This window comes from Falco punctatus (assembly GCF_963210335.1).
Source record: "Falco punctatus genome assembly, chromosome: 3".
NCBI classification, from domain to species: domain Eukaryota; kingdom Metazoa; phylum Chordata; class Aves; order Falconiformes; family Falconidae; genus Falco; species Falco punctatus.
The window spans coordinates 93,325,985-93,814,489 of NC_137582.1; the positions used below are offsets into that span (position 1 = coordinate 93,325,985).

Below are 488,505 nucleotides of genomic sequence, written 5' to 3' on the forward strand. Positions count from 1 at the left end.
CTCCTTCGTGGACGTGCCGGCCGCCCCGCTGCCCCCCGACCCGCCGGCCGAGCGCTACAGCTTCACCCTGTGCGTGCCGCCCAGCCTGCGGGAGGGCTCGGCCCTGCACTTCGCCATCCGCTACCGCAGCCCTCAGGGCGAGTTCTGGGACAACAACGGCGGCCGCAACTACACGCTGCGGTGCTGCGGCTGCCCCGGGGCCGGGGCCGCGCCACCCCCCGCCGGCAGCCCGGCGCCCCCCGCCGCCCCCCGCTACTGACGGAGCCGCCGCCGGGCGGGGGGAGGCGGCCGCGGCCCCGCACCCGGGGGCCCGTCTCGGGAGGGCGGCAGCGGGCGCGCCGGGGCGCCGTTCCCGGTGCCGGTCCCTCGGCTTGGCCGGCTGAAGGTGGACGCGCGTAGGCTCGCACGGCTGCGGCTTCTGGAGTCGTTTTCCTTGGTTTTTTTTTTTTATTGTTTTGTTTTGTTTTTTGTTGTTGTTTGGTTTTTTTGTGGCGAGGGAACAAGGAGACTGAGTAGCGTGGGCTTGGCTTTTCCCCTCTTGAAGTGAATTTTTGAGGTCTTGGTTTGGGCTTGACTGCACTTCCCCGGTTAGTCAGAGATGTGCAGAGCACTTGTGTGAAAACTTAGCGGCGTGTTCGCTACAGATTTAACTTAGGATCCCCGTTTTCCCATTCTCACATCCCTTTCAAAGGCACGGCACTGCGGCAGCAGCGGTTCACTTCACCTTGTTTTGTTTTTACTATATTTTTTTTAGTTCAACGGACTCCGTAACAATACGATTCACTGTTGTGAGCACCTGTCAAACTCCTGACAGGCTTGCACGCCCGTTCCACCTTTGCCATGCCTGTGGCGGCTCCAAACAATGGGCAGGCTCTTTTGGGGCTGGATCTGGGGCCGGACTGGGGCTGCTCTGGTTTTTGTCGCTTAGCACACTTTGATCCCGCTCCCCGCCTTCCCCGGGCGTGCGTGTGTCAATCCCATCTGGCTAATAGCAGCCAGCAGGGACTTCTGCAAAAATGTTTTTGCTCAAAATAGACTGGCGACTTCTTTTCACACAATTGACAAGTCTAAAACCAGGACAAAGGAGGAGTTAAAATATTTGCTGATGCTGGGTTTATCAGGAGAACTTCGGTAACACCTTTGAGTAATGTGCTGTGAAGTAAAAGGTGGTGTCTGTCTCACACGCAGTGCTGCATTTTCACATTTGGGGAGCAGCGACTGATTTGGATGACCTCGCTGAGGAGTGACGATGCGATGAAGAGAGGGTGTCCTCAGTAATGAATGAAAACAAGTGCCTTAGTTCAGCTCTCCTTATGTTACATTTTGCACCACACTTCTCAAGTATTTATGATTTATTCGGCTTACTTTGCTACATATTTTTCAGTATTTGTATGTTGCTGGGAAGGGGGTTTGTTGTGCACGCAGTTGGACTTCATAGCGCTGGACACTTGAAACGATTTCTACCGTCTTCGCTCTTGCATTGCAAGCCTAGAGGCTGACCACTACTGGTGTCCCGAGTCCTGAAACAAGCAAAAAGTACCAATGAAAATGGTGAATAAAAAAAGCTTGAAAAAAAGTTAAAAAGCTCACCGTTACAAATCTTTTTTCTGTATAGCAAAACATAACGGGATAGTCCTTAGTTTTGCAGCCTGGTTGCGCCCCTACCCTAACACGTGTGATGTGCAGAGGGGCTGAAGCTGCCGGTGTGTCTCGCGGTAGCCAGGGCTGTTGCCTGTCCGTAAGCAGCGTTCAGGGCTAAAGCTGAAAGTGACTGTCATCCTGGCAGGGCCCTGTAAGCCCACGACGGCCCCGTACGCTCCCGTAACAGGCACCTGGTGCCGAGCTGCGACGTGAGGGAAGCTTTACTAGTGCGGGTGGAAAAGAGCCGGGTTTCGGTCAAGTTTTGTTTCGGCTGTTCTGCAGATTTGACTCTGATACAGTATCTCAAAATTTGGGTTAATATTTTGGGTGAGAAAAGAAGTAGATAAGACATTGTTAGAATGCAGAAAATGTTCTGACGCAGGTGTATGTTCTTACAGCAAGACCTTGGAAGATCGTTTTCCACAGGGAGTTTTCTCAGGTCTTCCTTTCCTCTGAAGATGTAAACCATCCTAAAGCCCATTGCGAGCACCTTAGAAAAATTTGCTGCTTTATAAAATTCCCCATAGCTGGAAAATACGTCTTCAGATAACGTGCCTCTTGTGGGAGCTGGTACAGGGTCAGAGCTGCCACAGGGCATTTATTGGGGAAAAGTCGTGAAGCAGGGGGAGCTTCAGGCTAAAGTTCCTGCCTTTTTGCTAAAACATATGCACTGCTTCTGATGGACAGCCTGCCCTGCTTCCCCCCTAAAACCCCATATGTAAACTCCAGTGTGAGAATACAGCCAAACAGAAAGAGGCATTTAATTCCTTCAGAAACGGCCTTGCTGTGAGACTAGGACCAGTTGCTTTGAAAACGCAGGGTGTCAAAGCTCTGTGGGCGCAGACGGGAGTGCTTACTGTCGCTTTCCAAGTTACAGGTAAACTCTCACCAAAAGCACGAAAGGTTTTAAAGGAGGCTAGTGAACTCCACTACTTCCCTACGCAAGTTTGTTTTGAAACGATCATGCGTTACGGGATTACAGGATATTACATGGAATAATCTGGTAAGCATTAGCCTTTCTTCAGAGAGCTGTGTCAGTGCGATAGCGTGCTCTAAGCTGATCTGTGATGCTAACCCACAGCACTGATTCTTCATTTATGTACAATGTAATATTTGGGGCTCCTGGAGCCCATTCCTTATCCTGTGTTTTGTTTATGAATTGCTTCAGGGAAGAATTGCTAAGAAAAGGGAGGGGAGGGAGCTCTCCTTCAACGGAATTTGAAGGAGTGGCCATATTCTGATGGCTCTCTCGGGGCAGAGGTGCGGAGCTGGTACCTTGCAGGATCCCACCTAGCTGTGTTGCTTGATGGAGGGGGAGGGCCAGGAATGGTCCCTGGTATGCTGTGAACTATGGGCAATGGGTGTAAAGCATTGACATCCAGAAAATGTAACATTTACGTGTTCTCTTCAGAGGCGTGATTTGAAGTTCAAAATGCAAGAATGGATTTGCTGAGGCTAAACCGTAAAATGTTTTTTGAGTGCTTCAAAATATTGGTGCCGATCTAAAATCCTGCAAATTGTGTTAATTAAAGCACAGCATTTTTGTGCTTTGTTAAGAGGTAAAGTACTTTTATTGATAACTAAGAATTACTGTTTGTGAAAGAAAAGGGAGAACCTCTCTCAGACAAAACCCAAACATACTCACTTTTTAATAGACAGTACATTTGGTAGGTAGATGTTTTAGATTTTAAGGTTTTATGGAAGCATAGATTTCCAAAGCAGGTTTCAAAGACTGCATATACACAGATCTCTGTATTTTCATAGGTGAGGCTACTGGGGGCTACAGAAATGCAAGCCCTTGCCAAAGATTACATGGGGCAGCCACATAAAAATCAGAACTGGACCACGCGTACACCGCGTGCTAGCAAGCCCGCATCAGCAAAGCACAGGGCTGCTGCTTGCAGTCAGAGCATGGCTGCATCTTTATTCTCAAAGAAATATATTCAAAATGAAGTAGTTCTAATTCTATAAAATCAAAAGGCCCAACAGAGTAAAGCGTTAAGTGAAGCACTCTTCTTGTTTGGTTGCATTGCCGTTAATGTAGTATTTTATAAAGATTTAGAGCATAACTTGGAGTATGTGCTCATAAACACCCTCCCTCCCTCCTCTAACTTAAGAAATAAAAAATTATAAAGTTTTATTAGTGCTTTCGGAAAAACTCCAGCTCCAAACATTTTTGTTTTATGCAGATTTCTTTTTTATTATTTATTTTTTCCCCTTGGATTAAGAGCTTAAGGGAGAAATAGCTGCCAAATGGTTTTATAGGTGTATAAAAAACCAAAAAGTTCAATACAGTTGAAACTCTATAGTGGGTAACTGTGAAGGACATGAAAGTTAAATCTTCCTTAAGCAATGTTTTTGCTGCTTGCACTTACATTTAAATTCAGATTTCAATGATTCAGAAAAGGACTGTGAAGCTAAATTTACTTTGGTGTCATGAAGAACTGCAAACTTGCATGCAAACTACTTCTGTTTTATTTCAAGCTGGGGCTTTCAGTCAGTACTTGAAAAGCCTGGCTTCTGCTCCCATTGGCGTCCCTGGGATTTGGATGCAGCCCAGAGTACTGCAGGAAGGTAGGGGAAATGGTCTAGGTTTAATTGTCTATTCTCTTCAGAGTCTTGTGTTACGGGGTTAGGATAACATGGCACTGTGATGAATGTCTGTCAAGAGTTCAAAATCTGCTGTCTATGCGTGGCAGTAATTAAATCACCTTAATTGTCTTTCACGATTCTTTTTAAGAGAGGAAAAATTACTTGCCTTGGATTAGCATATTGCCAAAGACCAGTATAAATATTTATGGGGTGCACTCTTTCAACAGAAAGGCTGTACATTCTTCACATGTCTCCATAGTTCTCTTACTCTGAACACAGAGAAGCAGTCATTTGAATGCACTGCTTACCATCACTTCCCCCTCCTGTAAAGCTTCAGTAGATACTGGGCTTGACAGTAAAAAAGGTACGTAGTTTAGAAAGAAGCATTTCTTGCAACACATTGATGCCATTTAATTTCCTGTGTAAGCTCCAGAATCCTTTGAAGGTGTGTATGTTTGTGAAACAGGTTTGAGTTCCGATTTTTTCCCTCTTAGGGTTGTAGGGAATACCCAGCCTTGGAAGATGACTTTGGCTTCTCTCTCTTTTTTTCTGCTTCCACATTAAGGGCTCATTCACTATTCCTATATTCTAAAATACTGAAAGAAGAATGAATGTAGAGCCTCAGTAAAAGAGCTACACACCTTCCCTCTTTTTTTAAAAAGGTCATCAAGCAAAACATTCCCAAGAGTATGAAATAATTATGCCTGTGTTAAGAACCGTGGAACAAAGCGATCAGTATACTCCTGACTTGAATAATGCCAGGATTTCACTGTAGATCGTTATGGAAAACTCAGGAAAACAGTCGGTGCACAGCTCTTTGATGGCTCTGTTCATGTGTACGTATGGTCTGTGCTGGGTATCTGGAGCGATGCGTTTATGTTGCATTGCAGGAAGCACGTGGTGGGGCTGGTGCTTCTCCATAGAATTATTCTTCTACCTGCTGACATTAGAGGGTGAAAGTAATGCTTTTAATGCCTGGAAACTTGGTGAAGTTTTATATAGAAATACCATTTTAGAAATGTGACTACTAAGTTAAAATCCTTCTTGGCCTATTTCAACACTATGTAAAGTGTTCACATGCTACTCTTGGGTTTCTTTCCTCCAGGACAGCTGTACCTCTCATTTATCTGGGCGTTCTGAAACTGAGCTTTCAATTGCAGTATAATGTCTGGAGAAGCTGTAACACACAACAGAAATACCTGTCCTTTAAAAGTTACTAATATTAAACAAATTATTCTTCTTCTTCTTTTTTTTTTTTTTCTTTCAGAGCGCTGTTTCCAAGTTTATACTGTAAAAGTCACGACAAACTTCATCATATGTAAAACGTTCAAATTTTGGTGCATGCTGCTGAGGTTAATGGTTTGCTAAAATGTTGAGATCGGGAACAGACAAACATTTTTAATATAATACAAAAGCAAGCTTGTTTTGCTAAGACATTGCAGCTTTAGTAAAGGTATTTATTGAGCTCCCTTCTGTTCTAAGGAAAAAGGATATACTTTTTATAATAGTGGACATTGTACATAAGTCACAGGATGATTCCTTTGTGTTTTAACTATTCCTGTTGTTTACACTGCTTTTACAAAATCCAACAAAGCTCCTGACAGCGTGCCAAGAGAGAGATTTAATGAGTATTGCAACGTAAACGGAACTGGTGAAGCACAGAAGGTGCAGCTGTAAGAGCACAGCAACTCCGAGGCTGGACCACACTGCCAGCTCCCCATGCGCTGTCTCCATCGGTGACGGTGAGCACATGCCTAGCCAAGAGAAAGAACAGGGCAAGTGGAGACAAACACAATACGAAAGTCATCCCAGCCTACAACTATTATCTCTGCACTGGACTTCCCAAGCCAGACGTGGTTTCTAAGGATTTCCGTTCTGTAGCTTGTAGGATTTCAACGATAAAGCATTTGGCAAGCGATGTTTTTATACAGAACCGGGTATGTTATGACAAATTACTTGAAATGGACATTAGGTAAGGAAAAAAAATCATATTTCTAGGTATTTTCCGATCCCAGACAATGGATATGCGCATAACTGACACTAGTGGAGGGCGCAACTTACATGTGTGTTGGTAAGGAAAGGAAACACAGAGGGGACAGACATCTAAAATGCAGCAATTGTGTTGGGCTTGAGTAGTATATGCTACTACCTTTGCTAGCTTTGCACTGTCAGCAGGTTAGATGGTATTACACAGGCTTTTGGTCCTTAGCAGCAGAAGTTTTCTTAGGTTACTTCTAACAGGTCATGTATAAATACTGTTTGCTAAGCTTATGGTTAATTTGGAATTAGAACTAATTTTTCCTTGATGAAAAAGTGAGCTGTCTTAACCTCTGCACTATGGATTGGGAAGAGAGGGAAATTACAGAGCCTGGATTTTTTAATTTTTTTTTTCTTGATGGGTCCTCTCTGTAGAATGTATCCTGAAGGTTACTACTGCTCCTTTGCACGTATAAATAGCTGAGAGAGATAATCTGAGTGGTAACCTTGAGACAGAAAGTAGGAGCAGATGGTATGAATAGGAGTGCAGTAGTGTTTTATCTACCACCACAATTTAACAACAGAATTTTCAGGCATTAATGGAGAAGTAATCTCCTCCAGACTTTTGAGGGAAGTCACCAGATATTTCACCTTCCTGTGACGCCTATATGACAGCATGTGCCATCTACAGCTGTATTCTTGTTGGAAACAACGATTGAGAACTTCACTGGAAAGGTACCAGTATTTTGGATGAAATGATTATACGTTGAAAGGGCCTCCATTTGAAAACAAATTTACTGTTTTGTAAACGTGTTGAAAGCTTAGATGTAAATAGTAAAAATGTTACTGATGGAGGCATCCCTCTTTATAATTTAGGACTACACTATTTATAAGCATGTTTATTTTGTTTCCTAGCATACATTCTCAGATCTTGAAATGGTACGTGGTGCTTGTTCCAGTAATTAAGCTGTTTTAAATGAGGATTTTTCATGTACTGTTTTAGGGACCAGGCTCTGAGCATAAAACTGGCAGCCCTTCCCAAGCCTGTCTCCTCTAAAAATGTAAGATGTTATTACATCTCTTTGAGTTCACTGGAAGTAATCAAACCTTTCTTCCCCTACACTTCTACCATTAAGTGCACTTAATTATCCAGTTGTGAATGTATAGATTTAAAATACAGAACCTGACATATTTTACCTATCAGAATAATTAAATTCCATTTTAATAAAGTGTTCACCAAAAACAATTTACATTGCAATACTTACACACCTAATAAGAGGAGAATTATTACTATATTTGCCATTTATTTGAAAGTGAGAATGGAAGCTACATTTGTAGTCTCAGTCACGGTATCTTGCTCTGTATACTATATTGTTAATGGAATGCATTACTATACATTTCAGTCTAACTGTACAAACCCATAAAATACACTTTAAATGGTAGTGAGGAGTGGGAGTTAGTTCTAAATTAGACATTTTGTCTATCCTCTGCTTTAATAATGTTATCACACAGCACGAACAATGCGAAACAATAGAAATGCTAAACAAAGATGACTTTTGGGAAGCGAGAAAAATAACGGGAGATTTTTAAAGGCTACAGTGTCATGGAACTAGTTTTGAGTTTCTGTTTCTCTTCTGAACCCCCCCCAGGGGGGTGGGGGGGAGAAGCTTTTGTCCGCATGCCATTAAAAACGCTTTGCACTGCTTAATTTTTCTGCCAATTTCAAACAGAAAACAAATTCAAGCACAGCAATGACTTGAACAGAATCTGATAATTTTTTGCTAGGCAAAGCTTGGTGCCTATTCATGACTTAAAGCACTTGAGTTATTGTTGTAGTTAGGTTCTTTTTCTCCTGCAAAATTCGGGAGCTTTGTGAAAAAGGGAAAACTTGCATAAAGTGATGTGCTGCTTTCTGCTAATAGCTGCACCTCAACAAATTTAGAAAAGGACTCGGTGGTGAAAATATATTTTAAAGCACCCAAACCTCAGTGATGCAAATCTTACCTTCTGCTATTCTGATCAGTTAATTGTTAAAAGTAGGATAAGACTGGTTATTAACTCTCGGAAACTAAAGGAAGAACCTCCTGAAATGTCAAGGGATGCTTTTCAAAGAAACCACACAATGCAGCGTGTGATACTTTTAAGTATTAAGGTCCAGGAGATGAAAACTCTCTTAATCTGTGGTTTTAATATTTAAAATGAACGATATATTTAGTCATTTAATTTCAGATGCTTTCCATACTTAAATAAAACAGGATCAATAAGAACTTAAGTCTTAACAATTAGGCAAAGGGTTTTAAATCTCAAAAAAAAGGGTTTCGTGCTCAGTGAGAGAAAAGGTCAGCAGCAGAAAAATGGATCTGGTTACAGGTAGTTTAATGAAGTTTTATTGTCAAAGTAGAGGAGGAACTATTCCATCACATGGGACATACAAGCCAACAGGTTTCAAAACTACCTTACATGCTACTATAAATCACAGCAATATATTTCAGAACAGATGAGCCATTAGAAAACAGTACTTTGGTTGCCAAAAACAGTCTCTCAAGGCATTTCTTCTGCTGAACAGAAAAGCTCAGACGTGTGCAGTGAGTTTATTCATCTGTATGTGGCACTGTAGGATGCTGAGAATGGTCCAGTGTTGCTTCAGGATCAGGGTCTTCTCATAGCTATGTGTTTCCTGGACTCTCAATAACCAGTTTCTGTGTGGAATAGAGTTGGCCAATAGTAACCTGAAATAAAACCAAAATATCAGAAAGCTGAAACCTGAAAGTAAACAGGCTATTATTTCAGCTTCACAAGAGAAGATTAAAAAAAAGCTGAAGAACAGAGTACCCATATATTAAAGCTTTTTCATAGTGATATTTTTCTTTCTATAAGCATATTTTTTTGGTAAATAATACTGTTATCAGCCTATACCTTAAGAAAAATAACCAATACATAAAATAACTACATATATAAAATCTTGAAATAACAACATTGAGGAATACTGTTCAAAGGCTCATATTAAAAGTTAACATTAGAAGTTACTACAGAGGAAAAGAACACATGCTGGATGCTTAGAAAAATGAAAAGATGAATATGACAAATAAAAAGACGGATACCGTCAGCAGATATTTTTTGTTAATTCTTTTTGCGTGGAAAGCCTAGATGTAAATTGCATGGTATTGCACTGTTTTCCAGTTCCTCTGGAACCCTAATCCAATTTGCCTTAGAAATGGTGAAACCAGTTAGTTCAGCAGTAACATTTCACACACACACTAGAACGGACCTCTTGTTCATGAGAAGGCATTCACACCTCATATATTTGTGCTTTCTAGTGCAATAAGGAAAAGAAAAATGACAAAAATGCAACACTGAAGCTTTGATTCCTCTTGTTCTTCAGTACTTTCCAGTCTGCACCGTAACATTGGTAAATTGTAGTCAGATGCACAGTTGGCGCCAGTCACACACAGCTCTTTGCTTAACACTCGAGATGTGGAAGGAAGAAGTTTCATGCAAGTAGGGTAACGTAAGCAGGAGAAGACATTTATTTTAAATGTATGAATTTTGGAGTCTAATTTTTAGTATCTGTAATGTCCTTTCACATCCCTACTTTCTCCCCAAGGCCTGGGTACACAGTAGCTCTGTGTCCTTTTCACACACACAAAAAGTTCATATATTTAATTATGGAATTAGGACAAAAAAGGCTAGATATTTAATTACACTAAGTACAATATATTTAGTAGAATTTAATACTGCACACTAAGCGTGACAGCAAGTCAGGCTCTCAAAATAGCAAAAAATTAAAGAAAGAAAATTTTCAGCAGTTTTCATTTACCATTTTTGAGGGGAAAATATCCTGGTGGCTCTTAAATAAAAACTTCTCATCTATGCCCAAACTCACACAAAATGTAAATAATACTACCTTTTAGGAAATTAACTATTTGATCCTCATGAACAGCCTTGTCTGAAACATGGGTTGTTTTTTTTTTGGAATGTTTTTTAATTTAGAACTATTTCTTACAGGGGAGTATTTATGAGCCATTCTTAAACAGACAGAAGTTCTCCTCGCCAGCAAGTACTCCCCTCTTTGGGGACTCTGAACTAAGTTAGTAACAGCATATGAACTTCATTATTTTTAAAATCATGTGTTAAGTATGTTGCATACAGAATATTTTTAAAAAAGGCTGTACACAAGTGCGGCACGTGTTACCAACTGAAATTTTAAGCTGTCAACAAGTGTTACTTATCAAAGAGAACTCGCTGCTCTGGGTTATGTGGCAGGCTATACACTTTAGTTGCTGCCTTACCACAAACCATGCTGTAGTACTTAATTTTTGTATACTGTGTTTTGGAGCCCAAAGAATATTTAATCCTTTCCCACACAGTAGAGCAAATTTAATGGGAGGCTCAGAGGGATTACAAAAATGCTGAAACCTGAATTGCATTTTTTTTTCTCCACCAACTGGGGAGATAGATGAGGCTGAGTACGTGACTTCTCAGTCAATCATATTCAGCCAGGGCAGATGGCTTTGTAGGAGAAAGGTACGAGCTGTTGTTTGCTGTCCCTTTGCCAACATGGGATATTATCTACTGCTGTACCTCTTGACTCGAACGCAGTAAAATCATAGATGTGTGTGTCAAGCTGCTTCCTTAGTAAACCATGGGCTTACGTGCATTTCATCGAGCACAGTGTGCTGGCTGCCTTTGCTGGGCTGCTGCAGCTTGCCTGCTCCACTGCCTGCCTCCCTTCCAGAAGCCCTGCCGTGACATTTTAAACTGAACTTTGAAACTTCAGGATTTAATTTTTTTTTTTTTTCAAACCATTAGCCTTAAATTTGTAACATTACGATCAAGCCTTTCCCATGCACTTTAGACAAAACAAACAGACTTTCCGTTTATAGCTGCTGAAAAATTCACATCTATAAACATCCACTGCCTCAGCAGGACCGCACCAGTATTTACATGCTGATGCTCATTAACCCCCTGAATCAAAACGGCATTCTTATGGTGTCCTCACCCGTACTAAGTCTAAAGAAAGCACTTAAGCAGCAAGCATGGCTGTGGATGCTCCCAAATTAAAAGACTTAAGTGGCTATCTATTGTGTTCTTTTTTCATCACGTGTATTTGTAGCTCGCACACTGTATGCCATTTACTCGCCTGGTAGGTGGCTGGAAGCCAGTGCATAGGTCAATGTCAGGGTATTTTCATTAATCACAGGAAGCTTTTGTGGAAACAGGCTCTACCATTTGCTCAGCAACTTTGTTACCCACAATTCTATTTACCTCTGTAAGGTAACACATTGCAATTAAACTCTGCAGGGCAAAATGAGCAATAAAGAACCACTCTGTCATCAGGAGAAGACAACAGATAGAAATATAAAGGCTGCTCTTCGGATGTTACTGAATTAGATGGTGTTTAAATTCTGCTTGCAAATTTAAAAATAAGTCTGACAAGTCCAACCCTCAAAACCTGACAGTTTGTCCTTGTTCAAAGATTTAGTACAGCTCTGTACAGTCAGCTTTTTCTTGTGAACTTGAAAAACTTAATCTTGCCTGCCATCTGAATCCAGGAAAAAGACTGGGGTTTCAGAATGGGATTTATCAGCAGATATAAGTGAGACAACAAATGGGGAAAAAGAAATTACTGAACAGTAAGCAGTGGTCCATCCTGCAACCGAGCCATTCTCTGCTTATGAGGTGTTTGTGTGTTCACATGGGAACAGCACTTTTCCTGCCTTGCAGCTGGCAGCAGCAATCACAAAGAGAAGCCACTTCATGGAATCTTTTACCACGACTGGGGAAAAAAGCAAGTATGAGAGGTTTTCCCCAGATAACAATATCAGAGATGTGCTCTGAGCTCCGTCCTCTCAAATGGTCTATGGCTGGCCAGTGCCTGACTCTCGGGACACCTGCGCCTGGTGACCACGTTATGTGTAGCTTCTGTGCCAAGCCACGTGATAGCTACAACTGCAATGGGACAGTGGTGATCTGGAAGTAGCCCCCAAGTCCTAGGGGCTGCCTTCCTACCTGACACAGCCAGTGCAGTAGATCCTGCAGGCCAACTGCCACTGCTTGCAAAACACTACTAGAAGATCTTCGTCAGCTTTTGAAGGTATGTGGTATGTCTTGTGGTTTTTACCCATATGAAGATTTTACTTTGCAGCTCGGGGTTGAAGCAGAAGAGACTGCTCCTAGTTGCTGCAGGGCTGAAAACAAGGTGACTGTGTTTTAAAAATTCTAATTTGCCTCACTCATTTTTGAGTGCATGTTCTGCTCCGAAAACTATGACGGCATCTTTCCTTGACAGCTCTATATATTCAAAATGTCTGTCCTCTTTAAACCACCACATTTCCCCCTCCTTAGTTGTGTTGACTCTGCAGTACAAAGGTGGCCAGGCACCTCTTTTTCCCATTTACTTTACAAAACCGTAATTCCATGGTGAATAACCTGTGAGCTCTAACAAATCCTGCTGAGCCTCGATGAAGACACTTTTTCTCACCGTCACTGAACTGCTCATGGTTATCTTCCTCCCAAACCCAACAATCTCTGAAGTATTAGCTACCTGCTTGTGTGAGGTCTCGCTGTTTCAGTGTGAATGCCCTAAAACTACTCAGGTAAGTAGCTAGGTGGCCGACCTGGGGAAAGAGGCTGTCCAAAAGGAAAGGGCTACATACAGCCAAAAGCGCACGCCCACATGGGTGGACCTGAAGAAGGATGTCCACTGCTTCAGTAAACAAATACAAAGTCAAGATGACAAGCAATCTGGCTTGTAACATTTCTTTGCAGGATGGACACAGAGGACATCAGCTGGTCTCAGCCCTTGAAAGAGTCTTAGCACATTGCACAGCTGGTGACATATCCTGAGTTCCTCAGCACATAGAAACATCGTCTTCCTAATGGCAATCAGGGTATGTTCTTACGTAAATCAATGCAGTATGACCACAGACCCTCAAAACGATACTTTTACCATCGCTTTCTAAGCTAAGTCAATATAAGAGTCGTACAGAGGAGTTTCCCTTTTCTCTCCCTTCGATGTCTCACCCTGTTTTTAACACAACAAAATCAACAGTGTCAGTTTATTTAATAAGTCTCCCCTCAAAGTTTCCGAAGTAATCTCTAGGGAACAATTTTCTGCCCTCAAAGGCAAACCAACCCCAGTTTTTCATGCCAGTGTTTATTTATTTTTTGATGGCAGTGCAACACTAACTCTATGTAGAATCACCTCCTTGGCAAAGGGAAGGCTTAAACACGTAAAAGTGCCACCACAGTGCAGGAATATGAAAACATCGTAAGGCAGCAATTCCTTTAGCTCTCAATGATTTAAAAATTCATTTCCCGAGAGGGTCATCAGAGAAGTAAAAAATGTTTCTTGTTTTTCTTAAAGAAATGCAAACGATATCTAAATTTGAGGTACTACAGGTGGTTTTACATATTAAACACACTTACATTTGTAAAAAAAATATATAGGTTGTTATATATATATATACATACACATATAAATGTATATAAAATGTATTAAAAATCCAGTCTTTATATGAACACAGACATCTCTCTCTTGTTGCAAATTAGCTTGCAGGGAAGAAACCGCTACCTTATTACAGCCAGGGATCACATACAAATATATTAATTTTCATGGTTCTTTATTGTGGAGAAGTAGGAAAAAGTCCTGTTTATTAATATATCTATACCATACATACAGACACACGCACACACACATAAATATATATATATTTTTTTTTTTTTAAATCAGATTGGTTGGTCCTGTTGCGCCTGAAAAGTTGACAGGTTTCTCTCACAGGCACACTGCTGAATCTTAACTAGGAAGAGAAATGCCCGACGACACGGCAGTCATATCATGTATGCTGCTGCTGAGCTTGAACTCTATCACCATATGAAGTTGCCCATTCCTAACTTTTTGCACTATTACTATAAATACATATTAAGTGAATGCTGACAAGAACAGAAATGTACAGGAATAACGATTACTTTTAAGAGCTGGCAACAGTGTTGTAAGTTGTTTACCTACTATCTTTCCTGTTGGATGATGCCAACCAATTTGCACTTCTATTGCAAATGTAAATGAAGTGGTTATTGTTTTTTAAGAAGCGTTATCTTTTTTCCCCATGCCCATAGTCAGATATGCTATACACAGCATACTTGATGATAAATATTTTTCATATTAACTAAAGCCAGTTTCATATTTTTTAAACGTGTATGAACAGCAATTGTTGAAATGACCATAGATTGCAATAATAAACACAGCAATGTTGTAAGTAGTGATTTAAAAAAACTTCAAATGGAACCAAAAACTCATCAGTAACTTCAGTGCTTCGCCACATCTTTGTGTTGGTATTAAATGCTGTAGCAGCAGCCTTATTTATTTTTACTTAGGAAAGAATGCTGAAAAACTGCAGTTGGCTCCTTAAATACATAGGTTACTCCAGTTCTTCTGAGCTGGAATCAATATGGAAAAAAATGTATGATTTTGGAGACACTTCCCTTATTTTAAGCAATTCCATTTGTCTACACAGGAGTGGGAAAGGAAGGGAAGGAAAGCACAGAGCTGAGAAGTTAGTACTCTTCTGTATTTTTTACTTCTGCCTCTGTTTTGCAAATGCTGTTTTCTTCTGTGTGGCAAAACATCTTCTACAGCCATGCTACATGAAGCTTTCAACAAGGCAGGAAAAATCATTTTATAGCTACCATTTGTTTAGCTTTCACTAAGTAGGAAGGCATGAAGTAAACCAAACTAGCTAACAGGTGAGAAATTGTCTGAAAGTTATTTCTCTTAATAACGGTAAGCTATATAATTTTGTTAGAACCGTATGTACTGTATCTTGGTACACCATTATTCAGTCTATCAGAAGCAAGATGACATATTTATTTAATGCTCTTATTAATTTATTCTGTGGGTCTCCCTGAAGAGATACTCTTCAGTGAAAAGAGCAGAGAATCAAATCTAATCCAGCAATGATTAACACAGAAAATACTGTAAGCATATACACTCATGTGTATTTGTATAGGAAGATCTACAATAGCAAGGGATTCTTCTTTTTGAATGCTGACTATTTCTTCAGCTAAGACAGCCTCCTTTTTTTTTTTTTTTTAATTACACTAACATGCTACTATCTTTACAGGACAACATGGGCATGACAGACATGGCCTTTGCTCCAAATAGCTACACACTTGATACAGCTCAAAATAACAAGTAAGGGTCCCCAACAGAGAAAGAAAAACACTGCAAAGACCAGTGGACAAGATCATGCAGTCCTTCAGTGAAGTCACACTGGTTTACTTCTCTCATTTCTTGCAAGCCTCTCGGCCTACAGAAAAAAGGAGCGTGACAAGGAAAATGCCATTTTAGAAGTATGCAGGGCCAACAGCAGATGGCACAGGCAGCAGCCTGCTGCGAAGGGGAAGCAGCATCCCTCGGCTGCTGCAAAGGTAACCTTACAAAGATGTCTGACAGTGGGTCACAGGAAAGCAAGCAGTGACCGACCTTTGGGCTTGAACCGGCAGGTGAAGGTTGGATACAAGACGTCCAAAGAGGAAGCAGATCTGCAGTGGTAACACGCTGACCCGGTGTGATCTTTATGCGCTTTCAGCATCCTGGCATCTCCAGGCTCCCACTTCTCCTCTTTCTGTTTCTTACCTGCTAATGTATTTCAGCATCTTGCCTTTTCTCTCTCATTTACATATAAAACATCTACCTCCACAGGCCAGCTCAAACTCTTTGGAAAGCCAAACACAGAAGCAGCAGGTCCGCTAAAGAGTCAGTCCCGTGTGGGTAAAGAGGAGAAACTTAATACAGGCTGATCTCTTCTCAACATAGCATGCAGAAGAAAAAAACTACTCAGTTAAGATGCTGAGTGTGGCAAGGAAAATAATACAAAACATTAGTACTTGAAAACACAGAGACAAAGACCTGGATAACATTGTGCTGAGTGTGGTATAACAGGTACTCTAGTAATGCTGAGACATTTGGTATGTAAATGCCCAAACCATTCACAGAGGACCCTATGTTTTGTAGCAACTACATAAGCAGAATTCATCAAAGCCAGTGGGAGTGCCTGCCTTACTTTTGTCAGTAGTATAATACAACAGCCACTGTCACAAAACACACATTCTGCATTATGTCCAGGAAAATACTGTAATGTTTGTGTATCACAGATACAGTAGCTCCACAACAGACAGAAAGACTCAATTGTCATTAGAAAATATTTCACTCCTCAGTGTCCTCTTGGATTACTGTGAGAGACTTTTGGAATGTAACACTGAAGAAAATCTAGTCCTTTAGACAGGTATAAACAAATAATAAATATGCTTACTGAGAAGTGTGATAAAGTAATTTGGTAGCACTAATAGGCTTTCATACTGTGAACTACCGCAGAACTAAAATGAGCTGCCACTTTATGCTCAACAACAGTCATAATTTAAAGACCACCTTTTACAACACTTGTATTTGAAGTTAGATGCTAGGAATGCAAAAAAAACCCCAACAAAACAAAAACAAAACTGAAAGAATCAACTTTAGCCTTTCTTCTCATGTAAACCGGGGAATGTGACTGCTGGGAGGAGCTGCAAAAACAGTTACACAAGTATGTGTACGGCATGTTCGTAGGTTAATGTCTTTCAGAAAATTACTTTCCCACCAGTGCCCCCTCCCCTTTTTTTTCATACAGCATATCACCTTCTACATTTACCCTTCCCTCCTAGTCCTAGCAAACTTCTGCAAAATTTCTAATTTTATCCCAAACCACTGGAACTTAGAGAAAGTTCCAAAGACAGTGAATGGCACATGGACTTTCAGTGTGTTTAATTAAGATTTACCTGTCTAAATGATGATTGGCTAAAGCCTTGAAAAGCCTGCATGCTTTATCTTCACCCTATTTTCAAGTGAACAATACATGAAGTAACGCAAGGCATCGAAGTATGTGCATTGGGAAAGGCCGAACTTCAAGAGCTAAGACATCTTGAGACAGCAGGCACCGAAGTCCCAAGGACTGAAAACCAAGACTGGCTAGCTGTAGTTTTGGGAAAATGCATCTGAGGGTCTATGTACAAGAAACATGCCAGAGAAGATGTCAGGGCTCACCAAAATCAAAAGCAGTTCAGGAGTGTGCAAGCCTGGCGTGGTGAGAACAGCCAAAGCTGATGGTTCTTTGAGGAAGAAAATGCTGTCAGCGCAGTGGCACAAGGCAATTCAGATCGCTCTAGAAAATGTATTTTGTTTGGCAGCATGGAAACCCAAGATTCCTAGTGCTGGTTAATGGACGGCACCAGGTACACTGCATTTCGTAAAACTGCCAGGTGCTTTAATATCATTTTAAAGTAACAAGCCTTTCAGTGTTTTGGAAAAATAAAAGATCAATCCTGTAGCATACAAACTTTTCCAAGAAATAAGACACACAGAAACTCCTTTTTTTCTCTGTCCTTCAAGAAGGCTAAACTCAAGGATTAAACTTAATTTTATGGCAGGAACAATTTACGGTTCTAGCAGGTCTCTTTCTCTGCACTGATGTTACCTTACACACACCTCAGATGAGACTACGGACTGAGCTTTTCTCTGTTGCACATTCAAATTGCAAAATTAAATTTCAAAGAGCAGCAACAACTAACTGAATTTATCTTTGGAAAACATACCTTTATTTCCAAAGATAAATTTTGTATGGGATGTTTTGGTTCAATCTGTATCTTCCCAGAAAGGAGCACCCCATCAGTGTAAATGCTTACATGTCAAGTCCCTGTTGCAGCGTTTAGCTGATCTGTAAGTGCATAAGGAGTAGGTTTTTGTTTTTCTACATTAACAAGATCTCCTTTTTTTGGCAAAATTCTAACAGATTGCTAAACTACAGTCATCTGTTCCTTATAGAATCACAAAGATAATTTCCTTGTTTATCTGACTTTCTCTGATGGAGGATATCCAAGGATTTCTTCTGTCTTGCTCAGCCATCATTCTTGGTTTAGTACCTCCAAATCCCACACCTGAAAGTGACCCAAGCTTCAAAGAGCTTTTTTCTCCCACCCCCACCCCACCTTTTTAAAAGCTATGGTGAAAGCGTAATCCTCGTTCTCACACCCTCAGGGGAACAGAGGTAGCCCCTTTAGCTCTTGGGAATCAAAGGCATCAGCATTTGGAATTTCAGCTGGAAAAAAGCATTGCTCAAGCTATCTACCATCTTCAAAAAACTGAGTAGGGAGCAGGTGAGAAGAAAGGACGTTGATGTTTTAGGACTGAGGATGGATTTGTTGAATTTCAGTCAAGGTTTGTCACTATATCACGGACACCTTAAGATCAATTCTCTGGTCCAGCTTGGCTTCCAAACCAACACCCCGGTCAGAAAACGTGATTTTGATCTACTTTGTTACACAGCCTCCAGGGAGCCGTAACTGCAAACACAGTGAATGACTCAGTCCATCCTGAAGATACCCCAGGTGAAGGCGGGTGGACTTCTGTCTTCCTACAGCCTCTCCCCCTGGGCAGGAATCGCTGCCCCTGCCCCTCAGCACCAAGGCAAACACCGCTTGCAGCACCACACTGAGCTGAATCCAAGCCCTTGTGCTTGAACCTGCCCAAGCTCAGGCCAGTGTCCCGCCATTAAACTGCTCTCCAGTTGGCAAGCTCATGCTCAGCCAGTTCCATACACAAGGAAGTTAATTTCCCAGTGCTTCCCAGCCCAGCAGTTTTGACAAATGCTAAGAAGAATGAACAAGGGAGAAAATAACTATTTCAAACCCTCCAGCTTCTGAGCAGGAGATATCTGTGTTTGTGCAGATATAGGGTATACATAACTTACATTAACTTGTTTAATTGGAATAAACTATAGCAGCAGTTTTTATTTCTTTCCCCCTCACCCCCAAAGATAAATTACTGGGTTTAGCACAGCTGGGAAGAGCAAATTCTGTACAAATAGTTCTTTTAAGTAGTGTGGGTGGCAAAACACTTTCAGCAACTGGCTTAATTAGTGCTTCCTTCTCTGCAATAGCACAGGCCAGTTCGCAGAAGTAAACAAGAAAAAATTGAGATTGCAACAGGAGACATGGCATAAAATAATCCTGTTTGCCCTTCCGGTTTTGCCAATTCTCCCTTATTTAACGTCACACTAAACAGAGGCTTGCCCTGGTGTTTCCCAGCACAGATAAGTAGGAGTGCGAGGTTAGTACTTATTCCAAATATAGGCAGGGAGCAGCCTCTGTTCCTCTGAACAGGACAGAGCAGAGCATTCCTCAAACAGAACACCCTGGCCAAAACCAAACAGCACAACGACGGGAGCACCACAGAGGGCTTTCCCCTCAGCAGAGCTACCATACGGCTTGTGGGTGGCTTGTTTAGCAAGGACTGGGAAGCCCAAGCTGCTGAGACCCACTCCCCAGTGCAACCCCTCTGACACAAATCATTTATATGACAAAAAACAACAGGAGTGCCAAGTACAATCATTTCAGCTTCACTGCTCCCAGCGTACCGCATGCCAACTGCAGGGTAATAACCCACTGCCACAAACAAGCACTAACTTTAACACACGGACACCTTCCTTTCCATGTGAGCCAGCCAAAAGCACTTGGGCTCTTCCACCAGCACAGACATGAATGTGCAAATGCTCCACAGCTGTCAGCAAGACACAGCTCCTACCAGATAAAAACTGGGCTTGCAAGATCCGCTTGACCTTCTGAATGTCAGTGAGATACAGGGTGAAAGGCCAGGAAGGGCACAGATGTTTGTATTTACCTTCACTATAAGCCATTTAGGAAACAGCTGGACATTTTTTGTAGCTGTTTTGTTTTGAATGACTCTGGAGCTGTACTTGAGTGAGTTACAAATCTATTTAAAAAACAAACAAAAGTGTTACAAGCCATTACCAATGTTTCTCTTTCTCCTAACTAAACTGAAGAAAGACAGGATTATGAAAAATTTCTGCTAGGAAAAACTGAATGTGCAGAGGAAAAACAAATGAAAACTAAAGGGAATATTTTATGAAGACAAACAAAATAACCAGTTAATGAGGAAACTTGCCAGATAGCTTCCAGAAAAAGCAGGCAGTGAAACTGCAAGTAACAGTGTTTACCTCTATCTACAATTCCTGTTTTTTCAGGACATTACTTTTGTATTTGCCCATTCATTTCTTTTGGCAGCAAGTGGAAGACAGAGGGTTACTCCTATAGATAATATTAGGCAGACTGATTAAAAACAAGAACAATCAAAACTTCATATAACTGCCTGCTGCTCATTTATGGTACAAGCAGCCTGATACCAAGCATAATATTTTCTAACGCATGCCTGTCCATAACAGTTGTTAGAAAGTCTATGGAATTTTGGTCCTTGGAAGGTTGTTGATGAACCTTTAAAAGACTGTTTTAACACACATGGCGGGGGGGCGAGGAAGGAGCCAATTAAGGAGAATATATTGAATCTAGGAATCTGTCAGTGAAGAATCCTGTCAGAAATAATTTCTAATACAATACTTCCCAGGTTTTATGGCTTGACAGCTTACATATTTCTTCATTTTCTTTCCATTTATCTGTATAAAACCATTGTAACAGAAAGGGAAACTGACTGCTACAGAAAGAAAACAGTGAAGCTACTTGCAGAAAAGCTGCTATGAGGAACATGAACGGAAAGCAGAGATTCCTCTGTTCTCTTTCAGTACTAATCATCTCAGAGTTACTTTTAACATAAGGAGAGCAAGATGAACTGGCAAGAAATTAGAAGTGATTCTTTAATATATGTAATGTATTATGTCCTTTAACATAAATATGCATCCAAAAAATCTTGCACATTCTATGCCAGCTTGTTTACTTTGCTATTTAAAAATACTGTATAAACCTTGCGTATATATAAACCTGTGTACAAAGGAAAACTCCTCTTGGGAAAGACCACAAAGTGAGCCAGTAGATGGCATTGTGGCACTTCTAAAGACATTCCAGAAAATTCCACTTCAAAAATTTGCAAGCCTAAGTACTGTGTTTAACCATTTACTGCTTATCCAATGCAATATTTTGCTCCTGCTCAATGCTACACATGCACAACTGAATAAACAAAACCACACGATGTAGCTGCACTGTCATACTAGCCCTGAAACAAATCTTCTCTGCTCTGGTTCCCAAATCCAATTAGCTCTGTATGCTAGTTTTACAATCCCAGTTTTGAAAAAGATGATCCTTATTTGATGACTAATGTCCCATGAGCCATGGCCATCAAGGGGATACCAGAAAGGATGTGATTAGTTGAAAATTATTTCCTAAAAAGTAATCATACACAAGATTTACAAGCAATGCAGATGGTTCTATTTTCTGCCACACAGAAACTACAGTAGAATAGGTATTATCCCTGAAATACTTTATGAATACTTTCATTTTCTTTCAATTAAACTGCTGATATGCCATCACAGCTGGGGATGAGACAACTGTAGCAATCCAACAGTTTCTTGCACAACACAGCAGTTCTCTGTATTGCTAAAACCACAGAAACTTGAAACCATTTTGCAGAATGCATGTACGGAAAAATTCTGGAATTTAAGAATTGTATTCTATACACAAACTTAGTTAAACTGAGGTTAGCATTGCAATAATCAGTAGTCTATCTGCACGCTACTTTACAGGTAAACCTGCTTTACCTTGACCAGCTCTGAGCAAGCGGCTGGACCAGAGAACTCTGGAGGCCCCTTCCAGTCTCAGGCATTCTATAAAGCTTAAATATCACTGCTCATTATTATTTTAGTCTTTAAGAAAAGGTCTAGTTTTGCTGTGGTATTCATTTTGTCTGGAATTTCTAAAAATCCTTGTATTGTACCAAACAACTTTCAGGATAGTTTAATTGCATCTGCTTACCTTAAGGGCTCTTAATTAAATTCAATAGTGCACTCTCAGTGTCCAGTTGTATGTATTCATATTGTAACTTTTAAAGACACAGAAGAATACAAGAAAAACGGCTCTTCCATCCCTTTATGAAGTTACAAGTGTTACTGTAAATGTTTAAATATTAAAAATGAATGCCTCCTTTCTGGCAGCATCTGTAGAGGTGGGTGACAAGTGTCACAAGCCCCAAAGCATTTCAAAGAGAAAAGAAAGGTGTAAGAGGGAAGATAAGCACTGTGGTACTGCATCAATTCCATGATCCATCTTTTCCACTGTGTTCCTCACCAGCCACAAGCAGTTCCTCAGGGAAAGGGAGCATGGATGTGACACACATGCATACAACCTTCTGCTAGAATAGCCACCTCTGCTTGCAGTGACCACAACTTTTTGTCAACTTCAGGGGCATGTAGCTACAACCATGCCACCATTTTAACAGACTTGACTGATTTGTCTGATCCCCGTCTGGACTCATCTATCTGCTGCCTCCCCAGCATGCTGCGGCAACGAGTTCTACCATAATAAGCATGCTCTTTGTACTTCTTTTGAACCCTCCAGCTTGACAGCTGATCATTTTCCTTAGACCTTGTAAAACAGTAAAAAAGTGTCACTCTTATTTTTATTTTCCTCAGCAATATTTTTCTCTTGGGAGAGCTTTAAAGTGGCAAGTTTCTCATGGAAAGATTTGTTCCTTTGTGTACAAATATCCAGATACCAGGAAGGAGGATAATGGCCTACATCAGAAGCACTCAACCAGCTAACATCCATGCAGTCAGGGACAGAGAAAGCAGGACTAATAACTGGCATCATTTCTGAACAGGCTGGGAGAGCACCTTGGCACCTGCAACCAATCTGACAGTAAAAACCAGCTCCAATAGGAAAAGGCAACCTGACTGACTGCTCTTACTATTATTAAGGAGAGTATTTCTGAGTGCCCGCCTGTGTCTAGTTACCATGCTCCGGTTCAGAAAGTCTATTGTATTGGAGTGGACCCTTGGAATAAATACAGCATGACCTCGTGTGGTGAACTCCAGAGTGTGATGGCTCATAGGCAAAGGAAAATATCCTTCACCACCTTATTTATGGTGTGTATTTGGTCTTGTATCCTGGGAGGCTCAGTGCTGGGGACTGCCATAGAACCAGCAGGAAGATAATACTGGGTCCCCCGATGGTTTTGCCTTCCAGGAAATTCATGTGCAACTCAAAAATGTTACAGGCCTGCCTGGCCTGCATTGAACTGCGATTTGTAGGGGATACCACTTGTGTGTTAGCGAGAAAAGAAATTTAGTTATTTATTTATTGTGTTCATCTGTGACCCTCTACTATCATGAGCGTGCTTGACGAGGAAGGCAACCTGACCCATACAAGACAGACACTTTTTGTGGTAAGATTTGGCTGTTTTGCCCTTGCAACTGAATACATGGAATCTGATTTCCCCAGGGCTCAGTGCTGGGGCCAGCTCTGTTTAATATCTTTATCGACGATCTGCTCCAGGGGATCAAGTGCACCCGCAGTCAGTTTGCAGATGACACCAAGCTGGGGGGGAGTGCTGATCTGCTGGAGGGCAGGAGGCTCTGCAGAGGGATCTGGGCAGGCTGGACCGATGGGCCGAGGCCAGTGGTGTGAGGTTCAACCAGGCTCAGCGCTGGGTCCTGCACGTGGGTCACACCAGCCCCACGCAGCGCTGGGGCAGAGTGGCTGAAAGCCGCCTGGTGGGAAAGGGCCTGGGGGTGCTGGCTGACAGGCGGCTGGGCATGAGCCGGAGTGTGCCCAGGTGGCCAAGGAGGCCAGCAGCATCCTGGCTTGTATCCAAACGGTGTGGCCAGCGGGACAAGGGCAGTGATTGTCCCCTGTGCTCGGCACTGGTGAGGCTGCTTCTTGAACACTGTGTTCAGATTTGGGCCCCTCAGTGCAACAAAGACATTGAGGTGCTGGAGCGTGTCCAGAGACGGGCAACGGAGCTGGGGAAGGGGCTGGAGCACAAGTCCTGTGAGGGGAAGCTGAGGGAACTGGGGGTGTTTAGTCTGGAGAGGAGGAGGCTCAGGGAGGACCTTGTCACTAGGCAGGTGGGGTCATCTCTAAGCAAATCATACTGTATCTAGTGTTTGTTTTAGAGAAGGCAATTACAACTAACTCCAAAGACAAGGGATTTTTTGAAGATGACTACTGTTTCAAAATCCACACTGTAAACAACTGGTATAAATTACTTCTGAATTTTTTTAATGGGCTTGCTGCTGATTCATGTGAGCTGGGGCCATTGTTTAATCCAGCCACCACTCAAAGGGGATTTTCTCACATACTGTAGAAGTGGTGATAACTGTGGTCATGCCACAAGCTTTCACTGCTCTTCAAGACCAAACCTACAGTCAGAAAGAACCACAAACAAAAATCCTGCCCTTACCTGCACAGACACGGAGAAGACTTGTGGTAGACTTCACACTAACATAGTCTCTCAACTTTTCCCTTGTTGTTCCACTGCTTATAGGACTGGTAACTATTTATGAAGAGAGCAACTTCCTAAGCCATACCCACCTACAACCACAGAGCATCTGGACCAGGCGGGAAGCTCATCCTTACAGTTCCCTCAGGCTGGAGGCTCCCCACTGACAACATCTGTCCAGAAGGAGAAACAGATGGCCAACTTCTCCAGACTTTTCTACACACCTGACCTGATGTTCTTTACACTAGTCACTTGGGCAGATTTAAAACAGGCTGATAAACCCCCCTGGGTAAATTAAAGAGTTAATTACGTGACAATACTTCTCAGTCCTAAACACTGGGCTTATCACTGAGGCTCTCTATGCACTTTCACTAAAAAAGTAGATCAACAGAAAATGTATTATCGTCAAGATACTACATCTGTTAATTTGCTGTATAATTCCAGGGTTAACTGACAACTTCTTGCCATTTCTGGAAGTGGTTTGACAGATTTTTCAAGGTACTCCAACACTGCCTACAGCAAATCTGTGTGAGGTGCAGTAATACCTACTGCTCACAAGTAAAAGTAAAAGCTCTCAGATCAGTAAGAATTAAGTTTCTTAAAAAAAAAATACCTTGCAAACTGGTGCACATGATCTTCTGTACAAATCTGCATTTATAGACTAATATTTCTCACTTTGTTACAAGCTCACAATCCGATCAATAGTTACATTAAAATATACCAGCAAGGAAAAAATACAATGAAGAAATAGGAGTTAGCCAGTAAGGAATGCCTTTAAATTGCAAGCATGCAAATCAAATTTAACTAAGAAGTTAAAACCTTCTAATGTTCATTTTTGAGCATGTATATTCTTCCTTCCATAAATGTATTCTTTAACTGCATAATTAGTTATAGGAAAAATCTTTCTAGTGATATATAAACCATTTTCCTAAGCCTACTAGGTTTTTATGGTTATATTGTCTGCGTTTGTGCTGGCAGTAACTTCTGAAGCTGCCAACTGACGTTTACAGCAGAGTAAAGATATTAAGTTCTCACAAGTTCCTATGGATACCTGGCCACTACCTCCAGGAAAAAAACAAATTAATTGTTTCTCTGGAGGAAAGGCCACAGCTTAAGTGCAAGTCTCTCCATTTAGCCAGCAAAGATTCAATATGTGAGGGGGACATTGTACATGTTTCAACTACAGGGTAAGCTTACGCAAGACATTTTAAGTGAGGAGAGCACCACAATAATTGAGCCATGAGAACCAACAACACAGAAAAGTGGATTTCCTAAATTCTCATGTCCACAAACTGTCTTTTTAAAGTTCAGATAGGACAGACCATCAAGCTACCACAAAATAAGGGCAGGTGTATTCAGAGTCACTGCTAACTCCCAGGTGTTTCTCCCCATGCTGTAGCTAGGTACCTCATTTCTAGTCCCAGCTAAAACACAGGGCAAAAGCCATGCAAGATGACGGTTGCAAACTGAGATCACTCCTTTCCTGCAAAGTCACACTGCGGCTTGTCCCATGGGGTGGCAAATACCTGCCCACCTCTCTCTAGTTTGGAGACAAACACTCCAACATGTATAAACTGGAAGCACCTGCCACAAGAGTTTGTATTCACTGTTACTTCATCCCAGCTGATGTTAATGGACATGAATTCAATTTTTTTAAGTCACAGAGGGAAACACTGAGTTGTTAAAATAAACTGTAAGAGACGGAGTAAAACTTGCCTTAATTACTGTAGCCTGCCTGAGTCCATATGCAAATATTACAAAAACTCCCCTGCAAACTGAAGAAGTTAATCTTAGAAACAAGAATGAGAAATACTGTGCTTTCATCAAAAAAAAGCTTTTCCTTTGAATATCTGATTAGGCAATAACAATGTATTAATCATTTTAGTGAGAAACTTTCTTAGGAAACACAGTGACAGCATATCTATCATTTTCTGTGGCTGAGATGATATTTGACATATCTTCTCCTTAGGTCCCCACCCCTTCCCACCACCCAGCTAAACTCTGTATATTGGGTTTGCATGGCAAGGTTTTGGTAGCAGGGGGGCTACAGGGATGGGTTCTGTGAGAAGGTGCCAGAAGCTTCCCCCATGCCTGACAGAGCCCATGCCAGCCAGCTCCGAGACGGACCCACTGCTGGCCAAGGCTGAGCCCATCAGTGACAGTGGCAGCGGCTCTGGGGTGACGTATTTAAGAAGGGGAGAAAGAAAACTGCCACCGCAGCCGGAGAGAGGAGTGAGACTGGGAGAGCGACCGCCCTGCAGCCCCCCAGGCCAGGGCAGGAGGAGGCAGGGGGGCTCCAGGCGCTGGAACAGAGGTTCCCCGGCAGCCCGTGGTGAAGCCCCCGGCCGGGCAGGCTGTGCCCCCAGCCCGGGGAGCCCCCGGGGGAGCAGATCCCCCCCCACAGCCCGTGGGGACCCCACGCCGGGGCAGGGGCAGGGGGTGAGGAGCCCCCCGAGGGGCAGGAGCAGCAGGGACAGCTGTGATGGACTGACCACAGCCCCCATGCCCCGTCCCCTGCGCCGCTGGCGGGGAGGGGGGACAGAAATCGGGGGTAAAGTTAAGCCTGGGGAGAAGGGAGCGGTGGGGGAAGGTGTTTTTAAGTATTTATTTTTATTTCTCATTACTCTACTCTGATGTGATTGGTAAGAAATTAAACTAATTTCCCCGAGCCGAGTCTGTTCTGCCCATGACAGTAACTGCAGAGGGATCTCCCTGTCCTTATCCCGACCCACAAGTCTTTGGTTACATTTTTGCCTCTCCTGCCCAGCTGAGGAGGGGAGCAATAACGTGGTTTTAGCAGGTACTTGGTGTCCATACTCCCACCATACTCTGACGCCACAGTTCCACAGTGATGCCAAGTTTCCTTTCATTACAAAGGCTATGAAGAACTAACTACAGAACAACTCCTTAAGTCACGGACTAGTTAAAACAGCACACAGCAAAACAGTCTGAACAGATGCAATGTTTGGCTTGCCTCAAGTTAGATTAATGAGTTTTCTACTTTTAAGTTTTTATACCTGAAAAGTGAATAAATGTATTTTCAGTCTTTTGTCTTACTCTGCTTTCTTCAAAAACACAGGTGTAGCTCCTGCGCACAACACAGCCCTGAAGTAACCCTGCCAAAGAGGTGACACTCTTACACAAAGGGTCTTGAGCAGTTCGTTCATGCAAGAATCTGGTCCAGGAGGAAAGCAAAGTCTGGATCTGACACTCTGGATCTGACAGTGGACCCTACTAGGTTCTTGAGTATCGGTTTCTGAGGCAAAAGTCAGTCAAATGCATACAATAAAATGATGGTGTTAAACAGTACCCAGTGTCCCACCTGCAGTCACTGGTTTCCTGCTAAGGGAACTGTGAGAAGGGAAGCTATGCTAATGTGACAGCAAATAATCACAGGTCTGCTCAGTAACACCCACTGAGAAGGCCAGGGGCAAGTACTAGTAGGCCACAGCTAATGTAAACAAATAAAACCAAAACCAAACATCAGTCAATGTTAGATAAGAAGAAACAATCTTTTGGAGGATAAAAAAATACTGGCAAAAATTGACAATAAATTAGAAATGATCCATTATTTTCGTAAGAGGCAGGCGCATTCCATCTATTTCAAAACACAGTAAGACCCCTTGAAGTCAGACACCATTTACTGCTAAGTCAAGTGATGGGAAAGAAAATGCTACATATAAATGCCCAGAATTTTAACACACTGCGTTTGCTTTTATATCCATAAAGGACCATCCCTACACTGGTAAACGCCGAGAACATCAATTTTTACTGAACATGTTTTGCTTCTGCTGTAAAAATATAAGAAGGAAAAAAGTCCCTGGCATAGAGATTTGGTCTCTTTGTGCCAATAATGTTAGTCAATATTAGTATGTAAGTTTTTAATGATTCACTATACTGCTTGATTATCCACTCCCAAAAAACACCTTAATTAGCAGAAATATTGATTTTACAATGTTCACTCCTACAAGCTTAAGAAATATGAGCCGATAAACCTAGTCCTGAATAATAAAAAATTTAACTGATATAGCAATAAAATCTGAACAAAAGGAAAATACCCTCCTGCATATAAATTGAGGTGAAGTAGATAATGTTTTAAATAATTTTTGTTTGAATCCTGCTGAGGCAATCCTTTCTAGAATGCTGCCTTGCCAAGCAAGTCACCGAGTGCTCCTTGAGAGGGATGTGACTATACTGTTGTCACAACGTACTGTCTGGTTCAGAAAATTCTCCCCGAAGTAGAATAGACTCATAGCACAAAGCAAACTGTGCCAAAGGTCTAGCTGACAAGCTTTTCCTATCAATGAGAACAGCCACCTGGTCCAAATTCAGTTTTAAAACCAAATGACAGAAAGTTAGTGCTTTTCCATGCAGCATACAAAATATATCCCGTCAACAATTTTTTCCAGATTTCTCTCTCATAAAAATGAACTTTCTCCATCTCTTTTAGATGAACAGGAAATTCTGAGCATCTTTTCAGTCCTAGGAACCATAGGATAGTTACAGTCAGTGGACATATGTTTAAAATAGCAAAAAGAACTCCACTCTTTGTAACATTAACTCTAACAGACACTACTAAATTCTGAAGGGACAAGCACCACATGCCAACATTACCTTCTGTTTTGAAGCAGCCACAGTATTGCCAGTAGCTCCCAAGACAAAACTTTTAACTGTTTAAGGTACAGAACCTTCAAGTCTTTTAGGTTCTGCATTTGCACAAGTATACCTGAAATAAAATGTTAGCCACCTTCTACAATAAAAGATTAAACACTCATTAAGCACCCAGAATGATCATTTAGTGGAAGATTCTTGTCACTTCATATGTTTTAGTACAAAAATAAGACACCCCCTCACAAAAACTGCCCCCCCCCCCCCCCCCCCATTTCTTTGAAGGATCGACCTACATCACTAGGTTAGCACTCATTGAAAAGGAGGGAGCAAACAGATTTTAAGTGTAAAGAACACATTTTAATCCATACTTCCTTGAAAGTAAATGTATCTTTCAGGAAAGATAAAAAGCATGTCTTAGCTGTAAGTAAGTCCTTATGTAAAGAACTAAAGTAAATAACTAAATCCTGGCTAATATTTGACAGTTGCCGCCTTATGGAAACAGTGAGGTCTGCAAGGACAGTGGCAGAATGATTAAACGGTAAAACAGTATGTCAGCTGTTGAAGAGATTAAAAACCAACAGCCTGTGTAACTGCAACAACAAAAAAGATCAACAGGACAACAGCAAGCGGTGGCATCAGCATTACCAGAAACGTGTGTATAAGAGGCTTTAGTTCCTATTTCAGTATACAAGCGAGTACCTTAATCCTCAAGTGTCCCAAGTTGTGGAAGGCAGTGAGACCTACCAAAGTTCAGGCCACTTAACAAATTATGTTTGTCTAAACATCAAGTTGGGAACACTTCACCCTCCCGCGCCCACTTTTCTTTTTAAAGGGGTTTTTGGCACTGCTGGTGTTAGCAGCCAGTTCTGAGTGTTGGGTGCCGGAGCGTGCCTCCTCCTCACTGCTGGAGAGCAGCAGCCCCAGGGCCTGGGGCACCACTGCTGGGATGGAGCCCGTGCACAGCAGCTCCATGCCCGCCACTCCCTGATGCTAAGGGTTATCAGATGGCGCTGCAGGTACATTGACACAACCGTGATGCTTGTTGTGAGTCATATACACAATACAACATAGCCCGGACTCTAAAACGGTACCTCAGGCAAACTGTACACCGGCACTTTTCCTTCCCACTTGCAAGAACCAAGACTCAGGATCTTGACTCCTTTGCTTCTCCAGAAAAATGCATCACTCACAGAGTCAAAACCAACTAGTGGGGCAGGCTACGGGAGGTATTAAAACCCTGCTATGACTGTATACGTACAAGATGTGGCCCAAGAAAGTTTCCAGAAAAAAACCCCACCCCATGCTGCTTCGGTTCTCCCCATGGCAGCACAGCTGTTCCTAGTCCCAGTGCAAAAGGCAGACCGGGGGGACTGCCAGTGTAAGTACAACCCCAAGCAGACCTGCCGTAAAAGACATTTAATGAAGAGTTATACGGCCTGCAGCATTGGTCAAGAGCTGATACACACTGGGTCTCTCCCTGTTGTCAACAACAGGCAACCGTGAGAACAGCAGCCAGAGGGCAGCTGATCTGGGGAGTTTCTGGGTGATGGCTCTATGCTGGACCAGGCACACACCTACAGTCCACCACCACCTACCTACAGACTGCAGCCAGTACTGGGCTGCAAGCCAGTACCGCTGTAGCAGTGTAAGCTTTCAACAAGCTGTTTTGAAGTTTCCCCTTAGAACTGTTTTAGCTTTCGGTATGGTTTTGTTTTCCTTTCATTGATGTTATTGAGAAGATGAATGATGAAAACCAGATCTATTGGAATTTGCTTCTTTACGTGAATGGTAGTTTCAGGGGTCATCTAGGACCTAACAAGAGAGTCCTTAAGACTGTTAATAAAACTCCTAAATTTGAATGGAAGCACCAAGCTGCTTGTCCTGATCTTTAGCTACTTACCAGAAAAACCTTGACTTACGTTCCTTAATTAGGAGAATTTACTGAGAAATTAATACAAAGGACAGGTAAATGCATGGACTTAATTAATAAGGCAGCAAATAATGCAAACAGAAATAAAATATTATCTACTTAAAAATAATTAGATAAGTAGAATCTTATAGAGAAAGCAGTTTTTAGGTCATAATCAGTACAGTTTTAACAACAGAAATGGACTGGGTACTGATTCCTACCTGTTACTGCAAGTCTCACTTTTTCAGTGTTTTGTACTAAACACTGTGTAGTACTTTCAGCACTGCAAACTTTTTCTTAAATCAGTAATTTGGAAAAAATATGTTCAGTTATGCAATAGCACATTTCATCACAGGTAATTAAAAACATTTTGCCAAATGGATCAGTTAAATTTCACGAGTTTGCTGTGATGTAATGCAGTAATACCAACTTTTTTTAACCCCTGCCTGGTTAAAACGTCTGGTAGAAAACTTGAGTATTTGCATGTAAACAAAAAATGATTTTTCAGCCATCTGGTCCACTTGACATCGAGAAGAATCTTGTCAGCACTCACAAGCTACTTTTAGTTCCTGCTGATCAGATCCATGCTGCTGCCTCTGAGTCAAGATATACAAGGTAAACTGATGAAGTTTGAGAAAAGTGAATTAGAGTGCCCAAGTAGTGCACAAAAGAAGGTGAAATGTTAATATTTTGTCTATTCATTACCAATTATGACTTTCGTCCTTACAGATTTTTCTGTTGATGCAAGTTCCTGATACAAAGGAAGCAAGAGAACAAGGCAGAGGCTGATAATTTCTAATGGATGATGATTTACAACTGAACAACTGAAGACAAGTGATCTGGTCAGGTCACTACCTCATTTTCCTTGTTCTGTTACTGAATGTTATAATGTGGGTATACTTAGGGGACCTTTTTAAGAATGCCAGCGAGAAGCTTCCTATACAGTATTTTCTGGCAGCTGCAAAGCAACTTCAAAATGTTCTCTTGTAGTACAACCACAACTGCAATAACATGAATACAAAGGCCTTGCAAGAGCAAGCACCAAGTAAAAATGACTGGTGGTGTCTGCAGGAAGGAAACAGCTTAGACATGGACCTTCTGGGCACACAGTCCTGTCAGACATCCTCTTCTAACCTTGAAAGAAGTTAAAACATGCAAAACAAAACTAACTTCTCCAGATCTATCTCAGGACTTTAAGCACGGCTGCTGGGTTATGCACCTACACTGGCAGCTAAGACTTCTCAAATACTGAAAACTTCCAGCTCCTGTAGAAGACAAAGGTTGTGGATGAATAATGCCAGAGGCTGTGCGTGTACAAGGAGATGATGTACCCCACCCAATTCTCCAAACTGCAGCTATGAAAGGATGACGTATTGTGGGCAGGAAATGGGGAAATGACTGCATTTGTTATTAGAAATTTCTGGCTTCCCAAAGCATGCATTGTTCCATATGGTATTATCCCAGGTGAGCAGCTAGGTATCTAGTGACTACATTTTATTGCAAGTTCCAGTTCTTTGGCGTGAGACCGATGGTTCAAAACCACAACTTAGATCCAAGTGGAACTACTGCCATTATTCGTCATAAAAAACAAAAAATCCATTTCTCTCAGTTATAATGTACTGATACAACCTCCCACCAGTCTCTCAGGTTGAGAGAGAAAAAAAAAAAGAAAAAGTGAATATGCTTTTACAGTATTACTTTCTCCACAATCTTTGGTGTTTGAGTGTGCCCCCTAACACCTTGATCCATGCCAGGAATATAACCAACAGACAGTAGAAGAAACTTCTGCTTCCTCAGCTAGTTCTTGCAGTGCAAACTCATCACGTGGCTCAAGCAGCTCAAATGGATCCGCTGTTCTTGATCTTCAGGTATCACAAAAAAATACGCTGGAGGACAAGGACGTGTGAAGTGCTCTACACTTCTGGTCTACAGATTCACTTTATGCTTTGCTGTTATCCAGCATCAATCCAAATTACAATAAAGTGGACATACAGTTATTCATTCATAAAATTCAAACTGACAACATGCAAACATTTACTAAAGACATAGGTTTGGAAATAAGAGAAAAAACCCAAACAATTAACCTATCTACACTGAGGTAGGTTCCATCAAAAATACCTCTCTTCCTCCTTCATCTCATCTTTTCCTTCCCTTACAAGGTAGCAGACAGGTTTCCAGCTTTTGTCCACATCCCCCCTTCCTGACAAAGTACCTTTGTTTTCACAGCTGGTTTGTTACTGGGTACACATCCACTCACCCCACCTCTATGCAATGAAGGATATCCAATCTCTCTCTCTTCAGCAAAGCAAACCTCAATATATTAACTTCTAACTTTTATATTGTGTGTCAAATACATGACAAATGTTGGTGCCCTGAAATCTAGCTGCATTTTATTACGTAAAACTTAACAAAATTAACCCTGTAAAACACTAGTATTTCATGCAAAGTATATTTAAGATTAATATCATATTGATGAAAACACTAATCTTCTTAATCTTTGTAAAGGAAATGCAGGGGTCACAACTCCATTAGGTCCCCATACCTCACTGACCTTCCTTGATCACCATGAGACCGTGGCTGCAGAAAGTACAAATATCTGTACAGGTTCCTTTCTGCCCACATAATCTAAGATGCAAAATAGAATCACCAATCTACTTCTTATATATATAATTGAGTAATTTAAAGCAGGTTACATTTAATAGGTAATTTTTAATACACAGCTCAAATACCCTAGGTTATTTCCCTGCCATATTTTCTGAGTAAGCATAAAGTGGCATTGAAATAAAAAAACCAAACCAACCCACAACAAAGCAATAAAACACAGAACCATGCAGCATATCTGATAATGGTATTCGAATTCAGCACATAAGGAGAAGCAGGAAACAGCCAAACAACTTTATTCTATTTTAAAAAAATCAGATTCACAAGTTAGAGCAGAACTTGGGCAGATCTAAATCAACGTTTTCTGCAGCAGAAATATTGCCTAAGCTCTTTTAGAACTTGCTTGAAAGCCAGAGCAAATATTTTCATTTCACTGACCTTGCTAGGCAACTCCCCAACATAAAGTGTATAGTAAAACCATCTTCAGCAATATCAAGCCTGGAATATTTATTCAAAACATTTGCAATTCACAAAAACAAACTAATTCTGCACATATTCAAACTATGAACTCCACTTTGTGTACTAAATAGTATAACAGAACCTCATCTAAAAGAGGTTTCCAAATGGGAGAAGAAGTGCTGGTGGTGAGTGGGTGCTCTTCTATACATTAGTGCTAAAATTTGACCTTCTGAGCCACCACTGACTAAAATTAGCATGCTTTACTTTGAGCTTGTCTGGATGCACTGTGCCACTGCTCTACAGTGCAATTAGCAACAGGATTTAGAAGCATTATAAGTTATTTTCTTATGAGAAAATAAAGGGCATATTAGGATGTAAGCTGTAATTCTGTTTGTACTTTTCTCTCTGATATACCTAACACCGTGCAGACCTAAAAGACTACACCTTTCCATCTACACCACCAAAATTTAGAATATATGTTTAGCTACTGCTGTAGCCACTAAATAATAGAAATGTTAGTGTGGAAGAGGTTCTATTGTTGTGGTCTTACACGGCACAGCTTATATAGTAGTATCATTACATTCCAGGTCCCACTACTTTGGAACACCTAGTCAGTTTTGAAAAAAATCTTGTTCTTCCATAACAGTTGTGATTCTTTAAGAGCCATCGAGATCATATCTTGCTCTTCTCTGACTCTGCGGTTGACCCTATTCTGTTAAGTAGATGAACAGGGAGCTTTTACTGAACAAAGAATTATTATCATCCAGTTTCACAACATGGTTGAACGTAATGTTCAATGGGACTTATTTAAGCAAGAAATATCTTTCTGAAACGAAGTGAATTCATAATGACTGCTGCTGCTTTAGTTGGCTGACAGTGAATTTCACCCATTATTGAGATACACGTAGATGAAATAGGAAGATTTCTACCACATACAAACCCAAAAGCAACATCTATTAGTGTTAACAAGGGAAGACAGCAGAAAACATGCCTGCCTTTTGAAGGTTGTTTTCTAGGATTTTTGGTGCTCAGCCTAGTATTGTACACAATAGCAAAACGGCTATTACTGTCTTCATGGTTAAAGCCTGATTCTTACAAATACAGAAAATTTGTTTGTTTCCTGTATTGTTATTTGTTATTGTCATACATATTGTTATTTGCTGGTCTCTGATCCACATTCTCAGTGGAAACCCATCTCAGCAAAAGTGCTGTGAATTTCATTCTTGTCTTTGAAAGGATCAAACAAGAAATACACATAGACGAGTTATTTCTGACAAAGAATTACAAGTAGGAAAGAAAGAAAGGACAAGATCATAGTCACTGTTGTCTTAATACTTCAAAAGAGAAATGTTAAAGATAGAAAGGTCAAGTACCTTACTTTTTTTTTTTGAGGCCATCTTACAGTTTGACAAGCTTTTCCATAAAACCTCCAAACCTCTAACCAAGAAACCAATTCCCACTGATGCCCATTCCCTGCTTTGTTTTTTACCTTCCTTAGTAATGGTATCCAACTAACAGATTGGAAATCCTGTACAACCACAAAAAACGCAATGCTCTTCACAGTGGTTTTTACTGCCCTTTGGACTGAAACGGTCCTGAAGGAAAAGGGAAATTCACTGCTGTACTTTCCTGCTGGCCATTTTCTGTAAACCTCTGTAAATAAAGCACAGAAATAGCTTGTCCATTTCTGAATTTCACAGCAGAAATTGGAAACCGAGTAACAGCTGGGAATTGATCAGATAAGTATTGGAAAATGAGGACTAGGTGACACAGGTTGGATTAGATATAGAATATGCAGAACAGACCTTCACATTAGACTACATTCACAGCCATAAGCTAGCAGAAGGTATTTAGAAAAACAAAACTAGAACAACTGGAGTAGAAATACGTACTGACGTAACACCTGGACTTAAAAAAAACTTGTGACAGAAGATTATGAAGTGACATGCAAAAGGTCCCAAAGACAAGGAAATAAAAAATACTGTGGGAACTGTGATACTGTCTCCAGGCAACCTGATGGTACTAATGGCTTCATCTTTAAAAAGCAGTTTTCTGGGGTTAAGGGGGAAATAAACAGGTTGGTTATTTTTTACTTACTACCTCTATGTCACTTGAAATATTTTGTAAAGTACCCACTGGAAATTTCCCCCTTAATTACCTGAGTATCAACTTGTGAACTGTGAAAAGTCAGAAGAATATGTGTAGAAAAATTTAAAAACACATTAGGTGTTATTGGAAGAAGTACAGAGTCACAGATTACCTGAAAGTAGGATGTTATCAGCTATCACTGCTCATATTTTTGTTTATACATCCCTCCTATGCTACAACAAAGATACTCACTTTGCTAGAATCCAAGCAGCTCCAGAAAGCCAGGCATTTGGTACAGGCGTGGTAGCTAATGTGCTCAGTCCCACAAGACTCTGCAGCTACAGATGCACACACTGCGTACCAGGCTGAACAGAGAAAGATGGTGACAGAGCTGGGAGTTCAACTGCATCCCTGAACAACCTTCACAAGTCCTGCGGGTTTGCTGGCCTGCTCAACGCCCATGGTTTTGACAAAATGTGCTGCTGGTTGCATGACATGAGTCATGCATGAACTGCTTACAAGTGCTAAGGAGTTCAAAAAACCAGGCTCTCCACCCCTGCTCCTCCAAAAGTTTATTGCTTAGTCTAGAGTGTTTACAGTGGGAATTGGCTGCACGAGGTGTTTTCCTCTTGTTCTGTCTATCCACAAATTGTGTATGCTGCTCGTGAAATGAAATTATAAACTATTTATCACAAGCAGACCAATGTATAAAACTTTCACTCATTAATACAGAAAAGCAGATCAGGAGGAAAGGGTACTAGAGAGGAAGGTACTTGGCAAATTGACCACTATCTATAAAATGACAATCTAAAAACTACAAGTACCATTTTAAGCTCTTCACTTACAATGTAAAACCCTTATAGAGAACCAAATTAAAGTAAAAAGAGTTGCTGGACAATGATGCACAGAATCTGCTAGAATTTGACACTCCCAAAAGAGCAACGTTGCAGTTACTGATTGCCAGTGCATACCTGTAAAGCATCAGCTTCAATATTGCACAAAAGGCAGCAACTTAAACAAAACATTGAAGCATCTCCATGGATCTGCTCTTCAAAAAGATTTAAAGCCACTGATTTGCAAATGCAACACAGTTGTTTTAACTATGGGGAAAAAAGCTAAGGCTTGTTTGAATCTTGTCCTAGTTAGCAAAAAGGAGTCTAATCCCCCAGGATGATTTGAATAAATATATGTATTTTTTGCAAGGGTGACATAACGGTAGTAAAAAATTACTTCATACCAGAGGGTGAACATACACATTTCTGAAAAAGGAGTAACTTAAAACAGTCTTGTTATCAGAAAGTGCATTCCTCAGCAGTGATACTGACACTTTCCAAAGTGTGTGTGTGTAAGGCATCCAGGCCAAAAGCATGGCAATGATGCTTTTCAAAACATAAAAAAAATATTAGAGGTTTGCCACTTGCTGAGATAAATTACTGTAAATGAAAGAGATGACAGAACTTTTCAGGTACAAACATTTTGAAATTCAGGTGCTCATCTCTCAACACATTACTTCTTTAAATATCCTAAGAATCAACTTTAAATATCCTAAGAATCAACATGCACGTGTCCTTTGGAGCAAAGTAAAAATTGAAGAATTGTGTTTCAGCGTCAGTCTGCCTTTACTACCACAAACGCTACTCTCTGACTCCTGAGACTGTTGAGAAAACTGCCTATTCACATTTGCATCCATTAGAAACAGACTCAAGCTCACGCCAAATATGAGTAAGCCTTTGACCAAACTCAGCACCTATTTTACACAAAGCCTACAGAGAGGCACCAACACACAAATCTTTCCACAAGCTCTTATTTTCTTTTCTCCTAGCATGCTCATTATAAAACAAGAAACACACAATGCATCCATCTAAACTGAGGAAAACCACAGCATTTCTGTCCTTGGAGGTGCAAGGCGCAGCATTAGCTCAGTTTATTTCTAGTTACCAAGGATCATCACACAGCTGCTGGTGCTGGAACCTGCCAGATATAATACATAAATGGAGCTATGGCTGCAGGGCCAAGATTCCAGCACACTCATCACGGGGACACAACATTTTATAGGATACATAAGAACAGGTAACAGTCATGGTGTAACTCTACTAAATCCCCAGTTCATGGATCTGCATATTCATTATTATAAAGGATGTTCTCTTCAGGAAGACCATTGTTCTATAGACTTAGTGGAGGAAAATGTGGAAGTTAAATCCTGTTCTCACTGAATCCATTAGCAAAAGTCCAATGTGCTTTAGGTGGGATCACACTTTATTTAATGGGATAATTTTTTAATTTGGTTGTACGACTTATTAAATCTGAGAGAGAAAAGAATTTTTAAAAAGACATTATTCAAATTATTCTTTCTTAGATTTTTTTAGAAACAGAGGCTTCTTCAACTCAACACTAACTGGCTGCCTCAGCAAGCTCAAAAGTACCCATGTATCCAGAAAATAAATTTAATTGGAGACATGGAAATTTTCAAATTTATAAGGTTCCTACTCACATCTGTTTACCTCTCTGCCACTGAAGAATTGAGGAAATACACCTATAAACCAAACAGAAACTACCAAACTGTACCAATAAAAAGGTGTTTTAAGAGCAAGAGAGAGGCTTGTAAATGGTACATGAATCAATAAGACTGTGGTTCTTCATGGAGACTAAAGATCAATAAATGACCCTGCATTATTACAGTGATGCTTGTAAAGGATTTTGTTAGCATTCCAGAGAAGATGCGATTACAGGGCCCATCAGTGCTGTGCAACTTTGTCACACACTGCAATAAAGCCCTGCTTTTTAGCTCTGCAACCAAAAACACTGAGAGATTTTTGCCTTGTTTCCTGCAGTGATGTAAGAAGCATTCACCACCAATCATGAAACATTGGCTAATCATAGGTACCGTGCTCTAAAAACAGTCTTGATCAAAGCTTTGTACAGCCCAGAGTTCTCCTAAGTGCTGCAGAAAGTTTCTAAGGTTCACTTACTATGAAACGTTGCATTTGAGCCAGTGGTGTGTTACATGTCATAGGCAGGTCACATTTTGATCTTATTTAAGGTATAAAAATTGCCATCTTTCTTTACTGTCAGCATGAAATCAATATGCTACTTTGCATAAGACTGAATTTTGGCAATGGTGGACAGAAAACGACAGCCATGCTACTGCTTGCTTACTGTGCTCAGCTGGCAGAAGGAAAACAGAAGCCACTGAGAGAATTTGCATTTTCCTTACTGTCAATAAATCAATTTCATAGCTGCAGAGAAACATGCCTGCACTTGGCAAGGGCTACACTTAAGCACAAAAATAGAAGTATCATTGTTTTAGTGGACATTATGGAAGCGTAATCCCTCAAGTGAATCTGATGCATTAATAACACCTCTTTAATCACTAAATGGTTTCTGCAGACATGAAATGGAATATTTTACTACTATTTTCAGCCATCTGTACTACGTTTTCTTTCAGCTTAGGTTTGCCAAAACTGTACTGGAAGTCCCTGTAATTTATGCCATCACGTGCTTCTTAGAATCAACACACCAAATAAATGTAACACTAGTGTCACTAGCACTAACTACTGAACAAGGGTTCACACTGGCAGAAGCACAATTCAGTTGTGTGTACAGCTGAAGCCTGCTAATTATTCTACTTTAAGGTTTCTCTCAGTAATAAAGGTAATTCAGAAGGAAGCTCACCTACAAGTTATAACACGTTGATAGGACTCAGAAAGCCATCGCTAATTTCCTTGTTCAAACACATGCTCTTGTCATTGTGGACAAGTCTTTTGGAGTGCATCTACGCTGAGCTTTTACTTTATACATGGAGCACACTTTTAAATTGAATTCCTTCATCCTCCATGCTTTGCTCCACGTGGTGGCCCAGCATCTCAGAGTGCATGGGCTGGATTCTGCTCTGATTGAATTGTGTTGCAGATCTTCTCCAGAAGCACACCGCGTGTGCCCCAGCAGTAACTGAGCACAAAGCTGTCAGGACTAGACAACAGCTAGTCCACAGTAAAAATCAAATCCCAAAGCATATACAATGCAGACATCAGGCTCTTCACACAAAGGATTCTGCTTTACTGATATGTTTCTACAGATCTGCTCTATGCATTAATGCAGACACTGTCTCAACTTTTTCAGCTCCCCATACAGACTGTATCTTTTGGGGACGGTGATGTTTGAGCCCACATCTATTTGGCAGTCATGCTGCTTGTACCAAGTTCAGCAGGTCCTTCCACCACCACTCCGTTATTTCTTTGTTATTATGATAATTGCTTTCATGGCCAGGAGGTGAGCAAGATAACTTTCTAACAAACACTAAAAAATAAACCAGGGAGTGAATGATACTGCTCTTATTCCACAACAATAGAACAAGTTACCTTTCAGCTGGATCAGCTTTGTTCATCTAAATAACCGTTTTGGCTTCACAAACGGAGACACTATCACAACAAAGGTGAGGAGCTGCTTGTTTCGACACTGAAAACATGTCAACCGAACTATGGCCAGAAGCACAGACATAGAAGTGCCACAAAACCTTCAAAAACAGACAGGAAATTTAAATTTATAATATTTACAGCATTTAATCTATTCACAATAGAGACTCTTCTAAATACTAGCACAAAAAGCAGGGGCACAATACACAGCCTGGAAGTTCAGAGTGAAAAGCACCAGTTCAACTAACAATGATTTCAGAAAGATCACAAAACCTTGTAGAGGTTTCTCTTTGGAACAGGTTCTTGCGGTTGAAAATTATTATTCTCTATTAATATGTAACCTGATGTCAACTCTTGTTCTACTTTGTGATATACTACTATTTCCCCTCCCTTCCCTGCATTTCTCACCAGTTCAGCAAAATGAATAGCATGTAAACTAAAAAGGGAAAAAACAGAAAGCAAACACCTTTATGCAGATAAGCAGTATTATCTGAGGTAGCACACCCAAATTTATTTGCAAACATAATTAGAGAAAGGCTGCTGCAAACTGACAAGTCAAAAGAAGGCTAACACAGGTAGCAGCAACACGACTGACCAATTATCCACTGCAGTAGAAAAGGATTACTTAGGAGGAAAAGACTTACAGATACATATGGGAAATAAAGTGATTTTTTTCTTCCCTTTTATGCTGTTTCTTTAAAGAACAGCAGCTAAAACCAGAACTAATACGTAGAGCTGGAGGGCAATTCTGTACAAGGCAACTGTCACACACAAACGGTGTGTTTCATCGCTTTGGTAGAGATGTATTTGTGAGCTGCAATGGTGCTGAGCGAGCCTGCGGTTTTCCTCACAATTTCCTGGATAAGTTGTGTACTTTTTTCCCCACTTTGCCTTAGGGCAAACAGTTTCACCACACAAGCTTTGTCATTGAGGACTTCTCCCAAAGCTAATTTACAAGCTGTTTTTCACACACCAATTCCCAAGGAGCATTTCTAGCACAACACGTGGCCTGACAACTGTAAGTACATATCAGAGTGGCCTAAGAAGTTCTAACCCTTCAGCTGAGGTACAGGAACTGGCTGCACCTGCGCTCCTAGTCTACCAGGATGCAAAATTAAGTAAGCTTACTTAGGTACCCAAAGTTTTTATTTGTGCTGCAGCAGGCTAGGGATGTGCCTGCAGCTGGTTACTGCATCTCAGCTGAGGTAGCAGCAACTGTCAGCAGAAGGACCTGCTGCACCAAACCTAGCTCAGCTGCTCACATTTGCCTATAACATCAAAGCTCTTCCCCAGCCCCATCTCTCATTCAGTACAGTAACAAAAATTAGGTATTTGTAGAGTGCCTTCTATGAACAATTAAGCTAAAACTACCAAACATGAAGAAAGGAAAAAATTTTAGTAAGTGAAATGAGGATAATGGGGAAGGAAGAAGACTGGGGAGGAAGGCAAGTATGAAAAAGGAAGAAGATAACTGGGTTTAAAAATTGTCCATTATGGCAGGAAAATACGTATCTCCATTAACTGAAATGGTCTAAATTTGCAAATTCATCAAATATCACTCAAGTAAATCAAAGCAAAGATCTGTACCTTCTAGAAGTTTTTGCTCAATGTTGAAAAGTTAGACTAAAGCAATAATTCTAGGTTCAGCAGACTGTGATCTATGGTAACGTTCAGTTATCGACTGGTAGGGGCAGATTAAAAAGAAATTTCACACAGTATTCCAATACCTATGCTAATATCATTGACAAAAAGACATTTTGGCAGCATTTGGCACTAAATAAATTGAAGCTGCTGATACATATTTAATATGGAATGTTATCTCCTCGCAGGCTATGGCCCAGCTGAGAATGGTCAGCATGAGAGGAAAATCTGAGTGTGCAAGAAAGTTTTCTAATGATTTAATATGCGGCATCACTTATTCCAAGTTAGTCTTGGCAGAATTATTACTCAGAAGCACCGGAGATCACGTGCCTGTTATCTTTGACCTGTGAGAAGCAACAGCCCTGAAGCTGTCCTCACTCGTGTGGTTGGGTTGACGTTTCTGTGTTTCTGTGCAGTCTACCATGGGCTCCCCCTCTGCTGCTTGACTCTGCTGGGAACTGCTTGTTAAGTGATTGGTCCTCTGGTCTGGGGGCTGCCCAGAAACCAGCCTCCTGTTTCTCTAAGGTGGAACTGCTAAACAGAACATCTACTGCTGAAAGATGCTCTTTGCATACCTTTGATTAAGGTCCCGTTGCATCTTTCAGAAGCTGAGAGATGTTATTCTGCAGCTTTTAAGTACCAGTGGCTGTGATTTGATGCACTTTTTATCCTGTTACTGGCTACCACTGTCACTCAAAAAAAGCAACCATGCCCCTTCCTGTATTTTTTCCTCCCCACTCTGCTGCTGCTGGCACCAACATCGGTACAGCTGTTTGGTGAAGTGACTGGAAAGTGGCCAGGCTAACCACCACCACCACTTTAGTACCTGTGTGGAAGAAACAGCTTCCTAGCCAGCCTGATCCCCTTTCCCCTGTGCCACACCACTACTCATACCACACAAGGGACCAGGCAGGACCATTGTGGCAGTGCCAATTTAAAGCTTTTCTTCAACTACAGACTGATGGTTGCAATCTACCCCCATGAAATACTTTGGTTTGAAACACATATCTTGCGTTGTCTTCCCTGAGCTGCTGAGTGACTTGGTTTAACCTACATCACAGGTACGTCTCAGTGAGGCAGCTAATTGATCTTTCTGAAGTGCTGAAGTTTCTGCTTGAAACAAACAAATTTCTTCAGAATACCTGAATATCAAATATACTACACAAGATCTCATTTGCAATTGTGTTCAAACTGCAAGAAGAAAAAAAATGTGCCAAAAGTAACAGTTTTAAGCTACCGAGAAAGCAATTAAAGCAACAGCTACATTACAAAATAAGTTACTCCTACTACAACAAAGATGCTTTTTAAGGAAAAAAAGTACAGCAGTTCTATACAAAGTATAGCCAGCATGTTTTGCAAACATCAATAAAGAAAGCAAAATTTGTGCCCTTGGTGACAGCTCTGTTTGACAGTAGCAGGAGCCTTTTCATTTTCCAGTACACCGGGTACTACTTTACGTCAAATATATTTATTAGAACAGCAACAGCTATTTTCTGTGTCCGTCTTACCTGAAGAAAAGTATATGGAAAGCACTATTGCACAATAACATTAGATCCTTGCTGCGCATTTTTGTAGGGGTTTCTTCAGATCGCTACAGGCCATTAACCTTTCATTTCAGGTAAGTAATGAACAATGACTTTTCCAACAAAGGAAATCAGCTGTGTTACCAATGCTAACTCCACTTTTAAATACATGCACTGACCCCCTGTGCATACACTTGTAATTTATTTTTTTTTTTTAAAAAAAAATCAATTCTTGTATGAAATGAGAAAGGTTCCTTTTGGCTTTACCTTGAGCTGATAATGAACAAACCCTCAGTGAAGCCTACTCCCAAGGAAGTCTTCCTTAATAGCAACGATTAAAAATAAAATGAAGTTTCTACTTAGGAAGCGAGATGTATTGCTTCCTGCTCCCCTTCACCAGGGTACCTTGTAATTGGACCAGTGCTAATTGGACACATCAGCCAAACAATTTAATTTAAAAAGGGGAGAAAAAAAAAAGACTCCAATTTCCCTTGGTTTCTAACAGAGTTAGTGTCATCGACCAGCACCAATATATTGAACTGTGAAATCAACACAAGACCTTAATTACACCGGGGAATAGCACAGGAACACTCTGGTGGGGGTCCTTCTTTTTCATTTTACTTATGTACCAAAGTAACGTACATCTTCAAGCAGAAACACAAAAGTGTTTCTTAAAGAACCTTCTCTGATTTAACACATCTTGTACAACAGTAGGATGGGCAGAATAGGTGCAACTACCACAGGCTGCAAAATGTCTCTGTAACATTGATGTGATTTTGCATCTGGATCAAATCATCAACTATAGAACAGGTTACATTTTTTTGCCTAACATCAGGGCATATAATTTACAAAGGAGGTGGTAAAAGCTGACAGATTCAGGACAGCAAGCTATAAGAAACAGAGACATAATTAAAAAGTAGGTTACTTTTTAGGCAGACACTAATTGGGAAAGACTTGCTTCTCTCTGTTTTTTGTTTATATGTAATGGTGGTCAAACCCACATAAATAATACCAGGGAGGTGAAAATCTTAAGTACCTGGGGGAATGCAGTAACAACTAATACTTATTTTTCCTTTCTCACTTTGCTTCATTCTGTTAATTCATCCTTAAACCTTGTGCCCTTAAATCTTCTCTTCCTTTCATCATTTCTCCTACTGACAAGGCTTCTTCCTTTCCAAAAGCAGCAGTTGTGAACTACTTCCTTTTAACATTTTATTTCCCAAACAAACTTCCTCCATGAAGCGGCACACACCAACCCCTTCTCAGCAGAACGTGTAAGAGCCTGGGAGAGGTGTTGGAGAAGAAAGGAGAGCTAGAGGAGACTCTGTCTTGCATCTTCTAAGGCCGCCTTTTCCTTTGTACTTTTTGTATGGCAAAACCACTAGAAAGGATGCACTAAAAACATGCATCCTACTACTTCCTTCCTTAAATTCCATATATTTGCATTCATAATTAATTTTGTTTATGAATTCTAAGACAGATTTTATTTCATGTTAATAGGATGATAGCCTTTAATTTTCTACAAAACACTTGGAATGTTTTTGCTGCAGCAATATATAGTTGCATAATGGCTCAATGTGTTTTATTAAACTTCATTGATACTTCCTTAATATTCTGCATGCAGAAACTAGAATGCAGCAAACTGCTGATGGGCTGCATTTCTAAATTTTGTATTGCCTCAAATACTAGCTCAGTAAAGACTTAAAAAGTAAAAAAAAAAAAAAAAAAGTAGAAGCCCCAAGAGATCAGACAGACTGCTATTCTAATTTGTTATGAAAAGGCAGATTCAGGAGAGATTTCTGATTCTAGCAGTATAAAATTCACAAGCCCAGAAAGCCTCTCTTTTCTTTTTTCCCATAGAATAAAATACATAATGCCACATGTTAAAACAATGTTAAAATGCATAATCAAAGACATAAAAGATGACTTGACATTTATCTGCTGAATTAAACAGGGATTACAGCACATTCTGTATTTTTAGACCTTCTGCCATATAATTTAGTTTCAATCAACATATAAATGTGAAGGAAACAGTTCCCACAGTGAACCTCTAGATTCCACATTAATCATTGCTCTGAAAGACCATTTAATTACAGCAAGAATTAAATATATCAGGATATTTCCCCAAAATTGCTCTACATTCTCCCCAGAATTTTCTGCCATGTTCTGGTCTTTGTATGAGACCCCTCGCTCCCTGCTAACATTCAGGGAAGCTCCGACTGCAAAAATAAGATACAAATACAGATTTCTGCTATTCAGACTGCCTAGTAACTGTATACACCAGCTACTTCCCCTGCCCATCTCCTTCAAAGTGGTTTGCCAGAGAAAATTATAGAAACATGATTAATGTCCAAATAGTTACATAAGGAAGATTTTGAAGATTCCTCCAACATCCTCCTTCTTTATGTTCAATTCATCATCTTGCAACCCAGTACAAAGATGCTGACTGGGCTATCCCCAGCTAGAACAGTACCTTGAAGACATCATAGTTTCCCCCTAAAGTTTAAACAGTGAGTGATTCCACAGACCTGTGGACACTGATGTAAAATTTCAACAACAAAGGACCAAAGGAGACCCAGCCACAAATGGCAGGCTTTAGCAATATACTTTCAGAGGATTAAAGAAAAATAAATCCACTGCAACAGGTATACTAGCCATTCCTGTTTATACTTATGTATTTGGAAAAGAAAGTATTCTGCCCAGGCTTTTTTGAGCCAGAAGTCACCTACAAAAAAAATAGAAAGTGAATATGAATCAGAGGGCAACTATAAACTTATCCTTCATTTAAGTAATTTTAGTAACTGAATTACTTCACCATCACAAGCAAAGTCTAGCACCAAACTTACAGATGGTACCTCTTTTTAATTCTAATTTTCAATGTAATACTTTTGCTATCACCGTGGTGACATTAATTAATACAATGTCATCTCATACTAAAGATAATGAAGAGTAAGTCAAGTTCCTATAAATAATTGTTCTTTGCATGAACTTTGTTTTAGGAGCAAACATACAATCTTAAAAAGAAGAAGAAAAGCCTCTTTATACACTGGCATGTCTAACAAAAGGGATTGCTCTGCTTAGGAATTTAAAAAAAAAGTGCAGGTAATTACTGAATGTTGTCTCTATTAGTATGAGTACAAACTCATGAAATTAAACCTTATTGGTTTCTTGCTTTACATAACAGAGAAGTTAAAATACTTCATTGTCACGCAGAAAACAAAACAACTGCATAAGGTTGGGTTTACGTTAGCACGCTGTCCAGCAACTATTTGAGTCTCTTGCGCTGTTTCTCTGCCTAATTCCCTGGTCCTCAGAGATGCCTTTCCAGACTGAAACCACGAAGCAGTTATACAGCACTGACTGACAGACTGCTTTTAAACAAGCAGCTTCATTTGTTCAGGGTGTTTTGGTTGGATTGTTCAGCTGTAATGATCCTTTTGATGTAACATTACAGTTCTTAAAAAACACAATTCACTGCCACAGTGCACATAGCAGCTACTGCTACGCCAATGTGATGACCATTACTGTGAAGAATCTTCCATTAATTTACAATCAGAAACAACCACAGGTTTCACCGTAGGATCCTATAATGCCACAGCAGATCTCTGAACCTGTTCCCATTCAAGTTGGAAACGTATTTTGTTTCAGACTGTAGAAACCTTTTAGCATTGGTTGTCACGAACCACATTATAGCTCCATTAACAGGTGTTTTCTCAGATGTCATTAAGGGTTAACACAATCCTACTGCAGAGGGTAAAGCTGACTTAAATTGGGCTATGATGCATTTGAATTTTTGTTCATAATAATAAAGAGAATGGGGTAGACTGGGAGGCTTTATTGAAAACTGCTGTTTACTTACAGACACACTCTATAAAGCAGAAGACGACTGTTACTACATGTAGAGGATGCAGGAGATCCTCCAAGCAAAACTGAGATCTAAACACAGTAGATGTAGTCCTAGCAATCTGTGAAGTGAAACATGAATGTTCTTGCAGAACTACAAAAACAAATGCATGCACACACACAATAACCAACTGCAAAAGACGCAAATATTTTTGTGGAGAAAGCGACCCTGCTCTTAAAAAGGTCACTAGGGATATACATAGTGGTGGCAGCAGATAATGCAACATCAATATGTGTAGTCTAATAAGTACAGGTGGCTTGCACACCTATTAAAAACTTGGGTGATCATCAGCTAATAGCTCAGTGTTGCCAACGGCTTCAACAGATGTCAGATAACAGCAAGGAACAAAGGCTTGGTGAAAGAACACACAACTCTCCCCATTCTTCCAAGCACCTGCTACCCAAAAGGTGACACCACAGCCTGGGCATCATTAGGAATACTTGCCTGCATGGACATGACCTAAGTGACAGTCATTCCACAGAAGATAATAAATACAACAAATTCCTCTTATACACACATCATCACAAGGTCAGCAAGCTTTTGTCAGAACTCACCGAAAGAACTATACATTACCTGTGCTGTATCCTTTATTCTACACCAAAGCTTCTTGAAGAAGTGTGCAGAACTAGCTAACTTTCTTGTGTACTGGAACAAACAGTTGTTCTCTACATATACAAGGAACAGTATTTTGCTTCTTTGCAGAAATGCAAAAATAGACTCAAAGTGATCATTCAGGAAATTGCCTAATGCGAAGGAGGCATCCTTCAAACCTATTTTCAGCTAACAAAAGCATGGGCTGTGATTACTTTTCTCACATGGTGAGAATGAAATACACTTTTTTTGTTTTCCCCTCTACATATTTATTTTGGAATACAACTTTTCATTCCCAGTTTAGCCTTTAACTGCTTCCTGAGTGACAAATGGTGTGCTGTGGGGAAAGCAGCTTTACCTTAGACTGAAATTCTCAGCCAGCTTCACCCTCCCCTGCCTTTATATTTACAGACTTTATTTACAGACACACCTTGCATTACCAAGTCTTGAGCCTGCACAAAGTGCCTGCAGAAATGCTGCCGATTCAGAACGCTTCACCTACACTGAGACAGCCCGCTACACCCACTTCAAACAGGGGTAGGTGGCTCTGCAAGACAAATAGCAGGGTAGCAGCAAACCTCTGTTATAATTCTTGTTATGGCTTTGGGAATCAACTCTTTAAAAAAAAATAAAATTGATAAGAACAAAACATTAAAAAGCCAAAAGCCCTTCTCTCACCCACAAGAAAACATTAAAATCATATGTAGTGTAATTACTCACTTGAATCAACCACGATGTTCCAACATATCCCTCCTTAAGTGAACTGTCATCCTATACCACATACTTTATAACTGAACATCACAAGTGAGAGGAATTTTTGTACAGCATTAACGAAAACGTGACCAAGATTAAAAAGGAAGTGGTTGAAATTCTGATGCTCCTTCCTGAGCTGGGCACTGACAAAACACTACAACTTCCAAGGACGCTGCTCTTCCAACTAAACACCAGATTGTAAAGGCATGAATGATGACTGATGCTTCCTCACCAGCTTAAAAGATTCTGGACTGAGGATGCAATCAGAGGGTTCTGTGATGGAGCAAGTAAAAGTGACACAAAATGCTTGAAATCCCTCTGGCAAAAGAGAGGGGCAACAGCCAGATGCTGCACCCTCTGAAGGCAGGCATGGAACTATTGAACGTATTAAATGTAGAGTATGTTGTTTTGTCCTTTCTTCCCTCCCATCTCAAGCAGCCATGTTCTACTTTGCTGCAGGGGCTTCAGGAAATTAAATATTCTATATTAAATATTCTTTATTCTGTAACTATTTCTGCTGAATGGATTATCTCCCCTACAGAATATAAGGAAGCTTAACTCCTGCACAGCACAGATGCTAAATGCTTGCTGGAAGCTTGGAACAGAACAACACTGAAGGATAAAGGGTTCCCTTACCAGCTCAAATACCTGTTGCCATTAGAATTTAAAAGCCAGAAAATATTTGAGTGGAAAATAAGTCTAAATAAGCAAAGAAGAAAGCAAAACCACACAGGGAATTAGAAGTCAAAACAAGGCTGAGGATGTTAAGTCTGTACTGAGGATGCAACGTTTTTACTTTTTCACTTTTTGAGTTTGGAAGTAATGGAGTGTTTTTAAAAATGTAAAAATACCTGACAGGTGCATTTATATGGCTATTTATAATGTCTAAAAACAAACCAAAACCCATCCTCATAACAAATCATATGGGCACAGTATTCTGTTAATTCCATCACAGCCATATTGTGAAACAAGTCACCTCTCAAAACATCTGAAAATAATATTCACACATGTGAATTATGTGAAATGTGTGATATTTGGCTTTTTGGATTAAGTGATGTAAAATTATTTTTGTGGCACCTAATTATAATTAATTTCTTTGTTTTTAAAAGCATGTATAAATAACACAACACTTAACAGAGCTAACATTTATTTTCTTAGCTGAGAGAACTATCTGAAATAACTGTAAAGTTTAGTCCTTTGAAGAGATAACTAGTTTCATGATATGACTGAAATATATACTGCAGGTTCTCTAATGAACAGAAGAATGAGGGTAGGCTATGAATTTTTTTATGGACATCCCATCTCTGCAAGCATCGAAGACTGATAAACAACTTTTTTCTTTTCAATAACTTGCCCTACACGCATTTGCAGTGGGTGACCTGAGGAAGTAGTTTATGTGGAAGGGAGATCTTGGGAGTTTCCAGGTAAACAGCATCTGCAGGACAGGTTTGCCAAACGTGGCATCACTCACAGACAGCTCTATGATGCTGTAGAGGTTTGATGCCTGTGATCTCTGACAAGGAGCCAACATGTCCTGTGCATGCTTCAGATATTCCCAGCAAGCAGCCAGGCAATCTTGCCTGTTACAAGCAGCAGAGGAAAGACTCATGCCGGGCCCCAGTGAGGAAGGGAAAAAGTCACTGCAGGCCGTAAGTCGCAATGCCAGAAGAAGACCACATTTTCAGCTTTGACAGAGAAGCGATCTGTGAAATGAAAAAAAAAAAAAAAAAAAAAAAAAGCAACAAACTACTGCAGCTCTAATAAGGCAGATCAACATTTCGTGCACTGATGGTGCAAGGGGTTGCATTAACAGTAAGTCCAGCAGGACTGACTGACAGAATGGTGAAGTGCTCTAGCTCCATCTCCTCTGGGTGCGACAGTTATCCATCACCAGCTGGCTGGAACACAGAGGGAGAACAGTGCTGATAGACGGAAGAAAGGAACAAGATCCTGCAGTGTCTGTGGTCCTGCTATCAAGCTGGAAGTGAGCCAGAAGAGTGACAAGACCTCTGGTCCTTCAACTTCCTTATTAGAACTGACTCAGCTTGGGTAAGATCTCAATTTGCCTCAAGGCTTATGAACCTCACAAGGGCAACTTGCAGGGTCATGAAGTCCCAAAGCAAGGCCAGGATGGAAAACCCCATTCTTGGGATCCATCTCAGCAGACCAAGACTCACTGCAGCACAGGAGGATGCAAGGTCACTTAAGAAAACACCTACCCTGTAATCTTGGTAACCAGCATGAACATGCCTGAGAATGAGCCTGCAGGAAGTACCTCTGGCAAGACAGTGGCATTTGAGCGGAGACCTAATGCCAGATACACAGCCGGACTGAGGAGGAAGGAATTGCTCCTCAACTACAAGAAACGGCTGAAAAGAAATAGAAACTGAAAGATCACTGGAGAAAAATCAAAGTAGAATGAAATCCGGAGCCCTCCTGCCCCCAGACCCTAGCTCCAGCCCAGGGCACTGGAGAGGAACCACAATGCTCATCACAGAAGTTTTGCTTTGTATAAACTACACCTCTTTATTATTATAGTTACCAACAGGGCATTGCTGGACAACATTTCCCATGGATGACTGCACTTTTTGAGAGTACATATAACAGAATATCTAGAATGCCAAGTTTTGTCATGACTACAACAAACATTTTATGTAAAAAACTGAAGAGTAAAAAATGGCCATCTGAAATGCCTGCAGCTGTGCTAACACCCTCCTGCAAATATCCACACACCACAAACATCATCTCAGTGAGAAAGCTTCAAGCTTGGAATGAAACAACATTAGTGGGAAAAAAATAAATGGAAAAAAGATGTCCTCTTGCTTTTTTCCCCCCTTTCACTGCTTTGGATGTACACATTGTCAAGCCTTTGAGCTTTGTTTAATTATTTTGTGTAGGGGACCGCAGTCCTCTGAGTGTTTGTGTGTGCATGTGGAGTGAACATATAGCAAAATTCCATAGCTACACAAACAAGTTAATAGGACTTGTAAACTACTGAACTGTTCCTCAGCTTCCACTGTTTCAGTTTCTCATTCCTCAAAACTCAATAAATCCAATACCAAACCACTGAGGAATTCTGTATCTGCTTCAATAAACATCATCTGATTAATGATAAGAAGAATGACATGGGGTGGTATTACCAAGAAGACCCATGCAGTGCAACATATTTTATCCGTCCTACTGGGAAAAAAAATAGTTTTACTGAGAACAGTACTGCCTAGCAATGGTAGACCCTCAGAGTGGGAATTCGAGGATGCCATTACCGTATTTGTGGTCTGTCTGAGGGCTGTACAGATCTGCTGGCTTTTATCTCCCCCAAGTGGCCAAGCGAGTCCATAAGTCTGCCTTAGAGAAGCAGCTTCTTCCCTCTAGAGCATCTTCTACAGTGTCAGACGAAAAGGTTAGTGGTGGACTAAGGAAAGTTCAAAGCTGAACAAAAATTCATTAAGGAAGCGCAGGAATAGCCCAGTCTCAAAAGTAATTCACTTACTCCACATATTCCCACATAACTCCTAAACTCAATTCTGAACTCCCTTTCCAGCTGAATAAACTGAATAAACTATAACTTGAAATAGTACCCATGTTTGACAGTTTACAAGTGGGTTTAATCACCTTGGTACAGATTTACTAATAATTTATAATCCAATTTGTCTTTGAAATAACTAATATTTCAAGCACCTGACATCAGAGGTATCTCAACTAGTATAATCTCACTGCAATTAATAGCCTCAAACCATTCAATTGCCATCTATCACTACTTCTCAAACAGCACTGATTACAGTTACTTTCCATTTTTCTTTAATACCTCCTGTAAATTAGAGTAAATAAGCAAATACCCTTCACCCTTTTAGTTATATGTAGCTTTTAAGAAAATGGTGAAAAGGGTATGGAAAGAGGAAATCCTTACTGTTATTTCAGCTATACTTTAAATCTGTTACAAACATTAACGTGGCTGCAGGCGAGTTCAGACAGGATACAAACGACTGTCCTCCACTTTGCTCTTTCCTTCAATCATTAAAGTTTACTTAATATTCATGAAAAATACTTTATATCCCTGGAAGCTAAAAGCCTCTCTTCATGCACAGAACAATTACACCTCTGGCTGTACCATAAATTACCTGAACTGTCAGGACAACATACTTACAACCTTATCTGGAAGACCAATCCTAGATGTGAGAGAAGAGATTTATTTTCATGCCTAATAATTAGTAAAAATGCTTTGCTGTTTATTTAAGTTATAAAGAGCGCTCTTTATTTATGTTTGTTGAATATTACCATGATCACTAGGAAATCTTTCAAAGTCAGTGAAAATTCTGAAATGGGGAATTTCCACTGATGTTTCTGCTTACTGCTCACACACACTGAATTTCCCAAGAGATATATATGCAATTTTGTGATTGATCTTCCCAAGGAAAGGTCTAGCTGGAGGCAGCTGGCTTGGGCTGGGAAAAAGCAGTCACCAAACAGGCATCTTTCTCATTATGACAGGCAAGGGTGGCACTGAAGGTGATATTAAAACACTCTTCCTGGTTTGTCAAAGCTGTCCCTGCAACTGGGATGAAACACGCACAGCTTTCCACAAACTGAAGTTCAAACGTACATGTTAATTTCCCCTCTAATTGGAAAAAAACGCAAGTAGACTTTTGTGGAAACAATTTATGAATTACAGCTTTGGCTTCAGGCATACCCTTATGGATCCACTGCTGTTTTATGCTCACAACTTTATTTATTTCTTATGGGAGGTGCTGTGCACTACAACAACTAAGACTAAAGGAGCTGTTTTAGTCCAATTCCTGTTCTCACCCTGCAGAAGTTTTCAGAAAAAATCACGATGCTGATTGACATTGCAGTGTTTATCTATTCCCAAAGCAGTTTTTTCTCCCATGAGGTAAGAGCAAGACCCTTCCTAGATTCAGTAGGGAATACAGTAAAGACCCATAAATAAAAATATCCTTTTGATTTAAAAAAAGATTTTAAATATTTTGATCTTAAAAAATAAGGCTAAAACAAATATGTTTAAAATCTGAAAGCTGACAAGGATAGAAATCTCTGCTTATTACTACTTAATGTCACTTTCTACACCAGAAATAATCTGCAGCACCTATATCAGAGAGCAGTCATATGGTTACTTTTAAGAGAGAACAATGGAAATTACAGTTTGGCAAGCATATACCATGATCAAATTAAACACTGCTTTTCTGCTCTGTATAATTTACATACACAGAATTTGCTTTTTAAACAACATTGGCATTTGGAATTTGTTTATATAATAATAAAACCAGACAGCATTACTCCTATCAGGTTCCCTAGCTCTTTGTGTATCTATACAATAATGATATCCTTAGTTTGTTGCAGTAGTTGTAAAGTTTCTCTGTAACCAGTTCCTGTGTAAAAGAACAAAACAAAAAATAAAGTCCTTAACTCACTACTGTTAAGAGCAGCTTTCAGTTTTGTAAACTAAGTCACTGCTGATGCTTGTTAATATGGTAGCAGAAAACATTATTAGCCCTAGTAATTCAAGTTAGGTTTGCAGCAATTTCCAACCTACGTCAGCGGGCCCTCAACTTCAAGAAAAAGCAAACTGAACAGCAACGGTCAAATACCAAAGAGAACAACCACTGGATCTGACTTTGTTCTCACTATGCACAAGCTGAGTAACAGCTGCCCTTTGCGTTCATCCTTTTGTGCATCAGATACACAAAAAAAGAAGAAAGAACTAACTCTTTAGCAGCTACATGCCCCAGTATGCACTGTACAGGTGACTTCATGCCCATCATACAATGAATACTGCACCATGGAAGTGAAAGCACGAACAGCAAGGTGGGTAAGTGGCTTTTTAATATTATTATATTGCGTATTTCTCCTACATAAGTTTTACAGTGTATCTGTACACCAACTGTGTATAATGTAAAAGCTGTGCAATATAATAAAGAAAAATGCCACTTACCTGACTTTCCATAATTTGGTCTACAAGAATTCAGTCTCACTAGTATGCTAAATATTAGGATGTCATAGGAGAGCAAAGAGTCAGTCTTTTGATGACGAAGAATGTCATGTAGCCTAAAAAAAAAATTACAAAGGGTTTTTGCTTCTCTAAAGGAAAAAACAAGACTATATTAACTTTTCTGTTAAGCCAATCATTTACTTTTTCCTTTGAATGAAACAGAAGGTGTTCCTGCCACTTTTTGTTACTCTTTCATAGGTGTTTCTGCTACTCCCCATACCATTTCTATATTCCTTCAAAACAGAGCCACTAATTTTTCCCAAATGTTTTTCTTACATGAGATTTCTCTGTTGATAAATAAAGATACATCCAATATACACAACACGTTCTAAATCTATCTAAACCACATTCAGGGGCAGGAACATGGGTAGGAAAGTTAGAGGAATTTCATAGCCAGATGCAGAAAACTACTGTTGATAGCCAAAATAATTGTTTCTAAAACTACAGAAAATTTATTGCAGCTTTAGAAGACTGTTTAGGTGTTAAGTCAGGTTCATATATTAAGAATACACACACCCACCCCTTGGATTTAGAGAATGCACCAGGCCTGCAAGTACCTTGACACAGCATGATAAGTAAAATTAATGAAAAAGTCATTTATAAAGGACAAAAATAAACCCCTAACAAGAGCAAACAAGCCCCCAAAGCCCTACCAAATTCCAGAAGGCTGAATTGCAGTGTGCTATCAATAGAATTTACATATCAAATACTGTTTAAAAAAATTAAAATCACTTACCATTTACATACACACAACACAATGAGATTTACTGAAATACTGATACATAAAACAACAGTAAGAGCTCTAAGATCCTCTTAGTGCAATGAAAGCTGAATTGGTGGGAAAAAGTAGATTCGATTTTCTGTAGAGGTGTAACATACTTGTGCTCAATAATCGGGCTAGACAGATAGCTAATGCCCAAATCTACAGCATCCTTTGATAAAGTGTAAAGAAACCTCAGGTACAGAACATTGTATGGAGGCAAAATTCAGCCATCTTCTGACTGAGGTCAACTGAAAACTAGCTTTACACATGAGATCAATAAGAAAATGAATAACATTCCTAGCCTGATACTATCTGTGCAGGGGTAAGATACTGTTGATTCTTCCAAACCAACAGTATGGTTTACAATGCTTTAATTTCCTTCTTATTCCCAATATATCCAATTCAAATAAAACAGACCTCTATTATGTAAAACTGGGTAAAAACCTTGGGTTTTGGGGTAGACTACAGCAATATGTCTTCCTCTGATGTTATACAGTACTCCAGTTTATGTTTCTCGACTTTTGCATGAAGTCAAGTTTTACAAAGACTATGTGCCAATGAAATAACAAAGGCTGAAATTTAGGTTCATATTCAATTCTACACAAATTCCCAACAGAACTAAGAATACAATATTACACAGTATGACACAAACAGAAAACTCTTACTGTGTCTCTGTAATGTCTGGCCAAAATCTTTCCACATTTGGTGCTTTTCAGCAATAATCAGGGAATTCATTAGCAATGCTCACAAGCTTTAGAATTATTTGTTAGGTGTCTGTTGCTTATTAGGGTTTCCATCCCCAGAAGCTTAAAGGAAGCAGAACTCAAAACTGAGGAAGGACAAAGTAAACATGAGTTTGTTCACAGATTACACAGGAAGTAAACCAAACTCTTTGTTCTCAAGGGCCCTAAATTTATGAACTTTAAATTCAAACTATTTAAGTGCTCTAAAGCAAAGTTGAAAAGGTAAAAGACATTTCCTAGAAGAAAAATGTACTTACAGCACTCAACACCAAAAAGCATCTTCATACTAAGCAACCCTTAAACCATCTTCGTCGCATATATGCAACTGAAGAATTACCTGTTTTAAAAAGGTAGAATCCAAGACAACAGGTAAAGACAAAAAGGATAAATGATGTTCTACACTGCTGAAGTTTGTGGTTTTTTCTAAACTTCTGTTCCTTGAAACTAAACACTGGATTATCTCAAAGCCTTTGCAAGTTTCTTAGATATGAAAACCCAAACATGCATAAATACACACCACTTTTCCACTCAGCTATAGGGCAAAGGCATTACATGATTTTACCCTTGCGAAGTTTTATTAATACCACTTAAATGTTTTCTTACATCTCAGGAGAGACTTTCTTCCCAGTATCATGTGTTTCACATTTGTTTTTTATCTATGGCATTGCTCTCCATGCATCCTCCCTCTGACGGCTACCATTTAGTATAGGTTACTGCAGAAACACCTGTAACTAATCTATAGTTGTGTTATAGAGGCATGGTCCTTACACATGGGTTTCAATATTTCAAAGGAAAAGTTTTGGGTAGATATGGCTTCATATTTCAGGAATTTCAGCCCTGCCTCTTACATAAACCTTCTTTTGACCACAAGCTGCTCTTCTACTTTTTATTTTCTTCTCTTTTAAAACTTGGAATGAAGGATAATAAGGTTTAAGATTAAGGTTTAAAATAATTTGGAGGTGGATAAGCACATACATGGAACACCCAAAAGAAAGGACAGTACAGCACAGTACCTAAATAAGAACAGACTACCCAAAGCCATTTAAGATATGAGCAGAATTGCAAGAGCAGCTCCAGTGGAGGTAAAACATCTTTGTGCAGTCTTCACAATCAGCATCCAGCACGCAAAAAACATGTGAAATGTTTACAGCTTTGTTTGCTTTTTACCTTCCAATTGATCCTGGGATTAACAATCACGCCATGAAACCAAAGGTAAAAAAGTCCAGTGGAACATATGATGCAGGACTTGACATTCATCCCATATCTGGCCAAAACCCTAGCATTTCCAAATCAGAAATAGCTGCAATTGATTCTTTCAATATAGGACTATTTTCAGAACAGATACTGCTTAAATGGCTCTTGATAACATAGAATTTACATTGTCCCCCTCAGTGTGACTTCTACCAACTGCCTGGTTATCTAATACTACCAAAAGAAAACAGCTAGAAATCTGAAATGCCCCCATTATTACTCTGAAGAAATGGAACTGAAAGATTCTTTCTGTCAGATCAGGAGATCAAGCTCTCAGTTCTTCCAAAAATTTTACATGGGATTGGCAAATATTTAATGTTTTTTTACTACAAAAGCAGCTGTTCAACACAATTCTTAAGACACAGAGAGTAGTGTCAAGCAAAACATTTACAAGTAAGTGTAACAATACCACAGGTTAAAATATCAGGTTAAAACACCAAGTCTTTTTAATCCCATATTCAAATCTACTCAACTCTTACTTTCTGTGCAAGGAAAAGAGATGAAACTTTCTATTATTTACCACAGTGAGGGACAGTCTGCCTAGAAATTAAAAAAATTAATGCTAAAATTTCTGTCTCCATATTCCAAAAAGTCCAGATGTTAACTTCAGTGAGTTTGCCTAACTATTGCATCCATATCCTCCATTGGGCTATCTCATATCCCACGTTGCGTAGTTTGACATGTGGTTGTAATAGCTAGGGTAGAATTGTTATGTGGAATTGAACATTTTTGCAAGAGTGGCAGGGTTTCAAAATGTTGTATCTAGGCTAGTAAGTGTTAAATACCATTTGACGGATCTGAAAGCAGACTGATTCACATGTACTATTACAATTCATACAGCACTTCAGAAGCTTCAGGCTACTAGCAATTCATACACATAAATTGCCAAGAATTGGCAAGAATGCTAGGTTTTACTTTTGCTGCTTTACCAAAACCCTTGAAAGAAACTTATCACTACAAAGCTGAGATCTACAGGAGAACTAAGGGAAAAGTCATCTCAAACACCAGGAATTTTCTCTAAATAACTCATGTCAGATTATTAGTTTAGTTGAAAAAAAGTCACAATAACCAAAGGGCTATCTGATTATTTATCCCATGTTCTACGGTTAATGCACAAGCAAAGCATTATAAATCAAACCTGGATTTTGGAAAACTTCACATCTCTACAACTGAAAGTCAAGTTTGGAAAGCAAATTCCAGATCCTACCATTGTGCGATGTACATTCTGATCTTTTCAAAGCACAGTCTAACTATTAATTATAGTAGGAACTCTCACACACAAATGTTTCATTATTTAATTTACAAAGCAATCTGATCATGTCTCACAATGACTCAGAGCAACGTTAACCTATGTCAGAAACTGCAAGCTCAAACCACAGCAGGCTTCGGAATCAAGCTTTTTGAAGTGTTTCAGGTCAGTAACATCATTTCATCTCAGGACCATTCTGCTTCAAAGCAGCTGCATTGCATCTCTGATATCAGAAATTAGTTCCCTCTGGCAGCAGCAGGAAATACAAATTAAAATCCGTATGTCATAAGTAAAAAGCAATGAGCAGTTATTGATCAGGAGTGACCTCCTTCCACATGCTTGCATGTTGGATGGGAGAAACTCCACACACTGCAGAAGTCATGGTTTTTATCACTGAAGTTCATTAGGTGTGCTGGCATTGCTGTATACATCCCACCAGCACCATATGATGCATGGCTCAGAGTAGACATATCGAGAGTAATTAAAAAGAAAAAAAGAAATTATGAGAAATATTAAAGTGGGTGAAATGTTATGACTGAAGATCATCATCTGTTGTTTTTAATTACTGAAGCAGAATTAGCACAGGTATGCAAGCAATCCTATGCAATGTCAAAACTGCCTGCATGCTGTAGGGTAGCCCTGATGGAATTCTGCTTGCCATGGAGGTTGAAGGTGGGCAGAATACAGCTGCATGCATTTCAGAACTGGCATTGCCTTTGTAAAACATCTTTTGCTGCTCCTCCTTTCCAGTCAATTGCAGGTGGGCGAGAGGACATATTCTACTGTACATATGTTAACTGAGTATGCAAATAATCAGCTGAATATCCATGCCAGTAATTTTCTTCTGTACAGAGACTGGGTTCTTTGTCCGCAATGAATGCCATGGAAAATTGTCAATGTCTGCATGTGGCTGGAGACAGACAAAAAATACCCCATGCATGACACTTCAGAAATACAGGGCCCCAGAGAAAGACAGAGAAGCGTCAAGGGGAAGATAATGGACCAGGAGGGTGAAGATGGGTAAATGTGAAGTCAGTCAGGGTGCGGGAAGCCAGATGGGAATACCAAGCAGAAGCACTCAGCTATAGACAGGTTGGTCCTTTGAAACTGCAAAGGCATGAGCTACCGATTGTGCTGAGGTAGGGGAACATGAATTAATACTTTGTGTACACAACCAAAAAATCCTATCTAGCACCACACCTAAAAGACTGGTCCGTAGTCACCCCAAAATACCGATCATGTGATCCAGTTACAATGTTTTAAACTACCTCTTCATTTGTTAAGAAGGACCAGCCATGATGTACACAGCTCCTGACATGTCACCACTACAAACAGAAACTTGGTATTTTAGACAGCAGGTCTCATTGGAAAAAGGAGTAAACTGCATCTAGAAATTTAGTGTACAGCTAGTGCAACTCACACGGAGTTGATGGTGAAGCTGCACTGGGTCTCTCATAGTCACATAGAATTATACGGACAACCACGATCACAGCACTCTGCATTTGCATTTATTTACTGTACTGAACTACTTCCAGTACAGTAGTAACAGATCTACCAGTAGCACGCTAAGCATAAATTCACATTCATACAAGAAACATCACATTAACAATGCTGTTCTGAAAATCATGCTACAAAAGAAGATGTGGTATCAACCTACAAGTACAGGACCTCGTACATACGCCTCACTGTGATGAGCTGCAATTTGTCATTTTTTCGTGAAACAGGACAGTGGGTATTTAGCATCTCTCCCCATGTGCCCAAGAAAACCCTTTAGCTGTGCATCTACTCTATAACCCTAAAAGCACTAATCCAAAATGAACTAACCATTGCTTGTTTAGAGGCTGAATCCAATGCATAAACGTTGGATGAGAATTAAGGAAGGGAAATAAAGCCCCCAGTAATTCTGCAATTAAGACAGGCTATGCTTTTATTCCCTTTGTTGAAGAGACTCAGGAAAGCATTACTGTAAAAACATGTTAAAATGAGAAGCAAATGGCATTTAAAACAGCTTCACTTCCTACTTGGGGTAGACCTGAGAGCAAGGGGAGCAAATGTGTAGGAAGCAGAGTGCTTGAAGAAAGAAATAAAAGCACAGTAGCTGGCACTTCTCTGCAATAATATTATCAGCCTGCTGAGAGCAATTACAATAGCACAGACAGCACTTGCTTTATTGTGACCTTATTGAATTAAATCTGAGGAAAAAACCTCTGAGATTCAGCAGGGAATTTATTAGAAAATTTTAATGCCAACTTAAATTTGATCCAAAGGCCTCAGTATTAAAGGTCATATCCATTACTATATGGTGAGAAACCTTGGATCTCTCTGTTCTTATGTTCCACCCTTTCTCAGTTTTGTTTTCTTTTGTAAGAGTAGGTCAGACTCTCCTTCTCTCAGCTTTGCAGCACTCTGTATTACAGGTACAAGACTGCTATTTATACTTTAAAAAGCCTTAGCCAGCAAGTCAAATAAAGAACTTCACTCTAAATGAAAAGTTGAAAATGAAAACGAAAGTCAAGCAGCACTGATGAAACCAGTGTGTTATACAGCCAGATTTTACCACCTTACATGGATATACAAAACACATAACCTGATCTTCACTGAATTACCTGCCACTACTTCCAGAGCAAATGTCATCATGACAGAGGAGTTAGGTATGAACTTACTACTGACTTGCACAGAATGGTAAAAGCTGTGTGGTGTTTTTTAAAAAACAAATTCTTAACCCTCGAACACTAAGCTTTGAAAGTGTAAGTACCATCACTGAAGTCCGATCAGCTGAGCTTCAATGGCTCCTGGTTTGTATGCTAGCAAGCACAACAGTGCAGCGATTACTGGGCAATTCTTCAAACCCCATCATTCCCCTACCCAGAACTTTCAGCTTTACAACATAAGATGCATATACCAAGCACCTGTGAAAAATATAAAGCGCACTGTGTAGCTCAAGAATAACTCCCCGAAGGAAGTGTGGCCCACAGATTGGCAGGATAGTTGCATAAAGTTACTCTTCTTTTAGCTGAAGATTTAGGAAAGAAAGAGAAACACATATGGCCTGAGCTTTACCAAAAGACCACAAGCTCTACTTTTACACTGTACTGATTTTTTTCAAATATGAAACTGTATTAGAGGGAAAAAGCTCATGTTACTGAGTGCTTATGTAATATTGCAGCTTGCATTCTAGTGACTTCCAGAGTACCTTGAGCTCTTAAACACTCGTATTAGTCAGCAGAAATTTGTGAGCCCAAGTCCAGATCCTTGCTATCAATCTGCGAAGGTATACTCTGAAGGAAACAGCCATCCTCTCTTTTCAACCTAAAAGGAACATATATTCTGGATATTCTTTACACTCCTTACTTTCTCAGTAGCCTCAGTATTCCCCCAATGTAAGCTGTCTGAGCTAAGAAGGTTAAAAAAGTTTCCTGTAACCAGGCTCACTTAGGTTTCAAAATATATCCTACTTGATGACCTGGTAGCAGCAATTTCAGCCTTCCTCAAAAGTACTGGAAAACCTGGCAACTGAACTAGTTTAACCTACTGTTCCAGCTATGGTGGCATTAAAGTATCTTTTGGGGGACAGTGCATGAAAATAACCTTTTCTGAACTTGATTCAGACAAGATTTTACACATTTCATGCTAACAGCCTGTATTGGGTTTGGGTTTGCATGGCAAGGTTTTGGTAGCAGAGGGTCTACAGGGATGGGTTCTGTGAGAAGGTGCCAGAAGCTTCCCCCATGCCTGACAGAGCCCATGCCAGCCAGCTCCGAGACGGACCCACTGCTGGCCAAGGCTGAGCCCATCAGTGACAGTGGCAGCGGCTCTGGGGTGACGTATTTAAGAAGGGGAGAAAGAAAACTGCCACCGCAGCCGGAGAGAGGAGTGAGACTGTGAGAGCGACCGCCCTGCAGCCCCCCAGGCCAGGGCAGGAGGAGGCAGGGGGGCTCCAGGCGCTGGAGCAGAGGTTCCCCGGCAGCCCGCGGTGAAGCCCCCGGCCGGGCAGGCTGTGCCCCCAGCCCGGGGAGCCCCCGGGGGAGCAGATCCCCCCCCGCAGCCCGTGGGGACCCCACGCCGGGGCAGGGGCTGGGGCTGAGGAGCCCCCCGAGGGGCAGGAGCAACAGGGACAGCTGTGATGGACTGACCGCAGCCCCCATGCCCCGTCCCCTGCGCCGCTGGCGGGGAGGGGGGACAGAAATCGGGGGTAAAGTTAAGCCTGGGGAGAAGGGAGCGGTGGGGGAAGGTGTTTTTAAGTATTTATTTTTATTTCTCATTACTCTACTCTGATGTGATTGGTAATAAACTAAACTAATTTCCCCGAGCCGAGTCTGCTCTGCCCGTGACAGTAACTGCAGAGGGATCTCCCTGTCCTTATCCCGACCCACGAGCCTTTGGTTACATTTTCTCTCCCCCGTGCAGCTGGGGAGGGCAGTGACAGAGCGGCTCCGGTGGGCACCTGGCATCCAGCCAGCGTCACCCCACCACACAGCCAAACTAAATTTATTTTCATGTACCTCAGGTATCTTAGCAGGTTTGAAACCAAAAGGGCAAATACAATTTGAATGCCACTGAAAGGTCACCACTTCTTAAAGACTCGCGCTCATACATTCATATGCTGACCCAAGCTCAGCCTCCTAGACATGGATGCAGACAACCAGTAGCTCAGAACCTGTGCAGCAGCACCTGGGCTGATAATCTGTATCAGCAACACCCCGGGATGCCAGCTTTTGAAACAGAATATAACTTGTTCACACAAGCACCCTACTGCAAAGCCCTCTACACGCAACATGAACGTACTTCATCTGCCATGCTAAATAAAGCGTCGATGGTTTTGTCTTCGGAATTGCTTTACCCTTCACAAAGAGATTGATTACACATCCTTGCTTTAATGCAATTTGATTTGGTAACCACTGTAATTTTGTTTGTTAGATAGCTGTGTCTTATCAGTCTTCTCTCATTCAAAAAAGGGAGAGGCTTAATTTATTACTTTTCACATTTACAAGAAGTCAACAAAATGGCTGCTAGACTAAAACGGAAACATCTAATACTTTGTCTTTTCATATAAAACTAGCCTTGATGTTAGAGAACAGACATTTGTACACTGACAACAAAATCTCTGGGCCTGATATATATATTTTTAGGACCCAGGCAACACATGATTTCTTCAGTTAGTAAGAGGAGGACAGGAATTACAGAAATTTCAGTCATGACACTGGGTAGGACAGTGTCAGGCTTCATATTACTGTTTAACTCACCTGTTTGCCAGCTGCCTCTCATACAAGATCAAAGAAGTGAAGGAAAAACTATCAATTTATTAACAATAGTTTTCAACTAACAGTATCTTACTTGAAATACATAGAAATACAGTATTTTAGAGTACTAAGCCAGAGTACGATGTGAGGATGGATCCAGGACGGAGAAGAAAGGCAAGAGTAATGGGATGCAGACACATCTAATCTTGAATAGTTCAAATGACAGGGAATTTTGCTACCTGCATCAAGATTTGGAAGTTTAAATCAGTCTTTTTGTTTCCTAGGACTGAGATCCTGGTGACATTTTTACTCACCTCTTGATAAAGGGGGTTTGTTACCATCAGGTATACAAATATTCTTTTCCTACCGTTTCAACTGATTAGAGGTTAGTCATATTTATTCTCCAGATCTTCCAACTTCTCACCTGTTATTCTTTCCTAAAATAAGCATTTCTAAACTCATTTTCAAATTAAGCAAATGGTGTAACTCTAACTCCATGTAAAATGTATTTAATTCTACAACATTTCAGGTAACTAGTCAACAGTTCCTTCTGCAAGTAGCATTGTAAAATTAGGCCCTACACAGTATGATATTAAAATAATTAATTTAATATCATATTTAACAACGTTACTGACTTTTTTCTGAATTTTTGTATGTATATGTATGTTTACTTGAAAAACCGCAGTTCACCTTTAGGATCTGAATCAAAAAGGCAAGTAAAATTGCAAAAACCACAGAGCGCTGCTTCCCTACTTCTTTCTTTTCCTATCCGGGTTTTCACACTGGCTCTCACTTAACTGGAAAATAACAGCATTAAGTCTTTCTTCACTGCTCATTAGGCAGGGGTTTTGATTTTTATATTGTCTTCAGTGTGGCCCATAAAACATGGTAAGACTGTCAAACAATGTGGTCAGCATCCTGCCAGCCTTCTAAGCAGATATTCTTCTCCAGTCTACTGCTACTTGGATCTAAAGGGGAGAAAAGCAGAGAGTGAGGCAGATGATAAAGGGATACCTACAGAGACAGCCAGTGCTGTAAGACTTGGAACATCATGCTTTAATTCCTGCTGTAAGCATATTTTGGGGATCTGGGCAAACAATTTAGTTTCCTATGTGCCAAAGTCTTTAAATATATGCTTGAATTTAAACAGAAGTAGCCTCCTTCATTTCCATCTCTGTATCTTAAGGACGGGCATGTTGTGAAATGCATAGTTAAAATCAGGGTGCCTTCATTTCCCAGACCTCACTACTACCTCTGTGAAGGAGCAGTGGTACTAGTAATACTCTCTGCCCTCTGCCTTGCTTGTAAAGCTGAGGGGAAAGAGGCCCAGCCATGACAAGTCCCTTGGGATGGCACAACCAGTGTACATATACTGTCATACTCACAAAATTATTAGTGATAAAACCAGCACTTTGAAAAGACTTACGTCCTTTTTTAACCCATAAACCATACCATACATATGGTAAAGGTATTTTACTGTCAATGGGTTAGTTCTTCAGTATTCTACAGCACAACTTTGCATACCAATTTTTTCTCCTCTTCCTCCATGAGCATATGCACAAATCATTTAAAAGCAATTTACAACCCGTCAAACTACTTAAGGAGACTCTTAAAAGTCTAATGTATGAAGTTAACCATTGGCATGATTTATTATTGAAGTTCCACTGTTATAACTTGACAATTAAGAAATATTGATAAATGTAAACACATTATTGATGTCAATTAAAAAACACAAGATTGATTAACCTCCCAGAGGTATACTGGCACAAGCAGTTAAGAAAGTAATCACCCCCCATAAGTATTCACTACTGACAAATGTGCATAGAAATTAGACTTCTGTGAGACAAAAAGTACTCTCAATAAAAATTAAGATCACTTGAACACATAACGAAAGCATTGAGTCAACAACAAAACCAACAGAATTACAAACAATATCTGTATTAATGTGAAAGGCTAGGTGATTAGGTCACATAACACTCTCATTAACCATATACTCAGATCAAAACAGGGTAAAAATTACCAAAGCAACTGCTCAGCAAGTGAGCCATGCTCACAGGAGAAAGACTATGAACATATTATTTAGCCACTACACTGCAATATTCAGAACTGCCCTGGCGAGGGACAAGACCTTGTTTACAGGATAAACAGCTGATCTTTATTTCAAAGTATGTATTTAGGTACAGTCTACAGGTGATCAAATTATAAAGGTGAACTCAAAACTCTGCTTGGTAATGGCTCACTTCCTACAAAGCACACAGCCTAGGAAGGACATTCAGGCAGCCTATACCTCGAAGGGGGAAAGCATACATCTGACATACCCCAGAGAGAACAACAACAGGAATCGGTCAATTTGTGATTTAAATGTGACTGGAAGAGTTTGGGCTCCTTTTTTCCTTCTTCTTTTTACTTGCTTTCAGAATTAATGTACTGGCATAATGCCTGTCACCAAGATGAAGGGCACTGCAGCTATAGCTTTTAATGGCCAAAAAAAACCAGGCTCACCTCAGAAAGCACAGAGCTAAAGACAGCAGCAATGCACCAGTACCAAGGAGACTGCGTAAACACTAATTAAACTTCTCACTACATTCTTGTCTAGAAAACAGTTTTCCCTGCTTAAACTTCCAAGGGCTGGATCAGACATGCTGATATTGGAGTCTAGCAACTTTCTTTCCTAAAGCCTGGCCTTTCATCACAACTTCATGGATCAAACATTTCCCTCAAATACAAGCAGCTTACTAGAGACACTAGAGAGAATCAAAATTACTGCAAAAGATATAATTGAAACATAACATGTTGATGATAAAAGCTTCTTTGTTAGAAAGAGCTTTAAGTGAAGGCCATATATGTTTATGCTTATTGTCAAAGTAAAACTAGATCACTGTGAGTTTACTTGGCTGAAAATTCAGTCAAACAGTATTAGTGACAGTGACATGTCTGGTGCTATGCTAAACCACAGGGGTATTCAATGGACCCGCAGAGTGGACCCCCAGAAGACTACAATATATGCAGACACACCAGACAGAGAACCTTGAAGAAGGCTTCTTTTTTTCTCTCTCTCTTTTTTTTTTTTCAGTAACTTTTTCCCCAGATTTTTATTAAATGACAGTTAACATTTGGTGGGGCTTATAAACATTTAATTTTGACAAGCGATTTTAAAATAAGAAAACAACTGGCACCTCTGCAACCAGAATAATGGAAGTTTTAGTGACTGAACCAACAGAAGAAGAATGATGATAGTAAGACAGGGAAATAAAAAGCACTCGTGAAGCCAGATTCTTGGAGCAAACAGGACAAACAGAGCTCTTTGCAGGCTGGCCTTATGCTGAGAATGAAGACGAGAATAAATTCTTTAGACTTGACAAACTATCTGTGGCAGAAACAAAAAAAGGAATCTAATTTAGAGTAGCAGGGGAAGATTTTACATACTGTGTTTTCACTGTGCTGAGAGGAGAAGCATGGCCACCTGAAAGGACAGAAAAGAATGCAAGCAGCTTGAAGAGGAGCTAAAACGCTCCCTCTTCGCTTCCTTAGCTGTAAAGGAGAAAACTCACTAATACGCAGAGAGACTGATGACTGAGCATGGGGGAAGAAAATGTCATTAAAAAACCCAACACTGTGCCACAGCTACAGCACTAGGTGACTTAGTGAGGGCATCAACACCAACACTGTCATCCTGAATTACAGACTGCAGTTCAAGGGCAGCAGAACACAGTCCTGGGGATCTGAGGCACCAGACAAAGTGCCGAAGCTCCTCCTGGAAGGAAGTGTGCCTGCTCAGCTGCAGTGCCATGGAACCTGACACTGTGTCCTTTCAAAAAGCAGTACAAAACCAACGAAGCAAATGAAGGCAAAATAAAACAAAACCAGATTAAAAAAACACCATCAAACTGCAGGAGATCAAAACAGAAGTCACTGTTGTAATTTGTCTCTCTTACTTTTTTCAAAAGTCCTCAAAACAGCAATCCTTTTCATTTCTTCAAGGTCTAGCTGTACTTAAAACTGGTTTACTCCATGATATCACCACTGAAAAGGGATGCTCAGGAAAAATCTATGTTCTGATGTGAACATAAGTCACAATATATATGCAAGCCTTTATAAGGTTATATATTTCATAAATAACACACAAAACTGCCATACTTCTCTTTTTCCTATTGCATAAAAAAAAGATCCTCTACAAATGTTCTGCTCTGCAGCAGACATCACACAGCAAGAAAGACAAAGTTGCTCAAAGGTTAATATACTTTAATCGTAGAAACTCAGTCTTCAAACCCTCCCCCAACTGGCACCTGTACAAACCAGATCAGGCATCAACTCAACACAGTGAGATTAGAAACATGGCAGAAGTCCTTTAAGCCATGATCAAAAGTACCAGCACTTATTTGTACCTTCCCGCTCTTGGCAACATTTTATATTTATACTAGGACACACACACACCTGCTGTTACTCACCTCAGCTGGAAGAGGATCCCTTTGAAGTTTTGTTGCAACAGCCACCCTTAAGAACCATATTCATTCACACATCCATCACCACACTGGGCAATTGGCCCTTGAGACACCAAACACAGGAAAGGAGAAAGCATGAAGAGGGGGGTGCAGATGAACATATCTCCCTGAAAACGTGAGCTTCCCTTGTTTCTGGAGCTTTCTTCAGCACAGACCAGTTCAGTCAGTGCTGCTAACTGTTTTAAGAAGTTACTGAGCAGCCAGGCTGATGAAACTTACTCTTTTCCATGTGGAAGTTTACACCCAGCATTTACTTCATGAGATACAGCATCCTGCCATGCCAAATTGCTCAGTATAGCGTAAGTCCTTTCCCTGTCCTTCAGACAGCCCTCCTCTGTGCACAGCATCAGATGCTCAGAGCTCTGGATGCGTTATATAACTACTTACTATTTATGATAAGGCCCCAACCTCACCAGATTAGCCACTAAATACATGTAACAAAAATAATTACACCTCTTTATGACAGATAATTATAGTATTTTAAAAGCAGCTGCCAACACTCATCAGCTTTTTTTTTTTTTTTAGGAAAGGTTACTGCATACATCAAATGTTTTACACTAAGGCTCTTAGATCAGAGAGACAAAGCCTCATTCCACATCTGAATTGCCTTTGCTTGTAGCCTAAAGGTTACTTTCAATGCAGGGTCTACTTTGGTATTTAATACTGCAGGCAAAACCTGCCACTTGTAATTTAATCAGCAGGGCAAACAGCAGCAAATCCCGTCTGAAAATACAATCTTGCTCTCCATCAGGAGAGTTAAATGAAAGTCTAAGGAGTAACACCGCTCTGGAGACTCACACAGGGGTAACCTGGAGAGACATGCCAGCTGAAGACCGGTAAAATGTCCATTATACTTACTGTGGACTCAGATGCTAGAAATGAAGCTGACATGACAGCTCTGGGCTTTTGGCATCTGTTACAATACATGCCAAGATGAAAAAGCTACTTGAAAAGGCTGGCCGAAGTGGACCTCACTGCTAACATGCCCTGCAACGGGACAAGTTCCAATTCACCTGGTATCTGTTCAAATTTACCAAACCTTTTTCAAAGTCACTCCTATTACATTTTTTTTTTCTTTTTTCTGACTACCAGTATTGGAACAGGCTAGCAATAAGAGAAATGCAAGAGGCTCATGCCAATCATTTGCTAAATCCCAGATACCATTGCAGCTATTTAGAAGCATATAGATGCTTGATTGCCTTGAGAAATTGATATGATGCAGTGACTTTTTAAAACTGTTTCAACAGGATATTTGCCCATTGCTTGATTATGCCATATACTTCCTGCTCTTTCTGTGAACGAGGCATCTGAAAACTCTTTCCTGTGCCTTTACTTGCTTTAACAAACTAAATAGCTCTAGAGGTAAGAGTAGTTCTCTCTGAGTATAACATTGGCTTAATCCGGTAGGAACAGTAGGTGCAGCTGTAATGAACAGAAATATATGACACTAGTGAAAAAGCAGCAAACCTGCAAGGACAATCCTGTTACGTAAGAGCTGTAAGTCTATAAACTTTTGCAGAAAAAATACATTTTTGTAGAAAAATGCCATTGTGAAGCTGGAAAAAAATTAAATATAATTTAAGAAGCTTTTCAAGAGAAGCAGTAAATTAATCTGTGATTTTAAAATTTCCTTGCAGTGACAAACTTGGTAAGAGGAAACCATATTAGAGCTCCAGCATAACTGGCTGCCAGCAGGACAACGTGACTTGCCAATATCATATACATTCCTGAACAGCAGTGTGCATGCTTGAAGAGCTTTTCCAGCTATTCTTTCCTCTTGGCTTCAAAAGTGTTGCTAACATAATCAAATACATTACATAGTATTTTGCAACTTTCTTATGTATTCATAGAAATTAAGACAGAATATGACCTGTAACCCAAGACTAAAACTACTAGTAAGAATTTTCATAATGAACCTTCTCCTGCTAAGGGCATCCAGCCCCCCAGTGCTTTGCAGCATAAACACAGGGAACTTCAGACACACAGAATGTTTCTTGAAGGTTGACAAGTTCCTTGAGACAGTCAATTCCAATGTCATTCACAACTGTGTAAACTGGTACAAGTCCCCTGAATGCTCAACAATATGCTTTCAGTCCAGAAATACATACACTTTGGCATTCACCAAGTTACCTGCTCTTGCTGCAAATCAATCTTACTTTTACTAGTACTAGATTACCAGAAGTGAACTATGAAAAACAATGGGAGTATTTGCTGTTAAAGCCACAAACAATGACCAATAAAATCCAGAGCAGGCGCAGTAACCTAAAGGTACTTCTGTCAGTTTTTAGAGCAACTATAATTGAAATTGCTTGTCTTGCTAGTGTGTTTTAATGTTTATACTATTTCGATTAACAGAAATATGCTTCTTTATGCTGTGGCTATATTATTACCAGTTCATGTTATGATGAGTGCTGTATTAGTACATTCATTCAGTATAATCTCCACGTCTATTCAACTGTTACCTGAATCTGATATTGCTAAGAGGAGATACTGTTAATGAACCCTCAAGAAGGCACAGTACTTGGATACACACAGCTGCCCTGACAACTGGGCTTGCTAAAACCCAAAAAAAATCAGAACTGTTCAACTGTTCTTATTTTATACAAATTTCAAAACAAGACCATACTAATTATTTTTACTAGAAATGGCAAATACGGAGAAACACAAGAATATGAAACTGAAATTTCACATTAAGCATGATACAGATTTTTATCAAGGCGTGGTCACAAAGCATTTCATTAAAAGAAACAGAACTAACATTACTATAATCAATCATTATTGCAAGGATCAGAATGTACTTACAACATGCTGCAAACATGAAAATTGCTGCAAATAGTATTTATCATTATCAGTGGAACCTTTTTAATAGAGTTTTCATACTTCAAAAATCACATTCCTTCATTCTTCTATCTGAAGGGAGCAGTAATATATATGGAGACTGAGGAAGAATAACTCAAACTCCAATGAAAAAGAAAAGTTCATCTCTTCCCTGAGAAAATGCTGATGACTATCCAGCTGTAAAGGAAGCAGATCCACACACAGCACACATGGTGCATCTTTTGTCTCGTTGCTAAAAGTTTCTGGAAACCATGATTCTCATCAGTTTGGATTATTTAAAGGGACAAATAAAGGCTTCAAAATATCAAAACTGTTTTACCGAAGCATACTGTAGTTGTGTGATGTCAAATTACTACTGATAACAAAGCCTTCAGAGCTGCCAGTAAACCCAAAGTAATCCTTAGTGCGACAAAAAGATGACTGGTAGTTTCCAGCCACAATCTAAAGCTGAGCAGAAAGTACTGTGGAGGAATACATAAGAATGAGATGTCCTATAAATTAAAACATGGATTTCAGTAGAGCACACAGGTCTTAATATAGCTTTTGAATTTCACTTTTATATTTTCAGTTCAATACTTGAGAGACAGCATGACACAAAGAAAACTAGCGAATACTTCAAAACACTAAGTATTCTCCTAATTTCAGAGTGGCTTCTATAAATCTTGAATCTCAGCAACAGCAGTAACATTTCAGGGCAAATTCTCTTACCACTAACATATTCCAATAGCAATGGAAACTCACAAATGAAGTCATATTAGCATAGCTGGGGAACAGCTGTTACAATAATCCTCAAAGGACCTCAAGACAGCCTCAAAACTTTTTAAGACTTTCTATTTCAAACTTACTTGTGACAATGCATTTCTCACAATGTCCTTTACAGGGAAGACACCACAAATTGTACTGTTTACATAGTAAACACACAAAAAATATCTTCAAAGCGTTGAGAAAGGAATCAGTTGTTCCTTCCTTTAGCCAGACTATTTTTAAATCGAAACCAATAACAAGCAGAGGACAACTAAGGCAGAGATTAATGTTCCTCCATGCTTTTCAGCTTTATAAAGCTACTTTTATAACATTCAAGCAAATTGTACAGTGACTGACATGAACAAAATGACAGTAATCTGTCACTATTTCACATTTCCCACTAGGCTGATTCAAATAGTTATTTATGAACCTTACACTTCAATGGTCACTTTGATGACTAAACCATAAATTAGAATGTAAAGTGAATATAAATTTGATTTCAGAGTAACAACAAATTGTCAGCAAAGTGGGATATTATTTAATTTCTATCGACACACTATGTAAAAGTCAGCAATACCAAGATGTGCTACATCATAATAAACCCCAAACTTGGCAAAAAAAAAAAAGAAGCATGCTAGATCTTACATTTGCTTCAGTGCTTCTGCATTTAAAAATAAAAGCACTTTATATTTAAAACTAACCAAGCATAATATGAAGTCTTAATAATGTCAGATGACTTCATTACTTAAATGTTCAATTAAACAGGGAGCAAGAATGAATGTTTTTCCACAGAGCAAGATTAAATTTGACAGCAAGTAAATATGAATATAAATTTAGATGCTAAGGTTTTTAATAGCTCTATTGAAAACCTCACTTTTAAGACAGTGTTGCTATTTTTCCAATATTTATTTCTTCCTCTGCAGCTGAAAGACAGATGACAATGAAACATGATAGAAATTCTGCAAAGAACAGTTCTCAAATTTTTTAGAAACACTTTTTTTTTTTTGGGGGGGGGGAACGACTCAGAAAAAAACAATCCTTGTTACCCAAACATGAAGTCTTGCAGGGACTCATGTGTCAACACATTCTCTTGATAAACTAATTTTCTTTTACCAGCTTATTTTCTGTTAAAAAGTTCCATTGCCTATTATGTTACTATGTGTGTTACTGTCTGTTGCTCCCACAAACATGTAAGATAAACACATACTTCCTTCCAAAACTGAATACAGCATGATTATACTTTGTCTGGAAAATTTCTAGGAGGTGTGACATAGAATAGACACTTCAACGTAAGTTTCACTGTTTTAGCAGTGTTAAAAAGGGGAGGTTGTGTCAGACTTCAATATTCCTTACTTTTAAAGTATATTTTCCCTACATTCTTACATGGAATTATACCAAAATATGATTCAAATTAAAACTACTTTAGCTTTAGCAGAATGGTTTCACATGTGGGAGAATCCTTTAAATAACTAAGATTTGAAACAACAAACAAGCAAAACTCTGCAAATTTAGCAATAACCAAGGTCATTCTGCTTTATTTTGGTATGTCGCAGTGACAAACACACCCTCCAAGTAACAAATGCATAACAGAAAGATAGGTATTTAATGTAGTTTGCTTCACAACAGTTTGATTATAATGTATAAGATATACTAGTTTTCTATGTTTACAAAACTAAAACATATGTGGAGAGTTTCATATTCTGAAAATTCAAGTGATGCTATTCCAGGGAACTGGAACCCTACACGCCCTTTTTGCCTTTGAACATCTTCCCGGCTGAAAAATTCACACTTACATATAAAATATTTTAAAGCGAGATTTATGTATTACGTGGTAGAGCAAAATGTGGCTCGCAATGATGTCTCTCAATCTTCAGTCAAGAAAGATTTCTTACAAAATTTCTTTGCCATTACTACAAAGTAGCAAAAGGGGTGGCGTGGGGGTGGCGGGAAGTAGCAGATTAAAATGATTCTGCTGGTGAAATGAAAAAAAGCAGAATCCAAGCTAAGAGAAAATAACAAATCCTGTCTAACCTTTTATCGCTGTCCTTTTCTTGAATGAAGAATTAAATGCACAACATTTTTAGCAGTGCAAAATACAGACTGGTATATCAAACAATTACCTATTGCTCATGTGCAGGCTTATTAGAGATAGCTGTGTATGTACAGGCACATGTACATGTATGTTTATGTATGATCAAAGTGTTCACTAGCAACCTCCTAACACAAAGTATCCTTAAACTCCTTTACAAAGGACAGTAAGTGGGTATACCAGACAGAGATTAACCAAGCCTGCCTGCTTTTCCTACTTTTTCCAAGGCAGCTGAAAGACCTATCTGATGCTGAGGGACAACCTTTACGCTAAACAAAAATTTCTTAAAAGGTGCAAGACAAGACCCACAAGAGTCCAACCCTGTCAGGAGTCTGTTTTAGAGAAATGGTAGATTTTTTCAGGGTCTACAGTAATAAGGTAATCTGGGTGTTCACAGGACTCAGACAGGAGACAGGAGTTTTATTTTAAAGTCTAACCCAGACTTATTACGGCTTAGATGAGTCAGCAGAACCACATTTTGTCAAAAGAAAAGCTGGAAAGCTTTTATTTTAACACAACTTACCCACCGCTTGACTTAGAACTTCCTTTTATTATTTAGGCTCACAGAACCAGCAAGAGCCAAATCATAGCCACATCAGGTCAGGGTAACCTGAACATTAAAGTACTACAAATCAGCATCGCAGATACATTATCTATAAAGCAGGAACAATATCTCCCACCTATGTCAAGTGCTTTGGTACCTTGAAATTGAACTTTTTGCAGAATAAGGAAGTACTTGGTATTATAGAAGACTTGTGCCAAGCAGGTCCTAGTTAAGATATTTCAAAATAAATTTAGTACACTTCAGTCATCCATTTCATGGGAAAACACTTACTGTGGTAGCCTCACTAATGTTTTCCTTATTTATCAAAGCTACAATGTCTACATTCTTACTTGCAAGCATCACAGAGCATTTTCAGGCATGCTGACAGAAATTTATCTTAGCCACAATCTAGAAGAGATTTTCTGTAGCATTTCACTATGGGACATCCCACAGCCACGAATTGTTACTTCTTTAATGAAGATTTCTGTAAGTGGCAGAATTTGACCCCGTGCATTCTTACCTTTTGCCACCCCTGTAACAGATGAACTTCTCCTGTGTGAAGTAACTGTACTTTGGTCCAGGCAGATGCTTAGCAAGTAGGCTTAACCAAAGTTAATCTGTTGTGTGAGGCTGTCAGGGAAGAGCTGAGCACCAAACCCAAAGTTTCGCTGGAGAATGGGCCGATAAGTGGCCGAAACTGCATTAACACAGCAGAAAACGTGACTAAAAATCAACCACTTTACACTATAAATATCTGCAGCCGTTAGTGTCAGTTGAGCTCTCCCTCCATAGCAGCTGGCTGCGGTGCGGTGATCTCTCCTTGAGTAGGGGTTCCTCTCAAGGTTACCCCTCCAGGCTGAAAGATCCCTTACCTGACACCAGACATCAACGGGCTGGTAAGTGACATTTTTTTGCATGTATGTAACATTTGAGATAGTATAACTAAGCTTAAGCAATAATTTCTGTATCCCATACTAACTTAAAGTGTAGTAAACAGTAGAGTATTCCAATCCATCTGTACTTACTAAATACTTTACGTACCTAAATTTACCGATTATAACTCAATAAACTACTAACTCAGATCTGAGTGATCTCTGACTCTTCCTGTAACACCTCCTTCATTGCCTTCTCCAGCCTCTAATATTTCCCCGGAGAATATTGGATATCAAGGCTCTCTAAGATAAAACCTCAAAAAAAAGGGCTGAAAATGCTACACATCACCTACAGGTATGAAAAAAACCCCACCCCAACATTTAAATATAATTGCATTGAATCAATCCAAACTGAATTGCTTCTTTGAGAAACGCTTTCAAAATACAAAAATAGCATTAGGGTAAAAAAAAAAAAAAAAAAAAAAAAAAGGCAAAACTATGGTAGCACAAACTACCACCTGTTCCCGGGAGAAGAAATTCCAAAGAAATAATTAAACTTGCACCAAAACATTCATACTCAATTGCCAAATCAAAGGGCTCAGCTTTCTACTGAAGTAAGAATCCAGCTAAATGACCTGCTGGTTGTTAAAAGATTAATGTTAAAACAGACCATGGAGGAACAGGAGCACATATTAATTTGATATTTAATAAAAGTACTACTCAGCTCTGACCGGTGTCAGTAAGTGTGGATTTTGCAAGGAGGGACAGCTTAAGCACTGCAAGTGCTCTTAGAGAGTTCAGCCATAGAAACATGCTTTCTTCAAATTTCCAGTGGTCACTGCAGATAAGACAGTGGGTATGTATGAGAAGTAATGAAGTATTTAAAGTTCAACAAAGTATAATTCATGTCTAAATATGCTGCTAGTGGAAGGAACCAAGATACCACAAATGCTACTTGGACAAGGTCAAGAAAAATATTGCCAGTGGCTCAACTTTTTCCAAAGAAAAAATTGTCACCCTGCTTGGACATATTTAGCCAGCATTTACTTAATTCACTTTAGGATTTTCTTGTTTTGCTATTGTTCTAACACTGTATCTAGAGGTGGGGAAAAACAAACACACAGGGCAAGCCTATTTGGAGTGAATGTCACAGCCACTATTCTAAACCTACGATGGAAGGAGGAAAGCAATCTAATACACATGGGCTAGAGGAAACAGATTCAAAGGAAAATTAGGGCAGGGCAGAGAAGCAGCATGAAGAGATGGTAAAATAAACAACTGAAAAGGTAACAGAAGAGCATATAAACGTGTGATAGCAAGGCCTGTTCTTGCTAATGGAACAAACATCCCTAAATGTCCTACAGCAACCATCATGGAGAAACGGATGTTTCCCACCGTCTCAGACTCAGACATGCAAGAACTACTGTCCATCTAGAGATGTTCTGAGCAAGAATTTATTTTTTCCATCTGTACTGGTATAGGACAGTTGACTGAGAAGTGTATAACTCTTAGATAAAATGAGAGAAAAAAACATACCTGCCGATGAATAACCTCTAGGTTTGCTTTGGCTTTTTTCACTAATTCTTCTATTTTTTCAGAATCCTTTATATTCTTGTTTTCTTTGAAGGCATCTCTTATCCTTCTGATGGCATACATTCTAAACACAAACAATAAGACAACATGTATTCATAGATGTGCCACAGTTTATGACATTTCAACATTCTTTAAAACATGCTGATTTTTTAAAATAAATATACATACACATACACACACAGATATATTTATTTTGCCAGACTTATACATATATCTTTTTATTTAGGGTCTTGTCTTGCCCCAGCTGAAAGAGTGACCAGATTCTTTAATTAAAAAAAAAAAAAAGTGGTTTTACTGGAAGTTATTGTAGAAAAAATTTGTGTATCACATATCAGTCCAGTCCTCATGCTTGTTACTGCCGTAAATATACTGTTAGATGCCTGGCATGGATACTGCAAAACTCAAGAACATAACAAAAAGCCTAAGAAGAAAAAAAATATTCCCCAAATTATTTTGAATCAGTGCAACTGTTGTCACTCTGCATACTCTAAAGGTCACTGAACTAACCACTAAATACATTATGTTATTACTAGTTCTGACTTTGTACTCCCGCAGCCAATAAAGGCAGACTGATGGACCAACCATAACAGAAAGGGCTCCTTCCCTGTCACACCTTTCCTCTCTTGATAAGGAATATTTCACCCCTCAGTCCACAGTCCAACACCTCCTCACGCTTTTCCCCACGAACTAAAACAGCAATAACAGGACACAATCTCTACAAGCAGGAAGAGGTCATGATCTCTGCTACCAGGAAGGATGGTACAATGCTACAGCTACCCCCAAATCTCTCCCCTTTCTTTTCAACCCAGTAAAGGACCTTTACGCAGTCTGTAGTGTACCACTCAGTAAAAAAAAAAAAAAAAAAAAAAAAAAAGACAATTTCAATATTAAAATGAAATTTTCAGACTGAGCAGTAGATACTTTCATTACATGCATGCTTGAGAGGGGAAGGAGAAATGGTAATAAAGTGATCCTGCTCAGCTATCTTGATAATGTCCCACTTCTCTATCACCACATCACATCAGTATCATTTTTACTACAGAAACTAAAACCCTGTGTGGCGCTGGAAGGAAAAAAAATAAATAATGCTGCTGCAAAACCCACAAATAGTGTAATATTTCAACAACCATTTTCAATCTTGTATAAAAGTGAAACACGAGACACAAAATTGACTGAAACATGATCATAAAACCCTCCAAAGACAACGTTGAAAAACAAAAATATTGGGGGAGGAGACTGAGGATGGGAGAGGAAGAAGAGGGAAGATGAACAGCCAGAGGCACTCCATACCATTAGATGGTGCTATCCAGCTCCTAATGTAGCCTCCACCAGCCAAGCAGCATATTTTCTCTTTGAGCTCATAAATAATACATTTCAATCACAGGAATCAGTATGGTTATGGAGTGCTACCCTGCTGCCGCACACCAGCAGATGGTGTGTGCTTTTAATTAGGGCCTGTTCACCTATAATGTGACGCTGGGTGCGTGAGTGAGTGAGTGTGTGTTTGTATGTGTGAAGTTAATAGAATGTATTAAATATGGAAGCTCATTCTCATCTGCAGCTGCTGTCCTAGCAAGATTTGAAGAGGAAACTGCTTATTTCTTCTAGAAAAGAAATAGCCCCAAATCATTAAGATGTTGTGTAATTTTGTTGCTTAATAATGGATGGATTTCAAATCATCCCATATCCGTAAGTAGGGTTAAACTGTGAAGAAATGGAGTGTTTTCTGCAAGAGAGAAAGGGTTTCCAAAATAACGAAAGTGTGTGTGTGTATATATATATATATACACACACACACACACACACACACACACATTTTAGCTTAGAAGAAAAAAACAAGAACAACGAACAGCAAGTATCCATTACTGGGTACAAGTCTTTCAAAATGCAATACAAATGAGTAAATGCTGGCTACATAAAAAAGATAGATGGGACTAAAACAAATTAACGTCCAGTGTAACACCTACAGACTGTTTTTTTGTTTTGTACATATGGTGCATTAATTGTTCCTTTTTCTCTCTTCCTTTCATTACACCCAACAGTTGCTGAGAAAGAAAACGTGCATTTAAAAAACATCACCAGAACAGTTTTCATCTATAGTCATAAAGTTGTGCTGTTTTTTCCTTTTATAATTTATTTAAAACTTTATGATCATTAACACCCCAATGAAGTTATTTTACATAGGCTTTAACACAATCTTAATTCTACAGCTAAATCAATACATCGCCGGTATTCTCTAAACACACTTCAAAAACTAGCCCTACATTGTGGCACTACTCTTTACTAAGATTACACTGACATTAAATATATCACTTAAAATAAGGATAAACTGAACTCAAAGCTCAAAGCCAGTACTATAATGACTAAAACATCCTTTCTTCCCCATTGAGAGGTGCCAGGGAAACATTTCGCCAACACCCGAATTCTTTCAAAATTATGTAAAAACTGTTAAGTCAAGATATAAACAAACTGTCAGATTTGGGGGGGCTGTTTGTTTTGGTTTTTTTTAAACAACATCTTTTTATATGCAACAACAGTTGTGAGCAGTGTCAGCTCCAAACCTCAATACTCTACACTTCAAGAGTTTCTGAACTAAGTACTAAAAGCCAGTACTAACATTAGGGCTGTGATACCGTTAGAAGTCTGTGACCAACTGAGCTCTTTTGAAAGTACAGTAATGTGAGTAGCAACATGTAGTAAAGATATACATGCTTTGAAAAGAACTTGTTTGTTCAGACATATATCTGTTGTGTTTTTTTTTTTTAAGAGCACTACCCTGATAAGATCTTATCAGAGTAAGATAAGACCTTCTCATTGATGAACAGACTGATCAGCTGATTAGCTACTCTAACGGTGTGTACTTTCACTTCAGTAAGCGTAAACACCAAAACAGTTGATCATATACTATTTGAAGGCACAGGTTGAAGTGCCAGTGGCAGAGAATATATGGCTATCTTCATAAAACTTTACAACATTAACCTGAAAGAAGCACAATCTTAAGACAGAGTGACAGATGAAAAGCATTCCAGCAAGAAAAATGGATGCTGTACATTATGAATGATTTATTTACTCAAGCTGGCATAAAGGAACTGAAGACATAGAGCACTGCAACAAGTTTAAGCCAATGTGAGTGGAAGGGCTGTAGTTTTGTCGCCCTCCCTGGTAGACACAACCCCCCTTCCTCTGCCTTCTTCAGACCAGCACAGCCAGTCTGGTATTTGGTCCTGAAGTGAGCTAGAAGAACTGGGTAACCTGACAGAAAGCCAACCTACTAAAATAATGAACCTTTTTTTTCTGTTGTTGTTTTGGTGGTGGTGGTTTTTTTTTGTTTTTGTGTTTTTTTTCTGGATTAGCAAGCTCCATCAGCTCTGCATGGGACTGGATGAACATTAGCATTGAAGAAGAGGGAATACAGCAGTACTGATTTAGATGCATACAATTTGCAATGGATCCCACTCTGAGAGGCTGAGACAGTCACATAAACAAAAGGGACTCTTCAAAAAGAAGGTACCAAGCTCTCCAGAGAAACAGAAAGGGAAAGCAATTCTGCATACAGTACACTCAAACAGTTCCTATAGACCTTTGGGAAAGATCCTAGGAATGCAACAGTGTTCATTAAGAAGCATCACTGCAAATGAAAACTCTGACTGCATTTCACAATCTACTATTTTTCTCACCATTCTTCAGAAATAGACACTGAAAAATGGCTGAAAGATGCAACAAGGCATTTTCTTTTTTTTTTTTGTCATCCAAGCACACTGAAATTTTAACAGAGAACATGTTTGATTTTATCTTCCGCAAAGACCTTCAGAGAGCTAGTGACAGCAGAACCCAAGCAAGAGTGCACAGCTGAGTATATTCACTCTGTACTCTTTTACATACGGACAGTCAAAACACTTTTCGTGATCCCTACTTATGTGCATCTGTCACACAATTAACTCCCAATAAAATGAAAAGTATGTACTCAATGGGTACGTGACTCAGTGCATGGCTTCAGACCAAAGCCACTGCAGGTGGATGGCTATGCAAGGTAACAGATGCACATCAGTAGAAAATACAAAGAGTGGTTTGGGGTTAATGCAAGAACAACGCCAGGGCCAAAACATTATCACAGACTCACAGGGAATGGACACTACCTGCTAATGTTAAGAGGCAACAGTGCCCCCAAACAATAGTAAAAACCAGAGTTAGGTTAGAAAAAAGTCTTTTTCCTAATATTCAGTCATTCACCTCTACCTTCAAAGAGTTCATCATCTTCCTTCCCTGAAGCACAATCGAAAACTTAACATGTGTCCTCATAAAAATGAAGCCTACAAGAAGCGAAGTCTGAAACAATGGCTATTAAGGAAAAATGAAATCGCAACAGTGGTACTTCAGAAAATAATAGCTGCTTGGGGATTTAGATATTTTTATTTCAAAATGTTTACTTATGTCATGACTGACCAGAAAATAAAAAATATATGGTCCTTTTTCAAGTTTTCACTCTCATATCTTTGTGCTCTGCTAAACTAGAGAGTAAGAAAACAAACTGAAACACCAGACAGACATACTTGCTTGTAAGTACACAGTACAATGCCTTCAAAACAAACCCAGCCAAGCAGTATTTTTCTCAGCATCACTTTTCATTTAACACTATCACAACATGCTAAAGGTTTAAGTCATCTTTTCAGGACAGCTTTACAAACTTGTTGATATATTGTCATTGTGACTGTGAACAAATATAATGTATTGATAGATCACATCACATTTATAGGCAACATATGCGAAACATAACAGCTATTACAAATTGCAAGTCATCGAGCACATGCACAAAGATAGAAGAGAAGGACTGTGGTACCCAACCTGTGCAAGCAGAACAGACTACAAGAAGAGGCCAGCAGGTTAGAATATTCAAGACTTTCAAAAAAGGTATAAAGTAACATGCATTTTTCCTTACTAGTTTAAGTTGTATTTAATAAAATCAAGGCAAGTAATCAGTAGCCAACAGCTAGGAAGCCCAGTGTGGTTAATAATTCTGAAATGAAGAATATGATGCTTTTATTTAAGGACACAACGTGCAAAAGTGAGATACTGAAGTAATACTGTATTGTAAATCAAGTGAGGGATCCTTTTTATAAATGGTCATTGTTTCCTTTCACTAACTGTATTTTCTTACCACTTCTCCATTCCAATTAATGTCTATATCTATTAACTTAACAACAGCATGAATTTTCAGAATTTCCCATTATTACTAGCAAAATGTGCACCAAATAAGATTTGCCTAATTGAATTTTCAGAAATACATATAATTTAAAAATGGAAAGTTTCTATATAAAAAAAAATTCTGCAAAGAAGTAATTTTAGCTTACCTTAAACTTCTATTGGCATTAGTGAGGATGTCTCCATGTACAGAATTACTTCAGAGAGAATGATTATTTTTACATATAATGTGTACACATACATATTTCCATATATATGTATGTATTTACATTCTTCTTTTGTCTACAAAGGTCTCATTAAAAGACACCAATAAAGATGGGGCAAAAGCTGCGTGCAAGTACCATTGAATACTAACAAAAGAAACATTTGACAACACATGTGTGTTTGAGACTGAGAAGTAAGTACTCCATAGGGAAGTAGTTATGACTTGTCTAATTAAACACAGGAACAATAGAAGGGTGATGGACGGGATGCAATATTTTATCAGCAAGGTGTTCCTCAAACTCCATCACTAGACATGTTTTCAGCACTGCCACCACAAGTTACAGCACAACAACACCAGCCTGCTTTCTAAAATCAAAGCAAAGCCTATTCCTGGAACCAGGAATTGCTTGGGGGAGTGGGGGTGGCATTAACCCTGTATGATTTCCTTGAATTTTCTAATCAGAGTCCCTACACAGTCTTCACAAAAAGCCTACAGAACGAAACCTATAAGCCACTACTTGATTTCTCTGCTAATATACGAAATATGAGTTTCAATGGAGTTGCCAAGAAGTACATCCAGAAGAGAACAAAACTGGAGATACTTTGCGATAGGATTACCCCAGAAGAAGAGAGGAGAGGGATAAAAATTGACTAACATTATAAAACACACTGGAGAGCTGGTGACTGTGACCCAGCCCGTATGATACATGGTGTATGATCAGATACAAGGATTTGTAACTTATTTCTAAAGCAAATCTTGCTACTTTGTGTCCCACATCCCAAAACTTGTAGTAAGAACATCCTTTTCAGTACAAGTTGCCCTAGAGGAGAAAGAGAAAAAGCTTCTAATATGCAAGCCTGTTTCAAGAGAGTTTCCTTTCATTTTTTTTTATATCAATCTAAAAACTGAAAATGCCTCCCCATATTTATATATGTATAGATAGATACATATATATACACACAGACACATTTGTGACTGTTTTTAGGAAAAAAGGACTTTTTTTCTGACTGTATCCTTTCACAAGTTTGTGCCTGCACCCATTTCAAAGACAGCATGGATGACCACCTGATCAACAGGACCACAGCATCATTCACAACTGGAAAGCTGTTCTGGAGGTCTGTAGGCCCACCTCCTGCTGACAGGAGCGTCAACGATGGGATCAGACCAGGCTACTCATGGCTCTGTCCAGTGAGGTCTTGAAAACCAGGATGGTGACTGAACCACCTCTCTGGGAAACATGCTCAGTTGCTTGGCTGTCCTTATCGGAGGGGGAAAAAGCTTTTCCTTAAAGCCAGTTTGAAAACCTCTCTTCCTTTACATCTGCTGTCTCCTGTCCTCCCGTCAAGCACCTCTGGATACTTCGAGGTACTGATTGCTCTTAGGTTCCCTCAATGTTGTTTCTTCTCCAGGCTAAACCAGCCCATCTCCCTCAGCCTTTTCTCACAGTCCAAGTGCTTCAGCCCCCAACCACCTTGGTGGTTTCTGCTGAAATGGTGGTTATCCATGTCCTTCCTGTATGGGGGGTGGGGTGGGGGCAAGACTGGATGCAGTACTTCAGGTGCGGTCTAACAAGCACCAAAGGGGATAACTGCTGCCTTCAATGTGGTCCTGAGCAACTGTGATACATCATCACAGGACACTCCTGGCCTTCCTTGCTGCCAGGGCACACAGCTAGCTGTCTGCTGGGAAACCCAGCCCCTCTTTGGAAGAGATGCTCTCTGGCCAGTCAGTCCCTTGTCTGTTCAGTGGCTTCTCCTTCCCAGATGTAGGACTGTCCTACATTTGTCGTTACTGAATTTTGCATTTGTCCTTACTGAATTTCATACAGTTGCTGTTGGCTTTTTCCTTCAGGCTTCCAAGCCCTTGAGCACACTGGCTCCCCAGTTTGGTGTCAGCTGCAAGTTTAATTATCTCCTCTGGGTCACTGATAAAGTTGTGAAACAGGATGAGTCCCAGGATCAACCTCTGAAGACCCATTAACCACCATTCTCTAGGCCCCAGCATTCAACTAGTCTTAAAGGCACATGGTTGTCCACCCATCCAGACCACCACGTCCTAACTTGGATACAAGAATATTGTGGGAGTCATCGCTGAAAGCTTCCCTAAATTGGAGTTAAATGACATCTACTGCTCCCCCCTTGTTCACAAGTCCAGGCAATCATGTTGGTCAGGCATGACTTATCCTCAGTTCCCAAACACCTTCTTCTTCATAGTCCCAGAATACCATCAGTGCTATTCAGTAGTATCAGTAGTTAACTATGATTATTTTTGCATTTGTTTGAAACATGTATTTTTGGTCCTGTACTTCTAAAAATAAAAATAGTTATTGGCTCAATTCTAAGCGTAAAGATTCTGTGCAAAAGGGAGTGCTTTTCAGAAGGACAGGGTTAAAAGGAAAAAGGAAAGATGTCCAAATGAAAGTATTCTTTTAATCTTAATTGGAGTTGCAACTGCAACGTTATATTGCAGAAGAGGTTAAAAAAAAAGAGGGTTACCAGTGAAGGACCCAACCAAACAAGCTGTTCAGTTAATGAGGCACCAGTCAAGTGTGTGCTGCAGGAACTACAACCAGAATTTGCCACAGAAGGAAAGTGTCCTGACGGCCTGAGATGACTAATAGCTCTCTGTTTTAGCTAACAGCCAACAGCTGTAATAGGTAAGTTTTCACTACCAAGACCCTTGCCAACTGCTTGCCAGGACACTCGGCTAGCTCTGCAGCCCAATTACCAGGTGGGGAATGCCTTGAAACACAAGTTCAAATCCTGACAAGGCCAATTTCTTCCTTTTGAGGCAGATATATACCGCTCCATTTGCTGTGCTGCTATTTCTGAACAGTTCTTTAAACAGGCCTGGCCTGCTGTGAATAGCCATTACAAATTCCATTATACACTTTTCTGGAAAGATTAGAGCTTTAGTCCAGTGCTGTGGTCAACATTTCTCTCTTCAGCATGGCTAGGAGTTACCTTCCATTCTAAGAAAAGGCATAGTCTAGCTTGTGACTTGGGTACCCTGAAGAGGGCTAATGGTATCGCGCCTCTTGGTAACTGTAACTGTTCCTTTAGAAACCCACTGGGTGCTCCGCAGCTTTGCTGGATGCAAGTATTTCCCACTTAATTAAGCAACAAGGCATAAAGCCTTGGGATATTCTAACTTCTTGGACTGCAGTGTGCTTGGTCTGGATGATGATGAGTCTTTGATAGGGTATTTCTGAAGCACAGCATTATTTCTGAAATGAAAGATTTCCATCTAGTAAATATCTAGTTACAGCACTCATTCTTTTAATATGGAAATGATAAAAATGCCAATTCCTTAGAAGATAAAAGAGATCAAGTATCAGAAATGTGCTGACAGCATACAGTTTCAAGATAAGAACTGAGATATTCTGACTTACAAAAGGCTTTAAGAAACAGTTCTCTGCAGGTTATCTGAGGTGAAGCTTTGTTGGTCATTTTGACAGGCTAGTAATTTTGAGCGTACAGAACAAACTTCTAACCAAGTTTCACTTTGCAAGAGTGATCCTTGTCTTTATTACTAGAATCCAATTTATTTTGCTTCTTGATTTTTGCTCTAGTAAACCTGCACTTTTTGAAAAAGAATTTAAGCATCACAGGTCCAAAATGAATCTAGTAAAAGAAAGTACATTGAAATCAGATAGGATCTAGTCATCTCATGACAAAGAAAACAGTAAATCATAAATATAATTTACTAAACAATCCATACGAAGCAACAGACCACCTGTTCTGCCTGCTTATAGACAACACAATAGAAGTTACAGGATTTGGAATACTGGAGTTATTCTCCAAACTTTATCCTCTCATCCATTTCTATCAGCTTTACAGCTTATCCAAAAATCTTTGTTTCTTATACCTCAGTCGGTAGTGACAAACATCCCCCGCTGGACCTCCCACCACCATATGGCTCAATGACCTTCCCTCATTTATAGCAAAGCACCGCATGTTCAGTTCAGCAAATCTGTAACATCAATTTTGACAACAATGATAGATATTTGAAATTACAATGTAATACCTAGCAGCATAGAAAATTCTAATTTATGCAAAGCTTATTAGTCAAACCTAGAGCCCCCAAAAATTAATTTGGAATGCATAACAAAATCACCATCCCACTTTGTGTGTACAACAGAGTACTGAATATTATTTTTAGACATTTGGGACTGTAAATATAGTGCCTTTGGACAATACACGAATTTCAGGAAGCTCAGATACAGACAGACTACTGTGATTATGTTACCAGAGGGTCAGAAAAAAAATAAATGCAGGTTGTTTTGTACACCTGTGAATGCTACCTAAGGCATGGAAAGTCAAGTGAACTAGATCCGTATTTTTTTCTATTTAATTAGTTATAGGATATGGAAGTCTTCACAAGCTTTACAGATGATAACACTAGCGCAAAAGAAAGGGGAGCTGAAAACCCCAGCTTCAGCCAACAGTGGAACAGTAACCCAGAAACACAATGGGTATAAACACGGGGTGTCACGTCATCCCCACGAGAAATCAGATGCAGCTTCTTATATGATAGAAGAGCAGAAGGAACTAGGTGAACAGAGCCAAGGTTTGAATGGAAAAAAATACTCTGCTTGGCAAAGCTGAATGACTGACCATGTCAGAGAAGCAGATTTGAAGTTTTCAGGCAGGCACAGCTGATCTGCATCCACATAAATTACACAGCACCGCTATGCATCAAGCATGATGTGCCAGAACTACCCACCATGGCTTTCTGCACTGTATGGCTCTCCACTCCTTGTACCTCCCAGGTGCTATCAGCACCAACAAGCATTGAAAAAAGCCTGATCTGGAACAATAAGCTCACAGCTCTTATCTTTGGAGCATGATGATTAGCTAAAGACATAGCAGAGACATCCATTAACTCAAGTACAGTAAATTCAACTTCTCAGCACCTGTATCACCTACATATCTTTCTGGAGTCCAGAAGTAACATGAATTAAAGTAATACTAAATCCTAAGTGAAGTAATACAACATACCTGAAAGCTACTCCACATAAAAGAAAAAAAGGTTACACTAGTTTTCCTACTATTTTCATTACAGTTACTCTGAAAAACAATGTAGGATGGATGATCTATCTGCCACTTAGGAAGCTAAGAGTGTTTACCAGTCAAAATGTTTCTTTTGGCCTATGTATGGCCTCCACCTCTAAAACTGTGGCGCACACACTCTAACCTTCCAGACTGCAGATCCCAGCACACAATGCAATATTTTCACCTAACCAGACAACATGTATTTTTATATTTAATACCAGACAGAAAAAATGAGATAAATTTAAAAACTTAAGCTATGCTAGTCCAGTGAACAGAAGTCATTCAATAAACCTGCCAACAGATCTTTTCTGCCCTGAAGCAGTTTAATCTAACCACTGTTGACAGAAACAGAGATCAGAAATATTCAGGAAGACGAAGAGGGAGATCAATTTTCTTTCTCCAAGAAGAGAAATATTGACAACATATTGTCTTTTAATCTAGTCAAGCCTAAGTAAGATAAGTTCAGATGTTAAAATTTCAAGGTGAAGATAAAGCTATGGCCAGTAATTTTTAAAGAGTTTTCCAGTCAATCTCTTGATGCTTTCTCAGAGGCTTACACGATGAAGGAAAAAAAAAAATCATCTTATTCTATTTCTATAATATCTATCTATCTATTCTGTTGAACAAGAATAAGTTTAGACTGGTACATTTATATATCACAAAAGCTTCTGCATTTCAAGCCAAAAATGTGTTACAAAACCCCACAGATAGTCCTTAATAGCTAATTAAGTCACATGCAAATATTCACTTACATGAGTGATGGCAGCACTTTTTGTCCTTTACCTGTGAGTAAGAAAAAACAACCATACAGCAAACACTAACTCCTTTCCCTTCTACAAGCACGTGGCTGTAAGAAGTTCCTCTCAGATAACAATTACTCTAAATGTGGAATTAACATCTGGCTTAAAACTCAATAACTCAGGTGAGCACTGGCTAAGGAGAGGGAAAGAGGTATAAGAAGTGGCCTATTTATCATAACAATGCTTTCAGTGTAACATTTTATGACCAGGGCAGATTACCTTCCCTTTGACACACAACATGACCTTCCATTCCCCAGGGTAGCAGAAAAGGTTTCCAACCTCGGAATAAATTACCCACAGAAGTTGCAGAGGCACCAGGTCCCTAGCTAATGGTAGCAGTAACTCCCACTGATAGAGAATTTCTCCTTCAAGGAGTCCATCACAGTGTTGGGAAATAAAGCCACACAAGCAAGCCTCAAAATACATATAAGTTAGTAAGTACTGCCACTAGTTCACAGAACAATGAGTTCTGTACAAGTATGTAAGTACAGTATACTTATTTGTCCATCACTGTATTACTGTAGCTGGTAGGACTTTTTTCAACCTGTTGCTTTTGGACGTGACTGTGAAGATGCCACCACCAGTTTAATAAATATTCATCTTCAGATTCAAAACCTGCAAATAAAAGACAGCAATTTTTGGCATAAATTAACAAATTTAGTAAGAATTGTGCTTAATAGCTCTGGACTTCAGGAAATGTATTTAGAGATCTACATGAAACAGATTTCTTATTATTGTTTTGTAAACAAAACACTTGAACATTTATTTTCATATTGTAAATTAGTCAGGTCAGGGAAAAAGCATTATGAGACATCTAATTTACTTTGGACAGTGATAAAACTACTTCAATCAATGAATCAATGTTCCTCCCTTCAAAACTAGTTTACATATAAAGCCATTAATTTGAAAACCTATTTGCTAATTTATTGGACTAGAAAAATGCTGTGATATTTTACATGAGTCAAAGATGTTCTCTGGAAATTAGTAGCAGATTAGTTTCAAGGCAACACAACATGCTTCTGTTTGATGCCCAGAACATAATTCAAACGATAAACTTGTAGGACATAGTGTGGCTTGTACTATGTGTTAAGCACTTCAATTGAGTTATATTGATGTTAAAACACCTTCCTGAGAAGGAATCAGTCTGACAGTTTTTTAAACAAATAAAAAGCTTGGTTACAAGAGGAGGCATATTTTGGTGAATAATGAATTATTGTTTCACAAAGAATTCCATTAGTGATTCAATCCAAAACCTGATGAAATGTGACGGTTTGTACCTCAGCCCCTTCCCCACTCAGCTCCCCCGTTCTTCACTATTATTAACAATGCAAATAAACAATGGCTTCTGAAAACTTCCTCCACCCCTCCCCTCTACATTTAACTTTTAAACTGCTTTTCTAATATAGTCTGCAGAAAATTTTTTAACATTCACTGAACATGTAACTACCAACAGTGGCTATCCCCAAGCTAAACTGATTTTCTCCAACACCAAGGCTCTGGGGAAACCTGTGTCCACATTTCTCCTACTTATGCAAATGAGGAACAGATTTTTACATCTGCCCGTGACTACAACTGAGCTTTGTGATAACCTATATGTTTGTTGGAGAAACAAACAACATCAGTAAATAAATACTGCCAAGCAAAAATATCCTGCAAGCAAATACTAGTTGGCAGAAATTATATGCTGTGCAAGAGAAAGATGCAGACAACTCTGTAAAGACTGACCTCACAGGGTACAGTAAATGATGCTCATAGGCACTTAAAGTCACAGAACTAAGTTCAATTATATAAGCCTCAATACCATCATGGATTAGTGATTATTGCCAATATATTATAACTGATTATAGTTTCAGGGAAAGATTTTAATTTTCTTTTAAACACATACTTTCTCTAGCAGCTAAAATAAGACAATCTTTCTTCTGTACAGACTAATGATTTAGAAACAGGTCTTTAATGTTTCCATACTAGGATATGCCAGACAAGCAGATTCAGAAGGACTGTCGAGACCTGGTAATGAAGTTTGTGGAGAATCTGACTGCTACCATATTCATAATCCCACAAGACATTTTGAATATCATGCTGATTTGATGTAAAATGTTCTTGGAGCTTGGTTTAAACAGGGATTTTTGAAAAAGGATTACTGGGTTGCAGCAGAAGTGAATTCCTGACCTCCTGATACCAATACATTCATGCACACATACCCACACATAGGATTTACTTTGTGCACAGGCTTCTTTTCTTTAGATTACTTAATTGTGATTTATTGTGATTCATTTTATAAGTTAAATATATGTTATAAAGTCTTGGGGAAAATATATACAAACACCACACTGAAGAAAAGTCTAGTCTAAGTATTATGAGTTTCTGAATACCAGAGAAGCCTGGCATGTAGCCGTTCACAGCACAGGACCTTCAAATTTTCTTGAAGAATAATTCAAAGATTCTATTTTATACGCATTCTGCTAAAGGAAGACAGCATCTGAACACAACTGAATTCTTTCACTATTATCACATTAAATGTTCAGTTGTGTGTTACATCCTGAGAAAAAGGCTAGAATTTTATACATTGATCAGGTGAAAAGGAATAGAATAGAATAAAAAGCAGAAAAAAAATGTAAGGGAAGAGGGACATTTTCCATAATGCCACCCTAGCCAGAATATTGTCTATATGATTTGTGTCATCTTCATTCTGAAGAAAGAATATCAAGAAGAATCCCCCAAAATATTCCTCACTGAGGACATCCTCTGTACCGAGTTCTGTGCAAAACAGTCATGGAACAGCTGGCTCAAGTATTCACACATGCAAGAAAGCTATCAAGAGTTTTCTTTCATGCCCATTTTTCTTAGAAAAGCAGACAACCACGTGCAATCTAGGACCATACTTTCTTGGTCAGAAAACCATGGGAAGGGCTTTATCAAAGAGGTAGTTCAGACAGCACCCTTGCTATCTGTTGCTGCAGCAAGCGGTTCTAAATATTGCCTGATTGCCTGCAGGTTGGTTTTGGTGTTTTGGTTGGTTTTGGGGGGGGTGTTGTTTGTTTGTTTGTTTCCAAAATTACTTTGACTTTTTTGAAATGCAGAACGTTGATCTTCTAAAGAACACTTGAAATAACAGTCTGTGTCTATTGCGTCTTTGAGTAAGTCTTGATGTTATAAGGTCATCATGCAACATACAGAAGGATACAGTGAGGAATTGTATGTTAAAGCCACATTTAAGAGTAAGGAAAGAAGGTGAGGTAGGACAGCATTTCAATACTTAACTATTACCACATTACAAAGCGCTTACCAGAAATCCTATGCATATGCCTATTGGCATGAATCACTGCCAGAGGCAGTAATTGCTCTATTACTCTCATTAATTCGCACACAAATTCTACTGGTAATTAAATCTTACATAAAAAGAAAAACAACCCTGTTCTACTGTGCTATACAAAGAACACAAATAATGTCTTGGACAACAACCACATCAGATACACTCAATTTGGGTGCCTTTACTAAAATAATAAAAAAGTCCATTAATCTGTCTTTTGAGAAAACCTCCACTCATTCACCTTCCAACTACAAAATTTCAGTTTTTCCAGAACTCTGTGTGCTATGATGTCCTCCAAACTCTATCTCCAAGTTATTTCTATTCAAAACTCTGCTCTGTCAAAAAAAAAAAAGGAAGTAAAGAAAATTACATCAAATCAATGTGTAGATATGATTTTATTGTTTACGAAGAGCATAATTTCACCAGGATAAAGTGAATGTATTTGGAAGATGACAGCCATTGTTGTATATTGGAACCTAGGAAAACAACTCCTAATGGAAATGATCAACAGGACCACCAAAAAATCAAAACATCTGGCAAAATTGTTTCCATTTGGTTTAAAATTTCTTTTCAGAGAAGTATGTTCTGATGGTATCTAATCATCATGTTTTGACATTTTTGGAACAGAATGCTTTAGCTGTCTTTCCAAAATATTTTATATATAGAATACTGAAGTCAAATGGAAATACTTCAGTACTGTCAGATCCAAAGTCTAACAGTCCAAAATCATATTCTTATGGCTTTAGATTTTCTGCAAAAGTGCATGCATTTTGATGTTTTACTACAATTCAGAGTATAATCATCTCAGTCCTTTACATTCTCAGTTCCCACCCTAATCAGCAGATTGAGCACCATCCAGAGCTCTTAAAATATCGACATCTTTATTCAACCATACATGATTCTGATAGAATAAGGCAATATATAAAAAAGATCCTAAAATAACACAATAGCAAAATATCTGCATGGTGTATGGTCACTGACAGCATGGCCAAAATTAAACTCCCCCAAGAAAGAGATATTAATAAGGCCAGCCACAAACGTGTATGAATGTTTACCAAACTGATCTGCACATGTGCAGTGTCCATTTGCCCAAGATTTTGGGTTATGCAGCTGCCAGGCCAAACCAAGTGTCTGCAGCACCATAGGATGGAACCTACCCTGCACCTCAGGGCTCAGGAATATCACAGCTGCTTGCAGCCCTGACTTTTTTTACTTTACAACTAGATTACAGAGATAGCCATGTACTCATCATGTGGGAAATTAACTCAAAAAACCCTCCTAACTTTATTATCACTCAGAATAGCCAGCAATTATGGAGAGAGAAGGAAAAATAAGTTACTCGCTTTCTTTGCACAGCCAAGGAAAAAACAGATGCTGTAAATCTGCAGTTCAGTCACCTTACTCCTGCAGAGAAGTCAGACAGCTCTGGTGGACTGAATTGACCATTTTATTTTTTCCTGCATTTCTTAAGTCAGCTACAAACTGCCACTTTGGACGGAACACAGTACTTTCTATAACATGGCATGCCTCTGTTTTCTCATTATCGTTTTGGATTTAAAACAAAATAATAAATCACCATTTAGTCTTTTTTTCCTCCCCAACATGCAGAAACATAGCACCAAGAACTGACAACCTGCTGGCAGACCTTGTCAATCACAAACTCCATCAGGAGAACCAGAAAGAAAAAGGCTTATTCAGCTTGGATAACTGTCACATGTAAAATTTTAATGTGGTGACTAAATTACCTGAGACATAAAAGTGCAAAAAGAACCAGTGATCAGATTCTATATACCAGAGACTAAAAGCAAAATATGATTTTTTGATTCAAGTGACCAAATAAGGTATGTTGGAAGGAAGAGAAAGAAACCCATTTTTGAAAAAGCGTGTTTCTTTAAAATTTTACTTGGTGTGAATTATTTTGTTGAAAGAGTTGCTAGCAGAATCTTAAAAGCGTTATGCCTCCTTGAAGAACAGGACATTATGCAAGTAGAGGTCAACTCAACCTATCCTTGCGCAGAAATCCAGGTGCTCTCATGAACATTCCGAACTGGCACCTGTTTCTCACTACTCCCATAGCCTGCTCCTTCCCTGGCTCCCTGAGGAACCATTGAGACAGGTGTCACGCAGAAGCAGGCAGCCTGAATTGCTATGGCAGTAATAGCTTACTCCTGGACATCCTCTTTCCTGCTGTCACAGCAGTAGAAGTCACCTTCTAAGCAGCTTCCCTTCTTTGCCCAGGCTCACCTGGCATGGCCAGAAGAAGCCTCTGCCGAAATCCAAGAGCATAAACCCCTCAGCCCACAGCCCATGAGCAGCACATCCTTGCAGCCTGCCAAGTCGACCTAGTTGATTAGCTCTTAGCAGCGCTCTTTCCCAGAGGAGTGGACTATAGGCTAGACTGACATGCAAAGCAACATCAGAAAAGTTAGTTTATTAAATGGACAACACAAAATTTCATCCAAGGACAATGACTTTACCCCATATAACCACACATACAAGTTTCTACAATAGGTACAGTGCAAGAGGACCAATAAAGGTCCTATATACTGAATTAATTTGCAACATGTAAGAAAGCTTCCAGGTTTTATATGTAGGAATGGAATAAAGAAACAACTACAATAATGTGATTGTGCATTCATGCTCCACCAAAAGTCCACTTCATTCCAAATGACACCAGGTATTAGGGGGCTAGATGCAGCGTCTGTGCCCAGCTGCCAGGGAGGAAGAAAAAAGGTTGCATTAATTCTCAAACAACTAATAACAACTCTGACACTACAGATGGCAATAAAATGAGCTTGTTAGAAAAACATAAACACCTGGAAGATAAATAAAAACAAAGGTAGCAGAAAGCTGTGGTAGGATTTAATACAGACATGAAATGACTTTTTATGTTGCTTCTTAAAAAATAAAGAATTGGAATTCCATCTGGGAAATGAGAGGATGTACACATTTAAATCTTTGTTTTTAATACTTCCTGTTAAATTCATGTTCAAACAGTATCCTGTAACAGTTCAGATCTTTTTCCAGAGCATCTAAGAATCTTGCCATTAAGCATGCAGAAAAATTAAAATAACAAAGCACATGCCAATATACTGCTATGTCCTCACCTTATTCTAAAATGTTGATCAGCACACTGACTATTTGAGCAAGATGTTAATTTGGATAGCAGTTAGCAAGAAGTCTCAAAATGGAAAAGACTGACATTGTGGAACAGCAACAGAAACAATGAGAAATGGTGCACTGATAAACCAAACCCCTTGTCCAAACATGGCTCGGTTTATTTTTGTGTTTAATCAGGAGTCATGATTGATCTTTGCATAACAGCAGCTGGCATCTGACATTGTGCCTTTTTCCATTTTCCTGTTTGCAAAAAGCAGAGTATGTTTTGCATACTCAGCAATGACCATCAGCTGAAGTATTTTCAAGTATTTTCTTAAACACAGGTCAGCGCTTTTTTAAATGTGTATCAGGAAGAGTTACCACCTCTACACACACAGAATACATGGCAATCTGTGCCAAATTTAATGACACGGACTATGAACAACGCTTTCCCCCCCCCCCCCCCCTTTTTTTCTTTTTTCAGACCCATCTGGACTTATGGGAATAGTCACTCATTGCCATGAAGAAAAAATAAGCAAGCATTTTATTTTAGTGATTATAATTATCCTTTGCTCTGATCTCATGCATGCACAAGACCTCAAACTGTAGTAATGTTAAGCTCTAATGTTAAAACTTCATTTCACCAAACTTTTACATTAAATTCAGATACTAAGCTTAGTGCAAAAACACAGGAATCACAAACCTTTTTTTTCAGAGCATCATCTTCAATGCCAAAAGATTAAACACACCTTAAGAATATACTCTGCCCTGTACAGTGGAATCCCTGAATTTTTACTTCCTAAGCTTTCATTTAAAACAAAAAAAGCTCACATTTATTGTAAGAACATCAAGATTTGTTAAATGAAATTTTTCTATATGTTGATAAAACCTTTCAGAGAAAGACTAAATCAAAATGTGTAGAAAGTTTAACAAAGTGCAAGGGCCTGCACCTGTGAGAACATTAGAGTCCAGCGCAGGCTAGTGCATGTGTGGCTGGGGAGCAACCTTCCCAAAAGAGATGAGGTCCTGGTGGACAAGCTAAACACAAGACTCGGGAGATCTCATCACAGCTTTCCAGCACTTAAAGGGCAGCTATAAAGAGGACAGAGGCTCTCTCTTCACAAGGAGCCACATGGAAAGAACAAGGGACAATGGCTACAAGTTGCATTGGAAGATGTTTCGTCTGGACACAAGAAAGAAGTTTTTTACAGTGAGAACAACCTGTCACTGGAATAACCTTCCTAGGGGCGTGGTGGAGGCCCAGTCACTGGAGGTTTTCAAGACATGACTGGACAGGGCGCTACATGTCACCTAGGCTCCCCTTCCCATGAAAGGCTGGACCAGATGATCTTTGGAAGTCCCTTCCAACCTGGGCTGTTCTATGACTCCATAAAATCAGATCAACAGTTAAGTTGTTTAAAGCAGCTGGCACTGAAAAAACAGCTTAACTTTGCTCGGTTTTGTTCTTAGGTTAGTAGAGATTTGCAAAAATCAGATTTACTAGTTCTAAAACCTTGAAGACATGACTCAGATGAAACTGCATGCTTTCAATTAAATTGTTTCCAATGCAAAGCCTGTTTTGACAAATTTTCTTCCCTGATCCTTCTATATCCTGGGTAGTTTCATTAATTAAATCAAGTAATATTGCACATTCTAATAGAAAAAACAAATTCCATTAAAATGTGATTTACACAGACAAGAAAAAATGTATCTATAGATCAAACCACAACATCTACCAGTTAACAGAGAACATAATGGATAACTGAAGTAAGTATATAATAAATCAAGAAATACCTTAAACCACCAAAGAAACTATTTGCAGAAAAACTCCAAGAGAGAGACTTAAAGCTTCTGACATTGCTCCTAACAACTAGAAATCAAAAACTTAGAAAGGAGACCAGCCATAAGCACGTCATACTATGTTTCCCAGAACTTATTAGCCACTGTTACAATCTTTACAGGCCAAGAAAGGCCAGGGACCTGAAAATCAATATTGGTTAGCTAGAATCTCTGGAGCTTATCAAAGCCAACCTCCCACTTGAAGCAGGCCGACCTGCAACACGGGTAGGTCAGCCATAGTGCTGTTTGGTTAAACTTGTCAGGAAAACCTTCAAAAACAGAGATGTCATAATCCCTCAGGGTGACCCGCTCTAGTCCTGTGCTACCCGTCCAGAGAAAACCCTCTTCACCATATTTCCATGTGTTTTGACCACTGAGCTTCAATCACATTAAACAAACTTTAAAGTTCCTATTATCCTTATTTGCTACTAGATGTGTTTATAACAGCTTTCACAAGTTTATAAATTCTTTTGTTTTCTGCACCAAAAAAGAGACCCAACATGAACCCAGTATTTAAATTACAAATGAAATTCTGTTTAGAAATTATCCATTACATCAATTTAGTTGGGACTGTACTCCAGAGATGTTACAAACTGTCAGAGGATGTACTTTTTGGCAACCAAGCAGAAGAAAACAGTATGCTCATTAAGAACCCCTTTTTCGACTCAAAACGTAACATCTTTGCTCTTCACGTATTGATTTTCCTCCAGTACGAAGCACTCTTCCTTCCTCAGGCTGTCTGCATGGGTAACAGGGCAAAAGGGCAGACATGAAATTACTTACAGTCTACTAAATTCTCTCTCCCTGCTGTTAAAACCTGGCCTATACATCTGGGCCTCCAAACACTCCATAACATTTCTTGCAGGACCCTGGAGACACTCCTGTGTCTTGTTATTCTGAAGGCTGTCAGCAATGACCCCAGTTACTTTAAGACACAAAAGTTATTCTTCACAGTTACGGCACTAAAAGTCCTTTTGCGTGATGTAAGAAAATTTGGTACTACCAGGTGACATATATAATACATTTACTAGTTAAGTCACAAAACAAAAATATTGAATTTTCCATCACAGTCTATATGCACACATTTGAGAAAAAGCACAGCAGCAAATAAGGAGACAATAACCAGCTGATCATATTCCAGGTGTACACTTACAAATACATACTGTTTGCAATAATAAATGTCTGAAATTCTCTAACAGAAATAATGAATCAATAAGATTAACCTTTAACAGTTTCTACTTGCCTACAAGCTGGTTCTTTACAAAGTCACTCGGTTTACTCCGGGGTAGTACCATATCACATTACAGCAGCCCCAAGGACACAACAGGACTGCTTATCGTGGCACCAAAGAAGCTAGCAGCGTCTCCATTTTAACTACTGGTGTGGCATAAACATCAAGGCAGAATTGTTGTGATCCCAACAGACCCCTAGATATAATAGCTGCTGATTGTTTCCTGCTAGAAACTGCTATTGCTTTTAGTGCTCACAAATGCGTATACACCACAAGATTTTATACCATTGCTGATTTTATCTAAGGATAGGCCCATCAAAAACTGAGATCTTTCCTTTAAGGAAAAGGAAAACTTGCACCGTGATAGGGTGTCCAAAAAATCAGATAGCCTAGGTAAACATATACCTTACCGAGTTCCATCCTTCCAAACTTGCTAGTGCAAAAACCAGTACAAGAAACAGAATGAAAAGCTTTATGCTGCATTAAGCAGAGAACTCATCAGTGCACCATTGCCCGATAGTTAGCCTTGCTTTGAGCTGCATGCCAAAGTTTCCATACAACCAAGACACCTGCAGGTACATACTTCATTTCTGAGGGACCTGGGGAGGTGGGCTGGGTTCCAGATATGGTTTACAGAGAAGAAGTGACAGCGATTTCCCAAGTTCCCTGTGCTCCATCAGCAAGGGGCTGGGCAAAGTGGTCCACATGTGGTCTGTGAGGCTGCTGTCACCAATTACTGGTGCAACCAATGTGAGGTGGTGCTGGCTTGCCTCCTCACACCGTTGTGGACAGTCAGCTTCCTCACTGATCACCCCCCAGCACAAACCCATTGCTGAAAACATGCTGTGGCCCAGCCAGGAGCTACATTTGAGTGTTCACCAACTGCACATCTCACAGGCCTCAAGCCATCCCCATTACATACAGTCCTCTCTGTTAGCCAGAATAACGGCAAGCTGGGATACTCAGGACAGCGAAGAGCAGGACGAAACCTTGACAGCAGGGGATCAAAAGGAGGAGGAAGGGAACACGATGCACACACATGCTGCTATGTGGAGTTAGCAATGTTTATTAGATTCAGCTCTGTTTCAGCCCCACAGACTTTCTTTTAAGGGCACTCCATCACACAGAAGGTTTGGGGAATACTTATGCCTTGAAGAGTGCAGAGCTCACCACAGTTATGCAAGTTCAAAGGCTTCTGTTCCCAGCTCTTGCCAGGCTAGAGATGATTCACAGCAAAAGTAGCTCACATGACTCTGCCTGTGGGTCCAACTGAGCAGTGAAGTGAATAAACTACCAGTGGGTAACACAATTTTGCCAGTGCTGGTGGGGAGGCACCCCCTGTGAGCATAGCAGCTATTTAACGGAGACCAGGCCTATACCTGTAGCATGCAGGCAGAAATACTCTTTACCAGAAAACGGTGCATGCCTTTTGCCAGCTGCCAGAGAAGGCAGCCTGCCACGCAGCGCGGCACAGCGCATGGCGGGATGAGCAATGCCTGCTCCCTCGTCACACACAGCACCCTGAGCTCGTCCCTCGTCACACACACCACCCTGAGCTCGTCCCTCGTCACACACACCACCCTGAGCTGGGACGGCCAAGGTGCCAGGGTTGGGCAGGGAAGCCAGCCTCCTCCAGCACAACCAGGGCTGCAACCTGGCCCCCGCTCCCCCTCACCACTGAAGGGCTGCGTCCACACCAGACACCAGCTTTTTCAGGCTGGGACAATCTCCGTCCCAGCCCCCTCTCCTACAACAGGGAGGGCCCATCACCCGGTGCTTGAGGCAGCCCGGGGCCAGGCACGGGGACCGAGGGCTGCCTCTGCCCCGCGCCCCGACCCCCCGCGGGCTGCCGCCGCAGCCGGGCCGGGCTCTCGCTGCCGCCCCCCAGGCACGGCTGGGCCTGGGCGGCCGCCCGCCGCCCCCGGGGTGCCCGGCAGTCACGGCTCCCCCACGCCCGCCCAAAACGAGCCCCCGCCAGGCCTAAACGCCGCCGCTGTTTCACTCCCCGCAGCCACCCCCGCGCCCTCGCGGGGAGAAGCGGGGCCGGGGCCGTTGCCCGCCCCGCAGCCCATCCCCACCCGGGCCGGCAGCGCACCTGTAGTTGTAGCCGCTGAAGCGCTGGCTCTCCCGCAGCAGGGCCCGGTACAACCGCAGCACCTGGGCCCGGCTGGATGCTGCCATGTTGTCAACACCAGGCGGGTCCTCCCGCGGCGAGGCCCCTTTCCCCGCCCGGAGCGCCCGAGGCCGTGCCGGCCCCCGGAGCCGCCTCCCGCCACCCGCGCCGGCCTCTCTGCGCGCCTCTGCGGCGGGCAGGCAGGGGCGGGGGCAGCCGCGCCAGGAGCGGGAGCGCACGGCCCGGCGGTGAGTAGCGGCGCGGCCCGCGGGGCCGAGGGGCAGCGGCCGCTGCTCGGCCTGGGCCCAGGCCAGGCCCGGGGCGGGGCGGGGGCGAGGCCGTGTCCTGTGCGCCGCAGGGGGAAAAGGCTCTTCCCGCCTGGGGGGGCCCTGAGGGGCGGTGGGCGGCCTGTCCGTGCGGAGGGCCCGGGGCCGCCGGGTCGGCCCCGTCCGTTGCCGCAGATGTGGCGGCTCCGCCGGGCCTCCCTCCTTTACCCTCCGCTGCGAGGTCGCTGCTCAAGCCTCGGCCTGCCCTGGAGCGCTGCCGCCGCGTCCCCAGGCGGGGGGGGCCTGCCGGGCTCGGTCCGGGCCGCTGTGCCTGGCCCCAGCGCTGGCGGGGTGGGGAGTGGGCTGGAAGGGCCGGGTCACGGGGGAAGGCAAACCATCGTGCTAATAAAATGGTCGGTGATGGTGGCGTGGTTGTGTGCACCCGTGGTTGTGGCGTGGGGAGGTGGGTGCTGGCAGGGCGGCGCTGGGACGGGGCCTGGAAAGAGCAACAGGTGATGTGTGCCTGGTGGTGGCATCGAAATGGCGGTGCGGGTCTGCAGCGAGCCTTCCTCGGTGCCGGTGTGCCAGTGCCCGGTGTGATACTGTCATGGGTGTGCTGTGCCGCTCTCTGTATCCTGCTGTATGTGGAATTCTGTTATTTAAACTAACTTGACCTGTGTAGTTACAGTTTCAGTACTGTTTTAAGTAGTGAGGGTCTGAAGGAGCTTAGCAAGCATTTGCTGTCTCTGTGCTTTTATTTTCAATGGGAAGTCTCTATTTAAATACTTACTATTTTCTTACTTTTTCCACAGCCCTGAGGATTGACCATATGGGTTTTATCAGTGTCCTCCTCTAAGGTTTCCCGTTTGTGCAGATTTTCAGAAAACAAGTGGCTGTGTTGGGTGAATCTAACACATAGGCCCGCATGTGTGGAAACTGGCCTCGAAGAGGGCAGTACCCAGGCAGGAATGAGTGTACACTGTGCCTTTGTGCCGTGCCGTGCACCGAACAGCTGGTTACCTGAACCATTTAAAGAGTAGGTTCTGCCTGTTTGTTTACTAAATCTTGGTCTTTGTTCTTCTCTCCTGTGAGGCTGGAGCTCTTTTTCTACTTAAGTGCTTCTTTTGTTGTGCATGCCAGAGGCATCCTGATCCTGTTGCTGCTGGAAACAGCACACACTAGCATCTTCTGCTGAAAGTTTTGCCATTGCAGAATAAATGTGACTTTGTAACTTACAGGTATGATGCCCTAGCTGTACTTAATACTGATTTTAAAATATTATCAATAATATGACTTATTTATAATCCTTACATGGTTCCTTCTTTCTCCGCAGTAAACATGTCTTTGGCAAAAGTGGTTCAATTGCTGCTACTAATTGAACTTACTGTATATGCACTTTGAGTAGTATTGTTTGTGCTAGTTGTACATCAGATGCAATTTACAGTTTATTGCATAGCACTGAAATAGTTCTGTGTCATGAATATAAATACCGTGTTTCTGGATGTAAGTAGTATAGACACACAAGCGTTTAAGTTGAACTTATCTTTACAAGTGTGCTATGTTTTAGCAGCCTTTTTAGGGTCAGGAAACTGGAATTTTCCTTACATAGCAACGTTCTTAGCTATTCTCTTTATCAAAACCAAAACTAGAAATGTTAGAGGAAATGTTCTATTTTTGTAGAAAAATGTAAGCAACTGAAACAGTAAGTGTCATGCTTTTGAGGCCTTCCCTTGTATGTTACAAAACACGTGTTTTGGGCTAGCTTTTGGCAGTCAGAAAGCCAAAATAGGAAAATACAAAGTAGGCATGCTCTTCAGTTGCCTGTGGAGCCAAACAAATTCTCCTTGTAGCCCAAGCGATATTGTTGATGCAGATTGCCACACAGGAAGTGGAGTCGGTCTGAGGTACTGTGCTCCCCTATCTTAGCAGCTGTTGGTGGCTGGGGCACTTAATACATGTTAAGGCTGAACTCTTGGTTTGTGTCTGCAGATTTATCATCTTCCTTGAAAGCAGCAGCGGCAACCCTGCCCTTTGTTTTGCTCATGAGCTTCAGACAGCTTGAAAGATACGGATTCATCATGTACAGAGCAAAACCTAGCTTTGAGAGTTCAGTGAAGTTACATAAAATCATTCTGTTGATGAGTGTGGCAGTTATTCTATCTAATTTTACAACAGCCCTCTCTGTTACTGTGAGAAATAGTTTTGATGCTTGAGTCTTCAGCTCTAAATGATGAGTGAGTAATTTGGAAGAAAGAAAAAGGGATTAAGCAAACTTTGTTTACAAGAACACTACTGATTTAATATTTGCTCGGTAATTACGAATTATTTTGAAGTAGCCTCAGTTGCTAGTCTTGTTCCTAAATCCCCCTGACGGTTGTTGTGATACTTTTTTTAAATTATTATTTTTGTTAGATAACCATAGCTTTTCTCTTAAAGAAGCACGGGAACCTCTTATGTTTAGAATAAGCACATGTAATGTACTATCAAATGCAAAGTAAACATAACAAAGGAAAAAGTCCTTGCTCTTGTCTCCCTTTTTTTGGATTAACCTTTATTACACTCAGGGAAGGAAGAACAAATTTTAGCAGAAACTTGTCCTGTTTGTGCAGTTGGATTGGTGCTATTGACTGGCAAAATTTATTTTTTAGTGTATTTTGTTACTGCATTTTCTTGGAAACAATGGATTTGGTCTCAGAAGTCCTGTCATTCTGCAGTAGGTGGACATTGCCTCTGCTGTGACTGGGGTACATGTGTTTCTGCTAGACTTCTGTTTAAGTGCATCACTACAAGCCTGCAGAGAATTTGAAGGACTGACACAGCCCAAATGACCACTGTTATCCTGTGATGATGGAGCCCATGTGTGGGGAAGCAGTGATGATCATTTCATTAACTGCCTCCTCATTCCTAAGGAAGAATCCACACCTGAATTTAACTTAAGATACCAAGCTAGGACCAATCAAGACATGGGATGATTTCACCCCTCCCAAACTTCTCTGGTTTAAAACTCAGTGCTGTTTTATTACTACATTTTATGGAGATGGTTTCCTTACCTGCAGTAATAACATATAATCGTTGTTGAAGGGGGCTGGTGGATGTTCATTTGTACGGAAGTCTGCTTTTGGCATTTGGTCTGAGGAAGGAGAGTGGCCTGTGCCTTGCCTTTCTGCATTTCTTGGGGTAAATAAGGACTTTGATAATGATATGTCATTTGATAATTATGTAATATCACTATCTGAATAGTTACTAATATTTTAAATATGTAGCTGCTAAAAAAAAATAAAAATGAGGGGGAGGAATTTGGATTAAATACCTGCAGAAACTGTGGACTGGTGTGAAAGGAAACAGCTGTTATTCTCCAGTATATATTGGATGTTTTGTCATACGCTGCTGAATTGTTCCTTGTGGTACGCTATTTCAGCTTTATGATATGGCACTCAGCACTTAAAGAGAGCATGTGCTTTCCTGGTACACTGCCGTTCATGTTCATTATTTTTCTTTGGAGGTCAAAATGATATTTGATTCTTGTGATACTATAATTTCTTTTAATTTTTTTGTTTGTGAAAACGTGCTAACTTTTCCCTGCTGCTGTGGTGTAGTTTCTCTCTCTTCTGTTCTAGTTCTTGATGGACAGCATTGTATGCAATTAGAGTCTACCCAGTGTAGAGAAGGACCTTTAAAATAAGGACTATTAATCACAAGAATGTTGGGTTCTTAGTCACAAATGTAACAAACTATAATTGAACCATTCCCTATAGTATGACTTCCACAGGATCAAAAGGAGGCCTTGAATAACTCTGCTTTTTTTTAGAAATATATATTTATTTGGTTTCCCTGTAGAAAAGAACATTTTAATCAGGAGGAGAAACTTCTGTTTTTCAATTCAGCTGTGCTCCTGAATTATTTGTGCGTTTTGGAAAATTCTACCTAAGAGATCAGAGGGAAGAAAAAACCGGGACAGAACTCTCTTAGTCACTTTTTGTGAGTTACCCCATCTCTTTCTGAACTGAATTGCAGAATGTTGTGTATTGTTTAAAGTAAGATTGTAAGAATGGTAGTAATAGGAAAAAAACCAAAAAACAATACCCCCCCCAAAAAAAACCCAAAAAACCACACAAACCCCCCCCACCAAACCATGGTGGTTTCTGTTGTAATACTTGGTCATGTAAGGGGAAAACTGTTGGCGTTCCTTTGCTGGTTTATGATCTCTCATGCTACAGACATCAAATTGAAAGAAACAATGCATTTTTTTGTTGTTGTTGCCCTCAGTTTTAATTCTCTAATTTTCTGCAGCCATGTGCAACACTGGAGGACTTCATAGGCATTATGTTCCCTGCTAATTATATATCATGCTAAGAAGCTGGACAATTAAGTTCAGCAGTTGTGGGGTAACTTCTGGATCAATGACAAGAAATGTTGATATATATACCGTATCAATTTTGAAAGACGTTGATACTGCACATGTGTTGGTACAGTACTTTGAAATGCCTGAAATAAAAATGCTACAAAAAAGTTCAGAATTAAAAGGATAATTCCATGTTACAGCAGTAGGCAAGAGAATAAGTAATAGGGGATTAAAATTATGAATGATGCTTAAGTAGTTTGGTGTGTAATGGTTGCATTAAATGCAAATGACACTTCTAACCTTAATGCTGATGGAAATCCAAGTTATTTTTCAAGACAAGAACCCAACAAGAAATGAACATATTTTCACTGTGTGGTTGTTTGTTATACTTAAATTTTACTCAGAAACCTAATCATGAGAAGCAGGAAAGACAGGCTTTATTAAGTGTTCTCATCCATGACTTCATCAATTCAGAAATGCTTTCTTTGGTGCACTTTGTAGTGTTTTTATCTATTTTAGTCTTAAATAACTTTCCTTTCTGTGGGGAAAAAATATTCTACTGTATGTTGTATCTTGCTGCTAAATGTTTTTTGATGGTCAGCCTATGCCACACTCTTCCCAAAGTTTCTCCAGCTCTGTAATTTCTGCCCCTTAGTCATGCTGTGTAATTCCTCTCCCTCCTCTGTGATTTACACTGTCATCATATTTCTCAATAGCTGTCACCTAGCCTCTCTAACATTTAGTTATTTTGATTTTTTTGTTTTTCTTCATTTTAGTGGATATTGAATATTTTAGCTTAGAAAGCAAACTTAGCTGTTAAACAAGGACTGATATTTTGTTTAAGAGCAACTGAGAATCTCTTGGTAGCCACCCTTGTGTCTTTTGTAGACTTGTTATTTCCATTTTGCCAGGTTGGTTACAAATGGTACTGTCAACCTTTATTTCACGATCATAATTGCATCTGAGATGTCCTGCTAGAGCTAAGTTTTTTCTTCTCTTGAGTTTATTTTTGTCATATATGAATGTGCATATGGATATGTATAAAAGCATGTGTGTAGTTTGTCATGGTGGTAAGGGTCATGCTATTCATCCCAGATTCTCAATCTTGCAGCTTTGGGGATTTGTGCACAGCCAACGGTGCTGTGGGTTTTTGTCTGGTTACCCTGGTTTTCCCAGGTATGAGAAATCAAAGGCAGCCTGTTGCTTGGGTGCATCCCAGTTCTTTTCCTACTCACCACATTGTGGGCATGGGCTCCCTTGTCAGACAATACTAGGGGTTAGCTCCACTGAAGTCATGAGCTGTGGTTTAAGTCCTTCCCTGAAAATCCACTTCACTAAGCATTTTGTTATAAATACATCTTGTGTGATTATTTCCTGAAAGCAGTTCCTAGAACAGAGTATCAGTGAGGGTAGAAGTATCACGTTGCTGTAAGGTGAAGTGGAGCTGATGTAAGAAAACACCTTTTCCAAGATAAAATAAAATGGGACATGTGGAGGTCACAGATTTTTTTTATTTTTTTAGGGAAAGAAAGGTTAAGAAAACTGGTTTACAATGGATGTGTAAAGCAGCAAGGATTAAGTGGATTGTAAGCAGGCTATCTGTTTAGTTTTCTGACTGTGATGAGGGGAGGGGGAATATAATTTCCTAGTTGTAAAGCATTTTCATTTTATATGATGCTATGCATTTATATGACTTTTTGTTCAGGTAGGTTGGACTTTTGGTCCAGAAAAAAACCACCCAAGAGTTTAAATATGAAGCTGAAACAAAGAAATCTAAAGAGAGTATTTCTGGAGAAGAAAAGAAACTGGAGCAACATTTTCATTGAAATGAGGAAAATGATATACCCATATTAGTGAGTCGTAGTAATGTTAGAGTTTGATAACTTAATTTTGAGTGATCCTTGACATTTTTGATTTTTCATCTTGTATACTATCAATTTTATGTCCCCAGAGCTCTGGCCAGCATTAATGGTACTGGATTAGGGGCATGTTTCTAAATGTATTATGCTCTTGATGCATTTTTAAGGGGAGTTGTCAATATTTCATAAAATCATTTAGGCTGGAAAAGACCTTTGAGATCATCAAGTCCAACCATTAACCCAGGACTGCCAAGTCCATCACTAAAACATGTCCCTAAGCACTGCATCTATGCGTTATCTTAAATATCTTCAGGGGTGGTGATTCTACCACCTCCCTGGGCAGTCTGTTCCAATGCTTCACCACCCTTTCAGTGAAGAAATTTTTCCCAATATCCAACCTAAACATCCCCTGGTGCAAGTTGAACTGTTTCCTCTTGCCCGCCACTTGTTACCTGGGAGAAGACACCAACACCCCCATGCCTACAGCCTCCTTTCAGGCAGCTGTAGAGAGAATAAGGTCTACCCTCAGCCTCCTCCTCTCCAGACTAAACACCCCCAGTTCCCTCAGCTTCCCCTCACAGGACTTGTGCTCCAGCCCCTTCCCCAGCTCCGTTGCACCTCAAAGTCTTTGTTGCACTGAGGGGCCCAAATCTGAACACAGTGTTCAAGAAGCAGCCTCACCAGTGCCGAGCACAGGGGACAATCACTGCCCTTGTCCTGCTGGCCACACCGTTTGGATACAAGCCAGGGTGCTGTTGGCCTCCTTGGCCACCTGGGCACACTCCGGCTCATGCCCAGCCGCCTGTCAGCCAGCACCCCCAGGCCCTTTCCCACCAGGCGGCTTTCAGCCACTCTGCCCCCAGCGCTGCGTGGGGCTGGTGTGACCCACGTGCAGGACCCAGCACTGAGCCTGGTTGAACCTCACACCACTGGCCTCGGCCCATCGGTCCAGCCTGCCCAGATCCCTCTGCAGAGCCTCCTGCCCTCCAGCAGATCAGCACTCCCCCCCAGCTTGGTGTCATCAGCAAACTGACTGGGTGCACTTGATCCCCTGGAGCAGACTGTCAATAAAGTTATTAAACAGAGCTGGCCCCAGCACTGAGCCCTGGGAACACCACCTGTGACCGGCTGCCAGCTGGAGGTAACTCCATTCACCACCACACTTGGGGCTCGACCATCCAGCAGCTGTTCACCCTGCCTAGAGCACACCTGTCCCAGCCACCAGCAGCCAGTCTCCAGGAGATGCTGTGGGAGACAGTGTCAAAGGCTTTACTAAGGTCCAGGCAGACAACATCCACAGCCTTTCCTCATTCACTAGGCAGGTCCTCTTGTCAGGAGATCAGGTTCATGAAGCAGGACCTGCCTTTCACAAACCCCCGCTGGCTGAGCCTGATCCTCCTGTTGTCCTGCACGTGCCATGTGATGGCACTCAGGATGAGCTGCTCCATAACCTTCCTGGCACTGAGGTCAGGCTGACAGGACTGTGTTTCCCAGAACCTCCTTCCTGCCCTTGAATTTTCTTACTTGTCTTCACACTTGTAGACAGAACTTTGTTTTTATTTTATTTACATTTCATTTTTTTTATATCTGGGGTGGCTGTACCAAAATTTGTCTTTCAGCCAGTGCCTGAAGAGAAGAAACAAAAGCACTGACTGAAGGTAATGGGCAAAGGCAGCAGAGCTGAGAATTATGTCTGCTTGTGGGCATGTAATTACAAATAAATTTAGTTTTCTGAATCTATCTTTGACACCAGCACTGCCTGCCTTTTGAGGTTGTAACAAGTTTTTAGTCCTTCCCATTTTAATAATAAAATATCTGTTCATCTTCAGCAACTGTTAGACGTGTGCAAACCAGGTGTGCTAACTGACTTTGCTTTCCAGATAGAATTCATGTGTTTTCTCATTCACATGAAGAAAATAATGAGACTTGAGATATAAAGGTAGGTAGGTAATAATAATAGGTATATAGGTGGAAGATGATAATCTTCTGAAGGACAAATTCTAGCACCTTTATATGGGAGTATATCCATATCTTTGTATATAATCCCTTTGAAATCTGTCCAGCTACCTAAGCAGTTACGTTACTGTTTAGTGTGAGAACAGGTGGCAGAATTAGGTTCTCTTTACTTTACCAATCACTTTCAATTGAAACAAATTAGAATCCAGCATAGGATGCTCTGATGAATGCCAGTGAGCTCTTTGGAGAGAATAGTTAATGGCCTTACAAACCCTGCCATTAACCTTCCAGTCTGTTAGGTTCCTGTCCCTGTAGCAGAATAAGCTAAAGGCAATGGGTGTTCATGGCTCTTCATAAAGTTTTGTGGCTTAGCTTAAACTGTGGATGAGGGTGGATTAAGGTGGGGATGCAAACCTATGAAATGGAGCTTCCAGCTTTCCTATAGGGATGGGTTTCACTTTCTGCAGAAAGACACGAGAGGAATGAGGGAAGAAATAGTTTTAAGTACTGTTCTGGGAAGATTTGAAAGTTCATCTGTCTGAAGTCCTGAATTAAGTATCTCCTTGTATTTCTGTGATCAGCTTTTTCAGGTATGCTTATGTAGCCTAGGATCAGTTTTGCCCAAGATCAGGTTGGCTGGTTTTTTTTCTTGTGGCACTATACATTCTTTGTTTCCTTTTATTTATTGTTATGCAGGTGACTTTCATAATTGTTTAACTTTTGTCTTGGGTTTGTTTTGTTTTGGGTTTTTTTTGGAAATGATTCCTGGTGAAGTATGTGTGCTACATCTAAAACGGAGAAAAACGGATAAACAGAGCAAATTATCAGGGTTATTACAGAGACTTAATGGTGTATCTTAATTTTTTTTGTGTATGATTTCAAAATTGGTTTGCTGTTCAAGACAGTGTTCAAGACCTTCATTGAGAGTGTTCTTATTTTTGAGTGTATTAACATAACTTTTATTGTCTTCTTACTTATTTTGGCTGTAAACGTAGCTTTCTTTGAACCACTTGTTTAAACTTTGATTTTATTACACTAATTAATTTCAGGGTGAAAAATTGCATAGTTCATTATACCAGCTCTTCCCTTTGGAAGATAATATTCTAAAATGGACAGATATGGTATTGCACATGTAAAATTATCAGATAATGAGGAGCTAATTAAATATCAGCTTTGTATAGCTTTGTTGAACTTAGAAATCTACTTGCTTTTTATGTTGGCACAATAGCTTTTTCAAGTTTTATGGAAGCAAGTTGTTCTGAACAGATAAAGATGTTGTTTGATGAAGGTTAGCTTTTTCTGTTTTCCTTTCTGTCCCTCTCCCTCTGTGCATAGATTGTGATTCTTATTCCCCCCCCCACTTCCACTCCCAATGTATCTTATTGTGATACTGCCATTTTGTCAACATTTTCTTGTGGGAGGTTATATTCTTAGTATTATATTAATTCTACAAGCAGAAACTCTGCTGGATAGATGAAAACTTGAGCTAAGTATGTAGGAACATCATGTTTATTCTAGTTTCTTTTATCAGACTCCCTATGTTTGTTTGTTTTTTAAATTATAAACGCCATTTAAGACATATTGCACATTCTACCAAATCCTGTTTCCTCACCTAATAGTAGGAATTCACTTGACCCCAGTGTCCCCTGACTGCTCTCATTCCATACCCTGAGTGACAGAGCCTGCTGGGCCTGTATGGAACTCACAGTTTGCAACATGCTGAAAGATCAATTCTACAAATGGTTTTAAAGAAAAAATAAGAACAATTATTATGTTTAAATTTTGATTCTCGCCGTGTGTAATGGACATGGCATTAACTGAAGATTGGTTTGTCATATATGACCTTGAGCTATTATAACACGTTATTTTTCATGAATAATAAAGATTTGATTTTTTCTTATTATTATTTTCTTTCTCCTCCTAACTTGTATACCTTCTTCCTCCCAGTTAATGTGTATATCTTGCCTCAAAATACAAGATGAGGGGGTATTGCCTTTTGTTATCTAAGGACTGGATGGAGAAATCCTCTCTGTGCCATAGTTTGAGACGTGATTTCCTAAGCTCTATCTAAGTTTTCTTTCTAAATTTTCTATCTACATTTTCTTTCACTGAGGCTTGCTCTGGAGGGAAGTGTGACTTTAAAGTATCTGGTGCCATGGAAGGGTTCTCTTGACATAATTAAAATATATGGCTTCCTCAAGGCCTTTCAAACAAAGGTTTTATTTTGTTCTTTGTGCTGTGCTTTATCTGGAATTAGGATATTGACATTAGCAAGCCTTATAGGAGATACGATTCTATGATATACTATATGGTAACATTAAAGATAATAAAGCATGAAGCTGCTTGGGAGCCCAGTATCCTAAGGATGCTGTGAGCCCTGGACTCATATATATCCTATTTTCCAACATTAATGACAAAGAAGTTAGTGATAGTAGTCTTGTTCTTGTTACTGTAATACTCTCAAACTTTTTTTTTTTTTTTATCTTGTGGTAGCAGGACTGGACAGAAACACAATTTAAACATATTTTAAGGTGTACTTCCTTGCTTTGCTTGCTACAGAGTATCATGGAACTAGTCCTTTAACAAGTTATAGGAGATGTCCGCACCTCTTGAACACTGTGAAGGTAGTAGTGTTCAAATACAGTGTGACGAGGTAGGTGTGCCTGAATATGTATGAATTAATCCAAGCTGTAAACTTGAACTGAACCAGAGCACAGCTGTATCGGGGAAAAAACAAATCCGTTTTCAAATTTGACTTGTATTTATTCGAATAGGCAGAACTTTAAATTGAGGGGGTTTATTATAAAATTTCACATGAGTATTTCTCAGCAGTATTGTATATAACACAGTATCACTTGTTGCAGTTTAGTATTTTTTTATAAAAATACTTTCACTTTTTTTTACCCATAAGCTTTAAACATAGTTAATGCACTTTAGCAACAGTTACAGAAATTTTTTCATAATATAAGTAGAATATTTGTAGATTGTGTTTTCTGTCTTTTGGTAATCTGTGTACATTCACATCTGTAAAACATACAAAGTGATATTTTAAAGCTTGTTAATGGAGGTTGGCTAGGCAGTTAATTGTTATAAGTCTTCTTGAGTACACTTGTTCTGAAAAGAGTAGTTTTTCATCTTGCAGCCCAACAGTGTGTTGGGAGACTGAGGCAGCACACAGGCTTGATAAAATCATGTGGGATTTTTGAGAAATACATTATCCATCCACCTGTGGTAAACTTTAGTGCTGGAATCAAGGAAATAACACCGGAGTTAGTTAAAAAATAAATACGTATATATAATAAATTTGCTAAAAAGGCCAGGCTAAAGGAAACCAAACTGGAAATGTTTAGCAGTGCTATCTTCATTTTTGTTTTACCTTCTGAAATTTGTATTGCTGTGAGGCTAACTGTATTGGGACTGATACTGTGATTGTATGAGACTTGCTGGCAGAGCTGTCTGTATTGTTTGCAAATCCTGCTGTTCATGTGCATTCGGCATTTTGTGTAGGTTAAATGGGTTGGAATGAACAGTGTCATTTAGAAACTTCTGCGGTGGGTTGTCTTTTTTTCCTTTTACAACATGCTCATCAATACTGCACTCTGTGTAGGCTATCTGCTTTTTCCTAGACTTTTTATTTTTTCCTTCTTTATTAGTATTTGCAACCCATGTGATTTGGGATCGAATGTAAATGATGATACAGAGTTTCTAAACAGATTTTGTTTGCTGTAACATAGTAGATATTTGCAATTCTAGCCTAAGACTTTGGGTTAATAGTTCTTGAGAGATGAAGGGGTCTTCCGCTTCTAAATCCTGTTAATAGTAAGGGAACACAACAGTCTAAATCACTAGCACATAAATGGAAGAATTAAAAAGAAAATAAATCTGGTCATTGATTTCTGTTTCACTCAGTCAACAGAAAATGGCTTCTATGGTAAGGAATCATACCAAAGCAATAGGGGCTTCTGCAAAAAAAAAAAAAAAGGTAGATTATTACTTCTTAGTATAACTTGTAGGTCCCATTTACATGTTTAGAGATAATGGGCCCTTATTAAGGAGTGTGAGCAGTGCTTTAAACTAGAAGAAAGTCTCCAGTGTTTTTCAAGAGCAGTATTAACACCTGGGTAAATTTATAGGAGTCAGGTTTTACTCATTGTATCTTAAACTCTAATAGGCTGTGTTATCCTGCAGCTATGTCTGTACTCAGTCAAGAGCTGAGTTTAGAACCATTTCTTACACGTCTGGACCCAGTCAAAAAAACCTGCCAGCATCGTTTTTAATTGGATGCCTAAAAGTGGCTCTGCAGAAATCTTCTCTGGCAAAGCAGAAGAAAGATGGTAGGAATTTCATTCATCACTTTCTGACACATCTCTTTAGTTTCAGGCAGGGGTTGAGTGAGAAGGGGCATGCAGACTGGGAGATCATTTCACATTCCAGTTCTGGATTTCAGGGCTCCATGAGGGATGTTTTTGCACTGCATAGGAATAAAATCCTGCTGCTCTGACTCCCTGGTCACAAGGTTCCCAGTGAGCTTCCAAGTACCTATAGCAAAGGGTACTGGGGGTGTGGTAATAAAGGCTGTAGTAACACCATTCCTTTTCCATTGTTTCTAATGTGGTTCTTGAACATGAAGGAATTGTTAAGAGTAGACCTCTTTGGTTATACCTACAAACCTTTTTGATGTGATGGATTTGATCAAAGCAAATGCCTTTTCCAACAAGAAATGCTTGAAATCTGTCTTAGGGTAGGAAGGGTGTAAGGTGGCCAGCTAGGCAGCACTGCATACACAAGTTTTGAAACTATGACTGAACACCATTTTTCATTTAAGCTTGTGTCCTTGTATAGACAGAATGTCAAGTTTTAGACATAAACACTATTTCTCCTGTTGAAAACTGACAACTTCAGTTTTCATTTAACTGACTCTTGATTCTTGAACAGAAAAGGTTATTTTTTTATTATTTAATTTCTTATGCAATGTTCATTAGTAGCAGTGATGCATATATTGGATTCCCAAATAAAGCTTTTACAGCAACTCCTGTCCAGCTCTGCTTTAAATGAATGAGAGCCTTTAGGCTTATCTGAATAGACATCTGCTGAAACCCTGACTAGAGAGAGAGCTAAGCATCTGTGCAGCAGTGGGAGCTGAATTTTGAGGTGCTGAAATTAAGTTCTCGTTTTTAATACAAGCATTTAGTGAAAAATAGAATGGGTAAAAGCACTGTTAACGAGTTGAACCAAATGCTGTTCAGATAGGTTTCATAAATGTAATGTTCAGTTTACTCAAGTTGTTCAACAATTGTGACATTGCACTTGAAATGCAATTAAAAATAGATCTGAAGATTCATTCTTTATTTCTTTGACTTCAGATTATCTTTCTGTTAATCTTAGGAAGCACTATAAATTTAGTGCTCTATTTCCAATACACTGGATTGACATTTTCCATGCTCAGATATGGCAATATATTGCTGCAGTGGTGGACAGTGTGGCACATAAATACATTTATTATGAGGGTAAACCTGTATGTGAAGAAAATAGTTGAAATCTTTTAAGGCTATTGATGTAACAATAATAATAGTAGTCTGTTTTCCTTCAAAACGTGGAGTAGCCTCTAATATAGCTTTATAGAAAAGATTACTTTATGTAGTCAACTGTCAAATAATTAATTTAAAACTCAGATCTGAGGGGAGATACAAAATCTGTAGACTCATATGGAGTCCTCTTCATTTTCACACTGTTGGAATGCTTTTGATAAAGAAGAAAGCGGATGGAGTAGCAGCTAGCTGCCTGGAACTGATCCACAGCTCATTGAATTAAATGGGAATCTTTTTCATTAACTTTGATCATCCTTGGATTGAACCTGTATGCATATGATTTAATTAGTAGCAAGCTTGGGAAATGCTGGTATGTTGGCTTTTCCAGTGTCTTACCTACTGAGTTGGTAATTATATAAACCAATATATTTATATATCTACGATACAGCAAGTACAAAAGTACCCACAGTTCGCTTTCCTAGTGCTGAATCTTCATGTAAAAGCTAGACATTTTACTGCTAACCCCCACCTTTTTTTTTCTTCTTGCTAATTATAACGTCGTATCTGATCATCTTCTATTACACATAACACAAATCTATTTTGATGTCATTGAAAGTATTTTTATGCCAAAAAAGGGAACAGATTGTAACTCTATTGTTAAGTCTATTTTTTAAACATATCCCCAAAACCCTTAAGTTATATTTAACATTAAGGGTTAAAAATGCACGTGTTTTATAGGTTGTCTTCACCTCAGAGCAAAAAGGAGGTTCTGTAATGTCAAATGTTGAGTTGTCCAATAAAGTACGTTTTCATCATGGATCATATTGAAGATATCTCTAGTAATCCCATCATTTTGTGGGGGTTTTGTTGTGGATTTGTTTTGGGTTTGTTTTTTGTTTTTTTTTTTAATTCTGTAATGCCATGTAGCTTCGTGTTGGGAGATGCCTTTACATTTGGTGAGAATTTGAGGGGCAGCTATGGGAAACCTTTCTGCATTAAAGGCAGGTTTGCAGCAGGTTTGTAGGTAAAGCTGTTGCACAGTCATGGTTCAGAATGGCCAAATGTCTCATCTGAACATTTGTTACATTTTTACCCTCAACCAGATTTCTATCCCATTAATCTGTGCTGTGTTGTACCTTATAGGTGAGCTATCCCAACACCTTTGCTGGGGCAATTCATGAAGGTGAGATACTGCTTGGGTGAGGGGGGAACGGTGGTGAGACCTGGCTTTGGATGTTGACGCTGGACACAGATTCCATGTACGTGTCCTGAGTTTGCTTTGCAAATACTGGCAGACCCTGTTGTGAGTCTGAATGACTTAGAGTCTTAAGAGTTCATGAAAGCTACTAGGCTTCTTATGTATTAGTGGCATAAACAGGAATAGTAGGAATAAATACCAAGGTAGAAAGGGAGGTGTTAGCTTACAAGCCTTTCTCAATTTAGCAGTTGTGTAACTAGCCATAAATCTGTCACTTGGGTTTGCTTATACTTTCAATAGTTTGCACACAATTTTTAGCACAATAAACAGGGATTCTCTAAGGTATCTGTTGTATACCTGACAATGAAAATAAAGCTAGAAAGATTAGGTCTGTGTTGGTGAAAAAATACTAAAAGCCATCTTAATTTTTTTTTCCTCCTCTTTTTAGGGGCATTTAAGAGTTACTGAGGCAACATTTAATATTACGCCAACAAAATGCTGAGGGTTTAGGTGGTATTTTCTCTGCTGCTTTGCAGGAAAAAAGTTTCTGTAGCCACTGCAACATAGCACAGAACATACATTACTTTTGAGGGAAACTACCGTCTTAAATAAGCATGACACATGCTCAGGCCATGCTGATGTTTGATTCTCTATCACTTACAGTGATTTTGCGGGACATGTATTACAAAAATATCTATATGCTTTAGGAAGTGATCCAGACCTTGGAAAAGGGATGAGTAGGTGATCTAAGAAGTTGGGGTTTTTTCTTTTTTCTTTCCTTTTTTTTGATTTGTCTTTAGCTGCTGCTGAGCTTATATTGCTAGTTCTCCATTTGCATTTGAGAAGGGACATAGGTTAGCAAAATATTTTTATCTCTTGCCTTTGTTTCTCAAAAAATTAATAACCCCTTTTAGAAGGGGAACTATACTTTTAAGATACAAATCTCTGAAACAGGAGAATGAAAATCTATATATGGTCTACTTTTTTGGTGTTAAACAGAGATGAAAGCAGAAAAATACTGTTTAATATATTTAATGTATTGTGAAGCAAGATACCATATTTTGCTGGTTATATATTTTGAAACAACATAGGTAAATGATATGGGTATTGTACAAGTTGAGAAAACTGATCTTGCTCTATCAGAAATCTGCTGTTTGATGACTGCCACGAGATTCTCAAGGATATAACTATAGAATAGTTATCTGACCTGTTACACTCAGAAGGAACTAGTAGTTGGTTTCTTGTGTTTGAATGCGTCAGATCTTCTGATGTAGCTTATTGTTTCTGTGTAGTCTGCTGTTTCAAAAAATTCCCATCATTGCCGTCACGCTACCCCATACCTTTGAAAAAGCAGACCTTCAAAAAGCAGTGTCTCTTGGTCTTCGGCCCAGGATCGTCTGCAGAGAAATGTGTGGTTTGTGTTGCACAGTCCCTCTGTGCACGTATGGTTTGACTCCACAGTCTCCAGTAATCCCTCTACATCTACAGTGAAATGCAATGGCAGCTTGTTTCAGATTTCTGGATGTTAATCAATCTGTTCACACTTAAAGGTGTTGCAGGCCAGTGAAAGTAGTGAGTATCGTGTATGAATGATATGAAAGAAGCAAAGTGGATGTACGTGTACACAGAGTGGCAGATTGCCTGTGTGTTCTTTAGCAATGACCTTTATCAGTGAGAGTAGACTCAAGTTGTGTAGTTTTTTGAGAACCAGAGTGCTACTTTTGCTTGAAGTGTTGCTGGGTGCAATGTTTTGCCATCACTTTTTGAAGACGCTGTTGGGTTCAGTTTAATATTTATTCTTAAAAATTCCAGGTTTTAAGCACAGATTCCTAAGGAAATGACAGCTGTAAGATGGTATTTGTCCATCATCTGTAAGCCCTCTTTTTTTCCACTTCATTCAGATTCACAAGGAATGTCCAGATTGCCGAAGACAGCAAGTTACATGGGGTGTGTGAGAATAAAGGGCTTAATAAAGAAGAGAGATCCTGTTAATGCCTCAGCTAAAGCAGAAGTAGCAGGATGAATTTTTCCCTTCCCACTGAATCTGCAAAACGAGCTTTGCCTCCAGACACAGAGGAAATAAAGTTTTGGTGGTTCTGCTGCTTGCAAAAAAAGCTTACTGTAAACTCCTTACCCTAAGGATGAATTATGTTCCATTGGCTGACACATCCTACAAAAGTGGAAAAGAGAATGGTGCTGTCTGAAATATTTTAGAAGAACCGAGGATGGATGCTTTATGAAAAAGTGTATACGTTGCCTTTCAGACTATTTTAGAAGAATAGTGTGTCTATAGGGGAGGTCTTGAGACAGAAGATGCTATTTTTCTTAGTCTTGGGGATCATTAGCAAATGTTGGAATTTCATAGAAATGGTAATCAGCTGTAAATGTAAACTGTTAGATCGTTGCAGAGGGAGAAGGCTGCTTAGACGTGTTACCATAAAGTTTATTGTCTACTTCTTTAAAGCTGTCAGCGTGTTGCCATCACCTGGAAAAGCACACGATAGCTTGTCATAAATGTATCAACTTTTTTACTCAAATGAACATCTCCATTGGTGGTGTATGAGATCTTAAATGAACTATTTTTAGATAAAAGCTGTTCTCATTTTGTGGTTTTTACCACACCACACACACACCCTGCATGCCACAACTCAATTCTGAAGTAGAAATATTCTAAATGTTTGGAATATAAATCCCAAACTAGGAAAAATCATTTTACAAACAGAAGTCCAAGAAATCAATTTAACTTTTTAAAATTCTTATTTTTTGTTTCACTGTAGAAATCGTAGAAATCTTGCACCATATTTTGTTTGTTCTCAGCACTGTGGGTAAGCAGCTTTGCAGGAGAATCCTGTTGTTTTACCTTATAGAGGTAATTCTGTTGTCTTGCCTTTTTCTATTACCTTATAGAGTTGCAAAGCCCATCAGTATGTTGTGTGTGTAGCTAGATGCAGAAGGAAAAGAAAAAGTAGGGCATTTGTAGTACATTGTGTGCTTCAGGTCAGGCATAAGCAAGGTAGGTAGTAAATGGGGTTTCTAAGGCCGGAGAAGTGGATGTATAAATGTGAGATTGATCTTTGTGTGACTTGTCAAGAAACTTGTGCACCTTTGTATCTTTCCCTGGTTTTGCATGTATAGTCTCCGCCCATTCTCCCTTTTTGAAAATATGAGTTAGCTCAAATACAGGTTGATTTCATGTGTTAGCAAGCAAGTGTATTTTTTGGGTGGGTCTCTGAGGAACTCCGGGGGGAGAGCATTAAATCAGCTATAATTACGTTCCCTGGAGAGGCTGTGGAAATTCTGTCTATCCCTGGAGACATTCAAACCTAAGTAGACAAGTCCCTGGGCAACCTTGAACAGGGTGTTGGACTAGAGCACCTCCAGTGGTTTCTCTGAACCTAAATTATTCTATGATTCTGTAATTCTATGAATTACGAAAGTAAACTTTGTATTTGCTTCTAAAGGAGGCTGGTCCTGGGCTTTATTGTTATCTTCAGCAAATGTTGAGTCCTGTCATCCCTAAGCCCTACCCTGTGACTGTCCATCTCTTGCTGTCATTGAGCTTCGCTTTCCTTGTGGGCAGTTTTGCTCCTCAGTCACGTGACTGTATCAGTCATGAGAAATTAGAAAGTGGGAGATAGCCCTTCGCTGTCCATAACTGATGCATTAATTCTGTGGAGAGCTTGTAACTGAGATTTTAAACAAGGTTGTGCATGCTGTGATGAACTGGGATGTGGAGAATTCCAGTTCCTAAGCCACTGGGTTCTTTGTCTCTGGATCATGTTATCCTGGATTTTGGACTCTTTTGGAGTGAACTAAGTTGGAATGACTGAACCCAAGGAGAGGGCTCACGTATCCTGAGAGCAAGATTTAACACAAACTCTTTTCCTTATACTGCTCATTTGCTTAGCCCCGCCGTTTCTCTAATTTTCTATGTGTACTGAGAAGGCTGCTCTTTTGTGGTACCCATGACCAGCAAGAGGCAACCACAGTAACAGTAGTAGTTAATTACCCATTTTGAGAACTGGACATAGTCATTTTTCCTATTCCAGGGAAAATTACTGCAATTCCAAAATCTGGTGGAGAAATACAACTCTTGCTGTATTTTCTGTTTCCATTTCCCATTGTTCCTATTAAAGATTTTTGAAGAAGTGGCAGTATGCTTGAACAATTAATGCAGTGGGCTATCTGATGCCAGTTTGATTGTTTGAGCACTGTAGTACATGGAAAAATCCTCTATGCAACTTGAAGTGGTTGGACAAAGCAGGATGCATTTTTCCAGTCCCCATTCCCCTTGTGCATACATGCATCAACACACATTATGCTCATTGCAACCAGCCTGCCTTTGGGAGTTCATGCCTCAGGTGTGCATGGTCAAGGCAGCATCTTGGCTTAGGTGACCTTATTGTGTTACTGGAAATATTCAAAGAAATCAGACTTTTAAAAAGATTCAATTAGATTTCAAATTGAATTGCTTTCCATTGCTTCAAATGTGACGTGCTGTATAAAAAATAAGATGACAAGCTAGTAGTATTTTTAGAGGTCATCCTTGATGCTGGTCTGGCAAACATATATTAGGTAATATATTTACATCATGAAATGGTGTCACCTTATACATCACTCTTAGAATGTAACGTCCGATAGTACCTAAGATTTGCAGCTGTCAGACTGTACCCATTCAGAGCCTGACTGATGATATGTAATGATCTCATCACCAGATATGAATACAAAATTCTTAGAAAACCATGGTGGCATTTCCTACTGATGGTTACTAATACAGGTTCCCTTTTGATGGCCTGTCCAGCACCTTTTGATATTTTTAACCTGTGATTTGCATTTGGAACTAGGCTCTGTAGCTTTTACCCTCATAGGAAGCCAGAGCATAAACAGAGCAAGATATGAAGCATCCTGTCTGTAGAAAGAATCTGGAAATTCTTGAGGATTCTCTGTGTTGATCCTGAACTAAAAACCTAGAGATAAATAAACTACACCCTGGGGAATCAATGTGTACCAGGTACTGATGACTGCTATGTAATGCAAGTGATCATTGTGTCTTCTAGTCATCATTATCCTCTCCTTTTATATGAGGTGATAAATAATTTGAAAAAGCTGATTCTTGAATAAAGGTGCACAGAGGGTAGAAGCTCTGGGTGGACCTTAGCAGCCAAGACAGCTCATTGCCATTGCTTAGTAGCAACAGGATGTCTTACAGGTAGCATAAAAAACTGACACCTCCCTCTCTTGGCTTCTCTATATGAAAGAGAAAAAGATATTGCTATATTCACTTCATGCCTTTACTGTCTTTTGGATTATTGCAAGAAAAAAAATGTACTATTTATTTTCTCAATGAAATGCAGAGTGCTCCAACATGAGATTAACTCAACAGAGGAATGCACAACCTTTACTACAATGAGCAACTTTACCCAGATGACTTATTTGCTGAAAATAATTAAGGAAATCTGGGTAGCTGGAAACTTTCATCTACTGTACACCAGAAGGAGCATCTGGTTTGTTTTGCTCATTTGTTTGCTTTGCTCATGGAAGCTCCCTCATTTTCCAAGGCAGCCAGGAAAACCAGCAGAATTATTTAAATGAAACTCTCCCTAGCACGCTATGATAAGGTCAGATAATTAGATTAATACCCTTAGAGTGGATACACAGATTAGCTTAAAAACAAAACCACCCCCCTGATTCAGCTGTCACAAGTTGTTTTCTGGTATAGGAGGACAGAGAATAGAGTTCACCTGGCTGATAGCAGGCTGGTTGCACTTTGTCAGCACTAGGGCTGTTGTCCTAGAAAGGCTCTGATGTTTGGTGCCAGCATCAGCAAAGATTTCATGCATTTAATTTGTTCTTCCAATGTAGCTAAAATCAGTTTCAGATGTTCACTCTCTGAGGAAGGAATCTCTTTAAGCAGGTAAATGTTCTTTTAAAGCCATTTTCCACAAAATACATGGTTTTGTGTAGAAATAAGCTAAAATGAGTTTATTAAAAAGATTCAGTGGTACCTGAAAAAATGAGATTTTGTACTTACTGTGTCATTGACCTATTGATTGTTCTCTTTATATGAAAGTAATTATCTTTTTCAAACTAGTGGCCCTTCAGATATTTAGATTTGAATGGATCTTTTTGCTGGTTGTACTTCTATAAATGATGGTTTCCAGAAGTATAATTGTTATGGGCGGGCTAGTTACCAAGTTCTTTTCAGGGAGGCTGGCACTAACTGTTACTAAGTCTGGTATCTTCAATGGAAAGGAAAGGGAAGAAACACCCTGCTTTTGCATTGTGATGAGCAGATACCGAATAACTCTGGATAGGTTCAAGAAAAAGCTCTGCTGAACACAACTGCAACAGTTTGTTTGCTATGTATGGTAAAATTTCATCTTCAAGAGGAATTAGATCAAAACCTGGTCCTGCTTCCACTGAGGCAAACAAAGATTTCTTCCAGGAAGGTTTTTGAGCCCAAATTCTAAAATGCTGAAATATTTTTTCAGGTCTCAGGTAGAGTAATTCTTATTAGCTACCTGTATTTAATCAAATGTGAATAGTTAATATCCTGTGATCCAACCTTGAGAGCTTATTTACTTTGGTGGAAGGCTTTGGTCATTTGGACTTAAACAGTCTTCTGTTTGACACTGTATCTGAGAGTTCTTTAACTCACATTATTTCAAAAAATGTGGGCCAGTTCGCTGATGAACCAAATGGCGTTAGCCATCTTATACTACTTGATTGTGAGTTCATGCTAATGCAGGGAATACAGAACAGTGGAAATAATGTGTGTGGCTACAGCATTGTCTTCTGTGCTTCAGCTGGAAGAGCTGGGGTTTGTAACCGGTACTTGGTAAAGGTGCTTGAGACTTTAGGAACCAAGTGTCTTGCTTTAGTCCCAGGGACAGTTGGGCAGACTTTTTGTAATGATACAAAATGTTGAAGACAACCAAGTTTAAAGGAATTTACACAATTAAAATAACTTCAATGTTGAAGAAATTGGTTTCCTGAGTATTGAATTGAAGAGAGAAATAAGCTTTCAGTTGGTACATAGCTTTTCTGCGTTACACGTAGTGTAGTATCTGTTTGCTTTGTTTTACTATGGGCAGTTTTAAAAACTTTCAGTTTTTTTGGAAGTTCTTAAAAATCTGTTGTAGTAACTATGAAGGAACTCTGGCCTCGTACGTACAGACATTTACAGAACACTGGCCTGTGTGGATATGTTTGCTCATTTTGTGTTTTGTATTTCCTCAGAAGTGCTTTTTCTTGTATTCTCCTTCCTCTTAATACATGTTTATGCAAGCATAAATTTAGATCTGATGCATTTTTGCCAAATGAAAGGCAAAATTTAGTGCAAAACACGCACAAGTGTGTTTTTCAAAGATGGTGGTGAATGTATGAACGCCTGCCCTGTTCTGAATAACTTTGTGTGAATCCAGTAGTTTAATGTGACTAGATCACTTTTATTGAGGTGGTAGAATCAGTGATGTTAAACAGAACGGTTTTTTCCAGCTGTGTATGTCATCTATGATATACTTCTGAATAAAAATTAATATACTTCTGAACCAAAAGGCCAGCTTAGAAATAACTCAGTCTTAACAAGTTTGAATTCCTGCTTCAAACTCTTATGCCTTCGTTCACTGCAAAGACAATGTTTGGAGCTGATAAAGGTTAGTGCTAAAGAAGAGGCATTTTGCTTTCAAACTCAGGGAGGCAAACCAACCTGTGTGTTTTAGTTTTCTCTTTCACCCCATTTCTTTTTGTAGCGGCACTTTGAGACACCTGAGCATTCCTCATTTCCCCTTCTGCCAACTCTGACCTCCTTTCTCAATCCACGTTTAGAATCGGCAGGATGGTACTTGTTACCGTTAGAGGAGGTAAACTGAGCTTGTACCATGGCTCTTACCCTTCTTTTTGAATGGACGTACTTTCTGCTGCTGTTAGCTCCAGAGGAGTACTAATTTTTCACATTCTGAACTGCCTCTCTTATTTAGGATTTTGCCATCAGTCCGCTCAGTTGGCCTGAGATACCTTTCTGAAGACATTTTGAAGGCGGTGATAATTACAGAGGTTTTGCTTGTTTAAAAGGAAGTTTTTTGAGCTTTCTGTTGTCATGAATTCTCACAGCTACTGACTTAACCAGGTACTTCCAAGGGTCTTGTTAAAGCATTATTGTGTTTGCGGCAAGTAGTTGTTAAGCCGTGTAAGACCCAAGTAAATATTTTAAACAAACAGGTCTGCTGAAAGCATGGAAGTAGTGCTGAAGGAATTGCATTCTTTTATACTTTTTCTAGTAAGGGATATTTATTAGGGTGAGCAGATGGGCACTACTCATTTTTGGCATTCATTGATAAGCCAGCTACCTCTCCAGGTGGCTCAACAAAAATGATAATGCTGTGGCACTGCTCCCATTTTATTTTTATTTCTCTCAGACTAGTTCGTCACCTGTCTCTGTTCTCTTTTAGAGCCATCTGCTGGATTTTTTTTGTTTCTGTTTTTGGTTGTTCTGTGTTCTAAACTCACTATGGTATCTCCAATAGAGGCTGATGCAAAGTCTTTGTATGTTTGCTGGCTGCTGGGCTTAAGGATGTCTCCTTTTTGTCATCTTCTCTGTAGCCACCTTGTGAGTCTCACTTTCCCCAGCCTGTCTTTATGAAGTAATCCATGCACCACTGAATTATGCTTGTCCTTAGTGGAGTGTTCTACCACTTTTCATTATTAATATAACAGTTCTCTTACATTTTTAACATTGAAATATTAAAAGAATGAAGAACAATTCAGAATCCATCCTCTGTTGCATTTGCTCTCGTCGCAGGAGAGCGGAAGAACAGAATTTTGTCATGCAAGTGATTAAAACACAAGCTTCATCTATATAAAAATACATTTTAAAAAGTTTAATCAAGAATTTATTTCTTCTCTGAAGGGATGAGATAGGGAACATGATTCTGAAATCTTCTAAAATCAAAACCCTCTTCTTTTGAGTGTGTGAGACTGTCTAGACTGCCTTTAGAGCTAACCATGTAGGACTAACCCACACCCATCATGAGCGTGCTTCTCGGAGGCAGCCCAATAGCTCTTTTCCCCACTTGCTCCATATTCAGGTTGAAGTCTTCCCCACTTGGATATCTTCGTTATGATAAGTGCACTCCATTTTCTTAGGAAGTGTTTTGAGTATATGCAGTTTTGCTGCCTATTAGTTTAAAATGTATGGCCTGGCTGGATTTGAGAAAGGGATCGACAAAAGGTGTCTATGTGATACCAGACCAAACAGCTTCTATGGCTGAGGGGCCAGGCCACTGTGCTGCGGCTCTGTTTCCCCACGGCTTCCTACTCTTCTTCCTTGCAAACTCATCCTCCTTCCCTTGCCTTGGAGGGCAGAGCTCCTTCGGTGTGGATGAGGAGTGCACTCCCGCCCTGAGAGACCCTGGTGGGAAATGTGGTACCTGTAGACCGTGAATTCTCTGCTGTCCTCATGGTTACTGCATTATTTTCTCATAACCCGTCCTTACGTCTCCTCTTGCTCTGCTGTTTTAATGAATAGCAACTGTCAGTGGTACAGAAAGGACAGAGATAAATGATGGATGATAGATTTGAGGAGGCAGAGTGAAGTTCTACAGATGTGGGTTTTTTGTTTTGTCAGAGTGAGGTTTTACAGTTTATTTTTCTGAGTGGTAGTGTAATATCTATTCTGGGATTTATACTAATAATAGATTATTATAATCAGTTCAATCAGTAATGGCTTGAGACCACTGAGAACTGATGTAATCCACAGTGATAAAGCTACTGGGTAATCAAGAGTGAATTTTATAGATATTTACATATATTTACATTTTTACAGAGTTCATACTGTGTTCTTGCAACTTTTCTGCATGCCAGTTTGCCTCTGGTGAATGACGTATTTTATCCATGGCTTTGAACTCTTCTGGTTGGGGTGGTTTTTCCCTGCACAATTATTCTGTTTGACTTTGCATTTCTGTAATATTGAGCTTTAAACTACAGGAAACAGATTGAAGCAGTGATAGCAGTAGTTTGTTATGATGGAGAACCATGTGAACACAGTTGAATTTAGTTTGAACTCGACCCCCACCCCCCAACAAACGTCAATCCCTCCCCCCCAAAAAAAAAGATATTTTCAGAAGGGATTTCAATACAAAGGGAAGTCAGCCTAGGTATCTGGGTTTCAACGGTGATGGTCTGAAACAGTGAGCAGCGATAAGTATTCCATCTGTGTCAGCCAGGACTGCTTGAGGGAGAACCTATATGTTTTCATCACTGCAGTCCATATTGGTTTTATTTCAGTAGTTTAAGTTCCCCATCTCAGGTTCAAGGTATATTGCTGATACAGAAAGGTTTGGAGTCACTTTCTGTGGCTTTCCACTAACCTCTGGAATGAAGCAGCACTCAAGTCACAGAACAGATTGGTAAAGAAAAATCAGATTTTAATGCCAAAAACCCTCTAAATGAATGTGACAGCTGAGGACCCTGTGTTGTTTCTCATCCTACTTCATTTCTTGCAATTCATTTTCTATTCCAGCTTGAACCTGTAGAGAAACCTGGCTAGTGGATATAAAATAAGGCTGTCTTTTGGAAAAACAGGTGTGTCCCTTTTGTTTTAAATCACAGTACAAATGGCCCAGTATCTAATGCAAGGCATATATAATGAATTACTTCCTTGAATCAAGGCTGATGTATGTGGATAATAACAGAGGCATTCGTACACTCATTTATTTAATAACGTAGACATAACAGTGTTTTAAGAGAGTAATAAAACAATATGGTCAAAATGTAGGTATTAGCCAAAATGCTTTGTGAGTGCAAATTTTTAACAGTTTTTGTGGTGAAACTTACTCATTTGCCTCATTTGAGGCAAAAGAGCCCTTCAAATTGAGGCAAATCTGAAAGAGAGTGTCAGTTCTAGATTTCCCTTGCAGCTGTTGCACATCTTTATTTAAAGTGTCCTCCTTTTCATCTTTTCCTTAGTGTTTTTGTAAGCAACTGGGCTCAGTCCTACTGTCAGTTAAATCAGTGCAGCTACATGAGACATCTGACCCATAGGTTGGTGTTCTGTCTTGTGCTCTCATAAAGGACTGAGATATTGATATTATCATCTACAGGAGAATTGCAGCATGGTGGAAAGGGGATGGCATGCATGTGGGACATCTTAGAATAAAAATAATGGTTTTTTTTTAAAAGGAGAGGTGAAAATAATAAAAAATAAATGGATTATTACTAAATATTTTAGAACTTCACCCTGCTCAGAAATACACCTTAAGAAAGGTCATCTAGAGAGGAGGTAAGTAGAGGGAAATGCACATGAATCTTAGTTCTATAGATCCTTAAAATCTATGGGTTTTTCCTTACTGTTTTTAACATAAAATAGCAAAGTTCAATCATTACTGATGTGAAAATAGGAAGGAGCATTATATTATCTAGATTGACAGTGTGAGTGGGACTGTCAGAGGGATTTCATCTATTCTGTCCCATAGCTCCTGGTTAGGGAAGGGTGCATCTTTCAGAGACGTGTTCGGTCTCAGTGTAAATAGTTTGGTTAATGGAAATTGTATCACACATGTTCCCAGGTAATTTCAAAGAGCAAGAGATTGGATAGTAGTGTTCCTCAATCAACTAGAGAAAAGCATAAACAAGTAATGGCTTGTAATCAAATACATTATATATATAATTTGTATGTGTGTATGCACACATATGTAAAATGGCACTGACATGACAGGTTATCCACGATAAGCAGCAAATTTGTTACCAGCTGCTGGGTTGGATCTATCCTAAATCAAGGCCTGTTGATAGACTAGGGAACAATTTTATTTCAGCCCTGTTCCATACCCCAACTTCACCCAAGGTAGTATTTTTCCTTTCCAGGTGTGTCCTTTTCCACAGTATGTGTGACTTGGGCTTTTCTCACCTTTCCTCACAGATGTTGAAAGGGATGAAAGTGCTCTTGTATATTCAAATCAAGATTACAAACCATACATGCTTCATTTGCAAGAAATGTAAACAGATTTTAATTGTGCTTCCTGTTGTCAGAGCTTCCTTTTTAATTCATGTGTGGTAAAGCAAATTAAATGATATGCTGATAGTTTCAAACCATGACTTATTTTTTTGTGTATTTGAACTAAAGTCTTTATGTTGGTGGATGCATTTACCAGCCACCTTTGTTCTGGGCTTGGAAAATTACAAGTTTGTATTTCTAAGCTTCTTCCACAAGGAAAGTATGCTTATAAAATGCAAGCTTGCTTTCTGTTCTCATCCTCCCATTCCAGAAGCTGCAGACATAAGTAGAATGCCACGTGATATGAGATGCTTATAAAAATGTGATAAAGGACAGGCATGGGTGGAGACCTCTGCTTTATTTTTTGACTTTATCTCAGTTGGGAAGAGTTTTTGTATCTGTGCATCACTAAAATAGTCTCAAAAACCAGGAAAACACAAGCTTCCTTTAAGATGCTTGTCTTCTAACTGTTTGGTTTTTTAGGGGTGACAGGAAAACATACCTCCAATGAAGAAATTGTGACTTTCCCATCACCCCCTCCAAGTATCACAGACATACTCTTCTCTCCCTAAGCATAAACAAATAAACAACAAAAAAATCAGCTGATTTTCTTTATTTTTTCTTTTAATATCTACAGTTATTCCATTTTATGCCAGTGTGTTATCACTGTTCCTTCGATAACTTTACAGACTCTTTGAAGTAATCTGGATGAGTTTAGGGGTCATGTGCATAGCTTCCTAAACCTGAGAATTATGATGGAAGACAATTCTATTGAAGTTTATGGTGTGTAGATAAAGGCTTGGAAGATTTTTAATTAACCTGAAGGATTAAACCATTACAGCTATTGTTCTTGTCTTGTAAGAGTTGAAGAAACGGTAAACTGCTCATTAGATATGGGTAGTATTTAAACAGGAAAATAACTCTGTTTTCTTAATACTTTGGGAATTAAATTACTAGTTACTTGTGGGGTTTTGATAGACTCCCAAATAAAGGGAAGAACAGTAATTAATCAGGACCTGTGTGAAGGCTGCTGTAATAAACAGAGAGCAGTATCATGTCACTGGAAAACAGATGCACCAAAATAATTATTCTGGTTGATTGTGCATGTGCTATGCGTTACAGGTTAATCTGAGGCTAAAAAACCAGAAGGATTAAATCTTGGGGTGCTACGAGTTGATGGGGCAAGAACAGCCTTGTGGGTTTGCTCTGGTATTTCATTTTATTTTGGTTGTGTATTGTATTGTTGTGGTTGTGTATATGTGTATTTGGTTGTGTATATGTAATGTAAGCTTCTCTAGGGAGTGATTCAGAGCAGGTGCCTCAAGTGAAGAAAATCTGTTTAGTTGATAGAAGAAAAACTTTGTTTTTTCAGGACGCTGAGTGTTCTGCTCTGATCTGCTGAAGCAGTTGAGATGTTTAATTTAGTATTATGAAGACACTGAAAAGTATAAATGCCTTGCTGGGTTGGTGTCAGATCACATGCCAAGTTACAGGTGGGGAACGAGAGACTAGAGGAAGATTAGGGAGGAGTGGGATATATTTATTGTAAATAAATAATGAAAGGCTGTGGCCAGAGAAGATAAGGTGTTTATAAAGTGTAGAAGGATGTTCTGTAGGAGAGTGTGATCACATATGCCTGTGGCTGTGTATGAGTTTGTTGCATTGAAAGGGCAGAAAATAGATTGTGGAGCATACCTCAATCAGATTAAAAGGTTGAAAAGAAATAATGACACAAGAGAACAGTGTAAAACTTAATACGTTTCTTTTTTTAATATTGGCAAAAAGAATGCAAAAAACAAACACAGAGTTAAATAGGGCATTGAAAGTGTGTAATAAATATATAGGGGATATAGTGCAGATTAGAAAGAAGGTAAACCAGAAGATGTTTTATATGCTGCAGGAATTCTGAGAGGAGTAAGTGAAGACTTTCTCTCCTTTTCGAATGGTGTCTCCATCCCTTCCTGTTGACAACTCGCTGCACTGTCTGTTTACACCGTCCAGATGGTGTTTGGGGATACTGGTGCGGTGAGTTTCTCCTGACTCCTTGAGTTAGCATAGATAATGCGGTATGCTTTTTTAAAAGATACATATAAAGTTATTTTTGGCATTTTTTTTTATTTGCTCCACCACCTTCAGGGGTTGAGGTGAGGCAGACTGGCCTGTAGTTCCTCAGATCCTCTTGCTCGACCTCCTTGAAGGTAAGACTGACATGTTTTCTCCCATCTGTTTTCAGCTAAACTTACCTAGAGAAGAAGTTTAGATTGCAGTTTAGATTGCAGTTACCTTTTCTTCATGTAACTTGCTTGGTATTTTTGTAAAGACACTTTTACCTTAGACACTGAAAATAATATGTTCACTGAATTTAACTTTCCTATCTGTTGATCAAATTTTCACCTTACAGTTGGAAGCAGGTTGTATTTGTACCAAATAAAAATTAAGTTTGTATACTAAAAATAATGTAATATATCTTGTTAATTGTTTTTGTCCTCTCTTCCGCTTCATTAGCTGGAACCAGCCCAGGTTAATTGAGAGTTGGAACTCTATTCCAGACTACCATCTTTAGAGAATAACCAGTTTTCCTGAAGACATCAGGAGGAGATTGTTAGGGAAGGCACTGATAAGGCCTGCCTTTGATGTGCGTGAGAAATCATTCATGCGAGCTGGCAGCTCTTACTACCCCATCAGCTCAAAACAGCAACATTCATTCTGGTCATGGAAGGGGAAGCTCGTGGACTGATGGGAGCAAACAGGACATCAGTCAAGCTGAATTGATTTAAATCGTAATTACAAATGGATTCTTTAAAGGCATAGGGAAGCTTTTGCGCATTTTATGTTGTTTTCCTTGAAAATGCTTCGTTGTCAATGGCTGGCAAAAAAATAAGTCATTTGGTAAATAGTGTTAGTCCTTTATGCTAAAATGAGCATTGATTTTGTACTTTTAAGCAATTAACAGAAATATAGCTATTTTCTTCATATTTACACATTCTTATCTTATAAAATAACAATTGGTACGTTTCCTGTTTACCAGCTAATAATTAATTTTGATCTGGGACATGTACAGTTGCATTTGGATGGAAATTTGAGTTCAGTTACAAATACAGAAGCCTAACATTTTAAACTTGTCCCCCAAAACATATTCCACAGTCAAAACTGGTGGAATAGACTAAACAAAGGCAGTATTTTTATTGAATTAAGCAGTTTGTTTCTGGATATCATGGCCTTCTAGTTTTTGTAATTAATGTATATCATCTTGAGAAGGAAAGATACAGGTGGTTTTGGTCTGACGAACCTGTTACAATTTTCTCTGGGAGCAGTTATTCATGGCATATGGTGACATATGATTCTTGAAGTGGCAAAAAGGTGTTTATGTTATCTTCCATGTTATTTTAGAGAGTTATTCTGATCTATGTTTTATTACAATTAAGTAATCCCAGGTGTTAGCAGGTGCTTGTTTTGCTATGGAGAAAGTTAGTGTCCCCTAGCTTTGTTTTTTTATACAGTTTTGCTTTATTAATGGATTTAAGAATTGAGTGCATTTTTTTTTTTTTTTTATCTTACTCATTTTGACATGTTTGCTCCTGTCTATTTGGTTGTGGGTTGTGTGAGATGAGGACTGTGTATGTTCATTCAGGGCTTAGGGTAAGACTTCAAGCTTCAACCAAGGCTTTGATCTAGGCTTCCTCCATTCCAATGATGATGATAATACTTGCGCTAAGTGAAGGAACATAAATTTTCTTAACATGCCTCAGACAAATTTTTATTTAAATTCTGCCTTGTCAGCTGTTCTTAAGTAAGGAGACCTTTACATTATTTGAGTCTGTGATGCCTGGGCCAGCAAGTCCGACCTTTCAGATCGGAAGTGTCATCACACAGCCTGCCTGGACACATGGCAGGGAAAAGGCTGTGGGGTTGTCTCTTCCTGTTACATCAGGAGAAAACACAGGCTACCTCAAACCTCACGCCATCTGAAATTCGGACCAGTGCAGTAGATCTATGTCCTGGGATCCATTGCATGCACTCAAACCCCAAGATGATCCAGCTGTCAGGAGGAATCAGCCATGACTGTTGCAATGTGATTGCCTTCAGTGCTGTTTTACTGCCTTATTTTGATGATGAATTAAGCCTAGGTTGCATAGGGGCAAATAAAGAATAATAGAATAAAGTATAAATATATGACTCTATAAATCTCCTCCAGAATGTACAGTGTCTGAAAGGTTAATGAATATGCAGTAGTTAATGTAAGTGCTGACAGCTCACATACTAAAGTGGCTTCTAAGAGATAGCTGCAAACTTACTTATATTACTAACTGAAAACTTATTTCTGTATTTTGGTGAATTTAGCATGCAAGTAGAATTAAGATATTTGAAGAGTCAAAACTTGTGGTATTTGGGTTTTGCATGGGAGGTCTGTAACCTTCAAACCAATTTAATAGCAGTATGCAATAACATTTGCTAAAGTAGCATGTACAGCATGTATATTATATGTTTATGTTTAGGGAGATTGGTTCATCAAGGATACCTTAAATTGTAGGGTTTCCCAGCCTTTTTTTTTTTTTTACCCTTTTACCTTTTTCTCTCCCCCCCCCCCCCCTTTTTTTTTTTTCTTTGCAGTGTTGGTGGTGCCTGCAGCATCTTCCAGCTCTGGGAAAAGCTGTTACATGTGGATGGTTTTTGTTACCTTGGAAGTGTTTATGTTCTGCTTTAAAGTAGCTTGCCATGGTTTGAAAATACATTTTTCTAATGTGTGCTCTGAGCATTTCAACTTAAATGTTAAAAGAAAAAAAAAATTGCACCTTTGTTGCTTAGTGCTTTTACTGAGGATTGAATGAAATGGCCCATGAGTGGTTAGTTGCTAGAAGGGGGAAGATGATTCTGCAGTTCCTAAGCTTTCCATTTCTGCCTGAAGGCACCTACCTCCTTCACCCAAACCTGTGAAGTCTGCAATTTATTGAATTGGACTTTTTTGTCAAAGGTTTTTTTTGCCTTGGGGGGGGGAAATAATCATTCCCAAGATGAGTAAATTCATCATCCTTTCAAGATTACTTCTGAATGACTGTGTGCATGTGTGTGTCGGAACATACCAGTTGGCATTCATGCCTGCATGCGTTTGAATGATGGAGATCCTGAGGGGAATGAGGACTTGCCTCTGGGAAGTGATTCTTAGAAACTTCTGGATGCATGGCTTACAACATTATGTAGGACCTGTTTATTTTGATTCCTCTACAAACAGAAAGCCTTTGGCTTTGAGTACTTTTATTAAGCCATTAACAGATAAGCTTTAAAACAGATGTCTTGTACAGATGTATTCAATACCGATGATACTGGTGTGGCCAAATCTGACATGCAGGAAGACCTGAGCTGATTAAATGAACAGATGCCATTCAGATGGTAAAAGACTGTTCTAAACTCTGCTCTGGCAGTTTTCAACAACTGCAGTAAAAATCATAGAATCATAGGATAGTTTGGGTTGGAAGGGACCTTTTAAAGGTCATTTAGTCCAACGCCCCTGCTGGGACATCTTCAACTAGATCAGGTTGCTCAGAGCCCTGTCCGACCTGACCTGGAATGTTTCCATCTCGTGGGCATCTACCACCTCTCTGGGCAACCTGTTCTACTGTTTCACTACCCTCATTGTAAAATAAAAAAAATATTTCTTACTTATATCTAGTGTAAATCTACCCTTCTTTAGTTTCAAACCATTGCCACTTGTTCTGTCCTGCTGAAAAGTCTGTCCCCACCTTTCCTACAAGCCCCCTTTACAGAAAGGCTGCAATAAAGCCTCCCCAGAGTCTTCTCTTCTCCAGGCTGAACAACCCCAGCTGTCTCAGCCTTTCCTCATAGGAGAGGTGCTCCAGCCCTCTGATCATTTTTATGCATCTTCTCTGTTTCATGCATATTCCTGTGCTGAGGACACCAGAGCTGGACACAGCACTCCAGGTGAGGTCTCACTAGAGTGGAGCAGAGGGGCAGAATCACCTCCCCTGACCTGCTGGTTGTGCTTCTTTTGATGCAGCCCAGGATATGGTTGGCTTTCTGGGCTGCAAGTGCACACTGCCAGCGCACATCCAGCTTTCCATCCACCAGTACCCCCAAGTCCTCAGGGCTGCTCTCGATCCGTTCATCCCCAGCCTGTATTGATACCAGGGTTGCCCCAACCCAGGTGCAGGACCTTGCACTTGGCTTTGTTGAACCTCATGAGGTTCACATGGGCCCACTTCTCAAGCTTGTCCAGGTCCCCCTGAGTGGCATCCCGTCCCTCAGGTGTGTTAACTGCACCACGCTGCTTGATGTCACCTGCGAACTTGCTGAGGGTGCATTTGATCCCACTAAGTCATTGATGAAGATACTAAACAGTACTGGTCACAGTACGGACCCCTGAGGGACACTACTGGTCACATTGACCACTGCCCTCTGAATGTGAACATCCAACCAGTTCCTCATCCCCTGAGCAGTCCATCCATCAAATCCATATCTCTTCAATTTATAAGGGAGGGATACCAAGGCCTTACAGAAGTCCAGATGGATGACATCCATAGTTCTTCCCTGTCCGCTGATGTAGTCACTGTATCATAGAAGGCCACTAGGTTGGTCAGGCAGGACTTCTTTGGTGAAGCCATGCTGGCCATCTTAAATCACCTCCCTGTCCTCCGTGTGCTTTAGCATAGTTTCTAGGAGGATCTATTCCACAATCTTCGCAGGCACAGAAATGAGACTGACAGGTTGGTCCCTTTTTCCAGTCACCAGGGACTTCACCTGACTGCCATGACTTTTCAACTATCGTGGAGAGTGGCTTGGCAACTACATCAGAAAGCATTCAGTGTTTAATGTAAATTGTTACTCTGCAACACTACTGCTGCTTTATCATCTGTTGCTAAGTCTTCTGAGGTCAGGTCTCTTCTGTCTCAGTAGTGCTGCTAAAGTCAACGTGGCTGCTCTGTGCAGTTCACTTATACAAATAAAGAAGGTGCAAGTAAAAAAGGTGCATGTGACTGTTTCGTGCAATGGTGGCTGATCACTTTCCCTTCTTTCCCTCCAATTCTTATCCTTATTGTACTGAAATTTATTTTAAGAATTGGCAAAAGAAGAATTTTCATCGAACTTTGAACTATTGAATTGTTATGCAATTTTTACAGGAATTTACCAGGCAGAAATCCAAAAAAAAAAAAAAATATCTGTGCATCACTTAACCTTGCCAATTTTTTTTTTCCTTATCTCTTCCTTCAAAAGAGAAGATCCTGTGCAACGTTAGATCCATTCCACGAAGTGCCAAGTTTCATCTGGGAGTCTACCTTTAAAAGGGGAAATGCTTTCGGAGATTTGCTGAAATTCTTTTTCCGTTTATTTTGCTGTAGCCATGGACTGGTATTCACGGATGAAAACAGCTTTTTGCATTTTCTGCAAACACTATTTTAGGTACATCAAGCACAGACAGTTATTTTGCAAGTTGGTATCATCCTAATGTGCAGAGGAAGTGAAGGGTTTCAGATATACTTAAAATCGTAAGAAAATATATTTTAGGTTAGAATCAGTGGATTGTTCTTCCCCCTCACCCTTTGCTATTGACGTGAAACTCTTGCTTTGCAGCTAAATCGTATGGTTGAAGTTGCTGTACAACATGGTGTTTGAGGACGTGAGTGACTGGTAATTTCCACGGGGTTGTGCACATGGTCACAGCTCCAGAAAAGGCTCCAGTGAAGTGTGGTGGATCCAACAGCGCTTGACTAGCTTCGAGTTTGTGCCCGTGCTTGGATTCCAGTGGAATCAAGCATGAGTTTAATCCAAAGTCCAGTATTTAAAATGAAGTTTAAAGACTGTGAGATGGCAAGACTTTGGGGCAAGTCTTAAGTTCTTTGGGGTTTCAGTAAGTTTGCAAATTGTAGTGCTAAAGGCTCGCTTTTCTTTAGTATGTAATTAGATTCATTTTTATCCCGTGTTGGTACCTTGTGGAAGCCCAGGTAAGGGCTTTGTGCATTGGGATGCTGAGCAGACCTGAGTGAGTTTATGATTTTAACAGAAAGAGTGAAAAATCAAGCAGGGTCTAAGCTGATGCCAAGGCAGACTTGGCAGGGGAGGAAGGGAATGGTTGTTTATCAAATGGAAATTCAGGGAGATTTGAGATTTGTGTGACCTGTGAACAAATGCCTGGCATTACGTTATGTGGAGCAGTGTAGCGTTAAATTGTAATGTAGTTTTCCCCAAGTGTCTGTGTGGTTTTATTAATTGTATAATCAATGGAAATAAAACATTTAAGATTTTGGTCAGCAGAATAGTGATGGCTTATGTTGTAAGATATAAAAGTTTTACCATCACTTTGGTAGTTTGTATTAGTATGATGACTGCTGTTACTTGCAAGTCACAAGTGGTAATCTTAAAATCGCATCAGTAAAATTTTTATGCTATGCGCTCACCGTCGTGTTTGATATACAGTACACCAAAAATGTTTTACAGAAAAGAAGTTTATTTACTAACAGTTTAGAGGGTTTTACATTTTTATTGTAGGTAGTTTTCATCTCCCTTTTCTGTAAATCTACTCTTTAGTTATTTCATTGCTGTGTGTAGTTGAGAAAGGAAGATATTTTAATTTACATATCAGAAGCCTGTAAGAATTACTTGTAGTAAAATTCAGTATCTAAACAAAGTGCTCCTAAGATTTACTACCTTGACACTTTATAGGAAATAAAAGCATGTGTTCTGTAGCAGATGAAGGGTGATAATCCACCTTTTCCCATATGAAAAATACAAGATTTTAAAACAGATTCATGATTTATAATGTTGCCTGTCCTGCTCCAAAAGTCAGAATAGTTCTGAAAGAGAAAAGCTTTAAATTCTATGTTTCTTTGGTTTGTGGGGGTGTTTGGTTTGGTTTGTTTTTTTGGTTGTGTATTTTTGTTGTTGTTGTTGGTTTTGGTTTGGTTTGGGGTTTTTTTTGTGTGAGGAGTGGCTGTCTGGTCAGGAAATTTACATAATACCAGTAATGTATTTATACCTGAGTTGGATGAACTTTATTTGAAGAAGTTTGAACATCTAAGAAGATTTGGAAATATTACAGGTTTAATTGGTTTCCAAGAGTCATAGCCTACATACTCTTTAGAGTAAAGATCTTCCAAAAAGGTGGATGAATAGGACCTTTAGAAACTCACATTACATGAAGCATGTGGGAGGTCTCACTTGATACTACCTAACGAAGTCACACATTCACTTCAGATCTGTATTTGGGTGGGAAATCAGTTAAAAAATACCAAAAGCATAGCCAGTTCCTGTATTTTTTTAAATTTCTTTTTTTTTTTTTTTTGCCTCTCAGCTTTAAAATAGTTTTCTTGGATTACTTTGTTTGTGTAACTTAAGCCACTTGTGCATTAGTAATTTTTTATTTTAAAACCTTTCCTATAGGGTTACTCAGAGCAGGATGAAGCATGGTCTACAACGTACTCCTCCAACCCAAATACCCCTAATTCGTTTTCAGTGTTTCCTTTGACTGACTAGACGTTGCATACCTGCGCATAACCACATTGCTGTGGGACACAAGTAGAAGTAAGGTCTGATGAGACTGCACCTCAGGACCTCAAAACTGCCATTGGATCTGTAAGGGTAGGGAGAAACACAGATGTGATTTTTCTACTCGTTACATAGGTGGAGAGCTTCAGTGGACTGTCAGATTTCTGGAGACAATACATCTCCATTGCGCTAGGGCTGTGCTTAGCATGCTGTGCACAATGTCTGGTCCATCCTTTACAAGAAAATTGTATCTGGTTTTTCTGCTCAGGGTCACAGGGTATCCACAGTCTTGTCTTCTCTGGTGTGGTATCTTGTGGGACTGGATGACACCTTGCTGCTCGTATGATTGAATCAACTACCAGTGATTTCTACATTCCATCTTTTTTTTTCTTTTTTTTTTTTTTTTTTTTGTCTTTTTCTTTTTTCTTCCTTCCATTCCCAAGTGAAGGCTCTGTCCTGAAAAAGCATTAGATCCACAGTTTGTCTTCAGGGCTACCCAAAAAACATCCCGCTTGGAGACCTGTGCTTTAGTTTTGAGCAACACAAGATGTGTTTGTTCTGGATGGAGTAATGAAAGGGTTTTTTTTTTTTTTGCAGAGGGAGGAGATTTTTTCTTCTTGTGCTTGTTTTATTGCACTTCTTGCCTGAGCATATTGAGAACCTGCCTGACAAAGATGGATGTGTTAAAACCTCAGAATGATGGGATGTTATAAGAAACAAGAATATGACCTGAGGAATTTGCTTTAGCAGTCAAGAAGCAATCTGCTTGCCAAGTGACTGCTTTTCTTTCATTTGTATATGCAATTTAAAAAGAGACTATTCTACTTAATAGAACTGATAGGAGGAGAGAAGGATGGTTTTCTATTCTGAAAGTGTTTGTGATGGATACCTTTTATCTGATATTTGTGTTTCTGATGGAAAGATCAGTGGGAAGTCTACCAGGAGAAAGGACAAAAAAATGTTGGAAGGCATATTGGAAATTATTTGGATGGGGTGTTGATTGCATTTTTAGTTTACACTTACCTAGCTTCGTTCAAGGAAGGGTTAAATGTGCGAACATCTATGTATTTCACTATCAGGTCTGTCTTGGAGCTCTCTGTCCTGCAAAATGCATTAAATAATCATGAAGGATTTTGCATGATGGGCGTTTTAAAATTTCTTCTCTATTTTATTTGTTTATCGGGGGGGGGTGGGGAGGTGATTTCAAACTGCTTTATAAGAGGGCCAGGCTGTTTCTTTTCACAATTAAGCTTAGTTTTCCTACTGTCATGCACTTTTTGTAATTACTGAGTAGTACAGTACTCTAAGATGCCCTTTGTTGACAGCTAATAGGTATGTTGGCCTCATTCAGGCAGCCTCTAAATGTTACTGCCCTTGACCTCTTTTTGTGACAGCGTGGGTCTACTGGAAACAGCCTTTTTCAGGGAAACCAATATGATATCCTATACTTTATCTTGCCTTGACCCTTTCCACCCTTACTGCTGAGATGCTACATTAGTAATTTTACTCCTAATGTAGTAGGTTCTGTGATTATGTAGAAGTGCACCCTGAAACATTGTCCTCACTGGGAGGAGCACTCTGTGGTATGCAACGCAGCGAGAAGAATTCCACTTTCACATTTGCATTTTTAAGTTTTTCAGTTGTCCTGCTTAAAATTTGTCTTCAGATGGCTTACTTTCTATGTCTCTGAAACACACATAAAACATTAAATGTATTGGCCTGTACTATATATCTGACATCTTGCATAGCTTTTCCATGGTTATGAGCATTTTTCATTAGGAGGCAGCTGTTACTCAAGTGCTGTATCATTTTAAAAAAAAAAAGTTTTTGCTAAATACCACAGAATAGAGGAAAAACAACTACTTTTTTTCCCCTCTGCTTTTTCCAGTGTTCATCCGTATTACTTTTTTTGCATTAAATTCAACAGCATAATTTCTGAATCACTGTGGTGTACATATCAGATGTAGCTAGGTAGGAGCCACTGTTCCTGTTTTCACTTTTGTCCATCACTATAAAGCTTTGTGAATAAAGTTCAAATATGTTCCTTGCACTTCTGTTTGAATCTGTTTAGAGGTGTTGGAATAACAAACCACAGATTAAAAACTTGTTGCTTTAAGAAAGGGGAAATGTTTTAAAGTCCTTTGAGCACTAAAGTCATGCAGATTCATATTGTACTTAATGTTTAATCTCACTGTACTCCAGACTGTAGCCAAGATGAAATGTAAGTAAAGAAAAATGTTGGGATATGAGAAGGAGATGGCCTTCCCAAAGTTACTGTATGTTTCAGCAATACCAATTGAAATAATGAATCTTGAGTATTGTATTCAATTTCAGTCCGCTTGTTCTCTATGAACAGCAATCAAAGAGAAGGCGGTAGAAGTTACTTTAGAACCTAAGTGATGGAAATTATGACTTTTGTATGAAGGAATACTAAAAAAAAAATTTAAAACCTTGCAATATGTATGACTGCAGTTTGAAGAGTGGAGTAAAAATAGTATCTTGTCAGCTCAGTATGATTTCCACAGATGTTTCTAGTGTTTTTCCATTAATTTCAGTGGGAGCTTGTATCTAGACCACCTAGAAATCTTAAACACATGTAGGAGGAAATTGTGAATGGAAAAGCCTAATTCAAATGGATTTTTCTGCCTATCCTATGCTATGTAACAAGATGAAGGGACTAATTGGAGTGCAACCATAATACATTTTAAGTAAATCAGGTTGCGATCAGTAATCATTGTTGCAGCATATGATTAGTAGGTTGTGTCTGTTTGAATAACCACTGTACTTTTGTCTACCATCATATTTTCTTCTATACAAAAAACTGCTGAGAAACTTTTTGTAACAGGAAAAGAACACTTGTGTTGTGGTTTGTTTTGTTTAGTGATAGTACACAGCTAACTGTGGCTGTCAGCGTGTGCTGAAACTTTCTTTTTTAAAATTGCTGTGAATAGTTCTACTCTTGCCAGCTAATCTGAGAGTAGGAATGCCAATGCGGGGAATAAAATATGGAAAACAATGCTGTGTTTTATATAGCACCTGCCATATTCTAGAATGTTAAAGCACTTACTAAATAGATGCTGAGATGGATAAAATATGACAGTGCCTATAAGCAAATACATCACCTGCTAAGCTTTCAGCTAAATAACTGGCGTACAGCCATAAGCACCATTAAAACTGCTCCTGAAAGAAAGACTTGACTAGACCTCTAAGGGATAACTCCCTATTATGTGTTTCATTAAAAAATTCATCATAATGATCATAGAAATTACAACAAACCAAAACAAGACCGGAAAGACCTTGAGATACTTACTAATCTGTTCTTTGGCCCCCAAAGCAGGCTGAATTTTATACCGTTTTTTTAAGCACAGCTGTTTAGAAATCTGCATGAAATTATTAAACTACAATGGGGTCAGCACAGCCCTCTCTTACAATATGTCAACCTATTTGTAGCAAGACTTCTCCTAATTACTGGTATAAATTTTTCTAACTTTGTTTTTGGTAGGTGCATTGCTTCTTGCCCTAGCCAGGGTACAGTGGAGACAAGGTTATTCCATAGTGCGTGCAACTTTCTTTCAGATCTGATGATGATGAAAATGCCTTTTAATTTTTTTCCTCTCTAGTCTAAATAGTCCTCGTATATTCAGCCTTTCTTTCAGTTCCTCCTTTGAGACTTGTGGTAATTCCTGTTACTATCTTTGGACTCTTTCCAGTTGCTTTGCATTTTTAATAAATGTTACGCCAAAAAATTGACTCTTATTCCTTCCTGCTAAACAGAAGGAGAGGAGTGCTTCCTATTTTATGGAGTATTTACTTGTGTTTACATTCCTGTATGATGGTTTTTTTTATTAAAAAATGACATTTTGAACTTGTATTCAGCTCACGGTCTGTTATAACCCCTGATTCTCTTCCGAAGAAGCTGCTGTCTAGCTGCTTACGTGCTGTGCGGTGGGCATACAGCTGACTCTCTTCCAAAGCATGGAAACCTCCACTTGCCCCTGCTGAATCATTCTATTATTTTTCTGACCACTTTTCCAGTTTGACAGAATAATTTTGAGTTCCAGCCCTGTTATCCAGCATACCTCCAGAGTAAGCTCCTGGTGGTCAGCAGATTGAAGCATGTCCTCTGCTTCATGTAGGTTGCTAATGAAGACGCTCCCTGAAACTAAACCAAGTTCAGATCCTTGCAAAAACCTACTCAGTACACCTTTTTGGTTTTGGTACTAAGCTATTAACTTTTTTTTTTCTGGGGGGGGGGGAGGGGTGGGTGGGTCATGTAATCAAGAGATGTTGCCTTCATTCATTAGCAATCTCCTGTAGAAAATACCTGCTTATAAGAAAGGATGTGTGAGGGAGTCACCTGCCATTTCTTTGGTAATACAAGCTAGAAAGCATCAACAGGGAACGAGGCATCTCCTGGTATCTGGCTTGTGCTGTCTTTTCCTCACCGTTTCTCAGTGGGATAGAATAAAAGTTGTAATTTTTAATGATTTGGTGGTGCATAGGAAATAGGACTAATTATTCCTATGTGCAAAGTAGGACTTTACTGTTGAGAAATGATCTCATAGCACAAAAAGGGGGAAAAAAAAAAGTTGGAGGTGCTGTCATCGTCAGGCCTATGTTTTCTTACGCTGGACTCCTGTGATTACTGGATGCTTTTTTAATAGTGCAGATTACAGTTACTAGAAAAGAGCCGGATTTGAAAGTAGCCTTTCAAGTATCAAAGAAAAATCTTTTGTGTTCAAAAATTACATTTCACCTTCTTCACTTCATGTCGCTATAGAATACAGTCTTATAACATTTGTATCTACAGAAGGAAATGTCATGAGCTAAATCCTGTGTCATGAAGGCATTATGTCACATACTGAGATGTACACAGAATTCAATGTCAATTATTTTTTATGGAGAGAGAGGGCCAAGCAGCAGCATGACTATAGCTAGATGTTAAGTCATTGATATTCATAACTGGTGATGTCTTGTTTGCCTGTGGAATTGAAACAAACACTGATTAAGATTAATCCAAGTCTCCTGATAATTATACTAATTGCGCACATGTTGCTAATAATAAACTGATTTTTTAGAGAGATGATAGAAATTAGCATGACAGAGGTACTGTGCACTAAATTTGATGCACGTGGAACTTAAACTGAATAGAATGTGGATATCAGGATGGAGATGAACGTGGTAATTATTTGAACAGTTGAATGCAGGACATTCATATAGAAATGTAATGTTACTTACACAAAATATTTCTGAGTGTACCTGCTACATAGGAAGGCCATGTTCTAAAGTTCTTAATAAACAGATTTGAGTTCAGGCCTTAAGTTGCAAATTCCTGCAGTGTGACATACATCTACTGCCGGATTCAGGCACCAGAACTGTAGATGATTTTATAGTTTATCTTTATAAGGCTTACCTGGCAATGAGTCGGATGCCACCCTTCTCCAAAGTGGTGAATTTCAGCCTGCAGCGTGAGCATATGTCATCTTTGGGTACACCAGGAGATGCCTTTCTATCGTTTATTTCAGAATTTACAGCAAACTTAGCAGAAGTGCAACAAAAACTACAGCAGGTTATAAGACCACTGAAATTTAGCTGATCTTCATTTGATGAAACATTTTGCTTTACCCACCCCACATGGTAGCAACATAAACATTAGAGCAGAGAAGTCATTTGAAAGTATAAAAGAGACAATAAAAGAGCTTTCCCTAGTTTGCTACTTTGTTGTGAGGAGAGGCTGGCTTTAAGACTTCAAGGAGAAAAAGTCTTAGCGAGTGCTTTATAGTTATTTTATTTTAAATTCACGTAGTGGTAAAGGCAACTGAATGCCTGCAACAGGCCTATGCTAGCAGTGATAATGCAGGAAGCTACCTTTCCCCTGCTTCCGTCTTAATTAAATAGCATCAGCCTGGAAGCAAGAGGTTGTCATTTTTTATTATTTTTTTTATTCTTTCTGTCTGTCTTTACGCAGTGTTTGATCTTTTCCTGTAATTATGAACAGAGGTACGGATTGTAATGGTGTATTTTATACGTAATTTTGCAATAGTCTGTGGTTGAAGGCCCCTTCACTGGATGTAATTCTTCTTTAACTGATGTTGAAATGTTAACATCATGGCTTGATTGCTGTCTTTTCCTTTGAGCTGTGCTTCTTGGTGGCTCTGTAGTAAGAAGTAAATGAGAATTGAGAAGACAGACTTCAGTTTCATTCTGCTTAAATTCTGTTCTTCACATCTCTCTCATAAACTTTGCTATGCAGAAATCTCACTCAACTTTTTCCTTTTTTTTTCCCCCACTCAAATAACTTGCCTTAAAAAAAAGTTCATTTTTCTTGGCATTGCTTTTCAGCTTTGAAGAAAATTTAAACATTCCTATCCAGTCCATTGATCCTTATCTAGCAAGACTGTTCTCTGTGGTGTCAAGGAATGAACTACACACTGAAAGCAATCAGCAACTGCTTCAGTCAATCTAATTATTCTACTCTGCCTCCAAGCAGATGACAGAAAGAAGAATTGGAAAAGGAGAATTTTCAGCCTAGATGCCAATGTGTATATTGGAATGGCAGAAAATTAAATGTCGTAAAGGTCCAGAGTAGCATTTTTAACTTCAAGACTTGAAAAAACTTCATCCTGAGACTTTTCATTCTTGGCTTAGTTCCTTTATGGATTTTATGGAGATACTTCCCAACAAAGTTCAGTTGTTCTACCATGTCTAAATAAAGGCAGCAATTGGGCGTGCGGCTTTTTATGGTGGAGTGAAAGAAAATAATTGTTATCAAAAAAACCCCAAACAACAAACACCAGCACCCCCTTCCCCCACCCCAAACAAGAGCCAAACGACAAAAACCCAAATGCCAAATAATTTAGGCTGAATCTTAAAAGATCAGGTAATTTAGGGAATGATTTAAGTCTCTTATGTTATTCACTGAAATAATGTGTTTAGCTTCATGTGAGTAGTCTGTGTTTTTTTTGTTGTTTTGTTTTGGTTTTTTTTTTGTTAAGCAGTGCATGATATTCAGCCTGGCTTAGCTGAGAATAGACCCCAAAACAGTCTCAGATATGTTTGGGCTGTCATGTGGTATGAGGTAAGAAAAGAACAGAATCCCACAACATCATCCGGCTGAAGCACCCACCTCTGTGTGGCTGGAGGGGGCTGGAGCTAGGAATATGTAAACAGCTGGAAAGGTTTAGTTGTACTTTACAAAGATGAGATCACCATATGCAGATTAATTTTATAACTACCGAAGTTGGATGTTTACAGTTAGGCACATAAATCTTTGTGGTTTTGGTTACAAGTTTTTGAGTAAATTGCTAGTTCACATTTGGTCATTCAGTAGATTTGCAGATAAATCAGGTTCATCAGACATGATGAATATGATTTTGTCTACTCAGCCTCAAAAGTAAAGTCAAATATTCATATTTTAATGTTGTCTAAAAAATGAGGTGATATGCTGTGCTAGGCCAGATTTTGTTCTATCAAATAGCAATCTGAACAATTTTTCTGTAATTCTTTTGGTTCTTTGAGTATACATAGAGTGCCAGCATGAAAATGAAATTAATTTTTTTTAAGACCCAATAAGGTAATAATAACTACGGGGTGGTGGTGTGTGTGTGTCAGAATTAATCACTGTATTGGTTACATGATAGCCTATACTTGGGAAATTGTTAACTTTGAAAATTAGCTAGTGCGTATGGAGAATAAAACAAGTCTAAACAATAATTTTTATTTAATAGCTCTGGGCAGCAGTACCTGGAACTCCAGGAATTTAACACAAAAGGTTCGTACTAAAAAAATGTTAGGACACGTCAATCTGTGACTATCCCAGTCTGATGTTCTGTAGATGCTGGTTATGTTTTCCTTTGAGTGAGACCTGATTGCCCTCACCTTTTGTAGCAGCTCACTATAGCAACAGTCATTGGGGTTTATCTGTTTAAAGGAGAGGGGTGGTGGCTGTGCCTTTTTACCTTAAAGTTAACTCTTTGTGACCTTCTCAGGTCCCATGTAGTTGATTCTGGCCTCAGCAAGTCACTGTTTCCTACTTCCTTGCACTTTTGGGATGTGCATCTTCTGCCCCTCCTTTCAGTTAGGATTTGGTTTCAAATCATCCTGTAAGGCTTTTAAATTGCAATGCGGATTCACTTTTACTCTGCCCTCTGGTCATGGTAAACATTATAATTTAGAATTATTTAGCACTTAATGTGGTGTCTGTCACTATTGCCATCGCACTTCTTTCCGATTGCTTCAGCAGTGCTTCATTTATTTACCTTCTCATCTCCCATAAATGTCTTCTGCCTCTCCAGATGATCTCTCCTGATCATACTAGGTACGTAATTATAATTACAATAATGTTAAGGCCCATGGAGTTTGAGACACAGTACAAACAGAGCAATGAATCTGTACTTCTTGCTTAAGGGACATAGGTTTGAGCCTTAAAAATCTGCACATTGAGGGAGAGGGTTGTTTCAGTGGTAATAGCTGGGAATTGCTGGACTGTTCAGCGTGATTCCTGATAGGCAATTTTTGGCAAGCTGCTTTCGAAATGTTTTGCTTCTATTCACAGGAGCTGTTGTACTTGTTAAATTCTTGATAAAATGACATTGCAAACAACAAAAAAATTCTGAACATGGATAAAAACGGCAACATAATCAAAACAGTTTGGAAAGAAAAAATAAGTGAAAGCCAAGATGCTGAAGTACAGCACTTTTGAATTGGGAGCTGCTGCACTTAATGGGTATAAATAATGCAATGCTTTTCCCATGGGGGTATTGTAGAGCTTAATCGGTTAATGGCTGAAAAGCACTCTGAGATCCTGTGTAGAGATGCGTTATCTGGGAGCAGAGTCCTGCTTAATGAAAGTCTAAATGCTGCAGAATAACACTGTTCTTCTGTATGTGTCAGTGTGTCCAATGGGTGTCAACGGTGAGCAAATTCACGGATCACATTGTTGGACATGTTTAATATTTAGCAAGGTGACTATGGATATGTTGTGGTAAATCAGCAGACATTGGTAATTTGCTTTATTTGCCAATCGGGTGACCTTTTTTAATGAAAGTTTTAGATTTCTTTTTAATACATGATGAAGCTTTGCATGGTTTTCAAACTTGCTTACACTAAAAATTAGCAATGCCCCTTTAAAAACTAAGCCTTCAAATTTATTATATAAAGAGTACTACATAAAATTATAGTATACCTGGCCCTAAAAGCATACTTATATTAAAATTATATAAAAAATTATGAATAAATATAAACCGTGGGAATAAATGGTACGAATATGGAGTCTGGTTGAATCTTTTATTAATCTTTTTCTTTTGCAGGTTCCTTTTATGGATAAATACTAGTTGGCAACTCCTGGAACTTACTCAGTTCTTGGGTCTTTTTAGGGCATATGGATTTTAAAATCTGATTTGACACTGTGGTTACAATTTTATCTTTTTCTTCATTATGATTTGTGAGGAAACCTCAAGGGTGTATCTGCCCCTTGCAGTTTTTTATTTTATTTTTCATTTTTATTTATTTTTTGGCATTTGCTTGTGAGGTTTCAATAATTAAAGGGCTCCCGTCATGACAGCACCTTTTAGCTCACATGCTACATGATAATCTTGTTTATTTGCAAAGAATATCACTAGAAATAATTTCTTGGAGGAATCAAGATTTGAAAACTTGCATTCTAGATCTTGGAGCAGCTCATAGTTCCTTTTCAAAGTTAGTAGCTGTTATTACTAATTCTGAGTCTGAATTTTTATCTTTCAATATTCTCATCTATTCATTTATTGTTTACTTCCAAAGCTTACAAGTGTGGACAAGCAAATCAAAGTGATTTTTTAATCATTTTTTTCTTCCCCTTTCTGTTTTAACTGCTTGGTTTGTACTGCCCTAGCTTGGTATCTTACTGCTAGCCTCTTTGTGTAGCTGCCAAGGTTCCCTGCATAATTTTCTTGACAAATGGCTTACTCATTAGTATTTCAGCCCCATTCCTACCAACCTCAGAGAAGTGGTATGCCTCAGGCAGGGAAATGTAGTTCCTTCCTTAGGAGTCTTCTAATCTTTTCCTTAAATGCTTTGTCAGAGCCGGTGACAGATAAATGAACATGGTGTAGTTCAAACCAGAGATCGCTTCTTTGTGCGTGCTTGATCCTGCATTTTCTAACTGGGAGGTGTTGGACTGCAGTGGAGTCTCCACTGCGAACATCTACGTTTTCTATTCTTTATCCATACTGAAGTCCGTGAGACTTACTGATTCCAAAGTGAAATCCGTAGAGAAATTTGTCTGTCTTCTTTTGATTGGCTGTTGAAAAATACGTAGTCTGGTAAAGGCTCTGTCTGTTCACAGATTTTTGTTGTTTCTATAATAGAGACAGACCAAGGTGTGATACTCCAGCTGAGTTAGAGTTTGAGTTGAGATGAAGTTCACATCGCAGCAAGGTCTGAGATGTGGATCTCTGGTGATATTTTGGCTCAGAATGATAGCAAATATGTGAAACTGATCTCTTTAAGAGCTTGGTGTGAAGGAAATTGATGTGAAACAAAAATTACAGCACCACTACTATTTAGGGTTGAAACTTGATAAGAAAAGCTAGTTTGATTTAAATGTCGGTAACATACGTATTAAAACCATGAAATAACTCACTGGTTTAAAATTTTAATTATATTTATTACTTCATATTAATATTCAGATTATTATTCTAAACTACAAGCATGATGTCTATGGTATTACTAAGAAGGTCAGCTGGAGATCTATGGTCAGTCACAGGTTTCTCCAGTTCTCTTTAAGAATCGAAGGAGATGGTGGGAATTAAAGTACTACCAGGAGACAGCAGATAAAGCTGAAGACTTCTCCTAGTTTGTGGGTGAACTGAGTAATTCATGTTAGCCACCTCCTCTGGCATGGCCCATCTATGTCATTTGGTTTTCTTAGTATTGGGTGGGCTGGGTTTGTTTCTCAAGTTTTAATTTTTCACTGTGCTATGTGAGGTGTCTGAAACTTGGGTATTTGGGCATGTTGAATATTTTCATAGAATTGTTTGTGTTGGAAGGGACCTTAAAGATCATCCAATTCTAAACCCCCTGCCATGGGCAGGGACACCTTCCACTGGACCAGGTTGCTCAAAGCCCCATCCAGGCTGGCCTTGAGCACTTCCAGGGATGGGGCATCCACAGCTTCTCCGGGCAACCTGTTCCAGTGCCTCACCACAGCAAAGAATTTCTTTCTGATATCAAATCGAAATCTACCCTCTTTCAGTTTAAAATCATTAGCTCTCATCCTACTGTTCCATGTCCTTGTAAGAAGTCCCTCTCCAGCTTTCCTGTTAGCCCCCTTTTAGGTACTGTAAGGCTGTTACAAGGTCTCCCCAGATCCTACTCCATGAGGCAGCACGTGATGGAACCTGGTGTATATGGTGCTGTGTTTCTTTCTGCCTTTTCCCTGGATGAGGCAGGCAATCATTATTTGATCAGTGGATGATGCCTTCTGAGTTGTAGGATGTCATCTTTGCCTACCACAGGCATCTCCAGGGGGCTGGGCTGCTGTGGTCATTGCCAGGGAGGTGCAGCCCTTCTCCAGAAGGGAGATTGCAGCTTCCCAGTTGGCTCCACCAGCAGGATCCAGCTCTTCTGGTGGCTGCGGTTGAGCTACTCTGCCTGAAATTGTAAAAATAAATGGAATAAATTTTGCATTATGCTTTTCTGCAGTGTATTGCAGAGCATGTCATCATCCCACGGAGACTACTGACATGTGGTGACACACTTAGCGGTGGCTGTCCTCAGGTGAGCAGCAGTGCTGAAGTTCAGGAGGTTCTGCTGTTCCAGGAGTGCAGCATCTACCACGTTTATCTCCCCACGATGTGGAGTCGTCGTTTTATGGTGTAGTGTTTTGGATTACTGTCAGGGAAATTATTAATACTTGAAATGAATTACTTATGCTTCTTCTGTGTCCTTTGCACTGTTACCCAGTCTGCACGTTGTCTCATTCTTGGCATTTCATGACTGGCTGCAAAAAAATTAACACTCCCTCTCCCTGTTAAGGCAGGGTGAGGTCTCTATGGTTTTATTATGTCCAAATGGTGTGGTTAATCAAACTAAGAAAGTATATCACTTCACATTAATCCTGCTAATATCTTAATTTCTAAACAAATTAATTTTCACTCAGATAAAACTCCATAGGAGTAAAATTCTTGATGGCATATACCTCAGTAGAAAAACACAGACAGTAGAGTTGCAGGTATTGGTGGAGAAAGGAAGGCAGAAGAGGTAGTGGTAATCTTGACTGCAGTGAGGGCTTTACAGGTATTTAAAAGTCTCTGTCCTTTCCATCTGACATATTCATATTTTTATATATGTCATATTTACAATATGTCTTCTAACGAAGAAAGCTAGTTGACAACATTTTCAAGGTATTGGAAAAATAATACGCCCTCAGCTGACAAAAATAGTGTTTTTTTCAGATTGTATCCTTTGAAAAATGGATGTGTTTAAAAGCAGGAGGCACATTTGAGCATATTCAAGAATGATTTCTGCATTGCCTCTTTCTTGCCAGTAATTTGTAATGTAATGCATTCAAAATACGTTTGTGTAATCAGGATTTTCCCTTAAAATATGTTATTGACTATTAGCTGTTCCGTCTCATTGTGGAGGGAGAGAAGAGCACGGGTATGGCAGTAGGGGGTCAGGTCACAGCTGCTTAATTTTCGGTAGTTTTGTGTGCCTTGGTCATCACACAGTATGGAAAGTTTCCACTAAAGGGCTTAATTGACATTTCTTCAGTAAAAAACAAGCTGTGTTTTAGTTTGTGAAAAAGAAAATCGGGGAATAACTAAGGTATAAATGAAAGACAATAAGATACTGTTTCTGAGCAGGGGTTATTTTCCCTAATTTAATCTACTTTTTAATTATTATTATTATTTTACACTGCTAGTTTCTTTCCTCTGTATTTGTTTATTTTGTTTTTATTAATCTGTCTTTTTCTGTTGAACCAAAAATAGTATGATTGGACTGCTCACTTTAAACTTCTGAAATTCGCATGTTGTAGAGTTTGATGTCTTTCTATCTTCTAGGAGCAGAAGCCTGAATGCGTTTGCCCTTGGTCTTTGATTTCTAATGTCAATTACGCTATATAGTTTTTTCTTTAAAAAAAAAATTATATACTCTCTGAATAATTCAGTAATTTGATGTACCTGATTAAGTTGCTGATCACAAATTCCAGTGTGTGAACCGCTTAAACCAAATTTGCTACAGGATATCTTGAAACTTGATTATGTCAATCTTTGAAATAGTCTTATACCACCTAGGCAGCACAGCTACAGAGCTTGCAAGTATTTTGGCTATCAAAACACATTTTACCTGTCTTGAATCATATATATCTTGAGAAGTAGTAGCCTTTTAATAAGTGCAAAACTTAAGGATAAACCTGAACAATCTTGGAAGTGACGCTGTGTATCGGGGAGACTAGTGCCTGTAGCAGCCTTTGAGGGACCGCGTGGGGAGCTCAGGCTTGTTGCAGTGCGATGTGAATATGACAGTTGTCATCATGTGCAGTATCTAATCTGAATGGCAAGTGTACTTAAGTGATGTTTCAAAACATTTTAAAACTGGTGCTTGCCAGAGGTCCCTGCAAAAGTGCGTTCCCCTCTCCGAAGACTTGCTGTCCACTGTGACCTTCTTAGCCCATTCTGCAGCCCTAAAGAATGGTGCGCATGGTTGAAGGTGTGCCTCCAAGTATGGACCATGTTTTTCTGTGCTTGTTTTAGGTGCTTATGTATGTAAGACAGGGCATGAAATACCGGCCTTTGTTCAGACAATAGGCAGCTTCTGGATCAGTGAAAAAGGCATGGTTGTTAATACCTTTTATTCCATATTTAAGAAGGTCTCACGTGTAACACTGAGAGAAAACACGGTCATGCCTTATCCCAGAAAAGGTTTTTTAATTTTCTCTCTCAGTATTGCAAGCCTCAAAGTGTTGCTGAAGGTGGCATCATGATTAACGTATCACTATTAGAGAGCAGACAGCAAGCTGGCTTATGACACATTTTTGCTTCAGTTAAGAGAAATAACAAAAAAAGAACTTGTTCTGTATGTTTCTCAGAGCTTGCTGATGGATTATTAAGTAGATGAACTCCAAGTACATGAAAAAATTAAGAGCCAAATACTTGACAGCTATGTTACGTTGCCTGGTGCTTTGTGATGCATGCAATATTTTGTTCCATTGCGTGTTTATCCATCATCAGGGACATCTCAAAATGTTCTGCTCTTGGAAGGTCAGGTTCTAAAATGGATCCATTCTGTTATCTGTAAGGCTATTTCAGAGGTATGTGTGTATAACATAAATTCAGCATGTTTAATAAGAACATAGGTCTGTTCTGGGCTTAATAAGAGCGTAGGTCTGTTCTGGTGTGCAACAATATATCTGCATTTTAAAATGAGCTTGGAAAAAACCTGAGCTCGTGATTAGTATTGCATGTAAAGTAATTTCTGTTATATCCTAGGCAATAGAGACGGTCATGGCAATACAATGATATTTGCTGCTGTATGCCTACATAGTTTTCAAAACTAAAATTCAATGCTTAGCTAAATTGCTAAGCAGACTGGTAAATGTCCAATTTTAGCAGCCTAGCATATGTTTATAATTTTTGTTTTAACATATGCTATGTTGGTTGAACTCCCCTCCCCACACATACGGTAGATAAAAGCTGTCACATCACAAAATGGTGGCAGCCCAACTTTTGTAACATTTTCCATGGCACTTCAGAGTCTTGCATTAATTAGCTATTCTTGGCTAGTAGACAGACTCTCATCTTTGTAGAATTTTGGTTTCAAACCCATCATGTACTTTGGTTTATGTATGCAGTAGCCCATCTGTGTTTCTGCAGCCATAAACATTAAAAAGCACGGAGCATACAGAAAAGCGGTCAGTGAAAGTGAGGATGCCCGTGGTTCTCAGACAGGAATACCGAGCAAATGGCCCTGAAAGAATGCCCATTTGGTTCACTGAGGGCTGTAGTTTGTTCAAACAAGAGCGTTTCTCTCGCTTCCATTTTTCTAGGAGAGATGGGTGAATAAAACAACGCTGGTGCAACTAACGCTGCTAAACTAACCCTCTTTTCTCCTCCTTTTTCAAGGCAGGTGTAAAGAGGAATTTCACTGAGTCTACAATTCTTTGCTAAACCTCAGTGGAGTAGAGGGGAATTGTGACAAACACCACTGCAGCTGTGACAATGCTGTCTTAATCCTGGCTGCACTGTGACATGGAAACCTGGATTTAGACATGAAAGGACGTGCCTTAACAGTACAGCAGTATGACCCCTTACCGCATCAAACTGCCTTCTGCATGTGCTCCAAACCCATGGTATTTGTTGGTATTCCGCCTGCTGTTTCCGTGTTGTTAAGCTCCTGACTGTGGTGTGCTGCTGCATGTGTAATGTCTGCTGTGCTGCTGCATGGGGGATGGTTTGTTTCTGCAGGGGATAAAGCAGCCTTGCCCATGGACTGAGACTGCTGTAGAAATGACGTGGGGTCTGTGGTAGAGGACTGATGTTGGCCAGTGCGTTCACATCTGCCTCATCTATCCACAGCACGGACAGGGTTGTGCCGATGCCTTCATCCCTGGGTGGCGTGGGTGCCACCTCCTGCCCTCTGTGGTCTACCTTGAAGCTGCTCAAAAGCTCATACCCACGTTGCAGGCACAGTTGCAAGTGTATTGCCAAAACATAATGTACAACACTGCTCTCAAAGATCCGAGTTCCTGCAGCTGCATTAGACATCTCAGTATGGAGACTGCGGTGCAGGGACAGGCCTGTGGAGCTTCAGAGGAGCTGCTGAGGTACCCAGGAATGTGGCAGCATCAAGGTAATGAGCGTGATAGGAGATGGTGGGCCTGGTGCTTGCAGTGCTTTGAGAAGCCCCGCTGGGAGCTGCTGGCAGGGCAGCTGCTTCCAAAACCCTGCCTGGGCTCCCAGCTGTGAGTCAGGGCCACTGTCGAGCCCCGGGCGTCTGACCCACTGGTAGTGCTGGTGGAGCACTTTGCCATCTTTGGTTTGTAGATGCCAGTAGTGGTGGTTGTTCGATGTTTATTTCCCATTTATGTATTTGTATTCAGTTACAGGACCTACAGCTGCTGCTTGGCTTGCTGCAGTGGTTAGCTGGCTGGCAGTCTTCGCTGTGGGATTCAGGTTTTGTCGTTGTGCACAGAAATCAGTTTTGTTTTACTGCCAAATAATGAGCATGGTGGAAATGAAGGAAGAAAATGATAAATTTAACCTGTGATTTTTCAGACTCTTAGATAGATGTCTACTAGAAATAACTGTCTATTCATTACAAGTGAATATAAGTAATTAGTATGACCCTAACATCAGTTATTTATTGCTAGGAGAAAGATAAAGAGATCTCTCTCCACCCTGGTAAACATTTCTTTGATCTGAAGGTTTCCTATATGGTGTAAAGAGCAAACATGGCTTTTTCCTCCCTTCTCTATGGCTTCTCTCCCCAAATGTCATTTATCACCAGTTGAACTGAACTAAGTCCAATAGCATTTTTCTGTAATGATCCTGGAAGCAGCGTACATGAGTCTGTAGTAGGAGAGGGGAGCAGAAGTGGATTGGTGAAGTACTTCAAAGTTTCTGGCACTCTTGTGCGATGCCATGTCAGTGGCTCCTTTACTGCTTGTTTGCAGTACTTGGACATTGGATAATAATAACTAACTTTTTTTCCTTACTGCTCATAGTAGATTTTGCTTTAGAAGAGCAGTGCAGATAGTAATGCAATTTAACTATTTAAGGCGCAAACATAATGTTAGGATGAAAAGTGATACAAGTTCATCTGTAGGTTTTTCTCCTGTACAAGTTTATAAAGAGCATATATCATGTGCTCAGAAAAATCAGCATTTCTGAACTACCAGAAACTGATAGCAGTGGTGTTCATTACAAATACAGAAAACATACAAAAGTCCCTCCCCCTCGCACACCCCCCTTATGGTTCATATTCAAATTTCTTTGTCCATAAAATTATAATAATGAGAAGAACTGTTAATGTGAAAGTTAAACTTCTGATGTGGTTGTCTGATTCTTAGAGGAATGGTATTTAGGAAAGCAGCAAACATCACGAGACTCACAACATAATCACGAGAGTTTTTCATACATTACAGTTATGTATAAGTTTTAAATAATTTTTTTTAGAAAAATAAATGTATGGGCAGATGGTGATATTTACTTAAGGGAAGCTGAATTCATTATCTGACTAGAACTGGGTATTTCAAGCAGCTGTTTGAAAACGAGGACTCACTTTTCATGAAGACGAACGTATGTTTGGGGAAAATGGAGCCCCTTCTCAAAATGTAAGGCTATTCCTCGTTTAGTCTGTGTCAGGGGGGTTCTGGTGTGTGTGTGAATTCATTTATGAAAGAACCTTATCAATACTGGCCAAGAACTGATTTGGTGAAATGCTTTTGCAATCTCTCTCTCTCTCTCTCTCTCTCAAAAAGGGCTTATTAAGTTTCAAAACTTAATAAAAGTTATAGCTGCTCTTTTTTCTTAAAGTATTCAGCCAAAAAAAGGATTAAACCAAATATTTAGTAATTTTACGCTGCCTTGCCAAATTTAATTTCTGACTGCGCAATTTGCCTTTATTTTGATTTATTGAGATAAAATTACTTCAGGAAATATGCCTGGATGTTCTCTATAGGTCCAAGCCAGAAGAAAGGAAGCCAAGTATGAACATACCCGTTACCTTTTGCAGATATGTTTCTTGGCGACTGTGTATGCTGGAATCTGTCTATTCTCTTCGCATATATGTATTTTTGGAGCTTAAGAGTATGAAAAATTATCATAGCTTGTTTTTTTCTTTTTTGAAATCTTTTTTTCTTATGTTCCTGTGGAAAGTTAGTGTATGATTCTACGATTATAGTATATGGCTATCTCAAGTTGGATGGGCCCCATAAGGGTCATCAATCGCAGGAGTACCTAAAGCTAAACCATGTGACTAAAAGCATTGTCCAGATGCTCCCTGAACTCTTGTTCATGGCTTGGTGCCATGACCCCTTCCCTGGGGAGCCTGTTCCAGTGACTAGCCACCTTCTCAGCGAAGAACCTTTCCCTAATGTCCAATGTGAACTTCCCCTGACACAGCTTCGTGCCATCATAACGTCCGTGGCTTGCCCCACTGTCGGTCTGTGGCTGCTAGGGCAGGCTAATCCCCGGCATAAAGGTGCAAAGCTATCCCTTGAAGACTGTGGTCTGTTGCTGATGTCCTTTCTTCCCCCATTTGTCAAGAAAACTTTCACAAGAAATGCTTTTGCCCAGGAAACCTGCGGCCCTGGATTTCTTGGTTCATAGAGGAACACAAACCAGTTTGTTGTTTGGAGCAGATGCCTTTCCCCAGTCAACTTCTAATGCCTCTGCTTTCCCATCCCATAATAAGCAAGTTGTAACCTGTGCCATTATTTGTGAAGGCCAGCTATTTTTGAATGATTTTGCATCTTGGAATGGGCTTATGCATTTGCTGTGACTGAAGGGCTCGTGATCCTCAAAACTCATTTGTTTTTGGAATCATCTCTGAACACTACGGAGTAAAGCAGCCGTGTACAGGTGAACCACAAAGCCTCTTTGTAAACAGGGTGGATGTGTAAAGGTGGCCCTTCGATAGGAAACAAGATGTTCAGTTCAGATGTCTTGCAGAATCTCATCATTTCATTCCCCTTCCCAGTCTTTGGCAAGCCTCCCTGCCCCGGAACAGCAGTGTAAGCCATGAAAATAGCCTTTCTGGGAACATATGGAAAAGGGGTTTTGTTGTGCTCACCCCAAAATGCTAACATTGGTTCTGACTATATAGAGCCTTTACTGTGAATCTTGTGCAATACTCATATGTGAACTTAATACGCTGTTTATGTATAAATATATGCCTCGTGGTCTGGCCATCTGTTTTTTCACAGTGGTTCAGTGGTTTGAAAAGTTAAACTGGTTTTGTTTGGCATTAAGTAGGAATTAGCAATGATTGCATAGTGTGTGCCGGCTGCATCTGGCTGGTGTGGAACGTCTTCCATAGCTTCTGCTAATGGGGGGAGGTGATACGGCACTAAGTGAATGCTTGCGGGGTTTAGTATAAGCAAGTCCCTGACTGCTGAAGGGCGTTGTAAAATTTCTGGGTTTCTCATAACTAGTATTTGGTTATTGCCTCGTATTTTAACCAGATGAAAAATACTGTTTCAAAGAAGGCCTGATGTTTATTAATCTGTAAAGAGTAGCAGTATCTGGAATGGGGTTAAGGCTAGGTCTGCAGTCATTGATACTGCTGCAGTGATGCAGAAGACTGATAATTGAATACGATGTCTTAGTTGAAATTTGATCACAAGGGTATTTTTCCCTTTTCTGAAGTCAAAATAGTGGTTTATAATGGGATCATTTTTATATTAATCAATCAGACAGTTGGATTTCACTTATACATGAGATACTAGCAATTCCTGCAGCAAAACTGCAGTTTGTAACCCAATTTTTTTTTTCTTTTCTTTTTTTCTTCCCTAGATTATAAAAGAGTTTGCAATGGCAATGCTCTGGAAATTCATGAGAGTAGCTAAGTATTCCAAAACAGCATTATCACCAAAAGTGAAGCTGAGAGGAATTCCCACCCGTTCAAGGCATTCTTCATCCAAGTCTGTACCTTCAAATTTTTCTGCCAGCACACCCTGCTCAGCTACTGTGGAACTGCTGGGTAAAGCTTATCCTCAGGATGACTACAGCAATGTCACAGAGAAGATTCTTTCCAAGGTGGGCAAGAACTTGCACAACAAAAGGCATCACCCCTTGTGGCTAATCAAGGAGCAGGTGAAGGACCACTTTTACAAACAATACACAGGACGCCGTGGGACTCCGCTTTTTTCTGTCTATGACAGTCTTTCTCCAGTGGTTACAGTACAGCAGAATTTTGATAGTTTGCTTATCCCACAAAACCATGCCAGCAGAAGGAAAGAGGATAACTATTACTTGAATCGTGCTCACATGTTAAGAGCACATACATCAGCTCATCAGTGGGACTTGATACACTCTGGCCTAGATGCCTTTCTGGCAGTGGGAGATGTCTACCGCCGTGATACAATTGATAACACCCACTACCCCGTCTTCCATCAGCTGGAGGGAGTTCGGCTCTTCTCCTGTCATGAGGTAGGAATTCTCTGGTTGGGTTGAAAGAGATTTTGGTTAAGTTGCATGATCTTGTATTTGCTGTAAGCAAAGTGCACGCACATAAACATGTTTCAGCAACGCGTGTTATGTTGTATATTGATGATGATCAAGTGATTGGTCATGTAGTAATGCTTCTAATTTGGAAAGGGTATAGGTGGAAAACTTTGAATTTGAAAACAAGTATAAACTTCCCCAGAAAAACATGGAAAAAATGGAAAAACTATGTTCTTGGAAGCTAGCAATATAAAACTTTATCTGAAAAGAAACAGCTTGTTCAGGTACTGATCTGCATGATTCAGTTCCAGTTCTATCACAAGTCTCTTCCAGTGAGGTCACTTTACCAAAAACTTCGTCATGTTAATACTTGAAGGACTCGTGGATGTGAGTTGTTGCAGCTACATCCAGAGTGCTGTTTTTATTATGTCGTCTTTTTTCTTTCAATAGCTCCAAGCTGCTGTAAATGAACGTCTTTTTAAATGAATTGTTCTGTTCTTCATCTCATCCTAAAGCTGCATCAAAGAATTCATCTGTTGGAGCTGATAGTTACGTGTGTGTGATACATACACAGTAAACTCTGTAACAGAGTCCAGAGGCACCAGCTAAAGAGCTCTAGGTAGATGTCCAAGACTCTTGAGTTTATGTATTTTGTTGGCACAGCTTGCATATTCTGCAAATGCTTGGGTGTCATTAAGTATTCTGCTGTATCATTGATCAGCAGTAAATACAAGCCAGTTTGTTTTCCAAATAGTAATTGATTTGTATAATTTGTGTATGCTTGTAGCAATACTGCCATATTCATATTTCTATAACTAAAACTAGCTTATTTAATAATACTGAGATGTAGACATTCTTAATGTGGTTGCCAAAGGGTGACAGGAGCTTGGCAGGGAAGCCTGATGGGTTTGGATGCCAGAGGGAAAACGAGGGTAATCGTAGAGCACTGTTTCTCTTGCTGGTGGAAGGGGTTTGCGCTGCCTGCACGGGTGTTTCCCACCCCATGTGGCCACTGCTTCTTCCACTTTGAAAACATACCTGCTGCCACAGATGTCCTGCGAGCCGGTGGTGTCCAGCACAGCTTCCAGCACTGCTGTGGTAAACAAGAAACGGAAACCTTGCAGGTTTATCTGGTCTTGTTTGTTTGCTGTTCTTTTCCCATGGGCCAGTTTATGAATACAGTCAGGGTATATGCAAGAGAAAAATGTACAATGCTACATTAAGAAAATGCCATTTCTTATTGGTTTACCTCCAGGAACATTGGGGTTTTTTTACTTGTTCAGGCATTCAGATGGAAAGGATCTCTTGCAGGGTGGAATTTCTGCAAACTTATGTGTGATTGATTTAATGATTGAAATTACTGTTAATGATATGCCTCTTAAGAAATTTTTGTCCTAATGACAGGCTATTTCTTTCTTCTCTACAAATTTAATAATAGAAATAATAGTAATAATAGGATTTTAATAGCTGAGAATAGAGTTACAGAAATGTTCGCTGACATCATCTGTCTAGAAATACATGATGTGTAAGAACCTGATTCATTGCGTTGTAGATTGCTTGTTTCTTTTTCTCATCTTTCTTTTTCCCCAGTAAAATGGTTGCAGTGTTACTGGAGAATGTTAATAGCTGATGAGTTTGAGGTTGGCTATGTGCTGGAAAGTATGTCTGTCTAACGAATGTAAGTCCAGTTGACTTTCTGTGCTCATGAAGAAAGAGTAGTGGTGTGGCATACAATATGTAAAGTCTTGTTAATTGAGCAACGTGCATAAATTCTAAACCTGTTTAATCTGCAGTTGCAGATTAAATACTGATAGTTTTGCAATATGTAAAACTTCTTACAATCATCATCACAAGAACCTTGTGGAAAAAATTGAATGTGCAATTCTGAAATTTCACTGGAGACTGTTTCTGTGTTTTATATTCTGGTTGCCTGTTCAGAATAACTCAAATTTAAATAATTCCAGAAGGAACTGTCTGAGCGGAACAAAGACTAAATGGAGGTAATACTACATGAGAGAAATATTTTTGTATTAATTTATTTATACTCATGTTTAAGTTGTAACCCAGTGAGCAGAAATGTGTGAATGTCAGGGCCTGTTATCTTTCTCCCAGACTTTTCATTCATAATCAGACTGTAATCTCTGGCGAGAAGGGTAAGAATCTTTGTAACTAAGGGGGAAAACCGTTAGCTTTTAGCTACAAGCCCTGGGCACCTTTCATCTTATGGCCAATACAATAATTTTACGTGCTGTAGTCAATTTTACTGCTCTGCTTTTGTTCATTTGATTTATATATTTATCATCTACTGTCTTCTCAGTGAAAGTGATGACGGAACGGGGGAGGTGAGAACAAAACCCCAAACCTTGAGCAATTTTATAGGAACTTGATTTTAAAGGAATTTGACATCTCATCTCAGTTTGGAAGGAGGGGAAAAAGGTCAGTTCATCCTTAACTGAAATTTTAGGCAGGATAAGAAAAATGGAGAAAATATCTCTCCTTCAAAAATACCAAATTCTGTAGTCAGGGCTAGGTTAAAGCCTGCTCTGGGACTGAAACCTTTAGTATAATTCTTCATACCAAAGTTAAAATCAATACATTGGAAGTAAGAGCTGGAAAAGGAGATCATATTTTGTTTGGTAATTTTACAGCATTTTACTCGTGAGATACATGTGAGCTATTTGCTTCTTTGGCTATACTGTTTTTCATGATGGTTGGTTAATTAGTTTTTGTGAGAGAAAAGTAGTCTGTGATTTGAAGATGAGCAGGTAACTGATACATACAGCTTTGTATGAGCGCAGATATTAAAGACATTCCCATATTCCAAACTAACTCATTGCTAAGTTAGAAAGATTCATGCTGAAATTTTCCATACGCTTTTAAAAAGTCTCCCTGGACTGCTGTCAAAGAACATCTGGAAATCTATGGTTTCAGTATATTTAAAAATATTTTAAGTAATTATTATCTGAATGTAATATATAAAAGAGTTAGAGTGTAACTAATAGCAATAGTTAAAACCAATGCCAAAATAGCTTCCCAGATTGGCTTCAAAATTCTGGACATAAAATAAACTGTTCTTCTTAAATAGTACCCCCAAATAGTATTTCTTCTGTATTCTCTTTCACCAGCGTGCTAGCATGCCTGTTTTTTTTAATCCTTTGGGTTGGTAGTATTGATACTGCTGTAATCAGGTTTGAACTGGCGAACTTCCCTGGGTGGATTATAAAAGAAATTATTTCGGTGCTATCCATGTGGTCGTTGGTTCAGTTCTTTACTTACCACAATTTATGGAAGAGAGGGGGGAAAACATCTCCGATAAATTACACTTTGTGCATTTTAGCCAGGAGAGGGAGCCAATATATACCCAATGGCAATGGCAGAACATTTTTCAGTTGACAACAAATGTTTACACATTGGAAGGAGGCTTCATAAAGTAATTTATAGCCAGTCATGAATTATACATAAATTTTCAGGGGAACAGATGTGAAAACATAGAAATTGCACCTCTAATTTACTAACCTTGTTCCAATGGAGGCCAATATCAGATTGTTCGCATGAAGAAATGATGCTCTCATCAGGCTCATTTGTGCTAACATCTGAAAATTATAAATAGGGAGACTGGGAGGAAGTAGTAGGGATACATCTTTATTTTCCATTGAAATGTTTTTGGTGTAAATGGCAACTTTTTTGTTAGGATACAATGGAAAACTACAAGTGTTCCAATTAAAAATGACTGTTCCTCCAAAGCAGTATATATAATTGCAAAAAAAGTTTCGATATTGTACATTCACAGTGTTTATATCCTGAAATGTAAAGACTCTTGTCCTAGGTAACAGAAGTGTAGTTTTTCTCTTATTCATATAATTACATAAACCTTTCCTCATCTTTTCATACTTGTGTACCTTGGCCATATTCCTTGTGTATTGTTAAAAAAAAAAAAAAAAAAAAAAAGGTTGCTTTTATCCTTTTCTTTAGGGATGGTGTGAACACCTGACTGACCTAAACCTTCTGTTCTGACTGACCTAAACCTAAAACTTCTGTTCTGACATTGTGTCAAAGGAAATCTCCTTCCTTTCTTCAGTCTCTTTGTTAATCCTCACATGTAAAGGAATTTAAAGAAATGGATAGTGTTCCTGAGATCTACCTATTGTATAGAGTGATTTGGAGCATTTACAGTAGAGAGAGAGTATTTGTATACGTAACTGGGAGTCATAATAGCAATGTTTAGCTGGGCATCGAGGAACAACTATTTAAAAGTGCATTAAGTGGCGCAGGAGAGGTACTGACTGCTCTTAGCCCTTTGCAACTTGAGGATAGGGAGAGGCTCACTTGGCTGTGAGCAGCGCATCAGTCCCACGGAGCCTGATGGATGGTCCCCCTTCACTCCGGGAGCAGGAGGAGCGTAGAGGAGCAGGGGTGCCTGGAACAGATCCACCACATGAAGAAAAAGAGCAGCAGTGTTGCTTTGCTAGAATATTCTGAAGTGTATTTCTTCCTGAAGCTGCAGTTCGGCTGAGTGGTAGGAATAAAGGGCCTGACTAGTTCAGGTGGAACTGACTTCACTCTTGTGGATGTCTGCCCGAGTTGTGACTGTTGTATTATTCAGTATTTTCCAAGTTGTGTATAAATCATGCCATCATAAATAGAGCTTCACTGGTCCGAGGACCCACATTGTATTCTCTGTTATTTTTAGTTGAAAATTTGACAGCAAAGGACGTCAGAAGGTCTGTGAGATTTTCACAGTGGTCCATGGTCTAGAAAGTTTGGAAGCTGCTACTGCAAATACTGTATGAAATATTTTTTAAAATTTTGTCTTGATTTACCTCATCCAGCTAAAAACAATGCTTTTCAGAATAAAGTGGTTAAATCTATTCAATGCAATATTTAAATTGTGCAGGAAAAAAGGCAAAATGTTTACAGATAGATTTGGGAAGTCTGAGGTGCTTGAAAATAAAGGAATTTCTATTACCACAGGAACAGAATTCTGAGTCTTACCATATATGTCTCATCATAACTGATATCTGTGTAGCAGTGTTGCTTTTTCTTTTCTGTTCAAAAACATCTGTATAGTTTTTCCTTAAACATGGCGATGATTTCAGTTTTTTTTCAGAAACACTTTTGATGGGGTTAAAAAAAAAAAGGCAAACAGAAATAACCTTTCTTCATTATAATTGGAGGACTGAAAACAGAATGATCCAGTAATTAAGGTGACCTGCTTGAAGTGATTTTTGCCATTTTCTCCCAAAACAAATGCTTATCAATATGCAATAAAGAACGTACTGTCATGAGGACAATGGGCTGTGTATCTCTTTGGCACCTGAAGCTGTCTGGATGGGAGCGCACCTCACGGGTTTCATCATACTGGAGGCTGACTGGGACCAGCACTAGGTTTTCTTTTTGATGAGCCATATTCAAGTGGCATCATCTTCATCATTCCTGATCCATTGGTTGAGCGTTACAGCACATTTGAAATGCTGTGGACATGGTTTGGTATTTGTAAGTGGATTTAACGTGAAGCTGTTTGTGCATTTATAGGGATATTTGTCAGGGCCAGTGAGTTAAAATGTATTTGGGGTGGTGAGGTTGAGTGTTGGCACACGGAGATCCTGATAAAGAACTAATCTTAAGAGCTGGTTTGTCTGTGATATAAGTACATGAGCATTATGTATTCATTATCTTAATTGCTCTGATGTATGCATGACTGGCAGGAGGAATACACAACTGCATTGTGGAAGGACAGGGTGTAGTTACAGCTCTTTCTCCTCTGAAGGCTACGCTGAATCCTGTAAAAAGACACTTCATCTTGTACTGAATCCTAAACGTATGGATAATGAAACGATATGAGGTTTAAAAACGTCTGTCAAGAATGTTGGGGTCTTTATTGAAATCACACGTGTGACTTCTGCCCTCTGGGCCAGGCTGAGCAATACCATGAAGTGCCTTTAAAGGATTGTAGCTCCATTTGTATTTTAATTCCAATTAAAAACCTGTGTATTCTGGCCATTACAGGTTACCAAATTTGACTTTATTCTTACATGCTAAATTGTGAGTAAATTTTATGCCGCATGGTGAAGTCACTTCAATTCTTTTCTTCCTTCTCTGTTGTAATGCAGCATCAGTCAGATACGCTGATAAATCCTGGTAATTATTTTTTTAACCACTGCATGATGACACAATATTAAATGTTTTACCACCTTCAGTTAAAGAAAAAACGTCTTGTCCTTACCCTAGACAGACACATCGGTGCTCGATTTATGACTATAGGAGATTTCTTTTCTGGTAGTAGTAGTGACTGATCATATTCGATACAGTAAAATAGTGCGTTTTATTCTAGACTACACTGAGGAAATAAATGTACGTGAAGTTGTGGCGTCTTGGATGTGTCAGTGTTTTATGCAAGACTGTTAGATTTCCCCCCCCCCCCCCCCCATTTGCTCAGGTATGTGCTTGAGAAGAATTGACATCAAAAAGGAGTGACTGTAGGTGATTCTTCATTTTATTCAGGCTTTGAGTTTCCTGGCTTTATGTATATGGAAATGTTGAAGTGTTTCTAATCCACATCATGTACTTAACACAGTTCAATCATTGTAATAGTGAAACTGGTCTATCAGTTTAAAGCTGCTCATGTTGACATAGCAATGTCAGTGAATGAAAGAAAGGAATAAATACTCATACAACTGTAAGACATCTTTTTTTTTTTTTTTTCCCTCAATATAACCCTGTCCACAGCTGTGCTGGAGTTGACAGGAGCTGATGGAGCCTCTGTGGAGAACATCAGAGTGCCTCTGGGTGCCTGGCTGTAAGGGGGGATATTCCCTCGCTGCTGTCTGTGTCCAGGCACTCCCCTGGGGCTGCGCTCTCCCAGCCTGTGCCAGCGTGCCCAGCCCTACCCTGCGTGCCAGCGCATCTCTTGGTGCTGCCAGGATGCTGATAATTGATCACCTCAGTTTCTTCCCTTCACCTGGGTGACTTCTCATGGGGATCCACCTCCCAGCCTGGCTCAGTGCAGCACCACACGGGCACGGGCACGTGTCCTGGCACGGGGGCGGAGGTGGTGCGTACGGCTGGTGTGGCAGGATGGAGAGGCAGGCAGGTTAGAGGGCTGGGCGATGACTAAATGTCTTTACTCTTAACAGTTCTTGCATTATTTTCTTCCCACGTCTGATGTAATCTACTGAAATAGAATTTTGCCAGGCAGTAATTGCAATATCAACATTTCAGGAATAACACAGCGGTAGGGAAAAGTCCTTCTGTGTACTTGATGCAGATGCTGTATTTTAAAGGCAGTGTCCAGACGATCTGTTGCTTGCAGCGGTCTGAGGACCCAGTTTTAATCTGGGGGGTGAGAGGAGGAATGAAGGGGAAAAGGAAGAGGAGAGTTTAATCTCCTAAAATACTGCTGGTGGGGAAAATAACAAATACATCTTGAAGTCTAAATGCAGTGTGTTCTAGCCCAAAGGCGGAACATTGCTGTGGTCTGAAGGGTGTTTCTGGCTTACTGAGGGAGTCTCTTCAGTCAGGAGAAAGAAAAAATAGCTACTCATAGCGGGGGGTTCAGGGCAGGAGCCCAATGTAGCCACTCCAGGCGCCTGTCTGAGGGAGCCTGTGTCTGTCCATTGACCACCCAGTGAGCGTAGGACAGTTAGTTGCCTTGGGCTAACGCTGGCCTCTGTGCATGCCCTTAGGCTTTCAAACCACATGCTGTGGATGACTGATCTGCCCTGCTGACAATAAAGTAGTTGTAGGGTGGGTATCATCTGCTTCTTCCAGTCAGTGCGGAAATACTACCAGTAGGAAGAAGGGCATTTAATCTTCCAGGTGAGCACTTAAATAAAGAATCTGTTGTTTAAAAGTGTAATGCCCACTTTTGTCAAGCTGCTGCCTTTTGATTAGTAAAAGCATTTTCGTTAGACTGGTGGATAATGGTTTTATTCGATATTTCTCTTGTTTCCTTTTTTATTTTGTATTTTTCTACATTACACTAAGGAGATTAACTTGAGAGATATTTCCTCCATCTGTTAGGTAGGTCTCCTAACTAGCAATACAGAGGTAAATGGTACACGTGATTTTTTTAAAATTATTTTGATTTTTTAATTCCCTCAATCCATTTTGCTGCTAGTTTGAGTGCTATCTAAACTCAGAGTCCTTCTGCACGCATCGTGTCTGTATGGAACGAGCTATAAACTACTCTTAATTAATTGTGCCCAGCATTTGTAAGCTACCAGAGGTTCACTTGAACATTTTTTAGAGCATTTAGTGCACTGAAGGCACCAAACTGCAATTAAAACGATGTCTGTTGGCATCTCTGAGTTGTTAAGGTTACACACTGTGGCTTCTCCCGAGTAAGTGCTAGTTATGCTGGGAAGTTTAATATGAAGAAAATCTCAATGTGTGTGTTTTCCATCTGTGTGTGCTTGGTTGACTCTGGGAAGGTGGAGGAGGAGGGTTAGGAAAGGGCACTAGAAACACTTCCACAATTAGCTCTTCTCCCTACCCTCCAGACTTAACGGAGTTGGGTTTCCTACAGCTGTAAGGATTTTCAACAAAAATTCTCTTTCAAGTGTAGAACTGCCTGCTTGTCTCCCCAAGACACAGAGCCTCCAATAACGTGGCTTAGTGAGAGTGTTTTATTGGTCTCTCTGAGAGGATGTAGATTTGCTGGTAGGTATCATTAAACTGCCAGGGTGTTTTTGTTTTGGGTTTTTTTTGTGATGTGTTCTAGGGTTTTTCTTTAACGTTCATTTGATTGCGGCTTTTAAAAAGTGATGGGGTTTTTTTGGTATTTCTTTTACAGCTTCAACTTTTTTTATTAATTGATGTGCTAAATGCCATTATGTATTGTAGTTTTGCGGACGTAATTTACATATACTGTGCAGTGTACTTTGTTCTGCGTTATAACTTTCAAAGTAATAGAATCAGAAAAAAAGAAATCATTTTTTATGAATTATTATTTTCCTGTGGATAATCATATTATTTGAAGATACGGTACAGAAATAAACCAAATCTCATTGTTTGACTGTTTCTGTTCTTGTGATGATTTGTCTCTGTTTAGTGAACGGAATTTGTGTAGACTCAGTCTTTGCGTTTGTTTTTCATGGTGCAGACTTGCAGGTAAGATTCCCACTTAAATCAATAAAACTTCATTCTCTTTTCATTTAGAAAGTCATTGATGCAAAACACTGGTGGTTTTGTGGTTTTGTTCTAGTTGTTCTCCAGCATTAAAGATGGTGAAGGCTTACAGTTGTTCGAGCAAGGTCATCGCACTGCACACAAGCAAGAATGTCACACCATGGAGGCAGTGACGCTGGTGGAGTTCAACCTGAAGCAAGTGCTCACAAAGCTCATGACTCACATCTTTGGTGATGGTAGGTTCTTGTACATTTTTTTTCTGGACTGCTGATGGCTGTAGACATCCAGACTTTTGAGAAACATTTCGCTGCCTAATAAAAACAGGAGGCTTAAGGGTGATGTCGGCAGCCAGTATACTGAAACAGCCGTGTGGGTGGTCTTTCTACAGTAATTTTAGGATTAGTAAATTTAGTAATTTCATATTCTTTTATTTTATGTTTTTGTGTTAAGTTTGGTCAGAGTACCATTCCAGTGTCTTTTAATGTCAGAGTAACTGGCTGTTGGTTTACCTTTCAGCTGTGACCTGTATTTATGTGTTACTGTTCTTTAATGCTGTTATTTCCACACCTTATAAAATTATAGAGCACAGCCCAGGAGGCCACACACACTTCTCTCTTGGTTTTCCTAAATCATAGAATCATTTAGGTTGGAAAAGACCTTTAAGATTATCGAGTCCAGCCATAAGCCTAACCCTGCCAAGTCCACCAGTTAACTGTGTCCCTAAGTGCCACATCTGCATGTGTTTTAAAGACCTCCAGGGATGGTGACTCAACCACTTCCCTGGGCAGCCTATTCCAGTGCTTGACCACCCTTTGGGTGAAAAAAATTTTCCCGATACACAATCTAAACCTCCTGTGGTGCAACTTAGGCTGTTTCTTCTCATCCTATCACTGGCTGCTTGGGAAAAGAGAATGACACGCGCTTTGCTACAGCTTTCCTTTCAGGTAGTTGTAGAGAGTGAGAAGGTCACCCCTCAGCCTCCTTTTCTGGTGCATACAACACTATGTTAAATCGAATGTGTTGGTGTGCAGCATGTCAGGGTAACGTGGTGGGCATGAAGACAGGCAGGGACATGTGCCAGACCTAACTACGGGCAGTTGACCCGCAGAAGCCATGTGTTAGAGCAAATGCCACCTCCTTGTCCGTGTGGGTCCTGCGAGGAGAGGCATCTCCAGCTCCAGTGCAAAGCTGTGCAGGACCCAGTCTGCTTGTCCTCGTGGGCCTCCCGTGTCCCCAGAGGGACAGCACGTGGCCGCAGCATCACATCTGGGGATGCATTAGAGCTGGGATGCTGCTGGGGTGGAGGGTGCAGGGCCGTGATCACGGCTTGTACCGGCAGCATGGAGACTGACGGGGGGAGGGAGGGGGTACGTGCATGTGCTGCTTTGCTGCATGTGGGCACAGAGTGCCTTGAGCAGTTCTCTTGCACAGATAAATTAAACCTTGCAGCTGAGGGGAGACGGTGTTTGCTAGGTTTGCACCAAGCTGAAAAATAATTGGTTTTCGGTAGTTAGAGTGGAATGAGGGAGGGTAATGAATGTCTGTGTATATGAATGAAATATCCTCTCCTCGGAAATACCTGCTTTCAGTTTCAGGAGCTGAATTTATAAATGGCCTGAGTCAAAATTGCTACATTAATGCTATTTCCTGGCAAGAAGGCTGCTCTTCTGAACTGATTCATTTTTCTGTTGAGGAAATACTGGATAGTATTAGAATGCATAGGGTATCCTGGCTACTTTCAAAGCTCTTTTAAGATGCCCGCTGCATTTTGAGCAGTACTTCCAAGAGTGGATTGATAATGGTAGCAAGTCCTATATGTGACTCCTTGAATATTTTTTCTGAAATTCTGAAGTTGAATTTACAGCGAGCAAAACTTTTTTACCAGTTTTTGTTCTGTTCCATCTGGACAGAAGTTTTTTAAGTTCCTGAGTTCAGATATTCTTGTGGTTGTGTTTTACTTAACAGTGGCCTTTTGAAACATAAAAAATTAAGGATCAAAGTGAGTAATAGTAAGAATGATATTTTTGGATCAACTTCAGATGCTGAGGATGTTGTTTAAAGTGAGCAGTTTCTAGGAGTTATTAGTGATATCTGAGACTGCAGTGACATCCTTCTCTGGCTGTTGACAGATACTGCACTTTAAGCTTCAGTGTGTTGGCTATTACTAGTTCTTGCACAGTCCACACAGTACCTAGCAAGACATTAAAAAATATATTCTTAAATGATTGTAAACCTGCAGGCTAGAAGTAGGTGCTGCCTTCTTACTGTAGGGATTTTCTATTTCATCACCCCAGTATTTTTCCTGAAATAGAAAGACAAGGTGTAGTTAAATTTAATTTTATTTTTAAAATGCTTTAAATTTAATTACACACACACACACGGAAATATAAAGCTTTCTCCCCATCACCTTCTCGAATCTTCTTGTAAACTGTCAATACAAACAGGAAGGTAATATTCAAAGAAGCAAACTTCGTGCTAGGCTGTGAGATGGGTGCAGTGCAAGTGACCTGGGGCACACATAATTACATTTGTCTTTTGACAGCTGTCATCTTTTTACTTTCATTTTGTTCTTGACTTTACACAGTACTTGTGATTACTTTTTTGTGTCAACTCCTGTAGATTTTAATTTAAGTTCTAAAATTTATTTTACTGCAGTTATTGCTCTTGGAAAAGTTGTATAGTTTTCCTTTGAATGCATGTTCCATGAAGCCTCATGTTCTGCTAAAAGCAGAAGTTTCATTCCTTTTATACCTCACATCAGTTGTATTCTTTACAGCCTGTGCTATCAGCAGAATATTGCAGTGAAGTTGCACATCTTTGCTAGCAGGATAGCGGGATCACAGCTGCAGTAAGCTACTGAAATGTTGCATTGTCATACAGTCAACTGTTACTCACAAGCAGATTGTTTGGATTGCAGATTGTCTACTATGCAAATTACTTTTCCATTAACTAGTTTAGGCTTGAAGTCCTCGACTTGGATAGCTGTGCTTCTGCAGTGCTTCTCTGGGAATTTACCAGCTCAGGTTGATGACAGATCGAGGATCTCTGCAGGATCTCTGCAGAAAGGTCAGATCACTGACCTGTCTTTTTGTTGTTGTTGTTGCTTTGTTCTAGGTTAGTTTTCATAATGTTTAAGGAGACTGTTTTGCTTTACCTGAGTCGTCCCACGTTATCTGGATGCTTCAGTGTTGACTGTATGTGCCAGTAAACAAATAAGAAAAATTGCTTAAAGACTACTAGGTTGTCACGAGGAAGATCAAAGACTTCATAAAAATCCGCACCTGCATTTATTCCCAAGGTTTGTCTTCTTATTTCTTCCTGGCTTTGCCAGCAGGCAAAAGAATGACAGATACCAGTGGAGGAAAAAGATACGGAGTGTTGCAATCCGTTGTCTTAAATACTAGACAGTGTAAGGGAGTTCTTTTTGTGATGTTTTCTAGTAGTACGCCATGTCTGATTTTGCATTCTAGAGGTGATTGTCTTTCAATATCTTTCATGAGATTTTGCAGTCGGGAAGCTATTTCAAATATTACACCCAGAGATCACCCTTCTGAGTTTTCCTCTATGACCTCCAGATAGGTGCACACTTTAAATCCACTAATTTAACTTACACCTCCATCTCCACATGCAGATCTATCCATGTAGGAAGTTTGCTCTGTCCATTTTAGTTACCTCGTAATGAGGCTTTCCAAGGTTAGCTGTCTTAGGTTTTCCACCAAGCTAGTCAGTCTTTCCCAACTGCATTATTTTCTCTAACCCTTCCGTAGTCTGCCAAAAGCTTTCTGGACCCTGAGAGATTCAGAAGTAATCTTACTATAGCAAATAAAAAAGAATGACTCTGCTGCATCTGTGATTTGTTGCTTTACATTAAATGACCCAGAACTCACTGCTGTCCCAAATTTATCTACCCAGTTCCTAGGCACTGGTAGGGGAAGGCAGGAAGGGAGAGCAGTGCTGTGCTTTGACTGGTGGTTTTGCCACTGCTGGTTCTCACTGAACAGGCACTGGATGTCTTTTTAATCAAACGTGGTGTTCAGCTTTCTCTTCTTAACTCTGTTGTACTGATACCTCCTTTGAGTGCATGGAGATATATGAGTGTGAGGAGTTTAAAAAGGAAAAAAAAATCATTTATTGAGGACATGGCTAATAACTACTGAAAAATGTGAGCTAACATAGGTTTATCAGCAGCCAGCTTCTGTCTGCTGCAAGTGAGATGAATTAGCTGAAGCAGTGCGGTGCAGAGTACTTACACATTGAGACACCCCTCGGGTGGCCATGGCTCAAACCTTCTGTGCTCCCCAGCACCCGCCCTGTGCCCTTTCCCTTTTTCTCCCATAGAAAATTACTATTTTCTATAGAAATAGAAGTAGATTTCTATAGAAATCCCATAGAAAATTATTAAAAATAATCCTCACAGCAACAAAGAGAATTTTCTGGTCAGTGAAGACCATCTGGGTCTCAGGCTTTGTTGTTTCTGTGCTGTAGCGTGGCAATAGGCTGCTTTAATGTGTTGGGTTTTTTTCTCTCTCTTTTTTTTTTTTTTTAGTGCCTTTGCTCAAGCCTTTTTCATTGTGAGACTCAGGCTAGCACTGACTGATACTTGTTTAGCTTAACAGCTGTAGCACCATTACTTTTGAGTGCAGGCTAGGACCAATTCCTTACCTCAATTCAGTACTCAGAAATAATAGTAACTATCCACTTTTTCCTTACTCATTGGAGATGTGTCGTGTAAGTTACTGTATTGTGTTTGCCTGGGAAAGTTGCGGTGGCGGAAGGTCTACAGGGATGGGTTCTGTGAGAAGGTGCCAGAAGCTTCCCCCATGCCTGACAGAGCCCATGCCAGCCAGCTCCGAGACGGACCCGCTGCTGGCCAAGGCTGAGCCCATCAGTGACAGTGGCAGCGGCTCTGGGGTGACGTATTTAAGAAGGGGAGAAAGAAAACTGCCACTGCAGCCGGAGAGAGGAGTGAGACTGGGAGAGCGACCGCCCTGCAGCCCCCCAGGCCAGGGCAGGAGGAGGCAGGGGGGCTCCAGGCGCTGGAACAGAGGTTCCCCGGCAGCCCGTGGTGAAGCCCCCGGCCGGGCAGGCTGTGCCCCCAGCCCGGGGAGCCCCCGGGGGAGCAGATCCCCCCCCACAGCCCGTGGGGACCCCACGCCGGGGCAGGGGCAGGGGGTGAGGAGCCCCCCGAGGGGCAGGAGCAGCAGGGACAGCTGTGATGGACTGACCACAGCCCCCATGCCCCGTCCCCTGCGCCGCTGGCGGGGAGGGGGGACAGAAATTGGGGGTAAAGTTAAGCCCGGGGAGAAGGGAGCAGTGGGGGAAGGTGTTTTTAAGTATTTTTATTTCTCATTACTCTACTCTGATGTGATCGGTAAGAAATTAAACTAATTTCCCCGAGCCGAGTCTGCTCTGCCCGTGACAGTAACTGCAGAGGGATCTCCCTGTCCTTATCCCGACCCACGAGCCTTTGGTTACATTTTCTCTCCCCCGTGCAGCTGGGGAGGGCAGTGACAGAGCGGCTCCGGTGGGCACCTGGCATCCACCCAGCGTCACCCCACCACAGTTACTGATGGACCTGTACCGGCTGGGAAGAGTCTGGTGAACACTGTGAGGCTGCAAAGTGAGCAGATGTCCTCTGCTAATAAAAATCATCTCTTTGAGCTGAGTTTGTATCTAGTGATCAGTCCTGTTAGATTCATCATTGTGGTCTTATAAGTGCCTCTGTATTTTAAGCAGATATGCATCTCTTGGCCTCCTAAAATGTCTAGGAAAGATCCTTTTTGCCATCGTTTCATAGGCTGTATGTGAAGAAATAAATTAGGCCTAATCAGGTAAATTATATAGTACTACAGGAAGCCTAATCTTCATAATCCTTTCAAGTCTTTAGTGGTTTAATACGCTGCGTGTGAGCAGTGCCCTCTATTCCATGGGAATATACTGAGCACCAAGACAGTATTTGGTATCTAAATAATAAAAGTACGCATTTATTCTGTGACAGTCTACAGAAATGCAGTTAGAAGGCCTAATCTTGCTGAAGGCTGAGCACCCTCTGCTTTTCAGTAAAGTCTTCCAGAGCCAGAAGTCTGAAAGAAGCCTTGAATGTAAATTACACAGGTATTCCCAATTGTCCCAGCTACTGTATGAATAAAATTATTGTGGTATATGGGATTAACTATTAACTTAGAGAACAGAATGAAGGTGAGAGTTGCTTCTTCCTTATGAATTTGGGGTTTTATTCAGATTTTTGTTTGCTTGCTTATTTGCATTTAAAACAAATGCCTCTTAAGTACTAATAGACATTAAGATTCAAAATTAAGAGTTTTAAATTATTTTTTTTAACTTTTAAAATTAATTTTAGTTAAGAACAAAAAGCAGGCAGAGAAATCCTTCTTTTCCCAGAGCTTTATTTTGAAGTAGTCAGAGGATTAAAAATTGAACATTATTTGAATGTTGTTAATGAACGCAAAACTGCTTGAGTATTCAATGTCATTCTTGCTGCAGTTGCAAATTTTGGAAGCTAAATGAAGATATTTTATGTGTGCATGGCTTTACAGTGAATGCAGAGTTGTACAGCCCTAGGATTAAAAATGCATTTGTACCAAGATCAGTAAATGAATGTTTTCCGCACACCATACTGCTCTGCTGTATATCACATGACCTTTTTCATCTATGTGATTTTATTATTGTTATAAATTGATTGCTGTAAGTCACAATACAGTTATGAATGGTATAATTACTAACACTTCCGTTTTTCAGAGTTTTGTGTGTAAAATTATCAAAACACTTTTTTATCATCCATGTAACATTGTGAGGTTGATTTTTAAGAAAGAAAGGAAAATCTCGAAGTGGTTTTTTTTTTTGGAAACTTGCCTCTGCATTTGAAAGTTCATAGCATGCAGAAAAGTTCCCCATAACTATTAGGTATTTAATGTTTTGGCTATGTATGTACACTTCTGTTGTAATTTATTGGTTTAGTTTCTATAGCCACATTTAATGTTTCAGAAGTAATCAAAGAAAATCTAATCCTTGAGGCTACAGAAAGTGTTTTGAATTGAAAAACTTTCAGTATAAATCACGCAACTTCATGTTCTAAGTTCCTTTTATAAAACAACCCCCAAAAAGCCTGAAAAGAAACCAGAGGTGTTAACAGTTACCATCACCCAAACAACTTTTGCTTTGCCCCTTATTTGCAACACTGGACCTGCCTGATCGTTAATGATCCTAACGCTGATTAGCATTTGGCCTGACTGAAGGGGAGGATGGGCTTGGGGTTAAGGTGTTAGCTCACAGAATTTGCGGTTCAATTCTCTTTCAGGTTTTTACGGTTCACGCTTCTGAGACTTTTTTGGTTTTTTTCCTGACACCTAACGGCTAAAAAAAGAATCAGTGAAACAAAGCTTGTATAAATCATTACAAGAATTAGAACTCATCAAATATAGTGAGGGCCTTGACAACGCTGCTTTTGGTGGCACTGTAGACCTTGCCCTTGCCTGGCTCCACTGCTCTGAGATTCCAGGGGTTTCCTTGCGCTGTGCAGTGGGACTGGCAAAGTGCTGAGCTGGAGAGGAGGGGGAGTTACCCAGGGGCACTTTTATCTTGCACTTAACATCCACACAAAGTTAAACTCTTGTCTGCTGGGTCCAGAATACTCTGTTGGTATACCGCATGTTTTAATAACGTACAACTCTGGGTATATATATTTCTATTTGTGTGTGTTGATATCAATTTTAAACTTTCATGTTTAAACATATACAGAAGGAATAGCTTTGTATTTTAAATAGATTCTGATGAAAAAAATTAATTACCTAGCTGATTCATAAGATACTGAGTAAAAATTAAAGACTTAGTTTTTCCTGTGAGGAGCAGTTAAGTCATTTCCTGGTGCAAAAAATAAGAAAATTACTGACTTTCCCGTGATCTTGGCTCATTTTTGTTCAATGCCAGGTGGTTGCTAGAGTTTGACAAATGATTGATTTGGTTTCAAAGGGTGCTTGAATTGCACAAAGCATTTTTCATATTAGAAAAGACATGGTCATTTTTTTCCACAAGTTTTAAGATTTATTGCCTTGCACAAGTGATGTAAATGTGTTTGTTTGCTATTTATTTTCTCTGGATTGCTGTAATTGGTGTTATTAATTGAAGGGCAAGTTTTACAGATGGTTGGAGGGATGGCCTTTTAAGCATACACCCTTCGTGTTTATTTTTTAAACACTGCTGCAGGACTGCAAGTCAGATGGGTAGACTGCTACTTCCCATTTACTCACCCTTCCTTTGAGATGGAGATCAACTTCCAAGGAGAATGGCTGGAGGTCCTGGGCTGCGGAGTCATGGAGCAACAGCTAGTTAACTCAGGTACCGAAACTTCTTTACTTCATTGACATCTCTGTTAGCAAACACTTCCAGCGCAATCAACTTCACAGTCTGAAATGCCTCTTCTCCCCTGGTGGGCACAGACATCTCTGTTCGCGGCAGCCACCACAAATAGTGCTCAGGTGGAATTACAGCCCCTGCATGCTGTGATTTGAGGGTAGCAACGGAGAGCGTGATGTGGAACCCGCTAACAGAAAGCTTGCCTTTTATTTTGTGCAGTAAGGAGACAGGCAGGTGTCAGCTTTGAAAGAGAAACTCACAAATTAGCCTGTGTGGGTTTTTTTTCTCTCCCAAGAAATGTCAAGTGCATTCATAGTTATGATTTAAAAGTATCATAAGCAAATAGCATCCCCTAATATTTGGAATATCACAGTGGTCCTGTATCTCTGAAATACAGAAAGAGGAATGTGGTATCTTTCATATTGCTATATGGTTGCTGGGTAAGTCGTAGGTTGCTTTTTGCTTTTGGGTTTTTTTTCTGTTCTCTTCACGTTGGTTATTTATGTAGTTGTAAACTGTGTTAAGAGCAACATCACGTGTTTTAATTGAAATTATTACAGAGCAATGTCACCTGATGATTTTGCTTTTAAAAACTTGCACATAAGTACAAAAGGAGAGGAAAAATTGGGGAGGGGGGGGTCTGATTAATTTTTTATAGAGAATTTTACGTGCTTCTTTTTTCATTATTTGCGAATAGGCAATTCCTTGTAAGCACAGGGCAGACTGCATGTACTCAGACCTCTGTTATTCTGTGTCTTCCAGTACTATCTATTAGGTATGGGAGACCTGGAATATGAACCGTTTAATTCTCACAAGTGTGCTTTCAGATAGCCAAGATACACTGGGCTGATCTTTTTCGCAGTTAGTTTCCTAAGCTATTGTACTTTCCTGTGCTCTAAATTCTTTCTGTTGAAGTCCAAGTGTAACTGTGAATGGCTCAATTTTGGCTGCAGTTACTTGGCACAGCTTGTTTTCCTCAAAGTTTGCATGTATTTTAATGTGATCATTTTCCTTTTAAAAAGATACTCTCTTCCAGAGTGTCATCACAATGGGTTAATAGTTTATGCTAATGTTCTTTCTCAGGTTATTATGTTCATGGTGTGGTAAATATAATACAGCTTCTGATCAGCCTCAGAAGTGAAAGACTACTGTGTCATACTGTTTCCATCAGATGTAGCACACCCGCGGCCAGGTTTTCTTCTTGAAATGCGTTGATGTTGCTCAGTTCTAATATTTAGGTTCCTTTAATGTGTGTGAGAAGAGCTGAACTGTGGCCTCAGAACAATTACTGTATGCATTTGTGCGTGAACGTGAATGAATATACATGAACCACCAACAGTTTCTACAGCCGTCAAAGTTTCGAGTTTACTCTGCATCAGCTCTCTTCCACCTTTCTGAATTATGGTCTTCAAAATCATATCCCTTCTACACCAAAAATGTCCTAACTACTCATTGTCATTCTAATCATGCAAGAACTCGTGAATGTAGTAACTCAGGGCTAGCTTTTGAATGACTTCTAGACCCATATTATTAAAACAAACAAAGAGATTCTTTCACTTTATTAGCACGGTGTTTTTAGAGGTGCCAACTCAGTTGTGGAAGTGTCAATCATTTTTCACTAAATTCAGAGAGAACTGCACTTTATGTAGCCACAGTTGAATTTTTCTCTGCTCCCTCCAGTAGCTCTACAAAAACACTTGGCTGTAAAGGGGAGGTCTAATGTATCTCAGTGTGATTTTATTGAAGAGCTGTAATCTGTTACAAGTGAGAAAAAAGTAATTAATAATTATGTTGGCTAATGAGTAGCTTATTTGGCTTAAAGTAACAAGACAAGGTAGTTCACATTTTCTGTCAGGTAAGGAGTCACACACCAGCCTTCCCTGCCTACAGCTGCTCTGAGTATTCTCTTCTTTAATCCTCTTCTGCAGTGATTTAAAACCCTAGTGTGTTCCTGGTGTGCCAACTTCAGTCTATTTATGGTGAATCCAAGTTTGCTATTACTAACCTATAGATTAATTTTTTTTTGAGTGTGTTATGGCAGCAAGTTGCTTTTGCCTAAAATGGAAAATCTGCAAGTCCAGGAAGGAGAGGCTCTGAGGAGAAGAATGAAGGTGAACATTTTCTTTCCTAGCTCCTTCATCTTTTTTTTGCCAGCAGAACTCAACTGCCTTCCAAAGCTATCCCAACCTTTTCCTTCCATGAGACAATATTTTCCTAAGGGAAAGGAACAGAGCTTTTACCTTCAAAACCCCCGAGTCTTTTTGCTTTGTGTGTTACTGGCTGAATACGAAAGACTGGTTTGTGGGGCGATTGGAAAGTCACTCAAAGCAGAAGATGGATGTGCCTAATTATCTATGATACTTCAGGTATTTTTTTCTTTTTTGATTTCTTGAAAATATATATTTATATATGAGTATATATGAAACACAACAAAATGGCAGAAGAACTGAAGAAGCCTTGTGGAAGAATGAGCAGACAAGGTCCATGCTGGGAAGGGGCCAGGATATTAGCCCTACGTAGCTGTTTCTTCATGTTGAGAAAAGTTTCCATTGGACTAGCCGGCCTTATGATGATGACTCCCTGCCCAAAATAACCAACCTCATTGTAGTTCCTTGGAAGTTAACTTTCCTCATGCAGCAAATTTTGATGGTATTGACAGATCACGTTAAGATTTTGTTGGCCTTGGGTGAAAAATTCTTTTGTAGCTTGCATGCCCCACGCTATCAGCGTTAAATTTGTTACGTTGTTGGTTTCTGAAAGACAATATCCTATTGAATTATTCTGATGCCTTCTTATGTTTAGGAAGGAGCCTTTCTTACATTCCAACGTCCTTTAAATAGAACAGGATACAGATATTTAGTACATGTAAATAGAAACGCATTGGTTATAGGGAAAAATTGTCAAATATGTTCAACTGTATTGATAGTATGCTTCATCACCTGCTTTCTTACTCTGCTCTTTTTTCCTTTTGAGGTCTGTGAAGAATCTCTGTGGCACTTTTTTCTTTTTTTCTTTCTGCATGATTCACATGCTAACACTAGATTTCTAGTTTCTGACAGATCTCCATAGCACAGGTGTGGTGAAGAACTCAGATAACAGAGGCAACAGAATAAAACAGCACTTTTTGTTGCAACTTTAGTGTGTATGGAAGTCCATACTGCTTCATTTCACCCTTGAAATTTCACATTCTTAAAATGTTAAACCAAATCAGGATTTGCCAGGGAGGGACAGCCAGCTTCATCCTTAGTCATTCACTGGGTAGTAGAGATGATCCAGTCTTCTGAACCATTCAGATTTTCTGTGTTAACAGCATGCAAGATTTCTGTTGTCTTGGTGTGTGGGTGAGCAAATAAAATTTGATAAAAGCTGTAAGTACTACTTCCGTTAAAGCCAATCCAACTCTTGAATATTGTTTAAGAATTGTTTGCATTCAGGGATGTCTCCTACCACTAACAAAATGGAGAATATGGTAGTGTTTACTATTTTCTAAGAGTGATAATTGCTATTTTTTAAAGGAAAAATTATACCTTATGACAGTGTTCTTATATAGTTGTTGAAAAAATTATGCACTACAGCAAAGATACACTGAATTGTAAGGAGTGATGTTACATGTTCCCCTAAGGCTGACTGTGCTAAACTAGAGCAATTAATTGGCAAAACGTGTACATAGAAGATCACTATTATAATAATTGTTCAATAAGAAGTATAAAATCTAATTTATTGCACTGTTTAACTTTCCATTTTTGTGTGCTTTGTTTTTAATCTTAAACTGTACCTGAATACATAACTTCAGTAGGAATGCTATATATGAATTTTGATGTAAAGAAAAGTTATTTTTATTCTGGTTAAATATAAATAAAATCTGGGAAAAATATAGAAACTTTACAGTATAGTAGGAAGTACTCTCAGTTTTAGGTCCACAACAAGGATACAGGGAAATTTTATGGTTCAGTAGATATAATATCAGTTAACAGCATGTAAAGTATTTATTTCTGTGCTTCAGGAGTTTGTTATCCAAGATTTCCAAAGCTGGTGTTCATTGGTAGGTGCTGAAGTTCCCAGGTCTGTATGGAATCATATGAATCAAACCTTTGAATACAGGATATTGCTTACTCACAGGCTGTAATCACATAGTGTTGCTTAGTACCTGTGAAATTGGAAGCAGTTAGGGTGTGATCCTTTGCTGATTGAAATCAATGGCAATGTTCTCAGTGCTCAGTGTTACAGAGTATGTTAGCTGGGATGGAAGCAAGAAAATTGGACTAAAGTAGTTTACCCCAAAACCAAGAGACTGTAACCCCTGCCAAAAAAACCCCCAACAACAACCAACACCCAAAGAAAACCAACCAAAAACCCCAACCAAGCCAACAAACAAAACAAAAAACCCTATAAAAGTTAATTCCACGACTTTTTGGTAAGACTTCTCATGATGTTTTCGAACTCCTGAAGCATACAAGAAAATAACCTAGGGGTGGTGCCTCAGATCAAACCAAAATCTGAGACATTCCTGTATCATGGTGCATCCCAAGCAGGTGCCTAAAGATGAGCAGAACAGGCATGGTTATGCTGATCCTTCCCTGATACACTCCTGCAGCTGTCTGTTTCCTGAGCTAAAAGTGGTACGTTTGTTTTCAGTAGTCATTGTGGAATTTTCATCCATCCATTTGTCGAAGTGGTTTTTGAGTCCCAGTAAACCTTTGCTATCTGCAGTGTCTTGTAGCAAGGAATTGCATAGTGTAACTTGCCTGAGGAATCACTTCCTTTTTGTTTTGACCAACAAGTTAAAATTTATGGTTAGAGCTCCTCTCTCGTGAGAAGATACAGTGAGTAGCTGTTTCTTTTTCCTTGTTTAAGCCACTCAGCATTTGTTGAGGTCTCAGTTGTAACTCTTGTCACCGAAGGGTCCTGGTCAGTCAGTCCCTATGTGGGAGCTGATCCGTGCGTTCTGATAGTCTCCATCACCCCTGCCTGCATCTTCTCTAGGTTTCTGCTGTAGGAGGTCAGCGTGTAATGTTCAAGCTATGGGCATACGGTGATTGCGTACACTGGCATAAAGATTTTGCTTTCTCTTTTCTGATACTTAAAATTCATTTTGCTGTGTTGACCTTTAATGAGCCTTGAGTTGAAAAATGAAGGGAGGTTTTGGTACGATAACTGCCGGAGATGATTCTTTTGATCACTGCCTAGTGGTTTGAAACATCCTGGCAGCCAGCCAGCCATTCAGCTCCGGGTGGGAGCTCAGGTTGAGGTCTTCTTTCCTAAGATTATGAACCAGGAAGGCAGCTGTATTTCGGCTACCAGTGAAAGGAGTTAGTAAGACTTTCCTGCTGTTTGTAGAGTCCTCCACCTTCCACACCAGGAAGCAATGTTGATATTTACTGTCTTAAGAAACCCATTTTGTTTTATTTTTTTAATATTGCTTTGTCAGCTTGAATGTAGTAAGGAATGGTATAGGGGTTTGGAAGAGGAAATGTCAGCTTTCCAGCGTGGATAGTAGGAGATTGTCATGGCATTAGCAAGGAGATGAGCAGGCACTGGGCTTTCAGTAAGGCTAAGGAGGGAATTTCTTGTCAACAGCTTGCGTACAACTACAGTTTTAAAAGTTGCTCGGCAGTCTTGGTCTTTCAATTGTGTGCAATATCCTGAATTTACAGCAGAGGTATTTTTCCTGGTACTTTATTTCTTGTTAATTTTGTGTGTAATTCTAATGAAGAAAAAATTGCTAACCTTGTCTAAACATCTTCATGAACACTGTTGAACGTGACAAAAGGAGTTTGTCATAACTTCTGCAAATCATTGCTTTTGTTTTAAGGGGTGGAAGCTTACTTGCCGTGAGAGTACTCCTCGGTGAAACCTGATTCTTGAAGTGTAAGTCTTGCCCATTTGGAAGCCCTTTTACAGATCAGTTGCAGGACTTATTTCCAAAATTTAAATAGTACTTGGCCCAGGGCTGCCACCTTCAGCCAAACACAAGTCTTAACATGTAGAACTTGCTTGGCTTCAATGCTGCAGTAAATAAATCTTCCTTTACACATTTATTGAAGATCATCAAAATTACTGTCAGAGGGGAAGGAACAATTTTAAGTTCTTAACCTTTCCACTCCTTTTTGTTTTGTTTTTGGCAAAAGGGTTATCAGTTTGGGCAGTTCTCCATGGGCAGCAGATTAGTAGTTAAAAGAAAAATTACATCACTGTTACCTTGCAGACATAGGATTTTTTTTCTTGGCGTTTGGGTTTTTTTTTTTTAATTTATTAATATGTTCTTAAATCAAATATTAGTTATGGATGAGCTAGGTTCATATATCAAGCAGCAGGGGGTGTTTTGGGGAAGGGGAAATTTAATATCTTTCATCTAGCAGGGTTTTTTTCCTGCTCAGCTCTTGCCTGGTAAATTACATTAAAATGTTTGCAGCAGATGGTGCATGTGGCTTAAATAGTATGCCGACCCATGTTCTGTCTGTGCTAACAGCTCTCTGTGGGGACCTTGAAATAGTTAACGCTGTACGTGTCTATATGGATGTAGTGTGTAAGGGTAAATATAATGCATTTAAAATACATTCCTCCAACTCTTCAAGGTGAAATTAAAGTTACAGAGGTATCAGTGTCTTGAGCACCTGGGGCCTCCCAAGAATGCGAGGTAAAGCTGTCGGATGGGCTGGTTCTTCCCGTACAGTACATCCAAAGTGACTCAAGTCTGCTGAGTAAGCTTCACAGCTCCCCATCACAAACATTTCAGGGTTTAAAATCTGTTCTTTTTAGGTCACTGTCTACCTCCTATGCACCACATCACCGCAGTTACCTTGACATGTCCCAGCCTTTCTTGTGCTTATTCTCTGGAGACTGTTAGGAGATAGCATCGTTCCTCTTTTACGGGCTGGAGCTGACTGATGTGCACAGGAGTCTGACACGCATGTACACGCACGCTGCAGGCAAAGGCTTTAGCTGCCGTAGTTAAAGTTGGCTTTCCTGCAGTCCTTATATGCACAATAGAGAGAGAAGGTCTTCTAGTGAGTTTTGAACGTATGGAGTTGTTTTCAGTCTGCTGGGCGGCTTCTCTCTACGACTGGCTGCAGGGGGAGCCTGGTCTCCTAATTTAGGCAGGTACCTGAATGTTAAGTGACTATACCACAATGAGACGATGTCTCGAATGAAATTAATGGAAAATTAGGAAGCATCTGAGTTTGAGTGACTTCCCAAGGGTCTCAGAAGCTGCCTGTGGCAGAAACTGGAGTTGAATCCAAGCTTTGTATTCAGGTCCTGAGTCACCTCTGTCTCCATTCATCTGTCTTCATTTACATTTGCACTTACATACATATACATACACATGTATGTATTATATACATACATATATATGTATATGTATAAAAATAAACACAGAGTGAGACAAATAAGACAAATCAGTGACTAAATAAATACAGAGTGAGACAAATTTGGCCTCTTTTGATTCTTCTGTGTGTGTTGTTTTCAGCACACAGTGTAAACAGAAAAACATTGTCACAGCTGGCTAATTTGAGGGACGCTCTGTTGATCTGGCAGCGACTGAAATTTTGCTTTGGCCAGTCAAATATGGAGCTGGTGTGGAGTTGTGGGTTTTAGAGAAAGATGTGATTGAATTTTTATCTGTATTCTGCAGCATTTTATACAGATACCCACAAATGTATGTACATGGCACATGAAGAAGTGTGTACCTAAGACAATGCTGACCAGTTCAAAAGGGGATATGGCAGAGGGCCTGATTTTCCCTAAAAATCTGTGGTGATCAAGCCTGTCTGTACAAGGAGAGGAGCTGTGATTGTAGTCACCTGGGTGGCTACCAGCAAAATGGTTAACCATGTGCTTGACTTCTAACCTTTGAATAGTTCATATAAAGGCCCAGACAGGCTTACCTCGACAGGTGAGTTGAGGGATGGGGGTGGGGGGCAATTAGGTGTCCTTAGTTGACGACCACATCGCTTGGCTGTAAAAGCATCGCTCACTGCCAGTGGCAGCAGAAATACCAGCTGCTTTCTCAGCATCTTCAGAGTAACAATTAATGCCAGGCTCCTTCATGACTGCAGACCTAAGTGATGGTTTGCTAGGCATCCCAGCCTGCCAAAGGGAATAGATACAGCACTGTTACATATTTACGCTTGTGCTTTAAGTTTCGGCAGAACTAGTTCTGGACTCTCAGGACCTCGCAGGTTGAAGTTTGGAAAGAGCATGTATTTTTAAATTGGGATGATTTATCTAGAAAAGCTATTTCTTCTACCTCCTCTCATCCCGCTCAAAGAAGGAATTAGAGAGAGATAGTTTCCTACATTTGGATGAAGATTGCCTTTTGGGTTTGATCTTGTTTTGGTTTCTTTTGAACTGACTGGAAGGAAGTCTGGGTCTTGCTTTGATAAGTAAGCCAAAACACAAAAATGAGTTGCATAGAGGCGATGCTCCAGTCAGTCCAAGGGCACATAGTTTTCTTTGTTGTTTCTCTTGTTCTGTTACCCATGGCTACACCACCAGGTCTGATGTGTGTGTTGTGTTATAAAGTTATACCTTTCCTCCACCCTTCCCTTTTTCTTGTCAAGGTAATTTGCCCGTTGTCTTCTACTTCATTTACCGCTCTATTTTTAAAAGTGATTTTTCATCCAGAAGGAACCCATAACATTTTTGAAATGTTGCTTTCTCTGATTTTATTACCTTTGACAGATTCATTATGTATGTTATAGTTGGTGTTCTTCAGAAGAATTAATAGAAGTTTACTCCCAATCTGTATGTGTTTGTGTGGAATGAACAAACACAGTACTCCATTTTATGACAATTCTATTACACCTATTTCTGCAAAATGAGTTATTTATTTACAGAGGTATTTTGTGGGAGAATAAGTATAGGATTGAATCTTGAAGTAAGTAGTTATTATAGAACTTGGATGACCATTTGAGTTTGTGGGTCCATATGATTTTGCCAGCAGAGTAGTACTGTCAATGGATTTAGAGGATAATTTCCCTTTCATGGTGCAAGATTACATTTTTAGTTGGAATATATGTTCCATATCTTCACAATTTACAAAACTACTTTGTCTTCATGCTTCATTTTCTCCTGCACAAAAATGTCTGTGAAAAAGGATTAACTCGGTCTAACAGTAACCTTGAAACCAGCAAAAGTAGTTACTTGACTGACTGGTGCATGGTACATCTTCCCATCATGTATGCTTCTCCCTAGCATACATAAGGCTGATTTTAGTCAATTTGGAATCTAAAAAAAAAGAAAAAAAGAGGTGGGAGAATGCACAGTTGCATCTTCTGAAGTTTCTATTGCATTTGAAGCAGTTTGCCTGTGTGCGTATTGTCTCACCTTCCCTTTATTTTTTTTTAATCAACAGTAAATTAAAGGTTTAGTAATTCACTATGATTTGTCTCCTTGGGATCCAGCAGGAGGACTAGAGCACCCCACACAAGAGACAGCTAAATAATGATGGATGTAGTTTATTAAGCAGCTCCCAAGTAAAAGAAAGTGTTACTCAAGACCCTTGAAGAGCAACAATTTATAGCACAGAAAGGTGTTTCCCTTGGCTTTATTTATGCAAATGAAAATACAGCTAAATAATACCATTGAATTACTACACTGTTATGTGATGAATGCTGAATGTTTTTAATCAGCCAGGAGTTGGTCCAATGAGCCTAATATAAATCCTCATCAGGCTAGGATACCCTGCAGGTTTTTTGTTGCATTGCAATATTTGTTTTTGCGGTTCACAGAACATTTATCAGGGCTACCCAGCTAAGGCTGGAGAAGGGATTTTACAGGCATGTCTCTTAACTGTTTCTGACTCCGCTACTAAAAGCTCAGCTGAGATCGTTTCAGTTCAGCTGAGATTAGATCAAGCATTTTGGGAAGTATTTCTCCTCACTAGGTCGCAAATACAAACTTGATTTCTCATTCTGCAGGGGGAGGTTTTGGTTAGGATGCTTCTGTCATGCATCGTTTCTTGTCTTTCTGATTTCTAGTTGGTGAAAGAAATGGGTGAACGCAAGTCTCCTACATGACTGCTGGAGGCTGAACCCGCACCTCTCCCCTGCCTGCTCTGCTATTGTACTAAGAAAATTACAAGCTAGTGGTAGCGTATGGGTGGTCAGCATTCCCAGCTCCATACTGTTTATCAGAGTCGCCAGTTGAGTCAGGAGACAGATGTCTTTAGAGGGCATTGAGCGGGTAAGGGAAACCCGAGTGTGTTGCACAGTTGAGGGAGAGCAGCAGCTTTCCAGTGATGATGGCCTGGTTGTGGCAGCAGTCCAGGCTAAGCCAGTGGCACCAGCCTCTCATGGCTCATTTCGGCTGGAGTCTGAGAAGATCGGATTGCCCAGCTGTCTGTGTGCCCAGTGTATACTGATCCACTGCTGACCACGTGGACGAGCCTTGGCTGGGAACCTTTGTTTGAATTGCATGTAAGCAAACACAGAACAGCTCAAGAGCCGGAGTTTGGCCACTGCTTCGTGGTCCTTACTGCCTGCCAACAGAACAACCTTTTGTGTTATTATAAACTCTAGCTTTGTAAAGTATGTAAGTCAGCTCCACTGGGGCCATTTTGGCTTGTATTACAAAGAATAACTTAGCTTCAATTTTGCGTGGGCTTCATCTTCAGATACCTGTATTTGCTTTTCTGTTCAACATTCATAAACGGGCAGTGTCTACGAGCAGTGAATAAAAAGGTATTCAGGAGGAGATGATTACGCTGTGAAGGATGATCATGTTTCTAGAAGGACGGAAGGAGTCTAGAACAGGTTTGGCACCTCCGTGCTGCTGGGAGGCATTTGCGGAGATGATGCAGAGAGGGATTGCAGGAGAGGAGACAGCCTGTTTCAAGCAGTGTACCAGCCAGTTTTGAGCAGGATCTGCTGCTGCACCTGAAATCAGGGAAGAATGCCAGCCTTTATTAACACTTTTCCCCCATGTAAATAACAGTGACAGATTACTAATAGATATTAAAGCAATGTCTCCTTTTTCCTGAACAGAACGGATGCCATAAATTATGTATTCTGATGACTGTGTGGTGAGCATCAGTAATAAGTTTGCTCCTAAATATTCTGGCAGAGTCCCAGGAAACTTTTGTATGTAACAACCTATTTTCTTTTGGCCAAATGGACAGTAGAGAGAAGAAGGGGCTTGTGTGTTTCCTTGCTTTTGAGGGCATTCGGATTATTAAAAAACTTTAGATTAATATTTGAAAATCTTGGCAAGTTCTGTATTCTCCAGGTCAAAATGTTGGCTTTATCAAGAAAAAAAGAGAAGAATAAAACCACCCCAACAAAAAGCCCATAAGCTTCTGGCTACAGTTTTAGAGCTTTTCAGCTCCCTACCCTGCAATGAGCAATAACTTTTATTTCCTCTTTATCTTAAAATTTTGAGGAGATGGGAGAAAGTAACAGAAGAACAACCTTCCAGCTCTGAAGTTTGAGCCACTCATTCAAAAGTACCAGTCTTCTTTATGCTAATGGCAGAGATCATCTCTGATATTCTAATTCAGAGCTTTTCCTGTTTTAAAAGAAGTATAATTAAAGTGGATTTACTGAGTTTTCTTTTAGAACAGTGATTGATGCAAAATAGCAGTGGGGATTGTAATAGACAAGTTAGTAGGATCCATTTAAATAAGGCAAGAGACTCCAGTTAGGACTTAATCTTTGACTGTATGGATTGAAATATATTTAGCTAATGAATTATTCTGAAAGAACAAGTACAGTGAGAAGAATCCTTTTCTCATATTAGTTCAGACTTGCTTAGCATGTTTCAAAAGTGACAGTCAAAGATAAACTCCTGACTTGGACTCCTTTTTTCATCTCGGGGAACTATATTCTTAATACAGTACTACTGCATGGGTCACAGCAGAAACTGTAATTGCCAAGATATCACGGGTTGCAATATAGTAGCAGAGCTATCACAACCAAGACAGGGGCAGAATTACTTGCTATTACAAGTGCTAAATTGCTTTCTATTCTTATTGAATAAAAGCTGGTGATCTTAGAAAGGAAAACTACTCTACCTGTATTGGCACTTGCTGCCGCTATATTTATTTAACAAAAGCTGGCAGTTCATCTTATAAAGGAGTGTCTTGTGTTCTTTAGGGTGCTCTGCCCGTGAGGGGCTGATTGTCCTGTGTCTGCCCTCTCGTGGTTATTTATTTATTTGTATCGTTCCTTGGAGTCTCAGATTTTGGCCATGTTCAGAGGAGGTTTAATAATTTAGCTGGATTGTAGTTCTTGCACATCATAAGCGCATAAGCAATATGAGCAAAGAAAATGGGCATTTACTAGAGCCACTCCAGAACAAGAAGCTGGAGTTCATTTAAGCCATCTGAAGATGCACTTAATCATAGAGTAGTTTAAAATGAAAGTTATTGTGCCTACATTGCTACCAGCTTTCACACATCAATAGTGAAGTGGAGCAGACTGTGCATAAGCATTTGCCATGTTCTGCATATGGCTGATTGGAGGAGCTGTAAGCAAACATTACAAAAATGTTGTAGTACCCTCTGTAGATTTCCTAAGTTGTTCTGTGTCATGTATGTGGTTTTATAATAGTAGCCAGGTGATGAGCGATGCACTGGTGAGTATCTGGGTTCTTTAAATGGTCCCAATCAGCTGCTGTCCTAGTGGGACAAGGAACAAGCTGCTGCTTTGTTTTGGCCACACGTGATGCTTAGTCGAGTAGTTGTTTCTAGCTCAAAAAAGTATAATTTGTGCTGTTTTCTGTTTCTCTGCCATTAATCAATAGGAAATGATCTCAGTAGAAGCAAACCTGTACATCCTGGGATGGAGAGAAAGGACTCAATATTATATGACTGTAATTCAGTGAAAAGAAAATAAAGTGATTTTTTGTGGTGCCCCATCAGTAGTTCTGTATTTGTTATCTTTGTGTCTTTTACAGAAGCACTGTCTTAAAAATAGGGGAGGAAAAGTAGGGGAGTATGAAAGATCATCAGTGGGCATAATGTTTACATACACATGACTGGCAACCGATTTTTTTACATTCATTTTATGGTTATGTTACAGACCATTCATAAATACTGACATTGCTCTGGAGTTTTCTACTGGAATTTTTTAACAAAACAGTATTTTAAAACAAGAGGGAGTGCAATTAGAAGATGGGACACGTGGAAATTTGGGTCATCCTAAACCAAGTTTAGGAGCGGTTGCAGGGTTAGTGCTACCAGTCATTTCCTATAGACCACTGTGGGCACTTTGATATCGGACAGCGAAGGGTCACATGTTCTTGCCTTATCTTCATGGGTCAGAAATTTGATCAAATTTTTTTAACAGCCATCAGAGGCCTCCCCCTTCATTAAATTGGCAATTGGATTTAAAAGTTTTCAGGGGAAGGGAAGGAACAGCAGCCACTTGAAACAGGCACGCCCAGAGCATGAGATCAGATTGGCTTTGTTTTCAAAGTCCAAATTAACATATTCATTCTTAGAGGTGGAAACACAGTCACAATCATACAAAAAAAATGCAGATCCTTTACTTCACTAACTTTCAACAGACAGCTTCTTGTCTTCTGTGCTTTCCACCACACCTGCAGGTGTGATACTCGGCAGTAAGAGAAAATAATTAATTCCTTCCTTGAATGGCTCAACTTTGAAAAAGCCATTGTACCCCTGCAATGACCTTCTTGCTGCCTTATGATACTCTACAGGAAGAGAAAATCAGCAACTCTTTCCTTGAAAGGCTCAAATTTAAAAAGCTAGAGTTCCCCTACAGTGACTTTTTTGCTGCTTTACTCCCATTTCCTTTCATTATCTCTGTTCTCACAGGGCTTGAAGAAAAATGCATACACCTTAAGTTAGGGAAAAGCTCTGTGACTGTACAATTTGCAGGTGGAGTTTAAGGAAGGTGAACCAAGGGTCACTGAATCTGTAATTTCTTTTATGTGTTCTGCACGTTTGTGCAATACAGAGTTGACAGGGCCTTCCCAGACTCCCTGGAGACACCCAAAAGGCTTCCTAGCAGAAGAGCGTAATTGCAGCAAGGATAGTGGCAGCTGAAGGACAACCCCAAGATGATTTTCAAACCGCAGCTGAGGAAACTGTGTCAAGGAAATGTGACAGCAGGGGAGATGCCTGCATGGGCTCATCAGCTCTGTTCTCTGCTACTTGTGGAAGTCTTGTGCAAGACACTGAATTTGGAGGGCTAGCATTTTGTTCCAGGTGTTGCTTTACTCCTGGTTCTGGATGCACGCCTTGAACAGGAAAGGTGTTTGACAGGTGTTTGAAGGCCTCTGTTGAGGGCCTGCGAACTGGTCCGTTGACTGTGATCTTCTTGCTCAACTCCCAGTCTGTTCTTGTGGCATGACAGTTTTAGTTTGATAATCTGGCATATGGACTTGCCATGTGTGCAGAGCTGTGAAATGGAAGCTGAAGTCTTCCTCTGGGAGAGCAGAAAAGCATGATGAGGAGTCATGCTGAGGCTGACGGTGGGACCGGAGTAAAATGCTCTATTAGGAATGAGTTGAGCACTGATGAAAATGGGGGAAAAAATGATACGTTAGCTGTTTCTTGACAGGTGACGTTTAAGACACAGTAACTGAAACAGAGAAAAGTTCTGAGGAATCATACTGTCTTTTATAATTTTTGTTTGGTATTTTTTCCCCTAAATGAAATTGGGGGCGGTGGTGGTGGTGTTCTTTTAAGTATGTGTCAACTGAAAAACCTGAAGGTAAGTTTTAAAGTCTGATGGCTTGAAAGGAATTTTCCCAAGAGCTTGCATTCCTTTTCCACTACTCCTTAGCCTACTAGACTTCAAGCTGCCTGCGGTGGAGTCCTACCTTACTGAAAACTCCTCACTCACGGTTGGCCATCATGCAAATACCTTTAAGATGTGATGCTTTGGCACCAATCCCGAATTGGATCACTTGTTGTAGGTGTCATAGCTTTGAGAAAGCATTCATGTATAGATATGCTAGCACTGTGTCCTCTTCAGCTGCTGAAGTACATGTGAAACCTCTGTTTGATGAACGCATTGGGTTTTTTTGGTGGTGGTTGGTTGTTTTGTTGGGTTTTTTGTTTGCCTTTTAAGGCACGTGGAGAAAACATAACTGAGCGGAATACTGTCTTTGGCTGCCCTGAGTTAAAGAAGCATGGGAAATCTTTGTTGTTCTGCTTAGATGCCTTCTGCTGGATGATAATAATAATGGTGGGGTGCTACCTAGCACTTTTCAGCAGAATGCCTTAATAGTTTTAATAAACACTATATTATTAAACATGTTTTACAGAACGGAAAACTGTGACACAACTCAAAGTAGTGACTTGTCCTATGTCACCTTACCAACCACTTGGAGAGAGACCAGCCCTCTTTTGTTGTTTGTCCTCAGTAAGGGCAGCATTACTACTACCTTGTCACCTTCCACTCGGAAGGTAACTCTTCGCTTCCTGTGTTTCTTTTATATGCTTTTTCATTGTGTTTCTTTTTATACGCTTTTTTCATTACAACATCCTTTTCTGAACACTTCAATTAATTCTGAACGTTGATCTTTGGCTCAGAAAGTTTTTAGCGCTGGGCCGTTCTTTTGTTTTTGTTTTTACCTGAGCAGCTTGTAAGCATTGAGTAAAGCATGTAACATTGGAACATAAAAACTCCCTGAGATTCACAAGGCTTTTTTCATAGCCACAGATCTTATTTTAGCAAGGGTTGTTCTCCTTTCCTGTAACACACGATTGGCTTGGTCCATCGTTGGACTGATGCATTACAAAAGGTTTGGAAAACTCTCCAAAACTGCATGTTAACAATTTCTCTGGAATTCAATGGTACTCAAATTCCACATGCTACATTATAGTTAATATGATTAGATGCTGTCAAACTAGGCAAGCTCAAAATGTATGTGGCGTAGGAGTCCTCATGTTTCAAGATGATCACTGACTACCTGAGTTACAGGTGCTAAAACATCACCTGTAGCCACGTTATTGCAGAATTAACAGCTTCTGGTTTCTGTAGCTAGCAAAATACCAAAGCAGTCAGATCCTTAGGGCTAGTCCTGTTGTAGAAGATTCCTATATATGATAAAATTGCTAGCTTTTCAAATCAGTTCTCAAACATTTGGATTTTTTCTAAATATATTTTTACTCTTGGTTCTATCTGCAGAATGGTATGCAATTTCATATAGTAATATGTTATTTTTGTCTGTCCTGGCAATTAATAATCATGTACATATAGTATGTAGCACTTTTTCTGCATTGAATATGATTAGATCTCAGGCCCAATTACTGCTAAAAATTGTTTTATTTGATTTGGTGTTTGCTTTCCACAAAAAAGTTGTGTAGTCAGCCACATGGAAGGACTGATGTCTGTGTTAAAACTATTGAATAGGACTTGCTTGAACTTAACATCTCTGTTTCATTCAGTCTTCTTCAATTTACTTGTGTACAAAATGGAGATAATGACCTATTGACTTTTCACTGTTGTTTCAGGTTTGATTAGTAGTTGCAAAATGCTCTCATACCTACTGATGGAACTCAGTCAGCAAGTTCAAGTAGCCTGGGAGTCAGTAAGTGCAGTAGCTGGTAGAACTAGAGCTGCCCAGCCTTGGATTTTAGTGAGGAGTAAGCAACCCATGGCATGGATGCCAGTGGTGGCTTGTAATGGTGTGCAGTAGGGCTGACATAATGTTGTGAGCATGGACTTCTGAGAGAGGCACAGCCTCTGACTCCTGGAAAATGCAAAATTGAGCAGGCTGTAGGAAGAGCAGTCTGATGCAGAAGAGAGATGTTGATGAGAGGGTTCCTAACAGCATCTTGTCTCTTTGAAAGGTAGCATGATCTGGCCTCTGCTGAATACTTACCAGCACATTTAGTTTGGGATGCAAAAATACAAACTGGTATGCTGCCCTTCTTAAGTGGACAGCCTTGCTTAGTCCAGGTGTCTGAGGTAGCTGACAGAGCTTCTCCTTCAGTAAAAAGGGTTAGTAGATGGTGTGTTTCCAGAGGCAGAGCACTTGTGCTGTGAGGCTGTTGTTAATGCTATTAATTCGAACAATTACAAGGAGCCCCCAAAAAGGGATTACTGTTCTTGAGCATACACTAGGCAAATAAAAAGTACAAAAGAATCTCCACTGCAGAGCTCACAAAAACTAGGATTGACCTGGAGAATAACAAGCAAACAAATCAGCAAGTGTAGGAAAACTTATGTAAGTTGTCACCTTGGGCTTCCTAACTAAGGTAGTAAGTAGCCTTCTGAGTGTTAACGGTCACAGTGCTGTCAGACTGCCCAGAACAATGTCCCTGCTTTGGTGTTAAGGTCTGCACTGCAGCCACACAAATGAGACCTTTGCTGGGCATTATTTCTGTATTACTCTTTTTTACTGACTTCAAGATAAAGATGCATGCTGACAAGGCTCATACTGAAGAGTTCTACTTCAGCTCTCTGATCAAAATTTAGGACCGTTGTCTACCATACAGACTAATTTTGAAAGGTATCCAACTTGAACAGTTCCAGAATCCATTTGTCATTGTTGCTTAGAAGCATTTGCTGGTTTTGATGCATTTTCAATCACTGCGTACAGCACTCTGTAATGTTTTCACAGCACTTGGCTTGGTGGCTGTGGTCCTTCGCTGCATAGGTAGGTTTTTTTTAAACTCTGCTCAAACACTCTCTGCTTGCAGCAGCTGTGACTTGTGCCCATCAAGGTAAAAAAACAGCATTTTTATTGCTGCTGCAAATCTTTCTGCACTGGGTGCTTATAGGTACCTAGTGATAACAGCAGCCTCAAAGCCAGCAACACGGGTTGCAAAGACTCTGTGGGGGCAAAGTGAGACTAATGCCTATTTCCAGCCCCTCTGGTGAGAACTGCTCGGAGCAGAGAAAACCCCCTCTGTCCTCCCCAGCACGTCAAAATCCGGCAGTTAGCTGCTAATTGCCTTTAGAGTGATTCACATGCCATCTGCCATTGGTGGGATCTTTTGTAGTCTATGGTAGGCTCTAGGCAGTTCCATAAACTTCGTGTGGTTCTTCTGTCAGTGACACTGACTTGATGCAGCATGGTAATAACAGTGACACTGCTACATGCAGAAATTAATTAAGAAACTATTTATGTGTCGCCACCCTTTTAGCTTTAAGAGGACAGTGTTCTCGGTGATAAGAAGGGGGGAAAAAGGCAAGAAAGATTATTTCAGTGGTGTGCCACTAAGGGTTCCCCCACCCTCACAGAAAGCAACTGCTGGATAGTGGGAGAGAGCTGTCAAAAATAATAAAAGTGCAAAGGATTATTATATATTTCTGTATCACACTACATCTGCAGCGCAGGGATGAGCAGAGGAGAGCGTGACCCACCCTGTGCAGTGGCTGGGGAGGCAGCAGGAGCTCGGCTTGCTGGGAGCAGTGGAGGTGCTGGTCCTGTCAAAACTTATGTAATAGTTGCATAAGAGTGCCGGTGCCATGACTGTCAGAAACACGCGGGACGGACGGGATCTTTCCCTCCCTCTGCTTCCTTGTGGCTTGACTCAGAAGCTGTCTAAGATGCTGTTGTTTACTCCTCTGCGCAGCCAGGGATTTTCTCTCGCTCACTTGGAGGGAGCAGGGGTTTCCTGCTTTTGTTGAATCCTGTCTTGTTTAGCTCTTATTTCTGGTTTTTCTTCTCTTCTTTTTCTCCTTTGCCTGCATTTACATTTTGATACTTACTACTGCTGCTACCACGGCTTTCGATAACTAAATGTTTTATCAGCGTTTTCTAAAGGCACCTGACTGATCGCCAAAACGGCACCTTGTTTTAAAGTGGTCTCTACAAAGCAGAGATGCTGCAGAATCTCATCTGGTCTTTTCTTTACCCATTCAAGCCTTCTTTGAGAATGCGGATATGCATAATCTATAAGCAGGCGCGTGAAACCGCATAATATGTTAATGTTCTAGGGAATAGGGTGGTGAGGGAGGGTGAGAACACGACATTATCCAATTGGTCCATTCAAAGCTGCTAAACCAAATACTGTTTTTCCAGGCACCCGGGCGTACAGCATCGGAGGGTGTTGTACGCCTCAGCACAGGCTGGCTTGCATGCCGGTGAATAAATTAATCCGAGAAGAAGAAGTCGGAGAGGTGACAGGGACTGGAGGCCTCCTCGCCCCCCAGGCAAGCCTTCTGCCAGCGGCCAGTTAGTTCGAGCAGCTTGGGCAGGCCGCAGCCTGAGTGTAATCCTCATGGCTCCCACACACCGCTGTGGCACCGATCCCTTCTGCCGCTGCAGAGCTGCTGCTGCAGCAGTTTGTTTCTGGATTTTATGTGGCTTTTAAGGGAGAGAGGAGCTTTTGGGTCGCCTTTTTATTTCTTGTGAAAGGCGTGTGTAGGTACCGGCGCCGGGAAAAGCGCAGGGTGTGTGTGTGACCCGGCTCGGCTGGCGCTGAGGTGATTAGCGCGCGGCCCAGTTGGCGGGAGTTCCCTCAGGGCGGGGCCCGCCCCACCAGCCCGCCCGCGGCCGCCTGGCGCGGTAGGGCCGCGGCCCGCTGCGGCAGCTGAGGGCCGGCCGTTGCCATGGCGATGGCTGGTGCAGCTGAACGGCGGGAAGGGTCCTCCGCGCCGCACGGCCCTCCAAGGGGGCTGAAGGGGGGGCAGGCCGCCCGCGGGACGAGACCCCCTCCGCCGTCCCAGATGGAGTTTTAATTTCCTTCCTCCTGCAGCGCGCCTACCTTAAAGGCGGTGACAGCGAGCGCCCTGCCCCGCTCCCGGCCTCCCAAAGGCCGCCCGGCCATGGCTGTGTCATGGCCAAGAGGGGAGGAGGACGGGGCATGGGGCTTTCATGGAGGAGCGTGCGCTGCTTGCCACTGGGGCTTTAGTGGGTGTCGTGGGATTTGTTTGCAGCATATGCGATGCTGTTAATGATTGAAAAATTACCACAACAATTAGTCATGGATCGCTGAAGGCAAGGCCCCCAAACGCTGTGGACAATGTGATTAAATCCATGTATGTGACAATTAACTCTCCTGCAGGTTTATCCACCGAGGAGATGGGAAGAAGATGGGGGGGGGGCGGGGAATGACAGGCGAGAATAATGTGGCAGAACGGACCTGATACAGCTGGCACTATCAATTTTAATCTGACACTGAATTAATCACACTTGGATTAATCCCATTCTTATTGCACCATTCTGGTTGCCTGTTTATTTATACTCTTCTTCCTTTGTGTGCTACACGGAGGCATGACGGATTTAATTCCTGTCCGTTCCATGTTTTTAAATTTAAAAGGCAAATCCTTCAGTCATGCCATGTTTGAGGTAGTCCGTCGCGCAATTATCTCATAAAAAATGAGCAGAGCCCAGATGCACCGTGCCATGAATCCCCTTCTGTATCACAGCTGAGTAACTCTCAATAAATATTTGTTCACCCAGTATTCTCACTGGGTAGGTGTAGTACTGCCTGTCTGTCCAGCCAGCCAGACATGCAGACACACAAGTAATGCTGTACTTTTGCATTTATATTGCAATTAGGTAAAATCTGATGCATGTTTGTTGGTGGTTCTCATTGTGCGCATGATTTTCTTCTGAGGGACCAAAAGCAAGCCTTTTGTAATATTTAGATGTTTGTAACCTCTAAAGAAGTTTTAACTTTGAACTCATGTTGACTCAAGAGATGTATCTAGGCAAGCTGCAAAGATTCAGTTTTACTGCAGCACATTAATACTGTAGTCTGCAATGCTTAACATTACTAAGTGTTAAGAATGCTAGTCTGTGTCTCATTTTTCATGGCTTTTAAAAACCAAGTGAACAAAACTGGAGATATTTAACTGTGTTCTTAAACAAGGTGACTTAAAGGCATAAGTGTTTCCATTTAAATGACTGGTAAAATCCTTACTGGTTTAAAATGTCAAGTTTTTTATCCAGAGTCCTCTATTTATGTATCGGTAACTTGGAAACACTAAATGAAGTATAGCTGAATGAACCATCTTTTTTTAAGGACGATAGTTCTTGTCCTCTTGCTGCCAGAGAACACAATCTGTACTGCTGCTCTGACCTGTGGGTTTAACCACAAAGAAATGAGCAAGTCCTGTGAAGTCAGTGGGCGATCAAGATATCAGTGACCTCTACATGTAATTCAGCGCCCAAAGGAACCTGGTTTTTCTGTTGACAATGTAGCTTTCAAAAGGTGGTTCAGGGGCAGGTGCATGAAGCTAGAGGGTGTGAATTTTGCTTCTTGTGTCTGTTTGCATGCAAAGGTAGCACACTGCAATGTGGTAGAGTATCCTATTCAGGGACAGAATAGTACATCCTAAATGAAGGTTGAAAGAAATTGGCCCAGGTACTTCTAGCATGCCAGAAAATTTGCAGTAGTTCTAGTCAGAATCTCAGACTCACATTCAGCAGTAGTACTGGACATCATAGACCAAATAAAGCCAAATTTGAGTCAGAGCTGCTGCTTTCATGATGTCATTCAGTTATTTCTCCCACTTTATATAGTTCTGCATCTGGTGTCCGTCTGGATTTGGTTACAGTTACTCTCTGCCCAACACTGAAAATTTCCAGGGAAATAACCAAAAACATTTTGAATGGGGAGGGTTTAAATCCACGTCTACCCAAATGCTGATGCTGGGTTCTGATAGATGCATAGTAACTAGTGGATAATTAGGGCTGATCTGGCATAGTTTGACTGTCAAAATGTCCAAAGCAATAGTAAAAGGGTTTCTTTTTTTTGTTTTGGTGGTGGTGGTTGGTTTGGGATTTTTTCTTTCTTTCTTTTGTCATGTGGTGAGACCAGTTTTAGGTTCTGACCTTCTTTTATCTTTTGGCAGCTCAGAAGAGGAATTGAGTGTATTATAAAGCTGTAGTAGAGGATTGCTAGCTCTGCTGGGCAACAGGGATAAAATTGACTTTACATCAATATCAAAATACTGTCTGTACAGGTGACATGAAATGCTAACAATATGAATTTAATTTCTTCCCTTATCTTCTTTCTGCTCCCCCATTCCCCTGATATAGTCTGGTGTTTTGCAGTTGAATTTGCTGCTGCTGTTTGATGGATAGCAAATACTTACTGATTATGTAACTAATTGACAACTGTGGAAGTTACTTCTTTATTAAGCAATTTATCAAGTGATTAGGAGACCATTTATGTAGACTCTATTAACATAACGCCAATAGTTGAGATGGTTTGAGATGTATTTTTTAAGCAAACTTTGTTTCATTTTCTCTGCAACTTCAAATTACAGGAGTATGATGCATTAAAATATTATTGCTCAGAGCTTCTTACACTGCATGGTCCATTGGTCAAATACGCATTACATTTTACACCAATCAAAGTTTATTTAAATTTAATTAAGATTCATCAGACTGATTTGCTGTGTCTGCATTATAAATAGTGTGAGAGTGACTTGGCTTAGTTTAGTTAACAAGAATTGAGCTTCGTTGTGCAGTTACAACATCAGTACATGCTATTAGCACACTTAAAGTTACAAGTGGACGCTTCACATGTGACAGTGCTTGCAAAGCATAGCAAACCTGTGAGCAAGAGCATCATTAAGCACTATGTGTGGGGGTGTTGGGGTCAAGGAGCAGGGTGGAGTGTGTGCGTATGTTGATTGCTTGGATCAATGTATGAATCAAAACCATGTTTGCTCACTGGCAGAAGAGATGAGCTTGAAATAGAGGCAAGGTAAGAGGCCTGCCAACAGTAGAGTAGATTTTTTGAGTACACAGAACCTGAGGGTGATACGGCGATCTCCCTGCTACCCAAACCTGAACGGTGATCCTTCTGATCTTTCCAATGTGGATGTTTCCTCCCTAGACCGTGTTCAAGCGATGGTCTGCAAAGAACAACAATTCTTATTTCATTTGCCTTCTGACCCAATATGTGTTTTTCATTTCTCTTTCTATACGTGGAACTGGATGGGAATAACACAACGCCCCAAGTGCTAAAAATATCTCAGTATGGCTGTGAGAATAGAATTACTTAAGGTACCTCAGTGTCAAAGAGACCAGCATCCTTCTGAAATCGGCACAAGGGGAGGTGGTGCAGGACAAAAAAGGACCCAAACCTTTGGAATTAAAACTGTTGATGGAGCATTCACGTTCCCCTTTCCCCCCCTCCCCTCCTAACCAAACCAAAATTTTCCTTTTTGTGTTTTTCTCTTTGTGTTTTGGCAACAAAATACTACCTGAGTCCCCACCGGAACGTATTCTAACGTGATGTATTCTTCTCAGAGGGTCAAATGAAAGTAAAGTGACAAGAACAAGCACTGGATTGAATATGTGGAGAAAATACCATGCTTCTGTTGGTGCAGCATTAATAGTTCTTTTCTGCGATATATGCATAAGAATTCAGAAGGGTCTTTTTGCATTATTAACATGCTTGGCCATCCTATGAAGAATAGCAGATAGGATTGTCTATATTGAGCCAAGTATGGCTGCCTGTATTTGACAGCGGTGTGTTAGCTTTGGCTGTGTGCTCACTGGTAGTTGCAAGCCAACTCCAGACTGGAAGCTAGTAAGACATTTTAGCATTTGGCAGTGCCTCTGCTGGTAAGTTTTATCTTCTGGATTTTGGGTTGCTGGAGTATTGTTATTAATTTGAGGAGAATTTGACCCAGGGAAGAAGTAGGAGACACAGGAGGTTTCTCTTTCTGGAAGAGCTTGCTTTTTTATCTTGTTCTGGGCAACGAGTTGGTGGTAATTAAAGCAATTTTTTTCCATGTGAAAAAAAGACTAAAGGATGATACTGCTATTCCTTGGGGTAGAGCAAAGCAATTTCATATGGTCTTTATTTTATCTGAACTCTTACAAATAGAACTTGGACAGATTTCATGATTGGTGGACCCTAGTGTATCTACAAGTACAGAATATGATCTACAAGGGTAGAGATGAGGTGAATGAAAAGGAAGAGTATAATATTTTACTTCATGGTCCATGGTGTACTTGTGATACTTTTGGGATATAGGAAGCCAACAATGAGGTAAAGGACCAAGTTCTCAGCCAGTAACTTTCATAAAGTTCTCTTTTCTTTAGCCAACAGAGAAAGAGAGCAGATTGTAGGCAAAACAGCCCAAACCTGATCTTTCAATAACAAGGCTGCTCAGGAAAATTGAGAGCAGTGATTGTTTTTTATTCCTCTGAAATCATTGTTAAAAAGCAGACATTATATAAAAAGTATGTAAATATGTGTTTATTTGTGTGCGTCTGTATGCATTTATATATTTGAGTTCATACACACATGCACGCACAAACTTTTCCAATTTTTTTTGAAGTACCAGAAACATTTTCTACAGATAAAATCCAAATAAAGACTGTGGGTGTTAGTAATAGGCTTTCTTAAAATGTGTATGTGGAATCAGATGACTAACAAAGTAGAGGGGAAAGAGAAACGATGTATTGAAAGTTATCTCTTTGTTTTTACTTACGTTAATGTGCATGACCAACTAATGTATTTGACTGAAAAGCCTTGCTCATTCATATGTGGCTTTATTACAGAAAAACTGCTATTATTAAATTTTGTAGGAACATATAAAAATCAGCGTATACTTTTGATGCTTAATTTGTATATGCTACAGCTTTCTGAAGACATTGATAAATAGGATGCAGGTTTTCAGGTGATATACTGTTTGATAAAGATTCTCTTTTTGTGCTTTCTGTCACACTGATGATGAGCTAGTCAATTTTGTGTTGGTATGAATTGTTTATTATAGGTGAAGAAAATATATATGTGGTGCTTGTTTATATATTGCCCAGTAGGAATCTTGGAAGAAACAGATCTGCCTTTGCAGCTTTTTCTGGTAGCAGCAGTATCATGTGGTACCAGTGAGCACTAGGTAATCCACCTGCATGCTTCTGGACTATCTGTGCAGCTCCATTACTCCCCACGTTGGCTTTAAAAGGACCCAAGTACTACAGCGTAGAAAAAGGTACTGGGCATGTATATTTGAGACATAACAAATTACAGTTGCTTATCTAGTTCAGGCATTTGTATAGGACCACTGCTTGTGTACTGGTGCCCGAACAGCCTGATACACAGAGTGCGTGAACAGTACAGCACATGGAACTATTTAGCTCTCAGGAAATGTAAGTATATTAAAAATACTTTTAACATTTGCCCTTTACCACTCATAGCTGGCTTACAAACATCCACTCTTTCTAAGCAGAAGTAAATTCTTTGTCTGGCTGATTAGCTTGGAAAAAAAATCTCTTGGAGACCTTTGCGAGGTCATTAGTGAAGCTTTCTTTTCAGAATGTGAATACGCCACCTGCCTTTCATAGCCCAGGGGAGCCTAAAGGCAGTGTGTGTCTTGGAGCACACTGCAGAATAGCATCTGCATACTGCCAGACTGATCTGCTAATAGCCAAGGGAAAGAGAGAATTGATGCCAGGGGTGAAGAGAAATGCTGAAACCTTGCAAAGTGTTAAGCAGCACTCACCTGTTTATTAGACAGTTAATGCTGCCTGTAGCATTACCAGTGGAGGATAAAAGAAGTGGGGCATGTTGCAGATTGTTAATTGGTCTTAGAGCTGCATGTTGTAATTACTAGCTCACTTTCTTTTCTACAAAGGAAGAAAATATCCCAGAAGGGACCAAAGCTGAGGCAGTTTTTATCTGCTAAAAAACATGTCATGTTTTAAATGCTTCTATTATTTTTTTTTTTATGAAAGAGAAAATAATTTTGCTATTAGACTGATACCCTGCAAGAAGGCCCCTATCTGATTTTGACACCTTTAGTCATCATCCTTGGTAGGTGGTGGAGTAGAAAGTGGTGATTCTGTATGTGCTTTGAAATAGGTCGTGCAGCATGCATTTCTTTCTGGGAGGATGAGTGAGATCATTTCAGTGGTCTCTGGTTTTGCTTTTCATGATAAAATGAGAGTTATGATTCTGTGCACAGACATTGTGTAGGATTGAAGAGCGTGCAGATCTGTTGTTGCGACCAACGGACAGAACTGCACATAGGAGAGATGAATGGCAGAGCCGTGGGCGAAGGTGCTTTGATATTTTTATATTACATGGTAACATGTCATAGAATTATAGAACACCAGCTTGGAAAGGACATCAAGAATCATTTGGTCCAACCTTTCTTGGCAAAAGCGTGGTCTAGACAAAATGGCCCAGCACCCCGTCCAGCTGAATCATAAGTGCCCAATGGTGGGGAACCTGTGACTTCCTTGGGGAGATTATTCCAATGGCTGGTTGTTCTCATTGTGAAAAATAATGCAATACATATTACATTATGTACTGTATCTGCAAGTGTATAACTTGTGTTCTGCCCCTTAGTTTCATTTCTGCTGAAACTTTATTTACATCACTTACCCCAGGTATTAGCTGGCAGCTTTTCTCCTAATCTCTGTAAAGCTGCCGCATGAGAAGTATCTGGGGTTTTTTTGCTGTCCCTTGTAGATTTTCCCCTCAAGGTTGCGTTACTCGGAGATCTAATACTTCATCTCCAGTCTGTGAAAACTTTCCAGACTGAAATGTCACAACCTGCCATACCTGACAGGAAGATGCAGATGTCATTCATCTCCTCCATTACCCTGGCTTGCGCAAGGCAGATCTTTAAAGGATGTGTAAGTGTGTGTGTGAGAGATCTTCGGTTGGTGCAGATTGTCATGAACCCGGTTGACATGTTGCACAAGCTGAGCATCTGCCTTTTCATTTGCTCTCCTCTATCCAGCACTGTCCCTGCTTAACTGAACAAGTGAGTGATGTTTTGCTGTTGTGGTGGAACATGCAACAATACTAGGGTTCTTTGTATCTCTCACGGTATAAGTGCAAATGATGTTTTTCAGATGTTTTGCAGGGAACACAAGTTCTGCATGTGTAATATGGTAGTGTGCCACAAGGAAGTTGGTTTAAAGTCAACTTACTGGAGATACACAAGGTAATTAGTGGGTTTTTTTGGTGATTTTCATTAAGGATGAGTAATTTTCAGTTGACTGCTAATTGACTTTTAAAATCTTAATCTTCCTGTAGGAATAAGTTCTTTCTTTTTCCTCTAAGAGCTTCCATTTCATCATTATGGTCTTGCAATTTGGTCCTCTCTGAGTATCCAGTTTGTGCATACTCTAGATTCTTTGTTCAGTCACATTTTCTCAATTGTGCTCCCATTTTCTCCATGCCTTGCAGGCTAAGGAGGAAAAAAAAAAAAAGCCGCATTAAATAGGAGATTAAATTGTGAACTGTTTTATTTGACTTCTTATTCTTGGGAAATATCCCCTCAAATAAATCAATTCACAATAGTAAGAATGACAATAATTGGTATTTCTGCTATCTAACAGTTAACACAGTATTTTGCCAAGTGTTGTCTAGGTAAAGATTTCACTCTTTGTTTAAATGAGAATTAGTTTATTTCCTTTTTCAGGCCTGTCTGCTTGCTGCAGGTTGATTTTAATGGGTTAGTAAACAGTTGTTCTAAAACTAGATTCCTTGATGCTGATGGACAGATATATGGGGGGTGGGGGGAAATAAAAAGAGGATGACTATGTCATCCCCACTGGTACCATTAAGTGCAGTGTATGTTCTCACCACATGAAGGGGGAGAAGGTTTGCAGCCCTCCCTTCTCGTCATGATTGTTTCCTCCAGCCCTGATTTGTGCTTGCAATATAGAAAAGGCAGACATAGCCTACACTTCTGCTTTTCCCCTATCCCCTGCCTTTCATGTGCCCCCAGCAGGCACAAGGACCTCCTCCATCAGCCCCAGCTCAGCTTTTCCCTTAGTGGTGGAGCAGGTTTACCTCCCACAGCAGAAACTTTGGCTGCCCCTCCAGCTTTATTGGCATTTAGGGTAGAAGCTGGTAGAACATGTTGAAATAAACTTTTGGCTCGGTTTAATGGTAATGTCACACTCCAGCCCATGTATTATATGGCCTTATAGCAGCTTCAGGTGGAAAACTTCCTTTCTGTTATGCTTTCTTTATTTTTTCATATCTAGAAATAAATGAAACTATATGTTGGAATGAGTTCTTCCTTCAAGGAAGGCTTGTCTGTAGCTAAGGACTCACTGCATAAATACTTCTTGCTTACTTAAAATAAAGACCGTGCCTCAAAAACAATTTGTTTGGAATTTCCTTCCTAGCTTATCTGACAACTTAGCATGGTAGCATTTGGTTGCTAGAATGCACACTTTGCTAAGAGACAGGACAAGCTTCCAACTGTGCATGCAGAAAGCATTTGAATTTGAATTAATTCATGTACAGCATGAAAATAAAAATGTCATGTTGGGAGGAGGGTTATTGTTGTTTATGCAGTTTTGCTAAAAGACTCACAGAATAAACGATTGGCTTGTACTACAGCACAGTATTAGAACGAGAAGTGATTGCATTATTAGCTGACAAGTCATGAGTGGCCTGGATGCTTTAGTTTTCTCCCATGTAAAACTGCTTTGAAGATTATGGGTCTGTCTGTTACATCTCTCAACCTTTTTAACATCATATTCAGGTAGCTGCTACCTTACTTGCCCTGTGTTAATTCATTGAGTATCAGCTACAAATATTTGTTCAGCCTAAGGAGACCAGGTGAAAAGCCTGGTCTAAGGAGACCAGAGAAAAATGTTCAGATCATGAGGGAGAATATTCGGTGGCCTGAGCTTTTGAGTAAATTAGTATTTTACTTTTGTTCATAAAGGAATTACAGTCCTCTGGAGCTGTATCAATTGGCCTTTGTCTGTGTGCACGTGCTGTTGGTTGCTTAACAGCCAGACTCCACTTTGATTTTTGGATTGGCAGAAGTAATGATGCCGGAAGGCCCAAGTACAGGGAGAATAAGTGGCCCCTGAAGGGCTTTGCTGCTGCTAGACGTCAGCAGAAACAGCTATGCATCCAAGCATGCACAGCTTCCAGCATGTGAAAACACTAGTTGACAGGATGAGGTTTAGGACTGCTAAGGGATTGTCCTCATTAAAATGTTGTTGTTTTGAGCTGAAAAAGTTTTTTTTTTCTTCAAAATTGAAACCTGTAAAAAGCATCTGGTTGATTTCTGAGAAATTTTCATGATAAATTGTTCCAGAAATATGTTTTATCCATTTTGATGCTTGTTGACATGAGATGTTTATAATTTTTTTTCATTGTAAGCTGTATTGAGGGGTGAAATATCACATTTCCTGAATTTTGTTTCGAAGACATCCTGAAAAAAGCTTTTAAAAACTAACTTTATTATGAATTGAATGACAGATTTTTATATCACTGTTTGGAGGAGCAGCCCTAGAGAAACAATAGTATGTAAGTACTCATGTGGTTGGACCTCTTGAGGTCCCGTCCATCCTGAATGGTTTTATTATCCTATATGACAGTATATGAGGACAAGGCATCTTTTCTGCTCCTCTGCATTCTTGGCTTTTACTGGGACAGTCTGAAGGAGTTGCTGTGAAATATCATGATCTGCCCCAGAGTACTGTAACATTATACCAAATCATTGGACACTTTGATGTAAAAAAAGCAAACAAAAGAGGTGGGCAGCAAAAAGGAGAATTCTGTCAAACTTGAATGAGAAAGGGAAGGGATGCTTTAAGACTTCAGGTGTACTGTGTATTAATGTCTTTTGAAAGATTCACATCCATCTACTTGGGGGCTGAAGTTGCTAGACAAAAGAGATGAGGTGTAGAGAAGATGTAGCTCTGCAGCTGACCCCTTTGTAAGGTGTGAATGAATCAAAAGAGCTGCACTTAATATCTTTAAAGATGGAAAAGAATAGTAGCTTTAATAAAAAAAGTGGACAGTAAGAATTACTAGTTGCAGATCAGTTAGTTGATATATAAATATGGTGTTCAGTGTTTGCATCTAGCAAATATTTATTTGATGGATTTGACTAAAGTATCCTTGCTTATATAATACAGCAGTGCTCTCCCATATTCTGGCCGGCTTTCCCATTGAGTATGCCATAAAATTTTATGCACAGGAATTGTCCAAGGGTCTCTTCCCCTGTTCACTGCAGCAGCACATTGAAAATAATGTTTAGTTTTGCCTTCTACCTCAGATTTGATAAGTCTATTTGAAGCTTTTTTTTTCATTGACCTATGTAATGTAAAATCCCCCAGGTTCCAAACTGGTAGGAGTTTGAGGCTGTTTGGCTCTTAAGCAGCACAAAACCTAGTACTTTTTGTACTGATATGATAGTATTAGTGAAAAATACCCAGAGATCAGTCAATCCCTGACATGTACGCTTTCACTTAAACCACTTGTAACACTGTCTCCCTTTGGGTTCAATGATTTCTGTATTCTGTTAGGTTAGATTTGAGGTTTTTTGATCACCCATTCAGTTAGGTGATCTGCCAAAGATACTACCTTGTCAACCTTTTTCTTCCTCCATGGACCAAAAGTTTTTGTAAAAGTTGAATTTAACAGGAGGGAGGTGGGGAAAATGTTCCTTTTTTTCCCTGGCAAAGGGTGTGTGATGTTTATCTCCAGAGTTCTCACATGGAGGAAAATTAGTGTATCCTTTCTAGGTTCATCCTTGAGATGTCCTTTTAAGGGGTGCAGATGTTCTAAAATCCATTGATACTGCTAGTAGCTGAAAACTTAATAAAAAAAATTAGTGATTTTTAATTGAACTAAATGCATTGTCCTACACACAAGATGTTATTTGAACCTGTAGAAACAAGGACAATAAATAATGACAGTGATGCATTATGACACCTTAGTATATTTCTGATGGCACCCACGCATTGCTAGGTGCCTAACAGTCTCAAATGACAATCAGATTCTCCGAAGATCTTGCAGTATAAAACCAGGTATATGAATGATCTACTAACAAGATGCCATTCTTTAAACAGATCCAGAAAACTAGTACATAGTGGCTTACAGGTATATTTACACATGTTGAGAGTGCATCTTCGGTAGTTTTTGGGGCCAAGGCATGTAAGTCTTCATTATGAGGAAAAAAGCTAGAAAGATATGAGCAGTAAATTAAGACTTACCAAAGCGGCCATAACAAAGCCTGTCTGAACTAGTCTTTCCATATATCTGTATTTCACCTCAGGCTTTGCTTCTGGCATTCAACATCAGTTAGGCAAAGTCTTTGGTCACATTAATTTTTTAAACCTTTTATTTGGTTGGGCAAGTTGAGGAATGAGAAGGAAATCTTAAAAGCTTGGGTAAGAGCAGTACTGTAGGAGTTCATGTCAAATGTGTTGCCTTTCATTCTTAATTTATACATAATTTTTTTTCTTTAATAGACAAAATGGCTACAGAGCAGGGTTTCTGTCACAGCAGGAGTCAGCTGGGCTTGAGGCTTAGGCTACCGGGAATGGGGGGGGGGGGATTCAAGATGGGAAGCACTGGGGGATTTTGGCAATTCTCACAGAACAGAAAAGCCATTTTTTCTAATTTACCAAAGTTGTGTGCAAATGTCTTAATTTGACTTTGCATACAATATAATATTAAAAATGTGCTATTTTAAGCATGATTTAAAACCATTCATCAAACTGGTGAAAAAAATGAGCTGAAAATGTGGATTTATAATAATGGCATATTGGACCAAGACCATGCAGCTTGTAAGATGCAAGGAGTGTGTGCTTTCAAGAGCAGCAGCACTGAAAATACTGGGTGAGGATTAAAATACATCTTCCTGATCTTCTGTTATGTTGCCTAAATAGGTTCATATCCCTTTGAGGCAACGTGCTATAATTCCAATAAATACTGCGTAATCTTTGGTAGTGCCTGAGTGGTTTCTTTCTCCTAAGACCCATCGATAGTTGTAATGAAAAGAGAGAAGGGGGAGAAATCTTCTTCTATTGCTAAAATACCCATGTGAGAGCTGGGCCCCACATGCCGCCTTGACACAGGACCAAGGTGATTCCTGCCCTGAGAGTTTCAGGGACGTTTCAGCTGAAGGCTCTGGTGATGCCGCCTCCTACAGCTGAGCTGTGCTAGCTAAAATGGTCCCTGACCCCAGCAGTTTGTTGTCTTTCTTTCACAGAATCACAGAATGTTCAGGGTTGGAGGGGACCTCTGGAGATCACCTAGTCCAACCCCTGCTGAAGCAGGGTCTCCTAGGGCTGCACAGTCACATCCAGGCGGGTCTGGAATGTCCCCAGAGCAGGAGACCCCACAGGCTCTCTGGGCAGCCTGTCCCAGGGCTCCGGCACCCTCAAGGTGCAGAAGTTTTCCCTCCCGTTCAGACGGAGCTCCCTGTGTTGCCGCTTGTGCCCGTTGCCCTGTGCCCTGTCGCTGGGCACCACTGAAAGGAGCCCGGCCCCGGCCTCTGGGCACTCGCCCTTGAGGTATTTGCAGACATTGATAAGGTCCCCTCTCAGGCTTCTCTTCTCCAGGCTGAACAGGCCCAGCTCTCCCAGCCTTTCCTCACCAGGGAGGTGCTCCAGCCCCCTCACCATCGCTGTGGCCCTCCGCTGGCCCCTCTCCAGCAGTTCCCAGTCTCCCCTGAACTGGGGAGCCCAGCACTGGACCCAGCGCTCCAGGTGTGGCCTCAGCAGGGCCGAGCAGAGGGGCAGGATCACCTCCCTCGACCTGCTGGCCACGCTCCTCCTCACGCACCCCAGGGTCCCGTGGGCCTTCTTGGCCACCAGGGCACACTGCTGGCCCACGGGCAACTGGCTGCCCACCAGCACTGCCAGGTCCTTCCCCGCAGAGCTGCCTCCCAGCCCTCAGCCCCAGCCCGTGCTGGTGCGCGGGGCTGTCCCTCCCCAGGGCAGGACCCTTTGTTGAACTCTGTCAGGTTCCTTTCCACCCAGCTCTTCTTCCAATTTTCCTTCAAGCCAGTCTCTGGCCTGGCTGGAATGTGTGAGGCAATAGGTGTACATTTTGTGGAGTGGACCAAGCTGTTCCCCTGGTTAAGGGCCACAACCCACAGAGTTGTGCTGGCAGACACAGGCAGAAGAGCAGGAGGTACCTTGTGCTTGAGGCACGTGCAGGGGGACGGCCAGGATGCATGCCTGAGGGACAGTGACCTCCTCTCTCAGCCGCAGAGCCGAATGGACGGCCAGGTCCAGAAGGCTGAGGTAACCTGGGCCTCCTGATCTCATCCAGTGCAACTCCCTGCCCAGAAGCTCATAGTGAGGCGCGAAGGCTGGTGCTTCAGTGCCTGCTGGCTCCTGCCATGCTCCCTGGGGGCCGAGGGGGCAGCTGAGGAGCCTCTAGGCCCTGGGTGGGGACGATGGAGCAGGAATGGCTCCTGTGTCTCTGATAAAGGGCTACTGCTGAGCTTGCTCTTGTTACTGAGACTGAAGGTTTGTATTCTTGAGCTTTCTCAAAAACAGCCCTGGAACTAATTACAATTAAATGAGCTCAACTTTTTTTGTTGGTTTGGTTGGTTTTTTTTTGTAGGTGATTGTCCTGACCTTTTCTGTCTGTGCTGGCACATAATAGTATGACATGACAGGCCTGCCTGCAGCCAGCCTTGTTTCTAGAATTACTTGCCAGAGCTTCTGCTAGTGATTTACCCTCTGTGCATATCACTAAATGCTCGGCTTTTGCATCCAAAGTTGTCTTGCAGTCTTTGCAACATCATGTTCACCTTCATTTGGGGAGGGTGATTTAAAAGCAGCTGTTTTAATGTCAGATTTGTAGTAACAGAAGCAAGCTTCCAAATTCACCACACTTAAATGTACAGCTTTTGTGTGCCTCTGCTACCCCTCCCTGCTCTTCAGAGTTGGCCTGTGACTTGCTCCTCTGTCCTTGAGTCAGGGTTTTTTTCTTCTCCTTTTTTCTAATGATAGTTTTTCCTGATTCTTCTGTGCCAGAAAGTTGAGAAGAATGATCTTCTGCAGCACTACAGTGCTTGTCAGCTCTTTCCAATCCTGAGTTTTAATGAACAATTTAGTTCCTTGCTTTTGTGCTTCTACCTCTGCTGTTTTGCTGCTGCGCTGGAGCTTTCCCTGTGTGAGCAAGGGAGTGCTTGGCAGAAAGACAGGATTTCTGTCTTTCCTGCCTAAATAATTCCCTCTGACTGTGTTTATCTAGCCCTCTCTTTCTCATTCTTTCTTTGCCTTCCTGAGAAAGCTAAAGAGAAATGCCACATCCCTAGGCCCCTTTATACTCGTTTGTGTATCTGTATTATAACAGCAGTGCTTAGCACTTGCATAATCTTGCTCCCCTGCATAATGACTGTAATAATTTATGCATCTGTTTTATAACAGGAGTGGGTCAGATTCTGAGATGGAGCAGAGCAGTTCTAGCTCTCCACTGCATTTGCTGGTCTGGCTAGACACTGAAGAGTGATGTACAAACTCCTATTGTACATAGTGTTTTATGTGTCATAACAGTGGGAGCCAAAGTCTTGTGAACTTGAGGACTATCTTTTGTTCCTTTGATTTTTGTGGAGTTGTTCTCAGCACAAATGTTTGCCTGGCTTTGGGAAGGGGCATCAGAATAGGAGTGACACAGCTGGATTCAGGTTCATTCTCTCTCTAATCGTTAGGCCAGGTGAGCAGGTGGTGTTAATACTCATTGTGAGGAAAGCTGAGACCTATTGTGTGGAAATTACCTTCCTGAGCCACAGATTGTGGGTTCACTTGAGAGCTGGCAAGTTCCTGACTGTCCTCTGCTCTCCTCTCCGGACTCCTGCTGCACTGCAGATAAGCCTCTGAGGCTGAAAGGCCGTCTTTCCTAATCCGTTGTTGATAAACTACTGATAGAGGGAGCATTTCCTCACAGGTTTCTATATTAAGGAGCCATTTGGATGCTAGCTGCAGCAAGCAGAGATTCTACGGAGACAGTGTGAGCAATGTCTGTGTTAAAGAGGTCAAAGAGCTGCATCATCTGTAGTCATTACTGCACACACTGTGCCGGGAGTGCAGCGCCAAAGCCAGCACCCTTGAGGAGCATCTCTGGGTGGAGCTCTCTTCCTCCTACATCATTCTTTTTTCTTTTCTCGATGTTGACCTAGTTTATTAGTGTTAATTTTATTAGTGCATCTGCTTCATTTTTGTGATTATTAAATGCTTTTGGGTCTTCATAATTTGATTATTTCAGTGCCTTTCTCGATATAATTGAAGCTCGAATGAATGTAGCCTGAAAACATACTTTATTCTAACTTGATAAATCTTGTACAGCTAAACCAATTTATGTTAATACTTTTTTTCTTTTTTGCAACCTTGTGCTTATGTAATTTGTTTAGTGGTGAATTATTTTTTTTCCTTTTTTACCCAGAGTTCCTGAAACTGGCATATCTCTCTACTAGGTCTCTTTCTGCCTGAAAGTTTTAAACACTTTATTAGGGCCTTACATAATATATCCCATCTCTGTAATAGGAGGTTGATAATCCAATTAGACATCCATTTGATTGTCCCCTCCATTCATTTGTATCGTTGCTCCTACTGTACTAGCTTCTCTTATGGTACCTTTTTATGTCATCCCTTTCATATTATTGCTAGTTCATCTCAGGTGCTATGATACTTTCCTCGTTCCCTGTCTGTGCCACGACTTTCATACCTTTCATTTTCTGTTGCATTTTTTCTCTTTATCTTTCATTGCTGCTCTGAACTAGAATTGCTTCGCATGGTAGTGGGGGAAGGTTTCCAGTGCTGGAAAGGAGAAGCTTCAGACCCACCCCTGCACAAAAAATAATAATCAGAAGTTCTGATGCTCTTCCTAGGCAGGTCATTTTGATGACTTCCTCAGCTTGTTTGCTCTCAGATGAGTCTGAGAAGCCTAGCAAGATCATTCTCTTCTGCCTAGCAAGAATCATATATGCTTACTGAGTGGGTGGGAAAGCAAGAGGACTAACGCATCGCTTACCTCCTTTGGGGTGCTAGCAATGTGTGGGCAGTGCTCATGTTTTCTCAAGAAGATAGCTTTGCATTCTACTTCTTGTGAACAGGATGGAAATGAGAGATTAGGTTGACGAGCACCTCCGTGAGGAGGTCCAGGGCTCTTGCCAGAACAGGTGAATCCCAGGGGATCAGGGCCTCCTGCGTTAAAAGGCCTGAAACTGTTACTGTTACCGTGAGGCAACTGAGAATCTCTTTCAACACCTGAGCGGTCTTGCTGTAGATTCAGTCCTGAAAAGTTAGTGGCTCATTTTCCTAAGCCTGCTGTTACTTGTTCCTACATCTCGAGTAATGATTTTGTGATAGTTTGTCTTGTTTTAGGGATATAGCACAGAATCATAGAATCACTTGGATTGGAAAAGACCTTTAAGATCAAGTCCAACCATTAACCCAGGGCTGCCAAGTCCAACAGTAAACCATGCCCCTAAGCACCATATCTACACATTTTTAAATACTACTAGAGATGGTGATAAGCATCTCTCTTTATAGATCATTGGAATAATTGTATTGCGTTAGCAAGGATTTAAATCACAGCTAAGATGAGTGCCTATCCTTGATGGTAGCTTGCAGAGTTTTGTAGAGCTCTGACTTGGCAGAATAATGTAGATTACTCTAGAATATGCCATGAACTTTCTCCCAGTAGGAGACTTGAGAAAACCCAACATACAGATGGACAAGGAGTAGAATAGGCAGCAGACATGAAGGACTGTCAAGCATGTTCTGATGTCCCAGAAAGTTTCCATTACTGCTTTGGATCCAGTGCAATGTACCCATGCAAGGTACAAAGCTATAGCATCCAGTCGTTTGTGCTGTGGCATTTGTCTTTTTCATTTTCTGTGTAATCAAAAGCCACAGACTTGATTGTTTTCTTTCCTCATTGTGAATTCAAGCACTAGAGGAGCAACAGTTTGTTACGGTGAAAAAGGGGCTAGAAACCTTGCCAGGGATTTTCTATAATTAAAAATGGAATTGGAAATATCAAAACTTTTTCTATTTTTTGTACTGATGCCTCTCGATTTTCTGATAAATATCAGGGTTGTGACAAATAAGGAGCCAGGGGAGTCAGTGGCTCAGGGGATTAGTAATTGGGTTCACAGCCTTTCACCCTCAGGTTGCCAGTCTGTGTATTGCCCAGGTTGGTAGTGACCAAAAATCACTGCCTGATTGCTGCTCAGTGACTTGTGCAGAACTGGATTTGTATTTCCCTGCAGGGTGTATCGCCAGCCCCCAAGGAACAGTTGGCAGTGATTGATACGCTTGGTGTTTACCTCAGGGAGGCCAAAACCAAATCAAGGTCCTTCTTGTAGAAGCGCCACCCCAAGAAAAGAGTGATGCCAGAAGCTCTCATCATGCCCGACTTGGATATATGGGCTCTCTGCTGTATGCAGGTGGTCTTGGTGAGGGGGGTTTGTCAGCTGAGTACCTAGGTTCAGAAACAATCTGTAATGCAGAACAATTAGAAAATGTTCCACATCAAGCTTCATTAAATAGGAAACTTCCATCACGTCCTTACTTACGGTAACATGCTCTGAAACTTTAAGGAAAAACATTAGAAATACTGTAAGCTAGTATTAAAATGGTGTAATGCTCGGGTGGGTAGGTTATACAAATGTTTACTGCACAAACATTTTAAAGTTGTCTGGATGGATGTTTTTCATTTTAAGACATGGCTACTGAAATTTTAGTTTGAATGAACCTGTGTTAGTTCTCTCCTGAAGTACTTAGTGACATGAAGTGGTTGCACTTACAGGATAAGGAAAGATGTTTCTTTTTCAGTTTAAGGAAGCATTTGTCTTCAAGGGTTCACTACATGGTACGTGTGCTGAGTTGCACCTATGAGACAAGTGGGGAAAATGTTATTTTTGATCACGTGAACAAAGGAAGCAATTTATATAGTGGTTTCTGTATAGTGGTTTCTCTTCATGGCAGAGATGTTTTAGACAGTTGGCAGAGATGATAGGTTGCCAACAGTAAAGTGGAGCATTCTGTCTGCATTGGCAAAGTAGATGGTGGTAGTGTTTTATGGAGATGCTACTTGTGGTTTCAGATTTTGCAATAAGATTTACAAGACAGTAAGAGCAAGACACACGAGAATAGTGGAGAGTGAATCCAGCCATGTTATATAGATCAGGATTTCAAAGATAGGTGAACTTTTTACCTGGCAGGAATTGAACCCTCTAATTCCAATGGAGAGGGTTAGATTCATTGTTTTGTATAGCTGGAGCTTCCTATATGGTCAGTAAATCGTAACAGTGATATTTAGTATTTGTGGTTTTGTGCAGAGTGACAGACGTAAAAGGCTACTGTGGAGCATAGGTTTGCAAAGATAAGAGCCAGGTTGCACCTGTTGCAATGTCTAAGTAGATTTTAGATCCCAACAAATGGGATTGGAATTTTCCTGCATAGGTGGAAGGAGAGAAAATGTCTCCTAATGATCTCCCTGAAATACAGAATAAAAATATCTGAATGATGAGGGCAAGGAACTGTGGGGGGTTTTTCTTCATAATGTTAATAATAATAATGCCATATTGCAGGGTAATTTCATTTCTGCTAGTTAAAAGCTTATTAAGCTGCTATCATGGTAAATAGGTTATTAACATTGAAAATGAATGTCACTAGCATCATTGAAATCTTTTTCAGTTCCCTTAATATCTCTTAAATGCTCAGCATAATGCACCAATCTGTCAAAGTTTTGAATCTGAGAAATTATATGTTCTTAAAAAAAATCAGAAAACTTTTTAATGACTATATTGTGTATTTCCCAAGAATAGAGAATTAATAAATATTTTAATACAGTATTCAGAGATCTGTCCACCCAGTAATTTATTTCGTGTTGCTGCATTTGGAATCGAATTACTTTTCTTCATTCTATTTCCCCATACCCTGCCAAAGTTGACTACAATTTAGAAATAATATGCCTTAATTACTTAACATTGGTTTTAAAAAAGACTTTTTTTTTAAAAAATGAGGTTCTAAGCAACTAAAACTACTACCAGAATGGCATCCACAAATTCTTGTGTTCTCGATGAAGATGATAGTCACGTTTAGTAACAGAGGGATCAAAGATAATCTTGAATGTACCTATTTGATTTGCATGCATGGAAATTGGCAGTAATTCTACTGAAGTTTATGGATTTTTAACCCTTGCAGAAGCAGCTTCAAAGCAAGAAACGGCAATGTAAAACACTGAATGCTTAACTTTTTAATTTGACTTGGTTTTGAAATGTTTATTTTAGAATTTTTTTCTACCTTTCCATGCAGAGAAATCGGCAAAGCTACAGAAATAAGCAAAGCGGTTGTTAATTTAATCCTTTCAGATCTTAAAACACAAAGTACAAGGGTTTTTTTTCTTAGGTTGCTGATTGTGGCTATTTTTTGGCAGTGTTGAAGCTGTTTAACAGGACACATCAGTGGTGTGGGACAAATGCAGAATGAAAAAAGAATAAAGCAGAAGGTAACGCTACAAAAATGAAATTTTATTGATACTATTCTGATATTTTTTGAAATGTACCATATTTAAAGGACACAGACACTACTTTGATTTGTAGCTCATCTAAAGTGATGGCATCTTCAATATCCTGTGTCCCCTCTCAGCCTGCTAGATAATTTTTAACATATATAGCAAGAGTGAAAAACATTAGCCATGAAATACCACAAAAACCATAGCAGTGTTGTGAGTAGAGAGTCAGGAAGTCTTGGATCTGCTGTTGCCTTCTTGTGTGACTTTATCTACGTCATTTAGGGTAAGGTGTCCTGAGGTATTTGGGTGCTGTGATGCTCTGTGCCTAATTGAGTTGGTTCCCTGGAGCTGTGGGAGCATTTTGCTCCTGTAAAGGGAGGGAAATTTGGTTTCTAGGTGCTTTTTAAAAGCTGAGGATGATGGAGCAACCAAGAGATAAATGTTTCTTTGTGGACTGTCCAGTAGCACATAGGCACATCGAACGGGCCTGACCATCTTTGTGGAGCATGTGTTCTATCGCTTTATGACTCAGTTCTTCATCTGAAAACTGGCATTACAAATGCTTCTTTCCTCTCATCTGTTTAGGCTGTAACCTCTTTGGAGTGCTTAGTGTTGGTTTATGGAGTGCTCAGGAAGACGGGTGTGCAGTCCCATATGGGACATCTGTTTCAACCAGGCCATCACGGTAGTAAAGACAATCAGAACTGCCTGCAGTGTCTGGAATTTCTTGAATAGTTTTTAGCAAAGCATATGCAATATTTACTTAATATGGTCTGAGTGTTGGAGCAGCAGGGAAGGTAATGTCTGGGCTCACTTGAGAGCCATTTAGCATTTTCTTGAGAGCTGCCTCAGGCAACTAAGTTGCACTGTCATATATGTGTGCTTAAAGTGGCTTTTCTCGGGAAAATATTCCAGTCACAGACCTTTGGAAGAGGCAAGGGACTCTTATTTCAGCCAGTGTGTTGAAGCGATGTCTATAGTCTGATCTGGAGTAGCTTCACAGCTCTGTGTGTTTCTGTGTGTTGCTCTTCGCTCCCCTCTCCATTTGCCAAGTGTGTAAATTAGTCAGCTCTAATGTTTTCAAAACCTCAGTTCAGTGCAGAGACCTCAGTGGCACTAGTTCATTATTTCAAAGCTTAAAAAGCTGAGTGTGCATTTAATAGTAAATTTCGTAGAGCTTCCACATTGTTAATTTTTAATCTCTGTCAAATGTTTCTGAATTTGCACTACTGCAACTTGGTACTGAAAAGTTTTCTTTTGACTTTTTGTATTTGGAAGGCACTTGTTGATTGAAACTTTACACCTGGGTCATACAGCTGCTTCCAGCTCCTTTCTGTGATCTCAGTCTCACTAGAAGCAATGCTAATTGTAGTCAAAGACATCACAGACGATGCCAAGCATTTAAAAGAAGATGCTTAAAAATGTTAGGCGTGGGTTTGGTTTTCTTTTGGTTCTGCTTCTAAGCCATATTTTTACACTGCCACAAGAGCTAAACATTTTTAAACCTCTGAAAGCTGTAGATTCTCATGTCAGAATCTGGGGGGAAAAAACCAAGTCTGCTAAATATGGAAAGATTTGGTGTAGCTAAGTGAGCTGGCAGCATGGAAAGCCATTTTCTGTTTTTTCTGGATTAGAGATTTGAAGTTACCCTTCTGAGGTGTTCCTAGATCTAGAATCGATTCATCCTGCATCCTTTGCTTCTTAGAAGCAAAGCTCAATCCCCAGAATAAAAGCTTTGAAGGAGTAAAGCCTGAGCCATATACCTGAAACTGTGTGTACATGCTGCAAGATGTGTTTTAACTTCAGTTGCATCCAAAATTGTCATTCTGGGCTGTGGTTATAGTGAAAAAGGACAAGGAATATTTGTTAGGAGGACTTAACAGAACAGGCTTCTTTTAGCTTCCTGGCAAAAACGAGGTTGCCAGCTGTAGGTGAATTTTTTGAGCGGGGAAGTTATGATGAATTTGCTGGACATAGAGGGGTTGTTTCATTTGAAATGATGACTAGTATCTTTTCAGAGGATTATTTTGATTTTTTTCTTCCAATTCTTGTTCTCTCCCCTCAGAAATGAAGGGACTGAGGTCTTCTGGATCTGCTTGTTCTGGGTTTTTCTTTTTTCTTTACTGAAGAGAAACAAAACTCAGACTGCTACAGAAAGGGATCTTCTTACCTCCTTAATGACTTAGATTTCTCTAGCTGTTGAGCAGAGGAGGCTGGAATAGTTGTCTGTATGCACAGTAGCTGCTGTTTATTTGAGTCTTGCGGTACTAAATTGGGCTTTGTCTCGCTGATGAGTGAAACAGAGTTTGGGACCAACACTTTGCTATTTACTCCCGTTTTTGTAATTCTTATGAACAGGTCTTGGTCTCTTTGTATCCCAGAACTCCCGAGTGTAATACTGGTACGAAGTGGTAGGTGCAACTTTCAGGTTTCCAGGTGGCATGCTTTATGAAGTGTCACCACATGCAAATGAAGTTACCTTTGTACTGCCAAAGGACTGGAGTTGCGAAGGAACCCCCAGACTGAAGAGAGCCCACATACGGTATTTGTATTTTGTAACTAGATTCAGGAAATTGTGATAAGCAAAAATGAGTTCTAATGGCCATACTTAATTTTTAAAAAGTTTGTGTTAATAAAACAATCAGAACGTGTAAAGTAAATGTCCCACAGCCTTTTCCTGCGTGCAAATTGCAGAGTGATACAACTCATTTTTCCTAGCTACTGTTCAGTCAGCTTCTTGAAGAATGGTAAATGAGAAGAAAAGAGTGCTGGAGGAATTAGCACTTCAGGGTCTCCTTTCATTCATCAAAGAGATGTATTTTCAAGCTTAATATAGCTTCACACATGGTGCCGTCAGCAAAATTATTACATTAAGAGGTTTCCAAAGTTAGTAGGGAATGAAGGGCGGCATGCTCTGAAATTCCAAAGACAATCATCAAGATGTCAAAGATTTCCTTTGATCTTCTATTTGTTTCCCATAGTTCTTTCAATAAAGGCACAAATCATCAACTATAACCAGAACAAGGCATGGTTTTCTGAAGCAGTGTTGCATCAGTAAGAACGCTTGCCAGAATAAACCCTCAACTTTAGGAGTACAGGAGAAATCTTGTTCTGACACCAAAAAATGGAGTTGTCAGACAGAATTGCGTCTGTTCTATTGTTTCACCCATTTGCAATTTTTGTCTCTCCTGAGTTCTGCATGCATTGACAAAGCAGCAGTTCCAAGCACTTTGTTCTTCACAGTGGACTGATATACTTTTGGGGTGTCTCCTTGATCCAGCCCAAGTTGTGGTGATTTCATGAATTGGTAGGCATGACTTCTGCCAAACTGCTGGGGACAATTTAGGATGTTAACACATGATGGCCACTCGTGGAGAAGAAACTCCACCATTAAGCAGTAATCAGGACCTATTTCTCAATCTTCACACTGGAAGAAGACAGCTTCTGGTTTTGAGTATTTCATGCTTGTCACAGGCATTGTCAAATTCTGACTTTCTTCCTTGTATCCTGTCTTGCATTTTCTGTGTTGACTATATAGTGTATTATGGAAAAATAAGTAATCTTGGTAAAGTGAGCCTTATGTTATATTCCCAACAGGTGTCGACTTTAGGAAATACGTGAAACACTTTGACTGAAGAACCGTCACAAATCTGTCTAGGGCGATCTTTTGGTTTTGCATGACTGCTAGCTCAGTCTTGTTATATGAGTGCTATGCCAAGATCAGTCCCAGCTGATGAGGTTAGTTATTACAGACCAAAGACTAGGGGTATTTCGCGTGAGGTTAATTTAGGAATGAATAGAGTGCCATCCAGCTCCATATGCGACAAAATCTACTTGGAGAAACACAGCGATTCATCTTGTTTGAAATGCATACAAGGTCTTCGAGAGAAAGGATGAGATCAGTTGCGGGAGGGACAGGGAAAGATACAGTTTGCATCTCAGGGTATCTATTATCCAATAAGCTGAGTGGACAGCATGCTGTCTGTGAGCCAGCAGTGCACCCTCGCTGCAGAGAAGACCAACAGCTTCCTGGGCTGCATGAAAAAGGGTGTTGCCAACAGATTAGGGGAGATGATCCTTGTCCTCTGCTCAGCACTGGTGAGCCATGTCTGGAGATTTGTATCTAGCCCTGGGCTCCCTGGTGCAAGGGAGAGATGGGCATGCTGGAGTCAGTCCAGCGAAGGGCCGCAGAGGTGATTAAGGACTTGGAGCATCTGTCATATGGGGAGAGAACCTTGAGAAGAGAGAATGCTCAGGGGGATCTTCTCAGTGTATATAAATACCTGATGGGTAGGAGTAAAGAAGACGGAGCCAGACTTTTCTCAGTGGCGCCCAGTGACAGGAGGAGATGCAGTGGGCACAAACGGAAATGCAGGAAATTCCATTTAAACATAAGAAAAAACTTTTTTTACTAGTGAGGGTGGTTGAACACTAGAACAGCTTGCCTAGCGGGCTTGTTGTGGTATCTCCATCCTCGGAGATACTGAAAACTCAACTGTACAACATGGTCCTGAGTAACCTGCTATAATTGACTGGTTTGAACAGGAAGGGTTGCACTAGACAGTCTCCAGATGTCTCTTCCCACTGCAGCCATGCTGTGAAGGAGAGAGTACTGAGAGAGAGTATTACCTGTTTCATACTTTTTGCTAAAGGACTATCTGAAATAGGAAGGGATCCCCAGATACTACATGTGTGACCTGTCTGCTTGCAGAGGTGCTCTTTAGGACTTATTTGGCTTTTTCAACACTCCCAGAGCTCTCACTTTAATCAGTCAAATTGCATCCAGTCTCATTCTGGTTTCAGGCTTGGAAGTGGGTTGGCTGGAACATGTTTAACCACCTTCCTCAATTTTGCAAGAGGTATTTCTGGAGATAAAAGTGGGTGATACTAGCAGGAAAGAAGTCGATAGTAGCAGGGAAAAAAAGGAAAAGAAAAAGGATGACCCATTTCTTTGCAATCCTTGAAAGAAGAAGCTTAGTGGAGTACTGGCCCACACTGTGGCAATTAACTTCTAGCAACCATTAAGAGTTAAGATTTTAGTAGAGAACCAGATAAAGATAGTTGTTCAAAGTAACCTATCACTTTGGCACAGTTTCATTTCATTTGATCTACCTTTATAAATAAAAATAACAGTCATAATGTACAACAAATAGAGTAAATTCTGAGGGCTACCAGTTCTTTTGCTCCTAAATGAAACTGGTGCCCCTGACATCAGGAAGATGTTTCTCCATTATGTACTGAGGAATAATTAGGCAGACCTGCTGTAGTGTACATAGCTGGCAGAGGTAGTGCAAGCAGATATGGACCTTCAAATGTGATGTCTCATCATTTCTATCCAGTTGACAGGTAATTTAAACAGCACTTTTTCTGGGCTAGAAGTTAAGCATTTAGGCAATGTTAATTAAGAAAGCGTGAAAATGCCTTGGATACGTTGTTCTTGACTTTCAGAGAAGGCAACACAGCATGGATATTCAGTGGAAAAGGGAGAAAGGCATGCTACATCTTGATGCTAATTCATTTTTTCTTTTCTTACCTTTCTGTTCCTTAGCTGGTCACACCTCTGAATTCAGTGTTGTTAGTTACCTGTTTATGATTATAACCGATTACAGAAACAGTTTCTGATTGATTCTGAAATTGACATTTCTCTTCAGACAGTTTGCTTCAGATATTATTGATGGATCAGCTGTACTGTTTCTCAGTCAGTGCCAAAGATTTACATAACTCTTCTGAATTTTTGATTAGGTTCCCCCCCCCCCCCCCCCCCCCCCCCCCCCCGCCTTGCTCTGAATTCTAATTAAGGCTATTTTTAGTAATTATGTTCCAAAAATGGAACAGACTGCATGAAGTGGCACTAGACTATTTGGGAATTTAAAACCCTTTTAGAAGTTCAAAAGCAAAATGGTATCAGGAAAGCCAAGCTTTAACAACAAATTATTGGCTGTGCTCTTGGTGCTGAAGAGCAGCTTTGTGGAGTAAGGCCAAGAGGCTAAATGTATATTTAAAGAATTTATGCTTTTATATTTTTTCCTACTGAAAAAACCTCTTTGAATTCTCAACAAAGGATTTTATTTTGCAGGCTACACTCTTTAACAGTCTCTATTCTCTGCTGCTTGAAGTTTCAGATTATCTTAAGAGCTGGTCATCTTTGAAATATAACCTGGCTAACCTTTTTCTGTAAAATGCAGTAGTACATACTAGTCAGAACAGAGATGCTTTCAAAACTTGGCACTGTTGATTGACAGGATTGGTATTGTATGACAGTTTTATAGGATGCTGGAATAGCAAAATCATTTCTTGAATCCTACCAAGATGGCATTTGTCAGTTTTTCACGTAAATATTGGCTGAAATGTGTATAATAAATTAGCTACATTATAGTCTCGGGGGGAGGGGGGGGGGGAAGCCCTGAAGGTTTCAGAAAGATATCGGTCCTCCTTCTAGCAATTCTTTATATACAAAACTTGTGGTGCATGTTCTTATTAAATACGTGTGCGCATTCATGTATTCTACTGAAGATGCTCAAATTGTTGGATGACTGAATGTACAAATCACCACTGGTTCTGGATACTCTTCACCTGCTGCATGTATTACATGGTAAATGCTTCACAAACAGCGTGATTGTGAATAACAGGTTAACAAAAAGACCAAAATGTACTGAACTTTATACTTGGCAAATAGGGCCCATTAGTTCTAAACTCAGTATTATCTGCACAGCCACTGCCAAGAAAAGAGCATAGACACTTTCTGTTATACTATTAAGAGCATACTTAATTAAGACAAAATGCATAGTTATGCTTTTCAGTGTAGCGTAGTTCCTTCCCAGATGAATCAGAATTTAATGTGATAGTCTCCTTAGGTGTTCACTGAATACTCTGTTCTGCTCTTCTATCACTTATTCATGCTGTTCCAGAGGCAGTAACACGTTCACACATGATGCAAGAACATTGTACCATGATGAAGTTTTGCTTACAGATATTCCATATTAAATGAAAGAAGGGCCTATGTCATGATCACTTACCTTAGTTGCTTTTTTTTTTTTTCTCTCCTGCAAGTATATTCTTAAGCAGTACAAAATAGAACATCAGTGTATTTCTTCTAGAGTACTTGGGGAGCAGAGACCCTTGAATGTGTGATCTTTGGGATCCACAAAGGACTGTTTATTTCCTTGCTTGGTAGCCGTGCTTTCCTCTGTGTCCTGAATGAATCTCAGGGGCAACAGAGGGTTTATGTTACAGAAAAAGAGTGACTAAGATGATGCTTATGAGACTGTAGCCCTTTCTTACCTTTACCCATGGCATTTGGTCCCAGGAGTAAGATCAAGGTAGAATCCTACTGGCTTGCTTTATAGTCTTCTCTGATTTTTATGCCCAATATCATTACCGTTTTCCAGGGTTTTTCCCTGCCTCTCTTCTGGTCTGGATTGTTTCCATGCCTGACTGTATCAGAAATGTTTATATTTAGGCATGTCTTCAGTGTTTGCTAAAACCTGACTAAATCATGAGGGAACGTTGAAGCAGTTGTGTTTTTACAGTTGCTTCCTAAGCAAGAACCACAGAAGAAAAATGAACAGATCTGTATATCTTTCCTTTATTTCCAACAGAAGAAACTCATGGAATAATTTGCACTTTGTGTCTGCAGAGTGGTGATAATCATGAGTAGTAAAAATGAGTAACGAATAAGTGTCTTAGTGGACACACATAACTGGAACTACACAGTACAATCTCACGCTTACGTGTTCTTGATTGCATAGGTAGTGGTACTTGAAAGAGGTGTAGATCAGAGGGCCATCCTTTTCACTCTTTGATTCCTACTGCTGATGCCCATAATGAAAAGATTGTTCTTTTCAAGGGGCCAGATACCAAAACTTCCTTTGAAAACAATGTGAACAAGAGGTGTTCTATCTTTTTTTTTGTTTGAAATCTGATGATGTATCTAGATGTCGTAATATATTTTAAAGAGTTTGTTGCAAAACTGTGTGCATGTTTGTGGAGGTAATGTGTAATGGAATGGGTGAACAAAGGTTTGTGCTGTGTTTGAAAATCCTGGAGGTCTCAATAGCTGTCATGTTACATCACCAAAAAGAGAACTATCCACCCAAAGAGTAGAGGGAACAAGCAAAATGGGAAATGTTAATGTACAGTTATCTAATGCTTGTGCTTCCAACATGTGCTGCTAGCAGCCACCACCTCTCCAGGAAGTGGTTTGCATTTAGTTGAGGTGGAACATGAGAGAGAAAGTGCAGGAGTCACCAGAAGGGCAGGTGATGAAATTTCAAGGTGGAAGGGTGTTCAAAGCTTAGAAATTATTTGTGTAGGAGGATTTATCTCTGCGAGAGGGAGTTGTGGTGTGAAAGAAAGAGCTGTTCAGCTGTGTGTGGCTAAGAGAAAACTTAATCTTGTTGAGGAGCTACAGGCTGAGAGGAGCTTCTGTGGTGTCTGCAACCATAGCAGATGTTGGGCATCTTTGATATTGGTCCTGTATGTTGCAGGAGCATACGTCCCTTTCAGCACTGAAGAAGAAATGCTGGCACTACTTTCTTGCTTTGTAGCAGTCTCAATTCATACTTCGAAGACCTGTGGCATGGTTTATTTTACTGTTCTTTTAGACCACCAGGGCATGCATGTTGTTTTTCCTCTCTTGTCATTATACTTCAGGCTGCTTCTTCCAGCTTTTGTATTGTACAGTTATTTTCTAGAGTGTCTCTACTAAGCACTGCCCTGAAGTAGAAGTTGTGTGTTTCATCAGCCATTTGGGCTGAAAAAGCTTTTTCTTTATGACTCTGAAAATATTAGTTCAGAAAGATGTGGTGTGTCTTTGTGTGGTGTATACACATCTATCTATCTCTATGTAAATATGTACATGTGCATTGTTGTGTATATGTGATCACACAGTCAACTCCACTAAGCATAGCAGAGGTTTTATTTCTGTATTTATTTACTTTATGATAAGAAGGGCCAAATTTTGGAAAAATTGTTTCTGTGGAAGTATTTGTTCAGTCCTTGTTATTCTGCTGATCTACCCTTAAATGTGCAATACTGATTCTAGATCCGGCATTGTAATGTGGATCATAAAGTGCCCTTACCTATAAACATGCATTTCCTTACTATGGCATGAATTAACAGTAATACTTGAGTAACTGTCCTAAGATGTGACAGAGAGCAACTTGACTTTCTTGCAGGTGCCCTTAGGAATGCAAGTGGCAATGACAAAGACCCATCTACTTAACTATGACTATTACATCATTAAAAGAAATTCACTCTTATAATTATAATCAGAATTGTAGAAAGCTGTTGCTGCTTTAGATTATTTGATCTCTCTGGGGAAACTTCCATCAAATATAACAGCCTACATTTTTACTTTGTTAATTATAAAGCTGTGAACAAGAAAATGCAAGACAATCTCTACTATTCTTAGTGTAATAGTAACTTCCTGAAATATTACTGCCTTTATGAGTCCCAGTGGAGGATCTTTCTTTGTGGGGAAAAAAACTCCAGCATACTATTGCATAAATGAGGAAATATATTCCAGATGTATTAAGCAAATAATCAACACACGTTTATCATGGTCTCTTATAAATCCACGCACTTAAGGTTACCTGTGAGTTGGCTCATGATGTTTTCTCCATCTACCCCGTCCAAAACAGATGTTGTTTATTCTTTTGAAACATCAGCTTGTGTGTTTTCTGCCAGGAAGGACAGATTAATAATATTCTCTTACCTTCTTTTGTTCTGATGTGTAAGAGCAGCTGGGAGTCGTGTGGAGTAATGCTTTGCTTTTGGCTGCCATTGGCTGCTATTGAGGTCTTTCATAAAGATGGAATTTTTTTGTATTGCCCTCCTAATGTTTTTCAGAGTTCCTAAATAATGAAGGTGTTACAGCCTTTTTATTGCTTAAAGGATTTTTTCCTAAAGGTGAAAATCTTAAGATGTCAAACAGGATCCATGGAGAGGACTAATTACTTTGTCCTGTCCACCTGGAATCCCAAACAGCTGAAGATCCTTGGAAAGGATTTAAGGCTTTCTGCAACAGTGTTTGTGCCTTACCTGTAGAAGCCAACTTTCTTGCTTTTTACATTGTCATACGTTATTTTTTAATTACTTGTCCCTTGTGGTTATTATGATCCAGAATAGTGGCTTGTGTGGATGTATTTTCCCATCTTGTTTTCAGAAGGCAGGAATTGCTCTGTGGGGCTTAAGGTTTTCAACAAGCATATAAAATGCAATCTTTTTCAAGGTTTTGACTTTTTTGGTTTATTCATTTTTACTTAAAGCAATGAAACAAGAAAAGGAAGAAGAAGAAGAAGGCAAGGTGTCCTTGCCAATTTAGCTAGGGATTATTGACCTGTATCACTCTATCTGTGGAGATACTCAAAATCCAGTTGGATCCAGTCCTGGGCAGCTGGGTCTAGCTGGCCCTGCTTGAGCCAGGTGGTTTGGACTAGATCATCTCAAGATGTCCCTTCCCACCTCAACCATTCTCTGATTTTGTGTGTTGCAAAGAGGTTCTTCAGTGAATTCTTTCCTTTGGTGCTTTGATACTTTTATGTTCCACTGTGATCTGTTCTGCTATTGCATGTGATAATTAAATCATTATGGTCCTACTCCCGCAAGGTCTCTGTAGTTACCCATCACAGAGCGTCATCAGTTTCAGTGATGCCCAGTTGCTGGGCACTTCTAGTTGCAAGACTGTAGCTGAGCCGATGCCCAAAAATAAACATTTGCTGAATTTTGAAACCATCAGGCATGTGAAACCAGGGTTGCTGTGATGTGCAGCTGCTTTTTGTTGTGTCTGTGCTCCCCCAAAGCACAGCTGTTGGAAGACACTTTATTGAACAGTAAAATCAAATCTCACAAAATTAGAACAAGGATGGCTCTGGGTGCAGACTGTTTACCATTGGCTTCAGAACTACCCCCCAGCACCATTTTGCTCTGAATTCATCAAGAAGCCATTGTTGTTGCCCAGTTGAGCTTTAAGGTAGAAGGCCAAAAAAAAACTTCATACAAAATAAAAATTGATTAGTAGTGATTTCGTGTATGTATCTTGAGGATGTGCCATGGTAACTCAGTCCTTTGAAGCTTGTGCGTGCTTTCTGGATGGTCACTGAGCACCAGATGGATTTGGCTGCTGTTGTTGAAATAATCAGACCTGGCTTCTTTTTGACAGGCACCATTTAGCAACCTGAGTGATAGCCTTGTGCCTCTATTTTACTGGTGAAACCTATGCTTACGCTACCTTAAGAGACCACTGTAAGCCTTTGGGATACTTTTAAATCTTTATTGATCATTTTCACTTGCCTTACTTTTTATTAATCTTTAAGTTTAGATTTGTAGAAGTGTTAAAGCAAATGTATCAACCATAGTGAATACACAGAAGAGCTCTCTGGTGATGTTGAGTATCCAAGTGTATGTTTCTTGGCTCAGTCAAACAGTAGCAAACTTGGTATCATCAGCGCTCTTCCTGCAACGTAATACTCTTTTTTTGTCTAATCATCTCCTAGTGCTGTGTTCCGTTTTGGCACATACGGGCAAGCAGAGTAACTTTACAATGCAAACTCAGAGTCTGTACCTTCTCTTTTCAGTGGTAGCTGGGAGGAAAGGTGCTTGCATGTAGTCTCTTCAAAGTTTTTTCGTCCATATTTTGCTCTGGTAGCTTTGGGTTTTTCTGGCAGTCTTCATGGCCATAGAATACAGAGTAGTTTAAGGCCGGAGAACAGTAGATCTTCATAATAATTTGTGTGCATTGCTTGAAGTGCAGTTGTGCAAATTCACCTTCTTTTCTTACTTGAACTATGTGGATGTGAAGAGGAAAGGCTGATAGAGGCAGACTTTGCAGTTTTCCTATCATAGCATGTCTGTGTGACTATGTGAATTTTGAGCTCAAAAATTTGAACGGATCAGAACATAATTGTCATTCTATGATAATAGCTGGCAGATTTGCCTATTTAATCTGGTCTAATAAAGCTGACATAATGATGAGTTTATCTTGAGATTAGTGGTTGAAGCAGCAGAAGACTGGGGAATAGCATTCCAGTTTTTAGGTTACTGGAAGAGGCAGGTGCATTCTACAGTCTTGGCAGATGAGTCAATCTCAAACAAAAGATATGTTTGCCACAAACAGACTAGCTATAGCAGAGCTGGCTGGTTTACCTTGGCAAGAAAGAAGTGGGATAAATTGTTCTTCCTGGAACTTCCTATTGAGCTGACTTGACCAGAATTGGCAGCTGAATTAGCTCGTTCAAAAAGTGGCTTGTATACCTTTAGCCTTTGTGCTCCACATAGACATCCTTGCAGTTTCTGTGATAGCAAAAGTGGGAGAGGAAAGGGCTATTTTGTTTGCCTGAAAGGATTGTCTAACTGTATTGTAAATATTGACTAAAGCCAAAACAAGGAATGAACAATGTGACTAGCAGTTTTACTGAATTAAGCTTCCTCTCTGTGCTGTGATTAGGTTAATATCAACTGTGCAGAACCGTGTAATGGCAGGACAGTCTTTTGAGAAGTTGGAGAGTGATGAAGTGCAGGTGCTGGTTCAAACTTTCTTCCATCTCCCCATGCTGGGGAGGGAGTTGGCACTGGCTTCTTGTTTCTGCTCTTCTTAGTTCATTCTGTGTGCTTACAACCCTTGAATTTTTTCTACTCCTTTAAGGGTGAAGTTTTCCAAAGCCAGTCATATGGCTTCTAATAAAAATTATAGCTTGGCAGGAATCCTCCTGCTTTGTCTGGCCTGGCTTGCTCAGGTTTTTTATGACATCTGAAATAAGGTGAATTTAATGTTATCTGAAATGTTGTTACAGTATGATGTTTTGGATAGCTCAAGTGGTTGTGCAGTCAGTAGATGTTCATGAGCAAACCTGTGGCAACACAATACTTCTAATTCTTCTGCTTACACTGTGGGAAACTAGGAATAACAGCATTGAAGCCAATGATGTATTTTTGTGTGTGCATGCATGGAAATTGGAATAAATAAGAACTGGTCTGATTTTTTTTTCTTCCTTTTTTTAATTTGGCTAATGACAGCTTAGATCTCATCTGTTCTAAATTGGCACAGCTTCGCTGATGTTGGAGGAGCTTTTGTACTAATTCACACCAGCTGAGCTTGTTATGCAGTCTAGTCTGTGCAAGTGTGGGGTGGGGTGGTTTTTTTCTCCTTACCTCTCATTCTGTTTTCCATCTTGTGCTCTCGTCCCTGGTGATCTTTTGTTCTGCCTCCCGTGTGCAAGTTCCAGCTCTGCCCAATTGACTGCACATAAACTACGAGCCTGTTTCAGAGCAGAGCTTCTTTACACGAATCTGGAAGCCTGCTAATTTTGATTCTAGGTTGCCTAGATATGTAGAGGATTTATTTGAAATCCAAAATAAGGATTTGTACTTTTCTATAGCTTGCTTTCTCTATGAAAAACAAAAATTAATATTAATAGCTGAATACATTTAAGCCCTATTTATTTCATTTGAATTTTGAGGACTCAGAATGAATACGTACTGAAGTCTGTTGCTGATGGTGATTCAGTCTTAAGAGTTGGGCAGAAGAGTTTCCGTTGTGACAACAAAAAGTAGGAAGGATTTACATTCATTCAAGCATTGCTATGCCTTGGAGCATATCCTATCTTATCTGACTTGGCAGAATTACATACGTTTTGTAGAAAGAAAGCTTATGTTAACATATGGGCAAACTTCACATGGTATTATCCAAGGACACCTTGATTAATCTGATTGTATTTTAATGGCTGGTGACATTTTCAGTTGTTAAGGAAAGCAGGCGACCATGATGGAAACAGTGCTCAGAATCTAAAAACCTCTTATAATTATGTGCAACTGGTGCACAAGACATCCTAGGAGCTGACAAGGAAAATGAAATTGTGATGATTCTGTTGAGTTTATAATATTTTAATACCAAGTCATGCGTGTGCAACTATAATTTTTTATAATGTTTTGTGGTTTGCATTCTTGAAGGTATGCATATTTTAAAAGTACATTAATGAAAAAAAGATGATTAAAGGAAACTTAGCAAGTTCTGTGCTCCAGCTGAGCTTCTCACTGTTCTGTCCTATAACCAGTTAATATTTGTATCAGAGAAACGTGGGAAAAACCTACAGTAAAAAAAGTGTGATAACCAAATATTGCATATATTTCTTTCTAGCCAGGAATGCTTAGCAGTTAGCTGACAAGGCAAAAATTGATGTTGCTTATTTTCCCATGTATACAGTATACTGCACACTCACAAGCTTATATTTTATTAAGTGTAACTTTTTCATATATGGCTAATCTTGAGATATAGAGTAAGGAAGTTTTATAGGCTGAGTGTCTTCTGATAAAACGGACTATTTAAGCATTTTAAATTCATGTCCTAGATTCTTACCTGTTTTCAGTTTGTTATTACAAATTCCTCACAAACAGTAGGAGTAGGTAATTGATTAGATGAAGTAATTTAAAACTGCATCCTTACAATTCTGTTAATGCAGCCTCATCACATAGAATGTAATACATTTGGAAGTCCAGAAGCTTAGCAAAGTTGGAGCAGAATACAGAAACTTGTGTTGCAATGTATTTTCATGATTCAGACGTAAATTCTAGAAATGCATAATTCTAAGCTGTGTTGTCCACTTAGTTAATGATTTGGTTTCTTTGAGGAAATGACTAGTATCCTTCAGATTCCATAATTTCTAAGGTTAATTGTAGTACTTCCTTAAGGCTTGATGTTTGCAAGAAAATATGAAGAGCTGTGCTATAAAAATGCTTCATAAACATTAGTCTTTAGGCAGTGGCTGGTTCTTGTCTTCCACTCTGCACTGCTGCATCACTGTTGGAAAATTATTATCTTTTATTGTTTAATTCCCTTTGGGGTTTGAGATAAGCCAGATGGTGAGGTCGCCTTGTAGGGGAGTTTTCTGCTTGGCATTATCAATTTTCCAATCCCTTATTAGTAATGGAGGAGTTGCAGCATGTAATTCCTTTTGGTCTAGATTTTTGTATGTACCTGTATGTTGATTTTGTAATTCCTAACATTTCTTATATTTAGCTTCAATCCAAACTCACTGCACAGTACAGAAATGGCCAGCTTCCAAGTAACAAATAGATACTTAAACATGGCATTGCTAATTAGTATTTGGGTACCTTTACAGGCTTTTATTCTTTTTTCTAACAGACTGTAATGACAAGATTATAGAAATGTCAAGGGAATTTAAGCACAAAAGCATGTGTTGCTTTGTCTTTTTTTGGTAAGGCATTTTCCAAAGATCTCGAATTTGATTTTTTATTATATGTTAGGATATATCCTTTTATGCATATTTTTTTCAGTAGCAGAAATCTAGCTACTGTCAGTGATGTGAAAGTTTCAGAACAAGAACATTAATGAAATTATAGCATCAAAGTCAAGGCAGTGGTTGCTGAACAACTGAAAGGACCTGGAGTTTTTGTTTGTTTTCATAAGGATCTATTGATTTATACCAGGATTATGATGTGAAATACTGTATTATTGGCAGAGGTTTCTGCTTTCTAACATACTAAAGTTAAAAGCCAAATAATTATCTGTAAAAATCTAAAGAAAGAAGGCAAAAAATATTATTTAACATATTTGCAGGGATTGCACAGATTTTACAGGATGGGAAGCTCAGCAGTTCAGCGTGTTAGCTAATCCTATGCAAAATTTAATGTCTTGTGCAATTGAACATCTTATATCTTTAGGAACTTGTAGAAACCCCTGAAGTCTCATGTTTTTATTTTGTTGACTGTAAGCATCTCACTGCAGTACTGTTAAAGGGGGGTGTGGGTGCAGGTATGAAGTTTTGTTTTCATTAAAAAAAAAAAAAAAGCCCCTACTGAGTGATGCATTGCAAGACTGAGAGTGTGTCTTAGATTAACAGCCACTTTGCGTAACCTGTATGTCAGGAGCTTGTTAGGTCCCACAGTCCCCCAAAGCCCAGGGACGGGCATCTGGAAATCGGGCACCTCTTCTTAAAAGAGACATTGGAGCCCCCCCTCTCACCTGTGAAGTAGTGCCATCATCCCAGCAGCTGTGTTAAATACTAATTAGTTTGTCTGCTATGTCTTGAAATTAAGTGCTCTATAAATGACAAGTGACATTTATAGAACTTCTGATTGTGGTTTCACAAGGAAGGTAAGCCAAAGATCCTACTGTAAAAGTTGCCATGTAAAAAGCATGCAGTTTATCTACCCAAAATTAGGTGCTTAACCATTCACTGCTGAAAGAATTGACAGGGAGTTTGCATGTAAATGACCTCAGTATGTGTTAGTTTAAAATGTAATCTGTCAAGAAAGAATATCACACTGTCATGTTTTACCTCCATTTTTTTGGCAATGTTATGACACAGTCTTCCAGGCTCCTCTTTTTAAAATCTTTTTAAGCCCACTGAAATCCTGTGTAATAGCTATATTTGAAGTTTTCTGTTGCAATTAGTATTTGGGGCTTTTTCCTAGCTGAAAATTTCTCCTTAGCAAAGACTGGGCATGATTTTCCTACAAAGAATTATATGCACCCACACACAGAGTGACAGAATCAGGTAGGGTCCAAGGGCACCTCCAGAGATCTCTGGTCCAACCCCCTGATCAAAGCAAGTCCGAGCAAAACAAGTTGCCCAGGGCTTTGTTCAGTCAAGTTTTAAATCTCTCCCCAAAAATCCTGTACCCATCTGTCACTCCAGTAAAGCGAGCTGTCCCACCATCACTGTAATCCCAGGGAGGTCATGGCTCTGCAGCGGCACTTAGACTTTTTAATTTCTCCTGTTTGCTTCCCATGCTGCATACATTTGTGTTCAATCTTCTTTTGCTTTCAGGAGAGAGGCAGAGTATTCCTAGAGCTGGCCATACCACCTGTTAAAATGGCTGTGGGTTTGAATTGTCTTTAATATTAGCAAGACCCCATGCCCACCAGAGGGAAGGGTGTTGAGCATATGGTAGTAGAGTGCAGAGCGAGTAATAGGACTTGGGTTCATTCAATCTTCATTCAATTCAATCATCAAGCTGTGCTGGTATAACGCGTATTTACAAATACTGTTATTCAGTAAGTTCTGTGGACAGATGCACATAAACTCATTATGTGTGTTCAGATATTTCTTTACAAAATGCAGAAAGGTGCATCAATTGCCAAAAGCTGGCCCCTCTGTGTTTTTATTTTGTTGTGTTTTCTTTTTCCATTTCCTGGGAGATGGGGAGGGTGAGGAGGGGGATGAATTCTTAGGGTACTTTGTGCTGGAGGACTTGATGTGTTATTTGCTGTAAATATGGAGTATGTTAGTTGAGATAACATAGAAAACCTCTGTTAACATTAAAATGCAAAATGAAAAAAGAACAAAAGCACCTTATTATCCTTTCAACCTTAAAAAAAAAAAGGAAGAAAAAAAGAAAAAAAGAAAAAAAAAGAAACTATGTAGCTGGGAAGGGATTAAGAAACTTCAGATAACTGTTTAAAAAAAGTATTTAAAAGGGGGTGGAGAAATCCAAGAAGAAACAGTTTCTATTGACTTGTTATTTCTTTTTTGGAAAGGTCACTGAAAATTTACACAGTGACAAAATAACAGCCCAATTAGTATCTGTCCTGTAAAACTAAATGTTAATATATTTCAGATTCTCCTCTATTGACAAGTGGGACTGATATTCAAGATGGACTTCTCTAAATGAGTGCAGGGCAAAAATTACTAGACACAGTTATGAGTTTCTATAGCAATTGCTGTCAACTTTCAGACTGTGAAGGAAACAAGATGTAATTAAAAACTATCTGTAGGTCTATTTTCTAGGAAGAGCTGCCTTTTAATTGTATTTCTGATAGCTATAAGAGACACAATTTGATCATGAGAGTAAATCTTAAAAGCACAGGAACCCCTTTATCTGTTGCTTAAAAAAATTCCCAGTGGAAAATAGTATTTCATTGTTATTACATAAAATTATAGAATTAGGGGGTCTAACATTTCTTTTATCATTCATTTCTTTAAGTGTCAGTGGCATTACTTTTCCAAAATTAAGTTTGGTGCATAACAACAGATTAATTACCAAGTGAAGAAGGAACATTAGCTAGAGAACTAGCAACTCTTTTTGAGAAAGGAATCTCTTTAATAAGGAGGTTTAAATTGCAGTTCTTCAACTGAGCAAGAGAAATTATTTTTCTTAATATATTCATTCCTCCAGAAAGAAAAGTAGATGAATAGTCTTTTCTGTTAATTCACTTAAATATTTTAACAGTGAATTAAAATACCATGTAATCAAAGCAGTAACCTTTCATTTATGTTGTATGTATATCAGAATATTTTCATTCTTATAGTCCTTGAGGAAGATACAAAATTCACTGAATGAAGCTTGGATCTGTCCCATGGAGGTGCTGTGATACTCGTGCATACCAATTACACACTTGAGCACACCACCCTTTCCCCACCAAGGCAGGGGTCTGTCTTCTGTGCCTCTGCCCTGTGCATGGCACAAGGTGGTGTTCAGTGAGGAAGGAACTTTCCTCTACCTTAATGAAGTCTGTGTGGGATTTTTTTCTCTGTCTTCCATGGACTTCAGATTATATGCTCCTGTAGTTTTGAGTCAACTTCCAGTCAAGTCTAATTTCATCTTTAACCCACCTTATTTGCAGTTTTGATTGCTCATTGAAGGAGGCCATTGTGTCAGGAGGAGCGGAAAAAGGCATACAAGAGGTGTGTACCTGTGTTCAGTAAATAGTACTCTTTCTCAGAGGCTGTGCCTGTGAATAAGGTACAGCACTGCTTGGGCGAGGGGTTCAGGCACATTCATCCACAGGAGTTTGTTTTGCTCTGGCTTCCTCTGGCAACTTGCAGTTAGGGTGGGCTCACTGGTACCATGACTTGCTGTCAGCTGAACTTTTCTGGTGCACCCTGTGATGGGCACGGGCTGAGTCAGGCTCTCTGCAGTTCACTCCAGGGCTATAGGCATCCATCAGCACCTTCCCAGGATGCAGGAGGCTCGCTAACTCGAAACCTCCATGCTGTGTCTCAGCAAGATTGAGAGAGAGAAACCTTCTTGGTTGGAAAGCTGGTGTCCTTGGGGGGAGCAGGGTGGAGGGCAGTTTAGGAGGCAAAGGACATTGCTAAATTTACTACTCATCCTGTGAAGGACCACTGTCTGGTTGAGTTTCCAGGATGATCGTTCCTCTGTGGATTAATTGGGACTGCTGGGTGGAGGATTCTGCTCCTGCAAGCGTCTGCCCCACTAAGGCAGTAGTTGGGAAGAATGGAACAGGTGCCTTTAGTGACAGCAGGAAAGGACAGTCTGCGAGCTGGAATCCTGCTCTGCCTTCTCTTGCTTCCTGAGGGAAAACGTTCCTGGTTGAGTGTAGGAACATCTCCTAACTCAGACTTTTCACATGTGGCCACTAACTGGGTGCTTTTTTATTGTCCCAGTGCCTGACCTGAGACCATGGGCTCTGATCTGCAGAAGCATTCAGTGCTCACAGCTGCAGCTGTAGTAATAGGAAGCTGTACTTTTGAGCATATTAAACACTGTGTATTGCTTGGTGTTGGGCAATGTCACGTCCCAGGTATCTCAGGCTGGGAGCTGTCCTGGTTTCAGCCTATTATTTTCCAAAAAGGACTATTGTGGTTTAATCCCAGCCAGTGACTAAGAACCATACAGCTGCTTGCTCACTCCTCCCCACAGCGGGTTGGGGGAGAGGATCAGAAGATAAAAAGTTAGAAAACTCGTGGGTTGAGGTAAAAACAGTTTAATAGGCAAAGCAGAAGTTGCATGTGCAAGCAAAGCAAAACAAGGAATTGATTCACTACTTTCTGTTGGCAGGCCGGTGTTCAGCCATCTCCAGGAAAGCAGGGCTCCATCACGTATAATGGTTACTTGGGAAGACAAACGCCATCACTCTGAATATCCCCCCTTCCTTCTTCCCCCAGCTTATACACTCCGCATGACATCATACAGTATGGAATATTCCTTTGGTCAGTTCGGGTCAGCTGTCCTGGCTGTGTCCCCTCCCAGTTTCTTGTGTCCCTCCAGCCCTCTGGCTGGCAGGGCCCAAGGAACTGAAAATTCCTTGACTTAGTATAAACATTACATAGCAACAACCAAACGCATCGGTGTGCTCCCGACATTGTTCTCACACCACATCCAAATCACAGCACTGCGCCAGCTACTAAGAAGAAAATTAACTCTATTCCAGCTGAAACCAGGACACTATCCACCCTTTATTCCATACCATATGATATCAGGCTGAGTATATAAGCTGGGGGAAGAAGGAAGGGAGGGACATTCAGAGTGATGGTGTTTGTCTTTCCAAGTAGCCATCATGTGCAATGGGGCCCTGCTTTCCTGGAGGTGGCTGAACACCTGCCTGCCAATGAAAAACAGTGAATTAATTTCTTGTGTTGCTCTGCTTGCATGTGCAGCTTTTGCTTCACCTATTAACTTGTTTCTATCTCAACCCTGGAGTTTTACATTCCTTTATGATTCTCCGCCCCATCCCTCTGGGTGAGGGGGGAGTGAGCAAGCATCTGCGTGGTACTTAGTTACTGTCTAGGTTAAACCACGACAGCAGCAAAAGTAATAGATGTGTTTGGTATTAAAGTCTCTATGCCCAAGTTCCCAGTCTGCAATACAGGAGGCAGGAGTACTTCCTCGACTCACCGAGACACGTGGAAGAATAAAAAAAAAGTCCTTAGTATTTTTCAAGCATTTAAATATTGTGGAACTGAATGCTTTATTGGGAAGCTCATAAAAGAAAGAATGTGTCTTCAGAGCTGTGCTTGAATATTGCTCAGTGGGTAATGCACTTGGGGTAAGTGTTCAGCTGTGCAAGCAGGGATCATTAACCATTGCCTCTTCTCTGTACTGATCAGAGCAAAGTCGTGTGGAAGGATTGATACTTGTTTGTCTCATGGAAGACAACATCATAATTTATTTCTAAGATGAGAGCATCTTAGTGTTCCTCAGGCAACCTTAATTCTAGCATTTCAGAATATCTGAATATTTCACTGAAACACCAAGTGTTGTGTTAAGGTTCAATTTTGTGGGCCGTTTCCTGGTTGTTGTAAATTGAAAACTGAAAAATGGAGATATTATGTTGTATATCACCACATTCTTATGAGTCATCAGTGTAATATAATTACAAGCTTTGTAGAGTAATTCTGTGTGTATATACCTCCATAATTATTACACATACAAAAATATTAGATATAATTGAGAGTTTATATGAACATAGTGGGAGAATCATGATTCTTTTCAAACAGCTCTGGAAGTTGGAGTGCTTTATGTGGCAGTCTTTGCCTTTGAATGCTTTTTATGAGGAAAATACCTCCTCCTTTAAAGGTATATAAAGCTGTTCTGTGTAGAGGAATTATAGAGGAATGAAGGCAGGTTAATTAACATTGATAATATACAGCTGTGGGCTTGCTTCAGAGGCGGTGGGTTGGCTAACGTGGATAATGTACAGCTGTGGCTGGTTCCTGCTAAGTAGTGAAATAGCTCTAAGGGGTATGGAAGAGGAGTGTGGAATGAAGAGAGACCCAGAAGAAGCAGAGGGAGAAGAAAGAGCACCCCAGATGTAGGAGGGACAAGGAGAGGCCCCGGGAGAAGTAGGGGGCCCAGATGAGGAGAGGCTGGCTGGAAGAGGAGCTGGGAGAAGGAAGAACCCGGATGCAGCAGCAGCAAGGAGCAGCGTGGACTGGCCTGAGGAGGATGAAGAAACAGCACGGACAGTAGATGATCCTTTGGGACCTTGTGTGAGACTGATGGTGGTGCCAAGGCATGAGAAGGCTGGTGTGGGGCGGTAAAAGCCTTGTTGCAGCTGGCTAGTTTTGATAGCGCTGCGTCAGTTCTGTTTTGTGCTGTTGGTCCTTGTGTGAGAGAGTAAACCGTCCCATGCAATACGTACACCTAGGGAGCGGGTAGTTAAGGGGTTATCCTGCAGCCCATCCTTTTGCAGTGAGCATTCCCTTCATTTCAGGCTGTTAGTGGTATAACTCTGCTTGTCAACTCTAATTCCATTAATACATTGAGAGGTTGGTTGTGGGGTGCAACATGTTTACATAAGCACATTTGTACAGCTGGACGTCATCAGTGTATCAGTAACTTAGTGTAACACATAATATAGTGTTAATGCACACCAGGTGTGCAAGTGTCCCTCCCCAGCCCAGTACAGGACAGCTCAGCCAGGTTAGGTGTGCTGTAGATGTGCTTCATACCAGCAGAACCAACTTCTTGCTGCTGGACTTGCACTGACACAGACCTTCTGCTGATGAAAAGTTACATCATGAAGAAGAATCACTTCAAGCTTTCCAAAGAAAAACAAGTTTTACTGGTTGACTCTGTTGCGGACACATTGATGTTGTCTAATAAGGTAATAGTTTGGTTTTCATTTTAGCAAAGCATGTACTTCCCTGGATGCCCATCATGCCTGGGAAAGCAGCCTTATATGTAAAATGGGACGTTTTGCTGTTGGTACACTTTGCTAGGAAATGTTATTAGAGATAGATGGCATAAAACAGGGATTTTAAAGTGTACATTGAAAGACTACATATAAACTTAATTTTGAACATATAAAATAGCAGTGATATCTTGCCAAGATATTAGTCCCTGAGGGGAAAGCAAGTTCTTGTAGGATTCTTCTCCTTTTCTATTGATTTCATTTACTGTAGTTGTTGTAGTCATGCCATTTTGCTAGGAAGAATTGCAGAGCATAAACTGCTTCACTTGTATATCTTATTCCTTGTGCACCTGTGTCCGTCATCTTTTACGTGCCTTGTCAGCTGCATGGTGAGAGTGGGCAAGAAGCCTCTGCAAAATGTACAGCTAAGGCGCTTCCACAGATTATTTCCAGGACTTCAGACAAAACTCTTGTGTCTTTTCCTAAGATTTTCTTGTATAGTTTATATGGGACTTCACAATTACATTCCTTCGAACTGCGATAATGTAGAAGCTGGTAATACTGTATTATGTGAAACTACTTCAACCACTTTATGCCAAATTGTAATACAGTTTGTCACTTTTTAAGAAATCATTATTTTTCATAAATAAATGTGCTGCTGCCAGAACTCAGGATTTTTGTACAAATTAGAAAATAGAGGGAAAAAAGTTAATTTGAACTTTTAAGGAACAGTTATTTCCTCTTCAGTATTTTTTGTCACTTCATATGGAGGTGGTGGGTTAATCTTAAAAATAATCTCTAATTTAAATGTACTACTTGTAAGCAAGAAGACATGGAGGTCTGGCTGTGATCCTGTAGTATTACTGGTGAATAAGATTATTTGAAATAAATGAAATCAATTATAAATTTTTAAAAGTGGCTATAGGCACTTTTTGCAGTGCAGGAAAAGGGAGAATAAGGACAGGAGAGTAGTCAAAAAGTAATTTCTATTGTATTTGTGTCATATGAGTTCCTAAATCATGAAAGAGGTTACTAGAAATAATGAAACTAATTAAAAGAAATCTGAGAAAGGAATCCAAAAGAGAAATTAATGTGAGGTGATTACTCAGAGATGAAAGGTTTTTGTCTCTTCCTTGTAATTATACAGGAATGCTTATTTCATGATAAAAATTGAAGCTGAAATGGACACATAGGGTCAAATTCATCTATTCTGATTTACCTGTCTAAAATTTTAGTGTTTTGTCTGTACATGTCTTATGACGGAGTGAATAATTATCTGTGATTCTCTCTCTCCCCGTTTACGGTAGAGGTGAAGGGACTGGCTTAGACCAGATACCCAGCAATGCATAGTGGTGCAGTAGCCAGTGATGTCACCTGGAATTGGGCTTCTGCTCAGCATCTATTTGCAGATGCCTCTGCTTCCACTTGGAAGTCTCCCCAAATCCAGAGAGAATATGCTAATAGCCATCGACCTGTTAATGACCAGGTACGATTTCAAAATAGGAACTGAGTAGGAGGGAGAACTTTTCTGCCTTCAGTGAAACCCTTCGGTTCCTGCCCCAGAAGAGTGCTGGGCATGGCAGTGCCATTCCACGGCATCGCTGAGCAGGAGTGGGGTTAGGCACAGCTCGAGTCCTTTCCCAGGTGATGCAGTTCAAAGGGTCGTGGCTGCACAGAAGTCAAGCAGTGTGCTTCAAGTGAAATAAACTTATTTGTAAGTTCAGGTTTTGCTCCATCTTAGTGTTCCTGGGAGCATGGGCATGAGAGAGAAAATGGAGGAGATTTTAGGCCCAGGCAGAAGAGCAGGTCGTGGCTCGTTACGCCTTTTCCTGAGGCACAGAATTGAGTTTGTGGAGGTGTTTGTTAGTGCTACTGCTGTATACTTTCCTTTTTATGCATGCCTTGTGTACAGAATGTACCAGGCGACTAGTTGAGCATCCATAGGTATATTATAGGTGCAGATAAAGAAATTTGCAGGTGGCCAGGTTGGCAAATCCAACTGGAAACACTGTACTTGGGGGCAATGTAGAGAGAAATCTAAAAGTCCTTTTGTGACATCATCTGCAAACCCCACTGGTAGTGTCTGATCTCATATATAGTACTGACTTCCTGTAATTATATATTTAAAGCATATCTGTGTCTTTGAATAGTGTGAGACATATTAACAGAAATTATTTTGCCCAGGAACATGCAATGGTCAATTTTTTTTCAGATGGGAGATCAATAAGAAGGCATGGCTTGGAAAGCCACGCTTTGAAGAGCCTTTTGTGAGCAAAAGTGAGAAACACCCTTCAAGCTGTTGTAACAGAGGGCTGGTGGAGTAGTTCTCTAGTTAGATGAAAGGAAAACTGGGGATAGTGCTTCTGAACAAAGATTTTTCCAGCCTCTGCTATATGACAATACATTTAGGTACACCTGGACCTTTCATGCTGTGATTTTTTTGAAATTGCTGAATTGTGTGTACCTGGAACCTTGTCAGAACTTACACTATAGTGGGATTATAATGGAATTCATCGTGTTGGAGTATATATATGCTGCAGTTCAGTATGAAATCTTTTTATTGCTTTATCATGAGAATGCTGAACTACTATTGACAGAAACATTTTGAAATTCAGTGTTCTACATTTATTAGGTGCCTTACCTAAACAATTCTAAGAAAGGAAGGACTGTTATCCCAGCCCCAGTTGTAAGGCAAGTGATGCCTATGTGATCATGAGGCTTTTGATGAGTTTCTTCCAAAGAATGAGTTTGTGGCAGAAGAGTGTAGATGTTAAATCATAAACCTTATCTGTCTATTCTTTTTGAATATTGTAGAGCCAAGGAACCCCCATCATGAGCCCAAGGCTTCTTTATGGTAGGTGCTGTAGAAACATAAAATACGGTGTCAGTCCCTGCCTGTAAAAGTTAAATTTACTGTGCAGTGTCAGGCTTTCAAAGTAACCATAAGACTGTGCTGCTACCAGCTGAATACAGTTTTTAACCTTTTAATATATACAGCTATTCTGATCATTGAACAGGAATATCAAACAGATGCTAATAGCATCCCATCCTGTGATATATAAACTGCTGCCTCTGTATCTTTTGAAGATGTCTTAATCCCTTGAAGATTGTATCACGTTGTGATGGTCTTTGTGTTCTTGTTCATTGCTCTGCCTGTTGTTATTGAAGAAAAGACCATTTCGTAAGACCCTTAACAGTCAACTTCGGTGTTGGTGAAATTTTGCCAAGAAAGTTGCATCGGGGGGCAGTGAATATATGTGGAGTGAATTTTTCCAGCTGTACTTATACCCCTGAAAAAATGAGATTTGTAATTGAATTTTTGAACTGTACTGTAGACATGGTCTTCCTGCCAAGTGTCAGCCCCTCATGTATTTCTTTATGGCTTTTACTTTTTCAAATCTACATGACCCCAATGTCTAGGGAGATTTAATGGTATTAAAAGACCCAAAACCTCAAAATCCAACTTTGCCTGAATGAACAAAACATTATAAAAGGAATTGGAATTTGCTTTTACCCACACAGAACAAAAAGAGTAATACTGGAACCCATAGGCAGAGCTAGGGGGAATAGACCCAAGGAGTCAATTCATTTTTTGCTGTGTGACATAAATTAGGACAGCAAATTGTACTTTCCTCCATGGAGAATGCCCAGTCTTGAGATATGCAGGGATAAAGGGAAAAAAAAAAAACCAACTCAAAAATGAAGCAAGCCATTTGTTCAGATATGTAGGCTGAAGTACAGAGAAAAAAGAAGACCATATACCATAAAAGTGTTTGTGCTTAAGGACTGATATTTTGTATTGCTCTTGGGAGTTAAGTGGATATTTTATCATATATAATTTGAAAGGCTGAATATTATTGCAGTGTATGGTTGTGAACTTTGAAAAGAAATTTTAAGTGAGTTTCTGTTTAATGGTGGTTTTGTCATGGATTTTGATGTGAATGCTTAGGAGTGCTTGTGCGAATGGGAGAAGTGGACTTGGGCGAAGATAGGAAGATGGAAAGGAGCGAGGAGGGAGAACTGAGGAATTCATAACTTCAGAAGCAGAAAGATAAAAGAATTGGAAACTAAAAGTGTCAGTCCAAGGTGGGGAAAAAATAGAGGAAGTTCTTACTTGTTGTTGCTTTAGTTCACTCTTTCCTCTTCTTGCTAATCTGGTTTTCCTGTCCTCTTGTGCTCTGGTCATCCATTTTTCCCTGTCAGAAACGTTTTCCTGGCAGCTATTTGGCCTGCTAAAATATTGGTAGAATAGTACAATGTACGTTAATTACATATTAGAAGAAAGTTGAATATGGTAGATGGCTTCCCTGGATAGAAATTTTTTAAATATGCTGTTCCTTTAGTATATACCCAGTTATTTTGATTATGGAACAAAACTAAACATACATATTAAAAACTTAATCAAAACCTTTAGTGCTTTTGCTTAGTTTTCAAGTGAAGCAAACAGCACAGATCAGTCTGACCCAGGAGACAGAGCTGTGGTCTCAGAGTGACTATTATTGTTAGAAAATTATTCCACATATGAGATTTAGAAAGATAAGTTCTTTTTCCACAGAATAGGCATAATTGAATGTTTACTTCTTTTCTTGAGGAGTGGCTCACTTAGCATGCATAGTCTGAAAGCCAAGTCCTTATTTTAGGAGGTAATTTAAACTGAATTGCACACGGGAGCCTGAATGCGTCAATTTAAGGGAGTTAGAGAATAATACGACAGTTTTGATTTTTGTTTTTGTTGAAGAGAGTAGTTCAGAAGGAAACTTCAGTAAGCTTTTGGGCCTCAGTTGCTTAACATCCCGGCTATCTGACCCTGAACATTCAGAAGGTCTTCTGGATTAGACTGACACCTTTGTATTCTTTTTTCCACGTAAACCCTTTGACTCCCAACTTAAAGAGTTTTATCTGAAGTAGGAAATAGTTTTAAATGGCTTATTTTTAACACAGGTAAACGTAGCTTTTATAAAACATTGGTTTTACTGAGGGTACTGAGGGAGCTGACAGAGGAGCTCTCCAAGCCATGCTCCACCGTTTTATCAACAGTCCTGGCTAACTGGGAAGGTCGCAGAAGACTGGAGGTTAGCCAGTGTGGCACCCATCTACGAGAAGGGCAGGAAGGAGGATCTGGGAAACTACAGTCCTGTCAGCCTGACCTCAGTGCCGGGAAGGTTATGGAGCAGCTCATCCTGAGTGCCATCACGTGGCACGTGCAGGACAACAGGAGGATCAGGCTCAGCCAGCGGGGGTTTGTGAAAGGCAGGTCCTGCTTCATGAACCTGATCTCCTGACAAGAGGACCTGCCTAGTGAATGAGGAAAGGCTGTGGATGTTGTCTGCCTGGACCTTAGTAAAGCCTTTGACACTGTCTCCCACAGCATCTCCTGGAGACTGGCTGCTGGTGGCTGGGACAGGTGTGCTCTAGGCAGGGTGAACAGCTGCTGGATGGTCGAGCCCCAAGTGTGGTGGTGAATGGAGTTACCTCCAGCTGGCAGCCGGTCACAGGTGGTGTTCCCAGGGCTCAGTGCCGGGGCCAGCTCTGTTTAATATCTTTATTGACAGTCTGCTCCAGGGGATCAAGTGCACCCGCAGTCAGTTTGCTGATGACACCAAGCTGGGGGGGAGTGCTGATCTGCTGGAGGGCAGGAGGCTCTGCAGAGGGATCTGGGCAGGCTGGACCGATGGGCCGAGGCCAGTGGTGTGAGGTTCAACCAGGCTCAGTGCTGGGTCCTGCACGTGGGTCACACCAGCCCCACGCAGCGCTGCGGGCTGGGGGCAGAGTGGCTGAAAGCCGCCTGGTGGGAAAGGGCCTGGGGGTGCTGGCTGACAGGCGGCTGGGCATGAGCCGGAGTGTGCCCAGGTGGCCAAGGAGGCCAGCAGCATCCTGGCTTGTATCCAAACGGTGTGGCCAGCGGGACAAGGGCAGTGATTGTCCCCTGTGCTCGGCACTGGTGAGGCTGCTTCTTGAACACTGTGTTCAGATTTGGGCCCCTCAGTGCAACAAAGACATTGAGGTGCAACGGAGCTGGGGAAGGGGCTGGAGCACAAGTCCTGTGAGGGGAAGCTGAGGGAACTGGGGGTGTTTAGTCTGGAGAGGAGGAGGCTGAGGGTAGACCTTATTCTCTCTACAGCTGCCTGGAAGGAGGCTGTAGGCATGGGGGTGTTGGTGTCTTCTCCCAGGTAACAAGTGACGGGCAAGAGGAAACAGCTCAACTTGCACCAGGGGATGTTTAGGTTGGATATTGGGAAAAATTTCTTCACTGAAAGGGTGGTGAAGCATTGGAACAGACTGCCCAGGGAGAGTAGAACCACTATCCCTGGAGATATTTAAAAGAACATGTAGATGAGGTGCTTAGGGACATGGTTTAGGGATGGACTTGGCAGTCCTGGGTTAATGGTTGGACTTAATGATCTTAAAGGTCTTTTCCAACTGAAATGATTCTATGGTTGTCTGACTTAGCTCCTTTATATGAGCTTTTAGCGCTTTCTTTAGAGGATCCTGAAAGTGGCTGGACATAAGATGGCCCACAAGAATGGCTTGCTGAGTATATTGTGGAGTTTCTGAAAAAGAAGACTGAAATGCTGAAAGACTATTTTTCTCTTGAAATTGATGAGGTGACTGCTGCTACTACTTCTGACAGTGTACGAATAGCGTACTTGGTAGTGTTAGGTTTACAGCTGGACTCTATGATCTTAAGGGTCTTCTCCAACCTAAATGATTACCTCATTGCTGTGGCCCTCATGTAGAATATGCATTCCTGTTCTGTAGTAATAAGTAAATATTTATTTTGCAGAAGCTGTTCTTCAAAGCCTTGTTCATAAGCTGTCCATTAACCACATAGAGCTCAAATGTGGGCATAGTTCTTTGTTTCAGGAATTTCTGATGTTATGTGTCAAATTACACGTTCAATATGTCTATAACTTTCTACAGTGTTTAAAACATTGATTTGATTTATAAAACATGATGTGTAGTCTGTGTATACTTGAGAATCTGACCACCCCTCTTCCCACCATTTTAATTCCTGAACTTGCTCCACTGACATCCATGGTTGGGACTGAAAGCAGATCAAATTCAGGTCTTTGCTTGTGGAACTCATGCCAGCTTTCAGCAACATGCCCTTTGGGTATATTCATTTTTGGGTATTTTGTGAAGAACACCTTGTATGCAGGCTGTTGTATGCTCCTGACTTTGCCTCAATCCAAGATCAAAATTTAATTTCTTTCACTTTTCAGTAACTGCTGAGTATAACAATTTGAAGACCCAATTTAGGCCCTATTGAAAGAAAGATTTCTTTATTGGCAGTTTTACAGGAGCAGCGAAAGTTGTTAAATAAAAACCAGCATAGATATAAAAATAAGTGTGACTGGAGTGTGTAACAAAAAAGTTTTGTCAACCTGTTCCTAACACTACGTTAAAAAATATCCCTTAAAAATTCTGTACAGTGCAAAAGACCTTGCCTCACACTTGAGAAAGTAAACATTTCTGTCTGTGGGTATTTTGAGGATTCAGATAATCCATGAGTTCTGGCAAGTCATTATATATGCCTCAGTGAGTAATTACAAAGCTTCCCATCCTGGCTGATCAAATTTAACCTTCATTTAACAACATTTTTTTGAGAATAGCTTGATTGGTCTACATTTAAGTGTAAACAGTTTCATCTGGGCTCAAAGCTTAAGAGCAGGACAGATAGACATGACTTCTCAAGAAAGATAAGGACTCGAGCTCCCCTCTAAGAGACAGCTGTAGTGATGGAACCTTCTGGAGTCAGACTGGACTGTCTCAGCCTCCAGTGTGGGAAGCCAGTCAAACCATTTTATCCTTTAGTTTTCCATCTTTAGCTACCTGACATGCAAAGCTTCCAGCAATTTTCTTCTGGTGGGTAGTCAAGTTTTTCACGTGAGGCAGCAGGAGCCTGGCAGCATGCAAACCTTTGAGGGCCAGTTGGGGAAAGCTCGTATGTCAGGAAAGCTTTATCCATTGGGCTGTGTTATTTCAAGCAGTGATGCTATGATTGCCCCACCAGGTCTCTGGAATCTGCTACTTTGGCCAGGTCTCCGTCAGAACCTCAACCTGTTTTTTGCCACATTTAAAGCTGTTCTATGTTCATTCTTTCTGTCATGTTGACTCACATTCACTTGACTTCTTTGCATAGTACTTGCCAAAATTCAGTGTATTTAAACGTATATGCGTGCTGTGAAAAGCTTTGGGTTGCTCTCTCACTCAATAAGGTGGTTAGCTGCACATTTAACTTCTAAGCCACCTGGTCATTTCCAGTCACAAATGTGTTTAGAAGGGTCCTTTAATCTGGAGCTCCCCAAGGTAGTTCTTCAGATGCTTTGAGTCAACACTACATACTACATTGACTTGGAGCTTTACAAATAGGAAGTTGGAGAAGAGATCAGAAACAAAATAACTGGAGATGTGGAGCACACTGGAGATTTGCCAGTGCTGATTTGAGAAGGAATTCTAATTACCTGAATGTTCTATGTTTTTTTCTCTTCTCCCCCTGCCCACACACCCCCACCCCCGAGTAGAGGGAGTTCTTCACTGCTAGGACTTTGACTGTGGACACTTGAGAAGTTTGTGGTTTGAAGGCTGATAATTGTATGAGGATCATCTAAAAGACAAGTTCCTGGGGACTTCCACTATTCAGTTGATAAACTACTTTCAAAGGTCAGAAAGTGCAAAATCTTGCCTAGGAGCACACAAGGGACAAGGCAGGATATCCAGACTCCTCTGGGAAGTACTGTTGTGAAGTTGACCAAATTCCCATGGCAGTGCAATACTGCTGAGGTTGCAGATGAGGCACAGAGGAGTTCTTATAAGGACTTGATATTCCAGATAAATAAGAAGGTTCATAGAATCATAGAATGGTTTGGGTTGGGACCTTAAAGATCATCTAGTTCCAACCCCCCTGCCATGGGCAGGGACATCTTCCACTAGACCAGGTCGCTCAAAGCCGAATCCAGCCTGACCTTGAGCAATTCCAGGGATGGGGCATCCAGAACTTCGCTGGGCAACCTGCTTTAGTGCCTCACCGCTCTCACAGTGAAGAACTATAAATTAACTCAAATTAATCAATTAATTCAAATTAATTCAAAGAATCAAAGCCATGACTGTGTGATCTTTTCCCAAGCTTGTTGTGCCTGCCTCTATTTAAACAGAACTCTGGACTGCTTTGTCTCAGCGTTGAGCATGACTGCATACTTCAGGATGTGATCAGTGCCCAAATAACGGGAGCTGTCTCATTTTGGATAGCAGAGGCAGGGGTCTGAAAGTAGACTTCTGCCTCCAGCCTTCTACATGATGGTGGGCAAGCTGCTGAGTTCAAAGTTCCAAAAAAATCAGAGTTTAAATTCATACTGGTGGAGGCAGGTATGGCCTTGGTCTGCCCGGGTAGCTGTGAGTTGTACAGTGATGTTATATGACGCAGGAGCATGCTACCGGTGCTGATGGTGAAGAGTCAAATCTGTCACACAGGCACACATCCTTCCAGCATAAGTGTGTTTATTTAGGCATTTGTTTAAAGTTTTGAAAAGCTCTGAGCCTTTTCCAGAGCTACTGGGCTCTCAACTTATTTCAAAATCAGTAGGATGATGGCTAAACATGGAGTCGGTTCCTGGTGTTGGAAAAATCCCTATTTAATGACTGTGCTGCTACCCTGTAAATGAAGGAAGGTATGAATATTTACTTTCCTGACAGAAATGTTGCATCGTTAATATCTGTACAGCTCTCCTGTATTAAGTATTCTTGTCTTTTTATATTTAATGCTGCATAAAAGAGGCTTGTGCATGTTGGAGCAGTGGCTTTTCCCAGGGGCAGCAGCCCAGGAGTTCCCTGGTTGGAGGTGTGATGCTAATGAGGCAGTGCCTCACATCCCATTGCTCTTTTTCTTCCAGATGCCTCAAAAGAGGCAATTTTGATCTGCTCAAATGTTGCTAATGATGTTAATACTGCATAGACTTGGCCTGGTCTGTCAGCCCAAGTGAAATACTCTGAAGGGGAAATTAATGTGTACCTCTCTTATAAAACACAACGGAGTCAGGTGTGGAGGTACTCCGATCTAAGGATGATAAAGGTAAGTGGTGTATAGCGTTATGCAGCATTTCTCAAAGTCTATCTGAAACTTTGGACACAAATTGCCAAGGATGTGGCTTTATTTTAATACTATTTTTGGTTTCTCAGTGATGTGTCCACCCTTGCTGCAGTTCTTGTAATCTTCAAATCTTTCATTTCGCAGTTACCTTGTAGGCTTTTATGTTTTGCAACTTCACTTTTATATTTTTTTTTCTTGGTAAACAGGTGAACATTTTAACAGCAATTTTTCATGTTGTGAACTTAAGCTCTTGAATTTTTATCTTGTTTGTTTATTGCAGCTGGTGCTCAGGATAAAATTGGCTGGGCATTTGGCTTGGGTTTGGAGAGGCTGGCCATGGTCCTGTACAATATCCCTGACATTCGACTGTTCTGGAGTGAAGATGAACGCTTCTTGAAACAGTTTATTGTGCCTCACATTTGGCAAAAAATAAAATTCCAGGTAAAATAATATATATTATAATGGTTTTCTGTCAGTAAGAAGTATATGTAGCCCCAGAGAATATCACATAATTAAAATTTTGTTCTATTAACAGATTAGCTTTTAAAGCACAGCTTTATAGCTATCATATGTCATGGTTTAACCCCAGCTGGCAACCAAGCATCATACAGCCACTCATTCACTTTCCCCGCAGTGGGAGGGGGGAGAGGATCAGAAGATAAAAAGTTAGAAAACTCGTGGGTTGAGATAAAAACAGTTTAATAGGCAAAGCAAAAGTTGCGTGCACAAGCAAAGCAAAACAAGGAGTTCACTCATCACTGCCCATGGGCAGGCGGGTGTTCAGCCATCCCCAGGGAAGCCGGGCTCCACCACGCGTGATGGGTACTACATCACTCCAAACATCCCCTCCCTTCCTTCTTCCCCCAGTTTATATACTCAGCATGATGCCATATGGTATGGAATATTTCTTTGGTCGGTTTGGGTCAGCTGTCCTGGCTGTGTCCCCTCCCAATTTCTTGTGCCCCTCCAGCCCTCTCACTGAAAAGTCCTTGACTTAGTATAAATGTTACGCAGCAACAACCAAACCCATTGGTGTGCTACCGACATTGTTCTCACACCACATCCAAAACACAGCACTGCACCAGCTTACTAAAAAGAAAATTAACTCTATCCTAGCTGAAAATGGGACACATGATTCTCTGATATACTGCAATAAAATCCAGCTTTAGATGATAACATCTTTTTCAACCAGGTAAAACAGTGAGTTGCTGCTGATACCCAGTGATATAGTAAGTATATATTTAACTCTTAAATTTATCCAGAATAGGGGTTAATTTAACCTGTGTCTGATTTGGGTATGTTCTTGAATTGTGTCCATAATTCTGTTTCATTATAAAAATGTGCTTGATACTGAACATTCAAATATAACACATTCCCAATAGTTTTCCATTGTTTTCACTTTACAGTCATTGGAGTCAACGTGAGTTGCATCGTTAAACTTTGGCAAAATTCTTTGTGAACGTGCCTTGCCACCTTCAGTATGTCAACTCTTTCTTCCAGGTGATAGTGGGGGGAGAGTGCAGGCTCAGTTTGTATGTGTTTTGCAGCTCCTCTGCTGAGGTGATTTTTGTAGTTAGCAACCTTGGGTTACTTTTTGTAGTTACAAAGTAATCCAGCATAACTGGATTGAGTGGAAATGCTACTGCCATAATACTCTGCAGCATGAGCACGGGAAGGTCCAAGTCAGGAGGTATCACTGGTCTTTGGGGGACTTGAGCTGACATAGCTGTGTAGATGCTTGAAAAACTCTGAAGTGCCAAAGCAGCAAAACACTTTTCGCTGCTGCCTTTTACCATTTTACTTGCTTTGTTTGCAAACAGCTTGATTGTGTTTATAAAGAAATGAAAAATGTAAAAGAGGAAAACAATGATAGATGATGATATTTGATATCGATGACAATTGTTCATATATTAGATGGTATTTGTGTAGTCTCCACATGAAATCAGTAGCAGCATCCATTTTTTAATTCATGGCAATTCTGGCACATCTCTGGTAAAGTCAAAAAGTCAAAATAGTGTTTGGATAGGTTCAGGGATAGGGTGGGTTTTCTTGGTTAGTTTTTTTTCTTTTGTTCTGGTTTCATTCTTTGTTTGGAGGTTTTTTGCTGCTAGTGGCATTGGGGTATTCAGATTATCATTACCACCTACAGAAAGACAGATTTTTGTCACTGTTCATGAAAGTGGGCCTGCCTGTAGGTTTCCCTGATCTCCTACAGAATGTCTGTTATTCTTTTCAATAAGGAGTTCTCAAGTCTCCTTCTTTTCAGCCCATACCTTTCGGATTGGCTTTGCTCTTGAGGAGCACAGATTGTGGCCGTTTTATAGATTGCAGTCTGATCTCTGATGGAACTAAGATGAGATTTCTTACTTGCTTTGAAATTGTGGGTCCACATCTCAAACTAATATTAGCAGCAGATTGGTTTTTGTAGGAAAAGCCCAGATTGTGAGAATGATATGGTCTGATGTTGAAGGTGAGCCTAAGAGAGGGATGGGTGTTCTTCTCTGAGTTGCTTATCATTTTCATGTTTAGCTTCAAATAAAGTCAGGTGTAGTGAACCAATCTGAAGGCGACAGAGGCATAGTTTACTGTGGATAGACTCAGAGGAAAGCACATGGTTTCTAGAAAACTAAAAGTGACGGAAATATTTTTTCTTTTTTTAGTTGGTGCTGTTTGGTAAACCTCAGCTAAGCAGGAGTCACTGGGAGCACATGGTTTTGCACTGTTTTGCTGGGTAACTGTGTCATCAATAGGAGAGTAGTGACAATGTCTTGGTAGTTCTTTTAAGCATTTCTTCTTGCTGAGCAGCTTTGGTTTCAGCTGGTGTTGGTTCAGCTTGGAACAAGGAGAAAAGCTCTACAACCCAGAAATGATGTTGTAGAGTCATGAAGTTGAAGCTTGCTGGCCGATGTACATTTTGAAGTAATAACGTGAATCAGGAGGTATGATACAATAGATGGGGGGCTTCAAGGAAGCTGACACTGTGCTCTAACTTAGACCAAAGGAAAAGACTGGAGTAATATCACCAGGCCATTGACAGACCATTCTTGCATTAACGTGTTGGCCCTTGTATCCTAACAAACAGGCCAATGAAAAGTATACAGACTGGGAGAATGAGGGGTGTGGGAGAGGGGTAGCAGAAGCGGAAAGCTGGCTTGTTTGCAGTCTTTCTTTCTTCCAAAGAAAGGATATAGCCAATGCTTCAGAAACAGATTTTTGCTCTGGTATCAAGCATTTCTTAGGGACCTTTTATCTTTTTCTTTTTTCTCTTTTTCCTTTTAACACATACATACACACACCCACTGGATATCCCACCTTCAGTTTTGGTAAAATAATTCTCCCTAACTCTTAGTTCATATTTTTCAACTCTGTCTCTGAATATAAGAGACTAGAGGCAAGCTTGGTTTTTTGTTTGATAGGAAGTCTGTGTCCACCTTTCATCTGATATCTGACATAGAGCTTTTTCAAGGTCAGTTCTGTACAGACTTCTACTACATACTAGCATTGGTTATTGACCAATTGACCAAAAAGGTTAATGACCCTTTGAGTGAGAATACCATGAATTAATCTTTGGTGCTACCATAAGGTCTTGGGTGATTGGAGCTAATAAGACAATTTGCCTTTCTTTCCTTTCTGTTATTTTTAACGTGTGCTGTAAAACCAAGTTGGCAGACCTTCTCCACCTGTCTTACTTTCTAAAGAGTCATAATTAATCACATGGTTAATTCATATCATATTTGAAAGAAAACTTTTAGCCTGTCCTCCAGTGTTGATGTTGCAAGAAATCTCAATGGATATTTAAAAAATGTCAGATTTTCTGCATGCAAGGCCATGCAGTACTTTTCAGCCTGACTGAACTGAAGCAAGACAGACCAGGTATTCTGAGAGCCTTTCATTACACACATTGAGTCCTTCAGCCTCAGAAGTCCTGGGTAAATGTCCATTCTTTATGTGCCTAACTGAGACAGACCTCTCAGCTTTTGGATACTCCTGCCATCATTTTGTATAATCTGAATATTATACGCTAACATAAATATTTTTCTTTCTGTTCATTAAAATGTTCTTCAAATGCATGAAGTCCACCCTCCATAGCAGTAAACTTCAATAATAGCTGGGCTAAATATACTCTTGTTCAAAAATGGAATTTGATTGGAGCATTTTTGGGGGATTTAAAGTATATGTTTTGTGCCTTTTAACAGCCTGAACATGTCAGACTTTTCCCTCTGTCATCAGTTGCTCAGTGTATGTGTGCAGGCTTCAGCAGGTCAAAAAGCTGCTGGGAAAAGCTGACAGTGCTTGTACCGTTGTGGCCACTCAGCACAGTGGTGTTAGAGTGCTGCTCCCCACAGATCAAATTACTGCATTGGTTTGGATTACCAAACTATAATTTGACACAAGCCACAGCAGTGTAGGGGATCAGAGGCTGGTAACTTGCCTTCAATCACTTGTGTAGGCATTCTGCTCAGCCTGAAACGAAAGGCTGAGGACGGGCATGGCAGGAGGGACTAAGCACCTGCAAGGAGTAATGGAACAAAACAAATGGCTTGGATCTGATTTAGCACACTGTGTTACATGTGTGTTTGTCAGGGCTCTGAGCATAGGTGCATGTAATCACTTTCAGGTTCATGCTGAGCCAGCATTCTTAAAAAAAAGAGATGTGTCCATGGGCTGAAAACTCTCAAGAAAAGGTACAAAAATGAAATGACATTTAGGGAAGGAAGGCACTCATGGTTCAAATGAAGTGCAGTGTGCCCAGAGGTGTTGATTAAAATGAATGGGCTCTGGTGGCAGGACAGTTCCTGGAACCTCCATCATTTCCCTGCCACGGCGAGCAAGCAGCGTGTCATGTCAATTGACTGCTGGTGCATTCTCTCCTTATGAATTCACTTTCATTTGATGTTGCTGGCGGTTGTGGCTTCTGTAGTTTAAATAATTATTTATTTCAATTGCATATGAGCCTTGTGGCTGGAACTGAGGTCGAGCAGAAGCATGTTTATGCTGTTCAAAGGGAAGCACACTGGTGCAGAGGGAATCTGGATCAGATTCCTCGTGAACTGCAGACTCCCTTTGTGAGATTATGGGGGTTGCTTTCTTCTTTTCCTCATTTCTGCAATATCTGTAATATTCTGCAGTATCTGCAGTAAGCCTAGCACCACCTACTTTTTACCACTCCCTTCCATCATCTCCGGGTGCTGCTCCTTCTGATGGTGCCAGGATAGCCAAAGCTCCTAGAGCAGCTCTGCTGGGAGACCTGAGGGACTAGTAGTAACCTTTGGCAGTGAAGTGAGGGGAGTTGACAAGCAGCTTGAATTGGCACTGTTCACCTCGGGCACAGATGCAGCCAGAATGGCATATGTGGCCCTAAGCTAGGAGACTGCCTCTGCTTTGGAAAGTGAGGAGTCAATGTTAGCGGACATGAGAAAAAGCGTATCTTCAGAAAGATGTAATTGTGTGGAAAGAAGCGATTCGTTATATGGGAAAGGAAATCAAAGTCATCTCATCTTTCTCCTGTGCAATATAGCAAAGGCTGGGCCTCACTCACCCCGATTTGCTTTTGCTTAGCGTGCCGTAGGAATTAAGCCCCTATTGCAATGGCAGAGGATTTATCCGTAGCCCAGTTTGCACTGTTTGCTACGTATGTGAGCCCTCTTGCTCACAGTTACACAGTACAACTTTTTTACCTTGCTGTGTATTTTTGGGGTTTCTGAGACAGTCATCATCCCTGTGCATCTTTCCTCTGCACATACCTCATTGCTGGGAGTTGCTGGGAGACATATAGCTTGTTCTGAAGCCTTAGAAGATGCTGAAAATAAAATTCACTGCTATCTCCAAGGGGAAACTTTTGCAAATTAAAACGTCTTAGTCTATATCCTTTATTCCATGCTTGAGAAGGAGAGCGTCAAAATTATAAGCCAGCCATTTCAACCAGTTTGATCTTATTACATTCACTGCACAGGGTGGGTCTGTCTGATCCATCATTAGTATGCTACTCCATATAATTTATATTTATCTTCTTAGTCTGTGATTAGCTTTATTTTCCGATAAAAAAGTAAATAGATTCACCGGCTGCTACATTTTCAGATATTTTTCATCCAGATTAGGTAACTCCATGCTTAAATGGTTATTCATTTATTATGTTTACTTTCTAATAGTGCATCTATTAAAGGCAAATACGCAACATTAGTATGTAAATTTAACTTGGATGTCTGAACAAATGAGGTACAGCCTCAACTGTGATTTATTGTCTAATTACTTTTACTGTAATTGAAGATATATAGTGTGTGTGTATGCTTGTGGAAGTACAACAGAGAATAGATGATGGCGTAGCATAAACATTTTATTGGCATGACTTTGGGAAGGTTGAATTTCTTATGAGTGACTTACGTAGATCATCTTAAGTGAATATCCATAAAACCTTTACAATGCTGTACATCATCTCAGGTTTGTCTGTATACTCTGCAGAACATTGTGAAACTCCCTTTTTTAGTATTGGATAGCCATGAAAAGATGGAAAAATATCTTCTTTGCAGAGATGCTGCACTAAGCTGCACATTTGGATTAGAAATCACTTGGTCATCAAGTCTTCTCTTATCAGGATGTTATATCTCATATTGTTTGTAGACAGTGCTGGTGCTGAAGCTGTAGGAACCTGCATCCTCTAGCCCCAGTCAGGCAAGTACTGAAGGACATGCTGAGCTTTAAACGTGCAGGCAGTCCCATTTAAAACAATGAGATGAGTCCTGTGCTCACTCAAACATAACCTGAATGCCTAAATAGTTTCAGGTCAGAGATCTCCATACTACCAGGGATCCAGATAGAGTGATCACCAACTTGAAGGACTGAAGCAGAAGAAACTTTCAAAATGGCCGTTATGAGCAATGAGAGTTTAACCTGATAAACCACAAACTTCATTTGCAAAATCTTTGATCCAAGCCAGTTTTACTGATCAACACTTGGGTAAAGAAAGTCAACAAACAAGCATCTGGAGAGTAAACAGGGCTTGGATTCCCATTCTCAATCAAAGACAATTGGCTTAAAACAAAGGAAGGCAAGAAGAAAATAGGGGCTCAGAAATGAGGAGATTGGATACAAGAAAAAACAAACCACTGAGAGGAGACCAAGTAAGAGAAAAAAGCTGTATTTTGGGCATTGGGGACAATATGAAAAAGTCTGCGGGCAAACAGAAAGTTTAAACAAAATGAGCGGGGGCAGGGGAAGAGGAAAAAGGCACAGGAAAGGAGAGTAGTTTTAAGTCAAAAAACTGTTGAGACTGGTGCAAAAGTCTTTTTCTAAATCAATCAAAAGTCTTCTCAGACTTTGTACTGTACATATCTACTCTTGGTCTCTTTTTGGAAAATCAAGAAGTATGAGTGACCACAAAAATTATGACCACAAACTATCAAAGCCATTCTGTACTTTAATGTATTATCCCCAGTCTCAGTGTAGGGGTGAGGGGTGGTGTTGAAAGCAAGGAATGTGTTGTCTGAGAGTAATGACTGAAACATTTATAGCAGCTCTCCAAAACTCAAAAACAGAAGAGATGAAAACTTGTATATCCAATGCTATTCTGCCCTAACTTGATTTTGTGGACTTTTTAAGTCCAGGTCTGAAAAACAAGCAGCTTACATACCAGTGAACCACAAACGAGTAATATGGTGGATTTTCCATCATACGTTATAGTAAACAGATGCTCAGACATGCATGGCATTTCACTGGAGCACAACCGGACCTATGCGCTAAGCATTTCAATGTAATGATTTTTCCAAACACGTTCAGTGTTTTCTCTGGCTGTTCTTAGCTTTTATTTCCCCAAGTAAAACCTAATTGAGGATTTTTTTCCGCGGCTACCGTTCTATAACCTGTCCATCTCTTGTTGAAAAGCAAGGTTGTATCTCACCCTGTACAGAAGTGCAGATATGGGAGGGTATTGGCGAATGTTACCTGTATTAGTTCAGTGTGCTAGAAACAGCAATATGGGAACCAAAACCTGCCTTACCTTCCCCCCACAGCCTGGCTTTCATTCATCTTCATAGTGTTAGGATCTAAGGCTAATTCAGGTTGGAAGGGACCTCAGGAGATGTCTAGGCCCACCTCCTGCTCCGAGTAGGGTCATCTCTGAAGTCAGGCCAGGTTGCTCAGAACATTATCCAGCTGCATCTTGAAAACCTCCAAAGATGGAAACTGCACAAGCTTTTTGGGCAACCTATTCTACTGCTTGACTGTCCTCATGTTTTTTCTTATATCCATTCTGAAATTCTCTTGTTTTGACTTACATCCATTGCCTCTCATCCTCCCACCATGCATAGGAGTGAAAACCCTGCATCTATCTTGTTGATGACCTCTTTATATGTACTTGTAGATTGCTTTTAGGCTCCCCGGAAGTTGTTTTTTCTGTAGGCTGAACAAACCCAGTTCCCTCGGCCGTTCCTCACAGGGCAAGTGTTTCAGACCCCTGATCTTCTTGGTGGCCCATTGCCGAAATTGCTCCAGTTTGTTAATGTCTTTCCTGTGCTGGGGGAGGTGGCTGAAACTGGATGCAGCATGCTGGATGCGGTGTAAGAAGCACTGGGTAAAGAGGGATAATCACTCCCCTTGATCTCCTGGCTGTGCTCTTTTTGCTGCCAGGGTGCACTCATGCCCAATCGCTTCCCACCTGGAGCCCCCCGGTCCTTCTCAGCAGAGCCGCGTTCTTCTCTTTGCATGTTTTCTTGTTACACCTTCTGTGGCTCATCATGGAGATGTTGCTTTTCTTCACTGTCAAGGCTCTTCATAGCCTGTTCTCACCAGCAGTTCTTAGTCCTTATGCAGAAACTGGTGCCTGCATCAAACTGCACAGTGATTTCAGCATTTCTTCCTACTTGTGAAATCCCCATTTTTCATGGTTTAACTCCAGCCAGAAACTAAGTACTATGCAGCCACTCACTCACTCCACCTCCATCTCCCCAGAGGGATGGGGAGGTGAATCGGAAAGGAATGTAAAACTCAAGGGTTGAGATAAGAACAATTTAATAATTAAATAAGAGGAAAAAACCCACAAAGCAATAATTCAATAATAACAACAATTGTAACAAGGAGGATGGAGAAGGGGAGAGGAATAAAATCTGAAGGGAAGGGAGCAAAAACAAGTGATGTGCAATATCACAGTTAGAAATACAGTTGTTCACCACCCACTGACTGACCAATATCCAGCCAGTCCCTGAGTAGCAACTGGGAGATCCCAGCCAACTCCCTCCAGTTTATATACTGAGCATGGTGTTCTATCGTATGGAATATCCCTTTGGCCAATTCAGGTCAGCTGTCCTGGCTCTGCTCCCTCCCATGTTCTTGTGCCCCTCCAACCTCCTCACTGGCTAGACTTAAGAAACTGAAAAGCCCTTGACTTAGTATAAAGATTACCTAGCAACAACTAAAAACATCTGTTACCAAAATTATTCTCGCACCAAATCCAAAACACAGCATTGTACCAGCTACTAAGAAGAAAATCAACTCTATCCCAGCTGAAACCATGTCAGCATTTTCAGTTTTCTCTGATACTGCTTCTCACACTGGGGAGGTGCTCTCTCTGATACCCGCTTCCCTGTTCTCTTTCAAGCCTCACCTTCATCAGCTCTCGATTTTTTGTGATGCCTACACAACAGCTGGCAGTACCTGTCTGAGGTGGTGAAGAGCTGAAAGACCTGTCTGTCATTTTTGTGAGTTTCATTCCATGGTTCCAGTAGACTTTACCTCCAGCCTTCACCTGCTTGTTGTCATTTGTCCTACAGTTGGTATCAGCTTTTAGGGGCAGGAACCATCACTGAACTCCACATTTTGATTCTCGATCTGTGGAACACTTAGTGTGCCAGAACCCAGGCCCATGACTAAGGCTGCACTGAGATGATATTACTGAAACTCTTGGTAAAAATAACCACGGATGGGGGATGTGATTTCCAGCAATCCAGCTGCCTCCCTTTGAACTAATACCAATGATACAGGTTTTCACTCATACCCTGTTTCCATCCCTCCACCCACCCAGTCTTACTAATAGCCTCCAGTTGAACCTGGACAAATCAGCAATAGTTTAATTCCTTTCTGCTTGTACTTGGGAAAAAGTCAATAGCCCTTTGTGCTTAGATTAGTTAGTGATATTTATCTTACATAATGTCTCCATCTGTTGTCTGCTGGAGCACCAAAGGACGAAGCAAATCCATGTCATCCATCTAGCAGCCACCTTGATAATAGTCAGATGTACAGAGGAGGCTATGATACTCATTAGCAAAACTATAGCTCTTTTCCTCCCCTTCACCTGTGTTCCTTGAAAATACTTAAATTCTAGGTTGTTTTCACAGTTCTAGAATATTTGAAAACACTGATGTTCACCTCCATTAAGTTGTCACGTGCCAATAGCAGATTTGGTCTTGCTGGTGGTGACTTGTAGTAAAATAGCTGGTTTGAGCTCTTCTTTCTGGACATTAAGAGATTTCTGCTTTGTACACAACTGTCCCGGTGGAATTTGTTTAGAGTGGGTGGAGTGTGTGTTTCTATGTATATGTATGTACAAAGAACAAACTATTGCATCCTTACTTTCAGTTTTCTATGCTAGCACACAGTTAAATCCCTAATAGAGTTTTTATGACATGGCAGATAATTCTAAAACCTGGATGATTTGCTCAAGTTCTTATCTATGTGGGAAGTCCAGGGCTTTACTAACAAACCTAGAGAGTGCCACGAGGGCTTTTGGAAGCTTGCAATGTAAAATACCAGTGTTTCCACCTGGAAGATGTCATCTCTTTTGATTTCAGGTCAGTCACAGACAGCAGTTGAAACTTCTCTCTGTTTGAAGGATTTTGGTGGTTTTGTGACTGCTCTGTACCACTTATTCCCAGAGCCTTGGTTGTCACCAGCATCAGGATGAGAAGTTAAGTTTTCTTCTTTCCCATGTACCCATGTACTGTTTTGCTCTGCTGTTCCAGTTGTACTGCAGCAGCTACTTTTGTGGCTACGCTGTGAGGTGGATCAGGGACCCTTTTTTCTCTGCAGTTCCTTAAAGCTATTGTCAGTTCCCTGATCTACTTCTCAGTGTTGCCCCATGCCCTCAGCAGAACCGAGGAGACAGCACTTCTCTTTTTGGAGGCAGGATAAACTCAGAAGTGACTGAGGAAGGATGGGAGGAAAAAACCTGAAAGGTGGCTTTGCCGCTGGATCGTGTGTCACAGCACTGTGGCCCGCATGCATAAACAGCACAAGGGAAAGGTTATGGATCGGTGAGGGAAGTGAGCAGCCTGGGTGGAAAGAGGAGCCTTTGCTAGCTGGGAGTCTTCTACCTTTTCCTTCCATGTATCTTGGCCAACCAGAACCTCAGTCCTGGGGGAAAAAAGGAAGAAGCCCCAAAGTAACTGAAAGAAAATTCAGTGACTAGAGAAGAAAGGACAGAGTAACTTGAAGACATACAGCTGTTCTTGTTGAAAGTTTTTTGTGACTTTGATTCCATTAGTGGCATCTCAAGCAAAACACAACTGTGGAATGCTTGCGAGATCCAAAGGCCACTGAGCCTGTAGATGTGTCCTGTGGATTTCAGATTGGGCTCTCCGTATCTTCCCAAACAGGTGTTTGCCATTGTCCTTCCATGCAATTAAGGTAAAAATATTTTCACATAAAAAAAAGGAATGTTACCTGTTCAAAAACAAATGAAAGGGTCAAGATAACTTTTTTTTTTTTTTTAAGTGTCTCTCTGTAGTCTTAAAAGTTGGAATGAAATAACAGAAACCCAGCCTCTCACGAATCTTCAGGAGTGATAATATTCACAGCACATCCCACAAAAGGCTTTGGTACAAGCGAAAGAAAAAACAGTAGTGCCTCAAGACTGTCCATCTCAGGTGTGGCTGAATTTTGAGCATGTTACTGGTTTAAAGGATGACAGGTGAATACGTAGAGAATGCGGTACCCCCAGCAGGTTTATCATCAATACAAGTGAAAGAGATTCCTAACAACTGGAAACAGGGACGTCCTTCCAATTTGTTTTTAAACAAAAAGGAGCAAGTGTAGCCTTGACTGAATTTTGAGCTCACCCCAACATGATGAAAATAAAGAAGGAATTTCCAGTCAGGAATGCTGCTGCAATATACAGTTATATTTAAGTAGAATAATTTTGCTGCTAGTGTCTTTTTTTTTGTAGGCAAAAGTCAATGCAACCTAGTCAAAGTACACCAGATACCATTTAAATGATTACTTAGCAAAAACTGCAATAAGCTTCAAAAAGCATGTGTTACTGTGCTTTCCTCTGATCTCTAAACCTCATATACGGGTTGAGGCTCTTTAAAACAAATAGCTCACAAATGAGTAATTCTGCTGCTGAATATATCAACCAATCTTTATTGCATCCCAAATGATGAAGTATAATGGTTATACAAAGCGTTTAAATAAGCCATGGAGCAATTTCCAGCGGTGATATATATGCTGAAACCACATTAAATTAATATTAGGTGAAGGAGTAAAACTGGAAATCTAAAACAACAATAGATTTTGTATTGGTTATGTGAAGCCACAAGAACCAGCTGCTGGTGGTTTCAGCAGGAATCCACAGATGTGGAGAGCTCTGTCTTACTGTCTCTACAAAAGTATGTAGCTAGTAAGGAGGGTAACCCTTACACTTTTGCCAATATTTTTTTCCAATATCGGTTCAATTACAGTGTGGTGAATAGAATTCTGGCTGGGAGGGGATAGCACAGTAACTATCCTGACTTTAGTCTTTGGCCCTGACCTGAGAAGTAACTCAAATTTTACTACTCAATGATTGTGGTTTCCATGCAGTTTACAGTTGTAGTTGTCTTGTGCCTCCTGCCTCAGTATGTCTTCTCCAACACTGTTCTAGGGTGGAAAGTTCATCAGGACAGGGGCTGTCTTTTTGTGCTCCATCTACCTAGTGGGACCCTGGTTTCTGACTGGCAGTCCTAGGTAATTATCACAGTCTGAATAGCTGCATGCCTACAGCAGAGTTAAATGCATCTTTGTGAGTGTACATTATGCATTTTATGTAAGAATAAACTCCTGTTTCAAATGTGCCTAAGCAACTTGCTATGCAAGTGTGTGTCTTTGGAGATACAGGTATGTGTCAGTATGTATACGCAACCACAGCAATATAAAGGGTGTGGGGGGTGGGGAGAGATCTTGAAACCAATAGGAAATATGCTCTAATTCTTTTTAACCAGTTTTGGATAAAAGGATGGGGTTTATCATAAGTGAATTTACTTGATAGCTGTTTTAACATTTGTACCTATGTTTTACACACAAAAGATACATCTTGCAAAGTGTTTTTGGTAAAGTAGTCCCTAAAAATCATACCTAAACTCCTACAGTCATCATTTGCACCATGATTAGCCATTGCAGCTCAGCTGTAGAGTGTCCCTAGGAAATGAGGGCTGGGGAGAACAGTCTGAGTACATGTGTGCATATGTGTGAACATGAGCACCTTTTGAAGTACGTGGTGTTAATAAAAAACCCTGATTTGCAGCTACCCCTTCTCTGATCAGAATATGAATTAGGCTACAGAGAATAGCTGAACAGCAGAAGGCACAGTTGGGAAGAACCATCTTATTCTTATCATACCCATCCTCAATTTCCCTCATCTTGCTAGTGTGAGACACACACAGACCATAGTAGTGACAACCTAAAACAAAATGTGACAAGTAAAGCTTTGGGGTGCATATGCTGCAGAGGATTTGGTTTTGCAATTTTCTAAAAACTAATAATAGGAAGAAATCATCTCTTTTGAAAATTGCCTGCATCCTGCTCACATGTTAAATTCAGTTTGCATAATTATTCGTATGTGTAACCTGTCATCCTGAATCACCAACAGCGAACCCATTTTCTGATTCTTGTAAAATAAGGAAAGGCATTAAAGAAATATCTGTTCTGCACAAGGATTCTGCTTGTGGAGGTTTAAGTGTTCTTTACATTTTGTCATTCCATACTTAAATGCTTAGTGTACGTTTTGCGCTTCGTCTGTTCTCGGCTTATTGGGTTCTCTGTAGTTTTCCATTTCTAAGTGTTGTTACTCTTTAACAAGTGTATAGCTTTAGGAATGCTCAGGGTCTGCCTGAAAGGAAAAATCAAAGTCTTTTCTCCCTCTTCTGAGTATTGGACAAGTAAGTAGAGCCTTTCTTTTCTGTTTCTCTTTAGCTTACCTACTGTTCTTTAAATTTAGGTACTGTTTTTACCTTGCTACACTACCCTGGTGTTTGATTATTTGTTTTACACCTTGGGGTTATGATTTATATAATATAGTACTTAAAGGGGAAAAAAGTGAAGTTTACTCTAGAAAGTAAAGTACTGGATTTCACCAAGAATCACTGCAACTCAGGCAGTTTCCCCAGGTGAAGAAGGAAACCCAGCAATTTAAAGTGGCGCTGGAGAGCATGAAGACTGTTTCAAAACCACCAGAAATCTGCTTAGGTAAATTGCTGTACATGGCAGTTGGGATCTTTTCATTTCCTAGGGAGCACAGACTTTCATGATGCACTATCTAAGTAGCATTTGCCAGATGATACAGATTAGCTCATAAGTCCAAGAAGTGTAGAAATATGAGGACATTCCTTTGTAGCACAGCAATGTCCAGGTCATTATGAGCAGTTGTACTTGGCCAAGAAATATGAAGCATCATTGGTGTTGTCTTGGAAATCTCTATGTTTTTTAAGAGGGAGAAAGAAAAAAATAAATACAGCTTGTTAGGCAGGATGAAGAACACTTTCAGGTGTTGCGTGTGTCTGTAAGATTTGTGATGCCAGCTTATTTTGGTTTTAGTCATATTCAGGTGTTCTGGAGATTCTGCTATTTAAACAATAACTCTTTGGAATGGTGGATTTAATGAGCAGAAAAGGAAATACAATCAACAGTACTTTATATGAGATTTTTTTGTCTAAGCTGAAATAAAATGTTGGGTGCAATTTGTTTCCATTGTTATGCTATGTATTTGGAAGAAATACATCTTCATATTGCTGCAGTCTCTTTCCACATACTTGCATTCTTTATTTTAATATAAATCTTTTATATGAATTGTTGATGTGTGCAGTATTTTACTCAACTGAGCTATTTATCTTGGCATTATTATTAAGCATAATGAGAAAAACCATGCAAACCAAACCGTAAAGGAGGAGGAAACCTGACTTCTGAGGATGGCAGACACTGAGTGCCTGCAGCAACCAGTGCCTTCTGCAGGAATTGCAGGTGCTCAGCACTGCTCAAGAAGAGATTCTCAGTATTTGCTGAGAAGTTGGTTTTCTGCTGTGACTTATACCGGTTTATTGCCTGTTCCTTGCAGGCATGGTAGATATTTTTTAGAAAAGTGCATGATTGGTAGACGCAGTCTGTTCGTTGATGGTTTGTTTTTTGAGGTCTGTGTCTTCTCTGCTTTTTTTACCCCTGCTACAAATAAACCTGACAGAGTGATTCTGCCTGTGGGGTGGGAGATTTGGATAGGAATGACAGACAGAATATGGACAGCCCGTGCAAAATGCCGTCCTAAGTGTTGGTTATTAGGTTTAGTGTGAGAATCCCCTTTACTTACCATTTTGGTGATTCCAAATCACTGGATTCCTTCCCCAGGACACAAGCTTGCTTGTTTTTTATAGAGAACACCAAAACATAATAAACGGATGCCCCATTCATTCCCCTTTGTGTCACAATGGTTCTCTGGTAGCAACTGCTCAGATGGAAAAGTAATACCAGAAAAAGCATTTCTTGGCTTTTAGGTGTTTTCCAGTGATACATGTGTGTTTGAAATGGGAGGAGATTAGCACCATGAAACTAGCTAGCTCAGTAAGCCATTGACTGGGAGTTTGGGGAAGAAGCATGAGGAGAACGTGTGTTTTTCCACAGTAGACCTGGAACTGCTATAGGAACATGTCAGGCTAATCTCTTCTGTACACTGGTGCTTTCAAAAGAAGATTTTACAAAGCTGAGATACGGGAGCGAGTAGTAGAGAGACATCACTTTTGGTGGTTCTCTCTGTGAGTCCTGTTTGTTCAGTGGGAATGAGAAAATATTTTTGACTAGTCAAGCACAGAGCAGAATCAACGTGTGTGTGTTGGTGAGTCCAGTCAGCTGCACTGTCTGTAGGCAAATCTTCCTTGTGGCCAGTGGTGACTTTTGCCTGGGCTCTCATCCCAAATGAAAGAGCAGGGCTGGGACCAGGGCTCCTAAACACAGCTTGGACATCAAACATTTCTGTCAGCCATGACAAATTAAAACCTCTAGGAATGGAAAGGAACCAGGCTGGTTAGGAAGTACAACTGGAGGAAAACAGGGATGGCTGTGGGAATGTTTGGGCAATCCTTCCCATTCCCCCAGCCCTAGAGCCCCAGAAGGCTTGCATAGTACTGCTGCCATGCCTAAGAGGAGTTGTATCTAAGGCAGCGTAGACAGAGTTCTCTTCCGTAGCTCAGCATCTTTATGCTGTTCTTCATACTTGCTTTAAAATGAGAAATCACTAACTAGAAGAAGAAAGGAGATTTGGTTTGGTAATATTGTCATTACCACAATGCCACAAAAGAAGCAATTTTCTTAGAGAAAAGACCTATGCTATACCTAACCATCCAGCTCAAGTATGCTGTCTCCCATGATGGCAAACAGCAAGTGCACAAACAGCAGAGCAGGTATGGTAACAGTGTGATCCCTCTCTACTTCTGCTGATCCTGCTTAAAGCCATAAGCAAGCTGCTGAACCAAAAATGCGGTTGGATTGCTCTGTTTGGTAGTGACTAGAGGATCTGTCCACCATGAATTTGTTCAGTTCCTTCTGGTTCCATGTAACAGATCCTTAGTTATAGTATTGTCCTGATTTTGGCTGGGATAGAGTTGATTTTCTTCCTAGTTTTGGGTTTAATGTGAGACTGATGTGGAGAACACACTGATGTTTTAGTTGTTGCTGAGCAGTGCTTACCCCAAGTTGAGGTCTTTCCAGGTTCCCATGCTCTGCCAGTGAGCAGGTGCACAACCTGGGAGGGACCAGAGCCAGGGCAGCTGGCCCGAACTAGCCCAAGGGGTATTCCATACCACAGAACATTGTGCTCAGTATATAAACGGGGGGGCAGTAGGCAGAGAGCCACTTGAGGACCAGCTGGGCATCAGTCAGCGAGTGGTGAACAATTGTATTGTGCATCATTTGTTTCTTCTGGGTTTTAGTCCTCCTTTGTTTTTTGTTATCTCCCTTTTCATTGTTGTTATTATTGTTGTTGTTATTATTATTTACTTTTTTCTCGTTCTCCTTCCCATCCCACTGGAGGGGAAGGGGTGGTGAACGAGCGAGAGTATGCGTGGTGCTGAGTTGCCAGCTGGGGTTAAACCATGACGGTCCTTTTTGGCACCCAACATAGGATTGATTTAACCCCAGCCGGCAGCCCAGCACCACGCAGCCACTCGCTCACCCCCCTACAGTGGGATGGGGGAGAGGATTGTAAAGGTAAGAGATAAAGACAGTTTAATCGATAAAGCAAAGCAAACCACGGAATTCACTCACCACTGCCCGTGGGCAGGCGGGTGTTCAGCCATCCCCAGGGAAGTATTGCTCCATCATGTGTAACAGTGACTTGGGAAGACAAACGCCATCACTCCGAACATACTCCACTCCCCTTTTCTAAGCTTCTACTTTATACGCTGGGCATCATGTGGTCTGGAATACCCCTTTGGTCAGCTGGGGTCAGCTGTCCCAGCTGTGTCCCCTCCCCACTCCTCCTGCCCCCCAGCCTGCTCGCTGGTGGCGTGGGGTGAGGGGCAGCAAAGGCCTTGGCTCCGTGTCAGCACTGCTCTGCAACAGCGAAAACATCCCTGTGTTACCAACACTGTTCCCAGCACAAATCCAAAGCATAGCCCCATACTAGCCACTGGGAAGAAAATTAACTCTATCCCAGCCAAAGCCAGCACGGGTATGCAGAGTGTGGCAAAAATGCACCTTTAGTTCATTTGAAACCTGATGTCTCCCTTGCTCTCCCTGCGCTTTTCCCGTTGTTTCTGTGAGAAATGAGGAAGGGCGTTTCCCTTCCCACACTGAAATAATTTTGAAGGCATTTGGGTCATTTGAAGGCACTCATGTGATATTCAAACTGAGGACAGAGCATTCTCACTCATGAGCAAAGAAAATCTCTTCCACTCGGAGTCTTCCATGTACAAGCAGAGTGCCTGAAATCCAGGGAGCACATGATGTTCCCATAGACCCAGGGTGTTCTCTGTACCTGTATGTGAGCTTGCAGAGGTGGAGGGCTGTGTTGTGGGGAGCAAGCTGCCGTCCAAAAAGGGCTGATTATACTCGTGCGTTCATTCCTGGAGTAGCTTGGAGCACCACTGGAGGCTGACGCCCTTCTGCCATTCCCCACAGGAGGACAGAGCAGTGCATCAATCCCAGACTGGTCCATTCGCTTTGGTTTTAAGAACTTAATCCCAGAACATATCCGTATATCTGTTATCAGACTTTATGGAAGTTCTCTGTTGAAATTTCTCCATTTTCTCCTTTGGATATATATGTGCGTGTGTGTGTATACTTGTACGAATATGTAGAACTTACTATATATAACTAAGAAAAAAATTGACTTGGTGAAGGGAATGGTAGAAAACTTATCATAATGCAACATTGTGACTGCGAATTTCAAGCCATGACAGCCAAGAAATTCAAAATTATGTTTCCTGCAGCAACTGTGATTTGTCTATGCTGATCATAAGTATGAAAATGTAAATCTAGAAGCATACACACTAATAAAGGAAACTTCATTATGTGCAAGGGGGCTAAGTTGCAGTTGTAAATTTGCAAATTTGAATTTCATGCCTGTTATGTGTTTAAATTTTGTATGATAACACTGAATTAATGTAGTTTCACCATGGAATATATTAAGAAAGGCTTAGCTACTACAGCACTGTAGCTTTCATTTCAATGAGAATATGACGTTGCATTAAAACTGTATAGTTTATGTACATATTTCTCCCAAACATGGGCAATGCAGGACTGTTAAAACTTGACAGCCACGATGCTGCTAAATCTCATATTTTTCTGACATAGGCTGGTGATGGCAGTAAAGCGTGGCTGGCTTTTTGGCTCCTATGGAGTTGCTAACCCAGTTTTTAGTACATGTCATCGTTAACCTTGTATTTGTGTCACTGTTGTCAAAATACAAGTACAGCTTTTTTCTCCGCCGTGTTTGTCGCTCATTTGTTGTGTCCCCCCCATCTGCAGCTGGCAGCAGGGAGGGAACCGAGGGAACAGCCAGAGCACAAAACTTCTGTCCACTTGGCATGTTACACTCATGGTTACTGCATCTGACAAAATGTATGGTTGGGGGTTTTTCCTAATGCCAAATATTTGTGGAAAGTGCCGAGGTTCATCTCATTTTTTGGGACTCTGGGCTAAAGATACTGGTTGGCCTTGTGCTGGTTTATTCGCTGGCACTGGCTGTGCATTATCCCCAACTAGTTTTCCTCTGGAGATGGGTGCTTCTGCCACGTATTGTATTTTCTTTCCTGTGCAGCTGTGTGGTTTCTGGATCAAGGCTAGCTGGTGATCCTTTGCTCTGTGTGGATGAACAGAGACTGTTCTTACAGTTACCACTTGATTCCTGCTGCCAAGGTGTGCAGAGTAGTGCCCTGGTGTGGCAGTGTATGCAGAGACCAAGTATCTGCTGTTTTATGCTGACAGATGAGTTGGTGGAACTTGTTTAGGACAGCTGTCTCCCAATGCCTCAAGCTGCTGCAATACTTCAACATATTTTAGCATAAAACACTGAGAGAAGCGATTTTCAGCTGGCCACAGCAGGCTGTGAACAGGAGCATGTTTGTTTTATTATGTTTGGTTTATCATGTTTATGGATGTGATTACTGCAGGGGCAGTAATCTTGGACAGGAGGGTAGAGAAGAGGGCTGGGGATGAGCAATGCCCTATACTGTCACAAACCCATGTAGAAAAGTCACAGCCCTGAGCTTTCAGTGATGTTCCCCTCAGACGCATCTAGGTATGGATAAGGTAGGCTGGCAGAGCAGGATACAGCACTGGTGTCCAGCTACTCATTTCTACAATAAAATTAGCATCCTGAGAGAGAAAAGCTTGTAATTTTAGTGAGCACTTGGCTTTGTTACTAACCAGAGAAAGAAATGTGACTAATGACTAGTAAACATGTATCATTGAGGGTGGACCATTATAAGCTTCCATTTTATTATTTAAAAAAATGGTAGTAATTTAGTGCTCCTAAATGCTTTCACCTTGGATGATTGAAAAGTGCAGTGTCATTATTTGCAATATTCCGTACAACGCGGGCTCACTGGAGTCGTATAGATAGTGTAATCGCTGGGAAAGCACTCCTGTTTTCCAAGGCTGTTGAAAAATGTCAAAGATAGTGCACTGCAGTGTTTGAAATGGAAAGTAAACAGAACATTTAAAGTGGCACTGTAGTGACAAAGATCTGATGGGACCAAAGAAGTGACGCAGAGTTGTCTGTGCGTCGGCAGTACTGTCTGCCAGGCCTGGCCAGCACTTTGCTGCAGCATTCTGCAGGTGGGATCAGCTCTACCTCTCCCTAAGCATCTTTTCACTTCCCCAAAAACCGAAGGGAGGTGCCTGGGCCGTGGAAGGAGGGACAGCGCAGCTTCCAGCCTCGAGCAGCATGCTAGGAGTCGGCCAACACACAGGCAGTGGAGCCAGCCGGTGTCCTGTTAACTTCTTGGAGCACAGTGCGGGAGCACGCCTAAGTTGTGAAGAGAACGTAGCTGGAAGTGGTGGCTGGAGGTGATAGTAGAGCAAAAAATGTAGTTGGAAGAACACATTGCTCTCAAGAGAACCCTTTAAAATGTCTGTAAGTTCATAAGGAAATGTTCTTCGGGGCTGCTGCCTTGAACTGGGAAAGGGATCAAAGTCCATGGGCTTTAGACAGCTCTGTTGTTAACGGGCAGGAGAGGCCAGGAAAGGAGGACAGTGATGGCAGTGGGGTCTGTTGGACCCCACGGTATGTATCTGCTGAGGTGCCTGAATACAAACTTAGTAACTTCATTCTGACCTGCCAGTTGGAGACTGTTGTCGTATCCTCTTCACGTTTTATGTGTAGCTAATGAATAATTATATAGCTTATATAGCTCTACCACAATCAGATCAATACATTGGAGAACAAGGAATTTTATCCTTATACTAACTTTAGTGTTGATACAATACTTACTGCAGTGATGTTGCAGCCAGGTGGTGAAGGGACAGTACAATACGGGATTATTGCCTTGCTTTTTACCCGAAAAGATTTTTCTGCATTATAAGGCTCTGAGAAAAAGTAGGTACCTAGAAATAAAAAAAGAAATGCTTATTGTTTTAAGCATTTCTCCTTCTAGTCTTTGTAACACACACAAGCATACACACAGGCATGCACACACAAAATTATGAGATTTCTGTGTCCAGGCTAGTAACACCATGGATTGAGTCAAAGAAACAATTTTCTTATAGACTCAATAATCCAAGAGGGCTGGACCCTATAATTTATTACATCTTTGAGCAACTTTGCTCACATGGAATTTGATGACAGTGATAATGTAAGTCAGACTGTTCCAGGTGTACATCTCATTTTAAGTGGGAAAGAGTGTGCTGTTTTCATGTGCCTGACATAATCCTGCTGCTTTTGAAATTGATAGCAAATACTCACTCACTATGAGTTGTGGGTACTCTGCTTCTTTCAGGGTTTAGGATGTTACTGAGTTACTTGAACATGTAATTATTTTTCTTTAGTGTCCTTGTACCTGTGGGCATGAAAGTAGGCACCTGCCCAAATGGAGTGGTTGTGCTTAGGCTCATGCGCCACATCTTCTGGTTGAATAATTAAATGTTCTGAAGCTGGGAGTTCAGTGAGTTTTAGATTAGTCCCTGCAAGCTTTGAAGTGTGTTCAGGAGGTTGCTGAAATACGACAGTGGTAAAATAGTGGTAAACAGGGGTGAGGTGAGAATATAGGGGTCTACTGCAGGCTGTAACTTTATTTGTGCTAACACATGTATCAGGTTGTTGGCTGAGGAGTATCTCCAGCATTTGCAGCTGTGAATTTTGTGTAGCAGAGGAGATGTTTACATTTCATTCATTAGTGTTTTATCAGAAACTCGTGTGGTAGATTTATTGTGCAAGGTTTTTTTAATTTGGTGTACAGAATATGAATTCATCTGACAAGTTCTTTAACAAGTTGGATAATCATTTGTGATTCACAATTTTATTCGCTGGGGGGTATTAATTTAAAACTTGCACTGTATTCCTTATCAGATATTTATTGACTGGTTTACACTGTACAGAACAGGATTTGAGTAAATCGGCGTGCTGTAAATTGCCCTTTTAACAGGTTTATTGCTTTAGCAGGTACTAATTTAGGATTTCACTGCTCCATCATAAAACATTCCCAGGCATGGAATACATTTTTGAGTGAGGCAATACACGGTATAGACCAAGGTGTACACATCAGCTGTCATATACATATAAGGAAAATAAGAAAAGATATTTTCTCCTGCAGGGCCTGGCAATCTTACGCAAAAGTACTTATTTCAACTTCAGTGTGTTAATGGAAGGCAAAAGTAAGAGATTGCATGACCCAGAGGGCCTGAAAGAAGAGCATTACCATTTTCTTTTCTACAGAGTGGGAAAATATCTCAGAAAAGCAGAGATCTCAAACCCAGTGACTCCAGGGAAGTTTCACCAAAACTGAAAAATTAATAATTGTCTTGTTTTGTTTCCGTTTCTCTTCCTGTTTTTGCAAATAACGAGTTGCACTGTTCTGACACAAGATGAGGTCTTTCTGTCTGCAGCAAGGATGTCCCTTTATGTTTAAGAGTCCACTGGGGTACTTATGGAGTTAATAATTATGCTAATAGCAATACTTTTTTTGTTGTTGTAGATGTTTGGATGCCTATAAAAAACATTGAGAAGCGAACTAATCTGTATTTATAAGACAAACTGTGTTTTGTATTGTAACCTTTTAATAAGAAGGCACTTACTGATAAGACTTTCTTAGAAATTGGATAGTACCAATAATAAATATTGTGCTATATAAGAATGCTGTAAAATGCATACAAATTTTATACCTGAATGTATAAGAATTCTTGAATCTGTAAAAAATCTGAAAAATGCTTTTAAAAAGTACAATTTTACCCAGTGTATAATCATCTTGAAATTATCTCTCCCATTTAAACAGCTCCGATCCAAAAGTGTATTCAGGCTCATAAATGCTGGTTTTAGCAAACAAAACAAGTTTTTTCTTCTGAATGAATGAATGAGAGTGGTTATGAGGGGACCTTTAAAAGACATCTTGTAGTATAAAATCTTGCATCTCAGTTGTTTATGAGGTCAGTTTGCACTTCAAAAAGCATTTCAGAAAGCTTCTAAAATGCGTGCTCTGTGTGTTTCACAAGTTCCAAACAGTTATAGGTATACCTACCAAGTCCAGCCACTTACAAAGGTATGTTTTTTAATTTTTTTAGCCACTCAGCAGATATCCACCTTTGATCAATGACATCTCCTTCTGGCTGCCTTCTGAGACATACTCGAAGAATGATTTCTATGATTTGGCTCGAACCATTGGTGGAGACGTGGTAGAAAAGGTTGTCCTAGTGGATGAATTTACCCATCCAAAGTAAGTACAACTTTTAACACATTGTTCCTGTGGCCAGAATATAAATATCTGCATTCTACATACCAAGAAATTTTTGATTCTTAGGCAGTTTGCACATTTCATTTTTTAGCTCCAAAACATTTTTACAACACTTTCAAGAATATTTTTACTTAAAAAAATCTTATATTTCAGTTTTATACTACTACTGAGCTTCTGCTATTCAGACCACAACCCCAATATGCTGTGCTCAGTTAATCACAGCAGCTGTAAACAACTGTTTTCCTCAATGCATCTGCCAGTGCATGACACTCTTTTCCATAACATGTCTGATGTTTTGGTCCTGCTCTTCACTGAGTGACTGGTGTTTGTCTTCTTGTTCTCTTACTTTCTTTTTCTAGTCCTGATTTACTAGTATACCTTTACTGTAAATGTCAGGGCTAATAATGATTTGTTGCAGAATAGTAGCGTTGGTGTTCAAGAGGCAGGAAAAAAAATCAACTTCATCCCTTTCTTTTTGACACTTATCTATGCTTTGAACAATCTCTTGGGCTTCAAAATACTTTCTTGTGGATATAGCCACACTGACATGACACCTGGTGCAGAGGTTACTTTTCCAAATGATACTATCATTTGTGTCAAAAACTGACAAGTATCAGCGGTTACATATGCACTGTTTTTCAATTTGTTGTTTGCAAATCAAAAAGTAAAAATGCTGCTGGCTACTGAATTTTCTGAAACTGGGGTTTAAAATAATTTCTCTTCTTTGAGACTTTTTTTTTTTTTTTTTTTGTACCAAAGAAAGGCAGGTAGTAAAACTAACTGCAGTGGTTCTTGAAGATGATAGGAGAATGCTTCATGTTGTGCTCCATCATGTATAGACGACTTTTCTTTCTACATTCAAGTATTTGGCCCTGTTCTTTTTAACTTGATGTGTGTCGCAGATCAGATGGATAGATTATTGTATGGCCTAGTTCATGGTCGTTCAATGGATTAATATTTATTAGGTTTTTTTTCCTTTTTGTGTGGTGTTATATGAGACTGTTCCTGGTGTGTGAAGAAACAGAAATGCCAATGGAGTTTGTGTGGGTATCTGAAAGCTTTGAGCAGTTAATTCTAGAGTGGTCCTCACACGCAAATCATGCAAAAGGATCTTAACCCTATACTCAAAACAGTGTTTCCAGCAGGGGAATATAGGCTCGGATAAGATAATGAGTACTATTCATTGTAAAGAACAAGACTGTATCTTACAGAGAAATTCAAAAGCAAGTTTGTTGCAGGTATGGATAACTTCTTATTGTCACCTAGGCTGAACCATAGTATCAGTTAGGACAAGTGCATAGACATTGAAGTCTGCTCACACAGATCCTGCTGAAAATATATTTAATTGTCTTCTATCATAATGGTTCTGATACAGTACTATCAACATTTTTGATGAAAACTGAGATGTTAGACCCTTTTGGAACTGGTCCTTTCCATTCATGCATGTGGAATGTTTGCTGTATGTATAATACCTCTGTGTTCATAGCCACTTTTTGTCTACATTCTTCCCGGTGATAACAGACATGCAATCATCTTTGTTGTTGCATCTTCTCTTGGGGGAAAATTCTGTGTGTAGTGTAAGCAGCTGTTCCAAGGCTGAAGGTTTGGAGAAATCTGGTTCCCTGCTCCCTCAGACAGAGGCAGTATTACTCTGTGATTAATTTTGCAGTCCACTGGAGGAATCCGCATATACTGGGAGGGCCTCACCAGCAGCACAGCATCAGTCATGGCTCAGTTCAAGGGTCATGTTCCTCTTCTTTACTGAGAATATTATCTTCCATACTAGTAGAGTGATGAGGCAGGGACAGGATTCACTGCTCTGGATTTCTTACTGTGGTTTTTTCCCTCCTTTGATATGCTTTGACACATCCTGAACATATACCGGGGGGAGAGTTGTTCAGTACAAGATCATTTCTTCATCAGCAAGGAATACACCTCTGGTTCCCTTTGTGACTTCTGCAAATAGATAGAAAGGGTGACTGCTCACTGAGAATTGCCACACAGATTAGGACTTTCCTTGCATTGTCCTCTAAAGCCATTAAACCCTCACTCAGGGGACCTCCAAGTACGTTTTGACACTACAAGGAGGAAACATTTCTCACCTTCATGTCTGAAGAATTTGGGTAGTAACACTAATGGATTGTTCGTAAGTGATACTTTAGTCCTCTCAGTTTGTTCAACTGCAACAACAATGAAATAAATCTTTTTTAATGCCCCATTAAAAACCAGTAATTCCAAGGAGATGATCTACCTCATTAAAAAGAGTTGTAGATAAAGACTATAACATAATGGTTATTTCACCCTTTCATCTTAGAACAGGGTGTGGGCAGATATGCAACTTTTGGGGACAAATGACGTAAGCCATGTAAGTTATTTTTTCTGTTCTCTACAGCCTTTGGAAGACTGACTGACTGAGAAGAGTGTTTTGCTTAGTCTTAATTCCAAGCTAATTGTCTTATTACAGAAACGATATAGTGGCTTTTTTAATTCAGTGTTGCAGAAAAGCCTCTAGACACATAAATTAACCTAAGAGATCCTCAGTGTTGCTATGGATCTGTTTGTTACAGATCTAGACACTTATAATCATTATTTTGAATTATTAGTGAATCTGTTGTGGAGGATAGAAGAGAAGTGTATAGGATAGGGAAGCCTGCAGTGCTGTCTTCAGTGTTATTTACTTACAAGCAGATGAGTAAGTTCATGCTTGTAATTAGTCACTTCCAGAATTTAAAATTCAGACTTTTTTAATCCTTTAAAAAATAGAAGTTTCATGAGGGATTAGGACATTTGGCACCTATTTTCCTTCTTAAACTACCTTTATTAGTTATAGGACTATAAAGATTGGAAAATAGAAAATGCTATATAAATAAAACTAATTTAGAACACAGAAAGATGTCTTTTAATTAAGATCCTTTATAGAGGCTGTGTGATACTGTGTAGTTACCTTGCAGACTTTTCTGTGGTTCAGAAACCGTTCAAGGTTCCACTGGGCTTTGGACTGATAACCATGCTCCAGTACATTGCAATTACAGTGTATATTAGCAGTAAAAATGTATTCCTCTACAGGGAAAAGGAAAGGGGGAGAAAAAAGCATGAGACAAGTAATTGTTTAAACAAGGAAGAGATGTCTTGGAAAAAAACCCAGTAAATCTTGATTATCTGCATTGTAAGGTGATAATGTTGAGATATCTTCCAGGAAAGCACAGGCAATTAAAAGACAGAGCAGGAAGGATTCTCATTGCTGAAAAGCACAAATTAAGGAGAATGCCAAGTTACTGTGCTAGGGTAATTAAGAACCATTCCAGCCTAAATGCATCTTAGGTAAACTTAACTAAAAAAGACACAGCACTGAGGTAAACTGAGTAATGTGCAGCATGTGAAGAAGGCTTTCCAGAAAATAAACTTTTTCGTTCAGTTTAGTCTGCAAAACTTTTATTTTCTTTTCCTTACAACTGAAACTAATTGTAATGGATGCCAGCCAAGTGAGGCTAGATCAATTGTAGAATGTTTCAAGCAGAGAGTTATTTCACACTGCAGTAGCATGTTGCTTTGAGATGGAGAAATAAGTATTCCCTGTTACAACTAATGTACTAGCAGTAGTTAGGACATGAAGACATTTCTTTGTTTACTTCTGTTGAATTTTGTCATTCCTGTAAATTCCTGTTCACCAGTGCAACAGGTAGACCTCACAGAGCAAAGAAATCCATGTGCTCTGATCCAAGCAGAGAACTGAGCTTTAGCAACTAAGTCGAGGTAGGTAGCTTTTGCATAAAGTGATTCTGGAAACCAGGATAACTGTAGGGATGCTCAGCAATAGTCCTCTAATCCACAAGAACTTCCTCCCTTTGCTTTCATCCAAGCAATTCCAAACAGGTCTACCTGCTGCAAATACTCCTTTTGAGTCAAAAGTGTCGAACTAAAAGGAGGACGTGGACTTTTCACATGTCTGCCTCTCCACATTACAGAGTGTGCCTGCCCAAGGTATCACATGAGAGGAGACGGCAGGTGGCTCTCAGCTGCCAATCAGCTCTTGGGACCCTAGGCAGCCACCCTGGGGGTTTAGATCCACAGTCAAACTGGGAAATCTGGGAATAGGGGATCCTTGAATGAGAGAGGAACACGACCTGTGTGAGATATATGGCTCTTGCATTCAGAATATGCATCTGGGGGAAGGAGGGAGAGTAGTACATGAGGCTGAACGAGTCAGAGGATAATCCTGTCAGCTGTTGATACCTTCCCGCTGCCCGTAGTGTAAAAAGCCATCACAGACTTGTACAACTGAATGTGGATGGGAAAGTAAGGCCCGCTGTCACCTGGGTTTTCTGATATTCCTGGAATTTAAATGTTGTATCATGCTTGTCCTCATAACACAGTCAAGGTGTAACGTCATCCAAGATGAATAATGCAGAATGTGGCTGTAACACACTGGTTATTCAGGCATATAAAGAATAAATCAGCAGATGTGAAGAAAAAGTTGTGGCTTTGCTGAAATGCTAAGGAAACTGGGTGAAACCTTGGTGGTTATGGCAAGAACAGGAGCAGGATGCCTGTCAGGCAAGTAGAATAGAGAAGAAATGTCCCTTTGCACTAAGCAAAATGTTTTCCACGGTGTATCTTGTGGATTTAAGCTCTCTTTGCTTGATGCGTTAACTGCAAACATTTAGATTTTCATACGTTTGGTTTGTGGAACATGTTTTTCTGTGTGTGGTCTGTAAAATCAGTCCTCTGTGACTTGCCTTGAGTTGTCCTATTCTGTGTGATCCGTGCAACCAGCCACCGGAAGGCAGCGGCACTGTTTCTGATACCTGAATTATTTCTTCCAAATCCTTGGAGATCTTTAAGGACCTTTAAGCGTTACTGTGCAAATACATGATGAGTGAGGATTTGTGGCTGACATTTTTCCCTTTGGAACATTCTAGTGAACAAACATTTGCAAAAACAAAGAGAATGTTTTGGACTGTATTGATACTGAAAGGGGGAAAGAAAGTCGGGGGTGGGGGTAGGGTGGAGTGTTCCTTACTTTTTGCAGTGGCTGATCAACTCTTCATATCTTTTACTCAACTTGTCTAAGCTGTCTAATCAATATGAATGACCTTCAAAAATTAAATCAGAAAGTGATCTCCTTTTCAGCGGTCAAGACTTCTTCAGTTTCAGAAAGGAAATGGGTTTCACAGGGGAAAAAGAAAGGCTGGCTGAACGGCAGTGGGAAGGTAGAAAGGTCTTTGCCCACTGAATAAGCAAATCAAAACTGCTGCCATGCACAGAATCCCAGTAAGAGCAATATCTTGTGTTTCTAAGACATTCAGGTAAGTTTTACAACTGCACACACACGGAATTCCAGGGATGATAGTGAAAGCATACTGTAACAGAGAAAATACTGGCTGTTCACACATGGTAGAATACAGGGTAGAAGTGGCACAATACGTTTGTGACCTGAGGTGTCCCAGATCGAGAGGACAGACAGAAGAGTCCAGGAGTGAGTACCTGTCCCCTACAATGCAGCATCACAAAGAGAATCCAGAAATGCTGAGACTGTTTATCTTTGCTTTGGGCAAGCCCTGTAAATGTGTTTGGGTTTTTTTCAGCTTAGCATGCCATGTGTCTTCTCCTAGGTACCTTGCATAATCCTGTCATGTGTGATGGCCTCACGTCCTCACTCTGAATAAGTATTTTCTGCATTTTGCAGATAGGTTGTTTCTCTACTGGTCTGGGACCTGATTTTTTAAAGTTTGATAATAAATACCTTTTTTGTTAGAAAGAGAAAGGAAGGAAGAGGATATGCTTCCACATCTTCCTTTGTAAGGAAGATATGTAGGTAGGCTGAGAAAAAGTATACAAAACCATAATCAAGAAATGGACTGTGTCCTCAGTGGTACTTAAAAGGTAAATTTTTAATCAGAACAACTAAAAATACCCTGAAAAGGCAGTGTGGAGACAGTAACGGGAGAAAAAATTGATTTGTTGCATTTTGACAGCTACGCTGTTAAAAATATAAGTGAGGACTACGTAGGAAAGGATTTATTCTTGCCTTTGAGTGAATTACTTGCACACTTCTGGGGTGAGATCTGCGCATTTGTAACAGTCTGTTAAATAAGTGAGGGGAAATGTATTGGCTGCTGTGAAGGAGGGAGGGAGGGAGGTGCACAGTGGCGCCGTCTTTAGAGACTCTGGGAGTACTCGGATGACCTGTGTCTCTTCTTTTCCAAACAGTAAAAGGAGCAGATCTGATAGCGAAGAGTCAGATCCTGTTGACTGCTGTGTTGTGTCAATGCACGCCCCTAGCTCCTTGTTAGGATATAGAAAAAACAGTGTAATAACATCTGTTTTGTTTTGGTTTTTACATTACAAAAGTGTAATAACCTTTTTATTGCCAGATTCGTTGCATTTTTCCTTATCTAGATGGAGATCAAATCAAATACTTTGAGGTCTGGTTTATTTATTGAAGCTGGCGTGGTTTTGTCTTCTGGAAAAGGTGAATTAAGCAGAATAATTCTGAAGCACTGCTCGCTGCTAGTATTACGCAAATTAAAACAATCAGTTCAGTCCCTGAACACCTTGTTGTTCTCAGCCTGAGCACTTTACAATTTGCTGAGGGATTCTTTGAGATTACCTTTAACTGCTGAACTGGCAAAGTCCCAGCAATAGCTTCTCTGCAGAAGAAACAACCCAGATGTAGCTTGGTTGACAGTAGCTAGCAGAGGATCGGGTTCCGATTAATGAACTGTTTCTCCAGCTCTGGACATTTTTTCCTCTGTTTTGGTCAAATGAGTTTAACACTAGTATTTTTGCAATAGATTAACGGTTCATGGGAGGCTCTGTCAGTGGATGCTGGTTGAGTTCTGAGCCTTTCTTCAGCTGTCATATTAGAGCATAACTGTATAGTGGCTAGTTAAAGCACAGTAGTACCCCTGCTCCCTCTTCCCTTTTCCTTCTTTTATCCAACCAGGAGCAGTGCCACCTGTTTCCTCTTATGAATGACAACCTTTTCTGTTGTTTCTTTTGGCTTACGGGCTTCAGTTTAGAAAACATACCTGTAATTGAGGTTGCTTGCTTTAGAGTGCTTTTCGTTCCTGGCGTGTGCATGTCAGGCATTCCCCAGTGCACCAGCCCAACCCAACGGCCAGTGGTGTTTGCTTGATTCACGGTCAGTGGGCCCCATCTGCTCTTTGGTTTCTTCCTCTTCCCTGCCTTCTCTCCTTTGAACAGCAGCTGTGTAGAAATAACAGCTCCAATTCTCACAGCGGCTCCTGCGTAGAGGTGGTCAGGGTCTTTCTGGCCAGATTCATTTAGACCAAAGGCTGGGCTGCCCAGGGAGATGTGCTTTAGGAAGACATATGGGTTCTACACATGTTCCACGAAAGCCCAGGTAATCTACCACCTGAGGGCTGAGACATTGAGGTTTTCATCCCAGCTGCCTAGAGGTTTAAAGGAGCCCAGATTTGGGCTCCATGTCTACAAGGTTGCCATGCTGATTGATACATGGCTCTAGGATGTCTTGCACTTCCCACTTTCTAGAAATCTGATGCCGTGCTGTCCCCCACCACAACTGAGACTGTCGGAGATGAGTTTTCCCAGACATGCTGCACAGTAGCAGGGGCATTCACAGAGCACAGGGCAGCCATCTGCTAGTTTTTATTTTTGAGGAAATTAAACCAAGAAGCTTTTAATTCCTCCTTTTCCTCTGTAGCAAAAACATTCCAGATTTAAATTAATTATAGATAATTAATTGAGTAAATAAGCACATATTTTTGTTTAAAAAAAGACTTTTCCAGATATCTTAAAAACTCTGAATTTCAACCAGCACTGTTCCAGCTTCATTATAGTACCTACTGGGTGAATTCAGAGATAGCAAAAATGAGCATGCACTTTCATAGCATAAGCCAGAAAGTGACATTGATATTCGATATGGAAGTAGATCTTTTCAGTGCTATATTTATTATGTATACATGTGTAGACTTGGAATCTGTCTGCATATTTTTGTTAAGCATCATCTTCAAAGTTTTTTAAATGCTTGGCCTAGAGCTTTGGAATTCCAATGTGGATTCAGATACCTAATTCCCTCTGATTGCTTTGAAAGTCTCCCAAATAGCAGTTCCCTACCCAAATCTAAGAGTTCATAGAGAACTATGAGAGAAGTCTATCTTGTAGGAACAGTGTGCCCTTGAACTCTTTAGCATCTGCTTGTGCTGGGCATTTCTTGCTTCACCAGCCAGAAAAATGGACTTGAAAAATACTAGTAAATGCCTTGACTTTGTTTGACAAAATAAGAAAAAGAAAAAAAAATATAAAATTCAAATCCTTGCCTTATACGATAAAGTTTAAGTTCTGTGACTTACAGCTTTTTACACATTTTGTGACTGCCAGTTCAGACCTCTGATGCCAGTGTTTACTTGAAGACTATCTGGTGGGGAAAAAAAAAAAAGAATAAACTGATTAGGAAAGACAGACTCCACCTTCCCTCCTATCCTCAGTGTTCAGACAGGCACCATACAAATAGCTGTTCTTAATGGCTCGCTACTGAAGTCTGAGGTTTCCTTCAAACCACTGTATTCAAATCAATTGTGGGGTAGACAGTGTTCTGCTGTACCGTCCCTGGCTCTTCAGAGACTTCACCGAGAAAATAGTCTTCACTAACTGAAAATAATTTACTATTAATGAGCTTCAGTAGGAGTCCCATTATTCTTCTTTGGTGGGAGGCTGGTGGCTAACTCACAGGCTTGTGGGAGGATTGGTATTCGAGAAAGGAAAAAGATGAAGTAACCACAGGTTCCCATTAGAGGTGGGGGGGAACATAGCCCTGAAGAGTGATGTATCACCAGTGATATTCCATAGGAAATGTAATCACCCTTCACGGGTAATGAGAAGAGGGGAAAACTTAAGTACGTGAGCCACACAGAAGACAAATGTCAACTCCCTTATGTATTCAGGCACATGCAGAGGATAGCCTTGCTGTATAGAAAAGACATAGCTAAAGTCACAATGAATCATTTCTAAGAGGCTGCTCGGCTCAAGAGCTTAACCTTTCTTCATCATGTCAACCTGGAGTCAGCCATTCACCACCAGTTCTCAGATGCAGCCCAGAAATCTTCGCCACAATTCCCAAAGCACTTCAGGGGAGGCATCAGAGGAATTAGCACAGTGATTTATTGACAGGCAGCAGGCCGGTGAAAAATGGCTAAGGAGTCAGCTGCCACAGGAGGCACAGGGGATGGCAGTGGGCTTGTGAGTGCTTCTGAATTCGGGGAAATCCTAGTGAATTGCTGTCCTTGTAGACCAGAGGTTGAGCTGACTACTGTGCAGAACTGTTTTTCATAGTACGTAATAGTGAGCATATTAGAGTTTGAGAAGCTTTGCGATGGCGGTGAGTATGTCAGAGACAGAGTGAGAGCTTTTGTAATCACATCCGTTAGACGGTAAATACTGTGTTCTCTGAAGATCTTAAAATCAGTTTAATCTTACAGTGCCCTTTGAAAGCGCTCTACTCAGCAGCTAGGGTGGGGGAAGAATTCACTATGTGTAAGAAGTGGAGTCCTTCTTTCACCTGGTGCTTTGTCCCTCTCTTTCTGCTTCACATTGGAATGGTTTTCTCTGCCTGTGCCATTGCTTTGTCCCTGCCTGCTGCTGCCGAGGATGCTCATCACTCTGCACTGCTTTCTGCCTGAGGGTGGGATGCAATACCTCTTTTCTTGGTCTCTGACCCTGCTCATCCATTCTCCCCCAGTAATACCGTAGCTGGCCATCCTACCTCAGCAGTCTGGGAAGTCAAAGTCAAGGTGGACCAGTCCTCTCAAGGCCACCAGTGACGGATGCCCACACTGCAGGCTGGGAATCCCTGCAAGGGAATATGGGCAAGGGAGGGAGATTTCTTTTGGCTAGATCTCAGGTCTGTATCTGAAGCTAGTTTTTCTTTAAAACAATAGACACATCCTTGTTATAGCTTTTGCCCCACTCCTCCTTAATCTTAATAATTTATTATTATTATTATTAATAATAATAATCCTTAATAATTTAAATTATATTTAGTGTGTAAGTATTGTATGTTTGTTTTCTGCAGTGTGCTAGTACTGTGAAGAAGCAACATGTCTGTAGCTGATCCTGAGTTTCTCTCAAACTCTTTTGAATTCTTGCATGGAGATCTGCATGGGAAGGTAGAGATGGTACCATTTGCTTATCTCTTACAAGGATCTTTCTAGCCACAGAAAGCAGCCACCGTACTGAGACAGCCTCACCAAGCATTTCTTAGGATGACGAAGGACATCGCTGTCTTCTGTGTGTTGAGAACTGCACGTGTGTGGTGCCTGCACATGTTTGCACTCATCTCTTGACAAGGCCTTCACAGAACGGTGTTGTGGCTGGTAATGTGGTGGCCAGGCCCCTAATTCTTAGTCTAGATTCAGTCAAACATATATCCTGTAAAGCCGCCAAGATGGGAGATGAGAGGAAGAAGTCTTTATACGCCCCTTTTCACTTCCTAGTATTACTGCACAGAAGAGAGATGGATTTAGCACTAAATAATTAATCCTGCTCTTCATATTTTATGGATCCAGAACGCATTTTTGTAGGGAAAAAAAACGTACAGTTAGGAAGGATTTCCTGAAGCTGAGTCAAAGCATTAAGCAGCTCAAAGTTTATTTACCTCCAAGCTGAAAAATGTCAGTATTTAGACTGCGGAAACAAGGTTTTCTTTAATTTCACAACAAAAAATGTCAACATTCCTGAAACTGATCACAGTATCTTCCTATTGTTTGTTTTGTGCATGATGGATATTTTATTTTAATCTATGAGTTAACTTTAAATAATTCATTTAAGAAAATTTCTGCCAAGTTCTATCAAGTGTTAAGCATCCTTATCTCTGGGTAAATTGAGTAGAAATTCATGGGACTGTGCATCCCATAAGGTGTGCATACTATAGAGATGGACCTGAGCTGCAAAACATATATCTGGATGGTGACTGCTGCTGTTCCAAATTCCTTTGGAATTCAGGTTTCTGTCCAGCTTCTCTCAAATGCTGTCTGGTAACATTAATATTAACACTATCATCATACAACTGATCTATTATTTATCAAGTATAACACAGAAATGCAAGGGAAGGGTGCCTTTAAAAATTATTCTGAAGGTGAAGCAAAGATTTATGTTTAGTATTTTCATACCTATTAGTACACGTGTGGGACAGATGGACAGTAAGGAAATGAATGACTGTTTGTACTTGCAGCATTTGAATAGTTTGTGTTCAGACTTTGTGAATGAACACCAGAAAGGAGATAGATGAAGACTGATTTAACATAGTTCTTGTGGGGTTTTTTATTACCTTTATATATGAAGGTCTCCTGGTCCTCAGCTGAGATATTGCCACCCTCATCCCATGGACCAGCAAAACAAAGGAGGCCAAAGTATTAAGTGATATGCCTGACAAGCCACAATGGAAATTTAACAGTTTAGGAAAGAACGTTGCCTTCAGTTGTGTTGGATAGATGGGATTTGTATCGAGCAAGTGAAAATCAACTAGGACAGTGCAGTGAATTCAAGTTTTTCTTGAAGTAAATGGCTAGGCTTGATTATGTAAAGCCAGGTGTTTTACAACAGCTTTAACCAAGTTTAACACCAAGTTAAACAAATGTGGGTTGTGCTATTTAGGCAGACATTTTTCTTACTGTCTGCTAATGCAGATATTCCTGGGTTTGGCTTTATAAAATGAGTCCTTATTTTCAGAGCTTCTGAGTGTTAGCAATCCCCGCTGACATCACTGGGTACTGTGGGAACTCCCAACCTTTCAAAACCATGCCCTTGCTGTCATTCATAGAGCATCCAAAAAGCCACAATGTCCACGATTTAATAGGACAGTATGAAAAGTCAACTTTCTCATCTTTTGTGATTTGTTAGCTATTTTTGATAATAATGCTAATTCCCCTGTTCAAAGTGTTTTAAGAGGTAAAGATATGTGAGTATTTCAATACACAGATTTTGGAGGAAGATGATATTCTGATGTGAGGAGATAAAAGGTCATTGAATGTAATGTAATTTCATTTGAATCAAGGGAAGAGAATACATGTGAGGTGTTTAAAAAAATTGAAGGTGGTGGCAGAAAGCAGTAGGAACATCTTCCTCTGTTGCATTTGTCCAAGAGGAAACATTCAAAAAGCTAACTAAATATGCAGCGTGGTGTGTAGTAATACTAGTCTGCAGTACTGGATTTCTTTCAGGTAAATAAACCTCTATGGTTACACAAAAATTGCAAAGGCTGTCAATTCTTGTGCTTCAGAACATAAGTGACATCTGCCTGGGGTCATGTTGAAATCCCAGTATGAATTATGGACTTGCAGTATTTATGAAATCACTGTTGTATTTCATACAGCCCTGAAACATCTGTTACTAGACAATTCTATTGGCAGGATACAATATTAAATGGTGTCGTCTTATACCTTAGTGTGGCACTATCTATTTCTTGTATGTTTAAGTACATAGAATATCTGTAAGATCTCAAACTTCCCTTTTTACACAGTAGTTTCCTCAGTGGGTCCTCCTGAGCTTTTACAGTCCAATTTCAAATAGGAATTACAGTTACACACCATTTCTGAAATTGAATAGGAACCTGGTAGCTCATGGTAATACACATTACAAGCCACCAAGTGGAATGTGTGTTTGTGCAGTTCTAAAGTGGTAGATGTTTAAGATCACAAATTCAAGGTCTTCTAACCTCCCAATTACTAACCCAGTTCCTTGCATGGACTTTGAAGTAAATCCGCTTTCAGCTCAGTGGTGAATATTTTAAAGATAAGTTTCTAAGCTGGTTTGGTACAAGTAAATTAACATGCTTCACTAGTATATAATTGTTCTGAATCTAATGGGTTTGAAATCTGCTTGGAACCCATGTTATTTTCTCTTTAATCTTCCCTCTATCACATGAGGTCAATTCCATCATATACACTGTATTATATCTCCGGAGAAAAGAACATTTCTGTGTACTACAGGGAGAACTATCAACCTAGGCAAATACCGAATGGATTCAATACCTGCTTTAAAGTTACCTTCTGTGTAATTAATATTTCTTCCCCATTCAATCTTTCCCCCCCCCCACATCCAGTTTCAACACCTATTCTTTTTCTGTCTTTTTCCATATCTGCAATCCTTGTAGCAGCACACAGAAAGCAGGATGTAAAATGGTTGATTTCTAGCTGATGCAACAATGTCTGTATGTGGAAGAAATTAAAGCAGAGGTTCTTTTGTTACTAATGGTATTAATTTTTCAAAGGTAAACCCCCCCCCCCCCCAAAACGACTCTATCCACTAACGCAAGCTAGCTGAAGCCTCCAGATGGCTCAGGGATTCAGAGCGCTTCTCCACTGCCTTTCAACTTGCAGTTTTGTTTTTGAGCATGGCAATGTGTTCACAGGGTGAAATTTCTTGCCTTAAAAGCAGTGGTTTTGCTGCTGTTGAGTTCTGCTTAGAGCATTGGGCGAGACAGGAATGAAAGTGGAAGGAAAGCCAAGGTGTGAAAAAAAAGACACAGGGAAAAAGCACCATAACTAAAAAAAGACCAATATCTTCAAGCGTGACTGGTGACTTTTCTGGATAACTGAATTAAGATGCTTTAAAAGGCTATGATTCTCAGAAGTTGATGTTTAGCGCTTCTGAAAATGAGACCAAAGAAGAATAACCAAATACCTCTATCTTTTGAAAATCTTGGCTGAGAGTTTAAAAAATATGCATATGAGAAATAACTATGACCACATTTATGCACATGATTTTTGCTACGTAATTAGACTTCAGAATGTGTTCGGGTGCCACTGCTGTCCCTGCAGAGCTACTGCCTACCCAGGTATTTCCTAATCTGTGCTGCATTCCTCTCTTGAGTGAAGCGGCTTGCAGGCGAGCAGTCTTGTCAAGCGTTGTGCTACACACCAAGAATGTGCTGTATCTCAAAGGAGATAAATCTTGGTCCTTAAATGAGGAATTCTGCTGTGGATTTCAGTGTGACAATACTTTAGAAACCTGAAGGTTGCTGGGACTGGAAGTTGTAGCAGTTTGAAGTTAGCAAGTGTTAGTCTCTGACTCTTACTCTTTTGTTGATTATTTTTGGTAGGAAAGGAATCCTACTTATAAAATGCATCTGCTTTGAATTGTAAACTCAAACCAATTGGACTTACTCTTTAATCCTGTTATAGAGAATATCTACCGTTTGCTTGTCATTTTCATTGTAATTATGAATAAAAACAAGTATCCACAGGAAAGGAATATATATGCACACATTCTGTGATAACCAAGCAGCCAAAGCTGTTGCAAGTTTGATGGGCAAGAGATAAAATCTGTGACTGGTCAGACCATCAAATGGAGGAAATACCGTGAAACAGTTCTAAGAACACTTGTTCGTTGACCCTGGCTGTGTTTGTGTAGTGTATTGCCAACAGAGTGCAGCAGCACCGTAAAGAGATGCTGCAGTCATGACTATTAGTTTTAATTGAAGAATTGTGTCCTTAATACAAAGTTTACAAGTAATTTATTACGGTCATTAAAGAACTTACTTGATGAGTAGGTCAGGCAGCATACACTGAAGTAATGGCTTGCAAAGCACAACAGTAGAACCATACAGACAGGAAAAGGTTGTATCTGTTAAGCTGGGGATTATATATTGTAAAATTAAAAAGTCCTGTGAAACCTGTCATCCATGGGAAGTTATTATTCCAATGTATTAGTTTGTTCAAATACATTCCACCAGTTCCACATGAACAGATCATTCTGGTGCTGGAAAACACGATTACTAAAGTAAGTAGACTTGAAGATAAAATACGCTGTCAGCAGGGCACCTGTAAGTGAAAGTGGAAAAGATTATAATACATTTGGAGTACTTAAGTGCACTTGCTTCACAATCAGGGTTGGGATAAGATACGCCTACTGAGTGTCATCCCAAAGAGTTCTTTTTTTTGAAAACGCAATCTGAGATTCTCAGCAATTGAATTTTTTCCTGCTTATAATGGGGCATTTTCCATGTTGGAGAAAGTGGTAACATTAGTTGTTGAAGAACCGTTCATTTCTGAGGGATGCTGAAACTCCCTGCTGGTTTCAGCGAAGCTAGGAGTGTGACAGAGGCAAAATCAGAACCTCAGAGCTCCATCCAAAGCCCGTTGAAGTCAGCAGAAAACATCCCATTGACTTAAGTGGGGTTAGGATCAGGCCCTTTGTGTTTCCCTTGCTCATTAAAACCCAGTCTGTCTACAGAGAGCACAGAGTCATTTCTCTTCCTGGAACCGGGACTTTATTGCCAGTGAATTCAGTTCTCCATTAAGAAATACGATGATTGCTGTTAGAAAGACTCTTGTTATTCAGGAGGGACATGCTGATATTTGCTCAGTAGAGTAAAGTGGTAGTTAATAATGAGATTTGCATTACAGTTGCATTCAGAAGTCCTTCCACTTTTCCAGTATTTTGGAACTAAAGAGGGCACCTACATGTTGTAGCAATACACCTGCACTCTCTTTAGCATATTTTTATGCCTAATGAAAACTGCTCACCTCTGACTGAAAAATCGATCATCCCTAACTTTATTAAGGACACATAAAAATACAGATTCATTATCAATTTTTCTTATACTGTAGCACCAGACCAACCAGGTATAGAACATGAAAAAGCAACTGAGGCTGTAGCTAAGAAGGGTTTTTTTTCCTAGATAGGACAATGTCACCTCTGGCAAGCATGCAGCTGGGAGGGAAGGGAGGAGGTAACTAGCCATTGCTGACTTTGACTTTGCCAAGCTGATATTTCACTTTGTATTGCAGTCATGCCTGGTTTGTCTGGCTAGGAAACAGGTTCCTTCGTCTCGTTGTTTGGGTTATTGTTTGCCATTGACAGGCATTTAGGGGTGCTGACAGGGCTATCAGCATTTCCATTACTGAAAGATACCTTCTTTACAGAGGATCTTTTTGCTTTTAGGAGAGCCTGTCTTAAAAAGGAACATATTTACTTTGGAAGAGGCTCCATGAGTTTGCTTATGTAGTGTCACAAAGATGCGATCAAGGTGTACTGCTCTTGGTTTTGTTCTTATCTACAGTCTGTTCCTGGGTCTCAAAAAATAACAAGATGAATAACTTTTACATGAAATTAAAAGATGTGATGATAGAATGAAAACAAACTCTCAGAAGACTGAAGAGTGAGGACTAGTTTGCTTAAGCATTAGGAAGGGCTGTATGTGACATTACAAAAAAGTTCGCCTTAACTGCAGAAGTTTGACTGTTACAATCAAGGCTGCTTGATAACAGCCCAAACATGCCTTAAAGGATATGCACATCTGTTCAGACGCAAAATCTGGCATGCACCTAGTACCTGCTGCCACTGAACAGTTCTGGTAGCAGAACACCCATGGAAACACAGAGAGTGCTGGAATAATCCTATTCGCATCCTTACAGCTGGATGTCACATAGCCAGCAGTAGCAAGTCGAGGATGCTACAGAAGGTGGTGTGTGAAATCCTTCCCTAAACTGTTGGGAAATGAGATCTCCATTACAGAGTGTCTCCCTAATCTCCGTCTGTTAGTGATTTCTTATGGTGGAACTGCAGGGATTATCCGTATACATATCCAATTGCAGATTAATCCCCTTGATTCTTGGCATCACTATTATTTTGTGTGCAATGAGTTCCAGAGGTTATCCATCCACTTTTTTAAAAAACAAAGTATCAATTTGAAGTGTGATTTTGTTCTGTTTGTCTTTGTATTAGGAGGGCAAGTAAAAAATACTTCTTAATTAACTTTCACTATATTGTGTATATTTATTCAGTCCTGTTGTTATCTTTCAGATAAACAGCCCTGATCTTGTCAGTCATTCCTAATTCAGTTGTCTTTGACTAATAACTTCTGCTGCCTGACTCCAGGACCCTTTATTACCTCCATATATTTTTTAGGTGTGGAGATCAGAGTGAGCCTGTATCCAAGGTGAGCACATGACATTGACTTTTATGCTGGTATTATAATATTTTAAATGTTTTGTTTTTCTTGTTCCTATGGGAAGATTCTAGCTTTTGTTTACCATGTTCAGGCTGAGCAAATTTCTTGATCTTTTGGGGGATGATGTGATGGATTTTCCTGCCATAAACTCTCTATTATGATGCTGGATTTTATTTCTGCCTATATTTTTGGCAGTAAATTTTGTAATCTGGTTATTTACCCTGTGTTTCTTACCAGTACTTCTTGTGTCAAAGGCTGGACTAGATGCAGGGATCAAGAGATGGGAAGGAAGGATAAAGCCACCATTCATCTTGGGTAGTATTGTCCCAAGTGGGTTTTTTTTCATTTACTGTCAACAAAAATAAGTAAGAGAGACTGGGAACTGCTGGAGAGGGGCCAGCGGAGGGCCACGGCGATGGTGAGGGGGCTGGAGCACCTCCCTGGTGAGGAAAGGCTGGGAGAGCTGGGCCTGTTCAGCCTGGAGAAGAGAAGCCTGAGAGGGGACCTTATCAATGTCTGCAAATACCTCAAGGGCGAGTGCCCAGAGGCCGGGGCCGGGCTCCTTTCAGTGGTGCCCAGCGACAGGGCACGGGGCAACGGGCACAAGCGGCAACACAGGGAGCTCCGTCTGAACGGGAGGGAAAACTTCTGCACCTTGAGGGTGCCGGAGCCCTGGGACAGGCTGCCCAGAGAGCCTGTGGGGTCTTCTGCTCTGGGGACATTCCAGACCCGCCTGGATGTGACTGTGCAGCCCTAGGAGACCCTGCTTCATTAGGGGTTGGACTAGGTGATCTCCAGAGGTCCCTTCCAACCCTGACCATTCTGTGATACTCCAGTTCTGTGAAAAATTTTGGACTATAGTTTGAATACCTAGTTTGAGGGGGGCAGGGTGGTCTTTCTCATTTTGTTTCTGTGTGTGTAGAAGTAAGCGCTTATTTTTTTCCTTTGGTCACTTCAGTGATTTGTGGGCAACAGACTAGAAGCACTATCTAAATCATACATGGAACTGGTAGCAAAGCCATTTTTAAGAGACGTTCCTACCACCTCCTTAAGGTAATGACCTAAGACCTTTCATTCCAGTGCTCCCTGAGCTCAGCTTGGATCCTCATTTGCAGTAGTGCCTTTTCAGGTGCCTTTTCCCTGAAATTCCATTGAACTCCTGCTAAGGTGCAATGCATTAATGACACAAAATAGCAACTAATGATAACAGCTCAGTAAAAACTGCCCTTAAGTTACCAAAGCATTTGTTCTACTGGCCTAGGAGCACTGAAGAGAGCTTGGTTCTTTGTGACCACCTCAGATCAGCCCTTGGTCACGGTGTTAGCCTAGAGGAGTCCATCTCTCCATCTTTTCCAGCAGTGTTTTTAGCAGCTGATCTTCCTGGGCTGTGGCTGCAGAACCCATCAAGGAGCAGTCTCTAGCAAACACTCGAGGTGTTAGCTTTGACTACAGTATCAACATAGCAGGTGTTTCTGAAGTAAATAAACCAAGTAAATTGTCTGCAAAACCTGACCTGTTCCGCTGTAGTTTGCCACTTGATGGGTGTGGATCACACAAGTTCCTAATTCCAAATTCTTTCTGAAATTACAGTGCTGTGGCCTTTCCCAGTGCGTGGCACAGGCACCTGAGAGGCCAGAGTCCCAACTGCAAATGTGACTAAATAAGTTTGTCTTAATTTTTAAACAATTAGCTCTGTGAACTAAATGCTCTTCTTTTAATAAGAGTTAGAAAATGTGCTACTAATTCTGCTCCTGCTTTCCTGAGTGCTTCACTTTCAGCCACACTGATGGTTGACCTCCTGCCTTCTGAAAATGTGTGCCCAGTTTCTGAGCCTGTAAAGTAGCTTATCTGAGCCGCAGCTGAACCTAAAATCTTCTGCTGGCTCTCACAATTCCTAGCAGTGCTGAAACAAGCCCATTCTGGGATGCTTCTTTGTGCTGTGTTTTAAATAGGGGGTGTACTCTCTCCTTGCTGAGAATGTTTCTGTGGTTTTGTTGTGGTGTTTTGGTTTTTTTTCCTCAGGATTGGCCTTTGCTGTTTGTCTGCCTAGCCCCTTTCCCACCCTCTCCCTCCAGTTTTCATTTCAGTTATTTTTGTTTATGTTGAACTTCTGCCTGCTCAGCTGCAGAGAGCTTGGCGTTGGCAGCCCGCCTTGTGTTGTACGATTCTACAACTTCTGCTGCTTAGCATCATGTTGGAAATCGCTTTGAAATAAACCCATGTTGGACCAAAAGCAGCATCTTTGTTGTTACCCCCTCAGAATAATTTGGTGCTATAATTGGAATTCTCATTTGAAATAAATAAACATGATTTCTGATCTATAGACAGATCTGGATGCATAGTCAGGGAGAGAGATGTGTGCATACAGCCCTGTCCCTGGAACAGAGCTGCATTTGCAAAGCACGCATGGCACTTCTGGTGCCTTGGGGCAGGTTAGCACTGGAGGGGGAGGGCTGGAGGGCAGCCCCCAATCCCTGCTGGGTCACCTTGACACCTGTCAGGGGAATGGTTTACTCTGTGCTGCACCTGATATAAATGTGCCGTAGGCCTTGTGTTGTTTTCGCTCTCGTCTTTGGAAAGTTGATACCCAGTGGCAAGGATAGGAAGTTGTGGCTCCACCATGCTGCTGCCACACATCCTTGGATGGCGTGTGGGAAGGGAGATGAAGCTGTGGGCTTTCAGGCTGCCTTTTGTGTGTAGGCTGAAAGCTGCACGCAGGCTAGGATTTCCATTTGAACAAGGATATGCAGGAAGTTCAGAGAAAATTCAGGGAAAACCAGTTCTGGGAGAGATCTATGGTAGAGATCTAGACAGTCATGGCCGGGTTGAGGAGGATAGGTAGAGGAGGAGGATGGTTTCAGGCCTTCTAGTAAAGAAGGAAGCATGCTTCAAATGAAACCACTAGGAACCAGTTTCACAGAAGCAGAAAATCTTTGCTGGAAGGTGACAGAAGTTCATGTGGGGAGACTGGATGGGTTAATGTGGAGGAGTATACGGGGACATGAAAAATACATAGAAGCAACATGCATCTCAGGAGTGCTTTGTATTGAAAACAGATTGGAAATCAGGAGGGTATTAGAGGTTTGTGCTAATACACATGCACATTGATTTGTTTTTTAACTTAAGGTATCCATGTCTGGATTTGTGTGGTAGGGGGATATTTTTTGTTGCAGACAGGACAGGGCTATATAGGCCTTTGGTCTGGCCCAAAACAGCTGTTCGTGTGTTCTTGTGTGGTGTAATTCAGTAACTTGAGAATATATTTTTTTTCAGGGCTCTGAAATCTGGGCATTTTTGCTGCAGGCTATTGCCCTTTTTTCCCCTGTATCCCCATATTTGCAAACAGTTGTTTGACTTTTTTTAAAAAAACAGATCTTCTGAAACCTGGTTGCATTAAAATTTTGTGCTGTAAAGGGAGTGTTTAAATCCAGTTTGTGCTCCTTGAGCTGAGAAACGCCTAGGACACAGAGACTTGAAATTGCTTTTTCAAGCCAAGAATATGGTTACTGTTTGTCTGTTACACCAGCAATGATTCCAAGCATTTTTGTGAATTCAGTGAAGACACAGTCTAGTGCAGCCAGAAAAGCAAGGGGTGAGAAGGTACTGATGAGATAAAAATGAGGTGGGGAAGACTTGCAGCACAGCTAATTTGCAATTAGCATCTTCCCACTTCCCTGTTGTCTGCCTGTCCTGCAATTCCAAAGGAGACAGAAAGAATTTGGTTTGAAAGGATGCTAAGGATGGCTGCAGAAAGCTGTCAGGGCTACAGACAGAGACATGCCTGCGGTGCTGCCAGAGGGGGAGTAGGTCATGCCCTGTAAGCTCCTGCGGAAAGAGTCATTTAGCACAGCTTGATAGGAATTGGGTAATGGCAGTATGTTTGGAGATTAGATTGAGGAATAAATGACAGATGAACTGCTTCACCAAAAAAATACTGTATACAGCCACCATGCCTGTGTGCTGAAGATCAATAGCTGTCATAACAGTCAGTAGTTGTCCCTACACTGCCCGCTTTTCCTCCCCAGCACTTAACTCCCCATTGCATTCTGTTGCTCAGTGATGCAGTAGCACCCTTGAAAAAAGATAAAACGGCATGGATTGTATTATGATGTCAATGGGAAATCTGTGGTGGTTTCTTTTTTAAAGAATCACTTTCCATTGCAGTATTCTTCTAAACTCCCAAATGGACTTGTGCATTTCTTGAACATAATAAAATGAACAAAATAGTGGGTGTTTTCCTCCTGCTTTATCTGATGAAATTCCTTCTTCTCCCTTAAATTATTAATGATTCATATGCCAGCATTCCTGAGAAGCTGGGGATATTTTTATGTGCACTGGAGGAAAATGGACTCCAGAACTTACTGGCTTCTTCAAGCATTGAGTAAACCTATAACTTTCAGAATTTAGAAAATAAACTATTTAGAATTAGGTCATTTTTTGTATTGCCTCTTTTTGGACTGAAAAAGGGGGACTTTGGGAACCTTGCTGAGTTGTTTGTCCTAGAAAGATGCCCCAGGGTCTGTGCCAGACCTTTCTTCCTGCAGCAGTCTGTAGAGTTCAGTTTCTGCAAACACAGTAGAGACAGAGGCAGTTTCTTTGCTTGTGGTTTCTGGACCCGTCTTCCCAGTGGGAACTGTGTTCCCCTGACTTGTCCATGTGGTGTCTCAGCTCCATATTCACTATGTTTTCTCAAAAGCTGCTGATTTCTGTTAACTTTTCTTATACAAGATCCAAAGAGCTGCAACCACTCCATCACACTAGAATCAACCCAAACTAAGGAAACCCCTTAGCGTATGGCTTGACTTCACTTTGTACTTTGCTTTGGGCGGTATCCTCTTACTGTTTTAATCACCACTTCACAAATGAGTGTTCCACTGCTTGATGCTTTCAATCGGAAAGAACTCTGTTTATGTCATCACCTGTGTATGATGATATTTATTATCACCAGTGTATGTGTCTGTGTGTAATGATACTTACTATTAACTTCCAGTGTAGCACTATTTCATAGAAAACCAAAGAGCCATCTCTGATGCCTGGAAAATTTGGTAGGTGTGTTTCTGAAACAGACACTGTTATGTGAGTGCAAGTTAGCTGGTCATGAACCTGGGAGAAAACATGACTGAGGGAGATTTTTTTGTACGATTCCTATAAAATTGCTTAGACAAAATAATCTTTTCAGGTAGAACTTACACAGCAAAAAACCAGACTTACAATGACTTTAAGTTGTATAGTAAACTTTTGTATTACATTTTTTATTAAATTGTGGACTCTTTAAAGTGATTATCTTTGAACATTGATACGTTTCTATAACTTGATTATTTTTGTACCTAATAAAATTCTAAAGACTTTGAGATTATTTCTTTGTGCTTAGAATTGTATTGCCTAGTATTGCCATTAAAATAAGTTGTTTAAACTATTCAAACTCTTTATGCAAGTTTCCTCTCTTTGTACTCTTTCAAACCTAGATAAAATCCCTGTTTCCAGAAGGTATGTTGCTGCAGCTGGCTCGTGCTCATGCCCCTGCCTGACTTGTTTTCCAGCCTTTCCCATGCCCTGAGGCTAAAGACCTGGTCCTGATTTTGGTTCTGTCATCCAACCTTCTGCTAAAAGCACAGCTGACAATGACTTCAGGCTGGTTCGCTCAGGGTTTTATCCAGTCTGCTCTTGGAAATCTCCAAGGATGGAGATCTCACAGCCTCCCTGGGCAACCTGCTCCACTGCTTGACTATTCCTCATGGTGAAAAAGTCTTCTCGAATATCCGGTCTGAACCTCAGTTAGTCTTGATTTACTGTTGTCACTCATCCTCCTGCTGTGCACTGCTGTAAAGAGGCTGACCCTGTCTTTTCCATAACCTCCTTGTAGGTACTAGAAGGCAGCTATTAGGTCCTCCAAGCTGTGTCCCGCCCCACAGGGCCTGTGCTCTAGCCTCCATCTTCCTTGTGTTCTCCATCACTACCCAGCTTTAAAAAAAAAAAAAAAATGGGGTTTTTTTTGCCATCAGTGCTGATCTCTGAGTCCAATTACCTGAGCATTTTTCTCTACAGTCAACATTTTTGATCAGTCAGATCAATCCATCATTACAGAGAGCATGACCTGGAACTTTTGTGGCTTAAAGACAACACTTCTGTGGTGTTTCAAACCTGTGGCACCAGGTGTGGGGGAGCGGTGGCACTGCTGGCGAGGTCAGCAATCTGAACTGGCCCATTAGTGTTAGCAGCACAGTACAGCCGCACCTGAAAAACTGGGGAGAACTAAATGGGAACTGAAATGCCTATTAGTTTAATGAGATGTAAATAAAATACTTGGCCAGAAGACAGTCCTGGCTTCAGAAGAGTTCATTTCGTTTGGGCATGGGGTCATCTGTGTCCTGTTTTCCCTATAGGCAGAAGAGCTGATAGTGATTACAATGAAACAGGAGCCCAGCTGGCTTAAAAATGAGGGATTGAGCTGTTGTATGAGACCTGGAGGCACATGTGTTTAATCGTTTCTGTGTAAGGCTGCGGTTTTATTCAAGGGCTAGAAGGATGCAGATGGATCAGAAAATCCATAGCGCAGACTCTCTACCAGCCTGAACAGGGTGAAAATAAACAGGGTGACAATGCCAGTTTAGTCCTGTGGAGAAAATGGCTTAGCATTTCAAATAATTTAATTTATTTAATTGTGAAATCAAGGTATATCAATCAATTGTGGAAAAGGGCTCAATAAATTTAATCATGAAACACTAAATTATGGCTAGATGGTATGTTTAATTTTGTCTTCTATTTCTTTTGATGACACAGAGGAGTTCTGTTGGTTATGATGCTCAGGTAATTACCTATCACAGTGATAGTTTTAATGGCACATGATTTCTTGTGTTTTCTGCTTGAAAAATGTGTTGCATATGAGGGGGAAAGAGTATTTTTTTCAGTTTTGTAGATTCTCATTAGCAGGCAAATGTATTTTTTAATTCAATCAGGAGACAGTCCCGTAAAGCTGGCCTCTTTTATTGTATAGGGTTACATTTCTTGGTCATTTTAAGCACAGTTGAGAATGTACCAGAAAAGCCATTGTCTCTGCTGTAATTTTATTTCAGCTTTTCTAAGTATCTGCATGGAAGTGTTTTCATGGGAGAACTTGCTTGTGATGTTTTGTCTTCAGATTTTTCTTCCCCTAGGGAAGCTGTTAGTCTTTTAAAATGACATTACAACTTGCTCAATAACCAGTTTGGGAGTTGGAAGAAATCTGGGAGGAACATTGGAAGGAGAAGAGACCTTTTGAGTAGCAATTTACTAGCTGTATGTGGAATGGTGAGTTAATATAAAACTGTATTATATCCTCCAGTGCTAATGATGCATAACATTATTCTTCTGTCTTGCATTTTTGAAATAATGTATGTGTACAAATCAGTCTTCACAACATCCTGTGAGAGACATAACTATCGACACTACCCTAATCCTCATAGTGTACTAAATGAGAATAATGTGTGTTTCAAATGCAGAACTCGGCAAGAGGCAGAAATCATGTTTCTAACTCAAAGTCCTGTAGCTGGTTACACTGATCATCCCACACACCTCTCTCAATTATTACACTTTACCTTCATGAAAACATCTCTTACAATTCTAATTCTGTGGGTTTCTTATTTTGCTGAAAATCGTAAAGCAGCCCAGGTTGGAAAGGAGCTTGAAAGATCATCTGGTCCAACTTTTTTTGTGGGAAAGGGAGCCCAGATAAGGTTATCTAGCACACTGTCCAATCACATCTTGAAAATCTACACTGATGGGGACTCTATCACATCCCTGGAAAAGTTATTCCAGTGATTGTTCTCAATGTAAAAGAATTTCTTTCTTCTATCAAGATAGAATTTGTATCATTGTATTGATTTGATACAAGATCAAAATGTCATTCAGAATGACCCGTGAGTGGTTATCAATTATTTCCTACATAAAAGGAATGTATGTGTGTGAGTCAGTCTGTCTGCCCATGGAAGGAAAGCAGACAAAAACCATAGCTGCTCTCCAGACCACAAGTTGCCAGGCTTTCTGGGCTGCAGTTTGGATTTTGGTTGAGTTCCCTCCTTTCAGGCTTCTGACCATACCCACCCCTCATACTCAACTCCAGCCTCAAACCTAGGAGGAGCTATTGCATTTTTGTCACGTTCTCAACTTTATTTTGCACCTCTCCACATGATGGAATGCAGGTTCGGTTATGTAGGCAGCGTAGGCAGCAGGAGATGGAAATACACTTACTGCTTTACTAAGAAGAACGATTACCAAGTTAGTACTGATACAGATATGCTTTATTGGCAAAGGCCTTGATCTTGCAAGACACTCCGCTGAACAACTGCAGAAGCACAGTGCGAAATCCTTTAGTGTCATAGGGAAGGAGGAGGCTTTAAGCACCTCTTAAGTGACAGCATGTTAATTAGTAGCTCACAATGCTGAGGTTCCCCTGGTGCATTTTTTGTATTCTGCATCTGCCTAGGTGTATATTTTTTTCTGTGAGCCATGTAAACTCCATTGAAAGTACTGAAGCAATTAATGGATATAACACCTATGCAACAACTTATCAAACTATTGAAAGATAATCTTTTCCATTCTATATTGCCTTATTTTAATCATTTTCTAACAAACACACCTAACTTGTAAAGGATTAATAAAACCCTCTTCAAAATCTGTTATGCATTTTCCTCTCTATCTTGCTGACCCAGCGTGCCCCTACTTCGCTAGCAGCTCACACTTTTCTTTCTCCTCTTGGATTCCCCTTCCTCATTCTGATAGTGGGTTTCTTATTTAGGCTTTTCAGCTACAAAATTTCTCTCTTACAGCTTTTCTCCCCTCACAGCCTTTGAAAAACAATTTCTCTCAAGATCTTACTTTAAAGCTCTTTTTCTCTTCAGTTATGATGGTGATTTTCATTGTAAATGGCGATATTTAGTAATGGTTACTGCTGAATGAAAAAATAATAATTTTATTTATGAATTCAGGGACAAATTAGACTGTCAGGTGTGATTCTGTGATTACTGTTATTACTTTGAATAGGACTTTGGTTCTGCCTTTAATTTTTTTAAGAAACCTTCTTCTCTTCTCACTTAGGTACCTTTGATAGTTGAATAGTGATGCAATGATGAGTCCTTTTAATATTAAACCTCCATTGCAGCTCTGTCCCAATCAGCTTATAAATTTGGAAACCATTTTACTGCAGGACATGCAGTACTGGGGACAATCTGTAGTGCAGACTTCTAGAGCTGGGACTGCTAGTTCTGTGTTTTACCTGTAAAACCTCCCTTTTTTGAGGAGATGGTCAAGGCAGCAGTGGATTTATTCCCCACATTTCTTATGCAGTGAATCTCCCTGTATACAAGGAAAAACAAAAAAGGTCTGCAAACCTCACAATCGTCGGCAGTGGTTTGTGCCTCTAGGACTTCTTTCAATACTGTGGCTGGTGTCAATGTCTGTTTCCCATGTTTCTTTGGACAGGTACTTGCCAGTTCTTGGCTTAAGACAGATCATGGTTACTCAAACAGAAAGACTCAGTCCTGTTGAAAATCGTACAGTATTACAGATTAAAAACCAGTGCCTTAGTTGCAAATCCCGTGTATGACTAACTAAAAAAGTCAGAAGTCAGAAGGCTTGGTGCTCCTTCACCATTCACTTGCCTTGCTGTTCTTTTCACTTGTGCTAAAACAAGCTTCTGCTCCCTGCTGCACATCTGTGAGGTGCCAGAGAGATTCCAGCCTCAAAATTTTGCTTTCCTTTTTTCTGTAGACAATGGTAGGTGCTAGACTTAATCAAATCATGGTAAGTTTGTTTCTTTACTCTGAAGCTTTTATCTCCACTTTCATAGGAGATTTCCTACATGGCACAATTTGCCAACCAGCTTTATCAACAGATTTTTTTTTTTCCCAGAGCTTTTATCACTATGGCCATCCAAATTTAGCATGTGTTTGTTGAGAGTCTTGCCAATTTTAAAATTCCAAGCGTGAAAGTACAGAATCAATTTTCTAAAATCTTGGCTCACTGTTTGTCTGACTTGTATTCCATAAAAATAACTGAAGTTTCTCTGCTCAGCCTTTTTTTTTTTTTTTTTTTTTCCCTTGAGGTGTTAGACTGCAAACATTTTCATCAGGACTTAGGGAGAAACTTTATTGATAAAGATGTAATCAAAATGTGATTCATCCTGTCACACACTTAAAAATTCTGTAAAAAGAAAGATTATTTTTCTGCAGCTGCTTAACTTCCTTCAGCAGGTGTTAAATGTATTCCTTTCTTTGTTATTTTAAACTTCACAACTCTTTCATTATGGCAAATTTAAACTTCCATCTAGAAATGATACCACTTAGTTTCAGGAGTTTCTTAATAAAAATTGCAGTAGACAATCTAGTAAGAATTATGTACGCCTTCATTTGACAAAGAATATACAATACGCTTTTCATTTGATATCTGCTTCTGACTTGGAAATGCCTCATCAGATAAATATGATCTCTTTTCTCTACCAAATCATCTATTAAAAATTTTAAATAACGTAGGATGTGGGGGGAGGGGGACAATAAAAAGGCACATGGCAATATCATTGGCTGTTATGTTTCAATCTTACCTGAACTGACTTTCCCACTCCTGAGCTAGTGGAGATTCCTACATGCAGCACATCCTTGGCCGTTAGTAGCTGAGGACTCTGAGAGGAGCTGCAGCGATGCCTTTGCCTGGGGCTGCTGAGCCTCCTTCCCAGCTGCCAAGTCTGAGTCCCAAGGGGGTGAGGAGCGATGCCTGAATGAAGTGGAGCTCTGCTGGTGTATAGCTTGGTAGGTGCGGAAAGCAGTAGGCTCACACGGTGCATGCGGTGTGCTCCAGCCCGCGGATGGCTGCGCGTGGTACCTTCCGTGGCACGGGTAGGCTTTCTGGTGTCTGTGCACACCTTTGTGTCCAGTCTTGCAAGAATCATGCCTACAAGTGTCGTTCATGTGTAGTTTCACAGAGTCCAAGATTCTTAAGTTTTCCTAATTTCAGAAATCTATAAATAAAGCAGCTCAAAGGCATGTAGCTAGTAATATCGGGACACCTGCGTAGGCAGAATGACCTCTTCACTTATACGTCTCACTACCACGCATTAGGTGATTTAGAATATAGTTTTACAGGAAACATTTTAGGACATAACAGAAGTATTCTAGCTGGAATTTCACTTCTGAATATGAAAATTGCCTTTTGCCAAATTGTCTGTTGAATTCTTCAGAAGCACTTAATCTGATTTAGTCTGTACGTTTAGTCTTCAGTAACAAGGGAAGCTCTTATTAACACAAAGATCCCATTAAAAATTACATACTCCAGATGGACTGAGTGACTGAGTCTTCGGACACTGATGTTGGTATATCCTATATTCTGGGACATCTGTGGGTCCCTCCAGTCAGCACTGACAGGCTTGCAGGTGGCCAAAAATAGTCTAAACATCAATGCTGATTATTCATCTTAGAGGTTTGCCTGTCATGAAATCCAAATCACATTACTTGTTTACATGAAACCAAAGTGATCTGGACTAAAGAGCTAAATTCTCAGTCTCAACAGTGCATTCCAGACTGCTGATGTTAAAATCTGCAACAGGAAAAATAAACCAGAGCTAACAGAGGAGATATGTAGATGCATGTGGACATCTATTCAGAAGAATACAAAACTAAATTGTACCCATGTGCTGTGTAATAGGCACTGCCTGCAACTAGACTGTAACACACATGTAAGGTGACCTTTCCTGTGTCTAGAGAGAAGAGAGGGAAGGGGATGGTTCCTTTGAAGCATGGGGTAGAGATTAGGTCAGCTGTTTAATTTTATGCAGGTTCATGTGCATGTTGCCAGCTGCTAGAGTTGTGTAGTTTGCTTCCGGTTACTGGGATCCAATCTATGGCAAACCTGTTTTGGGTGTTGGATCAATGATTTTTTCTAGAGTGGAGCAAGGAATAACGTGGCGATGTGTGTAACAGAGCTTGTGTGGTGGTACAGGACAGGGTGCCTGGCTAGGATGAATAAAGGTAATGTGCACTAGAAAGTGCACTGCGGCTAATGAAAAATGGATTTGATGTTATTTTCCAATTGGCTGTGTTACAGCAGCCCTCAATAGAATATAAATAATCCATTGCTGGCACGATGGAGTTGCCAGGTTGAGCTAATGGCAGGGCATCTTTTCTAGAGCAGGTCTGGGAAAGAGCATCTTCTTTCGCACTGTCCTCATCCTTTGTAAAAGTAACTAGTCACTCCGACTGTGATTTCATGGACATCTCACTGAGAAGGGCAGAATTGCAGTCCAGATTGCAGAATTCTGGTGGCTTGCAGAGACACATTAGAAGGAAAGACCCTTCCAGAAATTATTCAGGATAGTTTGCACATTGTTGACTCGCTGTATACAGTGTGCAGAGTATTGCAGAATGGGTGACCTGCAGTGCAGCTGGGTATACCTTCAACTGATAAAGCCTTAATTATGTATTGTCTATGAGATATGCCTTTTTTTTTTAGAGGAGAAACTAGGGCACCTAGTGTGATACTAAAATATGGAAAGGCTTGTGGCTTAGGCTTAGAACTGAAGGTTCAGGGAGGGTGCTGAGGTATGCTTAAGCAGAGGTAGACTGTGCATGACTGTGTAATGATAGGTCTGTCCTAATCTCAGAAGAGATCATGTATTGGAACATTTCACATTAGCATTTCTGTGTTTATGCCTCTTTTTCCAGACAGAATTGGACTAGACTGTTACTTCTTATCAGCCTTCTACCCTTGTGTAACACCAGGTTTCTAAACAGCAGGTCAGCCTGTCTTTATAATATTCAGATTGTTTTTAGGTGCTTGAATAGCAATTATCTTAAAATTTTGGGAGTCCCTGTAGATCTCATTTTTTCAAAGTTTGTCATTAAGTGCGAGTCAGGGGAGCAGCCCTGACACCTGATCAGTGCTGCAGGGAACCGCACAAATCAACAAGTGAAATGCCACAAAAAATTTATTTTGAGATTACCAGTTCAGAACCAGTGATGGCAGACAGCACTGTGGAGGTAAGGAGATACAATGTTCCTTATCAGTAAGTAAGCAGTTGAATTTTGGAAGAATTTACCTGTTTTGAGTCTGCACTGTTAAAAAATCAGTGCTCAAAATGAGAATTTTGTTGCTTCATCACGTGGACATTGGAATGCAAAGGTGTTGTGATCAGTTGAGGTAGTGGGGGCAACTGAAGGTCAGACACTGATGCCTTAACTTTCTTCACTGAAGGAATACACTAGGCCACTGATGCATAAAGAACCACTCAGCATGAGTTAGAGCATCAGATCACAACTCTAATATGGCCTAGTTTTGAGAAAAGGCTCAGAGAGTCCAGAAACATTAGTAAAAAGAGTAGTCTAGGAAAAGTTTGCAGCGCTTCAAGGATCTGAAACATAAGTTTCCAAGAAGATAGTTCCAATATATATATGTGATCTGAAAGATCCTACAATGTAAAGATAATTGCATTTGTCCAGTGAAAGTGAGTCAGGAAATAGTGACTGTAAAAATGACGTTGTAAGGTTCTCTCTCAGTGACTTGCATATCAAATTTCCTCCGTTTATGCCTTAAAGAGACAATTTTTATGCCTTAAAGAGACTCCCTATGCTGCACAGTCAACCTGTGATCTAAAATCAACATATGTGCTTTCTTCCTCTTTTTGAGTGTCGCTATCAGCAAATATTTTGTACTCAGAACTTTGCAAACAGTTTTTTGACTGATGCATAAAAGCAGATGAAAATACAACTATAATGCATGACTGATTTAGTGCTGCATTTGTAGCAGAAGTAACTTAGCTTTCTTGACCTAGCAAATAGATATGATCAGCAGTTTTATATTACATGGCAAAATACTGCATAGTATTGGATGAGACTATACTTCTTTGGCTATAGAGAAATTATAAGCAAGAGAGACTGGAAGCTTAAAGTGTTTAGTATTTTAAGTGTGCCACTAGGGATATACAAGAATCAAATAACAAATATGTTGCGGCATTGTCAGCTCCTAGGAGGTTGCTCCATTATATTAGCTGTATGCAGCTTCCCTGATAGCATAGAGCCTCTGTCATCATGTCTGGGACACGTTCCTCTTTCCGTGGCCTGTGTTAATAGGATGAATATGGGGAGAGAGCATAGCTTAGGTTTCCCTAGTTCTGCTGATTCCTGCCTGCTGGTACAAGTCAGAGCAGTATCCATGGTGCTCGAACATATGTTGGGAGGCTGGATCCAGGCAGAGTTAGGCCACGACTGGATGGGTACCCAGGTCTGCCAGCACTGTGCCCTCAACAGAGTGACTCTGAGCCTCTTTGCAGCAATTACAGCAGAGGACCTATATCTGTGGTGCTGGAGTTGAGGTGATCGTGTTGATACTTCTGTAAAACTGAGCATGCACAGACCTCAGCTGGATACTGATGTAATTAATAAGTGTTGTGGCTTCTCTCCAAGTAGTTAGATCCTGAAATACTTTACCTTTTTTAATTGCTGCATGGAAAGGCAGAGCTGAGGATTGTGCAAATCTAGAAAAGCGAAGAAAGACAACAGTTCCCAGAGGAGGCAGAGGCTTCTGCATGCTTGTGTCTGTCTGTATTAATTGGCTGTTTGTACATACATAAATGTGAGCGAAGCGGTGCGTGCTTAAACATCCTCACATCAGTCACAGTTTTATGGAAAATAATGCCTGTGTTGCAAGTGAGGTGAATTTTGAATGTAGCAATACAACATGCATATGAAGTCCAATGCATGACCCTAGAATAAAGGGAGAAGAGGACACAGAATGTACAAATCAGAAGGTTAATGCAATTCAAAGTAGAGATGAAATGTGTCTTAATTTTGGGCACAGGCATGCAAAAATACTACTGAAGTGGAAGGTGGGTGATCAGAAATTAACTAGATCAATTATATAGAAAAAAAGAGATTTCCCTTTTCATTTCACTGGAGGGGGGATTAACATTGGAGGGACATGTAGTTTAGTCAAGTCATAGAAGTCGACATCTGGCTGTCCATTGTGGTGTATTTAGGGTAGCAACTTTTATTTGCTGGAACTGATGCTTCTGTAAAGAAATTTATCTTGATGCTGGCCTGAAAAAGTCACAAATATGTTTTAAAACACTGTTATTCTTCATTCTGTTTTTATTGGCCTTGATCCACTCTAGGAGAAGGCCCAACACTTCCATAAAGATGTGCTACAGGACAGCTAATAAAAGAATATTAAAAGTTATTTTGTATTTTTAATCACTGTTATATGAAAATCAAGTAGACACAGGCTGGTGGTAGCAGTTAAAATCTAGTGCAGAAACCTGCTCCTCTCTTAAGCAGTCATATGAACAAATGTTGGGTGTTACTTCCAGCACAGAAGAGATGAAAACACCAGTGTGGCATTTGTAAACCTGCTTGCAAGATGATCTAAAGACTTTATTGTCGTAGACCCAACCCCTTTTTACACTAATCTTGTAATAGCCAGATGATTTATGGAGAAAATATCATTTGGCTTTTATGTTGCGAGCAACAGAAGAATGATTGCTTCTAAAGTGTTGCTGTTTAGTGAGGTATTAATGGAGGGATAATCAATTTACATTTTTACAGCGGAAGTTTTGTAATGCTTGTGGGATTCATTTATTCTCTGCGTTTGCGAAATAGCCTCTGCTGAAATAAAGCTGAAGTAATTTGCTGTGGAGGAATAAAGCAGTTTGTCAAAATTTTTTTTTCGAGGCTCCATACAAAATCCTGCTTTTGAAATAATCATTTGCTTTTTAAATAAATTTAAAATATTTTTTCACAGCCATCTTATAAAGTGGATCAGAGTTGTAAGTTCCAAATGCTATATATTCAGTAAGCATTGTGTATGCATTTTAACTATGTAGGTTTTGTTGATCTGCAGTACATAGTGAGATGCGTAAGTATGGGTGACATGTCAATTTGTATTAATCTTCTCAGTAGCAGTTGTTTGCTGCTTCTGCCCTATCCTGTCTAAATTCTCTTCTAGGTGATCAGTGCTTTGGTCTGCTCCTGCCTCTGCTTCTGCCATACAGTCCTGCCAGGAAAAGCACCGAGATTGCCTTCATTTTGTGCTAAGAGGGCACTATAGAGTGCAATTTTAATTTACAAATGATTGTTGTATTACTCTACTGTCTTGGCATTGCAGGAACTAGACAGTGATTATTTTGAACTGCAGACAGTGTCCTGCTTACATGTTTTCTGCTGCTCAGGTAACCTTTGAAGAAGAATTGGGGCAGAAAACAAGGGAATAAAGATGGACTGACAATGCACATCTGCTCAGGTAGCTTATTGGTAGTTGGAGATGATGTACACTGGAAAAAACCACCCACGGTCAAAATTGTGATACAGCTGACCAAGTGCTTGGATGTTCAGCACTAATAAAGAAGGGAGCTGGAGCAGAAAAAAACTTTCTATATTGAGGGAACTTACCCCATTAGTATAAAGTCTCACTACATTCTGTTTCTTTCAGATCCTTTTGAGGATGGGAACATTTTAAATGACAATAATTTGATTCATGTGGCCTGATCTGCGCTTCACATTGCTGTATGATGTATTTATTATAGATGTATACTCTGCTTGTGTGTACTTATATGCCTGTGTAAATTGCAAACAAAAGCGGGTGATTTCTTGATTCCCTTTTTAGTATTCAGCTGCAGTATATGTAAAAATTGGACAAATGACATGATGTTCACTGGTGTTATGCATAGTGTAGCTGTGTGTGAACACTCAGCCCTGCAGCTCAGGGAGCTCTCGTGGCCTCTGAAACATGCCACTTGTTATGTGATCAAGTTAGTGAATAGAAGACACATGCTAAAATTACCCTTTGCACACTTAGCTGTACAGCGTGAGACTCTGGATGGCACCTGGAGCAGCACAGGCTTCTGAAAATGTAGCAGAGGAGGAAAAATCCTCTACTCGAGTTTTCTGCTTTTTGTTGTAGACAGACCATGAAATACTGGGTAGAACACCTCCCTCTAAGAGAAGAGAATCCAAAGCAAAGGCAAACCTACAGATGTTTTTTCTTTGTTAATTAGATCAGAAAAGCAGGTCTTGTGGCCGGTTTTTTCTTAAAAGCTGTTACAGGCAGTGGCAAATGGGTAAAGTTCCTGCATCCAGTATCAGGCAGCTGGACAAGGAGAAAGGAAAAGGGCAACTATGTATTTGAAAATAAGCTTAGCGGAGAGAAAAGATTGGTTACTCAAATTTAGATATTACCTGGAAAATGATGTTTTAGTATAACACACTAAGTCAGTGATCTCAGAGCAAGTTATTGCTGGGTGAAATTCTCTTGTCTATGCTGTGGATGGCAGTCAGGCAAAGACCCCAGGATGGTGGTTTTGGACTTGTGAAACACACACTTAGGAACAACTGTGTGTAGGATGTATAGTGCTCTAAAGCCTTCTGACCTAATCAGAAAAGCTTTCCTAATGAGTAAGGATAGCTGGTGATGTAGGCAATGTGTGGGATGGGACTGTACAACATGGAACTTCTCTCTCAAATGGCTGGAGCATGCATATGGCCTCCAGCAGGTGACAGCTGGTGAGAGGGCTGCAGAGATGAGTAGAGAATAGGATATTACTGGTAAATCTGTCTTTAAATGTGCCGGTTGTAAACTCCGAGTATGTCTGGAAGAGAAAACTTCCACCCGCCTATACTACTTTATACTACTTGTGTAATCATGTTCTTTTTAACTGCAAAATGTAGCAAAGAGAAATACATTCTTGAAAAACACGTAGCGGCAATTGCAGGAAGCTGTGATGACTTTCAGCGCACAAAGGAAAAGGAAACAAAATTCAGATGAATCAACTTCCAATTATCATTTGAGGTGTCTTTAAGTCATCATTTTAATATTAGACACTGAATCTGATTTACATTCAGTTGTGTGCTGGCTTTGGCTGGGATAGAGTTAATTTTCCTCACAGTGGCTAGTATGGGGTACGCTTTGGATTTGTGCTGGGAACAGTGTTGGTAACACAGGGATGTTTTCGCTGTTGCAGAGCAGCGCTGACACAGAGCCAAGGCCTTTGCTGCCCCTCACCCCACCCCACCAGCGAGCAGGCTGGGGGGCAGGAGGAGTGGGGAGGGGACACAGCTGGGACAGCTGACCCCAGCTGACCAAAGGGGTATTCCAGACCACATGATGCCCATCGTATAAAGTAGAAGCTTAGAAAAGGGGAGTGGAGTATGTTCGGAGTGATGGCGTTTGTCTTCCCAAGTAACTGTTATGTGTCATGGAGTTCTACTTCCCTGGGGATGGCCGAACACCCGCCTGCTCATGGGCAGTGGTGAGTGAGTTCTGTGGTTTGCTTTGCTTGCATGTGCGGCTTTTGCTTTACTTCTTAAACTGGTTTTACCTCAACCCACAAATTTTCTCGTTTTTACTCTTACAATCCTCTCCCCCATCCCACTGTAGGGGAGTGAGCGAGCGGCTGCGTGGTGCTGAGTTGCCAGCTGCGGTTGAACCATGACAACTTGCAAACTTTGAATATAAAGTCCCTGGATACTTTCAGGGTGATAGGAGTAGGTAGATAGGAGTTGATATGTCCCTGAAATGTATCATTAATTTTCACATTTAATACTTGTTTAGAAATGGAGCCAAAACATTATCTTGAATGCTCAAACATTTTTTGTGAATTACAAATAGAGTCTTAGCCAAATGAATTATAGAAAAGCTATACTGAGTTAGAGATTATTCTGGAGAAGTTATCTAGTTTTCTGTGGGGAGACTTACTGGCCATTTACACTATTGTGTGTGTTTTTTAAATAAAAGTTTTATTAATTTGAAGATCAGATTTCAAGACAAGGTCATTTTGCTGAAAAGTGACTTTCAGTAGAGAAATAGCATATTTTAGAAAAAGTTTATGTGAGGTATAAAACAAATGAGGCTTAGATAAGGTTGCTCTTGCAATTAACTATAGATTCCACTATGCGAGATTGTCATTTTTAGAGAAACAATTACCTTGTTCCTAAGACAACCTATTTTGAATCTTAAACTTTCTGGAGTTTTGTTCTTTTCATCTTGAATTTCTCTGTCCAGCCCATGTTCAAAGAAGACCTTCAAATGTGAGCTGTATTTAAGCAAGTGTTTTCAGTAAAGTGAGTTAACCTGAAATGACTCCAGGAGGAATTGGAAGCAATCTCTTTATAAAATAAACCAGAAAGAAGAAGAAGAAATAAGTTTCTACAAAAAGATCAATAATGAGAAGGACTCAAGTTTTCTAAAGACCTCAGGAACCAGCTTGTAACTTAACATGTTAAATACAGCCGACACTAAAAAAGCCTGATTTCTGTTTTCCCCAGAAGGTTGAAAAGCAGCAGACCTCTGACAATGGAGACATTTAAAAAAAAAAAAAAAAGTCTGTTTTGACATCCAAACCAAAGACATGCAGGGAATCAGTTAATTAGTCTTTACAATCTTGTGATGGGATGCTTCACTTCAGGGCCTTGAAGTTAGACATTATAGCCTATGTCTTTGGTCAGCGAAGAGAATAGATTTCTCCTTCTCTGGGTCTAGTATCTTAAACTTGCCGTTGAGTACATGTGTTTTATTGTTCTGTGCTCTGCGGGTGCCCTGCACAATATTGTTCCCTGGAAACCTGTGAGGAAGAAAAGACATCTGTCTGATGACTGTGTAGATGTGGTGCCCTGAAAATGGGAATTGTGGTCAGTTCCTCATCTTCAGCAGACTTTTGCTATATAGCAAGAAAAATTAAACGCGTGGTGGTGTGTTTTCAGTGGCAACAAAGTTTTCAGTCTGCTGAATTAATCTGTGATGGCAAACTGATGAAGCTGGTAACCTAAAAGAAATTGAAGGGTCTTCTTGGTCCATCAGAGACATGGTACAAGTAAGAATTTTTTCATCTTGTTGGTGCTGCACATCAGATCTGGAGATAACAAAACAGAGAAAAAAAATTACACTTTTTAGTGTCTTTAGTCCCCTTTTTCCTCAAAATGTTCACCAGTAGCTGGAACATAACATTACCTAAAACTGAGATGCTTGTTTTCTCTTTTTAAACTGTGCATTTCTCCCATTCTGTCTTGTGCTTGATGAAACTCTCCTGCCAGTGCCTCCCAGGTTGGTGTAGCAGAAGTGAAGTGTCAATGAGAGGATGAAGGCCATGGTGTTATGGCCGGGATTTTCTTGCATCTTCACTCTACAAGCCCCTGGAAGGTTATGAAACACTTTGGCCGTATTTGAAGTTCTCTCTTTTGCTTTTTTGCTTAACTGTGATGTCAAGACCTTTTTTGAGAGAAGTGATGTAACAAACCATTGAAGAAAACTTGGCTTTGCTGATGTTCGTTAGAAATGTTTGCTAGCCTTAAAACTACACAAGCTTATGGGGAATTGCGGTGCATTCTTATTAACAAGATGTTTCATATTTTAATGGGCTGTTTCTCGTGCATTTGAGGTACTGTTATGCTAGCTACTCAGTTTTATGAAGTTAAACAATAAACATTAGAAGTAAAACCTCAGGAAAATTGCCAGAGTGCAAAATAAATATGTCCCTCAGCAGATTTAATTTCCTTTCATTTTCAAAATTTTTTTCTTTTAGTTTAGTAACACATATTTTAGTATTTTGAACAAGGAAAGAGAGAGTTTAATCTGAGCCTCTAGGTCTGAAGGCACAGAAAGGAGTGATCTGTTTTCTGCGGAGCTTTTTCAGTTAACCCAAGCATTTGCAGTGTGGGGCCTGTTGATGCTTCTGCACTTAAAATCTTTGTGGCTGAACCACAGTGAAGTTGAACTTGGAAGTCAACCACTAAGAAACCTGAAATGGTCCAAGTAGAACAAATAAATATTTGGTATATAAGTTTATCTTTTATGTTTTCTGAATTTACCTGCTTTTATAGACAGTACTGGCACTTTTTTTGTGATTATGAAAAACTAAGTTATTTATTTAGCTGTAGTCTCGCTCTTTCATGTGCACGAATCTGAGGGATTCAGTGTTTTGTTTGCGCAGCACAGGACACAGCCCAGGGGGCAGGTAATGCCCATTAATTCCTTTTATTTTCACCTGGCCTGTGGGCATGTAATTATATTTCACGTGTTACTGTCAGAATACCTTAAGCTGCGTGATGAATGTGAGTCTATCAAAGGTGTAGAAAGGCATATTTATTTCTCAGGACGGAGCAAGACTTCCCTTCTCCAAGGTGGAATATAAATCATGTGGGCAAGGAGGGAAGGAAGGCTCCATGTTACAGTAAGCACATTTCTAGGCAGGAAATTCTCCTGCTCTGCACAACCTTTACTTACTACTCAAACTACTAGCCCCAGGCATGAAAGGCTCAGTTTCATGGCACAGATGGCATTTCATCTGTCAGGCATCTGGGCTAATTTCACCCTTGGACCTGTTCTACCAGAGGCCTTTGAAAAGGGTTAAGAGCAGTAGGGTTTGGGCTCTGCTGTTTAATATGTGCACTCCTCCCAGCTGCTAGTTTGCTGAAGACACGGTACCAGCATGTTTGTTTATCACTGGTGCTTTCAAAGCATAGAGCAGAGTAGGAGTGCTTGTAGTTGTGTTTTGACTGTTTTTCAAAGTTATAACGCTATATATACTTTCTATTTTAAAATGATGTTTTAAAAAATATTTAAAGAACCTTGAAAAAAGGGTTATAAGAGGTATAGTAACCTTCCCTGCAGACAGACGCATTTCTGTTCCTGGCAGAGTTGTTTAGGGGAGGGAGCAATGCAATGAACTGAGTATATAACCAGCTCTCTGTTACTTGTGGCTCTGGAGACAGAAGCACCTCAAGCAGTAGATGGTTTCTGATCACCCTGTGGGTGATGTGGACTGCAGTGCAGAGCAGAGCCAGCCCGCGTCTGCAAGGGCTTGTTAACACCCAGCGCTGCCTGAATCGGCCAAACTGGCCCTGGAAGCAGTGAAGTTGCATTCAGCAGTCTTGTTTCTGAGCAAATAAACCCATCTGGGCCTTTGCTGCTGATGTGGGGCCAGCTCTGATGTCTCGCCATCTGTGGTACAGTTAACTTGTGGCCCCACTTCTTCTTGGGGTCCTCCAACTTCAACTGTACCATCTGCCGCTCAGCTCTCGGACTGAGCAAAGCGCTAATTACCATGTCTACTTGTATGGCCTGGTTTAGGCACCTCTACAGCCCAGATCAGTTGATCTCGTGGGTCATGATCTTGTATAAGGCACAAAAGGCCTGTATTTGTCTGTGCCTTTGGGTTCTGACTTATTTTGCATCTTCAGTGGAGCTGATTTTTATTCCCTGTGGGAGAGGAGCATCCCTCTAGCCTCTGGGTCCTCAGGCTGAGACTTGTTACATAGGGTAAGTATGAGGAGGAGGATCCTGAGTGTAAGGGGGCACCCCAGCATCAGAAACTGGAAAGTGGTAGGAACAATTCCCTTGATCCACAGTTGAGGGGATCATAAGGAAAAACTACAAGCCAGCATTTCAGAAGAGTTTGAAGCGATAATGGGAGAAGCTGCATTAGAGTTAAATTCTTCAATGCATTTGCTGCAAAATTTTTCATCCTCAGATCAAAGATGAAATATAATGAATGCTGAGTAAAGAAATCTTAGCTGTAACCAAAGCCTTTTGAGGAATAAAAGCCAATTAAAACAAACAAACAAACAAAGAGGCCTAAAATAGAAAAGCTAGTGGAGCCTGTGAACACTTCACAATTCTTTGGACTTGTTCTTGTGTTGGGTTTGTGGGGTTTTTTTTTTGCTTACTCCCCTGCATCAGGCAGTCCTTGATATCATCACCTTGTTGTCATATTTGCTTGGAGAAACAAATCTGTCGCAGCAGTTTCCTGTCAATACCCTGTCTTGAGTTAGCAGCATATGCCTAGCTCCAGCACTGTAGGATGATGTCGCTATTGCTGATAAAAAACCCACTTTTTTCATTATCTATTGAAGAATGAACTACACACTGGCATTACCCAGATTTGGAAACCAAGTGTGCTGTCAGAGACGGCATGAATTTGAATTTGTAGCAATTCTTTGAAGTCACAGTTTCAGCCTATGTATAGATTTTATAACTTCAGATTTCTATGGAGCATGGAAGAATTCACATTCAGAATGAGTTCTCTGATTCTGTGGTTTTTCAACCCCACTTTTAAAATTTTTTAGCATTTACATATGAACACACATACATGGCATCAGTATTCCCAATGTAACGTCGTACCTATACGTAGGAGCAACCCCACAGAGAGCTGTCAGTATCCTTGCTTTTCTTTCACATGTTGCTTCATTCTCATTAGGATTTTACATTGCTTGGTTTTATTGATGGTGTCAGAGAGGATAGTGCGAGGAGACTGGTTATATCAGAGTTGTTTTGTGATTACCACTACCAGACAGTTTGCAAAAAGGTATTCCCATAATAGGAATTTTAAATAGAACTGAATCAATCTACTGGGTTAGATGGTAGCACTGTTTGTTTGTAAGGTGATACACCCTGAGAAGAACAGATACTTAAATGAATGGAAATTACAAGGACTAAGCAAATGAGCATGTCTGCATGGCTATAGTGTGAAAATGGTGAATGTAACCTTGTGAATAGCTTCATTAGGCATTGTATCAGAGGTTAAAAATGATAGCTCCGCTTTCACGAAGATATGGATAGCAGAGATTCAGTAAATTCCAGAGCAAATAGTGCATGTGAGAGGATGGAGACCAAAGAGGATAATGCGCATTAGTCTACATATGTGGATCCACATAAATCTTTCTGGTTGTTTTATGTTTGCCAAGTCTAAATTGGAATCAATGTGGTTGCTTGCATATATATTTTTTTAATAATCACTGTCTGCATTGAACCATTCAGCTCAGTTTTGTACCATGTGGAAAATTCCTCCTGAAATAAAATGACCAGCTGCAATTTAGCTGGAAATTTAGGCTTTGTAATGCAAAAGATCAATAGTAATGTTTCCAATTGGTTTTGTTTTAAAAAGAGATGTCTTTTTAGGCCAACAAATGAGCTGAGCAGAGAATAAGTAAACTGTGCACATCAAGAGGTCTGAATCAACAGCCTCAAAAGTCTGAGGGACCACATCAAAACAGACAGGTAGCAACGAAGGAGGCTGCGTGACACACTGAAGATCAGCAGTGGGCCAGTACAGTGGGAATGTGAAGGACCTTCAGCCTCTGTCAGGGAAGACAATTCAGGAGACAATCAAAATGCTATGCTTAGCACAGCTAAGACCAGTTTTCCCCTTCCTCAGAAGACACCTCCAGGGCTCAGTTTTGAAGTAGTTCTGCTGAGCTGAAGGACCAAGAGTAGCCAAGCTGGTTCAGCATCCTTGCTGAAGACATACTGTGTCAGGATGTGAATGAGCCAAAAATTCGTAGTCCTACTGTCAGTCTCCTGACCAAGCCATCTTTTCCTATTTCTAGAGTATGATCAATGCTTAGAAAAGTGAATTTGGGGTACGCAGCATGACCCTTTCCCTCACCCTGCAGTAGGGTGAAGGAACTTGAGCAGGTATCTGGGAGGCCATCTAAAAGTCTTTAATTTAAAGCAAGAACTAGGATGAAAGTAAAGGTTTCTTTCAAAGATGCTGTCCCCCATAATGACCAGGCCTACCAAGCTGGATGTGCAGTTCTCCCCAGCAGACAGGCAGACGGTGACTGCACCAGTGCCTTTCCAAGGAGTCTCATCCCAGGAATGCTCCCTTTTGTTTCAGTGTGTGCATGGTTGCACAAGCAATACCCCAGCTGACATGAGACCATCTTTAGCATTTAGCGGTATCTTTTAATTTATGCCAGTCTTTGTGTTTTTAACACTTTACAAATGCATTTGTACAGTTTATGTTATTAGTACCCATGTTGATGGGTGACTACACATAACAGATTAATCCCTGAGAAGCAACCGAGAGCAGGGCCTCATCGTGGTAGTAGTTGCTGCAAAAAGAAAGTATGCTTGAAAAAGCTTTTTAAAGACCAAGCAGAAGAGAAGATGACAAACACTAGAATGACTTAAAGCACTCTGAGGCAGAGTGAAGCTGAGGTGAAGAGAGCACAGAGTGAAGAGCCGGGAGCCAACAAGTTCAGGGAAAGATGGTCCAGACAGAACTGTAGGAAATTTTCTGAATTCCACAAGGGCCCTGTTTTAGCAGCTTCTGCAGTAGTTTCTCTTGGATCAAGTCCTTGGCTTTGTTCTCCCTTCCCTGAAATCAATCTGGAGATAGCTTGTCGCTCTGAGTTTTCTGAGAATTCAGAATTTCTAAGAATTTACGGCTTTAGAATTTTATGCTTTCTCTTCCAACGCATTATGCTATGCACTCGCTCTGCCACTTTTGCAGCTCTTTCCCCTGGCCTGGCTGTTTGCAAACAGCACTTCCCTCACCAGTGGGTTAGCCCAGACCTGATGTTGCAGTGAGTTTAGTTTGAATGTGGCGAGCACCACGGAGGTGGCACAGCTGTGGGAAGGTAAGCTGGAGTCTTTTTGTTGCACATGGTCAGCGGTACCATCCTCTAGTGGCAGGATTGTTGGGAAAGATATGTGAAAAGATAACACAAATGTTGAAGAGGCTCCAGGAGGAGCCTGGCATTTAGCAAAATGTCTTTGCTTGCAAACTGACAAATTAATAAATGATGGAATCAAAACTGGGATCCTGCAGTGTCACTTCAGAGTTGATGGTAGGAGCAGAGCAGCACTTTAACACTTTGCCTGAAGGGAGTGAAAAAAAAAACCTGTTGTGAGTTAAAAGGAGAAATGTTCATTCCATAATTGCCTGGCACAAATTTCTCATTTACAATAACCTGTCAGTTGCAATTTTCAGCCTTCAGAAATAAGTGGCCTGGTGTTCAAGACTGCTAAGTACCAAAAGTTGTGCAGGTCAAGTTGTGTTGAGAACATAATCTGAAAACAAAGTAGCGAGACAAATGTTATGACTTCCATACCTTTGATTAGCGGGATGGATGTACAAACAGAAGAAAGCAATCCTCTGTCTCTTTTGAAGCCCACTCAGAGATTTTTGGAGCTGCTTTTAAAGCGCAAAATCAAATAATTTTATTACATGCGAAACAAGAGCATTTCATTTTGAAGCCTTTAAGACATGAGAAGGGCCCAGGATGCCATTTGAGACACTGCGGTAGTTTTGAGTTTTAATGTTAACTTCTCTGTCTCAGTATGATGCTACTGACCTGTCCCACATTGTAAGGATTAATTACTTAGTTTGCACTGCCACTTGGAAGACATAAAGCACGTCTCATGTCAGGTAAGGTCTGCATCAGAAGATTCAAGAAAGCACTAAGCAGTGTTTGGGGTTTGTTTTCTTTTTAAGTCATCTGGCAGCACCTTTACAATCTACCAGCTACAGGATAAGTTTATTTTAGGCTGAAGGGAAGAGCAGACTGTTTTGAGATGTTTTCCGTTCACTCAAGCCATGTTTGCTTGCTATAGCTTTAAGTCATAAATCGATTTAGAATGTTAACAATTGCTGAAAGTTGTGAGTAAGCATTTGAAATGCTGTTTGGGTGAGTGTGTCCTTATGCCATAAGCTCCTTCAGAAAAGATTATCCTAACAGGCAAACTTCAAATCTTTATTCTTTTTTGTGTTTCATCACACAGAAAAACCAAACTTCTCTCAGCATTTTGAGAGGCAGTCATGCCTCCCTGCTGATCATCTGGGAACTGCTGTTGGCTTCCAGAGACAGAGAAAAGTCAAATAAACAAGGCTGCTGAATGTTATGGGGGACTACAGAAGAGCAAAAGGGGCGTTCTAGAGATTGGCTTGAACCAAGCTCCATCGTGCTCTGAAAAAAATGAGGAGTGCAGGTTCCAAAGTTTGCAGAAAGATAAAAGAATAACCGGACTGACCTGACACCTAACAAGTTCCTGGTCCTCTGACTTGGACACATCTCTTTGTAAAATTAAAAAAAAATAATGTATTGGACAAGCAAAATGTCTCCCTAAACCTCTTTGCCTGTAACTCGTGTAGCTGATACCAGCTGTAGACTCAGAGACTGCGTTTGCTTCTTTATTGAGATGATTGACCTAAGGTCAGTGGGTAAGTTCTTTTCAGCAGTCTGTCATGTGGGTGCTGGTCTGTTCTCCTAGGTCTGAGTGGAGCAGTTTCTTTCCAGGTCACATTGCTTCCAGCAAATGAGGTATTTCAAGATAAGCTCTTTCCCATGGGGGTAGTTGATCCAATCTGTTCTTTTTTCCATCGCTTTGCTAGTCCCAGCCGTTTATATTTGTTCACTTTGGGCTCTGATGAAGTAAATTCTCTTTTGCAGTGACCTCTGCTTCAAGTGTGCAGTAAATGACCCAGTCTGTCCATATTCCACTCTACCTGTGATACAGCTTTTCAGTTCTGACTTTTTCATATTGAAGATATGCATAATACATCTTGTATACCATGTATACCATGATTTCAGACTACCCCTAAGCTCCTACTTTAGATTTTAATGTGTTCAAAAAGTAACTGTGGTGGTTGTCTGCTCTAGGCTAATGTATGGGTGTATGTGTGAAGTGTATCAGCAATTAGAACGTTCCACTGATATATCTCCAGTAACATTTTTTCTCCATTTGGGATCTTTCCAGTGAGATTTCATGACCAAATACATAGTCTTTGCCAAATACTGTTTTGTACCAACGTCAGCAGTCAAATCTAAAGAGAGAGGAGATCAGATAGAAGTGAGCTTAGGTTTTACAGTGGTATTTTATCCCTGCTGCACATGCAAATACTCCATTCCTCTGTCCACAAGTTCTGACAGATCTCCAGTAAATCACCTGCCCTACCTAAAGTGGGGGACTTTCAAATGAAGGAAGATTTTGGATCTATTTCTTTCCATTTTTTTTTCCTTGAGGACATAAGTAAAGCCCCAGTCTTATGTGACTACTGTTAATATGTCACAAAAGCAGATGACCCAGGACATGAATAGAGAAAAATGTAGGCAAAACAAATGTTTTAGTGTGCTTGTGCTCTTAGAAGTCACCTTTACTGCAATGGTGTGCAACACACATTTTCTGTGCCTCCAGTGCAGCAGTTGGAAGAGGTGTTGCTGTAACAGAATACAGGAAATTTTAGGAGTGGAGGGAAAGGGCAGAAAAGCAAAACTGGGGATCGCATTGTTATTTCTTGTTTGCTTTTCTGAATGATGATACTGCAGATAGTCATGTATTTACCTGACTACCCACCTGTTGTGGTTTCTGTCCTACAACTTCAGTTTTGCGAGGTGCACTCAGGTTTTATTTGTTTATGTTGTGCTTGTTCACAAGCCTGTTCTTTGCAGGTTTTTTACTTCTACTTCTTGAGCGACACTTCTGTCACATTTTTGGACTAATATAATAGTGGATGACATTTTTATATCCTGAAGGCTTGTAGAGAATTTTAGTGCCTGTAGAAAAAGGTGAAAATCTGGAAATGTATATTTGGATGGGGGTAAGTCATTCTACATCACTACTACTTCAGGTGTTTTGAATGCCTGTTAGAAAGTCCCCCTTTTTCCCTTCGGATGTAGCTTCCCCTCAACAGCTGTTTTAGCATAATAGAAAATGCCATTGCTAAGAGGGATCCTCTCTTCTCCTTGCCACTGAAGTGATGTGACATGATATTTAGTCAAAATAAATGCCAATGGCAAAATAAATCTTTCAGGGAAAAGTGAAACACCTTCATGAATCCAGAAAGCCATGGCTCCACAGTGGATGGGTAGAAGGCTGGCAAAGCAGCTGTCATTGTTTCAAACATGATTTTCAGTGGGAGAGTCGAGCGGTGAGAGGGCAACACGTGTAAGTGCCTCCAGAGAAGCAGGGCATGGCCCACCATGATATCTGACAGGAGGAAGGTCTGCGGGAGATGGGGTGCTGCTGGTACCATTTCTGTTCTCCTCTGGGGATTATTCCTTTTCATGTGTCTTTGGGACTGCCTGGATTTCTAGGTGCAAAACTGGCTGGAGCAGGTCACGAGACTTTTTCTCTGTCCAGGTTAATCTGGCAGACTAAGCTAGAGGGTTGCAGGCTCTGGTGTGCGTTTGTGCAGCACAAACCAGGTCCCTCAGTCAGATTGCATGCATGTGTTCATTAATAATGCTTTGAGGGAACAAGGAAACGCTAACAGACAGATGGGCAGATCTCTAAATTTTACGCTGCAGAAGGAATGAGGGAGTCCTGCACAATAATCGGCCAGAGGGAATGGCAGGGTCTCCATGGCCACAAACTGCTCCACTAATTGCTACTCTTTCCTCTCAACTCTCTGTGCTGCTTTGGTGACATCACTTTTGCCAAGCCTCAGTTAACTCATCTGTAAAATAGGGCTAATCAGATTTGCCTACCTTACGGAGATTAATTTATTAAGTTTACGTTGCAAAACGGTGTGAAAGCATAAAACGTTACGGAAATGTTGAGTGGTAGCCATGTTATTCTAGTTTTGTTTATTGAGTCTCATCACACATAATGTCAATGCGCTTCTGCAAATTATGACAGCACAAGCTAATCAAAATGTAGGCTTTTAAATGTTTTTTTATTATTATTTTGCAGTAATCTTGCTAGTTTTCAAAATCAATATGAGTTGAGTAAATAAATAAATGGCCTATCTTTTGTTAGCAGCACAGGCCATTTTAAATTCTGCTTTGGAATGTTGCTGGGAGCTTCACCTTTTTCTGCTTCCTATATTCTGATCGTCTCACAATTTTAGCCCCTCTGTTCCTTGCTCCATCTTGCTCTTCCTGTAGTTTTTTAAAGTGTTTCTGCAGCACTTAAATCCCTTTGGCCCTTGATTTTAACTTGCTGGGTGTAGTGCTTTCACTTTGAATGATTTTGGTTTGAATTTCACTCTGTCTTAGCATCCTGACTGGTAAGTATAAGCTCATTACTAAACGTTTACACGTGTAGACCCTGGGGGGAAAAAAGCCCTTCTAGTTCATCTACCAGGGGATACAGTGAGTAAGTGTACAGGACTGAAAGTTCTGCTCTTCTGTTTTCTGTTGCGAGCAAATGTCCTTTCTTAAAACCACAACTAGGGAAGGAAGCAATACTTGGCAAAGAACCTTCCATTAAGAACACTTGCTGGAAATGTCTGTACATTGCTCCTGAAAAATACACTACAGGACACTGCATTCTTCAATTTACATTCTTCAAAATGGACAGAGAAAGAACTTTGCCAGGGGACCTAGGTGGCTTGTTCAGGAAGCTGTTGTAATATACAGAAGTCCATCACAGCCTCAGCCACCCCAAAGGCAAAGCAAAGCCTCAGATGATCCTTGAGTCCCAGAGGGAGGTTGTTCAAGAAGGAAAGATATTAAGAGTGACACAGAGGGCGTGAAGTCCACTACACAGAGAGTGCTTGTCATGGTCTTTAGTGTAGTGGCTGAATGTAAGTAGGCATTCCTGTAATCAGACCATTTTCAAGCAGAACTGTTTTGAGGTGAAAGAAAAAGTAGAGGTTGGAAAAGTAAGTACGGTGCCTATATGTGAATGATGTGTTCTCCCAGAAAACACTAGCTAGAGAGAATCACCATGTATAGTGTAGGTGTTTTCATTCTATTTCTAGAGAAACTTGTCTTTGAAGGTGTGGGACAGGTTTTTGTGTGTCTCTGCAGATGCCTACGTACCAAGCAGTGTGCCAGGGACCAGGCAGTACACCATGCACTTAGCATCATCAACTTTTTCAGCCCCCAAATATCTGGCATCTCCAAAGACTGGCACACAGCAGTAACCCCAAGTGGATTGGCCTGGCCAGCAAGCACTTCTTCCAGAATCAGAGAAGTTGATCTGGCTCTTAAGCTGCTTAACTGTGGCTTATTATGGGCCAGATTTTGATGTTAGTAAGGTCAGTTTAAACCCAGAAGAACTTGGCTGATACTGGTGGGTTACTTCAGGAGGTGTTATTCCAAGTCTGGCACTTCCCCCTGAAGGTGGAGCAGACTCTTCTTTCAGCAGCGCTCTCTTGGGCTTCCTGGAATAGAAACTTCCCAGTGGCCCATAAACATATTCTCCTAATCTAGGGAGGTCCTGCAACATTGGCACTTAGTGTCTTTTCCATATAGAGGAGCGATTTCAAATTCATTTTTAATAAACTTCAGTGGTTTTCTCTCGGGATTTGTGTAGTTAAATTCTTAATAACTCATTTGTTGAGCTATTCATTCTCAGGGAGTTGAATGTTCTCCCTGTATTCCTGTGGGACCACGCCAGGCTCAGACTCTGTGTACCAACCCCACGTTGACAAAGACTTGATATCTGCCATCACATACCCATTCTGTGCAGCTTTTACTGAGTGTTTGCTTCCATGTGGGGAAGCCTTTGATTGGTCTTAGGATGGCAGTTTGGTTGAATGGGGATCCCTCCCTCCATCGGGAACTACAGAGAGGAGTAGTTTGGTTTGCTTGTCCAGGCTGTGGGGATCAAGTGGGGTTGTGATAACATCCAAAGGTGGTGTTCAAGAGCAGGTCTTCATTGTGAGGTAACCTGTACAAATGTCAAAATGGACAGAGGGCACATGGACAAAGAGGTAGAGAGGAGGAAAGATGGGGAAACTCTAGCTGTAGGTAATAAAAAGACAAAGGAAACAGACTGGACTTTATGGAGTCCTATTGGTGATAGAAAAATATGAGGCTGGAACACTGTAGACCCATGGTGTATTAAGGACCTGGGTACCAGAGGCTCAACATCATTAATGATCTTTGTTTCTTTAGCATTTACAGCATATGGTATCAGAAGCCTTGGAAGTGCCAGATTTCCCAGCCTGGAAATTAGTTAGTGTTTTCAATGCACACAGCTTTGGCCTTGCTCCTTTTTTCCCACATCTTAATTAAAAAGCTTCTGTCAATGAGTAAATGAGCAAAATGTTGAGCCAGAGAGGTGCACCTGAAGTAACTCAGAGTGAGATTTTATTTGGCAAGCCAGAATTTTACCACTTTTACGATTGTCTGCCATGGCAACCTCCTGATGCAGAATTTGGCTGTGCAGGTGTAAGCAGCCGGTTCAGTTAGAAAATGAGGTGTAAAGAAATCTACAGTACAAGAAGCAGGAGCCTAAGAGGAGGTCATGGTTTGGGCCTCACAGAGACCAAGCCAGACTAGGTTGATGAATCCCTGAGGAAAAGGAGAACAGACAGACTGCAGATGTTAAAACTAATAAGCAAAATGCACCATGTACAAGGCAAGAGCGGTTTGGTTTCCCACAGCATACGCAGGTGCTGCTTTATCTGCTCTTACTATGGGAGATGCTGTGTCAGAATATCGATCTGTCAATTTTCAACATGATCTTTCAAAATGTCCTTCTAGTGGATGCTGGCCGAATTGTGATTCCTCAGGTCACAGAGGAAAAGCCACTGTATCTGGATGTGTTTCTTTCCTGAATGCCCATGGCATTTCACCGAATGCTTTTGTACGCTTGTATGACAAACTACCTCCAGCTAATAACTCGTTACACATACCTGTAAAATTAAAATCAAGTGTGTCAGTATAGTAGCTAGTACAAATTAAATTCACAGACTGAACTGACAAAAATGAAGAGGAAAAATCATTGGTTATGAGAGAATTTCAAGGAATATAAGTTAATGCATTTTTGAGACAAAGTGTCATCGGTTAGGTGAAAGTGACATGTTTTCATAAAATCCTTGTAGTATTGTAAATGTGTCTACCAGGCAAAACATTAATATTGCCAGTATTTATTACACTGAATAAAACATGGTGTTTTCAGATCATGGGGAGTCATGTAAAGCTTGTTCCCATTCACATGGGTCCACATCTCCTGGGCCTTGTGCTAAGAAGGAAACCCAAAACAGCTTAGAGCAAATTTCAGATGAAACCTAAGCACTAGAATTTTATTTATTTATTTATGATCACTAAATATTATTTGTTGATTTAAATTTAATTTATTTATAAGCCAAATTTTTATTTATGTATTTATTTTTATGATTCCCCATGTGATCATAAACACCATATTTTCTCAAAAAGTTATTTAAATATATGAAAAAGTTGCCAAGAGTTGTTTTTTTTTCACTGCAGAATTCATCAAGCTGTTGCATTAGTAATAACATCCAAGCTAAGTGATTTTTCTTTTTGATGTGCTAGTTTCAAACTACTTTGGTGTAGGTAACTGAACTGTGTACCTTATTTGCTTGGAAGGAAATGATGTTGTGAAGGAATAGTTACATTTGTGATACTAAGTTTCCCAAAGTGATTTTACCATCAGTTAAGGTCAGCAATGCTTCTGAAGTCAGCTGGATGTAGACACTTGCACATTCCTCTGGACCTCAGGCTCCTTGAAAGCAGACCCAATGTTCCTGAGCTCTCAACAGGCCTTCTGAAAATACATCCATTTTCAGTAAGTCCAAAATCATGCCCCATTATATATATTTTTTTCCCAACAAACCTGTCATGTTTCATGGTCTACATAACGAAACTTGGATGCCCTGCAGAACAGCTAATGCTAGAAGGATCAGAGAGGTTTTTGAGCATTGCAGCTGCTTGTGTCCCCTAGTGTCTCCCCTGCACTGTAAAAGTTTTGAAGCATAGGTGCTTTCTTAAGCTAAAATGTACAACTGTGGAAGAAAGACTGACTGGTTCAAAACGATTGTTGCTGTTGGCAAAACCATTTGAGGCTATTTCATAAAGAAAATACAGGGTGTGAATGAACCTTTCATTGTGGTAAGTGGCACAAAGTGGTTCAGTGTGTGCGTAGTGAGCTGTAACAGCTGCTAACTTTTGCTTGAATTACGAAGAAAGCTCCAGCACAGATGTAGTGTATCTTTATAGAAGACACCTCTTCTGAAAGAAGCTAAAGTTTAGTGCTTAGAGAAGGACTCAGCATCAGATGTGAAAAATCACAGTTCCATCTATTTTTATTTCAATAACATTAGAGAGCAATGGAGAGGAAAGAAATCTACTTCTGTGTTGTGAGAGTAGCTTTGACTGATGACTAAGTGCCAGCCTGGGGAATTATAGTAGTTGTGTGTGTGACATGCTTTAGTTTTCCTGGATTTTGAAGGAACTGCAGAGTTTGACCTGCAGGTGCCAGCTTGGTCCATTTTTAAAATTTACCTGAAAAGGGCACTTAAGAGGAGGCAGCATGTGCTGTCTTCAAAAGCACCATCTGTCTTTGCTCTTACAGAAGAAGCTGAGCTATGTTGGCTACTACAAATAGCAATAAAAATTTCATAGGTAAAATGTCTGTGGGGCCAATGGAAGTCATAGTCTCTGCATTAATGAGCATCAGCCTTTCCCGTGACTCTCTCTTGCTGGTTATGGGCTCTGAGGATGCTGGGTGAGAGGCTGCAGAGCTGGTTTGTTTCTCCAAGGCAACCCAGCTGCAGCTGGCCACGCTGCTGAGGGCACTGGGCTGCCAGAGCATCACTGTTTCCAATCTCACCTCTGGTATCAGCCCATTGCAAGGCTTTGGAGGTGTCTTGGATGCCTTGATTGTCAAACCTGCTTCCATGTCTTCATATCCCCCACTGGTCTCTGTGGGGAGAGCTATAAGAACCAGTACCGTCACAAGTCTGAACAATTTCCTGACCTTATGGGATGAAATGTGGGCCACGGAGAACTCAGCAGCAGTTCGCTGTCGACTTCAGCAAGATTGGTGTTTCACCTGTAATGTCTGTGGACAGCAGGGAGAGCGTGACAGGGGCTTTGAAAAATGAGTGTCTGAATACGTACATGCAGTGTTAGTAAGACTGATAAAAATACAAAAAACCACTGAAATCTTGTAAGCCATGAAAGCAGGGAGACGTTAAGGATGCCTCGGATATTTCAGAATAGCTAACTGATTTGCTCATGGGGGCAAATCCAATTCAATCCGCTTCTGAGTTCCTCAGGTACCTCAGCCAGGTTTACGTGAGTCGCCTTGTTCTGGCAACAGCCTAGCCACCGAAAACTGCGGTATGTGTAGGTCGGTCTACCTGTGCAGAGGTAGGGTAAATTATCCTGCACCAGGCACCATGTTGTTGCTACTGCCTGGCTTCTGCTCCAAACGTAGGTCTAATACCGCCAGCTCAGACACCTCTGCACTGCTCTGCTGTCTGTAGGGCAGATGTGCCATCTATCAGAGAGATACCTGCAAACAGTAGCTCTGGGAGGGGTAATAAAGCTTAAACGTGTTGAGTAGGAAGGAGGTTGGAGCAATATAAGCCTGTAAATTGCAGCAAGCTGCTAGGATTCCTGAAGGAAACTCAGACTGAATAAAGTGACTGTGCTGATAATGAAAATACGTAATCCCTTGTGAAATGCAGCTCCTGTGCAACCTACAAGCCCTTAAGCCTTATTTTAGAATGAGCTAAACTCATTGCGCAGGAGGGCAGTGACAACAATAAAATCTGTTAGGGATCATGGCTAAAGAGGGATAAATGCCTATCAGAAAGGAATATGTTATAGTTCTGGCGCATGCTGATGAATTTTAAATATACAGGGTAACTTTAGGAACAAATTGTTGTTGATGGCCTAGGAAGTTGGATCGCTGTAGTTTATGACTTTGACATAAAGAATGATGCTAGATAACACCGCGAGTGCTTGTATGTGTAGGTAGTTCTGCTGATGTAGGAGGGAGTAGTCTTTTCAACTTACTGGCAGTCCTTAAGGAGAAGTATTTCTCAGCTGAAGAAGTCATATATCGTATACTTTGATTTAATTTCCTATCCATTTGATTGTTCCTTCTTCTCATTAAAGGAAGTGACACATGGTTGCGTGCGGCTGTAAATATTATGATGGTGTTATATATATAGTGAGCCTGTCCCCTTTATGTGAAGGTGTGTTCATAGCTGGTCCTTGCATCTTGACAGACATAAAAGAAAAAAAAAATCCAGGCTGCAGAAGTTGTCTGAGAAGTTAAAATGCACAAGACATGAGGATGAGTGAAATGTATTAGAACTGTTTAGGTTGGGGAGGAAACAGATAAGAGGTGACATGATAGCTGAATGTAAAATAATGGGTAGTGCAGAGAAGGCTGGCTGTATGCTCATACTTGCTGATTTGCGCGTGTAACAAGAACATCCAATGCAATTAGAAGGCACCACATTCAAAACAGTTAAAAGGAAATCTTTTATGAAAAAAGTGCATAAATAATCACTGACACAAGAATCTCGAGCATGAAATCTTTCTGCTTTGGTACATACACCAGCCATTACTGGATGAGAAAAATCTTCCTCCATTGCCTTGTTACCAGAGAAATGTTCTTTACTGGGCATGGGACTGCTTTCTCAATGAACTGGTGCTGGATGCTTGAAAGGACCAGAGGGTGGTTGATTCATCTTACAGCACTAATCCTTTGGTTACTGTAAGTTGTTTAAGGCTCAGTCCCCATATTTCACCTCTTGTTATTTGAGGGTTTTTTTCTGTGGCTTAGCAAAATACTAATTTTTAACGCACTTGCAGATGACTACCTCCAGGTCAAAGAAGCACACAGTTCTTGTTTGAAGTTTAACTCGGAGGGCTAGATTTATCTTTGGGTAACTTTGCAATAATCAATAAAATTACAAGAAACACTAGCTAGGTTAAGGTTGTTCAGGAGGAAGCTATCTTTTTACTGAAGTGAAGGCTGTTGGATGAATAGCAGTTGCAGAAGTAGCAAATTACAGTGCTGGCATTTTGTATGCATGGTTAAGATGATACAGAACCAAAGATAAATGTGGTGTAAATATAGTGGAGAGTGTGAGGATACAAATTGAAGAAAACATAGCCACAGCTCCCACTTTATTCTGAATTTAGAGTCTGAGCCTCAAGGCACCCCACTGCAGCAGGAAAGAATGGAATCCCTCATAAAGCCCAGTAAGGGTTTTCAAATACAGAAGCATCTGCTGTATGGAAATGAAAAGCAGGATTTGGGGTTTTTTCCAGCCTAAAATACTTTTTCACAGGAAGGTAGGCTCAATCAAATACTTGGACTTTTGACAGTACAAGACAGACATTGACAAACCAAGTCCCACAAAGGGCCACCAAGATAGGGGTCTCAAGCACATGGTACATGAGGGGCTGGGATTGTTGAGGCTGAGGAAGGGAGCAAGCATAAACTAGAGCAACCCCCAGTGTGTTATACTGGGGGTCCCCAGCCTCACCGTTGCAGCTGTAGACTCTTCAGTGTTACCTCCTCTCCTCAGACCTTGCTGTGGACTTGATGAGGCCAACAGGGACAGCTGCACTAAGTAATGCTGCTGCTCATGCCATCACTGGTCTCCGTGAAGGCCATTAATACAGCAGAGATTACCTGTGCCTTTTAATCCCTGTCATGTTCTGTGCTGGAGTCCTAAAAAGTATCTTCACCGCAGGGTGCTTCCCAATGAAAGGAATCTCCCATGACTAAGTCTGTTTAGAAAGCGTGTGTCTCAATAGTACCTGGAAAGGAGAAAATCTGGGTCTGTAATTTTAGACTGAAATCCTGTGCTGTCCCTTCTCTCTCAGAGCAGCATGCCATCAAGGACATGATGAGATCAGCTTTCCTTTTTTCCCTGAACGAACTGCCAGCAAAGTTGGGGCACACGATCCCCAGTGCAACAGTGACAAAGAAGTTTAGAAACATCTTCAATAACTTTTTATCCTCTCTCTGGAAGGACAGAGGTATTAATAGATCACAGAGTAGTTTCCCTCATTTGATTACAAAGATAAAATTTCTAGGTGCCTTTTTCCTCTTTTTCATTTTTCTTTCTTCTTTAAAGATGAAAGTTGAGTCTCCTGTAGGGGGGTTCCCCTTGGTCCAGCCGGAACAGGGATTGGCCACTGTTTCTGTGTTAGGATGCGAAAAGAGATTTATGGAACAAGCTCTGGCATTTTGAAGGGTCTTCCTTTTTTTCTTTTTTTTTTTTTTTTTTCTTTCTTTCTTATGTGTATTAACATGGTGTTTTTTCAGTGTCATGAAAGTGTTCAAAACAAAAGACTTTCCCCAGAGATTAAATGTTACCAATGCAGTTCGGCTTTCACTAGCATGTAAGTGTGGCTATAGAGTTTTCATAAATGTTGAGCTCATCAAAAGGACATTCTTAATATCAATAGCCATAGCAGCTGAGCGTTTAAAATGCAACCTGCAGCCTTATCTATTTTCCTTCCTTAGTCCTTTGCTCCTTGTCAGCCTCATAGGATGGCAAACTGGCTAATCAGGAATATCATCTGTAATCTAATTCAGTAAATCCACTTGAATTGGCACAATTGCACCTTTGCAAAGAAATGTTTCCCCTAGGTGAGTGGTATTTCTGTTTTACAAATGAAAATATTAGGGGTTTACTGTGTTAAATCATAACAAAATGAAAATTCTTAACAATTTTCCAAGTCCAGCTCTGGGTCTGATCCTGTGAGCTGATACATGCGTTCAGCTATTAGTGAACATAGAGGGAGATAAGATGATGCAAATTGCAGATCAGATTGTTATGCAGAGTGTCCACAATGAAAGTAAATTCTGTGCTTGGACAAAGTAGATTCTTCCTGAATACAAATACAATAATGTTTCTTCAGCTAAGTGTTTAACAAAAACATTGCAGCACGGAAAATGTTAGATAAGCTTTATCTAAATGCTAAACAGTTAACGCTTCCATTGTGCAGAAGGTGTGTCCAACATATGACATAGTAAACATCCTAAAAATATATACATTGCATTATTGGATAGTTTTTTTGTTTTAGTCAACAAAAAGCATTTCAAAACCAGTGAGTAATGAATCATTTAACAACTTCATTTGTAACGTACTTAATATACTACTTTTTCTGCTTTTCCATTGAATTAGGACATTGGGTGATTTAGTGATTTCTGTTTAGGCCTAGTCAATGTCTGATAGGATTTACATCAAGGCAGCCATAAAATTAAAACAATAAATAAGTAGTCCGACAGATTCTTTCAATATTAGCTTAATTCTTGCTCCAACTTATCAAGGGTGATATTTATTATAGACCTAAAGGGCATGGAATGAAAAACTGTATGAATTAGCAGAAGAATCCAAACCAGCAGTGAAAGTCGATTTCATAGCCTGTGTGCTTCCTTGCATGGCTAAGTAGGAAGGTTATGTCATTAGAGCCAATAAAACAGCTTTGGGATGGATGGCAGGCAGAGAGAAAAGCGTGCAAGTGTTGGATATCCATGTAAATATGTTGTTATTATCTATGGGCTTAAGTGGATGAGCTGGAGAGCGGGAAGCAACCACGAGTTTGTGTCTACACTTCATCTCCTGACGCGCACCGAGCCCAGCCAAACAGCAGGTGACATTCTCACATTAACTGTCAATTTTGCCTCTGTCTCCACAACCACCTGTGGAAAAGGATTCCTCGTGATCTTCTAAAAGAAGGTAAGTTCTTCATAAAGAGGGCACTGTAAAACAGCAGCCTGTTAGAGAGCTAGTGCAGGAGGGAAGCAGAAAAATGTGAAATGGATCTTACTGGCAGCTCTGTAACCCCCCGCCGGGGTGGGTGGGAGGCTGGTGACTATTTGCCAGATTTAATTTCGTGTGAAGAGGGCATGACTGAGACCAGGCTCCTCTAGACACTGTGCAAGTGCAAGGCTCTGGGCTTCGCATTGCCCAAAGGTCAGACCGTAAACCCTGAACTGGGATTTTGAGTTTCACTAGTAGAGGGAAGATGGTTTAAGTCTCTCTTTGGAGTCGGATTGCTGACTAAGTTGCCACGCGAGCACTTTTATTCTCCCTGGCTTTTCTCAACAGTTGTATTTGCTTTGATTTTATGTGTTTGTGGCTTGTTCAATTAGGCACTGACAGAAGAACCACAATTCACATTGCAGGAGAACTCAGCAGGGCTGGCTCTTCAATTTTTGGTTTGGTTTTTGACTTTGTCAAGGAGAGCATGGGCTCTGAAATGTCTGTGTCTCTGCCTTTCTTGCTGCTGTAGTCTAAACTGTGTCTTGTGTAACATTAAAATGTGTATTCAGTGCTGTCTTTTTCCAGCAGAGGTGGCAACCTTTGCAGAAAGGCAAGCTTTGGCAGTGCTTTGTACAACCTCCTCTTCTGGAAAAACCAATACAGAAAATCTCCAGGGCGGTTCATCAAAACAGATGTATGAGATCTTCAAGGGACAACCTTTTCCCAAAAGTAGGCCCTTCCTTTATGTGCATGCAGACATGTTCCTGTAAGCATGTTTTCCAGAGACATACCTGACTAGCATTTCTTTCTGTGCTCCATGGAATGAAGATCTGATGCTCCATTGAGTTAGGATCAACAATTCCTGCTTTAAACGTGAGCTTGGACTTGTATTGCACTAAATGTTTTCCTTCTGGGTTTTGGGAAACACCTTATGCAACAGGCAGGAACTCGTAACAAGTCCTCTAACACCCACATTTGGCAAGTATGCGTATCATTATGCATGACACCTGGAGTCATTCGGGTGTTCAGAAGTGCAGTTCGCTTACTTGTTTTGCACCTGGATATAGTGTCATAGCTGCAGAAGTCTCCCACTGAAAAAAAAAATAAAAGAAGATGTATTAGTTGTCTTTAAGCTGTTGATCCTGTAGCAGTTTTGTGCCTTTTGAGGCAGTGGATGTTTAATTCCTTATCACAAAAGATACTCCCTGCAGCACTGACACACTGTAAGGAGCAGGAAGAAAGCTGTACAGCTGTATTCTCAGTACAGCTGAAAGAAATGTCCGCGGGAGAACCAAAGCCTGGTGGACTTGCAGCTTTTGGAATCTGTCAGTCATTCCTCCACTGACAGCAAAGAAAGGCTTGCAGTATCACCTGATGTTGGATAGGGGAGGACCCCAGTCCGGGACTCCAAGCATATCCCTCTTGGATTTGCTCCCAAATTAAGACTTAAGCACATAGGGCTTCAGGGAGTGCTTCAAGTGATCTTTGTCATGCCATCCCATCCCACATCTCCCGTATCAGTTTACCTGTTTCCATCTTCAAATTTTGTGGTCTTACTCCTTTTCGTCTCAAGTGGAGTCAATGGACATGCCCTCCTACTTAGACCTTGTCTGATTTTCCTCTGCGACCTTACAGTGATTTATGTCGTGGGATGGATGGGTACGACACTTTGCTAAGTCTGCTGCTCCCTCCATATTCTGAACATTCAGCGTTAGCTTTTGGTTCTGTTTTTCATGGTAGTGCTGGGCATCTCACCAACTTCAGCAGAACCATGGTAATAGTAAGGTGGTACTTGTTTTGTGTCAGGTGTCAAAATTTGGCACAAGTAACCTCCCCTGTAGGGAATATCTCTCTCTCTCTCTCTCTCTCTCTGTGTCTGTGTGTCTGTCTGTGTCTGTGTCTGTGTGTGGCTTTTCTTGCTTCCCACCTACCCTTCCTTTCCAAATTCCCTTCCTCGGGGAATTTCACAAATAAATTACTGATGATCTAGGCATAGAGGAGCAGACTGAAGAGTAGGGTTTAAAAATAGTTTGACGCCTGTAAAGTGGATCATTTTCACAGTTAAAGTATTTTCGCTCTTGTCTCAGAGGAATATTGAAAGTGCAAGGAAAATGTTTTTGCAACAAAAATTATTGGCAATTTTCAGCTAACAAAAGTATTGGAAGTGCTTGTGTTTTGTTTTTTTTTTCTTTCTGAATGCTACTTGAGTGCTGTTTTGTTAAATCCAACAACATATAGTTGTGTTACAGAATATATGTACTGAATTACATACATCAGTTAAAACTGTATTTCCATCTTTCCTATTACACTTACTCTGCTTTTCAGTATAAAGGTCTACCTGAAAGGTAAATCAAGATGCATAGTTGTTTCCTCCAAATTATATCCCAATGTTTATATGGGTTCTTTGTGATCTTTTAAATAGTTATTTGGAAAATCACGGTTGTCTCTTTAAAAATGTAAATGCAAGTGGAAGACATAAATAAAAAGCTTGCCTTGCTTTTAGAAAGCCTGTGCATGAGCTAGTTTGAGGACAGGGAGCAGTCTAACACTGCAGTACCTGGCATGGGCTGCAAACTTCCCCAGGAGCAGAGCAAGTTTGATGTGTGTGGGCATCCCCACGCTCGCCTGCAATCAGTTGTTTAATCATGGCTCTATTTTGTGATTCTTTGGTGGCTGTTGCATTTCTGAAAGGAAACACAAGTGAATCAGATTCTCTTGTGCTGCCAGCCAGCCAAACATCTCAAATCCCACAAGTCTCTACTACTCTCCCATCAGTCTCTGCAACTGTAAGGAACAGAAGTAAAATTGCTTACAGAATGAATGTATTGCAAGGTGAACCCCCTTCAGTGTTCTCTTGTTTCTCATATGGGTTACAAGCCAGCAGTATCATTTACATTGTGATACAATTTCATACTGAAATTAGAGGCATGTGACGGATGTTTTCAGTCAGACTTAAGAAAGGCCAGGTTAAGGCTTTCAGGCATTGCTCCTGCATGGGTCCCGCTGAAGACATCACATCTCACATTGGCAATTGCTTATGAGAGCCCAAAGCAGGTAGGAGCTGAGCTGGCAGGTTTTCTGGATTTGGTCCTGGAACTGCGATCTTAGGCTGTGGCAGAAACTTTTATCTTGATTAACTGTTCCTGGTCTTCACTTCTGCACTTGTGCCATCCTGCGTGTTATGACATCCAAATCAGTGAACTGAATCAGGGGACTGGTCTAGCTGAAAACAAGTCCAAAAAAAAAAAAAAGCAGGTGAGGAGTGTGTGCTTCAGCCGCCCGGGTATCATTTGCACAGCCGGCTGCGTGGCCACAAGGCAGGGCTGCTGCTGACACAGGAGCGAGCAGGGCAAGGGCTGCCTCAGCTCCTGTTGCTGTTGAAGACCTTGCTGCCTGCTCTTTCCAGAGGAAGAAACTGTGATATTTACTGTAGGAAGAGAATAATCTGTGGCTTTGCAGGATGTCTAGTGGAGAAGTCACATGGATGCCCTTTACCTTCTCCTGGAGATTGTCCTTTTCATGCAAAAATTGTTGGTTACTGCTTTTCAATTTTGCCGGTAACCTTTGCAGCCATTGCCACATCTAAGATTGCAGTTTAGACTGATCATATTTGTGTTTGCACCTCCTGCTCTCCTCACTATGATGGATGAAGGGAAACAGACTTTTTTACCTGTTAAGCTTGAGGGTGACAGATCAACTGCAAGTCCTTGTTCTGAAATCTAAAACACCCATTTGATCTGCTCAGATGTTTCATAACAGACTATTCTGTATTGAAATATCTGATGAAGAAGAAATTAAACAGATATTACTTCGAATAAATACATTGTAAAGCATTTATGCACAAAGTTTTACCCTCCTTATTTTCCAAGCTTCATAGTAGGAGTTTTTCCTTAGTATGTGTTGCCACTCCACACTGCCAGATGACCTCAGAGAAGCCACGTTGTCTCACATAAGAGTTGAGCAGTCCTGCAGCAGGACTACAGGTATTCACAGGCTTGGTCCTGCATACAAAATCCGGGTATGTCAAATGCTCAGATTTCATTCTTCAAGGATTTCAGAGCCTTTTATTTGGACAGGAATTTCTACTGAATTGAGCTTCTTAGGAAGGCTAAGTGAGGTGCCTGCATTTCTCTTCACATGCAAAGAGTTAAATGATTCATTGAATGACATTCAGCAAGCCCTTGTCACTCACCCTCCATATCAGCCCAGCTTTCCCTTCTGATATCCTGCCATGGTCAGAGATGTCTGATGTTTGTCAGAGACGAACATGTTAGTTTAGGCAGGCCAGGCTGCTATAAATAAAGTATTAACATGTCGTTGGAATTGATCCCATTTTTGCAGCTGAATGAATTGCCACCTCTGCTCATCTGCATGGGCTGGAAGTTTTCACATTCTTAAATATTTCTTTCTGGAGCAGTTTAAGCTAATGTATTTTATTGTATTGTTGGTATGCATAGAAACACGGACACGGTTGCTTTCAGCAGTTCAGCTGATGAATGGTAACAGTAACCTCCATAGCTCAAGCATCACAGTATGTGAGTACACTTAAATTTGATTTTGGCATTGTCTGTAATTCTTGAGATGCTCTTCTTGGTTTCTAGCAGAAAACCAGCTAGTTATTTCTGTCGGTGCTTTGCTTCCTTGAGCCTGCTTTCAGTGCTGCTTTCTACCTTTTCAAACCAATCATGCCTAGTATGTACTCGTTGGAGAAAACAGAGAGAAGGCAGGTGTGCTTGTCCTGAATAGAAGGGTCAAAGCTAGTGAATGTCATGATTACTGTGTGTGCATAAATATGTTTATAACACTAGAGAGGATAAGTTTTCAGCAAGGCGCTGGTTTGGTTCATTTCCTGATTAAAATATGATTTCATCCTGGTCCATTAATTCTTTTAGTGGTAACCTTTGTAAGACACACAACACTTAAACTAGCATGTCTGTAGCCCAGTGATGCGGGGTGGGGGAGGTTTATGCCATAAGCTAAATTTAATTGTTACGATCATTTGTCATCAGAATTTCATATGCATGGGTCATTTCCATTTCAATATGGATGGGTCAAGTTCATCCAGACCAAGCTGATCTGTTGTGGTATTCTGTTAGTGATATATAATGGAGGAAAAAATGTGCCCTTTATCAAGGGTCCTTAAAAGTGTTGGGAAGTTAAAAAGAGACATATCGAAGGTGCTGTTGATGTGAAGCTGAGAGGTGCCAAGTATGCCAAGTACACACACGGCAGAGAGGTGAAATTGTGAATCCTCTCCAGGTCTGTCCTATGCTTCTGTGGTTTGCGTGGTGTTTCCAGGGGGTTACAGGTGAGGGTGACCATGAAGTTGGTACCTCTGTGCTAAAAGTATTTTTCGGGTAATTGCTACAGCTCTTTTCCTTTGAATTTCCCAAGTAACTTCACTTGGCTCCATGTACAGGATTCACAGCTCAATGCCAGCAAAAGCCAAGCCAAAAAGAAAGTGGAAGGGATAAAAAGAGTGAAAAGCCAGAAAAAGAAGGCTGAGACTAGCTGCCATTAAAAAAAAAAAAATACAACACACAAAAAAACCCCAACAACTGCAAAACCCATGAGGGCAGTAGAGTGACCATGTGTAATGGTCACAAATGTTGCACTGCTCAAGACAGTTGCAGCTGGGAGTAATGCTCTGATACTTCGTGTGGTGAGTGGGCAAGGTCATCTTCAGAAGAGGTACTCATTTTCTGTGCAATGCTGTCAATGTCACCTTTGAGGAAGCTCACCAGAGAAGCTTATTTGTTAGTGAATAAGCTTCCCCCATACAGTTTGACTGCCTTTGTCCCCTTCCCACATGCTATATAGAAGCTGTTGAGACTACCTCTCCCCTTTCACAGCAGAGGGAGTGGAAAAGCTGCTGTTCCCCGTTGCTCCTTGTCCTGCTGCTCCGTGCTGGGCTGTGGGCTGATGCTACATGGGGCGGTAGGTGCTGTGCAGGAAACCTTTGTCTCCAAGAGCCCCAGCGCTGCATCCCTGAGGATCAAGAGAGCAATTTAGCACCACTGCCAGGGAAGTGCCAACTGCTGAGATACTGAATATTCAAGCTAAATTTGGTGTCTTAATACAAGGGTGAGAAATCATAAAAAGGAGTGCTCTTTGCTGCCTCTGCCTCTCTCTCTTACAATATTTTTAAAATGGCTGAGTTGTGCCAAAAGATGCGAGTTGTCTTTGAAACAATTTTTAACTGTAAATGTGACATTTCCTCCACTAATCACACTTTCTTCAGGTGAAAGATAGTAGAGTTGTCTGACTAGCTCAGCTCTGGGTCTTTGCTTGAGTAGTTACTCCAAAATGAATTATATCTGCAGTGGTGGTTTCATAAGTTCTTCTCTTTCTTGTCTTAAGAGCTCAATTCATTTGGCATCTCAGTTTGAATGTAAACATATTCTAAGAGGTTGAAAGGTCAGTAATTTATATGTAGTACCCAGCATCCTTCTGACCAGTCCTCATTTTACTTTGAGTTGATGTCGTAAGAGATACATTGGTGCGGAGAACATCCTGTGGGGTTTTTTTTCCCAAAGTATTAAAAATCCGTGCTAATTTCATACCTGCTAATTCTCAGTCACAGGACTTCTTTAATTAAAAGGTAAATGACAAAATACTGTTAGTGTGGGTGGTATGTAATTGCAGCTAATTACTTTTTTATTACTAATTTCTTATTCTTGAAAATCCATGTACATGTATGCTCATCTCCATCTCCTTCTCTAACCAAAAGCAAACCACTCAGTGCCTCTAGCCATATGGATTTCGTATGCCATGCAGAGCAACCCAGTCTTATATGGTAATGACTCAACAACTTACTGAATCCAGTTAGCAGCTTTATAGATCATTACTCAAAGTATCTCATAGTTAAGTTTCATAACAGTCCCACTTAGACTCTCTCACAATCTCCATGTAATTATTCATTAAAGGCAACCATGCCTTCTATCGGCAAAGGAGTGATTCACTGTTAGTATTTCTTCCTCTCGATCCCCACGCCCTACTTCTATCCAGCCTTGCTTCTTAACATCCAAAAGCCAATCAGTCAGCTTACAATACTCCACAATACAGGGGAGTAGTTAAAGACAATGGTCTTGAACAGATTCATCTTTAATGGCAGTAACCTCTTAAGCGTTGCTGCTGTATTTGATGAAATACTGAAAGAGCAAGCTTACAAGCACAGGTCTCTCTTCCCAGGATCTGCATTATGCTTGCCAGAAGGGAGAACTTCACTTGCATAGACTGAAGTTTCTGCTAGAGCAGAGGCCCTGTGAAGGAACTTACATACATATGGTCTGCTCAGACCACTGACCTCAGGCTCAACTGATGGCAAAACAGTTTGCACTGTTGCAAGATTCAGCTGTCACAGCTGTTTTTGCTTACCTCTTCTCATGCTCTCCTGAATGCATTCATTCATTTCCTAACTAAACTGGTGTATTATCATTTTTAAGAGCAGATCCAACTGGCTGCTTCTGCTGATCAGTTTTAAAAACATTGCTACCTGTGGACTTGTCCTGTATGTTTTTAAAATGTCAGCTGAATCCTCAGCTGGCAGAAAGAGATGTCATCCCATTGCCTTCAGTTGATCAGGAGATTGGACTCAGCAGCATTTGGGGACAGCCAGATGGGTTTTTTCCTCTTCCTTATATCTGAGTCTCATTTTGAACATGATGTATAACATATTTTTACATGAACTTGGTGGGGGGAAAGGAGGATGTGCTTTAGTGCTTATGTGGATTCAGTGAATTACCAGCTTGTGATTTTAGCCCCTGGTTCCACATGGATTTTTCCTGGCAATGTAAGTCTTGGTTTGTGCTGTTCTCACCTCCGCACTGTGCTGGCACAGTGACTGGTGCGGCCATTCAGTGAACCAGATTGGGAATCTAAGGTCTTTTTTCTTTTTCTACCTGGTCATTTTTCAACCACGTCAGCTCGCTAGTGTGGTTCATCACACATGCAGGCACTCAGGCAGATGTGCTGGGTTAGTACAGTAGGGCAAACCTGAGAAGCAGGGAGAAGCACCTTGGAGACAGGATTGGAGCAGGGTTTGGGCAAACAGCACTGCTGCTCAGTTTTATTGACTCACCTGTGTGCTACTGAAATGCTCACCCAGTATTTGAGGAAAAGAAAATAGATACAGGCTCAACCTTTAAACAAACAAACAAACAAAAAGTCCCTTAAAGATGATCCAGCACAGTATGGATCTAAGCATGGGCTTTGTAGGTGAATGCTGAGCCTGAGCCAGATTCTTTCATTGCTTTCCTGTGGAGTTTCCGTGATGTATTGCGGGATATACAGAATCAGAACTGAGATCTATTGAGATACAAGAGAACTAAGCTTGTCCCTGCCAGTGCAGATGCGCTGGCAATATAAAAAAGCTCTCATCCAGCTTAGAAGTATTTTAAAATGTTTTGACTATCCTATAATTGACCAAACCCCATGCAGCCTATGCTTTGGGCTGATGCTTCAGCTTCTGTGGTGGGTTTGTCCTAGATCATTTTAATCTTTCCTCATATGGATGTTAGAGTTAAATCAAAATGCCATCGAGTATCATGATACTGATTAAATCCTGTGGATGAAAAGTGTGTGGGTTTCAGGAGTGACATCTGCAATGTCTCTCTCCCTTTGTCCATTTCACACTGCTCAGCAATCTGACCTTACTGGGATGTCCAAACTGTGTCTCCATCTCTTCACTTTTTGGTGGAGACTATAGTGAAAATGTCACAGGAATATTGCAGTCCCCCTCTTCTTCCTCTTTAAGGGCTACAGTGTCTCCTCTGTCATCTCTTGCATTTTAAGGAGCTGTATTCCCTCACCGATTCCACACAGCCAGCACCTGAGTTTGTTCAGCCATCTCTGCAGAGACGTGGTGTCGCTGGGTGGGGAGAAGACTGTGTGTGTGAGCAAAGTGGAGAGACACAATGGATGCAGGTGATTCAGAAGGGAGCATGAGTAGCATTGCAACCCTGTCAGCAGTGGGTGCCTAATCATTTTCATATTCTTTGGTACTGCGTATGTTTAAAACCACAAATGTTAAAACACCAGCCATCCTGGCTAGGTGTGACAAGAAATAGGCAAAGCTGAGAACAAACTCTGCTGATCTTAAGACCTCCTGGTGACACTTGGTGAGGTGACTGTTCAGGTGTAGCAGTTACCTGTAATCTCGGGAGCATCTCTTTCCTTCTTTGTTATTGTAGTTCAGATTAAGAAGATCTACTAGCAGAAACGATGGCGTTTTAGGTCATGCCACCAAATTGCTGCATCTTATGTGTATTAAATACCAATCTCCTCTATACCTCTGAAGTCAGTAATGTACGAATAACTTGAGTTCATTTCAGTTAGCTATCTGGATTAATAGGTGCTGTCTGGGTGCAGCTGTATGCAGCCTACACTGAATTACCTGCAAGTGAGGCAGGTGTGTGGGCCGTGGTGCAGGAGCCTGTGGCGTGTATCAGTCTTTCTGCTATGACTTAGATAATCAAGAATTTGATCTTTTTGAGGAGGGGAGAGAGGAGCGTATATGTCTCAAACCTGTTTAAGGGAGTCTCCAGTTCAGCGAACAAGAGACTGAAGTACTTTCAAAGCAGTACGTGCCCCCATTAAGCCATTTTTCATTACTGTACAGGCATAAGTCATAAATAGTTTATTTGTTCCTTGGCAACTTCATATTTCATGTAAGAATGAAAGAACACATATGCAATGGAACTTTTATGAGATCAACATACAATCCTTGAAAAAGATTTAGTAAAAACATCAAGATTTCCCCAAAACTGGTGATCTTATCAATCCAAGCAAACTTGCAAAGGTTAATAAAAAGCTAGGCTTTGCAGCAAGGACTTTGAATGTGTATATGCACACATATATACATATTCTTACAAAAGTATATGGAGTATTTTTTCCTGCAAAAGGCAGTGTAGGCAGATAAAATGAGAGACAGCTCCTTCCTCACAGCTATTGTATGCATAAGGAAGAGGTGCAATAAGTGAATGTGGAACAGCAAGTGAGTGAGAATGGGGAGCCCAGGATAACATGCATGAGGGAAACACAGCTGGTTATTCAGAGCACTATACTGAGGCTCCGTAAGATGAGATTTCTATTCTGTTTCTGTGTGTTTCTGTTACGACGTTAGCTGATCTCAGTATGTCCTCAGACATTTCCTTTGTATTTTTCAGCCTCTCTACTTGCAACAGGGCATGAAGTTATTCAGTTTCTATGTCAAAAGGCCGTAGTCCCCAGAGTGATTGTCCTCCTGAGGGTCAGCCAGCCTTCACTCCAGGATTGGTGTCTCAGATGTCTCCTAGTCCCTGAACTTCCCCAAATTGCCTTGGGGTGCAGATTTCCAACAGGCTTGGTTGCAGCATTGTTTTGTTAGAAGAAAGACTTTGTCCTTATTTTGAGATTCCCTGGGGTTAAATGTGAACTTAGGAAACTGAAAGCAAAGGGTTAACCTCTTGATATAAAGTCAGAAAAGCATAAAAGAGAAAGATGCAGTTCAGCCTGTCAAGGATGTGCAGCATCTTCTGTGGCTGTTCCTTAGAGCTTTCCTAAGGCATCTCTCAGCCCTGAAGCAAAGGGGACAAACAGCTGAGTGACATTCTCCCTTTGGGATGCTCTCCTACAGGGTGGACTTCTCTGGGGGTTTTGTTTGATTGGCTTTAGGCAGTGACAGGTAACTCGGCAGCTCTTTGCTTTCCTATCTGCTGTATTTCAACATTGGCCTGTAAGGCTAACAGAAGGGTTGCTGCCCTAGAAAGGTTACATCATTTTCAGGGGATTCCTTTCCCCTCTGTCTGTTGTCTCTGCTGTTCCTCTTCAGAAGTTTTTCACTGTTTGCTTTATTTCCTGGGAATCTAGTATTAGTAACATAGAGCTCTTTTTCCAAGTATAGCAGCTATGGTTTGTATTTCCTACCTCCTTGGCTTCCTGAACTGGGTTTTTTCCTGATGTCCTTTTAATGCAATGGGATAAACAAATACACAATGTGTATTCAGTTGGAGCTACAAGGAGCTATCTTTGCTGCTCAATCACTTTCTGCATTTTAAAGACCGTTATATTATTTTATGCTAAAGAGTTGAAGAGTACTGCCACCTAGTTCATCCTCCTACTCCAAAACAGGATTAGCTCTACTTATAGCATTCCTGACAGACACTTGTATAACCAGTCCTTAAAGATTTCCAGCAATGGGGACCCCACCACCTCTCCAAGCATATTTTCAATGTGAACATTTCTGCAATATGAGCTCATTACTTTTGTCTCCTGCCATTTGTGAATGTTGATGAACAGATTATTACCTAACTCTGCAGCAGCGTTTTATCTATTTGAAGGGTGGTTTTGTGCTCTCTCTTCTTTAGGCTGAGCAACCTGTGTTCTCTCAGTCTTCCCTTATAATTTGCGTTATCTAGACATCTGCTTGTTCTCATTGCTCCCCAGTGATCTGCCTCTAGTTGCCTCACATCTTTCTTGAGGTGTGGAGAGGGTACTTCAGCTGAGCCAGCAGCGGCGTTGAGTAGGGCAGAAGAATGTCGCTCTGGCTGCGTTCCAGCAGTTCATCCTGGAGTGGTGCTTGCTTAGCTTAAAGCAGCACAACAACATCACAGGTTCACCTTCAGCTCCTGATTCTGTGTGGTCCTTAGATGCTTTGTGCAGCACTGCTGTATGCCCAGTTGTTTCCCATCCTCTCTGCATGCAGCTCGTTTTTTCTTGGCTAAATACAGAAGCTTACACTTGTCCTGGTTGAACTGTACACTTCAGCTTTTTCAGTCTGTCAAGATTATTCTGATCTTGTCCTCAGGTATACTTACTGTTTTACCCAGCTTAATGTAATCCACCAGTTAAAACCCACTTCTGTTGCATCCCCTATTCCATTAATGAAAATATTCCATCATCCAAGAGCCAGGATAAAGAACCCTACAAGAATGATCCTTCAGATTTGGCTATGAACTGTGGATAACTGCTTCCAGAAGCAACAAATTATTGGCAGCTACTCCAGCCATTTGGAATATCACCTTTTAGTAGTAATCATTGATCACTAGTTTTCTCATCTACCTTCATGCAATTCCCTCCAAGGTGAAACGTTTAGAAAGACGGATTTTGTACTACCTGATTTTATGAAATGGATTTAGTATTTTTCTTCTTTTTTTTTTCACCTTTTGTAAAAAATTTTCCTAAGCTTTTTCAACTTTGAAACTGCTTGAAACTGCCAATGGATCCATATTTTGTGGCATATTGATCTTAGACCATTTTTTTTCAATCTGGTTTAGCTGACTGAAGATACGTGCCATATGCACATACACACCCCTACATGTGCAGCTGCCCGCCTTGGTGTTTTGCTGCTTCCTGCAATTTATTGGTTATTGACTTATTAGCCTGTCGCCCCTTTATAGAGGGAAATGAGTTGCTTTGACTAGATTTGCTGGATTCATCCATGTTTTCTGGTTTTGGTCTTTTTTATTTCTATTGCATGCTTAAAAGTGGTTTGGTTATGTGCACCAGAGTCTTTCTAGGAATTTAAAGTAAAAGAAAATGGTCCATAGCTCCTATGGCTTCCTAGGTTTTTTTTCCATTTTCAAAAATAAGCGCTCTGTTTGACCTTTTCCAAACATTTGGTACCCTACTTGTCCTCCATGAACTCTCAAAGGCAACTGATAACAGCTCTGAGATTTCTTCTGCTCATTCCTAAAGTATCTTAGGGCAAAGTTCATCTCTTGGACAATTCGAGAATATTTGATTTACTCTAGTGCTCCCTGCGTATTCCCCATTCTGAGCTGAAATCTTATCCTTCCTTTGCTGGTATTAATTCCTGCTCTAGTGGGAGGATCACTTGGCCTTTTTTAGTGAAGTCTTAGCAAAAATGGTATTTTGATCTTCCTAGTGTAATATCTCCTTGGCTTTATTTCCTTTATTGAGGGGCAGACCAATAATTTCATTGTACTTACAGGATGATGCATCTTATTTTGTGCCCTGACCTTTTAGTCTTCGTGCCCACATGGTGGTTAAATGTATGATGTTCCTATCAACTTACCACAGGAGGCATCCACTGTGCACACATCCTATCACATTTACATTTTGCTTTTCATTTTTCTTTTCATAAAGAGTACCCATAATATTAAGGGGGCAACATGCCAAACACGGCAGTCAATTTTCCAAACTAATGCTCATTTTGACAGCTGTAAACATTCTGGCCAGTGTGTCTGATTGGTATATGTTGTCATCATTTGGCTAGTTTCAATGGTGCTGTGACATTTTCCCCACTGTTATATTCAAAACAATCAGGCAAGCCTCACCTACAAGACACAGGCTCTTTGTCTGTCATCATGGTCCTAATGTATTACTTGTGCAAACAGGATCCAGCAAGAGAAATGTTTAACAGCCAGTTTTCCTGTGTGCTAACAGTAGTTTAATTTGCTGGCCAGTAGTTATGCTTACTTTGGGGACTTTTTCCATGTTGTCTTCCCAAGGCAGCAACTGTCAGAAAAGCAATGACAACAGGTTTCTTGTGACTGTCTGTGTGGAACCACGCTACCCTTAGGGAGGGAAAGTGGGGAATTTCTGCATCTCCAAAACAAATCTAGTTAGCCAGAATAAGCTTGGTAAAACCTGACAATTCTGAGAGGAAGAACAATGGATGGACTGGAAGGAGATTGTAAACAACACTTAATTGTGCAAGCAGCTGCAGAATTCTCACCGGCTTTAACACATACTGTAAGCAGCCCCACTGAGAAACCCCCTATATTTGTAGACGTAGGTACCAATGTTTGTAAGTCACTTTCTAGCCCTGCAGGCTGCCCGGGAGAGCAGGCGCTTTTAATGTCTGTTGCTTTTATGCAAAAAAGCACAAGTGATTTCTTTTAACTGCTTCTTTCAGTTTTGAAGTCCCTCCCGTTTTCTGGTCTGTTATCTCTTCCTGCTCCCTTCTTTTTCTCCCCATCCTGTTTTCTTCTTATTTGGGATTAGTTTGTCACTTAACAAACAGCACCTTTGGTTATCCTGATGTTGGCTTTGCACTTTTCCCTGCCCTGTCCATTGTATGTGAGATGAGTATACACATATGATTTTCCTGCCATAGCCTGCTTTGTTTTCAGGGCTGCTGTACAATTTGCAGAAAAGGAGGGTGACTGGACGTGTGTGTGTGTGTTGTGTGTGAGAGAGAGTAACTTGAAAGAAGGGTATCTCAAAGGGTCTGTGTCTGCATTTACCCAGGTCCGTCCGTCCCCCCCCTCATTAATTCGCTGTGTGGCCTTGGAAAAATCATATAGGTTCTTGATCTGAGTCCAGAGCCGTGTTTCTCTTTACCTCAACTCTCAGCAAGTGTAAAGGGAGCTTAAACACGTAGCTCCTGGGCATGGTGAGGACAAACCCAGCAATCTCAGACATGAAATCTATCCAAGTGTCTGAAATGGCATTCAGACCTGCCCGTGCACTTGTATGCCATCTAACTTTGTAGACCCTGATTTCTGCTAGTACTCAGTGAAGGTACCTCTGAACCAGCTGTCACTCCCATCCATCTTCATTTCGTAGGAGAATTAATTGTTTTAAATTCTCATATATATTCCCTCTTTAGTCGATTATGAAATATGTTTTAATTTGACAGCGATGTTATTTTTAGTAATACTTTTTGTAGCCTTTAGTATTAACATCTAGTTGGGGGAAAAAACTGCTAAATATTTATACTTCTCTTCTTTGATCTTTCACTCAGAAGAACTGAAAAGGTACCACACAACATTTTTACTATAAATATTTTAGATAGCATGTGAAAGAGTCCACATTCACCTCTCGTGTTGGATTTGTTCACATTATTGAGATAGGTTGTCACTCTTAAGTGCTTCCAGGTGGCATTGCAGTTGTCAATGGTTGGAAACTTTAGAGCGATACTGTTGTGGCTAATGACCAGTGATGGAATCATTAATGTTGCTGTTTGACAGAAGTAGGACCAGAACCTCTTCCACATGCTCTACTTGTATGCTGTGCTCACAGGGAGATGAATATAATGGCTTCACACAAGAAGCACAGCAACTCTGCAAACACCCTGTGTCTTCCAGAGTTACTCTTTGCAAATAGATAGTGTCTCTGGCCCGCTCCTGTACTAGCCAGCTGCCCTGGAAGGGCACAAGGGGTTGTGGATGAGGTATCTAAGTCATGAAGTTCTGCCAGACCCACAGAGCCTGTTGCTGCCAGAGCTGCCTCATTCTATCACTAAATTACCAGGATTTAGGAGGTCAAGAGAAATGTGGAGAAAGCGGGAGAGCCAGCAATGACAGAAAATATATTGATTTGGTGTGGTTTTGCTCACTGAAAATGTAAATTTTAATGGAAGAATTTTCTGGCTAGTAGCCAAAATGCTTCAGCTGCCAGACTTCCAGGTATCGCATGCTTCTGCTCTCCTCAGCGTGCTCTGATTCCTCATCAGCTATGGCAGCCAAGTTTCTTTTCCAGAGAGAGGAGATCCATCATAGGAATTTTTTGCCTTGGCCTGTCATGGGAAATGTAGTCCTGCCATGGGTTCTGAGCTGCACGGGAAAGGAGAAAGTAAGGAGCTTAGGTGGCAGTTCCCGTGAGACACAATATCCAAACTGAGTTATTTTGTTCTTTTGTTTGCTGGGTTGGAGAATGTTTAAGCCTCTAGTGGTCATTTTTTAAACAACAGATAACAAAAAGTGTTACCCCTTGCATTTTGTTTTGGTGAAAACATGATGAGGCTTTGAAAAGCATTTGACATGGCACCTTTTCAGTCAAACCCAGGGAAAGTGAAGTGAAATAAAACCCTGTGCTGTACACAGAACAAGTATTCGATCCTGTCTGATGCTGAGACTATCATTTTTTCTCTCTTACTTTCAGCATCCAATTATTTCTCTATGTTTAGATGTACAATTGTCTCAAGTATTTTACCAAACAACCTTCTCTCGTTTGGCACCGCAATGGGTAGAAGTTATTTAATTGGATTTTGTATGTGTGTGTGTGTGTGTATAAGAAAGTTGTCTTTTTCCTATCTCTATTCCACCTCTGCAGGCCTTGTATCGGTCACAGTGATGATCCTGAAGAAGAAGTAGGTTTTCCAACCCTATCCAGAGCCTCACAGGCTTGCACATGTTCTGATCTTTGTGGGCATGCCCACGGCACAGCTTTTTTTTATTCCTGCAAGGCTCAGCCTTGGTAAGTTGAGAGAGGCATTCCATTACAAGTGCATAATGTTGCACCTATCTGGCATGGTGAGTGCTCCAGGATTGCTATGCTGACAGCAAGACAAGTCCTGAAGATATTTTTCCTCTAGCCTACTCTTGCATCTTCTTGGATTTAGAGCAGGATTTTGAACTGACTTACTACGTGGAGTGGTGAACCCCTGAAAAATGGGGAGGCCCAGTGTGAACTGAGAGCACAAAGTTGGTCTTACAAGAGCCATAGCTCTCAGGCACATCCAAGTTTAAGTCCGTGTGGAATGGATTCCTCAGTATTGGCATAGATCAGATATGATGGGAATTTTGTCACCTGTGCTTGATGATTTTCCCTAAGAGAAGGAGACCGGAGGACAAGCAGTCATCACTGATGCTGGAATCCATCCCCTTGAGAACTGGTTTCATACCTGCTTTACAACCATTGATCGCTGCCTTCTTCAAGGAATCAGTGAGTCATTGTATTAAAAATGAAAATGAGAAAAAAACATAATCCCACACCCCAAGTCTTTGCAGGTTTTTTTTCTGGCCTTCTGTGGCAGCAAAAGTCTATGTTACAGTTAGCTTATCCTGTGGGGACTTTGGATTTTATTTTGGTATAATGGAGGAGGATATTTTTCTCCTTACTCTTCACCCTAGTGATATTTCATTGTTGCTTGCATGTAATGGATTCCATTAATTTTGATGCTGTGAGGCTTAAGAGCTTTTTAATGGGAAGTGCTTGGATCTGAAATGGGGTGACTGTCGTTGGCTGGTTACTGAGGTGACTGTAGCAGTGCACGAGGGAAATACTCACTCAGATTCTTCTGTAACTTGGTCTATTTGCAAGAGTTCCCTCTGCTTGGGAGCTGGGCAGAAGAGAGCCCTGTGCTGCTCACACTAGTTGTTCCTTCGCTGGCATGTGGCACCAAACCGAGGTGGTCTGTTGAAATGAGAAAAAGCTGTTGGGGGCCAAACAAAAGTAATTGCTTGAATTGTTTCACTAAACAGTTAGTGAGTCTATCTGACAGCCAGGAGACTTATCTTTCAGGTGATGCTTATGATTTTTTTTATTTTTTTTTTTTTTTTTAGTATATATCTGTTTGTAAGAAGATAGGTGGTAGATTTAGGTAGAAAAGGAAAATCGGGATCAAAACTTTTTAACCAGCCCAGTGTTTTTGGATACTTGACAATGTCTTAGATCCTATTTATGGCTATTTAACAGTGTCTCAGTGACTGAGAAGCTGAAAAGTTTCCAAGTGCTTTCATTTTTCATCTATCTTCCATTATCTTAACTGCCACTGCATCCCATACCATGCTCTTTATCTCTCTCAGTAAGCTGGCTATTAACAGAATTTTGACTTTTTTTTCTACATTAAGAGAAAAGCTTAAAATGGAATTAATATTAAAGAAAGCAAGAAATAATGAAAAGGCCAAGCAGGTTCAGGGTGTGTTATTCAGATACAGATTTCACCAAGTCCAATTAAAAAAGAGCAAAAAGTCCATTAGGTCTCCATTTGTGAAAGAGAAGAACAATATATCGGTCCAACTGTCTGTCAGTGAACATGCACCTCATTTAAAGTGGCCACCGGAAAAATCCACTGAGGTCAAATAATGTTGACAGTCTCAACATGGTTATGTTGATCTGAACCATCTTTGAAGCTGAACCATCCTTCTGCCAGGTGTCAGCTGGAAAAGATGTGCAACAGAAATTACTATTGCCTGTTTTCTGTGGGTCTGAAACAATTCTTTCTGCTGGAGGTGCTCTAGTGCCTTTGATGAGCATCAAAATCACCTTAAACAAAAACATGTCCATTTTTAAAAATATGCTATTGTATGCAATGTGCTCTTCTAGAGAAATGGAGTATTAGCATTTGAAAGGACTGATGAGAATGCATCTTTGGGAAGGGCCTTTGTTCAGAGTATTACTGCTATATTTTACGTGCATATCACCATGGTAATTGAATTATTTGCCATTGACAGTAAGGTATATAGCACAAGCCTTTTGCCATTTTCCATGATGTGGTTCCCAGAAAAGAGTGCTATTTGTCAATTTAAAATTTATAGTAGGACATTTAGCAGTTGTACCTACTGTCATAGTGGTAGATGTGGTTTGAAAGCATGAAACAAAAGGGAAAAGGTAATTACGTCATTGTTGTTGTCTTCTTGCAGTTTCATATTCCTCCCCATCACAACATGAACCATTCTGGAACTGTTGGAGCCACAAAGCAAAACCAAAGCTGTGCTCTCCGCACGGCTTGGCAGCTATGATGCTAGTAACATGAGACAGTATTTTCATTTCTTTCCATCATCATCCCTTTCAGGACATTGTTGCAAACAAAACAAGGCTTTCTTTTCCCTAAGATCATTCCGTGCATACTCAGAGCATGACATGATCTCTGTAAAGCATGTAGTGGTCACTGAGTACTGTGTGAAGGTTTATGTAAGGCAATTACGTGATGCATCTTTGGGGGGGATATGGGATACAAACTGCTGTGGCAGGAATTGGGAGACCCTCAAAGAACCTATTTAACATGACTCACTTAACAGAGAGAAAATAATCTCAAATACTTGCATTACCCTGTGTGTAGATCATAGAAACATTTAGGCTGGAAAAAAACTTTAAGATCATTAAGTCCAACCATTAACCCAGGACTGCCAAGTCCATCACTAAACCATGTCCCTAAGCACCTCATCTACATGTTCTTTTAAATATCTCCAGGGATAGTGATTCCACCACTTCCCTGGGCAGCCTGTCCAGTGCTTGACCACCCTTTCAGTGAAGGAATTTTTCCTAATAGCAAACCTAAACCTCCCCTGGCACAACTTGAGGTCGTTTCCTTTTGTCCTCTCGCTTGTTATCTGGGAGAAGAGACCAACCATCACCTGTCTACAATCTCTTTTCATTTTAAATGAAAGATCTTTCATTTAAAACAGTATTCTGTAGGAAAAGGTGCAATATAGATACGGTGGTGAGTAGTACTGCTCAGTGCACTGCTCAGAGTACAAAAGATATGGTACTCTTTTTCACTCCTTGGTGCTGTGGGAGATTGTAATCTCTGCTTTTCTGTTCCTCAAAGTAAATCCATTTTTCTAGAGCAATGTCTGGTTCTGTGTTGCCCTCACCACAGTAATAACCTCCCTACAGAAGCCTCTGTGCTTCTGTGCTTTGGTTAAGATGGATGGAAGGTAGTACACAGTTAAAACGTGGGTCTTTTCCCCACTCACTGCTGCCCCTTTTATCTCCCCCTTCAAGTACAGGATGGAGAAATTTTCGTTCTTGGCACAGTATTACATGTGGATGAGACAAATGCCAGTACCAGGCACTTACTCTTTAAGCAACATTTTGGTTATGAAATGAGCCTGTGTCTTAGTCTTATCTAACGTGAGACAGGCTTCCCGGTGTGTTTAGGTGTTCTGCTGTTGGTAGCTTCTGGGATCAGTTTTCTAGCCAAGTGTGCTGGCTTTGGCTGGGATAGAGTTAATTTTCTTCCCAGTGTCTAGTATGGGGCTATGCTTTGGATTTGTGCTGGGAACAGTGTTGGTAACACAGGGATGTTTTCGCTGTTCAGAGCAGCGCTGACACGGAGCCAAGGCCTTTGCTGCCCCTCACCCCACCCCAACCAGCGAGCAGGCTGGGGGGCAGGAGGAGTGGGGAGGGGACACAGCTGGGACAGCTGACCCCAGCTGACCAAAGGGGTATTCCAGACCATGTGGCATCATGCCCAGCGTATAAAATGGAGGGAAGAAGAAGGAATGAGGGGGACACATTCAGAGTGATGGCATTTGCCCTCCCAAGTACCCATCACACGTGATGGAGCCCGGCTTCCCTGGGGACGGCTGAATTCACCCATGGGCAGTGGTGAATGAGCTCCTTGGTTTGCTTTGCTTGTGTGCACGGCTTTTGCTTTGCCTATTAAACTGCCTTTATCCCAACCTGTGAGTTTTCTGACTTTTACTCTTGTGATTCTCTCCCCCATCCCACGGCAGGGGGAGTGAGCAGCTGTGTGGCACTTAGTTGCTAGCTGGGGTCAAACTGCAACACCAATTTGTTTTTAAAACATCCTTCAGTGGACCTCCATGCAGGGAAAGCTAACACACAGGTACTCATTTTTATTGCCTAACATACCCTTTCGTTCTAGCCCTGGTCCCAGTGTCAAATTGCTCTCATGTTTGTTTTTTTTAAACTAGTGGCAGACTAAGGCCCCTTAATTTCTTGCCCTGTTCACATATCAGGTTGAAATATCGGAATATATACACTGGCCTTCAGGTTGGCCCCATGCAGTGGCTCTGACGCAGCACTGAGCAGGTCCCTAGCACTTGGAGGCGGCTACATGCCAATTCCTGAAAATCACGAGGCAAAGCTCTTTCCTCCAAAAAATGTATGAAAGAGCATTAGGCATTGTTGCACTCCAGTGTTTGTTCACAGACTGTACCTTGTTTCCTCCTGCGGTGTCAGAATAAGCCCCGGTCTTCCTTTTCCCTTTGAGCAGTGCTTCACTGTGTTCACTGTGTTTCATTACCTGAGAGCCGCAGGCTGGTGCAGAGGAGGCTGGTGACACTAAGATCAGCTGAAGCCTAATGGGAGAGGAGCCCGCGTGACTGCGAACTGCATGGACTTGTCTGGTGGTGCAGTTTAGGTAAATAAAGCCCAATGCACTCACTGTTAAGCTTCTTTTTTTTTTTTTTTTTCACCTGGTGAAACTGCTGTTCTAGGTGTTGGCCTCAAATTTTCTGTTGCTGAGGATAGAGAGCTACGGCTTCTGTATTATCGGGCTGCAGCATGGCATGCAGCAGAGAGGTCATTATGCATTAGCACAGCCATCTTTAAGGTAGGCAAATTCTCTGTAATGCTGCTGAACAAAAGGAAAGCAAGAAAGGGAATCGGCAAACGTGTATTATTTGCTGCCAGTAATTGTTTTCAGTTGCAGCTGATGGCAGTGATTAATCGCATTGTCTTAGTATTTTATTTGGGGGCAGGGGGGTAAGTATTAAGCAGGGGGGAAAGCCAAGAAGTACTCTTCCCCATCTTCCTTGAAAAGTTAGCCAATACTACTATGAAAACAAAGGTTTTGAAACTTGCAGTGTATCTTTTATTGAAATAGCACTGAAACATTATACTCCTTGCAATTAGTAACAAAGATGCAAATAAACCTATCTAAAAGATGGGAGAAAAATGTAACATACCAACCATGTGAGTTATGTCTAGCCAGCCATATGTATTAGTAGATCCATCATTTTTTGGCTATAATTAAAATTAGATTAATTACACTTAATGCAACCCCTGTTTTATTTCTCCTGCACCAATGCTTTAACTTCAGCTGCAGCTAACAGAGCTATAGTCCAGTGCTGCTCTGTAAGACCTCTACCCTTTCCTAATTTAAATGCTTCCTAAAGATGCTGGTTTTCCACAACACCCACAAGAAACTATTGCGTCCTATTCTGACCTATTTAATTTGCCTTAGAATGAACTGCTTGCTGGGATGGAGGGAGGGGGATACATAAACACGTAGGTCAAGAGAAATCGTTACCTTCAGTTAACCATGACCAGTGAAGAAAGTGCTGTAGCAACTTACACACATTAAGCAAACGCCTGTTTACATCACGTTAAATGGTGGTAATGAGTTTTCCATCATGGGATATATTCCCGGTATGTACAAGACTTCAGGATCAAGCCTCTGACTGAACATCTAAATAGATTTTCAGCCAAAGCGATTTGCAAATGTTTTCGATCAGGTGATTGCTGGAGCTCCATTAAAAGCTGAACTACTACCAGCTGTAATGGTATTTGCCAGCTTGGTTTTAAAAGTGTTTCTGTTGAGCCCAAATTCATGATCCTGCTCTCTTGCTCAAATGTCCTTCTTACAGTGTAGCATCTGGCCAAACCCTTGTGATTCCATTTACTTGCTTCTCCCAGGTCTGTCCTTTTGACTGCTTTGCAGCAGTGGAGCAGAACAGAGCAACACCTTCCTCATCGTTACACCTCCACCTCTTTTCTCAAAGATCACTTTTCTACAGCGTTTAACCTGCACCTGGGGAAGGCTCTTAGCTGGTTTTTAACGAACTGCAGTCAGCTTAACACTTTATGATAATGCAGTTTGCCCTTTCCTATGCTAGTCAGATTTAACTTCCTTTATCGTCAAAGCACACAAGAAAGGAGGAGGAATCTTTAATTTGAAATAACCTTTTTGTTGTAAACTGCCAGTGGGAGGAGGGCAAGCCTCCCCCCTCATGTGTGGTGGGACAAAGTTGGTATCAAATAGCAATTCTGAAATAAAAACTTCCTGCACCTATTTCTAGTAGGATTTGAGGTTGAAATGAGTATCTTGAGAGTTATCTTTGTGTATGAGCACATATAACCTGAATTTTAGTCTAATAGTCATAATAAGCATGGTTTCTAACATGAAACAGCTTTCAGGAGAGAGATGACCTGCAGCTTGTGAAATGCCTTTGTGTGCCATTAAATGCCGACTTCTGCCAGTCTGGGAGATCCTTCTGTCTAGTACTTGATCTCTGGTTTCCCATTGTTCTTCCCCTCAGATTTTCTTTTTTTCACTGAAGTGTGTTTACCTTTGAAAGAAGAAGTTGTATGGGTTCCATTTGAAACTAAAAATAAAAAGGGTGCCACAAGGGCCATTTCAATTCAGTAATACAAGCACTGCCATTGTAGAGATGCCCTTGCAAAAGTTGTGTACTCCAACCTGGTTTTGATGGAGAGCAGGATTTTTTGCTCTATATTCAACTTACCGGTTTGCTCCTGGGTTTGCTTTAACTTGTCTTTGCCTAACTCAGCAACTCTGAAATATTTTTGTAACCCATCATTCCCTCTTCTCTGTTCCTTTTCCCTGTTCTGTTTTGTCTTTTCCTTTCCATAGCAAGGTGTGAGAAATTTTGCCATGTGTGCCTGCTGTCATGTCTTCCCTCGTTTCTTCCCAGGTTTGCTGGGCTGCTCCCACACCTCGGTGGCAGCGTGGCCGATGCCCAGGTGCAGCCATCCAGTGCTCCGCTTTGGGAGTGATGGCCACCCTCATCCTGCATCCCTGTCCTTCTCCCACAAATGGATATTTAGATGCGTTTTGCCCATGTTTCTTATTTCCAGTGAAGGCAAAGTCGTTGCCTGAATTGAAAACTAAACGCTTTACTCTCCTTTGCAGCTGTGTGTTTGGTGTCCTCTCTCAGGCTGGAGCCTGGGTGGTGAGGCTTGTGAGATGCTCCGCATTAGCTAGCAACATAGTGCTCTCCAGTGTGCAGAGGCTGGATGGTATTTTCCTTAAGGCCATCGCCACCAGCCCCACTGGTCTGAGGGGGGTATGTGTGCACAATGCTCCTTCCAGGTAGCCTCATGAGCACCAAAATGGGAGAGCTGTGGTGTCAGCAGCAGTTCCACGGTGTTAGCATAGCCCTCCTCCTGGGCTTGTTTGGTCTGGTAAGAAGCTACCACACCTCGGTACGAGTTGAGATATAAGGTGGACTTCAGCAAAGTCCTCTGCCGTAATTAAAATTCAGCTCAGTCCCACCTCTCCGGACAGTGTGTTTTAGCATTAAGGTGATTTTCAAGCAACAGAAACAAAATTAGACCGCAAATAAAAAATGATCCAGAGGATAAGTGTTTGGCCTCATGTATTTGCATTTGTAGGCACGTATATTTATGAGTCCTCTTCTGGTTTATATTTTGTAGGACAAAGAAGGTCAGCCATTGCTACCGTATCATTTACCGCCACCCGGAGAGGACTTTAACGCAGGATGAGGTGCATCGCATCCATCAAGCTATTGAAGAATCAGCAGTTCAAGAACTTGGGGTTGAGGGCAGGTTCTAGGATCACTGATCTGAAGCCCTAATGGCAGTTGGGTTTGGGTTTGATTTGGGTTTTTTTTTCTTTCTGGAGTTGGGGGGTACAAGTAAAGAGAGAGGTTTTGTGACTGACCCAAGCACATGGAAAACGATTGATAAATGGGCTATGGTAAAACTACCAGATAATAAACATTACTACTGAGAAATCATTGACAAAGAGCTGGCGCTTTATTTTAAGAAATGGGGAAACAGCAGTAATGTAAGATTACCCTCCTGTTACAATAAGAAATACACTGCCTGGTGGTTTTCTGTGTTGTTAATTGGTCCCTGGGTTCCATTAGACTGTAAATATTTGGCATTATTTCTATGTTGACAGGATCTTCTGTCCGTGTAACAAGTGAAGCAAATCAGAGACACAGATTATCTCAGGGAAGAAAACCCCATCCCTCTCTTTTTCAAGTAAGAAATATCAGGGTTTGCTTCAAGAAACCTTCCAAGAATTGCAGCTTGCGAAGTTTGGCTCTCTTACCTTCAGAGCACATGGGTATTGTTTTCATCTGTTACAGAGCAGGAGCCAGCGTGGCTGTGGGACCCAGTTTAGCTGTCTTCAAATGGTGGGTCATTGGTGAGTTTTTTCCTGTTGGATCCCCCTGCTTCCCCAGGGCTGAGCAGAGCTGCTTAGCAAGGTGCTCCGAGCTGTGCCACATCCCCCAGGCAGGGAGCTCCCTTGTCTACGTTCTTCGCACACAGGCACCAGCGCAAGATAAGTCTGTTCCCCTGTCACCATCAAACGGTTGATACCACGTGGGGCAGGATGGCAGAAAAGAGAAACTGTTCCCTACTATGCCCTGGAAAGCAGCTGCCTTGATCTCTCACATCTTGCTTTCTAGCAGCAGTGCCTTCTCAGAAATTTGACCTTTAAGGCAGGAAACCAAACTCAAATGGGATCTCCTACTGTTTCAGGCACCAGTCGCTTTACAGGATGCTTGGCTTTTTCATTGGAGGTTATAATAAGTAAATTCTGGCAGTGGTATGATGCTAGGACCTGTAGAAGTGTTGAAATGGTCTGATAAATACTTGATGAGCCATTTCAGATGCTGATATGGAATATGGGACCTGTTTTTGCTTGTAATGGTATTTCATACAGTCTTGCAGGTCACAGCTGGCGGTTGCTGTGCAGGCAACATTCCCTCCTTCAGGGAAGAAGGCAGTAAAAGCGCTGCAATAAACAGCATCTAACACTGATTTATACCTTATCAAGAAACATCTGTGCAGCAGGCTTGTACTCAACCATAAGAAGCCAGTTACTATTGCAGATGTGACAGAAGCAGAGAGCTCATTTTAATTTCATTACTCAACATATTTAGCTGTGTAAACAAATCCTAATCTAAATGTCTGTTGTGTTATCCAAATAACTTGATTATGAAAACAATATGCTAGACTTTCTACAAGGCAAAAAGAATGGGTGCCATTTAGGCACTGGAAGAACCTACTTGGTTATTTTTAAACCTTGGTCTACTAAGATCCGTAAGTACAGCCTAGCCCATTTGATGTTTCTCTGTCTCCTTCATCCTTTGCCATTTCAGGATTCTCAGTGAGGACTACTGAAGGGGAGGAGCACTTCCCTGAACTGCACTGAGCAGTAATTGTTCCAAGACAGGGCCTGATCGATGCTGCTACATGGGGCAGCAAATTACGTGGATGTTAATTGATGGGATTGCCTGTGCAGAAAGTACAAAAACCTGCCTGCTGTGTGGAAGAACAAAGTCTTTTTGGGAAAACAAGAGACTATCTGGGGTGGAGTAGATTGCAAGATTCCCCTTTTAATTTACTGATTAATGAAGTTTCCTTTTCTGCTTCCCAAACCCTTAATTTATTCCGTTATTCTGATCAGTCGGGTCTAGGGGCAGAGAAATCTGGGGAACCCAAGAAGGAGAAAATTGGCCAATGAGCCTTTGTCACTGCAGCAGCAGAGTGTCATGTCTGGCTTTGCAAGTAAACTTGGGTGGCTTTTAATCAGCCAGTCTCCATCCACTAACATCAGTTGTGTTTGATGTGTCTGGCTGTGAACTGCCCGCACTCTGGTGAGGAGGGACTCCCTGCGCCAGCCAGGTCTTGGTGGACTAACGTTATTCTTTGAAACTCAAAAGATTAATCTCGTAGGCTGATAGGATAGGGGAAATGCAAAGTTTTCTCATGGGATCATCTTCTGGAGTAGGTGTTTTCACAGCAGCAACTTTCAGACAAAAATGCAAGCCGTTAAGATTAAAAAAAAAAGCAAGCAGCTTCTTCAGGAGCAAGCGTGATTCAATTATATGAAAGATTTGAAGGCCTGTAAAATCAGATGGGCTGGCTGTGAGCAATTTAATATGAATACTTGGGTATGTTTAGGTTAGTTAAGCCTTTGTCATATATACTCAAGGATTAATCTACTCTAAAGACCTATTGTTCTGGCAAAGATTCACCACCACTAGCAAAGCAGACCTCAGATCAAAAGGCATCAGAGTTACATACTTATGCTGCTGTTCTTTGGAAAGTGTGACTTTCCCTTCCGAGCCTAACCTGAATTTTACTGGGGAAGTTCGCTATGGGCAGTAATAGACTCTCAAGCCATATGGTCCCTTGTGGATACCAACTGAGAGCCCATGAGAATCTAAGGGTGTTATAGCCACGATTTATTTTACTGCTGATCAGAGACACATGATGATAACTGTCTCAGGGGCTGGGCTGATCCTTGGTGGGAGTATAGAAAACTTGACTGAGGAAGGTCCATGGTACAGTCACTGACCAACTCTGTCAAAGAAGGGGCTACCCTCAGCTATCACTTGGCTTTTCTTAAGACATATTTGGCATAAAGGTAGGTGAACTAGCTTGAAGACCAAGAACAATGTAGCTGCCAAGGTGAGTTCACTTGCTAGTTTCTGCTGCTCCACAGTCTGTCTCATGAACACCCCTCAATCTTGGGTGGGCTACAAGTCTAGTAAAGGTGGATGAGTTCCTAAATATCGAAGTGATACCATGCCTTGTGGAAATATTAAAGAGAGCAGCATTTGAGTAATTAACGTGCATGCTGACTGACTAGTGTAGTGACAGGCACAGGGCCCTACTTCTTGTTCTTATCCAGTGTCTGTGTTTATTTTTGTGTGCTGCTGGGTTTTGTAACAGCATCCTTTAATAAAAGAGAAAAAAAGTCAATTGTAGCAAAAGAAGCTGTGTGTCCCCAAGAGCTGGGGGTTTCTATGACTGAACAGTTACGTCCTTTTTTAATATTCTGGGTGCTGGTTTTGTTGCCATTGGTTTTCAGGCTATCTGTGATTCCTGGAAGACTAAAAGATTTAGCTTTAACACCCAGTTTGGGATCTTCCCAGGAAACTGGCAGCAAATTTACAGTGCACTGAGACTTACCTGGTTTTGATGTTCTCGTTAAAGGCGGTACAATGGAGAAGTGTTGCAAGCTAGATAAGCAGTAAATTGCTCTGTGTTTTTTACCCTTGAGATTTCAGTGACCTCTGCCATACTGTTGCCAGGCACGGTCAAACAGTTGCACAAGTCTGAAAGCAGTTTTGTCCTGAGAATCCAAACTAGATTAGTAAATTGGCAGTGGTGGTCATTTGCCTTCCGTTCAGAGTGTTACTCTTGTCCCTTCTGCAGGCTGTGGCCATACCGCAGCGCTGAATTTACTGCCGCCTTACTCTGCGCAGCTGTGCCAGGTTTCTCGAGTACTGACAAATTGGTGTCAGCCCTTGAATAATTTCATGTTGGGGTTAGCTTTTTTTTTCTTAAATGGAAAAAAAGAAGTTTGGGGCTTTTTGTTTGGTAGTTTTTATCTGCAGTCACTAATGCATTTCAGCTGTCCCAGATAAAACTCATGGTCAAGACAGAACTCTTTGGTGGCCCATTGAAGTAAACACGGGGAGTCTTGCCCCAAAAAGCACAATTCTGTGCATCTCATTGAGTTCGTATTTGGGTAAAACTAAAGAACCTTGTCTTCACTGTGGGTTGACTGAAGCTTGGCTGGTGCTCAGTAGTTAAGCCAAGGTCAGAAAGCACTCTGTGTCCTGCCACCACCACGCCCAATACACCCACAAGTAATTTTATGCACAAGGAAGTTCTGTCAAATTCAGTGTGAGCACAGAATGGTCGTGCTGGGTGTTTGGGGCCAGCTAGGTGACATCACCGAACTATCTCCATCAGAACTGTTACCACCAGGGAGAGAAAATGGGTTTGTACTTCAGCTCTGAAATAATAGTCATATTTTTAAAGCTCAGAGCTCTCTTCGGATACTGTCTGCTGTGCATCTTCACTCAGAGAAGTCTGTTTCTGTAAAACAGAATTGCTTTCTGTGCAGAACAGGCCACACTGACAATTACACACGTCCTGATCAAATTTTAAGGTATGTGAGCGTTGTCTCTGAAGGGCCACCAGAACTGAAGCAGTCATGTGAGCACCTTGAACAATTTTGTAGGGAACACAAGAAACCAGCCATCGTCTCTACCTGCTTTTAAACGTTACTGCAATTGCAGCCAAATTTTAAGCCGAGTATCTCAGAGGAGATGACTGCAGTTCAGCACAGAGTGGGGGCATATGCTGCGTGAAGGCACTGACTTCTCCAGGATCTGCTGTATAAGGTTTGACCATCATTAACATCTGATGCACTTGCATGTTTGGCAGTTTTCATGCTTTTGTGCTTTTGTCAGATGGTCTCTGTTAGTCCATTTATGCCCACTGTTAACTGAGTGGAGTCTGATGTAGCCTGCTTTCTACACTTGGAAAACTGTGCCTAAAATCACTTCTGCTATGACCCAGCTTTCTCATTTCAGTTTTGCTTACCTTCCCTTACAGTTCTTGCTATCCAAGTTTTGTATAACTTCGGTGAAGAAACAGGGTCAGGCTGTAGGCAGGGAGATTTATTATACCACAGCCTAAAGCCTGTGCTCCCACGCCGCATTACTGCAGGGTCTCTCTGTGTTCACCCTCTGGATGCAGGTGATTAACATGCAGTCCAGGGAATTATGCCTCTGCCTGCTCAGTAATTTGCTGGGCAGCACTGCAGTCATCCAGAGCAGCTGCCACTTAAATGGGCAGTAGATTGTTCTCTTTTTGTTTTAGTGTCTGCAGCTTCCCTTGTATCGCAGTGTGACACAGCCCGCAGCACTGTGTTGGTAGTTGCTGCAGCTAAGCATCAATTAGATGCATCTCGTGATGCGGCGCCTGTGCAGCCATTTTTCAGTAGAATCACTGTGCGCTCATGAATGGTTATTGCATCTCCGCCTACAGACGGGAGGCACGTTGAGACCAAGGGTCAGGATTAAAAAATTATTTGACCCCAGCAGGTACAAAGAGCTGCTTGTATGATTTTGTCAATGTGTGTGCAGGTTTGAAAGTCCCACTAGGCATCTGTCCAAATGTTTAGTCACTTGAAACATTTTGTAACCCAGCACTCAGTGACCGTGGTGACACTGGTATCATTTTGGGAGAAGGGAGCAGGTTTTGTAGGAGACCACAGGGTAGCTGAGCAGCAGGGCGGGAGGAGTTGTCTTCTGATGTCCTGGGCTCGAAGTCCTGAATTACCCTCCCTCCCACCATGATACTAGGAGGCACGGATGTGAGTTTGGCTGCCTGCCTTTGCATACGCACATAGTAAATAATTAGCATGCACAGCCAGGCTTTTTGGTCATCAGTTATTGTTGTAACTGATGATTAATTGATGGGATTATTGATTCTCATGCCAAATCTTTACTCACTGGTGGTAGAGAAGCTAATAGTCATTCACAGGGTCTTTATTGACACATCTCAGTATAGAAATTGAATAAATCAGTGTAGGAGTGGAAGTGTAGGTCTGTAGGTTGGTTTGTGTCTTCCAGATCACGAGGGGATTGACAGAGGTTTAACTCAAGTCAAAGGTCTAACCTCATGTACCCACTCCGAGGCCCTTGTTGTTGGGTGTTCTGCACTTGGCAGGTGCTTTCAGGAGGGATGGAGCCATCTGAGATCACCAAACATCCCTGCAGAGACATCTGCCCAGTGTCCTTCAGGATGCCATTGCCTGGGCACTGAGGGCTCTGAACACACGTCATGCCTTGCACAGCAACACCAGTGGAGCCTGACTGCCTTCAAATTTCTGTCCTGTGCTCACAAGACACGTAAGCCTACCTCCTTGGGCCCTCCCCTGAAATGCTTCCTTGCTTCTACAATCTCCCAATTTCAGCTCCCTCCCATGACCCCAGACCTCAGCTCTTCACCCCTTTTTATTACCACAGTGCCTGGCCAGAAGCTTGCTGGGAGGGCTTTCACACTGGCTGGCCAAGGGGCCAAGCAAACCAGATTGATGACCCCTGTGCACGTGCGTTAATGTTTGGGTGTCTCCTCTTAGCACAGCTGCTGGTCTTCACAAAGTTTGCCAGAATGCCAAGCCTTGGATACCCTGACATTGAAGTCTAGCATGGATGGGTTTGTTCCAGGAGGTCCAAAAGTCAGAGAAGGTCACTGACAGTGGAAGGATGGGCACCCGTCACTGTTGTGCACACCCTTGCTTCCTTAAGAAGATGAGACAGAAATAGAAGGGTTGTATTGAATGTTGTCAGCGTAAATAAGTCTATCCTGACTGAAAGTTCAGACAGAGGAGGCAGCATATTAGTAAGAACCTGATGCCCAGCATGGTCCCCTGCACGTACTTCTAGAAAATGATTACAAATGTATTTTTGATAAATAATAACAGCAGCCTTCCGTGTGTGTTTATAAGCTGCTGTGTTCTTGTGCTATATGGTCTGCATTGCTTTTCATTCCTTTCTGCTTGCTAGAAACTGAGAAATCTGAATTTGGTTAAGAACAAAATGATTTCCTGTTGTTCTTGGTCTTGCAGCGTTACCTCTTATTTTTGAAGAAGGAGGGCAGCCCAGCATTGCTAAGGAGATCTTCAGCACCTCACCAAATGATGTTGTTCATGTGCTGCACACACACATACATATGAAATCGGTTGGAGTGGGTGATGTGAGCTTTGTTTCTGTGCTGTGGATACAAAAGCAGAGTTGTTGTTCCCCATACTCTGTGTGATTAGAGACTTTTCTCTCCTGCTGCTTTGCTCCGATACACAGAAAATCACCTTTTTCCAAGAAAAATTCAATACTTTCTGATGCCTCCTGCTGTCAGAGAGCCAACAGTCCTCTGAGCACTCTCCCTTCAAAAAGCAATCAAATTTTGGGCAGAGAACTCCCTTTCCCACTTGAGACGTTTTCCTTTCAGCCTGAAAAACTCTCTGGCATCTGTTTTAGGCTCCTGTGCAACACCTGCTTCTGGTGACAATGCAGGTCTTTATCCACCTTGTAGGAAGAAAGGTGACTTAATAGAATGGCCAACTTTATAAAACAAGTTTGAATTACTTAATACTGAATTACTGCCCTCAATAAAAAACAATAATATATTTTTTTAAAAAAAAAGAAAATATCCTAGTCTCTAAAAAGTTATTAATGAGACAACTTTGATCTTTAATAGGGGTCAGGCTTGTGCAGTGGTAACTTTTCCACATCAGTGCAGCCCATGAGGCTCCCACATAGGACAGCATTGCCACTAAAGGCTCTTCCACGCACGTTTGGGAAATTGCTTGGTAGTTTTCTGGCTTCCTTTCAATTTGGTCACACATCTGGAGTTGATGTCTGTACCTTTTCTGCTTATTCCCTAACACCTTCTGTGGTACTTTACAGATTGAATTCCTCGACTGTTCACGGTGTTGAGGTTAAGCATCCTTAGGGCTCCTGTGAAGTAAAGCACCAGGGGAGTCAGGACTTCAAAGGCACCCAGCTCCTGGGGTGCCCTCCACATTACTCACTTGCTCCTGTGCAGCTGGGACAGCTGCCAGCCCAGCCGCCTTACCCAGGCAGCCCAGCCTGCACCTCAGATCTTGTTCTGCAGGAGCAACATGGACTTCTCAAGGGCTCTTGTGTGTGGGCATGGGTTTGCCAAGCTGAGCAGGACCCAGTGCATCTGTGAGCCCATTTCTGTCCAGACAGTTGGGTGGGCTGCCCATGACACCTGTAAGAAGATCCATCTTAAGGCCAAAGATGTCAACACATGGTTGGGACAGGGAGGAGGAGTTCCTACCTTGGGTTCAGCACATTTCAGGAGAGCCACTGTAAGATGTATCGGTTAGATCTTTGAAAGGAGCCTTGTTACCTGCCAAGAGGAAAAGGCTTTGAAGAGGGCAGGGCAACAGGTGGGAAAGTGGCTCTTAACTTGCAGGGCCTGTTGATTGCTACCACTTTCCCTGGGCTATGAAGATCAGCTGGAGGAGAGGTTGTCCAGGCACAGTGGTGCCTCTCTTGGCAGCGATGTTTCAATGGAGACATGATGAACAGGAAGAAAAGTGGTGAAATTTCCCAGTGGTGAGTAGGTGTGAGGTGATCCATATGAGAAGGTCAGCCCTGCGTTCAGATAGCAAGTTACATGCTGCTAGGGAAGAGGCGGTTTTTCTGATGTAGATGCAGATGGCATCATGCATGGCCATCTCCACCTGGAAACCACGTCCACAGTCCAGGCTGCTGTTGAGCCAAACCAAAAGCCTCCTTGAAATCTTCCTGATTTGGAAAACCTCAAAGTAAAGGGCTCTGTGCAATCCTCATATAGATCATGAAGTCCACAGTAGGCCACGGTGATCCCAGTGGCCTTTCTTATGTCGTCATTGAGTTATTTTGTAAGTAAAGCCAGAGCACACACCTTGTAAATGGAGTAGAGTGGGCTTATTATGAAACCCCCTCACTTAATGACAGACCTAAAAATGAGGGGCAAATTTGGTCATAAATGTGAGACTTTTTCTTAATAGTGACAATAACCCTGAGTTTTCCCACGGGATCTTAAGGATCTTGAAAGATTTTTCAAAGGAAGATCAAACCATTAGTTTATCAGACACATGAACTGACGGCTGGAGAGGCTGAGGGTCTTGTCTGATGCTGCAGATTAAATTCTGAATCCAGGTGTCCCATGGTCCTCTCTGATACAGTACCAGAGTCCTGTTCTGTAGGTGGTGCATGCCCTCAGCAGTGAAGGAAGAGAGGACCTTAGTGCTTTACCTGATCCTTGCAGCACTGGGCAAGATTAGACCCCACTTCACTACTCTGTTTTCTCCACCTGAATTTGCAAAATCAAACAGAAGCATTACAGTGACTGAGAGACAAAGGATGAAGGAAGGAAACTGGGAGTTGAGGAGGGTCACCAGGCATTTAATTGTCCCCACTCCTCCCCAAACCTCTCTCCTTTTCAAAATACACATTGGATGAGGCTAAGGGGGCAACTGGAAGGACATTCACAGGACCTTGGTCCTCTGTCGGTGTCTCTTCTGCAAGGACCTCAGCTGGTGCATGTATTGAAACTGTGACAGGAGCTACACTACTGGGGCTTTAATGTGCCTGGTCTGCCAGAAGATTCTCTATCAGGAGCTCTTGGGCACCTTGAATATGCTATAAGGAGGGAGATAAAATGCTTAGTGGTAAGGCTTGGTGCTTCAGGGGCATTGCTTCAGACACGACAGTGCAGAGGACAGCAGTGCTTCTCCCTCTGGTCCTTCCCTGCACCGAGGGCAGCGTACACCGCCAGTGCTTGCATCCCAGCAACTTAACTCGGACGCATCTTTATAGGGTGCCACGAGAGCTAAGACTCATGTGCTGGTGACTGAAACGCATTTCCTCTTGTGAAAGGCTGGTAAGCCTACTCGAAAGCATTTCATCAACTTACCAAATAGCATTTTGTTTTTCTCATCTCAATATGATGAGCATAGCTTGGCACTCCAGGCACTTAAGATCATGTATATCAGAGCTCTCAGTGCATTATTTTTCTTCTGTCAACCTATTCTGTTTCCCTTTGTACCCATGCAAACTTCTGTCATTTGTGGCAAGGAGCTCAGTTTAACTAAGCTGTGTTAAAAAGATTACGTGCTTTGGTTTGGTTTGAACCTGCCAGCTGGCTTCGCCTGGTGTCCCAAATCCCAAAATAACTGGTACAGTCAACACCAGGCCCTTGATAACCAGCGAGGTACTGATAAATCTGGAAAATTTTTGGAGGAGAGTGAGAGTGACAAACCTGATCAGGAGAGGTGGAAATACAGGTAGATGAGCTCAAATATAAAGCGATGCAGAGCTTAGCTCAGGAATGACTAACGAATGTGTGGTTTGTGAGACATGTGGCGCTCTGATGAGTACGAACACCCTCCCACTCTCCTGAGCGCAAGAGAGGAATTTTTAGCGTGATACGCAGGGATATAACAAGGGCTAATACTGTGACAGTCAGGCTGAATGTAAGGTAAAAATTCCTGACAGTGAGAGATATTTTGTTGTGGAACCATCTCCCAAGGGAAAGGGCAGGAACCCAGCTGCTTGGTCCTTCTTAAAGCCAGACTGGACAAAGCGTTAGGACAGGTACTCCAGAGAGCAGACGTTAATTGGCAGATGGATAAAGTGGTGATCTAATAGGTCCTTTCAATTTCTAGCTCCTATGGTATTATAGTCTCTGTAATGAGTTTTGACTGGTTTTCAGCTCAGAGAGTAACAGGGAGATAAAACTGAATGAAAAGATGAACAATAAGAAGTAAGAAAAAACTGTAGGCTTGTTTAATAGTCATGGAAAGTGCCAGATTGAGAGTTCCTTAGGCCGACGGTGCTATTCAAAAATAGCATTGCAAATGGGAGGGTGAAAATTTTTAGACTGGTAATGATTATGGTGATGACTTATTTTTATAGAGCCCCAGTAGTCCAGAAGGATCCAAGAGCAAATTTCATACAGGGGATGTGCACATGCGAATCCATGTAATGCTGCAGCTGACACTGAAATACAGAAACCACTGGACTGAAAAAAACTGGTTTAATGGCAAACAGCAATGCAGGGCAGCAGTTTAAGATGGAATATAAAGAATAACTTCTGTAACTGTAACTATAAAAGAATTGTTTTGGTTTGGCAGAATTTCATTAACTGATGACTTACCTAGGCAGGAGCTTCTTTTGCCACTGCCTTTCACCATGTCTTTGCTTTTAAGGCAGAAGGGCCTGGCAATATTGACCTGGCTTCCCTGGTTGCTTTTGGGTGGGCAGGCAGAAATCTGCTGAACTAGCATGATCCTGAGCTGTCCACTGGCATCAAGGACAGGTACGAGGTCACTCGCTGGTCATGACGTCGCTGCTTCTCTTGGCCCATATCACCCTTACGCTCTTACCTCTTGGAGGCTTTTCAACAAGGGTTTCTTGCAGATGCTGTGTTTTCCAGGCTGTTAGCCATAGGTGTTTGGTTCATGCAGTAATATCTTGCTCTGGGCCTGATGCCTGAATGTGGCTGCTATAGGCAAAGGCTGCCTCTGTGTAGTTTGTATCTCCTTCTTGTGAGTCCTGACTTCCAGGCTCTGAGTTCATGGAAGACAAGGGGACTCCAGCAAAAGCAACAAAGAAGCCCTATTGGAAAATGAAAGTATGAAAATGTGAAATAGTAAAGTCTGTGTACGAAACCAGAAAAGGCAATTTGGAGAAGCTGAAATATGTTATTAACTGTTTGTAATATTGCCATTTTAAAGTAAACAGTATTGGTTATCATTCAGGTGGTGAACAACTTTTCTCAGGTTTTTTTGTGTTTTTTTTTTTAAATAAGCAGTCACAAATCCAAGAGAAAAAGTCAGAAAGTGGCCAGAATACAGATGTTCTGCATTGTTTATCACCCATGAAATTAGACTTATACGACAGCCTTGAGGAGTCATTTCAGCTGACAGAGGAAGGAAATGAGCTAGGTGAGAACTTGCATATTGAACATGTCATCCTTCTGGAGCCGCATGCTCACCATGGAACTGACTCACATGACATTAAAAATTGTTTGTTCTCATTTATGCTATCTGTAACACTATCTTTGACGTAATATTTGTTAGCTTCACAATAAATCAAATGCTATCTGTTCATGAAGGTGGCAGGCATTCCTGTATAAAGTACCATTGACTACTGAATAGCAGAGGTACTGTGTAGTTTGACTACCTCTATTTTTTAGACAGATTTATCCAGCATTCAAGATTTTTGTTCAGTAGTCACTACAGATTTAGTTCTTTTGGCTGTTAGCTAGTCATGCATAAATCAGTCAAAATTTTCCTTTGAATGTTTTTATTATTCGTGGGGGTTGGTTGGACTTAGAGTTCTCACTTTATCTACCAGAAATTTTAGCATTTCAACAAAACAAAATACACATTCAGGCCTCAGACAAAATTCTGCCAGTCTCATGCTTCCAAAATATCAGAGCCTCAAAAAACATTTATTTAAAAACAACTGATAAGATAATCCTTTTTTTTTTTTCTCCCTAGATTGATGAGGCATTCAGAGCCATTAGAGGAATTGCTACTTCCCTAAGTGCTGGTGAGAAGTCAGCCTGAAAGCCACTGTAGACTTTCATGATCTGGGGTTCTCAAGGCACCTGAAAAAATGGTTACACCAGCAATTTCCACCATGTGAGCTGCCAGAATTGCAAGGATCCTCTGAAATGGCTTGATATTTTTTTCTGGACCATCCTATGGAAAATTTCTCTAAAATCTTTCAACTAGTCCCAGGACTTAGACTGTAGAGTAGCATTTGCCTTTCAATACGACACGTGTTTCTAGGCTTCTTTTTTTTGTGAACAAGACATATTTCTTTTTCCTTTAGGCATCTCAGCCATCCTACCTTTCTTAATAACATGATAGAAAATCTCTCAAGCTGTGAGTTGTTCATCAGCTGCTGTCACTTGATACAACATTCACTGGGTATGAATGTTTTGGGAGAAGGATGGCAAGAGGCTGTAGATCCCTTCCCGCTGTCTGCTTGATGGCTGCCGGTATGAGGAGGCTGGAAAAGGATGGAAAGGGACCTCCTCTGGGATCTAGCAGCAAAAACATGGCATGAGTGAATCAGAGATCATTGTTTCCTACTTAAATGCTAAATTCACATTAAGTAAAAAGAGGGATGTAATTCCAAAATCCAGGCACAGAGCAGATCCTGACCAGTCAAGAGGGTGTAAGTACAGTAATACATTGTGTGATTGACCAAAAAGGGCTCTGCTTTTTACTTCCCATGGTGCCACTGACCAGTGAGACCATGAAGACCATGCCAACCATATCCTGGGCTGCAGCAAAAGCCTGGTCAGCAGGTTAAGGGAGGTGACTCTCACCCTCTGCTCCATTCTCACGAGACCCACCTGGAGAACTGCATTCAACTCTGGGGCCCTCGACATAAAAAAGACATGGACCTGTTGCAGTCCAGAGGTGGGTCACAAAGATGATCAGAGGGCTGGAGCATCTGCTGCGAGAGTTGTAGTTGTTCAGCCTGGAGAAGAGAAGTCTCGGGTGCCTTTAAGCCTGCCAGTACTTAAAGAGGACCTACAGGAAAGCTGGGGACAGACTTTTTAGTAGGCCCTGTAGTGACAGGACAAGGGGTAATGGTTTTAAACAAAAAGAGGGTAGATTTAGGTTAATTAGTAGCAAGAAATGCTTTACTGTGAGAGCAGTGAGGCACTGGAACGGGTTGCCCAGCAAAGCTGTGGATGCCCCATCCCTGGAAGTGCTCAAGGCCAGGCTGGATGGGGCTTTGAGCAACTTGGTCTAGTGGAAGGTGTCCCTGCCCATGGCAGGCAGGTTGGAACTAGATGATCCTTAATGTCCCTTCCAATCCAAATCCATTCTATGATTCTATGAAGAAGTCACATCCCCTCAGTTTGCCAGTCTGTAAAACAGGAGTGATGATGCCGGTTTTCCTTTTCCACGTTTTGAGACTTCTAGAGGTAACACACTGCATAAGTCAGCTTTATTAGTGTGGGTATTTAACCAGATGATGTTTGTATTTACAACACGGCATGTCCCAGTTGTACAGGGACCATCTACAGTATCTGGTGTGGTACAATGAGAAGGGCTACTCTGGAAACGGTCCCCAAACTTCAGCCAGTCACCATGGTGACAGAACAGCTTAGCTCGGCAAGGAAGGAAGAGTGATGTATTCTACTAAGGATAACTTGCAGCATCAAGACTGCACTTTTAAATATCTCTGGTTTTCTGGGTCTGAGCTTGCAGGACACATTCTGAGCTCTGGGATTTCCTCTCTGAATCCTCCAGCTCACCTACAATGAACAAATATGGGCCAAAAAAATGGAAAATCACAATGGTGAGAGAACTGCAGGGTAGCTTTCCCTTGGCTTTTTTGTTGATAGGGTGGGTGGGAGGGGAATCTGCATCTCTGAAGCTCTTCTGCAAGGACTTGGTGTTGAAAGTTAATGAATACCATCTGCTGGCCTACTTTCCACCCATCATTTCATACATACAGCTGCCAGGTGCTCCTTTAGCCCCTCGGTCAGCTACATTTCTAGTACAAGGACCTTTCCTTCAGCCAGCCCCAGGGACAGCGGTCACCCACATAGCCCTGAGCAGAGAGCATGGAGGGATGCCCTCACTGTTCAAGCTCCTTGGATGGAGAAAGTCTTTTGGTCTGCATCTTGCAGTGGGCTCTGGCATTGCCGTACCCTGTGGGGACCTGGTCCCAAACCTTCATGGTGGGTTTTGCAGCCAGCACCTGGTGCAATGGGAGGAAGTCCCCGGGGAGAGGACAAGCAAGAGCTGACACCACCCCAGAAGGGCTCATTCATGTTGCCCGTGTTTCTCTGAGTAAGCTTAGCAAAGGAAGGGGAGCAGTACCCTGACGCCTGTAGCATGGTGTTTATTAGAGTTTTCGTTGTAATTAGCCAGGGTCTTACAAACAGGCAGGGGTGGGGTGGGGGATGAGTGGGGAGGGTGCGTGGTGTTGTGTGCAGCTTGGCTGTGCAGAGACAAAATCAAGTACCTCTGCACTGAGGAAGGGCTGAGAACAGGGGTGCCTTGGCTGCCAAAGGCCTGTTGAAACATGCAGCAGTAACCAAGGAAACTTGGTGCTAGAACCAGCTCAATGTGATGTATTGCTGCCTAATAACTGCCTGCTAAAGTGTCCACGTAATTCAGCTGCACCTCTCGGGGCGGGTGCTGTGTGGATAACTTTTAGTCACTGCCCTTTTACGCTAAACATTCCTAGCGTGAACACTACCGTGGTGGTGAAGCAGGAAACCCACCGCCTGAAGCCCAGGTGTCCAGCAGCGCAGTGCACGCTCACTGCTGGGGGAGTGCTGAGAAGCCTCCACATCACAGCAGCTCGCTGGGGCACTGCTGTGCCATCAGGTGTGACTTCCCCGGCCCGTGATGCCGTGTTGGCACCTTACACGTCGGCCATGTTCTTGCGTGGTTTCTGCTGCCTTCAGGATTGTCTGCAGGTTGCTGGGAGCGGGTTCTCCAGCTGGCAGCAGTGTTTGGGGGGATGCAGCGGTCCTTCGGTGCTGCATCCTGATGGGCATGTGAAGCCTTTTCCTTGGTGGCACAGGGCTGTGTGATGGGGATCTTGCCTGGAAGAACGCACTGAATGGTCCAGTGGTGGTGACAGAGCTGCTGAGAGGCAGATGCTAAAAACTGCTTCAAGGAAAGCTGGAAGGTATAAGAAAGGTGGTTGATGGTTAGAGGGTGCCATGTTAAATGGCATGAACTTCCTTGCTCTCTGCTGCTCTTGTTTTATAGTTTGGAGGGAAAACTGGCAAGAGCTTTCCTGCTGATGAAGCATCGTACAAATGGACATGGTTGCAGGGTGGAGGCTGTAGATTTTATAAAGGAAAAGACAAAAAATGCCTGGTGGGTCACACTTGCTCGTGAAAGTATGACTGAGCTTCTAAAGATGGGAGGAAGAAGACAGGGGTCTAAGAAATCTCTTTAAAAACTAGGGAAAGCATAGGGAAACTTGAAAGAAAAACAAGATAAAATGGCAATTGCATATAAGCCCACACAGGCACTCACTCTCTTGCTCTCTCTCTTACACCCACGCACTCAAGCACATCTTTCTGTCTGAAATAGCAGGGAAAAGACATCACAGTCTTTATTGTCAAGAGTAATTTCTCTTCACGTGTCACTACCAACAAATTCTCAGAGAAGGGGGATATATTGCACAAACTCATCCACCTGCTTTTCTCCTTTTCTAAACCTGAACGAAACAAAGAAAAAAGCCCCTGTGAACTGTGGAGTTGAAGAGCTGCACACTGACAGCTCTTGGATGGATGAAGGCTGAACACAACTATTTGTATGCCAGTAATGCAATGGGAGGCAGCAGGGTGATTGTGTGGGGAAACCAGGGCTCACTTTTGCTCACAGGAATGGCTTCTAGCCCATGCCCCTTTGCCTTTGGGGCTGTCAGGGAGACTGGTTGCAGCTCCACAGTGCGTTTCACTCCTGAAATGCTTTGCAAGCTGGGGGGTTTCCCACCTCTCATGTTCAGCCTGCAATGAGCATCGTTGCAAATAACCTGCCGGCTACTCTTCCTTGGGCGTAGGATGCCCCACAGGACTAATGCCTTTTGGTTGTAAGAGCTGCGCAGAGATTTTGTGCAGCAGGATGAAGATGGGTGGCCCCAGTTGGGTTGAAACTTCTGCTGTCGCTCATGCTGTTGGCAATAGCAGTAATGCTCTGCTCAGAAGGGCCAAACTCCGGGTGTCTCTGGAGCAACAGAGCCATCATATGCTCAGGTAAGGTCAGCATAGTCTGCCTGGATTACATGAGCAAAATCTTGGGCTCACGCTAAGCATGTGGACTCTCCCTTTCCAGGGATGATGTCTTAACATAAGCTTGAAGATTCACACAGCAGACTACAGACAGTTTGGGTCTTCATCCTATATTTAACTGATACTGTAAACTTTCCTGCTGGATATGGGCACAGGAATGCTTGGTTTTGACTGGTATTTGTTTGGCTTCATGAGACTTTCCAACCCAGCACACTTGGGTGAAAGACTCCACCAGCTCATCTGAAAATAAAGTTTGTTCACCAGAGCCATGTCCTGTGCAGAGGAAAAAAAATCCCTGGACTGTTGTAGTTTCCTCTATTCTGTATATTCATTCAACTTATAGTATGCAAGGGAAGATCATTGCGGTTCCTGGCAAGGAGTGGAATTTGTATTAGCAGAATTTATTTGAATTTATTTTGTTGTATTTTGGTTTATTGTATTTTATTTTGCAAAAGGCTAAATAATATCCAAGATTCCCTCAATGCACTTCCAGTGATCCCTTTTTGCTACATGAAACTACAGAGTCTGAATTGAAAATACATGAAAAAAAATGTAGAGTTTTTTTTATGATGCTTGGAAGAATATGGATTTGCAGAGCTTCTCTCTTTAAATGTGTCAACATAAATGACATCCTAGCAGGTCTTGCAGATTGCATGGCATAGGCAAATAACTGCTATTTATTGCATGGGCTGTGCAATTTTTTACCTAGCTATTTCTGCTACATGCAGAATAGATGAAACAAATTTTCCTTGTACATTTATATAGTGCCTGTCAAGAGATGCACACTGTGGTCTCCACTAACGTTCATTTACGCCATGATTTCTTATTCAGGATTTAACCCCTCCCAGAGGAAAACTGCATCACATCTGTGATACCTATTGCGAAACAGGCCAGATTCTGTGCAGTGCTCCATCTAACAGATTACACGTGGCATTTCCTTCCCTTTGGTCTCCCTAGTCTCCTCCTCTGTAAAGGCAGTCTAAGGCAAGTCTATCACAGAGTTGCAGGGGAGACCTTGCAAGTGGCATTAGAGAGGCCAGCTCTAACTCTTTGTCAGTCTTTAGTGACCAGTTTGTTTCAAAGGGATAGCAACATAAAAGAGAAACGTATTATAAAAAAAGTCAAACAAGGCTCAGCAAGGAAACTCAAGTGCTCTGTACATGGGCATCAGTGGAAACCATGTATGTGTGCACATCAGAATTAAGTTGGTTCAGAGTTTTGATACTAAGAGAAGAAATTAAGCTATTTTTCCATGTCTTTTTTCCTTGCCAACTGTAGTACCACCGCTGTTTGCCCCACTGGCTTTGGGTAATCTCTACCAGTATGTTATTTACAAAACATATTATGCCCCAACGGGTCCTCTGAGTGGGAGTATCACTTCTGTTGCTTACAGCTGTCGTCAGAGGGACAACACACAGAGGTACCCCTCTATTTTGCTGAATCAGATTCTGGGTTTCCTTCTGCAATAACATATTGCCATTCTCCTCTCCATCAGTGATCTAAATATCTCCATTTAGTAATACACACAAATTATACCTGTGATACAAACATCGTGCATGCATGTGTCTGTGCGCTATTTACTTGCGCAGAGCTTTTACCACTCATGTTTATTTTTCAAAGTAAGAAAAATAAAGGTCTCTGTACTTAGTCTACGATGACAGTTTTGCAGCAGGAGAAAACTGAACAAGAAAAATGAAGACTGCAGAACTGGAAGGAGGAAATGAAAGTTGCTCTACCGACAGGACTACATGAATTCAGCAATGGGTAGATTAGGCTGAGTGTTATCAGTGATGATGAAACACAGCAGACTGTGGTAATGAAATATTTATGAATGGGGAAATGATACTGCATTCTGCAGTGCAGCACAGGGGAAAGTGAAATTTCAAGAATACTGTAATAGCAAAGCCCTCCATTAATTATCGAAAGCAAGCTGTAATGCCAGTTACTATGACAACACGGTCCCCTATGTATTTTGCACCAGTTGGGGGGTTGGGGGGGGGGGGGCGGCGCTGCTGCTATTTACTGGAGTGCATTGTATTTGTTGTTGTTTTGAATTATGACTCTCCCAGCCTGTGACTATACAGTTAATTTCACTGACAAAATTATAAAGTGATTATTGGCTAACATATAGGGGAAGTCTTTAATAAGTAGTACTGGTCTTTTTATTCTGGAAAGAGCTAAAGATGTCCCTTCCCATATTAAGGGACAGACTATTGTCATTATTAATAAACTTATATAATATTAATGCATGATAATGTAATAATAAAAGTGAAATGCTACTAGAAGTATTATTATTAATAATAATTTTGACTGTGTTAGGCTTTCATCCACAAAGCATTTTGGAAGGAGTGGTTAGATAAAATGTCAGTATTGGCATACTAAATCCACCACTACATTTCCAGATGAGGCAAGTGAATGTACAACCTCTGCCCACTTATTTTTAATTACTACTTATTTGGTTTCTTACACCCATGACCCTCTTTGAGATTTCCACTTTTCCTCAGCACAGCCAAGGGTTTTCCTGCCCACACCTCCACCTGATGCAGTGCATGCGAGGAAAACAAGGTATAGACCATGATGAGGAAGAACATCAGCTGAAACATGTCTCAGGTCTGTGGCAACATGTCCCATTAAAGCAGCTCTGCCAACTCTCCGTGTGGCACACATTTGTGGACAATATATCTATAAATAGTTGCTAAATGGAATAGGTAGAGATGTGCCCTCCAACCCTTCTGTACAGATGTTCTTACTGTAGCTCCCTTCCAGGTGGGCAAAGCATGCTACAGATCCACTAAATGGCTTGCCTAAGGTGATACGAGAAATCATAACAAAGGGAACAACACCAGCCAGATCTCCTGTTTCCAGCTTCAGGACCTTCTTCCATGGCATGGAACAAACTCCTGCTACTCAGCTCTTCTAGGAGGGAAGGTATTGCAAAGGTAAGAGAGGAAATGATTGGGAACTTGCAGTGTGAGTGTTCTTTAGCAAGTAGCTGGATGCAATAATTTCTGTTAAATGTGTCACAGTCTTACATGACAAAACAAGCCAGAAGTAGGTGTCTTAGGCCTGTGCATCTGGCTGGGTGCAAATCTAACTGGGTGAAGAGCAAGTCAAACATGGTGGTGGCAACAGGATTTCTGTATCACCACTTAGCAGGATATGCCATGAAGGACATGATTTCTTATGCGTGGGTGTATGTACATGCATATACATGCACACATACATATATAAACATATGTTTTATATGCATAGAATGCAAAGGAATGTGCACTATGATGGAAATTGGCTTAGAGAGGAAGGATTTTGACTATTTTTATTCATGATAAGCTTACTGAATGGCTATGGAGGAGAAACCCCTTTATTATTTTTTTGTTATTGCAACCATCCCCATCTTCCCTCCTTGCGGTTCAGAGCCCTCAGCTCCTCTTTGCTTGGATGCCTTATTGCCATCCTAAGGCAGAAATCACCTGCCTTGACACAGGTCAGGACCAGAACTAGGAGTCCTCCATGCCCTTTAGTAGCCTGTACTTCCTTTTTTTAAAAAAAAGAACAAACACAAACCAAAACACAGTACTGTGAGAATGATGTGAACCCTGTGAGCAATAAACAATGGAGTAATGTAATCTGGCCTCCCACTGCCTGATGAATGGCTGCAGGAAGCCGGCAGGGAAGGCAAGGGCTCCATTTTCACTGTGATGAGAGCTGCCCCAAAGGACCGATACAGATGTGAGCTTTCCTCTCCTTGGCTCCAAGGCTAGAGGCATCCAATAAATAGCTCAGACTACAACTCACTTACTTACAAACAACAGGGGGAAGGACAAGCCTGGTAGGTACGGGAAAGAAGAGCAGGTCATATTGGTTTAACAGTTTAGGAAACTTGACAGAGAAGAAAAGGTTCTGGTAACTGTTTGTTTAGAGCAGAAAAGGCAAGAAGTAGCCGTGGGCAGGGGAAATGTAATAGTATTCCTCAAACAAGTGTATGAAGGTCTGCCAGAGACAGGTCAGATATATTAATCCTGCCCTGGCACGCAGGAATGGCTGGACATCCCCTGTATCTCTCCCCCGTGTCAGGAGTTCTCCATTCATACACGTCTTGTTGCTGGAGGATATCTGTCAATAAAGGGCATGGCTGGGCTTCAGAGAAACCAAGCTCCAGCATTCAAAGCCATGTCATCCAGGACAGAGGATGTGTGCTACAGAAAAAGTATGAGTCCAAGGGCTAATTTTACTGTAAAGGAAATCATGCCACAAATAATTCCCTTTGCTACCTAGAGAGCACTACCTACACTTCTGTGTATTTGGTGATGTCTGCAAGCCCATATAGAGGGAGGCTGAGCTGGGGATGTTGCCTTTTCCTCTTTAAAATGCTTTTTGGTTGGCAGCCTCCTCAGGGTAAATCTTGAGAGTGTGCACAGGCATGTGTGTGTACACTTCACATGTGTGTAAAATTCGGTTCATTAATTGTCAGATACTTAGGGTCATCAGGGTGATCACAGGAGTAATCTGGCAGCCATGTAAACTTTGTCTTCTCTAGGATGGAAGGTGGCGTTAGCAGATTTGTACATCTTTGTGTGGAAAGGGCAAACTTTGCCCCTAAGATGCATCAGCCAGCTGAGGTAAGCCTTGCCTGGCCCTCTGGGTTTGCTTTATCCACCTGCTACCAGCTACAGTATAAATTACCCCATCTACACAAGGATTAACCCAGGAGTCAACCCATGTCAAAAGTCATCCTTGTTGTCTCAAGGAGGACAGAGCTGAAAGCTACCATGCTACAACAATTTGCGCCAAACCTTAGGGTCAGTCTAAAATAAATGTCAAGTGTCTATAACACAAACATTTAGAAAGAGCCCGGACTGGTGTTTATGGACATTTTAACCTGTTGATGTGAAAGCCTGGTCACCAAGCTTGAGAAGGTGACCTCTGGATGGCCCTAGGAAAAGCAGTTTATGAGCCTCAGCAAGTGAAGGGCTGTGCCTGTGCCTGCCCAGTGTGTAGGAGGAGGGAGGGAAATAAAAAATGGAGCTAGTTTCTGGTTGCTTCTTCTTCTAACAGCCCCTAAGGTGCTAAGGAAAAAAATTAATAATCCTTGCATTAGACATGTTTGTATCAGTCCATAAATAATCGATAGCAACACTCAGACTGAGCAGGGCTTCCCTCAAAGGCGTGCAAGCCGTAAGGAAGGATATCTGCAGTGGGAGGCCCTAAGTTGCATTAGTGACATTTCTCCACCAAATTCTGTGTCCTTGTTGCAATTCGGCATGTGCCGGTGGCCAGCCCTGCCCGTAGGAGCCCTGTTTGTAGTAAACCAGCAAACAGAGAAGCCCCCTTAATTAACTGAGGGATTTTATATTCATGCTTTGGCTGTTTATTCTTTCTAGTGCTATTCTGTTTGGTCACTGCAGGGACTGGTAAGAGACACAGGGGAACAGGGAGCACTTAGTCAAGGGCAGAAGTAATTGGATGCAGTCAACAATAAAAGGAATCCCTGAAAATTATAAACATTTTCCAGAGTAGCTATTTTCTCTGCCTGTGATGTTTCATATGCTCCATGCTGAATTATCCTGAAGTGCAGTTAAAATACTTTAATGTTTGAAATTTGGAAATCACAGAATCAGAAAATCACAGAACAGTCAGGGTTGGAAGGGACCTCTGGAGAGCATCTACCCAACCCCTGCTGAAGCAGGGTCTCCTAGGGCTGCACAGTCACATCCAGGCAGGTCTGGAATGTCCCCAGAGCAGGAGACCCCACAGGCTCTCTGGGCAGCCTGTCCCAGGGCTCCGGCACCCTCAAGGTGCAGAAGTTTTCCCTCCCGTTCAGACGGAGCTCCCTGTGTTGCCGCTTGTGCCCGTTGCCCCTTGCCCTGTCGCTGGGCACCACTGAAAGGAGCCCGGCCCCGGCCTCTGGGCACTCGCCCTTGAGGTATTTGCAGACATTGATAAGGTCCCCTCTCAGGCTTCTCTTCTCCAGGCTGAACAGGCCCAGCTCTCCCAGCCTTTCCTCACCAGGGAGGTGCTCCAGCCCCCTCACCATCGCCGTGGCCCTCCGCTGGCCCCTCTCCAGCAGTTCCCAGTCTCCCCTGAACTGGGGAGCCCAGCACTGGACCCAGCGCTCCAGGTGCGGCCTCAGCAGGGCCGAGCAGAGGGGCAGGATCACCTCCCTCGACCTGCTGGCCACGCTCCTCCTCACGCACCCCAGGGTCCCGTGGGCCTTCTTGGCCACCAGGGCACACTGCTGGCCCACGGGCAACTGGCTGCCCACCAGCACTGCCAGGTCCTTCCCCGCAGAGCTGCCTCCCAGCCCTCAGCCCCAGCCCGTGCTGGTGCGCGGGGCTGTCCCTCCCCAGGGCAGGACCCTGCGCTGGCCTTTGCTGAGCCCCATGAGGTCCCTCTCCGCCAGCTCTCCGGCCTGCCCAGGCCTCGCTGAATGGCAGCGCAGCCTTCGGGTGGATCAGCCGCTCCTCCCAGCTCTGTATCGTCAGCGACTTGCTGAGGGCGCTTCTGCCCCTTCCTCCAGGTCACTGATGAGTCAGTTGGACAGGACTGGACCCAGCAGGGACCCCTGCGGAACACCGCGAGCTGCAGGCCTCCAGCCAGGCTCTGCACCGCTGAGCACAGCCCCCTGAGCTCCGCCATTCCGCCAGTTCTCAGCCCACCTCGCTGTCCCTCAGCTAACCCACACTGCCTGCGCCCACCTGTGAGGGAGGTGCGGGAGACAGCGTCGAAAGCCTTGCTGAGGTCAAAGTAGGCAACATCCACCGCTCTCCCCTCACCTACCCAGCCAGTCATTCCATCACAGAAGGCTGTTAGGCTGGTCAGGCATGATTTCCCCTTGGCGAATCCAGGTTGACTGCTCCTGATTAACCTTCTTTTCCTCCACATGCTTAGAGATGACCTCCAGGATGAGCTGTTCCGTCACCCCTGTAGTTTCCTGGGTCCTCCTTCTTGCCCTTTCTGGAGACTGGAGTGACATTGGCTTTCCTCCAGTCCTCAGGCACCTCTCCTGTCCTCCATGACTTTTCCAAGATGATGCAGAGTGGCTTAGCAGTAACATCTGCAGCTCCCTCAGCTCTCTGGGGTGCATCCCACCGGGGCCCGTGCATTTGTGGGTGTCACGTTTGCTTAAGTGATCTCTAATGTGATTCGCCTTGACCAAGGAAAAGTCTTCCTTTCTCCAGGCTTTCTCTCTTGCCTCCAGGGTCTGGGAAATCCTCGGTCCCATGATCTTAATATTGTTCCTAGCTGTGAAAGGGCAGGAGAAGAGGGAGGGATTTATTCTCAGCAGGCCGCAGTGGGTTTTATACCAGCAGTTTTCATCCACTTCACTGCAAATCTTTTCCAATCTATATGCGGGCAGTGCTGGCCCACAGGAGGAAGGCAGAGGTGCCGGTGATGCCAGTGTCTCCCCTGCTTCCAAACAAGCAGTGCAGCTGTCACCCTCCCTCCTCAGCCCCCAGTGAGCCAGCCGCCCTGTGCCCAGCTTTTGGCAAACTTGGAATAATTTTATATTGACTCCTGTGGGAGGAGGTATAAAGCTAAGACTGCCGTTCTGCCTCTGAAGGTTCACTTTTTTCCTTCTTCCAGAATCAGGTAAGCCCTAACCCTTGAATGCAGAGTGAGGATGCAGCCGAGGCATGGGATTTGGTTTGGCTCTACAAGTGACAACCAGAGAGACATCAGAGAATGCTGTACCCCTCTGCCAAAGAAAATATTGGAAAGCTGCAATACATAAGGTCACTGAGACCATCAGGGAAGGAAGAAAAGCCAATTTTTTCTTCCCTCAGCTCATCCTTGACCCTCTTGCGCTTTACTGCTCCCCACAGCTGCCAAGCGCAGTGTGTGCATGTGTGTCTGGATGCCCAATACAGAGAGAAGCACTCAGTAAGCTGGGAAGACTCCGCATTGCTAAGCAAACATTTAGATGAGGGATATCAGACTTTTCTTAACGAGTGTAAGCTTAATTTAAGAGTCAGCAGCCAGGCTGAGCCAATTTGTGTGTGCTGGCAGAAGGCTGCCCGGGTGAGTGATTGGAGCCCCCGATACCTGCAGCGTACGTAGCCTGCTAAGTGAGAGAGGCTACAAGTCATCATCTGGGTACTTAGGAGCAGTGTCCTTTATGATCCTCTGATTCATGGGCAAGAAGCATCACATAACTCAGGGACACTTACAAAGCCCTGTGGTGCCATCCTTCAAAGTTTCACTATAGCAACTTCAGGATTGACTCCAGGCAACTCTAACTCCAGGCCTGGCTGACGAAGGGCCCAGCTCAGTTCTTCGCACTTGTAATTACTTAATGCACTTACTGCTGCAAGACAAAAAGAAGCCACAGAGGAGTTTTCCTGCCCAGGAAAATTCATGGTGACAGAAGTGTAATCAACACTGAGCAGCAAAAGAGAGAGAGAAGAAAAAGCACGTCCCTGTGGTTGATGGCATTTCCCCTACAGCTACTCAGAGCTTTCTACTGCTGCCAGCTTTTCCTCTGGCTAAGGGTCTGCCAAGAGAGCAAAAACCTTACCTACCTGGTGCTTTTGCCACTCAGATGCAAAAGGGAAAATGAGTGAGGATGGCCTGTTCAGTGTCCTGCAGCTAAAGGAGTACCAGATGAGACACCTGTAATTACTGCCAAATCCACTGGAAAAGCCTGGACCTTTGGGCTATTATGTTGCAGACATGGGTGTATCAGTGACCATGGCTGGGGGCTGTAGCCCCCCATACCAGCAGTTGCTTGCAGCCAGCTAGACCATAACTCTCCCAGAAGCTCCAGTACAGTAGCAGACTGTGTGAGCACTCTTAATACGCCAGCACAAAGATGGGTAAGATGTTGTCTGATGGTGATTTAACTAACCTGGAAGACTTGGTACAAAAGCAGGGAAGAAATGTGCCCGTGATTCACCAACAGCTGAGCTGCAGGGACAGTGAGCTGCGGCACAAGGGGGGTTAAGAAATGGTAGGGACTTTAATGCCTTGAGATTAGCTACGGCTAGCACTGCACAGATTTGTTTGTGGGCATTTTATCAGTTGAGAAAGTTTTGGAATGTCTATCCTTGATCCCTTTTCTATACCCTAGTAAAAGTTGTTCCTGCTTGATGGCATATCTATTAGAGAAAGATTAGCCAGGCAGGCTGTATTTGGGGGGCAGAAGATTTTGGTGCTGCTAGTACATTATCATCACCTCATTCCACAGCTATAACAGTCTTTACCCAGAGTATGTGCTGAGATGTTAAGAGTTTTCTGTAAAGAGCTATTTATTAAGCAGAGAGTGCCTCGAAATAGAAGTGTCTGGATTTTCTGGGAGGAAAAATAAAAGTCTTTGTAGGTTAAAATTAGCTTTCAAATTGCAGGGGTGAAACCACCTGAGGTTAGAGCCTTGCTGCTTTTTAATAGGCAAATGAGATATTTCATGAGGAATTTCCTTTACGTGACTATTGAAATGAGTGTCATCTTCCAGCAGCACCTTCTGCGGCAGGAGGTGTCTCGCTCCGCAGGAGGAACAAAGCAGGGAGCCAGGTGAGATTGCCAGGGAGACAATGGATTCCCTCTGCACCAGGGGATGCTTCACAGTGAAGTGGGTATTGCCATTTATTGTAAGTGCCCTGTCATTAACTATTCATTGTAATGTATTAAATAGAGGGATCTCACAGGGCTCTCATGCAGTTCCTCAGAAGTGTGCCCTGGCTTCCCTGAAGCATTGTTTGAGCTGAGTATGACAGCACTTGTCAATGGAGCACTTGTGGTGACATGCTTGAGAGTCCTAATGTACTTTTTAATTCTCCTCCATCAGTCTCCTGCACTTTCTTTCAAATTCAGATGTGGATTTTTCCACCGTGTCCATCCCAGAGGATGAAGGCTGTGTTTGCTACGGTCTTTGTTCTGCTCTTTGCCTTCAACGTGAGCTGGTCCCTGACTGTCCACAGTCCCTTTACCAGAGTGTGTCCTAGCTCATTTCCCTCTCCATTTTCCTTCCCAGAGGACATGTCTTGGCTCCAGACACTGAGGACTGGCTACCACAGCAGGGACAAATGACAAGGATGATCAGAGATATGAACTAGCTTCTTTAATAGGAGCAAATATATAGATTGGGTGTCTTCAGCCTCTGAGACTGAAAGGACATAGGGTGGAGGCTTGCTGGAGCCTGAATGGTGTGGAGGGGAGAGTTGTAACCGTTTCAGACAGTTCCTCACTCCTTCCTTCATGCTATAGGCCATACACATAAGCTAGTATGTGGCATGCTTAAAGCCCAGAAAAGGAGGTAGTTCTTCACACCACACAGAGTCAGGCTGTGGGAGTTCCTTGCCACAGGAGGGGGCAGGTGCTGGAAGTTCCTGTGAGCTCAAGGTATCTTGAAACATGTTCACAGAAGAGAAATCCATTGAGATTTATTACATACAAAAACTTTGCCTTGGGTTCAAGAAGTCCCTGAGCTGCAAGTGGGTGAACACTTAGAAAATATTTGAGGTAGTATCACTCTGTGCTTGACCCATTTCTATGCTCCTGCCCAGGCATTTGGTTTTGGTCACTGGGGGAGACTTAGATAGATGGATATCTGATCTAACATGGGGTGGCTCCTCCCGTGTTCACCTTGTCATTACCACAGTGTGGTCCCTTTGAGTGTGAAAAGACTGAGGCCAAACTACCTCACGACCTTCTGTAGCAACTAGGCTAGTGAACACATCACCACAGCAGGGTAAAGCTGCTGCCACTAGTTATAAATGTGCTCCTCTTCCAACGTCTGTCCCTTTCCATTTGGACTTATGGTCTGCCTTCTACTGACAGAAACATTCCCAGCACCTACTAAATATCAGATGCTTTATGTGCCTGAGGTATGATTATTTCTGGAGTACAGGAGGCCTTCCACTTTCACTGGACATTGTACTTAGAAGGCACGACTTGCTGCAAACGGAAGACCACTGGGCAGTCTCTATTATACTATCATCATTGTTTGATATATGTACTTGCTGTGATTACTACATCATCATCATCACTATTATTTAATTGCTCTTAAGCTTTGGTTACAATGATGTTTATATAGTAAGTTATTGTTTAATCCTTGGTTTTCTGTGATGCTTGGTGACTTTCCAGTGCTGAGATTGACTTACATCTGCTGACAAAGTTGTGGCACAGTTCAATGCCTCCAAACCTTGTGGGACATGATACCTTCCCAGGCTAGAAAGGAAGGAATGACTATCAGAGTATATCAGTGAATATCAGGGTATATATGAATATATACATATAAATACGTATATGAACATCAGGGTATCAGCGATATCAGGGAGTTTTACCAGAATCTGCCCAACCTCCCAGGGTGCCCCAGTCCTTCTGCGATCTTGATGATCCCCAAAGGACTTGAAATGCAGTAGGTTCAAGGGAGACAGCTAATGAGGGAACCTCTCTGTGGCACCAGCTTCATTGTCATGAACACTATCTCTAAAAGAGCTGATTTATTTTCTGTGCTGCCTATGATACATGAAGCAGGGGGCTGAAAATCTATTTTAATGCCAGTGAGTGGTGTCAGGTGAATATGAGCTGACATAGAAATCCAGACAATTAGAGCAGCTTCCCTTGACCCAATATTAACAGACGGTTTTCTGCAAGCTGTGATAGATGTAGATCCTTAACCATTGATTTTCTTGGTACCTGTCCACGAATATTATGATAAAGTGTTGTTTTTGTGAGGTTGTTTTTTTTTTTTTTTAAGAGAGTTGAGTTGCTGCAGCTTTGTGAAATATTGGTGATGTAGTTATCTATGAGCTATCTAAGCACCATGACACACAGAGCATTAGAATTCATCATGCTTGTTATTGTCCTTTTACAAATTACTTCATGCCAGCCAGTCAAAGCTTGGGACTAAAAATGCAGCTACACAGAAATAGCCACACACCATCTTCTGTGCAAAGGGTCTGATTCCATCATAAAAGAGGAGCTTCCAGGGACCATGGAAATGAAGTTTTTCATGAAGCAGATAGGGGATGTGGACTAAACACTGAAGTCAAGAGAGGACTGCAAATGCAAATATGACAGGAGGTTACGAGGAAATATTTGTCAGTGAAAGGTAATAAATGTGTGCCCAGAAAGACAGGGAACTAGGAAAAGCAGAAAGATGCATTTTTTTTTTTTAAGAAGACTCCCTAATGGCTTCATGACACCCCTTCTAAGCTTGGATTCTTTGCAAATAGGTTAGCTTGCACCTGAAGTCTTCTGTTTTCTTCTGACAGCAACACCTTTTCAAAACACTAAGTTGGTTGACTTAGAAAATACTTTTTCCATTATTTCAGCCCTGATTATCAATCCTTGTTCCTTGGGGTAAATGGCTGTGGACATACCCTCTTCCCCTCTCATCCATCTGTTGTGTCTGTCCAGGAATTCTTTCAAGTTTTGGCTTCATTTTCCTTTCTCACACCTGGATGGCTCAATCATTGAAACATCCAGCCATAAATACATGGTGTCCCTAGAATTGTCAGGGACCCCCTGCACAGCCAACAAAGCCCCTGGAGACAGCAGCGTGAGGGGCAAAACTCCTTAAGGTACCTCAGGAACTTAAAATGCTGTGCTTGTGGCAGCCAAAACCAGACTAGCTCGTCTGAGAGGCAAGTCTTATTAACTGAGGCTTGGGGCTGTGGCTGGCTCCAAAGGACACTAGTGAAGGAGTCTCTGGGACACTAGTGAAGGAGTCTCTGGACTGCACCGTACTGCATAAATGAGGGGGTAAAGGTGCTCAAATTTGCTGCATTGAAGTATACAGGGTGAAAGATTTTGGTTCAGGTCTTCCACTGATGTAATCGGAATGTGATCGTTGCTGGTCCAGGGGTTAACTCAATGTTAAACTAGCCACAGTGCAGCCGACATGCCTGCTTTCATGGTGGGAAAGTTTATCTTTTCTATCCATGGGGGAGTTAAACCAAGTGGAAGACTGTACCCTTTAAGTGGAGAGGATATTATAGCCGGTGGTAATTGCCGGACAGTTTTGCTGAGTCCTTATTCCAGTAGTACTGGCCTGAGGAAGAAGAAATTTTATTGGAGGGGAAAAAAAAAAAAAGAGTCTTACAAGAGTGAAGTGGGATAACATCTAAACCCATTAGCTGAATTACCTTTTTTTGAAAACTGCAGGTAAACCAGAGCACATTTTAAGGTACAGACTTTAGAAAAACTGAGAAATGAACACTGAAGCCACAGAAGCAGGGGCTAAAAACCTTGCCATTACACTTGTGCTGAGCATCCTGTAGGAACAGAAGAGGGATACCTCCTGTCTGCAGCTGGGGGAGGACAGCATTGCTGGATTGCCTGCCACTAGGGAAAAGTCCTACCCAATCCTGCTTCTGCCTCCCCAGCATGGTTGCAGTGAGTCCTCTGCCTGAGAAGGTGCAAAACCAGGAGCAAAATGTCAGCATTCTCAAGCAATTTTCTTTTGGCAGGCTTCACATGACTGATGGCCTCTTTTTATGTTGCCAGACACCCATTCCTCAGAGAGAGGGGTAAGAAATAGAACTGTGAGTGATGAAAGCCCCATTTCTTCTGTCATCCACCAGTGGCCAAGCAGCTACGTGTACCAGCTTGCATCTGAATGGGGACCCACAGTTTGAAAAGGCAAATGCACAGGACTTGTAGAGGTAAACACTGATGGAGGGCTGGAGAGGAGGTCTTGTGTATCTGTATCAGAGCCAAAGCACCGGAGTCTGATGCATGTTGTGTCCCAGGCAAACTATCAAAAAGCCAGTTGGGTCATCTCAGCAACACTCTATTTAGCACAGGTTACTCTAGGCTTTTGATACAATTGCTAGAGTTATCGTTAATTATCTTACCTCAATTGTCCCATTCTGCCCTGGCTAAATTAACTTTTTCAATCACTCCCACGCTGTCAGATTTCTTTCTTATTAGATGTCCTCCAGCGTTTCACTTAAGACGTTATTATGCTTTTCAGGGCAAAATCATTTTCTGCCTTCTGTACAGCAGTGAGAACCCTTCTCCCTGCTTATTCCCTGATCTAGCCTTGCTGCTACTTTCTCATTTCATCATACAGTCAGTGGGGATCATTAATCAAGGCCTGGTGGGGTCTTTTTCATTTGGATTGCAGGCGGTGAAATGCACTATCTTTAACTCATAAAAAGTATGTCCCTGAGCAGCAGAAGCAATGAGATGTAGTTTCCTAAGGACCTGTCTAGAGACTGAACTCTGCTGTCTAGTAAGGGCTGTATTGGCACTGCTGTTTTCCTCTCAGTGAGGTGATTAATAATGTTTGTTTTCACTACTCAGTGACTTTTATCTGTAATTATATAGGAACTTCAGATTTTTTAAATCTTTCACACTCTGTCAACCTGGCAACAACTTCCAGAAGTGATTGTGGAAGGGACTGGTTGTGACAGGAACACAGACATATTATCAGAGAGCTTAGTAGTGGACCTGGTTTCCTTAGGAAATAAGTCTAAAAATTTGCAGTAAAAGTGTCTTTTTTTGGCTTTCTCAGACAGGGTAGGTGATAGGATACATAAAGTCTTAATTATTAGTGCACTGGATAGCAGTATATAGTCTTCTCTCAGCCCGGCTAGAGAAATAAGCCTTCATGTTTCAGTGGTGGTAAAGCTACTGAAGAAGAGTGAAGTGGAACAGATCTTGGTTTCCTCCATCCCAACTTGGCCTACCAACAAAAACAATAAAAAATGTGCAGCAACACATTTTGCAGAATCCTTGTGAACTATATAAAACATCATTATCGAAATATCTTTGATAGCTGTACCCAAGCAGCTATCTGGCATGTTGCTAGGAGGTGTTTCAATCCCAAGGGCATTTCTGGGAAAAGCTTGGGCCAAACATTACAGGTGTTTCTGGGTGAGCTCCTCTATTTCCACAAGTGTTACTTTCATAGAGTAAAAGTGCAGAGCAAACTCTTCTTAGAGCTGAGGAAATCAGTCCCTGGTGATGGACATAATCACAGCGCTGGCAATGTGATCTGCCAGAAGTTCAGCAAAGGGTATCAGAGCCAGCCCCAGCAACTGCGCTTGATTTCTCAGTGGCTATAGTTTGTCAGAAGAAATGCACATAGGTTCCTATCACTGTTGTAAGCACCATAGACTTAGGTAAGCTAAGAGTTCCACCTTTTTTTTCTTTTTAGTGTTCACTGGATTTATCCACATCAAGAACAAAAGCTATTGCCTTGCAGGATTAAAAGAAAGGTGCATCGACTCTGGCAGTGGCCAACAGAGGATAATGTGGAAATAGTGGATGAACAAGGAAAATGTACCCCAGGAAAATGAGACACAGGCTCCAACAAATTGCAAGTCAGACGTATGTATTTGTATTTAACAGTCCTCAACAGATTTTTCTTCCAAGTAGCCATCTCATCCTTTTTGAGCCATGTAAAAATTTGCATCCACAGCGTCGCATTTCAAGGCTTTCCACAGCCTCATTAGGTACTTGGTGAAAACTATTCCCTCGTGTTTGTTTTGAACCTGCCAGTTTTCCTTAATGTCCTCTGCTTCTTATCCTGGGAGGGACAATGACCGATCAACTCCTATGCCTTACAAAGGCATCCATTTCCTCTGTGGATGGTTTTTCAGGTTTTTCTGTTTTCCCTCCAATCTCCTTGTACTCAGCAATTAAAGGCATCAAAATAACTTGCCTTTTGTCATGGATTCCCAACCGGGAAAGCAGGATCCTCCAAATCCAAAAGTGTGCCCAACAGTGATGAGTGAACAGCATCTCTCATCTATCTTCTCGGCAAAAGCAGCTCTGGCAAATGAGAGCTGCTAAGCATTTGGAGGAAGACAAACCTTGTTTAAACATTGCTGTGGCACTTTGCAGAGGTGGTTCTAAATGCATCACTCTGCCTCATGCAATGTTTGTGTGACTTCCAAGGATATAAGGAAAAGCAATTTATGCTGAGACTTCAATCAACAATAAAAAGCTATCATACAGCTGGAATACTTGGCCAGTGTTCTTCATGCAGATGACAAGTTATGAACAGCTGTGTTGCAAGATGAGAAATATAATCAGACTGTCTGGTGAAGATGGTTGAGGGGCAGTCATTTGCAGAAAGTAGGGCAGCCTCGCGTTTGCACAGGAGGCTGCTTGCTGCTTTTGCATACGTCATGATACCAAGGAAAAGTCTCTGCTTCACCGGGGTGCTGAAGCTGGGAGTAGCATCGCTAGACCCTCTAAAAGGGCACCAGACTCACAACGGTGTGACTTTGATTTAGTGAATTCCTAATTGTGCAGAAGAGCAGATTTGTTTTTACACAGAAGCTTTTAAGCTGTGATGCTGTTTTCAATTGCTTGTCTGCTGCACAGAAGAAAAAATAGAGAAGACCAGCAAGTGGGTGTAACAGCTGGGTACCTGGACTTTGAAAGTATTGGAAAAAGCTGCCTGCTGCTTCATTCTCAGCCTGTTGCTGCACAGATTGAATCTGAAGTTAGGATTTAAACAGTGAAATCCCTAGCTGGTGTCAAGTCTGACAGTCTGCTGTATGCTGTCTTGCTCTGTTACATCTGAACTCCCCTCTCCTCACTACCAGTTTCAGAGGCAGAAGAACAGCCCTTGGGATGTCTCTTCTCTGTAATTCAGGGTGCAGCCCCATAGTGAGCGCACTGCTTACCCTCTGCATTTATCAGGGTGTGGGCAGTGGAGAGGCTTCAGGAGGCGGTGGAGCAGAGACCCTGCTTGGAAGCTCCCCGTGTGACTGCAGCACAGACTGGCAGGAGCTGAAGAATAGTTGGAAGCTATTTCTGTTATATCTCTTCAGATCGAGATATATTTTTAACAGCCTTCCAGCAGTCAGAACTCACAACCAGAACCATAGCAGGGATGTAGGATGGACAACAATTTTCCCTGCTAGCATCTTTCAGTGTCAGTCTGGAGAGGTCTGGTGTTTGGTCCCTGTGCTCAATTCCAGTTGTGCCAGCTGGGCATTCCCTTTAGGGCAGCCACCAGGGAGGCAGATTTTGTGAACAAATGCCAGGTGTATGTTTCTCGGAGAACAGTGATCTAAGGTTTAATATTTGTAGTTGCTCCCCGTCCCTGGGGTGTCAACATTGCACCTAGATGTAAAAACCATGTATGTTTTTATATACATCCTGTAAACCTGTGGTCCCTCAGTCTTAGGCAGATGGCTGTATTTTCCATTTGTTTTGGTCAAGCTACTGTGCAAGTGAAGCTACATCTTGTTGGTCATACAAATAAAGAGATTGGAAATTCCTTGGGGCAGAGGCTGTCTTTATTGGTGTCTATTACGGCTCACACACAACCCTGAGAGGCAATGCCTCATAATTAATTGCTAAATAATTTATAATAATATAAAGCAGATACTACTCGGAAAGTAATTAACCTCCTTATGCTTTCAGGGAAGTCCGATGGAATGGAACAGTAATTAAAGGCTCTTTAAACAACACAGAAAACTCCCACTGACTTCAGTCGGGACAGGTTTAGGATTTGAGTCCAGTAGGATTTTCTTAGACATAAAATTAAAATTACTTTATTCCTCTAGGTAAAATTTACAAGTCTGATATTTTTGTTCAGTCTACACAAGTGTGCAGCCTGGATCAATAATTTTGTTTTCATTTAATTTTATTTAGGATAGCATGAAGCAGTTGCTGATCAGGTATGCTGGAATTTTCCTTGGAAAGCAAGCAGGGGGCTAATTCATGTTGGAATAGGGGGTTCTCACAGTATCATTCAGGCAGTATCATACCACAGACAAAAGTAAGCCCTGGATGGCAAAATTAGTTTCCAAGAAGTATCTTTAGGTAACATGATCCATCCACAAAGGCAGAGAGAGAGTGTGTAGCATCTTTTTTTGTTCATGCCTGAATGAGACTTTTGCAGTCATTTCAATGTTCCTTCAGATGAATTCACACAGTCAAGCAGAGGAGATATGAATTTTCTGGGACTTTGGAGCTGTCATTGCTGAGAGAACTGAAAACATCATCTAAGAATATCAGGTCACACAACCACTTGATATTGCTTAATCGAGGTAAGCCTTGCAACTCTTGGTTCATAACTGCATTGGTCTCTTCTTGCAAATCAAAATGAAAAGAAAGACACAACCTCCCCAGATTTTGCAAGGTATTTTTAAATGAGGGTGAGTTAGAGCTCTGAATGTCATTGTTCCCAACAGCGTTCATAATGTGGCCCCTTCGAGGATGTGTGTCTCAAGAGTGTCTTGATGCATTGGTAATGAACACCGTCTGGTTTTCCAGGATTCACCAATGTCCTTTGTAAGTCCTTCAATTTTTCTTTATCTCCTTATTATACAGGCTATTCCTTCCCTCCTGATACCAGGTAAAAGGTGATTGCATTATGCTGCTTTTGTCAAATGCATGACAGACAGTATGAGAAAATGTCAGTCATTTTGGTTCTGTCTTTGGGGCTCTGAGGAAGTTCTGGCTCTCAAGAAATTTCCTATTTTGTCACCTTGGATATACATGGTGAACTTAGAGTTTAATACTCTCTGGTTGTTTTTTTTCAACAGGAAATGAAATTCCCTTATATTCTCCTGAAGCCACTTTTGATGAGATCTTCTGCATGGCATGACTTTAGCATTTCAGATAATCCACCTTACCTGTATTCTGCCCTGGTGCTTGGCCCCAGATAAATCGTACCTTGAGAAAAGAGGTGGTCCAGGGCTATGCCATAACCCTGGTGCAAGTCTGGGGAAGCCCACTTGGTCCCTGCACTCCCTATCACCCTTTACCAGTGCAGCTTAACCAGCAGATCCAGGCTTAGCCCTGCTGGAGCCCCTGGTCCCAGCTCAGTGCATTCAGCCCCCAACTCATCAGAGGAAATCTCAGCCATGTTGTTCCTTCACATCTGGGAGGCCAAGAGGTCTCCCGAGCCCTGGCTCACCTGCTGCCACAGGCCAGCTGTCCCTTCTCCTTTGAGGACCAGGTGCATGAAATTTCAGGGGCTGTGGAGGAATATCAGAGAGAAATTAGTAGTGGCGGTCACTGACAGGTGTCCTGCATGTTGAAATCTAACCCAAGCTCTGGTGATCACTGGATCACCCTGCAGCGAGCTCAGGGGAGAAGTTCCTCAAACGTCTTTTTGCTTGCTGCTGGTGCCCAATCTGATTTCTGTAACCTCTGCAGCAAAAAATGTGCACCACTTCTCTGAAATTTAGAAGATTATGGAATCACAAAATAATTTGGGTTGGAAAGGACCTTTAGTCATCTAGACCAACAGCCTTGCAGTGAGCTGAGACATCTTCAACTAGATCAGATTGCTCAGAGCCCTGTCCAACCTGGACTGGATTGTTTCCAGGGAAGGAGCATCTACCTCTCAGGGCAACCTGTTTCAGTATTTCACCACCCTCATTGTAAAACATTTCTTCCTTATATCTATCTAAATCTACCCTCTTTTAGTTTAAAACCATTATCCCTTGTCCTGTCGCAACAGGCCCTTGCTGAAAAGTCTGTCCCAATCTTTATTACAAGCCCCCTTTAAGTACTGGAAGGCTGCAATAAGGTCTCCCTGGAGCCATCTCTTCTCCAGGCTGAACAACCCCAACTCTCTCAGCCTTTCTTTACAGGAGAGGTACTCCAGCCCTCTGCCCATTTTTGTGGCACTCCCCTGGACCTTCACCAACAGATCTGTGTCTTTCCTGTGGTGAGGACTCCAGAGCTGGACACAGCACTCACCAGAGTGGAAGAGAGGGGCAAGATGAATGATCTTAAATGCCTGTAAGGGCACAGGTTGTCAACGTGGGGCCAGTATGGTCACTGGCAACTTCCCCATCTTTGAATCACCTCCCAAGATGAATCTCCTTTTGACCTTTTACTCTGTGGCTTCAGTGTGAGAGGCTGCATTTTCATGGCACATTGTCACATGGGTCATGGAGAGTTCTGGAAGCCACCAGCCCTGAGAAATGCTGCATTGAAACCTGCTTCTTCCTACCAACCTGGCTCTTCCACCCTGTTCAGTGACTGCTCAGTGTGGTAACAGACCAAGTAGATTCATACTATTTATTTTAACGCTTGGTGCTGCTCTATAACAAGGCTTAATTTTAAATCTCATTCTTCCCAGTGTAGTATGAACCCACTGTTAAAAAAAAAAAAAGTCATCCTTTGTAGGGTTTATAACTCCAGTTGAGAAATGGTCCCCCTTGGAGATGCATTGCCATGCATTATCCCAGGTGCAGGTAATTGAGAAAGGTTTGGACCAGGCAAGCAGGCACCCACCTATGGGCAGAGCTCCTCTGACAGCATCACTTAGAGCTTGGGCTCAGGGTCCTTCCCATTTAACAGCCTTTACTGATGGTATAGCAGAAGTATTTAATAAGTGTGCTAATTAACATATTTCCATTTGGAAGATGAACATCAACACTCAACAGAAGTTAATTAAAATTATGTAAAAGGAAACCTTGAAAAGACTAATTGACATTAGTGACATCTTGGCTTTTCATCAGGTTTCTCAAAACACAACCTCCTAGTCTGGATCCATAAAAACTTGCTGTAGGGTTTTAAGGCATCTTTTTACCCTTCTCTGAGTCGGCATTTGACTGTTGTAAGTAGAAATTTGACCTGAGGTAAAAAAAGGAGTGATCAGTTTAAATAAATATTCAAAAAAAAGAGTGATTAGGATTTTCAGAAACTTTTAGGTGAATTGGGGTCTCTTGGTTGCTGGCATACTTAATCTGACCGAGTTGCTAACTGCTGTGGAAAGGACAGCTGTGTCCTTCCCCTTAGCCCACTGCTGCTTTTCTGCCAACTCCCTTACATTAATTGAACCATTATGCAACCACTAATGAGATGAAGTGATTAAAAACACACCCTCATGCCCCTGACAAGATTCATTTTCCAGTGGTGTTATTCCAGTGCAATTGCAGTGTCTCTGGATCCAACGCAAGGGAGATGGAAGAAACCTAAGGGAGAGGGTGAGACTCTGAAACAGACTCTGGTCCTTTTGAACATTAGTCAGACATTTGCTCTCCTGCAACTTACACACTTAGGAAAATCCTAATCCGAAACCAGCTTTCACCAAGGTCATCTCAGATAGGAAGGAGCTTCCCGGATGAGTTTTGTTAGCTGAGCTAGGAGCTGCACACCATTGTCGTGGCTGGGAGCAGGGACAGTCACATGTGGCCACTCTGCAGTACAGGGGGAGCACTGAAAGCTATAGCATTTCCCACTGAAATGCAGTTCTCTGCTTAGACATCACGGTTGTTTCCATCCCAAGGGCAACAGGTTAGTGAGTGAGGTACATCTATGTGACAATATGTTATAGCTCACAGTCAGTGTGGCAAGTATCGAGCTAATCTGTAACAATTATTAATACTGCATGTGGATTTACCCCATCTAGGTGGTTTAGGAGTCATTAGGATTAAATTCCAGAGGAAGTCACTGCAATGTCACTGGTCTCTGGATGGCATCCAAACAGCCTGAACAAGAAGAAGAGGGTAAGGTAAGGAAAAAAACCAACCAACCAAACAAACAACCAAACAGCGGAAGGGGTGAGGGCTCAGGTGGTAGTGACACAACAGATTTCCCTGGAGGAAAAAGCAGTTCAGGGTATTTCCTTCCTGCTGGTGCCTGTGCTGCAGTTCTCAGTGCCCCAGCACTCCTCTCCAGCCAGGCTGGAAAACCAGTTACTGAAATGATCCAAGTTACAAGAAAACACCCAGACCTCCAACCTCCCATGCCACAGCCACTGCTGTGTGGTGGCAGAGAGCCCTTGGAGTGCTAAGAAACACTGGAGGGCCACTAACATCACCACACCCTTACTGCAAGCATCATCTGGTCCCAGACCCCCAAGGGCATTCCTGCTGGGTTTGGTGAGCCCGCTCGCCTGCATAAAGCTACTCCTGTGTGCAAATGCTTGCAGGATCTAACATCTGATTTGAGGGATCCACACCGTAAAATGTTGGCTTATAACTCTATGAAATCTCTTAAAATTATCTTTCACCCGCAGTCCCTTGTTGCTGAGGCCTCTCTGTTTCAGCGTGTCAGGGACCCATGTTCCCCTGGGTACACGGCTGGTGACAGCAGCAGCCACTGTACGTGCTAGGAGAAAAATACGGTTTGAGCCTCCAGTTCCCACCCCTAATATTTATTTTAATGTTTTGTTCTGACTTAAAACATTATTGCATAAATGCTCTACCACTGCCCTAAGGGGTTGTTTTAAAGTGTTTTGATTTCTTTATGCTGTTTTCTTTTTATTCCATATGTCAAACAGAGCAGCTGGGAGCCTCATGCAGAGACTAGGAAGACCTAGGTCCCAGCGTCACCAGGACGCAACCCTCCCTGCAGTGGCAGGTGGCTGAGTTTTGTCTGGAGAGTAGAAGCAGGAGTATTCTGGATTTCCAGTAAGAAATCTCAAGCAAGGTTACATTGACTCATGCATACAGCAAAAATGTCAGTGGTAAGTCACAACATAAATTCAGTGAGAATAGGCATTTAGCATCAGCCTCCTGCTCTATTGGGGCATCGTTTTCCAGCCCTACTCAAAGTAAATTTTTCCCTTCTCTCAACCCCCACAATAATGCTAACCCTATTCTGGGCCTCAAAGTAGGCACCCCATCCTCTCAACGATTAAAAGCTCCTGAGGGCTGATTATTTTTGCCACCCCCAGGTTCCTGTGGCAGCCCCTGCCCAGCCCCACACTAAATGTAGCTCGGTGGTTTTTCCTTCTCTCTCTCAACCTCAGCCATTGACTTCTCAACCCTAGCCACTGATTTACCTGTGAGACAAGGTCCCCACTGTCCAGATACTCTGTATTCCTCAGAGGTGGATTCTGCTATCAGCTCTCAATGTCCTTGGGCAACTTCTTTCAGTCCCACTGACACATGTCCAGTGAGGGTGGAGGCTTTTGCTTTTCCTTTACATTGGCCCTCACCCTAGCCTGAGCCCTAAAAACAACAACCCAGCCCTCCCACAGACTAAGCATCCCTCAGCAGAGGGTGCTTTTTCCAGCTTTCATTCTCCTTTTGTGCCCTCCTGCCGGCACCCATAAAACCAGAGCTCTGGGCTTTTGCTTCTCCCGTCCCACAGGCTGCAGCCCTGCTCTCACTGCTCCCTGACAGGCTGCAAGCTCTGCTGCACCCAGACCCCAGCTGTCTCAGAAGGGAGTTCATAAAATCACATAATGGTTGAGGTGGGAAGGGATGTCTGCAGGTCATCTGGTCCAACCCCCCTGCTGAAGCAGGGCTGCCTAGAGCAGGCTGCCCAGGACCACGTCCAGATGGCTTTGGAGTGTCTCTAAGGATAGAGATCCCACAACATCCCTGGGCAACCTGTGCCAGTGCGTGGTCACCCTCACGGTAAGAAGGTGTTCCCTGATGTTCAGAGGGAACCTCCTGTGTTCCATTTTGTGCCCATTGCCCCTCATCCTGTCACTGGGCACCACTGGAAAGGGCCTGGCTGTCTTTGCACCCTCCTATCAGATATTTGTACACACTGATGAGATCCCCCTGAGCCTTCTCCAGGCTGAACAGCCCCAGCTCCCCCAGGTCTCCTCATGTAAGAGATGCTCCAGACCTCTTTGCAGTCCTTTGGTGGACTCTTTCCAATCGCTCCATTGTCTCTGTTGTACTGGGAAGCCTGGGACTGAACACAGCACTCCAGGTGTGGCCTCACCAGTGCTGAGCAGAGGGAAAGGATCACCTTCCCCAACCTGCTGGAAACGCTCCTCCTAATGCAGCCCAGGGTACCATTAGTTGAAGCTTCTGCCTTTCTTTTGTAGCTGTTCCAGCTGTAGCTCTGAGGGGATGGGATTTATTCAGCCTTAATGAGAAACTGCAGAAGTGGAACTTTATTGCTGTTTGCAGCTACCTGAAGGGAAGATGTAGAAAAGAGGAGCCAGGCTTTTCCCAGAGGCACACAGTGACAGGACAAGAGGCTGCAAGACACAAGCTGGGACTTGGAAAATTCCAGACAGATCTTAAGGGAAAAAACTTCACAACAAGGTTGGTCAAACACTGGAAGGGATGCCCAGAGATACTGCAGGATCTCAATCCTTGGAGATGTTAAAAACTCAGCTTGCTGAAACCCTGAGTAGCCTGACCTAATGCTAAAGCTGGCTGTGCTCTGAGTAGGGGGTAGGGTCAGATGACAGCTGGAGATCCCTTCCTACCTGAGTTACTGTGTGATTATACTAATTTGTACCTCAGCCTCTGTAAATCCTGAGCCTATCTCAGATTACCTAAATGAGAACAAGGTGTTGTGTCTTTAGCAGTAGATTTTGCAAAGCCTGCTCCGGTTTGAGCTACAGTTTCACAGGGCCAATATCTAAACAATTGCTGGCCCACTAACATTTTGCTGATCCAAAATCCAACTCTTCAAAATGTTCTTAATACAGTTTTTAAGACTTAGGACAGGTGTCCAAATTTATATCTTGCCTGTCCTGTGCAGTTTAAAGGAAGCGGGGAAGATGATTCTGTTTAGAAAATCACTGGTGTGCTAATTGCAAGGGGAATGAATTTCCATGCCTGGAGCTAAAAGCTGGGAAAGTCCCAGATAACCCAGTTGCTGCTGCCCCTTTCCCTGAGTGATGCAAGAGCCCATCTTGTCTTCATCACCTTTCTCACCTACAAGCAAACTAAAACCTCCTCAGCATTGACAGTTTCAACTGGAGGCACTGGATGGATGTTTCCTCATGTTGTTTTGCTGCCTGCAAGTGACCCGACATTGTCACTGACATTTTTTCTCCTTTCACACAAGTGACTTCAGAGTCCCCCAGCATTGGGGGCTTTTTTTCCCTCCTTTTCTCTCCTTCATTTCTCCTCCTCTTCCCTGCCTAAACACCTGTTGGAAAGAAAAGAAGGCATTAAAAATATAGGTACTTGGTGTGGGAGCAGGGAGGAGCAGCTGCCTCTGACTCGGTGCAGCGTTAGATTAGGGCAGACCAGCTCTGGGTTCAGTATATCATGGTGTACTCCAACAGCTCCTCAGATATTTCCCCAGAGGGGACAGCCTTTGCTTTCCTCTGAATTCATCCATCACCAGGCAGAGCACACACATCAAAATCTGGATTCTGGCTTCACTGCAGGATCATTACAAGGCTTTAAAAAAGAACACTCCACTACCTTATATATCTTGTCAGACAGCACCTGGCATGTCACCTGGGGAAGTGACTACCCTTCCCAGCTGAAGCGCTGGCTTGAGGAGTGTCATCTGCAAGCACAAGTCAGCTCAAACCAATCCCCCGCCCCCCCAAGCTGGGAAACCCAGAGCTTACATCATGTTTGCAGCATCTACCTGACTGTCCTTACTCTGTGTCTGTGTGTCTCCCAAAACAGAGGCAAGGCATTGCCAGTGTGAAATGTTTGATACGCGATGTCTCATCCAGGAGGGCCCAAGGCCAACTCCATCGACCAGCAGACAATGGTCTTCCCTGCTCCTTGTGCCTGGAGCCACCCATAGACCCATTCGCATGCAAGTTTGTCTAGACCCTGTCTGAACTCACCTACCCTGCTGGCATCCATGGCTACGAGATCCATGGGTGAAACTTATCCCATGTGAAAAGTTATTTTCTTCTCTTTGTTTTCTAAAACCCACAGTCTGATCTTTTCAGGTGCTGGGCCTAAATTCTCTGGTGGCAAGAAACATCATTTCTCCCATTCTGGGTCACAATCTAATCATATCAGGCTATTGGCTCCACCATCTCCTGGCTGGCTGGTGAGGAAACTTCAGGCTTTTAAAAGGCAACCCTTTGCCAGGATTAGATGTGCTACCATTGCTACTCTCTTCCCTGCCAGAGCACAGAGCATGCACGGCAGTACTCACAGAGTTCTTCAAAAAAACCATGCACAGGCTGACACTACACTCTGTGCTGGAGTTTCTCTTCACCTGTTGTGTGCCGATGAGTGGAGTCCCAGGCAAGGAGAGAGGCAGATGCTCCGGGAAGCTAAATTACTTCTTTCCTTTCCTGCTCAAGGAATGCAGGCAAACATGATTAGCATGGATTTTACATATTGCCTATAAGGTCTGTGATAAATGTAACCTCTCCTTTATGATTAATATACATTAAAAAAAATTGTCCAGAATGGATCAAGATACTGAAATAGAGATGTCTAGTTAAGACAAGGAAAATTCGTGAGTATGCCCATCTTGTCTTTGGAAAATGAAAAATCAGCGTACTGAAATACAAATGATACAAAATCAGGAATATTTCTTCAGCAATAGAGCCCCAGAGGGTTAATGTCATTAAAGAAGCTGGAATTAAAACTCCACATCCACTTATGATGTGCTGTTTCTATCAATATGCAGCTGAGCGTAATTCAGGAGTGTCTGTTTTCAGTGTAGCCCATACTCTGCTCTGCTGTCAGTGCTTACTAAGGTACCAGGCAGAAGCTACAAAATCAAATTGCAGGCTGTTTTAGTCAAGAGCCTGTTGAAGCTAAAAAAATGGTTATGAGGTATTAGCGGCTACTGAGGCTTCACTCACTTTTCCTTTCTTTCTTTTTATTGCCTTCAAAATGAAGACCAATTGCTATTTGTCACTAGGCCAAAAAAATTCCTGTTTTCTATCACATTAAGAAAATACTCTCACTACCTCAGCAACAAAATGCCTTAAAGGTGAGAGAGGGTGGAAAAGAAGAAGAAAAAGGAGAAAAGCAACCTATGGGAAAGGTTTTACAGGGTAAGTAAAACCACTAAGACAAAAGTGTGGTGTGAAGGGTGATGAGAAAGGCTGCTCCCAAGGCAGTGTCCCAGTCCCATGTTCAACACCAGTGTCATTGCTATTGTGTGCATGGACCTGACCACCTGCCCACACCATTTGCACCATAGCTACCTTGAGCCACGTGTGGTTTCACTCTCCTTTGCCTTGAGGACAACAGAGGGTCATAACATTGTTCTGTGTATCATGAGTTTCACTTCCAACAGCACTAAGAAAATTCATACACAGGAGTGTGGAGCCAAACTAGTCATCTAAACTGTTTTCTCTCAAGCTTCCGGAGTGGAGGTGGGAAGCAGACAACAGAGGAACATCCTTTTTTCCCCCGTGTTTCTAAATGTAAGAAGAAATGGTCTTGTCAAGGTTTTTGTTATAGAGTGCGTGGTAGAGAAGGGGAGAGAGGAGGAGATAGGAATTTTGGAGGAAGCAAGGAAGGAATATGCAGATTTTAGGAGCTCCCTGTCCAAACCAGGTTTAGAGCTGCTATTCCACCACTTTGTAAATTAGCATTATTAGGCAATGATGCCTCTTCTGGAAGCAATTATCATTGGGGTACCCCAGAGTGCAGATAAAAAGCACGTTAGGACTGCAGCACTCCATGCATTTATCTACAAGTGCCTAGCATTGCATGATGCCACAGAAACAAATTGTACTTGGTACTCATAAAATGCTGAGGACTGGTAGAATTATAATTACCAGTTTTCCAGCATGACTGCTGTACTAAGTATGGCAGAGTTCACATCTTAGTGGAGGAAAACGAGCAAAATATCTTTTTATTTCACCAATACCCTCTTCTAACTCCTACTAGTGTTTGAAATCCTGACGCTCCAGCAGAAGTGATGGCCTGAGAACTTTTTCTTCTGCCTCATTTTTCCCTTAATCATCTGTGGACAATGAATTGCCACCTATTAGCATCCCAGCCCTTGTTAAAATAGGCTCTTTTATTTTTTTTTTTAACCTGAGTTATAAAAAAAACTGTTCCAGCTTAGTGCAGTAGATTTGTCATAAACATTTAAGATGTACCATAGTGTCATATTTTCTAGTCAGTATAATAGCATTCCATTTATTGTTTCCCAAGGACTAAACTTGGAAATGAATGACTTCATGAAGAGGCTAGTCTTATATTAAAGTTGATTGATTCCATTCATCCTCCAACAGGCTCCTCAGCAAAACAATTTCCCCTTAATTAAGCAATATGATGTAAATTACATGGTAATTGATTTAATAAAAATATATGATGCAAACTAACATGGAGAAAAACATCTTAAGGAACAGCAGAATGATTCTCTAAACAGAGCAGGTAATAGGAAGACTACTGGAAATGAGGTTAGAAAAACAATAAAAATGAAGCTTTTATAGATATTTTTTCCTTATTTCTGTTTCCTTAACAGTTAGATGGATTAATTCCCTGCTATCTCCCTCATTTTCTAGCATTAAAGATGTTTGACAAGCTGTCCCCTTTTTCTCCCTTCTGCCCAATTATTAATCTATTTTAAAAAATAATAATACAATCAGTTCTGAAGTTAATGATTTCTGGGGCAAATGTACTTTTCTGACTTATTTTTCTGCTCTTTTGAGTTTCAAGTGAGAGATGTTTTCCACTTCTTGTCCAAAACCCTCTGCTAATACTCTTGTGCACTGTTGCACAGGAGCTATTGCTTATGTATATTTTGTAGAACACCTATGGGACAGCGTTAAGGCAAAATATTTTCCTTAGAATATTTTTATTCTAACAATATTAGAAAAGGCCTGCACTCCTCAATTCAAGAACTGTTTGTTTAATCTGTGGAGATGGTAGGGAATACCCAGTTGTGAAGATTCAAAACACAGTACATGGTAATTTTGGGGGCATCCCTATGAAAGGATGCCTCACATCTTTTCTCTGTGGCACAGCCAAGCACAGGAGCCTTTCTATCTGTCACTTGCCATCATCTGTCCCTTTATAGTGTGGGTGAACCCTAGCAGGTATTGTTGCAGAAAGCAGAATTTTCCCATGTTCTGCCTAGGGATGTTCACAGGAGGAAAAGCTATTTTGTAGTGCATACGGGCAAGCTGGGCAGAGGGAGCAGGTTCACAGCAAACCAATGAACTCCTGGAAAGGGATAGAGATGAGCTGAAAGGTTGCAAGAATGTGAGCAAAGCCTGCAAGGGCAGGAGAAGGTACCCAGAGAGTGCTGTGAAAGGGCTGAGTGGAGTGAAACCTTGGGCAAACTCCTGCAACTCAGATCCAGAAAGACGTGTGATTTTCACATAGGTGCTTGACTCTTCTTGAAAACAGTTCTGGCTGGGTAAGTGCCCACCCTTATGGTTACAGGACCTCAACATGGGTCTGAGGCAGCAGCAGATTCACATCAGGCACTCTGATTTTTGTGTGATTATTTGCAGCTCTCATGTCTGCAAAATTAGCCAAACAGCCTCATAAGCACAGTTGTTTCGGTGAGAGCTAGTATTTTCTTCCAACTTTCCTATAAGTCAAAGATCTCGTACTGTCATTTTGTGGATGTTGTTTGTTCAAAATCAAAAAAAAGATAAGCCCAAATAGAAAATGTTTTCTTTTGGGTTTAGGATTAAATTAAGTTTCTTTAGGAGTCCTTTAGAAACATGAATACATCTCAACTCAGGCTGTGGCCAGAGCTTCAGATTCAGATCTTATTTTAGTTTAATTTCTTTTACTGAAGCAAACCATCAGTCTTTACTGGCAGGCAGTCCACCCCAGCTAGAATATTTTCCATAGTGATCTCCAGATAGGCAACATCCTAATGTATGCCTTTAAAGAAAGAAGAAATATCCAGAGTTTTTCAATCAAAACAGAAAACAGTGATTTCCAACCAGCCTGTTCCTCAGCAGAGTAAACTAAGGGAGAAGCAATCACTGCTTTCTGAAATCAGCAATGTCAATCCTCGACACAGAGGGGGCCAGTGAAGAAAGGTTAGCTTTGGTGTCATTGTGCCATTAGGTCTGAATGGCTCTGAGAGATCACTAGTACAACCTGCCATTCACAGACCCCCAAGGATTTCTTTTTTAAATGAGAGGTTGCAAAAATCTCATTCCCTATTCCAGCACTGCACACACATGTTCCCCTTCCCCCACCATCAATCGGAAGAAGCTAATGGGAACCAGGTCCTTAATGGAGGGCAATGGCAATTCTGCATGAGTGGGAAGGCATAAAACATTTGCCAGCCAACCTGTTTTGACTGGTGGTCAATGAAATATTAATACATGACCTTCATGATTTTCACTTTCCATTAAAAACCTCAGAACACTGGAACCAAGGTATTTAAAAACACTTCCGCTTCCTGGTAATCAGTGTTTAAAAGAGAAATAAAAATATATCTGTGCTCCTTGCATTTGTGACCAGAAAGCTTCCTCCAGACTGGCTCTGGTCTTAGATGCTAATGTCCTTTTTAAAGGATTTTGAATGTAACTGGAGGTGAGACACACATAACTTCTCTGCATGCCCAAGCAACATTTGCCTACAGAGATGAAGAGAGAAAAGGTTCTTGCTTCAGCTGCACCCATTGCTGGATTGTTGCAATGACATCTCCTGCTCAGCGGTGTTCGAGAAAGCTGTGGAAGGTCTAAAAGACTGGAGGTACCTATTCAGCAAAGGTTGGTTGACTGTAAAGCTTAGTAAATATTGTGTCTTTTCCTGAATACTGATTTATGTTGTAGGGTGGCAAGGCAGCTGATTTAAGCAGGAATGAACTAGTAAGATTTTACTCTTTTCTTTTTCAACCAATGCTCATAATCAAGAATATTTGCACGCATAAAGCTACCTTAGTGTTCAAAGGCAACTTCTCTTCACCAGTGTCACCAGCACCACAGACAACTGAACTGGTTTACAACAGAATAAACCTTAACTCACCCATTCTTTCCCATGCAGATGGAGACAGCTGTCTAGGAGCAATAGGAAAGGTGGCTTGGGGGCTGGAAGCACAACACGTAAATGTCAGATGTGCATCACCAGTGTTCAGGTCATGCCACAAGCTTCCTTCATGAGTTTTGGTAAGTCACCTCATTTCTTGGTCTTAACAGATCCTTAACTCCTTTGTGCCTGGCAGACTTGGTATTGTTTTATTGCATGGTGGCTTTGTGTCTGTGGTATGAGGTGAAATTGTGAAACAGCTACAGTCAGTAGGAGATTCTGACCCATGGCTGGAATTTCACCCCAAGGCACCTTTATTATCTTGCTCATGTGGGAATGTTCCTAATGAGTTAAAAGACACTGCTCATCTGAAGGAAATAATACAAGTGCCTGATACTAGTTCTGGGTCACAAAGTGTTACAGATGAATTGGTGTTAAGAGTTGATACTTGTTTCATGCATGATGAGCATGCAGAAGATTTGGGGCAGAAATTACAGTAAAAATGAAATTAGGTTTTTTTTCAGTGCACAGAAATGGTTTGAGTAGTTTTAACTTGAAAATCATTACAAATGTCAGGTCACAATTTTAATCACTTTCCTTTTTTTTTCTTTTTTTTTTTTGGGAGGGGGCTGTGTGTAAGAATATTATTTCCCTCTTTTCTATTGGATCAAATTATCCTGCCATTACATAGACTGTCCTATGATTTTGCATCACACTGCAGCAAAAGTAACTATGGACCAGAAAATAAAATTGAGAACTGTGTGAAGGAAGGAAGTGTTGTGGGAAGAAAGACATCTATAACACCTGACTGAGCATCAAATGTAGGCTCAGTGGTTGGTGCAGGAAGGAGGTTCCTTTTGAACTTCTTTTCCATAAGCAGTTCAATTCCTTTCTTACTGCTGTCTCTGCAAGATGTGATGAAGGGAAGTTTCAATGCTTGGCGCAACATGGCTTGCATCTGTGGTGCTCAAGCCTGCACCCCTGGCATGGAGTGGCCAGGATACTTCTTGGCCAAAGTCATGCCTTGTCCACTGTGCAAACCCTGTGACTGAGTCATTAAGGTCACTATTATGTATGTGGGTGGGTTTTTCATCCGAAGTGCTTTAAGTGTCAGGTTTTTATGTCACAGACTCCTTGGTTGATGCCTGTGTGATGGGCATGTGATCTGTCCCCTGGGACAGGGGAAGGAGGCTGCAAGGCTTACTAGGACACTGCTGGGGCTTGTCCTGGGAGGGAAGAGCTGAATACGATGGCATCTGTGGCCACAGTGTCTGTCTGCGCTGTTCCCCCATTGCTTATGCTCAGATTTCCTCTGGGAGGGAGATGATTGATTTACTCCAGAAGGAATGAACTGCCACACAGGTGCTGTGGAAGGCAGCAGAAAAAAGCTGGGGAGCAAGAAAAGATAATCCCAGCTCAAATCTTTACCTTAATTGTACCCTAGGCAGCAATCCCCATAGTAAAATAGAGCATTGGTCTCTACTCTCACTTGACTGCGGGCCACACCACACACAAAGGGCTCTTAAAAAATGTAAATTGTCTCACGTGATTGCTACCCCAAGTGATCAGTCCCTGCAGAAGAAGAGAGCAAAGCCTAATGGCCCCAGCCCCTGCCCAGTCATGCCCACACTGGAGAGTTTCTTTTGCTCAGCTCATCTTGCCACATGTGGGAACAAGCTTGCCCATTTTGTCCGTTGATGCTTTAGGCTGTACGCTTTTCCTGCTCTGGAAAGGTATGGATCATTGCAGAAACCAGCTGCTTTCTGCCTCTGGGCAGCGGAGAGTGTGGTAATACAGGGCACTTGTGGCTAACATTTGCAGACCTTGTCCCTACCCCTAAGTCTGATGTCAGGGGACCAATCCCTGCAGTAAAAGAACATGTAAAAAGCAAAAGAAGGAAGGACCCTTGCCAACCTTTGTCTTCTTTGTAGCTGTATAAATGCTGGAGCATTCAGAGGTGTGCTGCATTCATGAAGGTTTCCAAACCCTTCAGACCCTGATCACAGTTATAAGTCAGGGAACCAATCTGTGTTATAAAAGAGCTTGAAGAGAATTTCCTCTTCTCAACACAAATACTCTCCCTATCTCTGTAGGCCTTGCATATAGCAAGAAGTAGTTATGCTTCTGACATTTTGTATTCTCCAAGCTATTACTACAAGCCAAACACAAACTCTAATGTCATTCACAGACAGGAGGTGACCCCCCATTTCTAAAGGAGCACATCATTTTACCTCTGCTAACACCAGCTGTCCTTACATTGTTGAAAGCCCTACAATGATGTATGCTTCATTAAAGTGGACTACAAAAGCCAAGCCCACCCCATCCCCTGGGCCTGCCAATAGCCAAGAGATCTTTCCCTATGGGAAAAAACAACCTATGGCCTTGGTCACAGCACCACCAGTTCTTTTCCTAGCATTTTGTGCCCTCTAGAATAGACTGGCCTCTAGAAAGTATCACAGTCCTCACTCTAATTCCAATCCCAACTTAAGTGTGGCAAGAGGACCGCAATAAAAACAAAAAGAAGGACTTGGTCTCTAATACTGTCTTTCTGCCTAATTTGGGGGGCTTTGTAGAAACCAGAAGGAAACTGAGCATCGTTAGCATAAATCCAAATCCTACCACCGACCCTTCATGTACCCCAGGAGCTAATAACCATGGTCAAAGAGAATGTAACACCTACAAACATCATTCTTCATCCTAAAGTTGTGGGTCCTGATGTACTCTGTAGTGAACTGGCTTCTTAAAGCTGTTGCTAGGTGTATTGTCTTTGTGGGTGGCATCAGGCAGAGATCCTAGGGCAAATAGGTGTGGAGGGGCTAATTCCTGACCACTCAAACCTAGCAAGCTCTGGAGTCACCACAGCCTTCCTGCACAGCAGCTGAAACATTAAAAACACACACTCACACATGTGTACACTCACATACATGGTGTTTTCTCTGTTCAAAATGCGTATATTAATGACATGGCTTTTCTTCCAGCCTTCAGAGAATTGCTTTTTGTAACAGGAAGGGTATGACCTTATGTCCCTAAGAAGAAAGGTTTAGAGAGCAAAGTCTGCTGACACAGAGTAGGAGTGTCTCCTTTGGAGACAGCCAAATCTCTTGCTTTCCAAGTACCCTCTCTTTGCAGACTCTTGGAGACACTGTCCTCTTGAGGTGCCTGAGATTCCGTTTGGATGCTCACTCCCAAAGAGAGTTAACATGCTTACAGGACATGTCACCAGTGGAGCTGGGCAAAACAAGGAGTGACCCGATTTGCTGGTGCAGGCACATTAGGCAGCCACTGCCTTAATTACCTCGTGGGTGTCTCGGTTTAGGCTATGTGACAATTTCCCAGTGATAGCAATTATCTTTCTGGGCTGCAATTCACTTTTTGGTGGGTTTATCAAGGCCTCCTAGATAAAATATGCACAAGCACATCTTGCCCATCCTCCATGAGGCTTCTCCCACCAACAGGTTAGCAGGCATCCCGGTGTAGCTGGCAGCATTGGAAATGTTTTTCAGCCTTGCTGCAGCAATGTGATGGTAGAGAGATTACTTGGAAAAGTCCTTTTGCCTTCTACTTGGTACCATTTTCTTGATCTGATTTCATCCGCATTTTACAGGAAGACAGTACAAAGCCAACATAGGACTAAGGCATAGTCTTTAAAAAAAAATGGAGAGATGCAGACAGACAATGTTATGAACACTGTATTTTTTTTTTTAACTTCGTCTCATTCCTGAAGCTGCCTTCAGCAATTTCTATAAGAAAATACAGTTATTAGTTTTGGTAGTATTACAGTAGCATTCAGCTAATGATTTTTAGGAAAAGTTTACAAAGATATCTATTTGTCTCTGTGTGTGTATGTGAAAGAGAAATATGCCATTTATATAAAACATCCTGTCTATAGCTGTATCCAGTTAGTATTGGAAGACTGTTTATAGACTCAGTTGTACTCTGCTGGTGCTAAAATTGATTTCTTGGCTGAATTATTTTGCAATAGGATAAACCCACTAATTGTGCACCTAAATAAAATTGAATTTTAACAAACTGAATTACTTTTATTTTACCTTGGATGATAATTTATTGACACAAATAGAACTCCTTAATTAAATTTGGCATAGCCAGGTCTGCTGAGGACACATGAAAGTCTTTTGCCATGTGATTTTAGTGCTTTTTAAAAATTTTAGACCATCCTGATATACCTAGATTAAATTGTGTTTATTACAGCTGTACAGCCAGTCAATTATTTTGACTGTGCAGTTCCTAAGGCTCCCACATGGATTTAGCACAGATCTTCTGTGAAGATTGGCTATTAATTTATAATTTCTCATTAAATACATCAGAGAGTGAAATCCATTGTTGCTGTTCTCAAAATAGCTATCCTAATTCAGAAGTACCTAGCCTGCAATCTGTAAAAATGGAAGGAAAGTGAAGAGGACAGACTTACATTTATCACCATCTCTCAGAGTTCAGATCTCAATAAAGCTGGGAAATTTTAGTAGGAAAAAAAATTGCTGCAGCATCACCAGTGCTCTCAGGAAAGCTGAAGACTCAGGGCGTCACCTACACCCCTACAGACATCACCTCACCTAGAAGGGAAGTCAAGGAGGTGTCCTCTGAAGCAGGCAGAGCAAAGTGATAATCCTTGTAACATGGAGCCCTGGATCCATCCAGGCCACCAGAGTTGGTCCCTGTAATCTTTTGCTTTGTAGAGTGCAATGGAAGCTTGAACCAGAAAGTAAATGTCCATAAATATCCACAAATTTCCATAAAGCTTGACCCGGAAGTAAATGTCCATAAATCTGTTTACACATCAAGGAAAAAGGTTAACCTCTTGAAGTGCTTTCACTGTCACCAAACAAGCAGATGAAGAGCTAAGAGCCCTTCTTATGAAAGATTAACAGACGTCTAGGTTAATAGGCCTGCAAGATTAGGGAGGGGGAAAGAAGCTTTAAAATTGACTAGTTTATTTGATACTTGGGACAAGACAGGGTTTTAATTCTGATTTTGTTACTGTGCTTCACTCAAAATAACGACCTTTTTTGTCTTGATTGCTATATCCACATTGTGTTTAGATCTTGTGTTCTTGTATTATACAAGCACACATTGGTACTGCACCCAGATATTTACATTCAGAATAAACACACAGAGAAAAATTGCAGCTAAACCCAGCCATGAAACAAAGATACGTACAGTATCAGAGTATACATATCAGACTTCAGATAAGATTTCCCCCTTCCTAATTTAGCAAACATATTGCTAAATGGTTTCCAAACAATGAGACATTTAGTTTTGTCTCTTGGGGGGGGTGAAGGGGCAAGAAAACAAACCAAAACCATTTAAAAACAAAAAAAAAAAAGAAAAAAAAACCTACCAGCTTTGCTGCAGCTTGGCTCAAGCTTTTGGTTTGAAGGGATATTGCCCAAGCAGGCTAGAAGGTTTGAAAACTTTCTCGGATTAAATAGGGCAGTAGGATCTTGGACTGTATGGAAATGGCACAGGTATATCCATAAATACCCTGGAGTGCTTGGGGTCACTTTTTACTGCCATCTTCTGCAGGTAGCATCCTCTCTTGCTTTCTCCCAGTTTTTAACTCCATTTTGAAATCTGTTGGCCTAATACTTTTTGTGCTGTGCACTGGGTTTCCTTTAGTAATACGGCAGGCAGAAAACATAAGCAGCTCAAAACAGCCTCCTTAGGTTTTCAGAATAAAGCTGTTAGCCAAGGAAAAACACAGCTTCTCCCCTCCCTTACCCATCTGGTGCCTGCTCTGCAGGGGTGAAAACTGTCCGTGCATAATAGGCTGACAGGGTACTAAGAGGATCGCCTTCTTTGTGAGGGAGGAATTCATATTTGTATGACTTTAAGAACTTTTTCTTCTCTTAGTTTCTACGGTATTTTGAAACGGGTTACGTACACCTGCATTTGGCAACAGAGACAAAGGAGCAGGAGGCAGGGGTGAGGGATGAAACCATAAACAAGCTGGTCCAAGACAGCTCCTTGTTGTGAGCCTCCCTACTTTGACACATGCTCGTATTTTTTCGAGTACAGCACATTGAAGTTGATTGTTTTGGCTGCTCTTGCTCCCGGTTCCTGGCTTCCGTCCTGGCTTCTGGAGTACTGGGAAGAGTCCACCCCCTGCCAGGCTCGCAGGCACAGGGCAGGGGAGCTCAGCAGCAGCATCTGCCCTCTGAAAAGCTAGTCCTCTGCCGGGTGCATGGGGGGAACTGGGTCTCAGGTGAGGTGGCAGGGCTGCCAACTCCTGCTGGGCTTTTCAAGGGAGTGGATGGCAAAAAACACATGGAAAGCAAAAAAGCTGATGTTCCATCCTTGTTTAAGTAAATGAACAATTAAAGGACTTAATATAAAGGGGTGGGACAGTGAGGAGAAGCTAAACCAAACACATTCCTTCCCAAACAGGCATAATATAAAGTTCTGGAAAATTTCTGAAGATATCTCACCTATAATGCCTAGAACAGAAATTTTTCAAGTCTGCTGGCATTCAGCGTGTAAATAACAGCTGTTGCCTGCTTGTTGGCCTTTTCTTCTTTCTGTCTCAGATCTATCTGCTCACCTGATTCTCTGTGGCCTGTTAATTCTGAAACTTGCTGTTGTCCTTCAGGTGCAGCTTGAGTTCTGTGTCCTGTGTGGGACACTGCACTTGGAAAGAGCAAAGACTGACTGAAGAAGGTCCAGGAGTCCACAGTGAGGTATGTCTCCGGTAGAAAGATTGGGCTAACTGGAACTGAGGGGGATATGTCATAATTACCTTCAAGAATGCAAAATGCTACTGTGAGGGGAAGGAAATACAGTCACAGAACCACAGAATTGCCAAGATTGGCAGGGACCTCTGGAGATCATCCCATCCAAGCACCTGTTACAAGTATGGTCAGCTAAAGCAGGTTGCTCAGGGCCATGTCCTGTTGGGTTTTGAATATCTCAAAGGACAGAGACACCACAGCCTCTCTGGGAAACCTGTGCCAGTGTTCAATCACCCTCAGAAAGGTTTTGTTCTTACATTTAAATGGAATTTCCTGTATTTCAGTTTGATCCCATTGCTTCTTGTCCTGTCACTGAGCACAACCGAGAAAAGTCTGGCTCTGTCTTCTTTACTCCCTTCCATCAGGTATTTAGACACGTGGAGAAGATCTGTCTGAGCCTTCTCTTCTCCAGGTTGAATGGACCCATCTCTTTCAGCCCGTCCTCATATGTCAGATCCTCCCATCCCTTAATCATCTTTGCGGCACATCGCTGGACTCGTTCCAGGATGTCCACATCTCTCTTTTACTGGGAAGCCCAGACCTGGACAGACCAAGGCTGAGCAAAGGTGGCGGATAACCTCCCACAACCTGCTGTCAATGCTTTTCCTAATGCAGACCACAAGGCTTTTGGTGTTCTTTTTTGCAAAGTCACATTACTGTGTGACCACCAACACTTGGTGACCACCAGGACCCCCAGGTCCTTTTCTGCAAAGCTGCTATCCACCAAGTCAGCCCCCAGACACTGATGGGGCATGGGTTTATTACTTCCCAGGGGCAGGATTTTGCTCTTCCTTTTGTTGAACTTCATGAGGTCCCTCTCAGCCCATTTCTCCAGCTTGTTGAGGTCCCTCTGGATGGCAGCATGACCCTCTGGTATATCAGCTGCTGCTTTCAGTTTTGTGTCATCTGCAGACTTGCTGAAGGCACACTCTGTCCCAGTGTCAAGGTCATTGATGAAGATGCTAAACAGTCCAGGCCCTTGCATTGGCCCCTGGGGCTCACCACTGGTGACTGGGCTCCAGTTGTACTTCATGCTACTGATGGCAATCCTTTGAGCCTGGCAGTTCAGCCAGTTTTCAGTTCATCTCACTGCCCACTTCTCTGTACTTTATCAGTTCTTCATCATATAGCCTACTTGTCACCACTATAGTGGATAGGACAAGAAGTCATAACCATAAATTGCAGCAAGAGAGGTTGATACTAGGTAAAAGAAAAAAGCTTTCCAGTGTTGGTGACAGTAAAGCACTGGGACAGGTTTTGTGAGAAGATGGTAGCTGGAGCAGATAACCCATTAAGATAATCTCCAGACTTTTTTCTTTGATCCTTAATAAGATTTTCAGAAACATCAGCTGTGTGTATTTATCCCTCAGTGAGCTGGGTCTTGATTAGCTGAGTGCTCCCAGTGACTGCTCAGGAAATGGGTGAGGGATAAAAAAGGGGGAAGCCAATTCCAGTTTAGTGCAGATGTACACCCTGAGGTGGGAGCTACTTCAGCCCACCCTGGCATTCTGGTGTCTGAAGCTCAGGCTGAGACCCCTTGCTCTACAGGAGAATATTTTTTTTTTATTCAGACATGAAATATTCCCATATGCTTTAAGCATTTTTGTTAGGTATTAGTGCATTTCAGCATATTGACCATATTTGGTTGTTGGCTAGATTAAGTATAATCACATGAGTTTAAAAAATGAGGAAAATAGAAATAACCATTATGGCTTATCCTCCTATGGAGAGGGATAGAGGCTGGGGCTTGGGAACAAACTCCTTTTCTTTTTTCCTCTTGTGAAAGCAGGAGGGCCTGTGTCTCTCTGGCCCAGACGGGGAAGCAATTGTCAGCAGCCAGGAGAAGCTGGAGAGTGCAGATTGCCCTACAGCCAAGAGTTGTACTGATGGTGCCTATAAATAGAAACCCTCTCTCTCTAGGAGCACCTCTGCAGCTGATAAGGTGGATATAAACAAACCCAGAGCATGGGGCTGCAGCAGAATATGATGAAGGCAAACACATCTTTATTCCAGTGGAAGTCCAGCTGGCTTCAGTCTACACCTTCATGCCTGTCATTTACCTCCTCCCCGTGCTTGCAAGGCAGGGGTTCTTTCTTCAAACTTAGTGGGTTTCCCAGGCTGTGAGTATGGCATGAGTTCTGCACCAGCCCATGGGAAGATGGCTCTGCAGAGCTGGTATCTCTGCTTGCTTTGCAAGAGCTTCCCTTGGGCTGCATGTTTCACACAACTCCCCTGGGCTCAGCCTCTTATTCCTTTAAACCTTTGTCTGGGTCCAGGAATAAGATGAGCAAAGAAAATGCCTAAGTGCCTTCCCACCATGATTCCTGTCTGAGGTAACTGGGCATCTGGGCAGTCTCTGATAGGGCCAACGGGTTGTGAAGAGTCAGGAAGAGACGCTGCCCAATTAAAAACCGTAGACAAACACGTTGTTCAGCTTGTTTTGCAATTTCTTCTTAGAAGGGGAAACACGGAGTTTGATGCGACGACTTGGAGGCACACTGGTGGAGTGGTGGCAGCAGTGGATGGCACAGGCTGAGGGTTTCTCCTTAGCTCCGAGTTTTGGTGCAAGTTGGGACTTGCATGTTCAGGGCTTTGGTTCTGCGTGTGAGAGAAAGGGATGGCAGACTTTGTTAAGAAAGTCTGAATCAGAAGTGATTCATAGCTTGTGAGGTACTCACACATTTCATAAGAGTGCCATAAAACGACTTGGGAAAGAAACAAAAGTGAAATATGAGGCTGGATGAAAGGGAAAGGACAATGTAGTGATCCACCCACTTTTAAGGCCAGAAGAGACCATTATGGCAAATCAGTCAGACTTCTCCCACAGCACAGACTTCAGAACTTCACTGAACTAATTCCTACTTCAGAGCAAGAGCTGTGACCAGACTAGAGCAGGTATTTCAAGAGAAACTCCCCAACTTGATCTTAGACAAATGATGTAATGGGAGAATCCACTGCTGCCCTCAGTTAGTTGTCCTTTCTCTGTTAAATACATGTTACTTGTTCTTACTTATCTTGGTTTGTCTCCTGACAGTCTGACGTATTTCATGTTGGTATGCTGGCTAGAGGGGCTCATTGTTATCCTAACTCTGTTCTCTGAGCATCACTAAAGGCACTGCATGGATTCTTCTTTTATTAAGCTAACTTGCTTGAGCCCTAAAGTCAAGGGTGAACTGAGAGACCCATGAGAGCTCTCTAACTCTTGGTTCTGGGTGAATGTCTGGGTTGTGACCTGATTTCACATAGAGGTACACACAGCCTGCCCCTGCCACCACTGTCTGTGCTCTGCTTCTGCACCAGAAAAGCCCACGTGAACTGACTGGACTAGAAAGGCTCTTCATCTGCCTCCACAAGGGAGATGGGAGGGGGATGAGGACCATACGATGTATCACAGGATGTGTACCTGAGGTGGGCTAGGTGGATGCACAGAGCATCCCACCCTAAGGAATGCTCAGCAACCTGTGAACAATTTTGCAGGCTCAGCGCTGAACCCTCTCTAGCATTCCAGCCTGGCCCCGAGGACCCCACCTCCAGATGCTGGTCCCAAGGCCGGCCATGCTGGTGCTGAGCACAGCAGTAATGAAACTTCCTGAAGTAAAATGACAAGCAAATGTTCTACAGTTTTCTCTCCAGATTTGATTTTGATTTCATTTGAATGGTTCTATGCCTAATTGCTTGCCTATGGTGAAAACTTAATGTGTTGTTTTTCCAAGGGCTACAGAGTAGCACTTGGAGAACAATCAGTCAGATGTTTTGTCACATCCCAGGCAGCCCTAGCAGCATTTGCCTGAAATGAAATGTAACATCTCTACACTGCAGGCAGTATTTTTGCTGATAACGCTTCTGCATATCTTGCTAAATAAAAATAGATCCCTCCTTTTTTTTTTTTTTTTTTTTTTTTTTTTTTTTTTTGGCTTAGACATCAGTTAAAAGCAAAACCAAAACCCCACTTGCATTAAGATGACACAGTACCAAACTGGAAGCTGAAGTCGATCTCCACGTTTGACTGCGGTCACATCAGGTCCCAGACTTGATCCTGAGCCATCTGCTAATTGCTGCGGTTTTGCAATCATATATCGCAAAGCTAATTTAGTTTGGAAGAAGCTGTTGGAACATGGATTCATCGTTGGAAATCACATAGCGTCTCACTTAATGAGTACTGCAGATTGCTAAACTGCTCCAGCCTGCTTTGCCACAGGATAAGCTTGGATAGTGTCCTGTCTTTTAAAGACTTCTGACACCCTGGGGTGTTGAGTAGCTTTGGAGGATACTGCAAGCTAAGAGAAGCCCCGAGGCCGTCTGTCCTTAATACCAGACTAAAGGGCTGTAGAGACCTGAATATGTGAGCATGAAGAGCAAGGCCTCCAGAACACCTGGCAGCCCGTATCAGAGCATGCCAGCAATTTGCCTGCCAGCACGTGGGAACTGCTTTGTCAGGCAGTTATGGGGCACATGGTGCATGGGATGCAGGGTAGACCATGCTCTGGGATGCTCTGGAGGTTCCTCTGTCCTGCAGCTGCCAAAGCCCAAACTGCAGCGTGGCTCTGCACTCCGGACCACTGCCAGGCACACCAAGGCAGAGGCTAAATGCAGAGCATGTGCAGACCAACGTGGGATGTTCAGAATACTGAAAGACTGCATGTGTCTCTTTGAATGCAGCAGCAGCCACAGCACAAAGCCTTCCTGGTGCTGTTGTACCAGCCTCCTCAGGGGCCTTTGTCCTAGACACACGTCTGTCATGGGTATTAGAAACATCAGACTAAACAAAACATGATGGAAAGATAGGCACTGATGTGTCATCATCTTCCGCTGTTATAACCAGTGCTCTTATGATCTCCATTATTCTGATGCCCCATTTGACTCAGTCCTTTAAGGTACTTGTCCTCAGGACACCCCGGTGAGGTAAGGGAAGTGCTGCAGATGGGCACAGACACCACGTCTGTGTTAATAATAGTAACAAACGTTTCCGGAGCTGTCAGGTGCCCCCAGGGCCAGAAGCACCATGTGGGCTGTGATGGCTAACGAGGTCACCCCTGAATGGGACCACAAGTTAGTAGGCACAGGCTGTGGTGTAAATTATGTCCCCAGGGCAGGATACATCTCTTGCACATCCCCCACTCCTCTCTCCCCCAGCCCATGCATGAGGCACCATGACAGGCTCAGGCTCTGAAACTGGGCTCTGCAGGTTTCACCCCCAGGTTAGCAGTTTCTGGTTAAGTGGGTGCTGCATCTGCTTTTGCAGCCCATAATATATTATGTCTTTGATGCTTTTGTTACCTCCCCAGGCCGAGGGGGAAGGGGACAGCTGCCTCCTTTGGGCTGAAGCCAGCAGAGGCACGGCTGGCTATGTCAGATCAGACCCATCCCAGCAGAGAAGAGAGGTGGCACCTCTGAGGACTAGCAGTCACTGACCCCTTCTGATCAGGTACAAGCACCATGGGCTCAGCAGGCGGGTTGGAGTGGGGTGAGGAGGTTGGAGGCTGCTGGACGAACTGCTCTCTCACAACCGCTCTGGGGGACAGCCTTACAAAATAGGTCCTCTCCTTAGCTGGCCACAGTCACCTCAGACTCACATCTTCTACAAGGCTCTGGGTTTTCTTCCTCTTCCCTCAGCACCACTTAACTGGTCTCAGGATGAGGTTGGGATGATGTCAGGCTGTCTTTCCCAGAATGGGCCACTGTGCTTTTGCACACAGACGGGGGATGCAGTGCCTGTGGTTGCTATCAGCACCCAACCAGCTAGCAGAGGATGCTTTCAGAGGAACACAGATTCCTCTGTGCAAGGCTGCTGCCTCATGACTCCGAGGAGTGCTGGGCTGCTCTGGTCTTTACTGGCTAGCCACGTTGGTAGGTTATTGCCTGAATGATAAAGTATATCTCCTTTGGATGGCCTGAAACATCACGCACTAGTAGAAGTCCAATGTCCCAGGTGTTGCAACAAAGGATGCTGAGATGTTCACATGCACAAAGATGTATTAGTAGGGTTCCAGGGTTCGCAGCTGATGGGATACATCAGTTCTCATTGTGAAAGTTACTTTTTGGGGAAAATAGAAACAAGAGAGAAGGGAAAGTGGAAGGGTAAACACTCCCCAATATTCAGCCAGGAAAAGACATCCCATTTACCCCATGTACATGCTGGGCATGGGCAAGAGGTGGTTCCTAGCTTGATGATACAGTGGGGTGTTGAGCAGATGGAGTCCCAGGCTACTGCTGTTCTGTCTGAAGCAGCTGCTATGGAAGACCATCCGTTGGGAAATGGTGGGCTGTGCCCAGCATCCTCTGAATCCACACCTGTGATGTAGAGGACTCCCATTCCTCACAAGGGTTGTGAAGAGGGGTGCTTGAACCTGGATGGGCAGGATCTCTGGTCTTTGTCCAGGTTTGTCAAGGGGCATGATGGCAGTCCCTCTTTCACAGAGCTGAAACAGTTTAGCGTCAGATCCCTGGTGAATAGGTGGGTCTGGCTGGATACTTGCATGTAAATCATGTCTAGCCGGGTTATTTTGTCCCTGCTCTGGGCAATAGGCTTGTGGAAGCCTCACCTCCCTTTCCCTCAATGTAAAAACAGTGTGAGACTCCACCACTCTTGCTCAACTCGGTCCCTCTTAGTTCGCAATAGGAGTAACTATGTTGAGTGCTCCCCTGGTCTTGCTATGACCAAGTACAGTTGTCTCATCTAGTTAAAAAAAAAATGGCAAAAAGCAGATCCTAATAGTGATATTTTTCTAGCAGTGTGATGCTGAGTTCAGAGTTATTTGAGGCTTAGTGTGAGAGCAAAAGGGTTGCATGAGGAGAATTTCTGCTGGAGGATGGTGCAAGAGCACATACTAAAGTGGCACACTCGGTATCGCTCTCTACATCACCTGGCCCATGCCACATTCAGACAGTGCTTAGGAATTGTCTGATTAGGTGCTACCTGGCACACGCCAAGAGCCTGATGGACATAATTCAACAGTAGAGGTAAATGTGCTCCAGATCCTAAGCACATGCCTTCATCATATTTAGGTTTCTTGGGCAGACTTATACCCAGAGAAGCTACCTCTCATTTTCCTACAGATATTACTCTCCCTCCCATTGATCTCAGATTCATCCAGATGCTCCAGGTAAGCACACAAATATTTTTGTAGACTTTGCCCCTACCACGTGGCCCACCATCATTTGGGAAGTCTATGACAGAGGAAGAAACTTAGCCTGCATCTGCCTGGCTGCTGTACTTGGGCTGCTCACGTGGGTAAAGTGAGGTACCAGAAACCAGTAAGGTGGGACCTGTGCTCATCATGCAGCCTCCCCAGGGCAGGGGTATGTCTTTTCTTCATTTGTCTGCAAAGCACATAGCTGTGGCCTTGTGTAAATAATGCATAACATGCACAGTCATATTTTCTACACGTCCCTGCCCGCACAGATGGCTTCAATGGGAAAATGTCATTGCTGATCATTAAAAGACAACAAACTCTTCAATTATCAGAATAAATAAGTGGTATATTGTTGGCTCTTACAGTGAGTAGGATCCTACATGGGTTTTTTTCCCCCATGTATGCACCTTCAGCAAATTGATTTGATAAAACCCAGTTCCAGGCATCACCTTATTTCAAGTTCAGTTACCTAGGAAACTGCAGTGTACTGCTGGGACGAGCTGCCCGCTCCTGCTCCTGTTGGAGCTATTACACACATCAGCTCTTCCTTCAGGAAGAGCAGAATGCTGCTGATGCCAGCTTCTAGCCTTTTTATGTAGATACAGGCTGTGCATGCATGCAAAGAGAGGCACGCAGTTACAAATGCCCGTGGGAGGGAGACACACATACTATCCACACCTACGTCTGTGTATTAAAAATTGCTCATTTAACTATGAGACTGCATGTAGATGTTGTAGCTATTTATAGCACACAAACATAGATGTATGCAGTAGCTGTGCGTACATATGCATGTGTACACATACGCAGAGCGGCTGGTGTGTATGTGTGTGCTTATACATGCAGGTGCTGCTTCTCATGGAATGACCGAAGTTATGAGGGCTTCCACAAAACGGTAATTTTATTTGAGGATCTGAGGTAACGTGGTCTGGGTTTTTTTTCAGAGGACTCATTTGTGGAAGGTGAGTTCATCTGCTTTGGGACAACAAAGGCTTTGCACTCTCTGCTCTGCCTTTTCTGAAAAAATAGGCTCTTGAAGAGCAGCTCTAGTGCATCACAGTAGTGCTTGCAAAATAGTTGTATGGTAAGAAGCCCGAGCACCACAGTTATTTTATGAAATGCTCAATTTTACCAGATTACCATACTGTGTGTATGAGAGACATAGAGCAGCATGTCTCTCGGGTGTGAGATATTCAGCTGCACAGTGACCTAGGGATGTGGGAGGCTCAGGTACTGGGCTGAAGGTGGAAGGGTATAAGCGAACAGCTGGATAGGGGAATCCCATTTCCTTCCTTGCACAAGGGCCAGGAGCTACACCTGACCATGGGGATCCAAACACATACATAGTCAACTTGTCTAGTCTTGTTTAGCACAGGTAACACTGACTGGAGCTAGTTCTTATTTAGCTGACAGCCCTGTCAACGAGAGACACCCATTTCCCCATGCTGTCAAGCAGCAATTTTCCAGAGATAGTGGATGATTTTAATGTTTTCTTTTACAGGAATGTGGAGCCCAATGTGCATCTCACAGATGGGAAAATAAAATCTGCTGTGCGTATCTCTCTGATTAGTTTGCTCTGCGCCATAACCCTTGTAGCAATCTGCAGGTATCGGCAACCCTTTACACTGTCTTTCACCAACTACAAATATTGCGGCTGCTCTGGTAGAAAGGAGACAAATCTTGAGGAAATTAAGAAGATCAGAGGCTGCCCTGAGGTGCCACGGTAGGAGGTCTGTTGTCTGAGGCACAAAGTTTGTCCAGATGAATTTTGAGGCACAATAGAACTTTTGCATTATCTGCAGGAGAAGATAGCCATTACCTGTTCCTTTTGCTATCTGTATGGGGACTCAGTGAGTAAAAGGGGTAACAAACTCACAGAAGAACAGGAGGTGAAATCCTTCTGCCCCTCTCACCCATCCCCATAACCTGTACGTCTAGGGTAAGGAGCAGCAGAATAACTCCAGTGTATGGGCTACAGCAGTGGCCTACAAACACCCACCTGCAGGGAGCAGGGATGTGTCTGGCTTTTCCTCCAAGATCTACCTCTCCTTCTGATCTGTCTGATCACCCTGCTCACCATCAGAGATGTCAGTGTAACAAGCATCAAAACTGTTGAACCATGCTATAATGCCAGTCAAAAAATTACCAGTCTAACTGTCCAGCAGGAAGAACCCAAACAAACCCAAACACTAGGAGTCATGCCTTGTAGAATACATACATTTGACACATATATACAGGATGGATGTAATGCACTTTCTAATCCTTTGCATTGTATTCTTGCTCATTGACTACAAAACATATGCTTTCCATTAGCAAGTATCCCGATTAAGTGTTTGTCAGGTGCATGCTTCCCATGTCAAAGCTATTAGGGTTTGCAAGTAACTTGTTGACCTATTTAATTGTTGCATATCTAGACAGACAGCCAGACAGGTAGGCAGGTACTTGAAAATCCAGTTCAGTGACTAAGCAGCCTTTATTTTCATCAATCTGTCACCACTGGCATTACTGACATTTATTTGGCATTACTTAGCCTAATACAGAGTCCTGTTGCTCCTTGTAGTTCCTCTGTTCATTGTTGTATATAATTTTTATAAAACACTTGGCTCACATATACAATGCATACTACGTATGTCTATGTGCGTATACATACACACATACATGCAAAGACCTGTGTATATGTATTTATACCCATACATGTACACCCAGAAGAACCTCTATATGTGTTTCAAACTTATAAACAGCTAACATGGAAATTATAGACCCAGGTTTTCTTTTATCCACTACCTTCAGGATGAAGTAGGGCATTTTTCACAGCACTGAAAATGCTGAGGGAGTGAGCAACAGCCTATCCAGATCAAAATCTCTGCAATGCATCTTTTGCTTCCTGGGGCAACGCTTCATGCAGCTGGGGACCTACTTCTATGAATAGATATTCAGAGAAGAGATCTGGATATAGCAATTTTATCAGTGCCTGGGACTCTTTCCTGGAAACCTCTATATGTGTCAGACATTTCGACTGAGTTTATGCGTTGTTCTGCATAGCAGCATCTCCAGAAAAGTTTGCTTTCCTGGCTACCTCTAAGTGACTGATCTTTTATTGTTGTGTACCTATATCCTGGAGGATATTATGTTTGCTTGGATGCATTTCTCATTTGAAATATTGAAAATGATGAATAGAGAAGCTTTGGCAACAGCCAAACTTGTGATAATTGTCTGAGCTGTAAAAGCTGCTGGGGCCTCACAGAGACAGTGGCAGCAGATGCATCTGTTCCTGTGTTACCCTGCTTTCCCAACATCCCCAAAGCTTGACTGCTTTTTTTGACAACATTACAAAAGCAGTGTAGAAAGGGAAAGAAACACAGAGACAGTAAAGCATTTACTTGCGGAACTGACTCAAGGTAGGGATGATGATAAAAAGACAGAGGACTGGCCAGAGGGCTGTGACATCTAGGAAGACTTTTTTTCCTCTTCAGATTATGTTTTTCTTGTCCTATGCCATACAAATGTGTCATCCTGTACATCTCCTCTGTCAGAAAACCCATACAGGCAACAGAAAAAGGCCCCAAAGTGCAGCAGCTCCCCCACCTCAAATCCACAGACCCATTGACTTTACTTGGAACAATCAAGAGCATAAAGGGAAAGCGGGGATTTCACCCCTTCCTCTCAGCTGGGGTCAGAGTTGGCTCCTTGAGCTACTGGATGTCTCTGCAAATCCCCGGTCCATGGCCCAGTGTCACCACAAGCAGGGACTTGGGCTCCATTCTTGTTCTGGAACTGCTGGTGTTACCTGTGAAATTGGTCCTGCTATATCAAGGCCGCCTGACCCTTTCCACACTCAACTGGTTTCATTTCTTTATTAACTTAGCCTGAGCATAATACATTTTTTGGAAGATGACCATGATGGGCTCACAGGTTCAGACGTGGTTTCCCCATTTGAGAAGCCAGGCACTTCAACTGGAACAGGAGCAGGGCAGGGACACCAGTGGAAACAGAGGGAGCAGACTGGCTGCCTTCTGAGAGAAGACTGAATTAGTCTTGTTTAGCCTAGCAACGAAAAAGCTGACAAAAGCTAGAATTGCTATCTGCAAATACCTCGGAGAGAGAAAAGAGTTTCTTTAAAAAGTCGGTTTAACATGATAGCAAATGATTTTAAAATGCCTGGAAGTCAGTCTAGACTGCAAAAGAGAAGCGCTTTCTACTATCAAAATGAAGAGATCCTCACCAGCTCCTACAGGGTGCCGTAACACCAGAGTAACCCAATTAGCCTTAAGGTGAAGCTTGAGCAAGTGGTGAGAGAGACCCACAAAGCCATTGCCTGCAAGTGCAGGACCCTGGGTTGCAAGATCCAGGAGGTTCCTTCCAGGGCTGCCTTTCTGAGGTGAGAACTACAATTTGAACACAATATGTGAATACTGAAGTTGTAGATATCTCATCTTGGATGTTCAAAATCACTTAATTCACAAGCAAGGCTTTACTGCCTCTACCACTTTTCCCTAGCAGTGCTGTGGAAATAAATATATCATTGCTTTAGCTCTGCTCAAATAGTAAGGTGAGAGTGTGTTAGAAACAGCCAGGAGAAAATTAAATAATCTTCTGTTTGGTGGTTTGTCATGTGTGCTGCATATTTTGCTTTCCTTCGAAGAAATATTGAATAATTGCATATTTGGAGAACACTTTTTTTGTTTTTAATATAATGTGTCACCGCATAATTGAAGCCTGTATTTTAACATAAAGATACAGTTTCTAGCTTCTCCTCAGCTTGTCTAATTTTCAAATGCATGAGTTTTCAGTCTGAGGGTTCTTTTAACATGGAGAGGTGTTCGACTATAGTAACTGAGGCAGCTGCAAGAACGGTCAATTGAAACAGATTTTCGTCAGTGGTTCTGCACAACTGAGGTAACAGAAAGTTCGTATAGTGGTAGGTAATACAAGCTAACAATAAAAAAAGAGAGTTGATTTTCTAGTCAAATTACAACGGAACAGTTTTGAGCTGTGTTTACTAAATCCACTTGCAAGAGTTGGATAACAGTAAAAGACAACGGGGAATTTCAGCATTGATAACATTCTTATTCCTAAAACCAATTATTTTCAAACATGTCACCTACACCAGCTCTCGGTGAGGATTAACTACATGACAGGCTTGAACTTTTAAAAGCAAGTGAGTTTTAAATTATGAAAGAGCAGGAAGAAAAGGTGAGACTAATTTTTACCATGCAGAAACATGTGAAGTTTTTCAGTCCATCATCATTTAAAGTCCTCTTGCCATAATTGTAATGAGAATTATTCCCTTTATTTTCTTAACTCCCTAAAAAGAAACACTTTGTGATTGGATGGTGTAGACTAATTTTCAATGAATCACTTATCATACAAATATTTTATTGAAAATTAAACTCCCCCATGTAGCTCAGGAGTATTCTTCTATTAATTGCTTTGCAGGCATTTAAGTATATTTCTACTTCAAACTGCATGGACCAAGCCCAGCGAAATGCTACATTTGGGTCATCTGACTGGATGGGATCAGCACCAAGAGCTAGCTGTCTTGTCTGACTTTTTGACAGTCATTCCAAAATCCAATTTCAGCAAATATTCCTGGATATTATGTGAAAATACTCTCCCAGAAGTATTTTTTTTGAGTATTTTCAGAAAATGAATCTCATAATTCTTACACTCCCTAAATCCTCCTAGGTTAACAGGCATGCTGCTGTTGCACTGCTCCTCTGCAGAAGACAGGCTTTCATCCTCAGAGCTGGCAAAAAATGGGTGCTGCCATCTGATAGTTGTGGGTGTGCTGTCTATACTTTTCTAACTGCATGTGGGTTTGTACCAAGTACGAAACATTTTCACCCTAAAGCACATATGTACAGATGTGGAAAGGTGGTTGGTATTCAGGACTTGATTTGCTACAAGGAATGCAACCCCAGAAAAATTTCCACTGATGGAATCTGTGTTGCCAGCACATTGCAATTGAGTTACAGTGGTCAGGAAATAACACAATGCAAATAAAATAGCAAGCAGCAAAAAGCTTTACCATTGGTCAAACTCTACTGTCCACATGGTTTCTCCATCCTCCAGAGGTCAGGCCACACTGCTCCTTATCTCTGCTTCATCTAGGTTTTTCTCCTACCCTCCTTAGAGCTATTTAACCACTTTGCTGTAGGATCACAGCTGCACATCATCAAAACAAGGCCACAGCTGCGCATTATCAATGTCAATCAACCCACTGCCTTCATTCCCCTACACCAGGACATACATTTCTCACACAGGCCACCAAAATCATACACCTCCAAGGTTGGGAGAATCAAAGAGGTCAATAAATGTACCCATCCAAGACATATAGGAGAACATCAGGATTTCAGTGAGACCTAGGTTATCAGAGTTTCTGTTCATACCTGTTGATTATTTCAACTTGTTTTGAAATTCTGGGCTAAGCTCTAACTTGAGACTTCAGTACACCCCTGAAAAGCCTGTGGAAAGTCAGTAGTGCCCAAGCAGTGGCTTAGCTGGTGGCCAAGGACAGGTGGCCCACATTTCTCAGGGGTGTCACTAAATATTCTCCTTTGGTTGGAGATGTCAATAAGGGAAGTATTTCCAGGATGGGAAAGGATATATGGACTGAGAAAATTTAACCCTGAAAAATGGGAGACTGAAACCAAGATAACCATAAATTTCAGGATTTAAACTCCAGCAGAATAAGACCTACAGGAGGGGCAGTCTGTTTGATACCTAAGGTTTCGGGTGAGGTTATTTTCCACAGAAGTATTCAACCTGGCCACTCTTGGCAAGATAATATCAGACAAGATGGGCAACACATTGGCCTCAGCACAGCTGGGGCCACTTCCCCAGGGCCTGAGGGCTCAGACACAGCATTTGGTGGCCACAACTTAATGCCTATTACCAGCACCAGGTGAACAATAGGAGTTGATCCTGTGCATTAGTCCACAGCAACTGTGAGATAAATTACATTAGTTTAAATGTCACTGAAGGAAGTTTAGCTGATGTATGCAAACTCATTAAGCTATGTTAATTCCAGCACTCTAGGAAAAGATGGCGGTTTCAGCAGACTGAAATAGGATGGGGAGTCCTCACCGCATGAGGCAAAAGAGAAAGAGCACCATGCACAGCTCCTTAGGCCAAGAGACAACAAGGATGCCCGGTCTTTCAGGTGGAAAAATGAATGATAGAATCATAGAATTGTTTGGGTTGGAGAAGAACATTAAGATCATCAAGTCCAACCATTAACCCAGCACTGCCAAGTCCACCACTAAACCATGTCCCTAAGCACCACACCTACATGTCTTTTAAATACCTGAACTAGTCTTTCCCTTTCTGTAGCACCTCCACTTAGCCAAAGCAATAAACAACAGCATGAGGTTTGAGGCTGGTACAGGGCACAGGGACTAGGCTGGCACAGGTCATCCTCCAGTTTCATTCCTCACAAGAAAAGACATTTTCAAGTAGAGACGGCTGAAATAATTTCAGCCAAAAAAGGAGCAGATGGGAGATGTTTACTTTCCATTATGAACAATTGTAAAACTATGTCCTCTGTCTTTGTCAAAGAAAATTAGAAACCTCCCCCAAACAGAACCTTCTTTTGCTAAAATAATACTTAGCTGCTTTTTTTTTTTTTATGGGGTGGGATATTTTGCATTGAGAGTAATGACTTTTTTCAATAGAAATTTCAGAAGATTTCTTTTCCTTGCAAAACCAACTTTTAACTGGGTTCATCCATAGACATGAATTTGATATTTTTAATAGTCAGAAAGATTTTGATCCTGCCAACTGTCAAGCATACTGCCAACAAAAGCACTTCAGCTTTATTCCAAATCTCTAGAACACCAGTAGTTCTCCTAACCTTGTAGAGATGGCCCAAATGCTGCAAGTTAAGTGTGTGCTCATCATCTACTTGGTGGTGAGCCCAGGTTTTCAGGGTTGTGGAACTGAACTGCCAGTTCAGAAAATAAAGTCTTGCTTCCTTGATTTTTTTTTATTTTTAGTTGACAAGGGTACTGATGGCCAGTTTGATTTGATTTGACACAGATGGTCATTTCAGTTGGCAATCATCCACCAAAATACATGTCACCCTTGGCTTATGACCTAGCCTCAGTGATAATCTTGTGACATCTTTTCCACATTGAATATGACATGTGCCTGTGAACTTCCTGCAATAACCCCTTCATGTTTTTAAATCCCAGCCTGCCAAATGCCTGACTCCAAAATGTCATTTCTTCCTCACAAGTACGCACCAGCTGCTGAGCAAGCTTCCTGTGATGCTCCCTCTGTCTTAGCCCTAGGAGCCGTTGGGAAGGGACATGTAAAATGCTACAGGAGGAGACATTTGCACTCTGGTTCCATCCATCACACCGTGCCAGGCAACAGTCTGAAGGGGCTGGAACCAGTGGCCTGTCCTTCCCTGAGTCTTCCTCTAGACCTGAGATGGAGGGATGCAATAGATTGGGGAAGGAGATCTCTTTGCACCTATATTTTTGATGGATTTTGCTAATAATTATTAATGGTCCCTAATAATTCTAGATCTTTATTTTCTCTACATCTAGAATGATTGGGGGTCTATAGTTTTGCCCTGTGAGCTGCCTGATCTCTTCTGAGGAAGAGGTTTAGCCTTTCATATGCACTAAAGCCTTAAAACCTGATCCAGAGTCCACTGTAATCCATGGTTGCCTGATCAGACTCAGGGATATATGATATGCAGGATGCCATCAGCTACTACAGAAGTGGTGAACAAGACATTTTCAAGATAAAATCTTGCACCTCCATGCAAATCGCTATTTGAAAGATATTTTCCAGCCTGATCTTTCACTGGAATGCTTCTACCCAGTTTCATTTGTTCCTGTCACAAGGCTATTTGCCCAATAAATTAAGCAGTTGATAAATGCAATGGTCATAAATCTTCTCCGACACTAATTACCTTAAAAACAAGGACACTGCTATTCTGCATCCTTTATTTCATCTGATAGTTGTAGCAGCAGTAGCTGATCTGGGTAATGATCCCAGTAGTCTGTCTTCAAGTATGGCCCATTGCAGTGTCATGGGGAGGAGAAATATGAAAATCAGGCATGTGTAGAGTAATTTTTTTTCATGAAAGAACATCTTAATATCACAGAATGAGAAGCTGTGGGATTTCCTAACCTGGATGTTGCATACCTTTCCCTTGGCTGAGGCTGTTTTGCTGTTGTGGAGAAATGCCCTCCGGGAGCTGCCGCTGTGTGACTGCTAACACTTGGCAGTCATTCCTCGACGTGAGCTGTGGGGAATCTCCATCATCTGAACCTCATTTCTGTGAGATCCCAAAGGCCTTTGCAAGGTTTGTTTATTATTAGCCTCATTTATCTCTCTCATGACTGATTTTGAATATAAGGAAAGTGGATCCTATTAAAAAATTTATGCGTTACTATCTACACAGAGTCAAGTGTGGAGTAACCCATATTTCATCGTTATACTATTAAATAACAAGAATTAATTTACTTTATGCCAGCTAGCTAAGCACAGCCAAACTGAATTCCAACATGTGGCTGAGACCTGACATCCGATAGATTAAATATATCATATGTGGATCCGGGATATTTTGTAAAAAAGATTAGTAAGCTGTTTCTGATATCACAAATTCCCTTGTTGTTCTGCTAGGGAAACATTTCCAGTTTGCAGTGCCCTCTCCAAACTGTTGATCCTAACCATACAGCACAAACCAGGTGGCCATAGATGACCTAGAAGTCCTGCCTACACTTCTATGTGTATGCTTGCGTGGGAGGGAGTAGTGTTTGGGAAAGGAACAAGATTGCATGTCCCATCAAGGAGTATCTAGGGAATGGAGCTGTGGACTCATCTGTGAGCAAAGTCCCTGTGGTTGAAGCTGTACTTGGTGAGATGTTGTCCCAGGTGACAGTACAAAACCCATTACCACCCTTTGCTATGCGTGTCCACCTCCCCGGTTGTGCTGAAAAACTGTTATAAGACAGTGCTGTGATGCAAATCAAAGTAGTGACATTGCACCTGCAAAGTCATGTGTCATCAGCCCAAAGGTCCTGTGCACCCACCTCAGCACAAATGGGGGGGTGGGAATAGATAGTGGGATCTGACAACATATGATGCTGGCATTTTCCCCCCGTCTGCCCCCACCACCCCGCTGCCCACCATGTCCTGGTTTGCAGTAGCCGCTTCCATTGACTTTCTGTCATACAAGAGTGAATAGTGACAGAGCTTTTGGGCTCACTGTGCACTCATTTTTCTCTAAGAGGGATCATTACAAAAGCAAAGGTCATTTAAAAGCACACCAAAAATTCCCATTTTAAATTAAAAAAGCACAGTGGAGTTTGACTTTTGCTGTGTCTTTTGCCATGATTCCTCACTAGAGCTTTATATGGTGTTTGTGGTTATGCTACTTTATTATTCCCATGCCTTGCTTCTTCCTTCTAGGCATTAAAACCAGCAAAGCTAAGCAGCACAAATTTTAGGTGTTAGAACTTGTTGACATACCCTTTGCAAACAGCAAATGCATTCTTGGGTAATTCACAAACAGGAAAACGAGACAAGGTCAGTGATTTTGGTTATTGTGGCTTGACCCATCTTACTGAGCCTACAGTTTGCTCCTGAGCTCTCGGGGCCAGAGTCCTTCCACACACCGCTGTTTGGGATTTGCAGATGGAGCACGGATCAAGGGCTTTTCCATCACAAGACCTTCCAGACTCACCTTGCAGGCTGGCTGGCTGATTTTCAGTGAACTGATGAATGGGTTAGGTCACTGAGTCTCAAACTGAGCACAAGGACCAGAGCTCTCCTTTTAAGTTTTCAGGCTACATCAGCACTACAGAGATATTCAGAAGAGAAATCTACTGCGGCACAAGGTCTCTTTGGGGTAGTGGAGGGAAGCCCCCAGCCACAGTAGCAGAAGGACGTAAAGTCATTAGCTGTACAGGAGCATGGAGTTTGCCATGGAGAGTCCCCACATAGATCTGAAAATAGTCCAGATGTGAGTCAGCTCTCAGAAACCAGTCCAGCCATAAAAATGGACATTCACATGGCTCAGAAAAGCAAGAGAGGCAAGCAATCTGTCTTGGCTGCTGTGAGGTCCCCAGGCTCCTTCTGCAAACAAAGCAAAGCACAGAGGGAATAACCCCTGCAAAGTGGCAGTGATTTTGTACTGTTCACCCTGCTCTGGTGCACAGAAGAGCACCAAACTTCCCCCAGCCCACACAACCCCTGGCTTTTGTCCATCTGCCCAAAAGATCTCTCCCCTGCAACACTGCAGCCCTCGCAGTAACAGCACTGGCTTCTTCGTCCTGTCATTATGGAGAAGAAAACCAGGGACAAACACCAGATAATACTGTCCGACGGCTATAGGGATATTAACAGTGTGGCTTATGTAGAGTGGAAAGGGCCAGGGAAACCTGATGCTCATAGACCCCCTCAGGGAGCCAAGTCACACTCATACACACTTGATAAGGAACGTAATTGCAGTGGGCTTCTTTTCCCTTCCCAGAAGTGCCAGTTTCCTCTGGGTGCTTGTCCCTTACTGGAGGTATGAGAGGTTTGGTCCAGAACAATTTATTTCTCATGCATGAGTGAGTATCTAACTGCTCATCTTCAGTCTGACTGATGAGAGCCTGTGTAACTTGGCAATCTTCCTTCTTCATTTGTAGATCTGATGGATGACTGCTCTCCATGAGTGCCTCTGCCATAGACATGAATGCCACCAAAACAGGCAACACTCTGCAGTGAGAAACATCTGTGGGAGACAATCTATATAAGAGTCAAAAGGTATTTTCCCCAACTTCTTCTGTAAGAATGATGCAAACAGCATATCCCATCAAAACGCTGGTTTATTTCCTTTAGTTTCTTTCCTTTGTTTTTACTGATCAAGCGAAAAAACAACCCCGTTTCTCTTTCCCAAAACCTCCAAGCTAAAATTCATTTCAGATCCCCTCCATGAGCTGGCTGGATAGAAGATCCTTCCTAAGGATGCTCAGCATATTCATTACATCGCTCTCACTCCTCTAAGATAATGAATCATATACGCCAGGACTTGCCTGAACTTGAAAGTTATCACTGATGAAGGTAAGGCGCAAATGTAAAGTGCCGTTGCTGTTTCTTAAGAGCAGCTCAAGAGTTGAGTGAAGCAGGAACAATGCACTCTGGTTTTGCAATAACGGCATCCACACGGGGTGTTAATAAGGGACAGGCAATTGGAAACCACTCCGCACAGAGGCATGACGTAGGTGAACCAGCCGCGCTCGCTCGAACCTCTCCCAGAGGACTCCAGCTGCTCTTGTGACAGCGGGAGAGCGTTTCAGGCAAGTGCTACTGAAGGTCCTATGGATGATTTCAGTGAATACTGTACATGTTGAAGCCTGTGCTGTGGTTTAAAATAGGTGACTAGCAGTTACCTTAAACCACTAGTATTAGTCGAGCTATCTGCTTTGCTAAAGGATGGCTAAGAATAAAGGCTGGCGTGTTTGCCTGTTGAGCAGTCAAGCAAATTAAAAGGCGGTTGACAAAATGTTCCAGCTGCAAATGAAAGCCCAGAGCTAGATGAGACTTGTCCACAAGAGCCTGTGGCTGGTGACATTATTGCTGCTCGACCAAGTTGTTGTTAGGCAACAAAGCTATGAAGGAACACTTAGTGGGTTGCAAAGGCTTTTTTCTCGTCTTTCACTTTTGCAAATTTTATTGAGTGATGCTACCCTTCTTTAGTAATTTTCCCTGCTCAGTAGAGGTACTTGACAAGCCATCTGGGAGGATCTATCATTGCATAACCTCATACTCAACTGGCAAAGCAGTTGAACTCTTCTGACTTGTGCCTGCCCCCTTTGTGCAGCCGAGGACACCAGGCGTTCCTCAGGCATCCTTCAGCAAAATACCCCTAGAGAAAAAAAAAAAACAAACCAAAACACAAAAAGCTCAGAATCTGGCCTTCCTCTATATTTTTCATGCTCTTAACCTAACCCAAAACACTTTAAAACAAATACTTACTAGCCTGTTAAGGAAAGGTATGAGGAAATTAGGTCTCTGACCTCCAATTTATATGCAGGAGTGGGAAAACACCCTATCCTTGCCATGAATAAGGTGCCTCTGGGAACTATTCACACTTTCAGGACATCTCTGGACATTTTATTCCTTTTAGGCCATTGTAGGTATCTACAGAGACAACTACAGACACTTCCTGGTCAATGCCCAGAGAAAAGCAGGTGCTTCCAGAGGGCTGGTCTCTGTGCTTGAGGGGGACACGCAGGCTTGTCCCACCCGGACCTGTGTCAGCTGGACATGGGTCCGTGAGTGCCCATGTGCTGGCTCCTGAGGTGTGGGGGGCGAGTTTCTTCCCCGTGTGCTGTGGGGTGGGATCCAGCATGGGGGCTGCTGTTGGGGGCAGCTGGCTGAAGGTAATTGTGTGAGGGTTGCTCCTGCCCTCTGGCTCACAAGATGCCCCACTGCATCTTTCACCTGGGCTCAGCCTGTCTGGGGGACCTGAGCATCCAAAAGAGGGTACAGAAGGGGAGCTTCAGAGGCAGGCTGCCAGAACAGTTTTGGGGTGTGGGGTGACAAGTACAGGGAGAACAGGAAGATAAACTTCTTGAGGAATAATTTGCAGCCCTGCATCTGAAACTTGCCTGGGGACCTGTATTATCTAGCATCGCACCATCAGCTGATTGCAGGGCAGATTCAGAACAAGCCCCTCCGCCTGCTGAAGAGCCGTGTCAGAAATCATCTGGCAATGCAAGTGAAAAAAATGTTACCTAAGGCAGTCTGGCTAAGTCTGGGAACAAAACCTAGCTCCAGAGAACACAAGTGCATACAACCAAGCCTGCATTTCAGGGACGAGAGGTGAAGGTGGTGGAATACAGCACAAAACAAACCCAAAATGGCCTGAGACTATTTTCACAATTTTCTTTTCTACATGATCATTAATACCTTTCTTTCTTTCAAAGATAACTTTCCCATCAATCCAGCTCTAAGGCAGTTAAAACATGGGACTAAAAGCGACAGCAGACCCATATCTGCACGGCAGGTGAAGAACAAAGCATTTCATTGGTGTCTGGAAGTCTCTAACTCAAGCTTTGCTTAAGCTTGAAGATCAGCAACCACAGTTCCAACTGATAACACTGAGAACCGAGAGGATCTGGTACTTTTGAAAATGCAGCCCGGAGGGACTCAGAATTTCCATCAGTGCCACAAACCCAAGGAAACTTCCTGATGGTTGCGTTTTCTATTTGGAGTTTCACTGACCTGGAAAATAATACATGGAATATATATTCTGTGTATTCCTCAGACAGCTTCCACATGGCCATGGCCATTATCAAACACAATACTCCCATCTGCAATCAGTGTATTCTTTTTCTCTAAATTTGTCTTCCAGAGTTATATTTCTCTGAAGATATAATGTGACTTGGAACTCTACTTTTATGATCATAAAAAATTTTGTTCGCACTGTACTCTTTAACAGGTGCATCCAGAGACTAAGCCCATTTTAGGAACATGTTAGAGGAAAAGAGCTAAAATGAGTTGCCAAAGCTGCGTCTGACCTTTAAATACATACTTAAAGCTCCGTCTCAGGACTCCACAGTCCCAAGAACTTCTTTTCCTTGGTGCCAAATGCAAAGTGTGTGCAGGCCAGTTTTGACCCCAGCTCCTCCAAGCGAGGTGTGCAGTCCAGATGCTAAAACCAAGTGCTCTTTACACAGAAAATTGTGATGCAGCCCTGCATGTCACCAAGCAGCTTTCCTGTACACTGAGTGGAAATACTCAGGGTAAGTCTCTTCCTCTTAACGGTGTTTCCTCCTACATCTTTACCTTCTGGAAGCAGCTTCTGTAAATAAAGTGAGATGCAAAAGTTTGCCTGTCATAGTGTAAAAACACTAGAGCTCCGCTGCCTTATAATCTGCTCCCTTTGCTGGGACTCTATCAGGTCTCCAGAATGTGCTCCCAGGTGACACTGTCTCTAGTCTAGGGTTTGACTTTTGGAGGTCTCAGCTGACCACAGTTATGGTTGGTGAGGGAAATATAGTTTGTAAAGCTGCTGGGGAAAGGCGTGCTGCTAAAAAGCCTTGGGAGGGAAGGGAGGCCAGTAGAGGACATGGTAGATCTGACTGAGAGGACTTTTCTGCCCAAGCCAGGAACTGAGAGACACCAACCACCTGCCCTCTTCATTAGAGATATTTCTCTGACCTGGTAGAAAATGGGTGCCACCAGGCAAGAAGGGACAGAGCCTGAGGGAGGCTGTGCTTGTATGGCTGATACCTAAAGTGATACCATACCAGATTTTTTTCCAGTGCCTCCCTTGGCACATGAGAGATTGGAGTATTTGCTAACATTGCATAAACACAGGGAAGCTCTCCACACTTACCAGAGGAGAAATGTTTCACAGTCAGTCCTGGCACAGGTCAGACTGCCCAGCAGGATCCGTATCTCTGCTACTCTATCTTCTGCCATAAGCCAGCAGCAGCCAGTAGCTGACAAGCCTCTGGAGGAGGCACCTGCAAGGCACATCTCTGAGCATGCCAGCTGCCTGCTTCTCCTGCCTGGGCATCAGCCTGGGGATGCCAGCCCGAAGAGTGGACAATGGTTTTCACTTGTCACCAACTAGCATAAGGTGCCCCAAGGAACAAAACAAGCTTAGACAGCCTTTAGTCCAAGTGTCAGCAAGATCAGTCACTGGCTTCCTTGCAACTGCCCCTGCCCTGCATAGCTGTATCTAAGGTTGTGTTAACTCTGAAGCATAATGTTGGCAAGTTTGAATGGCAGTACTGCTAACCGTTTCAGTGCTGATTGTTTTATGTACTTAGCAGGCTGTATGCAGATGTCCCCCACAGCTTCATGTCTTGGGACTTCCTCCATCTCTCTGATCCCAAAGTAACGTATTACAGTGCAAGAACAACCTCATGTATTTGTTTGGAAGTCTTTGCCCCATTAAGACTTCAGAAAAGCTGACCCCTCCTGCTTTTATATGGATTAGCAAACTTTTTCATAAATTCAGTAGTGGTAATGGTTGATGACCAAAACACATTGTTTATTTAATTATAAGTATACATTCTGCAAAAAGGAAGTATTTTAAAAGAACAAGTATTTCCTATAGCTGTTCATTTTTCACACTGGAATTCTAGAAAGGCACAGAAGAGGGTTGGAGAGGCCTAAAGGAGATCTTGACGTCCAAGTCTGGTCATTTCACTCCTGACAGACGTTCAGCCAACCTGTTCATAGCCACCTCTAAAGCTGGAGGTGGAAAATTCAGGTTGGGTTTCAGAGAAAGATCCCTTTGACAGTGGAGAAACTGCAATGCTGACAGAGGCTGAGGAGGTATGGAATCACCCTCACCGGTGATTTTTAACTCATTAGACATAAGCCATGTTTCTGATGGCTGCCTGGATGCCTGTCGTGGAGACACTGGTTGGGACTTGCGGGCAGTGAGTGTCTTGATATAAGGAGGCTGAATATTTTTTGTTCAGATGTGTTTGTTTCAAGGGCTGTAGGTCCTCTTCTAGGTTACTCACCTTGTTGTTAAGGTTGAGTCCTCTGAACACTTCAGTGCAAATTACCTTTTCTTGTTGTCTTGGTTTTTTTTCTTCCAAGACAGCATCTCTTGCAGGCCTCTTGGTCTTTGCTCCAAAGAAGCTGGAACACAAGGGTTTATGCAAAAGTGTACAAGCAGCAGTTTGCATAATAACTATCCACTATCACGGTACCTCATCACTCACTGGGCATCCAGCTCCGGCCCCACTGCTATGATCTGGTGTATAGAGTATATACATTTGTACCAAGTGATGAAGGTGGTCACTCAGTCAAAGGACTTGTTTTGGCAGATGAGCTAAAAAAGCAAGACAGAGTGAAGTCAGTGCTCATCGCCGCATGGACACTCCAGCCCAGATGCAGCCATGGCTCTGTCACAGGACACAAAACCCTGCTGCACCATGTGCTGCTAGCAGCAGAGGGAAGCACAGCAATTGGCTGGGAGGTAATAATTCCCTTCAGGTTAAATTAAATTTATGTTGGTTTAATTTAAGACAGTTGGGAACAGTTTTCAAGCTAAAATAATAAAAGCCACTCCTAAAGTGAAATAATAGATGGCAATAATATTGACATATGGCAATAATAATAAAGATGTACTGTCCACAAAAGGTTTTCTATTAATAAAATTGAACCAAAACAAGTTTCTGTGTGGACTATAACCCAGCGGCCAATGGGCCTTAGGTATCTTTGAGAAGAAGGTTCACTGACCTCAAGCTCTGCTGGGACAGAGCAGGAATTCCATGGCCCAGATGATTTTTTACTTTGTGCTTTAACACAGAGAAAGTTGAGGCAGGTTGACAAGCACAAAACACATGCTTTATTCACCAGTTTTGTAGCTGATAGCATACATCAAGTTTAACGTTACAAGGAAAATTGTACCCAGTGGCCAGCCAAGAAGAGTTGCAGTTGGGAGTTCTGAGGTGAGCATCCTCTCCTGAGTGTCTGCTCCAGTGCGGCAGAGGATCACAGTCTTATCAACAACCACCCCCTATAATTTTCCCCTGGTAAAATTATACCCTTCATTAAAACCTGCTCAAGTTGCCTTTCAGTGATCTTTGTCTGATGACAACACTGGCACAGACTGGATTATGCGTAATTAGGTGCAAATGTTGCACGGTTGTTGGCTGCTAAGCCTTGTACACATCTGTAACTAGGTAACACTTACATATTAAAATTACTATTATTTACTCATTATCTCTCATATTCGTTCTCTTATGGAGTCACCAGTCTAGAAGGCACCAAGTGGACAAGATGTGGGAATCTCAGTGCAGACTACGGATTGTAACTCAACAGCAGCGTGATGAGAAGGTAGAGAAGAGGACAGAAGGATGACTGAGGGGTAGGAAGCAAACCCTTACTCAGGGAATACCATGTAACTAATGCACCAGTGCAAGGCCATGAGGAGAAAAGCATTGAGATACCAGGCACAAGGGGCTGCAACAGCATCCTCAGGGTGAATCCTTAAGTGAAAGGCTACAAGCAAAAAAGCCCTTTAAAAAAGCAAATGGAAGGCCTTTAGCAATAGGCAAGTATAAGCACTTAAGCGCTGTGCGACATTTGGATAAGACAATCCCCTCTAAGCCTCATGAAAATGGCATAGTAACAGGGAGTGGGGTTTTGAGCATATCATGCACTCTGGGCACACCCCGAGTTTCAATCTATCCCATGCATTTGGCACACAGCAATTAATGGAAAAGTCTGAGCTTTTATTTCCAAGTTTCATTGTGTGTACGATCTACCGTAGGTGGGGACGATTAAAGAGTAAGGAACACCTAAATCTAGAAAGAGCAAAGCAGAGCTCAAGAGCTGAATGTCAGTAATCGTATCAGGTGTAAAAATACAATTAGTGACATTATAATTACTGAAATTAAATATAAATTTATATGAGTATACCATATAATAGTTTTGACAGCCTCAAACGTTGTATGATACCAAATAAAAACAGGATGACAGCTCCCTAATTTGTGAAGAAGTAGCACTGGAATCATTAAAGCTCACTTAAAGGATTTTCTTCCATAAAGTAAAAGGATAGGAAAGGGTTTAGTGCACAAAGGATAAGTGCTTATAAATGCCCAGTAAAACCATGCACACATCTGCAGCTATTAAAACACACAGCAGCTTTTCTAAAATACAAATGTGGTACATGGAGTAAAAAACCATGCAGCAGCACTGTGGAAAAGTTTGATCTGAAGGAGACAGCAGTACGGTGACCATTCCCACTAGGATAGGACCCACCTCCCTTCAGATCCTGCAAGCACGCAGGTTGCACACTAGTGTGTCTGTGTCTTCCTCTAGTCAGCAGAGAGAAATGGGTACCACCGGCCACAATCCTTGCCCTATAAATATCCGCTTAGGATACCTGGTGGTGAGATGAGTCCAGGTGATTTCTTTCCTCCATTAATTTTCACAAGAGATCTTGCCATCTCCTGGATAATAATTTCTCCAGCATGCCTCTCCAAGGTCAGCCCTCTAAGTGTGCAAGAGCTCTGCAGCCACAAGGCAGTGATTTTTTTTCTCTTCAGAACAGCTTCACTTTCCTCTCCCACCTTCCCTCTTTCTTCACGGTGTTTAGGTCCTTTTTGCTAGCAGGATGGCATTCCCCCCCCCCCCCCGTTGCTAGGTTGGTAGCCTAGTTTCCCAAGGAAAGGAAGCTTATGAGATCACACTGTCTGCGCAAGTGCCAGTCAGTCCCTGCTAAATAATTTTTTGAGCCTGTGAGCTGAGTTTGATGAAACTTGACAGAGGATGGAAGTCTTAAAGGTTTGAGCTGCCTACAAGTGCGGTGAACGTAGGCGGGCAGAGCAGAAAAACCCTGGGAGTGCATCCACTGCAGAAACACAACTGTATTACTAGACAACAGAGAGTCCACATAGGAGACGGTCATTATCACTGAACACCACGGGAGATACAATTTCACAGATTCAGCAGCTCACAAGACAACATGATTAGTAGGAGCGTGAGCAAAATGTTCTTCTCCCCTTCTTCTAGAGCGCAAGGCTTCCAGCTACAGAGCAGCAGGGGGAGAGCTCAGAAATGACAGGCTGGCAGAGTGAATTTCGAGCTAATTGCTGCTCCTTCTCACGACAGTACTCATGCGGAACTCTGCTCGACTTCCCTGTGACTCCAGTACCCCCATTTGCATGATCTAGTTCACACAGAGGATGAGATTGGGAACTTCAGACAGCAGACTAACACAAGCGGAGCAAGTCCTAAATTGCCACGAGCTGGCACAGCTGCGCCGCAGTTGGTGACGCTGCCTTATAATGGCCATCACTTCTGAGCGCAGCTCCATGATTAAGCGTCCAGCTCGCTTTTCTTTGCATTTGTCTATATTACAGTTACCAGCAGCAATTCATTCAACGTGAGCATGAGTCGGAGCATCAGCTAAAGACCAGCAAAAGCTGTGCCTGGTGCGTAGGCTGGCTCTCACTTATTCCTGCTGTGGCTTTTCCTAGAAGTCAGCCACCTCGGGACTGCCTGACTAGTCAGCCTGAACAAACTTCTCACAGTTCCTCGTTAACACTAGCAATGGAGAAAACCAAGGTATTCACACAAGGTGGGATTCACAGAGAAGGTGAAATCACTCAGCTTACAGGAAAAAAAAACAAACTAACCACCACTGACATTAAAATGGAGACAGGGGAGTTGTGCAGCTTCGCGTGTTCAGTGAAATACTGATGAAATATTTTTTGAAATACCTCTGCAAGAAGGACAGATATGGCTACTTGCCCTCGACAGCCTAACCAAGGGCACAGGCCACAATTCACAGCCCGAAATGGCTGCAGTGCAGCATCTGCATGAGGTTGGTGTGCTACAACATTCCTTAAAACAAGGCTTCTTTGGAGGGAGACGGGAACCGCAACTCTTGTGTGCCCAGGACTGAACGTTTTCTCCTACACAGCACATCTGTGAAGCCACGGGGAAGCACCCTTTACCTATCATTTTTTGTTGTCATTTCAATCCAGATGTTTTTCTTCTGATGAAAGCTAAAAGATAAAATAAGATCGTTCAAATTAATAATGCCTACCTCCTCATGTAGCATTTTTCACCCGGCAAAGATCTCAGAGTGCCACTCCCATTTAATAGACAGTAGAAGTAAGGGTGAGTGAGATCAAATGAAATATCTTGGCAACAGAACAAAACCAAGTCTTGCACCACAGGTCTAGTGAAAGGGACAAGGGCACCTATTAAGTCTCAATAAAAAGCAAAGCTTAGGACAATTTTCTGACATATTGGATCCTTAAACAAGGCGTCGCAAAACTAATGTGACCAGTGCTCCATGGTAACAAAATATGTTCTGGATTTTTCACCTGACAACATAATTTAGGGATTTCTTGAAATACAAGAAATTAAATGGGGCAGTGGCTTTACAGAATCATTCCTTTGTAAAGGTGTCTCGTGCCCAGAGGACTGGAAAATTGCAAGTGCCCCAAAGGAGCACAGGAATGGATAAGACCTCTTTCACTACCCAGTCAAAATAAATGCGTTAAAAGGAGCATAAACACCAAACTATCAATCTACTGCAAAACTTCTCCTACTTAAGATACTACTAGAAATTCTGACAAAGAGAGACACTGTACTAGATACACATTTTGACTCTTGAAGAGGTGCATTTGCCAGAATTAGACCATGTACTTAGCCAGTCCTGAGGTAAGTTTACTGGTAGTGTATGCAGCAAAATAAGTGGTTTAAAGAGAGATAAACCAGATTAAAACAATTCCTATCGATATCAGAGAGTATTCTTTCTTATGTTTTCTTCCTTTTTTTTTTTTTTTCAGTTTGGTTGGCTGGGGTTTGGGGTACCCTGCCTTAGGGAGCACCAGCTTGAATATCCAGTTGTTTCCACAGTGTTATAAAAATTGGTGGTATTAAAGTGGTATTAAAGGATGCACTGCCCATCAGCTCTTGAATCTGCTACTTCACAGCAAAAAAGATGCCCTGCAGATTTCATCTTTGATACTTGGGAGATTTAGTAAGTTTTTCACAGTCCTTAATAAAGTGATATCGTAGGCAACAAACCTGGGGGTGTGAAGTATGATGCACACAGAAGCACTTCATATTTTGGTGGCATGAACCTGGAGCTCATATTTGGATAGCATCCCTGGCAGAGGCAAAACTAAGCATTCAAAATCCTTACCTAGGCAGAATGCATATTGATTTCAGGATAATTTTTCCCAGAGAAGGGCTGTGTAAAGAAGGTCAGGACCAGTTGTTTCACTGCTGTAGCGCTGCTGTTCCTCTTGCTGAGGAGACTTCCAGCACCTGTGGGCATGGATTTCTGCTGGTGAATACCAGCACTCAGGTGAACTGATGGTCAGCCTCACCTTGACCTTCAGCAGGCTGTTGCCATCTTTCCTTCATATCGGCTTTGGAGATAGACAAACACAAATGAACAAACGAAATAAAACAAGCAATAAAACCTGAAAAGATAGGGCAGAGGCCACAGGCTGGGGTTCTGATCATTTGAATAGTTTAAACCTATTTTTGCTGTACCTCCTGAAAGGCAGAGCCTAGGCCAGCACAGCCTGCCCACCCACTGGCAAACCCTTAGCTCAGGAGTGTGGGGCTTTGAGTGACATCCCCTAACCGAGACCCACCGTGGGGATTTGTAGGGAAAGGCACAGCCAATAACTCACCAACAGCAGTGCTGTGTCTCTCGCATCACCTCCAGATTTTCTTCTCACAGGTGGAACTGGGCAGTAGAAGATCCTTAGCCCAGAGCAAATGTAAGCCCCTTGCTGTACCACCACTTCAATGGGCTTTGGGTTGAAACTGTCCCTCACCAGAGACAGCAGCCAGCTGGAAGTGTATTTGCCAACAGCACCATCGATCATCGGCTGCCTGTAGCCTAAAGCAACTCTTTAGGACAGCTAAAATTGCATCTGATTTTGTAACAGACTCCTCTGCAGTCCCCGTCACTTTGTCTGTCCCCCTCCATCCCCACAAAAAAAAAAAAAAAAACAAAAAAACAACACCCAAACCTGCTCCTTCGCCTTGTGATGAAGAATGAAGTGGCTCTGAAAAATAACCTTATTTCCCATTTCCTCCTGCGAGTCCTGCTAGCCACCTCCTGCACCTGCCTCTCTGCAGCAGCCCATAAGCAGGATCTGCAGCTAAAGCAGAGGGAAAAGCTGGAGGGGGAAGGGGAAAACAGAGAGGCTGCCTACCTAGAAAGCCAGGGCTATTCCTGCTGCCCACCCTGGAAGCACTACCTCTGCATCAGGCAGGAGTAACAGAGGGAGATTCTGGCTCTCTGGATTTAACAAGCTCACTTTCCTTTAATTGGGGCCCTCAGGCAGTGCTGTAGTGCACCTAATGGCACTAATCGTTAATGAATCAGCCCCGATGAATAGGAAGGCTGAACTAGCCTCTGTCTCCTTGGGTTGTCAGCCCTTCATGGAGCCTACTGGATTTCACTGGTCAGGAAAGCAACTGCATGGGTTTAAACAAGGCCCTGGAAAGGACGAGGGCTGGGACAGTCACCGACACATTTGTGCCTAGATTGTGCAAACCAGCCAGGGACCAACAGCGTCTCACTGCTGCTTCTGAGACGTAGACATAGTCACTGGGAAGTCCTGTGGGATACGGGTACCGCACCTTACTTTTACACCATCCCTCCGTAAGGACCAACCTGCTTGCCCTCACTACCACGCAGTTTTTTCTGCAGGTTCTTGTGTCCTGGCTCAAGCTTTTGCTCCCAGCACAGGCCCGCTCCATCTCTCTCTTACAGCCTTTGAACAGGAACAGATGGGAAAGGGACTTTTTTTTTTCCCCCTTTAAAGCAAAAAAACGGCCGCCACCCCCCAGCCCAGCGCTGGCGCGGTCCCGCCGCGTCGGAGGGCAGCCCGAGGGGGAGCGGGGCGCAGCCCCCCGGCAGGCCGGAGCCGGGGGGTGCAGGGGGGGCCGCTGGCAGAGAGCGGCGGCTGCCGAGCACGGCTCCCCCCGCGCTGGCGGGGAGGACGGAGCCGGCGCTGCGCGGCCCTCGGGGACTGCGGGGCCGCGGTTGCTCAGTCGGAGCTGGGGACTGGAATTAGGGCAGGCAGAGCCGCAATGGCTGCAAACCCCCCCACCCCCGAGCAGCCAGACAGCTAGAAAGGCACTGGCTTCTCTTTTGTTTCAGCTCGGGGTTTTTTTCCCGTTGATCTGTGTTTATGCATGATTGTTCTTTGTCCCCTTGTGTGTGTGTATTCTTTTATTTAGTGATAATTTTACTGTGGCTACTGTCAATGCTTAAATGCTTTTCTGTTGCATTTTTCCCCCTCCCCACCTCCCCAGCTCACGTTTGCCCAGGAGTTAAGGGATGCTCAGAGGCTTGAACCTCTCCAGCTTTTGCTACAACAGCCGGTGCCTAGGGCAGGGGGACCAGCCTGGCAAGCGACACCCCGGCCTCCCCCCGCAGCCCCCTCCTGCCAGCCCTCCCAAAGCCCGCAGGTGCCAGTCGACATGAGGCAAAACGACTGCGCTCCGTCCCTTGCCGGGACCGCGGGCACAGCTCGTGTTCTCTTGGCCACAAAACAAAGCAAGACAGAGCAGCCACCCCCTGGGTTAAAAGCACCCGACCATTGCACTCGGGCTTCGGAAATACCCCTGAAAGGGGCAGAAAGGGGAACAACCGGTGCTTTGCGCATTGAGGGGCTCTTAAAGCGAACAGAGAGGGGGAGTCTGTTGGCTGATCGTGTTCCCCGAAAAAAACTGGCGAGCTGCCGGCGGGGGGAGCTTCTGTTGCCAGTCGCCCCAGGGAGCCGAGCCGGCGGGAGCGGGGTTCGCCCGTGCGGGAAATCCCGGGGGTGCCATGCAGGGGGTTGGGCAGCAAATGCCTCCTTGCGCCCCGGCTCGTCCTGTGGGGGGCCATTAACCGGCTTGTGCCCCGGGGATGGGCGGCCGATAATTGGGAGCCCGAAAGGGGAGACTCCCTGGACGCGTCCGGGGGGGGCGGGAGGGGAGGGGGGGGAAGGGGCCCGGACACGGCCCCCGGTCCCCTCCCGACCCACTCGGCTGTTTTTCCCCGGTTTGCCACCGTTTCATCATTCCCCTCAACTGAGGGCTAATTGGGGGATGTGCTAATTACGGAGAGATTACCATTAGCAATTCAACCTCACGCGAAGATAACTCGAGTCCACTAATGAGCTGGAAATCGCCCCCTTATTACGGACCTTCAGCTTTCTGTCGAGGGGCGAGGAAAAGGGAAGGGGGGGAGGGAAGCTCTCTTCTCCCATCGTCTTCCGACGGACGGGCCCCGTCCGGCAGCCAGAAGGTGGGGGGTCGAAGCGGGAGCACCCCCGGCCGCCTGCCGGTGCCGAGCGAGGGGTGCCGGCAGCAAGCGGGACCGGCGCCCGGGCACCCCGAGGCCAAGAGGGCTGCTTGCCGCCGGCCACAGGTCGCCGCGGCCCGGTGGCGGGGCGAGAAGGCTTCGGAGCCCCTGGCACACCAGCGAGGGCTCGTTCTCTCCCCTGTCTCCTCGGCAGCTGGCATTTCGTGCTAGAGGAAATCATAAGAGCAGCGCCTGACCTCATGAATACAGAGATGTGCACAGAAAAATCAATTTAGGTCTAGATCCTCTGTGGGGAGGGAAAATAACCCGAACCATTTAAACAAAGCTCTGCTCTCCAGGGTTTTCCTTTTTCTTTGGTGGTGGTGGGGATTGAGTCCAGAGGGAGGGCAAAGGAAAACGAAATGCAAGCAGACCTGTGCCTGCCGAAGCGAGGCTGAGCTCTGCAAAGCCGCCCCCCCCCCCCCCCCCCAAATACACGCATAATGTATTTTATCATTAAAAAATCAACATTGCTTCCAGTGGTAAAGGCGCCTGGCTCCAGTTCCTGAGCGCATTCGTTGCTGGGATTCAATCCGTTTGGGAAATGCAGATTGGCTTGCGACCCACTGTTTGATTTATGAACTGTTACATTTGCTATTGCTTACACATTACATTGCGGACCTTGGGAAGGAAAGGGAGCAGGGAGAGGGGGCGAGGGAGAGAGACACCCTACCACCCTGCCCATTGGCAAAGGAGGGCTACTGCACAGGCAACGGCTCCCCACCGGAATAAATCACCTCAAACCAATTCGCGGCCCCTACCTCCCCATCACCCACGCACCCACCCACCCCCGGTCGCCAGCTGGGCTCTCGCCTTATAAGTAAAAAGGACGTGTTTACTCTTTGATGTGTATTTCTTTATAAAGGCATCAGGCGCCTATAAATAGCTGAGGTTAGAGCAGCTTCTGCTGCAAAATCAATACCCCGTCCCCCCCTTCCCCTTGCTCCTTCGGCTGAGCTGCCTTATTAATTATGAAAGGGCTCCTCTGCGCCCCGGCGCTTGGCTCCGCAGCCTCCTCCTTAATGGTGGTTTGCTGCTCGCCCTCCGCCGAGGTTCCGCGCCGCACCGCGCCCGCGGGCCCGCCGCGCCGCCCGCCCCCGCGCTGTGCTGCGCCGGGTCCCCTTCGCCGGCCGTGGGGAGCGGGGGTGCTGCGGGGTGGGGGTTTGGGAGGAGGAGGGTGGGAGGATTTATAGCGTATTTTTAAGAAATAAATTAAAAGGGGGGGAGGGGGGGGGGGGGGGGAAGGAAGGCTCCGACTAAGCAATTCTGCTGCCCTGTCCTTGTTTGAACTGAAATTGCCATGTTCATCCAGGGAGCGGTGCAGGATTTAGCCTTCCTTGCCTTAAAAACCCTGTCCTTTTCGAGATACTCTAGGCATATTTTATAAAAAGGACGACACCCTCATTTCAAACAATAATTTTTATTTTATACTTCTGTCTATACTTTGTAGCAAATCTTTTTTTGTTTTTTTTTTTTTGCTGAATTGACTTTATAATAAACTTTTGTTTAAATTACATTTTTCTTCTCTTTTAAAATCAAGGCTCTTTTTTTTTTTAAAAGCATTTTGCTGTTGTTGGGTTAGTTTGTTTGTTTGTTTGTTTAGGTTTACATTTAAGCCCCCTTTTTGTGATCTCTACGGTTGGATATTCAGGTATTTTACTGGTATGTGTAACATCTAAAACAAAGAGGAGGAAAAAAATTAAAGGCAGTGAATTCGGAAAGATGCTTTCGAACAGCAAGTAAAGGTAAACTCTCAGAGCTCGGTTAGCAGCATTCCTTCACTCCGCCGGGTATTTAGACACATCTCTTTCTTTCTCTTCTTCCCTTCCTTCCTTAACTGTTCGTTTCCCCCTCTCTCGCTCGCTCTCTTTCCCCCTTGAGGAAAAATGCTCTTTTTTATTTATTTATAATTTTTTTCTTGCAGTGGAATGACCAAAAAACAAGCGACTGTGGAGGAAAGATGAGAGATTGTGAATTATTCACCATATGCTTCACACGTGGCCATCTACCTTGGATTCATCACCAGTGCCTTTTTTTATTTTTTTTTTCTTTTTGCCTGCGTTTTTGTTCTCGCCTCGCACACGTTTGAGGAGCCCGTGGCTCGCCGGGAGGTATCCCGGCCGATCACAACCTTAGCGTTAGGTGGCCCAGAGCCGTTCCTGAGATTGCTTTTGCACAACGAGGGCTCGAGTTTGGTTTTTTTTTTTATTATATTTTTTTTCTATTTTTGATTCGAAGCGATAGTAAAGCTGAGGTCCGATTTGGGCTGCGCGCCGCTGCCTGTTTGGTAACATTTGGCAAATAAAACACAAAAAATAAAGGGAGAACACTTCCACAGTCCTACATGGGTGTTTCACCATCATCAGCCACCACCACCACCACCATCATCATCAACCACAGAAAAGCACAACGTCCCCAAAGCAACGGATGGACACTTCCTCTATAGATCCAGCACATGGAGAGGGTGTAGGTGTGAGTGTGCTCGCCCCCCTAGAAAGGCAGCCAGGTCACTAGCGCAGCCCACAGAGCCGCCAGGAGCAGGGGCAAAGCCGGCGGGAGGAGGGACGGTGCCGCGCCGCTGCCGCCTCCGCACAGTTCAAATAAGCTGCCTTGGAAATCGAGGTTTTTGGATTCCCGTCTCAATTTCTCCCAGAGGTCTGTCGCTCCTTCCTGGCAATCGGTGAGCGCTGTGAGGGTGCAGGCGTGGAAATCGTCCCAGTACCTGCAGGAGGGGAGAGCAGCCGGCGTCAAAACAGGCACGCACCCAACCATCCCCGGAGGGGGGCGGGGGGCGCCCCCTTGGGCCTGCAGCCCCGGCCCCCCGACGGCGGCGCCGAGCGGGGGAATGCCCTAAAGGGGGCTGGCGCCAGGCGGGGAGGAGCTGCCGCCTCCCCCGCCCTAAAACCCGGCCCCCCTCCCACCCGAGACACCGGTTTCTGGGAGGGATCCTGGGCCCCTCGCCTTCCCCTGCCTGCCCCACAGCCCGCCCCCTGCCCGCTTTGCGCTGGGTACCGGCTCCCCTGCCACCTCCCGGGGGGGGCTGCCGCTGGCTGGGTTTGCGAGGGTCCCCCCTCCCCAACCCCGCCTTCGGCACAGCCCGGCCCGGGCAGGATGGTGCAGAAATCGCTTTGCTGGGTGGCTGCCGCAGCGGTCTCTGCCTGGCGGGGGAGGGCATGCACCCCCCAGCTGGCAGGCGCCCCTGGGAGCCAACGGGCTCGTCCGGGGGGGGGGGTCGTAGGGGCAGATGGGGGTGGGAAAGGCATCGCTTTTCCCAGGTAAGAGGCGGTATCCTGGAGGGTCCCGGTGAGGTGTTAGAGACCCTCGGGAGGGATCCCCGGGGCGGAATCGGGCCCTGACTGCAGGGGCAGGAAAGGAGGAGAAAGAGGAGGAGAAGGAGGAAGAGGAGGAGAAAAGGAGAAGGAGGAAGGAGCATCATCCCCTCCTGGACCTTCCTGGGCGCCCCGGGCGCCCCGCACCTCGGGGAGCGGCGGGAGGGGCTCCTCATCCGTGGCCAGGGGTCTATAGACAGCGAAGGGTTTCTCCTTCGTCAGAATAATTTCCAGTTCCCACACGGTTTTCCTTTTCCTTTTAATAATTCCCTTCTGCGTGTCCAAAGGAGGACAACGGAGCTGGGGAAGGGTCTGGAGCACAAGTCCTGTGAGGACCGGCTGGGGGAACTGGGGTGTTTAGTCTGGAGAGGGGGAGACTTGGGGGGGCCTTATCCCTCTCTACAACTGCCTGAAAGGAGGCTGTAGGCAGGTGGGTGACGGTCCCTTTTCCCATGTAACAAGCGACAGGACAAGGGCAAACGGCCTCAAGTTGTGCCAGGAGAGGTTTCGATTGGGTGTTAGGAAAAATTCTTCACTGGAAGGGTGGTCAAGCATTGGAATAGGCTGCCGAGTTTGGGTGGTGGAATCACCATCCCTGGAAGTATTCAAAAGACGTGTAAATGTGGCGCTTAGGGACATGGTTTAGTGGTGGACTTGGCAGTGCTGGGTTATCGGTTGGACTCGGTGATCTTAAAGATCTTCTCCAACCTAAACGATTTTAGGATTCCATGATTTTTCAGGGGGATTGGAGCCAGGTTTGCTGCCGGGGCTGGACCCGTCCCACTGCCCCGCCTCGGAGGGACCTTTCCTCTCCGCGTCTGTGTTATCGAAAGTCACCCTGAATCTGCCCTCTGCCTCCTATTTTCCCCTTGCCTCAAGGCAGGTGCCTGGAAAGTTGGATATTCGTTCTTTTTCTTTCTTTCTTCCTTCCTTTCTTTCTTTCTTCCTTTCTTCCTTTCTTTTATTCTTTCTTTCTTTCTCTCTTTCTTTTTTCTTTTCTTTTTTTTTTTTTTTTTAAGTAGTCGTACAGTTTCTAATTTATGAGCACTCTAAGCCGGTTGTAGACTCCCAATGTTTGATACATTTGTAATAAATAATGAGATACTGAGAAGCCAGAGTCTGAGAGTGTGCCTCTCCTGCAGTATTTCTGCTGTAATTGCATCTCCCAAAGGAAAATTAAATCTTTATCCGTCTTCTTTCAATACACATCCCAGCACAGGGCGAAGGCAATCGAGTGGTGGGAGGTGGTCGGAAAAAGGGTCTTGCTTGGAAAAGAGGTACTTTTTACAGGTCGGAACCACCTCTGGTCCGGTGCTGCCCGGCCAAAGGACATATTAGGACACTGCTGCCCGGGGGTATTTATTCCTCACACAAGGTGTTATACCCTACATAAGGTAAACTGCAACTCAGCATTTACAGCGAGATGCCAGCCTTAGCAGGTGCTTGACTCAGAAATCTCTGGTAGGAGGAGAGGAAGGTTGCAGTCTCTTCTCTTCTCTTCTCTTCTCTTCTCTTCTCTTCTCTTCTCTTCTCTTCTCTTCTCTTCTCTTCTCTTCTCTTCTCTTCTCTTTTTCCTTTCCTTTCCTTTCCTTTCCTTTCCTTTCCTTTCCTTTCCTTTCCTTTCCTTTCCTTTCCTTTCCTTTCCTTTCCTTTCCTTTCCTTTCCTTTCCTTTCCTTTCCTTTCCTTTCCTTTCCTTTCCTTTCTTCCCATTTATGTGCTTTGTTTTCTGATTTTCACGGAGCAAAATCAGAAAAAACCTATTCCAAACATATTTATGTCTAAGGACCTTGGCTCGTTTCTAAACATGATTTTCTCTATTTTTGGTTGGTTGGTTGGGTTTTTTTCGGTGGGAGGGGAGTTTGTGCCAGAAAACAGCAACAGGGAGACGGGAGAATACCCTGTGCAGCCAGATTTTATTTTATTTTATTTTATTTTATTTTATCTTTTTCTTTTCTTTCCTTTCTTTTCCTTTCCTTTTCTTTTCTTTTCTTTCCTTTCCTTTCCTTTTCTCTTCTTTTCTCTTCTTTTCTCTTCTTTTCTCTTCTTTTCTCTTCTTTTCTTTTCTTTTCTCTTCTTTTCTCTTCTTTTCTTTTTTCTTTCCCACAAGTATCGAAAAGGCCCGTTTCTGCCTCCCTGCCCAGGACCGGGACCCCGCAGCGGGACGTGCAAGGCCGGAGCAGGCGGCTCCCCGGCCCCAGCAGCCGCCCCAGTTTCCCTCCCTGGTAAGATCCACTGCCCTGAGCTCTGGGGAAACCCACGCCTCATTCAGGGCTCCTCCACCTGTCCCAGTTCCTCCAGCTTCGGAGAGGAATTGGGAAGGAAGGGAGCAGAAACCGATTTAGCAAGGTGAGCTCTTTTTCTCCCTTTATTTTTTTTTTGTTGTTTTCCTTTTTATTATTTTTTTCCCTTTATCGTTGCCCCTTCCTTCTCCTCCCCTCTGTGCCAGGAGCGGGGCAAGCCGGGTGGGACAATGGCCTTTCTCCGGGAGCCAGGGGACCCGAGAGGCGCGGGGCTGGGGGGCAGAGCTGCTGTCGGGACAGCCGCGACGGCCGCCCCTCTGCCGCTGGGCGATTCATATTGCGGCTGGGCTCTTTTGTATTTAATTACATCTATTTTCCGAGGAATCACCTCCCTAGGGCCGGCTGTCGCCGGCCAGGGTGAGCTGCCTGTCCCCGGCCTGCCACTGCCCTGAGCGCCCGGGGGGACCCCGGAGCCTGGCAGTGACCCTGAGTCCCGAAGGCAGCAATAGGAAAGGGGGGAACAACCCCCGTGCAGCTCATGTCAACACCCAGGGCGAAGCAGGAGAAGGGGAAGAATGCAAGCGAGGGGCTAAGGAGGGGAAAGGGAAAATAAAATCCCCACAAACAGCTAAACAAACAGAAAAAGAAAACAAATACCCCCACCACCACCCCCACCCCCCCTCCCCCAGATTCACGGTGGGAAAACTAAAAAAAGACGTTGTAAAAACTCCCTCCAGGCTGCCCTGCTGCCCTACGGCAGCGCCCTCGGAGGAAGCCCGGAGCGGAGAACCCAGCCCCGAAGCGCCGAACCCCGCGTTACTTCTGCTGCTTCCCCTCCCACCGCCACCATCCAACCTCGCCCTCCCCCTTGCCCAGCCCCGGGTGACCCCCTAGTCCCGTTGTCCCCCCGCGGCCCCGAAGGAGAGAGGAAAGACCTACGCGCAGATCGTTTGGAGGTTTCTCTTGTCGTCCAGGTCCTGCGGGTAGTTGGCCATGTTATCGCCCAGCCGCAGCAAACAGTCCGAGAAGCCCCTAAAGACCGCATCGCACCGCCCCGCCGCTCTCACCGCCTGCACCAGGTGCGCTGGGGGGGCAGGGGCACAGGTCAGCACCGCCGGCCCCCCGCCCGCCCCGGCCCCCGCGCCGCCCCCTCGCCCCCTCCCCCCTCGCCCCCCCACCCCGGTCGCTAAAGGCGCGCCCGGCCGGGCAGCGGCGGTCTGGGGCAGGAGGAGGGCGGTGGGACCGAGCCAGGGTCGCCATCGGGCGCTCGGGGACATGAGTCAGGGGCTTGTCGCCCTTTGCCTTTTTAGCATCAGGATTTTCAGTGCCCGTGGATTAACGGCATTTGCTTCAGTCTTTTTTCTTCTTTTTCTTTTTTTTTTTTTTTTTTTTCTTTTTTTTTTTTTCTTTTGAGGGACCGGGAGGAGGGGAGGTGAGGTGAAGATGCGCTGCGTGCTTCTCCCCGGACTTGCTCCTTTGTTAGAAAATTCCGCCTCGAAGCAGCAGGCGCGTTTCTCCGTGCAAACACTGGCGCGCACACACGCACACACACGGCTCCTTAATGCCCGGGTCGCCCGGCACAGATTGTGCAAAACGCGGCGGGGGGAAAATATATAGGAATAATAATAATAAAAAAAAAAATACACTAGAAAAAGCTGCGACAAGGACACGGAAAGAAGCAACCCCAGCGCCACGCACGCAGCTGTGGGGGCTTTCGGGGCTCGGAGCAGCGGGGCGGGCAGGGGCAGGGGGGAATCCCGCTCCCTCCAACCCGCCGCCTCGGGCATTCTGCGGGATTGCGCTGCGGAACGGCACGCGCTTAAATGCAATAGGAACAAACCCAACAACAACCGCCTGCAAACGGGGAAAGCAAACGCGTTACGGTGTGCGGAAGGTGGTTCCTCCCGCGTGTCGGCGGGGGGACGGGACGGGACGCGGGGACATTGCTGCGGCCTGTGCCACCGCACCGCGCCGCACCGCGCACACGCCCGCAGCAGCCCGCGCCGCAGCCGCAGCCTGGGGGACACGGGGGCGGGGGTGATCCCTCACCACTCTCCTGCCAGTGACGGGGCTGGGGACGCTGTGGTGTCCCTAGGCCCGGCCTCGACCCCGGGCACGCGGCTGGGATGTCGCTGCGGGCCGTGGGGGCGGGCGGGGGCTGCCCCCCTCCCTTCCGGAGGAACCCTGGGCCGCCCACACCGCCGGGGCGGGGGGGTTGTTGGGGTGGGGGTCCTTCCCGAGCCGTGTCCCCAGGGTATGGCGGTGGCGGTGTGTGTGTTCCCTTGCCGGGCACCGGCTCCAAGCTAAATGGCTGACTCCGAGAGAGACTGTTTCAATCCAGATCCCCCCCTTGCCGTTTGATTCATCGCTAACATGACTTGGTGGCCACTCCCCTCTACACACACACCAGCACCAGCCGTCACATCAAACCCCCAGCAGGATACAGACGTTGGCTACGGTAGGAAAAAAAGCCAGGCAAACAAACAGAGAAGAACTGAGGACCATCCCGGGGGTAAAACCATGTCCTATAAAACCCGCTCCATCCCGCTCCGGCAGCTACAGCGGGAAAGAGGAGGGGAAGTTGTCGCTAATTTCTCCCAAAACGTGATGGGCTGAGCTGAAAATAGGGGGTCCGAAGCGAAGCCCTGCCTTGGGCCGGGGTGACAGAGGGTCAGGTCTGGGACCAGCGGGGCTCAGAGCATCCCTCCATCTCTCCCCTCCGAGGGGCAGCCGGGCCCGCGCCGCTCCCTCCGCACAGGGCACCCCCGGCTCAAAGCCTCCCTAACCCCCACCAATTAAGGAACACCCCCCCCCCCAAAAAAAAAAAACAAAAAACCAAAAACAAACAAACCAAAAAACCAAACAACCCAAGAAAGCAAAATCAGATAGACGAGGGTCCTGCCCGGTTAAACAACAGCGGGATTTCTACTGAACTAGGTCGCTTGTGCTTTGCCGTGGCTCTGACCTTCCCCCCCCGCCTCCCGCCTCGCCCCCCCCTTCAAAGACAGGAGTGTGCAGCAATTTGCAATGCAGCAGGACCGCAGGAGCCATCCATAACGGACTGTGCCCCCCTCGGCGAAACCCGCTCCCCGTCGCCCCAGCCCGCCTGCCCTTTAGCTGTGCCTGGTCCATCCCTCCTGTCCATGGGCGCCTTCCACGGAGACTCGGTCCCCGCGTCCCCCCCAAGTCACCTCCCACAATGTCAGGGATTTCGGACAGTTCCAATCCCCTCTGCCCATATAAATAATTTTTCTTTCCTAAGCCCCGGCGCCTAGACGTTTTGGGAACGATCCGAACATCCATTTCACACGAGCCGTTACCGGGAACGGGGCAAAGGCAAATGGCCCTTTGCAACCCCCTTACGGACAACCAGAAGCTGATTTCGGGGTGGGGGGTGGGGGGCAGGTTACCCGAAATACAGAAGGAGGAGCAGAAAGGAGAAAAGCCCTCCACGAGCTTCAAAGCTGTCCTCTCCCAGGGCACCGCAAAGCGACCGCACCGCCACCATCCCCGCGGTGTGCAGCAATTTTTGGGGTAACTTTCCAAATCACTGCTCATGCTCCCGCCAGCCCGGGGACGGCGGCTCCCAGCGACCCTAGCTACCTTTCCAAATGTCACCGTGAATAAAATCCTCCCTCGCTGCATCAAATAAACGCAAATGCGAGAAAATCCTCCTCCTCCAAACGAACAAACAAATAAAAAATGCAAGGACTGAAATTAAGGGTAACATCCAATTAATGCCTTCCCCTTTCTTTCTCTGACAGTACAGAAAATGGCCTTCTGAAGAGTTCAGCCTCATTTAAAATGGAATGGTAATACGAATGGAGGGGTTTGCATCGTATATCCACATTTTCCAGAGGTCAACATTTCATCGCAATATTTCTTATTTTTTCCTTTTTTCCATGAAGAAATGTTCAAGGCATTTTGCCTTGTTCTTTCCTCCCTTTCTTGTTCTCCCCTTTTTTTTTTTTTTTTTTTTTTTAATTTTTTTCTCTCCTTCTTTCTTTTGGTACCCACAAAATGCTGCAGAGATTGTCTGGAGAGGAGGGTGACCGAGCAAAAGGATCTCTAAATAGCAATGCCGAGCATTTTTGGTTTTATTGTAGCAGAATTCCTTTGCAGGCAAATATTTTCAAAGGTCTCTTCACACCTGACAATCGGGATAATAAAAGACGCGCTTTAATCGCCCTTTCCTTCAAGCTCAATTTTGGATCATGCTTTGGAATATATACATTCCATATAAAATCTTTAAAATTTGCCTGTACAGGACCAAAGTGGTCATTAACTTGGAGATTGTTTAATGTCTGTAACTCAAAACATTTTCAGCAAAGAAATGTTGAGTAAAATGAACCTGAGAGCAAACTAATAACAACAACCAGTGAAAACCCCAAGATATTAACCAAAACCAGCAACGAGCACACAAAAACACATACCGGCGTGGAGGGAAACCTGTTCTATTTTAAGTAACTTAGCATATATAGAATTTTTTTAGACCCGCTCGTTTTTTGACAGCGGTTCTCCCAGCACAAAATTAACGATCGGGCGGTGGGACTTCGCGATTTTGAAAGGTTTTTTATTTGTTTAAACCCCCCATTCGGGTGGATATATTTTCCTTTAAGTTAGTGATGGGTTTTGTTTGGTTTTAGGCTGCTTTGCAAATGGGAAAGCCTCCAAGTTCCCAAAGGGAGCCGTTGGCTTGTCCCCCTGATTTTCTGCAAAAAAAACCACCCCAAACTTTCCAGTTAGATCTCTCGCAAGCCATTTTGTGCTGGTTCTTATTTCTCTGTCCCTCGGGGCAGGGAGGGGAGGGGGATTTCTTAGCGCTGGAGTTCCCAGATTGTCGGTGGAAAGTAATGCAGGGGATATCCGAAAAACAGATACAAATGCAGCCGTTCGTGGGGACGGAGGGAACAGGAGGGGGAATAAGGGGGGGGGGGGGGGGGAGTGAAGTATGAGCATGCACCGATTTAAGAAAAAGAACAACAAAAGTGGTTTCAGAAGACCTATAAAACGGCTCCCTGTCCTGCGGACCCCCCTGCCTTGACAGCGTGAAGCACCCCGAAGCCGCCCGGGCAGGAGGCAGAGGAGCGGGGTCCCCCCGCGCCCCGCACCGCGGCCGTCGGCGCAGCTCGTTCCCACGTTCCGCTCCTGCATGCATCAGCCGGGCTTCGGTGCGCACAACTTGCTCCCGAATTTGGCAGTCCACTTACCTATCTGTACAGCAAGGATCAGAGAAATATATCTGCCGTTCAACTTAAGTCCCATCCTACATTTAGTAAAACCATTTGCGGCTGCAGATCTTTAAATAGTTACTTTGGAGAACGTGGGGGAAAGCTGAAAAATAGGCATTGCCAACAAGTTCCGAGCAGCGGAGGACTTTGCAGACAAGGGGGGGGGGGGAGACAAGAGGAGAAGGAGAGAAAGAGGGAGGCAGAGGGAGAGGGCGAGGAGGACTAGCTGGGAATGGTTCGCTCCATTAGGAGGGGGCGGGGGAAGTACAGCCTCACGCCCACCACCGGCCCTGACGTGGGGGGATGACACGGACCGTTTTTTGTTTTTTTTTCATCCCCTTCTTTTTCTTCCTTTTTTTTTTTTTAAATGTGCACCTTGGAAGAGAAACGCCATTTATAGGCATCACAAGCTGGATTTATCCGCTCTCCCCGTGTCTCCCCGCCCCATTAATCGCCGAGGACCCCCCCCGCCCCCCCCCCCCCCCCCGCGCTCTCCGCCTGCCCCGTGTGGCGGCGGGGGGGGGGGGGGGGGGGGCGGCAGCCGGGACCGTCCCCCGGGGCGGGAGGGATGCGGGGGCGGTGGGGGAGGACACGCACACACACACACGCACACACAGACACGCAGATGGAGGAGCCGCCCCCCCGGGGGTGGGGATTGCACGGCAGAACCCCCCCGCCCCCGGGCCGCCCCGTCGGGGCTGGCCGGGCCCGGCCCCCGCGCTGCGGAGCGGGGAGGAGGAAAGGGAGGTGCGGGGGTCCCCTCCCCCTGCCCGCCCCTCCCCCACCATGACGTCACCCCCAGGCTGAGGTGGGGGAGCGCGGGGCGCGGGGGGGAAGCTGGTCTCTCCCGGCCCTGCTGCCTGCGCTCAATCCCGGTGGCAGCAGCCCGGCTGTGCGACTGCAGAGCGAGCTGTGGGAAAGGGGTCACGCGTGGGGGAGCCCTGGGGACTGCAGTGGGGCCGGCCTGAGTCTGGGGACCACCGCACCCCCTCCTCTGGGGATGGGCTACAGGTGTGGCAGGGCTGGGGCGGGGATGGCGCCGACCGGGGCTACACGGAGCCCTGCCCGGGACAGGGCTTGGTCTGGGGGGGTCCTGCAGCCTGACGCCCTCCCGGGACCCTCCTCAAGGCCACTCCTTCCAGCAGCGAGAGAGGAACCTAACGGTGCCGGCATGGGCTGCTCCCGGTGCGAAGCAACCGGCCACAACCCCATCCTACAGCCCGGGCTCTTCCACTGCAAAGTTACTCGCCCCCAGCTCAGCCCTGACCTTTCTCAGCCATCTGTGGGACCTCCAGAAGCCAAAGGCGGACTGGCCGGAGTGAGAACTTCTGCTGGCCTTTGGTTCTTCCCAGTCCCAGGTCCTCCCCCTGCAGTCCTTCTGCGCTGCCAGTGCTGCAGAACCCTGGACCAGCTGGGCTACCAGTTGGTCCCTCTTGTTACAAACCACATGTGACAATCCCCAGACCTCAATGAGAGGGGGACAGCAGCTGCCAGGCTGGGTCTGTCTGACTTTCATGGGCTGCAAATGCCTGAAGCCCACCAGGCAGGGACAGGGATTGCACGGGGTTAAATGAATCAGTGCTACTGGAAGTAAGGAAACTGGAGGTCAGGATGAGAAGCATCCTTGCTGAGAGCTCCATTCACAAAATAGTGCTGGTGAATGCCATTGCCTCTCTAGTTCTACCTAATGTGTGCAGAGGCAGCCTGCACGTGCATCCTCTTACAGCCGTCCTGAAAACCCAAGCTCTGTTTCTTCACCTGGAAAGCAGATACAACGCTGGGTAACTACGCTACAAGTCAGCTGGGGCCTGCAGGTGAAAAATGCTGACTTGTCCCTTCTGCACCTTCCCGCTATTCTTTTTTGCTCCACCTTTTCTTCCTATTTATAGATCTCCACCATGGATGGTGAGGTGGATTAGGGGGCAGAGCTGGCTGAAAACTAACCTGAGGAATTCAAATAAAAAGGTTCATTTTCAGCCAGCTCCCAGAGCCAGCTCAGCATGTGGACACGCGGTAGTGAACGCAGTGCAAAATGGGTGCCGTGTCCCCTGGCAGCTTGCCTTTGATTGACTCAGCCATGAAGCTGCAGCCCTGAGTACAGTTGTCTTTGACACACTCCTGAAGACATTGGTGACAGCAAGAAGGCTAAGGCTAAGCTTCAGACTGTGCACCATGTTCTTTTTCAAAGGAATGAAGGGTTTGAGTGTAGCTAGTAAGGCAAAACACTTCTACCAGGCTCTGGTAATGGGTGCTTTTGTAATGCAACAAACACTGAAGTGAGTGTCAAAATGTGGAGCCCTGTCCTTTTCCCAGGAGGGATGGGTTAGAGAGCCCAAAAGATCGTTTATGTCTCAAAGTCAGTGCATTATTGGCATAAGAAAGGAAGAGCATGAAGGGACTGTGGGTTGAGGTACCTGGATATAAACACTGAACCTACCAGCTCTTGGCAGCTGGACCACTTGTGGCTGCATTTACTGTTAAGAGGGACAAGGCACCCTTGCAGGAGCACCAGGTTGTGGAGGCTGCAGCAAGAGGAATTTCTCATTGCACAACTCTACCTTATTGGTAACTATATTGGCTTAGTTATACATTCATATTTGCTACGGTTTTGTCTGCTCCTTTTTTTTTTTTGCTGAGGGCAGACAAGTTATAGTTTCAGGTTAAAGGTTGGACTGGCTCCACAAGGCTTGCGTTGAACATGATTTTGACATTACACTATGTAAATCTGCTTTGGAATGAACTTCAGGGCAGTTTCCAATAACAACCGGGAAGAGTTTAATATCTGGCTTTTGGTACGTCCATCACCGCCGAAATGACTGGAGCCTCTGGCAATCTGGCCACAAATCTCATAAGAACAGGCATTTCTGGGGGATTTCTGGCCAAACAACAACAAAAAAGATATAACAGCTAGAGGCATCAATTACAGAGGCAAAAAGGGCTTGGCCAAATTCCTCTAAATGTTCTTGACTGTTGGGGCAGGCCAGCTCTGTCTGAAATTCCAGCCCGGCTCCAGCCTCACCACCTTCCCTGCCCCAGGAAGGGACCCGTTGTGCTATAGATTCTGGACAAAAGCCAGCGGTTTCAGCCCATCTCAAATAGCAGCAGCCTCAGCTCTACTGGGAGCTGGGGAGCAGGATGAAGTGGGGACAGCTGTTTATCAAACTACCCTTTTTTGTCTTTTTTTTTTTTTCCTTTTCCCCTCAATGTGGTATTAGAAGGTGCTTGAATATCAGCCCATTTGTAAGAGATAGCTGCGTGTGTTCTAGGAAAGGAGCATCTAACTGTGCCTTGCTCAGTTCCTGTTAGGGCAATTTGCTCATCAGCACGATTTTGCCCTTGCTTTGAAGAAAAAGGGCTCCGTCCTGGCAGCAGCCTCATGCTCTGCTTGTTAGGGTTGGCGGTGGTGTCATGCCGTGGCCGTGTGTGATCGCTGCCGTGGCGGAGGCAGACGGACGGAGCCCACGGCTGCTGGCCAGATATAGCACTGCCAGAGATAGCAGCGAGTGCAGCGTGGGCTGCGCCGTGTGCCGGAGTGCCTGGGTAAGGATTTGGGTGGGCAGCCCTGCGCTGTCACTGCCGGGTGGAGAGCAGCGTGCTGGGCAGCTGATATAAAGCGAGCTCAGCTCCATCTAAATCATCTGCCACAAGGGGACCACCGCATTTAGCGGATGTGTTTCTCATTTAGCTTTTGGCTGACTGTCATGGCTGAACCTCAAAAGAGGCAGCCGGCTCAAGGTAGCAGAGCGAGATGCTTTTCCTGGCAAAGCTAGCTGCATCTCTGCATTTCTTTTTCCCTTTATCCCTTTTTTTTTTTTTTTTTTTTTTTTTTTTTGTAGTGCAAGGTATTTCTTGAAACAGCTTACACCGTGGGCTCCTCAGTTCATGGTTACAGGCTAGTAATAGGGATAGAAACTAAATCTTTGGTGCTGTCAGTCAGAGAATGATTTATTCTAAGCATCGGCTTAGGTTGAAGGGGAGGGTCCAGCGATCACGCTGATATTTAAAAGTCCCTCCTATGGGTGTGTGAGAAATGTATTCGCTCTTAGCTCATCCTGCAGTAACATCGCCTCTACCAGGAGGTGACTGTCTGCTTTAACTCTCCCTCACCATCAGCCTGAGATCCAGCCCTAGTGAAGCTGAGATGAAACAGTGACTTGTGCCTCTGTACCCTTCCATCTCGCAGGTCCCCCGAGAAGGGGATGCAGACTGAAAGCTTTATAGTCCTGCAGAGGTGGCTCTCCTTGCTTGTGCTGTAGCTCCCAGCCCTCAGCTGCTACTTTCCCTAGAGGAAGGTGGCCAGCCAGAAAAATACATGCAAATATCAAACCTGGCTGATAAATTAATAGCTTTTCACAGTAAGATCTTCCAAGATTTTTTTAAAGTAGAAAAATAATAAGAACACACTGAAAATGTGACAGGTAGGATTAAAGAAATACCTTTCGATAACAGCCAGACTTTTAGAGCTTTTTTGAGTGGCCTTGTTTCATTAGACATCTGGCTTTGTTACTGGCTGGATGTGTCTGACTTAGGCTAAGCAGAAAAAAATTGAAGATATGCACCCAAGACCAGAATTTGCCCCACATCTGCCTAGAAATTAGTACTAAAATAGTGCTTGTTGTTCACTATGAAAAATCATTGTCATCTGGTGTCTGTGAAAACATATTTCTGAAAATATAAACTGTTGCTGTGGTTCCAAATATAAAACTGGGAAAGAAAAAAGTAAATGGCTGAGTGGATGTAAAAGGGACATGATTGCTCGATACTAATCTTCAAAAAATGACAAATGCTGGGTAAGGTATTTGTAACCTTACCTATCTGGCACAGAAAACAATGATCTGATATAAATTTAGAGATTAGAAGAATGCAATCTTCAGCCTCAGCTTCTGGGATTTTCGAAGGGGAAAACCAGAATTGCAGACTTCACCAGGTTTGTTTGAAAAGCGCAGCCTCTATGTTTGTTCTTCAGCAATTTTCTCTTTTAAAAAGCAGTCTTGAAAAAAACAAGATATCACTTGACCATGATCAGCTCATGCCAGCCAATCCAGTAAGGAAAGCACTAGCTATTACAGAAACAGTAGTGTTTGCATTTAACTGCACTCCTCAGAGATATATTTTTAGGAGGGTGGCTGTGCATGCACTCGAAATACTGCATCTTATTAGCATGACCCCTTTACATCAGTTTGTGGCACTGGCATCGCTGTTGAGCCCAGGCAAGCTGAGGGGAGGTATGTGAGCCTGCACTGCTCTAGCCAGATGGAGTTCACACCCACTACAATTATGTTTGCAACACATGATTTGCTTAAGGTGCCTGTGGATGTTTCAAAGAGTAGGATGGTTTCAGTAAAGCAGTCTCAGAAGAAAGCAGTATCAATCCTTAGCGTCTTTACGACTGAAATTTTTCTTTAAGAAACATAAACCTAAGGCTAGTCTGTACACTTCTCATCATAGGCTGGAGGGAGGTATACAGACCTGTAAAATGGCTGTGAAAAGGCTGATACTGGTGGAGTTCCTGGCATCCAGGCTTACTATTTTCATAGAACACAGAACCATAGAACAGCCCAGGTTGGAAGGGAACTCCAGACATCGTCTGGTCCAACCTTTCACAGAAAAGGGAGCCTAGATGAGATTACCTAGCACCCTGACCAGACCTGTCTTGAAAACCTCCAGTGCTGGAAACTCCACCACATCACTGGGGAGGTTGTTCCAGTGATTGCTTCACTATGGTGAAATCCATACTGTGTAAGGAATTGGAAGGCTTGTAATGAGATGTATGTATCATGCCAGCCCTGTTGATCACTCTCTGACACCCTTAATCAACTCCTTAGTCCAGATGCCAGTCATCCTGAGTGTGTGAGAATAACCTTGAATGCATTCCCATGGTATTAAGATAACTCCCGTTTCTGTGGTTGCAAATGCCAGTAACCAAGTTCTGGATCTTGGTTCAGAAACAAGCTCTGAGTCTGGAATAATAACGCCATCGCCAGAACACAAACTGGCTGCACAAAACCTTTATTGTCAGTATGTATCAATAACAAATCCTAAAAGTTGCTGGCACGTGAATGTTTCCTGCTTCCATGGACGTTGGCACCACAACGTCTATTGACCACAGTGAGATGGGACGTACCCATGACGTGGGGTGATTCACGTGTTTCTTTCATTGATTTATAGAGTATTTACTGCCACAACAGCTATTAACCTTCAGTTACAGTAGGACTTCAATAACTGAAACACCACTCTGAGTTTTCTTTATAACAGTCAATATGATTCGTTCTAGAAAAAAAATATTAAAGAACCAACCATATCAGATTTCCAGCTCTCATGGGAAGACACTGCTTCTACATTTCAAATTTTTCTTCATCAATCCTTAGTCATGAAAACTAAAGTTTCAGGGGAACTTGAGGATTTAGGGAGCAGGAAAACAATGTGTTAATTAATTGTGGGCTGATGAGAACATTACCAAGACAGATGTTCTGCCAGTCACATGTGCATTGCAAGAACTTCAAGTGAGATCTCACTTTTCTAGGAAGGATGAAATCTGGGGGGAAGAATGTATACAAAGGTGAAGAGGGCTCTGTGACAAGGAAAAGCAATATGTATCTGTGCATACATCCGCAATCTGATTGCAGAAATGCTGAGGACACGCAACTTCTTCATCCCTCTCCTTCTCCACTATTAGTTTTAGGAACATATTTATGACGCTGGAAACTGAAAGGTCAGAGATAAGTTCTGTGAATCTGAGTAGAAAATGTCTTCTTGGGAGCTAGTTTCACCAAGGCTTGACTTGAGCAGAAGTATGCATTCATTAAAAACCATCCTCCTTCTGAACCCACACTTGGGCCAATTTGTCTTGTGTGTGACAACTGGCATAATTAACTCACATATCATTGTCACGTGTCAGCTGCCATGCAGGTGATTGCAGCTGGAAAAGTCAAGAGCAGCTCCGCAGCCACTGTTTGTAGCGGCACAGAGCAACTGAACAGTCAGCAGCCTCCTTAAGAGGAGTTGTCCTGCTCCTCAGTATGATCTAGCAGCACAATAAAGAAGGTGGGAAGTGATGCGGGTAGCTGTGGACTAAGATGTTTCATCCACCACTTACCCATTGCCATTAGGTAACATGCATCCAGGATCTAAAACCACCTTCATGAGCATCAGAGGCCTTTGCCTAGTAACATTAAGGAGTTACGCCTCCTTCTCAAGTTCTTTGCCTGTGCCACCCTCGATCCTTCTTGCACTGGGGTTTAGTAAAGAACTGTTTGCTCTGCTGTAGTAATTTGGGACTGAACCCCAAGGGCCTTGGCCAAGCCCCCTCCACCCGGGAGCAGGCAGTGGCTATTAAATGCGGAGTGGAAAGTGGCAGTCTGTTGTAGTTTGTCTGTCCTGTCACTAGAGTGAGACATGCTCACAAGCATCCTGGGCTGCTCTTTCGGGAGGTGCTGAGCAGGCCCGTGGGTGCTGGCACTGAAGGGGCACCGTGTGCCATGGTAGCCTTTGGCATCCGCAGCAGGCTGAGCCTCAGGATCAGAAGCTCTCCAGGTTACCCCATTCTACTGCAAATGCATATATTTTTTTTGTTTTACACCTGCCATAGAATAGCTAAAGTGGATGAGGTGGTGGGAGGGACTCTAAAAATCCTTTGCCATGATCTCTTGATAGCCATGACTACTAACCCCTGATTCCTGGGCATATGGGTGTCTCATCTGATCTGTAGTCCAGCAGAGTCCACCAGCATCTTACTATTGACTTCCAAAAGACTTTGAGTCAGGCCATCACACTACTGAGCCTGAGACCAAGCAGCAAGACATGTACTGCAGATATTTCTCAGTAAGGCAGCAAGGAGAGCAAACTTTTTACTGAAGGGTAAAAAGACAGCGGTAGTTCTGACATCTAAATAAAATGACTCATTGAGGAAACTGCCCTCTCTCCCCCTCCATGACATGCTCACCTGAAGACCCATGATTTATGACAATGTATTTCAGAGGGTCCCCTAAGGATGGAGGTTTTTTTCCCCATTCCTTCTTTTCTCAGAGCTAAGTGTGATGCCCTGCCAGTGAGTGGCTTGTGCAGGTCCAGACGGAGAGAGCAAACTGCTAAAAGGTAGTGATTGCAGCACTGATCTCTTGCAGGCTCTGCAGTGTGAGGAGGTGGTTCTGAATCACAATGAACTTAATTGAACAAGAAATGGCATTGATTTTTCCTTTTCAGCCCTCCCCATTGCTCACAGCAACAGTGCACTGAACCCTCTGCCCATGCCAAGTAGCAGAATTGCACAGCACAGTAGAATGGAGATTTTTTATTTTTGTCCTGTCATTAGCATGTATTTATTTTTAAATAGGGTAAAAAACAAAGCTCTCTAGGCTTTGAGTTGTCAGTACAGTACGAGTTTCAGGAGCACAGGGAAGCAGGTTATGTGAGAAACCGTAGCTTGCTTTATACTCCCATGACCAGGAAATAACATTGTTCTTGAGTTTATCTCGTTGTTGAAAGAACTAGAACAACATGATTGCCAAGCTTCTGAAGGGCTCCTGAAAGGTCTTTTTTTTTCTTTTTTTTTTTTTTTAATTTACACAGATAAAGGTGCATAAGCTGCCTCTAATATGCAGGGAAACAAGGAAGAAACTATTGAATCATTGCTACTTTTTGCCCTGTTAGGCAGGCATGTTAACATGTAATTACAGGTTTGAACAGCTAGCGATTTCCTATATAGCCTGTTAAACATATCAGTGAACATACCTGGGTTTTACTCCTGCTTAGAACTGTACGAGGAGTGTGTGTATTTTCCAGGGGCTCTCCCCCTACTTCCCCCAAAATGTCAAAAAGATAACTTACGAAGGTATCTGGGAACTTCTCTAACAAATTCATGCTAGCAGCCTTAGGCAGTGCCCAGACCCCAGCTCCAGGATCACACCTGGATTCCCTGCAATGCACAGCTTGTTTTGTTCTTGAGGGGAATTCTTCCTCTGAGCTAGCCAGGCTGAGCAGGGCAGGGAGGATGGCTAAGGGACATGGAGGTGCACGGCACTGGGCAGGGCAGTGCATGCATGTATCACAGTGAGATCAGCTTGTACTCTTAATAGCATGTAACCCCAGTAGCAGGTACTGGACACCAGATCAATTTGATCTTATGCTGGAAATGGGATGGCAGGGTGAATGGAGTCAGCCTGTGTAGCTCAGCTGGCCGGCGGTGACTTCTGAGTACGTGCAGTGCTGGCTGTGTGTATGCTGTGAGCTGTGCCTTGGAGCGGCGGGACGGCCAGGCTGCCCTCCTGGCTGAAAGAAATCCCTGGTGGGGTGGGAGGAGTGACCCCTCGCACCAAGCTGCCAGGGTTCCCTGGGGGAAGGCAGCACAGCCACCGCACCCCCACCACACCGCTGATCCCAGCTGCCAAAACAGCATTTTGGGGCGGTGATCAGCTTTGAGGCTGGGGCTGATCTCAAGAACTGGCCCCTGCAGGGTCAGTGCAACGCGTTTCTCTCTCCTGCCTCCTGCCACTTGATATTTTCACTGCTTTCTGAGGAGCGATTAAATGGATAGTGAGCATGTATTGGGTTTCATGGAAGTCCTGTCATTGACTTCAATAAGAACAGGAGCAGACTCTTCTAGAATCGATATAATTCATGAAAGCGCTGAACGTTGTACAAGAACTAAAGCAGCGTGTTGTGATGCAATATGATACATCTAATGAAGTTACTGGCATCCAAGCACTCTGTTTAATGGGGAAAAATGCATCCAAGTATTGCTGTTACCGAAAGCGGGGGCTGAGCTGGGTAGCTGAAGAAACGAAATTCAGGGAAATGGCAGTATTTTGGGTTAGCATGCCTGTGACCTGCTTGGGCAACCCTTTGACACACCTCTCCTGCTAACCACCCACACTTTGCAAACTCACCTCCCAGCTCAGCAGGGGAGGCTGTGGATTTTACGTCTGCCAAGCCCCCACCAGAGTAACAAGAAACTGGTTTTGACATTGGAAGGGAACATGTGGTATTTCTGCACTTCTGATAAAGGGAAGCCTCTAACCAGCTGAGTAGGTTGGAGAAGCCAGCCAAGACCAGAAACACCAGGGCAAAACTCACAGACTACTGGGAAGAACTGGGTGGGACTGGGCATCTCCCTGTGGAAACAAAAGCAGAGCCATTTGCCACAGCTCATAGCACTGGTTGTGGCTTGGTGTATTTTTTGCCAGCAAGACCTTTAGGCCGACAGGTGAAGGCTATTGAAGGCTCTCCAGCCCAGTCCCACAGCTATTGTCCTTGTCCCCCAGCGTTGAGGCTGCTGAGCGGTTGGAGGCTGGATGAGAAGCCCCGGGGAATGGTTTGCATCAGCCAGTGCTGAGCGCGTTAGAGGACAGAGGCACATTGTCCATCTCAAAAGGGAGGCAGCTGTTTGCCTGCTACAGCTGTGTTGGCTTGGGACTCTGTCATTCTTCAAAAAAAAGGTCTCAAAACAGCAAAAAAAGGTATCAGGAAAACCACCAGGAAGTCTAGCAGTCTGATAGTCTGTAAATGTAATACAGTGAGGCTATGAGGTATAGAGCTTAAAACAAAAAATATTTCATGTATTAAGAAGCCTCCAGTGATTCCATTGTGAAGATTATGCCTAGCTTTTCATGCTAAGCCTCATTTTTCTGACTTTCTGCAAAAAAGCTGCTTTCTCCTTGCAATTTTTCAATTATTTTCTCTAGCCAGAGAAGGATTTTTCTGTGTAAAGTCTGAGGTTAATCTGACAAGGAATCTTAGAGATATAAGCCTGAAAACTGAGACTAGGGTTTCCTGTTGGTACAGGATTTTCAGTTGTTTTTTTTTTTAATTATTTTATTTTTTTTAAAGAATCCCATCTCAAAACTCAAGGTGTGGAAGCCTGTAATGTGATTATTTAGCTTTCTTCCCTGAAAAATTATTCTCCTATAAATATTTTAACAAGAGCACTGTTTAATTCGAAGAATTCTGCAGTGTAATCGTTTTAACACATCCCTCTGCTTTTAATCTGCTGTGTGTCAGCAACAACCTATGCTCTTATTGAAATAAACAGTCTACCTACCTGCTAAGGTGCTGTGCCTTTACAAGCAAAGCAGGCTCGGACACCCTCTTCTTTCTGTACTAGAATTTTATGAATGGACAGAAAACCTTGGGCAAATTAGGGAAAGCTGGGCAAGCAGCTTAAAGCCTCCTAGAAGATCTATGTTTTTTTCCTTTCTCTTATTACTTTCTGCAGTTTATTGCTAGGTAAACAGGTTGCAAGATGGGCTGCTGTTGCTCGGGGGAGTGGTATGGGCAGGCACTGATGGCTGGGAGCCTGTGGTGCGTGCCCAGTTCGGGGTGTCCCCCATGCTGGGACTGTGTCAGGTGAGAGGCACAGGGGAGATGCTGGTGTTTGCAGTGTTGCTGATGGTGGGACGATGACAGCCAGCAAGGGCTGCTGGGGCTGATATCATCAGATTGTAATGAGGTCCAGATGCAGCCAGCCCCCCTGGTGGAGAGACCACAGAGGAAATGTCATTGTCCCCTCTCTGTGGATGGCTAAGGAAACTCTCCTTCCCCTCAAACCTGTGAGGAACATAAGATATGTATTGGTGCTTCTGGGACATGGCTGAGAGGGGGAGTTGACCATCCCTGTTCCTTTGGACAGTCAAATTCATGTGCATGCTGGAGTTCCTAGTTCAGAAATAAGATGTAATTCTATAATGTAGATAATAAATTATATAGTTTAACTAGTACTTATATTATCTAAATAATTTAGTTATAAATTTTATTAATTGCCATACTTGTTGCTAGAAGACTTTGGTGCAGGCACAGTGCTGGGATGGAGATGGCTCGGCACTATTAGCACCAGCATCACCTCATCGTGTGTTTCATCTCAGTGCTGCTCAGGTCACCACTCTCCTAACACTCCGGTGTGACTCCAGTCTGGCATTGCAAATATACTCTGGCTCAAGACCTATAAGCGGTAGGAGGTTTAGCAGGTGCTATCGAAGCAGAGAACTTCCAGATAAAATGAAAACCTACCTGGCCTTTCCTTCTGGGTGCTTACTTATTGTCTAACTAGAAGCTTCCAAAGACTACCAACAGATTATTTCAAACTGGTTTTGGGGTTGGATTTTTTTTTTTGGTTGGTTTTTATTTTAGGATCTTGGAAAAATACAGTTTCTTTGGTTTTGTTACTTATGTGATATCTCATCACCCAACAGATACACAGCAAGCCACATGAGCATCACCAGAGTGCTAAATTACTTTATTTCTCATTGCTTACTCTGGTAGGTAGGAAAGAGCTCTATTTCACATCGGTGGGATGAAAACACGGCAAAGTGAAGGGGAAGATAAATCTGAAGTGCTATCAGATTTCTCAAATCCTAGCCCATGCTCTGTTCACTGGGGACTCCTCTGGCTCTGCAGCTGGCCTACATTTAACCTTGTATTTCTTGCCCTTGCAGCTCCTGGGCTTTAATAAACAGATCTCCCTGGATATCACCCTGCTTCTTTCTATTACCTGCTTCATCCCAGATTTCAGCCTGTTAGAAGAATGGTTGATGGAGCTGGTTGTTCGTCTCAAGTGATACAACAGATATGCTCTGTGGGAATACATCTTGTTTTCACTTGAACAATAAGAATCCACCAAAAGGAAATAAAGTTTCTGTTTTTCTGCTCTGTGATGGTTTTGGATTCCACACACACACACACACCCTCCTTCAGAAATTTACTTTAAAATAATGTTTTTTGTTTGCTTATGCCCCTTTCTCTCCTGTCCTTCTCTTCTAACACTCATGATATTTTCTTCCTTTCCTCTTCCTATTTTCTTGCAGCTCTGTTCACAGACACGTGCTTCATCAGAGTGCACTTTATAAAGCATTACCAGCCGCACTGTGTGGCTTTTCACTGGCCACAGGGTGCAGCCTGTATTTTGGGTGATGGTCAGGTTGTTTCAGCCATCTCTTTCCAAGGTGGAGCTTAAACACTGCTCTGCTAAACCCAGTATGACTTTCAGGCCAAAAGACTCCAGTCTCACATCAGTCACAGCAATACTTTTTTTAAGTTAGTAGGGTTAAAAATTGTGACCGTATCAATGATTTATTCATTGTTTTTTAACACTTAAAGGTTTTTAAGGAACCACCTTCAGCTTCACTCATTGTATTACACTTCCTCATGGCAGCAGCTGATATCTATCAGAGATCCTTAAAGTCCTTTCGCTTGTGGGCTGACTGGACCAGAACAGGGCATCTGATACCATTCACAAGGATCCATCTGGGGTCACTCTCCATCCTGGACTCCATTTGATTAAAAGCTCTCTGGAAAGCTCTTCCAACAGGATCTGTTTTCCCGTCATAGGCCTGGAAGCGACACAGAGAAAGGACAGTAGTGCAAGCAGCAGAACATCCACTTCCATTACAGGAAAGGTCAAGTAATTAATGTAATGAGCTCTGCAAAGTGTATAAGGGTGAAGACAGCATAGATGCACAAACTTAGAAGACAGCAGTGTGACAAACCCCAGAAACAGTTTCACACAGTTAAGAAAATTCTGAGGCTGTGATGGCACAGGAGGCAAAAAAAACCCAACCCACAAACCCCAAACACCTCTCCTGTGTATTCTGTTCCAGGTCCTCGACTGTAGAGGACTGCTAGGCACAGCACTATTAGTCTTATTAGCTTGAAATTGCATCCCGAGAAAGTGACTGAACTGGGAAAGCTGGAGAGAAGGATTCCACTGAGGAGCCACAGAGCTGGTGAGGGACATAAAACTGTTCATCATTCTTTAGGTCTGGGGAAAATTAGGCAGAAGTAAAAAATTCATTTTGAGATATGTTCTGGATATTTCAGACAGTAAGTGAAATTTCCACCAGATGAATTGTTAATGTACTGTTTTTTTCTTAAAGGGAAGAAAATTGTATAAAGGCATGGCACACAGGGGGTGCATTTTATTTTTTTTTTTAAAGTGAGATCTAAATTAATGTGATTTAAATTAGTCTGATAAATTTAGGAGAACACTAATGTGGACTTCTTTAATGGGGATCTGTACAACCATACAATGAAGCAGACAACACATATGCCACCTCTCAGGAGCTGTGATTAAGGACTTAGGTGGTGACTCATTCCTGCCCCGGAGCTGAGCCACCAGGAGCTCAGGGAGTTAGGAAGGAAAGGCTCTTCCTTATCCTGGGTTTCCAACAAGCTGACTTAATCCCTCGAGCTGACAATTGCTCTAACTTTGTCTCTAATTTCTTCAGGATATCTGGATGGCCTTGGGGGATAGAAAAGTAATATTTGCAGGGAAGATCATAAAAGAAGAGCTACTTCAGGCTAAATTTTGCCAGTTGATGCATATGCGTTGATGACAAAGGAGTGTCTTGAGCTGAAGAAGGAATCCAGTTTACATCTCATGTAAAAGCTTGGGTTTACTGCTACAAGATTAAACAGCTTTGTTTCAGGGTTTTATAGCAAGAGATTGTTGGCATTCTTTTGTAGCAACAGCCACCGTTAAAAAACTTTTCAGCTTCTTATTGAAGACAGAAAACTGGTTAAAGCACTTGAAATATAAGGCAGTAAATTTTATTTTATCAACATCGTTTTTCCTGCTCACTTACCAATTTGGAGGGAAAATTTATAATTTTATTATATTGATGATTTTAGGGGTGGTCTTGCACTGTCCTGCTTTGGGGGAGAGGAAGAGTTGGGAATCCTTTCTGACCTATGGGAGTGGTTCATCATACTGATTACTCTTTGAAAGAGACAACATGCAAACCACATACGAAGTGAGAAAAAACAGAGTAAATCCCATCATGGAAGATACTGTCTTCAGCACTGTTTTCTTTTTCTAACGACCTGTCTGGAGAAACACAGATTCATAACAGCTGCTCCAGGATCTGGCAAGCTGCTAACTATGTTTCACTGCTCTGGGTATCACTTTTGGGATGCTTTTTGGATCACACATGATAAAAGATGACTTTGCCTTAGTTGGCTGTTAGCTAACAAGCATAAAAATCAATATATAAAAGAAAAGAAATAAGGAAGTTAATGAAAATTATGTAGGAGGGAGAGAGTGGCTGCAGGAACCATTGAGTCATATTCTAGCTGCTGCAGCAGGTGGTGTTGCCAACCTGAGATAGTCTCTTCTTGATGATTGCTGGAAGACACAGCCAGGGTGGTGACGTCTGCCTCTTGGAGAAGGCCACAATGTACCTTTCAGTGGCCTTGAAATAAATAATGGTCCTCCAAGAGGTGTTGCAGCTTTATCCCATTAATGTAATCAATCCATACATTCAGAGTTTCTGACTCATGTCAAGCCCTGACATTGGCGAGCCCAGGAGGGTGTTGTCTGATCTGTGGTGTTTTTAAAAGTCCACTTTACACTGGAGTATTTTATCTCCATTGATTTTTTTCAAACATTGTCATGTATCAGACTCAATTTAACTTTCATTACTTTGCTAACTGGCTTCTTCATAAACATGTTCCCATGCACAGTGAGCTCCACTGAGGACAGTGTTAGACATGGGCATACATTAACGCCCAGACTAAAACCACGGACACAGCATTTTAAGATGAGCTATGCCTCTGCAGCCTCCCCTCTTCAATGATAAAGTTCTTTTCTGCAGATAATGATGTCTGCAGGTAATGTCAGTCCTCCGTGACCGGGGGATTCATCTAATTTGTGTCCAACCGGTCAGTGTTGCTCTTTCCCAAAGCCAGGGTCTCAGCCATCTCTCTTATGGGTTGTGGCGACAGGGAGATTAGGGAGTTTGCCCTTGTACACAGCATCATGAGTAACCCAGAGAAAGAACATAGGCAGCTCCATGACAAGCTTTGGACAACTTCCATGCAAAAGTAATTGCCACCTCTCTATGTGCTGCTGCCTTGAGCCTGTGTGGAAGCACATGCAGCTGGACCAACACGACATCATCAGAGTCTGAATCTGCAGCTACAAGTCAGCTGCGTCACCTCTCATTGACAAGAGTAACTGGTGGCTATTCCAGCCACGGGTCCAGTAGGTGTCATGGTGGTGCTTTGCAACTGCAGCTTGGCTCGTACATAATCCTCTGTTCCCTCAGGGGCTACAAAACAGCCTTCTCATCACAACATCTGTCAGCCACTGCTTTATTAGGTGTGAACATGGGGCAGGAAGACCTAGGGGAGCTGCAGGTCCCCTCACACAGCTCAGGCCATTTCTGGAGGAGTCACAAAACTTACAATTCCTTCATCTAATCTTATAATAAATTAAAGTTTTGAAAGAAACCTTCTCTTAAGCAGCTGTCTAAAGTCTGTTTCCATGATGATTCCCATTTGGGAGCTACCTTGCTTGTTTATCTTAGAGAAAATAATTCTACAGTGTTTCAAATTTTCAAGGGGTCTTGAGAAGGTGAGAAGAAATTTTACTTGTATACAAGCTGTGGGAGAGAATTTGGCATTTCTCTTCGCACCGTTGTGTTTCTGTCTCCAGTTGGGACCCATCAGAGTCCTGCCACTTGGCTACTGGCCTGCTGTTCTCCATGCACAAACAGCAAGACATCACTTTTCTCCATTCAAATGATCTTGTAATATAATAAAAAAGGCCATTGTGGGGGCTGAAAAAACCCACAGAAAGTGGCAAGTCTTGTCCCCTCCTAACTTTCCTGACATTACCTTACACTCAAGCTGCAGAAAGCAGCATCTACTTCCCTTGTTGCCCTGGTGTTTCCTCCATGTGATGAAGGAGAATCCTCTTCCTCATTACCTGTCACACTTTGCCTCATGCTTTGCACCTGCATCTTGTTTCCCTCAATTATTTTCTTCACTTCAGTTACAAGCCTTAATTTAGAAAGGAGTGAGCAAATGTAATTCTTCACAGATGCAGTTGTTCTACCCCTTACTAATCCACCCAAACACTGCAATAACTAGCTCACATCCTTCCTCCTTCCTTTCCTTCCTCTCCTCTTTCCCTCTTCTCAGATTCTCTCCTTTTCCCAGCCTTTGCTGTTTCACCTCTCCCCCCTCCTCTCCATCAGGCTTGTCGCATCTGCTTTGTGGTGGGTGGTGGGATGACCAGCCCTGCTGTGGGGTCAAACAAGGCTTGAACCAGTGGCTCTTCTCTGCATGGGGAGCGTTGGGGTGCCACAGACGGCAGCCGGGGATGCCAGCCAGCCCCAGGAGGTGTTTGGCATTGCAGCCAGTGTCCCCTTTGGGACCAGCTTCTTTGTATTCCAGAAGAAGCCAAACGGCAACAGCTCAGAGGGCAGAACCCAGTGCAAATGACCTGCTCTATTCTTTATTCCTAAAACCTGGAGGAAAGGAGCATAGCATGAGAGTGCCTTCGGATCACCTGGAGAATGCTATAAATTCTGGGTGAATCCCAAACAATCTTGGCTGTCCCCAGCCCTTCACTCCTTGTAGCTCTTCATAACAGCCCTGTGACACACAGCTGTGGGGTGACAGTGGTCCACTCCCTGTGACAGCTTGGCTGGGCCCTAATAACTGAGATCAAACTGGCTCAGAGCCCAAGGCAAACGTTTTCTTCGACATACACTGGTGTAACTTAATAACAGATAAGCTGCCTGTGAAACACAGGCATTTCTAACTCAAAATGTCCTTTCAGTTGGTGAGAATAGTGCGTGCCCAGTAGGGCTCGCTGCAGTTGGTGGCATCGCTGGAGGAGCAGGCACCAGGCTCAGCACGACTGCAGGTGATGGGCTCTGACCTGCGGCTTCGATCGAGCGCTCAGATTCATCTCCACGGTCTTTGGCCTCTAAGTAGACAATGGTGTGATGCGGCTGTAATTCAGCTCTGGCGAGCATTGAATGCAAATGTGCCTTCCTATCAATTAAGCAGGAAGAAACACTCATTTGGCTGCAAATATCCTGACTGTTAAAGAAAGCAGTTTAATTACTGAATCTTGGTGAAATTCAGCTTTATTGAGAAATGAAGTCTAGTTCTCTTCCCATGGGGGTGACTGCACTTCTGTTCCCTCAAGGAGTATGGTAATTTCTTTCTGTGGTCCTCATGGTTGGTTAAAAATCAATTTTCTTTATCCTAATTCTATCTACATAAAATCCTGCTGCACGCTAACTGCAGCCACGCCTTTAAGCCCAAATGACTACTCGTGTTGACTATTCTTAGGTGAACTTTACCTTATAAGTGTTGTGTGATTATTTAGCGTCATTGAAAGCTATTATAATGGATCTGTAATTAAAGTAATTAACTTATTACCTTTTTTTCATAAGGAAAACAGTTGTACGTAATAAAGTAGCACTCTTGCCTTAATCTTCTATCTTATTTCTATATGAATTCAGCCTCCCACATGTGGACCTTTTTCTCATTTAGCAAAAATAGAATAAAGCAATTTAGCAGGATCTAGAAATGCTCCAGGACAGGAAGTTAAGGACTTGGTCTATTTGTCTGCTTAGCTTTCATAATCTGCCAAATACACTTATATCACTGCTTCTGGTCTGAAAGCTGTGGGATATGCTCTACTAGAAGGTCTGTGCTAGACTGTGTTCCTTTCAGATTAGCATGCACCAAAATGTCTCATAGGCAAATATGTGGGGTTTTGGCACTTGGAAGAATAACAGAGGTGGAATGACTTATTAAGAAAAAATATTAACTTGGTTTTTATTATTCACCCCACCTCTTGCCCCAAATGGCTCACATCCAAATGTTTTGACACCAAAATCCTGACATCACCCTGTGAATGTATTGTTTCACTGTTATGGAATAATACGTTGCCCGTTTCTCACATGCTGTAAATTGGCACATCTTTATTGAAGCCACTTGTGCTCTGTTGACTTCATGCTAAATGAATAGCTGGTCCATTGTATTCTGAGTTTTTATCCAGTTCTCATTAAAATCAAAGAATACTCTTGCCAGCTTCCTAGAGAGTTCGATCAGACTCTAGGAACAATGGGAAAAACTAATTTGTGTGATTTTTTGAATATCATACTCAAGGAAGGTATTTATGAAACTGTCATTGGCTAAAATCCAACAAACAGAGCTGGTGACTTCAAACGACCTTCATTCCTCCACCTGGAGGGTCCCAGAACCAATGCAAAGAACTCTATAAAATATTTACATTTCAGGTCTGAGGCCACTAATACTAAATGACATTCCTCAGCTCCAAATGCCAACCAGCTGACCAGAGGGAAAAAAATTTAATATTCCTAATCTCTGATAGGATAAGAAAAATCTTAAAGTTTAAAATTTGTCCTTTCATCTTATCAACAAGCCACAATGGATGAAAGTAACGTGCTACATGATTCTAGTTCAGTGAGAAGAGGGATAAGAAGTGTGACAATGAGTCATCTGGTACGAAGCATTAGAATTCAATAAAAAAAGCAAATTGTTTTTTCCCAGGAAAACTGCCTTTTATCTGATAAGGTCTGCACGACAGCTGTGTATTTCCAAGAGTGCCACTCTCTAGAGGCAAGAGAGCATAAGAATACCAGCAACTCATGGGCAACCTACTTTTCTTGTGAATTAGCTTGCATGCTCTCTTTATCAGAGCTTCTAGCTCAGTAAACCAGCGCACATACTTACAAAGCTGTTCTCCTCCAAGACTGACCCCCCGGACTCTAACTCAAGTCCTTGGACTGCTCGCTCACAGATTTACAGTGCCCTCAATCAGTCCTACAAATAAAAACAAGGAACAGGGACTGTTGTTAATAAGAGGCTCTGAATTAGAAACCTTGTGATTTGCTGCTGGCGCAGAGAGACCGGCACAACCTTGTCAGCTCTGCTAATAAACTTCAGTCACAGCGCTGACCTGCTGGCAGGCTCCACAGCCCGATGATATCTTGCAGCTTTTGAGCAAAGATTGTTTCGCATGTCAATGTGGAAGGTTTCTTTATTACATTATTTTTAGATTAATGTTTTCATTAGGCAGCTGGAGTGAAAACAAAACCTGAGGGAGAGGGGAGGGCTGCGACATCAATATTTTCACATGCTTGCCCCTGCCCCTGAGTTACCATTCTGTGATGGAGCCTTGCAGCTCCACTCATCTCCCAGCCAGAAGTGAAGGACCACAACATGGCAGTGCTGGATACTGAACAAAGAGCAGTTCATGATGGGGTTCCCAACCCCAGGAACCTGCTGTCTCAATAGAGGGTGAGAGATAACACATGGCTATTGGCAGGCAGGGAACAGTGATCTAAATGACTATGGGGGTCAACGCTCTACACAGGGCTGTGCACTGGCACTACTCTGCCTCGGTCCTCACATGCCCTGAGCTGTCTGTCCCAAGTGCACCCATGTTGCACATCACAAGATACACCTGCTGAGGAGGCCCCTGCCCTGTGCTGCATCAGCTCTGGAAAGCTCCCTTTAGGATAGGGCCTGGATGCTCCCCTCAGCATGCCCACTGCTACCGCTGCATGGACACACAGCATCTGCTTAGTGTTAGGTGGCTGATACCCACCGTGCCTTCAAAGCTTTGTGCATGCATCATGCCGGCTCCACCTGGGACATGTGAGGGGGCACCAATCAAACAGGTGGGAATCAGTCAAACTGAGCAGCAGGGGCAGCCCTTCATGCAGCAGCAACTAGACTTGGGGGGCTTTTTGCCAAAGGAAGTTGAAGCTCCTTATGGTTTACATGAGTTCATGAAAAATTGAGGTAACCGTTTAATAACTGTCAGAGGTTATTAAATATACATAGACACCTCCAGTTCAGAAAAGCAAAAAATAGTTGAATCCTGAGGAGGTGTCAGTAGGAATTACCACGTACATTTGCCTTGACCATATGCACCCCTTAGGCATCGGTGGGTCACTGCTGGAGATAGGATGTGGGGGCATCTATACCTTTATTTTCACCTGCCACACCGTCCCGATGTTCAGTAAGGAGTGCCTTGCATCTGTAGGAGCATGTCTCCTCACAGTGGCCCACTGATGTCTGGATGTGAAAGGTTACCTTCAGAGATTCTTATGGTCTCCACTTTGGGAAGTGTGTGTATTCATGTCACCTTCTGGGTCCAAGGGCAAGTGAACTTTGCAGAGATCTGTGAAGCCATGCACTGGCTAGTCAAGCCACAAGTTGTGGCTGTTAAAGATATCTAGAATGACACTATAGCATGCAGGAGTTATGACATACCCCATTGTGCTGGGACCACCAGTGCGGCACACTATCCTCTCCAGTGGTTATCACTGCTCCATCACGCAGTGGGACACCACTGATGGGTGTAGGAAATTTATGCACACACCTTGGCCATACTAGCCATGCGCGTTACCCTTGGCGTATCTTAGTGCTGCCTACCTTGGTGGTGGGCTTGACACTAGGTTGGAAGGGGTCAGTAGAACTCCTGAGGCCATCCAGGTCCTTCACTCAGTCTGTGCCAAGGAGTCTGACAACCCCAGCAGCAGAAGCCAGCAGGCCCTTGCTCTTGGAGAATGCGATTCCCACAGTGGACAACAGCACATGATGCTATCTGTGTGCACACCTGCACAGTCCTCTGTCTTCAAAACCTGTATTACTCTGCGCTATGACTGGGAACACCTGTGCTACTGCCTGTCTCTGAGATGCCTCCCTCTCTTTCCATCACTTCCTACTCTATCCCTTCTAATAGTTTTCCCTTCTCTGCCCCCTCCCTCTCTTTTCACATGACAGAGTCTCCTGTCCCTGCCCCACCAACCTGGCTGGTTTCACCAGCCTCCCTCACTGAAATCCATTCTCTATGAGAAAAAAAATATTAATTTCTTTCAGGCTCTTCACTGCCTGAAGCAGGACTAGCTCCATGCTGTAAGGATGAGCTGTCCTCCCCTCCATCACACTCCCTCAAAAAAGGCTCCGTGGTACCCATCCTGGAGGATATGCATGACAGCTTGCCATGATCTGGATGTGTTTCTCTGCCACAAAAATGTCCATGTCAAGAGGGACAGAATCTGCTTGAGTCATCCAAATATCATCAAGTGTGATCTGACCTTCCACCCCAAGCCAGTATAATCAGGTCACGAATGAGCTTTTGACTCGGTCGAGGCTGAATGTGGTGAGGGGAAAGACTAGCCCAGCACCAGTCTAACAGAATATAAGTTCTTGCCTCACATACCTCCCAGATTTGAAGGCCCGCTCAGCAGCCCTAGCTGATGTGCTTTTCTGCTTTCTGCTGTCTTCTGTGCATCATCTGGAGACAGATGTGTGTTGTAGCAGAGTCTTCACAGCTTAGCTCAAGTAGCAGCCTTGTAAATCTCATGTCCCCGTCAGCCACAGCCTGTCTGCTGTATAGTACCTCAGGATCCCTTGACACAGTCCAATGCCACTCACAGAACAGGTCTTTATGCTATAAAACACTGGTGGTGCCCCGCAGATGGCTGGTGATGTTGAACGGCTCGTTTGTTGAACTGGATGTAGCTGGACATTCACGCAGCTCTGCACAATGTTTTGGAGAATACAGTGGTACTGGGACTCGTGCAAAGGGTATGATGGAATCTTTTCCCTTGAATCATCAGAGCTCCAAAATAATGAAAGTTGTTTGTTATTGTGGTGGGGTGACGCTGGCTGGATGCCAGGTGCCCACCGGAGCCGCTCTGTCACTGCCCTCCCCAGCTGCACGGGGGAGAGAAAATGTAACCAAAGGCTCGTGGGTCGGGATAAGGACAGGGAGATCCCTCTGCAGTTACTGTCATGGGCAGAGCAGACTCGGCTCGGGGAAATTAGTTTAGTTTATTACCAATCACATCAGAGTAGGGTAATGAGAAAAAAACCCCAAACCTTAAAACACCTTCCCCCACCGCTCCCTTCTCCCCGGGCTTAACTTTACCCCCGATTTCTGTCCCCCCTCCCTGCCAGCAGCGCAGGGGACGGGGCATGGGGGCTGCGGTCAGTCCATCACAGCTGTCCCTGCTGCTCCTGCCCCTCGGGGGGCTCCTCACCCCCTGCCCCTGCCCCGGCGTGGGCCCCCCCCGGGAGACAGCCCCCCCGACCTGCTCCGAGGTGAGCCCTTCCCAGGGGCTGCAGCCCTTCCCCCGCTGCCCCGGCGGGGGTCCCGCAGCCCCTCAGGCCCAGCCGGCCCCAGGGGGTCCCCGCGGGGTCCCCAGCCCTGCCAGCAGCCCTGCTCCCTCCATCACTGGTAGGGAGCTGATTAGACAGTTGCATGAACTTCTGTATATCTCTTAATACAGTTACTTCTGGAAACCTAGGTAGTTTTACATGTAATTTGCTCTCTTGGACCTTTGTTGAAGCATTCCTTGCTTTGCTACAAGCTCACACCATGAGACGAGTCCTTGCAGGGCCACCCCATGTTTTGGTGCAGAAGTCCCTTTTTAAAATGGACACTTCATGGGCCATGACACGTACATGTTCTTGAGTCTTTGGGTAGCTGGTTGATGGGTGCCCTTCTGCCACCAGCAGAACAAGGTGTATAGTGTGCCCAGCCCACCTGGGCACCACGCGACTGGTGGTGAAGTATCCTTTTCATTAAAGGCAATGCTGTGGTCTCAGTCCTGGTGTGACCATTTAGGCTTTGTGCCAGCAAATGCCTCACCTCCCTCACTCCCCCAGAGCTTGGGGACTGTCCTGTGCCGGTGACTGGTGACTCGCTATGGCAGATTGATGTGGCTGGACTGGGGCCTGACTGAGGGCAGCAGGGAGGTTCTCCTGCTGTTTAAAGCAGTGAGACAGGGAACGGTGGCTTGGGGTGCCCAGCTGGCATTTGCCAGGCAAGGATCTAGCCCTGCGGATTTTCACAGGTGCACCAAGACAAGTTGTTGTGCTGGTAGTAGAACGAGGAAAGCTGAAAAGAAACACCTACCTGGCAGCATCCCTTTAAGCTCATGACTCATCATCACAAGCACATTTCTGATTCTCTTTCCATTCATGTATCAAAGACCAATATCTCAGTTCTTGAAAATTTTAGATAGTTGCTTTTCTGCCTGGTGTTACAAACTCTGTCCGATAGATGTGGGTAGTACAGATGGCTTTGTTATGAATGAACAGTGCTCTGTTGAGGAAGTCCATGCACCTTCTCCAGCTCCTCACCAGAACATGTAAGGCTGTGGGGGGGTCTGACGGGGGCCAGACTTCAACGTCTGAAATGGAGCAGCGATGGAGGAACAGCTTCTTACATTCTTATCAGCCGTAGCTTCAGAAAGCAAAACAACCTGGATTTCAAACTCTGCTTTAGAGAGAAAAACCTCTGAATAAAGGTGCAGATCCAGTTATAATACAAGGTCTCATCCCACATTATTGCATTGATTATTGTAATTATGCCCTTTTAGGACTTTTTCAAGCTACACTAGATCCAATTATAGCTGTTTTAAATACCTTTGTACTGTACATCATGTGGTGCTGGAGAAAGGAGGTAGTAGATGTGTTTTATTTAGCTTCCTGTTCTTACAGTAAGGCTTTTTATGGGTAAGAGAGTTGGCATTGTTAATATTCTTGCTTTGTTTCACTGATGGCTATATCTGAAGCAACCTTTCTGAGCACCATGCCAAAAATGTACTTATCTGTGTTTCTGCAGCGCAGTGTCCAGTTTTAAAAAAGGATGAGGAATAGGCCCTCCATACTCTTGGCCCATTCTTTTGTGGTAGGATTTATACACTGAACTTTCATGCACCTCATTTGCCACAGAACACATGAAGTTGTTGCATCGTTGAAGTCCAAAGCAGGAGTGAAGTTGACTTCAGTGGGACCAGGATTTCTCCCTGCGTATCTCCTTATGTTGATCAGTACTGCTTAGAGGAGCTCAGTCTTCTGGGCTCCCTACGCAAGGGAGCAGCTTTCCTCGGAGAGTGACTCTAGATTTCTCTCCTTCCTTCTTTTCCTCTTCCACAGCTTTATGATTTGGATTTTTTTTTTCTTGTTGTTTAATTGTTTTGGGGTTTTGCTTGCCTAAACTTGAAGACAGACTACACCTAGGCTTTAGTTTGCCTGGCATTCCCCTTTTCTCTGTGCTGAGGGTAAGTGCGATACTGATGTGTGGCTTACTTCCACCACCTTTAACAGATTTAAACAATGTGTGGGCCTTCTTTTGGTTCATTCAAGGGAAATGATCTCAGACTGGGAGAACCTCCACAAAAGCCATTCTTAGATGAAAGTCATGCTGTTTCCAGTTCTTGGAACTGCTTTTCCACTCTAAAGGATTGAACGAGTCATTACTGGAGATGCCAAGTTTTCCTTCTAGGAGGCCTTGTTTCTTCAATATACACGTGGCATGATGAATACTCTGCTGGCATGTATGTGATTACTTCATATGTAGGCATCATCAAGTGCTCTCATGCTTTGCTGAGCCAGAACCAGATGTAGTTTTACAACTGAAGCATCAAGAGTCTTATGCAATGTAGTCTTCCCTCTGCTAGCCTACCAGCAAGCCAGTTCTGGGTGCTTCACGTTACTCTCCCCTGCTCTGATCTGTCACCCCTCCTTCCTAGATCGAGACCCTCTGCCCCTTTTGCCCTGATCCTGCCACTCTGGCAGCTCTGCCAGATTCTCTGTATCAGGCCCGCTGACTACCCATGCCTGCAACTCCCCAGCTGCTGAGCAGCTGGCTTGGCACGCAGGGCTCCCACCACGGCACAGTTTGAGGTATTGATGGTTCCCGCTGGGGTGGAGAGAGAAGAGGAAGAGCAGGCCTGTACTGTTTGGCAGCCTGCTGGGTCAAGCCTGTTGGTTTAAAAAGGAAAAGAAAGGGAAAGAGATTATTATCCCATTTTTTTTCCCACTTCTCTCTCTGTGCTTTCGAACAGTGAAGGTCAAAACTGAACGCTGGTGTTTCCTGTGCATGTTATCAAGCGTCATCAGGGAATAGAACCCCAGGTGAGAGGCTGTGGATGTCGCATGCACCCTGCCAGCTCCACTGCTCAACTCTCAGCGGTGCTGGCCCACTATGGCTAATTTACGTAATTAATTCCCCCAGCCACCCCAGGCTTCAAATTGCATTTGGAAGCATCAGCCTCATGGTTTGCGTTGTTATGAGTGAGTGTCTTCTGGTCTGTGAGTCACTGCTGATGAGTGTTTGGATGTTTGGAGCCTCATTCCTTTGCATGCATGAACATTTTCCAGCAATGTTAATGAGCTTCACAACCAGTCGTTGACTAGAGCATACCCAGAACCAAGCAGTCAAGCAAGTGTTAAAGTAGCACACTGCCATAATCCAAACATCCTGATAGCCACATTCTGACCTGCTGACTGTAGCATTTCTAGAGTAAAATACTTCAAAATTACCTGTACTTTTGCTTTGTCCTGTGCCAAAACATGAGTCAAACCCAGAAAAACAAAGAGCCCTACAAAGTCCAAAACCTGTTTCTGCAATACGTCTAAAAAATACTGACTTGAGTTAGGACTTCCTGCATAGCATGAATATAAATTTCAGTAATCAGGAAGGGATATATGATGCTAAAATGTTATAAACCCCCTGAATATGTATTTTTTTTAAAAAAAAATCATCAGAATCGTGATAGATTTTTATGTCTGTGCTCATGCGGACCTACTAGTCTCTACAGTTGCTCTTCTTATAGTAGCAGGCACTGAGATCCTGTATGTAAATCATGTTGCAGACTCATTAGTGTTACTGCTGCTTGGTTGCTAGCTGAGACACCAGTTCTGATTTAGGGTATTTTGACACTTAGCAACAAACTAAGCTTTGTGAGCAGGTGGCTGAGCCAAAATAGTAGCAGAGTTCGCAGTTAGCTGAAATAATAACATGGAATTGCTGGTCAGAATATGTTTTCTTTCTTGATTTATTAAAACAGCCTAGGAAAAACTCATTTGTGAAGGATCTGCTCCCACGAGACACCTGCTTCAAAACCACTGTGGTACAGGTGTGTTGCTTTTCACACATGGGAACAGTTCCCATGCTTGGATTATTCGCCCAGTAGACCTATTCACCTGTGGTGGTCAAAGCAATCAACAGTGTGTGTGTCTTGTGTATGCAGGAGATCTTTAACAGGCAATTTCTAGATTCTCCCAGCAGCTTCTTGCACCTGCAGCTCTAAATCAACCCTCTTTTCCAGATTGACGTTGTTGTGCTCTCTGCCTGAAGAAATGGAAGATGTCTCAGTTGGTCTGTAGGACAGTCTCTCCCAGCTCTGGTGTGACATTTTCTTTCACCCCACTCAGGCTGCACAGAGAGGCTAAGGACATCCACCTTTCTTTTGAGGGTCTCAGTCATACCTTGGACCAAGGACCTCTTCTCACTGGTTTCCAGCCTGGCTGTCAAAGTTGACCATCACCTGCCCAGCTCCCCACACAAAACAACTTTCCAGATAATGGAGACAGCTTGAAGCTGTCGCTCTGCTGTGCAGTGCCCACAACCTTTCCCTTTCTGAGAAGGAAGGAGACCACTGCTTCTGACAGCAGGGCCCTCTTGATGTGTCAGAGAGCCAGATTCAAACAAATGAAAAGCCTGAAAGTCTGAGGAGAGGCCAGCTCTTCACTTCAGACAACATGTACTCCATTGTATTCTTTGGTTGCTCTTCATTCCTTCATGCTGCATGTTTGTGGTCTCATGCAGGGATACGAAACCCAGGTAAGGTCAGACACAGCCTGAAAATTCATCTCTCGTGGTCTGTGGCCATTCAATTTTTTAAGACATGACCACTGGCTTGCCTGAAGCCCTGTGCTCCTGGGGTGGCTGGCTAGCAGTGGTTGAAAGAGCAGCAGGGCTCTTGGCAAGAAGGCAGGTCCCACCTGGCCTCAAGTATGGAGGATGGTGCTCAGGAGGTCTGAGCATCCACCTGCTCATCACAGCTCTGTGATTTCATTGCAAGGCCGTGAGCAAACCTCTTCCAGAGCTCTTGTGTTCTGCAAAATGGGTCTAGAAATAGAAATTTTTCTCATGCGCGAGACTCGCCATCTGTTTGGGAACCTTGCTGGCAGGTTCATCAGCTGAAAGTTAAGTGTTAAAGGCTTTGTATGGGAGGATGAGAAGGTGTATGCGTGAGTGTGTGGGCAGGTTGGGGTGGTGGCCTTGCAAAGACTCATACAGCAATCGTGCCAGCAGCAGAGGGGACTGGGGGGGCAGCCTTGGTAGAGATCACTGTGGGTATTTCCAGCGTGCTGAGCTGGACATGAGGCTCCATGCTCAGGCCTGTAGGCAAATGGGTGGTTGTTACTTGGTAGCAGGAATCCTTTTTCTTTGTCACGTCATTGTGGGCACCAAACCTGAACCACTTTAGAGAGAAAAAACTTATTTTCTGAAGGCAGAGGAACATTCTCTGGAAAAACAAGCTTTCTTGCAGCATCTCATTTTGAACTTGCAAAAATCGCTAGTCACTTTTGAAAATCCTGACAGTTTACATTTACAGATCACTATGCATAAAGAACTAAGTTTTATGAACATTTCCAGAAGAAATCAATGAAGATATTGCAGAGAATTATGATCCCAATGAGGAAATAATCTGCAGGAGAAGAGGAATAGTTAATAAGCACGGAGGTTTTCCCAGAAAAATACCATTGCCATTATTAGGAAAGCATGAGGAAAAGCGATATATATAACTCAGGACATGACTGAATTGTCTGGCTTAGGGGAGAAGGTAAAGGAGAATTGTTTTCTAAAAAGTTATTTTTAAGATGCAAGCTGGTCTTTAAAGCACAGGCAAGCATTCTGCATATTGCATTCACTAGCACAGGGAATCCAGCAAATGAGCACCAAACCCAAAGGGCTCCATCCCAGATGATAATTCTTATGCAAGGGGTATTTAAGTGTACCCCTAGGGCTGCATGGAGAAATTGGACAGGGACCTCTGCAACAATTGAACTGCAGAGAAAGAGGAAGAACGATCAGCAAAGCCCGTGGTGTAGACTGGAGTTAACAGAATAAATGTAACCCTGCAGTAAGTGATCAGTTCCTTGCATTGCTTCTATGAGCACCTAGCCTGATTATTGCCATCTGTTAAATGAGATTATTTCTTAGCAGTATCTCTTAAATAGCCCTTTACACGTTCATGAAGAGACATCAAAAAAAAGTAAGCTGCTTTCTTACCAACCTGAGACATTCTAAAGGGCCAGGGCTCAACACCTTTGGACATCCAGGTGCTTTGGAGATGCCTGAAGGTGAGCGCACATGTATGTGTGTGTGTCATGCACGTGTGTGGAGACCTTGAGGGAATTTTGGTAGATGGTGTCCAAACATTTAACCAGAACGACTTGAAAGTCCGCCTAAGATAAAATGAATGCAGGTAAACAGTTTTGGCAATGGAGAGACGGCAAGTGAGAAGCACTGACCCTTGGGCTTCTGGTGCTCTTGCCCTCACATCTCAGTGTCTGATTTCTGAGTTGTCTGGGAACGCAATAACGTACTCAAGGCTACTGAGTCAAACAGAGCCAGGCTCAGAGCTCAAAGGTACTACAAATCTTCCTGTCAAACCTCCAGGGGACCAGGCTAACATTCAAGCTACAGGATATATAATGTACTTTACCACAAAGTTGATTCATTTTCACATCAGCAGTCTGTATATGTGTTAATATTTCAAAAATCAGTAGGTCAGTTTAAAGGGAAAACAATTGGTAATGCTTTAAAATCAATATCAGCTGAAGTGACTGACTCAAAGGCAGTAGAAAACCATCAAGGCTGTAGCAATAGAGTGAAACATGCTTTTACAGAGGTATAGCTGTGGCTAATTTTGAATGAAAGACAGCAAAGTATCACTGGATGTTCTTCTAGGGTGCCAAAAAAATTGTTCACTGTGTTGCTCTGTATCACTCTGAGCCACTTTGGACCAACGTTCAGTGTAGTGAGACAATTAAGATGACTTACAAATGCATTGAGAGAGGAAATAGGTGAAAAGTGTTTCCAAGGCTGACACAGTAGTAAACGTTTTGGTCTCTGATGAAAAAAGGAAACCTGGCTGGAGTATGGAGGCGTTGTTTCACTGTGCTTGCCACACAGCAATACTCAATTGATGTACTTCTCAAGAGAAATTTCTGAGTCAAAGATGACACAGTGGTGTCAAGTTCAGTGTTTGCACTAGTATCAAATTAAATTTATCAAAGACTCGGGATACAAGCATCCAACCTGGGCTAATTAAAAGTAGATCTCTCGGTTGCAATCAAATACTACCTCTTAGTCAATAAAGAGCACAAAGCCAAACCAAGACCTGATGTAAGCTAGTCCAACCCTGATAAAACAGCTGCTTTTGGTATTACTTTCACCTGTCTTTACAACACAACAATACATAGTTAATATTGATCCTTTTAAAAGCTGGCACGTTGTCAACGGTTTTGTATGCGTTCTGCTAAGACACATCTCTTCCTGAGAGGGGCCATGTGCTTTCGCTGAAGTCAGGGGGAGCCAAGCACTTTTTACTCAGTACCTTTAAAAAACAGCCCTGTACCTCTCTGCAAATCAGCTCTCACCAAACACAACCATCTGGGGCATTTGTTGCTGGAGATGTTACCTATAAGATAACTTAAACTCCTCTACCTACTTCTACATTACATACAAGATTTATAATAATCTAGTGTAATAATACCATGTTTCTAAGACTTTTAAAATCCACAGCCCATGTAAGCTTTTGGGAAAAAAAATGAACTTTCTGACCATCAGTTTTTCATTTGAAGCCAAGTAAAAATTAGCCCATGCTTTAAATGTTTATTTATTCTTATTATTTCTCCTCATTTCTTGTTTCCCTGCAAGTGCCAAGTTTTTGTAAAAAAACCCAGCAGTGGTTGTTCTGAGGATCACTTTCTGGAATCTGTGGCTGAGCATTTGCCCTTGGCTCCAGGCAGTATGCAAGCAGTATGACCCCTTCCCAGGTATAAGACAAGACACAAAACCGAGAACTAGCTTTGAATCATAGAAATCATAGAATCATTTAGATTGGAAAAGACCATAAAGATCCTCAAGTCCAACTGTTAACCTAGGGCTGCCAAGTCCATCACTAAACCCTAAGCATCTATGCATTTTTTAAACACCTCCAGGGACTTGCACAAGGATGCCCCAAAATCAGCTTGCAGAGCTAACTCATCCTGAATCATCTTCCAGCTCTGTCTGGTGGGTCTCATTGCCTCCCTCGGCAAATGACTTATCAGCAGAAATGCTTCCCTCTTCCTCTGGCTTCAGCAGTGTGTTCAGTTCTTTCCTGTAGTGCAGAGATACGGTCCCCGCTCAGGTTTCCTGATTTTATTCCTATTACTCCCCTTAATTTTCCTGTTGATTTTTGGAAATCCCCTGTGCTGGTTTTGGCTGGGATAGAGTTAATTTTCTTCATAGTGGCTAGTATGGGGCTATGCTTTGGATTTGTGCTGAAAACAGTGTTGGTAACACAGAGATATTTTCATTATTGCTGAGCTTACACAACATCAAGGCCTTTGCTGCCCCTCACCCCACGCCACCAGCGAGCAGGCTGGGGGGCAGGAGGAGTGAGGAGGGGACACAGCTGGGACAGCTGACCCCAGCTGACCAAAGGGGTATTCCAGACCATGTGGCATCATGCCCAGCGTATAAAGCTGGAATGAAGGGGACACATTCAGAGTGATGGCATTTGCCCTCCCAAGTACTCATCACACGTGATGGAGCCCGGCTTCCCTGGGGACGGCTGAATTCACCCATGGGCAGTGGTGAATGAGCTCCTTGGTTTGCTTTGCTTGTGTGCACGGCTTTTGCTTTGCCTATTAAACTGCCTTTATCCCAACCTGTGAGTTTTCTGGCTTTTACTCTTGTGATTCTCTCCCCCATCCCACTGGGGTGGGGGGAGGGAGCAAGCAGCTGAGTGGGGTTTGGCTGCTGGCTGGGGTTAAACCACGACATCCCCTAAAGTCAATATATGTGACAACAAGCAAAGTAGCAGCCAGACTTCTGAAGATTTACCAGCTGTTTGTGTTATCATTTATCTCTTCTGGTGTGCGCCAGGAAGGTTTGTGCTGCTTCTGGAGCTGACTTCGTTGCCCCCATGTCCTTCACCAAGAGCTTGTTTTAGGGTGGATGGATCTACTGAACCCAGCCAGACATCAGCAATATGCCTCAAAATTGATGAAGCACAAGAAATAAAAAAGATGAGGAAAACCACAGTTGTCTTAATTATTTGGTGTCTACACATGTTTCTTGTTTTGTTTTCAAGGGGGATAGAAGGAAACACAAAGTCAAATCTTTCTCTCCTCTCCAATCACTTAGTCGTCATGGCCAAGCAAAGGGAAAAGGAATAGATTTCTGACCTCTGCTGCTACAGGCACTTGTCAAACTAACCTCAGTTACTTCCCAGTCACATCAACCTTTAAGTCCAGGCTTCAGCTCCACGACCCCAGGTTTGTGCTGCACCAAAGCCCCAGCTGGTGGGCTCACTGTGGGGCTGAAGGACTGACAGCCACTGGACTGTCACACATGCTCATTGAGACCGTGCAAGTCCAGCAGCCTTGTGGATGGTGACTTTCCCTAGGGAAGCTCACCAGGCCAGGATTTGCCTGAAAGCCCTCATCCTACTGGAAGATAAATATATTGAACCTACCACATATGGTAACATGAATTAATATAATAAATCATGAAAATAAAACATTACAAGAACTGAACAATTAAGTCCTTGTAAAGTTAGTTATTGCAGCGGCTCATCATTTCAGCCACTATTGTCCCACTGAAAACAGCATGGGATACTCCCACGCTCAAGCTGCTAGTACAGACAGCCTCCCCCAAGCACGTGTTGCTGCGGCTGTTTAGGGCTGAAAGGGGGACCCCACCACCAGTACGATGTCTGCAGATAACCTGCACCTTGACCAGGGATTTTGCCTTCTACCTTTCAGCTTTACTACACCCCCTCCATTTGTTTTTTTTTGTAGGCACTGCAATGTCTCTGAAGTTTCTGCCCCAATTTCAAGCAAGGCCAAGGAAGGAGTGAGGGACCCTCAGCAAGGGCAGGGGGAAGGGGTCAAGAAGCACCACAAGCTTGTCCTGCATTTTCTCCCTACCGGCTATTCAAGCCCTTTTCAGAAAACAGAGTCACTTTCTTCACATGCTTTCTGTTGTACACAATGACTGTATTTTCCCAATAAGACCTGTAATGCAGGGAGCAGCTGAGAGTTACCTGGAAAATCGGGGTGCTCAATTAACAGCCAATTTTTGAGAGGAGTTAGACTCCCTGCCGCATTTGATGAATTCAGCGTGTGACCCTCATTAACTTCTCCGCAGCAATGAGCACGCTACCGCCGCACGCAGGAGCCCTGTGCCTGCAGTCAATCATCCAGAGCTGCAAACACCTCGTCACTCATTCCAGATAGACCCACCAGCTCCCCACCACAGGAGTGCAGTGCCAGTGAGGGCACGCACAGCCTAAGCATTCATAACCTCATCTTGTTCTTCTGCTACTCCCTTCCCTTACCCACATTTTCCCCGACTCCCGCAGGAGAAGAGGCTGGAATCCAGCAGACAAGGATTGTACTCACTGCACAGTCCTTCCTGCCGCACTGGCACTCTCCATCCTGGCCAAGGGAGGGATTATTCCTGTAGAAAAAAGTAAGTAATTGGTGTATACAATGGTGATGACTGCCCTGCAAAGGGGCTGACTTAGTGTCAGTCACGCACTCCTGTTTCTGAGCACTTGACTTTGTGACCTGCTAATGTCTTCTACATAGACCCAGCAAAAGTAGGGTAAAGGCAAGTACCTGGGAAGGACAAATTCCCCAGACTGCCTTTACATGCTTGCATCTGCCAGGTCAGAGCTGCCAACCATGCACAAGGCAGACCAAATCAGGGGGAACACAGCTGCTAAAACGTTGGAAAGACTGCAGCTTTAGCCTGCAGCTGAATGGGCAGCATGTGGCGCACCAGCATTATTATTTTAGTTCATGGTTCGTTTCTAAGCACCTCTTTTCTAGGGATAAGTTTTATGCAAAAGAGATCTATGGGCTGATCTCTTCATCAAATACCACTTTTTTCAAGGCCTTTCACTTCTGGCACTAGGCTCACGTGAGGCAACTCTGAGGCAGTGGAGAGGACAGAAGGCTTTTGGGTGATGTGGGAAGAAGTGGGACCACCTAGTACCCAGCCTTCCTCTGGCATTGCAAGGAGATATGTCACCATCCCATCTTGGTCACCACTGCTTTAAGTTGCTCTAAGTTGAGAGAGAACACTTTTCCCAAGGCTTGCAGTCCAGTTTGGAAAACACTGTTAACTGTGCTTCTGTTGGGTGTTCATAGCATCAGGCCCTTTGGGACAGTAGGAGATACACAGATGTGAGTGACCCTGCAGACAGCATTGCCACCAAAGCACATAAGTGCAATGCAACATATTTCCTCCCCACACTCATATTTTGAGTTTTAGCTCATTCTTTCTTCAAATATCATTAAATGCTGCTTTTCATAATTGCATAATTGTTCAAGATCTGATTAAGCAGCATTTTATCTGACAAATCAACTCACTGAGAAAATTGCAAAGTGACCTCCTGATCGGCAGGTACAAGTTGGGCTCTCATCAGTTTCTTTGACACAATGGCAAAACCAGATCAGAAGCAAAAAGCCCAGAAATAGTATCAGAAGCAGAAATTATACGATCTGTTACAGGAGTTCCCAAACACAGGCCTGCTTCGAATCATGAAAAGTAGCTAAAGAAAAGCTATGTAAAATCATTGTTATCAAGGAAAGGCATTCACGCAGACAAAAGAAGAAAAATAAACCCCACTTTCTTTTCAGTCCAGATGGCCTACTGAGATGTGATGCTGTAGGTACTGCTGTGTGTCCTTCTCATTAACTGCATAGTTCTGCACTTGCTCTAAAAAGCCAGCGTAGCCTTTCTTGGCAGCTCTTGCTTAGAGGCTGGGTAATATCCATTCTGTATTCAATACAGAAGATGTGATAGAACAAATTCACACTCTGCTCTAACACACTAAAATACTCAAGCTATTGGTAATGGTATCTGGCCAAGAGCTTGCAGCTGATCTGCTTGAAAGCAAAACAAGCCCATTCCATGGGTTTTGTTACTCTGCTGTAATGCTGTCACAGATTGACATGGGTTCTGCACAAAGTACAAGAAACCTGAAATAAAATGAAAAAGCATTCACCTTAGTACAATTTGTCCCTATACAAGTTACTTATAGAAAATTGTTCGTAAAAGATTTGCATTTCATTTAGGATGGCCAGAAATTGCATCTTCTGAAATGGGTGAAATAGGATTTCTGCATCTGTCCCAAACATTGCACAGCTGGCATCTTGGATGCCTGATTTGGGACTTTCCAAAGCGTAGCTCACTTCTGGCTGTGATGAACCTAAGCCCTTCCCAGGAGAGGAAAACATCTCTGTAGAGGAGCCTGGACAGCTCCAATGACTGTAGAGCCATTGAAGCTAATCCCCATACTGATCTCCAGAAATATGAATCCAATAAATTCCTGATATCAGAGCTTTTGTCCTGGCAGCTGCCTAGCATCTCTCCTTAGAGGGGAGCTCCAGCTCTGACCAAGGAGAATGATAGTGCCATGGTGGATAACTTCCTAGGCATTTCCAGAAAACTGGAGGGAAAGGCAGTTTCTCATCATTCCCAGTCCCAACCCATAATATCACCTACATAATTACATACATCTACTTATTACAGCATTTTGAGAAAGGATGGACTGAATGGGGCAGAAAGCAACAGAGGTGTCCTTTCTACACAAGAAGGGGTGTGCGTCCCATCCCTGCTCCAGGAAGAGAGGTATTCAACCACTGTTTGAGCAGTGACATAAATGAAACAAGATCCAATTGGAGACAGAAATTAAAGATATCAGAAAAAAACCTGCATAACCAGTTTGCCTGCTGGCATATCTATGTTGTTCCAGGTACAACCTCTTCTGCCCCTCTCCCCCGTTACTGTCCCCAGTTGCCGTATTTGTTCTCTGGCAATCAATGTCTAATACTTAAAAATCACATGCAGAGATTTTCAGCGTTATAGGATGTAACAGCCAAACTGCCTAATACAAGAAACATACATGTCAATACACTAGCCTACAACACAAAGTGCTTCCTTGGGAGTTTAGAAATTGGCTGGTCATGGAGGGACCTGCTTGGGACTCTGGGTTAGCATATGGTGACAGCTGGAAATCGATTACTGACAAAACAGCGGGGAGAAGGATCTCCTCCTCCTCTGAAGCATTGCGGTCATACTATCTCCAAGAGCAGCTGTAACACGCACAATAAGGTAGGGGCACTAGCTCCCTGGATGCCCTCTGCACACACAGCCCACTGTGCTCCAGGGCAAACATGGGACAGGGGCACATAATACCAGGGTGGCCTCAGGACCACTCTGAAGGGGCAAGCTAGGGATGGAGGCAGCTGTGGAAAACATGATGATGGAGAGAGAAGCAGCTGCTATCTTTGTCTGCACGAGTGAGGAGATGAAGTACTGCAAAAATGAATGCAGTTTCTTCACCTGGTCCATAAGCTCTGTGGATTTTCAGAAGCCCAGCTAACAAAAGCCTGAACAAGCTAAAAGCTGTTTCCCAGAAAAAAACCAATGGCTTACAAGATCATCCTGATGTTACACAGCTTCACTAGAGAGACAGCAATAACACATTTAGTATTTATTTTACTTTCTTATTTTCCTGACCCCCCACAGCCTGAAGTCTGCTTTTTTCCCCATCTTTTTCCACAAAAGGATAGTTTTTCCCATTTGCTTAGCCTCGCACCTTCAGTTGTAACCACAGTTGGATGCAAGTTAATTTGCAGTTTGAAGATGACACTTCCCCAATGCTAAGTGTCTCTGAACACAAAGGTATTTTTTTTCTTGGGCACCAGTAACGCTGATGAGGCCAACAGAGCTTTGGGAATAGGTTTTATTAGTTAAAAGCTCTTCCAGAGCTCGCAGATTGGAGCACAAAGTATTATTTTATAATGCAAAAACTGTGGCTACCTTACTTAACCAATTGAAAGGCAGAAAATAATTCACTCGCATGTTGCAGTGGGGTTTATAATGGCCCTGTGCAAAGCTTATATTAGTACAAGAGAATGTCTTCCTATAAACCAAACTGTTTAGGCAGCAGAGGCTTTGGAACATCATCTTTATAACAGTCCCTAAATTAGCTCAAGTTGTTTGCTTTATAAAGGACAACAAACTTTTAAGCAAACAGCAGGGTAAACTTTTACAGCTGCAAAGGGAATTTGGAGCCAGTGTACGTCCCTAATGATGTACATTGGATTTGGTTAAAAGGAGACAAGTTCCCCAAACATGCATCTTGGTACAATCACAAGCACAGATACAACTAGATTAGTGTAAAAGTAGTTTCAGTGATCAAACTGGATCAGAGCGTGCCACTCTGTAGATGGCACCAGGAATTCCTGCTGGTAAGAAAACAGACTTGTGGCAGACTAGAGATTTTTTTTCCTTAAAGTTGGACTACGAAGACTTCATACCATTAGTTCCGAAGGTGCATTTTGACTGTTGCTTACAGTGTACAGTCCATTTGTGCCTCCTACAGGAGTGAGCAGTAGTGATGTGAGTACTTTTGTATCAATATACTTACAGGGGGAAATATCAAATACTTCAGTGCTCTCAGATCACATTGCCCAGGCAGACCTTTGCCACACAGCTGTCACAGATGAGAGAGGACTGAAAAGCATGCCAAAAGCTCTCCAAGTGCTCATACCCATTCAGACCAGACAGAGCAAAGTCCAATATGAACCCTCCAAAGTACAGTGTAGCTATTGGGGACTTGATACCAGCCACTTCACTCTGCAAATCTGCTCCTGTTAAACTTACTAATGCAAATACAGCTGAAGAAAACTAAAATTGAGTTACAGCTCACTAGATTTACCCCTAACTCTGTGAGGTTTTGGCTGTTCAGTTGCCTGAAGTTCACAGCAGCATTTCACTATTATTCTGCAGGCTATTTCCAAACAGAGGAATTTTGTAATCAGATAAAACAATCTGAAGGGCACCATGTAACCGCAGTGATACTGAGACTTAGTTACTCCGAAGAAGAGCAGAATGCAGATATTTAGAAGCATCTCAGAACCCTATGAATCTACACAGTGATGGAAAAAATCAGCTGGTTTTCAAATGTTAATGCCTTACTCCTTATCAGTAAATTGTAGAAAGATCATCCATGGCCTTTTCAAGGGCAATCACACCAGTGGTCGTATGAGAACAAGGGATGTTGTGAAACAATGGACATAACAGAATAAAGTGTGCTCAGTCTTTACTGTACAGATCTTGTAACCAGGGCAGGCTTTGAATCTGTTTCAGTCACAGTTGAGTCCAAGTTTAACCTAATGAACCTGGATCCCAAAAGACCTGTATTCTCCCTGCACAGGTAGGCCATTCACTCATTAACAGTGTCCTTTGAAAATACAGGTGCTTAAAACAGCTGTATTGGCTTTAAATGGTACTTAAAGTGAGAAAATATTGGGAGAAGTTCAGAGGAGAGGAACAAGACCGATCACAGATGTAGAACAGTTTCCATGCACAAAGTGACTAATGGAGGACTCCTAAAGTCTGACAAAGAAGTGATTCGGGGGCAATACAGTACAGGAGTCTATGAAATTATAGACTGCATGTTGGAGAGGGGAGAAATTTTCCCTGATTTTTCCAGTACCTGAGATACATGGTGTCAAAGGAGGTCAGTAGAAGAATGAGGGTCAAAGTAAATATGGGACATTTCTTCATATCTGTTTGGTACCATACCTGGGGAACTCCTTGCCCAAGCATACGGTAGATGCCAAAAGCTAACCAAGCTGCAAAAGCTCACAAAAGAAAAAGCTGCCAAAGCTACCAAACAGAGAGACTACACTGCATTTGTGCCCAGTAAGGAGGCTCCTATAGCATAAGCAAAATATCTGCAGCTACAATGCAATTGCTACTGCAGTTTTCACTAGACCAGATGTTTACTACTTTTCATTATCACAGGTGTCATAATGCATTCGAATTGCTCAGATTTGCAGGATAATGCACTCTGCAAATTAAACTTTATTTATGAACACACTAGGAAAGAAAACAAACACTTCAAACAAGGTCTAAGTCACCTTTGTACAGACTAGTTTAACGTGGGAATTCACTGGTTCATCACTTAATTCATGACGTTTCTAACTCACAAGTTCCCCAATTCGTAACTCAAAACTCACACAGCTATGAGCAAAATATTACCTACTCAACAGTGAGAGTGCTCATTCTTCCTTCTCTGTCACTTTGTGGGTGTCCCCTGTATCACACCTGGAAGCACAAAAGCCTCAGCAGTTTGGCTGCTGTTGGATCAGCTTCAGAAGATTTTTGGGTAAGCTAATGTATTTATAACTTCCAGCTTGGAAGTCTGATCTACACCATTTCCATAAGTTAGTGGATTCTGAAGAAACTGTCATGCAATCACTGTACAAGCATGATAGCTGCAGGAGGCAGCAAGCTGCAGGTGATAACAGCTGCATAGTGACCTCTACCCCTCCTCATCCATCGCATCCTGCCTACGTGTCACTCTGGCTTTGACCTAATGGTGCTGCTCCCAACATTTATCAGGTGCGAGTTGTGTGTTGGTCAAAACCTGAGTAGGAGTTGAGTGAGCATTCGCAAGGGCTTCCTTTTATTCTCAGATCAATACTGTGGATGACAGATGAACATAACAGCATTTGGGCTGGGCTGCAGGTGACTTAAGGAGAATGGCAAGCCCAGCCCGGACCCCCTCACGGTGCACGCTCAGCCACGCTGTTGGTTTGCAGCTGCTGACTGCCTCGCCATGCCCAGGCTTCCACCACCCACCCACCTTCTGACTTCCCTTTCCCCACGACCCACCAGCCTTGTGGACAAACTTGCTCCTGAGCCTAGCCATGCCCACATCGCAGGCTCACTGACCTACCTGCGAGGTGACTCCCTGTGCTGCCAGCCCACCTCCAGCTCCAGTGACGGCCAGAAGGTCTGCCTTCTGCCACCACTGCCAGGCTCTCCTGCAACACCCTACATTTAGGGAACAAAGCCTTGGGGCCTTCCTCTTTTACAGCTTTCTCTTCCCTCCTCCAGGAATCTTCCCTTTGCATCTTTTTGGCCATGTTTTCCCTCTTTAGCATGCAGCCCTTGTTTTCTTTCTTCAGTATTCAACTCAGCCTTTTCAACTTTGCCTTTAAGCACTGAGTAAATCCCTCTCACCTGCATGTCAAAACCCTCTAGCTTCTTTCAGGCACCGTCTTCCATTACAGGTGCTACTCCAATACACATTTCTCTAATGCATGTATCACATCCCTACTCAGCACCAGCTATTGTGCCAGCTCCAATATACAGGTCAATCCCTCTCATTCCATCAACACTCACAGCATAGTTTGACTTTCCTCTTTCATAATGGGGCTATTAATTTTGATTTGAACAAGCTCAGACACTTTCCCACCCCCTCTGACCTGGTTGTCTTCCTCCATTGCACCATCGCTCAAGTTTAAAAGCTAGCACTAGCATCAGCAGCCACAACCTCTACCTCCTCCTCCTCCAGGAAAACAAGGACAAACAAGAAAGCAATATGCTGAGGAAAGGGCAGTATAAGTCCCCAGCAGGAGAAAAGGGTGAACCCACTTGGCAGAGCATTTATTAATTAGTTTCAGTTCAAACCAGTTATCACCAGTAGTACCAATCACTAGAAAAAACAATGCTTACTCACATTCTCTCATTTTGTTCCACAAATAACGTCCTGCCATTGCTGGTGAAAGGTCAGAGCTTGGTGATAAGGTAATAGCACAGGCATCAGGACCTGTCAAGCTTTCCCCATGCTTTGTTTAGCTGTAAGCAATTATCTAATGACCTGATATCTGCTATTGACTTTGCTTTAGCTTTTGTTTTGCTTTATCCAATTGCATGGTGAAATGTTCGTTGTTACATGTACTTTTTGCAACTGGTACACACCAACAGTAGGTAGTTATTCTGTGTAGAATGAGCTATTTATGACCCCAAAATAAAATGCAGCATAAAGGTTCATTAGCATGGGATGATAAGAGGGGCCCTGGCAGTACAGGTGTAGGATGACATTGGCAGCCTCAGGCTACCAATAGCTCACCAGGGGTTCCTCACTGGCCATCAAAGGGTGCAACATCAGCAGGTGGGTAAGACAAATTTTAGATGTAACGAAGGAGAACAAACAACGAGTATCCAGCACATGAAAAATGCATCACATACAGGGAATTTGGATCTACTGTGGAGCTGTGAACCAATGAAGATGAATCAATGAGATGTGAATCAATGAACAAGGTGTGGAGCATATTAGTAAGCGTGTAAGAATGACCTCGCATAAATCATAGGGTGAGAAAGAAGAAATTTTCAATTGTGCTTATCCCAGCAAGGACGAAGAGAAACTCTCTCCACCAATGTCTGACTCTACTTGGTGGAGGACCTGGGACACTGATGACTTGCTGTTACACATGCCCCCACCCCAGACTGAAGACATCAGAGGGGCAGTGTAGTGGCGCATATATAAACTGAGAAAGGGGAGTACACTAGAAAATTTACTTACATCAGTTTTACCTGATATAATTTGGAATATAAGTGCTAGTATCACTGTAATAAAAACATAAGAATATAATTTCATCCTGATTATCTCAGCTAATAATAATTCTTTGATTAGACTACTTTTAACAAGACTAACAATATATTCTTCTTAGGTCTGCCTGTAAGGTGTGTTTTGATCATAACAAGACTTTGGATGTGACAGATTGATGGGAATTGAAGCAACCTGCCCCATAGCTTGGATATACAAGTTGGTAACAAATGAGGTGTGCTTTCAGGAGCACACAGACTTTTGTCTGTACTTGCCTTCTCCGAGCTACTGGAGTGTGGGATCTGTGGAGGCAGGGGTTTGGTTTTGAACTTTTTCCTCCCCAGTCCATCCCTGAGATGTGATGGTTGGCGTGAGGACACAAGTTCACCGCACTCAAAAGAGACCCTCAGCTGAAGAGTATGAACTCCAGCTCTTTTCCAGTTCAAAGATCCTCCAGATCTGGGGTTGCCAATCTGACCTTATTATTGATTAATTATTCTCTATGTGTACCCATAGTGCTATCACAGCACTTCAGTGCTTCAGCACTTCAGCTTCTTCAGTCAGATTTTACCCATGATTCCTGCAACAGCTCACGCACAGGGGGATGAGTGGCTGAAATCCTAGAGACCACCCTCATTTTGTCCCTGACTTTTTTGTGAGAAACTCTGTATGGAGTGAGGAGGCTGGTGATGCCAAGGGCTGTTGACATCCCTGGCCTCTATTCCCAGTCATCACTTCTCTTTGCTTCAATATATCCCTCTATAAACTATCAATAAAAATACTTACTGTCTCCTGGTGAACATCATTCAGCTTAACTACTGTTAGTAAAATGGCTTGAAATATTTAGCTGAGAGAAGCACACTTTACAAATGGGATGTCGGTAAGGTTTAATTAGGAGTATACTGGCCACTTAATGGGCTCTGACATGTTGGAGCAATTTCCAGGGGAATCTGGGGATTCTTTTTGCTGGCACTGTGGCACATATGATCTGGAAATTGTCACCTTATGTAGT

The 488,505-nt window shown here is 42.1% G+C and overlaps 4 protein-coding genes and 1 long non-coding RNA gene across 15 annotated transcripts in view; 2 read left to right on the plus strand and 3 right to left on the minus strand.

Annotated features, from left to right (window-relative positions):
- PPP1R3G (protein phosphatase 1 regulatory subunit 3G) overlaps positions 1-5,476 on the plus strand; it is a 6,624-nt gene extending 1,148 nt beyond the window's left edge. Inside the window, exon 1 of the mRNA XM_080379978.1 lies at positions 1-5,476. This exon is cut by the window's left edge and continues 1,148 nt beyond it. Coding sequence (XP_080236104.1) covers positions 1-259 — 259 coding nt within the window. The 3' untranslated portion in view covers positions 260-5,476.
- Positions 5,477-8,569: 3,093 nt separating this feature from the next.
- Positions 8,570-100,469, minus strand: LYRM4 (LYR motif containing 4). 5 transcript variants are annotated; one of them, XR_013926903.1, is made up of 6 exons: positions 100,238-100,469; positions 86,677-86,781; positions 77,349-77,469; positions 56,741-56,820; positions 54,921-55,033; positions 8,570-8,939 (listed from the first exon to the last, which is right to left on the minus strand). XR_013926903.1 is itself a non-coding variant. In XM_080379981.1 (5 exons), exons 1-4 carry the CDS (start codon positions 100,321-100,323, stop codon positions 56,770-56,772), a joined length of 363 nt encoding a protein of 120 aa, XP_080236107.1. In that variant the 5' UTR covers positions 100,324-100,469; the 3' UTR covers positions 8,570-8,939; positions 56,741-56,769. The 5 variants fall into 5 exon arrangements, 3 of the variants coding, with proteins under 3 accessions (XP_080236107.1, XP_080236109.1, XP_080236108.1); XR_013926902.1 differs by lacking the exon at positions 56,741-56,820; XM_080379981.1 differs by lacking the exon at positions 54,921-55,033.
- LOC308060826 lies at positions 58,158-73,317 on the minus strand. Its single transcript, XR_013926926.1, has 2 exons — positions 68,672-73,317; positions 58,158-65,191 (listed from the first exon to the last, which is right to left on the minus strand). It is a non-coding gene; the product is annotated as an uncharacterized lncRNA (long non-coding RNA).
- On the plus strand, positions 100,372-349,891 carry FARS2 (phenylalanyl-tRNA synthetase 2, mitochondrial). 7 transcript variants are annotated; one of them, XM_080379970.1, is made up of 9 exons: positions 129,294-129,418; positions 129,530-129,591; positions 151,993-152,719; positions 156,385-157,020; positions 166,238-166,397; positions 174,382-174,513; positions 246,323-246,483; positions 269,482-269,633; positions 349,568-349,891. In XM_080379970.1, the coding sequence occupies exons 4-9, from the start codon at positions 156,403-156,405 to the stop codon at positions 349,704-349,706; spliced, it is 1,362 nt and encodes a 453-aa protein (XP_080236096.1). In that variant the 5' UTR covers positions 129,294-129,418; positions 129,530-129,591; positions 151,993-152,719; positions 156,385-156,402; the 3' UTR covers positions 349,707-349,891. The 7 variants fall into 7 exon arrangements, with proteins under 7 accessions (XP_080236099.1, XP_080236095.1, XP_080236101.1 ...); XM_080379969.1 differs by lacking the exons at positions 129,530-129,591; positions 151,993-152,719 and adding an exon at positions 100,379-100,503; XM_080379975.1 differs by lacking the exons at positions 129,530-129,591; positions 151,993-152,719; positions 349,568-349,891 and adding exons at positions 100,379-100,503; positions 313,093-322,544.
- An 83,156-nt stretch (positions 349,892-433,047) lies between these two features.
- Positions 433,048-454,627, minus strand: NRN1 (neuritin 1). Its single transcript, XM_080379980.1, has 3 exons — positions 446,209-454,627; positions 441,938-442,082; positions 433,048-438,150 (listed from the first exon to the last, which is right to left on the minus strand). Exons 1-3 carry the CDS (start codon positions 446,261-446,263, stop codon positions 437,919-437,921), a joined length of 432 nt encoding a protein of 143 aa, XP_080236106.1. The 5' UTR covers positions 446,264-454,627; the 3' UTR covers positions 433,048-437,918.
- Between the last annotated feature and the right edge of the window lie 33,878 nt (positions 454,628-488,505).

What these genes read in the sequence shown, in the direction of transcription:
- LYRM4 (XM_080379983.1), bottom strand. Translation starts at nt 100,323, where the DNA reads ATGGCAGCATCCAGCCGGGCCCAGGTGCTGCGGTTGTACCGGGCCCTG. An exon ending in TTCAGCGGCTACAACTACAG is followed by an intron (nt 86,782 to 100,237) that starts GTGCGCTGCCGG and finishes TTGATGTTACAG; the next exon opens with ATTTGCTGAACTGAACATGC. An exon ending in TAGAGGTTATTCATCGGCAG is followed by an intron (nt 8,940 to 77,348) that starts GTATGTTTTTTT and finishes GTTTTATTTCAG; the next exon opens with GTTACTATTGGCCAACTCTA.
- FARS2 (XM_080379969.1), top strand. Translation starts at nt 129,395, where the DNA reads ATGGTGTTTGGGGATACTGGTGCG. An exon ending in GACTCACATCTTTGGTGATG is followed by an intron (nt 166,398 to 174,381) that starts GTAGGTTCTTGT and finishes ACACTGCTGCAG; the next exon opens with GACTGCAAGTCAGATGGGTA. An exon ending in GGCAAAAAATAAAATTCCAG is followed by an intron (nt 246,484 to 269,481) that starts GTAAAATAATAT and finishes TAATTTTTTTAG; the next exon opens with CCACTCAGCAGATATCCACC.
- NRN1 (XM_080379980.1), bottom strand. Translation starts at nt 446,263, where the DNA reads ATGGGACTTAAGTTGAACGGCAGATATATTTCTCTGATCCTTGCTGTA. An exon ending in GATCCTTGCTGTACAGATAG is followed by an intron (nt 442,083 to 446,208) that starts GTAAGTGGACTG and finishes CTGCCCCCCCAG; the next exon opens with CGCACCTGGTGCAGGCGGTG. An exon ending in AACCTCCAAACGATCTGCGC is followed by an intron (nt 438,151 to 441,937) that starts GTAGGTCTTTCC and finishes CCCCTCCTGCAG; the next exon opens with GTACTGGGACGATTTCCACG.